The sequence below is a fragment of the Cervus canadensis genome, chromosome 14 (assembly GCF_019320065.1).
Source record: "Cervus canadensis isolate Bull #8, Minnesota chromosome 14, ASM1932006v1, whole genome shotgun sequence".
In the NCBI taxonomy this organism is placed as follows: domain Eukaryota; kingdom Metazoa; phylum Chordata; class Mammalia; order Artiodactyla; family Cervidae; genus Cervus; species Cervus canadensis.
The window spans coordinates 32005512-32582227 of record NC_057399.1 but is presented as its reverse complement, the minus strand read 5'-3'; the positions used below and the strand labels follow the sequence as shown (position 1 = coordinate 32582227).

The 576716-nt window shown below is 40.4% G+C and overlaps 7 protein-coding genes, 2 long non-coding RNA genes and 1 pseudogene across 19 annotated transcripts in view; 5 read left to right on the top strand and 5 right to left on the bottom strand.

The window, feature by feature from the left end:
• The first annotated feature begins 93846 nt into the window (after positions 1-93846).
• LOC122453263 lies at positions 93847-99623 on the top strand. The gene is made up of 3 exons (XR_006272989.1): positions 93847-93974; positions 96643-97023; positions 99276-99623. It is a non-coding gene; the product is annotated as an uncharacterized LOC122453263 (long non-coding RNA).
• Positions 99624-101239: 1616 nt separating this feature from the next.
• On the bottom strand, positions 101240-190095 carry RCL1 (RNA terminal phosphate cyclase like 1). Of its 3 annotated transcripts, XM_043486870.1 has the most exons (10): positions 161766-161891; positions 156358-156529; positions 141546-141617; positions 139083-139258; positions 133444-133518; positions 132376-132500; positions 118828-118953; positions 114870-115026; positions 111033-111136; positions 101240-102122 (listed from the first exon to the last, which is right to left on the bottom strand). In XM_043486870.1, exons 4-10 carry the CDS (start codon positions 139212-139214, stop codon positions 101972-101974), a joined length of 870 nt encoding a protein of 289 aa, XP_043342805.1. In that variant the 5' UTR covers positions 139215-139258; positions 141546-141617; positions 156358-156529; positions 161766-161891; the 3' UTR covers positions 101240-101971. The 3 variants fall into 3 exon arrangements, with proteins under 3 accessions (XP_043342805.1, XP_043342804.1, XP_043342803.1); XM_043486869.1 differs by lacking the exons at positions 156358-156529; positions 161766-161891 and adding an exon at positions 189883-190095; XM_043486868.1 differs by lacking the exon at positions 156358-156529 and having other exon boundaries at positions 161766-162092.
• Positions 190096-209331: 19236 nt separating this feature from the next.
• On the top strand, positions 209332-230597 carry AK3 (adenylate kinase 3). 3 transcript variants are annotated; one of them, XM_043486649.1, is made up of 5 exons: positions 209332-209430; positions 220382-220501; positions 221472-221644; positions 222504-222622; positions 228472-230597. In XM_043486649.1, the coding sequence occupies exons 2-5, from the start codon at positions 220441-220443 to the stop codon at positions 228590-228592; spliced, it is 474 nt and encodes a 157-aa protein (XP_043342584.1). In that variant the 5' UTR covers positions 209332-209430; positions 220382-220440; the 3' UTR covers positions 228593-230597. The 3 variants fall into 3 exon arrangements, with proteins under 3 accessions (XP_043342584.1, XP_043342583.1, XP_043342582.1); XM_043486648.1 differs by having other exon boundaries at positions 209375-209506; XM_043486647.1 differs by lacking the exon at positions 209332-209430 and adding an exon at positions 209685-210019.
• A 2810-nt stretch (positions 230598-233407) lies between these two features.
• On the bottom strand, positions 233408-252233 carry CDC37L1 (cell division cycle 37 like 1). The gene is made up of 7 exons (XM_043486646.1): positions 251922-252233; positions 248044-248325; positions 245166-245259; positions 242436-242551; positions 241959-242081; positions 238514-238678; positions 233408-235041 (listed from the first exon to the last, which is right to left on the bottom strand). Exons 1-7 carry the CDS (start codon positions 252051-252053, stop codon positions 234940-234942), a joined length of 1014 nt encoding a protein of 337 aa, XP_043342581.1. The 5' UTR covers positions 252054-252233; the 3' UTR covers positions 233408-234939.
• Positions 252234-252355: 122 nt separating this feature from the next.
• On the top strand, positions 252356-324560 carry SPATA6L (spermatogenesis associated 6 like). 5 transcript variants are annotated; one of them, XM_043487143.1, is made up of 16 exons: positions 252356-252470; positions 253235-253289; positions 265094-265303; positions 265490-265534; positions 271408-271545; positions 275953-276001; positions 279635-279676; positions 296082-296206; positions 301078-301155; positions 302892-303131; positions 307494-307596; positions 312983-313017; positions 313746-313942; positions 319234-319327; positions 320440-320542; positions 323722-324560. In XM_043487143.1, exons 3-15 carry the CDS (start codon positions 265253-265255, stop codon positions 320527-320529), a joined length of 1287 nt encoding a protein of 428 aa, XP_043343078.1. In that variant the 5' UTR covers positions 252356-252470; positions 253235-253289; positions 265094-265252; the 3' UTR covers positions 320530-320542; positions 323722-324560. The 5 variants fall into 5 exon arrangements, with proteins under 5 accessions (XP_043343078.1, XP_043343079.1, XP_043343080.1 ...); XM_043487144.1 differs by lacking the exon at positions 265094-265303; XM_043487145.1 differs by lacking the exon at positions 271408-271545.
• PLPP6 (phospholipid phosphatase 6) lies at positions 267953-271246 on the bottom strand. The gene has a single exon (XM_043487149.1). It carries the CDS (start codon positions 271066-271068, stop codon positions 270199-270201), a length of 870 nt encoding a protein of 289 aa, XP_043343084.1. The 5' UTR covers positions 271069-271246; the 3' UTR covers positions 267953-270198.
• A 13171-nt stretch (positions 324561-337731) lies between the features above and the next one.
• SLC1A1 (solute carrier family 1 member 1) lies at positions 337732-411339 on the bottom strand. Its single transcript, XM_043487161.1, has 12 exons — positions 410772-411339; positions 376187-376327; positions 359694-359786; positions 357813-357927; positions 356562-356604; positions 355065-355163; positions 351742-351926; positions 350552-350659; positions 348611-348733; positions 347811-348005; positions 342101-342235; positions 337732-339967 (listed from the first exon to the last, which is right to left on the bottom strand). The coding sequence occupies exons 1-12, from the start codon at positions 410860-410862 to the stop codon at positions 339721-339723; spliced, it is 1575 nt and encodes a 524-aa protein (XP_043343096.1). The 5' UTR covers positions 410863-411339; the 3' UTR covers positions 337732-339720.
• Positions 411340-411379: 40 nt separating this feature from the next.
• On the top strand, positions 411380-479384 carry LOC122453246. Its single transcript, XR_006272986.1, has 4 exons — positions 411380-411920; positions 440275-440406; positions 476969-477056; positions 479360-479384. It is a non-coding gene; the product is annotated as an uncharacterized LOC122453246 (long non-coding RNA).
• LOC122453441 lies at positions 416951-417048 on the bottom strand (annotated as a pseudogene).
• A 58128-nt stretch (positions 479385-537512) lies between the features above and the next one.
• Positions 537513-576716, top strand: part of GLIS3 (GLIS family zinc finger 3) — a 563983-nt gene continuing 524779 nt past the window's right edge. For 2 of the 3 annotated variants that reach the window (XM_043486789.1, XM_043486788.1), the window contains exon 1: positions 537513-537841. The gene's annotated coding sequence lies outside the window, so the exon portion shown is untranslated. The remainder of the gene's footprint in view (positions 537842-576716) is intronic. The other variant, XM_043486791.1, reaches the window with a different exon arrangement.

Here is a 576716-nt window from a genome sequence, read left to right as displayed (position 1 = left end):
ATTCCAGGCCATAAAACGATTGACTTGAATCCTGTAGAAGGGCAGAATACCAACAAATAGTTCCGTTTACATAGATTAGGGGAACAATACCTGAGTAAGTAAGTTAGGCCGTTTGGCGGAACCAACTTGAAGATAGAGTCTGGGGTTCATTAACATAGCTTAAGACAACATTTCCATACGAAAAAGGCATGTGTTGGTTAACTCAAAGTTTGAGAGTATTTAGCTTTAGGTGAGACCAGGTGTCATGGCAACACAGAATGTTAAGAGAAACCTCCTTTTAAATTTGTATAGAGAAGGAAAAACAGATCGCTGGTTTGTTTCTTCCTGCCGCTTAAGAGAGAGAAAAATGTCTGGCACTTACAGCCTCTTTCCTCCATTTGGAGACCCCTGGCCTTCTTGCCTGTTACCCTCTCAAGATCAAGCGAGGTGGCTATATCAAATGATTAAACAGAGTCTGTGCAAAGGAGGGATTTGAGCTTAAGTCTTCTATTTGCCCTTTTGTACACTCTGCTACTCTTCACCGTCCCCATGCTCTAGGAGGCTGGCCTGTATGCTTTCTGCCTGGATTTGGTCACCTGAGAGTCCTGGCAGGAGAACAGAGGGAGGAAGGAAGGAAGGGGGTGAAGGGTAAAATGTATATTACTCCAGCTTCCTACCTGCAGGGTTGCTACGGGGTGGTCGGGGGTCCCTTGACAAGAGGCCACAAAGCCTATGAAGTGGTCTTGTCTACAAAGTCATCAGACCTAGAGGAGGTTACCTGCCTGCCTGGCGTCACTGCATTCTCTCTCATGGTTTCCTACATTCTTCCCACCGGACGGTCAATAGTTCTTTTGTTAAACTCTTATTACTCTGCTCAACTGGTGTGCATCACACGGTGAAGTAGCCAGTGAGGCACAGTAGCAACCCCAGCAGCAGCAAAGAACCAAATGAATTTTATAGACACTGCAAAATACATACTGTAATGTAAACAGATTCCCTCACCTGAAGAAGGTAGCTGGAATATCTGAGAAACAAACCATTTCCTAATTCTCAGACTTTTTTATAACATACCTGAGGAACAGCTTCCCCTTTGAAAAATCTGTTGTCACTAGGGATGCCTGATTTAGAAAACAGTAGTGACAAAAACAAAGAATAACTTTTTACTGTATGTCACAAACACAGATGTTGCTCATCGGAAATGTATTCATTGTTTAGCTGAAGTTCAAACTTAAGTGCCCTGTGTTTTATTTTCACTGTTTCTTAAATATGTATTTAAGAACACATTTGCCTTTACAACTGGGTGGCAAAGTCAGGCTTCATGATTAACCAGTATTTTCCCATGTAAAAATATGCTATCAACCTGAGTACACAAGTGATAAGTTGAGAGAGGTGAACTCTGAATCATATGCTGTTATAGACACACCAATTGTGTCTGCCTCTCTCCCTGCAGTAACTACCAAGAAAAACGCCTTATACACCCCACTCCACCCCAACCCAAGGAGACTATGAAACAACAGCCAACTGGACCAAGAGATGGATCACTGCTTGAGAGTGACAGACATTACCTGGTATAGAAAGATGAGCTGGACCAATTAAATTTCTGGTATTTCTAGAGAATTTTACTGGAGGAAATGAGGCAGTTAGCAATGGCAGCCATAGGAGCTAAAAGAAGCCTTGATAAGCCTTAATGCAAAATGAATCTGTAAGAAGCAGAAGTTGGGGTAGAGGAAATATGCATGCATGCTCAGGTGCTCAGTCATGTCCAACTCTTTGCAAACCCATGGACTATAGTCCACCAGGCTCTTCTGTCCATGGGATTACCCTGGCAAGAATACTGGAGTGGGTTGCTGTTTCCTCCTCCAGAGATCTTCCTGACCCAGGGATAGAACCTGCATCTCTTGTGCCTCCTGCATTGGTAGGTGGATTCTTTACCACTGAGCCACTTGGGAAGCCCAGAGGAAATAAAGTCATCAAAAAGTGAAAGAATACAAGTGCATAACAGAAAGAAGCAGACATTTAAAAAGTAGCTAAGATCCACTGATAATGGAATGCGAGAAGAAAGCTCCATTCACTAAAGGGAGAGGTCTCCAAAGCCTTATGGGACACAGAACCAGCCCAAGGCTCTTGTCTTCCCAAGGCTCCAGGTGTCCTGTTTTCTCCTGAATGGTGAAGGATGCAACCTCTCTTGTATCCTTAAAATGCCCTCCTTCTTACTTGTGATAAATTCAAGTGAGTCTCCTTGCAAACAAAAGCCCAGTCACCCTGTACCTGCACCACAAGCTACTGGGCCCCAACCAGGTGAGGCAGTCTCCAACAGTGAAGAAATTCCCATGCAGCCTCAAACTTGTGGAGGTTCAGAACCCTGCTATCAGGAAGAAGGGAGAGTGGCCTGCAGCCATAAAAAAGAATAAAATTTGATATATGCTATATCATGGATTAACTTTGAAAACATTGTGCTAAAAGAAATGTCACACACAAAAGATCACACAATGGGTGATTCCACTGATGTGAAACATTCCAGAATAATAAATACAGAGAGACAGAAGACTAATAAGAGTTGGTGAGAATGAGGAATAATTCCTGAATTGGCAGAGAATTTCTCTTTGAGATGATGAAAAGTTTCTGGAAATGGATAGTGGTGATAATTACACACCGTTGGAAAGTACTTCAGTTCAGTCACTTAGTCCTGTCCAACTCTGCAACCCCGTGGGCTGCAGTATGCCAGGCTTTCCTGTCCATCACCAACTCCCAGAGCTTGCTCATACTCATGTCCGTAGAGTCATTAATGCCATCCACGCATCTCATCCTCTGTCATCCCCTTCTCCTCCTGCCTTCAGTCTTTCCCACCATTAGGGTCTTTTCCAATGAGTCAGTTCTTCCCATCAGGTGGCGAAAGTATTGGAGCTTCATCTGCAGCATCAGTCCTTCCAATGAATATGCAGGATTGACTGAATATTCAGTCCTAAAGAGGACTGACTGGTATGATCTCCTTGATGTTCAAGGAACTCTCAAGAGTCTTCTCCAACATCACAGTTCAAAAGCATCAATTCTCCAGTGCTCAGCTTTCTTTATGGTCCAACTCTCAATCCATACATCACTACTGGAAACACCATAGCTTTGACTATAAGGACTGTTGTTGGCAAAGTAATGTCTCCACTTTTTAATATGCTCTCTAGGTTGGTCATAGCTTTCCTTCCAAGGAGCATGCATCTTTTAATTTCATTGATGTAGTCACCAACTGCAGTGATTTTGGAGTCCCCCAAAATAAACTCTGTTTCCATTGTTTCCCCACCTACTTGCCATGAAGTGATGGGACAGGATGCCATGATCTTAGTTTTTTGAATGTTGAGTTTTAAGCCAGCTTTTCACTCTCCTCTTTCACTTTGATCAAGAGGCTCTTTAGTTCTTCTTTGCTTTCTGCCATAAGGGTGGTGTCATCTGCATATCTGAGGTTATTGATATTTCTCCCAGCAATCTTGATTCTGGCTTGTGCTCCATCCAGCCCAGCATTTCGTATGAAGTATTCTGTATATAAGTTAAATAAATAGGGTGACAATATACAGTCTTGACATACTCCTTTCTCAATTTGGAACCAGTCTGTTGTTCCATGCCTGGTTCTAACTGTTGCTTCTTGACCTGCATACAGATTTCTCAGGAGGCAGGTGATGGTATGGAATTCCCATTTCTTGAAGAATTTTCCACAGTTTGTTGTGACCCACACAGTCAAAGGCTTTGGCATAGTCAATAAAGCAGAAGTAGATGTTTTTCTGGAACTCTCTTGCTTTTTTGATGATCCAACGGATGTTGGCAATTTGATCTCTGGTTCCTCTGCCTTTTCTAAATCCAGCTTGAACATCTGGAAGTTCTCGGTTCATGAATGGTTGAAGCCTCGCTTGAAGAATTTTTAGCAATACTTTGCTTGCATGTGAGATGAGTGCAATTGTGTGATAGTCTGACCATCTGGTGATGTCCATGTGTAGAGTCTTCTTGTGTTGCTGGAAGAGGGTGTTTGCTATGACCAGTGCATTCTCTTGCCAAACTCTCTTAGCATTTGCCCTGCTTAATTTTGCACCCCATGGCCAAACTTGCCTATTACTCCAGGTATCTCTTGACTTCCTACTACGAATTTTACACTGAAAATATTTTAAATGGTAAACTTTGTCTTATGTATTTTTTAACCACAATTATAAAAACAATCAGAATGTCTGAGTCCAGGACTTCAGTGGATTTCCATAGGCTACTAAAACAGTTCTAAGGCAGTGGAAGGTGCTGCACATTAAAATTACCTGGGGATAAGTTCCCACTCTCAGGACCACATCTCAGACCTATTCAATCAAAGTCTCTCAGGTTGGCATTTTTTTAAATTCCCCAGTTGATTCCTATATTCACCCAAGTTTTAGAAGAGTGCTGTAAGGTAATCTGCTTCTCAAAATGTTAATGTGCATCTTAATCTGGATATCGTGTTAAAATGTAGATTCTGAGTAGATTTGCGCTGGAGCCTACAGTTCTAACAAGCTCACAGGTATCACTATTGTTGCTGGTCTGTGGACCACACCTTCAGTAGCAACACCATTAAGGAGTCTTAACTCATCCAAGCCAGTTATGTATCTATCCTTTCAACAAAGAATATTACATCAGCATTTCAAAAGTGATTCTAAGACTTAACAGCCTTCGTTATTAGCAAGGTCTTTATATCCAATAACATTTTCATTACCCATATTTCTTCAGCCTAATTAAACATCCCTCATGGCCTTCCTCCAGAGGGCCAGATGCTATCACCAGCTACTTTGAATTATTGAATATTTCTTATTATTACTTCCACTTTTGTCTGAGTTCTCATGTTCCTGTGGATCTGAGTATGGATCCAGAAATATCCATAATTAATTCCACATTTTGGTTGCAGAATATAAAATATAAATATCAACATTTCAGTGAGACTCGTGCCTAATAATTCAAGAATAAATTATATAAGATTTTGACAGCTTTGCTACTGATGTCACAACTGTTCCCTTTCCCAAAATCAAGCAAGTAATAAAGTTGAAAAAGTATATTTAAGATTTGCAAGGAAATGAATTTTAAAATATCAACTATCTATTAAAAAAATGATTTCATCACGCAATTTTGTTGACAAAGAAGATTCAGAGACCTCAGTTTCCAAAGGATTTTAAACAAAATAAATGAGGTCTCCATAAATGATTACAATTAGGAATTTAAACATTAGCAGCCAGAGGTTTGAAAAACTCGGTGATGAGGCATCTGTAAAAGAGGTGGCAAATGGGTGTGATTATGAAACACAGTTCACTGTTAGCATCACCTGGTCAGAATATATATAAACCAAGGAGAATAGAAGAGGAATTTCAGAGTTTCACTGTAAATTAACTTTTGCCTGAAACCAGTACATACAGTCCCAGTTTAACTGGCAGAGTCCACCTAGAAAATACACAGTTTGAGAGCCACAAAAAGTTCATAAACCTACAATGTGCAGCAGGAATGAATGATAGCAATGTACTTGTAAAGATGGTATAAACATCTAAAAACACTGATGGGAGGAACAGAAGAGAATCAAACCAACTGAGCAAAGATTTGTGACAAGAATTACTCAAAATGCGGCTAACTTAAACAAAACTCATGATGACAATTTAAGGGTTTAATTATTGGATATGATGTCAACTTTATAGCAAAAAGCATTGAGAGACAAGCATTTAGAGCAATAAAATAAGGATATAATATTAATAGAAGCCATAAAAATTATGTAAAAAAATTCTGAATGCATGTTCCAATATAGTGATAAATACCTAAAGAAGAAACAGAAATAAAGTAGAAATGTAACCATAACCAAGATTCAACCAAGATTTTAATCATCTGTTTTCAAACATTACAAAAAAATAGAGAATTAATAAGGATACTACATATGAATACTTTATTATATTGCTCAGTGCCTCTTAAATAAAGGTTTGTATGGCAAATTCCTCTCAGAGTTCACACCCAAGGCAAAATTTCTTCTCCTGATGAACAGACACTCTTTGTCATCTATACCAAAATTTAGAACTATTTCAGAAAGATTTTAAAATACAAAATCCATGTAGTTCCTGTTTTGTTGAGGCTGCTAGAAAGCTCAGGGCCAAATTTTGATCTTAATAGTGTCATTTTCTTCAGCCACAACTTTTAAATATAATATTAATTTTCTCTTTCTCACTTGAATTTCTGCCTTTTAACTTGTATTACTGTTTGTTAATAATAGTGTATCTGTCCTTTTATCTTAGGCCACCTCATATTCTATTTTGAAAGCATATATGTTCTCTGTTACTCAGTTGTATCCTACTCTTTGCGATACCCTGGGACTGTAGCCTGCCAGGCTTCTCTGTCCATGGAATTTTCCTGGCAAGAATACTGGAGCAGGTTGTATATACTGGAGTATATACATTTCCTACTCTAGGGGATTTTTCCAACTTAGGGACCAAATCTGCTTCTCTGCATCTCCTGCATTGGCAAGCAGATTCTTTACCACTGTGCCACCTTTTTAAAAGTATACCATATGAAATAAATTAGTATAAATGCAGATCTGAACACAGCATCTAATAAAATAGAACAAACTGTACAGACTTGTTGTAAATCCCTGGCCATCCTCAGAATGGGCTCTTTTAAGACTGGACAGAACCAGACAGGCATCCCTGGGGCCGATGCTCTTAAAAGACTCTTCATCATCTGCAAAAACCAGTATCAAAGAGCACAGCCCAGTCCTGGGTCAGATGTGAGATCCTTTCACTGACCTTGTCATATAATCCCTGCTGCTCTGGTTTGAATCCAAATCTTTGACAGGCCTTGTGTGCATGCAGTGGTCCATCTTCCTCCCCGTTCCTGGCTTACTATCTGTACTTTGACTATACAGCACCGATCTTTTTCCAACATTTACTAGAATCCTTATTAAGAACCATTCTCACCAGCGAATCCAGCAAGCTGGATAATTCCTCTAACAGCCTACTCTCCTTCACTGCCAAGATCTGATCAAGCCAGCCTGGGTCCTGGCACCTCAGGGGGCAGATTAATGTAAGAGGGGAATAAAGGAAATTCAAAACGCAAGCTTTCTTCCCAAGTGTCTCTTTCAATACAATGTGGATTACAAAAAAGCACTTTGTAATTATAAAAAAAGTAATAGTTCTCTGAAATGGTATGTAACTTAAAAAAAAAAAAAAAGGTAGAAATGCTACTAATGTCTCAAAAATCTGTGCAAATAAAAAAAATTACAAACTATCTTAGTCTCAATATCTTTCCCCAGTTAAAAACACAACTTCCCAAATTTCTTTTGTATATCTCACTAGCTCACTTATCAAAGAGTTATTGAGCATTTGTTATGTGTCAGATCTGGTCTGGGCCTGGCGATACAAAGGTGAAGGAGAAAAAAAGAGCTTACTCTTCAGTGGAAGATGCAATTCTACTTATAAAATTAATAAATAGAGGATGTTGTAGAAGCACAGACAAGAGTACTCTGTCTTGCAGGAATGGGATGAACTTCCTGAGTAAGGGAGACACGAAGTCAATGATTAAGGGCACAACAGAAGCTGTTGTGGGCAGGAAAGCTAATGAACTAGAAATGGGAGCTGATAGAGATGAGAGAGGGGCTCCCTAAGTGGCTCAGTGGTAAAGGAGCCGCCTGCCAAGCAGGAGATGCAAGTTTGATCAATGGATCAGGAAGATCCCCTGGAGAAGGAAATGGCAACCCACTCCAGTGTTCTTGCCTGGGAAATCCCATGGACAAAGGAACCTGGCAGGCTATAATCCATGGGGTCACAAAAGAGTCAGACATAACTTACCAACTAAACAATCATAACAATGACAGAGATGAAAAGAACTAGATGGGTGTGAGAGTTAAAGATGAGGTAAAACCGACGAGATTTGATGACTAAACAGTAAGGTGTGGGCAGGGAGGAGGCAGGGTTTGGTTCTGACAGAAGGGTGGTGCCATTCACCGTGACAGGAGGAGCACAACCAGGAGGGATTATGGAACAGTGAGTGAGCCATGTGTCCACAGGGTAGAAGAGAGAGAAAAGAAGAAAAGGTGGAGTGAGAAGAAGGGGTAAGGAAAAGCGGAAAGGTAGAAAAACTGAGGACTGATGTCCCCAGATTACTGACATCACTACTGACCACAGAAGCTAGAGGGAAAAACGAAGATGACTCTAAACATACACCTGCCTATTCTTATTAGAGTCAGCTGGTTACTGACTCTACACCTTTATACCTGAAGACCTAAATGATTCCATCTGCCTAGGTTAGAAGCGAGTCAAGTGGCTTGGAGAAAATTTTGGTAAAATCATCTTCTTGGCCCAGTTCTCCTGGACCCAACCCTCATGGAAAGGAGGTATGATAATCCAAAAAGAAAAATAGAAGAAGAGGGATTCTCTGGACACCTTGGAGTTACAGCCCATAGACCTTCATTTCTTTAGTTCTTATTTGGTTGTCTAAAGGTCAGTATAGGATACACTTCTTCCTCAAATGGAGGGTTTGGGCCCCTCTCACTGCAGCAGCATGTAGGGAACTAGATGACCAAGAAACAAGCCAAAGTAGATTAGTGAGCCACAAATAGGCTGGATGAAGCAAACTAATGCCAACAGTTCAAGAAAAACTGTTGGACTCAAAGGAATGGGAATTTATAGAGAGAATGAACATGATCCTAACTCCCCTGTAGGGAAAAGCCTTTATAACTCTCAATTTAAACTGTCCCAATCCATTTGATTTGTGCAGTAAAACAAGCTGGAATATAAATAAAAATGTTCAGTTCCTAGAGGCAAGTCCCAGAAGTAGAAAAACCAATCACATTTCTACTTTTGACCTCCTGACAGCGGACCTAAGTAGTTGGAAGTAAAGGAGGCCTGGTATCTAACTCAGAGCAACCAATCAGAGTCCCACTGGGAAAGGTCTCAGGACAGACAATGGGGTGTTTTTGAGGGGAAGAAACAAAAAAGGTAGCCTTGCATCCAGACATGGAGACAGTGTTAATTCAAAGTAGATGTGGACAGAGAAGTATGTTTGTTGTTGTTGTTGTTGTTGTTTTAATCACACATCCTACTACCTTCTGAACTCTGGAGATATTAGCCCAAATACCGTTGAAAATTATTCCTTAATCACTAAAAGATTCAGATTATTGAAATGCTTGATGAGTCAATGAATGCTATTTCCTAGGAAATTTATAGAGTACCTCTCTGTAAACTACCAGACCTTGAACAGGCTTAGTCATGGGTCCATGGGCTAGTAAAGAACCTGTATGATCTATGGCGTCTCAGAGTCTAGAGCAAATAACAGGTGCTCTCTGTGTTTTGACACAAGGAAAGTAGAGTAATGGTCTGCCAGGTTCTGACCAGTGTTCCTTCCTCAAGTTTTTTTTTCCTAGCACTTTTCTGTGCAATTAACCCAACACAGAAAGTGAATCCTTTCAAGATGAGCTTCTAGAGAGACCTTTGCCATTTTTCTCTAAGAAACTATCCTTTTCCAATTTTTTCTAAGAGAACATATTAATCTATTTCAGGGAATCATAAAAGACAGCTGGAGAAGGGGTAGATGTAGGACAGCCTTCAAAGTAGGTCCAGACTCAGATTCAGAAAGAAGGCTGTCACTTTTCCAGATATCAGTTTTCTCACCTAAATGTCTGTACTAGACTACTAATTTAGGGTCCCTGGAGTTGTACTATACAGGGGCCTTGGAAGGATGCTGTTTCTATGACTGAGAATAAAAGATGACTCTAAGTTCCCAAAAGCCAGTGTAAAGAGGAAAGCTTGTATGTAGTTAGCTGAGAGGAAGAACTGGGAAATGTCTGAAAGGAAAGAGTTTTTCCTAGTACTGAATTCTGAGTCAAATAGTTTGCAGGACACCCTACACAGGGACACTCAGTGATTTATTGGAGCTGTTTTGCAAGTGCAAAAGCTGAAATAAAACTGTTTTATCTTGTAGTGACCACTGATTAAAGTAGAAAGCATATATTCAAATTTAGTTCAGTGAAAGATGCTCTTTGGAGTTGAGCTGAGTTGGACCAAGTTAATAGTCTTTCAAGAGTTGAACTTGACTCAAAGATAGAATTTAACGTTAATATGGAAAAATGGATAGACAGTATGTCCTTTGAGTTCTATTTCCTAAATCCATTTCTCTCAAAGGGGGTTTTCATAAAAGCTGTGAAGATCCAGATTATTCTCTCTAGCAAAATCCTGGAGTGCTGAAGGCATACCAGGGATCAGAAAATTATATCCTGTGAGCTTATATGACTCTAATATAGCCCACTAACCACTTTTTTATGGCCCATGAGGAAATAAATTTTTTCCATACTTTTAATAGCTGGGAAAAAATCAAAAGAAAAATATTTTGTGACATGTAAGAATGATATGAAATTCAAATTTCAGTTTCTATAAGTAAAGTTTTATTGAAACACAGCCACTGATACATTTACAACTTGTCTTAGAAGGAGTGCTATGACAAACCAAGACAGTATATTAAAAAGCAGAGACATCTCTTTGCCAACAAAGATCCATATAGTCAAAGCTGTGGTTTTTCCAGTGGTTATGTACAGTTGTGAGAGTTGGACCGTAAAGAAGGCAGAGCACTGAAGAATTGATGCTTTTGAATTGTGGTGCTGGCGAAGACTCTTGAGAGCTTCTTGGATTGCAAGGAGATCAAACCAGTCAATCCTAAAGGAAATCAATCCTGAATATTCATTGGAAGGACTGATACTGAAGCTTCAATTCTTATACAAACAGTTGACTTATACAAACCTTATACAAACAGTTGACTCATTGGAAAAGACCCCGATGTTGGGAAAGACTAAAGGCAAAAGGAAAAGGGGGCAGCAGAGGATGAGATGGTTAGATAGCATCACTGACTCAATGGACATGAATTTGAGCTAACCCTGGGAGATAGTGAATGAAAACGGAGCCTGGTATGCTGCAGTCCATGGCATCACAAAGAGTCGGACACGACTTAGCAGCTGAACAACAAACAACTTGCTTCATACTGCAACATGAAGTAGTTGCTACACAGACTATATGGCCTGCAAATTTTAAAATATTTACTACATGGCCCTTCACAGAAAAATTTTGCCAACATCTGGAATGTACTTCTGATTGATGACAAACCTCTAAGTTCTTGAGATCAGACAAGTAAATGATAGGATTTGCTAGCGGGAACCATTGTTGGATGACTAGGCCCAAAACAATTTAGACAGAACTAGAATTTTCTCAAGTTTCATTTAATCTTTTACCATTTAATGGTGGCTTTCCTCCTATTTGTATAGGTGAGAAAATGAATCTCAGATGTTAAGTGGTGGAACAAACAGATTTCCAGAAAAGATGGCACAACAAAGGAGGACTGTAGAATCTTCACTGGCAACATTATTGAAACCAGTAAAAATAAAAGAAAACCCAAAAATTTACCAAACATGCAACCAAACATAAGACAGCACTGTGGATACTTCCAATCTTATGGGAGATTGATCTTATGCCATAGACTTCAAACCTTGGTTTGTAATCAGGGAAAAATCAGAAGCATAGCACTGAGGAAAAGTAAGTCAACAGCATCATAAAAACTCATTAATCATCCTCAATTTGTAAATAAAGTGAGCAATGAATAAACAGTCCTAGGAAAAGTCAAAGTCACAGTTTGCAAGGACAGGAAGGTCTGTTGGGCTTTCCCATTTTCCAGGGTGCTGTGCTGAGTCAGAGGAATGAGTAAGAGCCCTTGCAAGTAGGATATACTACTGGCCAAATGAAGTAAGCAATTTGGTCTTATTCTTCTGAGGTTCTACAAAATCTAGAGAGGACATATAAGAACCCAAATAAAGACAGTACTCAGTCCAGACGAGCCCATTCCTTCCTCATACCCATATCCACACTCCTAGTTTTCAGAGGAGTGAACAGACAGCAACATGTTGCTCCTAAAAGGGGTAAAATGAGAAAGATAATCTATTTCTAGTGAAGGTGGAAACACTGACAATTTGAATTGATGACATAAAGGAAAAGATAATCAGAGTTAATGCCAAAGAAAAATACAAAGAAATGAAGAAAATTAAGACTAAAGATGATAGATCAAGATAAAAATGACTGTCAACTTTGGGGAACACAATTGAGTTAGTCTCAAAAAACTTCAGCAATATGAAGAGAACAAAACAGATAAAATTCTAAGGACAAGATAACCCAGAAATATCACAGGCTGCAAAGTTGTTGTTTAAACAGGCAGATACTATTTCTCAAATTTTTAGAGAACTCAGATCACATCAAATCCATAAAACTCTTCTTGAAAAAACTACTTAACTATGTAGTCCAGCAAACAAAAGTTGAATCAAACTAAATTTAGGAATGGAAAAGTCATGCCAGGGACTACCCTGGTGGTCCAGTGGTTAAGAACTTGCCTTCCAATGCAGGGGACATGGGTTCAATCCCTGGTGGGGGAACTAAGATACCACATGCCACAGGGTGACTAGAGAGATTGTGCATTCCAATGAAAGATTACACATAATGCAGTGAACATCCCACATGCCATAATAAGACCCACCCAATGCAGCCAAATAAACAAATTAATTAATTTTTAAAAAGTCATAGTAAAAGGGTAAATGGCGACCATAGAAGTCTTTTATATGTAAAGACTGAACAGTGGCAATCATTTCGTAACATATAAAAAAATCAAGTCACTATGTTGTACACCCGAAACTAATGTCGTAAGTTAAAGATACTTCAACAAAATCTTTAAATTAATTAACTGTTAAAATTCTTAGGAAAACAGAAAACAAACGGAGAAGACTAAACAACCGGGGGAATTGTAAGCCAGAATGCAAATGTTATAATTCTTAACAAAGTTAAAATACAGGAGCAACTGTGACAACCCAGAAGGAAGGATGGGACAGGGTGGGATGTGGGAGGGAAGTTCAAGAGGAAGGGGACATATGTATACCTATGGCTGACACACGTCGATGTATGGCAAAAACCAACACAATACTGCAAAGCAATCATCCTCCACTTGAAAATAAGTAAATTAAAAAAAAACACATGAGCAACAAAAATCAGAAGGTAAATGCAAAGGGAGGTGGGAGCAAATGTAAGCATTCATATTACCTCCTTCCCCTAACAAAGAATTCTGTGCTGTCTACACTTAAGCATGCTTTATTTGACAAGTTATCAATAATTTCTTTTCTTAACCCTAGAGGGATTCTAGAAAATATTCCTTGTAGTGAAAAAAGTCATTATCTAAAGTTTACCAACTCCTTAGTTTCTATTGGATTTCCCTGATGGCTCAGATGGTAAAGAATCCTCCAGCAATGTGGGAGACCTGGGTTTGATCCCTGGGTTAGTAAGATCCCCTGGAGAAGGGAACAGCTACCTACTCCAGTATTCTTGCATGGAGAATTCCAAGGACAGAGGAGCCTGGTGGGCTACAGTCCATGGGGTCACAAAGAGTCGGACATGACTGGGCGACTTCTGCTTTCATTTCTATTGCTTTTGTTAATTTTTTTTTTTTTTATTAGTTGGAGGCTAATTACTTCACAACATTTCAGTGGGTTTTGTCATACATTGATATGAATCAGCCATAGATTTACACGTATTCCCCATCCCGATCCCCCCTCCCACCTCCCTCTCCACCCGATTCCTCTGGGTCTTCCTAGTGCACCAGGCCCGAGCACTTGTCTCATGCATCCCACCTGGGCTGGTGATCTGTTTCACCATAGATAGTATACATGCTGTTCTTTCAAAACCCCACCCTCACCTTCTCCCACAGATCAAAAGTCTGTCTGTCCTTGTTTCTTGTTTTGTTATAGGGTTCATATATTCCCAAATCATCAATATGTGTGTTAGTATGCTGTAATGTTCTTTATCTTTCTGGCTTACTTCACTCTGTATAATGGGCTCCAGTTTCATCCATCTCATTAGAACTGATTCAAATGAATTCTTTTTAACGGCTGAGTAATATTCCATGGTGTATATGTACACAGCTTCCTTATCCATTCATCTGCTGATGGGCATCTAGGTTGCTTCCATGTCCTGGCTATTATAAACAGTGCTGCGATGAACATTGGGGTGCACGTGTCTCTTTCAGATCTGGTTTCCTCAGTGTGTATGCCCAGAAGTGGGATTGCTGGGTCATATGGCAGTTCTATTTCCAGTTTTTTAAACCCTAACCCTAACCCTAATTTTTTTTAATTAAAGCATAACTTACAGTGTGATTTTATGCAAAATTCAAGTAAAATTAAACAGTAATACTATTGATGACACACTTATATGTATAGTTAAACTCCACAGAATAACGTGTATTTACTTCTGTCTATCCTTTTCTGTTTCTCATCCATATGCAGAGAGAGACAGAGAGATTCGAAAATAAGTTAACCAAATGCCACCCTCATTTTGGGATAAGGGTGAATTATTGTTTTTGTTTCTTCTTATATTTCTATGTTTCTCAAACTTTTATGCGTTGTTTTAGTCACTTTTAAAATTTACAAACAGTAAAATTGACCCTTTCTGTTATACCGTTCTCTGAGTTCAGACAAATGCATAGTCATATAACTGCCATCAAAATCAAGACATGGAAGAGTTTCGTCATCCCACAAACTTCCCTCTTGAGCCTCCCCTGCATTCAACCCCTCTTCCTACTCTCTGGCCCTCAAACTACTAACCCATTTTCTCTTCCTATAATTTTGGCTTTTCCATAGTTTCTTAGAAATAGTGTAATTCAGAATGTGTCTTTTGAGTCTGACTTCTTTCACTTAGCATAGTCTATTTGAGATTCAAGGACATTGTTGTATTGGTAGATTGTTCCCTTTTAGTGCTGATCTTCACTGTATGGGCATTCCACAGTTTGTTAATCCATTTACCAGTTCAAGAACATTTGGGTTGCTCCTATTTCTGTGATCATGAATCAAAACGCTGTAAACATTAATGTACAGGTTATTGTGTGAATGTATGTTTTCTTTTCTCTTGAATAAATACTTAAGAGTGGGAATGCTAGTTCACATGGTAAAAGTGTTTCATCTTATAAGTAACTGACAAACTGTTTTCCAAAGTGGTGGTGGTGTTATTAAGTCGCTCCGTTGTTTCCAACTCTCTGCAACTCTTTCCAAAGTGGCTGTACCATTTTTATTCCCATTAGCAACATATGCGAGTTCTGTTTGTTCTGTGTTCTCATCATCATTTAGTACTGTGGGTTATTTGTGTGCATGTGTTTAATTTTTAGCTATACTATAAAATAAGTGCACAATGGCATCTCATGGTTTCAATTTGCATTTTGCTGAGCCTGAATTTTTTTTAAAAGGGTCATTTTAGAAAAAATTACTGATACTATTAAAGAACGAATAGATCATAAAAAAAGATTTAGAGTTTTCCCCCAAAAAAGTGATAAGATATTATCACAGTGTTTGCTTTTGCCGTATGGTGTGTAGTCAAGCTGTGCTTAGTAACTCAGTCGTGTCCAACTCTGCAACACTATGGAGAGTAGCCTTCCAAGCCCCTCTGTCCATGGGGATTCTCCAGGCAAGAATATGGAGTGGGTTGCCATTTCCTTCTCCAGGGGATCTTCCGGACCCAGGGATCAAACCCAGGTCTCCTGCATTGCAGATGGATTCCTCACCATCTGAGCCACCAGGGAAGCCCTAGTGCCATATTATCTTTTCCTCAAGATACTGTTCCAGTTCTGCCACTTTGTTACACTGAAATCTGATCTCCCATGATCTGATGCTTTATCCAAAACAATGGGGGTTTGGATGACATCAACAGTTGTCAACTTTGGCTGAATATTAAAACCATCTGGAAAGATTAAAAATCCTGATGCCCACACCACACCCAAACCAGAAATTAAACTGTATCAGAATCTCCAGGGATGGGACCCAAATGTCAGTATTTTAAAGCTTCTTAAGTGATCCTATGGGCAACCAAGGTTGGGAACTGCTCAAGTAATCTTTAAATTTTTTCAAATCCCCAAATGCTAATAGTCTAATTTGGGCATTCTCAGGTATATCTGAGTTAGGCCCACTCTATTGGAGTCGGATAATTCTCTGTTGGGGCGGGGTGGGTGAGGGCTCTCTTGTGCAACCCTTGCTTCTACCCATCCCATGCCAGTAGCACACTCCCACCTAATACTGTGACAACCAAAAATGTTTTTAGGCCCTGCAAAATGTTCCCTGGGGGCAAAATCACCCACAGCTAACCACTTGCTCTACTGCACGCCACAGTAAATCAAACACAATTCAGCAGCATTTAAAAGCTTTTATAATTCATAGCTCCTCCGTGTTTTATCCTATCTGCTAATGTCTCCAACTCAAATTTTTATTAAACGAAGAAACTCTATTTCCAGACATTAATTTTGATGTTGCATTGCCAACAACCAGCAGAGGGCACCTCTAAAGATTGGCTGATACTTCTCATTTCTTCTGAGCTCCTGTGGGTGAGTGGTAAGATAAAGGCACAAGCAGACAGCCTGGCCCCACAGGCCCTGAGTGTGGGACAAGAGAAGGATACGGAGGGAGACAGGGCTGAGGGCTGAAGAAGAATCTGAGGAGAGAAAAGATAATACAAGAGAGCCAGGGAGTTGGCAGGCCAAGTAGTCAGATGCAGGCCACTGAACTGGAAATTCATTCCAGAAATTAAAAAGGTTTCCAGCTTCGTAGAGAGCTGAAGTCACTTTCAGTTTCCTGGAAACGACTAGAGAGGGTATGGAAAACACCTAAATGCCTTCCTCTTTTTGCCTAAACTAAGCCAGCTGGGCCTGAAAAGCAGCAAGTGAGGAAAGCATGAACATCTTCTCCCTACCTGTGACCTTGTGAGAGAGCCCAAGATATTATGTTGAAGCTGCCACCATGTATCACAATTTAAAAGTGCTATAAAAAATTCCACTCAGGGAATACCATCTGGTTTTCTGGAGGGTCTAAAAGTTCCATAAGGTCCTCTCTCCAGACTCTTGTCACACTAGCTTTGCTTATTCACTCAGTCTTCTTTTGAGCCGTGAACTTTTTTAAAAATAGGTCTTCTAAAGTCAGCTTTGATTACACACCCCATCTCACTTACCAGCAGGCTTGATGTTCCCTCTGGCTTACTTTTTTCTGACGACAACTTTGTAAACTCCTCTCAGAGGAGGCTTGGCCTCCTCTCAACAGTTCTAGCCTGGCTAGAACTCAAATGGCCCAAATAGTTCTAGCCTGATACCTCTCTGTCTTTGGGCAAAATCAGAGGGTACTCATCTTATAGAGACAACAGTCACCTAAGGGAATGTCCTTTTTTATTTTTCAAAAAAAAATGTAAATAATGCATATGCAAAGGAAACTTAGATGTAAATTACTATGTAAAAGAAGCATCTTCAAGAGTCTCTATTCGAATACACTTATCTTTGGAGGCAACAGATATTAAACTTTAATCTAAATTATTCTTTGGAATAGAGTTTAAAATACAGATTAAGAACTTGGGCACTGGAATCCAGCAGGCTAGGAGTGAGCACTGGTCCTGGAACCCACCAGCTGTGTGACCTTCACTATACTATTTAATACAGGTGTCAGTTGCCATCACTAAAAAATGGGGATCATAATAATGCAATTTAACTCAGTTACTTCATGAGGGTTAAATGAGGTAATGCATACAAATTCCTTAGGAAACACTCTGGGTCACAAAGCATGCATTTTTGATTCCTGTATCTAAGAATCTTATAATAATGTCTTTTAAACATACACTGGGTTTTAAAAATCCTAAATGCTTCATGACCATTTTGATTTCTGAAGTAGGTTTATTTGCCAGTTTCAACATATATTCAGTTCAGTATAAGTGTCCCTAAAAAGAGTAATAAAATATTAAAGTAGTCCAATACCCTATTTTACAGATTAATAAAGTTAATTCCAGAGACATTAAGGGCTGGACCCAAGAAGGTATAGCTGATCTCGGGGCTGGGAGAACTTCTATTTTTTAAAGAAAATGTTGGAAATTTGGTTCTGAATCCATTCTTAAGCCAACTTCTTATTCTGAATGTAGTTCATCCCAATTTAATAACATCACTTGTTTCACAAATGACAAATCTTGGTAAATTATAAACTAGAAGCTTTGAGGTCATTTGGGCCCAGGTTTGAATGTTGATTCTGCCTCTTAAAGTAAAAGATAACTGTGGCCTTGGGTTGAGCCTAGTACCAGCATACAGTCAATGATTAATATTGGTTGGTAAAAGACAAATTAATATTGTGAAGAGTACTGGGCTTTCCTTATTCATATTTTTTAGTAAGAATAGAGCAGAATATAAATATGTCCAAGAGTGGACTGTTTATGCCTAAAGTCTAAAAGACACTGGCGAGAAAACATTAACACTTTGAGACAAAAGCTGGGGATAGACATTAAAGGACAGTCCAAATGAATCATTATATAATTTGGGAGTGATGTAGATTATCATTTATTTAGAAGTTATAACACACTCTGAGTGCCTTACACTCTACAAATGAATAGATTGATCAAATGGGAGGCTTTCCTGGTGCAAACATTGCAATATTGGAAAGATTTGTCTTTGGGCTCCATTTCAGTATATTTTTCCATTTGCTGTGCAGATACCTGGGCCACTCAGATGATATCTTATTCTTTCTCTGGGAAGAATGCCAGATATTTCAACACACTATTTTCAGTAGCTTTGTGGCACCTCAACTCAAGGCTTTCAGCTGGCCTAGTTGGTCAGGATGTGATAGGGGGGCATCACTATAACAGCAAAGAAAGAGAACACACACTCAATGTCCACATTTGGTTAGTTATGGCTAATTGAATTACAGTACATCCAGAGAATGTCATGCAGCCCTTAAAAGAATAACATAGATCTATCTGTGCTACTATGGGAAGACATCAGTAATAAATGTTCTGCGGTCTAGGGCCACTCCTCTTGGTCCTAGCCTCAGCTGCAGCTATGGGGACAGTTTCCATGCATGCTGAAGGCTACTCAACTCAAGTAACAGCTGCAGTTTCAAGCTCTCTTCCAGAGCTTTTGTCAAAGCTGAGAAGCTTTCTCAGCCCTCCCAGAGTAGACCAGAAGAGCAGGGGAATTAACCTCTTGAGGCAACCCTTAGCAAATGGGGTTGCCTTCTGTGTTTTAGAGGGACAATTCTGAAGTGTGTTCTACATGGAGACTCTAAGATAGAGTCTTTTATAAGATAGACTCTATCTTAGAGTCTCCATGAAACTGGTCCCTAGGTCCATTGTACTAGTCAGCCCAAAGATCCTGGTTTTTATTGGTTTGCCCTCCTCTATAATATTCTTCCTGATATTTCATTCCAGCTCCTTGGAATTAAAAAGAAAGAAAGAGAGAAAGGGAGGGAGGAAGAAAGAAGAAAAGAAAGAAAGGGAGATAGAAAGGGAGGGAAGGAAAGAGGGAGGAAAAAGGAAAAGACACAACTACCTATGCCCATGCCCTTTACTCAGATTCTTTTGAGGGGGAACCCAAATTTCAATAAATTCTCCCAAATTTCTGAAAAAAAAATCAAGATGATGTTCACGGGAAGAAGGTGTGAATCAAGCTGCATAATTGGATACATGGTTGTTCCCATTTGTGTGGAAAAAACACAATAAAACTGTGATATGCATATAGGATTATATATACTTAGAAATAAGATAAAAGCTATGGAGGGGATCACACCACGCTGTGCCAGTGTTGCCTCTGAGACTGAGCTAGTTAAAGAAAACGGAGAAGGAGACTTGCCATTTTAATTTTTATACACTTCTGTATTATTTCAACATTTAAAGAATGTTACTTATGTAATTAAAAAATAAGTTAAGGCAGAGGAAGTAGTAGTTTCCTTGTTCTTGAAGCATCTAACTTCCCCTTTAAGCCATAAGGTGTATTGTAGAAAAAGGAGTAACCACACAGACATACAACCACTTCTCTTTAAGACACAACTGCTGAAAATCCCAACCCAAACCACCTTTACAGAGAAATCACACACTAGATAAAAATTCTTTTGGAAATACCCATCTAATGCAAGGTGAATTAACTTCTTCAGATTTAGTCTAGAGGCCTCCAGTGTAATAGAGAATACAAAATCTTTTTTTTTCCAAACTGAACTGCTTTAATAGTTCACTCAGTCATGTCTGACTCTTTGCAACCCCATGAACCACAGCACGCAGGCCTCCCTGTCCATCACCAACTCCCAGAGTCTACCCAACCCCATGTCCATTGAGTTGGTGATGCCATCCAACCATCTCATCCTCTGTCGTCCCCTTCTCCTCCTGCCTTCAATCTTTCCCAGCATCAGGGTCTTTTCCAATGAGTCAGTTCTTCACATCACGTGGCCAAAGTATTGGAGTTTAAGCTTCAGCGTCAGTCCTTCCAATGAACACCCAGGACTGATCTCCTTCAGGATGGACTGGTTGGATCTCCTTGCAGTCCAAGGGACTCTCAAGAGTCTTCTCCAACACCACAGTTCAAAAGCATCAATTCCTCAGCCCTCAGCTTTCTTCACAGTCCAACTCTCACATCCATACATGACCACTGGAAAAACTACAGCCTTGACTAGACAGACCTTTGCTGGCAAAGTAATGTCTCTGCTTTTTAATATGCTGTATAGGTTGGTCATAACTTTCCTTCCAAGGAGTAAGCGTCTTTTAATTTCATGGCTGCAGTCACCATCTGCAGTGATTTTGGAGCCCATAAAAATAAAGTCAGCCACTGTTTCCCCATCTATTTGCCATGAAGTGATAATTAATAATAATTAATAATAGCTTTAATAGTAGGTTAAACCTTATAAGAAACTGAAGAACAATTCTCTGAAATGGTTGCACCATTTTGAGTTGTCTGTCTTTTTTATTTAAGCTGTTCTGATTGGTTTTCTTATGAATTTTACTCTGACAACTAATGATATTTGAGTACCTTGTCACCCAATCATTCCTATATCTCCTTGAAAGTCTTCCCAAGTCTTTTGCCTATTTTAAAATGGGCTTTTTGTTTCTATTGTGGGTTTCTAGTTCTTTACATATTCTGGATACAAATCTTGTTGGATACATGTACCTCAGATATTTCCCCCAATCTGTGGTTTACTTACTCATTTTCTTAATGGTATCTTATTTTGGCTGCACAGTGAAGCTTGAAGGATCTTAGTTCACCTACAAGTGATGGAACTGGGCCCCAGCAGGAAAGCACTGACCACCAATGAATTCCTGTTAATGGTATCTTTTGATGATCAGAATTTTATTTTAATAAAGTATAACTGATCAATTTTTTAATTTTATGATTTGAAAATGTCTTCCCATGTTCTTTTAGAGGCTTTCTAGTTCTGATTTCATATTTAGGTCTAGGAGTTATTCATCTATTTATATCCACACAGATTATCCATCCTAATCTATGTATAGGAAGCTTTCTCTGGCTCATGCATCTTTATGACTCCTATAAGAACATTCCCACATTTCTGGAGGATAAAAGGCACATGAAGTACACTTAAATAACACCAGTCATCCCAGCCAAGAATATTCTAAAGGAGGCTGGTGACCTCCAACAAATATGAGTAAGCACAGCCAAGATCACCTAAGCTCAACCTGAATCAGGTAACTACATAGACACCTACAGCTACATAAATGCTTATTTTGAATGCTTATGAGATCTGTCATTTTTTGTTCTGAAACATAATTGTGTCAATAGAAAAGAGATACCTAGAAGTCTGTTACTACTATAACAAAAATTAAAAATGTGGCACTTAGCTTCAGAAATGTGACCCATGTTTTGTGGTGGAAAAATATTTGGTAAAAAAAAAAAAAAATTGGCAAAAGCTGTGATAACTTAGAAGACAGAAGATGTACCCAATGAACATTGGGACTTGAGCAAAGAGATTTTTAGGAAGAATATTGAAAGTATCAAATGGCTTTTACTAGCTGCTGCAGATAAATAAGCCACCTCAAGAAAGAGAAGAACTCGGAAAAGAACTGGCCAGTGTTCAGGAAGAATTTATATAAACTCTAGTAGGGAAGATGGCAGAGGAATAGGATGGGGAGACCACTTTCTCCCCTACAAATTCATCGAAAGAACATTTGAACGCTGAGCAAACTTGACAAAACAACTTCTGATCGCTAGCAGAAGACATCAGGCGCCCAGAAAAGCAGCCCATCATCTTTGAAAGGAGGTAGGACAAAATATAAAAGATAAAAAGAGAGACAAAAGAGCTAGGGACGAAGACCCGTCCCGGGAAGGGAGTCGTAATAGAGGAAGTTTCCAAACACCAGGAAACCCTCTCACTGGCAGGTCTGGGGGAAGTTTTCGCATCTCGGAGGGCAACCTAACTGGGAGGAGAAATAAATAAAACCCACAGATTACATGCCTAAAAGCAACTCCCAGCAGAAAAGTACCCCAGATGCCCGCATGCGCCACCAGCAAGTGGGGGCAGAATGGAGAGGAGAGAGCAGCATTGCTCAGGGTAAGGACCGGGCCTGAATGCCCTGAGGGCAATCGGAGGGAGCTAACATGAGATAGCAACTTAAACTGTGGGACAGCAAGAGAGAGAGAGAGAAAATTAACTGGCCCGAACACACTGCAGGCTGTTCACAGAACAAAGGAAGAACTGAGCAATCCCAGAGAAGAGCTAGCCGGCTGCAGATCAGCCCATCCCCGCTGGAGGCAGGAGGCAGGGGCAGGGGAAAGGGGCAAACTCGGCCCCAGAGATGGTGTCCCCTACCAAACTGCAAACAGGCTCCCAGTTTCTAACCAAAGACTTCCTGAGATTCTGGATGGTTGACATCCACCGGGAGGGTCGCGGCTAGAGGCCAGCTCCCCAGAACAGACACAAGGCGTACCTGACCAGAGTGCACGGAAACTGAGGCTGGGGCCGCGGAGGGGATAAGGTGCACCGCACCCAGGGGAGTGCGCCTGTCAAGCTCCTGGCCACGCGAGCTGCCCCGGCCCGGCCCGGGAAGGCACAAAACGCAGGCCCAACCGAGTCCGCGCTTTTGTGGAATACCCAAAAACTGGAACCGCACGGCCACTCAGGGCCTGCTCCCTATAGAGCAGCCTGGAGCCTGAGCAGTGTAGACAGGGGAAGCACACACGCCCGCCGCTAGCGGGGCAAACCCAGTGTGGCCGGAACACTGCGGGTCCTCCCCACACACGCCGGTGACATTTGTCTGCAGCGCCCCTCCCTCCCCGCAGCACGACTGAACAAGCGAACCTGAACAAGAGACCACCTCCGCCCGCGTGTGTCAGGGCGGAAATTAGACACTGAAGAGACCGGCAAACAGAAGCCAAATAAACAAAGGGAACCGCTTCAGAAGGGACTGGGGCAACAGATTAAACTCCCTGTAGTTAACACCAACTACAACGGAAGGGGCCTATAGATATCGAGAAGTGTAAGCTGAAACAAGGAGCTATCTGAAACTGAACCGAACCCACACTGACCACAACAGCTCCAGAGAAATTCCTAGATATATTTTTACTTTTTTTGTTGTTGTTGTTCTTTAATTAAAATTTTTTTCTTTTTGTTATTTTTCTCTTTTGTTTTCTTTAAAATTCCCTATTACTCCTTAACTTTCATTTTTATTTTCATATATTTTTACTATCTTTTTTAATTAAAATTTTTTTCTTTTTTTATTTTTTTCTCTTATTTTCTTTTAAAGTCCTCTATTACTCCTCTATTAGTCCTTAATTTTCATTTTCATTTCACTATAACCTTGCAAAAAAAAAAAAGGCCCCTATTTTTAAACCAAACTTTATATATATTTCTTAAATTTTTTGTGTTTTTGTTTTTAATATTGTATTTTTAAGAGTCTAACCTCTACTCTAGATTTTTAAGCTTTGTTTTTCAGTATTTGATATCAATTTTGGACATTTAAGAATCCAATATTCAGTACCCATTTTTACTCAGGAGTGTCTTGATTACTCTCTCCCACTTTTTACTCTCAGTTTTCTACCTCAGAACACCTCTATTTCCTCCCTTCCCCTTCTCTTCCCAATCCAATTCTGTGAATCTCTGTGGGTGTCTGGGCTACGGAGAATACTTTGGGAACAGAGAACTGCGTAGATCTGTCTCTCTCCTCTTGAGTCCCCCTTTTTCTCCTCCTGCTCATCTCTATCTCCCTCCTCCCTCTCCTCTTCTTCATGTAACTCTGTGAACCTCTCTGGGTGTCCCTCATGGTGGAGAATCTTTTCACCATTAACCCAGAAGTTTTATTATCAGTGCTGTATAGTTGGAGAAGTCTTGAGACTACTGGAAGTATAAAACTGAAATCCAGAGGCAGGAGAGTTAAGCCCAAAACCTGAGAACACCAGAAAACTCCTGACTACACAGAACACTAAGTAATAAGAGACCATCCAAAAGCCTCCATACCTACACTGAAACCAACCACCACCCAAGAGCCAATAAGTTCCAGAGCAAGCCGTACCACACAAATTCTCCAGCAACGCAGGAACATAGCCCTGAGCATCAACATACAGGCTGCCTAAAGTCATACCTGACACATAGACCCATCTCAAAACTCACTACTGGACACTCCACTGCACTCCAGAGAGAAGAAATCCAGTTCCATGCACCAGAACACTGATGCAAGCTTCCCAAACCAGGAAACCTTGACAAGCCAATCATCCAACTCCACCCACTGGGAGAAACCTCCACAATAAAAAGGAACCACAGACCACCAGAATACAGAAAGGCCACTCCAGACACAGCAATCTAAACAAGATGACCAGACTCCAGACACAGCAATCTAAACAAGATGAAAAGGCAGAGAAATACCCAACAGGTAAAGGAACATGAAAAATGCCCACCAAGTCAAACAAAAGAGGAGGAGATAGGGAATCTACCTGAAAAAGAATTTAGAATAATAATAATAAAAATGATCCAAAATCTTGAAAAAAAAAAAAATGGAGTTACAGATAAATAGCCTGGAGACAAAGATTGAGAAGATGCAAGAAATGTTTAACAAGGACCTAGAAGAAATAAAAAAGAGTCAATTAAAAATGAATAATGCAATAAATGAGATCAAAAACACTCTGGAGGGAACCAACAGTAGAATAATGGAGACAGAAGATAGGATAAGTGAGGTAGAAGATAAAATGGTGGAAATAAATGAAGTAGAGAGGAAAAAAGAAAAAAGAATCAAAAGAAATGAGGACAACCTCAGGGACCTCTGTGACAATGCGAAATGCCCCAACATTCGAATCATAGGAGTCCCAGAAAAAGGCGGCAAAAAGAAAGGCCATGAGAAAATACTCGAGGAGATAATAGCTGAAAACTTCCCTAAAATGGGGAAGGAAATAGTTACACAGGTCCAAGAAACCCAGAGAGTCTCAAACAGGATAAATCCAAGGCAAAACACCCCAAGACACATATTAATCAAATTAACAAAGATCAAACACAAAGAACAAATATTAAAAGCAGCAAGGGAGAAACAACAAATAACACACAAAGGGATTCCATACGGAAAACAGCTGATCTATCAATAGAAACCCTTCAGGCCAGAAGGGAATGGCGGGACATACTTCAAGTAATGAAAGAGAATAACTTACAACCTAGATTACTGTACCCAGCAAGGATCTCATTCAGATATGAAGGAGAATTCAAAAGCTTTACAGACAAGCAAAAGCTGAGAGAATTCAGCACCACCAAACCAGCTCTTCAACAAATGCTAAAGGATCTTCTCTAGACAGGAACCACAGAAAGGTTGTATAAACGTGAACCCAAAACAACAAAGTAAATGGCAATGGGACCATACCTATCAATGATTACCTTAAATGTAAATGGGCTGAATGCCCCAACCAAAAGACAAAGACTGGCTGAATGGGTACAAGAACAAGACCCCTATATATGCTGTCTACAAGAGACCCACCTCAAAACAAGGGACACATACAGACCGAAAGTGAAGGGCTGGAAAAAAATATTTCACACAAACGGAGACCCAAAGAAAGCAGGAGTCGCAATACTCATATCAGATAAAATAGACTTTAAAATAAAGGCTGTGAAAAGAAACAAAGAAGGACACTACATAATGATCAAAGGATCAATCCAAGAAGAAGAAATAACAATTATAAATATATATGCACCCAACATAGCAGCACCGCAATATGTAAGGCAAATGCTAACGAGTATGAAAGGGGAAATTAACAGTAACACAATAATAGTGGGAGACTTTAATACCCCACTCACAACTATGGATAGATCAACTAAACAGAAAATTAACAAGGAAACACAAACTCTAAATGACACAATGGACCAGCTAGACCTAATTGATATCTATAGGACATTTCACCCCAAAACAATCAGTTTCACCTTTTTCTCAAGTGCACATGGAACCTTCTCCAGAATAGATCACATCCTGGGCCATAAATCTAGCCTTGGGAAATTCAAAAAAATTAAAATCATTCCAGTCATCTTTTCTGACCACAGTGCAGTAAGATTAGATCTCAATTACAGGAAAAAAAAATTATTAAAAATTCAAACATATGGAGGCTAAATAACACACTTCTGAATAACCAACAAATCATAGAAGACATCAAAATATGCATAGAAATGAATGAAAATGAAAACACAACAACCCAAAACCTATGGGACACTGTAAAAGCAGTGCTAAGGGGAAGGTTCATAGCATTACAGGCTTACCTCAAGAAACAAGAAAAAAATCAAATAAATAACCTAACTCTACACCTAAAGCAACTAAAGAAGGAAGAAATGAAGAACCCCAGGGTTCGTAGAAGAACAGAAATCTTAAAAATTAGGGCAGAAACAAACGCAAAAGAAACTAAAGAGACCATAGCAAAAATCAACAAAGCTAAAAGCTGGTTTTTTGAAAGAATAAACAAAATTGACAAACCATTAGCAAGACTCATTAAGAAACAAAGGGAGAAGAACCAAATTAACAAAATTAGAAATGAAAATGGAGAGATCACAATAGACAACACTGAAATACAAAGGATCATAAGAGACTACTACCAGCAGCTCTATGCCAATAAATTGGACAACTTGGATGAAATGGACAAATTCTTAGAAAAGGATGACTTTCCAAAACTGAACCAGGAAGAAATAGAAGATCTTAACAGACCCATCACAAGCAAGGAAATTGAAACTGTAATCAGAAATCTTCCAGCAAGCAAAAGCCCAGGACCAGATGGTTTCACAGCTGAATTCTACCAAAAATTTAGAGAAGAGCTAACATCTATCTTACTCAAACTCTTCCAGAAAATTGCAGAAGGTAAACTTCCAAACTCATTCTATGAGGCCACCATCACCCTAATTCCAAAACCAGACAAAGATGCCACAAAAAAAAGAAAACTACAGGCCAATATCACTGATGAACATAGATGCAAAAATCCTCAACAAAATTCTAACAAACAGAATCCAACAACATATTAAAAAAAATCATACATCATGACCAAGTGGGCTTTATCCCAGGAATGCAAGGATTCTTTAATATCTGCAAATCAATCAATGTAATACACCACATTAACAAATTGAAAGATAAAAACCATATGATTATCTCAATAGATGCAGAGAAAGCCTTTGACAAAATTCAACACCATTTATGATTAAAACTCTCCAGAAAGCAGGAATAGAAGGAACATACCTCAACATAATAAAAGCTATATATGACAAACCCACAGCAAGCATGACCCTCAATGGTGAAAAATTGAAAGCATTTCCCCTGAAATCAGGAACAAGACAAGGGTGCCCACTCTCACCACTACTATTCAACATAATAATGTTGGAAGTTTTGGCCACAGCAATCAGAGCAGAAAAAGAAATAAAAGGAATCCAGATAGGAAAAGAAGAAGTGAAACTCTCACTGTTTGCAGATGACACGATCCTCTACATAGAAAACCCCTAAAGACTCTACCAGAAAATTACTAGAGCTAATCAACGAATATAGTAAAGTTGCAGGATATAAAATTAACACACAGAAATCCCTTGCATTCCTATACACTAACAATGAGGAAACAGAAAGAGAAATTAAGGAAACAATACCATTCACCATTGCAACAAAAAGAATAAAATACTTAGGAGTATATCTACCTAAAGAAACAAAAGACCTATACATAGAAAACTATAAAACACTGATGAAAGAAATCAAAGAGGACACAAACAGATGGAGAAATATACTGTGTTCATGGATTGGAAGAATCAATATTGTCAAAATGACTATACTACCCAAAGCAATCTATAGATTCAATGCAATCCCTATCAAGCTACCAACGGTATTTTTCACAGAACTAGAGCAAATAATTTCACAATTTGTATGGAAATACAAAAAACCTCGAATAGCCAAAGTAATCTTGAGAAAGAAGAATGGAACTGGAGGAATCAACCTGCCTGACTTCAGACTCTACTACAAAGCCACAGTCATCAAGACAGTATGGTACTGGCACAAAGACAGAAATATATATCAATGGAACAGAATAGAAAGCCCAGAGATAAATCCATGTACCTATGGGCACCTTATCTTCGACAAAAGGAGGCAGAGGCAAGGATATACAATGGAAAAAAGACAACCTCTTTAACAAGTGGTGCTGGGAAAACTGGTCAACCACTTGTAAAGAATGAAACTAGAACACTTTCTAACACCATACACAAAAATAAACTCAAAATGGATTAAAGATCTAAATGTAAGACCAGAAACTATTAAACTCCTAGAGGAGGACACAGGCAAAACACTCTCCAACATAAATCACAGCAGGATCCTCTGTGACCCACCTCCCAGAATATTGGAAATAAAGGCAAAAATAAACAAATGGGACCTAATTAAAATTAAAAGCTTTTGCACAACAAAGGAAACTATAAGTAAGGTGAAAAGACAGCCCTCAGATTGGGAGAAAATAATAGCAAATGAAGAAACAGACAAAGGATTAATCTCAAAAATATACAAGCAACTCCTGCAGCTCCATTCCAGAAAAATAAATGACCCAATCAAAAAATGGGCCAAAGAACTAAACAGACATTTCTCCAAAGAAGACATACAGATGGCTAACAAAGACATGAAAAGATGCTCAACATCACTCATTATCAGAGAAATGCAAATCAAAACCACAATGAGGTACCATTACACGCCAGTCAGGATGGCTGCTATCCAAAAGTCTACAAGCAATAAATGCTGGAGAGGGAGTGGAGAAAAGGGAACCCTCTTACACTGTTGGTGGGAATGCAAACTAGTACAGCCACTATGGAGAACAGTGTGGAGATTCCTTAAAAAACTGGAAATAGAACTGCCATATGACCCAGCAATACCACTCCTGGGCATACACACCGAGAAAACCAGATCTGAAAGAGACACGTGCACCCCAATGTTCATCGCAGCACTGTTTATAAGAGCCAGGACATGGAAGCAACCTAGATGCCCATCAGCAGATGAATGGATAAGGAAGCTGTGGTACATATACACCATGGAATATTACTCAGCCATTAAAAAGAATTCATTTGAATCAGTTCTAATGAGATGGATGAAACTGGAGCCCATTATACAGAGTGAAGTAAGCCAGAAAGATAAAGACCAATATAGTATACTAATGCATATATATGGAATTTAGAAAGATGGTAACGATAACCCTACATGCAAAACAGAAAAAGAGACACAGAAATACAGAACAGACTTTTGGACTCTGGGAGAAGGCGTGGGTGGGATGTTTTGAGAGAACAGCATTGAAACATGTATATTATCAAGGGTGAAACAGATCACCAGCCCAGGTGGGATGCATGAGACAAGTGCTCAGGCCTGGTGCACTGGGAAGACCCAGAGGGATGGGGTGGGGAGGGAGGTGGGAGGGGGGATCGGGATGGGGAATACATGTAAATCCATGGCTGATTCATGTCAATGTATGGCAAAAACCACTACAATATTGTAAAGTAATTAGCCTCCAACCAATAAAAATAAATGGAAAAAAAAAGAAAAAGAATCTAATAGGACCAGAATTTGCTAAGTTGCCAAGTGAAATTGTTTTTCTTGTGTAGCTTTTCAAGGCAGTAAATGGGTTTCAAATTAAGAAATAGCCTCAGGATACAGGTCAAATCAAGGATGGGGCTGTGAAATTTTTGTTCGGACCTCAGAAAGATGCGAGATAATACAGAGTAGATCCCTCAGTGGGACAAAAGGGTACCTGGGCCTCCCAGAAACCTGATATGACATTCCCAAATTAGCACTGATTCAGTCCAAAGAGTGGTATGTCCCCAAAAGAATCTACAGTATGTTTTTCAAAACATGGAGTTAAGTCAAGTTATATAAAACACAAATTACTGAGATAGTTGTAATGGAAAAAGTAGCCACCAGGTAAAACTAAATATGATACTGTTCAAAATATGAAAAGGCCTCTTGGCCTCCTTCACTAGACAGAAAGCAGACAGAAAAAAATTGTTCAGAGAACACACTCTCTAACATCCTTTCCAGAAGAGGTCAAGGCAAGCAATGGAAAGTGTGGATGCCTATCAGAGAGCAGAGCCAGGAGCTGTAGAGAATAGACTTGCAAGCCATTTCCAGGTAGCAGAACCAGGGTCTGGTTAAAAAATATTTCTGAACTTCCCTGATGGTACAGTGGATAAGAATCTGCTTGCCAATGCAGGGGATGTGGGGTTCGATCCCTGTTCTGGGAAGATTCCACATGCTGCAGAGCCACTAAGTCCATGTGCCACAACTACTGAGCCCACACTCTAGAGCCTGTGCTCTGCACCAAGAGAAGCCACTGCACTGAGAAATTCTCACACTGAAACTAAAGATGATCTGGGAATGAGTGTGAAATGCAAGGTATTAAAAGAACTTCTCGGTCTGTTTAAGCTGTTGCCCCTAACTCAATTCAATCATTATCATGATCATCATCACCACCATCACCACCACCACTACCACAATTTCTCTAAGTGTTCAGTATGTAACAGGATTCTCCTAAATGTTTTACATATGTATTTTAATTAGTCCTTGCAAAAGTCTTAAGAGGCAGGCAATATAATCCTCATTTTATATGTAAGAAAATTGAAGCTCAATTTCCCCCCTCCTCTAACGTCACCAACTCCAATTCTTCCCTTAAGTTTTGCCTCAGAAATCACTTCCTCTAGGAAGCCATCATTGATCTCCAATTTGAGTTTGGTGGGTGGTACCTCTAAATTCCTATGGTAACTTCTGCATTTTGATTATTACACTTATCACATTGTAAAACCATGGTGATGTCTTTCTATGTCTATATGGCTCTTCCAAGACTCTAACCTCCTAGAGGGCACAAACTACATAATATTCATCTTTGTAATCCTAGTGCTATGCACAGAATCTGGTATAAAAGCAGGTACACTATAGGTATTGAACTGGTTTGTGGAAGAGGAAAGATATGACAGGAATAATTATTAGGCCCAGAGCATACACATGCCCTAAACCACAAAATTCATTAAAGACCAACTAAAACCTCTTGATCTGATTAAACAGTTCAGAACCAACTAATTTTTTTCCCCCTCCAGTAGCACAGTAGGGATCTTTATAGGCATACTACCACAGATCAGAGGTCAGGGTCCCTGTGCTAGGGCCGGCTGGAAAATATTTATAGAGTCTATAAAGAGTCACTCTTGGTACCCTGGTCATCACCTGGACCCCCAGAGAAAATAGGGATACTACACTATCTGGAGAGACTCCATTCACTGCATTTTGTAAGTTTAATAGCTTTTAATAGAAAAGTGGCTGATTATTCATTTGTCCCTGAAAAGGAGAAGGAATTTGAATACTGATTCTGTACCAGGCACTGCCCTACATATTTTTATTTCACTTAAAGGCAAATATTGTCACAAATTCAGAGAAAGACCTGACTGCATTAATTGTAGAAAATAGAACTGTTTTCAAATTTCCTATCTTCCCCTGGCCTGGAATTTTGTGGACTAGCATCCTGGGAGCAATTTATAACAGGAATCCTTCACTGGACTCTGACTTAACCTCTATACCAACTAAGTATGGTTTTAAATATCCAAGAGTTTGACATTTTCCTTTTTACTCTCCTTCTTACATATCTCTTAAATTGAGAAAGTCTGTGCCCATTTTCTCTGAATCTAAATTAAATGTACCTCTCCTTTGTATTTTTCTCTGAGAAGAGAGTTTAAAAAAAAAAATTCTAGATGGCTCTGCTTTGTAGAATGACATACTGGCAGATCATTTTATTGTTTCTAGCTTAATTTCTCAAGTCCAAGTTAATTTGGAACTAATTGTTCTTCCCAGACTAAAGTATTTCCCAATACTTAACTGGTTTTTCAAGGTTTTTTTCCCATATAATCTTAAATAATTTTGAGTTACCAACTTGGTGCAAGAGAGGAGTTCAGAAGTCTGGGTCATACATATATTAGGAACTAGCTAATTCCTTTGGCTAACTGGAACTAAATTACCTTAACTGTCCCCTTTGCAACAGAGAAACCACAGGGTGTTAGATGAAGCTGAGGAGCAAATACAGTCTGATGGTAATCTAGTGGAAAAATAATCACAAATACCTTTTGTTCTTTTCCTTGATATTTTTTTCTTCCTTAGAATTCTACCTTTACACTATTTAATAAATATGTCAAGAATTGTGTGTTATGTTGCAGGAGGGTAGTAATATACATAGAAATATTCAATATACTCTTTTCCCAGATGAAAGAACTTAAAAAATTTAAAGCCTCTGGTAACTCACAGAAATAAATGTTAAAAAGGGATAGATATCTAATATCATCAATTGTCTTCCAAAGCAACACAAGAAAAGTCATCTTATCAAACAGAATGCACATTAAAGAGAATAAATGTTTATTTACATTTTTAGAAGCTTTTAATAATATTCTCTACCAGAGACACTTTTTTTAAAAAATTTTATTTTAATTTCAAGCTAATTACTTTACAATATTGTGGTGGTTTTTGCCATACAATGACATGAATCAGCCATGGGTGTATATGTGTTCCCCATCCCAAACCCCACTCCCACCTCCCTCCCCATCCCACCCCTCTGGGTTGTCCCAGTACATCGGCTTTGAGTGCCCTGTTTCATGCATCAAACTTGGACTGGGTGATCTATTTCACATATACATGTTTCAATGCTATTCTCTCAAATCATCCCACCCTCGCCTCCTCCCACAAAGTCCAAAAGTCTGTTCTTTATATCTGTGTCTCTTTTGCTATCTCGCATATAGGGTCGCTGTTACCATCTTTCTAAATTCCATATATATGTGTTAATATACTGTATTGATGTTTTTCTTTCTGACTTACTTCACTCTGTATAATAGGCTCCAGTTTCATCCACCTCATTAGAACTGATTCAAATGTGTTCTTTTTAATAGCTGAATAATATTTCATTGTGTATATATACCACAACTTTCTTAATCATTCGTCTGCTGATAGACATCTAGGTTGCTTCCATGTCCTGGCTACTGAAAACAGTGCTGCGATGAGCACTGGGATACATGTGTCTCTTTCAATTCTTCTACCAGAGACATTTTCTAAAAACAGCACTTGGGATTCTCAAGAAATTAGAGCAAGGATTAAAAAAACAGTTAAACATGAAGTAAATAAGTTAAATGATCCTCTAATTATAGAAATGGAAGAAGTTTTAACACTAGTTGTATCTTAGGGATCAACACCAAGATTATGTAACATTATATATATATATATATATATATATATTAGTTATATATAATTCTTCTACTTGATGAAATGCAACTAGATGGGAATAAACTAAAGAAAGCAGTCTCAGGCTTTTACTCAAAATATACTAATTTAGGATGGTGGCCTCAAAGAAATAAATTATAAGCTCGTAAAAAAGAAAAGAATCTGCATCTTTAATACTTTAAAAAAATCAGCTCCAAGTTTGCAGTCATTTTTCTTTGAGGCCAGAGAGAAAAAAAAATACAATAATAATAAATACTATTATTTGATGTTTTCATAAAGGTATTGAAAATAAGTACTTCCCTGGTGGTTCAGACGATAAAGAATCTCTCTGCAATGCAGGAGACACGGGTTCAATCCCTGGGTAAGGAAGATCCCCTGAAGAAGCAAATGGCAACCCACTCCTGTATTCTTGCCTAGAGAATCCCATGGACAGAGGGGCCTGGTGGGCTATGGTCCATGGGGTCACAAAGAGTCATACATGACTGAGTGACTAATACTTTTACTTTTCACATCAAAAGAGAACATAACTTTATTGTTCCACAAAAACATGATGCATTTGCCAAACCTGAATGGAAAGGACTCCTTAGCTGGACTCTAACACTATCCGGGCTTGCGTTCATCTATCTAGGTTCAACTCCTGGCTCTGCTACTTGCAAGCTGTATGACCTTTGTGAAGGTAAAAAAACCTACCTTTGAGTGATACAATATGTGTTAAGCAACTAGCATAAAACTTTGCACAGCGAAAGCTGGTAATAAATATTAACAAATATTATTTTATAACTGCCTGTAACTAGGTGAGAGAACAAAGCACTATACTTGTGGTTCAGAAGAAGACAATGAAGAGGTGTGCCCAGAGAGAAAAAGGAATGAGTTGAAGACTCCAAGGGAAGAGAGTGAAACAAAATAAAAAACCTGACTCAGTTCCAGGCTACCTTGGAAGAGAACCAGGAAAGCAGAGTAGAAAAGGCAATTCTAGAATGAGCTGAAGACCAACTTGGAAACCAAAATGAAAAACCAAGGCTGATGGTAAGATAATAGCAAGACAGGTTTTAGGAGTCCTAGTCAAGTAGTTAGAACTCAGAAATCCAGGAGAAGGTACATTAACAGCTTCCCTGCATAAATAATAATAATAATAATTCCTCTGAGGTAGTTCCACATTTACTGCTGTTGAAGGCACCAAACTCCAGTAGCTTTGAGTCCATAACAATTGCTACATCAAGGCATTTCATTTCATTTCATTTCATGTAGGTAACACAATTGAGTTAGAAAACATTTAGGGGAAAAAATGTTTCATAGAAAAGGGATTAGAAATCCTCACTCTGCTTATTAAATAAAAAAATCCAACCATGGTATTATATTTGAGAGGGTAAATAAATTTACTTACCAAACTAAAAATATTCAAATTGTATATAGATCAGGCTTCTCAAATTTTCTGTGATGAAGGGCTAGATTTTGTTTGATGCTTTGTTTTCCCAGTCAATTCTGGACCATTATGTAGCCTAATTATATGTGTCAGGCTACATAACTATAGGTGTTAGGCATGTGCTATGAATAGTATGCAGCTCATAACACATGCAACTCACCAAGTGAATTCAACACCTCCTAAAGTTGTCTCTCCTCTGTTCAAAAAACAAGAGTCCACTGATCATGTGCTTGATGTCCAGAAATGTCACTTTATAAACAAATTTCTAAATTTTAGACTCAGTTCTGTTCAGTCGCTCAGTCGTGTCCGACTCTTTGCGACCCCATGAACTGCAGCACGCCAGGCCTCCCTGTCCATCACCAACTCCCGGAGCCTACTCAAACTCATGCCCATCGAGTCGGTGATGCCATCCAGCCATCTCATCCTCTGTCGTCCCCTTCTCCTCCTACCCCTAATCCCTCCCAGCATCAGGGTCTTTTCCAACGAGTCAACTCTTCGCATGTGGTGGCCAAAGTACTGGAGTTTCAGCTACAGCATCAGTCCTTCCAATGAACACCCAGGACTTATCTCCTTCAGGATTGACTGGCTGGATCTCCTTGCAGTCCAAGGGACTCTCAAGAGTCTTCTCCAACACCACAGCATCAATTTTTTGGCACTCAGCTTTCTTCACAGTCCAACTCTCACATCCATACATGACCACTGGTAAAACCATAGCCTTGACCAGATGGACCTTTGTTGGCAAAGTAATGTCTCTGCTTTTTAATATGCTATCTAGGTTGGTCATAACCTTCCTTCCAAGCAGTAAGCGTCTTTTAATTTCATGGCTGCAATCACCATCTGCAGTGATTTTGGAGCCCAAAAAAATGAAGTCTGACACTTTTTCCACTGTCATTAGAGAACTGCAAATTAAAATCACAATGAAATACTACTTCACACACATGAGGATGACTATAATAAAGAAAATAATAAAATGGAAAATAACAAGTGTTAGTGAGGATGTGAAGATACTGGAACCCTGGTGCACTGTCAGTAGAAATGTAAAAACATAGGTGCAGCCACCATGAAAAACTATAGCTGTTTCTCAAAAATTTAACACAGAATTACCATACAGTCTAGTAATTCCACTTCTGCGTATATACTCAAAAGAAGAGAAAGCAATTAGATAACTAATAAGAACCTGCTGTATAGCACAGGGAACTCCACTCAATACTCTGTAATGGCCTATATGAGAAAAGGCTCAAAAAAAAAAAAAAAGGAGTGGATATATGTATATATCTGTATAACTGATTCACTTTGCTATATACCTGAAACTAACACAACATTGTAAATCAACTATATTCCAATAAAAATTTTAAAAATAAGTGAAAGCAAACATTTGAACAAATATTTACACACCAATGTTCACAGCAATATTATTTACAATAGACAAGGTGGAAACAACCGAAACGTCAGTCAACAGATAACTGAATAAACACACTGTGTTATATACACACAATGGAAGATCATTCAGCCTTAAATGAAAAAAGGAAGGAAATTATGATATATGCTACAACATAGATGAATATTGAAAGTGAAAGTCACTCAGTCATGTCTGACTCTTTGTGACCCCATGGACTGTAGCCTGCCAGGCTTCTCTGTCCATGGAATTCTCCAGGCAAAAATACTGGAATGGGGAGCTGTTCCCTTTGCCAGGGGATCTTCCCAACCCAGGAATCAAACCAGGGTCTCCTGCATTGCAGGTGGATTCTTTACCAGCTGAGCTACCAGAGAAGCCCCAAACATTATGTTAAATGAAATAAGCCAGAGAGAAAAGGACAAATACTGTATGATCCGATTTATATAAGGTACCTAGAAGAGGCAAATTCATACAGAAATAAAGTATCACAGAGGTTACCATGGCCTCAGGAAGAAGAGACTAACAAGTTATTTTTTTAAAAAAAGTTATTTAATGGGTATAGAGTTTACCCTAAAGATAGTATAAGAAAATTACTAGAACTAATCAGTGAATTTAGCAAAGTTGCAGGGTACAAAATCAATACAAAGAAATCATTTGCATTTCTATATACTAACAATGAAAAATGAGAAAGAGAAATTAAGGAATCAATCCCATTCACCACTGCAACAAAAAGAATTAAATACCTAGGAATAAACTTACCGAAGGAGACAAAAGAACTGTACACAGAAAATTATAAGACACTAATGAAAGAAATCAAAGATGACATAAACAGATGGAGAGATAGTCCATGTTCCTGGGTAGAAAGAATCAATATTGTGAAAAAATGACTACACTACCAAACACAATCAATAGATCCAATGTGATCCCTATCAAATTACTAACAGCATTTTTCACAGAAGTAGAACAAAAAATTTCACAATTCATTTGGAAACAAAGCAGACCCTGAATAGCCAAAGCAATCTTGAGAAAGAAGAATGGAGCTGGAGAAATCAACCTTCCTGATTTCAGATTATACTACAATGCTATAGTCATCCAGACAGTATGGTACCGGCACAAAAACAGAAATATAGACCAATGGAACAAGATGGAAAGCCCAGAAACAAACCCATGCACCTATAGGTACCTTATTTTTGACAAAGGAGGCAAGAATATACAATGGGGGCAAAGACAGCCTCTTCAATAAATGGTGCTGGGAAAACTGGACAGCTACATGTAAAGGAATGAAATTAGAATACTTCCTAACACCATACACAAAGATAAACTCAAAATGGATTAAAGGCCTAAATGTGAGACCAGAAACTCTAAAACTCTTAGAGAAAAACATAGGCAGAACACTCGATGACATAAATCAAAGCAAGATCCTCTATGACCCACCTCCTAAGCTAATGGAAATAAAAACAAAAGTAAACAAGTGGGACCTGATTAAACTTAAAAGCTTTTGAACAGCAAAGGAAACTATAAGCAAGGTGAAAAGACAATCCTCAGAATGGGAGAAAATAAAAGCAAATGAAACAACTAACAAAGGATTAGTTTCCAAAATATATTTGGAAATACAACTCAATACCAGAAAAACAAACAACACAATCAAAAAGTGGGGGAAAGACAGAAACAGACATTTCTCCAAAGAAGACATACAGATGGCTAACAAACACATGGAAAGATGCTCAACATTGCTCATTATCAGAGAAATGCAAATCAAAACTACAATGAGGTATCACCTCACACTGGTCAGAATGGCCATTATCAAAAAGTCTACAAACAAATGCTGGAGAGGGTGTGGAGAAAAGGGAACGCTCTTGCACTGTTGGTGGAAATGTAAATTGATACCACCACTATAGAAGACAGTATGGAGATTTCTTAAAAAACTAGGAATAAAACCACCATATGACCCAGCAATCCCACTCCTAGGCATATACCCTGAGGAAACCAAAATTGAAAAAGACACACGTATCCCATTGTTCATTGCAGCACTATTTACAATAGCTAGAACATGGAAGCAACCTAGATGTTCATCAACAGATGAATGGCTAAAGAAGTTGTGGTACATATGCACAATGGAATATTACGCAGCCATTAAAAGGAGTGCATTTGAGTCAGTTCTGATGAGGTGGATGAACCAAGAACCTATTATGCAGAGTGAAGTGAGTCAGAAAGAGAAAGATAAATACCATATTCTAACGCATATATATGGAATCTAGAAAAATGGTACTGAAAAATTTATTTACAGGGCATCAGTGGAGAAACAGACATAGAGAATAGACTTATGGACATGGGGAGAGGGGAGAAGAGGGTGAGATGTATGGAAAGAGTAACATGGAAACTTACATTACCATATGTAAAATAGATAGCCAACGGGAATTTGCTATATGGCTCAGTAAACTCAAACAGGGGCTCTGTATCAACCTAGAAGGGTGGGATGCAGAGGGAGATGGGAGGGAGGTTCAAAAGGAAGGGGATACATGAATGCCTATGGCTGGTTCATGTTGAGGTTTGACAGAAAACAGCAAAATTCTGTAAAGCAATTATCCTTCAATAAAAAATTAATTAATTAAAAAAAAAGAAAGTGTGTGAATGGGTTGAATCCACAAGTTAGAAAGCATATTGACTTTGATTAAAAAGTAAACTCAGCCATAAAATTGTTTATAAGAGTTAAAACTAAAATAAAATGACACAGAAAGGTTGAAAATAAAGGCAGAGACAAAGATACATAGGCAGATGGTGATAAGAGAACAAGAATGGCAGTATTAATAGAATGAATAGAATGCCAGGCAAAAATCTTTAAATGAGAAAAAAGGAGTATGTTTCATACTAATAAACTTATCTAGCAAAAAGTTAAAACATGTATAAAACTTTAATGTACCTTACTGTGTGGAATTAAAATAAATGTAAGCCTACTATCAAAATACCAATGCAAAGCATAAATTATCACAACGACACTCAGTGTGATCTTTTTAATGCACAAATAAGTGGTTTTAAATTGCCTTCTTATAGACGTTAAAATCCTATAAAAGTGAAGAAAGTAGAATAATGAGTCCCTATATGCCCATTACCCAGTTTAAATAGCCATTATTACTTCATCTAATCCTCAATTTTTTCTTAGTATTTTAAAGCAAATCCAAAATGTCATATTATTTCACCTATAAACACTTCAGTATGCATGTTATCTGGTAACATTTTTTTCATAAGCAATATAACATCACCATATCTAACAAAACCAGTAATTATTTCTTAACATCTCTGAATTCATTTGGGCTGTTATAGTAAATATACCATAGACTGGGTAGATTATAACAACAGGAATTTATTTCTCACAGTTCTAAAGGCTCAGAAGTCCAAGATCATGCCACTGGCAGATTTGGTGTCTGGTGGGAGTCCCCTTCCTCCTCAAGCCTTTTCACTATAATCTCCACAAGGCAAAGAGCAATGGGAGCTTTCTAATACTTCTTTTGTAAAAGCACTATTCACATTAATAAAGGCTCCACCATCCTAATCACCTCCCAAAGGCCCCACCTCCTAATACCATCAACATGATGTTTAGCTTCAACATGTGAATTCGGGGTGATACAAGCAATAAGACCATAACAATATCTAATATTTAATAACAATTAAACTTCCCAGAGAGCCTCAAATGTCAATTTATTTGACTTAAGATCTAAATAAGATTCTCACATTAAATTTGATTGTGTGGCAAACCTTTTTGTTTCTATAACAGTCCCCCTGCCATTATTTTTTCATGTCTTAGCTTTTTCAACAACTTTACTGACATACAATTCATATACCATATAGTTCACCACCTTAAAGTATATAATTCAGTAGTTTTTTAGTAGATTATCAAAGATGTGCAACTCTCACCATCAGTTCAGTCGCTCAGTCGTGTCCGACTCTTTGCGACCCCATCAATTGCAGCACGCCAGGCCTCCCTGTCCATCACCAACTCCCGGAGTTTACTCAAACTCATGCCCATTGAGTCAGTGACGCCATCCAGCCCTCCCATCCTCTGTAGTCCCCTTCTCCTCCTGCCCCCAATCCCTCCCAGCATCGGGGTCTTTTCCAATGAGTCAACTCTCACCATAATAAGTTCTAAAATATTTTCATTACTCCTAAAGAATAAATTTTGTACCCCTTAATCACCATCTCCCAATCCTACCATCTTCTCCAGGCAACCACAAATTGTTTTCAGTCCCTACAGACTTGTCTATTCTGGACATTTCATATAAATGGAATCATATAATATTTAGTTCTTTGTGACTGGTTTCTTTCACTTAGCATAATATTTTCAAGGCTCATCCATGTTTTAGCAGATTTCCTTTGCATTGACAAACAATATTCAATGAATGGATATATTATAGTTCATGTCATGAATTTTTTATGAAACTGAGCCATGTGTTTCCCAGATTTGTCCTGTAGATTCTCTGACATTTTGGATTTAGCTAATCACTTTCTCTTGGTCTCAGCTAATGTGTGTTGGGGGAGGGAGTGGAAAACTGATTATGGGGTTTGACTAGACTAAGAATTAATATCATAGATAAGAATACTTCGGGTAATGCTAAATATTTCCTATCACATCACATCATGAGACATATAATGTCTGGTTGTTCCTTTTGTAAGCATTAAAGCAATCAAAAGGGTTTAGATGGCAACATTCTGAGCCCTCTATTACAAAATCCCTTATTAAATTTTCATTTTATGGGACTTCTCTGGTGGTCCACTGGCTGACTCCATACTCCCAATGCAGGGGGAGCCTAGCTGAATCCCTGGTCAGGGAACTAGATCCCACATGCCACAGCTAAATATCCTGCATGCTTCAATGAAGATTGAAGATTCTGCATGCAGCCAAATAAATAAAATTTTAAAATAAATTTTCATTTTATGGCTTTAACATTCACTGACAAACATGTTGCTTAGGTCCATAGGGTTACAAACTGGTGATTTTCTACTTCTATCATTCTTTCTGCATTTATTAGTTGGACTTCTTCCATAAAGAAATTTTATGAATGGCTTGGTTTTTCTTAAATAAAGTTTGAAAAGCAGAATAAATGCTGATTATTTTTATGTATGTACAGATAAGTTAGTGCCCTATTAACCTTCAATGGCAACCAGTAAAGTTTATGTTTTACAGTTTTACGGAATTTTACATATCTCATATGATTCAGTGAATTGCAATTATTGTTCTTTTGCTGAAGTCTAAATTTTTCCCATTAATTTTTGATAGCTTACTTGTTCTCGAGTATAATAAGATAATACAGGTTTATCTTAATATATTTCTTACCATAAACATGTAATCAGCTATTTTTCTAAGAAGCCCAGGTTCCTTTTAGTTGAAAACCAACAATTTGGGAAATTAAGGGTGCTCGTTATTGCGTCATTATTGCTTTTACGTCTTTGTAGAATTAGGAAGGCTAAGACAAAGTTAGGAAGTACGTATTGGTTTTTTAAATTAAAAAATCATAAATCATAAACTGATAAATGCATTTCATGTGTTACATGAAATGATTACATGATTACAGAATATTTACTTAACTTCTCTGGTTTTATATGTGTCTTTTTCTTCTAAGTTGAAAATCTTGGTTTCCAACATTAACATAATTATTTACTTTCTTTATACTATGACAGATCTACAATAGTTTTAGACTAGCATTACCAGTATTATTTAAAACAATAAGACTACTGAACACAATTTAATATTTTTATGGGGTTTTGTTCTTAGCATATATCCTGATAGGGCTGCAAACTGAAAATACTGCACTTTAAAGTCACTTCTAGTAATTATCTTCTTTATGTGGGCTTAGCATCAATGTGATCTACAGTTGCAGCTATTTGTTTTCAATTTTTAGGGATTTCTTTTTATTCTTTAGTAATTCAATTTCTGTATGTAAAACATTTACATGTTTCCAAAGTTAAAACTATAACAAAGTGACTTGACAAAAGTCTTGCATTATGCTTGCCTGCCCCCCTAAACCTTATTTCTCTACATAGGCAACACATTTTATTAATTTTTAATCTATAACTAACTGCTTTTAAAATATAAGATATACATACTTATTCTCCCCTTCCACAAAGATTGTACCTGTTATTGTTGTTTAGTCACCAAGTCCTGCTGACTCTTTGCAACCCCACAGACTGTAGCCCTTCAGGCTCCTCTATCCATGGGATTTTCCAGGCAAGAATAACGGCATGAGTGCCATTTCCTTCTCCAGGAGATCTTCCAACCCAGGGACCCATGTCTCCTGCATTGGTAGGCAGATTCTTTATCACAACTGTAAACAGTGGTCTACATCTTACTTTCTTTATTTAAAATACATTCTAGAGATAAGTCAATATAATGTACAAAAATCCTTCTCATTTTCATTTGTACAACTGCATGGTCAAGAAAGATTTGTTTTAAAATATAAAATCAGACCATGAGATTTATCTGCTTAAACCTTTTTAAAGGTTTACCACTGCACTTAGAATTAAATCTAAACTCTTGACCATAGTTTTCAAAGTTTTGTCTTATCTGGACTTGCTAATAACTCCAAACTCATTTCATTCTCTGCCCAGTGTACCCCAATGTTTCTGAACCCTATCTGTATATTAGAATCATCTGGGTTACTTTAAAAAAATAGTTTATTCAACCTCACTCCAGACCAACTAAATCAGAATTTAGAATTTTTAAAGACATTAGAATTGTTAAAGAGTAATTCTCAAACTTTAACATATATTAGACTCATGTAACGGTGTGTAAGACACATCCCTAAGTCCCACCTCCAGAGATTTTGATTTAGCACATCTGAGCTAGGGCCTGAAATTTCGCATTTGTAAGATCTCCCAAACAATGCTAATCCTGGTAGTACCAAGGATACCCTTGAGAACATACTCAATTTGTTATCTTCTATCACTTTAACACCATTGTCCTCTTTTTAATATTAAATCACAAATTTTTGATGACATTCATTGTCAGTACTGTGTAGAAGGGAAACAGGTTTACCACTCAACACTTAGTTTAATGCCTGGAGTATAGCCTAAAGAACTGTAACTTATTGAATCAAAATGGAGAAATTTAAGTGGTCTCTGTTACAAATTAACAATTCAAGCAATCAAAAATAAGTAAGACCACTTCACAAACACACTGGGATGGCTATAATTAAAAAGACAGATGATAAGTATAAGATGTGCAGAAATAGGAACCCATACACACTGCCAATGGGAATGTAAAATGGTGCAGCCACTGTGGAAAAGTCTAGCAGGTCTTCAAGACGTTAAACACAGAAATATCACATGATCTGGCAATTTCACTTTCAGAATGTACCCAAGAGAAACAGAAACATATGTCCACATAAAATGTATATGTGAATGCTCAGAACAGCAGTGTTCATAAGCCAAAAAGTAGAAACAACCCCCAATATCGATCAACTGATAAATGGATAAATGAAATGTGGTATATCCATACAATGGAATTATTTGACCATAAAAATAAATGAAAATATATACTACAAAATGTAAAAATCCTGAAAAGTTTATGTTGATTGAAGAAGTCAGCCATAAAAGACATATATAATCCTATATTATACAACATACATGGTTACATTTATATAAAATGTCAAAATAGGCAAATCTATAGAGATGGAAAGCATATTAGTGGTTGCTACAGCAAACCCTGTAGGTCCCCAAGCTGGGAGGCTTGGGGAATGATGGCCAAGAAGTATGAGATTTATTTTGGGAGTGATTACAATAGTTTAAAATTGATTGTTGTGATGGTTGCGTAACTGAATATACTAAAATCCCACTTTAAAGAGGTGAGTTGTAAGGCAGGGGAAATATAGTTCAAAAAGGATATTATAACATAATAAATAAATAAGAATGTAAAGTAAATGAATAACAAAGTTTAAAAGATTGAATAAACAAATTTAGAACCTTTAACCTCATATACAGAAAATACAAATACTTTTCAAACATCCATGGAATATTAACAGGAATTTATCACATAGGACATCTTATAAACACACTCACAGTCACATATAAAAAGTCTAAAATTGGAAAAATAAAAAATCTTATAGACCACTTTCTGACAAGCACACATAAACAATAGAAATCATGGCAAACAATAACTTTTAGAAAGTCACAACAGGGTACGTGGTACCAGATTTGACTTTTGACCAAAAAGTAGAAAAAATGAGAGGCAACTCTTTTCAGATATTGAACAACATGGAGCATATCACTGTGATCCTTGAGACAAAGAACATACATGAGATGTTCACTGGTTTTATTCTTTGGAATGAGGAAATGCGGAGCCCAGGCATGGCAGTGGTGTCAGTGAATTGACAACAGACATCGGGGTTTCAGATTGCTGAGGAATTGGAATATTCAGCAGGTATACTAGAGAAGAAAGATACGCCTGGGGCATGAAGGAAGACATAAATTTAAACATGACTTGGATACACATACACAAGAAGAGACCACAAAGTCTAGCAGAGATAATCTGGTGTGGGGTTGAGAGCTGAAGTGCTGGGGGATATGTGGTTTCTAATCCATCCAATGCTGAGAGACCTCATTTAGTAACTATGTTATTCAGCTTGGAACCCAGAAAGGTCATGCCTTAGAAGTAAGGAAAAGAACCTAGAATAAGATTCAGGTCCTAAGACTTACTTCAAAACAGAAATAGACCTATGCAAAATGAGAATAAAATCAATCTTGACAAGACTAAAAAGTTCTATAAGTTAAATATCCAACTCAAAAAAATTCAACATTCTCAAGAAGATGATGAGATAATGTATACTATTCAACATATGGTCCACAAAGCCAGCACAGAATTTTTTAAAGTTGCTGAGCATGAAAATAAGCAGGAAAATATAAATATGATTAAGAAAGAGAAATGTTAATAGAAAAAGACACTGAAATGACACAGATGTTGAAATGATCAGATAGTGGTTTCAAAGAGGCTATTGTATATTTAGCTGAAGTGCCAACACTTTGACTATCAGATGCAAAGAGCTAACTCATTGGAAAAGACTCTGATGCTGGGAAAGATTGAAGGCAAAAGGAGAAGGAAGTAGAGGATGAGATGGTTAGATAGCATCACCAACTCAATGGACATGAACTTGAGCAGACTCTGGGAGATAGTGAAGGACAGGGAAGCCTAGTATGCTGCAGTCCACATGGTTACAAAGAGTCAGACATGACTTAGCAACTGAACGACAACAATCATATATTCAAGAATATAATGGGAAATGTGGGTATAATGAGTGAACAGATGGAGATTCTCAGAACTATGAACTATAAAAAACTAATCAAGTTGAAATTTCAAATCAGAAAAGTACAATATCTGAAAGGAGAAGTTTACTAGATGGACATGTGAGTCTCCAGAAGAGTTAACAACCATGAAGATAAATCAATAGAAATTACTCCATTTGAAGAAAGCAGTAAGACTAAAAAAAATAATAATAGAGTTTCAGTTACAAGTAGGACAATATTTAGCAGAATAAATATACATAAAATTAAAGTACCAGAGGGATTAAGAAAAAATGGGACAGAAAAAAATATGTGAAGTAATAATAGTGGTTATTTTCCAAATTCAATGAAAAACACTGACTTATACAACTAAGAACAGCAGTAAATTCAAGCAGGATTAAATATAAAAACAATCACTCTGTGGCATATCTAAATCAAGCACTGAAAACTAAAATAAAAATATTAACAGATAGAAAAATAAGACACATTTACATGCAGAGAAGTAATGATACAAATAATGGGTGACTTCTCCTCAGAAAGAAAGGAAGCTAGAAAATAGTGTGATAACATTTTGTAAGTGCTGTAGGAAAAAAACTCAGTACATTTTATATCTAGTGAAATAGACTTTGAAATTGAGGATGAAATAAAACTATTTTCAGATAAGAAAAGCTTAAAAATCCCATTATCAAAGAACTGGCACAACAAGAGTTGCTAGAAGTTTTTCAGACTAGAAGAAGATGGTATCAGATGGAAGTATGGATCAATAGGAGGAATGAACAGTGCCTGAAATGGTAAATATGTAGAAACATAAAACAGGTGATTTTTTTCTCCTTTCAATTATTGTGAAAGAAAACTGACACTTTAAAGGAAAAATAAAGATATTATTACAGAAATTATTAAATAAGTAGATGTAAAAATAATGATAACAATAAGTCAAAGGATGGAGAAATTATTGTTCTAAGAGTCTTGCTTTTTATGTGAAGTAGTACTATATTATTTTTAAGTAGACTTATAAATTAAGAATACATATTTTAATGACTAGAGCAAACATTTTAAAGAGTGATATACAGAGATATAGCTATAAAGCCAATACTGGCATTAAAATAAAAATATTTAAAAATAGATTTCTTTGTAAAACTAAATAAGTATCTATCCAGTTTAACTCCTGGCTATATATTCAAGGGAATGAAAGCATGTCTAACAAAAGACTTGCAGAAAATGATAATAGCAGCTTGAATGAAAATAACTAAAGACTAAAAATAATTAAAATGATCATCAACAATTATAGCATATTTATACAATGGGATACTACTCATTATTTAAAAAAAACAAACCACTGATACATACAACATGATTGAATCCAAAAAACCTTTATGTCGAACAATAAAAGCTAGACATCAAGCACTATATTACCCCTATAAAGTTCAAGTGACAGAAATCAGAACAGAGGGATGAAGTTTAACTGGAACACAATGGAATGATTCTAGGATGAAGGAAATGTTCTGTATCTTGATTGGAGTGTCAGTTTATAACTGTATCTAAGTATAAAACTCAACTAACTGCAAACTTAACACCTGGGTGTTTCACTGTTTGTAAATTTTACCTGAGTGAATAAATATTTTTAAAAATTCACAAAATTAAATTAAACCACTATATTAACAAGCTAAAGAAAAAAAAAGCACATGATAATATCAATTAATGCACAAAAAAACACTTTTTGAAATCCAAAATTCATTTTCAATTAAAAACAAACAACAAAAACAACAAAACAAAAATCTCACAACAAAATAGAACTAAGGAAACTTCTTCAACTTGATAAACAACACCTTTAAAAAAATCTGTATCTAACATCATACTTAGTGATGAGAAACTATTAATATACTCTTTTCCCCAAAGCTTAAGAACAAGGCAAGGATGTCCTCTACAATCAATCTTATTCAAGGTAGTTCTGGAAGTCCTAGCTATCGGAATAAGACAAGAAAAGGAAATAAAAGTATACACACTGGCAGGGAAGCGGGGGGAAGCTGTCTCTGTTGGCAGATGGCATAACTGTCTGTGTAGAAAATCAGAAAGAATCAACAACAACAACAAAACTCCTGGAACAAACAACTATTATAGTGCTATAATCAATTCTGTAGGCTACAAAGATAATGTAAAAAATTCAATTGATTTCTATATCTAGCAGTGAAAAGTATTAATAAATTTTAAATTTAAAATTTCTAATTTACTTGAAATTTGGGAAATGTATGAAATAGGGGACGGGGATCAGGAGCTACAAACTTCCAATCATAAAATAAATATGCACGGGGATGTAATATACAGTTTGGGGACTTTGGTTGAAACTGAGCAGATACTGCAGGGCCTTCCCAGGGATAGATTCCCTGTGTCAATCTGCTCTTGTATGTAGAAAAGCTTTAGCCTCCTAAGCCTTCCCCAAGTTCCAAAGAGCAAATTTAACCAAAGAAGTGTGAAAATGTAGAAACAAAGGAAAACAGCCAAGCAAGACAAAATATTAACAGGTTAGCAATAAAACAAAGTCAGAGACCTTAATTCCTCTTCAAGGACTATAGATAATATCCTGAGCTACACCCTTGAGTTATTTTGCATATATAAAATCCCCTCCAGGTGAAAGGAGTTAACTGTTGACCACTACTACATAGACCCCAGACAGTTGGAGCCAGAAAACTGATAACTGAGATTCCTAATATACCACCCTGTGACCTCACTACCAACCAATCAGAAGGATGAACCTGAGCTGTTCACACACCCTGATCCTCTCCCTCACATTGCCTTTAAAAGCCCCTTCCTGAATGCATCAAAGGGGCTTTTAAGCATGAGCAGCCCATCCTCTTTGCTCGGCTTTGCAATAAATGCCATACTTCCCTTCATCACAACACAGTGTCAGTATATCGGCTTTACTGAGCACTAGTTCTATAACTTAGTCAATGATATTTACTGCAAATTTGTAAGTTGCTAATAAAGTAAATCTTAAAAGTTCTCATCACAAGAAGGAAAAAAAATCTTGAATCAGATGCTGTACAGTCACTGAATCTAAGGTCTTACTGACTCTGTAAACCTCTACTTCCTCATGTGTAAAATATAAATAATAACACTGATCTTTAAGGACTGTTGTGTGGATAGTATGAGGCACTAGATATGAAGAAATTTAGCAAGCAGTCTCTTATTCCACAATTATTTACTAAGCAACTTTCCAGTCTCAAGGAATGTAGCAAGATGAACAAGTTCCTACCCTTCTGGAGAAAGACAGTAATCACATAAACAAGTGAATACCTAAACAGTACTAAGTATAATGAAGAAAACCTAGTCAAGTGTGGTAGAGGTGAGGTCCACCTTCAGAAGGGAGTGTGGTCAGCTGATGGGCTCCAGCTGTGGACCCCTAAGGACCTGCCTCAGCTGCAGAGAGATGCCTCCCGGTGTTCCTGGGACAGCCTCCACACAGAACTAAGCAAGATGAGCTGTAAAAGCCTTGCCATTTTGGCCCCCAGGCCATCTCTGATGGGAAATACTGGTTCCCAAGCTCCCCAAATCACAGTTCCATTTCTTCCCTTAACCCTGCTTCCACCCTCTTCTCTGCACTAGCATTGATCCCTCTTAAACATCTTGCATCCCAAACTCCATGTCTATGTCTGCTTCTTTCCAGAGAACTCAACCTGATAACAGGATAGGAAGAAATAGAGCACTTGTGAGTTTGAATAGGGGGTCAGAGGAAAACTCTTAGTGTATATGACATCTGAGCAGAGCCCAGAATGAAGTAAGGGCAGGAACAATGAGACCATCTGGGAAAGACTGGTCCACAGTGCAGCCACATGTGCAAAGAGAAAGAGGGGCATGAGCAGGATGGTCAGAGTAGAGTGAGTAGGATGAGAGTAGTGGATGAGGTGAAAAAGAGGACAGAGGCCAAGATCACATGGGCTGTTGAATCATAAAAAAATACTGGCTTTTATTCTGAGTGAAATGGGAAGCTATGTAAGTTTAGAAATGGCAAGTCACGTGATATGCCCCCATGTTTTAAATGAGGCACTCTGACTGTTGTGTAGGCAATGGATTGGGAGAATGGGCACCAGGGGCGTAGAAGAAGCAAGAAGACAACTTAGCAGAGTGTTTGTTACATGATCGTATCATATAGCCATGTAGAGGGGCTTCCCAGGTGGTGCAGTGATAAAGAATCTGCCTGCCAATGCAGGAGATGTAAGAAAGGCAGGTTCGATCCCTGGGTCAGGAAGATCCCCTGGAGTAGGAGATGGCAACCTGCTCCAGTATCCTTACCTGGGAAATCCCATGGACAGAGGAGGGGTCACAAAGGGTCAGAGGTGACTGAGCATGCACACACACACACACACACACACACACACCTGTTAGGAAGTAGAAGTCATCATGGTAATACAGTAGTAATATAGTAATTACAATAGTAGTTGTGGCCACAGTGGTTGGCAGGGAGTTTCCTGAATTCCACAGCACTGGGTTGCCATGTGGTATCTGCGTCCTGCTCATCTGTATATGGCTCATCTACATGAGGTCTCCCATGCATTGAATGTGTCAGACCAGACCTTTAGTGATCTTAGCCCCACACGCAGCTACTCCAATCTCTCTAGGAAATGTGTTGCCATTTCCTAGTCCAGGGGATCTTCCTGACCCAGGGATCAAACCCACATCTCTTGCATCTTCTGCATCTCCTGCATTGGCAGACAGATTCTTTACCACTGCTGCATCTGTGAAGCCCATTTACATTGCTATATGAGTATGTTAAATGTGAATACATAATAAAATGTTGATTCACTCAAAATAAAAAAAGACTTGCTATAAAACTACAGAAATCAAGATAGTGCAGTGTTAGTGAAAAAATAGACAAATATATCAATGAAATAGGATAGAGAACCCAGAAATATACCCACAAAAATAAAGTCAACTAATTTTTGACAAAGGAGCGAGGCAATACAATGGAGAAACGACAGTCATTTCAACAAACGATGCTGGAACAACTTAACATCCACATGCAGAAAGATGAATCTAGATACAGACTTACACCCTTAACAAAAATTAACTCAAAATGTATCACAGACCTAAACATAAATATGCAAAACTATATAACTCCTAGAAGATAACTTAGGAGAAAATGAGGATGAATTTGGATATGACACAAAATGTACAATTCATGAAAGAAATAATTGATAAGCTGGTCTTCATTAAATTAAAGACTTCTGCCATGTGAAAGACCAATTGTCAAGAGAATGAGTTGTCATGCTGCATTGGGAAAAAATATTTGCAAAAGGCATAATTGATAAAGGCCAGTTATCCAAAACATACAAGGAATTCTTAAATGCAACAGTGTGAACACAGCCTGATTAATAATGAGCAAAAGATCTGCACAGGTGTCTCACCATAAAATATATGAGGATGGCAAAAATGCATGTGCTCAACATTACTTGTCATTAGAGTATAGCAAGTTTAAAAAATAATGAGGTAGACTACACCTATTAGAATGGCTTAAATCCAAAAACAAACAAACAAACAAAAACTGGCAATAGCAAATGTTAATGAGGATGTAAAAGGTAACAGGAACACTTATTCAAAATGGTATTTTGTAAGACAGTTTGGCATTATCTTACAAAGGTAAACACAGCTTTATCATAAAATCTAGCAATCATGCTCCAAATTAATTACACACTTGACTTGAAAACGTTTGTTCACACAAAACCTGCATATAAATATGTATAGGATCTCTATTCATAATAACCCAAAATTGGAAGCAGTCAAGTTTCCCTTCAAGATACAAATGGATAAACAAACTGTGGCATATCTAAACAATATAATATTATTCAGCAATAAAAATAAATAAGCCATCAAACATGAAGAGACAAAGATGAATTTTAAACTAATATTACCAAGTGAAAAAAGGCAGTAGCAAATGTTACATTCTGTAATAATGCCTTATATGACATTCTGGGAAAGGCAAAACAATAGAGAGGATAAAAATTATCAGTGGCTCACAGGAGTTTAAGGGAGAGAGGATGGGTATCTGAATACTCGAAGCACAGAGAACTTTTGGGGGCAGTGGGGACTTTAGTTGTTAAAATTATAGTCCATGAGGGTATGGGTTAACAATCCGGTTACTGCTATACATGGTAACTGAGCAGTTAAGGAAACGGTTGGCGGACAGAAAGAGCTGACACAGATAAGCAAGTGGAGCAAGCTATAATAGAATGATCCATGTGGTAACAGATATGAGTTAAGGACATAGTTATGAACTCATATTTAGCTAAATATAGATACAGTTACATACAGAAATATTTATTATATGTGTATATATACAGATCATCTATACACATATAGTTCCTTGTTCAGTCAGAGAATCTAGAAACAATGACACCCCAGTAGTAACAAGCACATCTAGTGCTCCAATGCTGGTTTCTAACACCGTTCTCCAAAGGAAGCAGAGCTCCATGGAGACATGACTCTTACTAGGAACAGAAAATATATGGGATGAAACTGCAGCATATTACAGTGGAAGAAAGTGAGGAAATGCTCACAAAAAATCCATAATACCACAATAATGAGGATTTGGAAAAGGGACACCAAGACCAAGTAAAAATATCTTCAAACAGGCAAAATGAATCAATTTAAACAACAAAATAAGTAAGGTAGTATTGGATTATAACCCAAAGTATAAAACAAATATCCATTGAGTCCATACTTATATAAATAAATTACTGAATTAATTAATAAAAAGAGAAAAATCTTCCTTGCCGAACAATTCAAAGTAAATTGCGGAGGTATTCCACCTTCAAAGAGGTGAGCATAAAAATAAAAAAAAAAAGAGGTGAGCATAATACCGCATTCCTTATGTGTGGGCAGTATTAGTAACTTCCTTCCACAGAGCACAAGGTGGAAAGTGGGGAGGAAAGAGTAACTTTACAACTGAGAAAGCTGATAGTCCTCAAAACTGTCAAGGTCATCAAAAATAAGGAGAGTCTGAGAAACTGACACAGCCAGGTGGACTTATGGAGACAAAACAACTAGATGTAATATGGTGTTCTAGGTGGGATTCTGAAACAATAAAAGGACATTAGATAAAAACTAAAGGAATCTAAATAAAGTATGGACTTTAGTAAATAATGATTCATTAATTATAACATATGTATTATACTACTGTAAGATATTAATAATAGGTGGAGACTTGTGGGATTTCTGTACTACTTCTGCAATCTTTCTGTAAATCTGGAACTATTCTAAAAAATTAATTAAAAAATTTAAATTTTACATGTATACAGTTTGAAAATTTTAAATATCCTTCTAAATAACTCGAGTAAAAGAGAAAATGGAAAGAAAAATTACAAATAACTTAGAAATATATAACATAAATGCATTATACCTGAGAAGTTCTACAACATAGATAAAGCAGTATGCAGAGAAAATTAAAATGTATAGCCTTAAATGCATCTTTTAGAAAATAATAAATTTTGAAATAAACAGCACAAAATTGAAGAAAAACAGTAACATTAAATAATATATAATTTAAAAGTAATATAAGGAATATAAATAGAAGGAAAGAAAAATTAAATTTTTATTAAATTTATAAGATCATTAGGGTTTTGATCAATAAAACCATGTTCCTAAAAATCAGTAATTATAGGAAACTATAATTTTTTTTAAAAGGAATCATTAAAAAATACCATTTGGGGTGAGAAATACTTAACTACAGTGATAGGAGAGATTTTTGAAATTATAAGATATATAAGATTACTGTATTTTTCTACCCATAAATTTGAAAAAATTAGGAGGTTTATTAGTCAAGACTGCTTTGAATGCAAATGTCAGGCACCCATTTCCAATTAGTTGCAACAGGACTTCCCTCGCGGTGCAGTAGATAAGAATTTACCTCCCAATGCAGGGGACGTAAGTTCAATCCCTGGTCCTGGGATATCCCACATGCCATGGGCCAACTAAGCCAGTGTGCCACAACTACTGAAGCCTGTGCACCCAGAGTCTATGCTCCACAACAATGAGAAGCCTGTGTACCGCAACAGAGAGTAGACCCCACTCACCACAACTAGAGAAAGTTCACACAAAAGCAACACAGACCCAGTGCAGCCAAAAACAAACAAAAAATCTATCTGCAGCAAAAGAGATGCTGCATTGATTCATATACCTGTGAAGTCGTAGGACAGTGCTAGCTCCCAACATACTGGGTTCAACGGCTTACTGTCATAAGACTATCTTTCATCCCTCTGTTTTCCCCAGCTCAGCTTCTCTCTTAACTCACGTAGGTTCTCTCCATGTGACAGAGAAAATGGACATCTACAGCCACAAAATTTCATCTCCCTAGTTTAAAAACCAAAGTAGAAAAAGGCAAATCCCCAAACTCTGATGTCTTATATCAGTCCAGGAGAAGATTCTGATTGGCCTTATTTGGAACTTAGGTCCAATCCTATGACTGAGCGTCCTGAGAATGACACTTCCTTAATTTGGTAAAGAGAATCAGAAAACTAAACACCATATTTAGTGATGAATCATTAGAAGCATTTCTGTTAGAGAAACAAGAGGATGAACTCTGTCACCACTATCTTTAAACACTGTACTAGACTTCATAGTCAATGTATAAGACCAGAAAAGGTAAATATCTTGGAAGAAAAAAAAAAACAACAAAAACACCTGTCATTAATTGCAAATATCTAACTTTTAAAAATCTAAGAAAATTAACTGAAAAACAAGTTGCACTAATAAAATGATGTAATGACATAGCAAGATTGAAGGCAGACAATACAAAAAGCATTAGTTTTCCTATATTAGCAATAACCAGTAAGAATATAAAGTCAATTCTCAAGACTCAGGATTGACCACCAGAACAAAATATAGAGAAATGTTTGCTTTATGAGAACTAAGATTTAAAATGGAAGCTTCCATTCCTAGATGATTAGTAATGTTCTCTTTGTATTCCATCCCCATAATATTTTGGGTACAGTAGGCATACCATGATCAACTTGAATATAGTCAGAGGGTATGGATAAGAAAAAAGGAAACTGAGAACAATCAAAAAGGAGTGGAATAATAAGTGGTCAGAAAAGATTGGTAGAGATAAGCCATTTGAGCCTCTATTATGTATTCCTTTCCATGGGTAAATCATCATTATCTATCTGAATTCCTTAAATTTCGAAATGATAAAAATTTTAGATCAGAGTATTCAGTATTTGGGGAACTTCTGGTGAAAATATTAGGAAATATTGTCCATACAAAATAGTCCAAGTATGGAGGGCATTTCTCATTTTTAAAGGACTTGAATTTAATCCTTCTTTTCCCATTCTCCACAAATTCTCCCAAATATCCCTTTGTCTCTCCTTGGCCTCATTTCTATTTTACTTTTATTCCCTTCTGTTTTCCTGTATTCTTGCCTTCCTTCTCTTCTAAATCTAGATGGTCCTCCCCTTTTTTTCTGTTAAATCTGATGTCAGAGGGGGCTGAGGAGGCCCCATGTTTTGCGTCTAACTCAGCCATGTCCTCTATGGTGTAGGAATGAAGGAGTCAGAAGTGGTCAAATATTTACTGTGTCTCATGCTTGGGAAGAGTGAGCTTTTGGGAATTAAATAGAGTTGAAATCAGGTTCCACACAGGTTACCAATCTCTGTGCCTTGGTGTTCTCATCAGGGAAACAAAGACAATACTAGCAGCTCCCACAGAGAGCTGTTAGATAAATAAAATAAGATATAATAACATCTATTAGTGAACTATGGTTGAAAAACAAGGAAGGGAATATAAAGGTCATACTCCAATATTTTCTTTCTCCCACTTTCCTCTCCTCTAGCCTAAAATCACAGGAGTGGAGAGCGGAAAGAAGGCCAGGAAGCAGAGTGTGGGCAAAGCAGTCCTAAATCCCAAATTTAGCTGCTGAAGCAAAATCAAAGATACTGAGATGACAGTTTTTATTTCATACACCAGATTTTTAGTTTATTCCAGAGAATTTATCTAAGCAGCAACATTATATTTGGAATACAAATCTCAGAGAGGAAAATACTCCTAGACAAAAATTACAGCGAAAGTGACACACCCCAATTACTCACTGACTTCTCAAGAGAAAAAGAAATCTGGTGATGTCATTCCTGCCTTTGCCCTCCAATATCAATACAGTTCCAAATTTTCAGAGGGTAAAAAAAGCTCTTGTCTTTCACACAAGAAGTAACACAGCAAACTCCCCAAAACTCATGGAGGCACCGTAGTTGAGGGGGAGGAGGCAATTTTACCTAATTAGTAAATTTTTCAGATATTTAATATTTGTTCTGCATAAAAAATATGAATGTCTGTTGTAGATTACTTATTCCTTGTGGTAAGTAACTAATTCATTTGGAAGGTATCTTCAAAGTAGGTAGACAAGTTTTTTCCAAAACACCAGTTCACTGTATAATTACTGTTACACTTATAATTACTCCACTGATAAAGAAAAAAGGGGGCAAGGAAGTCTCATCACAGTCCCCTAAGAAAATGTTTCACTTCTCTCTGTCATCAGGTTAGTGAATCTACTACACTTTTAAGTAATAAAGTAAAGAACACATTCCGGTTATTGCTGAAAAGAAATTTCATCAGTCTTCCTGTTAATATGAGTCATAGCAGAGAAGAGTGCCGATTTGCAAAAAGAAACCACAGTCCACTAAAGCACTCCAAATCTTTAGGCCACAAGAGAATGTATTGACAACAAATTTTACTCTAAATTTTTCTTTGAGTAGCTACTATGTATAATACTAGCACTCTTCTAGGATTTGTGAACACTGGTTAAAAATACAGGATATAGTGTCTGACATTAAGGAATACTTAACTTGAAATTTTCTTTGTAAGAAATCAGCACTCTTTTTGAATCCTCTGATGTTGGGCAATTCAGAGAGTTCAGCTTTCATTCACCATTAGAACAAGGATAATAATAACATTAATATCCAAATTTCACCAGCTCTAAGCCTCCCATCAATTTGACCATGGGAAGTCCAATTTCTCAGAATCTCCCTTTTAAAGTCATTTCTCAGAGCCTGCCAAGCTGCCTACACACACAAAAAAATATCCATAAACACGGAGCTAGGGAATTCAGAAGGGAAAGAAGCCTCAGTAAAGTTGCTTGAACCTCACAATGTTAAGTGGTTAGCCCAGCAAACTCTTTCATTTGTCACCTTATTAGCAGTTTAGGCATTGACAGGCCACCAGGGGATCACATCATCCTGCCAATGCAGGACATCTTGTCACCTAAAACTGACCTTGAAAAATGAGAAGTTTAGGGATGTTCCATAATAAAGTTTTTCAGTGCCCAATTTTCTCTGGATAACTCACTCACAAGTTAGAAACAGGTATTTTCCTTAGGGTCCTTACTCACCCAGATGGTAAAGTCAGGATGGATTTTGGTAGCAACCCCTACCGTACACCAGGAGCAAACACTCCTTAAGACACTATGGCCTTGCTGCTGGGTTTGGTTTTGTTATGGCAGTTCTTCCCTTATGGTGACTTAGCTGTTAAGAGCCCCAGCACCGACAGGTCACATAGGGGATCACCCCAGCCATTTCTCCCTGTTATCTGGCCTCTGTGGGAGCTATTCCAGTCCATCGGGCATAGTGTCTGAAGCCAGTGGTATCAGGATTCAAGTCTTGTGTTCCAGGACACTCCTTGGCCCCTTTGTAAATCAGTGCCAGGCTTTCTTATCACAATCACCTGAGCCTCAACTCTGACCTAGCCGAGAAACTCTGCTACACCAACACTGGGAATTCTACTACTAGGTGAGTGATCATAAATGATGTGTCAATGTAATTTGGTAAGCACAGTGAAATGTAAAAAGCCTTCTTGGTGCAAAATGTTATTTTTACCTATCAGTTACTATCAGTTACTCAGTTTAAGGTGGCAGAGGTGGTCGTATGTGATTAGATGGCTATTTAAAGTAAGCAGCACAATAGAAATTCATAACAAATCTATAAGAATTAAGATTTTACATACAGCTTTACTTTTCTCAAAAGTATAAAATATTTTATTTCAGAATATTATGTGCCCAGAATCAGCAAGCAAGCAGAACATACCTGAAATAATCTGTTTAGGGTACTTTAGAGATGGAGTAGGAGAAGGCAATGGCAACCCACTCCAGTACTCTTGCCTGGAAAATCCCATGGACAGAGAGCCTAGTAGACTGCAGTCCATGGGGTCGCTAAGAGTTGGACACGACTGAGCGACTTCCCTTTCACTTTTCCTTTCATGCATTGGAGAAGGAAATGGCAACCCACTCCAGTGTTCTTGCCCGGAGAATTCCAGGGATGGGGGAGCTTGGTGGGCTGCCATCCATGGGATCGCACAGAGTCGGACACGACCGAAGCAACTTAGCAGCAGCAGCGGCAGCAGAGATTGAGTACAGCAATTTGGTCATATTTTAGTTTCCAAAGCCCCAGAAAGATAGAGGACTTGATTGGTGATGCTTACTGAGCAGTTACTATATGCCAAGCATTGTCCTAAGTAATTTACATGCATTGTCTCACATGATTAAACAATGCTTTGAGGTAGCTACTGTTATCATCTTCACCCTACAGATACGAAAGCCAAGATTAAGAAAATGTCCCAATATTCTGAGCTATTGAGAAATGGAACTGAGAAATGAACACTGGGCCTCTGATTCTGACACCTCTGTGCTCACTGCTTCCCCCGGGCTTCATCGTGGGTATGGCTGCCAAATTTGGGTTCTAACCTCATTTCTGCTCCTAAAGAGTCACTAAACCTCACTACCTTGTCTACGAAATGGAAGAATGAGGATTCTCTGAGCTAACATTTGCACAGACCCCAATGCAAGATTATTGTTACATGAGAGGGCAGAGTTCATCCCTCATAAGAAGGATTAGAGAGTCAGAGGACCCTTCTGCGGCAGAACTGAGCTCTGTGGCACCGGCAGTAATGTCCAGGCACATTTGAAGAGGGGCAATGCTCTTACCAGGTATAGTGATGATGTGATTTGAGGCCTGAAAAGAATGTGGGCACTTTAGTCACACTCCTGACCTCACACCATCAGTGACTTCTGACAAGGAAGTTCAGACACATTGGACTTATTTTAATACTTACCTAGACTATTTTTGCCTTTGTACAAAACTGGTCAAGTTGGGAACACAAGGATTATTTGCTTCTTTCATTGTCATGAAAGTTGTCTCAATTACTAAAGCTTATTATTTTCTACAGATGCTCTCATGCTCCTTATCACAGTGTCTCGAAATACAAAAGCTCAGAGGCCGTTGCCTATTTGGGAAACTCTTCTAAGGCTTGGATTCCCCTTTGAATAATAATGATACAGCTAGTCTATGAACTGTTTACCTATTCTCTCTTCAGTATGAAATTCTTTCAGTTGCAGGTTTGTTACCAGGTTCTCCATCTATACGGCAACTGGACACAGACTCACTACAGGTAGCCACTGCTGGATCTTTATGCTTATGATGAAGTGTAAATAAGATAAGAGGAAGAGGGAAACAGGTTGAACCCTTAGTCAAAGGACTGAGGATTTCAACTAGCTGATGTTTTGTCATCATTTGCCCTGAAAGGTGACTGCAACAGAAGAGAGCTATCTGCTATAGTCTGCCTGTTTAAGAAAGCCCAGTCTCTTTCCATATCAAGTCCATTCTGGGTTGGTCACTTAACTGAATATTTATCACCAAGTCCCTATATGCCAGTTCATATTTAAATCCATCATTTGTTAATGATTGCTATTATTGTGTCTGTAATAACTGACTGCTATTATCAAGAAGAGGATGACACTGGGTTGACCACTTAACTGAATATTTATCACTGAGTCCCTATATGCCAGTTCATATTTAAATCCATCATTTGTTAACTGATTGCTATTACCAAGGAGAAGAGGATGACAGAGGATGAGATGGTTGGATGGCATCACTGACTTGATGGACATGAGTCTGAGCAAGCTCTGGGAGTTAGTGATGGACAGGGAAGCCTGGCGTGCTGCAGTCCATGGGGTTGCAAAGATCGGACACAACTGGGTGACTGAACCAATTATCATGTCTACTGTAAATCAACATTAAGTAATTTCCATACATGGGTTTGTTAGTATCTTATTCATTGTTCGTGGAACTGGAAATCAATGGACACCAAGCAGTGTCCCCTCTTTTATTTAACTGTAGGTAGTTTCCACTGGTCTCTGCTGGATTTTCAGGGTTCTGCTCACAGGACTGCCTCATTTTCCCTTAGACTAGACTTCCCTGCTGACTATCATCATCATAATGTCAACATACATTGCGTACTTTTCATGCTTGAGATATTGTATAACTATCAATAAGGCATGTATACTTCACATGAATGACCTCACTCAATTCTATAGTTATTATCATTATTATCTCCATTTTACAGTTGAGTCATAGAGAAGCTTCTTGCCCACAGATCACAAAACTAGAGAGGGTTGCAGCTGGTATCTACACCCGTGTCTGTGTGACTCCAAATTCTGAGCCCTCAAGAGCTCCACATTTACAATTCTCCCTGACTAGGACATGGGGAGGGAAAAAAAAAAACCAAAACTTCATTTCTACCAGTTTCCCTAAAATGGTGGCCCAATGAATGGCTCTCTCTTCGGGCAGGTTACAGTTCATTCACCAAATTATAAGAACATAAATTTAGTCTAAAGTGAATGATAATGACCTGAATGTTGTGACTAAGCAATTGTCTAAATCAGTTTCAGGAGAAACTGAGCTGCTTTGTAAGGGAAAGCAGTTGGTGTGAGGAAATATAGGTCTCTCCTGTTTTATTCTTTTCTGTGTGCCATTGGGTAAGTCACTTAGCTTCTCTTTGCTTCTGTTTCTAGAGTTGGACTGGATACGTTTAAGGCATGTTTTTTAAACTGCATCTTACAAGACATTAGTGGAATATGAAATCAATTTAGTGAACCACAATCATTATATTTTAAGAAGTCAAACAGGATAGAAGAGTAGAGCATTAATATATTTACAGTATTAAAATTGTGGAAAATAGAAAAGTTACTCACATGTAGTAAGGTAAGTATTTTTGATCAATCTTTTGTCGCAAGCGTGTGGGGGGGGTATATGTGTGTGTGTTAGAACACAATGTAAAATATATTTCTTATGGAGGATTATACTAAAAAAAGCTTGAATAACAATTGACTATGGTTTCCCCTACCTCAAATTGAAGGACTCCATCCAGTAGTTATACTTTAGTCACACTCAAATTTACAGATTATAAGTCACTATACTTTATTAGTGGCCATCTCACTGGCAAAATTCAACAACAAAAAAAAAAAGAGAGAGAAAGAAAGAAAAGAGAAAGAGAGTCAAATAAAATCTAATAATGTTTAGTGTCTCTTTAATACCCCAAATTCTTTCCCTGGTAACTAAGAAGCTAAATGTACTCTGATTGTCAAATAATGTTTTCCCTCCTGGATTCATGACTATCATATTTTCTCTTTTAACATATTTCCAAAAGTGATATTTATTCCCTTCCTGTTTAACATGATTCCGTGAATGATAAGAAACCAAAGTAACACAACTAGTGTCATGATATCAGCTCTGCATATCATAATTTGTCAATATTGAGGCAAAATCCTTATGAGATACTTGGTATATTCTTCTGATCTCATCTGCTTTGAAGCTACACTTTTCTTGCTTGCTTCAATATGACAATTCAGTGTAAAAACATAACCACTTAGTCACCTAAGTAAAACCTGTCACATTCACCTCTTTACCCACCTATTTCTTTATGCTTCTCTGAGTAAAAGTCTATTTGAGCCGGAACGAGATTAGACTGTGGCAGTCAATCTGGTAGATTGCCAATGGCTTTCTCTGAGCATCTCCACAACGAACCCCTAGTGCGTTAATGTTCTCCACAATGATTCCTTCCCAGCACAAAGGAAATATTAGGTCTTGAGAAGGACAATTAAAATGTTATTTCTAGAAAAGCAGCAGTTTCCAAAAAATCCTAATGTACCAGAATCCCTGAGGAACTTTTAAAAATTCTCATTTGGTAGGTCTCAGATAGGGCTTAGAAATCTGCATATAATTAATGATGGACGGCGCACATACAAGAGCTTCCTAGGTGGTAGAGTGGTAAAGAATCTGCCTGCCAATGCAGGGGATGCCAGAGACACAGGTTCAACCCTTAGGTTAGAAAGATCCTCTGGAGTAGAAAATGGCAACCCACTCCAGTATCCCTGCCTAGAGAATCCCACAGACAGAGACGCCTGATGGACTGCAGTTCATGGGGTTGCAAAGAGTCAAACACAACTGAGCACGCACACACAGAAGCATACATACAAAAACTGTAAAAATCGTTAAGTATTCAGGAGTTTTCACATAGTGAACTTACGATAACTAGGTAACCAATCATATCAGGAAATAGAACAAGCCAACATACCAGAATCCCTTTCATGTTTTTTTCCCCAGACTCTACCTCTTTCCCACAGGTGAGCCAATATCTTGACACTAAACAATATAGATTATGTATCTGCCTTTCTTTGTTCAACATCCTGTTTGTGAAATTTAGTTTGGCACTATATTTTGGTTTGTTCATTCTTTCCAATTAAGGGCCATTACAAACAGTGCTGCAGTGAATTCTTGTATGTCTGTTGGTACACGTGGATACGCATTTCTGCTGTGTCCTTGAAAGTCTGCCAGTCACTCGGTCGTGTCTGACTCTCTGCAATCCCATGGACTGTAGCCCACCAGGCTCCTCTGTCCATGGAATTCTCCCGGAGTGGGTAGCCATTCCCTTCTCCAGAGGATCTTCCCAATCCAGGGATTGAACCTGGGTATCCCACACTGCAGGCAGATTCTTTACAGATTGAGTCACCAGGGAAGCCCACATTTCTGTTAAGTAAATATTAATATATAGGAATGAAATTGCTGGGTCTGGGGGGAGAGTTCTCACAAGATGATGACCATGCTGGCACCCTGATCTCAAACTTCCAGTCAACAGAACTGTGAGAAAAGAAATTCCTGTTTTTTAAGCCACCCATTTTTGTGGCATTTCATTATAGCAGCCCAAGCCTATAGGGTTTGAATGTCATTTTAATAATTTAATTAGGTTCTAAAAGATAACTGAAAGTTAACTTTCAGAAGGATAACTTAGCCAACTATTTCAAAGCATTTGTTTACTTATTTCTAGGGAAAAAGCATTTCATTTCTGTCTTCATCCAAGAGACAATTTCTTCAAAGGTATGTTTAGGTTAGTCCAAATCCATAGTTCCAATACCCAGCATTGGCAATAATAGTGGTTGAAGTAGGCTACAGCTCCCGTAAATGAATGATTCTATACATAAAAATTTAAAATGATGACTAAACAAGCTTATGACTCAAATACTAGAGGGAGATTTCAGAACAATACTGATAGTATAATTTTTTTTACAATAAGTCTAATTACCTATCTATGTAGATACATATGCTCATACCTATAAACAGGAAAAGAAAAGGCCTAAAGGGAAAAGAGTCTCATATATGTCAATAGGACTGGAAACTGGTTAACCCTTTGTAGAAGGCAATTTGACCAACAGCTTTAAAATTTTAAATGCATGTGCTCTTTGACCCAGTAACTCTAATCCAAGGATTATTCTTACAGATGTATTAATACATGAACCTAATCACAAAAGTACAAAGGTGTCAACTGCAGCTTTGCTAGCAATTTTTTAAAAAATGAACATGTATTCCTTTTATTAAATTGTTTTATTTTTTTATGCATTGCTTTTAAATTAGAAAACAGAATAAATACCATTTTTAATGAAATGAATAAACCCAACAGCTTTCCCTTCAAAAGCCTAGAAATTAGACATACTCTGGGAAAGCATCTACCTTTGGAACTGGCTAGTGACCTTTAATAATTTATAATGACACTTTACTTATAAAAAGCTATTTAAAATATGTGATCATTCAGAGATGGCATGTGATTCTTAGGTTATGAAAACTGATATAACTTCTCTCAGTTTTCTACCTCACAATAGTAAGTGAATCTAATCTTAAATTAGCCTTTTTAAGCAGTTATTCAAATTAAAGAGTATTCATTTTCAAATGAGTATTACATTATGCTGATGGTATAAACTGCACACTTTTCCCTAATTTACTAATATTTATTAAGTAATGAGTCTTAATTCCAACACCAATAATAATCCCAACACCATTATTATTATTGAATAATAATATATATGAATAGACTATTTTTGTGAATTATATGAATAGACTTTTTTCCCAAGAGATGTACATATAGTTATTAATCAGATAACCCCATTATATTATGAAATCACCTGTGGAGAAGTGTGCTAAGAACTAGAAAATAAAGAGCTTATGACTCCAGCACTTACTTGCTTTGCCTCAGGGTTTGGAGCTCAGTCAGAAACACCCATGAGATTTTCTGGCTTCTGAGTTAGGCAACTCCAACTCCAAAAGTTGATGTTAGGTTCCAACTTTTCCTTGGAGCCCATGTGAGTGAAATTTGTCAGGTGATGGGTTTGCCAGTCTAGCTCTCAGCAGAGTTCCAGTCTGCATGTAGAGAAGCATAGGGTGCTTTGAACAGAATTTCCTAACAAGGAAATTGCTGCACATTCTGCCATGTGGTTATTTGAAGGATGAAGCAATGACATCCTCCAAAGTGGCATCTCCTTTTTTCCCCCCTTTTTTACTTAGAAATTGCCTTTAGTGCTAGTAAGAGTAAATTTCCCAAAGATAGAAAGCAATCTAAAGTGACAAATAATTGGAAATTTCGAAATTTTCCTTTTTGTGGTCAGTAATCCCAACAGTTTTTTTCCTATTGGGGAGCCACGCATAACTCCTGAGCATTCATTTGCTGGAATGTATCAGATATGGAAATTCCCAACTGCCATTCCTGTCAGGGATCCATTTCTTCACCATGCCAAGTCTTCTTAACCACAGAAGTCTGCGTTTAGAAGTGGGTAAGTTTTCTATTTCTTTCACATTTCAGGAGCAATAAGTCAAATACTTTGAAGAATGACTATCGTCAGAAGATGACGAAGGAGTGGATGGCTTTTAGTATTACCCAATGAGATGTTCCGAACTCTTCAGCAATAGCAGCATTGTACTTAAAAACATTTCCTTCCCATAAAATTTTAAACTAAAATTAGTTGGCTTACATTAGCAATTATCTAAACTTCTGTCTCTACATCCAACTCTACTCAACCTGTAAGGTTAACCATATCCGTCTACTTGCTGGAAAGAGTGAGTGAGAGAGAAAGAAGAAATGGCCAATTAATTACCAAGTGACTGAGAGCTACTTATTTGTGTTTGGGTTCAATTCTCTTTCATCTTTCAGGTATGAAATCCATCCTATTTCATCCCCAGAGAATAGGAAACAGGCTTTTTGCTGAATTCTTTGGCAGGATTGGGGAGGTATCTTGTACTGTTGGATTAGCTGAGGGGGTTCCCTGTGGGCAATCAAGCAGCACAGTTTAAATGACAGGGACTGAAAGAAATAGAGGAATAAGGGTGAGAGGAGGCTGCTGGGCGGTTGTGGGCTAGATGTTGGCTGTTTTTCCTTGTTACATTCTGGCAAGCAGTGAGGCTGAATCCCTGCTCACCAACACTATGTAGTCCTTTACAGTTTACCAAGAGCTTCTATACAATAACTCATCTGGCTTTCTCGATACCCCTGTTTTAGAAATGGCCAGTATACATAGTAAATACTATTTTATATCATATTCCATTAAATTTCCAGGCTTTAGGTTGAACTACTGGGATTCAAATGTTAATTCAGTCAGTTTCCGGCTGCATGACTTTTAAGTTATGTGAAGTGAAATATTATGCCAGCCACAGTAGGACAAATACTGCATGATTCGTTGTGTGAGGTACTGAAAATAGTCAATTTCATAGAACCATAGAATCAACTGGTGATTGAGAGGAGGAAATGGGAAGATGCTAATCAGTGGGTATAAAGTTTCAGTTAAACAAGATGAATAAATCCTAGAGCTCTGCTATACAACATTTTATCTAAGGTAACAAACTGTATCATAAAATTAAAACTTTAAAAGGGTGTATCTCATGCTAAGTGTTCTTACCACAATAAAACAAACTTTGAGAAAGATGTAAATGTAAAACATAATACTGTTAAAGCAAATATGAGTGAATATATTATCTTAGGGAGGGAAAGAACTTCCTAGGCATGATAGCAAAGACAGAAGCCAAACAAACATTACAAGTAAGAGCTAACATCAATTGAGGTTTTACTGTGTGCTGGCCATGTACTGAGGACCTGAATTACCTTATTTAATCCTCAAATCAATCCTGTGAAGTATGTATGATTGTTATCACTCTTTCATGAATAAGAAAAACAAAGCACAAGAAAGTGAATACTGTCGATTGTCTTGCCAGAATCCATTCTCCCCTTCGTCGTTTCTAAGTGAATTCCAATTCTGTTCAGGTATCCTCATGGATAACTTGTGACCCCAGAGGTGAGCTAGTTAGTATAAGCCAATCAGTGATTGGTTCAGGAATGAGTACATGATTGACTGATATTTGGTATATCTTCAAGTTAACTGACTCTTCTGCCATCTCTATTCTGCTGTTAATATTTCCAGTAAATTTTTATTTAAGATATTACATTTTTTAGTTCTAGCAGTTTCATTTTGTTTTATAATTTCTATTTTTCTATTGAGATTTTCTATTTGTTCTTCTATAATGAGCATTTTTTTAATTTATTTCTATTTGTTGTTATAATAGTTATAATAGCTACTTCTATTTTTTTTTTCCCATTTTTTTTATTAGTTGGAGGCTAATTACTTTACATTATTGTAGTCGTTTTTGTCATACATTGACATGAATCAGCCACGGATTTACATGTATTCCCCATCCCGATCCCCCCTCCCACCTCCCTCTCCATCCGATCCCTTTGGGTCTTCCCAGTGCACCAGCCCCGAGCACTTGTCTCATGCATCCAACCTGGGCTGGTGATCTGTTTCACCCTAGATAATATACATGTTTCAATGCTGTTCTCTCAAAACATCCCACCCTCGCCTTCTCCCACAGAGTCCAAAAGTCTGTTCTGGATATCTGTTTCTCTTTTACTGTTTTGCATATAGGGTTATCGTTACCATCTTTCTAAATACTATACTAACACATATATATGGAATTTAATAGCTACTTTTAAATATGTATTTAATGTATTACATTAAATATGTAATGTCTGAGTTATTTGAAGGTTAGTCTCCATTGATTCTCTTTTTTTCTTGAGTATGGAATAAGGTTTTCCTGTGTGGCTAAAAATTTTGGATTTTAGGGACTTCCCTGGTGGTCCAATGGCTAACACTCAGTACTCCCAATGCAGGGGGCCTGGGTTCAATTCCTGGTCAGGGAACTAGATTCCACATGTCTCAACTAAGAGTTTGCCACAATGAAGACTGAAGATCCCACATGCTGCAACTAGGAGTGCAGTCAAACAAATTAATCTTTTTTTAAATTTGGACTTTATATGGGCATTAAGAACACTGTAGAGTTTCTTGATTCAGCTATATTCCTCTGAATTTTATTGATTTATTTATTTTCTCAATTAACTTAGCTGAGTGAAAGTCACTCAGTCATGTCCAACTCTTTGCAACCCCATGGACTATACAGTCCCTGGAATTCTCCAGGCCAGAATACTGCAGTGGCTAGCCTTTATCTTCTCCAGGGGATCTTCCCAACCCAGGGATCAAATACAGGTCTCCCACATTGCAGGTGGATTCTTTACCAGCTGAGCCACAAGGGAAGCCCAAGAATACCAGAGTGGGTAACCTATCCCTTCTTCAGCGGGTCTTCCTGACCCAGGAAGAGAACCGGGGTCTCCTGCATTGTGGGCGGATTCTTTACCAACTGAGCTATCAGGGAAGCCCTTAACTTAGATGAACTTCATGTCAAATCTGCCTCTCCTTCAGTGAACTGTAGCTAAAGTCTGTATTCAGTACTTCTAGCTTCAGCTTATCTGTTTGGAATCTACCTCAAGTGAAGATGGTCGGATACGTGTATTTAGATCTCAGGAGTGAGATCTGGAGTGGAGATGAAATGTTGAGAGGAATAAGCATTTAGATGACAGATGAAGACATTGGAGTAGATAAAATCACTCAAGCATAACGTGAGAAGAAAGGGGGGGTGTAATGGTTTGTTTCACACCAACAACCAATTCTCCAACTCTTCAGACACCAACTGGGTGTCCAATGATTCAATTCAATGCTGACACTAAATACCCAGAGTTAACAGCTTAATGGCTCAATCTGCCCCCACTTCAGACACTAATTAGAGTCCCAGGCCTCCCCTACTTCTGACCAACTTGCTATAAATTGGTGATTCCCACTGAACCTTAGGTTTGATAATTTACTACAAGGGCTCACAGAACTCAGGAAAGCACCTCATTTACTATTACTAGTTTATTGTAAAGAATATTATAGAGGATACAAACAGACAGCCAGATTTAAAGATAAATAGGTTGAGGTCCAGGAGAGCTCCTAGTATAGGAGTTTCTGTCCCCAGGGAGCTGGTGTGTGCCACCCTTCTGGCACGTGGATGTGTTCACCAACCTGGAATCGCTCCAAATCCCATAGTTGAGAGGCTTTTGTAGAGGTTTCATTAAATAGGTACAATTGACTTGATCACCGTTGGCCACTGGTGATTAACTCAATCGCTTTCCTCTCCTCTTCTGGAGGGTCAGAGAGAGGTGGGGAGAGGCCTAAAATTCCAACCCTCTAAACATGTTTTAGTTTTTCTGGCATCAAATTTCCGTTCTGAAGCTATCTAGAGGTCCCGAGCCACCAGTCATCACATTAGCATGCAAAGACACTCATCCCTCTGTAGAAGTTCTTGTGCCAGTAACCAAAGACAAAAACCAAATAAATATTTATTATACCACAATATGACAACCCATGTTCATGAACTGCAAAATATAGTTATCATTAAGGCATCAGCCCTCCCCAAACTATCAAGAGATTCAATGCAATCACTATCAAATTCCTACCAGGCTTATTTTTGTAGAAATTGTCTATCTAATTTCAAAATATATATACAAATGAAAAAAATTCTAGAAAAGCTAAGATAATCTTGAAGGGGAAAAAAAAGCAAAACAAAGTTGGAGGACTTCAACTACCAAATTTTAAACTTACTTAAAAAGCAACAGAAATACATTCTACCTGCTAATCTCCCTTACATGCAATTGAGACCAACATACCTGTTCCCCATGATACCAAGGTGTCTTTTACGCAGTGAAAGGACAGCAAATAGATATGTGCTAAACGCAAAGCCTTCCCAAAGATACAAATTGACTATATACCTTAGTGTCATCGTTTGGTCATACTGTCCATAGTAGAGACAGCCAAAGCAATAAGAAAGCTCTTGATCTCAGAAGAAAATGATTGGCCTACCATAGACTGACTTTCGATTCAGTTTACCTTGATCCAGTATTTCCCCAAATGTATCATTTTTACAACTGGGCATCACAGGGAGGGAGGAAGGAAGGGAGGAAGGAGGGAAGACAGGTAAAATTTAACCAAATAAATTTGGAGATTGCTGATTTCAACAAACTTTGGTTTTATTTGTTGCAAGACGTCCCAGAACCTTTAATATGCTAATGTGTATTACAAGACTATAAGATGCCAGACACTGGAATTTTGTGTTTGAAACCTTTTTTAAAATTAACTAGTGTTCAGTGGAACAATATACTTTGAGAAATGCTATCTCTGGCCAACTCAGAAAAGTTACAAATATAAATGTATTATTTTTCTCTGACAAGAGAAAAGAACTATACTTCAAGCTTATTAGGGGAACCCTTATATTTTATTTTCTTGGGCTCCAAAATCACTGCACATGGTGACTGCACCCATAAAATTAAAAGACACTTGCTTCTTGGGAGAAAAGTTATGACCAACCTAGATAGCATATTAAAAAGCAGACACATTACTTTGATGACAAAATTCCATCTAGTCAAAGCTATGGCTTTTCCATATGGATGTGAGAGTTGGACTATAAAGAAAACTGAGTGTTGAATAATTGATGCTTCTGTACTGTGGTGTTGCAGAAGACTCTTCAGAGTCCCTTGGACTGCAAGGAGATCAAACCAGTCAATCCTAAAGGAAATCAACCCTGACTATTCATTGGGAGGACTAATGCTAAAGCTGAAACTCTAATACTTTAACCACCTGATGCAAAGAACTGACTCATTGGAAAAGACCCTGATGCTGGGAAAGATTGAAGGCAGGAGGAGAAGGGGATGACAGAGGATGAGATGGTTGGATGGCATCACTGACTCAATGGACATAAGTCTGAGAAATCTCTGGGAGTTGGTGATGGACAGGGAAGCCTGGCATGCTGCAGTCCATGGGGTTACAAACAGTCAGACATGACTGAGTGACTGAACTATATTTTAAGGGATATGAAGCATCTACTTTGGAACGAAAGAACCATGAGGAGGTTGAAAATGTGCTCTTTTATATAAAACATCTGTGTGACCTTGGGTTAACTACCACTTTAATCCTTTCTAATCCAATTCCTCTCCTATAGCTATAAAAGCAGAAATCCCCTGGTCACAGAGTTCTTTGCAGTAGCCAAATATAAATGTATTTGAGTAACACAGAATTAAAGAGGATACAAATGTCAGGATGGAAAACCCCAGATTGTCCAGTTAGAAATTCCCTCCAATTTATCCCCGTTTTTGTTCTCTGAGTAGTGACTGCAGTTTGATGTTAGGTTTGGTTCCAGTGTCCCCACAGGCAGAGTGATTTCAAAGGTGCACATTGCTGGGCAAGGCCATCATGGATGTCAGTGATGGGTCCATTTTGTAGGCCTTCCCACTTATGGCTGCGTTTATTCAAATGTTCCTTCCCCACCCAGGCCTATGGGAACAGTTGAGTGGAAAGAGGCAGGGCGGGATCTTTAAAGAACATGAAGTTATAAAAATGCAGAATGATTTACTCCAGGGGGCAGGGGGTGTAGTCTGAAAAAAGACTGAAGAGTTTTGGTGAGAACACGTGCTCCAAAACATCTTTCACCATTTTTTTTTTTCATTTTTATCTTGCTACAGTGAATTTCACTAATTAGAGACTGATTTACTGTAAGTTGACTTTAGAAAATTGGAAATACCTTTAGAAAGGTTAAAGAACCAAGATACATTCATCTTGAGTGTCAATTTCCTTAATCAGGCCACTTTCCTCTTAATAGCTGAAATTACTTGCACTCAGGGAACAGGACTGTGACTGGCATTAAGAGGACCCGGGTGGCAAGGGGGTTACTGTACTTGGGGGAGGGCCTGGTGGGGAACAGGCACAGAGAAAGCACTCATAAATGGCAGAGAAGTGAAAAGGTGGAAGTATGAAAATAGAGGATGTTAATGATAACTTACTGAATTCCAAATGACTCCTAAGGCCTATCCTTCTTCCATTTCTTTTTCCTTCCTTCGCTGTAGGCTCTCCTGCTCCAAGGAACTAGGAAAGCTGAGACTACTGTTAAACTATATCATAGGTGAATTTGTTTTTTATATGCTAGTAGACTACAAGCTAAAAATCACCTATTATTGTGATGGCCAAACATCTTCCAAATTCCACAGGGCCTCCTTACAAGAGAAACTGGGATATAACTTGTTCATGACTTGGAAGTTTCCAATAATAATCTAGTCAATAAATATTTACTGAGTACCTCCTATGAGCAGGCATTGCTAGGTTCTGAAGTTCCAGTGGAGACTGAGAGACCGCATCTCTGTTTTCACAAAGCTTAATCATCATGTTTATATTTCAAAGGTCATTCATGTGCAGAAAGTGGGTTGGAGGAAAACAACATTGGAGCCAGATCATTATCTTGGAAGCAATTTCAGAAATGTAAGGAAGGAGGAGGTCTGTAACCTTCACTGAACATTTCTGACTGGAAGGGCATTAGAAAGACTTTTTTTTGTCGTTGTTCTTTTGTATTTTCAGCAGAACTTGTATTTTGATTAGTGGAATAATGGGCAATCTTTGCCTCTTTGTAGGTTTAAAATTGGTTTGCTTTTAATGTTCTACACCAACATCTGCTAATCTTTGGCTGAGGAATGGACAGAGAGAGCCCTCAGGCAGAACATCCAGGTGCTGGCAGTTGAAAGTTCTATCCTGCATTGAAGTGATAAGGGTGAGATGGTATGGTTAAGGCACACATATCTACTGTCCCCTATTGGGGTAGGCAGTGACTTTGAGATTCCCCCTACAAGTTCTGGGAAGATCATGGAACCAAGGACATTGTCTTAGCCTTGTCCACTTAGACACCTCTCTCAGCCATTTCTAACCAACTGTCTGGGTGTATACCATATGCTCTGGTGACCCACATTTTGAGAAACACATCTCCAGTCCTTTGCATAGCATTGGTTGAAATAAACAAACCATAAACATTGATTTAAATGGTAGACATACAGTTTGTTTATGGAACAAGTTTGTTTTCATATTCTCTATCATGTCTGTCTTCATTTCACACTTTAAAAAGTCTGGCTTCTCAGACTCAGAGATTAGTGAACAAATCACTGGGTACCAGTAGGGAGGGGGAAGATGGGAGTGGAAAAATAGGGACAGGGGAGTAAGAGGCAAAAACTATTAGGTATAAAATAAGCTACAAAAGGGACTTTCCTGGCAGTCTAGTGGTTAAGGCTCTGCACTTCCACTGCAGGGGGCATAAGTTCGATTCCTGGTCAGGAAACTAAGATCGCACATCCCACATTCCATGTGGTATGGAAAAAATAATTTTTTAAGTTAATTAATTAAGCTACAAGGATATACTGTACAAGTGGGGAATATAGTGAATATTTTATAATAACCATAAATGGGGTATAACCTTTAAAATTGTGAATCACCATATTATACACCTGTAACTTATATAATATTGTACACCAACTATACTTCAATTAAAAAAAGAAATCTGGCTTCCTTTAGTGCATTATCTTTTAGCCATCCTTCCTCTAGGTTCTAACACTTTAGAGTATCAGAGATACTTTGATTCAATTTAGAAAATATTCCTGAGCACCTCAGTTCAGTTCAGTTCAGTCGCTCAGTCGTGTCCAACTCTTTGCACCTACCTTGTGTAAAACTCTTCCTTGAACGCTGTGGGGGCCACAAAGATGACCGGGAAGAATGCTGGCCCTTCCTTCGTAGAGTATTTCTTTTAACCTATTCTGCCTTTATTGAAATTTCTTTAATCTTCTGTTATTAATTCCCTAGTTCTACCCTCTCTAGCTCCCTACTGCCTCTGAAATATAAACTTCCAGGCTATGATAGACTGTTACACTAACAGTCCCTGAAGAATCACACCATTACGAGGATAGCCCCCTCCCACACTGATTCTGAGTTTGGCCACACGACTTAGTTTTAGCCAGTGGACATCATCAAACACAATGCAAACACAGACTTGGTAAGTGCTTGTGCATTTCGATGTAGTCTTTTGGAATACTGTCACTGACACGCGGGGAAGCCTGGTCCAAACTCCTTAAGGACGAAAGCTCCTGGAAAGAGAAGTCCAGCTGAGCCCAGCATCTAGTGGTCCTCCCAGGAGAATGGAGCCATAAGAGAGCCCAGGCAAGTTCAACAGAAGAACCTCCCAGCCTTGCCACAGAATCATAAAAAATAACTATTGTTTAAGCCAAAGATTTAGTTGTTTTGTTATGCAGCAATTGGTAATTGAAACATATGCTTTATTTTCAAGGCCGTTCTCTGACTCTGTCATGGAAGAATTCCATTTCAGTCCTAAAGGTCTCCAGCCAACTTTTCAAGCTGCTACACTAAGGTCTGTTCTTCAAGAAGGAAGAGCCTGGGCTCTGGCATCAAGTACTTCTTGGCTATGGGGCTTTGGACAATTTACTTAACCTTTCTAAGCATCGGTTTTTCTGCATTAGAGCAGTGTTTCTTAAAATGTGGTCTACCTGCATTAGAAATACTAGGCACTTTTATTTAAAAAAAAAAAAAAAAAAGTCTTGGGATTTCCCTGGTGGTCCAGTGGCAAAGACTCCATGTTCCCACTGCAAGGGGCCCAGGTTCGATCCCTGGTCAGGCAACTATTAATAGACTCCACATGCCCCAACTAAGATCTGGCACAGTCAAATAGAGAAAATAAATAATTTTTTTAAATAGTCTTAAGCAGCTATTTTTATAATATCTAGAACAATGGCTATTAAAACAGCTGGAATAATTGTTTATAACTGGAAACAATGTCAACATATATTCACTGGCTATGATATATTCATATAATGGAATACTCCTCAGCACTAAAAAGGACAGAACTACTGATACATTAACATGATTGAATCTCTCAAATATAATTTTGGGCAAAAGAAGCCAGACACAGAAGAATATATATTACACAGTTCTATTAATACCTATTTTAAGTCTCAGAACAGGTAATACTGATTTGTGATTATCAGATGAAGTAAACTAATGAAATCAGAGTAGTGATCAGCTCTGACTGGGAGGTGGGAAGGACTGACTGAAGAGGAACAAGGGGACAGGATGTCATGATGGAAATCTGCATCTTGATTTGGGTGTAGGTAACAAAAATTCAGGTATCTGTCAAAATATTAAACTGTACACTTAAAACCTATGCATTTTCATATGAAAATTAGACCTCAATTTAAAAAATGGATTGCAGAAATCATGCAGATTTGGGCCTGCTTTATGAGCTGAATGGGCTTCCCTGGTGGCTTCAACAGAAAGAATCTGCCTGCAATGCAGGAGACCTGGGTTTGATCTCTGAGTCAGGAAGATCCCCTGGAGAAGAGAATGGCAGCCCACTCTAGTACTCTTGCCTGGAGAATTCCATGGACAGAGGAGCCTGGCTGGCTACAGTCCACGGGGTCGAAAAGAAATGGACGCAACTGAGCGACTTTCACTTTCAGTATTGGCTGAATATTTAAATGGCTTTCTCAAACTTATTTCATCTCTTCTATGGAGAAGTTGGAAAGCTGAGAATATATTTCCCTGGTATCCTCAGAGTTAGGCTTCTGGGTGTGAACTGGTTCTGTCAGGTGTGTTCATGAGAGATTTGGGAAGTGGAAAGAAGGTAACTCCATTTCGCCATCTTTCCACGGAGCTTCAGGACAATAAGTGGGCTCCAGCAAATGCTGGCAGGGGCCAGACTCCACACTCTATTGTAGCTGGTGGAGGGGGACGGTGTTAGGGACAACAGTGACAGCTTAACAAACAACAGGGGCAGACGGCCAGGTCAGCCGACCTCTAGATCTCAGTTCCAGTGGAATGACCTTGAGACCAAAAGCCAAGTGGCTTCCTCCTCTCCAGCCCTTTGTAAAGTCGTCACTCGTTATCCTAAATCTCCCGCTTGATATACCTGGAGGAGTGTTTGCTTCCTGCACTTGGGACAGGCTAGGGCTTGTGACCCTTTGCTGCAGTGCTGCAATGCTTGTACCTGGACAAACCTTCCTCAGGAACAAAATACAAAGCAACTACATGGGACTAAAAATACCTGCATGCAGTGGAATAAAAGATACAAAGAGACTAAAAAACCAACTGCCGCTTTTGAAGAGCCAGGAACAAAAGCAGGATACTGCGGATGCCACCTACACACATCACCTAAGGGGTGGGCAAACCACCGAAGCCATCTCTCTGGCCTGACACCTGGACACATCTCTACCTTCAACCCAAACAAGGAATAAGCTCCAAGCTTGCCCCCACTCAGGGAGAGAGCAAACAAGGGAACCTGTTTGTTCTTATTTCCCCTGCCACAAAGCCTGGCCTGAATTTCTTAGGGCCCCAGTAAAGTCTGGCCTGAACTTCTTAGGGCCCCAAAAAAGCCTGGCCTGAATTTCTTGTCTGGCCTCTGATCCTTCTATTAAGGCAGCCAAGAACCCTGGTCAGTAACACACTGAACCTTACTACAGAGCCCTCCACAACCCAGACCTAATGGAGTAATGATGGAACGTAGTGATTCCATCACAGGAATTGGCCGAGGCTCACATGAGATCTCATAGTTTAAAAGAAGGCATGTGACAGAGTAGATGCTCAGAAAGTCAAGTAGCAACTAATTATTGGGGTTACTGAGTTAAATTATTGAGAGTGTTTAAGTGAGTGAAAGTCGCTCAGTCATGTCCTACTCTGTGCAACCCCATGGAGTGTATAGTCCGTGGAATTCTCCAGGCCAGAATACTGGAGTGGGTAGCCTTTCCCTTCTCCAGGGGATCTTCCCAACCCAGAGATCGAACCCAGGTCTCCTTACTGGACAAGAAAAAAAATGTAAGAATAAATGAAAGCCTAGGTGTGTGGTGCAAACACATACTTCTTTTTGAAACAGGTCAACCAAACTCATTCTTCCCTGCCTAAATTGTCATGATTGAGCTACTGCCATCAGGTGAAGCCAAATGGAAGCCAAATGTGCTGCCTTAGCCATTGCTCTTTGGACCAGAGATTGGTGAAGGTGCCAACGGGCACCAGACTAAGGCTGAGCAGAAGGGAAGTTGCCCTAGAGTAGTTCAGTTGGATCTCAGCCAACTTTGCCCAACAGCCATCCCACATGGTCTCTCACATCAGCTCTCTGCCTAGTACAGTCCTATCTCCAAAGGGCTTTGAAGTCTCACATCCATGCTACAGATTAAGTTGGGTTCCTTACTCCCCTTGTGCTTTTTCCTTGGAACCACTTTCACAACTGCAATTGAATATTTTATAATTAATTAATACTTCTCTCCCACACCAGATGTAAGCTCAGTGAGAGCTGACATTTGTATATATTGTTCATCTCTCTATCTTTGGTGTCTAGTTCAGTGCCTTGCATATAGAAGGTGCTCAGTGAATTTTTAATAAATGAACAAACTAACCAATACAAACTCATAACATCATTGCTGAGCATGGCGGCTCCTTGGAAAAGCATCAGCCAGGGCAATCTTAGGTCTTTGTGCTGGCACATTCAGCTCAGAACTAATTTACCTACTTAACCTGCATGTTGACGATGCTCAAGATAAAAAAAAAAAAAAGTAAGATCCTGACACTTGTGATGGGCAGACAGGAGATTCTAAGGGTCCTGGGGCCACTGGGCTGAGAGATTAGATTCAGATGCAGTTTTTGTCTTACTCCCAAAGTAATACTGTACATCTTATTTTCACAATGTTTTATGCACATATCATCCCCACTGTCATGTTAGTATAAAATATATAATCATTTGGTAAATTAGACCAAAGGCATAAGTTGATCATTGTTTTGGAACAATCTAAATTTTATCTCAGTAAAGACTAAATGTGAAACATCTTGGGCAACAGTATGAGCCATATCCCACAGAACCAATTATGAAAACCTGGGAAAGGAAGAGAAAAAACCCTCAAATTTAGAAATATTTATGTTAGGCTTGCTAAACCTACTTTACTGTGCATAACAACCAGACGTATCGTGACCTGACAACTGATAACCTTACAATAGAGCCTTCTCGTTCACACTGGTGAGAAGTTTCATCATGAATACTTTACTGAAAAATTGTGAATTTAAAACCACATTTCTTATGTTAAAAAGGATCAAAATGTTTTAATATAAATTCCCAGGACTGAAGATTTTAGAAATAATTTTGTATACTCAAGGAAAGGAAAAAGCTATTTAAGATTGCATAAACTAATTTGGAAAAAAGTACAGTGGGAAATAGAAATTAATTTAATCAGCTAGAAGACAATTGCCCTCTGTAATTATGATAAGACTTAATCTGTTAGGAGAAGGAAATGGCAACCCACTCTAGTACTCTTGCCTGGAAAACCCCATGGATGGAGGAGCCTGGGAGGCTATAGTCCACGGGGTCGCAAAGAGTTGGACACGACTGAGTGACTTCACATTCAAAGTAAGAAAGACCAGAAACAAGTCCTACTGGTTCTCAAGCTTCCTTGTCCACCCTTGCAGGTACCCTATCTGGTACTTTTCATCCATAGCTCAGATGGCTGCTGCTACAAGGACTGTGTGAGACACTGGGCACCAAAGGGTTTGAAAAAAAATTAACCAGTTTCTGGTGGCACGCTTGGTAAAGAATCTGCCTGCAATGTGGGAGACCTGGGTTCAATCCCTGGGTTGAGAAGATCCTCTGGAGAAGGGAACAGCTACCTACCCCAGTACTCTGGCCTGGAGAATTCCATTTTTGGGCTTAGTTTGTTATTATAAGTACCCATTTATCAAGAAAAGATTCAGAAAAATCAAATAAACTGTAACTTTTATGTGACTGGAAATTTCAAAAGATTTTCATTTACAAGGAAATAGCAGCACCCACATTTTCCATCCAAAGCAAAGTCAGTTCTTACGACAGCTTAGAGCATTCCAGAAAATTCCCTTGGCCCTTCTCCAGTGAAAACACCAGTCAGCACCTTCCTGCAAATTCTATATAATCCTGCTCTGGAGTCAGAGGATCTAAGTAAGGCTCTTGCTTTCTGTGGGAGCTACTTACACACGACTCCCTCTTCTGACCATGCTGAGTCTCTAGCCAGTCTCTAGATGGGTGCAAAGAAGAATGAGACCCAACGCTCTCTTCAAGAGACCAGTTGCTTGACAGGATATTTACTGCTCTGGATTAATAGGTTCAGAGCCTACAGTACCAACTCCCTGTGAGGATTAGAAGAGAAAATCCATTTAGCCCAGAGCCTGGGAGATGATAGCTGCTCCAAAATGTTAGCCATTAGCATCATTATGGAGGCTGGAAATTTTGGAACCTTATCTCTGAAATTATTTGTGATGTAACCTTCATCTCAGAAGCTTTATTTCTAATCTCTTAGAATTCACAGGAATAATAAGCAAATAAACAGGTTCTCAAGGAAACTTTTCTTTCCTTCTAAAGAAAAGGTGGCAGTAGAGGCTCACATTTTCTTGTTTTTTTTTTTCCCACTCTTTATGGTTTTCCTGAATTCATCACATGACTGAGCAACTGAACAATTCATCACACACTACCACTGTGAGACATTATGCTGAACACAGGATATTACATAGTCTTGGTTCCTATAGCACCTGTGACTCAAGGGTAGGGAACATACTGAACAAATTACACAAAATTTACTAACTAATAATTCAATGACAAAAGAAGGGCTCAACAGAAGCACTATGAAAACACAAAACAGGGTAGGAACTAAGCCGGTTTGACAGGTCAAGAGAATATCCTTGAGCAAGTCATGGTTAAGCAGAATTTTGAAACATGGGTAAGAATTAACTAAACCAAGACTTAGGGAGAAGTTGATGCACCACTGCAAGCAAAGAGAACAGTAGGAGCAAGGACTGTGAAGCAAGGCAAGTTTACTGTTTGCCAGTGCTTGCGTGCATCTTCGGTTTTATTTGTTGTTTTTACCTTTCTTTATGGACTAAAATCATGGGACTTATTAAGTCTAAACATGATATTATAGAAGAAGTTGGAATGGAAATTCTGGGCACTAGTCATTATCCAGGCAAGTTATTATCACTTCTATGTGTATACATGACATCTTAAGTCTTTAACATTTGGGGGCTTCCGTTTCTTCACATGCAAAATGAAGGTCTTAGAATAAATGATCTTTAGGAAGATTCTAGGAACCCTGTACACTGTTAGGAGATTAACAGAGGATGCTTTACCATCTGAGTCACCAGGGAAGTCAACAGAAATATACTGGGTATTTACTAGACCTTCCTCTCTTGGGTATACTGTGTTTCTAGGGTATGACGTCCCTCAGCCCTCATGAGCATAATTGATTAGTTTGAGGGTGTGAACTTACTCAATTGAGCAAAGTAGATTTTATCACTGGGGAATTTTAAACGAGGCTAGTTCCTGGAATGAAGGAGATAAAAACTGGGAAGCTGTAGGGAAACCACTTTCCTCCCACTGGGTAGACTAAGCAGAAAGAAGGATTTCAGAAAGAAAAGAACAAAACGTATTGGCAGAAAGAAGCTGTCTGGGCACTGGCCCTAAGGTCAGCTATGTGCCTGTCCTTATATTATACAAGATACCTCTATATCTTTTTAATAAATTCCTTTTTTCTCATAAGCTAGTTTGAATTATACAGTGGATCATTGCAGGTATTATGTTTGTCTAACAACGTGTTTCCCCACCCACTCTTTGGATTTCCTAGGGAATTCCTCCTCTAATTTTCATGAGTAGGATAAATCATCATGAATACTCCCTTCAAGGGTGAGTACATGATAATAGGGTAGCCAATCAGGGCATTCTATCTGCATGGCAGAATGATTGGTTGGTATGTGGGCATATGACCTAGGGAAGGCCAATCAGTGCCTTCCCTGAGATTGATACAGGAAGTTGGAAAGTTCTTTCCACTTAGATGGCTAAACTGAGATGATGTGCATTAGGGACTCAGCCACCATTTTTACTTCTTTGTGAAGAGGCCCTGTCTACAGAATGACACATTGAGCAGAGACAAGCAAAACCCAAGAGATGGCAGGAGAGCAAGAGAGAAAGACCTCTGAAACATTTAACCTTAGATTCTACCCTGTCTAAAGCCAGATCCATTCCTAGATTTTCCAGTTATGTTAGTCAATTATTGCTTTGTTTAAGTCAACTAGCATAGGATTTCCATCACTTGCAGTCAAGCAGCCATGGCTCATGTAAGTTCACTTTTATTAACTTGCCTCCAAAATCCTAACTAAAGGAGCAATATAAGAAAAGACAAGGTTTTAGGAAGTCTTGGATTAAGACAACTGTTTGTAAAGAATTAGAAAGACCACTATTTTGGCAGGGGCTCCCAACCCCATAACTCCTTCCAGTCCATTTTTGGTCTCCATTATGGGTTGAACTGTGTTGTCCCCAACTACCATTGCCCTCCAAAAAAAGATATGTTGAAGTCCTATTCCAAAGTATCTCAGAATGTGACCTTATTTGGAATTACAGTCACAGAGGATATAATTGGTTAAGATGTGGTTAACCTGCAGTAGGGTATGCCCTGAATCCATTATGACTAGTGTCCTTACAAGATGGCCATATGAAGACAGAAACCAAGAGAGAATATCATATGAAGATGGAGGATTAGAGTGATGCATTCACATACTAAGGAATGCCTAGGGCCACCTAGCTAGCAGAGAGGCATGGAACACATTCTCCCCTAAAAGCCATCAGAAGGAACCAAATCTGCCAATTTGGTTGACAATGAGTTTCTGTTATTTTAAGCCACCTAATTTGTGGTACCTGATTGTGGCAGCTCTAGAAACTAACACAGTCCCCAAATAACGACATGCTATTTGGAAGACAGTTGCAGGTTAGAAAAAAGGTGTTGCACTCACTGCCTTCCATCAAGGTTCTAATTTTATGTAGGTCAGAATAACTTCCATGTGTGCTCAGCTGCAAAGTCGTGTCCAACTCTTTGCAACCCATGGACTACAGCCCCATAGGCTCCTCTGTCCATAGGATTTTCCAGGCAAGAATACTGGAGTGGGTTGACATTTTCATCTCCAGGGAATCTTCCTGACAAAGGGACTGAACTTGTATCTCCTGCAATGGCAGGCAGATTCTTTACCACTGAGCCACCTGGGAAGTCTTATCATAGCAGAGGAGTTTGCATAACTCAATGAAGCTATGAGTCATGCCTTGCATGGCCAGCCAAGACAGATGGGTCATAGTGAAGAGTTCTGACAAAACATGGTCCCCTGGAGGAGGGAATGGCAAACCACTCCAGTATTCTTGCCGAGAGAACCCCATGAACAGTATGAAAAGGCAAAAAGATACAACACTGGAAGATGAGCCCCCTGAGGTTGGAAGGTGTCCAATATGCTACTGGGGAAGAGCAGAAGGCAATTACTAACAGCTCCGAAAAGAATGAAGTGGCTGGGCCACAGTGGGAATAACACACAGCTGTGGATGGGTCTGGTGGTGAAAGTAAAGTCCAATGATGTAAAGAACAACATTGCACAGGAACTTAGAATGTAAGGTCCATGAATCAAGGTAAATTGGACATGGCCAAGCAGGAGATGGTAAGAATGAGCATCAATGTCTTAGGAACCAATGAACTAAAATGGACGAGAATGGGTGAATTTAATTCAGATGACTATTACATCTACTACTGTGGGCAAGAATCCCTTAGAAGAAATGGAGTAGCTCTCAAAGTCAACAAAAGAGTCTGAAATGCAGTACTTGGGTGCAATCTCAAAAATGACAGAATGAGAAACTTGGTTTGTTTCCAAGGCAAACAATTCAACATCATAGTAATCCAAGTCTATGCCTCAACCACTGATGCTGAAGCTGAAATTGACCAGTTCTATGAAGATCTATAACACCTTATAGAACTAACACACACACACACACACACACACACAAGATGTCCTTTTCATCATAGAGGATTGGAATGCAAAAGTAGAAAGTCAAGAGATACCTGGAACAACAGGCAAGTTTCACCTTGGAATATAGAATAAACCAAGGCAAAGGCTAACATTTTTGTCAAGAGAACACACTAGTCATAGCAAAAACCCTTTTCCAACAACACAAGAGAAGACTCTACAATGGACTTGACCAGATAGTCAACACCAAAATCAGATTGATTATGTTCTTTTTTTATATATAAATTTATTTTTTTAATTGAAGGATAATTGTTTTATAGAATTTTGTTGTTACCTGTCAAACCTCAGCATGAATCAGCCATAGGTATACATATGTCCCCTCCCTTTTGAACCTCCCTCCCATCTCCCTCCCCATCCCACCCCTCTAGGTTGATACAGAGCCCCTGTTTGAGTTTCCTGAGCCACACAGCAAATTCCCCTTGGTTATCTATTTTACATATGGTAATATAAGTTTCCATGTTACTCTTTCCATACATCTCACCCTCGCCTCCCCTCTCCCCATGTCCATAAATCTATTCTCTATGTCTGTTTCTCCACTGCTACCCTGTAAATAAATTCTTCAGTACCATTTTTCTAGATTCTGTATATATATGTTAGAATACAGTATTTATCTTTATGACTTACTTCACTCTGTTTAATAGGTTCTAGGTTCATCTACCTCATTAGAACTTACTCAAAGTCATTCCTTTTTATGGTTGAGTAATATTCCATTGTGTATATGTACCATGACTTTTTTATCCATCCATCTGTCAATAGACATCTAGGTTGCTTGCATGTTCTAGTTATGATTATGTTCTTTGCAGCCAAAGATCAAGAAGCTCTATACAGTCAGCCAGAAGAAGACCTGGAGCTGACTGTGGCTCAGATCAAGAGCTCATTATTGCAAAATTCAGGCTGAAATTGAAGAAAGTAGGGAAAATAACTAGGCCATTCAAGTATGACCTAAATCAAATCCCTTATGATTATGCAGTGGAGGTGACAAATAGATTCAAGGGATCAGACCTGGTAGACAGAGTGCCTAAAGAACTGTGGATAAAAGTTCATAACACTGTATAGGAGGCAGTGATCAAAACCATCCTAAAGATAAAGAAATAGCAAGAAGGTAAAGTGGTTGTCTGAGGAGGTTTTACAAATAGCTGAGGAATGAAGAGAAATGAAAGGCAAGGGAGGAAGGGAAAGATATACCCAAATGAATGCAGTTACAGAGACTAGCAAGAAGAGATAAGAAGGCCTTCTTAAATAAACAATGCAAAAAAACAGAGGAAAACAAAAGAATGGGAAATACTAGAGATGTCTTCAAGAAAAATGGATATATCAAGGGAACAGTTCATGCAAAGATGGCACAATCAAAGACTGGTAAGTAACTAATAGAAGCAGAAGAGATTAAAAAGAGGTGACAAGAATACAAAGAAGAACTATACAAGAAAGGTCTTAATCACCCAGATAACCATGATAGTATGGTCACTCACCTTGGAGAAGGCAATGGCACCCCACTCCAGCATTCTTGCCTGGAAAATCCCATGGACAGAGGAGCCTGGTAGGCTGCAGTCCATGGGATCGCTAAGAGTCGGACACGACTGAGCGAATTCCCTTTCACTTTTCACTTTCATGCATTGGAGAAGGAAATGGCAACCCACTCCAGTGTTCTTGCCCGGAGAATCCCAGGGATGGGGGAGCCTGGTGGGCTTCCATCTATGGGGTCGCACAGACTCGGACACAACTGAAGCGACTTAGCAGCAGCAGCAGCAGCAGCATGGTCACCTAGATTCAGACATCCTACAGTGTGAAGTCAAGTGAGACTTAGGAAGCATCACTACAAACAAAGCTAGTGGAGGTAATGGAATTCTGGCTGAGCTATTTAAAACCCTAAAAAATGATGCTGGTAACGTGCTGCATTTACTATGTCAGCAAATCTGGAAAACTCAGCAGTGACTATAGGACTAGAAAAGGTCAGCTTTCATTCCAACCCCAAAGAAGGGAAATGTTGCATTCATTTCACATGCTAGCAAGGTTATGCTCAAATTCCTTCAAGCCAAGATTCAGCAGTATGTGAAACGAGAACTTCCAGATGGACAAGCTGGGTTTAGAAAAGGCAGAGGAACCAGAGATCAAATTGCCAACATTTGTTGGATCATGGAGAAAACAAGTTAGTTCCAAAAAAATATCTACTTTTGCTTCACTGACGATGTGAAAGCTCTTGAGTGTGTGGATCACACACACAAAAAAAAAACCTGTGGAAAATTCTTAAAGAAACGGGAATACCAGACCACCTTATCTGTCTCCTGAGAAACCAGTATGTAGGCCAAGGAGCAACAGTTAGAACCGGCCATGATGCAAGTGATTGGTTCAAAATTGGGAAAGGAATAAGACAAGTCTGTATGTTATCACCCTTCTCATTTAACTTCTATGCAGAGTACAACATGCAAAATGCCAGGCTGGATGAATCACAAGCTAGAAGCAAGATTTCCAGGAGAAATATCAACAACTTCAGATATGCAGATGATTCCACTCTAATGGCAGAAAGTGAAGAGGAACTAAAGAGCTTCTTGATGAGAATGAAAGAGGAGAGTGAAAAAGTTGGTTTGAAACTCAACATTGAAAAAATAAATCATGGCATCCAGTCCCCAAATAGAAGGGAAAAAGTGGAAGCAGTGACAAATGTTATTTCCTTGGGTTCCAAAATCACTGCAGATGGTGACTGCAGTCATCAAAATAAAAGACACTTGCTCCTTGGAAGGAAAGCTATGACAAAGCTAGATAGCATATTAAAAGGTAGACAACACCTTGCCAACAAAGGTCCATATAGTCAAAACTATGGCTTTTCCCATAGTTATGTACAGATATCAAAGTTGGACCATAAAGAAGGCTGAGTGCCAAAGAAATGATGCCTTCAAACTGTGTTGCTCGAGAAGACTGTTAAGAGTTGCTTGGACAGCAAGGAGATCAAGTTAGTCAATCCTAAAGGGAATCAACCCTGAATATTCATTGGAAGGACTGATGCTGAAGCTGAAGCTCCAATAATTTGACCACCTGATGCAAAGAGTAGACTCACTGGAAAAGATGCTGATACTGGGAAAGACTGAAGGCAAAAGGAGAAGGGGGTCGCAGAGGATGAGATGGTTAGATAGCATTACCGACTCAATGTATATGAATTTAAGCAAACTCCAGAAGTCAGTGGAGGACAGAGGAGCCTCGCATGCTGCAGTCCATGAGGTCGCAATGAGTCAGACATGACTTAGCTACTGAACAACAACAGAATAACTGTCCTTAGACCACTTTCCTATTCCACTACTCCCCTCTCACAGTTTTTCTCTAAAAATAACTTGAAAGCCTAGATGGAAATTCTGATAGGGTAGCCTAAACTCCAGTGGAATAGGGTTCGGAGTCCAGTTTCCAAGAGGTTCAAGTATTTGAAGAAGAGGGCGTTCAGAGTGGCTGCAAGTTGGGAAAACAGAGACAATGAGAACCATGTGCCTTGGCAGAGTAGGGAGCATGCCAGGCACCCAACAGCTGGCACCCAAGGCCCCATTCCCAGCCTTTGTCCGGGCATTTTGTCTGGCAACCATCCTGGAGAACATGGGACTCATCCTTCTCTATTCCCAACAGCCAACTCCACATTCCAACACTACCTCTCAGGGCACAAGAAAGGGAGAGGAACAGAGAGACAGACAAGAAGTGAAGTAAGAAACTGGCATCTTTGTCTCTAGGATAAGACACACAGAGAGAGACATAGCTTAACTGCCTGCTCTCCATGGCAAACTAATAGAAGATGGAAATGAGTGGCACATCACCAGTACTGGATGAAAGGCACCATGCCCAGAGCCACACAATTTCCTTGAAAGTAGAGTCTCGGAGAACTGGGGAGATACTCAGAATATGAACTGGTATTTGTTACTCGGATATTTCTCCTCTAGAGATTTTCTTCTGAAAAGACCATAATCTCCTCTTTCATTCTCTAACTCCTCATTCTACATGTTGGGAGAATCTCCTGACCCGGACACTATGGGCCCTTTCAGATAATTGTGGGAGCAGCTGTTCAGTGTGTTTTCAAGCCTCCTCAAGGGTGGGAGCATGGAGGGAAGACAGTGGGAAGCCACTTTCCCACTGAAAGAGAATAACCCAAAGGGCAACAAGGAACAGGTTGTGGCTTTAGAAAAAAAAAAAATCTTCTATTTGAGATGTCAGATACTTGATTCCCAGCAACAGCTCCATTAAATCATCATTTATTGATTTAGTGTTCAAATGAGGTCAGCTCTAAGGAGGAGATCAAGCTGTTCTTGTCCTTCAGTCCAGATGGTTTTGGTGATCAAGATCCCACAGGAAGTAAGTGAATCCAGGTCAAGCTTCTCTGTACAATGAGAGTCTCCCCTAGGCACTGTCAGGGGCCAGCAGCCTCTTCTCTGTTTCCCTCACCCCAACCCAAGCCTGCCCATGCCTCAGGGCCTGTCCAGCCCCAGCTCTTCCCTCACTCACCTGTGAGCCCAACCTGAGGCCTCAGCTTGTAGAAATCTCTGGGCACCTGGCTATAGGGATGAGGGTGCTGTGGGAGAGGATCACATCACATCACACCAAGTTCTTCAGCTTGAGGAAGGCTGGTGTCTCCACAGTCACCAAAGACGGTTCTTCAGTGGAGACTGTCTTGGGAAGGAGAAATAAAATCCTGGGTCTGGGATTTTTTTTGTTTTTTTTTGGCATTGCTTTCAGTCTTGGATATACCACTTGAAAGTGTGTCAAATCTTTTTTCTTTCTTAATTGGAGTATAATTGCTTTACAGTTTTGTGTTCGTTTCTGCTGTACAACATGAATCAGCTATAAGCATAGATATATCCCCTCCCTCCTGAACCTCCCCTCCTCCCAGCTTCCATCCCACCTCTCTAGGTCATAACAGCTGAGCTCCCTGTGCTGTACATCAGCTGCCCACCAGTTGTTTTAAGTGTATCAAATTTTGAAGGTGGAATTATCTTTAAAGATAACCCACTCCACCATGCCATGTACCAGCACTGCTGTAGGCCTGTGAAAATTTAATCAAAAGACCCCAGCAGAGGCACGGTAGAGATTTGGCCAGCTGTCCCATCCCTAGCTTGCTTTCAAGCTTTTGTGCACACCCATCTGGGCCTCTGCCCACACACCCCTCCCCACCCCCACCTCCACCTCACCTCCTCCATGGGCGTTTAAAGTTTCATTTTATTCCAGGTACATCTCTTCTGTGGTTTTCTAAAGGGTTTGCTTATGGTTGATCAGAAAAAACAGGAAAGGAAAAAAATGACTCAATTTTATCCAACTTTACCATTTCTTCCTTTCTTGTAATACAAGAAAAAATTCAGTGGTCCAGAACTACCAGCATCCTTAGATGTACTAGTGCTTCAAAAGGATACATCCATGGCCTCTGCCAGTCTAGTCTCTGCAGATTTCACTTGGTACAAAAGAAGAAAGACAAAGTAAAGGTGGAGACAGACCCAGGCCCATTCTGAGAAGCAATCAGCAGAGGGAGAGAAGAGTAAGAAGGAAAGTTCCAAGGATAGCTGGGGCCACCAGCCATTCTCAGGCAATGGTGTAAAGTGCTCCCCTGCTTGTGTAAATGAACAGGATCTTCCCAAAGTAATCACCTGGGAAGGTGAGAACTTTATTTCCACAGAGAAGTCCTGTGTAATACTTAGGAAACCCTCTGCTGCCTATAGGATTTACACAGATTTATATTTCATAATGCTGGATATCCTCAGCAATGGCAAATCTTTACCATTTCAGGACACATTTGATGACAGGAGCGAATCATGTAGAGGAAAGCCTTACTAAGAAGCTGGGCAAGTCCCTTTTAGGTCAAAATCTAGGTGAGGCTGGTTCAACAATTATCTTTCTCTTATTTGTAAATTTCTCAGAAGTGAGGAGGCTAGGCTGGCTGGACCATGATCACCATTGCTCACCAGCCAATAGGGTCTTGACACTGTCAGGTCCAGTGGACCAAGTACATTGCTTAGCAGGATCAGTGTCACTGCAAGAGAAAGTTCTTATCCTTGGAACACCTTCGCTTTTCTGGGTCTGTAGCAGACTCACGTTTGGGTCCTTAATTGTCTCTTCAATCCCCAGATCTCACCCAGTTCCCCATCAGTGGTATTCTGCCAGTTTTCTTCAACCCTGTGTTCAGGGCCAAAAGTGATTCCCCCAGATATCCTACTATGGCTTGGTGTCTGCTTCCAAATCACTTAAAAAGATAAAGCAAAAAATGCAAGTCCCCTCCCTAGTCTTACAAGCCTAGGCTGCTCCTAGTGATACTTAGTATATTTCTTCCCACATGGTTTCTTTTTGGGGACTCAAGCATGCTCTTTTAACTAAATCAATGCACATATTTTGAATGACAGGAAGAATACCCTGCAGTGAGCACAGTGACCCACCATCCTCTGCAGAGCCTTAAGTCGGCTGTGATTATCTCAGGCCAGGATGGCTTAATTTCTAAGTCTATAGAACTCTCAGTGAAGCTACAACCCATACCAATCTCAGGTCCTAGCAGAACCCAGGTAGGCTCTGGGATACGAGAGGCTGTGCTGCTGGACTGCTCAAGTGACAAAGTCAGTGGTAACTGCTGGTCTAGCAGCCAAAGGTCTAGGGCCAGGATCTGATCTGAACTCTGCCCTGTCCTGGATGAGTCCCTCTGCTCTCCAGCTACCTCACCTGGTAAAGACAGAGGCGGAATGAGAGGGAGCCAGTTGTTAAGATGCCCAGGAAACTAATCTGTAATGGAATGGAACAGAGAAAATGGTATTAATTAGCACTCTGCTCAGGGAGCATCCTGAGTCTGGTTTAAAGGAATATATTGATAAGCTGCCAGGTATTTAGGTGGAAAGTTGAAAGTGAAAGTCACTCAGTCATGTCTGACTCGAGTTACGAATCCATGGACTATACAATCCATGGAATTCTCCAGGCCAAAATACTGGAGTGGGTAGATTTTTCCTTCTCCACGGGATCTTCCCAACACAGGGGATGAACCCAGGTCTCCCACCTTGCAGGTGGATTCTTTACCAGCTGAGCCACAAGGGAAGCCCAAGAATACTGGAGTGGGTAGCTTATCCCTTCTCCAGCGGATCTTCCTGACCCAGGAATCAAACCAGGACCTCCTGCATCACAGGCAGATTCTTTACCAACTGAACTATCAGGAAAGCCCATTAAGGTGGACAGAAGAACATTTCTATAGTCCATATTTGTTGCTCTGGCCTGCCCAGTATCTATCTTCTTGTCTTTTGGCATCAGAAGCTAAGGTACATCTGTGATGTACCACCTCCCCCACCCTCAGTGCAAATGGTTTGGGAGCTTGACTCTTTCAGGCTGTAAGAACTGGCACGTGACCCAGGCAAGCACAATCAGAGCAGCAAATTCCTCTGGTTATAGTCATTGATTTCTGGTTGGGCAAATGACCCAACTCAATCACATGATGCTCAATTCTTTGGGGACATTGTTGGAAACTGTTAGGGAGACTCTGTTCCAACTGCTCAAAGGATAGGATGTAAGCAAAGAATTGACAGCCTCTTGCCACCATCAGTGAGAAGATCCTGGTGAGAATGAAATAGAAGAACAGACATATGGAGCAAACATGATGCCCTTTGATGACATCATTCAAGTCCATGGATCCAGCTACGCCCAAAGCAAGTTAATTCCCTAGAGTTTAACGATCGATATATTCCTGATTTTGCTTAAGCCTATTTTTTTTTCACTTAGTTACACTTACACACACACACACACAATCCTGACTAACACAACTTCCAAGGGGAATGCTTGAGCAACAAAGATGATAAAGCAGAGCTTTTGTTTTGCTGAGATGTGCAAAAGCTGGGATGTTACCTCTAGCATTCTCCTTTTCCACCCTTTCCTCACAGGAATTACTTCTGTTATTTCTTCAACTCTAAGTACTGGACAAATATTTAAGAATATCCATTTGAAAGCACACAGAGGTATGGCCGGCTTGAGACACATGTATACCATGGTTCAGATCTAATGGAACCAAAGACTTTGTGTTCATTTCCAGTTTCTCCACTAACTGTGTAAACTTGATTTAGTCTCACAGCTTCTCTAAGCCTAAACATATGTGCCTGTGAGGATGAAAGGAGATAATGTTCCTGGAAGTGTTTTGAAATCCATAAAGGAGTAGGAGTTGTGAGTCAGGGAAATCTGAACACTTACCACCTTGCAAGGCTGCTACATTACAGAAGAAAACATCCTGAGGGAAGAACACAGCACTTTATCTCAAAGCAAGAAGGCTGAGCTGGGACACATTTTAGTATCAGCAGATCATGATGCCAAATGGAACGTCCTCTCTTTGAATGATGATTGAGAACAGCTCAATAACTGATATGATCTCCAGTCTTCCTGTTACCAGAAAGTAAGTTTATGTGTCCAATGTACAGTGAGGCCAAACAATACCAAAACGTGGGAGTTTGGAACAGAGAAAAGTTTATTGCAGGGGTGTGCAAGAAGATGGTGCTCATGCCTTAAAACTCCCAAATCTCCCCCCCAACAAAAGCTCTCAGCAAAGTCCTTTTCTAGGAAAAGTGAAGGAGTAGGGTTAGTTGTTGCAGACTTCTTGGTGTCAGAGCCTTTGTTACTGAGGTCAGGTATGGTTAGATAACAATGTTCCTGTAAATATCCACCAAACAAATGTTACTCTCCATTCTGACAAGAAATGATGAGGTCCCAAGGCTCAACTTTTCCCCTGTGAGGTCCAGGTCCTGGCTGAAAAGCTCTCAGTTGATGGTTCCTTCAGAACCAGGACCCTAGACCCTGCTCAGCTGTCATCCCTGAGGGAGCCAGGTGCCCAGGACCTCTCGCCTTCAGCTCCTCAGGCCGCCCAAATGGTGGGGGGGCCAGGTCCCGCAGATGACATTCTAGGCATATGGCTGCTGCCATTAGGTCACAGGGGTGGGGGTAGGGGAGAGGTTCACTGTAGCCTCAAGGTCTGGGTCCAGCCAGCCGGTGGCTTTGGTGAGAGCTCTAGGACAGCCTCTAGGACACAGCCCCCAGCCTGTTCTCTGGGCCCCTCCACTCACTTACTGGCCTGAAGCCAGGTAAGCTGGAGGGCCACGGGGAAGAAGGCCAGGATCCACCCCTTACCTTACTCTCTGCCTGACGACCACCAACCACTCCACTGAAGGTTGGCTGAATGGCCTCACTAAGGTTGCTCCTGGACAGTTGGTCGCTTGTGGGAGGGGCCCACTGGGGCACCGACCGATGACTGAGCAGGATCATTAACGGTCACTCACTGACGGCTGCTTGGGGGGCAGGGTGGGGGGGCGGAGCCACTGAGGAGACAACCAATGGCTGAGCAGGACCACTAAAGGTCCTGTGCTAACTGTTGCCTAGTAGCAGGGTGGGCGGTCTGGAAGGAGGATGGTGGTAATGGCACACAGCATCCACAGTTTGCTAAGGGCCACTCTTTATTATATTCCCATTGCTTCTCTCTCCTAACCTATCCCTTCCCCAGACACAAGCAGACAGTCAAGATTTGTGCCAACAAATTCAAACATTCCAGATGGGTAACCAACAGGAAGACTACCACTGGGGAGAAAATAATTGCATTCAATATAACAGTCATTCTAATCTTTTTAAGAAAGCATGAGAACCTCTTTTAAACATCTAAAATTTTCACAGACCTCTTTCCACATGAAGGAACCTGTTCACTGAGAAAATACTTTATGAATTATGAATTCAGTGCTACTTTAAAGTGAATCTGTATATTACTCATAACAGTGGCAGTTCCTAACACTTGGAGTCACACAAGAATATACAAGTCATATGAGATGCTTGGTGTTCAGTCCCCTCAGGTCAGGGGCAAACAGATGAGACAACCAGGACAGTCCCTGCGGGACTGACTCCTTGCTGTTCCCCTGGCAGCTCCCCCCTGCCACTGTCTGGTTTCCATGCCAATGTTGTTTTCTTGGTATTCTTAAGAAGGGCACTTGCCACTTGCTCCCTCCATCTGAGGTTTGGTTGTTTTCCACTTCCTTTTGCATTTTTCTTCCTCTCAGGTGGGTGAACAGGAGTTCAAGTTTGTTTTGTTATTTCCTAACCTGGGTCACATTCAGGACTCTGATTAAACCTTTGCTATTTCACCTTCTGAACTCCCAGAAGACAAAACTCAGAACTGCAAATAGTACCCACTCAGGTTGTTAAGAGATGCAAAAGCTTTTCCTTTATGTACAGCATCAACAGCTTTAAAAAGCATCCACTTGGATATCACACTGATTTTTCTCAATTAATGTCTCTATTTGATCACTATCAACTTCAACTGGTCTACCCGACCATGGAGCATTGTCCAGTGAGAAATCACCAGCATAAAACTTCACAAACCACTTTTGACACGTTTTATCAGTCACAGCACCTTCTCTGTACACTACACAAATCTTTTTCTGTGTTTCAGTTGCATTTTTACCTTCCTTGAAATAAAAAAAATATGCTGGAGAAAAAAAAAGAAAGCTCCTACTTAAGTTGTACATTTTGAAGAAGACACTCAGAGAGTATCCAGGCAGGCTCTTTTCTGGACAGCTTATTAACAGAGGAGCAGGGCCAGTAGGGGCTTGTTGCAAGTGCAATTCAAATGGCAACCCACTCCAGTATTTTTGCCTGGGAAACCTCATGGACAGAGAAACCTGGTGGGCCACAGTCCTTGGGTCATAAGAGTCGGACACAACTTAACAACAACTAAACCAGCATCTGTTAAAATGCCTGTTTAAAAAGCCCAAGGCCTCTCCACATTCCCAGACCCACTGCTTTGAGGGCCCAGTCTTCACATCTTGGTGATAGCTGCTGGCAAGTGGTGCCCAGGTCAGAGTTCTGAAAATCCAGGTGTTTGGGCGCTCAGGCTTGAATATGGCTTGAAATGTAAAAATATGGGCCAATCATTTTATGGTGCTCCTTCCCCAAGGGTTTCTCCTTGACCTATTACCAAGATTTGGGCTAAGCCCTCACAGGGTTCTGGCGCTCTCTCTGGGCTCCCAAGTCAGTAGAACATCTTCTGACCCCCTCCCGTTGAGAGCTCAGGTGGGTTCCACTGCCATGTTAAGGTTCTGAGCCGAGAAGGAAAGAACAGTCAATGTGACTCTTAAAGAGATTGTGCTCAGTTGCTAAGTCATGTCTGACTCTTTGTGACCCCATAAACTGTAGCCCACCAGGCTACTCTATCCATGGGATTTTCCAGGGAAGAATACTGGAGTAGGTTGCCATTTTGTCTTCCAGGGGATCTTCCCGACCCAGGGGTTGAATCCACATCTCCTGCATTGGCAGATGGGTTTTTTACCACTGAGCTACTTGGGAAGCCCCCTCAAGAGATTAGGGACATTGTAGTTTATCACAACACACACACACAAAATCCCAGCCTAGTCCCATTTCTGACCCTTGTAATTCCCAGAAGCCCGATAAGAAGGTAAGATGGTATAGGACTAGGTGGGGCCCATACTCTGAAGCTCATGGGTGTGGGTGTCAATGCTGTAAGATGGGGGCAAGGGTTAGTCACTAGATTCTAACCGCTTGACTTATTATTCCAACTGCTTGACTTCTTACAAATATTCCAATCACAAATGGCAGAGTTTATCTTTCCTAAAAAAAAATCCTACTAGACCAAGTACCTGAAGACCAAGTACCTGTCAAATATGATTTGCAGAATAAAAGCACTACATGCAATACTTTTTTGTGGGTGGAGGTATGGAAAGTTCAATGTCCAAGTCAGTTTGAAAAGCAGTAGTAAAACAAAGACAGTTTCAGCTACAGGACTCCTCAGAGCTTCTGCTATGTTAGTACACATTGTGGCCTCCAAACCTGCACTAGAGACTGCAACACCGTCTACACCTATATTAAGTTGGCTTTTCAGGGAAAAGGGCTTCCCTGGTGACTCAGACAGTAAAGAATTTGCCCGCAGTGTGGGATACCCAGGTTTGATCCCTGGATCACGAAGAGCCTCTGGAGACGGGAACGGCAACCCACTCCAGTATTCTCACCCAGAGGAGCCAGGCAGCCTACAGTCCATGGGATCACAAAGAGTGGGACACGACTGAGCGACTAACACTTTCTTTTCACTTTTTCAGGGAAAGCATTGTATGATGCTAGTGTACAACAGAACATGCTCTGGGAAACATTACAGCAGACCTAACGTAATCTAATTAAGAGGTGAAACAGTGCTCTGACCCAGAATCCTGAAGACAGGCAAGGGTAGAGGTAAGCCACTTAGGCAGTATCATGAGCAGGCCTTGGATTCCTCTCCATCTGTGGCACTTCCTTCCACAGGCCCCAACTACATCATAAGTAAGTTGCTTGTGTGTGTCTGTGTGTGTCTGTGTGTGTTTTAAGGGAAGGTGCAGAGGAGTAGGACAAAGAGGATGCTTAATCTTTTATTTGCCTTGCAGCTGATGAAAAATAATGGGAGTTGCACCTGAGATTCTTCATATAAGTAAACATATACACACACAGAAACAGGTATATAACTATAAAAACAAAATAGTGCAAGTTATTTGGAAATAAGAATAATACCCATCATGTCCCCATCCTAATTCCTGTCATCACTTATATATGTCTTCAGTGCTCTTCTAGGGCTAGCTTTTCATGTCACTGTCATTATCATTTTAATTCTTGTATTCCTGGCAATGGGAAAAAGCCTTGATCTTCCTCCCCACTTCTGAGTTTGTCTTTCCAGAGGTGGAAAAAGACAGAACCACGATGGAAAGCACCAACAGACATTGCATGTCCTCCTTTCTTCAAGCTGGCCTCCTACCCTTCCTCCTGTCCACAGCCCACATGGTGTTCCCACTGCCGGTTCTCCTCCCTCTGTGTTACCACCCTGGTATACTCCTCCTCCCAGCCCAAGAATACCACTAGCTAAAATGATAAACTTTTGCCCAGTGTCCATTTTAACTTTGGCCTTCCGGGTACAAAAGTCTTGCCTTTTGTCAGGAAACACGTGTTGAACTGAATTCATTCTTGCTCACTCAATTCTTTTTATTTATTTATGGCTGTGCTGGGTCTTCGTTGCTGTGCGAGGGCTGTCTCTAGTTGTAATGCACGGGCTTCTCACTGCGGTGGCATCTCCTGTTGCAGAGCATAGGCTCTAGGGTGCATGGGCTCAGCAGTTGTGAAGCATGGGCTTAGTTGCCCCATGGGATGTGGAATCTTCCCGGACCAGGAATCAAACTTGTGACTCCTGCGTTGGCAGGCAGATTCTTAACCGCTGGACCACCAGGGAAGTTCTTGTACACCCTATCCTATACCATGATCCTGGAAGATTTTGGATGGTGAAAGATGGCAGTGGGCAAGTAGTTATGTAGGATGTTCTCCCAAGAGTATTCAGGGAACTAGGTAATGCAGTCTATAATAGACAACTATTATTTCTGCCTTCCCAGTGTCTTTTCTCTTTGTAAAATCATTCAGGTTTTCCTTCAGGAACCACTTTACCCATTCCTTTCAATCTACACAGTTTGGTTGAGGCTGACATCCCTACCACTCCAGGGATGAGAACAGGACTCAGATCTGGTCATTTTGGAGTCAACCAGAGGGAGACATGATTCTGGAGGATTTTTTTTTTTTTTAAATAATGGGTAGAATCTCTCTGACCACAAGGTTGCTAAAAACTGAATGTTAAAGAGAATGCCTGATGGAGAAGAAACACTGAAAGCAATACTGGGAGAAGGGAGAGAGCTGAGTTCTGATGACATGCAGTTGCTCACATGGTAGCCTTAGGTAACACTCTGGCATGATGACACGGGAGCTCTTCATTTGGTTTGGTGCACACAGTAGCCGAGCAGTGCTGAGCCCTGAGGCAGCCTGCCTGCTCACTTCACCCTGACAAGTGGGTCCTGCTAGAACATGGCGAACTTCACAGAGATGCCTGTAGGCACCCTTTTTAACTCTATAACATGTCATGGAGCAGTGTGACCTCAACCCATTACAGGTGCCACATCTTGCCTCTGGTTTTCTGGCTGAGTCCATCCAAGTATCAGATATAAAGATAAACCCTATGACCCATGGAGACATGAATCTGTTAGGTAAAAGACTGCTTTGAATCCTCATCAGGGGTTTAACAGCTAAAAGGAATCCTAAGCATTTAACACATAACCATTTAATAAGTCCTGTCAGTACCAGGGTGGACAGCAGCTATTTTCCATTTTACAGATGAGGTAGAGGATCTGCCCGATGCCATGTGGCTACAGACTCAGCTATTTAATAATATGCAAACACAGTCTCATTCCTATGCCTGCTACTTCCGCAGTGCTCTACTGAAATTCAAGAAGCCAAAAGCTTTCCTCACAAATGATTGAATTCATCTTTTTTTTTAAAGGTCTTTTAAAAAAAAACTTTAAAACCATAGCCACACCAAATTGTAAAAGATCAACACGCTTCACATCAAAACAGGTTAACACAGAAAATTAAGCAATAACTGAGGGTGTGAAGTGTGAAGAAGGCACCCAGGAGTGTATGAGAACCTATAGTCGGGGATGCCCCATAGGCCGGGGAAGTCCCTCCGGAGATGCTGAGGCTTTAACATTACAGAGATGGCTCAGTGAGGAGGGAGGACTTACATGGTTTTATTTTCTAGGCCTCTTATGACAGTGTCACCAAACCACAAATGTTAAAATACAGCCACGTGGCAAATTTCTGAAAGGCTCCTTATAATTTTGCTTTTTAAACTGCTTGGTTGACCAGCAACCCATTTAATAAATGACTAGCAATAACTCCTTGCAATTACTGCAGGTGCTTGGAAATGTGTGTGAAGAAACAAACTCATTTATAGTTTTCAACATTTTAAATTTGAAAATGTTTCATTTTGTAGATATTTATTTTTGCTCTTTTTCTTTGCCTAACTTGAAGCTAGTATTTTTTTTTTTTTGGTAAGCCTTCCCATTGGTTCTTCAAAGCTTACAGATATTAGGCACAACGCCTTTAACTGCCTAACAGCTAAAACAGCAGAGAGGTGGAAACAGAGCATTGACAGAGAGAGGAGAATTTGAGAAGTATGGGGAGCCAAGTGTACCCAGCATTTAAAACAACCTGAGGTCAGTTGTCATGACCTGAAATTGGACCCCTCCAAGCAACAAGCTAGGCACCATTTCAAAATATATGGTCCCACCAATATCTTCCCTTAAAGACTAAAGTGATATCTTCAGGAGTCCTACCATCCAAGATGCACCAGGAATAGGCGCCTGCCTCGAACATTCCTCTCCCTTTGGAGCAGCATTCACTCCCAAGAGGAGACCAGTTACCCAAATGGCCACTGGTGAGTCCAACAGCAGGTCCACCACCCTCAGGACCGTGTGGTGACAGGGTATTCAGAGAGTAGACACATGAAGCTGCCAAATGCGTCATTGTTGGGCTAGTTCATTTAAGTCAGTCTCTGATTTCTAGAAATTCACCTACCTTCATCAGTTTGAATACATGATTTCACATATCACAGTAGAAATTATTAGCAAACTAATCAACTTGAAAATTTTAGATGTAAAGCTCTTTAAGAGGGTTGGGAATGGGGGGAAAAACACAGTAATAAAGAGTGTCTAAGAGATTTCAGAGAAACATCTCGATGTTATGAGGATGTGAGTGGCATGGAGGAGGCAATGAAGGTCATCTTTCTGGTTTTGGGGGCACCCAAACCAGGAAACTCCGATGGAGTGCAAATTACTTCTCCCCTACTCTGGAGTCAGGTGAGGAAGAGCAGAGGTCTAGGCTGGGTACAAGGCCTCATACATCCACCCTGATTTCCCAAAAGCAATCCAAGTGTGTGGAAGTGAAATACTTATGCCATAACGGCTGGTCAGTAGCTGAAATGGGCCAGAAAGCAAGCTGGGCCTCTTACCTCCCAAGATCAGCATCCCCTCCCCTGTAGACTTAACACAAGGGCGTCAGCAGAGCAGGATCCACATCTAGAACTACCAGTATCAGAAGAATCAGAAGGACAGGAAGTGGACCATGTGCCAAAAGCTCTGCCCCAGTCCATCAACAGATGCTGACCAAAGGCCAGTGCCTCGGGCATGGAGTCAGGCTATCTAACTATTAAGGGCCAAGTGAAAGACATGGATTAGAGGAGTCCTGGACCTAGGTGCTCCTGACAAATACGACAGCCCTATTTGCTTGAGTAAAGGAGTGAAGTGGCTTGGCCTCTGTAAGAGGCCAAACACTGATAAATTATCCCACTCAAATGTCTTCACAGACCTAGTCAACTAGAGTACAGAAAAACTATGCTTGCCTATTGACATTCCTCTTAACTATTGGTCACTTCTAAAGAACAGGCCAGGGTGGTCTAAACATGGAAACTCTGATCGAGTGCAAGTTACTTCTCCTCCACTCTGGAGTCAGATGAGGAACAGCAGAGGACCAGGCTGGGTACAAGGCCTGTGATGCTGCTTTTCCATCCATCACAGACTGTTATAATCACCCACGAGCACATGTCTCCAAAAAAGCACCAACATGTAAAGTTAATGAGGCCCCACACTCTAATCCGCCCACCATAACCAATACCCTGGAAAAATCCACTTCTGCACCCTGCTTTGGCCCCCTCACCTCACCAGTTGAATCCCACCCCCACCTCAGGCACGGCCAAAATTAAAGTAATCCCTTAGTTTCCTGGTGTTTCCTTTTCTCCATCTACCTATAATTTTGTCCACTTCCTTAGGCCTCCTCTGCTCCAATTGTCTACTTTCTTCCCTGCCTTCTCACACCCTTATCTCTTCCACTTGGCCACCTCGAAACTAACTGTCAGCACTGGCCTTACCCAGGAAAGACCTAGCGGGATGGCTACCTCACCATTTTTCATTGTAGAGTGACAACGAGAGGACAGGCACCACAGTGCAACCTAAGTTTGGGGGCTTTTTGGTTGGGTCTGTAATCAATGATGTCCTTCACCACTTTTTATCAGAAAAGATAAAGACAAACAAACAAACCACAAGGTTCAGCTGCCCTCTGAGGGCAATCTGGATTTCAGCAGTGCCTCCTCCTGCTGTTTCCCCATCCGCATGTCATGTTGCAACACCCTAGCTTCCCCCCCCATCCTTATCAACTGTCTTGTTGAATATGGTAAATAATCATGATGGAAGGAGGCTGGCTGGTGTCCACCCAGAATGTAACAGAGAAGGATGGTAGAAGACAGAAGCAGGGCTTGGAACATGACAGGAAGGCAAGGCCATGATTCTGTCATGATCCCTAAAACATGTGTACATGTCTTAAAAAAGAAAAAAAAATTACTAGTCTTATTGAATTCAGACTGGTCTGTCTCTGTCAACAGAGGGAAGTAAAGGGGTCAAGATAGACAACCAAGCTCAAAGTGCTGGAATCTCCCATCAAACTATACTAGCAGTAGCTGCACCAACCAGGAACTAAGCTAAGAACAAGGCAGAGACCGCAGGAGCAGAATGTCACTAAGAAGTGCCAGTAACCTCCGCCCAAGGAGACCTGTTGCTTCTCTCGGGCACCTGAGGAGCTGACAGTAGGCTGCTTAAATAAATATTAATATTAAATGTGTCTTCCTATTGCCTACAGCATCACCACTACCACTCCAGAAGCAGCTGTTACCAGTCAGAGGGCTGGAGACCACCAGATACTTTCATGTTGACAGCAAATGGAGGCTCACGTCCATTATACTGGCTGTAATGATCTGCCCAGTGTCTACATGTCACCCTAAACTGACCAACAGGACCCATTTCCCAATCTTGTCCCAAGGGACAGAAAGTTCCTGCTGGACACAGCCAAAGCCATGTGGTTCCTTAGTTCTATATCTGAGCATGGGTGGATCTGGGTTCGAACGTCAGCAGCATTAAATAAAATTACTTTGCCAACAAAGGTCCGTCTAGTCAAAGCTATGGTTTTTCCAGTAGTCATGTATGGATGTGAGAGTTGGACTATAATGAAAGCTGAGTACCAAATAATTGATGTTTTTGAACTTCGGTGTTGGAGAAGACTCTTGAGAGTCCCTTGGACTACAAGGAGAGCCAACCAGTCCATCCAAAAGGAAATCGGTGCTGAATATTCATTGGAAGGACTGATGCAGAAGCTGAAGCTCCAATACTCTGGCCACCTGATGTGAAGAACTAACTCATTGGAAAAGACCCTGATGCTGGGAAAGATTGAAGGCAGGAGAAGGGGATAACAGAGGATGAGATGGTTGGATGGCACCACTAACTCAATGGACATGAGTTTGAGTAAGCTCTGGAAGTTGGTGGTAGACAGGGAAGCCTGGCATGCTGCAGTCCATGGGGTCGCAAAGAGTCGGACACAACTGAACTGAACTGAACTGATGTGTGGTAGGCAGAATTTTCAGATGTCCAAGAGTCCTGGCCCCGGCTATTCAAACACTAACCTAGGTACTGCTGTGACCAGATGACCTTAATATAAGGTATCACAAGAAGTCAGACTCAAAGCATGACAAGGATTCAATGCATCGTCTCTGGCTTGAAGATGGAGGGAGTCAAGTTACAAGGAATGCAGGCAGCCTCTACGTACAAGCTGAGAGTTGCCCGCAGCTGACAGCCAGCCAGAAACAGGAACTCCAGTCCAACAATTCTGCCAACAATCCAAATGTGGTTGGAAATGTATTCCTGCCCGGAGCCCAGCACCTTGACATCAGCCTTGTGAAGCCATAACCAGAGAATCCAAGCAAGCAGACCAGGACCTCTATAGAATTGTGGATGATAAATGGTACTACTTTAAGCTACTAAGTTTGTGGTAACTGGTTATGCAGCAACAGAAATCTAATACAGCATGTAGAGCTCTCAGTAAGTAGACAACCACAGTTCAAAATGGCCTGATCTGTCAATGTTAGCTCCCCACTCCACATCCTCCCACACCCTCAGACACGAGAGCACAAACTTCCTCTGGACCCCTTTTACTGAAAAAAGAAAAGGGTACTGAGCGACCTGGGGAGGTAAAGACCATGCCTTACTTCAAAAGTCCATCCTGGTAGACAGTATCATTTGGAATCCTAATGGAAATATCAGGTATTTCCCCTACAACCAATAACTCTGAACCCCCTACACACACCACATGTAGCCTCTACTAGCAGCAGGTACAATCGCCACAAGTCCTGAGTGTTCCTGCACATTTCTGCTGGGTAGGCTTTTATCCTGGCCCTTTATTATCATGTGTTCACACCAAGCAGTCTTGAGGGGTGAAGTAATGTCCCCATCTGGAACAAAGAGCAGGCTTATAAGAGGTGGAATTCCCACATGTGCATGTTCCTTGCCTGTGATGCAGACCACTGGTGTGCATAGCATACCTGCAGACCCTCCACATCTTGTGGGACTTGGAGAAAGAAACCAGTGAAGCTCATGCTGCTTCTTGTGCTCTGAGTAATAAAGCTTTCTGTCTATGACATGAGATTTTCATGTTTTCTGCTAGCATCCATGAAACAGTAATAATCTACCTTACTAGCTTGCAAGCAGCATAAATTCCAGACTCTGATACTTAGATCTTGAAATCAGGAGAGCTAATATCACTATATTAGCAAGTTTCAAAAGGTACAAAATATCCTTTTTTAATTTCTCTTGTGGAGATAATAAAATCTACATCACTGGGCTATTGGGAGAATAAAATGAGAACATGCATAGCACACCCGAGATATGGAAAACATCCAATAACTTTTGTTGGACCCTTGCACTCCCTAGTCATTCATTCCCCCAAAATCCACATACAATGAACCAGATGGGGAGCAGTGTATCTCCAAGATAGCAGTCCATTCAGAAGACAAGGGATAAAATAGTCTAACACACCAATTTCTGACATTTGCATGACATGACATTATTCATAAAGGGGTTCCACTCATAGTATCTCATTTAATCCCTACACAGAAACCAAGATTCAAGGGGGTCAGTCCTTGCAGAAGGAACTGTAAGAAACTCCAAAGGTCTGCAAGATAGCCATATGGCGGAAGCCTGAGGATGTGGGCTCAGGAAGCAGTGCTAAAATGCAGCCATGATGCTGCAGCAGTACAACTGTGTCCCAAAGGCACACTCTTCATCCAGGTAAGCAGAGGGAGCTCCCGCTGTGACTGGGCCTCCTGAGGAATGTCTGCCCCAGAGAAATGGCTGAAAACCACAAGGTAGAGAGACGTCTTTTGTTCGGATATCCTGATTGTTTTCAAACAGAAAGTTAGGAAAGTCCTGGGTGAATCTGGTCCCTTTGGTTCCTTGGCAGCTTCTGCGTTGTCTAGAAGCCTTTGGGCCTTTCATCTTCTGACAATGTCACTTGAGGGTCTTGCTAAGGTTGGAGAAGCCAACGCCAACACAGGTCATCAGCACTTTATCTCCTCCCTTGAGTTCTTCACCACATGGCTTGGTTTCGATTTTAAACATAATCTGGAAAAAGCTCTTCAAATGCCGCAAAAATTCTATCCTAAAAAATAAAAATTAAAATTTAAAAAAAGGGAGGAGGAAAAAAAGGAGGGAAGAATGAAAGAGGAATTTGATTTAAAAAAAATTCTTCTCCTCTGCCAACCTAGAAGATCAGGAGGAAAGATTGAAATTAAGAAATTCTCATCAAAACCAATTAAACAGTGTTTATTTACAGCCTACTAGATTTCAAAGGTGATTTTAGACAGCTTGCAGAGATGCACACAAGACAAATTCAGTAAATAAATGAAAAGTTTGGAGGTTAGTCCTACAAGCACATTAGAATGGACATGAATATGGCATTAATCTTCAAGTGGTTCATACAGAGAAACACATACTTTGATGATTCACAGTATCATGAAGCTAAAACTAAGCAGAGTGACTGCTGCTGATGCTGAAAGAGATAAGCTGCCCTCTCCACTGTTTGATCTTGACAGGCCTTTCATTCACTCAACATATTTAGAGTGTCTACTATGTGCCAGGCACTGTCCTTGGTGTTGGAGACATTCCCATCAACCAAAACTCCCTTCTCTCATGAAGCTTTCAGGCTAGTGGGGCAGACAACACAAATGTCCTTGAATTATATATACTTCCTCCATAATCAGAAATTTAAATAAACAAGGCAAATGAGAAGGAAATGTAGGTATAAAATATTTGTGTGTATATGGCAGAAAAAGTGAAAGTGTTAGTCTCTCAATCATGTCTGACTTTTTGCAACTTCATGGCCTGTAGCCCGCCAGGCTCCTCTGTCCATGGAATTCTCTTGGCAAGAATACTGGAATGGGTAGCTATTCCCTTCTCCAGGGGACCTTCCCAACCCAGGGATCAAACCTGGGTCTCACCCATTGTGGGGAAGATTCTTTACCCTCTGAGCCACCAAGGAAGCCCCATATATGGCAGAAGGCTAAATAAGGTGACCAGGGAAGTGCTCACAATAAACATGGACAGGAGTTCCAAGGAGCTCTCTCTTGTCATCTTCCTTAAGACAGAGTGATGGCTTCACCCCAAGAATACTGTGAGAAAAACAATTCTGTGGAAGGATCATGGTTCAGGTATACAGTCTTCTACTGGTCTGGCCTAGCACATCCTGCGTCACTCCAGCACACTGACCATAGGACTGACCACAATTCACTAAACAAGCAGCTTCCTGGAGGTTTCAACCACCTGGCAATTGGTGAAGAGAAAATGTCCACGTCGGAGAGCCCAGAACTACAGGCCACAGGTCCCCTCTCCACCCTTTACCAGGCCTTGTCTCCCCAGGTAACTCCCCATCGCTGGTGACTCTTACCAGCCCAATTTGGGAAACACTGGTTTAGTTAACAACAGACGATCTGCACGTCTCTCATGAAGTACTTCAGCAACCTGGCATTGTGCTGCCTCCCACCCAAACTGTCCAAACGCTCGCCACCCAGAATGTATGTGGAATCACCCCAAGAGCTTCCAAAATACTGATCCTGACATGTAGGACCAATGGAACAGAACTGAGAGTCAAGAAATGAGCTCACACATTTATGGTCGAATAATTTTCTAAAAGGTGCCAAGGTAATTCAACAAGAAAAGAATAATCTCAACAAATGGTGTTCTAACAACTTCACACACAGAAGAATGAAGCTAGGCCCTTTCCTCATATCACACACAAAAATTCACTCAAAACAGATCAAAGACCTGCATGCAAGAGCTAAAGCTATGAAACTCACAGAATAAAACAGGTGAATATCTTTATGATCTTGGGTTAAGCAATGATTTCTTAGATACAGAATCAAAAGCAGAGTGATAAAAGAAAAAATAGATATATACTGAACTTCATTAACATTAAAATCTTGTCTGAACATTATTAAGAAAGTAGAGAGACATGTCCAGAAAGGGAGAAAATACTTGCAAATCATTTACCTCATAAGGGTCTGGTGTCTAGAACACATAAAGAACTCTTACAACCCTGCCCTAGGGTAAAAAGAAAACAAACACATCAAACCCACAGATAAACAGTCACATCTGTGGGCAAAGCTTCCAGCTGGCAGTAACGAAGAAAAAGCCAGCCATCTCACCCACTCGTCTGCATTCTAAGAAGCAAACAGCCTGTTCTCTCTTGCTGCTGCCTTGGTTCTAATACAGGCCCGAGAGCCTCCCCAGCCTACTTCATTCTTCCACCTGAATCGCTCAACTGTGCTAGAAAAACCAGACACCCTCCCCATCTGGCAGAATTCCTAAGAGGCCGCAGCCTGCTTCTGATCTCTTGGAGAAGGAGGACAGAAACACAGGCTTGAGTGTGCAGGCCTGAATAGTTGCATGGGATATTTGTAGCCTTTGGAAGTGTTAGAAAAAGCAAAGTCCGTTCCACTTCTTACATAATGTTCTGCCAACCCTCCAGCCAGTCTGAAGAAGACTGTGTAAGGGCTGGATTAAGGTATGTCTTAATGATCCCCTTCACCTCCAGTCTCATTATCCCCAAGTCTCTTGCTGCATGGGATAGCAAAAAGAAAACATAGCTTTTTTTTTTGCTATGAGAAATAACCTCAGACAATATGGAATCCTAATAATCTCCTTAAGAAAATGAAAATCAAACAGAATAAATTCACCCCCCTCTCACCCGCCTCACGTTCAGGGCTGGTCCACATCCTCCTCCACAGCCGCATAGCTCAGCAGGGCCGCAGCCACATGTTGGCCCTCAAGGCACCACTCACCTTTCCTTCTCTTCCAAACACCATACAATAGACCCACACCTCCTAGATATACACCCCAGCCACAGAGCCAGGCAGAAGAGGCACCCAGGGGATACGGAGGACAGCCCTGCTGCTCCTCTACGATAACCCCCACATGGTGTGACTGACTGGCAGCTTCTCAGATTAACCATTTTAGGCAACTGGGACTATGCAACTCCTGTGCAGAGAATTTAAATCCTGACTCAGAGAAGTACCCAGAGAGAGCTTCCCCCACCCCAGAAGCAAGTGATTTATATATATATACACATACATATTAACAACCTACTTTTTGTGAATGTCTCAAGTCCATTTGACAAGCAGGTTTCAGAGACTCCTAGAGCACAGAGGTAATTTTTCCTGGATATTTTCCAAGAGCACGTTGTTCCCATCACCACTACTGGTCAACAGGTGAAGGCCACTGGGCTCATGGTCATCTGCCCATTTGATCCCAATTGCCTAGAACTTGCCAGGTTGCCTGGCACTGCCCCTTAAAATACAGCCCCTCTTAGCAGGTCCCCCTCTAAAGCCTGCTAGAGCCTGGCAGTGAGAGGAGTCACAGTGAGCTCCCTCTGGCAGCTCCACAGACCAAACCATGCCAGAGGGTCCTGCCCACTGCTCCACCAAGCCTCTCAGACACTGGAATCACCTACCTCTGGGGTCTAAGGAGTTGATCTGCAAGCTGAGGGGATGGAAGATCTGGGGGTGGGAAGAGAATCTGCTCAATGGGGCCCACTGAAGTCACTACACGGCAGCTTTTAGATGTATTGGTGGTACTTCTTCTGCCACGGAGCAACTTTCCAAAAGGCCCACTGACCTCTGCTCCAGAAATGATGTTATTAAACTCCATTTTAAGGTAACAGGAAACAGAGAGCCAGACAGGCGGCACTCTCACGAGATGTGGGCCCCAGGCCAAGTGCAGCCAAGAACTAACTATGAGCAGGTGGCTGACCTCTTTTTCATCTGAAAAGTAAGGATATCACTTGTTTTTACCATATTCCAAATGTGTTCTGCGGCTGAAAGAGCATAGTAAGTTGGCAGGGCTTTGCAGCATTTAAACCACTCCCCAGATGTAAATATAGCAGCATGTGCTGTGCTGGCTCCTAGAGAGCAGTTAGGCAACAAACCCAAAGAGCAGCAGGCTCGACCAGCAGCTCCCAGTACTCCTGCGCATCACTCGCCTTGATCCTCACATCGTTGTGCTACATGCTGGGTTAGCCAACCCCATCAGTCAGCGTCTGACAAGGACACCGGGCTCTCACTCCCCAGCACTTCAAAAATCGTATAAAGATGTCAATGATTAAAACTGGAATAAAACAAAGTGACATGGTTTACTTTAGACTTCCAAAGAAAGACAGAAGGAAATTATTTCATGACAATTTGAAACAAGGACTCTGAGAAGATATAGCATGGCACCCTTGCTCAGGCAGGGAGGTACCTGGAGTCCAATAACAGACATGAATCCCAGTTTATTGAAGAGCACAGTGGGTCAGCGACAGGACGTCAGAGTTCAAAAACCTCAGTTGCTGACTGTGTGAGTGACCCTCGGCATGTGACTCGACCTCTCTGTGTCTCAATCCCCTCATTTGTAAAATAGAGTGTGCAACAATACCTGTCCTTATCTAAACCCTTGTGGGATTATCATGAAACCTGAATGAGTTTGTTATTTGTAAAGCACTTAAAACAACACCTGCCCAACAGTGAACACTGTAAATGTTGTTAAATAAACATCCACTTACAGAATTCTTGGGAACAGTAAGTAAAATATGTGTAATCTATTTATTAACGTGACTGAAGGAAGCTGTCATAAATTTTAAAAATTAGTGGATGCAGATCTAGAGATAGACAATTTACAGCTGACTTCAGGCCTGAGATCACCCAAAGCAACTCCTCCTGGTGTTGAAAATAACCTAAACAGGAGACTGGACTTCCCTGTGCGTCGAGCACTGATGGAGCTTCACCAGGCATGCTTTTTAGAGCGCTAAGCACCCAATCTCTAAAAAACTCACTCCACCTCCACAAGCCCATGACTTCAGGACCAATGACTTTCTCTATGGATGAGACTGAGGCTCAGAGATGCCAAGGACCTTGTCCATGGTCTCCCAGCGCCGCAAGGTACAGCCAGAACTGAAATCCAGATAGGCTGGGCTCCAACACCAGTGCACTGGAAGAACACAGAGAGCCGTGTTCACTGCAGTCTCCGATCATAAACAGTTTCTGAAAGTGCTAATTAAGACGCTCATTGATATGTAACCATAATTTTAAATGAAGTACAAACTGTCCCCAAACTGTAAAACTAAGCTTTTTGAGGAGAACGTAGAATCACCATTACCAATTGTAAACCACCCAGAACTCCACAAACTGAAACGAAATAAGATTATCCATATTACCACCATGTCATCCAATACTATTTCATTCTACCAGGGGAAGAAAAAATCTCTGGCTTTCCCAAAGAATTTCACACATATTGACTTACTTTCTCAAGTAACACAGAAAATCATTACCAGTCACATCCTGCAATAAGAGAGAAGATGAAAGGAGAAAAACAAGGGACTCTTATTTTCCAGAAAGGGTTTTTGAAACCAACACTGCTGGAAAAAAAACTATCCTGCCTGATCCCAGTGCTCTGTAAATACATTTTTAAAGTTATTTATACAAATCAAAATGTGCAAACTGCCAGAAGAAATACATTTCTTTAAACCAAGGAGGATCTTGCTTCTGGTTTTCTTTAGAAATCTGAGGTTACATACAGAAAGCAGATTTTTATTATTTTAACTGCACATAAAAATAAGTGTGATAGTTTGGTCTCCAAAGTTCCTGAATCCAATGGGGATAAGCTGTCCCCTCACCACCATCTACCTGACAGTGGATTCTGTCCTTTTCACCATTAACATAATGTATGTAACTCCTGTATGTAAACAGGGGATGATAACTTTGTCTGCCCTGCAGCTCATGTATTTCTTCCCACCTTTGCCCTGTATTTCTTCCCACCTTTGACCTGCATCACTTTGGGCTTCTGGAGCTTTCCATGATGATTAAGGGAAGAAGGGTCCCAAACAGAAACAGTTTTCAAAAAGAGACCCCCTCCCACCACCACCCTGTGCTAGTTTACTGAAAGATGAGAGGCTGCCCTTTCCAAGCCCCTGGCCACCCCTCTTGCAGGAAGCCCTGGGATGTGGGTAACCCAGAGGAACATGTCCTGCGAGCTCCAGCCCCAGGGCTCAAAACACAAAATTTTGCAATTTGTCCCACTTCTGTAAAGCTCCATTCAGAGCAGGCTACTTTGTTTTCCAGGAGATGTGTAATTTTAGGCAAGGTTTCTGGAAGACAAGACACTGCAATTAATGTTGAGTGAGGGAGTGTGTCAAGGACACAGGAACTTTTTAAAATGTCCAGTCACATCTTCACCATCTCCACAGAGTTTGCTGACTTTTTAAAAAGACTATACAAGGCTCTGTAGGAAACTGAAAAAACAAAACAAAAGCCTAAAAGTGAGAGAAAAAAAAAACAGTGTCAAGGAAAAATAAAAATATACATTCCATTTTTCACATAATGTTCTGCCAAACCCCATGCCCCACGACCACACACATTTCTAGACGCTGCCTCAGGCTGGGTGAGCGGCCAGGCCCCGAAACCAAGGCTGGGAAAGCAGCAGCGGTGAGACTGGCTAAGAAGCTGGAGTGGGCTGTGGTGGTCACACGGCCGCCAGTCACTTCCAGCAAACCCTCACCGGAAAGCCAATCTCTGCACTTAGGGTGCTGTGCTAACTGTAAAGTCTCTCTCAGCAATGTTGATTCCTCATGTCAGCATGTCATTTAGGACTAGTCAATTTCAGATTTCCTGTCCTGTGAAACATTTAACTTTACACAAGTTATCAGGAGATAACGTGGTCCTCACCAGTTTTCTGCTTATCTGTCTTTCCACACTGCTAACAGAATGTATTCTCTTCCATTTCCTTGTTTCAGAGAGCTTTCCACCATCAACTTACAGGGGAAAAAAAAAAAAAAAAAAAAGCCTCCAGAAGAGTCTCCTGGTCTCCCTGCGCACGGCACCACGGCCCGGGGGCGCCCGCCCTCCTCCACGTGATGGCACCGCCATTCTTCAGTTATCACAGTACTGTACCCTTCAGACACACAGCATCGGTACCATGATAACCGAAAAAGGGCAGTTCAGTCTCATACCCACCTGAATATTCCCTTTGCCCCCAAGGCCCACTCCTCCCAAGCTACCCTCCCACAGGCGGCTCCAGAACAATCTTCAAGGACACAGACACACGTACAGGGATATCAGTGCTCAAAGGGGCTGTTCACAGGAATGCTTTTTCACTGTGCTGTTTAGAATTCAAGTCTTCTAAAGATCTGCTCTTTTTGGAGAATGCCTACTTTAATAATCCAGCAGTCAACTTCTGACAGCAACCCCTTGGCCTCAAACTCACTTCTGCATTTCCTTCCTAGTCCAGTGGTGTTACTATGAACTTTGTCTTTTGGACAAAAAGGCAGTCTTTTTTCCTATAGCTAGAGAAAAGAGGAATTTTTTAAAACTAACAATAACACCCAAACTATATATAAATAGTATACCTCCAAAATGGAAATGCCAAAGCCTTTGAATGTGTGGATCACAATAAACTGTGGGAAACTCTGAAAGAGATGGGCATACCAGATCACCTGACCTGCCTCTTGAGAAACCTGTATGCAGGTCAGGAAGCAACAGTTAGAACTGGACATGGAACAACAGACTGGTTCCAAATAGGAAAAGGAGTACGTCAAGGCTGTATATTGTCACCCTGCTTATTTGCAGAGTACATCATGAGAAATGCTGGGCTGAAAGAAGCACAGGCTGGAATCAAGATTGCTGGGAGAAATATCAATAATCTCAGATATGCAAATGACACCGCCTTTACGGCAGAAAGTGAAGAGGATCTAAAAAGCCTCTTGATGAAAGTGAAGGAGGAGAGTGAAAAAGTTGGCTTAAAGCCCAACATTCAGAAAACTAAGATCATGCATCTGGTTGCATCATTTCACGGGAAATAGATGGGAAAACAGTGGAAACAGTGCCAGACTTTATTTTTTTGGGCTCCAAAATCACTGCAGATGGTGATTGCAGCCATGAAATTAAAAGACGCCTACTCCTTGGAAGGAAAGTTATGACCAACCTAGATAGCATATTAAAAAGCAGAGACATTACTTTGCCAACAAAGGTCCGTCTAGTCAAGGCTATGGTTTTTCCAGTGGTCATGTATGGATGTGAGAGTTGGACTAAAAAGAAAGCTGAGCACAGAAGAATTGATGCTTTTGAAGTGTGGTGTTGGAGAAGACTCTTGAGAGTCCCTTGGACTGCAAGGAGATCGTAAAGATCAGTCCTGGGTGTTCATTGGAAGGACTGATGCTGAAGCTGAAACTCCAATACTTTGGCTACCTCATGCGAAGAGTTGACTCATTGGAAAAGACTCTGAGGCTGGGAGGGAGGGATTGGGGGCAGGAGGAGAAGGGGACGACAGAGGATGAGATGGTTGGATGGTTATCACCAACTCGATGGACATGAGTTTGGGTAAACTCTGGGAGTTAGTGATGGACAGGGAGACCTGGCGTGCTGCGATTCATGGGGTCGCAAAGAGTCGGACACGACTGAGCGACTGAACTGAAAATGGAAATAAGGTCTAAAGCACAGACAGAACTGTCAAATACATATCACGCAGCTTTAAGGGAGCGACAGATAGAGAGGAAGAAACTGCAGGAAAGAAAGGAAGGCTGAATCCTTGAGACACCAGATGAAAATGACAACCCCCAGCTCATTTAGGATTAGTACAATCAGGTGTCCACAGGATGGTGTTCAGTATAACGCTTTTGTGGTTTCATGCAACTGGAAGACAGAAATGAAGTGAAAGTTGCTCAGTCGTGTCCAACTCTTTGCAACCCCATGGACTGTCCATGGAATTCTCCAGACCAGAATACTGGAGTGGATAGCCTTTCCCTTCTCCAGGGGATCTTCCCAACCCAGGGATCGAACCCAGGTCTCCCGCATTGCAGGCAGATTCTTTACCAGCTGAGCCACAAGGGAAGCCCAAGCATACTGGAGTGGGTAGCCTATCCCTTCTCCAGGGGATCTTCCTGACCCAGGAATAGAACTGGGGTCTCCCGCATTGCAGGCAGATTCTTTACGAACTGAGCTATCAGGGAACAGAAGTGGACAGCATAGGAGGCTGAAAGAAAACAACTCACGTGTAGGGAGAGAGTGGTCCGAGCAGGACTTTGGAAACATCCTGCTGTCCAAGGGTCATGAGTAATAGAGCCAGGCTCTGGTTGGTCGAGTCCACACATCCACCCTGTAAATAAAAACACTTTAAAGATTAATATCGTACCAGTCAGATAATGGAAAAACCAATCAAACAGAGGGAGGAAAAAAAAGGACACAGATGTCCAGAGCAGACACACAGAAGAGCAGACTGCAAAGTTCAAGCAATAATAAAACAGAATAAGGGTTTTTTCAAGACTTATCCTCATATTAACAACTGTAGGGGCTTAAACAGTTAATCAAAATAATTGTAAGAGTTGAGACTATCAGAATCAATAAACATTGAAGTTTACTGAGGTATATCTAAGGAAAAATGAAACTTTCCCTTTGTAATTAAACCAATAGCAGGACCTATAAGCAAAAAGGCATAATCATTTATAGGCAAAGCACAGGTAATTAACAAGGGTTAAGTGAATGACATTTCTACCCATTAATATCTTTCAGAGACCACCACAGGTAATCTGACATGAGAGGACCTTTCCTTTTCAAGGGTCTTACCTGAAACACTTATTTAATTACATTCAGAAACTCCATGCCATGTCCCATTAGATTCCCCTCTTCAGCTCTTCCTGTGTGCCTTAGAACTGGAGAACCTCCCAAATCCAATCCCTCCACTCTTACTATTTATGCATTATCTTTCATTTTCCCTGTTCCTCCAAATCAATAAGCAGAACAGAATTCTTTTCAAAAATTTCTCCTGAAGTATAACTGCTTTGGTTGCCTTTCTTTTTTCATTCTTGAATTTCTCAACCACTTTAGCCATTCTTACACTTGATGTGTGCATTCCTGCTGTTTCCATTTGTGCTTTAAACAATGTCTTTATTTCAGATCATTCTTTCTGGGATAACTTTATTTAAAACAATTTATTTAGCCAGTTAGTTAGCTATATTTATTCATTTATTTGGCTGCACTGGGTCTTAGTTGCAGCATGCAGGATACTTAGTGTGGCATGCAAACTCTTAGTTGCAGCACATGGGATCTAGTTCTCTGACCAGGGATTGAACCTGGGCCCCTTGTGTTGGGAGGATGGAGCCTTAGCCACTGGACCACCAGGGAAGTTCCAAAAACAATTTAAACTTGCAATGTAAATAGCGAAAGCAGGATCACCTTGCACATCAACATATTTTGCACACATCATAAGAAATCTAGTTTTTAACCATGACACTTCATCATTCAAGGCTAGAATCTCCCAGACTTTGAACAGGCTAGGTGGTCGCCCACTGCTGCTTATGTGAGCACATCTCTCTCCTTTTCAATGTGTGTAGGGTAGGAAGTAAGTCAATTCCCACATGCAGACACTCATTCTCTGCCGTTAAAACTTCCTACAATGGAAGTGGATCCTCCAGCCAGACTTTATGAAAATCTACTGCTCTTCTTAAATCTACCTGAGTTGATAAAGGACACTATTCATCTCCTTTAGCAAATTTTAGAACAAGAGTTATAGCACATATATTTCCATCTAAAAGGAAAACCTGACCCCATGGAGAATATATGGACCAACAACACTATTTCTGTTTTACAGAACTCACTCCGTTTCATAAAATTAAAACTGATCTTTTTAGTCTCTGCTTCCTATCACTATAGTGCTATTCTGCCATTCTCAACTGATTTTTATTTATTTTATTAATTTTGTTATTTTTGGCTGCATTGTGTCTTCATTGCTGCTTGTGCAGGCTTTCTGTAGTTGCAGCTAGCAGGGGCTTCCCTTCCTTGCGGTGTGAGGGCTTCTCATTGGAGTGGCTTCTCTTGTTGAGGAGCACAGTTTCTAGAGCACAGGCTCAGTAGTTGTGGCACACAGGCTTAGTTATTCCAAGGCATGTGGGTTCTTCCTGGACCAGGGACCGAACCCGTGTCCCCTGCCTTGGCAGGCAGATTCGTATCCACTAGGCCACTAGGAAAGTTCCTCAACTGATTTTTATTATGCGCTGAACCAACACTTTACTAAATAAATATATTAGGGTCTGTATACAGGACACCGTGGAGGGAGTGGTGGGGCCACTCCAAGAGCAGAAGCTATGATCCTTGTGCCAAGTAGCTTCAATGTCACTATGAGGTGTGAGCAGGAGCCAGTAACAGGTCAAGGTGAAGATGAAGCTATGCCACTGAGGGCACCAGGACTGCCAAGGTGGTGGGGCAGAGGTAGTCACTCGCCCGGCTCCAGAGAGAGGCTTTGTGGAGGTGGGGATTTGAGCTGGCCCTGGAGTGATGAGCAGGATTTGGAGAGGGAAGAAGAACAGGAGGATGGGGGAAAATACGACCCAGGACCAGTGATGAACAGCCAGGAGGCCAGCCTGAAAGTGGCTGAGTGCTCTCTGAGGAGAACTGCAGGGACAAGGCGGAGCAGGAAGGCTGAGGCAGGGCTTTTCTCACTGGGTCAAGGGTTTTGACTTTATCCTGGGAAAGTGAGAAGCTGGTGAAGGTATCTGAGCAAAGGAGTAACAAGATCAGATCACTGTTTTAGGGGGAGATTTAGACTGAAGAGGATGTTGGAGAGAATGTGGAAAGGATTTCCTCTCTGTAAGAAAGGAGAGCCAGTACGTCTAATGGGAGGAGGTTGGTGTGGAAGGGAAGAGGGTAGTAGATGGTGGCAGAGAGATGGATAGGCTAGGGTAGTTCCAGAAAGTCTGGAATGGAATCAAGAGGACTTGCTAACTGATGAGACATAAATGGAACAAGAGGACTTAGATCAGAGGATTAAAACTTTGGTAAAAAATAAACAGTACCAAAGGAGATGGATTTTTATTACTCATTTAAATCATGTCACATCACAGACTTTACAAAGAATTATTATAAAAACATGAAGCATCTTCATCCTTTTTAGCAATTAAAGATCACAGATCCACACAAAAGAAATTTTCTTAATGATTTAAAACAAAAAACACAGTCCAGCCACAATTAAATGGTTTAAAGTAGAATTTAACTAGAGCAAAGAAAAAAAAAAAAATAACCTAATCCAGATTGCATGTTTTCTGTCTTGGGGACTGGTAGACTGTGCTTTCACCCTGAGGCTTATAATCTGCCACTTATGGAGATATAAAACCCACATTCCAGCTGTGCCTGTGGGCTCCCACTGGGCTGTTCTGTATTGAGATACATCCACGTCTCCCAGTTCCACTGGAAAGAGGCAGCAGCACTGACGAATGTCTAAGCAAAATGACCACTGGTGCAGGTTTGTCTTCAGCATCTCCTGTCACCTTTTCTTTGCTTCACCTTCCCAAGCCCCTACTGTGCTCTTGACACAGGCCTGCCTTCCTTAGACAGTCGTCAATGCTCCCAAACACTATGCAAAGTCGAGCCTAATGACACTGTTTTTTATCTGAATTAACTGTCACATACAAATCCAGCTTTCCAGTTTCTCTTGAAAAATCTGAGAAACGAGCCCTCACCCATGGCGTGGCAACGACTGGGGGGCTGAGAGAAAGTCCCTGCTCTAGGCAGGGCAGTGTGTGCCCTTTACTTGGCGAGTCACTGCCTAACCTGCTTCATTTTTCATCTCCTCTCTCTTGCATGACTCTGTTCTAGTTCTCTGCCCTCCCGATTGTTAAAACTTACCTGCTGTTTCTACCAAACCAATGTGGCTGAGCCTCTGCTCACTGACTAGTCAGCTAACCCACTAAGCTAGTTAATGCTGAACTGTCTAAAGGGCAGCAAGAGGTTAACTCCTTGACTGAAGCCCTTAAAAGAGAAAGAAAGTTGCTAATGAAGAAACATGGGAATTGCTTCTGGGTGCTCCTCTCCCAGGCCTGCAGAAGCTGAGGACATACCCGGTAGATCTCTTCGAGCAGCAGCCTGGCGCAGTTCCTGCCGAGGTCTTCAGGCAGCATCGCTGCGCCCTGGCCCTGGGGGTTGGAGGCCAGCTCAGCACTGAGGAAAGTCCCATTGGTGGTCTCCGCAACCAGGGACAGCCCAAAGCCCGGAGACCTGGAGGTTCAAAGGCACAGACAGTGAGCAGCGTATGAAGCAGGGTTTGCATTCACCAGTCAAAAGAGAAGACAAACATCCCTTTGATGGCACTCTGTCTGGTTACATCAGGCCTTATTAGAGTTCCCACCAGCTCACACTGGAAATACACATGACTCAGTGAGAGCACACACATGGCAAAACCAAAGGTGATGAGAATTTGCACTGCTTTCCCTTTCAGCCCTCCCCTCCCCCACACCGTACACGGTGTGAGTTCCTAACACTCCATGCATACAGCCTCCCTAACAGCTACCAGATATTGAGTTCCTACTCTCAGCAGTTTCTGAGCTAGGGGTTTGACATGACTCTGCAGAGTAAATATTACCATCAAATATTACCTTACAACTGAGGAAATGGACAAATCAAGCAACCAGCACCAAGTCCACACGGCCAGAAAGAGACTGATATGCATTTCAAACAGATCTTCCAGAAGCCAAAGCCCACGCAAGCTCTCCACTTCCCTGGCCCTCACTCAACCACCCCAGAAATGTAAGCAGCCTGGAGACCACCTGATTACAGCTCTTCTTGAGAAACAGCAAGTTGTTGCCCTGTGATGAGAAAGACCACCCAAGGAGAAAAGGGCCTAGAGAAGGTACACCTTTATGTTTTTGTCCCCACGGGACGTCGCTAACTCAGAATTCAATGAATATAATCCAGAAGCCAGTATCATGCTCTCGCCAGGTGTTTTGGCCACCAGCAGCCAGAACCTAACATCCTTCCAGTCCAGGACCACATATGCTTCGTGCACTCATGCACACAAAAAACATTTAGGAGAAAGTTTCTACATACCCAGGAACTGGGGCACACACAGGCCCCTGCTCTCATGAAGCTCAGTGACAACCAGTTTGATGTAAAACAAAATCAGCTGACAATAATAAACACAAGCATCTCCCCACAAAACTTCTAGACGTGACACCTCACATCTACCTTGCTCAGTGCCTTTTAAACAAATATAGCTGATCCTTGAACAACACAGGTTTGAACTGCTCGGATCCAGTGACACAGATGTTTTTTTCATTAAATATGAACCCCGGATACAGAGGAACCAAAGATGGAGAGCCGACTGCTGGTTTTGACTACAGGGAAGTTCAGCACTCCTAATCCAAGCGTTGTTCCAGGGTTAGCTATATCCAGCTCCCAGCAGTACACTCCACATGCAAGCACGATACAGCCCTGCCTCCTTTAACACAATTCAACATACGTGTTCATGAAGCACCTTCTATGCATCTAGCACAAAACTAGCCAAAATATTTGTTTCAGAAAAAAAATTGATTGTCTATGCAGCCAAGGGTTAATAACACCTGCCAAGGGAAGAGGGAGCAGTGAAAACACAGGTTCCAGGGCACTCTGAGTCACACTCAACAATCTAACACTGTACTTCCCAGCATGATCATGGGACATTTAAAGCACAATCTCAAGTTGCCTATGACTCACTTGACCAGGAGGAGGGAGGGGGTGCCCAGCTCATCAGCAGCGGCAGTGGCACAAAATGACAAGGAGAAAAAGGAGGGAGGAAGGGCCAGGAGACAAGCCACCATCACCGCTCTAACCCACTTAACTTGTAGTTCCTAAGCACTTCCAAATTTTTCCATCCGTGTGGAAAATTTTTGAGGTATGTGTACTTATTACAATGAACTTCACATTTAATCAAGATTGTTCCATTTGATACCACATTTGTTTTACAGAAAACCCTCAATTTGGGTTATGTATATTATCAGGCCTATTTCAAGTTATGCTGACAAAGCAGCTGATCACCAAGTGACCTCACTGAAGATGGCATTAGTACAGTTTATAGATAACAGGCTCCAAAACTTTCTAATTGATAAAGGGTTAGATTTTTCAAAAAGTCATGACTTTGGGAATCAAAATGGGACCAGGCTGGACAAATGTGCACCAGACCAAGAGCTGACCCAGGCCACCAAGAACTGCTGGCTCCCACAGGACTCTCACTCCCAGAGTTCAGCAAGCTTAACTTACGAGGACGCTTCAGTGAATGAGAAAAGGAAAAGACCTACTCATGACTATAATTTCATAAGGGAGAAGGAAGATCACTGTCTGCCAACCGTAACTTGTTATTTAGAAAACAGAATGCAAATTTAACACCGTGCATTGGTTTTATAGGTAAATTTTACCTGTAAAACAAGGCTATATTATGCCTACATCTCCATACACATGGAGTAGGAGCTTCCTACTCATTATTCGCAAGCATGGGCCTTGAGCAGCACTAGGGTCGGCTGGTCAATGATGGCATTATGAAAAGCCACATTCTAGCTGGGAGCACAGTCTTCTGGTCTGCTCTGCTTCTTTGTAGAGCGAGAGGCCAGATGACAAGGCACTGAAGAGATCAGGCCATTCAGACAGCTGCTGACACCACCTCCTCCCCCATCCTTGTAATTCCCTCTCCCCAGAAAACAGCTGACACATAATTCCAGACCTGCAGCCAAGAAGGGAGGGAAAAGGCAAGACAGGCATTAGCAGCTACCATTTCTGCAGCACCTACTATGTGCCCGGCATTGCATTAGGGGCTTACATATGGGATCTTTTCATCTTTACAGTAACAGTAACCTGGGGATGTAGGCGTTATCACTCACATGTTAGGAATGAGGACAACACCAATGGTATTTGAGCAATACACCAAAAGTTTGGGACCATCACTGACCTTTCCAACTCCAAGGGAAAAGGCCAGCTTTGCGCACAAATCCTTTCCCAACTCTAAGCTCTGACACCACCTCCTCTGTTGCTCTGGACAAGGAGCCACCACTGCATTTGTGAAATCTCCTTTATCTTTTCCTTAGGCTTCATGAAGGTCAGAGATCTCATAACACACTCGCCCCCTTCTTTCCCCTCTCTTTCCTTCTTTTGCTGAGGTTAAAGAAAGCTCAGAGGAAGGACTATAAAAGGATGAGCTGTGGTACAACTTAGGAAAAAAACTGATTTCTTATCTCACAATTGTCAATCTCTAATGTTCTTACTTTTATAAGATACAACCTGCAAAGTTCGGGTCCAGAGTGTAAAGATACTGTAATTCACACTAAAATGGCTCAGCAAAAACAGAGAAAACTCGCATACAAGGAAAGCATATTTGGCAAAATAATCTCTACCTACAAGTAAGAAAAATATACACGTATACACTGTATTATCCTTCCAACTTTTCTGTACATGTAATATTTTCATAATAAAAAATCAGTGGTTTCTAAATATATAACAAAAGCCTAAAACAGATATTTTCATTACATAGATCATCATTATCAACTTTTTTTATGTTCTAATGTGAGGTTTTCCACAAAGGCTCTAACTAAACCAAATTAAAATCTGTAATAACAAGTTTCTCTGGCTCTAAGGGTGTCGTTCCCCTTGATGGAGAGAGAAGCCAACTGGCACTTAGACCAACAAAGGATTTTTTTCCCTAAATTATTATTTACTCAGGGTGGGAGAACTTTGTTTACTTTACTTTATAGTGGGAACAGAGGGCAGATGGGATTTAAAGCTGGAGGCACTGTTTATTAATAGCTGGGTTTTAATTCCCTGAGGCTGGTATCTCAAACCCTCATCACCCAGCCCTGGGCATGGTGATGTTTTCCATGTGATAGGTGTACTGGTGGTGACAATGGCAGTAAGTCAGAAGGAAAAAAAATGTGAATCACTCTTCCTCTGGCTGCCCAACCTCAGAGCTGGCAGCTTAAGCGTCAATCAGAGACCAGGTGTATGAAAAATGCTTAGGAAGGCTGCAGAATTAGGCTCCCAAAATGCACAGACACTTACTTCCCAGAGTTGATGCCTTTCATGTGGTCTGTGTAAATATAGATATCGGGTATAAACTTGTTGAGGATGCTCCTTGCAGAATCCACAATCCGGTTTGCCATCTGAGGTGATACACGTACTGAATACCTGCAACTTGGAGTTAAGGGTGTCATTCTGCTTGGACTCCACAGCGGAGAAAAGTCAGTCATAAAGCTAGCAAATATTTGTGGTACTGCCATAACAAAATGATGCTTCTAATTTCATTCTATTGTCCACTTGTATTTAATTACCTTACTTTGTAGTATCATAACTCAATTTTTACATTATTATTTTTATTATTATATAATTTTTGTATTGTTATAAGTCCTTGATGAAAAACATCCAAACAGTATAGACACTTGAAAAGTATAAAATAAAAGCTGCCAACCCTGCTCTAGACTGTCTAGCCATTCCCTCTCTCCTAGAAATGGTTCACCTCAATTTTGGAACAAGTAAAGGCAATTGCCCCCCTGTATGGCATGAGCCAGACTCCCTTTGAAGTATTCTCTGAAAATCCCCACTGCTGTTACCATTAAGCCTTTCTGTTAGAAACCTAAGACCAGGACAGACACCCCACTGGGACTGACCTGGGCCCCTGGGTGAATCCACCCCCACAGTATGCTGACAAAAGAAGCAGAAAAAACCTTAGTAAAAGAACATAGTGGGGCTGTCTAAGAAGGTCTAAACAGGTTTTCAACTGAAGAGCCTATTTTCAATTATTTAAGTGTCGACAATGCTATTTATGGATGATATAGGCTCCTTGCAACTGCTACCTAATGGCCCAAATAGTGATAATTAGCACTTTTACAAAGGACAGCCTCAGAAAGGAAAGGAAAGATATTGGCAACTCAAATCAACTCAAATTAAAAGAGTGCTGCCTGAGGAACTAGAAACTACTGCCTCAAATTAAACTTTATTACAGAGACTGGTTCTCCCCAAAGCAACCAACCAAGTAAAAAGTAAGTATGTACTAAGCACTTCCAATGTCCGATGTATGGTTAGGGGCTGGCTGTGCATGTGGAACGAGGGGCTAAAGAAACGAAGAAGTAACAACACATGATCTTCCCATTACTCTGATCCAAACCCCAGGCACAAGGTCCAACAGGGAAAACCAGGTGTGTGGTCTCCCCAGCCCAGCCCAACTGTTCAAAAATTACTGTCAATAACACATTTAATTTTCATTCCAGCTGCAGAAACAAAAAGCAAAGCTTTTTGGCATCAAGCTCCCCTTTCTGACCCATCCTGGACAATCCACCAAAAGATGCAGCTCCCACGTGTGAGGAAGAAGCTCCCAGTAACTCCAGGCCCTCCCAGATCTTGAGATCAGACCCCTAGTCTTCTTGGTTCATCCCCAACCCAATACCACCATCCCGAGCTCCATGAACCGAAGTGTCCAAATCCCTCAGCCTGAGGTACCTGCCTCCATTCTTCCAACCTGGAGGTCCCCCCTCTCCTGAAATCCTCCAGGATGCCCCAACTGTGGTCTGTACTTGAACTTACCACACGTCTCCCTTCATATACACTCAGGCCGTCCTTGCTCTCCGATAACACTGCATGCTTCATAACGAAAGGGGCTCTACCTCTGTATCCCTCACAAGTCTCTCATACACTACTTTTGTACTCAGAAATATTCGATAAATATTTGACTTGACTCAAAGGACAAACCCGAAATGAGGAAAGAGTAAAGAGGGATTTTTCAATACACACACACACACAGCCAGTTACATCACCACCTATTCTGTCCAGAACGTACTTTTGACCAGAGGCAGCTTCGACAAACAGTCCCAGGTCTCATACCCTTTGGACCAGGAGGGTGCTGTCCCTCTGAGGCCTGAAGCTGCCTGCATTCTGCAGGAAAATACAGATGTCACTATCCTGACACATAATCCCATGGTGCTCGTGGCTTTCAAAGTTCTTTCAGGTACATGATCATCTTATTTTATGCTCACAGTAACCTTGAGGTAAGGCCATGGGTTTCTGCTTCAGGGCTCTCACTGAGGACAACTGAATCACAGAACCAAGATTCAAAATTAAACAGATGCAACTTCCCAAAGGCAACCTCCTTCCCCCATCCCTCCAGGGATGTGGAAACTCGGTAGGTCAAAGTGCTAATCAGGGCCAATGGAAGTGTGTACTAGAATTCAAGCACTGGAGAAATGAAGGAAAGGAACTTTAAAGCCAGCTGCGTCCCAAAGTCATTATAGAGCTCTCTGGCTTGGTATGGAGGTCCTACCAAGACTAGCTAAGAGTTCTAGAATCAGACTATCTGTGTTAAGTCCCAGCTCCAGCAAACTGCATCATTCTGGAACCAATGTGCTATTCTTGGTGCTTCCAGCTTTGCACAGTGGTGGTATCATAGTCAATGAGCTTTATCCAAGGTGTGATTATTGCTTCTTGAAAACCTGGTGCCTCTGCATCCTCACTGTTGCAAAAATAATAATCATAATACTCTCCTTCAGAAGGTCTGGAAGCTCAATTGAAACAATGCATGTCAGGTGCTCAGCCATGCCCTGTGTGTAGTCAGAGCCCAGTGAATGTCAACTACTGCTTTTCCTACTGGTAGTCCAAGGTTCAAATCCCAAAGCAGAGGTTCTTTCCTCTTAGGAGTAAGAGACCTCTCTGAGAATCTGATAAAAGCCATGAACCCTGTCTCAAGAAACACGTGAACACACAATTTTGCAGACCATTTCAGGGGCCTTTTATGACTACCATACTAAGAACTCATATCCAAGAAAGACAAGTTCATGACTACAAGGCATATGGAACTCCTACCCTTCACCCTCCCTGGTGTTACAAGTCAGAGAAGGCTAAGGAGTGAGGGTGTGTGTGAACACAAAGAAAGAGACTGACTCTCTAAGTACCCTCCTTACAGTTAAGAGAAAGGAAACCAGATCGTCCAACAAACTCCACCCCACGCCCCTCTCCTGCCTCCACCCCAGCTTCTTGTCTTGACTCTTATACATCCAATTATGAACTACTGGGACAGCATCACAAAACTGAAAGACAGTGTTTCTTTCTCTCTCAGGCAGTGGGGAGAATGAGAGTGGGTGGCAGTAAATAAAAGGCAACCACACTGTCCAGTCACAGCTGCTGGCAGGAACACCACCAGCTCCCTCCCAGGCCCTGGCCAGTCAGAGATGCACTCTGTAGGGATGGGGGTGGCGGGGGAGGGGGAATAGTTAAAACCACAAACACATACAAGAGAATGGGACTATTTCTCCCAGCTCGAGCCCTCCTATGGGGAATATAACCTCCAAGCTCAGCCTGACTGTTAACCAGCCTTGCAAGTAACAAATTCCAGCTAAAGCTTTTTCCAAAGGCAGCTCTTTTCTCCCAGGCTCCAAAGCTGGCCAAGAAGGTGATCTCAATTCAAATCCACATTCCTTTGGGTATCTGTGAAATGAGCAGCTTTGCAGACCAGCAGCTGGAATGTCTGGTTTGCAGACAGGGATCTGGGCAAGGGCGCTGTGTCGACTTTCCTGGGGAGTTTAGAGGAAGGACTAGAGCTGGGGCTAGATGGGGGAAGGCACAGGTGTCCTATCCCCAGCCTCAAGGAGGGGGAACCGCCTGGGACCTCACCAGCATCCTTCTGGCTCAGAGCCTACACAGGGAAGGTTCGAAGAACACCAGAAAAAAGCAGGGGAGGAACAAGGTTACATCCCAGATGCCTAGGGTACAACAGCTGCTTCAGCTTTTATGTAAAACCCTGTACAATCCCAGAGCTTTCCCTGTTTCCTGGCATCTTCATCAAAGGCATCAAAAAACTCACGAGGCTTTTGTACACCTGGTACACAGCACATGTGAGACCCTAGTGTAACAGCCTCCATGCAACCCGTGTTGTTGCCACAAGACTGTGGTAAACAAAGAGCGCACACACTGGAAATCACATTTCCAAACTAGAGAGAACGGACTCCAAGCAGAGTTCACTGCCTTGACACAGCACCGGAGAAACAAATCTCTAAATAGAAAAAACAAACTGAAATAGTTCTGAAAGTGTGTAGGACTCTGTGTACGAGGCCATTAACCACAACATTTTTGGCAACAGTGAAGAACAGAAGACATCGCAATGGCCATCAACAGGGTTTAACCTGGAATTTGAACACAGTGAAATTCATTGTTAAGGAGAATGAGGTCAAGCTATTAGTAACTAGGGGGGCTTCCCTGATGGCTGAGGCGGTAAAGTATCCACCTGCAACGCAGTAGACCCCAGTTCAATTCCTTCGTCGGGAAGATCCCCTGGAGAAGGGAATGGCAACCCACTCCAATAATGTTGCCTAGAGAATCCCATGGAGAGAGGAGCCTGGCTGGCTACAATCCATGGGGTCGCAAAGAGTTGGACACCACTGAACGACTAAACATGCACATAAGTAACTAACATGCATCAAGCAAATCAGGTATCTTTAGTTTTTAAAAAGAAAACCCACCTACTAGCATCACCAGGCTTCCCAGGTGGCACCAGTGGTAAAGAATCTATTTGCCAATGCAGGAAACATAAAAGACACAAGTTCAATCCCCAGGTCGGGAAGATCCCCTGTGAGGAGGAAATGGCAACCCACTCCAGTATTCTTGCCTGGAGAATCCTATGGACAGAGGAGCCTGACTGGCTACGGTCCACAGAGTTGCAAGGAGACAGACAGAACTGAAGCGACTTAGCACACACTTGTATCACATTTCCATTCCTCTATAACCGGTTTCTATCTCCTCAGAGTCGGAGAATATGAGAGTCAACTATCACCTTCAGACGTCAATGTAAGCATCCATCAACCTGGGGGTTCCCTGGGAAAGGTACCATTTCTCCTCCACCAGCCATTCTCCCCCTGCACACACAAGTCTTGGCCCATGGTTGGGCCCAAGGACAGCCCTGCAGAGAACAGACATTAATCCAGGGAAGCGCTATTACAAGTTCCTCTGTTTTTGATGATTCCTCAAAAGAACTTGAGGCAGCAACCCAAGTTTGATCTTTTATCTCAACAACAGCTCTCTCTGTCCTGTGGCTCTGCAATCCACCCTACATTCTGCCCTCACTACTCACTATGCAATATAGTCAACACCTCTGAAAAGCCAATCCATTCTACAGTTCTTTTCCTCCAAGTAAGACCACCCCAAAACCTGAAAAATACAAAACTTGACTCTAAAGCCCTATCACCCCTAGAAGCACACATCCTTTCTACTCATATCAAATCCTCACCAGGAAAGCCATTATCCAACCCCATCCAGCCCCCCACCTCCAACACTTGCCCTTACCATGATCTTGTTGGCACCTAGAATTCTACCACACTTAACATCTGAAACCCCGAAATACAACTCCCTAAACACAATGTCATGTTCTTCTACACAACACACACATCTATCTCCATTAAAACTATAAAAAAAAAAAAAAAACTGTGAAGGTTTCTAACCCCATGACCATGTGCTTTCTCCAGGCCAGCAGCCTCTGCTGCATTCCCCAGTAAGGAGTGCACCAGCCGTCACTCTAATGATACACTCACCCATACGCCCTGTAATCCACCCTTCTGCACATCTCACTCACCTGGTCGAGCCACACCCAGTCCTGCATGAAGATGGCCCTCCTGCCTCCTCCACTCCTCCTTCTAGGCTGCCAACTGCTGCTGGGCTAGCCACACACCACGCAGCTAGCACCATGAAAACACCTCACTTCAACTGAGCCCTTACTGCAGTCCCACAGCCTTTTTCTTATCCTGAGTTACTATGCCCCGCTGGACACACCCCTCACAATGCCTAAGTGGCCCATACCTTCGCCACCCTTGTCACATTCCCTTATCACACCCCTGCCAGTCCCCTCATCCTGGAACCCATGCTAACTCAGTAAAAATTGAAAATGCCTCTTTCCGATTATCATCAGGATGCTCCATCTAGAGCCATTCTTACCATACACCTGCATTTTCAATCCATCTCCTCTTAAATAATAATAATAGAAACAAGAGCAGCCACCATTTACCAAATACTTACTTATACAAGCCCAGTGTCTCGTACTATACATCTATTACTCACTTAAACTTCATTAGAGCCTGGCGGACTAATGGAGTCACAGTCAGACAAGACTGAGCACGGCACAGCACCAACAGCCCCCCACAGCAGTCATAAACGGGCCCAATGATAAATGTGTCAACCAAAGTTTGGGCCCCAAATCACAACATCGGTGAATGGCAAAGCCAAAATGAGAACCCACATCTGTCTGACTCTAGCACCTGTGCTTTAGCTTTAATCACCTTGTTACCTTGCTTTGTCAGTCTCCCTCTCTCACGTATAAATCTACTTAACCTACAAAAATACTCAAATCATCAATCTTTTTGTTAAAGAGAGGGGATGTTCTCAATTCTTTTCCTCAAGTTATCACCATATCTTTCTTTCCATTCTCTTTCCTGTCAAAGTTCTTGAAAGAGTAGCTTCTGCTTACCACCATTTCCCCCCATCGCTCTGCAGCCCAGAACTGGTTATCTGGCCTCTGACTCCAACACCCTCTGGAAAGAGCCCTCGGGGTTATCAGTGGCAGCCTCCTGTGAGTCCCTCGGCTTGGCCTAATGCTTACTCCTCTGGGCCCTTGAAGGTACTGACTTGGCTTCTAATAAGCTGCATTTTCTTTTCTCTCTCTTGCTTTTTAAGAAAACAACTATTTGCAATTTATTCATAAACAAAGAGTCAATACCTTGATACATAGAGACTTCCCCTCATCAACTTCCCTTTACCAGTTTGTATAGGAAAAGCAGAATAAATGGTTGACTCTTATTATCGATTTTCAAAAGAATGGGCTGATTTCCAAAGATGCTCAATACAGATTTTTTTTTTAAAGTATCATAATAAATTTGTGGATGTAACCTTATTTAATGTGTAATCAATCGATCTGTAGTTATTTTTATTGGTAGTTCAATTGTCCCATCTTTGGCTAGTAGGAGACACTTCAAGTTGGCTTCTATGTCCATTTGACATTACTTTGGTAGCCTTTGACAGCTTCCTCAATGTCTGAGAATTTTGCTAGATACTGTCAAATTCTTAATCATAGTAGTCACATTGTCTTGTGTTCTCACCAACCTTTCATCATAATATGATGTTAAGCTTTAGTTTCTTTACCAATCTAGCTAGTGAGAGATGGCATCTCAGTGTAGTTTTAATTTATTTATTTTTAATGAAGGATCACTGATTTCTTTATTCCCCATTCAACTCTGATTTTCCCTAGTCTCCCTTCCTGGAAGAACCTACTTTGCTTTCTGCTTTCAAATCTTAGTGACCTTTCAGGGTCCCACCCTCTTCTCTTTGCCTTCTACAAGGTGGCTGATGCCACAACCATCCATTTCTAGCTTTCCTTGTCCCTGAATTCCACATTTCCTAAGAGGTTCTGCATTCCCAATTTCTCAGTCCTTTCTGGACTTATCCATGTACTTACCTGGAATAAAACCCAACAGGAATAAAACTAAACTTATTTTCACTGCCAACCACATGGCCACACCCCACCCCAAACATTTGCAGCTTCCATCTGAACAAATATGTCTATTCAGGGGCATAAGTGAGAAGCATCAAAATCATACGCAAGGACTCCCTATTCCTCTAGCACAGACCCAGGTGATCACTGAATCCTATCCATTCTGCCTCTAGGAGACCTCCAAAAACTAGCAGTCCTCATCCGTCCCCAAGCCACGACCGTCACCAGCTCTCTTTAGGGCATTATAATTCCCTACTATCTCTGCCTCTAAATGAGTGCAGTGAAGAGGTGCTTTTGTTTTGTTTTGTTTTGCAACTCGTATCTACCAAAATTTATACAATGAGCCAAAAACAGCCAAAAGTTCTTTCTGTACCACCAGAGTTATTTGGTTAATGTGCAAATTCTCTCTCCAAAAGAAAATTACTGATTCTGAAAGACGGTCAATTCCTCAGCACAGCCTCCAGTCTTCACAGGCTCCTGCTCTCACTTTTTGTCCCATTTTCCACTACCAAACATCCTTGACTGACCTGCATTCAGGCCACACCACATTGCCTGCCACTCCCCAGAATGGATGTGCACTGTTCCCCCCACACAGGCCCACATTTCTGTCTGCAGCATTCCTCCTTCTTTGTCCCACTTTACAGGCCTCTATTCTTCAAGCTCAGTCCAAATGCCCTGTCCTCTCTATAGGAAAAAGCAGAGGTTAAAGGCTTGGGCCCACAGAGACAGGGTTCAAATCCCAGCTCTACCATTACTAGCAATGTTATATGGGAGCAAATTTCTTAAGCGTTTGAAGCCTCAGTTTCTACATCCACAAAATACGATGGAAGTGAATTCAGACTCACTTTGAGGTTAAGAATAAAGCATATAAAATATAAATGTATTAAACTCCACAATCAAAAGACATAGAGTGGCAAAATGGATAAAAGAAGATCCAACAAGAGACAAATGAAAATGAAAACAGAACATACCAAAATTTATGGAATACAGCAAAAGAAGTACTAAGAAATTTTATACTGATAAGTGCTAATATTCTTTCTATGAAAGGAAGATCTCAAAACAGCCTAACTTTACACTAGAAAAAGAAACCAAACTCAAAGTTGGCAGATTAGACATAAATAAAATAGTAAAATAGAAAAAAAATTAATGAAATAGTAGATTTTTTTTGGAAAGATAAAAACAAACAAACCTTTAGCTAGACTAAGACAAGACAAGACTCAAGTAAGTAAAATCAGAAATGAAAGGAAACACTACAGTTGATGCCACAGAAATTGGAAAAGATGATGAAGGACTATTATAAATGACTATATGTTGATAAACTGGACAACTGAGAAGAAACAAACTCCTATACACCTAAAAACTTTCAAGTCTGAATCAAGAACAGAGAGCTTGAACAGATTAGTTACATGTAAAGAGATTAAACCAGTAATCAGAAAGGTTCCCAACAAAGAACAGCCCACAACCAGGCGGCTTCAGCAGATGAATCTAATGGTAAATCCTACCAAACGTTCAAAGGAGAACTAATATCAGTTTAAACTTCTAAAAAAAAAATCTAACAGGAAATACTTCCAAACTCATTTTATGAGATTAGGATCACCAAAGCCAAAGGCAATACAAGAAAACCGCAGGCCAATATATCTGACAAACATGGATGCAGAAAACCTCAAAAACATGAAGAAACTGAGTTCATCAGCATATTAAAAGGGTCATACAACATGACACAGTGGTATTTATCCCTGAGATGCAAGAATGGTTCAACATATGCAAATCAAACAATATGATACATCACATTAACAGAACAAAGGATAAGAATCACACCATTTTCTCAATAGCTGCAGAAAAAGCATTTGACAAAAAACACTCTTTCATGATTAAAAAAAAACCTCTCAACAAATTAAGCATGGAAGCAACTTACCGCAACACAATAAAGGCCGTATATAAAAAGCCCAATGCTAACATTATTTTTAATGGTGAAAAACTGAAAGCTTTTCCTATAAAATTCAGAATAAAGTAAAGATAGACACCCACGCTTGCCATTTCTATTCAGCATAGTACTAGAAGTCCTAGCCAGAGTAATTAAGTAAGAAAAAGAAAATGCATTCAAATGGAAATGGAAAAAGTAAAATTATCTCTTTTTGCAGAAGTCAATCTTATATGTAGAAATCCTAAAGAACAGCATCCAAAAAACAAAAACTATTAGAATAAATGAATTCAATATAGTTGCATGATACAAAATCACCATACAAAAATCAGTTGAGTTTCTACACACTAACAACAAAACTACCCACAAAAAAAATCAAAGAAACAATCCTATTTACAATAGCATTTAAAACAACCTAAATTCTTAGAAATAAACTTCACCAAGGAAGTGAAAGACCTACACACTAAAAACTACAAAACGCTGATAAAAGACATTTTAAAAGACTTTAGAGGAAAAGACAGTCCATGTTCAAAGACTGGAAAAATTAATATTGTTAAAATGTCCATACTTTCCAAAGCAATCTGTAGATTCAAGGCAATCACTATCAAAATCTCACATTTATTTTTAATAAAAATGGGAAAAAAATAAACCTAAGATTTATATGAAACCACAAAGGACTCCAAATAGCCAAAGAATTCTGAGCAAGCAGAACAAAGCTGAAGGCATCACAGGTCCTGATACCAAAATATGTTACAAAGCTACCAAAATCAAAACAGTGTAGTACTAACATAAAAAAAAAAAGACAACAGAACAGAGAGACCAGAAATAAACCTACGCATATCTAGTCACTTGACCTTCAACTAGGTTGCCAAGAATATACAATGGGGAAAGGATATCCTCTTCAATTAACACTGTTGGGAAAACAATACGTATATGCAAAAGAATGATACAGGATTCTTATTTCACACCACGTACAAAAATAAACTCAAACTGAATTAAAGACAAAAGTAAGACTTGAAACTGTAAAACTCTGAGAAGAAAACAGTGAGGAAGATTTTTAGCTTCAGCAATGATTTCTTGAATACCAAAAAGGAAAAAAAAAAAGGAGGCAAAATAAACAACAAAGTGAAAACACAACCTATGTAATAAGAGAAAATGTCTGAAATTCATATGATTAACACTCAAAAGATACAGAACGCCTTGTCTTACAATTTAGTAGCAAAGTGAACAAACAAACAACTCTACTTAAAAATGGGCAAAGGGCTTGAATAGACACTTCTCCCAAAAAGACATACAAATGGCAAACTAAAACATGGAAAGGCACTCAATAATCACTAATCACCAAGGAACAACAAATTAAAACTACACTGAGATATCACCTCACCTCGTTTGGATAGTGATTATCAAAAAATAAATAAATAAGTAAGAAGTGTTGGTGAGGGTATGGAGAAAAGGGAGTCCTTGTACCTGCTAGTGGGAACATGCACTGGTGAAGCCACTATGGAAAACAGTATGGTGATTCCTTGAGAAATTAAAAACAGAACTACCATCTGATCCAGCAATCCCACTTCTGGATATGTATCTAAAGAAACTTAAATTAGGATCTCAAAGAAATATACATGGATTCCTATATTCTTTTCAGCATTATTTACAATAGCCAAGGTATAAAAGCAACCTAAATGTCTACCAACAGGCAAATGGATAAAGAAAATGTGGTATATGGATACAATAATGTTATCCATCCTCAAAAAAGGAAATGTTATCATTTGTAACAACATGGGTGAACCTGGAGGATATTATGCTAAATGAAATAAACCAGAAACATAAGAACAAATACTACATGATCCCATTTATATGAGGAATCTAAATAAGCCCTAGACACTTATTATACACTGTAATGCCTACATTGCATACTTAAACTTTGCTAAGAGGGTAAATCTTAAGTATTCTTATCACAAAAAATGTAAAATAATAAAGAGGATGAAAAGAAACTTCTGGATGTGATAGAAATGTTTATGGCACTGATTGGGTTGATGGTTTCACAGGTGTGTGTGTGTGTGTGTGTATACACCTCCAGACTCATCAAGTTGTAAACATTAAATATATACAGTTTTTTTGTATGTCAACCACATCTCAATAGTTTAAAAAATAAATTAAGTATATAAACTATCATAGTGCAGAGTAAGCAATTACTAAATGGTAGATATTATTCATTATTACTCAATTCTCTCACATCTTCCAGACAAATATGCCACTCTACTCTTAGTTCCTCCAACCCACTGAACATCATCTACATCACTTTATACATTATAGCAGCATTATGTATCTATACATTCATTTCCTTCACCAGACGATGAGCTCTTCTGAAGCAGGGACTGCAGTGCATTGGTGGTCCTAAAATCAAAGCCCTCAAGAGAGTGTCACAAACAGTGGAACTGTTTGCTTAAGTGTTAACTGAAAAAAAATAAGTGAATCAATCAGTCAATATAGTTATGATGAGGCAGATAATAAAATATCCTATCTCAGCCAATAATTATAAGTTCACTGTTAAGATTTTCCCAAGACTGTTGTCTGGAGTGAGAAGCTTAGGAAGCATCACCACAAACAAAGCTAGTGGAGGTGATAGTATTCAAGTTGAGCTATTCCAAATCCTAAAAGATGATGCTGTTAAAGCTGCACTCAATATGTCAGCAAATATGGAAAACTCAGCAGTGGCCACAGGACTGGACAAAGGTCAGTTTTCATTCCAATCCCAAAGAAGGGCAATGCCAAAGAATGTTCAAACTACCATCCAATTGCACTCATCTCACACCCTAGCGAAGTAATACTCAAAATTCTCCGAGCCAGGCTTTAAAAGTACGTGAACCAAGAACTTCCGGATGTTCAAGCTGGATTTATAAAAGGGAGAGGAACATAAGATCAAATTGCCAACATCCGTTGGATCATATAAAAAGCAAAAGAATTCCAGAAAAATATCTACTTCTGCTCTATTGATTATGCCAAAGACTTTGATTGTGTAAATCACAACAAACTGTGGAAAATTCTTAAAGAGATGAGAATACCAGACCACCTTACCTGCCTCCTGAGAAATCTATATGCAGGTCAAGAAGCAACAGTTAGAACTGGGCATGGAAGAATGGACTGGTTTGAAATTGGGAAAGGAGTATGTCAAGGCTGTATATTGTCACCCTGCTTATTTAAGTTGTATGCAGAGTACATCGTGCAAAATGCCAGGCTGGATGAAACACAAGCTGGAATCAAGGTTGCAGGGAGAAATATCAATAACCTCCAACATGCAGATGATACCACCCTTATGGAAGAAAGTGAAGAGGAAATGACGAGCCTCTTGATGCAAGTGAAAGAGGACAATGAAAAAGCTGGTTTAAAACTCAACATTTAAAAAATGAAGATCATGGCATCTGGTCCCATCACTTCATGGCAAACAGATGAGGAAACAATGAAAACAGTGACAGACTTCACTTTCTTCGGCTCCAAAATCACTGCAGATGGTGACTATAGCCATGAAATTAAAAGACGCTTGCTCCTTGTAAGAAAAGCTATGACCAACCTAGACAGCATATTAAAAAGCGAGACATTACTTCGCCGACAAAGGTTCATCTAGTCAAAGCTATGGTTTTTCCAGTAGTCATATATGGATGTGAGAGTTGGACTATAAAGAAAGCTGAAGAACTGGTGCTTTTGAACTGTGGTGTTGGAGGAGATTCTTGAGAGTCCCTTGGACATCACGGAGATCCAACCAGTCAATACTGAAGGAAATCAGTCCTGGATATTCATTGGAAGGACTGATGCTGAAGCTGAAACTCCAATACTTTGGCCATCTGATGTGAAGAACTGACTCATTTGAAAAGACCCTGATGCTGGGAAAGACTGAAGGCAGGAGGAGAAGGGGACCACAGAGGATGAGATGGTTGGATGGTATCATCGACTCGATGGACATGAGTTTGAGCAAGCTCCAGGAATTGGTAACAGGAAGGCCTGGCGTGCTGTAATCCATGGTGTCATAAAGAGTCAGACACAACTGAGCAACTGAACTGAACTGGTTGTCTGAAATGTAAATAACCCTGGGAAGAAGTAAACTGTTATGAGTCATTCTTATCTTACTGAGGCAAAGAAAAAAATGTAAGAAATCTGAAGCGAGTGCAAAGGATACGCCGTTCCTCTGATACGTTTGATCTTTCCTGGATCTATGAGTTGAATAGGCTTCAGGACCTTCCTCACAGGACATGAAAAAAACACTTCACCTCCTCCTCCAGGAGGCATTCCCCGTCGTACAACCTGTAGGCATAATGAAAAAGAAGAGGTTGGGATTCAATAGAGTGGATGACACCCAGCCAGGCTGGTGTACACCAAGAATGAAAACCAACATTAGAATGCAGAAGGCTTTCATATCCAACTTGTCCATCTCTTCAAGATCAACAGCACCTAATGTTAGCTCCACAGGGGCACATGCTGAGCAAGGGGACCATGTGGTGTGTCAGAAAAAGCAGTAAACACCGACCCTACGTGTTCCAGTCAAAGCCAGAGAGGTCACTCCACCACCAGAACTTGTTTCCTCAACCTTAAAATGAGGGACTAGTCTAGCTCATCAGCTTACCCACTTCTTAACCACCAAGAACCCTTTTCTCCTCTTCTGGAATTAACTGGTCTATCAAAACTCTATGTTATTAAATAAAAATGAAGTAATTTCCCTTGTTTAAAAAACATCACTTCAAAAAGCGGAGATGCTCAACAGCTTAAGATATCCAGTGTTATCACACTGGATTGATATAATTCCCTTAAATAACAAACAAACAGATGCTTAAATTAGTTCAACTAGGTTTTCAAAGTAAAGTACTAAAAAGTCTCAGGGACATTCAGACTGGTAGGCTCTGGACACAAATTAAAATAAATGATCTCGATCAGAGAGGTAGCATGGTCAGAATCCCAGCTCCGTGACTTATTGGCTAAGTTGTTATGAGTCAAGGAGTTAATGTATGTAGAATGCTGACAACATCTACTACCACTAAATAAGTGCAATATATCCATTACTCTTGTCATTACTAAAGGGACCCTTTCAGCTCAAAGTCTGCAATGCTAGGTTCAAGAATCCTGTGGGTCTTCTTATAATGGTGACTTCAAATGTGACACACACACACACTGAGCCATACAGCTCCTCCAGTGAGTTGGTAAGAAAATATTTCATACTGATTTATGCCACCAACAATCTGGACATTCGTACCTTTAATTCAAAAGATTCACCATCAATCCCAAACTGTTTCAGTAGAGGGAGTGCTGTTGCCTTTAGAACATCAACCTGTAGAATAATTTCAGGAAAAAAAAAGTTTAGTTAAACCTTGAGATGGAAAGAAGAATCCACAAAGCAGGTTAAGGCTTAGCCTCCAGGTAGATGAAGCAGTCTGGTAAAGAGAAAAGAGGCTGGCTTACAACTGAAGGCATGGGTTGGCTCTGCTCTTGACTATAGACTACGATTTTATAAGCCACTGGCTTCTCTGAGCCCCTTTTCCACATTTATAGTTTTACCCACCTACGTTATGAGTCATCATGAGCATCACATGCTACCATGCAAAAAGCACCAAGAAACTGCTGGGCTCATACAGAAAACAAACTGAGACCTCAGCTCATTCTTACAAGTATAAACACTAAGCAAAAAAATGGCCTGTTTAAGTGTTCTTTATTTATTATGACTATTTCATGTTTAGAGTTGGTGGCACTCCAGGCTAAAGTGAATCAACTATTCAACCTAACAGTTCTACGTAAGAAAGCTGCTGACACCCACACACAGGCAGTTAAAGGTGGTGGTGATTCTACAAGGCAGTGGGGGTCTCAGAGGGAGGGCAGCCTCAAACTGCGCCAAACAACACAAACCCCTAAGTGCAATGAAGACATCCACAGCTGATGGCAAGACACTGTCAAGTGTAACTGTTATCATCTCCTCCTTCAAAACTCCAAGGAGGCCTGCGATCCTTCCCTATTCATTTGCAGATTCCTCACAGAGGATAAGGTGATATTCAAATCACGTTTTCAAAGAAGTCAGTGACTGCTATCTCAGCGGCAACCGGGGAAACAAGAGCAATCCCTTGCTTGTTCCCGATGGAACAAGAGACGTTTCTCAGCCCTGTGGGGGCTGATCCTACAACGGAAAGCATTGAGGGCAAGCAGCGCAAGCAGAGGCTCTGGGAAAAAGCCCTGGTCCCAATCCAGGCTCAAGTTTGCTGTGTGGCCTCAAACAAGAAAATCTCAACTCCTAAATTCCCTTGTCTCTAAGGTAAGGAGATCAGCCTGCCTGTCTCCAAGTTGCTACCAACTCTTACATGCTAAGATTCAACAGAACAATACTCCAACAGGGCTTTATGGCAGAGAACAGTCCCCAACTAAATATTCATATATCAGAAAATTAACCAGAGGTAGAAATGACCTGTGTAGCCTAGGAACATGTTCAGCATGGATCAGGTGGGGCAGAAGCAGTTACTGGGAAAATCCATTAAAGATTAGCTAATTTCAATTAAATATTAAAGCTACACACAACTCAGAAACTTAAAACAGGCATCTGGAATTGCCGAAACCAAGAATAATTCAGTCAAGGCTAGTACAAAGGGCAGTTGGGGAGAAGACCAAGCCAGATTCTGGAAACGGCGGGGGCTGCAAGGATGCCAGTTACTCCACGAGCACAACTCCTGGAGCTAGGTGGCCTCCAGCTCTCCAGGGGAAGAGAAAGGCAAGAGAACAGAACACCCCTGCTGGTTCTTCCTACCCACACCTGGAGTCAAATAGGAGGAAGTCAAATTGAATCTGAGCGCCAGTCAGGAGCCCAAATATAACTCCAGGTGTGGTCCTGTCTCCTGGGTCACTCTCCATCTGACACGAAGGGCAGGCCCCTCGCCGTGGTGGGACAAGGGCTGGAAAGGCAGCTGTGGGCTGGAGCCCCACTCAGCCTCTTACAGCCTCTGAGGCCTGGACACTCTCTCCTCAGGGCTTTAGCTGCCTGCTGTAGAAAGAGGGGCCTGACTGGAAAGTTCCATAACCTCCTCAGGCTCCACACACTGGATCTAGCAAAGTAGGGGTGGTCTGTGGGTTCTACTTCAAGGAAACCTATCTGTTACTCTGCAGTCAGAAAGGAAAGGCAAAAGTCTGACCCAAGTGGAACCTCAGGGGAAAGGCATCACCCTTACAGTCCAATCAGTCAACAGGCAGAAATATGATCAGACCCATAGCTTCCCAGGTGGCCCTGGTGATAAAGAACTTGTCTGCCAATCCAAGAGATCTAAGAGACTCAGGTTCAATCTATGGGTCAGGAAGATCCCCTGGAGAAGGCAATGGCAATCGAGTATTCCCCAGTACTTGTTCCTGGAGAATTCCACGGACAGAGGAGCCTGGCAGGCTACAATCCATAGGGTCTCAGAGAGTCAAACATGGCTGAAGCAACTCAGCACACACCACAACAAACAGAAAAAGGGAAGAAACCTGGTCCCTTCAGTTCCCTTGTCTGAAACAGTGATAAGAACATCTACTTAACCCTCATGAATCAAATAAATACGGATACTGACAGAGGTTCACCTAAACCAGTGGCCGGGACACAGCAGACTTCACTCTACTTCTTTTCCCTGCCAGGACAGCCCTGAAAGAGGACGGACTCTTCACTCACCATCTGGCCAACTGCTGGCACCAGTAAATATCAACTGGGGGCACTAGTATCAAATCACTGAGACTCAAAGGAGACCTCCTAGAATTTTTCTTCTCAAAATATCCCCCCATTTCCTATCTTTTTGTCTCCAAAATGTCCCTACCCCTTTACAAGGCTCATCCCATCACTGCTGCTTCTATCCTCTGAATATCTGTCAGTGGCCTTATTAAGCCCCTCTACCCTTTTCATTTTAACTTTTTCCTTCTCCATTACATCCTGCAAACAAGTGCAAGTTTCTCTCACTTAAAAATTCCCAACCTCAGTTCTTAAGGAGACATCCTATCTAGCCTTCTGGAAGAATCTCCCAACCTTCTATGGTTCTATTTCTTACTCATTCTGAACCTGTGCATGATCCTGCACCCTAATGATACTGTTCTCTTAAAGGTCAACAGAACTTCTCACTGCTGCATCTCCCTACCCAATCCCAACTCAACTCCTGCAAGGACTGCCTCTTGGATCATCCCTAGTTTTTCAGAACTCAACTCCTCCTTGGCTTCTCCAAATCCTTCTATTTCCACAGTCACTGTCTCCAGCTCCTCTTCCCCAACTCACTCCTTACACACTTATTCCTCTTCTTCATCTATACTCAGTCCCTGGAACCATAAGGCCAAAACTCTACTGGCCCACTGAGGCCAGAAAGGGACATTAAATGAATGACGAGGTCAGTTAAGACCTGTGTCCAAATAGAGCTCTCACGCCTCTTCCTAAGAGGGCAGGTGCTACTCAGCTCCGATGGATTGCCGTTGTGGAGGAACAGCCACGCTGACCGACTGCAATGAAAAACTCTGGGGTTTCAAACAAGAACAACCAATTCAGATACACACACCAACACCAACACCATCCACACACTGTGCAGCCCAAGGGAAAAACACCTGTCAGACTTACTGAGCCAAAAAGCCACCAGAGATCAACCTCGGTACTAGTCAACCTCATTCTCCTACAGAGTGAAGTATCAGTAGGTAAGATCCTGATGATCTGAGGCTCCAAACAGTAATTCCCAACTGGACATCCCCCACGGATATCCCACCAATATCCCAGAGAACAGGACCAAAATCAGACACATCAACTATCACCCCATCACAATTTTCCTCTTTCCTGTCTCAAACTCTTTCTGATCACTATCCTTTCAAGTCAACTGTGACAGATATCATGGAGTTACCTGTGACCCCTTCCTCCTATCCCATCTCAAATTAGTTATCGAGTTATGAAACCCCTCCCTCCACACTGTCCTTCATATCTGTCCCTACCCTTCCACTTCCCTCTGCATCAAGTTCATACTGGTTGATACCTTGGCAATTCACCCTTCTCTCAGCTCTACAGTTATCTTCCTAAAACCATGACTGACTCTGGGGCTTCGCTTCCTCTTGAAAGCCCTCCCCAGCCCTCAGCACTTGGCTTGTGCATCTGCCAGAGCCCAGAGGCATCCAACGTTGTGGTCTCCCTGGCTGTGTTCACAGCTGTTCACCCCATGAAACCACATTCCCTATGGGCAGAACTCATCGTATTCATCCCTGTATGCAGACAGTAGGTGTGGACATAAATTGATGGGGAAACCACACATTAAAGAGAAAGTTCAAAACGAAGAAGCCACAGGCTGAAGAAGTTACTCTTTATCCAGGATTAGGTGTATTTATTTTATCCTGGGCTGGAGCCAGGTACTAACCAAGGTCATTTTAGTTCTGTAGCATATGAAAACAACAAGAAAGCCTTTTAATATGCTGCTAGAAAGAATAAAATACTATTTCTAGGGAATCTGTCAATTAATCTTTGGCATTGTTAATATGTTAAATATGTAAATTTTCAGTACTGTCAGTGATAACAGCTTTTAAGATCACTGGCAATTATAGAAAGAGGACAAAACTGGGATACATCGCCTGTCTGCTTCAGGGACTTTTCCCAAGAGTCAAGGCACCTACCCCTCGCCCTCCCAATCTGAAATAGTAGAGGTCTCCTCTCTTACTTTTAACTGAAGAACCCATCTCCTAGAATCTTCCGGAAAAATGCGAGAAATAAGCAACCACTTGAAATTACTTTGAAATTCTACACAGTTTAAGCAGCATTCATATACAGTTAAGAATATCAGATCTTGCACTCTACTTTGGATCCTGGGAAGAGTTTGTGTACCCAAATCCTAAGAATTCAGGAATAAACCTTTTATTGCCCAAGAACAGATTGATCATGTTTATAACCTCACCAGCACCCTGGTGGATACCAGCAGTCTCTGCTTTGGGGCTCACTGCACCACCTAACTGGGCTTCCCTGGTTAGGGAAGCCACACACGTCTGCCTCCAAAGCCACCCCTTCAGGGGTCTTGTTCTAATGTCTGCAGAGGTGAAGACAAGCATCCTCGGCTAGAACTTCACATCATGGTCCTCAGCTTGAAGATACCTTCTCTGGATAGCAGAGCATCCAAAGGTAGGGATCGTTGCCTCACTATGAAAGGTTTAAGGCAAGCCTGCTCCAATCCATCAATCTCCCTCTCCCCAACCTGTCTTTCTTTCTTTCTCTCTCTCTCTCACACACACACATACACACAATAAAACCCATCCCAGACTGGCATTAAGACAGCTGTGGTTGCCACGATGAATATTCTAGTTGCACATTAAACTATCCTCCCCACACACGCAGCATGCTTAATAAGAAACTTGCTGATGCTCACAAACTGGCAAAGCTCATATATACCTTCCCTGCCCTTATGCCCTTTCTCTAAATCTGCAAACTCTTCTCAGAAGAAGAAAGTCCTAAAGTGTACAGTTGAAGCCTAAGTCAAGATTATGCTGCAGCATGTCAAGAAGATATTATTCTCTGCCTAAAATTTTGATCTGCTGCCTTTCAGCCTCAACCATCACATGACCTTATGAAAACTCCACTCTCACACACTTCAGTCAACAGAGCCATATTTCATGTCAAACAGGATGAGACTGCAAGCATCTGTTCGGAAGGTTCTTAGACATAACAATGAAAGGCACCTTGAAGAAGATTAACAGTCATCACTGAATCTGAGGATTATGAGTCTTGGCTCATCTGCATTCTGGAGTGATTAATCTCTAAACTTCAAGAAAAATAACAAAACAAACACACTCAACAATAAACTGTGTTTTATCAGGAACTAGTTTCTCAGAAGTTAGGTGTGACAGGAGACAAAAATCACAGCGTGGTGTGGCCTCACTACTCACCGAAGGGTCAACCTGGTCATTGGTCACTCCTCGCAGAACTATTCTCAGCGGGTGCTTCATAAATGGAGCCAGGCAGAGCAGACTCTCCAGATAATACCCAATGCTGCGAAGAACGCTGCAGTCATGCTCCATGGACCCACCATACAAGAGGCCAGGCTGATAATATAAGGTCGTTCCTTATAACAGAGGAAAGAAAGTCAGCAGAAGGAAAAAAAAAAAAAGTGTCACAAAAGCAACGAAACAGTCAGTCCCAAGGGGAAAGTCTGGCAAGGGCATCCAAGAGTTCAAAATGCCATTCCTGAGAGCCCACATGCTTCACTCTAAAAGCTGACTCATTACTGTCAAGTCCTTGTAACAATAATAAACTGTGAGTGTAATTTAATAAACAGTAATAAATTAAACCCCTCCCTAAGCCATCTGAATTGCCAGAATCACAGCAGGGCACAGAGGAGATATATCCTAACAGGCACCCTAGTCGCCCAACAGCATGCTCTCAGATTGTGCCAAAGTTGGGGTTTACAAATGATGTTCTGAAATCATCGTGCCAGCAATCAGCTTCTTCTAGGCCCAGGAAATCAGATTTCCCAATACCACAGTCACCAAACTAGGTACCTGGAGAAGGCAAGTACTTTATGGTACTCACTTCCATTAATAGTAACTATTTTAATTTAATAGTAACAAATGGAAATGTCTAAAATTATTGAACTGCTTTAGTGGAAACACTTTATCTTTCTTTATTCTTTCAAATATGCATATCATCCAAAAAATTTCTTACTAGGTTTACATATTAGAGGAAAAACCAAATAAAATATGCTAGATGATTCAGGGGGTATGAAGAAATGAACACAATATATTTTTGATACTAATAATTCTCCTGACACAATCTACCAATAAAGAAATCTAACATTAGAGGAAGGAGCTATGTTCAATCACCAAAAGGAAAGCAGTTCTTGGGAGTTTCACACAAGAAATACAGGTTTCACCATGTTAAAAAATCAAAATCACAATAATCACAATCAGAATCATAGTCTAATCAAAGTTGGAAAACTGTACTTTACTTATTCTAAATACTATTTACGACACAAAACAATCTTTTAGGTCCAAAAGCCCCCAACTCCCAAAGACTATAACCACGTCTGCACCAAAATCTGTCTATGCCAGAAAATTAACCAAATAAGAAACTAACCAGATCATCAAAATGAAGGCTGGGGTGGGGGGGTGGGGCACGTTGTAGCAGTGAGGCGGTGAGGGGGGCAGGGCGGGTAGACAGATGAGGTGGAAGGAAGCAGGATCATATAAATACCTTATTTCTCAACTAAGCTGTAGCTATGACCCCAAAACAACAGAATTTCTTGTCCTCTGAATCACCAACAAAAATCACTGAAAACATCCCCAGCAATTTCCAAAGTAAAGGCGTCAAGGAAGACTAAAGCAATCACAGCTTGCAAAGGGCATCTGATGTTTTACTCCTGAAACCCCTTCTCTGTGAGGTATGGCTGAATGCAGCTACAGATCAAGTCCCATGGCCACTTATAAAGCCAAGCTCGTCTTCTCCCTTAACAGAGCCAACGCACAGAAAAGTTCAGTTTCCTCTGCCGAACACATGTGCAAAGGCACATAGCTCATGGAGACAATCAAAGCATGTTTGCCATGATCATCTACACAATGTAGATAAAAGTTTCTAATAGTGAGAAAAAAAAAAAGAAGGAAAAAAAAAAAACTAGACAAAAAGCTAGAAACAACCTAAATGTTTATCAGCAGGGAATGGTCAAATAAGTTATCATGTATCCATACAACAGAATACAATGTAAGGCTGAAAAACTGAGATGGACCTGCATGTGCCTGGCAAGCAAATTCCCTGAGACATCTGTGCTAATGAAAAAACAGCTGGCTGCAGAACACTATGAACAGCCTGATCCTGTTGATGGTTTGAGATACAAAAGTGCCCATGAAAGCAAATACATATAAAGGAGATCAGGACAAAGTCCTCATGGCTGCCCCTGGGAGAGGGAATGGAATGGGAAACAGGGGAAGAGATTTTCACATTTTTTTGCACATACTTATATAAACTTATTTTAAAAGATAAAATAAAAAAATAAAATAAAATTCATCACATACAGCTACCTCAGAGAGTTTGTTCTAAGATTTTATTGTGACAACATAAGCTAAGTGGACATTGAAAAGCTGTATATAAAGTTAGGTATAAAACACTTCTATTGTTTAAAAGAGAGGAGGTGTTTGTCTGTTTATCCAAAATTTTCACTCTTCTCACTTCCTTAAGTCAAAAATATGTCCCTTAAATTGGCAACTTCACATACTGTCTTCATACAATCATATCACAGACAGGAAACTGGACCTTTCCATTCCAATACAATATTTATACCATCAAAAAGAGTGAGTAATAGAGGAATATTTAAGTAGTACATGTAAGTGCTTTCAGGAATGGGACGAACAGGAGCTTACCTGTTTGGTTTATTTCAATTCGAGAACCATTAGTTACTTTGTCCAACAGTCTTATGAAGCTGGCTTCAAAATCTGTGGGGAGAAAAGAAAACTGGTTGGCCTCCAATTAGGTCTTCATTTCCAGACAGCACATCCCATCCAAGTACTGCAGTGCGGGGTAGGTTACTTCCTGCATCACACTGGGTTCTTCACAGCACCTGGGAGAGCACATTGGCTAAGGAATCTGAAGCAGTTGAGAAGCACTGACTAGCATTTGTATGTCTCGCTGTTGCTGTTGTTCAGTTGCTAAGTAGTGTCCAACTCTTTTGCAACCCCATGGACTTGGCCCACTAGGCTCCTCTGTCCATGGGATATCCCAGGCAAGGGTACTAGAGTAAGTTGACATTTCCTTCTCCAGGGGATCTTCCCAAACCAGAAATCGAGCCCGTGTCCCTTGCATCTCCTGCACTGGCAGGCAGATTCTTTACCACTGAGCCACCTGGCAAGTCCATATGCAGGTTTAGTAGAACTATTAAAAACAACTCAGATTTTGTACTCCACCAAAAAATAGGAACTCTACCAGCGATCTAATGGGATATTAATTTCAGCAGCATAACACCCATTTGTTCTGATCTCAGGAGTGTGCACCAAATGAGAGAAAGAACAGAAAGCAGGAAAGAGTTTTAAAATCAAACTCTTACTTGCTGCAGAATACCCTTCAATCTCAGAGACAGTAAAAGGTCACTGCCTCTCTCATTCAACAAAGTGCCCCTTCTCCTTTCCTTTATCATCTTATTGATCTAGAACTTTCTAATCAGTTCAGTTTTTAATTTTATTACAAGGTACCTGAATATACAGTATTATCACCACCTTTTTAATGCATGAAAAAGGTTAGAAGAAAAAAAACACCAAATGTTAATAAACGGGCTTCTCTTCACAGTAACATTTTATATGAATTTTTCTTGTTTAAATTTGCTTCAGTTACTTTTATGAATAAATTGTTATCAAAGCTGTTGAGGTTTGACAAAAAACAAAATTCTGTAAAGCAATTAACCTGCAATAAAAAAATTAATTAAAAAAACAAAATACAAAAGCTGGTTATTCTCTAAAACGTGAGGGGGTAGATTGTAAATGTGAAATATGAAAAGACAGAGAGAAGAATCAGGAGTATATATTCTCTGTTCTCCTGAATTGATATTATATACATACACACACACACGGAGCTTTATCTTCAACATCCCTCCCATGAACGGAAACAGGAAGACCAAGTCTTCTGTACTGAAAGCATGGTGACCGCCTGATGTTTTCAGGCAGTTCCTGCTGCTGCTGCTAAGTCACATCAGTCGTATCCGACTCTCTGCGACCCCACAGACAGCAGCCCACCAGGCTCCTCTGTCCCTGGGATTCTCCAGGCAAGAATACTGGAGTGGGTTGCCATTTCCTTCTCCATCAGGCAGTTCCTACTCCTCTAATAAACTAGCAGAGTTTGAGAGCACAGACCTTAACAGTAACCTAAACTGATCCCAAAGGGTGAGCAGATCAACGAAGCAATTCCCATCCACCTGTTGTTACTTAACGCTGTCCCATAACTCATGTCACAGCAGATTCTGCAATCTGTACAAAGAGCACTGGGCTAGAAGTCAGAGAAGCTCTCTTAAGTCCTGAAATAAGGCGTAATGGCTAATAACAGCAGCTGTGTATTAATGCTTGCCTTATATAATCCTCAAAACCACTAAGCAGGAAGTGCTTCCGGTCTTATAGGAGGCTGAGGCCCAACGGCAGAGTCAGGACTTGCACCCAAGTCTGCCCTCCTCTAGAGTCCATGCTCTAAATCAAACCAGGGCTGGGTTTGCCCCACTCAGCTTAATCTCTCAAAGCTAACCTCCTCCTCTAGAAAATCATACTACCTTTCAACTGCAGGCACTGATTTACTGATGGTCCTACAGATGACTTAATGAGTCCCCGGTCAACATTTATCTTTAATGAATTAGAACAGAATAAACACTACCAGTTACATAGTAAGGGTGTTGTTCATGAAATTTTAGTCTCAGTTCAATATATACTTGTATATGTATTAGGTTACAGTAGAAGTAGCACCACAAAAGTTCAAAGGTTCAATCAGCTACAAAACTGAACTACATATTATTTCTATGGTCTTTTTATATAGAATATTCTATGTTTTTAATGTAGGCAGGATGTATAATGCCATGCCACTGTCTACTATGTTTATAGAAAATGTAAGGTATTCTGCATAAAAAAAGAAAACTTGACCTGCTCAAGCTTTCAGGCTGCCTAAATGGGTGAGACAAATAAGCATTTATGAATAAAGTCCAAGATTATAAACTCCATAGCTTTTATAAATTAGTAAAGAAAAGAAAACAAAAAATTACTTTGAAAGTAGGTGTTTTTGTTTTTTGCAATCCACAGGGGCTCTTGAGCATGAACACAGTTAAAAATGCCCAGCAGTGGAACACAAGTAGGAAGAAAATGAGCACTCATGAAGACCTCCAGACAAAACCATCCCCAGGTCACAGTAAACAGGTGCTTTAGAAGCAGTACCTCAAAGAACCAACGCAGAGCTAGTTCCTGAATCCTAGTAACAGTGAAGATACAGCTCCATCACCTGGTACGAAAAAGATCTCAAGTTCGCCTAATAATAGTCAGACTGAAGCCTCAAACTTTTTAAAACAAGACGTGTAGGATTCCCTGCCACCTCACTTCTTCAAGACTGCTCCTAGGAGTACAGAATTTCAGATATCTAGCATTAGGGAGGAAGTTCTCCCCAAAAGCAAAACTTTACTAGATGGTTTAAGAATACATAATTAGGTTACACAGCTATAAGGAGAATCAACATGAACGCCACAATGGTCAGGAGACTGGCTACCACTAGGGGCATGGAAGGGAGAGGTAAATAAAACAGGTCAATGAAGGTGTGCACAATGTTCTATTTCTTGACCTGGATAGGATCACACGGATGCTCATTTTTTAATCCAATAAGAACTACTTTTATGTTTTATGAATTTTTCATGTTATACTTCACACTTTCAACAAAATTGTCCTTTAATTTCAGGATTTTTGACTTTTAATTAAAAGGAAATTGACCTTTAATTTCAGGATTCCTTAAATACTACCTCCCATACATAATGATCTCCCTTCCCTAGACCCCCAAAGAAGGGAGCTCATCATTTCTTTAAAGGGACTGGTAACTTCTAGAAGACTTAGTGGCACTCAATATTGGCACTAAGCCTGACCCATTCCTCACCAAAGAAAGGCAAAAAGTCATGTCTTAAAGGAGGGGACTGAAAAAAGGAATATGATTCAAAGATCTACCCTTTAAAAACAAGGAGCAAATCTCAAGAAATAGATTCAACTTAAAAGTATTGTAATGATTCAAATAAATTATGACACATCTATAAACAAGAACACTTTGCAGCTATCAAATCAGTGGGATTTTTCATACACTGATATGAATCATCTCCATAGTATACTGACTGGGAAAAAAGTAAGATGCAAATGGCCTTTATTTGAGAAAGGAAACAGTGTCCTTATGGGAAAAAAAAGAGCCCCGAAAAGAAACACAACAAACCAACAACACTGGTTGCTTCACACGGAAGGAAGATTGGGAAAGAAACAGAGACACTTTGTAAACCGCTTTGTTTTGAATTTCACGTCATATGTACACATTTTTAAAAACTACATAAAAATTAAATTGAAAAAATATAAGTAAAGGTACTGTAACACAATTTAAAGAACAATAAACACTGCTCTCATTAAATAGACTACAAAAGATCTTTTTTTTTCCATTTATTTTTATTAGTTGGAGGCTAATTACTTCACAATATTGTAGTGGTTTTTGCCATACATTGACATCCCAGTCCCCCCTCCACCTCCCTCTCCACCCGATCCCTCTGGGTCTTCGCAGTGCACCAGCCCTGAGCACTTGTCTGATGCATTCAACCTGGGCTGGTGATCTGTTTCACCCTTGATAATATACATGTTTCGATGCTGTTTTCTCGAAACATCCCACCCTCGCCTTCTCCCACAGAGTCCAAAAGTCTGTTCTGTACATCTGTGTCTCTTTTTGTTTTGCATATAGGGTTATCGTATAGGGTTTCTAAATTCCATATATATGTGTTCCATATATATATGCGTTAGTATACTGTATTGGTCTTTATCTTTCTGGCTTACTTCACTCTGTATAATGGGCTCCAGTTTCATCCATCTCATTAGAACTGATTCAAATGAATTATTTTTAATGGCTGAGTAATATTCCACAGTGTATATGTACCACAGCTTCCTTATCCATTCATCTGCTGATGGACATCTAGTTTGCTTCCTGAAAGGTCTTTATAATACAATGCAGCCATCATTTTTTAAATAACTGCTTAATTACAAAAGAAAATATACACACTATTTTAAAGAAAAAATTTTGTAAGTAATATATACAATGTGATTACAATTCCATCAGAGACAGAACTAAAAGAAAAGACAGCAAACAATTAACACATGAAATTAGGATTTACTATTTTCAACATTAAATCCAAAAAAGGTAGAAATTACAAATGCATAACCAAGTCTCAGAATAAATTAAAGTATGTTCACTCACCTGGAAATAATATATACATAAAACATTTACATATTTTATATAATTATGCAAAATGTGACAAATAATAAGTTACTTGAACTTAAATACATCACATCTTTCCTAAATTATAAATCACATCAGTTCAGTTCAGTGGTTCAGTCATGTCTGACTCTTTGCAATCCTGTGGACTGCAGCATGCCAGGCTTCACTGTCCATTATCAACTCCCAGAGCTTGCCCAAACTCATGTCCATCAAGTTGGTGATGACATCCAAACATCTCATCCTCTGTCATCCCCTTCTCCTCCTGCCTTCAATCTTTCCCAGCAGCAGGATCTTTTCAAATGAATCAGGTCTTCGCATCAGGTGGCCAAAGTATTAGAGTTTCAGCTTCAGCATCAGTGCTTCCAATGAACATTCAGGGCTGATTTCCTTCAGGATGGACTGGTTGGATCTCCTTGTAGTTCAAGGAACTCTCAAGAGTCTTCTCCAACACCACAGTTCAAAAGCATCAATTCTTCGGTGCTCAGCTTTCTTTATAGTCCAACTCTCACACCCATACATGACTACTGGGAAAACCATAGCTTTGATTAGAAGGACATTTGTCGGCAAAGTAGTGTCTCAACTTTTTAATGAGCTGTCTAGGTTGGTCATAACTTTTCTTACAAGGAGCAAGCATCTTGTAATTTCATGGCCACAGTCACCATCCGCAGTGATTTTGGAGCCCAAAATAATGTCTGTCACTGTTTCCACTGTTTCCCCATCTATTTGCCAAGAAGTGATGGGGTCAGATGCCATGATCTTCATTTTTGAATGTTGAGTTTTAAGCCAACTTTTTCACTCTCCTCTTTCACTTTCATCAAGAGGCTCTTTAGTTCTTTTTTGCTACCTGCCAAAAGGGTGGTGGCATCTACGTATCTGAGGTTATTGACATTTTTCCCAGCAGTCTTGATTCCAGCTTGTGCCTCATCCAGCCCAGCATTTCACATGATGTACTCTGCATAGAAGTTAAATAAGCAGGGTGACAATACACAGCCTGGCCATACTCCTTTCCCGATTTCAAACCAGTCTGTTGTTCCATGTCCGGTTCTAACTGTTGCTTCTTGACCTGTATACAGATTTCTCAGGAGGCAGATCAGGTGGTCTGGTATTCCCAACCCTTTCAGAATTTTCCACAGTTAGCTGTGATCCACACAGTCAAAGGCTTTGGCACAGTCAATAAAGCAGAAATAGATGTTTTTCTGGAACTCTCTTGCTTTTTCGATGATCTAGCAGATGTTAGCAATTTGATTTCTGGCTCCTCTGTCTTTTCTAAAACCAGCTTGAACATCTGGAAGTTCAGGTTCACACACTGTTGAAGCCTGGCTTGGAGAATTTTGAGGATTACTTTGCTAGCATGTGAGAACCCAATTTATAAATCTTTCTGTGGCCTTTTAAGGAAATCTTTGCCTTCACCAAGGTCATGAAGATGTTCTCCTTGAACTTCTATTTTCATGTGGAAACTATTACATTTAATAAATTTATTCTTTATGGTTTTTGAAACAGTTTACTGAAAGATGGGTGTTCAATTTTGTCAGGTGTCTTTTCAGTAGCAGTTAACTTGGTTATGTGATTTTTTTTCTCATTTTTGTGTTTATTCTTACATTTAATTATGTTATACTTTCCCATGTGTTTTATCCATAGCCAATGCTTGGGATGTACCCTTCCTAATAATAGTGGATAGTTTAAAAATTTGTTATGACCTATTTTTTAAAGATTTACTTAGGGTTTTTCATTTGGCCTCATTAAATGAGGTTATTTTGTAATTTAATTTTTGTGTGTGTGGTGCTCTTAAGTACCCCACAATTGAAGTCATCTCTGTACATTCTTTTTTGTTCTTTGGAATGTGTAAAATAATAAGAATTATTTTCCTTTGAATATTGGGGGGAAAATTTCTAGCACTTCAGTGCTCTTTTCTATTTATTACTTGGTAAATTTTTGCATTCCTTTTGTTTTGGTTTTATCTTTGGGTGTCTTTAAAAATTTCATTTTATCTATTTTGATTTGTTATCTTTTTATATAACTGTGATAATTCCAAATGTATCAGCAAATAATAGAGAACAGTCTACCACAAATGTTCTTGATCTTTTATTAATTCATACTTTCTTTCCTTTTACAAATTAATGAGGCTATTGATTTGTTTTGTATTGTTTTTAATGAATTAACTTGATGTTTTTTGCTATTTTCCATTTTGTTTATCTCTTCTTTAGAAATTATTTTCATTTAGTTTTCGGCTTGTAATTTTGTTCCATTTCTAAATATCTCAGTTCATTGTTCTGTTGCTTTTCTTCTTAATTACCAAAGTGTTTAGAGTTGTAAATTTTTCTTTGGTAGACTCCCATATATTTTGATAAAATTGATATGTCTCTTTAATGTTCCTTCTTCCAACAACACAAGAGACAACTCTATATATTGACATCACCAGATGGTCAATACTGAAATCAGATTGGTTATATTCTTTGCAGCCAAAGGTGGAGAATCTTTATACACACAGCAAAAACAAGTTGAGGAACTGACTGTGGCTCAGATCATAAACTCCTTATTGCAAAATTCAGACTTAAATTGAAGAAAATAGGGAAAATCACTAGACTATTCAGGTATGACATAAATCAGATCCCTTACAATTATACAGCAGAAGTGACAAATAGATTCAAGGGATTAGATCTGATAGAGTGCTTGAAGAACTATGGACAGAGGTTCATGACATTGTGCAGGAGGCAGTGATCAAAACCATCCCCAATAAGAAGAAATGCAAAAAGGCAAAATGGTTGTCTGAGGAGGCCTTCCAAATAGCTGAGAAAAGAAGGGAAGCAAAAGGCAAAAGGAGGAAAGGAAAGATATATCTATCTGAATGCAGAATTCTAAAGAATAGCAAGGAGAGATAAGAAAACCTTCCTAAGTGATCAGTGCAAAGAAATAGAGGAAAACAATAGAATGGGAAAGACTAGAGATCGCTTAAAGAAAATTAGAGATACCAAGGGAAATTTTCATGCAAAGATGGACACAGTAAAGGACAGAAATGGTATGGCCCTAACAGAAGCGGAAGATATTAAGAAGAGGTGGTAAGAATACACAGAAGAACTATACAAAAAAGATCTTCATCACCAAGATAATCACGATGGTGTGATCACTCACCTAGAGCCAGACATCCTGGAATGCAAAGTCAAGTGGGCCTTAGGAAGCATCACTACGAACAAAGCTAGTGGAGGTGATGGAATACCAGTTGAGCTATTTCAAATCCTGAAAGACGATGCTGTGAAAGTGCTGCACTCAATATGCCAGCAAAGTTGGAAAACTCAGCAGTGGCCAAAGGGCTGGAAAAGGAGAGTTTTCATTCCAATCCCAAAGAAAGGCAATGCCAAAGAATGCTGAAACTACCGCACAACTGCACTCATCTCACATGCTAGCAAAGTAATGCTCAAAATCCTCCAATCCAGGCTTCAACAGTATGTGAACCGTGAACTTCAACATGTTCAAGCTGGATTTATAAAAGGCAGAGGAACCAGAGATCAAATTGCCAACATCCGATGGATCACTGAAAAGGCAAGAGAGTTCCAGAAAAACATCTACTTCTGCTTTATTGACTACGCCAAAGCCTTTGACTGTGTGGATCACAACAAATTGTGGAGAATCCTGAAGGAGACGGGAATACCAGACCACCTGACCTGCCTCCTGAGAAATCTGAATGCAGGTCATGAAGCAACAGTTAGAACTGGACATGGAACAACAGACTGGTTCGAAATCAGGAAAGGAGTACGGCCAGGCTGTATATTGTCACCTTGTTTATTTAACTTCTGTGCAGAGTACATCATGTGAAATGCCGGGCTGGATGAAGCACAAGCTGGAATCAAGACTGCTGGGAGAAATATCAATAACCTCAGATACGCGGATGGCACCACCCTTTTGGCAGGAAGCAACAAAGAACTAAAGAGCCTCTTGATGAAAGTGAAAGAGGACAGTGAAAAAGTTGGCTTAAAACTCAACATTCAAAAATGAAGATCAGGCATCTGGCCCCATCACTTGATGGCAAACTGATGGGGAAACAATGGAAACAGTGACAGACTTTATTTTTTTGGCTCCAAAATCACTGCAGATGGTGACTGCAGCCATCAAAGTAAAAGATGCTCGCTCCCTAGAAGAAAAGCTATGACCAACCTAGACAGCATATTAAAAAGCAGAGACATTTCTTTGCCAACAAAGGTCCATCTAGTCAAAGCTATGGTTTTTCCAGTGGTCATGTATGGTTGTGAGTTAGACTATAAAGAAAGCTGAGCACCAAAGAACTGATGCTTTTGAACTATGGTGCTCTATTTAAAACAACCAACACTGAAGATTACTTTTTTTGCCTCCTTCCCATTACTTCATGGCAAATAGATGGGGAAACAGTGGAAACAGTGGCTGACTTTATTTTTCTGGGCTCCCAAATCACTGCAGATGGTGACTGCAGCAATGAAATTAAAAGACGCTTACTCCTCGGAAGGAAAGTTGTGTCTAACCTAGACAGCATATTAAAAAGTAGAGACATGACTTTGCCAATAAAGGTCCATCTGGTCAAGGCTATGGTTTTTCCATTGGTCATGTATGGATGTGAGAGCTGGAATATAAAAAAAGCTGAGTGCCGAAGAATTGATGCTTTTGGACTGTGGTGTTGGAGAAGACTCTTGAGAGTCCCTTGGACTGCAAGGAGATCCAACCAGTCCATCCTAAAGGAGATCAGTCCTGGGTGTTCATTGGAAGGACTGATGCTGAAACTGAAACTCCAATACTTTGGCCACCTGATGCAAAGAGCTGACTCACTGGAAAAGAACCTGATGCTGGGAAAGATTGAAGGCAGGAGGACAAGGGGATGACAGAGGATGAGATGGTTGGATGGCATCACCAACTCGATGAACATGGGTTTGGGTGGACTCCGCGAGTTGGTGATGGACAGGGAGGCCTGGCGTGCTGCCGTTCATGGGGATGCAAAGAGTCAGACATGACTAAATGACGAACTGAACTGAACCTTCAAGTTTTCCTAGATAGCTTATTGTGCTTAAATAAAAACCTTTGAGGAAATGAAATCAACAAAAGACAGCTTATTTCTCTGACTTATGCTGTTTTTACCACCTTCAAGTATTCTATTTGTATCCAACCTCCTAAGTTTTAGTCTTTTTGCTTCAAACAGATTGAGAGGAGGTGACCCTTCTCTGACACAACTGAGCAACTGAACTGAACTGAACTGACGTTTCTCTAACCCTAATGCACTGGAGTATTTCCTCCACCTTAGAAAATTATTCAAAGCAGAGCAGGACAACACTGCATAATACTAAAAGGGTGAATCCATCAAGAAAACAGAGCAAACCTACATGCACCAAACAACAAAGCTGCAAAATGTATGAAGCTAAAACTGTTCTAACTGACAGAAGAAAGAACTCAGCAATTCCACCAACAAACAGGATCTAATCAACATCTACATATCACCTAACTCACAGAGCAGAATATACATTCTTTCCAAGAGCACACTGAACACATGCCAAGATAATGGTATCTTGGGCCTTTAAGAAACCTCAACAGATTCAAAGTAACTGAAATATACAGAGCACGTTCCCTAAACATAATGGAATCAAACTTATATCAATAACAAAATGATAACAGGAAAATACTCAACACTTGGAAGTTAAACAACACACCTGTAAATAATCCATGGATCAAAGAGGAAGTCTTAAAGGCAAGAAAAAACTTACTGAACTAAATGAAAATTAAAATATGACACATTGAAAATTCATGGGACTCAGCTAAAGCTGTGTTGAGAGGGAAGTTTATTGTACTAAATGCCTATATTACAAAAGAGAAAAGGTTTCCAATAACCTGTCTCACCTCAATTTAGAAAAAGAATGAAATAAATCCAAAGCAAATGAAGGAAATAATACAAATAGCAGAGGCAGATGAAACTGAAAACAAGAAAAGTGGGGGGAAAAATCAGTGAAACAGCTGGTTCTTTAAGACAATAACCCCAAATCTCTAACAACACAGGAAAAAAAAAAAAAAAAAGACACAAATCAACAGTTTATCAGGAAACAGGGAATATCAATGCAGAACCTCCAGGCATCAAAAGAACAATAAGAAAGAATTATGAACTCTACATAAATAAAACAATTTAGATGAAATGGACCATTTCTCCAAAAAACACAAACTACCTCAATTCATCATATGAAATGGGTAATTTAAATGGCCCTATAACCATTTAGGAAATTGAAAATATATTCTTTAAAACTCCTGCAAAAGAAATCTCTAGGCCTTTATGGTTTCACTGGAGAATTCTACCAAATGTTTAAAGAACTAAAATCAATTCTATGCAATCTCTTCTAGAAAACAAAGAGGAAACAGTTTCCAATTTATTTTAAACTAGTATATTCTTATTTAAATATCAAAATCAGACTAAGAGTACCAAAAAGAAAACTACATGGACTGTAGCCCACCAGATTCCTCTGTCCATGGAATTCTCAAGACAAGAATACTGGAGTGGGTTGCCATTTCCTTCTCCAGGGGACCTTCCTGACCCAGGGATTAAACCTGGGTCTCCTGAATTGCAGGCAGATTCTTTACCATCTGAGCCACCAGGGAAGTCCACAAATGAGTATCATTTATGAATATATACGAAAAAATCTCTAACAAAACGTTAGAAAATAAAATCCAGTAATATAAAATACAATTACACATTATGACCAGTAGGGTTTCTTCCCATAATGCAAGGATGCTTCAATATTTGAAAATCATTCAATGAAATAAACCATATTAACAGACTAAACAAGAAAAATCACATGATCACATAAGTGGTACAAAAAGTGCATTTGACAAAATATAACACTCATTCATACACACCTATAAATCTTAGAAAAATAGAAGCAAACTTCCTCAGTTTGATTAAAAAAAAATCTAAAAAAAATATACAACTAACATTATCTCCAATACTTTGGCCATATCATGTGAAGAGTTGACTCACTGGAGAAGACCCTGATGCTGGGAGGGATTGGGGGCAGGAGGAGAAGGGGACAACAGAGAATGAGATGGTTGGATGGCATCACCGACTCGCTGGACATGGGTTTGAGTAAACTCTGACTCGTTGGACATGGGTTTGAGTAAACTCCAGGAGTTGGTGATGGACAGGGAGGTCTGGCGTGCTGCAATTCATGGGGTCACAAAGAGTCGGACACGACTGAGCGACTGAACTGAACATTATACTTTGTGGCAAAACACTGGATGCTTTATCCCTAAGACAGGGAACAAGGTAAGGAAGTTTGGTCTCATTACTCTTATTTAACATAGTGCTAGAAGTCCTACTCAGTGCAATAAGGGGGTAATAAAAGGTATAAAGTTCAGAAAAGAAGAAATAAAACTGTTCCAAGTTACAGATGACATGACTGTCCACATAAAAAAATCCCAAGGAATCTACCAAAAAAAAAAAAAAACCACTACACATTTAGAACTTATAAATGAATTCAGCAAGGTTGCAGGGCTAGGAATTGAGTTACTCAGTTGTGTTCGACACTTTGCAACCCCATGGACTATACAGTCCATGGAATTCTCCAGGCCAGAATACTGGAGTGGGCAGCCTTTCCCTTCTCCAGGGGATCTTCTCAACCCAGGGATCGAACCCAGGCCTCGTGCATTGCAGGCAGATTCTTTACCAGCTTAGTCACAAGGAAAGCCCAAGGTTGCAGGACACAAGACAAACATAAAAAAAAAAAAATTCGTATTTTTATATACTATTGATGAACACATAGAGGCCAAAATTTAAAATCAGATATCATTTACAACTGCTCAAAAAAGTGAGACATTTAGGTGTAAATTAACAAAACACGTACAGGACTTAAATGCTAAAAACTACAGAATGTTGATGAAAGAAAACAAAGACCTAAATAAATGGAAAGATACATTATGTTTATGGATTAGGAGACTCAATACAGTAAAGATGATAACTCTCCCTAAATTATCATATAGGTTTAACACAGTTCTTGTCAAAATCCTAATAAGATTTTTTATAAAGACAAAATTATTCTAAACTTTATATGAAAAGGCAAAGAACTAGAATAGCTAAAACACTCATGAAAATTAAGACTAAAGTTGAATGGATCAGCCCACCCAAATATTATATACATAACAATGCCAGAAAAACATCTACTTTTGCTTTATTAACTACGCCAAAGGCTTTGACTGTGTGGATCACAACAAACTGTGGAAAACTCTTAAAAGATGGGAATACCAGACCACCTAACCTGCCTCCTGAGAATTCTGTAGGCAGGTTAAGAAGCAACAGTTAGAACTAGACATGGAACAACAGACTGTTTCCAAATTGGGGAAGGAATACATCAAGGCTGTACATTGTCACCCTGCTTATTTAACTTAAATACAGAGTACACCATGAGAAATGCAGAGCTGGATGAATCACAAGCTGGAATCAAGATTTTCAGGAGAAATATCTATAATCTCAGATAGGAAGATGACAGGACCCTAATGGCTGAAAGCAAAGAGGAACTAAAGAGCCTCTTGACAAAGGTGAAAGAGGAGTGTAAAAACACTCACTTAATACTCAACATTCAAAAAACAAAGATAATGGCATCCAGTCCCATCACTTCATGGCAAATAGACGGGGAAAAAGTGGAAATGGTGACAGATTTTATTTTCTTGGGATCCAAAATCATTGTGGATGGTGACTGCAGCCATGAAAATAAAAGACACTTGTTCCCTGAAAGAAAAGCTATGTCAAACCTAGACAGTGTATTAAAAAGCAGAGACATTACCTTGCTGACAGAGGTCTGTATAGTCAAAGCTATGGTTTTTCTAGTAGTCATGTATGGATGTGAGAGTTTAACCAAAAGAAGACTGAGCTCAGAAGAATGGATGCTTTCAAATTACGGTGCTGGTGAGGACTCTTGAGAGTCCCTTGGTCTTCAAGGAAATCAAACCAGTCAATTCTAAAGGAAACCAATCCTGAATATTCATTGGAAGGACTGATGCTGAAACTGAAGCTCCACTACTTTGGCCACCTGATGCGAAGAGCCAACTCATTGCAAAAGACCCTGCCTGATGCTGGGAAAGACTGAGGGCAGAAGGACAAGGAAGCAACAGAAGATGAGATGGTTGGATGGCATCATTGACTCAATGAACATGAATTTGAGCAAACTTCAGGAGATAGTGAAGGACAGGGAAGCCTAGTGTGCTGCAGTCTATGGGGTCACAAGGAGTCAGACACGACTGAGGGACTGAACAACAAAAATCATAAGAGTGTGGTACTGACAAAGGGACAGACATAAAGGTCAGTGGAACAGAACAGAGAACCCAGAAAGAGACCCACACAAATGTGCCCAATTTTTTTTTTAACAAAGTGATTTGTTAAAAAGTGATTAAATGGAAGACAGCCACTTGTACAAATGGTGCTAGAGCAGTTGGACATTCATAAGCAAAAAAAATGAACACTGACCTAAGTTTTAAACCTCATACAAATATTAACTTAAATATAAAATGTAAAACTATAAAACTTACAGGAAAAAAAAAAGAAAATCTTCAGGTCTAAGGCTAGGCAAACAGTTCTTAAACTTTTCACCAAAGGTACACGCAGTAAAAGAAAAATTTGATAAATTCTGTTTCATTAAAACTTTCCCTCTGCAAAAGACCATGTTACAGTATAAAAAGGCAAGCTGTAGAGTGAGATAAAATACCAGGAACTAGGAAACTACATATTTGACAAAGGACTAGAATATGTAAAGAACTCTCAAAACTTAACAGAAAAAAAAAAAAAATCCTACTAGAAAATGGCAAAAGACATGAAATGTTATTCAATATCATTAGCCATTAGGAATGTGCAAATTAAACTACAAGACAGCACTACACATTAATCAGAATGGCTACAGTTAAAAACAGTGACAACACCAAATGCTGGCAAGAATGCACAGAAACTAAATCATTCCTTCACTACTGGTAGGAATACAAAATCCACGCTTATCATTAGTATAGTGGTCAGGCCTCCCCCGATTCCAGTTATCTATCAACAACTTTGAGTCCCAGACCATACTAAAATAAAGTACAGATACATCCTGTGGTATAATAAGAAATACAGTTAGTCTTTGTTCCCAGCACAGAGTTCCTAAAAAAAAAAAGAAAAAAAACCTTGGAAGTTCCAGAGTGACAGGAGTCTACTTTAAAAGCTATTCACAGAGTCCCTTTTGAACACACCTGAGTTTATGCTGCTGAGGTGACTTAGGGTGGAGCCCCTAGACAGCCTCAGGATGGGGCTGGTCACCAGAAAAATCAAAAGAGTAGCCGGTTAGAATTTTCAATCCTACTGACTTCTGCGGGGGTGGTGTGGTGCGGAGGTGGGCCTGGAGATCAAGCCCTGGTAAAAATTCTTGAACAAGGAGAGAACTTCAGGTTAGTTTAAAACAAAACAAAAGAATCCACATTCTGGGAGAATAACAAACCCCCACCATTCCACAGGGATGGAAGCCCCTTCAGGACTCTTCTGGACCTACCCTATGTATCTCTTCATCTGACTTCTCATCTTTATCTTTTATATCCTTTATTATGAACTGGTAAATGCAAATAAATATTTCCCTGAGCTTCATGAGACATAAGTTTAGCAAATTATTAGACCTCAGGAGGGGGTTTGGGAACCCCCAAATTATAACTGGTTGCTACGAAGTCTGGGCTTGTGACTGGGATTTGAGATTAAGTCCTTAACCTGTGGGATTTAATGTTATTACCACTGAGGTAGTTCACAATTGAGTTAAATTTGTAGCACACCCAGTGAATGTCCACTGGGAATTGGAGAACTGCCTGGTGTGGAAAGGAAACCCCACACATCTGGTGTCAGAAGTTATTGAGAGCAGAGAAGAAAAATAATTTGCCCTTACAATCCTCCTTTTACAAAATTCAATTCATGAACACCCACATTTATCCCCAAAACAATGTATCAGTTTGCCAAAAGACATTTTACCTTTAAGGACCTCCATGTGGCATGTTTCCTCAGCACATTTTAAAGGATTCTTTTTATTAAAATTTCACTTACCCCTCCTTTTTCAGAAACTCATCTGGTTAAGCCACGTGCAGTACTCCCCGAGGACCAAATATCTCCTCTCTCCAGTTTCACAGCAAAGCTTAAACATGTGACCTACTCAGGGACATGGGTAGCAGCAATCCCATGTCCTAAGTGCTAAATCAGGGCTCTTACCCAAGTCCATCATTTCTGTATTCCCACTTTTAAAAAATCATCATTCTTGTGAATTCTTTCCATATGGAGCTCACCTTTGCCCAGAAAATGTTAATTCAACGGAACCCTGCAGGATATAGCCCTCGTGAAATCCAGAAACAGAAGCACGTTGGGCAGCTGCTTTATAATCTGAGGAACACTCAAGTCCACCAAGCAGTCAGCTGGGGGAATAGGCCTTGCCGACTGGAGCTGGCTGCCGTCTGCCTCTTGCTCTGTTACTGACTGGATATTTAACTTCACCAGCTATCTTACTTAACCATGTCTTGCCTTTTCTACCTTTAGTAAAACAGCAACAGAAGAATATTTATTTCCTCCTCACTGATGGAAAGAATCTAATGAGGCAATATAATCATTCATGTTCCTCAAAAGTGAAGTAAATATTACACATGTGGCTGCATAATTAATAAAAACTATTCCAGGATCTTCTTTCTTTGGGATTCAAATTCTTCTCATTGTTTACAATTCCTCATTCAGAGGAGAAAAATAATCTATTTAAGAGATTAACAAATCTAGCTGAAATCAAAATTTGATCTGTGTCTCACCCCCTTCTGAATCTTCTTGCCGTTTTCTTGGTACCTCATGCTGTGATTCCCAGTCATTACAGATATGAAGAAAAGAAAAAGCTTAACAATTAAATTCAGTTCTTGCTGTTGTTTAGTCACTAAGTGTGTCCGATTCTTTTGGGACCCCACGAACTGTAGCCCACCAAGCTTCTCTGTCCATGGAATTTACCAGGCAAGAACATTAGAGTGGGTTGCCATTCCCTTCTCCAGATCTTCCTTACCCAGGGATTGAACCCACATCTCCTGCATTGGCAGGTGGATTGTTTACCACTGAGCCACCTGGAAAGCCCAATCAAGTCTGGAAGAGCAGAGTTTTCCAACATCAGCACCGATATTTTGCACAGAATAGTTCTTTGTGTGGGCAGCTGTCCAGTGCACTGTAGGATGTTTAGGAGCATCCCTGGGCTCCACCCACCAGGTGCCAGGAGCAGCCTCTCAGTTTTGACAACCAAAAATGTCTCCAAACACTGCCAAATATCCCTGGGGAGCAAAACTGCTCCTGCCTAAGAACTACTGCATTATACATATAACACACAAATATTTGGAAGCCATCACCTAAAAGGAAACCTTTAGCCTAAAAAGAAAACAGAGAAGGTACAATTAAATATTTGAAAATTTTCCATATAGAAGCAGGAACAGATTTTGAATGCCAGACAACGGAACTATACCAGTGAACAAAAATTTTATTTTACAAAAAATAAAACCAGCTAGTGTTTACTCTTCCTACACACCAGGCTCTGTTGAGTGTACTTTCAAGCACTATTTCATTTAATTCTCACATGACCCTCTGAAGTTGTAGTAATGGCCTCACTTTACAGATGAAAAAAACTGAGGCTCAGGAGCTCCAATAGCTAACAGCAAAAGCAGAACCCTATTTCAAACAGAGATCTAATTGAGCCCAAGCTCTCAACTCCCAATCTACCATGACAAATGAAGAATTTATTCATCACCTTTGTGTGCTCAGTCTTGTCCGACTCTTTGCAACCCCATGTGTTGTAGTCTGCCATGCTTCTCTGTTCGTGTAATTTTCCAGGCAAGAATACTAGAGTGGGTTGTCATTTCCTACTCCAGGGGATCATCCCAACCCGGGGAGAGAACCCACATCTCTCCCGTCTCTTACATTGGCAGGCAGATTCTTTACCACTGTGCCACCTCGGAGGGTATACACCTCCACAAAATAAAGAAAATGAAGAACTTTTTGACTTAAAAGCTGTTTCTTTCACCAGATTCCCAAAGCCACCATCTCAGTCCTATCCAGTCAGATCAGAAGATCCAGAGAGTCTTCCATCATAACCTCCGGGCAAGCTGCTGCTCTAACTCTGCGGAGCCCCATTACAACTTGCTACCTCAAGTTACTCAGGATACCTACTCTCTCAGCTGTTCCTCAGAAAGCTCCTTGAGAGCGGAGCAATGAGCTTCTCATGCTTACACCTCCACAAAGCTGTGCTCAACCTGTGGCTCAATGAATCTTTTATGAATGACTATTCCGGAGATGCCACCTCCACCCTCCAAAGCTCACACCAGAGAAGATATTTAAGTAAGCACCTTCAGGAAATATAATTCTTGCACTTGAGCTGAAAATTTTATTGGAGATGCTGAGTTTTTTCTAACTCTCAGAATCTAAGTCAGGAAGAGCCAGAAAGGGACAGATGACAGATAAGACATTCGTTGGCTACATCTCCACTGAAGTTACTACAGACTCATTCGACTATGATCACATCATGTGTCAGGGGCTACATGTATTTATATGTGTGTATGTAAATACACTTACATATGTATGTATGACATATATATATATATATGTCTATGAATGAACATATATACGTATATCTTAGTTCTCTCCGTAGAAATTAATACATGTCTACAGAATTTCTGAGGCCTTGAATCCAGCCAAGAAGGTCTAAATTAAGGGTCTCTTTTTACTCCCTAGTATATTAATAAGGTAAGGCAAATAAGGCTATACAGAGTGCTCCTCATATAATACCAGCACTTCTGCTAACCAGTACTCCCGTCCCCAGGTACCAGAGCCTGGTATCTTTTCAGGAAAATGCCAAGTGCCCAAGCTCCATTCATGTGTGTGGCAGTGAAGAGATACAAACAGTTCAGGAGGGAGAAAGGGAAACATCACTAACTTATATCTCATGGGCACGATATTTCCAATAGAAATCCCAGGTCTACAGGCTAAAGTATGAATGTATGCTCAGTCACTCAGTCTTGTCTGACTTTGTGACCCTATGGACTGTAGCCCTCCTGGCTCCTCTGTCCGTGGGATTCTCCAGGCAAGAATACTGGGGTTGGTTGCCATTTTCTCCTCCAGGGGATCTTCCCCACCCAAGGACTGAATCAGCAGGCAGATTCTTTACCACTGAGCCACCTGGGGAGCTAAAGTACTTCTATTTAAAAATGCTATCCCCAGTGTTCCTAGAACCTTGTCTTCATACCACATCCAGGTAGCTATGAGTTCTCTAGGCTAATATAGGGGGCTAATGGGAGGGTTGATAGGGAATACCAGAGTAGAGCAATCAAGCAATTGCTTCGCCCAAGGGTCAGACTCAAAATTAAGGTAAGAAATGTTGAGAGGAAGAGCATCTGGCAAAAACCATGCTAGCGGCCCCTCAACTTCTTCAGGACAGTGAGGGCACTAATAATCATGTACCAACAGAAGCCTTTCTCACTGTCACCAGGTTCCTCTCCATGGTACAGGGGTTCATCTGGTTCTTTCCTTAGAAACCTTCTATCTCCATCAATGACATGGCATTTCCCCTTACGTGCAACCAATCACCCTTCAAGAGAGGCAGAAACATCCAGAAAATGCATTCAGACAGATGATGAGACGGGCTGGCCACTGACGATAGGATCCAGTGCAAAATTAAACACACCAACAGGGCCCAGAAAGCTCCCAGGACCAACCACACACCCTCTTCTCCTTCAATATGCAGAGAGGTTTTTTTCTTGAAGTGATTTTCCCAATTCGGAATAACCAGACAGAAGCTTTTAAATATAATGAGGCTTATTCCAGGGGACCAGTTGAAATTCGGACACCGTTAACCTGATATGGATTTAAATGGGGCCTTATTTTTCACCTATTCACCCTTGTAGGGCAAAAAGAGAGCTCTGAAGCCTATAGTTTAGCACTTGTCATGAACCCTTTACTAAAGTCAAGGCAATTAGGCCCATGACTGTTACAAATTTATCTCAAAGCTTCTGTCCTGCACAAACCAATCACAGTGACGGCTGAAAACAAACACAGAATTTTTAAAAATTCTTTAATCCACACGCAAGGAGATGTGTGAGGACAGCCGAGAAATCATGGCGACAGGGATAGCCGGTGGCGACCAAGGGGACATCTGCTTCTGAGACCTGTTTTGGGACAGGGGACAAAACCAACCAGTGGTACTTCGCTCTCTCCACATCTCTCTCCGTCTTTACATCTGCCCATTCACCACACTTCGGTCGAACAAACTGTTTCTCTCTTTTGAGAGGTTTATAGCGAGAGCAAGAGGGACTCAAGACAAACGAGGGGGCGATGCCTGGGCTATGTTGCAACACGTAATGCTGGAAAACGTGTAGCTGTTTACTACCAGCGGCTGCGAGACGCGGAGCGCCGCGCGCACCAGAGCTCAGTCCTCGGGGCGCGACCCCGCCTCCCCACAACCTCAGGCGCGTTCTTGGGGCGGGGGGCGACGCGCTGCGAGCCCTCCCCCACGCGCCCACGGAACCCGGAGGCTCCCTGCGTGCCGGCCCCCAGGGAAAGAGCGCGGTCTCCCCTCGGGCCCTGCGCCCACCCTGCGAGCTGCGCGCCCCGGAGTTACCTCGGAGGCCGGGGTTGTCGTCTCTGGCCCGAATCTTTCGGATTTTGACAGGGCGCCCGCTCAGAGTGGACAGGACCAGACGCTGGCGCAAGAAGTTGCAGCCTGAGTAGCTGAGGGAGTGCGCCTGGGTCGCCATGTGCACGCCCTCCGCAAAGACGCGGGTAGCAGGGACGAGGCGACTTCGGATGGGTGAGGGGGTTGCGGTACTGGCAGTAGCAGCGACAGCGGGAGGGGCGGCCTGGGTTCCCTCCCGCAGCCCCCGGCGCGTCCACGTGGTTTGGAACAGGAAGAGAGAGAGACGAGACACCGGGTCAGAGGGGAGTGAGGCGGAGCCGGTGACCGCCTCTCCACCTACCCGCCCGGCTGGAGGCGGGCCCCCGCACCGGGCCACGCCGCTATTGGCCGGCGGAGAATCAGGGCGGTGCCCGTGCCGCGCCGCTATAGGCCTTCACTGCGGCTGGGCGGTGCCCAGGCCGCGCTACCATTGGCCTGCGCTGGAGTTGGGCGGTGCCCGGGCCCCGGCAACAGCTCTCGGCTGGAGGAGCTTTGGGGCGGGGGGTGGATTGCCGAGAGGCCTGGGAGCGAACGCTCTGGAGCACACCCTCCCTGCCAGATTCTTCGGGGTCTTTCCCCCGTAGGGGTAAGGGGAGTGGACAGCATGCCCGGTACTTAGGCTCACCACTAACGGCAATCTCTGGGATGTGGATGGTATAATCTCCCCCCGCTTTTTCTTAATAGAAAAGAAAACAGGATTGGCGCGCTTTACCCTGTTGCAGACACAGTGCTGAGCACGCAGCCAGTTTTATCCCCTCGCTCTGCTCTGTGACCCGGCGAGGCAGCGTCATTCCTTCCCTACACTTGAGGAAGACACCAGCAACACTGCTAGACTGGAACCGAAGTCTTCAGATACCAGGCCATTGTTTACTAGACACGAAGCTTTGCCACTTTCACCTCAGTGGCTTCCTCTGCTATCACCAAGTCGGGTTCTCCCGCCTCTCATGCCTCAAAATGGGTAACTGTAATACCTTAGACACACACAGCTTTTCCCTCTTTCCCTCTGTCATCTTCTAATCGTGCACACCAAAATCTTTGCAAAGATTGGATTATGTCACTCCTCTGTTCAAAAATCTTCGAAGATAACACAGTTAAGTATAAAATGACTGCAGACTTGGGAGTTCAATTCCATAATACAGTTGGTTTGCAGCTATTCTTGGGAAATATTACCAGATCATGAGTTCCAGAACATATGGGGAAAGAGGGGCTTCTGGAAGGGGTCAGAGTTTGAGTAAGATTAAAGAAGGTGGCTAGTCTTATGTGGGTTAAGAGTTATGAGGAACCGCTGGAAGGTCTGAACTCCTATAGGCTATTAGAGGTGGTTAAGTTCAGTCCCTCAGTAGAGTACCACTCTTTGTGATTCCATGGACTACAGCAGGATAGGCTTCCCTGTCCATCACCAAACTCCTGAGCTTGCTCAAACTCATGTCCATTGCATCAGTGATGCCATCCAACCATCTCATCCTCTGTCGTCCCCTTCTCCTGCCCTCAATCTTTCCCAGCATCAGAGTCTTTTCCAGTGAGTCAGTTCTTCGCATTAAGTGGCCAAAGTATTGGAGTTTTAGCTTCAGCATCAGTCCTTCCAATGAATATTCAGAACTGATTTCCTCTAGGATTGACTGGTTTGATCTCCTTGTTGTCCAAGAGATTTTTCAGAGTCTTCTCCAACACCACAGTTCAAAAACATCAATTCTTCAGTGCTCAACTTTTGTTATAGTCCACTCTCACATCCATACATGACTACTGGAAAAACCATAGCTTTGACTAGATGGACCTTTGTCAGAAATGTCTCTGTTTTTTAATATGGTGTTTAGGCTTCTCATAGCTTTTCTTCCAAGGAGCAAGTGTCTTTTAATTTCATGCCTGCAATCACCATCTGCAGTGATTTTGGAGCCCAAGAAAATAAACTCTCTCACTGTTTCCATTGTTTCCCTATCTATTGCCATGAAGTAATGGGACTGGATGCCATGATCTTAGTTTTCTGAATGTTGAGTTTTAAGCCAGCTTTTTCACTCTCGTCTTTCACTTGCATCAAGAGGATCTTCAGTTCCTCTTCACTTTCTGCCATAAGGGTGGTGTCATCTGCGTATCTGAGGTTATTGATATTTCACCCTGCAACCTTGATTCCAACTTGTGCTTCATCCACCCCAGCACTTCACATGATGTACTCTGCATATAACTTAAATAAGCAGGGTGACAATATACGACCTTGACGTACCACTTTCCCTGTCTGTTGTTCCATGTCCAGTTTTAACTGTTGCTTCTTGACAGCATACAGATTTCTCAGGAGGCAGGTAGGTGGTCTGGTATTCCCATCTCTTGAAGAATTTTCTCTACTTCCCTGACAGGGCAATTGGTAAAGAATCTGCCTGTAATGCAGGAGACCCTGGTTTGATTCCTGGGTTGGGAAGATCTGCTGGAGAAGGGATAGGCCCCCCACTCCAGTATCCTTGGGCTTCCCTTGTGGCTCATCTGGTAAAGAATCTGCCTGCAATGCGGGAGACCTAGTTTCATTTCCTGTGTTGGGAAGATCCCCTGGAGAAGGGAAAGGCTACCCACTCCAGTATTCTGGCCTGGAGAATTCCATGGACTGTATAGTCCTTGGGGTCACAAAGAGTCGGACTCAACTGAGTGACTTTCACTTTTCACTTGGCAATAAGCAGTTCATGATCTGAGCCACAGTCAGCTCCCAGTCTTGTTTTTGCTGACTGTATACAGCTTATCCATCTTTGGCTACAAGAATATAATCAATCTGATTTCGGTATTGACCATCTGGTGATGTCCATGTGTAGAGTCATCTCTTGTTGGAAGAAGGTGTTTGCTATGACCAGTGCATTCTCTTGGCAAAACTCTGTTAGCCTTTGCCCTGCTTCATTTTGTACTCCAAGGCCAAATTTGCCTGTTATTCCAGGTATCTCTTGACTTCCTACTTTTACATTCCAGTCCCCTATGATGAAAAGGATATCTTTTTTTTTTTGGTGCTAGTTCTAGAAGGTCTTGTAGGTCTTCTTAGAACCATTCAACTTCAGCTTCTTCAGCATTACTGGTTGGGGCATAGACTTGGATTACTGTGATATTGAATGGTTTGCCTTGGAAACGAGCAAAGATCATTCTGTCATTTTTGAGACTGCATTTAAGACTCTTCTGTTGATTATGAGGGCTACTCTATTTCTTCTAAGGGATTTTTGCCCACAGTAGTAGATATAATGGTCATCTGTAGAGTCTATGAAGACTACAAGGCCTTCTAGAACTAACACCATAAAAGACATCCTTTTCATCATAGGGGATTAGAATGTAAAAGTAGGAAGCTAAGAGATATCTGGAATAACAGGCAAGTTTACCCTTGGAGTACAAAATGAAGTAGGGCAAAGGCTAACAGAGTTTTGTCAAGAGAACATACTGGTCAGAGGAAACACCCTCTTCGAACAACACAAGAGACTATTTTACATATGGACATCACCAGAGGGTCAACACTGAAATCAGATTGATTATATTCTTTGTAGCTGAAGATGGAGAAACTGTATATAGTCAGCAAAAACAAGATCAAGAGCTGACTGTGGCTCAGATCATGAATTCCTTGTTGCAAAATTCAGACTTAAAGTGAAGAAAGTAGGGAAAACCACTAGCACATTCATGTATGACCTAAACCAATCCCTTATGATTATACAGTGGGGGTGACAAACAGAGTCAAGGGGTTAGAACTGGTAGACAGAGTGCCTGAAGAACTATGGACAGAGGTTCATAACATTGTATAGGAGGCAGTGACCAAACCATCCCAGAGAAAAAGAAATGCAAGATGGCAAAGTGGTTGTCTGACAGCAAAGGCTTTACAAATAGCCAGGAAAAGAAGAGAACTGAAAGGCAACAGAAAAAGGGAAAGATATACCCAACCGAATATAAAGTTCCAGAGCATAGCAAACAGAAAGCCTTTTAAATGAACAATGCAAAGAAACAGAGGAAAACAATAGAACGAGAAAGACTAGAGATCTCTTCAAGAAAATTGGAGATACCAAGGGAATATTTCATGAAATGAGGGCACGATAAAGCACAGAAACCATAAGGACCTTACTGAAGGAGAAGAGATTAAGAAGCGGTAGCAAAAATACACAGAACTGTATAAAAAAGCTCTTAATGACCCAGATAACCATGATGGTGTGGCCACTCACCTAGAGCCAGACATCCTGGAGTGTGAAGTTAAGTGGGTCTTAGGAAGCATTAATGTGAACAAAGCTAGTGGAGGTGATGGAATTCCAGCTGAGCTATTACAAATCCTAAAAGATGATGCTATTAAAATACTACACACAATATGACAGCAAATTTGGAAAACTCAGCAGTGGCCACAGGACTGGAAAAAGTCAGTTTTTATTTCAATCCCAAAGAAGGGCAATGCCAAAGAATGTTCAAACTACCACACAATTTGCACTCATTTCACATGCTAGCAAGGTAATGCTCAAAATCTTCAAGCTAGGCTTCAGCAGTATGTGAACTGAAAACTTCCAGATATACGAGCTGGATTTAGAAAAGCAGAGGAACCAGTGATCAAATTGCCAACATTCATTCAGTCATGGAGAAAGCAAGGGAATTCCAGAAAAACATCTACTCTGCTTTATTGACTATGCTAAAGCCTTTGACTGTGTGGATCACAACAAACTGTGGAAAATTCTTCAAGAGATGGGAATACCAGACCATCTTATCTATCTCCAGAGAAATCTGTATGCAGGTCAAGAAGCAGCAATTAGAACCAGACATGAAACAATGAACTGTTTCAAAATTGAGAAAGGAATAAATCAAGACTGTTAATTATCACCCTGCTTATTTACCTTCTGTGCATATTACTTTATATTTCTGTGCAAAATGCCAGGCTGGATGAATCACAAGCTGGAATCAAGACTACCAGGAGAAATACCAACAACCTAATATATGCAGATGATACCATTGTAATAGCAAAAGCAAAGAGGAAATAAAAAGTTTCTTGAGGAGGGTGAAAGAGGACAGTGAAAAAGCTGACTTAAAACTCAACATTCAAAAAAGAAAATCATGGGATCCAGTCTCATCACTTCATGGCAAATAGAAGGGGGAAAAGTGGAACCAGTGACAGGTTTTATCTTCTTGGGCTTCAAAATTACTGCAGAAAGTGACTGCAGCAATGAAGTTAAAGATGCTTGCTCCTTGGAAGGAAAGCTATGACAAACCTAGAAAACACATTAAAAAGCAGAGACATCATTTTGCTAACAAAGATCCCTATTATAGTCAAAGCTATGGTTTTTCCAGTAGTCATGTATGGATGTGAGAGTTGGATCATAAAGAAAACTGAGCACTGAAGAATTGATGGTTTTGAATTATGGTGCTGGAAAAGACTCTTGTGATTCCCTTGGACTGCAAGGAAATCAAACCAGTCAGTCCTAAAGGAAATCAACCCTGAATATTCATTGGAAGGACTGATGCTGAAACTGAAGATCCAACACTTTGGCCACCTGATGCAAAGAGCCAACTCACTGGAAAAGACCCTGATGCTGGGAAAGATTGAAAGCAGGAGAAGGAAGCAACAGAGGATGAGATGGTTGGATAGCATCACCGACTCACTGGACATGAGTTTGAGCAAACTCCGTGAGAGGGACAGGGAAGTGAGAGACAAGGAAGCCTGGCCTACTGCAATCCATGGGGTCACAAAGAGTCAGAACCAACTTAGCTACTGAACAACAACAACAATGCAGAGTTTAACATGATCAGCCGTGAAGTTCATTGAGGGAAGTGGTAATCCATATACATTAATGTCATTTGTTGAGACTTACTTTTAGGAAGTTGACAGTATTCAAAATTCCAAGACCTCTGAATGCCTCCTTTGACTCCTGATGTGGAGGATCCCAAAGCAAAAACTGAAACCATCACACCAGTAGAGGACGTTTTGTGTATTATCTCACTTTAGTTATTCAACGACATTAAAAAAACAACTAATACTCTTTGTATCAACCCCTGTCAGTGCCCTGTTCATATCCCTTCAGCTATTACTATTTTCAGTGCAAACCTGCTTAATTTTCCTCCAACAGCACCTGTATCTCTTTGTCTGAGGGTTCTTCTCACCTGTGGAACTTAACAGAGCAAAACTGCTGGAAATTAATTCTCCCTCAGCCACCTCCCACTCCCCACCCCCACCCCCCACCCTCCACCTCCACCCAGTCCTCACCCAATGGCTGGTTTGAGGTGATATCCTAGTTCTGAGACATAAGCTCTACAGTGGTTCCCCAGGGTTCCCCAGAGGTTTTAAGCTTCCATTGCCAAATGGGTTACTTGCTTAAGTACCTTTTACTGGCTTCCTTGCAAGCTTCCCAGCTCCCTTCTGATATTTCCTGGGATTAACTTCCAAATAAACTATTTTCACTCAAATTATTGCCTAAGGGTCTTCTTCTCAGCAACTCCAATATAAGTTCTGATTTTTAATATTTGAGAACTGAGGATCAGAGAGAATAAATGCTTAAAGTGATACTTGCTTAAAGTGACACCACTAATAAATGGCAGAACCGGAACAAAAGCTTTGTCTGCCTGTCACTGTCTGTCTGCCTCTCTCATCTCATGTCTTTGGAACTCTGAACTCTAATAAGAAGTCTGGCTACCATGAAGCTGCGATGCCAGAGAGACCACACAGACAGAACACCAGCTGTTCCAGCTGCCAGCATCAACCACCAGACATGGGAGTGAGGGAGCCTTCAGATGATTCCAGTCCCCAGCCAGCCTCTGACAAGTCTTTGGAGTCACCCTAGCTGACACCATATGTAGCACAAATGAGCTGTCCTCACTGAGGCCTGCCCAAATTGCCTATTTCTGAGCTCAATAAATGATTGTTACTATTTTAAGCTATGGCTCTGGGGGTAGTTTGTTACACAGTGATGAATAACCAAAACTCCATGTCCCTGAATCCCCTTCTGTGTGTAATTCTCAGTTTTGTGTATGTGTGCTCAGTTGCGTCTGACTCTTTGTGACCCCATGGACTGTAGCCTCCCAGGCTTCTCTGTCCATGGAATTCTCCAGGCAAGAATACTGGAGCGGGTTGCCAAGCAAACTGCAAAGAACACCTTACATGAGATTTAAAAGGCAAAAGTGAAGTCACAGCCACACTTTTTATGTTTCAAAGGTCACTACAAGGTACAGGCTCCCTTGCAGCTCACATAACTACCTTGTTGGCATGTAGCAGCAGCCAGGCTCAACTGGTCCTCTAGCTCCTACCTGATCCTAGCAAGCCCCCAGCTGTCATGGGCTCCATGATAAAGGACAGCTGTCTTCTGCTGGTCACTAAAGTTAGAGGCTTGGAGTCAATGAGCGACTGATGCAGCTTCCAGCTCATCCCTGTTGATTTTTGAGCTCTATCACCAAGTACAAAGACAAGAGTCACATATAGATTATGAAACTAGCCCCCACACTTGATAAGGTCAGATCCCTACAATTAACCTCTTTTGCTTTTTTGCTTGAACCCTGACTGGTACACATGCCATTATTGAAAGACTCCATCTAATCAGTTCAGTTCAGTTCAGTTGCTCAGGCATGTCCGAGTCTTTGTGACCCCATGAACCACAGCACGCCAGGCCTCCCTGTCCATCACCAACTCCTAGAGTCCTCCCAAACCCATGTCCATTGAGTCGGTGATGCCATCCAACCATCTCATCCTCTGTCATCCCCTTCTCCTGCCCTCAATCTTTCCTAACATCAGGGTCTTCTCAAATGAATCAGCTCTTCGCATCAGGTGGCCAAAGTATTGGAGTTTCAGCTTCAGCATCAGTCCTTCCAATGAACACTCAGGACTGATCTTTAGGATGGACTGGTTGGATCTCCTTGCAGTCCAAGGGACTCTCAAGAGTCTTCTCCAACACGACACTTCAAAAGCATAAATTCTTCGGTGCTCAGCTTCCTTTATAGTCCAACTCTCACATCCATACATGACCACTGGAAAAATAATAGCCTTGACTAGATGGACCTTTGTTGACAAAATAATGTCTCTGCTTTTTAATATGCTGTCTAGGTTGGTCATAACTTTCCTTCCAAGTAGTAAGTGTCTTTTAATTTCATGGCTGCAATCACCATCTGCAGTGATTTTGGAGCCCAGAAAAATAAAGTCAGCCACTGTAACCTCATCTATTTGCCATGAAGTGATGGGACTGGATGCCGTGATCTTAGTTTTCTGAATGTTGAGCTTTAAGCCAACTTTTTCACTCTCCTCTTTCACTTTCATCAAGAGGCTCTTTAATTCTTCTTCACTTTCTGCCATAAGGGTGGTGTCATCTGCATATCTGAGGTTATTGATATTTCTCCCCGCAATCTTGATTCCAGCTTGTGCTTCATCCAGCCCAGCGTTTCTCATGATGTACTCTGCATATAAGTTAAATAAGCAGGATGACAATATACAGCCTTGGCATATTCCTTTTCCTACTTGGAACCAGTCTTGTTCCATGTCAAGTTGTAACTGTTGCCTCCTGACCTGCATACAGGTTTCTCAAGAGGCAGGTCAGGTGGTCTGGTATTACACTTCTTGAAGAATTTTCCACAGTTTATTGTGATCCACACAGTCAAAGGCTTTGGATAGTCAATAAAGCAGAAATAGATGTTTTTCTGGAACTCTGTTGCTTTTTCAATGATCCATCAGATGTTGACAATTTGATCTCTGGTTCCTCTGCCTTTTCTAAAACCAGCTTGAACATGTGAAAGTTCACAGTTCACATATTGCTGAAGCCTGACTGAAGAATTTTGAGCATTACTTTACTAGCATGTGAGATGAGTGCAATTGTGTGGTAGTTTGAGCATTCTTTGGGATTGGAATGAAAACTGACCTTTTCCAGTCCCATGGCCACTGCTGAGTTTTCCAATTTGCTGGCATATTGAGTACAGCACTTTCATAGCATCATCTTTCAGGATTTGAAATACCTCAACTGGAATTCCATCACCTCCACTAGCTTTGTTTGTAGTTATGCTTTCCTAAGGCCCACTTGACTTCACATTCCAAGATGTCTGGCTCTAGGTGAGTGATCACACCATCGTGATTATCTCGGTCGTGAAGATCTTTTTTGTACAGTTCTGTGTATTCTTGCCACCTCTTCTTAATATCTTCTGCTTCTGTTTAGTCCCTACCATTTCTGTCCTTTATTGAGCCCATCTTTGCATGAAATGTTCCCGTAGTATCTCTAATTTTCTTGAAGAGACCTCTAGTCTTTCCCATTCTATTGTTTTCCTCTATTTCTTTGCACTGATCACTTAGGAAGGCTTTCTTATCTCTCCTTGCTATTCTTTGGAACTCTGCATTCAAATGGGTATATCTTTCTTTTTCTCCTTTGCTTTTTGCTTCCCTTCTTTTCACAGCTATTTGTAAGGCCTCCTCAGACAGCCGTTTTGCTTTTTTGCATTTCTTTTTCTTGGGGATGGTCTTAATTCCTATAAAGTCTAGTCAAGACTATGGTTTTTCCAGTGGTCATGTATGGATGTGAGAGTTGGACTATAAAGAAAGCTGAGCGCTGAAGAATTGATGCTTTTGAACTGTGGTGTTGGAGAAGACTCTTGAGAGTCCCTTGGACTGCAAGGAGATCCAACCAGTCCATCCTAAAGGAGATCAGTCCTGGGTGTTCATTGGAAGGACTGATGTTGAAGCTGAAACTCCAATACTTTGGCCACCTGATGCGAAGATCTGACTCATTTGAAAAGACCCTGATGCTGGGAAAGATTGAGGGCAGGAGGAGAAGGGGATGACAGAGGATGAGATGGTTGAATGGCATCACCGACTCAATGGACATGAGTTTGGGTAGACTCTAGGAGCTGGTGATGGACACAGAGGCCTGGCATGTTGCAGTTCATGGGGTCGCAACGAGTTGGACATGACTGAGCGACTGAACTGAACTGATATTAAGGCTCTGTATAAAGGCTTTATACACATGATCTCATTTGGTCACAACAACTACCTCAAAAGTTGGGTTATACATACATAGGGGTTTAATGATACAATTCTCTCTGCTTTTATTTTCAGAATTGTCCATTACAATTTTTAAAATCCCTTCATATATTCTTCTTTCACACTGATATATATCACAATGATAAATATCTTCTCTTATAATTACCTCCATGATTACTCCCATTTCAACAGTGATGAAAGTGTACTTAGCTCAGCAATGGATTTAGAGGCCAGGGTAGAAACACATTCTTCCCAGTTTATAGAGAAAATTGCTCAACACCACACTTCCACCAACTCTGCTATCTTATCATCTCCTTTATTCAAATCATAATGGTTCAATGGGCTTTTAGTCAACTCAGCCTGGAACTCTTTCTTACACTGCTCCAATTTTAGGATGCCTTTTTATTTCCAGTGCTCCTTCTCTTGTTGTTGTTCAGTCACTAAATTGTGTCCAACTCTTTGTAACCCCAGGGACTGCTGCATTCCAGGCTTCCCTGCCCTTTACTATCTCCTGGAGTTTGCTCAAACTCATGTCCACTGAATGAGTGATGCCATCCCACCATCTCATCCTTTGTCACCCTCTTCTCCTGCCCTGAATCTTTCCCAGCATCAGGGTTTTTTCCACTGAGTTGGCTCTTCACATCAGGTGGCATCAGACCTTCCAAAGAACATTCAGGTTTGATTTATTTCACCATTGACTGGTTTGATCTCCTTGCTGTCCAAGGGATTCTCAAGAGTCTTCTCCATCACCACAGTTCAAAAGCATCCGTTCTGTGGCACTCAGCCTTCCTTATGGTCTGACTCTCACATCCGTACATGACTACTGGAAAAATAATAGCTTTGACTATGCAAGCCTTTGTCAGCAAAGTGATGTCTCTGGTTTTAAAAATGCTGTCTGAGTTTGTCATAGTTTTTCTTCCGAGGAGCAAGCGTCTTTTAATTTCATGGCTGCAGTCCCAACCACAGTGATTTTGGATCCCAAGAAAATAAAATCTGTCACCGTTTCCACTTTTTCCCCATCTATTTGTCATGAAGTGATGGCACTTAATGATGGGATGCCATGATCTTCACTTTTTGAATGTTGAGTTGCAAGCCAGCTTTTTCACTCTCCTCTCTGCACTCCCACAATGACTAGTCACAAGTACATTTCCACATATATACCCTCTTATTACCTCTTGAAACCTGTTTATGTGGCAGCCTTCCTAACAACACTCTGTGATCCAGTGTGCCTGAGGACTGGATCCTATCAATTAGAGCAGAAGTCATCTCATTGTATGTTCAGTGCTTGGCATCTAGTAGGTGTTTAATCACTGTGACTACAGTTGATGAATTAATCAATTCATTGAAACACGCATGGCTAGTCTATATTAATAAATTATAACTGGATAAAACATTGGTTCTCAAACTTTATCATGCATTAAAATTGCCTGGAGGGCTCATATTCCTGGGTCTCATTCCCAGAGTTTTTTCAGTACCGCTGGGTTAGGGCCTGAGAATTTACATTTCTAACAGTTTCCCAAGTGATATTGATGCTTCTGGCCTAAGGATCACACTTTGAGAAGCTTAACAAAAAAAAAAAAAGACGGTAATTCCCTGGTGGTTAGGACTCTGAACTTCCACTGCAGGGGACATGGGTTCAGTTCCCTAGTCAGGAACTAAGATCCCATAAGCAGCACAGTGTGGCCAAAAAAAAAAAAAGGCATATGTTTACATACACATAATGCGAGTCTCACAGAAGAGGAGAGAGAGACATGGATAGAAAGAGTATGTGAGCCAAAACTTTCCAAATTTGATGAAATACATAAAGCTACACATCCAAGTAAAGTCACTAGTTTAGAAGTTGAAGTTTTAGAAGTAGAACCTCCAAATAAGAACCTAGTCCAGGTTGACAGTCTCTGAAGCACAGAACCCGATGAAGCCATGCCTGAACTTCTGACCCACAACAACTGTGAGATAATTAGTGCAGGCTCAAGCAACTAAGTTTGTGGTAATTTGTTACATAGCAATGGAAAATTACTACACTGGTTTTCAAACCCAGATTTGTTTGACTTCTAAAGCCTGTGCTCTCTCCTACACCTGATTAAATGTCTTATCAAAGGTGTTAAAGGTGTTGGAGGTGATAGACTTTCTGAGTTTCAGGAAATACAAGTCAAATGGTCTGTCCTTCTATGACAAATGCCTCTCTCCTAAGGGAACATCTAAGAAGGTTGGAACTACCGAGCTATATAAGCCCAAGTCCCATTTATATTTGGATGATAACTAGTTGTTGTTGTTCAGTTGCTAAGTTGTGTCTGACAGTTTAACCCCATGGACTGCAGCTCACCAAGCTCATCTGTCCTTCACTATCTCCTGGGGTTTGCTCAAACTCATGTCCAGTGAATCAGTGATGCAATCTAATCATGTCATCCTCTGCCATCCCCTTCTTGTTTTGCCTTCAATCTTTCCCAACATCAGGGTCTTTTCCAGTGAGTTGGCTTTTCATCTCAGGTGGCCAAGGTACTGGAGATTCAGCTTCAGCATCAGTCCTTCCAAAGAGTATTCAGGTTGATTTCTTTTAGCACTGACTGATTTGATCTCCTTGCTGTTCAAGGGACTCTCAAGAGTCTTCTCCAGCACTGCAGTTCAAAACCATCCATTCTTCAGTGCTCAGGCTTCTTTATGGTCCAGCTCTCACATCTACATATAACTACTAGAAAAACTATAGCTTTGACTCTATAGACCTTTGTCAGCAAAGTGATGTCTCTGCTTTTTAATACACTGTCTAGGTTTATCATAGCTTTTCTTCCAAGGAGCAAGCATCTTTTAGTTTCATGGCTGTAGTCCCCATCTGCAATGATTTCAAAGCTCCGAAAGATAAACCTGTCACTGCTTCCACTTGTTCCTGTTCTATTTGCCATGAAGTGATGGGACTGGATGACATGATCTTAGCTTTTTTTAATGTGGAGTTTCAAACCAGCTTTTTCACTCTCCTCTTCCACTCTCATCAAGAGGCTCTTCAGTTTCTTCTCAATTTCTGCCATTAGAGTGGTATCATCTGCATATCTGAGGTTGCTGATATTTCTCCCAGCAATCTTGATTCCAGTTTGTGATTCATCCAGCCCCACATTTTGCATAATGTACTCTGCATAGAAGTTAAATAAGCAGGGAGACAATATACAGTCTTGTTGTTCTCCTTTCCCAATTTTGAACCAGTCTGTTGCTCCATGTCCCGTTCTAACTGTTGTTTCTTGACCTGCATTCAGGTTTATTAGGAGACAGGTAAGGTGGTCTGGTACTCCTATCTCTAAGAATTTTCCACAGTTTGTTGTAATCTGCACAGTCAAAGGCTTTAGTGTAGTCCATGAAGCAGAAGTAGATGTTTTTCTGGAATTCCCTTGTTTACTAAACCCAGCTTGTACATCTGGAAGTGCTCGGTTCACATACTACTGAAGCCTAGCTTGAAGAATTTTGAGCATTACTTTGCTAGCATGTGAAATGAGTGCAATTCTACAGTAGTTTGAACATTCTTTGGCATTGCTTTTCTTTGGAATTGCAATGGAAACTGACCTTTTCCCGTCCTGTGGCCACTGCTGAGTTTTCCAAATTTGTTAACATATTGAGTGCAGCACTTTAACAGCATTATCTTTTAGAATTTGAAATAAATCAGCTGGAATTCCATAACCTCCACTAGCTTTGTTTGTAGTAATGCTTCCTAAGGCCCACTTGTCTTCACACTCCAGGATAACTGGCTCTAGGTGAGTAACTACACCATCATGGTTATTTGAGTCACTGTGTATTGATAACTAGGGACACCCATCACTAATGCTTTTAAAGATGTCTTAGGATTCTCAGAGCCCCCTGATTACAATATTTAACTTCTGTTTTTCTATAATTGTTAGCAGGAAAAACATTGATAAAATTTGAGGGGACTTCCATGGTGGTCCAGTCATTAAGACTCCATACTCCCAATGCAGGGGGACTGAGTTCCCAGTGCAGGGAACTAGAGCCCACATGACATAACTAAGAGTTTGGAACTAAAGATTCCCCATGCCATACAAAGATAGAAGATCCTGTGGGCTGCAGCTAAGACCCAGTGCAGTCAAATGAATAAATAAAAATAAATATTAAAATGTGAAAAAGTTTCTGTGTTTGTTTCATAGCCTTTGGGAGAGGAGCTGGGTGGGGGACCTCTCTTTCACAGATAATCATAAATTCTCTTCACTGACTGTGAAAATGAAAGAAAAGCGGATAATTAGCAGGTGATAAACAGTCAGAGTATAATTTTTAAGGCACCTGTTGCAAACCTTTTGTTTGTTTTCGGTCATGCCACACAGCATGAGATCTTAGTTCCTTGACTGGGGATGGAACCTGTGCCCCCTGCAGTAGAAGCAAGGAGTCTTAACCACTGGACCACCAGGTAACTCCCACCAGTTGCCAATCTTAAAGCAACAAGCATTATATCACAATTATGAAACATTAGGATTTACAACTATGAAACCTGCAGTGTGAAGTGATGCCTAATACATAAATGTGGCTTTGTTACATAAATCATACATTCTTGATTTTCTAGAACTGTCTTAAGTTCCTATATTTTATTCACTGCCTCCATCAAATCCCAATCATATGGCCCAATATTTTATGCAGAACTAGTCTTTCATTGTATTAAAAATGCTTAACCATAAAAAGGAATTTATTGATTCATCAGAAGTTAACTGGGGGCTTCCCAGGTGGTCCATTGGTTATTAATCTGCCTGCCAACACAGGGGACATAGGTTCAATCTCTTGTCCAGGAAAATCCCACATTCTGTGGGGCAACTAAGCCCATGTGACGCAACTACTGAGTCCACATCCCACAACTACTAAAGCCAGTGAGCCTAGAGCCTGTGCTTTGCAACAAGAGAAGCCACAGCAACGAGAAGCCCTTGCACCACAACTAGAGAAAGCCTACATGCAGGAACGAAGACCCAGTGCAGCCATAAATAAATAAGAACCAAAAGTTAAAAAAAAAAAAAAAGGTAAAAACTTAAAAGGTATTCAAATGCCCATTAACTGCTAAATGAATAAACAAAATAGAGTATATTCATACTGGAATATTACCCAGCCAAAAAAGGAAAGAAGCACTGATACATGCTACATCATGCATGAACTTTGTATGTCAAGTGAAAGAAGCTATCCACACACACACAGTCTTTGTAAAATTCCATTTAAACGCAGTGTCCAAAACAGGCAAATCTACAGAAACAGAAAGTACATCAGAGGGAGGCAAAAATGGTCATTAGAAAATCCAAACTCATGTTCTACCAGCAGAGCAAACTCGGCATGAACAAGCCACTTTTTTCCCAATAGCATCAGCAAATGTAGAGTAGAGCTCTTATTGGCCCTGCTTGGATCACATACCCATTTGTGACACAATCACTGTTGTCTGCAGGAATATGGTGCTCTGATTGGCCAAATCTAAGTCACATGCTCACACCCTTCATAGAGAAAGTAGCATCAGTGTCTCTTAAACTACAAGAATGGAGCAACAGAGAGCAGTGACTCCCCTAAAGAAAATTAAAGTTCTGTTATCATAAGAGGTAACAGATGCTAGATAGGCAAAACAATATGTGACAACTTTACCAAACCCACACAAGAGTCTCATCACCCAGAATCTCTTCATGACTTTGTGAAGTTAAAACTTCATAATATGTAGATATTTTCCCAACTCAATTCAATTCCATAAACATTTATCTAACACCTACTAGAGTGCCAGGGTTGGCCATGCTAACAAATGTACAAGGACATAAGATAAAGGACTAAGAATGTAGAGATGAACAAGATACAGACCCTGTTTCCAATATATTCACAGCCTAATCTAGTGGTTCTTGACTTCACTGTACCAAAAATTCCTTGGAGCTCTTATTAAATATGCACACTCCTGGGACACAATCTAAGATTTTCTAATTTGTTAGGTGTGGGATCGGCTCTAGAAATGCATCTTTAAAATTTCCCAGGTGTTCATGCTGCAAGGGGTCCAAGAACTACGCTTTCAGATTCTCTGACATGATGGAGATGAAAGACATGCAAAAAATAAGTTACAAGGGATATGAGAGTAGCTATAAGCCAGTATGAAGTTCTGGAGGGCACAGAGGAAGTAGTACCCTTATTTAGCTTATAGCACACATTTTGCACAAGACAAGGTTTTCAATAAAGGAAACTATAGGATTATATCCAGCTACTATGAATGTTTCTCATTATGATAAGCCTGGGGATATTTGGAAGATGAGAAGCTAAGAGTTGGCCTTTGTTCATTGCTGGTAACAGTCCTATATATTTGGTCTCCTCTCACCCCACTGAGCATTTTTATTGATATTACAAATGAATTTATCCTTCAGAATTTATCCTACCCTTCAGTACTTTCTTAACTGGGAATTTTCATCCTTACGTGTTCCTTTCAAATTGTTTCAACATATCATTTTCACTTTTTAAAATAACTTACTATTGTATAGTACTAGAATTTAGATTGACTCTTCTGATAATAAGTAAGAAGGCACCTTAACCTCATGAGTAAAATGTAGGTACAGTCCCTCAATTTACTGAAAACCAGCTCTGCAGTCTATTTTATATTAGAAGGGGTTTTCTGAGACTAAAGTTTTATCACTTTTGGATGTTACAGACCTATAAAATTAAAAGGAAAAAGAAGGAGATCAATTGTGGTGGCTTAAAAATGTCAAAAATTCTTTGATATGCCCTTCAACAGGTAGATTCTAATTAACCTTCCTTTGAGTGTGGTTCGACTCACTGACTCACTTCTAACAAATAAAATATGGCAGAAGTGACAGTGTGACTTCTAAGACTAGGTCATAAAAAACACTGCAGCCTTCTACCTGTTCTTTCTCTTGGATTTCTCTCTGTGAGGGAAGCTGGTTGCCTTGACATTAGGTCACTCCAGCAACCCTACAGAGAGGCCACACGACGAGGAACTGAGGCCTCCAGTCAATAGCCATGTGAGTGAACTGGCTTGAAAGAGGGACACCCAGGATCAGTCAGGCCCTCAGGTGACTGCAGCCTCAGCCAATATCTTGACTACTGCCTTAGGACAGATATTGACTCAGAACCATGAAGCTATACTACCCTTAGATTCCTAACACTCAGAAACCATATGAGATAACGTAGTTTGAAGGTACAAAGTTCTGGAATAATTTGTTATGCAGTAATAGATAGTTAATACACTGACAAAGAAAGATGCTACCTTTTAATTTTAAAGTAAAGGACATTTTAAAAAAACTACCATCTGTGATCACCATCATTTTACAAAATATATGATTAAAGTCTTTTTATGTGTATCATTTTAACATACTAGAGAGTGAACCCTCACGTACTTATGTACCTAATTCAACAATTACTAATTCACATACAATCTTACTTCATCTAGACCTCCATCCATCTACCCATGTTCATCTTAAATTATTTTGAAGGAAATCCCAGACAACATAACATTTCATCTGTAAATATTTGTAAAAGATTCATATCCAGTGTTGTCGCTTGGAGAATTCCATGGACAGAGGAGCCTGGCAGGCTAAAGTACATAGGGCTGCAAAGATTCAGACACACCACAGTTTGAAGGCATCAATTCTTTGGCACTCAGCCTTCTTTATGGTCCAACTCTCACATCCGGCTATGCAAGCCTTTGTCAGCAAAGTGATGTCTCTGCTTTTTAATACATTGTCTAGGTTTGTCATAGCTTTCCTTCCAAGGAGTAAGCATCTTTTAATTTCATGGCTGCAGTCACTGTCCACAGCGATCTGGGATCCCAAGAATACAAAATCTGTCACTGTTTACACTTTTTCCCCATCTATTTGCCATGAAATGTTGGGACTGGATGTTATGATCTTGCTTTTGTGAATGTTGAGTTTTAAGACAGCTTTTTTATTCTCCTCTTTCACCCTCCTTAAGAGGCTCTTTAGTTCTTTGCTTTCAGCCATTAGAGTGGTATCATCTGCATATCTGAGGTTGGTGATATTTCTCCTGGCAATCTTGATTCCAGCTTGTGATTCATCCAGCCCAGCATTTCGCATTGTGTACTCTGCATATAATTTAAATAAGTAGGGTGACAATATACAGCCTTAACATATTCCTTTCTTAATTTTGAGCCAGTTAGTTGTTCCGTATAAAGTTCTGTTGCTTCTTGAGCTGTATAAAGGTTTCTCAGGAGGCAGGTAAGGTGGTCTGGGATTTCCACTCCTTTAGAAGTTTTCCTGTTTGTTGTGATCCACACAGTCAAAGGTTTTAGCATAGTTGATGAAACAGAAGTAGATGTTTTTCTAGAATTCCCTGGATTTCTCTTTAATCCAACAGATGTTGCCAATTTGATTTCTTGTTCCTCTGCCTTTTCTATATCCAGCTTGTACATATGGAAGTTCTTGGTACACATACAGTTGAAGCCTAGTCTGAGGATTTTGATCATTATTAGATTAGATCTGGTAGACAGAGTGCCTGAGGAACTATGGACAGAGGTTCATAACATTGTACAGGAGGTGGTGACCAAAACCATCCCAAAGGAAAAAAAAAATGCAAGAAGGCAAAGTGGTTTTCTGAGGAGGCTTTATAAATAGCTGAGAAAAAAGAGAAGCAAAAAGCAAAGGAAAATGGGAAATATACACCCAACTGAATGCAGAGTTCCAGAGAATAGTAAGGAGAGATAAGAAAGTCTTATTAAGTGAACAATGCAAAGAAATAGAGGGAAAAAATAGAATGAAAAAGACTAGAGATATCTTCAAGAATACTGGAGATACCTAGGGAACATTCCATGCAAAGATGGGCACAATAAAGGACAGAACGGCAAGGATCTAACAGAAGCAGAAGAGATTAAGAAGAGGTGGCAAAAATACACAGAAGAACTACACAAAAAAGGTCTTAATGACCCAGATAACTACAATGGTGTGGTCACTCACTTAGAACCAGACATCCTGGAGTGTGAAGACAAGCGGGCCTTAGGAAGAATTACTATGAACAAAATTAGTGGAAGTGATGGAATTCCAGCTGGTTTATTTCAAATCCTAAAAGATGATGCTATTAAAGTGTTGCACTCAATATGTCAATAAATTTGGAAAACTCTGCAGTGGCCACAGGACTGGAAAAGGTCAGTTTCCATTGCAATTCCAAAGAAAAGCAATGCCAAAGAATGTTCAAACTACCGTAGAATTGCACTCATTTCACATGCTAGCAAAGTAATGCTCAAAATCCTTCAAGTGAGGCTTCAACAGTACATGAACAGAGAACTTCCAGATGTTCAAGCTGGATTTAGAAAAGGCAGAGGAAATAGAGATCAAGTTGCCAACATTCACTGTATCATGGAAAAAGCAAGAGAGTTCCAGAAATTCCAGTTTTTAACTACAAGATACTAGGAGCACTACCTTTCCCAACTGGGACAACCAAAAAACAATCTCCAGATATTGCCAAATATCTCCTAGGAACAAAAATATTGAGAGTAACAGATATTAGAGGACTCAGGAGATTCAGGATCAAACCTGGGGTAATGGGGCACTGGGGAGCAGAAGGCATCCTCTATAGGTAGGATGTGCACCTCTGTCATGAGGCGTAGAATGTCTAGATGACTCTTCTTTTTCATGTTGGCAGCCAGGGATGACCATTGCCTACCTCCATTAATTCATCAGGAGGGGTTGCACAATGGTACTTTTCAAACTCAATTATTTATTTTTCATTTATTAAGTCGAATATCTCCATGAAGAGAAACTTCTTCTCATCTAGTATCTGGCTAGCTGAGGTGCAGTTCACAGAGGAAACATAAGATCTGCATTTGTTCCTTTTCATTTATCTACCAATTTTCAAAATAATGAGTTCTACAAAGGTGTCCTTTGGGGATTTGGGAGTATGTGAGCCTTTATGAGCTCATTAATTTAAATATATTTGATGTGATTCAAATCACTGCAGTTAGTATTCTTAATAATAACCAAATTATCCCCTCTCTCTAAGAAGTGACTCTCTTTTTTTCTTTTAAATATTTATTTATTTTATTTAACTGCACTGGGTCTTAGTTGCAGCATGCAGGATCTTTAGCTGTGGCATGTGAATTCTTAGTTGTGGTATGTGGGATCTAATTCCCTGACCAGGGATTGAACCTGGGCCCCCTGCATTGGGAGCACAGAGTTTTAGCCACTGGACCACCAGGTAAGTCCCAAGAAGTGACTCTTTACTTGGTTGCTGAACCTTTTTGCCTTATTCAAGTGTATCCTAATAACATCCTTGCTTTCTTGGATGAGATGGTGTTCCAGAATCAACCTGTATCTTTTCTGTCTCTCATCTAAAATCAATCATTTTCCTAAGAAGTTCTGACTTCTTTTAGTGGGAACTGTAGGCCACTAAGTAGATCTGGGTAATCTACTGTATTGTCCTTGTTTCTAGTCTTTTTCAGGAGACAAAGCAGAGAAATACTTTTTCTTTTTAAGATAAAAATATACTGTGAATTTGTAGTGGTACTTCCATTCAGGATTCAAGGTATTTAACTCCATTATTCTTACATTTGTATCTTTGCTTCCATTGCCCCCCTCGCAAAAAACCTGATTCCCAAGGACCCCAACATAATTCTCATTTGGTTTATCCCACAAAACACAAAACTAGTGTCAGAACAAGAATTATAACATCAACAATACACTTATAAAAAAGAACTTACAGCATTTGTTTTTCTCCCCAGAGTATACACCAGAAGGGATGTATAGGGAATTTCCTATGTTTTAAAAGTCTTAAAATAGTTCCACTCTCTGTAGTTATGCCATCTACTTATTATAGACTTAGGCTTATTTGTTTCATTTGCTTCCAATTTTAGGGACTTAAAAAGTTTTTAACTTTGTTTCACAATTAGGTAAAATTTACAAAACACAAGTATATGTAGAAAAATGTAGCTATTGTTTCCATCCTTTTTATCCTGTCCCTTCCCTCTCCCATATAAATGACAGATATTTTTAAGTTTAGTTTATCCTTATTTTATAAAATATAGTTTTATTCTCTCTTCTTTCAGCTTTTTTAGATAAGCAGTACCATATTATACAGAATTTTCTTCATGTCAGTTTTCAACTGATAAATATGTGTTAGAAATCACTCCACAGAAGAATACACAGTTCTTTCTCATTTCTCTTTATAGCTTCCTTTGTGTGGATGGGCCATTTTATTTAACAATCCACAACAATTTCCAGTGTTTTGCTATGACAACACTGTAGGAATTATGGGGCCCACTGGGTAAAAGAATGCAAACAACTTCAGTATTCTTGCCTTGAAAACCCCATGAACAGTATGAAAAGGCAAAAAGATATGACACTGAAAGATGAACTCCACAGGTCAGTAGGTGCCCAATATGCTACTGGAGAAGAGTGGAGAAATAACTCCAGAAAGAATGAAGAGACAGAGTCAAGGCAAAAACAACACACAGCTGTGGATGTGATTGGTGATGGAAGTCAAGTCCGACACAGTCAAGAACAAATTTGCATAGGTACCTGGAATGTTAGGTCCATGAATCAAGGCAAATTGGAAATGGTCAAACGAGACAGCAAGAGTGAACATCGACATTTTAGGATTCAGTGAACTAAAATGGACAGGAATGGGTGAATTTAATTCAGATGACCATTATATCTACTACTGTGGGCAAGAATCACTTAGAAGAAATGTAGTAGAACTCATAGTCAACAAAAGAGTCTGAAATGCACTACTTGAGTGCAATATCAAAAATGACAGAATGATCTCTGTTCATTTCCAAGGCAAAGCATTCAATATCACAGTAACCGAAGTCTATGCCCCAACCACTAATGCCAAAGAAGCTGAAGTTTAACGGCTTTATAAGGACCTACAAGACCTTCTAGAACTAACACCAAAAAAAGATGTCCTTTTTATCATAGAGGACTAGAATGCAAAGGTAGGAAGTCAAGAGATACTTGAAGTAACAGGCTAGTTTGGCCTTGCAGTACAAAATGAAGCAGGGCAAAGGCTAACAGAGTTAGCCAAGAGAACGCACTAGTCATAGCAAACACCCACTTCCAAAAACCCAAGAGATGACTCTACACATGGACATTTTCATATAATTAATACCAAAATCAGAATGATTATATTCTTTGCAGCCAAAGATGGAGAAGCTGTATACAGTCAGCAAAAACAAGATCAAGAGCTGACTGTGGCTCAGATCATGAATTCTTTATTGCCAAATTCAGACTTAAATTGAAGAAAATAGGGACAATCACTAGACCATTCAGGTATGACCTAAATCAAATCCCTCACAATTATACAGTGGAAGTGAGACATAGATTCAAGGGATTAGATCTGATAGACAGAGTTTCTGAAGAACTATGGACAGAAGTTCATGACATTGTACAGAAGGCAGTGATCAAGACCATCCCCAAGAAAAAGAAATGCAAAAAGGCAAAATAGTTGTCTAAGGAGGCCTTACAAATAGCTGAGAAAAGAGAAGCAAAAGGCAAATGAGAAAAGGAAAGATATACTCATCTGAATGCAGAGTTCCAAAGAATAGCAAGGAAAGATAAGAAAGGCTTTCTCAACAGCATGTATATTATCTATAGGGAAACAGATCACCAGCCCAGGTGGGATGCATGAGACAAGTGCTCTGGCCTGGTGCACTGGGAAGACCCAGAGGAATCGGGTGGAGAGGGAGGTGGGAGGGGGGATCGGGATGGGGAATACATGTAACTCTATGGCTGATTCATATCAATGTATGACAAAACCCACTGAAATGTTGTGAAGTAATTGCCTCCAACTAATAAAAAAAAAAAAAAAAAAAAAAAAAAAAAAAAAAAAAAAAAAAAAAGGCTTTCTCAGTGATCAATGCAAAGGAATAGAGGAAAACAGTAGAATGGAAAAGACTAGAAATCTCTTCAAGACAATTAGAGATACCAAAGGGACACTTCATGCAAATAAGGGCACAATAAAGGACAGAAACAGTATGGACCTAACAGAAGCAGTAAATATTAAGAACTGGTGGCAAGATACATAGAAGAACTACACACAAAAAAATCTTAATGACTCAGATAATCATGATGGTGTGATCACTCACCTAAAGCCAGACATTGGAGTGCAAAGTCAAGTGGGTCTTAGGAAGCGTTACTACAAACAAAGCTAGTAGAAGTGATGGAATTCCAGCTGAGCCATTTCACATCCTAAAAGATGATGCTGTGAAAGTGTTGTTCTCAACACGCCAACAAATTTGGAAAACTCAGCAGTGGCCACTGAACTGGAAAAGGTCAGTTTTCATCCCTATCCCAAAGAAGGGCAATGCCAAAGAATGTTCAAACTACCACATAATTGCACTCATTTCATATACTAGCAAGGTCATGCTCAAAATCTTTCAAGTTAGGCTTCAACAGTATGTGAACCAAGAACTTCCAGATGTACACGCTGGATTTAGAAAAAGCAGAGGAACCAGAGATCAAATTGCCAACATCCATTGATCACAGAAAAAGCAAGAGAGTTCCAGAAAGACATAATATTTCTGCTTTATTGACTATGTCAAAGCGTTTGACTGTGTGTCACAACAAACTGGAAAATTCTGAAAGAGATGGGAATACCAAACCACCTGACCTCCTTCTTGAGAAATCTGTATGCAGGTCAAGAAGCAACAGTTAGAACTGAACATGGAACAACAGACTGGTTCCAAATTGGGAAAGGAGTATGTCAAGGCTGTATATTGTTACCCTGTTTATTTAAGTTATATGCAGAGTACATCATGCGAAATGCCAGGCTGGATGAAGCACAAGCTGGAATCAAGATTGCCAGGAGAAATATCAATAACCTCAGAAATGCAGATGAAACCACCCTTACGGCAGAAAGTGAAGAACTAAGGAGTCTGTTGATGAAAGTGAAAGAGGAGAGTGAAAAAATTGGCTTAAAACTCAACATTCAAAAAACGAAGATCATGCCATCACTTCATGGCAAATAGATGGGAAAACAGTGGAAACAGTGACAGACTTTCTTTTCTTGGGCTCCAAAATCACTGCAGATGGTGACTGTAGCCATAAAATTAAAAGACGTTTGCTCCTTGGAAGAAAAGCTATGACAAACCTGGGCAGTAATTAAAAAGCAGAGACATTACTTTGCCGACAAAGGTCCATCTAGTCAGAGCCATGGTTTTTCCAGTAGTCATGTATGGATGTGAGAGTTGGTCTATAAGGAAAGCTGAGTACCGAAGAATTGATGCTTTTGAACTGTGGTGTTGGAGAAGACTCTTGAGAGTGTCTTGGATTGCAAGGAGATCCAGCCAGTCCATCCTAAAGGAAATCAGTCCCAAATATTCATTGGAAGGACTGATGCTGAAGCTGAAACTCCAGTGCTTTGACCACCTGATGTGAAGAACTGACTCATTTGAAAAGACCCTGATGCTGGGAAAGACTGAAGGCAGGAGGAGAAGGGGATGACAGAGGACAAGATGGTTGGATGGCATCACTGACTCGATGCACATGAGTTTGAGCAAGCTCCAGGAGTTGGTGATGGTTAGGGAAGCCTGGCGTGCTGCAGTCCCTGGGGTCACAAAGAGTTGGACACGACTGAGTGACTGAACTGACTGAATTTGGTCTATTTCTCAATGTCATTATTTCCAGACCATTCTCTCTCCCAGTCCCTCACCTCTGAACCGTTGTTCATTCTAATAAGCCGGATAACTCTGAATTTGACATGCACTAGTCTCTTCTCCCTTCCCTGCCCACTCCTCCCCACCACCACCTTCCCAAGTTAAAACCATAAAAAACACTTTTGCTGGGACAATCCTCTAAGAGATAAAAACCACACAGAGAATAGCTCATAGTTAAGCCTGGGACTATAATTTATTATTATTATTATTTTTTTACAAAAAGGACAAACCCCTGAATTTTGCCTTCAGGGAGAAGTACTGGAACAATGGACTTATTGTATAATTCTAGCCCAGTGATTTTGGGGACCAAGGCTGTCTAAAACCAGAGAAGGGAAACCAGAGAGGAGAAACCAGCTGCGGGGAATTCCAAGAAACATCAACATGTGTGTACTTCTTGGAGGGAAATTTCCAGTGATTTCTGGGAACATTTAGTAACTTCTGTGCTTACATATGTTTGGTGTATAAAGGCAAGTGCTCACCCCAAAGATAGTCAGCAAGAGACATTATGAGCCGTTATTTTTCAGTTAAAAAAAGTTTCCCCCTTTCCCTCTTATTTATAAAACATTATATATTGTCATAAGTAGAAATTAAATCATATATGACTGATACTCATACAATAAAATCTTTCTATATTCAATGGACAAATGGCATACCCATTAATGGTCATGTTTTATGTAACAAAATCATGGCACAAAATTATTTGTGTCCTTAAACACAGGATTCAGAATGTTAAAGTTTTAACTCTCTCCTTTCTGCTAGAATTAAAGAACTTATTGTAATTCCTTAACTTTAATAAACTCAATGACTACTTCATGACTGACTAAATTGTCAAAGAAGTTTCCCAGTTAGGCTGTTATCAGTGGCCCATAAGAAATATTTATAATCATCTCAAACTCAACATGTCTAAAAGCTGAACTCATCTTCTGCTGAAATCTGAGGTTTTTTTCCAGTCATGTCATCCCTTTTCTTTTTAACAGAGGAAGTAATGATAGTTTTCTGGTTCACCAAAGTTACAACATCAATGCCTCTCTCTTTTCTTCTCCACATATTTACAAAGACAGAAATTCTCCTTTTATCTCATAAAGGGAAGAATATTTTTTTCCTTTATTCTTTTCTTCTTTTTTAAATTGCATCTTTATGAGAAGACGGGTATGAGCCAATCCTAACATAGCTATCACTTTACAACGTACGTAAATGAAACCATCATGCCGTGCACCTTAATTTATACAGTGACGTGTATCAGTCATTTCTCAATAAAGCTGGGGAAAAAAGAATTCTCCTTTAAACTGTCTCCAGAATTCCGTCTTGGATTTCACAACACCAACCACTTTAGGCCTCATCAACTGGAAAGATGTTAGTAAGGAGGATTCAAATTCATGTCCATCCAATTGCTTCTTCATTATTCCCCCTAACACGTCCTTATGTTTTATTAGTCCTTTTTCTGAAATGTGTCATAGGTCCTCATTGTTTACTAACTAAAACCTAAACTCTTAGACCTAATGTCATTCATTTAAAAACTATCTAGTCTGTGCCAGACACTGTGCTAGGCAGAAAGGATACAAGAATGCAAAGAAGTTAACAGGCGAGATTCCCCTCCCCACGGTACCAGAAGCTAGTGAAGGAGATGTACAATAAAGTGCAAGACAAAAATAAACATACAGCTTGTGACAAGTGCCTGAAGGAAATAAATAACCAGGGTGCCCAAGAATCACAGAGAGGGTCTACTGGTTGGTGGGTGCTATGCAGGCTTGGGGAGGGGGTTGCTGAAAGAGGAAGTGGGGAGACCAACAAAGAGGGTCCTCCCATTGTCTGGGCAGCAGATGACAGATGGTTTTGATTACTGTGGAGAGAGAAGGAAGTGGGCATATTAGAGATATATTTAAGAAGTAGAAATGATAGGACTTGTTAATGGATTTGATATGAAGGGGAAGAGCTGAACCAAATATCACGTCTAGCTCTCTGGTTTAAACAATCTGGTAGATGGTGGTACCAGTTGAGATGAGGAATATGAGAGAAGAATGGGTTTGAGGAACTGAAATCAGGAATTCCATGTTGCACCTAATCAACCATCTAAGAAGATGGAGGAACCAGCCCTGCAATCACAGGAGTAACAGTCACCAGGGAACAGACTCCCATGACCCCATCCCTTAAACCCAGCTCTTACAGAGAGAACCCAATCCTCTGGGCAGCCAGTGGCTAATCCCTATCCCAGCTGGAGACCCAGCCCAGAGCAACTTTGACCTTGGCCCAGTTTTTGTCAGGTCAAGTTTATCTTCTACAGCCTCCAGGGCAGGAAGAGTCTGGTCAGAGTTCTTCCCCAGCAGCATCTGTTCCTAACCCTCCCCTGACTTAAGGGAGGGGGATTCCTCCCAAAGACTCCCGCATCCAGCAGGGCCACCCTCTCTGGATTGCCTGTGGAATAGAAGGGAAGCTCTTCTTGCCCATCCTCCCATGGGCAGGATCCCTTCCAGGAGCAAGCACTGCCCTCCACAATCCCCTGTGGGTCAGGAGGAAGTTTATCTCCCTGTCTCTGGTCTGGACGTTGTGCTCTCCCTGCTACCAGCAGAAAGAGACAGTGTCAGACCCGCATTGGTCCACGGCCACCCTGAGGCTGAGTCCTGGCCCCTTGCTCAGTTCACTCCTGTTGGCCAGGGCGTTGCCCACAGGGATAGGGCCTCTGGCTGGCTGGCCTCCTGCTCTCCTCCAGGCTGCCCTTCCCTGACCACATGAGCCAGATCTGCTTCCGTTGCTGTAACACAGGTTGTGTTGTGTGGCCCCTGGAACCTATCCCCAGCTGGTTACTCTCACCTCAGCCACCTGGGCAAGGCCCTCAACTTCCTGGAAAGATTACTGGTAGTGCTTCTGCTTTTACTCCTCAAGCTGCTCAGATTCTGTAAAACACGTTTGTTCTCTGAGGCCCAGTGCTCAGTTTGGTCAGAGACACTGGGTGCTACCTGCAGCTAGGGCAGACTTGGCCCTCCTGCTTCCAGGGGACAGCTCCCTTGGGCCCAGACGTGCCCCTGATCCTGGGTTGGGGGAGGGGACACTGGACAAAGACAGGAACATCTGCCACCGGCAATCTCCTGCTTGGTGCTCTCCAACCTCCCCCCCACTCTCCTCATCTACCCCTCATCATGAGGACAACCAAACCCATGTGGGGGTTCTGGGAAGATGCTCTTGCCTGCTGCTGTGACCAGGAGCCATCCAGGAAGTCCCAACTTCCTAGCCCCCCACCAAATGACTTTTAGTGACTTTTGAACTTGACAGTTCAAGGAGTAAAAAGAAAGCAAAAGGGAAACTGTATCGTCTCTCACTTCTTTCAAGCACTTCCATCTAGTTTATACTGAGTCATTCAGAACTTGAAAGTTATTTTCTACCAGGTCGAAATTTGTGTGACGCCTTTCAATTGTGCCTTCCCAGTAAGGCTGGGAGGCTGTGCAGAAAGCAAGGGTTTTGCTTCTCCTTTGTGTCTATCTTTGTGTCTACTGCTCCTCTCCCCATGCAAGGCTCTGGGAAGCCCCTCCCCCACCCCTTACCTCCAGAGGGCCTCTGGCAGAAAGCTCTGTGCTGGGAGGAAGACAGCTCAGCTTCTCGTTCTGGCCCTGCTGATAGTCTTCCCAGTGCCCTATGCCAGCCCTATCAGTTATTTGCACACGGATGCCCCTGGGGGTCGAGAGGGCAGGCTGGAAGCAGGAGGAAGAGTGGTCTATGGGGCCCTGGCTTCTAGACTGTGAGGCTCGCTTCCAGCACCTCAGGAGAATAAAGTATTCAGCCCAGGAGGAATACTCAGGCTTTCAGACTACATACTACTAGGGAAAGGATTTTAAAAGGTTAGTCACGTAGTCATTTGACAGTCTGTAAAGGAAACGTGGATGACTAACAGAATTACAGGATGACTCCACCCTCTTGCAGAAATCGCTTATTCTTTTGAACGTTCTGGGTAATTTCACAACACTTAGTGCTGGCTGGGAGCAGCTTTCCATCAGCAGGATGGAAATAGGGGTAATTAGCATATCCTTCCCTTCTCTTTCATTACCTGCTCGGCTCTTTTCTGCGACCAGACTTTTTCCACTTGTTTTTCTTGTCTAAGTTTTCATGCCTTCAGAAATCAATTTAGTCATTCAAGTGGGACAATGGTAGACAAACTGGGTAGGGAAAAAAAAAAAATTCAATTACGCAGCAGTCTAGTCTTGAATTCCTGTAAAACAAAATTTCCCGTCTTCCTCCTCCCCATCGGGTTAAAACACAGATGTTGACACAGCGCCATCTGTTGGTATCTGGAATTGCAGTCGCTGAATACTCGCTTTATATTTGTGTTGCCTTGACTAGTGCTGCTCACTTAACTCATTCACTGGAACACGTTCATTGTGTGCCTCCTTTGTGTTAAGCACTATACTAGATGTTAGAAGTATGAGAAAGCATGGCCGCAGTTTTGTTCTGTCTAGGATGGTCAGAATCTTGGTACAAGTCGGAATCATCCCAGGAAATTTCTAAAATGCACACCCCTGGGCTCCATCCTGCAAAGATTTTGAGTTGATGGGACTGAGATAGGTCCCAGGAACTTGATTTTCAACAAAATTCCCAGGTGATTCTCAAGGAGGGGGGCCCACAAATCACATTTTGAGAAAAACTAATAACAGAAGTAGACAGTGGAATAATATTGAAATATAGCCCAGTAAATGCCACATCCTAAGGCAGAGTCTACTGAAGACACAGAGAAAAGATGGCTAATCAGAATAAGGAATAGATGGGAGAAGGCTTCCCCAAAGGCAAGACTCTAGATGAGGTGAAGAAGTGGAGCAGAGGATCCAGGCAGAAGGTGCACTATATGAAAAGGCAAGAGGTCATGAAATTTCATCTGACCTGCAGGTAATGTTCAGTTCAGTTCAGTTCAGTTGCTCAGTTGTGTCCGACTCTTTGCGACCCCATGGACTGCAGTACACCAGGCCTCCCTGTCCATAATCAACTCCCGGGGTTTACTCAAACTCATGTCCTTTGAGTCAGTGATGCGATCCAACCATCTCATCCTCTGTCGTCCCCTTCTCCTTCTGCCTTCAATCTTTCCCAGCATCAGGGTCTTTTCCAATGAGTCAGTTCTTTGCATCAGGTGGCCAAAGTGTTGGAGTTTCAGCTTCAGCATCAGTCCTTCCAATGAATATTCAGAACTGATTTCCTTTAGGATGGACTGGTTGCAGGCCAAGGGGATCTCAAAAGTCTTCTCCAACACCACAGTTCAAAAGCATCAATTCTTCGGTGCTCAGCTTTCTTTATAGTCCAACTCTCACATCCATACATGACTACTGGAAAAACCATAGCTTTGACTAAACGGACCTTTGTTGGCAAAGTAATGTCTCTGCTTTTAATATGCTGTCTAGGTTGGTCATAACTTTTCTTCCAAGGAGCAAGCATCTTTTAATTTTGGAAGCTAGTTTGAAGTGTGACAGAGTGTCAGAAAATAAAAAGTGTGGAATACTAGGCTAACTTTATCCTAAAAGCTCCAGGGAATGCAGAAACTTTTTAAATAGGAGATTGACTTGGCCACATTTGTATTTTAGAAAAATCTCTCTGGCAGCAAACTAAGTGTGCAGGATGAAAAGCAGAGCATCCTTTGGTAAAGAAGTGGTAGGGCTCTGAGCAGAGGCAATGGGCAGAGGATGAAGAGGAGGGAGCAGACTGGGAGGAATTCAGAAGGTATAGACAGTAGAAACTAATGGCTGACACACACGGGGCCAGGAGCAAGTGTGAGGGGTCCAAGGATGACCTTAAGGGTTCTGGTTTGGGTTATCAGGAGCCAGACAACCAGTTTTGGGTTGTCTTTCCCAAGACAAGGCACACAAAGTGAGGGCTGGTGAGGGGCAGAGAAGAGTAGGAGAGACACAAAAGGGAGAGAGGTAATGGGCAGCGTTCTCGTCTAGTATAAATGTCACTACCCTACTCTGACATTTACTATGTGATCTTAAGTCTTCCTTCATCCTACTGTGCCTTGGTTGTTTCATCTGTAAAATATAGACCATATTAGTATCTACCTCATAGGCTTGTTGTGAGGATTCAGTGAGTTAATACATGCAAGATACTTAACAAAAGTGCTTAACACTTAATAGGACTTAGTGTTGTGTTAGCCGCTCAGTCGTGTCTGACCCTTTGTGACCCTATAGACTATAGCCTGCCAGGCTCCTCTTTCCGTGGGCTTCTCTGGCCAAGAATATTGGAGTGGGTAGCCATTCCCTTCTCCAGAGGATCTTCTCGACCCAGGGATTGAACCTGGGTCTTCTGCATTGCAGCAGATTCTTTATTGTCTGAGCCACCAGGGGTGCCCAGTAGATGATAACCATTATTTTATTATCTTTATATATTATTCATAATAATGTTCATTGCCAGATTACTAACTGTGGTAACATTGGGTCATTGCCCCCAGTGTTTCATTCCCTCCATGTTTTAGAATTTTACATCCATGCCCTTTGCTGAAGGACTTGGCACTAGGATAAAGTACATCCTCCTGTTTGGCATCCATGACTTGCTCTGGCCAGTGCAGGAGCAGTGACACTGTGACACCAAGAGAGGCTTTAAATGTGCTCGTGAGGTTTGGCTTGTTCTTTTGAGCTTATGCTATTCACCAACCATGACCTTGTTAGCCACAGGGCCTGGAGTGATGAAGACCAAGGAGCAGTCTCAATCCCAAGGTGCCAAGCCAAACCATAGACTTGTGAGCAAGAAAATAAATGTTTGTGGTTGTGTGTCACTCAGATACGAGTGTTATTGTTACAGAGCATTACTATAACAATTGTGAACTAATATGCTGATATGGGAAAACATTCTCTGACCAAATTTTAACACTGTTTCAGGGATTCTTGTATCTCTGCCTTGGGTTCCTCAAAAGTAGAGGCTGCCTAGGCATCCAGGATCTCTGACAATATACCAGGCTTTCTCAGTGTTTGTCAGGAGCAATCTTTTCTTTTTTTTTAGAGTGAAATTTATTTTTTGCCACACAACATATTTGATCTTAGTTCCCTGACCAAAGAACTCAACCTGGGCACTTGGTAGTGAAAGCATGGAGCCTTAACCACAGGACTGCCAGGGAATTCCCAAAAGTAATCATTTTAGAGGTTTCCCAAGTTGTAGCTACCAAAGAGTTACGCTGAGTGTCTTCATGTCTATGAGAAGACAGGCACTGAGTCAGAAAAGTGGCAGCTTATACCCTTCCTTCCCTTTGACCAAGCTCAGCTCATGGCCCTGACCACAGAATGACCCAACAAAGCTAAATTTAATTGCATGTTTGAAACCTGGGAGTGAGCACAACTTGATCTCCGACCCTCCTCTAACAGCAGTGTTGTTTCCAAAGTTATTCTCTGCATAGAATGGCTACTGCAGTGGGTCTTCTCTTCCTCTGTCAGGAGTGTTTGGGTCTTTGTCCATTTCTCCGCTGTACTTGACAATCCTGTTTTATTCTCGACAGGAGAGTGGGAAGGGCACTGTGCCAGAAGTTGGAAGACTAGCTCTGCCTCCTCATTGTCTGACACTGAATATTCAGTTAAACTGGCCGCTCTCAGCTTTCTATCTGTGAAATGGGGATAATAGGAGCAGCCCCTAACCGTCACCTAGCTGTAAGAACCAAATGAGAAAGTGCTCTCAAAACTGTAAAGTGAAATACAAGTGACAAGTCCTATCGCTAGGAGTTTCAATATACTGGGGGGTTGGAGCAGGAGGAATAATACACGAATGTTGCCTCCTTCTGTGCATCTCCGGAACTTCAACACATGACTGAGGCGGCAGTCTTCACTCAGAGTGGGGATTCCTAGTCTCAGGCATTACAGGTTTCCCTTATCTCAGGTTCCCGTCATCAGTCGCTTTACAACTTTCCTCCTGGTTTCCTTGGTATCCCTCTCCCATTCCTCAGTTTGGCTTCAGTCTGGGCATCAACTCTTCTGAGCAGTTTAGAATTCTCTAACTGCCCTGTGATAATTTCTTACTCAACTGCAGGTTTCTGTATATCACTGGGGACCTTTCCTGGAAGAAACTTGTAAGATGTACAGCACAGCTTCGATTCTAACAGTTAATCTTATATCTTTTTAGCTTGTCAATTAGTGCTAATTCTCAGCGCAATTTTGGATGGAAGTACATAATATTAAAAGGAAAGAAACAGTCTTCATCTGCTTATCCACCTATTCTGTGTTGTTCTCCAGACAAGCGAACCACAAGCCTAGGGCAAAACTGCAAAGGTGGGCAAGGTTTGAGGGTCCTTGCATTCACTTTTCTGTCTGGTGGTTTTCTTTAAAAGCACCAAGAGCCAGGAACCAGGTTGTTCTTGAAGACTTCCCACCATATCTGAACCCCAATCTCACTGTGCCCTGAGGCATCACAGTTCTGCGGCTTAGACTAACTTGAATAACTTTGGAACAGATATTTTTTAATAAATATGTTTTAGGTGATAGTATCTTAATGTGCTATCTTAACAGACATTGGTCGTTTAAGAGCAATCTTTAAAACCTTGAGTCAAAAATGGAGGGAATAATGAAAAAGAGAATTTCAATTTCAAATCACAAGCTTTGACTAATAAGATTATTTGAAGACAGAGCCTTCGTTACATAGTAATAAAGCGTGCCACATCCTTTAGAGTCTCACCACCCTCTGGGACGGGTGTGATTTCCACTTTACTGTTGAGAGAGCAGAGGTGGCTCAGTGGCAAAGAAGCTGCTTGCCAACGCTAGAGACCCAATTTGGGTTCATTCCCTGAGTTGGGAAAATCCCCTGGAGGAGGAACTGGAAACCCACTTCAGTATTCTTGCTGGGAAAATCCCATGGACAGAGGAGCCTGGTGGGCTCCAGTCATAGGGTTGCGAACAGTTGCACATGACTCAGAGAGCACACACACACAGAGCAAGGCTCAGAACGGTGAAGTACTTGACCAAGTTTCCAGAGCTAATGAATAAGTGAGGCAGGACTAGGACCCAGCTCTTCTAATGTGAAGACTCCGCTCTTCAGACTTTGTCACTTCACTCTGTTGTAGAGAGTATTTGATGAGGCAGACACTGCAAATATTCACTGAAAAGACAGTTATTTTTATAAGAATTGCCTGCAGATTTAAATTCTCCTTTGCTTTCTTCTTCTTCTTTTTTCTCCCACAGTAATCATTACTATCCTCTCTCCCTTCCACATAATGGAAGGGAAACTCTGTGAGAATAGGGGCTTTGTTGCGCTTACTGCTATATTCCTAGAACACTGCTGCTGCTGCTAAGTCACTTCAGTCGTGTCCAACTCTGTGCGACCCCATAGACGGCAGCCCACCAGGCTCCCCCGTCCCTGGGATTCTCCAGGCAAGAACAGTGGAGTGGGGTGCCCTAGTAAATGTTAACTGAATCAAAATGAATCAATCAACATGAATAATAAAAAGGTGATGTTATTAACTATACTTCGACAAAGCTAAAAAAAAGCTGAAGAAAATTCACTTTTTTTTTGAAAGGTGCTGTTGTATTAAAGGAGATTTGGTTCTTTTTAAGGTGATTTTTGGGGTAAAAATTATATGAGCTCAGTAAGTATTTTTTCAAATGAAACAGAAAAGTAAAAGAAAAAAAAATCAGCACGTTACACCCATTATGAGGACAGGCACACACAGAAAAGAGGACAGGTGAGGGCACAGTGAGAAAGAAGCCGTCTGCAACCCAGGAAGAGAGCTATTACCAGATACCAATCCTGATGACACCTTAATCTTGGACTTCCAGCCTTCAGAGCTGTAAGAAAGTAAATGTTTAAGCCACTCAGTCTATGGTATTTGTTACAATACCCAGGCAGGTTAATACTGGAAATATGTTTACATGTCTCTTGAGTAAAAACCTAGGAGAGAGACTGCTTGTTTTTTTGGTAGGTGGGCATTTAACTTTACAAGAAACTGCCAATCTTTTCCAAAGTGACTGTACCATTTTGTATTCACATCAGCAATGTATGAGAGTTGTAGTCATCCCATATCCTCTTCAATATTTGGTATGATATGGTTTTAAATTTTAGCTGTTCTGGTAGTATACACTGGTATCTCATTATTTGTTGTTCAGTCACTCAGTAGTGTTCAACTCTTTGCCACCCTATGGTCTGCAGCACGCCAGGCTTCCCTGTCCTTCACTATTTCCGGGAGTTTTCTCAAACTCATGTCCGTTGAGTCTGTGATGCCATTCAACCATCTTGTCCTCTGTCGTCCCCTTCTCCTGCCTTCAATCTTTCCCAGCAACAGGGTCCTTTCCAATGAGTCAGCTCTTCACATCAGGTGGCCAAAGTACTGGAGCTTCAGCTTCAGGATCAGTCCTTCCAACGAATATTCAGGGCTGATTTCCTTTAGGATTGAATGCTTTGATCTTGCTGCCCAAGGGACTCTCAAGAGTTTTCTCCAGAGCCACAGTCCAAAAGTATCAATCCTTTGGCCCTCAGCCTTTTTCATTGTCCAGCTCTCACATCCGTACATGACTTCTAGAAAAACCATACCTTTGGCTGTATGGACCTTTCTCAGCAAATGATATCTCTGCTTTTTAATATGCTGTCTAGGTTTGTCGTAGCTTTTTTCATAGCTTTTATCCCAAGGAGCAAGCGTCTTTTAACTTCATGGCTGCAGTCACCATCCTCAGGGATTTTGGAGCCCAAGATAAAAAAGTCTATCACTGTTTCCATTGTTTCCCCATCTATTTGCCATGAAGTGATGGGACCAGATGACATGATCTTTGGTTTTTGAATGTTGAGTATTAAGCCAGCTTTTTCACTCTCCTCTTTCATTTTCATCAAGAGGCTCTTTATTCCTCTTTGCTTTCTGTCATTACAGTGATGTCATCTGCATATCTGAGGGTATTGATATTTCTCCCAGCAAACTTGATTCAGGCTTGTGCTTCATCCAGTCTGGCATTTTGCACAATGTACTCTGCATAAAAGTTAAATAAGCAGGGTGACACTATATAGCCTTGACATACTCCTTTCCCAATATGGAACCAGTCCATTGTTCCATGTCCAATTCTAACTGTTCCTTCTTGACTTGCATACAGGTTTCTCAGGAGGCAGATAAGGTGGTCTGGTATCCCCATCTCTTTAAGAATTTTCCACAGTTTGTTGTGATCCACACAGTCAAAGGCTTTGACATAGTCAATGAAGCAGAAGTAGATGTTTTTCTGGAATCCTCTGGCTTTTTCTATGATCAATGGATGTTGGCAATTTGACCTCTGGTTCCTCTGCTTTTTCTAAATCCAGCGTGTACATCTGGAAGTTCTTGGTTCACATACTCTTGAAGCCTAACTTGAAAGATTTTGAGCATGACCTTGCTAGTATGTGAAATGAGTGCAATGGTGTGGTAGTTTGAACATTCTTTGGCATTGCCCTTCTTTGGGATTGAAATAAAAACTGACCTTTTCCAGTTCAGTGGCCACTGCTGAGTTTTTCATATTTGCTGGCATATTGAGTGCAGCACTTAAACGCATTATCTTTTAGGATTTGAAATAGCTCAGCTGGAATTCCATCACTTCCACTAGCTTTGTTCATAGTGATGCTTCCTAAGACCCACTTGACATCACACTCCAGGATGTCTGGCTTAGGTGAGTGATCGTACCGTCATTGTTATCCAGGTCATTAAGATTTGTTTTGTATAGTTCCTCTGTGTATTCTTGCCACCATTTCTTAATATCTTCTGCTTCTGTTAGGTCCATACCATTTCTATCCTTTATTGTGCTCATCTTTGCATGACATGTTCCCTTGGTATCTCTTATTTTGTTTCTCATTCTATTGTTTTCCTCTCTTTCTTTGCATTGTTCACTTAAAAAGGCTTTCTTACCTCCCCTGCTATTCTTTGTAACTCTGCATTCCGATGGGTATAACCTTTCCTTTTCTCCTTTGCCTTTCATTTCTCTTCTTTTCTCAGCTATTTGTAAGACCTCCTCAGACAACCATTTTGCCTTTTTGCATTTGTTTTTCTTGGGGATGATTTTGATCACTGCTTCCTGTACAATGTTATGAACCTCCATTCATAGTTCTTCAGGCACTCTGTCTATCAGATCTAATCTCTTGAATCTATTTGTCACTTCCACTGTATAATCATAAGGGATTTGATTTAGGTCATACCTGAATGGTCTAGTGGTTTTCCCTACGTTCTTCAATTTAAGTCTGAATTTTTCAATAAGGAGTTCATGATCTGAGCCACAGTCAGCTTCTGGTCTTATTTTTGCTGACTGTATAGAACTTATCCATCTTTGGCTGCAAAGAATACAATCAGTCTGATTTTGGTACTGACCATCTGGTGATGTCCATGTGTAGAGTCATCTCTTGGGCTGTTTGAAGAGGGTGTTTGCTATGTCCAGTGCATTCTCTTGGCAAAAATCTGTTCGCCTTTGCCCTGCCTCATTTTGTACTCCAAAGCCAAACCTGCCTATTTCTCCAGGTATCTCTTGACTTCCTACTTTTGAATTCCAATCCCCTACGATGAAAAGACATTTTTTTGGGTGTTAGTTCTAAAAGGTCTTGTAGGTCTTCATAGAACCGTCCAACTTCACCTTTTTTGGCATTAGTGGTTGGGGCATAGACTTGGATTACTGTGATATTGAATGGTTTGCCTTGGAAACAAACTGAGATCATTCTGTCGTTTTTGAGATTTTACCCAATGCTGCATTTTGTACTCTTCTGTTGACTATGAGGGTTACTCCATTTCTTCTAAGAGATTGTTGCCCACAGTAGTAGATATAATGGTCATCTGGATTAAATTCACCCATTCCTGTCCACTTTAGTTTACTGATTCCTTAAATGTCAATATTCACTCTTGCCATCTCCTGTCTGACCACTTCCAATTTCTCATTATAGTTATTTAATTAATTAATTTTAATCAGAGGATAATTTCTTTACAATATTGTGATGGTCTTTGCCATACATCAATATGAATCAGCCTTAGGCATACATGTGTCCCCTCCATCCTGAACCCTCTTCCCACCTCCCTCCCCACCTTATCCCTTCAGGCTGTCACAGAGCACCAGCTTTATGTGTCCTGTGTCATCCAGCAAACTCTTACTTGTTACCTATTTTACATATGGTAGCATATATGTTTCAATGCTACTCTCTCAAATCATCCCACCCTCTCTTTTTCCCATTAAGTTCAAAAGTCTTCTCTTTACGTGTCTCCTTTGCACCCCTGCATGTAGGATCGTCAATATCATCTTTCTAGATTCCATATATATGTGTTAATGGATGATATTTGTTTTTCTCTTTCTGACTTACTCCACTCTGTATACCAGGCTCTAGGTTCATCCACCTCATTACATCTGACTCAAATGTGTTCCTTTCTATAGCTCAGTAATATTCCATTGCGTATATGTACCACAACTTCCTTATCCATTCATCTGCCAATGGACATCTAGGTTGCTTCCATGTCCTAGCTATTTTAAATAGTGCTGCAGTGAACATTGGGGTACATGTGTCTTTTTCAATTCTGGTTTCCTCAGAATGTATGTCCAGTTGTGGGATTGCTGGGTCATATGATAATTTTATTCCTAGTTTTTTATATTTATTTTACATTTTCCTGGTGAGCAGTGATATTAAGGATCTTTTCATGTGCCTGTTTTTTAATTATATATCTTCTTTGATGAAATAGTTATCCAGTTTTTTTTTCCCGTTTTGTTACCAGGTTGTGTGTTTTGTTATTATTGAACAGTAAGAGGTTTTTATGTATCCTAGTTACGAACCTTTTATTAGATATATATTTTTTCAAAGATTTTCTCCCAATGTATGTTTTGTCTTTACATTCTCTAAACATTGGTTTTTCAAAGAGTATGTATTTTTAATTTTGGTAAATTTCAATTTATAATGTTTTTCTTTTATGGCTCATGCTTTTTGTGGCCTAAGAAATCTTTGCCTGAACAAAAGTCACAAAGATTTTCTGTGAAGTTTTGTATAGAAGTTTTATCATTTTAAACTTTTACATGGAGGTCTGTGGATCCATTGTGAGTTAATTATGGCATATGGCAAGAGGTAAGAGGTTATGTTTTTCCACATGGATATCCTATTATTCCAGCAACATTGTTAAAAAGACTATCTTTTTCTCTTTTGTCAAAAATTAATTGACCCTATGTATGATTCTATTTCTGGGCTCTATTCTGTTCCACTAATCCATATACCTGTTTTTACATCAACACCACACTGTCTTAAATACTGCAGTCTTATAGTAAGTCTTGAAATCAAGTAAAGGTCTCCATTTTTGTTCTTTCTCAAAATTGTTTTGGCTAATCTAGGTTCCTTTTATTTCTAGAAATTTTAAAATCAGCTTGTCAATTTTTATTAAAAAAATACTACTGAGATTGTGATTGAGACTATGTTGTATTTATAGATGATTTGGGAGAGAACTGAGATTGTAACAAAACTGATGGTTTTGACGTATAAACATAGTATTTCTTTCCATTTATTTAGCTCTTCTATTATTTCTCTCTGAAATGACTAGCTTTCAATACTGAGTTCTTAAAAAAATATTAAGTTCTTGTATTCAATTTGTTAGATACCCCCAAATATTTTTTACATTATTACAAATGGCATCTTTAAAACTTTGTTTTGCAATTGTCTGTTTCCAGTGTGAAGAGATACCCCTTTACTTTCTATATGACTTTGAATCTAGAACTCATTAGTTGTAGTTGCTTTTTAATAGATTCTTTAGGACTTTCTACATACATGCTCACTTATGAATAAGACAGTTTTTTCCCCAATCTTCCCTGCTTTACTGCACAGTCTAGGCCCTCCAGCACACTGTTAAAGAGATACTGTGAGAATTGATATCTGTCTGTCCCCCACATTTGGGGCAACATATTCACCATTAACTATGATGCTAACTTAGGTTTTTTACAGATGCATTTTATCAAATTGCAGTGGTTTCCATCTATTCTTAGTTTTCTGAGCTTTTAATCATAAATGGGTGTTGAATTTTATAAAATGATTTTTTACATCTATTAAGATAATCATAAGTTTTTTTCTTACTAATCTGTTAATATGGTGAATTGTATTGATTGATTTTTAAAATGGCTTTATTGAGATATATTTCACACATCATATAATTCACTCATTTAAAGTATACATTTCAGTGGTTTTTAGGAGAGTCACAAATGTGTGCAATCATCACTACAGTCCACTCTATAATATTTTCATACCTCAAAAAGAAACTCTGTACCTTTTAGTCATTACCACCCTATCCTCCTTGTTCTCCATATTCCCCAGCCCCAAACAACCATTAATCTACTGTTTGTTTCTACAGATTTCCCTATTCTAGACTTACATATGAATATAATTACATAATATGTGACTTCTTTCATTTAGCATAATGTTTTCAAGTTTCATCTATGTTATAGCATGTATTGGTACTTTACTCCTTTTTGTGGCCAAATAAAGTTTCCTTATATGAATTTATTAATTTCATTTATCCATTCCTCTATTGACAGACATATGAGTTGTTTCCACCTTTTTGCTATTATGAACAATGCTGCTATGAACATTCATGTACAAGTTTTTGTGTGGACCTATGTTTTCCATTTTCTTGAGTGTATACCTAGGAGTGAAATTGGGTTATGTGATAACTCTACATTTGTTTGAGAAACTGTCAGTCATAATTCCAAAGTGAATGTATCATTTACATTGCTACTGACAGTGAATGAAAACTCTAAGTTTTCCATATTTTCACCCACACTTGTTATCTAACTTTTTAAATTTTAATCTCCCCCTTTCTTTCCAATTTTTCTTTCCTTCTGTCCTTCTCTCATTTCCCTATTTCTCCTCCCTTGGACAAATTGGCAGAATTTATAATATTATTAAGACTAACCAAGAAACCTATTCCTCTGTGCTTTTAACCCCTAATGCCTCTTCACTTAAAATCATCATTGACCTCTACACCCACATTTCTACTATATTTATCTTTGAATTTCAAATTCTAGTGGCCAAGCCTCCATTTGAATGCACTGCACTTTATCAATATTTCTAAGGACCTCAGGGTTTGAGAAGACCCTTAAAAGTTCCCTGGTCTAACTCATTTTATTCAATGAAGAAAGGAGGTAGAGGGAAGACTTAATGAAAAGAAGGTTGGAAAGAAAAGAGGGGGGAAGCAGAGCAAGGGGAAGAGAAGCAGCATGCAGCATATGCCTGGCATTTTACACACGGGATCCTATTTAAATTTCACAGCCACCCCATGCTATCACCCTCCCCCTATTTCATAAATGAGGTGACTGAAGTAGAGATGTTAATTATTTTGCTCAAGGTCAGTTTGTGAGAGTCAAATTTAGCTTTAGTGCAATACCAAATCCTGTGACCCAGCAAACTCTTGAATTTCAGAGAGGAGGATTACCCTGATGGGTATATGACTGTCCTACCCCTGGGTCCTGGGACAGAAATGTCCTGGATGGACACAACTGATGAGGCATTGTTAGGGGAATAACAGTGTCTCCTCAGTGCTCTGATAGTTTTGTCTCAAATTACAAACAATGCCTCAGGCTAGAACAAAATTGGTGAGGAAGTATGTTCCACAGCCATGGTTACGGTATTTGTTGCCTGGCAGGAATGCCAAAGCGAGATATGTGAGATGGTATGGAAAATTCCAAAGCAAAACTTCAGAACATGCGTTACCTCAGTAGCAAAGGAAACAACTCCGATTTCTACAAGCTATTCAAAGAGCAGCAGCAATTTATAAAAATAGACAGAACCAAGTCACTACACAACCAAGTTCATTTGTTTCATTTTGCTTTTGACTTTTAAGACTTGCTTTTGGAAACATTAAAAAAAATTAGACCTTGTTACATGCTTAGCAAAGTCATTTGTATAAATCAAAGTACAAAGAGAGATTTGACATGCTTCCCTGTCCTTCTGTTCCATTCCTTCCTTTTCCTGGAGGTAATCAGTCTTCATTTGTTTAAATAACACAAAAACTTTAATTTTTTAAAAAAAAATTTATTTTTATTTTATCCTATTTTTCTAAAACATAAAGATACATTCATATCCCTTCCATTCCTGCCCCCACCCTGTTAAATGGTTCTGCTTTGCCTCCTTGTTCATTTTTCACTAGCAATCATGCCATAGCTCTGTGGAATATTTCTCATATGTTTTTACAGCTGTGTAGTATTCCAGTCCATGGGGTCGCTAAGAGTCAGACACGACTGAGAGACTTCACTTTCACTTTTCACTTTTATGCCTTGGAGAAGGAAACGGCAACCCACTCCAGTGTTCTTGCCTGGAGAATCCCAGGGACAGGGGAGCCTGGTGGGCTGCCGTCTACGGGGTCGCACAGAGTCAGACAAGACTGAAGCGACTTAGCAGCAGCAGCAGCAGCATTCCAGTATGTGAGCAGATCCTTGTCTATTTGACCATTCTGATGGACACTGGGATTGTTTCCACTCTTTTGCTAATACAAATAGCGTTCACTGAACAACTCTATGTATACATCTTTTTGTATTAAAGTCAGTGTATCTTAAAAATATATATATTTATGAGACTCTAAATAGGCTCCTAGAACAAGAGCTTTTCTTTTATTTATTTGGTTTCGTCTGGCCTTAGTTGCAGGATGTAATCTTCGTTGTCACTCGGGATCTTTCGACGCAGTGTATGGACTCTCTAGTTTCGGCATACAGGCTATGCCTGTTGAGGTGTTCAGGCTTAGTTGCTCCACAGCATGTAGGATCTTAGCTCCCTGATCAGGAATCAAAACCAAGTCCCCTGCACTGCAAGCCAGATTCTTTATCACTGGGTTACCAGGGAAGTCCCATGCCAGTGTATCTTTTGGTTAGATTCCTAGATGTGGAATTTTTGGATTGACAAGTGCACATATATGAAATTTTGCTAAAGACTGCCAAATTTCTCTCTCCATGGATTGTACCATTTTTGAATTCCCACTAGCAAAATATGAATGCCTGTTTCCTCACTACCTTGTCAACACATTACATTGCCAAACTTAGATTTTTGCTGATCTGATAGTTGAGAAATAGTATTCCACTATAGTTTTAATTTGCATTTCCTTTATCATACGTGTGATTAAACACCTTTTCGTATGGTTTGTTTAAGGGCTAAATAGAACTTTTATTTTCATTTCTTTGTGTTTGTGTGTGTGTGTACTGTGTGTTTATATCACTTGCCTATTTTCCATACAGCGGTTTCTCTTTTCTCTATTTGTTGAAATCCTTTCTGTAGTAGGGATATTTACAATGGCATGCAGGAGCTGATGGATGTTGCCTTATAAGTGCAGATGGCTTAATTTTCAGGAATTTGGTTAGTTGACATCATGTTGGTACAGCTGATGTCATCCTGGCAACTTAAAAATCTGCTATGGTGGAAGTATTTATGCCATGGGCAAATGCCACGAGTCAGGGCTCCTTCTAGCCCTCCCCTCCAGAACACACCACTGGACATTATTCCTTTGTCTGTAAGTTGAAAATGTTTTTCCTGGTTTGCAATTTGTCTTTTTTATCTTGCTTATGATGTATTTTGCTACACTGTTGTTTTGTACAGACCAAATTTCAGTCGTTTTCTTTATTGCCTCCAGATATGGTCAGTTAGAGTAACATGGAAACATACATTACCATATGTAAAATAGATAGCCAATGGGAATTTGGCTCAGGGAACTCAAACCAGGGCTCAGTAACAACCTAGAGAAGTGGGATGGGGAGGGAGGCGGGAAGGCTGTTCAAGTGGGAGGTGACATGGGTAAACCTATGGCTGATGCATGTTGATGTCTGGCAGAAACCAACACAATACCGTAAAGCAATTATCTTTCAAGTAAAAATAAATGAAAATGTCCCCAACTCCTTGATTATACAGAAATTCACTCATACTTTCTACTAGTATTAATATAGTTTTATTTCTTTAAAGAATTGTAAATCTTTGATCTGTTTGGAATTTATCTTGATGAAGAAAGAGATAGGTTTGTATTTTTCCCACTGGCTATCTATTCACCCTCACACTATTTATGAACAAGATCTTTTTCTTTTTTTTTTTTTTAAAGATTTTTTGGTATGTACCATAGTCTTTATTGAATTTGTTACAATGTTGCTTTTATGTTTCAGGTTTTTTACTGGCCATGAGGCATCTGGGATCTTAGTTCCCTGACCAGGGATCAAATCCTTACTCCCTGCATTGGAAGGCAAATTCTTAACCACTGGACCACCAGGGAAGTCCTGAAGATCTTTTTCTCCAAGATTTGACATGCCACCTTTATTACATATTAAGCTTCCAGATGCATTTAGGTTTATTTTTGGATTTTTAATTCTGTTTTACTGATCTATGTATTCATGTTTCAATACCACCTTACTATACAGGTTTCATAATGTTTTAATAACTGTTAAGGCTCGACTCTCATTTTCTTCCTTTTCAGGGTTTTCTCACATATTCTTGCTTATTTATGCTTTTGAATGAATGTTATAATAAAACTCTCTTAGTGCTGAGCCTCCCTCTTCTGTTGCTTTTGCAGTGTTAAAAAATATTGCCTTGTATTTTCTGACTTCTGCTTCCTCTGTTCTCTTCTACTTTTGCCTAGATTTTCTCTTCCTTTGTCCTCTAACATCCTTGTTAGTTTGAATTCTATTCTCAGAAGTTCCCTCTCAGAGAAAGCATTTTCTATATTTCATCCAGCATTTTTTGAAATTACTAATTCAGTCATTGATTAGCTATGGGATTTTGGGCAAAACTATCCTTTGATATTTTTACTGATGCATTGCAAATGAAAAATAATCTTTCTTTTTTTTCTACAGTTAGAAATAATTTCAGGCGGTACTCAGTTCTATCAACAGAATCTGATTCACTTAATCTCTCCCTCCTATTTTTAAAAAAATAATTTTTATTATAGTTGCTTTACAATATTTTATTAGTTTCCACTGTACAGCAAAGTGAATCAGCTATGTGTATACATATATATATATGTCTATACATATATATATATGTATCTCCCCTCTTTTTTGGATTTCCTTCCCATTTAGGTCACTACAGACCATTAAGTAGATCCCTGTGCTATACAGTATGTTCTCATTAATCATCTATTTTATACATAATATCAATAGTGTATACATGTCAATTCCAATCTCCCATTTCATCTCATTCCTCTCTTTCTCTCTTGGTATCTATGCTGTGGTTCTCTACATCTGTGTCTCTGTTTCTGCTTTGTAAATAAGATTGTCTATACCAAATTTTTCAGATACCACATATATGCCTTAATATATGGAGCATTTGTTTTTCTCTTTCTGACTTACCTCACTCTGTATGGCAGTCTCTAGGTCCACCAGGCCTCTACCAATGACTCAATTTTGTTCTTTTTTATGGCTGTCACTCCTTCTTGAAACACATTCCGTCAACTTCCAAGATACCGCACATACCTGTTTGCTTCCTAATTAACTTGCTGTTCCCCTCGGGCTCCTTCACTGTTTCTTCCTCATCCCCTAAATGCTGGAGAACCCTAAAACTCAGATTTCAAACCTCTTCTCCTCTCATCTAAACCCATCCCCTAAGTGACTTTGTACTGGCTCATGGATTTAAATGTATCTACAACTCCCCAGTTTTATACCTCCAGCCTGGACCTCTATTATGCACTCAAAATTTGTGTATCTAACTGCTACCTTATCAATTTCTGTAGATGTCCCAAAGGCATCTCCAAATGTACTTACCCAAAACAGCATTAATATTTTCCTCAAACCTGTTTCTCCTATAGTCTTTCCAAACTCAGTTAATGACAGTTCTATTTTTCTAGTAGCTCAGGGAGAAATTCTTCTTCCACTCTCTAATCCACCTACCCACAGGTTCAATCCTGTGGCTACAACTAGCAGCTCAGCTAGAATGGCTGAACCCACTCAGATTGCTGGGCTTCTGTCCACATAGCCTTCTCTCAAACTTCTTCAGATCTGGCCTCTTCAGGAATCCTAGAGAGCAAGCCCTGACATACAAGCACTTCTTAAATCTCTTTTTGATTTTCTTGGTGTCTTAATGTATTATTTGAGCTCAGTGTTTTTACTACTGGGGTAAGTTCAAGGGAGAAGAACCAACCCATACAAATGTGTACGCCCATGGACAAATGACTGTGCTAAGCCCAGATGCCAGGAGATTTCTCAGTTTGACAGTTACTTATTCACTCCTCATTTGTAATCAACAAACTTTTGCAAAGTTGCAGTTAGTTGGCGTTTTGTGGGTCCTGGTGATGTGAACACAGCACTCAGCTTTTCCTCCCCACTGATAGGATAGTTCCTCAGCTATTTTGTTTGTTTTCTTTCTATGCTAAATAACCCTAGGATTTTCTTTGAGGTCTATTTTGCATATAAACCCTCAAATGTTCCCAGCTTTGGAGATCAGAAGGACTCTCTATGCACCTAGTTCTCCAGTGTTCTGTAACTTGTACTTGTCCAAACCTTTTCATTTTTTTTTGTTAGTTCTGTTCTTAAGTTTTCTGATCCTTTTATTTGCATTCTTTATCTAATCCTTTCAATGGATTATTTTGATTTTTTTCTAACTACATGAGTTGAATATTTAATTCTTTTATTTTCGTTCTTGCTTTCTTAGTAAGAAATACGAGCTACTAAATTTCTTTCCATGTACACAGCTGTCTACATATTGAATTCTCCCACCCATTCTCCCAGCTCAGATTCATTGGGGAGCAAGCCTTCTCTTACCACCTCTCTCTGATATAGTTTCTATCTTTTAAATCAAAAGCAGTTTGGGGTCACTCATTTGGCAACTTCTGTGAAGGATGGCACTGTTTATTTTCACAGAACCTTCTCTCGGCCTTAGCATAGTGACTTTCCACAAAAATTGATAACAATAATGGATGACGCTAATGTAATATTTAACACTTACCCTGTGGCTGGCATTGTACTTTATACCCATAATTTGAACAACTCCAAACTAATCTTCCATGCCCATTTTACAGAGGAAATAGGTCTTTTTGTCTTGTGTTTCTATTCCTGGAACATGAAAAACATGCCATTTTAGGGCCTTTTCTAGCTGACTTTGTCCCTCTTCCTCCACCTTCCCATTCAGTACTCAGAGCAAATAAATGACATTTCTTCAAAGCTTGACTGACCACTGGATATAAAACAGCCTTCCTCCACACACTCTATTTTATTTTGTTCAGGTTTGTGTTTTAGTTGCTCAGTCCTGTCCGACTCTGTGCAACCCTATGGACTGTAGCCCGTCAGGCTCCTATGTCCATGGGTTTCCCAGGCAAGAATACTGGAGCGGGTTGCCATTTCCTTCTCCAGGGTATCTTCCCCACCTAGGGATCGAACCCAGGGCTCCCGCATTGCAGGAAGATTCTTTACCATCTGAGCCACCTGGGAAGCCCCCTATTTTGTTCATAGTACTTATCTTAAATTACTTTGCACATTTATCTGCCTCCACCACTAGACTTTCAACTGCAGGAGTGGGAATTTAACTGAATAAATATTTATGGAATCAATAACTGAGACAATATGCTTGGGCGGGCCAAAGGCAAACAATAGAACCTGAGGAAGAGTCAGTATTTTTAGGCTCTGCCGAGTAAAAGCAACAGTTACTTTTGAATCTGAAAGTTTGATCCTGGGAAGTAAGAGACACCCCTCCAGAGACTTGTGACTTAGAACCCTGTGCTCAATTTCGACTGGGGTTCCTCTTCTGTGAAATGAGGAGGAGAAAGAACCCTTTGGGTTCACTGCCACCCACTGTGACTCTACTCAGATAAACGTACCTCAAAAACCGCCATTAGAAAGCTAGGGAGGAGGAAGAGTCTCAGCAGCAGAGAAGGGAGTGGAAGGGACTGTGGGTTTCGGAGGAGGAGAGGGGGGACCTCTGTTAACCCTGGGGACCGAGGGGCAAGGATGAGGGGGCAGCAAGTGGGGGACGCGCAGAGGAGCGCGCCGGGGTCTGGGGAAGCGCAGAGCGAGCGCGGTCAATCCTCTGGGACTGAGCAAGATAGGGCCTGGAGTGCAGGAGCGGTGGAGGGCTGAAGGAGGGTTGGGGGGAAGGGTGATATCCTGTAACCCATTGGCGCGAAGCAGCGGTCAGAGGTCAGGAGGGGGCGCGGCACGAGTGGCCAAGTGTCAAGGAACCGGGCGAGGTCTCTCCTGCGGGGACTGGGCAGGACAGGGCGGGGCCCTGGCAGGTGTGAGGTGCGGACCTGAGGGAAGTGGCGGACATTCGGGGGTCACCGCGGAGGGTCCCTGGAGGCGGAGAAAAACAAAGGCGGTACGGAGGGGAGTGGGCGGATGAGGACGAGGCGCCGAGGGCCGCAGGTCGCGCGGCGAAGTCGTGGCGCTCGCAGGGGTCGCCGCGGGAGCGCCCAGGGGGCGCGGCTTGCGTGGAGGGGGCGGGGCGGGGTGGGGCCAGGAGCCTGGGTGCGCGGGTCGCCGGGGGCGGGCGCTGCAGCGGCTGGGCGCGGGCCAGTGGCTGTCTCCTCACTTCCGGGAACGCCTGGGCTACGAGGCCGCCCCCTGCTCACCGCGCAGCCAGCCGGCCGGCCGGGACCGCGAAGTGGGTGAGCGCGCAGTTACGAGCCGAGTCAGGCCGAAGCTCCACTGTCCGCGCGGGCCCTGCCTCTCTCTGCGACCATGGGAGCGTCTGCGCGGCTACTGCGCGCAGCGATCATGGGGGCGCCGGGCTCTGGCAAGGGCACCGTGTCCTCGCGCATCATCAAACACTTCGAGCTGAAGCACCTCTCCAGCGGGGACCTGCTCAGAGATAATATGCTTCGGGGCACAGGTTGGGAGCCCGGGCTGGAGGGGTGGCCGCGCGCTGTCACCGGGTGGCGCTCTGTGGGCGGAGGGGCCGGGGCGCGGGACGTGGGTGCGGGCGCAGTCTTTTCCAGTTGCCGCCCAGTGCGGAGTCCTCGGACTGCTGAGCGACTGCTCCCCGAAACCTCTGACCTCAGTGCACAGCTTCAGGCGGGTTACTGAGGGAAGGCATAGGACAAGTTCGAAGTTCAAAGAAGAAAGGAAACCACATGGTTTTGAGAAGTTTGTCCAGCCCCAGCCGCAGCTGCTCCTAAGGGTCCACCGAGCTGTGTATGGCTTCTTTTCCTTGTGTCTTTGCGCTTGGAGAACTGTTAGCTCTTTCTTTTTTTTTTTACTTTTTGTTTGTTAAACCCTATGGAACTTTCTGGGTCTGACCTTTCCCCCATAACTTGATGACCGAGTATTATTTATCCTCATTGCTGTCGCAAATTTGGCTTAGATCTTTAGACACGAAAGCTATTCTTGTGCCTTGTTATCTGAAAGATTGTTTTGTTTCTCATTCCAAATAAATTCTTATAACTCAGCACAAAATCTAGTCAACAAACTGTACACTGTACAATGGGTGGACTTTATCTTATGTAAATTCTATCTTAAGAAAGCTGTTTTCAAAAAGTCAACAGCAAGGTGAGTTTTTTTTTCTCTCAAAAGCGTTGACCTTTATTTTCCAAAACAAAGTCATTTTACGCTCCTTTTAGGAAGTAGAACTAATCCCTTACACAAGTTAAAAAAGAATTGGAAACAGTTTTGGGTGGAAGTACATAATAGTAAAAGCAAAATCCTCTTATTCCCTATCTCAGTCTCATTCTTCAAAGGGGAGCAGTGTCATGTGTTGCCTTTTAGAAATCTGTATTTATGTACAAGCGTATATATCCGTATCCTTTGTTTTATGCAATATATAATCCTACTAAAAATGTGTTCTGGACCAATGTGTTTTCACCTTATATCTGGAATATCTTTCCATCTGAAAACACAGAAATCCATTTCATTATTTAATGTTTGTGTAGGTGTCTATTTGCTGGATCTGCTATGATTTATTTAACTAATCCCCTACTGATGGGTCATGTAGGTTATTTTCTGGTGAGTTTTCCTTGGTTTTAAGACACTGACATTTAAATGAAAAGAAGAATCACCCCACTGTTTTTTGTTTCTTGGAGTTCTGTGGTTCATCACCTGATCTGGTGAATTACTAGTTTTATTTGTCTCTTCTAACATTGGTCTTCAAAAAAAAATCATCAAGTATTTTGTAGTTAATTAAGCTACAGAAGATTAAACTGTTTGGCCCACTTGCTAAGTGTTCTTCATGCTATGTATTGATGTCGTTAGGTAACAATGTATAGTCCCTGGTACTGCAACCCATTGGGGTAAGATTATCCAAACTGGAGAGGAGTGAAGAATCTGAAAGTGAATCTCTGAAAAATAACTCAGTAGTGAGGCATAACTGCATGGTTAGAGACTGCCTTCAGTGGAGTTAAAGATATGTTAACTTGTGAAAACAGAAAACTTAAAAAAATTAAATTTAAAGCAAATTAACTGAACTTTTAAAATTAAGAAACAAACCTCTTTATTTATCTATAACATCCCTTGACAAGCCCATCATCCTCTTCCTGATTCCACAACGTGAAAAGAGAGACAAGAGGGAGGCAGGAGAGGATCTCTGGGAAAGATGTTCAGTCTGCCTCAGACACCTGCTCTTTCTGGAGTCTCTACAGGCAGTTCTTTAACAAAAAAAGCAGAAGATGGAGTTGAGGGAGGTGTCATGAGGTTGTTACTACAGATGGTCTGTATCTCAGTTCTAAGAATACATTGTCAATAAATATTTGTGAACGGATTGGATATTTTCACACGGGATCAGCATTAAAGGAGAGGTGTAATCTTTTATTTAAAAAATACTGTTTAATGTTTTTTTGATGCTAAGAAAAACATATTTATTATAAAGTAAGAAATTCATGACAGTATAAAGAAAATTAAAGTCCTTTATAATTCTACCATCCAGACACAGCTATAATTAACTGTTTGGTGCTTTTTCTTCTATTCTGTTTTTTCTCTTTTTTTCTCTATTGTATTTGCATGTGTTTGAAAAATTGTTATAGTCTAAATGATTGCTTGGATACCTTATTGTGATTATGTTCAGACATCACTAAGTAGTGTTTAAAATGATATTTAATTTCATAAAGATTGCGCAATTATTAATTGAAACGTTTTCCTATTATTATACACTTATGTGGTTAACCATTCTTTGCTGTAATTAATATTGTTATGATTATGCTGGTACATGAATATTTGGCAGCATCTCTACTTACTTCCTTCAAATAAATTCCATACTGTGGAATTTCTATAAATACTGTGTCATCAAATAGTGCTAAGGAAGGATGCTGCCAGTTTACCTTCCAACTACCATTTCACAATGATATTGTATTTATAATCCATGTCTGTATTTTATAACTAAAGTTTAAAGTCATCGCAGTAGATGTGATAAAGACCCTGGAAATAAAAGGCAACCTATGGACAGAAGCAAACCTTGAGTAACTGTAGACTACCACTGAACCCTGGAGTCAGAAAACTTGAGTGTCTGTCCCTTTGTCATTAGTCCAGCCCTCTCATTTAGAGATGAGGTAATAGAGTTCAGGAGAGGTTAAAAGAACTTGCTCAATAATAAAAAGCAAAAAATAAATAAATAAATAATAAAAAGCAGTCACCGGGAGACAAGTGTGAACACCCAGGTCTCTTGTATGCCAATTAAATTACTCTTCCCATTATGCAGTATTTCCCAAATTGAGATTCATGAGATAATTTTAGGTAGACAAAAAGTTTTCTCTAAAAGAAAAATAAAATTCAAATTAATAAAATCAATAAAAATTTTTATTTCAACTTGTATTTGAAAAAATGATAACTAGCACACCAACCCTTTAATTTCTTGAACAGTATTAAATTAAAAGTATTAAACAGCTTATTAAAAGAGTCATTTTTTAAAAAAATCTCTTTTCCCATTATTTTTTTAAATTTATTTTTAATTGGAGGATAATTGTTTTATAATGTGTTGGCTTCTTCCATATAACAATCTGAATCAGCCATAACAATACATATGTCCCCTCCCTCTTGAAACTCTCTCCTACCCCCCACTCCATCTCATCCCTCCAGACTGTCACACAGGACTGCGTTGAGCACCCCGTGGTGGTGGTTTAGTTGCTAAGTTGTGTTCGACTCTTGCGACCCCATGGACTGTAGCCTGCCAGGCTCCTCTGTGTCCATGGGATTCTCCAGGCAAGAACACTGGAGTGGGTTGCCATTTCCTCTCGGGAAGTGGATCTTCCTGACCCAGGAATCAAACACGGGTCTCTTGCGTTGCAGGCAGATTCTTTACCAACTGAGCTATAAGACCCTGCATTATATAGCAAATTTCCACTGGCTATCTGTTTTACATATGGTAATGTACATGTTTCGACACTACTATCTCAACTTGTCCTACCATCTTCTTTCCACTGTGTCCAAATTCTCTGTTTGTGTCTCTATTCCTGCCCTTCAAGTAGGTTCATCAGTACCATTTTTCTAGATTCCATATATATATGTGTGTTAATGTATGATCTTTGTTTTTCTCTTTCTAACTTCCTTCATTCTGTGTAACAGGCTCTAGGTTCAGTCACCTCACTAGAACTGACTCAAATGTATTCCTTTCTATGGCTAAGTAATATTCCATTGTATGTATGCCCCACATCTTCTTTATCCATTCATCTGTCAATGGACATCTAGGTTGCTTCCATGTCCTAGCCATTGTAAATAGTGCTGCAGTGAACATTTGGGTACATATGTCGTTTTGAATTATGGTGTTCTTAGGGTATATGCTCAGTAGTGGGATTCCTGGGTCATATGGTAGTTTTGTTCCTAAAAAAACTGAGTCATTTAAAAAAAAATTACATAGTAAATGATGGATCTGCTATGGCAGAAATTGTACGGTTGCCATGTGATTGTCCAAAGTTTGAGAAACTGAACTGCTGCTTGGTGCTTCTCAAAAACATAATCCTGGACTAAATGAACCCCTTTTGAATCTCATTTGTTCTCATTTGTAAATTGGGAAAATAGAATTCAGTAGGTAATCCTCAAAGTGTCTGTCAGCTCCCAGGTTTCTGTATGTCTAACAAAACTTCTAGTTTGTACACCCAGACAGCGTAGATGTGCCTCATCAGAATGGTGTTGACAGTAGAGCAAATTATTTTTGTAATGGAAAAATTGTTTATTTGTAATAGGCTATACATTTACTTAGTTTTGAACTCCAAAAAATATAAAAGGACATTTAGTGAAAAGATTCTCCCAGAGATATTTCATGCACATACAATCCATTGTTTATCTCTTCCTTTTTTTTTTTCTTTTTTACATAAATCACAATAAACTGTACATGCAGTTTTCTACCTTTAACAATATTGCTTTCCATGAGGATTGCTCCATTTCTTTTTTTCTAACAAAGTAAGGTAGGCCTTTTTAAAATTCCATTGCTAGAATCCAGGATAATCCAGGCAGCTCATCTCTTCCATCTGTCCATCCAGTCATTCGTCTATGGATTTATCAAGCTGGGTAGTGGCAACAACAGAGACAAATATATTTCACTGGAGGTGCTCAAGTCAGAACATGGGCAGGCAGATGGTCATTAGTCTGCTTGGGCTGCCATATAGAATAGCACAGACCAGGTAGCTTAAACAATAGTTTATTTTCTCATAGTTCTGGAAGCTAGGAGTTCAAGATCAAAGTGCCAGCAGGGTTGGTTTTCTGGTGTGACCTCTCTTGCGGGCATACAAATGGCCTCCTCCTCACTGGATGCTCATGTGGGCTTTCCTCTGTTGTGTACATTCTTGATGTCTCTTCCTCTTCATGTAAGGACACCAGTCATACTGGATTAAAGTCCCCCTTTATGACTTCATTCAGCCTTAATTACCTCCTTAAAGACTCCATGTCTAAATACAGCCACATTGGCGGGCAGGGCTTCAACATACAGATTTGAAGGGGCACACTTCTGTTCATACCAACATGTGAACAGGTAATTTCAACAGTGTGATAAGTGTTCCAACAGAGATAAGTCTGTGACATTAGGGAAGTCCAGAGAAGGAACTTTTGATTGCCTCAGAGGTTAAGGGACATCTTATCATGAAGGACCTTTTAAAATTGTATCATGAAAGATGAGCAAGAGCTTATCAGATAACAGAGAGGAGAAAGAGGCTTGTGCAAAGACTCAGAGGACCTAAAGTATGTGCAACTCCTTGTTGGGGCTATGGTTTGAGGGTTGTGTGGAAATGGTGGGAGGTAAGTAGAGGAGAAGGATGAGGCCAGACCTACTTGGGCCTTGAGTTGATATTCCATCCTGAAGCAGGAAGAGATATAGACCTGGACTGAAGAGGATTCAGCTTGAGGGATGGTTGGAGGGAGGACAACTATCAAGGGATGTTTTCGATTTTCAGTATTATTCTTATGAGGTACCACATGCATGAAAGTATTATGATTTCTATGATGGTTAGAAGAATAAAATGAATGCCAAAATGTGGAATATCCATACAACATTCTATTATTTAGCCATAAATAATAGCCATAAAAGCAGTACTGATACTTGCATGGATATTACCCGTGGATATTACCCACCATCAGACAGAAAACCAGTACCTTTAGGGTCACCACCTGTGCCAACCCATCACATCTTCCCACCCTGCCAGAGGTAACCACTAGGTTAACTCAGAGTCTTTATTATTTGAGAAAGTCTTTTCTTCTCAACCCTTGATTGGGTGTAAAGCTATCATTTGGTGCTTTCCCTCTTGTTCTAGTTTTGCTTCAACATGTTTTTAAAGTAAAGATGTATATACATGATAAAAAAGCTAAAAGCAGTTTTGTCAGAAACTAGATTAATTATCTAGCCCCTTCTCTTGGCATATGTAAAAGACAACTGTATTTACAGGTTGGTCAGGCCCTCTTCTTTACTTCATAAATGCTCAAACATAAGTTGTTTCTAGATCATTCAGGTATGAGGTGTGGTTGGCTTGAGGAGTGTTATAAGAATGACCAGATGTTAAAAGGAGACATAGAAGTAACATTTTTTTTTTTGTATAATACAAATATCATCTCTCAGATTAATGTTTCTGTGTTTTAGAACTTCTCATTATTATCCTTAAAAATCAAAAGCTGGTTTTAATCCTTCCTATTTTCCTATAACCTTCCTTTTCTATTTTTGTTTGTGTACAACTTTGTAGAAAATTAGCTTGTTTTGAGTGATTTACTTTTAAACTACCTTTTGGGTTTTGTAGGTGTGGAAGCTCACACACTGGTTAATTTTTGGAATCAAAAAAGAAATAGTCTTTTTAATGAGGAGTCTATTTAGATACAACATGAAATTCTAGGCACTCAAGGGAATAAAAATTTGCTGACTGTCCAAAGAATATACTGGACAAGAGTCCTTGCATAATTTTAATAGGGAATGAAAACCTGAAATGTAATAAACAAACTGCTTACATTTTTATATAGAGAGTTGAGTCATTTTTATTTTTCTTTTAAATGAAAGCATTATAGACTTCAGATTTTAAAAACTATTGTTAAGTGTTTAGTGATATAGAAAGTTGTTAGTGATAGTGAAAACGATTGTTAGATTATGCATGGAACTATCTATTCACAAAACAACTTGTCTGTAGGTTTTAATGTTAACAGTTTTGATAATTATCTAAATAGTGCTGAGCTATATAGGTTATATGAGTGGCTTTTTTTTCTCTTGTTTTGCTTACCAGGTATTTTTCATCTTTACTTTCTTTTTTTTAAAAAATCTTTTTAAAGATATAATTCACATACCATAAAATTAACACTTTAAGTTATGAATCAGTGTGGTTTTTTTTAATTTATTTTTTGTTGTTGAAGGATAATTGCTTTATAGAATTTTGTTGTTTTCTGTCAAAACTCAACATGAATCAGCCATAGGTATACATATATCCCCTCCCATAGGACCTCCCTCCCATCTCCCTCCCCACCCCACCCCTCTAGGCTGATACAGAGCCCCTGTGTGAGTTTCCTGAGCCACACAGCAAATTCCCATTGGCTATCTATTTTACATATGGTAATGTAAGTTTCTATGTTACTCTTTCCATACATCTCACCCTCTCCTCCCCTCTCCCCATGTCTATAAGTCTATTCTCTGTGTCTGTTTCTCCATTGCTTCCCTGTAAATAAATTCTTCAGTACCATTCTTCTAGATTCCATATATATGTGTGTTAGAATACAATATTTATCTTTCTCTTTCTGACTCGCCTCACTCTGTATAATAGGTTCTAGGTTCATCCACCTCATCAGAACTGACTCAAATGTGTTCCTTTTTATGGCTGAGTAATATTCCATTGTGTATATGTACAACTTCTTTATCCCTTCATCTGTTGATGGGCATCTAGGTTCCTTCCATGTTGTAGCTATTATAAATAGTGCTGCAATGAACAATGGGATACATGTGTCTTTTTCAACCCTGGTTTCCTCAGGGTATATGCCTAGGAGTGAGATTGCTGGGTCATATGGTGGTTTTATTCCTAGTTTTTTAAGAAATCTCCATATCGTCTTCCATAGTTGCTGTATCAATTTACATTCCCACCAACAATGCAAGAGCGTTCCCTTTTCTCCACACCCTCTCCAGCATTTATTGTTTGTAGACTTTTTGATAATGGCCATTCTGACCAGTGTGAGGTAATATCTCATTGTAGTTTTGATTTGCATTTCTCTGATAATGAGCAATGTTGAGCATCTTTTCATGTGTTTGTTAGCCAACTGTATTCTTTGGAGAAGTGTCTGTTGAGGTCTTTTCCACTTTTTGATTGGGTTGTTTGTTTTTCTGGCATTGAGTTTTATGAGCTGCTTGTATATTTTGGAAATTAATCCTTAGTTAGTTGTTTCATTTGCTATTATTTTCTCCCATTCTGAGGGTTATCTTTTCACATTGCTTATAGTTTCCTTTGCTATGCAAAAGCTTTTAAGTTTAATCAGGTCCCACTTGTTTACTTTTGTTTTTATTTCTGTTACTCTAGGAAGTGAGTCATACAGGATCTTGCTTTGATTTATGTCATTGAGTGTTCTGCCTCTGTTTTCCTCTAAGAGTTTTATAGTTTCTGGTCTTACATTTAGGTCTTTAATCCATTTTGAGCTTATCTTTGTGTATGGTGCTAGGAAGTGTTCTAATGTCATTCTTTTACATGTAGCTGTCCAGTTTTCCCAGCACCATTTGTTGAAGAGGCTGTCTTTGCCCCATTCTTGCCTCATTCTTGCCTCCTTTGTCAAAAATAAAGTACCCATAGGTGTAAGGGTTTATTTCTGGGCTTTCTATCTTGTTCCAATGGTCTCTATTTCTGAATCAGTGTTTGTTTTTTTTTTTTTTAATTACTTTCAGAGTTGTGTAACCATCACCACAGTCAATTTTAAAACATTTTTTTATCACCCCCTAGAAGACACCCTGTTCCCATTAGCAGTCATTTTCCATTTTCCCCCAATATTACCAGCCCTGGACAACCACTGATTTTTCTTCTGTCTCTCTAGACTTGCCTACTCTGAGCATTTCATATAAATGGAGTGATGTAAGATGTGGTCTTTTGTGTCTGACTTCTTCCACTTAGCTTGTTTTCAAAATTCATACACTATGTAACATGTATCAGTACTTCTTTTTAATGGCTAAATAATAGAATTTTGTATGTATATTCCACATTTTATTTACCCACTTGTCACTTGATGAACATTTGGGTTGTTTTCAATTTTTGGCTATTGTGAATAATGTTGCTATGGACATTCATATATAAGTTTTTCTGTGAGCTAATGTTTTTATTTCTTTTGAGAAAATGTACCTAAGAGTTGAATTGCTGCCCTCATATGGTAACTCTGTTTAAGCTCTTGAAAAACTGCCAGACTGTTTCCTAAATTGCCTACATCAGTGTTAGGGACTCAGCCCTGGAGAATTGTGATTTTCCTCAGTACTCTTGGTGAGTTTGAGCTTTATGTCCCCCAGTGCGGTGGTCAAAAGCCTGACAACAGAGATGTTGCACACCAGCAATATATGACGGTTTCAATTTCTCAACATTCTTGCCAACACTCATTACGCCTTTTTGATTACAGCCATCCTGGTGAATGTGAAGTGATGTCTCATTGTGGTGCACACATATTAAGTATGTGGACCTTTGCAGTAGGGCGTTTTAGTGAGTCCAGGGTGCTCTCAGGCCAATTCCAGATGTTGTTTGTAAATCTAAGCAGTGTACCTGTCAAACAGCAGCCAGTTTCCATGTAGTTAATGTGCTTAGAAATCGTAAGTTTCATGAATTTGACAATTTAGGATCTTTTCTGAAGTCAGTTCATACCGAGAATTATGAAAATAGTCATAAGCATTGACTCTTTAATCTCTGATTCCTGAGAATTTATCCATCAGAAATAACTCAGAACCGCCCCCCCCGCCCCCCAAAAAAAAAGAAAAAGGAAAAAGAATGTTAAGTCTTTAAAAGCAGAAGTGGTAGGGAAAAATCAAGACTAATTTAAAAATTTAAATGTCCAACAGTATATACTGCCATGATAGAGTGTATTTTTTATCAAATATAGATATATTTTCCAAAAATGACTGAATGACTATATAAAATCACTGAAAAGTATCTACAAAAGGATGGTTAAGTGAACAAACGCAAAATTGTAAGTGCACAGATTATTACGGTGGCATTACAAATTCTGTATATGTGCAAATAATTTGCTAACAGATGGTGAGAAAATCAAAATGCTGTTGCATAAGCACAACATATAATTGTAGGTAATATTTTAAAGTGTTCATAAATGCTTTTCAGTGTATTTTATTTATAAAAATGTAACAATCACAGTGCTGATCTGGTCAAAAACTGAATTGTGACAACAGCATCTACTTTAGAGGATTAGAAAAATGTCTAGAGTAACAGTATCTCAGGTACTTAAACTGAGCCACTTAAAAATAGTGACTATTTCAATTTCTTTTTTAAAAGGAAAATAATTTTAGTGTACATATTTTTCAGATAGAAAATTTAGAAAAATACAGAAAAGTACAAATATGTTAAATCACATAATTCTATCACAGAGATGACTACTGCTAACATATTACTTTATATCTTTTCATTATTTTTACATTTATCTATTTTTATATCATGGAAATTTTGAAATAGGCATTGATTATTTACAATCTTTGTTTTTATCACAAAAATTGATGGCGCACATTTTCAGATGAGTGTGTTATCCAGGGGGCTTCTTTAGGCAGTCAGTTTCCTAGAGGCTTAGAATGGGATAGAATAAATGCACTTGCTGACTTGCCTTTTTTTCCCTGCCTCTAATGTAGAAATTGGTGTTTTAGCCAAGACTTTCATTGACCAAGGGAAGCTCATCCCAGATGATGTCATGACTCGGTTGGTCCTTCATGAGCTGAAAAATCTCACCCAATATAGCTGGCTGTTGGATGGTAGGTGGAGTATTGAAAATATTTCAGCTGCCCAAAAGGATGCATGCAGACTGGAGAGTGAGCATTTCATGTGCTACAGAAACAGACGGTGGGCAGGAGGACTGTGTGCTGCGACTCCTGACCGTGGGGCCTCGGGGGCCAGTCTTCTTCTCTGTCCTGCTTCTTTTTTTAAATGCAAAGAGGGAAGTGCACTGCGTTATTTCTAAGCTCCTTCAGATATGACTTTTGTCCCTTCTCCCCTTTTTGAGAATATTTAGGATGAGGGCGGATCACAGAAGGAAGAAGGAAGGTCAGAGGGTAACTTACAGTAAGATGTAAACTTTCCCCAGCCAGAGGTGCCGTGGGATCCTTGAGGATAGGCTGATTTTTAGTTTTTAGAGGGAGGTGTTTATTACAAGGAATTTGCTCACACAATTACGAGGCGGAGAAGTCTCAAGATATTCAAAGTAGGTCAGGAAGCTGGGCACCCAGGAGAGCTGGTAGTGTGATGGTGTCTGAAGGCTGGTGAGACCTAGAAAGACCCAATGTTTGAGTTTGAGTCCAAAGGCAGGAAAAAGCCATATCCCACTCCAAGGCTGTCAGGTGGGAGGAATTCCCCCTTATCTTCTGGAGAGGGCCAGCCCTCTGTTCTGTCCAAACCCTCAGTGGGTTAGATGGGACCCACCTGCATTAGGGATAATAGTCTGCTTTACTCAGTCAACTGACTTAAATGTTAATCCCCACCCTGACCCCCCCACAAAGACACCCTCACAGACATACCCAAAATATTGTTTGACCAAATATTTGAGCAACCTGTGGTCTGAACAAGGTAACATATAAAATATTAACTACCAGGGTTGCCCTACAAGTGTCATCAGCTTTCCTGGTGTTAGTACTTTTGTTCAAGTTGCTCAACATTAATTTTCTTCCTTCTCCCCTGTCTCCCCTTGGCCCTTTCTTTCTTTGTTCATTTTTAACTTAATTTGTAAAGGCTTTCCAAGGACACTTCCGCAGGCAGAAGCCCTGGATAGAGCCTACCAGATAGACACAGTGATTAATCTGAACGTGCCTTTTGAGGTCATCAAGCAGCGCCTTACTGCTCGCTGGATCCATCCAGGCAGCGGCCGTGTCTACAACATCGAGTTCAACCCTCCCAAAACCGTGGTGAGTAGTTGGGGTGGAACTGACTCGGCCTTCTGCGTAGCCAGCTGTCTCCAGATGACAGATGACCTCTTGTCATCTGGAGACAGTTGCCCTCAAAGATTACGTTGATACTCTTGGATGACCAGAACTCCAGAGGGCATGTTCTCAGATTACTTGTGTAGTCTGCTGGTTTAGTCCAGTCAGCTTGGTGGTAAAGACATCCCCAGAGGCAACAGGGGTTTGTTGTTCCTTCAAAAGTATGTGTTGATTTTCTACTCTGCCAGGTGGTGTGCTTAGAATTGGGGCAGTAGGGATTAATGACACCTTGGGTTATTTAGGGCTTACAGTTCAGATTCTCCTTTTCGTATATGTATAATATCACGGGCTTCCCTGGTGGTTCAGATGGTAAAGAATCTGCCTGCAATGCAGGACACCCAGGTTTGATCCCTGGGTCAGGAAGATCCCCTGGAGAAGGGAATGGCTACCCACTCCAGTATTCTTGTCTGGAGAATTCCATGGACAGAGGAGCCTGGAAGGCTACAGTTGTAAAGAGCTGGACACGACTGAGCAACTGACACTTTCACTTTTTTTCATAATATATATACAATATACATGTAATATATAATACAAAATTATTTTAGAGGCTGCTTAAAGACCCTTTTTCTGTAAAGAGAAGGTGATTGCCACCGTAGAAATGTTCCTAGGGTCTCATGGCTCTGTGTTGCCATGACCTGGGTTTGAATTTGATTCCATTTATTTAAAAAGCACATTTTTGTGTTTGGTGCTTACATAGATGTCTGTTTACAAATCAGTTAACTACCTATAAAAATATCCTTCAAAACTATGATAGTTGATGCCAGCCCTTCTAACTCCCATTTAGGGAATTGATGATCTGACTGGGGAGCCTCTTGTTCAGCGTGAGGATGATAGACCAGAGACAGTTGTCAAGAGACTGAAAGCTTACGAAGCCCAAACAGAGCCTGTCCTGGAGTACTACCGGTGAGTTGGCTGAAAAGAACTTCTCTTATATGATGAATCACTAAATCATTTTCTGATCTTTCATGCTTTCTAATCAAAATGCTAAAATACCAGAAGATTCAACCCGAATTAGTTTAAGTAATAAAAGGAAATTTATTTGTGTAACAAATCCAGAAGGTAGTTTGGGCTTCAGCTGCCCCCAGGTTTGATCAGAATTTTGCTCATCTTTGCTTTGTATTGGCTCTGTCCTTATATTTCCTGCATAGTTGCTGACGGTTGCTAGGAGCAGGCACAGCATCCTCTTTATGAAAGGTTGAGGGGTCACCTTTCCTCCAGTGAACAGAAGTGCTAGAGTTAACCAACTTGAGCAGCTACTGTGGTCAGAGAATGCCTTGCATTTTAGGCCTAGGTTACTGTGCATTTCTGAGCCAGTCACTAGGATGGGAGAGATTGTATTGATTGGTCCACACCCAGAGCAGGCAGTGGGTCAGTCTCACCCAAACTCTGCTATCTGGTGGAGGGAGGGCTGGCGTGAACGCCAGGAAGGCAAAGCTAACGGTGCCCACTCCCTGTGATGGTAGAGGACACTATAGCGCAAAAGCCTCTCGAAGGGCAACTAGTCCTCAGATCATTTATTTGGCAAATAGTGTTTAAAAGTTTTCATTTTTACATAGTTTTGTTAAATCCTCAGGGAATTCATATCCCACCACAAATACAGGAACTCTAGTGAATTAATGTTTGACTCGGTTCAAGAAACAAATCTGTTTCTTTATTCAGCCTTCCCCTCTCCTAACAGAGGGTTGATTACATTCACTTTTCTTTATTCATTCACTTACTGAATTAGCATTAAGACAGGACAGTGCTGTGGTTAGAGTACTGACTCTAGAGCCAGAGTGCCTAAGTTCAAATCCCAGCTCACCATTTATTAACTTGGCCTTAACTTCTTGCTTAACCTCTGTTTTTTTCCATGCAAAATGGGATTGAGACTGGAGGGTTGAAAGGTGGAGTTAACATGTGTAATTCTTAGAACTGTGTCTGACACACATTAAGCGCTATATGATTATTAGCTATTACTGTTGTTGTTGTAATTGGGTAACTATGCAGTGAATTCAGAAGTAGCAGTCCAAATTATTTTAAGACTTATTTCTGGAGGATGAAATTACGAGGAAGTTGGCAATTCACTTTCTTCACTAGCTGTTAGTGTAATTTTGTGATTATATAATGAGCCTGGCTCCTGCAGATTACCAGCTGTGTGGCCCTGGGCAAGGTGTTTGAACATCTGTGCCATGAATTCTTTATTTGTAAAATCAGAGCAATTATTATATAGTACCTTCTTTATAGGGTTGTTAAGGGAATTAAATGAGAGAATCCATACAAAGACTTAAAAACAGTCCTGGCACTGTTGAATCACTTAGTACTGATGAATGTGTTGTTTACCCTGTGGACACTATGCTAGGCCAGTGATCCACACAGATAATTAGACCCAGTCTTTGCCAAACCCCAAAGAAACTCACCTTTCTTTGTGAGGCAAAGTGCTGGGTAAACAGTATTTGTCATGCGGTGTGATAGGTGCTTATATCAATCAGGAACCCAATTCACACAAGCTTTAGCAAAAGGGAAATTTATTGGTCATGTAACTGAAGAGTCCAAAGGTAGATGGTTTGGGTCCAGGTGTTCAAACAGTCATCAGGCCTCTGTCACTCTTAGCTTTGTTTTCCTGTGTTGGCATCAATCTCAGGTGGGCTCTCCCTCTCTGAGCCTCAACATTCCAGCTCACCTCCTTCCAGTTCATCTACCCCAGAAAAAGAGAGTCTCTGTGCCCTCAAAAGTCATGGAGTTGGAGTTGGCACTAACTAGCTCTGATCATGTCCATCCTTGAAGCTGGAAGGTGGGGACTATCCCATCTGAGTCTCATGGACTGAATTTAGTGAAAAGGTTGTTTCCCAAAAGAGGTTTGTTATTCATTCAAAATTAACCAGAAGAAGAGAGAGCACATTGTTGCTGAGCTGATAACAACACTGTGAGGCTATTAACGGAAGTCATGACTGCATGCAGTGGAAGTGCCGTGGCTGTAGGCATTAGTTCTGTAAAATGTGGGAGGGGAAGTTGGGGAAGGCTGTAGAGATGAAGTGTATGTCACGGGTCCCTATCTCAGGAGATACACTAGTCTTTCTGAGCTTCTGGCTTTTGCTACCTCTTGCCATTAATTGAAACTTTTCCCTCTAAGCTCCTGTACATAGAACTAGGACTGGATTTAACCAACAGTTTAAAGTGGTATTTGCAATAGCCTTAGTGAGAATCAGCAGTGTTATTTTAAAATACTGACAGTTACATTGTTGCTTTTAAAAACTCTTCTCAGCTGTGGGACATTTGATAGTATAACTAGGTCTCTGTTTACAAGCAACATGATGCTCTTTTTAGAGGACCAATAGCTTAAGCTAGTTCCATGTTATTACATAGAAATGAAGGTGACAAATGTTCGTCCAGGGTTCAGCCTTAGGGCTGAATAGGTGTGTATAGTTGTTCCCTTGGAAGCAACCTGTTCCTGTTAACCCACTTGTGACATAGGCTTGATTTTAAGGTGGCTCTTCAAGAGACTTACAATAGTTAAGAAACTTGTTCTATTGAAAACTTGTGAAAAGATGCTCTTGTGAACTTAGAAGCAGGAGGGCTTTAGCACATGTTTCTTAACCCAGAAAACAGTGGGAATTATTTAAGTTAGTCTTTAACTGTGGCAAATCTTATGAGGGATGCATAAAGGAATGTTTTTGTTCCCAGTGAAACATCTTAAAATCTAGTGAAAAACTTGCAGAGTATTTTTAGAAAGTGATAAACCAGAGTTCTTCATTTGCTCTTCTGCAGCCTTAAAGCCAGTGTGTATATGAGTAGTTGGAGGAGGAGGATAAACAATTGGAATGCCAGAATCTCTGGCAGGAATTTTTCTGTTTTGAAAAACAACCCCTGGATTTTGATCCTTCTCACCATTGAACCTCAAGGAAACAAGTGAATACAGACTTTGATTGCTGGCCTGGTATAAAGCCAGACAAATCTGTCTGGGAAGAAATGGAGAAACCCAGTAGGAAACACGATAAAAACAACATTCTAGAATTCCCCTTTCCTTTAAAATTCAGAAGGAGGGCACAGAGGAAAAAAAAAATAAGTGAAAGAAGGAAGGATCGTCACGTATTAGGAAGCTGTCTTGCAAAGAGGCAAGCAGACAAAAGAAAGCCACGGGTGTTCTAGTGTCTGACAGGACCTGTATTTTGAAGCCTACTACCATTTTGGTGATTCAGGTCATTACTTTACATCCCTAACACAGTTTCATCAGTAAAATAATGAAACTTGAGCTTTAAATAGGATTAAATTATTATATGTAAAGCACTTAGCATGTGCTCAGAAAATGATAGATGCATCTTAAGTGACCATTTCTGTTAGCCAGAGGGCACAACTGAAACCAAAATCTGGGTTTTCTAACACCCAGCCAAGTGCCTTTCATTCTTGATCACACAGATCTGTACTTTCTGAGACCATTAAATCCACACTATTATCTTTTAAAAAAAGAAATTATTTATTTTATTTTTGGCTATGCCAAGTGGCATGTAGAATCTTAGTTCTCTATTCAGGGATTGAACCTGAATTGGGAAGTCCTCAACCTATCCAACCTATCCTTTTTTTTTTTTTTTTTTAATGATAAAAGCCATTTTGACAGGTGTGAGTTGATCTGATTTTGGTTTTGATTTGTATTTCCCTGATGACTAGTGATGGTGAACATCTTTTCATGTGTCTGTTTGCCATCTTTATGTCTTTGGAAAAAGACATGTTAAGGTCTTCTGCCCATTTTTAAATCAAGTTGTTTATTTATTTTTTGATGTTGGGTTTTGTATATTTTGGATATTAACTTCTTATCAGATATATCATTTGCAAATATCTTCTCCCATTCAGTAGGCTGTCTTTTCATTTTGTTGAGCTTCCTTGGCTATACGAGATCTTTTTAGTTTGATGTAGTCCCATTTGTTTATTTTTGCTTTTGTTTCCCTTGCCTGAGGAAACAGATCCTATATATATATATATACACACACACACATACATACACACACAAGATATATACCTTATATATATATATATATATATATATATATACACAAACACACAACATATATACATGTTGTATATATATTGTTAAGGCTGATTTCAAAGAGTGTACTGCCTGTGTTTTCTTCTAGAATTTTTATGACTTCAGGTCTTACATTTAGGTCTTTAATCCTTCTTGATTTTATTTATATTGTGTGAGAAAGTAATCTAGTTTTATTCTTCTGTGTGTAGCTGTCCAGTTTTTCCAGCACCATTTATTGAAGAGGCTGTCTTTTCTCCCTGTGTATTCTTGCCTTCTTTGTCATAGATTAACCTGACCACACTGCAGGTTATTTCTGGGCTGCCTATTCTGTTCCATTGATCTGTGTATCTGGTTTTGTGCTAGCGCCATTACTGTTTTGGTTACTGTGTGGCTGTGTGGTATAGTTTGAAGTCAGGGAGGATGAAGTCTCCAGCGCTGTTGTTTCTCAAGATTGTTTTGGCTATCCGGATCTTTTGTGTATCCAGATTTTAGAATTTTTGATCTAGTGCCATGAAAAATGCCATTGGGGATTTCCCTGGTGGTCCAGTGGTTAGGAATCCACTTTGCAATGCAAGGAATACTGGTTTGATCCCTGGTCCAGGAAGATCCCACATGACATGGGGCAACTGAACTCACCTGCCACAACTAATGAGCCCGTGAGCTGCAACTACTGAGTCCATCTGCCCTAGAGCCTGTGCTCTGTAACAGGAGAACCACTGCAATGAGAAGCCCTTGCACCATGTATAGCCCTCGCTTGCTGCACCTAGAGAAAGCCCGCATAGCAATGAAGACCCAACACAGCCAAAAATAAACAAACATTAAAAAAAAAATGCTGTTGGTATTTTGTTAGGAATTGCATTGAATCCATAGATTGTCTTGCATAGTATGGTCATTTTAACAATACTAATTGTTCCAATCCATGAGCAAGATATGTCTTTCCATTTTTTAATGTCTTTTTCAGTTTCTTTCATCAGTGCCTTATAGTTTTCCAAGTATAGGTTCTTAACCTGCTTGATTAGATTTATTTCTGGTTTTTATTTATTTATTTTTTTTAAAGGCAGTTGTAAGTGGGATTGTTTTAATTTCTCTGATAGTTTGTTATTAGTGTATAAAAATGCAACAGATTTCTATAATTTTGTATCCTGAAGCTTTACTAAATTCATTTATTAGTTCATTTATTAGTTTTTTGGTGGCATCTTTTAGGCTTTTCTATATACAGTGTCATGTCATCTGCTGAAGTGACAGTTTTAGTTCTTCCTTTCCTATTTGGACCACTCCCGCCCACACACACACACCCCCCTTCTGATTGCTATGGCTAGGAATTTCAAAACAAAACTGGTGAGAGTGGACATCTTTGTCTTGTTTCTGATCTTAGAGGAAATGCCTTCAGCTTTTCACTATTATATTGGCTCTAGGTTTGTCATATATGACTTTTATTACACTGAGGTATGTTCCCTCTATACCCACTTTGTTGAGAGTTTTATCAAAAATGGATGTCAAATTTTGTCAAAAGCTATTCTGTATCTGTTGAGATGATCATATGATCTTTATTCAATTTGTTAATATGGTGTATCACATTGATTTGAATGTATTGAACCATCCTTGGGACAGATGCCACTTGATCATGGTATATGATCCTTAACTGTTGAATTTGGTTTGTTAATATTTTGCTGAGGATTTTTGCATCTATGTTCATTAGTGATACTGGCCTGTGATCTTTTTTTATAGTCAGACCTGTCTTGTTTTTTATCCTTAGGAAAAAAGGGGTGTTGGAAACATTCTCTGGAACAGAAACCAACAAGATCTGGCCACACGTTTATGCTTTCCTACAAACAAAACTTCCACAAAGAAACCAGGAAACATCAGTTACTCCATGAGGAAAAGTGCATGTAACTAGGAAGATGAGCAGAAGTTCCTTGTCTTTTGCATTTAGAAGTTCCTTGTCCTAAGACTCTGGCCTGTATAAATTCTTTGAAAATTATGTTAGTTTCATTTCTGCTGATTTTATCCTGGAAATTAAGGATGTGCCAAATGAGTCAGTTATGAAGATTCATCTTCTGAAATGTTTAGTGTGTTTTATCTAGTTACCTTCTAACTAGATAAAATTAGAATTTAATTAGCACAATTATAAAACATTATAAATGTCTAACTAGACTTGAAAATTGTTGAGTGTAATTGAAAGGGCAATTGGTAATCTAAGTTTTGTTCAGAAAAGAAGTGGTTGATAAAGTTTCCTTATTTTTCTGGAAAAGTAAAAAAAGAAAAAACTTCCCTTTCACTTGTGGAAAGTATCTTATCAGAGGCTTTTTTGGATAGTGATGCGAAAAAAGAGACCTCTAGCACTGTGATACACACAAACTGTGGGACACTGTCAAATGGAATTCCTGGGGGGGAAAAAAAGCAACTGAATTTATAGATTAGTTGCAGGATGCAAGTTCACTGCTGCCTTTTATTGACCTCAAACAGATTGCCAGATATTTCTCCAGCAAAATGGGTTTATTCGGAATCAGCAGATAATTGCAATTTGGAGTCTCAACCATGGTGAGCCAGGTGCAAGTCCTCCCCACAGTATGGGAATGACAATACTTTCATAGAGGAGAAAAGGAAGTTGGGAGGGCTGTAGTAAACAAGTCCATGGCTTTTTGTTGGCTGAGTCCTTGCCAGAAGTCTTGTCTTCTTCCTTTTGGGCTATGCTTTCTTCACAAGGCATGAGAGCTCCCCCTTGTGGTCTCCTGACTACTGAGGTTTCTGGGCTTTTTTTACACTTTACACTAGCAACCTTTCGATAAGCATATATCCTGTATTTTGTTGTTTTTAAACACACTTTCACTTTACTCCAGATTTTGTTTGCTATAAACATGTACCAATTAGCGCATAGCGAAATGTATTTTCCTATCTCTTCTTTTGAAAAACCTTGTATACTGAGGGATAGGACTTGTTAGAAATTGACATCGTAAATTCTTGGAAAAGCACCAAAGTTGAATTTTCAACAGAATATGTAATTAAATTCTGTTTTCAGAAGTTACTCAGGTTGAAAAATGTGCACTTTAGGACCTCCTTGCCAGTTTCTTTTTTGATCCCAATGTATGATCTGTCTTGATGAGTAGCAAATGGAAGGAAGGAAGGCAGGCAGGGGAGAAAGGAAAGGAGACTCGTGGCATTAGGTTAAGCATACTTTGTCGTTAGGAAATGGATCAGGTTTGCCTGGGGGAAACCCTCTTGACATAAATAACAATCATAATTAGTAAACAAGTGTAGGAATTAAAAGGATTCACATAACGTATTAAAAAGAACCAGGAAACTCATTGATTTTGCTTAGAAGAGTTCTTTATTCCTAATCAAAGAAGTTGACACCTGCTCATGTTCACTATCCTTCCTTAATGGGGAAGAACTCTGCCAGTGAATGTAACCTGGGCAGCCATTTTAAAATGAAAATGATTTGATTCCTTACAGGGGTAACGGGATGCATGCTTATGTACAGTGGTAGCTTGGTAGGAAGACTGGGGCAATATGAGAGGTGAAGGAGAAATCTGACAGAATCTTCAATTCTCTTACTTGGTGCTAGATTAAATGAAACAAGTCAGTGTGTAAGCTGTTATCAACTGCCTTTGGAAATTTGCCCCATTTTATTCCAGGCACTGAAAATACAGATGCTACCAAGTGATTCTTATGTATCTTGTGGGGAAAAAAAGCTGACTTTTCTTTGATTTTTAAAAGTTCAGTATTGATCTTTCAAAAATGTACTGAAGCTTTTAAAAAGGATTATGGTAAACATTCACATAACTGCTTTATTTGAATGTTAGTATGTACATTCTAAAAATGTTGGGTACTGATTATCCAGTGTATCAGTGAATTAACATTAAATGAAAATTCAGAGCTGTGGATATAACTTGGTCTTTGGTAACTTACAGGGCCCACTCTTAACTCACCTTCCCTTTATTGCCCCCATGTCTCATTGGCTTCTGAGTTAGTCTCTGCTTTCTAATAATTGTCTTAGAACAGTTTTACATATATAGGTTGGTTGCGTTTTACCCTTTGTTTCCTGCTGCAGTATTGCAGCCATACTGGCCTTCTTGACACTGTCAGATTTGGGAATCAAAAAGAGGGATAGAACATGGCTATGAAAATCCTAGTGCACCACTACAATATTGTAAAGTAATTAGCCTCCAACTAATATAAATACATGAGAAAAAGAAAAGAAAAAAAAAGGAACATGGTATGAAAATCAAGACCTGCCCTTCCTGTGACCATTTCCTCTCCACTCCCAAAACTGAAGTTTTGCATACATCCATGACTTTGGGAAACACCTGTGCTATTACAAAAAGAGCTTGTTTTCTGCTGTAATACCTGTCATGATCCGTGTGCCACATGGAAGCATGTCCAGAGCTGACTGCCATGGCCAGAAGCTACTGTGCCTTAGTTAAAAGCTAGAAAGACTTCAAACCATTACCTGTTTTCTACAGCACCACAGTCATTTTGGTACACCTTTCATAAGCAGATGTGTTGTGGGAAATGCAAATTGGCAGATAGTACCATCAAGAAATTTTATTTCTTAATTCATTTCTTTTTCTATTTCTTATTTCAAAGTTTAAATTTCTAAACCCTGCCCCACAACTACTTCTCTCCAGCTATTTTCAATGGCATTTGAGCAAAATATTTTGGACAGTTTGTGACAAAACTTAGCTATGTTAACAGATCATAGTAATTAAAGGCCTCATTAAATTGCTATAATATTCAACAGCAATAAATTTTAAAACATGTTTGTAAGTTGTCTTTTCATTGACAAAAGGAAAAAAGACTGGTCAACTGCAAAAACAGCCGTCCTATCTTTGCAATTCAAGATTCTGATTTTAGAAGTTATAGTTTAAAATTTTTAAACACAGAATAATCTGTGTTTAAAGCTTCTGGTAAAAGCCAAGATACTTTGTAGAGTCCACATTCAGCTATAGCTTTTTTTTTTCCTTTCAGCTCATTAATGACCACATTTAGCACTGAGTAAAAAGTTAAAATTGCTATACATGTGAAACTGCATTGTGGAAGAATGTCACCAAAGTGTGAATCAGTTTGGTGATGTGTCATATTTTACCAAAGGACTCTATTGTAAAGTGTTTGAAGAGTAAGTAGCATGACAAATGTCATTTAAAGAAACAAGTGAAATATGTGGGAATTTTAAAAAAATCAATTTCATACTTAGAAAAGACGAAAACTTTAAGTCTTATTCTTCGAGGCTTATGACAATGGTTTCAACTTCATTATTAGATTGTAAGCAATTCATAATCAACTTTTATTCATCATTGCACCTCCCCTGCCATCGGCTTACATAGTAAGCAAGCAAATACTTATTAGATGAGTCAGCTTCTCAGAAGACCTGTGAAATAGCACATACATGTCCACTACAGATGGGAAATGAATGTGCAGACTTTTAAAATGCATAGGATATAGTAGCAAAACTGAAATGAAAAGCCTGACCCTCAATTGAGATAAGTACATTTCTGTCCTGTATCAGTTTAACAACTGAAATACATGACCAACTTTGAGAACAGTAAACTGACATCTTTGTATTTTTCTCTGAAAATACCCCAAGATTAACTTCAGAATCATTTTGCCTAAACTCACAATCAATGTTTTCATCTTGTAAAGCCACTACTGAACTATATTTATGTTTTTTGGGCACCATTTTAGTTCACTTTTAAAAGGGTAATAGGAATGCCAGTCTGACAGAAGTCCCAATTTTCCTAGAGAGAAATTACAGAGTGTGAGCTCACTAGGCAAAATTTGAAAGAACCCACAGTATAAATGGATGAGAATATTACTCGTCTCTCTCCTAGAGAATAATCTTTGATTTAAATCAGTGTTATATCTACCACCACTGATAAAACTGAACTAACAAGGACTGGAGAGATAGCTATTTAAAAAATATCTTTTATTAGAAGATTTATCAAATGAAGTAAGAATCTCTGATAGACACTTTGATATCGAAGATACTTCATTTGTTTAGATTTTCCATGGTTTGTATAATTTGGAGAAAATTGTGCAACCTGAAAAATTATTCCTTTGCTTAGTATACCCTTATTATTTAAGAAACAGAGACATTTCTCCTAATAGGAATTCATTCTTAGCAAAATAAAGAAAAATAAAAAGGATGTCAATTTATTGTTCTGAGTACTAAAGTACTGCTAAACTCTTAAGTTATAGTCTTTAGGTGCAAATTATGGCATCAGTCAGTAGTTCCCAAAATAAATCCAATCACTTTCACATTGAAAACATACAACACTTTCCTAAGTTAAAGCATATACATAACCAAATTTTAAATAGTTCTTAAATAATTTGTATTTTAGAAAATAAAAACCAAAAATATCCTTCAGGAATAGTGTAATTCAGTTTGCTGATAATTTCCCTCCTTTCAATCTTCAGTTTTTACTATCTCTAATTTAAGGCAAAATGAAGTTAAAAACAATTTAGAGCTTACAGGCAAATCCTGGGGAAAAGTGAGGTTGAGAAATAGAAAGTAATGGTTCAAGTTACTTTACTATGAAGCTGGCAATTTTATTCCTATGTTCATTCTCCATTTGATATGACAGAAAAAACAAGAGCTTGCTCCAAAATAGGGGGAAAAAAAAGCAGCAGCAGAAAACTATAACTAGGTCACTGGTTAAAAAAAAAATAAATACCAGCTGATGAATGCTACCACATAAATTAGTCAAACATTTTATTATAGAGTATATATTAAAAGCACAAAAACAAGTTTTATTCTGAAAACCAGGAAGATTGTGATGTTACATATGTATGATTCAGTAACTCCAATCTGTTTCTATGAGTACTAAGTGCCTTATCACCTCAGGTTAGTGTAAAACAAGGTGCAAGTGAAGCCACTATCACAGATCTGATCATCATGTGGGTGGCTTCTCAAATTGAGACATGTAGTCCAAATCCCGTTTGGTCATCTTCTACATGTTTACTACTAGTCCCAATGGGACTGAGCCACCAAAGACTACATCTGATGCAAATCAAAGCTCATGTTCCTGTAAGTCAGAAGGTTAATCCTTAAACAATAAGGATAGCATAATTAACATTGTCATCTCATTCCTACTAAAATGAATCATCAAATATCCTGGCATATTTAAAGTGAATTATATAGCTAAGTATTAAAGCTCAGAAGCATTCTATGGTAACTGAGCTAAAGAGAGGAATGACCAATGTAGTAAAAGCCATCATTACCAATAAGGATCACCAAATTCTTAGAAATAAGGAGTTCATGTCAAAAGATGTCTCTTGCCTTTTAAAAAGGTCTTTGGGCCACATCAGAGTAAAACAATAACTGTAACTTAAAAAATCAGATTGTTTTTCCTATTTGTTTTACAGGCCATTAGTTCTTTTTTTTTTTTAGGCCATTAGTTCTTTTAAAACTTGCTCCCTGAGAGATCCCAGACTATGTCAAGAAATTAAGAGTGAACTTGAAGTTGGATCTTACTATGAAAAAAAAAATCTGTTATGAGCTTTATCACTTTTTATATCACTGTATAACCCTAATACTAAAATGTCAATAGGGTAAAATCAACTTCTAAGGGAAATATGTCTGAGAATACTTGGGGGTTTAGTATCCATATAAAATTGATACTATAGTCAAGGATTTAACTGATGGTGCTGAAGAAACAAACGTAGTATTATTTTAAGGGGAAAGACTTTTAATTTGTACTACCCAGCTTATTTAGTAAAGCAGATTATCAACTACTGATTTATTGCTTTTAATATGATGAAACACCAGATTTGACAGCTAAATTAGCAATAGGATACATTTTAATCTTTAATCATTTTTGTAGAGTAGGACATGTACATATCCATATAAAAAGACTGTAGCAGATGCCTCCTAGAATCAACCAGTTCTTGTAAACATTGCATTTGTGCAGATTTTCATACTTTGATTCCAAAACTGAGAACAGTAAGATTAAAGGCAAATTAGTAGCCAAAAAACCCGAAAAAAGTCCAGTTTGACTTCTTGCAACATATGGTACCACTCCTCTCTTCAGGAAAAAACAAAACAAACAAACAAAAAAACCTAGCAGCACATAAAAAAAATTTTACAAAACGTTTCAGTACTCTGTTTTCCCTCCCATCAAAAACCGAACAAAAATAAAGTGCAGCACCCATAAAAGTGTCAAGAAAATAGCCAAGTTCTTCCTTTCTTGTAACAAAATAGTACTTGGCTTCAGCAGTCTTAACCAAATTATACAGTGTCCATCATTTTCGGTTCATCATCTTCTTTATGTACCACTGAGTTTAAACTGCAGAGAGCTGTATTGATAGAATACTGAAGATAATCTGGATTCTGAAAAGTATAGAGAGGAAAGAATGGATGATCATCAGTTTTGTCAGTACATGCAACTGCACATTCAGTTTCACATTCTCTCTCTGCAGTATAGCAGAATAGAAAAAAAAAATGAACACTGAAGTCAGACTTTGGTTGAAACCCGAGATGATAAAGAAAAAAATAATAGATTACTACCACTTAATTCAAAGAGATGTGACAAAGACAGAATGATATATGTAAAAAAAGAAATGTAATAAACACTACCTCTTGCCTTCATTTAAGAAAACTATAATTTTAACTAATCATATAAGGCTATATCTATGTGATTATATGTATACAGCTATAGACAATTTAAAACATGGCTTTAAGCCAGCAAGGTATTATGATGATTACTATCTAATTATAATAGTAAATATTAAAATTACAAAAACCCTAGAATAAGGTAAAAAAAAAAATCTATTTACTAAGTGAAAGTTATAGCTACCTTCAGAATCTATTTTGGTTTCTCAAAGATTAAAACAAACTCAAGTGAGAAATCTTCTGAAAGAGACCTGTACTTAAAAAGTTGAAAACAAAAGAACAGTGTAATTTAGGTTTTATTTTTTTAAACAGAAAACTCAAAAATGTTCTAATTTTGTTCATTTCTAAAACTAGGAACAGAAAACCTTATTCAATAAATGCAAAAATAAAACCACTATTACTAAAGCACCATGAATAGAGACATAAGCCCTTAAGACCCAGGACTTTAAGGAAATTCTTCCAATAATTCAATTTTGTCTACTGAGTTGTTCTGAATATCTCCTAGCTATTTAGTTTTATTATGAATCACCTACTTTCATCTGTTTATTACATCAATGAGGAAAACAGTCCATACAGGGCATAGATATCAGATCTCTTCATCCCAAAGGGAGGAAGCATTCTCAAATATCTTTTTATTAAGTACAATACTTTTTGATTTTTTTATTGTAAAAGTCAAAAAATGAACAAGAAGTTAATTGGATTATTGTCAATAAGGTTTTGTATGAAGGGAGTGGCACAAATAACTGCCTGAAGTCTGGTACACTAAAGTAATCTTGGACCTAAGTTCTAACCCTGACTCTTCCACTTAGTATAATGCCATCCTCAGAGAAAATAATTCATCAAAATTGAATAACAGTAAAAGCTAGTATATAGGATAAGCCTAAGGTAACTGTTACTTACATCTCTGTTCAGGGGGCATTGGTTCAGTTCTCTCAAAATTAAAGATAATGTATTTGGTCTATCTCATAAAATTGTTGTCAATTTAAAAAAGAGATTAAAAGCTAAACTGTTATCTAAATTTAAGTTTTAAAAAAATTATTAATAGCTTGTTACATTATCCCATTCTCCAAAGAGACAGGCTGCTAAGAGCTTTTCTGACCATCCAGGTCCAACAGAGCTTACAGTTACTATTAAGACTAGGTTCCAGTTTTTATGAGAGAATTTTGACTACTAGAGGTAGCTAAAGAGATTCTTTAAAATTCATCTACCCATCTCCTTAAGAACTGAAGGTGGCAGTGATGGTGGATTCATGTCCGACTCTTGCAACCCCATGGACCGCAGCCTGCCAGGCTGCTCTGTCCACGGGGTTTCCCAGGCAAGAATACTGGAGTGGGTTGCCATTCCCTTCTCCAGGGGATCTTCCCAACCCAGGGATCGAACTCGCATCTTCTGAATTCCAGGTGAATTCTTTACTGCTGAGCCACTAGTGAAGCCCTAACAACTGAAGAGACTTAAAAAAACAAAAAGCAATCAATATACCTAACCTAATGTACACTTAAATCCCACTGATTACCCCATATTCTCATCCAGTAACATTCTCAATACATTTACTGTTTCAGAGACCAGTTCTTCCCAAGAGCACACAACTGAGCATCTTGTCATATTTCTAGTATGTGATTCAACAGTTTATGATGTAGGTGAATGAGCAGTGGAGTAGGACAAAAATCCAGGATTAGAATAATAGCTCCATCACTTATCGTATTGACTTCAAGCAGGCTACTTAACCTACAGGAGCTTCACTTTATTCTTCCATAAAATGAAAATGAGTTTTTTTGAGAAGATTAAATGAGATACCACATACAAGTGTTTTGTAATCTATAAATTGATATAATAAAAATAAGCTGTTATTTTAAGCTCTTCTTCCAAATCTCCTCTCAGTTGACAACTTGATCCCTCAGGTTGTTTTCCATCTTATCCTTCCCTCAAGCAGATGACTGTGTTTCTGTGGCTCTAGCTGAAATCTTCTCTTTTCCCTCTTATGTTTAGAATCAGGTGCATCCTCAAAAGTCTCTTTTTTTCCTCTGCATTCATTATGTGACACCTTAGTTTTAGGAGGTTTGTATGTTGGACTTGACAGTGACTTAGTCATAAAATTTCTTAAAGACCACATTCAACTGCAGAGAAAATCATCACCTTATTAAAACAGCATTAAGAAGTAATCTGGGGACAAACTGAGGGAGAATGTTGCTCACATGTCTAACTAAGGGGTAACATTACTAATTATTTAAAACTCAGATTTTCTTTCTTATCCTTGAGAATTATATTTTTGGCTGCATTAAATATGATCAATTGCTTTCCTTAAATTGTCCCTTTGGCCTACAAATAACTGGAACTAGTGAAATTATAGCTATAAAGTCAAGGCACTGAAAATCTCAATTCCTACAGCTCTTGAGAATTAAAAATAAATACAGGTCTCTCTTTATACCGTCTTCTGAGTGAGACTTCCCTTCCACTATGTAGGCAATAGGCTAAAATGCTAAAGCTGGTCTGAAAATGAGAGATGATTGGTTCAATTTAAATGCTACTAAAACCAAAATGGGCAGCAACTTCCTAGTGATAACTTAAAATTATAATTCTAAGTAGAATCAGGCAGGCCCAGTGGTCCAACTTCCTTTTTTTGACATAAATTCTTTCATGCTAGTGAGATAATTTTATCTTAATCTAGTCGCAGACTTCTAAGATGCTTAAACAGTTGACCAATATTACCAGAAATAAGAGTTCAGCCTAAGTTACATTAATTTGTACTAAAATGTTATATCTGGTAGGCCACACCAACATTTAAAAAGATAATACTAATAAACTCATGCAATAAATCACCTCTGTTGCTACTTGGGTATATGCCTGGAGTTAATTCATCTTCAATCCTTAACAGTATAGTTCTACTCAGGATGGGATGTTGGAGCCATCTTGAGAAGGTTATGACTTAGATGATCAACAGGTAACATGTGCCCTTAAGAATGCTTAGATAGTCCTCATCTCTTCTATATTTAAAAGAGTAGAATTTGGTGTCTCTCTAAAATACCCAAGAGATGGATGAGACTTAATGCCAAAACATGGCATGAGATGAAACTCAGAGTTATCTTTTGAGGCAAGAATATTTAAAATGACCACACATATAAGAAGAAAGAGAAGTCCAAAAGGACAAATATTATGTGAATACATTTATAAAATATTTACTTTTTCAACTTACCTGTGGTAAGGACTCTAATAAACCTATAGATCCAACACCAGAATGGGGAACATGATTCTGAACTGTCATAGGCTGAAAATTTGGTGATTGAGAATAAAGTCTGACTCTTGACTTGAAAGCTTCAAGTTCATTTTTGAATGCTTCAAAATAACCTTCCTCCTCTGCCTTGAAAAAACAAACAAACAAAAAGACTGATTTTCAAGATTTCCAGACCACACAGTAAACTCTAACAAAGCATATACCAGGCCTGAAGTGGAAGAAGTAAAGATGAGGTGAACAGTTTAAATGTAGAAACCACCAAGATCTGTCAGATTTCTGAAAACTGCCTGTTTTATATTAATATTAAAGATTGGTTTGCTTCATTTCCCTCTGCTTCAGCAAAATAAAACTAATAAGAAACAACCCTTCTTTACACACACACACAAATGTAATAAAGCTTCTAATTCTGTCAGTTAATGCGGAAACACTTACTACCTGTTGTTAGTAATTCTCTAACCCTAAAGTCCCTATTTGTTAAAAGCTGAAGACCAATTAAAGTCAACATTTAACTTTGGTATGAAAATATCTTACTGTTTTAGTTACGCAAGTACATTCTTTTCAAGATTATGGAAAGAAAAAAGTACAGTGAGTTATGTTGAGGGAGAGGAATTCTCTCCATAATGTACATAATATAAACAAAATTCTTAATGCAAAATATCCTTTTGGCAGTAGCCTCCATTTATAAATATTTCCTTTGCAGATTAAAAAAATGACACAGAGCACATCCTACACAATAGAACATAGGTTTTAAGTTCGAGTGGTGGAAAAGATTCTGTCAAAGTCTCATTCCTGAATTATCACTGGGTCCATTTGTCTGCAGTGTGATTTTTCTCTTTAATGTAGTTTAGGTTGTGTAACTGCATTAAAACCTGTGGATTAGTTATTACCATCAATATCTATACAAATACAGCACACAATGTTCTGTGCTGCTATTCTGTATTTTTTTTATGAATTTAGGAGTCATTTCTTTATAACACTTCACTTTATAGTCAATAAATGGTACTTATGGAGACACATGGAATGTTAGCCTTCATATCCAAAAGTAATCCTTCTGAAACGGTTATGCAACAAACCATTAAAGGAATCAAGTGACACAACTGCTGACCTTACTGCATGCCTAAACCCTAGGTATTTAGATCTAGAGAGACTTGATTTATTTTTGTTTTATTAAGCAACCTATGGGTCACTTGCTCAATTTCTCTATGCTAACTTCCTCATTTGTAAAAAAAAGTAATTATCCTTATAAAATGTTATGTTTAATAAGTTAATCCATGTGAAGTGCTTAGAATACCTTTCACAAAGCAAATAGTTCATGAAAGTTATTTCTTAATTAAAAAAATATTAAGAACAAAATGTTAAGATCTATAGCTTCAGAGTTGTTCAGTTCTATTTTGTCAAAGTATTATAAATGTCAAAAAATACATATTGTATGACTATGTTCCATTATGCTATTAACCACTAGTTCAAACACATCCTTTAATGTAAGAAGAAGAAACTTTAACTGCCTGTGTGTCAAAATTTAAAACAGTCATCAGAAGTCTAAAATACCAACTCAATCATTTACTCATTAAAACCACTGTTTTGGGAAAATTTCCTATTTTAACAGCAGAAGGTACAACTTCTGCCACACTAAAAAATTTTTATAATTTAAAAATACAATGTTTTTCTCTATTTATAAAAGGAAATATGTTCTTTGTAGTACATGAAAAAGAAAATGGAAACCATCTGTAATTCTACCACTCAAGTATAATCAAAATTAAACTTCTGGTACATTTTCTTCTAACTTCTAATTGTGTATGCTAAAATGTATCAAATATGCAAAAAATCACGTAAAATATATATGTACAATTTACTGGGCAAAAATCGTACTACGTACCCAACAAAAATTAGGAAACAGATCAATACTAGTACTTCAGAGATCAGTTTCAAAAATGAGCATCTCATCTCTCTCTGAGGTTACAACTGTGACTTGTCAATCACTCCTCTGTCTCTTCAGTTTTACTGTTTACATATCCCTCAACAATATATTTACTTAGTTCTGCTTGTTAAAATATAAAATACTTTAAAAATAATAGCAGGTATTTCATTCTGAGACTTGTTTTTTCAGTTTCTTGTTTTTTTATCCATGCCACTGCTGATTAGTATATTACTAAATGAATACACCACAATTTATTCATTCTACTGTTAACAGACACTTGGGTTGTTCCCAGACTTCTTGCTACTACGAACACTTCTATGAAGCACATATATAGGAGTTTTTCTAGGGCAGCAAATTCTCAAACTTTATAGTCTCAGGACTGCTTCATGCTCCTGAAAATTGTTGAGGAACCTAAAGAGCTCCTGTTTATGTGGACTGTTATCTATCAATAATTACATGTTAGAAATTAAAACTGAGGAATTAAATATTAACTGAAATATAACAAACTCATTACATAATAACATTTTTAACATATAACATATATATCTTTAAACTATATTTCCAAAACAAACTATTTAGTGAGAAGTCTGGGCTTAAAAGAAGATAGCTGTATTCATACATCTGCTTCTGTATCAATCCAAGCTGCACACTCACGCAAGAAGGAGAGTGAAAATGACAAATAACATCTTAGTATTATTATAAAAATAATTTTGACTCAGGGCCTCTGGAAAGGGTCTTGAAGACCCTTGAGTATCCCTGGATCACATGTTGAGAAATTTTTTTCAAGGGTATATATCTAGGAGAATTTCTGGCTGTTGGCACTTGCCTTGTTCAATTTTACAAGAAAATCTTCCAAAGTGGTTACACCAATTTACACTCCTACAGGCAGTTAATATGAATTACTACTGCTCCACTTTACACTCCTACAGGCAGTTAATATGAATTACTATTGCTCTACTTCTTGAACAACTTTTAAATCATTACTAATTTAGTGAGTGTGAAATGTCGATCTTTCTAAACATATTTATTTTTCTTTAATATAGGTGACATTATCCTACATATATAAATATATATTGTGTCTTTTCACTTTATAGCAAAGCATTTTCTCAGATTAAAAATACCTCATATAATTTTCATATAATCTTGAAAGCTGCATAATATTCTATGAACTACAGTGTTTTTTTTTTCTCAAACCATTCCTCTAATTTTCCTGAATATACACATTCATGTATTTGGGTCTCCAGTTCACATAATGCTGTAGTACAGCCTCTTAAAATCTAAATTAGCATAAAAACAGCAATATACTTTTTCTTTTCATTATAAAATCTACAGAATCTAGCCTGTGGCATCCTAGTTGGATGGCCTCCTTTGATGTGTAAGGACAAAGAGGTTTCCGCTAAAGCCTAACTTTCCCATTTAATAATACCAAACAACAATTATCCTTCAATAAAAAAATAAAGAAAATAATAATACCAAATAGCTACTTACTTTGGCTTTCTGGAAAAATAAGCGAAAACATCCTCTTGGATCCACATTACAGTTTTTGGCCATTTCCATAATAAACTGCATTACAACTGCCTGATGTGCTATTTGTTCCATTAGAGCCCCTTTCTGAAAATAAACAGATTAAAATTATAAGAAATATACTTAATATTGTGATTACTATTTGGATTTTTAAAACATGAATTTTTAATAGGTTAAAAAAGAAAAAGGTTTATAGTATGGGAACAAGAGAGATGAGGGGACAGGAAGGCAGGGAAAGCACATTGGAAAAAAGTTTCCCTATGCTAACTGAAATAACTAAAGAAAGACGCCAACAGTAAGCTCAAGCAGATCCTGAAAACAAAATAAAATTGGAATTCCATTTAATGACCTTTCTGCTTACATTTAAACTAATGGGGGGGAAAAAAAAGAAGCAAATCAACATTCCACTAAGGTTCTCAAAATTCAAGTTTCACATGATACCTGTTCAGCTTCTAGATGAAAACACCATAAAATAAGATATTTAGCAGTTTCTTCACATACAAGGTATGGATGGTCAGACAAAAATCTCTGACTATCATCCCATCGACTTAACATACCTGTAAAACAAGAATTAAACCATGAATGTCAAATGCTTTCCTCCTGTAAGCAAAGAAATGGTATTTTAAAATGATTCTCTTTAAAGACAGCTCGTATTACCACAGAAATGTTATGGTAAAAGAGCAAATGAAGATAGATAATAAAGCAATACCCGGCATACTGGAAATAGCTTTTAAAATTTACAGCAAATTTTATTTCAAATAATTTGTCAGGATAAAGTAGGGTGATTGGTTTAAAGCTATAAAAGTCCTGTATCTAGGGAAAGCCCAAAATCCCAGGCAAATAGACATGGCTGGTTGGTCATTCTAGGCTAACATTAAGTACAGATAATTTCAGGAGATTCAGTATTATTTATTCATAGAATACAAATTTTTCTATTGGGAAGATGGAAAAGAAAGCAAAACCTTTCTTTTCAAACCTTTACTTTTCAACAGTAAACTATACTGAGCCAACAAAGACTTAATAAAAGATTCAGGAAAATTACATTTCCTCTAATTTACTAAAATGTCTGATATAGTAAAATACTGCATGGGAAACCAATCCAGTCAGTGTTATAGTAGTAAATATAGTTTAACCATTTTAGTCATGTTAACCATTTAATCATGATCACTGTTCAGACACAGAAAATAAACTCTTTATAAAGTTGGTTAAGTATATTTGGAAATGCTGCCATTTTGCTTTAAAATACCAAACTAATCCAAATGCTACTAAAGGTGTACTGTCATCTTTACCCAAATTAGTAAGAAATTTGGCCAAAAAGTTGATACCACCCAAATAATCACAGAATCAGCAAAGTGCTGACCTTTATTTAGATTCATCCAACCAAGAAAGTTATCCAAGAATCATCATGGAAATTTTACAAGGCTATCTCAATAGTTCGGCAATAAATCTTTTCTCTAGACACAAAATGAACTTCTGTATATTAAAGTTCCACATCAGAACATAAGTAAAAACAAAACTGAGGACAAATGTTTTACTGAGAAACACAACAGTAACACAAGGAAATCAATGAAAAATAAATGATTTTTTCCTCATAAAAAAAATTGGAAAATGGCATTTTAGCATTTTCTCATAGAGTTTTACAAGCTTTATCGTTATTTCCCCAACACTTTGGATACAGTGACTAGGTCATTTTAAATTCTGAGAAACATAATGATTATTTAAGTGACTTTAAACTTCTTCTCAAACTACAGTGAAAGAATTTAAGTAATAACTTCTAGGGGTCAGATCTAAAGAAAGTATAATCCTTATTTCTTATACCTGATGCCATAAAATAAATCCTATACAGCAATTTTGCCTTAGCTTTGTTACACTTCTGAAGAGGGAATATTTTCAACTCTATCAACTATTCAGAGAGATCACTGCTTCTCCGGTTTACCTCTCCATGGCAGCACTGTGACTTACTCAGGCACAAAATTCCTATCCGTTTTGGTCTCTTTTGAAGGAAAGAGAATTTAAGAAAGGGTTAGTGACACTTGTAAGGGCCGTGAAAAAGGGTGTCACTAAATGTTAAAGGTTTTAAACTATCTATTCAATAACAGAGACAAAATCAACTCTTGAGGATGACCATAGTTTTTCTATTTGTTTCTATAATAAACAATGCTGGAATGATAATATGTGCAAAAGTAAACTTTACTTACTTCTTCAGAAACTATTATTGAATTAAACAGAATACAAGCTTATTTCATTTTTTAAAATAAAAAGTATGAGAAAAATTAATAAATTTTATGAATAAACTACAAAAAAGAAATAAAAAACTAAAGTAGTATCCATTATACTGACATAAGGATGAATGAAATTCTACATACTTTGGGAGAAAACCACCAACAGAAAAAAGTCTCAAAATGTCACTTAAAAAGCTTATTAACATATATTTACTAAATTGACACATTATACTCCCCAGTAGCATTTTCACTCCAGCAGTATTGTTACTGCTTATAATTCTTAGGACATATCATACTACTTCCCGACTCTGGCTTCGTACATGCTGTGGCTGCTGCCTTGCCTCCCTTCATCTACAGGAAAGCACCTACATGTTCCTCAAAATCTAACTCAGATGTTCCCTCCTCTGGGAAGCCTTCACTTAAATCAACCCCCATCCGATCGTTTTTCTCCAGTAGAGAAAACTATTTTTCAGTTCTTTGTATGTATATTTCTCTTACTTATTATAGATTGTGTTCTATTACTTGTTATTTATCTGAATAACAGCTGAAGGATCTGCATGAATTGTATAGCATCATATCCAAAATCTGAAAAATGCTGATCTTACAACTGTAAGATAACCAGATACCAGGAAAGCAAAAATAAAAAAAGACAAAAGCAGGGACTAGCTGGGAAATGCAGAGTCTAGGTAGTAAAAAAAAAAAAAAAAAAAAACGACAACTAGGTCATAGAGGGTAGCATTATACAAATAGGTTGAATTCTGCTTTTTTTCACAATTCAGTTTACTCTATCACTCTATTTTTTATGTATAGCTCTAAAACGAGCCAAAGACAACTGTGCCAGAAGTAGCTATACAACTGGAGTTTGTCTCTAATTTATAAATTAAGTTTCTGTACATATATTTATGATACCAAACATTACAAAAGAAGGAAACTCAAGTAGTAGACTTACCAAAATGTCTAATTTTCTGCTCATGTTTTTGCATAAATGATTTTGATTTATCTTCATCTTCTGTTTCTTTTCGTTTATCTTGATTAATAAAACTCTAAGAAAAAAGTTTTGAAGTTAAAATCAGATTTTATATTCTAATTGGATCTTCTTTCTCAGATACTGAATGCCCAGCAATCCTTCTTATAGACATTAAAAAAGGTGATACAGTAAATTGATATTGTATCATTAAATTCGTCTGTAAAACTCTATTTTAGAAATCACAGAGAAAAACAAATGAATTAACTTTCTTGTAAAACCAAATATGCCTGTCAAAGGCAGGTAGAGAAAAATCCTTTACACGCATAATTTATCATAATTTATTTTTGCATTATTCATTTCCATTAAATATTTGCAACTCTAGTCTAATCTTTGGAGTTCTTGGTGGAAACAAACCCAGAAATTCAAAGATTATACAGTACATTTACTACAAAATTTTCCTAAGACATAAACCTAAAATAGACCTTTGTTGTAAACTTTTCTTAGGAGAGGCTAAACAGTTTGATTCTGAAATCACGCATAAACTTCTATTAAGGAAGTGCTTATTTTCAGTTAAAGTCATAAAACAGACCAAGATGAAGTTTTTATTTGGCCACAAAAACTGGCAAAAAGTTTCTCAGAACATTGTGTGATCACATTTAAACCTTGAGATCATTACTGCCAAAAATGGAAATTGAAAACTAGCTCTCTGCCAGTTTACAGTCAGGAAGCACATAAGTTTATATATTTCAAAATAAAAGCATTTTTTTTCCTCTTTGTATATCCTGCCATCTAGACCAGCACTGTCCAACAGAAATACAATCCAAGTCACAACTGCAAAGTTTTCTATCAGTCACATTAAAAAAAGAAACAGAGGAAATAACGTTATCTATTTAACCCAACATATCCAACATATTATCATTTCAACATATAGGCAATATAAATAATTATTAATGAAATATTTTACTTTTTTGGTACTAAGCCACGGGAATCTTGTGTGTATTTTACACTTACAGCACATCTCAGTTTGGACTAGCTACATTTCAAGTATTCAATAGCACATATGGCTAGCAGCTATCAAGTTGTCAGACAGTGCAGATCTAGACCTGTCGTCTCAAATCTCAAGCTCCCCAACAAAATGAATGCATGATTTTCAGCAAATGACTGGAATATAAAGATAGTCCTAATTAATTCTGGTATAAATGTAGGCTATATTAGAATCTAACTTATAAAAAAAAATAATTAAAAGCAGAGACAAAAATATTTTCTTTGTGACCACTGTGCTAAGAGACAATAACTGTATAAACAAAAGAACACTGTTTGGACCATTCCCTCTAAAATAAAAAGATCATTTTAAATAGTTTTGGGGTATAAATGCAAAACATAAGGAAAATAACACTGAAGAAGGCACATCCCTTAGAACAACATACACAGAGAGAGTGAACAATCTGTTAAAGAATGATTCTGTTGAGGGGAAAGAAAAATATATAATTTGGTACAAGCACAGAAAGTGTAGAAAGAGGACTCATTGTTAACAGCGGTTATCTCTGGGAAACGGGAAATGAAGGGAGCCTTTCAACTGTATTTTACAGGCCTATGTTTTGTTTTCTTACAAGAAGCATGTTATACTCTTATAATTTACCTTCATTACAAAGTAAAGTACTGATAAGGCTAGTAGTACAGGACATTTACCTATGTGTATTACTTATTGCTGTAGCAGGACTAGAGTTAGTCCAGAGGAAAGAAATTAAAGATGCCTGGGGAAGGAGGGGCTTTTAGAGTGGATGCCAGAGCAGAAACAAGTAGTGTTACACAGTACACCTAGAGAATAATGAAGGTTAAAGATAAAATGAATGTGGACTTAGACAAGAATGAGCAGTCTACACCTGAGGCTTGAGAGTTTAGTACAAATAGAAAGAAATATTACTTTACACATTTAGATGAAAATGACTTTATTTCATTGCCCACTTCTTTTTCAGATACGGAAGTCAAAGAATAAGGTCTATGTAATCCAGTGAGAAACAGAAGACTGCTCCTAATAAACTACTAACTTGGCATAAATATTTTACTACTCCTTTCAGCAGTAATGCCTGTAACACTAGGTCCAGATTATCATCTAGGGTTACTAAATACATACTGGTAAATAACAGTGAGAAACTTTGTTTTACTTGATAAAACCAGTAACTACATTAGTGTTGGGTTTCCCAGGTGGCTCAGTGGTAAAGAATCTACCTGCCAAGCAGGAGACATGAGTTTTATTCTTTGGTCAGGAAGAACCCCTGGAGAAGGAAATGGTAACCCACTCCAGTATTCTTACCTGGAAAAACCCATGGACAGAGGAGCCTGGCGAGTTACAGTCCATGGGACTGCAAAAGAGCTGGACACAACTTAGCGACTAAACAACAGCAAAAAAACTGAAAGCAAGCTGATAAGCACAGCAACATTATAAATCTCTGGTAACATCTGATCTTTACCACATGCCAGGCCCCATGCTACCTGCTTCTATGATGTTACCTTGCTTAATCTTTATACATGCTCTTTATATTTGAGGAAACTGAGGCTTAGGGAAGGGATCTGCCCAAGGTCACAAAGCCAGGCTGTGACAAAGTTGACATCTGAGGCAGTCTGACTAGAACCCACATTTATATTCAGTGTGCTATGCTGCAGCCATATGATTGGATTAAGGACTACCAACATTAGACACTACTTGGGATACATGTTTCTATAATGATCACTTTTCCTAAACTGTCAAAATTGAATACTGTTTACAGGATTCTGTTGCTTTGTTATCAGATATGCACAACTGGTTTGCACACACATTTCAGCCTTTCCTTATATCAGCAGGCCCAATAAAAGACAATACCTTATTAAAAACATCCTTGCTAATGGCATCCATGTTCCACAGACACATTCTCTCTCTTTGTACTAGAGCCTCTTCTTTCTGCCGCCATTCTTCTTCCCGTTGCCTCAGTTCTGATATTGCTGTTTGTGCTTTGGCATGTTCCTGATCCAAGGACTCAGAGTTATGCAGTGCTAAGCTACCAAGTTTCTGCTGAGCTTCAGCGAGATTCCATTTACACGCCACAGAGCTCTTCACAAACTCTTTCTGCTTCTGGCAAGCCATTTCGATTCCATGGCTATACATCTGGACAAAAAACAGTATTTTTAAGAAATGAAGAAGGCAACAGAACAGGTATGCTTATGTAGAACAGTTCAATTTTCTATTAGTCAAGGATTTCTGTACAATGTTTTTGGCATATAGGTATCTGGCCTTCTGTGCCCAGCAGTTACAATTTTATATTACAGGTCTTGTTTCATCACTGAGACTCTAAGCTTCTTCGTTAATTTGTGTCTCTCCCTGGACAACCAACAGCAACAAAAAGCCTGGCAACTAGCACAGTGTTCTGCATACAGCAGGGCCTCAACAAACATTTGATTTATAGCCTTTATAATCCTGGAACAAAATAATGAGAACAAAAGCTTAAATATAGTTCATCATCTTATCACTCAACATACTGAAAACCAGACCTTTAGAGTTTTGCTCTGCAAGTTCTTCACTGCAAAGAACTGCTTATTTAGAAGTAATCACTTCTTGGTTTCTATTTTCTTTCTGTATTACCCCAGTCCTTGGTAATCTGAGAAGTTCTTATTGGAAAGTTCTATTTATAACTGACTGTATCAGATACATAACCTTTAACTTAATCCTAATAAAAATAGGCTATTTTTTTAATTAAAAAGAAAAAAAGTCACTAGGTCCACCCTGGTGATTCTGTTCTACTCAGACGCAAAAGTACTCAGTTTTAACAATTATTCAACCTCCACATGTAAAGTATCAAGATGGATATTTAATTCCTTCTAATCTTCGGTTCTATAGAACAAAAGCTAAAGGCACATTTTTCATGATTTCTTAGCCAAAATGTAGACCAATTTCAAGGTAGGTATTCAGAATAATTTTACTCCAATCTATTCCCTTACCTGCATCACTATTCAAGCCCTTATAATTTCTCACTTTAATTATATAAGTATAGCCTTTTTAATCTCAAGCCATTATCTACTAGACTTGGCGTGATCTCTCCAACAAAAATGATGATTTTACTTATTCACAGAGTCTTGAGAACTTTTAAAGTGCAAACTTTGTAGCATGGCATGGTGCATCATGATCTCACTTCCTATTATCTCTCTGGACTCAGTTGTAGTTACTCTTCTACTACTTTGCTTATTCTTTTCTTCTCTCCCCCACCACTTCAGTGTGGCAATCCCCCACCCCTAAACTCCCATCTCTATCCTAGATTCCAGCATCACTTCCCTTCCCTCTTATCCTGTTCCTCTCCACCAAAGTTATGCATACTTCTTTATGCATTTGAGTGCTTTCATATAATATTGTGCTTATTTACTCAACTGTAAGCTTCTTGAGGGGTTAGAATTCAATAAATCTTAGATGAATAAATGACTCCTGACTTCTTGGAACAGACTAGTGGTGGTAAAGAATTCTAAGGCAAGTAGCATGCAAGGTTCCTCCTTCCTGGCTGAGTCTTCAGGCAAACTTAGACTTCTGTTGGGCAAATGTGGTATTCAAATGTTTCAGTTACTCATTTACAACATGGTCCTAATAAACCAAGTATTTACTTTTACTTTTTGTTATTCTAGAATAGGATTACGAATTATTGTAGATTAGCTATACTTAAGAAGGAACTAGGAAGAGGAAACAAACGAACCTGTCAAATTTATTTTGTATGAAAAGACAAATACTAACAAAGATGAGGACAAACGGAAATATCTTGCATGGTCAAATTATGCAGGAGCAAATTCTCAAATCATTTCTCAAGTCAAACACAGAAATCTTATTTCCAAATTCTAAAACTGATTAATGTTTATATTCTTCTCCAAAGACTATGTTTGGGCATTTAACTATCCCACATGTATTGAGATGATTGATTATATTTAATAAACACAGATTTGAAAAAGGAACTGTTAGCATTAAGGTCTACTAATATAACTTTACATTAAAAAATATTCCAAACAGGATCTCTTAAGTTCCAAATTGCATTTAATTTGATCTCAGAACTATACATATGACATTAAGATGTCTAGGTTCCCTATATTAGGTAAAATTACACCAAGGCTGTTGTAAATTTTAGCACCAAAGTTAGTTTCAGCCAAATAAAGTTTTACTTCACAGGATGGGCAGTGCAGTAGGTGGGAAAAAACACTGTACTAGGTTCCAGAAGTGGGTTCTAAACCAGGATGTGGCAGGATCTAATTCTGCCACTGACTAGCTACCTGGTCTCAAGGAAATCACTTTTAATGAAGGAGATAAGCCTAATATCATTTCTAAAATTCCTGTCAGCTAAATAAGGTTATAAATTAATACACAGCTATTTTTAGAATTCAGTTTCTTTTAGGTTACACTTTAGATTCAAACACAATGCAGTGAAATTCTTGAGACCTTTCTATCCTCTCTATAAGCCTTCAAAATTGACAATGGCAGCTGCTGTTCATTCTTTGTCTCTCGCTCTGTACCACAGTCATTATATGCTTATATAACATATTTTGTATATAAAGATGACACCAGCGATCCAAAATTAGTGAGTGACTATCGCCTTATCAACTCTCATTCTGTCCTCCTAAAAAATGTCTTGTACTTTCCCAATGACTGGCTGAAGAACAGTCTGTGGTTATGAAACAGCATTTTTCTCTTTGCAGCCAACTAACCCTGTGAGCTGGGCTTAAGATCAACGACCCTACACTTATTGGAAAACAATTTAAATCACTCATTCTCATTAACAGCAAGATAAGTCTAGAGAAAAACTATTAACTCAGTTAAGCCTTCAGGGATCCCATTTTGTTAAGAAGCCTAGAAGGCAGATACCTAAACTCCATTTTATTTTACTTATTAGTGTTTAGTCAGTGATCCTGAAATATACTCTGAAAACAGGTTAGGAGAAAACCCACGACCAAGTAACATGAGCACTATATAAGCACTCCCCAAGGTGGGACCCAGAAAATCTTAAGTGGTACTATATCACATCTGGGTAAGTTTCAGAGGAAAAAAGGCTTGGCTGAAAACCACAGGAAGCGGCAGGAATCTGAGGAAAAAGTCTCAAGGAAAAGGCAAGCTCGCGCCTATATGTTTTTAACTGAAGAATGGTATGAAGCAAAACTAAAATCATAAACGTAAGGGGGAAATGGTGACGCGAACGGCCGAGATTTAAGCCAGCATCAAAAGCAAGGTTTACAGAATTTGCTCAGATGTCCAAAGTCAGTAAAATAAACTGGACCTAAAGTCTTTAGTCAGGGGTTCAGAAAATTATTGAAATACAACCATTCACTGTTCCCATCAACTGTGCACAAATATTAGAACCTTCAAGAGGAGAAAGTGCTCGGATAAGAGCAGGCACAAGAGGACAAAGGGTCAACATTATAGACCGAGCTGTCCTAAATCTGGGTGCCATCAGAAGAGGGGTGGGGGGGGAGGAACTTCTTCAAGGGTGAGAAATTAGCCAAGGTGAAAAAGGTGTGTGTGGAGGTGGAGGTTGGGAATACATGGCCAGCCCCTCTTCGAAGAGCTCAGTAGATGTTACAAAGCAATGAGATGACATCAGGCCCCCGACGCCCGGGGTCGGGGTGGCTAAAAGGGGGAGGTGGGGGCTCAAAACAGTGTCGCAGAGACAGAGACCTCTGGGGGCCTGGTGACGACACCTCCCCACCCCCCACCCCGCAGAACACGGGCTCCCTTCTCACCTGGGTGCCGCCTCCCGGCAGCTGCGGACAGCGGGGAGAACTGGGGGACAAGTCCAAGTCACTCTCTTCCTCAGCCTCACCCCCTGCCCGAGGGAGGCTCCAAGGTCCTGGCGGCGGCCACGGCTGCTCCATGTCCGGCTGCCCGCGGCCCTACAACCCCCACAGCCAACGGACTTGGCGTGAGTAGTACCCGCTGCGCGGAGCCAGCCGCCCCAGCCGGCTGGGGCCGTTACCCAAGAATCCCTCTGCTAGCCCAGACGCCGACGTACGCGCCGCGTTAGTCCCGGCCGCGCAGCCGGCGGACGGCGGAAAAAGACGGACTCCACGTCGTACATCACTTCCGGATTGGAAGGCGGGGCCGCGGGAGGTGGCTCCCGGGGCTTGGGGGTAGGGGTTGGGTTTGGACTGCTCACTTGTTTAAAACTTCTTTTTACGAATCCCTTCAGCGGTGCTGATTTACTCTCCCTGGCGCTGAGGGTCATGTCGTATTAAATACTGGTTATCTGGAGTTTCTTACGCAGTAAACAGTGGGTCCTAGAAGATCGAGAGGTGCTCGGATCAAGCTTTCCACTTTGCGTATTGTTTAAAACCTGCAACTCATTCCCGTACTTATTAAGGATATGTAAACCAGTTTCTGAAGCGGCGGTGGCGGTAGGGGGGGTTGAAGGGAAGAGAATTTTGAAAAACAGCCAATTTTCCTCTCATTTCGAGTTACAAGCAACGAGGATTCTGCGAGCTTGGGAGGGAGGAGTATGCCAAAGATAAAATACTGAGGGGCTTAAAAAATACCGAGTAATGAGTACCACTAATAACGAATGTATAGGGAGGGATTCCTTGTATTTCTAGATATGCCGTTTAGTCGTAAAGCTTTGTGCTCCCGTTATCCCCCTTTTCTGAGGCGAATAGACACAGCTTGCCTAAGGTCACAAATTTTAAGGGGAAGAGGTGGGGTCACCTCAGGGTATATGACTTGAAAAACTTTTGCGGGTTTAACAATCAGACATTGTTGTCCTACTTAATAATAAGAGACCCCCAAAATAATTAAAGACCTAAATAAAAATAACCAGACGCTATGTTTTCAATCTTTTGAAGTTTGTAAACACCGAATGTAGACAAGATGTGAGGAAATGCTGTTAGAATATCACATATGTAACCTTTCCGATGGGTAATTTGACAGTATCAGAGGATTAAATGCTTTAATTTGGCAGTTTAATTACCGGGAAATTATCCAACAATTATTTTGTACCAGTAACCAGTGATATATCCACAAAGGTGTTTATTGTAGTTTTTTTCTTTTTTTTTTTGGTGGCAAGGAACAAAAAGAAGGAAGTATATATAAATGTGCTGGTATAGAAATATCTCCAAAATGTGAGTAAAAAAGGCAACTTTCTTAGATGTATATTTATATAGCTATACGTATCTGCAAGACACAATAATTCAGTTTGTGTAAAAACAATTTGTGTGTACACGTGTGATAGAAAGTTCCTGGAGGATAAACAAGAATTATTAATGATTACTCCTGGTGAGTAGGGCTGGGGAGGAAAGTTTCTGAGAATCTTTACATTTTAAAAAAAAGTTAAAAAAATTTGGCAGTGCCCAGCAGTATGTGGGATCTTAGTTCTCAGACCAAAGATCTCACCCAGGGAAACTTGCCTTAGGGGTTTTATCCATTGGACTGCCAAGGAAGTCACTGAGCATCTTTACTTTCTACTTTTAGCTTTCCTGTACTGTGCTGCTCCAGTATTTTCCAATGAATATATGTTATACCTTAATAATTAATTACAAATGAAAGTTGAGGAGCACTGTGACTAAACCTTTTGAGTTTAGTAGTGAACGCCTAGGAAAAAACATTATAGCACCTCAAGTAGGAAGGGAGAAGACAACAGCTCCCCTCACTTGTGACTTTTTATTATTTGAAAAACTTCCAGTGACTTACCCTTATATATCATTGGCCAGAACTGGCTTAAATAAATTGTGATTCATTCCCTGGAGCTAGATGCATCACCACCCATGCAAAACCAGGGTTCCACTGGCAAAGAAAAAGAGCTTATGGCTCTTAGGGAGGCAATCACGTTGTCTTTCACAACACTAACCCTGTCTAGTGCTAGCCTAACTCTTGAGTTAATTTCTTAACTTCCTCTACCCCCTGCCCAAGTTTCTCTTAGTATGCTCATTGGCCTTTCAGTTCCTCAAATATATCATTTCTTTCCTGACTCCTGGCCTTCCACATGTGTTGTTCCCTTTGCTGGAGTATGTTTGCTCTTTAAAAGTCTTCTTAGTGGTCGTGCTTTTCTTTTTAGATCTTAGATCAACTGTCATACCCTTAGGCTGACCTGTCCACTGAGTTGCAATTAGGTTCTTATTCCCTCTACCCTGTAACTTTTTATCTCACCCCTAACTTGGCATTTCCTCCCTAGTATTTGTCACACTGTTATTATCTTATCTGTAGTCACGTATTTATTTTATTTCTTACCCAACTAGTGGCTCAGCTGATAAAGAATCTGCCTGCAATGCAGGAGACCCTGGTTCGGTTCCTGGGTTGGGAAGATCCGCTGGAGAAGGGATAGGCTACCTACTCCAGTATTCTTGGGCTTCCCTGGTGGCTCAAGTGGTAAAGAATCTGCCTGCAATATGGGAGACCTGGGTTCAATCTCTTGTTTGGGAAGATCCCCTGGAGAAGGGAAAGGCTACCCACTCCAGTATTCTGGCCTGGAGAATTCCATGGACTGTATAGTCCATGGGGTCACAAAGAGTTGAACATGACTGAGTGACTTTCACTTTCACTTTGTGCCTGACTAGCAAGTGAGGTCCACAAGGGCATAGATTGTTTCTTGTTCAGTCTTGTACCTCCATTGTCCAGAATGGTACCTAGCACATAATAGGTACTCAATAATGTGTGCGGGATGGATGAATAGGGAACAAATGAATGGAAACAAGTATGAAAAGAAAGGGGAACAAGTATGAAAAGAAAGGTGTAGGATTACACAGAGATAAAAGAGGGTAAAATGGGAATGGGAAGAATTATGTTTTGGTAGGAGAAGATAGGGTGGATATAAGTAGCCTCATCTTAGCCATGGCTGACTTTGGGGCCTAAATCTTGTGCCCAAGTACAGTGGATACTTTTTACAATTCTTGGAACTAAATCAGACTCTTTTCTGCTTTCTTATATTGGATAATATAATTCCTTGGAAATTGCTTTTGGTCATAATTAGCCTGTTAATTCCATGGACATAGAACTAGCCAGATGAAACTCAAAGGAGCAAATTAATTTTTCCTGAATAGAGATTACTTTACAATGGAAAAATATAGATTATATATATTGTCCAGAATGCCCAAGGGCAGTCCTTGTGGAAGGTTTTGTACAGTATCATTAAGTAAGTATTGAGCCTACAAATGCCAGTCAGTCAAAGCAGAAGCCGAGAGTAATAGGAGTTTGACTCATGAACTCTGATAAAAGTTTGTGAAGTAGAGCTCATGTAAGTCCAGATCCCAAATGACTTGAAGATTGTTAAAAGCTGTTCAGTTACAATTTAGTTCCTTCCCTAGAAGCATTCCTGATTCTTGGGAGAAATTCTCAAGAAGTATGTATGCTTAAAGAAATACTCAAATTGCCAGCCTGTCTTTTGGCTGTTCAGGCAGAGACCATGGTTCTTTTTAATGCATTACTTCTTTTTTAAATTACTTATAAAGTACTACAGACCGCAATAATTTTCTTATGTTATCTGAATTTAAGGTAAATAGATCCACCATGTTTTCTCTTCTAGTTTATGTAAGACTTCTGTTGGGCTTCCCTGGTGGCTCATTGGTAAAGAATCTGCCTGCCAGTGTAGGAGACACAGGTTTGATCCCTGAATTGGGAAGATCTCCCTGGAGAAGGAAATGGCAACCCACTTCCCAGTATTCTAGCCTGAGAAATGCCATGGACAGAGGAGCCTAGTGGGCTACAGTCCATGGGGTTGCAAAAGAGTCAGACAGATTTAGTGACCAACAGCAAGACTTCTGTTGAAGGGAATTCATAGTGATGCCATCAAGAATCCTCTTTTGATGGGCTATTTTAAGACAATGAAAGTTACATAAAGATATGATTACTTTTCCTATTTAAATATGTGTTAAAGATTTTTAAATTGTTACTATGAATATTTTTAAGTACACAAAAGTATAGAATTATAGTATATTCCTTATATCCATCACCAGGTTAACAATTATAAATATTTTGCTACATTTCCTTTCTTCATTTTATTCATTTGTGGGAGTATTTGGAAACAAAGCCTTAAACATGAGATCTTTTCTGCTACATACTTTAATATTCATCTCTAAACAGTGTTGATATTTCGCTTCCATAAACAAAGGGACATATCATACCTATCAAAATTAATTTTGATTAATTAATTAATTGCTTGGTATTATAGCCATAATCAAATTTCCCCAAAAGTGTTAAATATTCTATTTAAGTTGATTTGTCTAAACAGTGTTCCAACAGAGTCCACATATTGCATTTGGTTGCCAGAGCTTGTATCTTTTAATCTAGAACATTTCTCCACCCCACTTTCTTTTTTTTTTTTTTATATCATTGACTTGTTGCAGGTTAACTGGGTTAGTTGTCTTATGGGATGTTTCACATTCTAGATATGTGTGTTTGCTTTCTTGTGATGTCATTAACATGTTTCTCTAACCTCTGTGAAGTGAAGTTAGCTCTAGAGCAACACTGCTCAATAGAAGTTTCTGTGATTATAGGAATATTCGACTTGCAGTATCCAATACAATAGCCACTCGCCATTGTGGCTATTGAGCACTTTAGAGGGGACTAGTGTGAGTAACGGAGAAGGCAGCGGCACCCCATTCCAGTACTCTTGCCTAGAAAATCCCTTGGACGGAGGAGCCTGGTAGGCTGTGGTCCATGGGGTCGCTAAGAGTAGGACACCACTGAGCGACTTCACTTTCACTTTTAATTTTCATGCTTTGGAGAAGGAAATGGCAACCCACTCCAGTGTTCTTGCCTGGAGAATCCCAGGGACGGGGGAGCCTGATGGGCTGCCGTCTATGGGGTCACACAGAGTTGGACACGACTGAAGTAACTTAGCAGCAGCAGCAGCAGCAGCAGCAGCAGCAGCAGCAGCAGTGTGAGTAAGGAACTGAATTTTAGTTTTTATTTAGTTTAAGTTAATTTAAATTTAAATAGCCATATGTGGCTACCTTACTAGGTCCTGCAGCTCTGGAGTCTCAATTGTATTCAGCTTCACCTTTCTTGTCAAAAGTGCTTCCTATGAATTACATAGGAAGAAGACATATGATGTCACCTTTAGTGAGGTTAAGATTGATCATTGGGTTCATACGGTGACAGCCTGATCCCTCTAATATGACGTTCCCCTAAAGGATGTGATTTTAAGATTTTTATAATATATGTATATATAAGCTTCATCTTTATGCAGTTTATGAGAACCAAGGAAAGAGCCCAACATAGCTCATTGAGCTCTTTTATATATTTATAGTAAAAACCAGAAAGGTAAACTTTTCTCATGTATGTATCAGACTGTAAGAATCTGTTAAAAAAACATTTCAGAGAAATTCCTTGAAGAAGGAGAAACATTAAAAAAAAAAAATTAGTTCCTGAGTCTTGAAACTGGGCCTGCACTTAAAGAAAAAAATCAGTAATCTGGCATTGTGTTATTGCTGAAATAATCCAGATTGTTTTAGGTACTTGAGGTTCCTCCCCACCCCCACCCCCTGCCTTGAAGGCATTTCTCACAAATCCTAATGAACAACTCACTTTGAAAACTCAATTTACTGGTATTATTCACATTGACTAATGAAGAATTCACTGGCACAAAAGATTCTAGAGTCTGACAAACGTGTCTTGAGTCCAGACATAAACTAATGGCCTAGGACAGGACATTGAAGATCTTTCTCACTTTTTGTTGAATACACTGACCTTGTAGAGACAACTGGCTCTAATAAGTGGGCATGAATGTGATGGAGAGAAGAGCTCCACTTTACTTATCTGCCGCTTGTCAGATAATATGGGTGGCCCAATGACAATTACAGGATCTTTTCCTAGAAAATGCACCTATGCATGTACATAAAAAGTTGCTTATCATTTCAGGGGCTTTAGAATTCCTGAGACAGCCAGGGATCACAGAGTAAGATACCCTGGAAGCAAAAGCAGACACACTTGCATGTGTATTTTCACAGCATGCAGTATACAAGATGGAGCCCCAGTGCTGAAGAAGCCAGCTCCTGGTCCTTCCTATTATCCCATATTTATCCTTTCTGTTGTTTTATATTTTCTACTTATTTATTTATTTATTATGGCTGTGCTGGGTCTTTGTTGCTGCCTGGGCTTTTCTCTAGTTGTGCTAAGTAGGGGCTACTGTTTCAGGGTGTGGGCTTCTCACTGCAGTAGGTTCTCTTGTTGCAGAGCACAGGCTCTGGAGTACGCACGCTTCAGTAGTTGCAGCTCCTGGGCTCTAGAGCACAGGCTCAGTAATTGTGGCACATGGGCTAATTAATTGCTCCATGGCATGTGGGATCTTCCCTGACCAGGGGTTGAACCCCTGTCTCCTGCTTTGGCAGGCGGATTCTTTACCATTGATCCACCAGGGAGGCCCCTCTACTTGTTTTAATTTGCTTTCCTTTTCAGACTAGATAATGCAAATATTTTACAAAATTATTTGAAAAGTACCTAAGGCTGTTCCCCTGATGCTGGGAGGGATTGGGAGCATGAGGAGAAGGGGACGACAGAGGATGATATGGCTGGATGGTATCACCAACTCGATGGACATGAGTTTGAGTAAACTCCGGGAGTTGGTGATGGACAGGGAGGCCTGGTGTGCTGTGATTCATGGGGTCACAAAGAGTCGGACACGACTGAGCGACTGAACTGAACTGAACGGGAGGCTATTCAATGAAAAGTGAGTTTTCTATCTTTCTACTCTAGGTTCTTTCCCAGAGACAACCACCGTTAGTAGTTTCTAGATTTTCCTTTCAGAAATATTCTTAGAACGTAGGTACACATCGTATTCTCTTTGTCTTCCAAATGGCAGCACACTTTACACATTTTTGTTTTGTACTTTTTTTTTTCCCCTCTTAGTCTTGTATGTTAGAGTTTTTACTGCTGGGACTTGCAGCTTTGCTTTATTCTTTTCTTATGTTGCATACTGTTCCATCTTGACACTTAACCATCAGTCAGTTCAGTCACTCAGTCATAGTTTGAGCATTCTTTGGGATTGCCTTTCTTTGGGATTGGAATGAAAACTGACCTTTTCCAGTCCTGTGGCCACTGCTGAGTTTACCAAATTTGCGGGCATATTGAGTGCAGCACTTTCACAGCATCATCTTTTAGGATTTGAATTAGCTCAACTGGAATTCCATCATATCCGCTAACTTTGTTCGTAGTGATGCTTTCTACGGCCCACTTGACTTCACATTCCAAGATGTCTGGCTCTAGGTGAGTGATCACACCATTGTGATTATCTGGGTCGTGAAGATCTTTTTTTGTACAGTTCTTTTGTGTATTCCTGCCACTTCTTAATATCTTCTGCTTCTGTTAGGTCCATACCACTTCTGTCCTTTATCAAACCCATATTTGCGTGAAATATTCCCTTGATATCTCTAATTTTCTTGAAGATATCTCTAATCTTTCCCATTCTGTTGTTTTCCTCTATTTCTTTGCATTGATCGCTGAGGAAGCCTTTCTTATCTCTCCTTGCTATTCTTTGGAACTCTTCATTCAAATGGGTATATCTTTCCTTTTCTCCTTTGCTTTTTGCTTCTCTTCTTTTCACAGCTATTTGGAAGGCCTCCTCAGATAGCTGTTTTACTTTTTTTGCATTTCTTTTCCATGGGGATGGTCTTAATCCCTGTCTCCTGTACAATGTCACGAACCTCAATCCATAGTTCATCAGGCACTCTGTCTAACAGATCTAGTCCCTTAAATCTATTTCTCATTTCCACTGTGTAATCATAAGGGATTTGATTTAGATCATACCTGAATGGTCTAGTGGTTTTCCCTACTTTCTTCAATTTTAGTCTGAATTTGGCAATAAGGAGTTCATGATCTGAGCCACAGTCAGCTCCCGGTCTTGTTTTTGCTGACTGTATAGAGCTTCTCCATCTTTGGCTGGAAAGAATATCATCAGTCTGATTTCAGCACTGACCATCTGGTGATGTCTATGTGTAGAGTCTTCTCTTGTGTTGTTGGAAGAGGGTGTTTGCTATGACCAGTGTGTTCTCTTGGCAAAACTCTTATTATCCTTTGCTCTGTTTCATTCTGTAATCCAAGGCCAAATTTGCCTGTTACTCCAGGTGTTTCTTGACTTCCTACTTTTGCATTCCAGACCCCTATAATGAAAAAGACATCTTTTTTGGGTGTTAGTTCTAAAAGGTCTTGTAGGTCTTCATAGAACTTTTCAGCTTCTTCAGCGTTACTGGTTGGGGCATAGGCTTGGATTACTGTGATATTGACTGGTTTGCCTTAAAAACGAAGAGATCATTCTGTCATTTTTGAGATTGCATCCAATTACTGCATTTCGGGCTCTTTTGTTGACTATAAGGGCTACTCCATTTCTTCTAAGGGATTCTTGCCCACAGTAGTAGATATAATGGTCATCTGAGTTAAATTCACCCATTCCAGTCCATGTTAGTTTGCTGATTCCTAGAATGTTGACATTCACTTTTGCCATCTCCTGTTTGACCATTTCCAATTTGCCTTGATTCATGGACCTAACATTCCAGGTTCCTATGCAATATTGCTCTTTACAGCATCAGACCTTGCTTCTATCACCAGTCACATCCACAACTGGGAGCTGTTTTTGCTTTAGCTCCATCCCTTCATTCTTTCTGGAGTTATTTCTCCAGTAGCATATTGGGCACCTACCGACCTGGGGAGTTCATCTTTCAGTGTCGTATCTTTTGCCTTTTCATACTGTTCATGGGGTTCTCAAGGCAAGAATACTGAAGTGGTTTGCCTTTCCCTTCTCCAGTGGACCACATTCTGTCAGACCTCTCCACCATGACCCGTCTGTCTTGGGTAGCCCCACATGGCATGGCTTAGTTTCATTGAGTTAGACAAGGCTGTGGTCCATGTGATCAGATTGGCTAGTTGTCTGTGATTGTGGCTTCAGTCTGTCTGCCCTCTGATGCCCTCTCTCAGCGCCTACCATCTTACTTGGGTTTCTCTTACCTTGGATGTGGGATTTCTCTTCACGGCTGCTCTAGCAAGCTGCTGCTCCTGACCTTGGACATGTGGTATCTCTTCATGGCCACCACTCCTGAATTTGGATGTGGGGTATCTCTTCTCGGCCGCCGCTCATGACCTTGGATGTGGGGTGTCTCCTCTCGGCTGCTCCTGTGCCACGCTGCCGCCACTGAGGCCTAACCATAGTTGATTTAATTGACCATACTTAATGAACCTCTATGGTTTCCTGTATTTTTTAACTACAAGTAGTGTTGCAGCGTATATTTTTGTATACTTGTGAAAGTATACCCATATATATGTATTCCTATTAATATCAGTAGAATTCCTGAGTCAAATAAAAAATTTTGATAGATATTAACAAATTGCTTTCCAGAGAAGTTATATGTGATAGAATAATGGCCCCAAAGATATCCATGTCCTAATCCCTGGAACCTGGGAATATTATTACCTTCCATGACAGATCAACTTGCAGATGGAATTAAGATTTCTAATATGCTGACCTCAAAATTGGGAAATTGACCTGGATTAGATAGTGGGTCCTGTATTGTTGCAAAGGTCATTAAAAGTGGAACCAGAAAGATGGTAGGATGAAAAGGACTTGGTTCAATGTTGCTCACTTTGAAAATGAAGGAAGGGAGCTATGAGTCAAGGAATGAAGGCAGCCCGCTTGAAAAGGCAAGGAATGAAGCCCTCACATTTTGCTTTTAAAGCTCTGTGTTGGATTTCTGATGCACGAAATGAAAAGGTATACGTTTTTCTTGCTTTAAGTCATGAAGTTGTGGTGGTTTGTTTTAGTAGTCATAGGAAATTAATACACTTTATGTATTTACACTCCTATAACAACATATGAATGTATTTTCACACATTCCTGCCACTAGTAGTTCCCTTTTTAAAAAATGGTTTCCTTCCCTCATACTAATTCTCCTTCCTACATTATTTGAAAAGAAATATTTACAATTTAGTGTCTTGTAGTTAAATTATTTTAGATAAAAGGAAAATCTCAGCTATAATTCTCTCTCATACTTTTCTTCTTTGCTCACTGAAATGAACTCTTTGGAAAATTCCCCTCTGGGGCATGCACCATTTTCTTGGCAGTGGCCACGATGTGAGTAGGATGTATTACTGATGTGTCATTTCTGCAATGCTGTTTAACTGCTGACCAGAATGCACTGCAGAAACACTCTGGGAATAACAGTTGTTCAGTTCTGCCACCTACACAGGTGCCTACGCAGCTGGTAAAGCCAGTCTCTGTGAGTGGTGACAGTCCAGTGGTTTTGCTTGGTCTCCAAGTGGAGGTGGCCATGTGTGCCAGAGGCATTGTGTATGGAGCAACTTATGCATCTCTCTCTCAGCTGAGTGCCTCAAGTAACTGTGGTGGGGAAAATGAACAGAGTCAAGTATTTCCTGTCAATTCATGAAATACCCCTGTGGCAGATTAGCATAGGTAGCTGTGCTCGGTCCTTTCCCATTTTGCCTCTTTAGTTTGCACTGTAGTGGTGGGCCCTCCTGTTATGCATATACTTTAAACCCTATAGACTGGCTTGACCATCTCTGTACTTAACATCTGATCAGGATAATTATTGAGCATCTACTATGTTAGGTATTTAGGATATAAACTTAGCCATGTAGAGCTGACAGTTCACAGAGACAAATAGTAATCAACAATCACAGGAACAAATGAAAACTGCTATTGTTGCAGTTTCCAGAAAGAGAATACACACACACACACACACACACACACACACACACACACACACACACACACACGGTGGTTTAGTTGATAAGTTGTGTCCATCTCTTGAGACCCTCTGGACTATAGCCTGCCAGGCTCCTCTGTTCATGGGATTCTCCAGGCAAGAATATTGGAGTGGGTTGCCATTTCCTTATACACGCACACACACACGCAAAGGAAGAGCAAACTCCAAAAGATTGGGAACGACAGGGTAGCCTAGTGTGCTGCAGTCCATGAGGTTGCAAAGATTCGGACATGAATTAGAGACTGAGAAACAAACACACACACACACACACACACACACACACATACATAGATACATATATGTGTAATATGTATTACATGTAGTATGTGTAATATGTATTACATATATATATATATATGCAATAGATTCCACCTTGTCTGGGAGAACATAAGAGAAGCTTGGGTGGGATATGTAAATCTGTGTACATTTGGTAATCCATTCCTACATCGGATGATACCCTCGGTAAAGAATATAGAGTGAGGAAAAGAAAGAACCAGAAACACTGCTTTGCCAGGGAGAGAAGGATGAATAGAGACAGAGGAAAAATGGCCACAGAGTTGGAGGGGAACCAGAAAAGAGCTGTGTCTTAGGAGCCAAGCAAGGAGATTTCAGTTTTATCAAGGAGAGTCCAGTTACGGGAGAAGAGTCCAGTTAAGGGCTAGGAAGAGCATAGAATGGGACATTGTGTCTCGGGATCAATAGATTGTTGCAAGGGCAGTGACATGGTAGGGCACACCTGGATTCAAGGGTGGCTCCTTCCCTTCAACTGTGTGATGTTGGACAAATGGCTGTCTGGCCTCAGATTCTGCATCTGTAAATAAGGATAATATCTCCTTCAAAACATTATTGTGGGGGTGAATTTAATTACCATATGCAACCCTAGCATTTTGCAGGTTCTCAGGAAAGATTGATTCCTCCCTTCTATTTTGTCTAGCCATGTACATATATAATATTCAGGTTTTGTTTGTCAGTCTCCTTGATATCTTAGCATTGGTGTTGATGATGCACTTGTGAGGGTCAGGGCAGGTCCTGTCCCTGTATATAACTTCATTAGTAAGGGTGCTAGCAAGCTGTTGTGAGCTGACAAATCAGTGCTCTAAATATTGTAAGTACCCACTGGTGTGCCTCTCCATATGCAGACAGACGGATCATTGAGCACTGGGTATGGACACAATACATCTTCGTTCATCATAATGAGTTTTTCCCTAGGGAAAGTCATTCTGGTTGCCAAAATGAATACTTAATTCTTGTCTCAGGTTATCTTTATACACTCAAATTTCCACTATTTGTATAAATCTCTAATGCAAAATATTAGTAATAAATGACTAAATTCCAATACATTTTGTTGTTTGCTTTTTAGAGAGAGTATTGATCCTCCCAGATTTTTTTTTGATTAGCTAGAAGCAGCCACTCCCTCCTCTTTTCCTTCTGTTTTGTCTTAAATACAGTGAATAAGAAAAAAGTGCTTTTTTCTCTTCTGGTTAAGAACTTTGCCTTGCCTTCTACCTCTGATGGTTTTTACAGTGTAACCCTGGCTTTGGCAACTATGGTAACTACTGATTGGGAGATAATGTAATTCAGTGCTTGCTTTAAGTTAACTAAATCCCAGCAGAGAGACTGAAAAATATTTCTATTGTGACTAGAACAGGATACCTAACTTTTAAACTTCTCTAAGAGTTGTCCTTGCATTTTTCAGTTAACATGGGTTTCATTTCTTATTGATAGTGGGTGGCCATGTTTTCTGAACCAAACATGAGGAGGTAACATTTCATAAGAGAGTACCTCTGCTGTGCTGTATGCTGTGCTTAGTTGTGTCAGACTCTTTGCGACCCCATGAACTGTAGCCCACCAGGCTCCTCTGTCCCTGGGATTCTCTAGGCAAGAATATTGGAGTGGGTTGCTATTTCCTTCGCCAGGGGATCGTTCCAACCTAGGGGTCGAACCTGCATCTCTTGCCTCTCTTGCATTGCAGGTAGATTCTTTACCACTGAGCCACCAAGGAAGCCCCATCTATATTAATTGGAATTGTTACAGAATTTCCAGGGCTTGGGGGTCATATAGCTACATAAAACAGGCAGCGCTTTAAATCATAAGGGAACTATGATCACACTAAACTTTTAGAATGGACACTGTAAATATTTTAACCTAGTGATTGGGGCCCTAAAGAGTTGATGGAAAGAGTGGCGGAAAGGAAACTAGGACTCTTGGCATCTCTTGATCAGGCGACCGGGGCAGTACACAGGGACGTGCCCTCCCGCCAGCGTGCAGTCTGGGAAGCTGATGTTGCGACGCGGAGTTCCAAGTAGAGCGCTGGAGGCTCACGCGCGTGCGCAGGGACCTCTGGCGCATTCCAGGGTGGAAGGGTGCCCGTTTGAGTGTCCATGGCAACAGGACGCTTCTGCCTTCTGGAAGCCTTGGCTCCAGCTCCTGCCGTGTGAGACCAGTCCTGGTGGGAGGGACCTGGGCTGGGGGCGGGGGACTGATGGGGTTACAAGGGGTGGGGAGGGGCTGTGGAAACTGCTGGGAACATTTGCTCCAGGGATTGAGTTAAACTAAGAAAATCGCTCCAAGGCTCAGCACAAAAGGATCTTTTCATTCCTGCCCTTTCACCCACGTAGGGAACTATGCCTTTGGAGGTGGTGGTGGAACTTCAGATCCGGGCGGTAAGAGAGACCGACGAACCTCCCCTCTTTGCCCCAAATCACACTCTTTCCTCGGGGTTCTTTTTCCCGGTCTTTTTCACCACCCCTCGCCCCACACACATCATTAATTGAATCTCTGTCCCTAAGATTCTTTACATTGGTCTTTCTGACAGAATCTAACCTTTAATTAGGATCAGCCTCTTTTCACTGCCCTCCCTTCCCCACTCCAAGCCAACTTCTTTCTTAGCTTTATGTGAAATTTTTCTTTTCATTTAAAACAACCTTGCATTAAGTCCCAAGATTTTATTTTTTGGGTTTTATCTTCTGGGATACAGATTTCTGAGGAGATTAAAAAGCCCCTCCTTTAAATAACCAGGGAAGATTTTACTTTCAAAAAGCCCCATCATGTCCTGATAATTTGCCACCTCTGTAAACCATTCAAAAATTTTCTAAGCTACTTTCCCTACAGATGGTTCTGGCTTGCTAATTCCAAAAAGGAAATCAATCAATAACTGTTTAATAATTATCCACTGAATCCTGCTTGAGGTGCTCTGGCAAAGTGACTTCATTTTTCTTCTTTGGGACCAGTCATTCCTTATTTCCTTATTATCAAATCAGTCATTCCTTATTATCAAATTGCCAACATCCATTGGATCATAGAAAAAGCAAGAGTTCCAGAAAAAACATCTACTGCTTTATTGATTACGCCAAAGCCTTTGACTGTGTAGATCACAACAAACAGTGGAAAATTCTTCAAGTGGTGGAAATACCAGACCACTGTACCTGCCTCCTGAGAAATCTGTATGCAGATCAAGAAGCAACAGTTAGAACCGGACATGGAACAACAGACTGGTTCCAAATTGGGAAAGGAGTATGTCAAGACTGTATATTGTCACCCTGCTTATTTAACTTATATGCGGAGTCCATCATGCGAAATGCTGGGCTAGATGAAACATAAGCTGGAATCAAAATTGCTGGGAGAAATATCAATAACCTCAGATATGCAGATGACACCACCCTTACGGCAGAAAGTTAAGAGGAACTAAAGAGCCTCTTGATGAAAGAGGAGAGTGAAAAAGTTGGCTAAAGCTCAACATTCAGAAAACTAAGATCATGGCATCCATCCCATCATTCCATGGCAAATAGATGGAGAAACAATGTAAACAGTGAGAGAAGTTCTTTTCTTGGGCTCTGAAATCACTGCAGATGGTGACTGCAGCCATGAAATTAAAAGATGCTTGCCCCTTGGAAGAAAAGCTATGGTCAACCTAGAGAACATATTAAAAAGCAGAGACATTACTTTGCTGACAAAGGTCCATATAGTCAAAGCTATGGTTTTTCTAGTAGTCATGTATGGATGTGAGAGTTGGACTATAAAGAAAGCTGGTCGCCAAAGAATTGATGCTTTTGAACTGTGGTATTGGAGAAGACTCTTGAGAGTCCCTTGGACTGCAAGGAGATCAAACCAGTCAGTCCTAAAGGAAATCAGTCCTGAATATTCATTGGAAGGACTGATGCTGAAGCTGAAACTCCCAATACTTTGGCCACCTGATACGAAGAACTGACTCATTGGAAAAGACCTTGATGTTGGGAAAGACTGAAAGTAGGAGAAGGGTACGACAGAGGATGAAATGGTTAGATGGCATCACCAACTCGATGGACATGAGTTTGAGCAAGCTACAGGAGTTGGTGATAGACAGGGAAGCTTGGCATGCTGCAGTCCATGGGGTTGAAAAGAGTCACACACGACTGAGCGACTGAACTGAACTGATTCCTTATTTCAGCTTTCATTTTCCAATCCTGTAGTTGGTGACAGACTGTCTTGTGGCTTTCCCTGAAAGCTATAAGGGACTTTTCTACTGGACATGATTATAAGCCCAAGATCAACAGTTTACAACCATGGAAAATCTGGTTCAGTTCAGTTCAGTCACACAGTCGTGTCTGACTCTTTGTGACCCCATGAACCACAGCATGTCAGGCCTCCCTGTCCATCACCAACTCCCAGAGTACACCCAAACCCATGTCCATTGAGTCGGTGATGCCATCCAACCATCTCATCCTCTGTCGTCCCCTTCTCCTGCCCTCAATCTTTCCCAACATCAGGGTCTTTTCAAATGAGTCAGTTCTTTGCATCAGGTGGCCAAAGTATTGGAGTTTCAGCTTCAAAATCAGTCCTACTAATGAACACCCAGGACTGATCTCCATATAAGTGACAAGTGCTGTGATTTCCTCTTATGTGCCGCTCTGAAACAAAGATGGAAATTTCCTGGATTTGACCCACTTTGCTGACAGCAAATAGGACTGACTATATCAAGTATGCTGTATCAGTTGTGAACTCTCACAATTGTTCAGTAAGATGAAGGAATTCATGAGAAACTGAGTGGTAAATCAGTGTTCCTCCTCATCAAGGCAAAAAAATTAAACAAGTTTTCATCTCACTTCATTCAACATTACTGGTTAATTTTATTTTGACTTTTAAAAGGAATTCATCAGTGTACAATTAGTTAACAGTAGAATCAGTGTGTTTTTTTTTTTTTTACTCTACAGTACTTAGTATACTCCAAAAAAAAAAAAAAAAAAAAAATCAGATGAATTGATCTGTGCTTTAAAAACCAGCAAACTCAGGCCCCGGCAATCAAGATAGGGAATTCCAAAAAAATAATCAGGAATAACGTGAGCCTAACTTTGACCTCCCATTATTCAGACCTGTGGATCCTGCAAGAGGAAATATTTTTTCCAAATATCTGGGCTGAAGATTGCTGCAGTTAAAATAAAGGATCTCTGTTAAGGCTAAAAATAAAGGAAACCACCTAGAGTGTCACAGTTTGGCTGATTCAAGAAGTGAAGAGGTAGTCTGTGTTCAGGATGTTGTGAGAATGCAAATAATTTCTATATTGAAGAGTAGCTATTACTTTTTCAGTGTTCCTCAAACACTAGAAAATTCACACTTCCACCCAGTCAGAACCTACCTGTCACAGCCATTCTCCAGATTCCTATGTGTACATCTGTATGATAGATCAAATGCCATCATCCTATTTTTAAATATGAAATAATTGGTTATTAAAATTATCTAAAGACATCAATTCCATAGGTAATTTAAAGGTACATATTTTCAGGCACAGCAGCATTTAAAGCACACATCCTCGTCAGTCTTTCCCAGTCAAGGAATAATGAGCCGATCCACCCTGTATTTGCTGGCCTTTGGTCTTGTGAATTGAGGAGGCACCATGGATAAACTACTTTGTGAGGGTCAATATAAACAGAAATCTTGGAGTTATACTTTGTGCCTGGTATAGCAGTATGCTCCACTTGATGAATTTCAAGTTAAATACTGTTACCTAAAGTGTGCTTACATAGAGAAATGGAATTCCACATGAAAAGCTTTAATATACAGGGTCATCCTTGTGGTATATATTTGAAAGGTTATGCTCTTACATTGCAAAGAAGTTATTTCTCCATTTTATTACCTCAATAAAGAAGCATTATTCTTTATTCAGTAGAGATGGTAGGCAGCAGGGCCCATCTCCTTCCATGTTGGTCCACTGATAAAGTATGTGGTGATCCTGCCTCCAAGACTCAGTTCCTCTGACCTCCTCAGTGACTTCACTTTTCTCCTGTCATGTCATGCTATTTGCTGTCAACAGAATTAAGCCTGAGGCAGGAAGCCCATCTTTGCTTTCTGTGAGCACTGTTGATATGCCCACTTTTAAGTGTTTCTTCTTCAGGTAAGTTCTTGACTTGTTCTCTGAATGCAGAAGGATAATATTAGGGTAGTGGGAAATACCTATTTAAAGATCTTCGAGGAGGTAGAGGAAAAGGAGAGAAATATATGTACTGTAATCTCTTTTTTCCATTACCCAATCTGTGAAGATGGAAGAGACAAAACTAGAAAAGCTTGCCAAGAAAATCAGGATTAAGAAGAAATCTTCCCAAGTATAGTAACATATTGTCAGAGAATAAATTAGAAAAACCTGTCATAGGCGCCTAAATCTACCTCTGCTTCCCATGTGGTGCAGTGGTAAAGAATCCGCCTATCCATGCAGCAGATGCAGGAGACTCAGGTTCGATCCCTGGGTCAGGAAGATCCCCTGGAGTAGGAAAAGGCAACCCACTCCAGTATTCTTGCCTGGAGAATCTCATGGACCGAGGAGCCTGGTGGGCTACAGCCCATGGGGTCACACAGAGTCAGACTCAGCTGAGTGATTAATGGTATGTCATAGACTCTTAAAATACTGTTTAAAATCTACCTCAGGAAAAGGATAAGGATGTGGCTTATTTGCATGTATATATTTACAGAATGAAGTTGCTTTGTTTTTTTCAAAGTTCAATTTACAGGTGATATCTTGACTTGCAGGATTACAAAATTTCCTGATGTCAACTTTTAAGAAGCAGCAACATTATAATCACTCCAACTTGGTTTGTTTCAAGTTTTCCTGGAGAGATAAAGAGTTGCTGAATAAGTATATAATAGAGGGATTTTTTTGCTTTCTGTAACATGGCTGTGATCAGTAATGGTCAGCACTGTGCTCTAGCCTAGCAACCCATTAAGATGATAGGACACTTGAAATCCCAAAAGGAAACCTGAAATGTCCTTAGAGGGGCAAGCATGATGGCTGCTGGTTTATGTCATTATCATCGGGGGTGGAAACCTTCAGATCTCCTGGTGCCACAGTGTTGAGATGGTGTCACGGTTGGTTCCACAGTACAAAGAGGACTGGAGCAGTGTGCGGTGAAAGCCAGCAATAGTCCACGATGCTGTACTGCATGTAGCCCAGAAAAAAGCCAAAAGCCACGTCGGTGACGTTGTGCCGCCCCAGCATGACCCTGGAGAGACCCAGGATGAAGGCCCAGAGCACCACCAGCACCCTCAGTGGGATGGCCAGCACCAGGTGGTTCAGGATGAAGCGCGACACCAGGGCGGCTCTGGTGGTATGGCCTGAAGGGAAGGAATACTTGTCCACGGACACAGTGAAAAACATGTCCATCTGGTTGTGGGCCGGGCGGCGCCTGCGGACCAGCCCCTTGATCAGGGACACCAGCAGCAGGTCCAGCAGCAGGGCGAAGAGCAGGTTCATCAGCACCTCGCGCCCGGCCCAGCTGTCGCTCCTGGACAGGCAGTAGAGGGTGCCGAGCAGCCAGGGGATGCCGTGTCCCGAGATCTCCAGCAGCTTCATAAGGGGCCTCATGCTGCCCCAGGACGAGCTCTCCCCCGCGCACACCCCCAGCTTCTTGGACAGCCACAGGTCGATGGCCAGGAGGGAGCGCAGGGCGATGCCCAGGAAGGAAGGGTTCAGATCTATGCGGTCCTCCTCGGGCACCTGGGGCGGGGGCGCCGGGGAGGAGCCCGCCCCAGCCAAGGGGAACGAACCGCGGCGGTGCACTGGGCTCTCAGACGCGCGGAGACGGGCGTTGGTGGGGTCGGCGCCCGGCGCGCGGCTGCTGAGCAGGGACTGGAACTCGAACCTGCTGCCGCCGCCGTGGGCCGGACTGCCGCTGCTGCTGGGGTCGCAGGTGCCCAGCGGGCGTCCCTCGGTGTTCCTTCGTGTGCTCTGCATCTCGGCGAGCGGCGCGAACCGCAGTACCTGACCGGCTTAAGAAGAAGGTTCCCAGCCTTGCAGCCTCTTCCGCTTCCGCACTACCATCCTAGAGGGGCGGGCAGAGGAGCCAGGGAGAGAACGATTGTGACACCTGGCGGAGACGTGGGAGGAAACTGGAATTTCCAATTTGCGCAAGGGGAGGAGAGGGGAGGGTAGTGCTATGAGAGAAGATGGTGGTGGTGCGGAGGTTGGGGTGGGGGTGGGGGGGCGGATTTGACATTGTGGGAGGTTATGGAAAATAGAGCCTTTACAAAACAAAACAAAACAATCCCTTCTCTCTCTCTCTCTTTTTTAAAGATTTCTTGCCCAGGGGTGTTTCTTCCTGACAAGCATGATGTGTTCCTTGGAGTTTACCTCCTGAATCAGTACCTGGAAACAGACTGCTTTCCCTCTATGTTCCCTATTATGATTCAGCGAAGCATGAGGTTTGAGAAGGTGATCTTGACTTTCTCATTGCTAAATAGAGAAATTCAAATTCTGTTGTTTGAAGATCATTTACTGGTTCTTATAAAGAACACAGTTTTTATAAACTTATTTTGTGAATTTTGTTTTAAAAAATTACATGAAGGCACCTCAGCACAGTACAGAACCATAGTTGGAGGACTTGCTTTGAATCCCAGATCTGAGCCAAGTTCTGTCAAACTAGTGCTAAGTACCCTGGTGGTTGTTTTCTATTCTTGGAACTCCCATGGCATTTTCTAACTGGAGCAGAGAGCATTTTCTGAATGTCTTTGGAGATGTTAGGCAGCTGAGATACTTTCTTACAGAGATTATCAGTAAACTAGCAGACCTCAAAAACAAACTTTTTAGGCCCAGAAAAATACCCTGAACTAACCAAATTAGTTAAATCCTGTATCTGAAATCCTGTAACAAGACAAGAAAGCTGTTTACATTTTCTGAGTTTCCTTAGGTCATATCTGGTTTATTTAGCTACAGTGATAAAGACTAGATTCCATCCCAGTGAATGTCAAATATATAAACAACCAAATGTTACTAACCCTCTTCCCACTTTCATGAAATTTTAATTTTGTTACCATCCAGTCACTGACAATCTCAATAAGGTTTTTCTTTGGAATTTAGAGATTGAGTCGGTTTTAACCTTGATAAGTCTATGATTTTGTCCCAAACAGTATCACCGAGGTGCTTCTTTGGGGAAGAGTATGAGTTGGGAAGGCTCCAGGATAGGGCCTATCACTTTAAAAGGTCTGGTTGGTGGTGCCCACAAAATGACATGTATGTTTCAAACTGAGATTCGGAAATTGGGAATTCCCTGACAGTCCAGTGGTTTGGTTTCTACTGCAGGAGGCCCAAGTTCAATCCCTAGTCGGGGAACTAAGATCCCCCAAGTTGTGTGGCACAGCCAGAAAAACAACAACAACAGAGAAGATGACTATTGATGTTTTTGAAAGGTCTAGGGCTGTGTGTAACATTTTTATAAATCACAGTCTGTTAATTTAAATAGAGTCTTCCTAATTGGCTGGGTAAGAGAGGAATAAATGGATATTATCTTAGAATATACAGTCAGAACACAAAGGAATCTACTGCCATTTTGATATTGGTCATGGTAAAAAGTGGGTGGTGAAAATTCAGTGTATTTTTTTCCTCCAAGAATCTCCGTATTAGTTTTATCAACTTTAAATGTGCTTATTTAGAAGACTTTAAAAATATTTTTATAAGAAACTCAAGAATGTAAAATTGTAAAAGCTGTAAATCAATCTGTAAATGATCTTGGAGGTCATCCAGTCCCACCTCCCTGACTTGCAAAAGAGGAGAGTGAGTCTCAGAGTCACTATAGATGCCATTACTGATGTCACAAAGCTGTGTATTAGAGATTACTAGTCAAAAATATTATGGATCATTTTTCATTTTATAAGGTGCAATTACATAAGATACTTAATTTTTTTAAAAACTTTTTATTTTTATATTGGGGTATAGCCGATTAACAATATTGTGATAGTTTTAGATGAACAGTGAAGGGACTCAGCCCATGTACGTGTATCCATATTTCCCCAAACTGTCCTCGCATCCACCCATCCAGTCTGCCTCATAACATTGAGAAGAGTTCCATGTGCTATATAGTAAGTTATCCTTGTTGGTTATCCGTAAATGCTTTATTTTAAATTTTGAAAAATTGCCCCCTTGTGTGAGCTCTTTGGGTTCATATTCAGACTTTCTACTAGTTGACTCCCGCTTTCTTGTATCTGTTCCATTCTTTAGCTGCAAATACTTGCAGCGAGTAATGAAAACATTGGACCTTCTGAGTAATTCAGAATTCAGTGTTCTAGAGCAGCCAGGTAAATAAGAAATTATTCATAAAGAATATAAGAGCCATTGTGTTTAAGCAGCTCATGTTGATCATTTATTTCCCATAATCATCCTTGAAAAATTCTTAGACATAGATGAAGAGAAGGGATGAAATATTACTGAAACAATTTTGGAGAAAATCACAGCTCACCCACATTTACTTGTTATATCCAAGTCAGTGAGACAAAAATGGATTACAGGGGACAGCTTCTACTTTTGTCATTAAAGCAGACCTGGTTTTGGATCAAGAGCAGATTTTAATCATGCTTAAGGTTATGCATGGTTTAAAACAGAAATTTCATACCTGAAATCAAACTCTACTGAAAACTTTTTTTTTTAAACAAGATTCTAAAGTTCAGAAAGAGGGACATGGTATGCTTTTATTTCAGTCCTAGGCCCTTTTATATGAAGGACAGAATGAACATATTTGGCTATGTCTAGACAGGGATCTAGGTATCAGGTGGACCTTAGAAAGCATTACTACGAACAAAGCTAGTGGAGGTGATGGAATTCCAGTTGAGCTATTTCAAATCCTGAAAGACGATGCTGTGAAAGTGCTGTATTCAATATGCCAGCAAATTTGGAAAACTCAGCAGTGGCCACAGGACTGGAAAAGATCAGTTTTCATTCCAATCCCAAAGAAGGGCAATCCCAAAGAATGCTCAAACTACCTCACAATTGCACTCATCTCACATGCTAGTAAAGTAATGCTCAAAATTCTCCAAGCCAGGCTTCAGCAATACGTGAACCGTGAACTTCCAGATGTTCAAGCTGGTTTTAGAAAAGGCAGAGGAACCAGAGATCAAATTGCCAACATCCGCTGGATCATCAAACAAGCAAGAGTTCCAGAAAAATATCTATTTCTGCTTTGTTGACTATGCCAAAGCCTTTGACTGTGTGGATCACAATAAACTATGGAAAATTCTTCAAGAGATGGGAATATCAGACCACCTGACCCACCTCTTGAGAAACCTATATACAGGTCAGGAAGCAACAGTTAGAACTGGACATGGAACAACAGACTGGTTCCAAATAGGAAAAGGAGTGCGTCAAGGCAGTATCTTGTCACCCTGCTTATTTAACTTATATGCAGAGTACATCATGAGAAACGCTGGGCTGGAGGAAGCACAAGCTGGAATCAAGATTGCCGGGAGAAATATCAATAACCTCAGATATGCAGATGACATGACCCTTATGGCAGAAAGTGAAGAGGAACTGAAAAACCTCTTGATGAAAGTGAAAGAGGAGAGTGAAAAGGTTGGCTTAAAGCTCAACATTCAGAAAACGAAGATCATGCCATCCGGTCCCATCACTTCATGGGAAATAGATGGGGAAACAGTGGAAACAGTGGCTGACTTTATTTTTTGGGGCTCCAAAATCACTGCAGATGGTGATTGCAGCCATGAAATTAACAGACGCTTACTACTTGGAAGGAAAGTTATGACCAACCTAGACAGCATATTAAAAAGCAGAGACATTACTTTGCCAACAAAGGTCCATCTAGTCAAGACTATGGTTTTTCCAGTGGTCATGTATGGATGTGAGAGTTGGACTGTAAAGAAAGCTGAGTGCCAAAGAATTGATGCTTTTGAACCGTGGTGTTAGAGAAGACTCTTGAGAGTCCCTTGGACTGCAAGGACATCCAACCAGTCCATCCTAAAGGAGATCAGTCCTGGGTGTTCTTTGGAAGGACTGATGCTGAAGCTGAAACTCCAATACTTTGGCCACCTCATGTGAAGAGTTGACTCATTGGAAAAGACCCTGATGCTGGGAGGGATTGGGGGCAGGAGGAGAAGGGGACGACAGAGGATGAGATGGCTGGATGGCATCACCAACTCGATGGACATGAGTTTGAGTAAACTCCGGGAGTTGGTGATGGACAGGGAGGCCTGGCATGCTGCGGTTCATGAGGTTGCAAAGAGCTGGACACGACTGAGCAACTGAACTCAACTGAACCTGGGATAGGTATCACAGTGTTTTTCTTGTGCTTCATGATATACCTAAAACTCATGAGGCTCTCTCTCTTTTGTTATTTTTGGATTCTGTGGGAGTCTAGCTATGAGTACTTAGCTTTTCTTTTGTGTTACACATAGGATTTTTATTTATGTTCCTTTTTAGCACAACCAGTTGTTTGGGAAGAGAAGTCATTCATTCAGTTAAAATATAGTGAGTATCTGTTGTATTCAGGATGTTTTTCTAGGTACTCAAACAAGACTGTTCGAGGTTGATATCAGATGTGCTTTTAGGAACAGACTGTGGAGCCAGGTCAAGTGGATGACATTTTGAACATCTGGTAGTTTCAGCCAACTCAAATTTTCCTTGTTCTTTGTATTGTGTTAATTCTTATTCATTTCCTCTGTAGTCACTTGTTGAACTTTTAACCACATAGCTGTTAAAGGCTATACTTTTGAATCCTAAAATGTCATATGGCTGGATTTGACATGTGTTAATAATTTGGAAGAAAATGATATAAATTTTATATAAGTATATATTAATAAAACTTGGAAGATTTATTTTCCCCATTTTTTTCCCCTATAGGTATTTGAAAATGCAATAGATCCTGGAGCTGTAGCAGACATTTTAGAAAGTAGGTATTCCTCTCTGCACCCCCTGCCCCAAAAGAAAGAGAGACTATTGTGTATATGTAATTCATAGATATAAAATTCTGCTGTATTCTAAGTTATGATACTTCCATATTTAACCCATATTTATGTTCGCTATAGTCTGTAAAATTTGAATCATGTTAATTGAATTGCAAACCACTTTCTAGATATGGATGGAATTTACTAGATGGTATGATTCTGTTTTTTATTTTATTGCAATTAAATGATTTTTATATCTTAACAGAGTTATGTAACCATCTCCATAATCAATTTTACAACATTTTCATCACCACAGAAAGAAGCCATATACCCATTCTTCCTCATCCCTTCCAGCCCTAGGCAATTACTAATAAACTATATGCCTCTATAGATTTGCTTATTCTGGATATTTTTCATATAAATGGAATTATATAATATGTGGTTATTTGTAACTGGCTTCTTTAACTTAACATAACATTTCTAAGATTCTTCCTGCTACAACATGTGTCAATATTTGACTTCTTTTTATATCTTCATGGATCAGGGATCAAACATGTGTCTCCTGCATTGGCAGGTGGATTCTTTGCCACTGTGCCGCCAGGGAAGCACTAACTCAAAGAACTTTGGTTTTTTCTAAGAGTTTTATCATTTTAGCTCTTACATTTAGCTCTTACATTTACAATCAAATGAGTTGATTTTTGTAAATGGCAAGAGGTAAGGGTCCAACTTCAGTCTTTCCTATCTGGATATCCAGTTGTCTTCACACTATTATTACGAAGAGTAGTTTTTCCCCTTTGAATAGTCTTGACACTCTTGTTGAAAATCAACTGACTATAAGTGTGAGGGTTTTTTTGGAGGGTCTCAATTCTATTTCATTGATTCATGTGTCTGTCATTATGCTGATGCCACACTATTTTGTTTATAATAGCTTTATGGTTAGTTTTAAAACAAGGAAATTCTTTTTCAAGATTGTTTTTCCTATTTGGGTTCCCTTAGTTTGCCATATGAACTTAAGGATCAGCTTGTCAGTTTGCAAAGAAGCCAACTAGGAAGTTGATAGGCATTGATAGACTGCATTGAGCCTGTAGATCATCTTGGAGAATATTGGCATCTTAACAATATTAAGTCTTCCAATTCATGGCATGGCTTGTGGTGATAATTAATTGAATGTAAGGAATTTAGAAATTGAGATAGATGAAGTGCAACACATTACCTTCGGGGTGATGGTTGGAAAGAATATAATCCTCCCTCCTGTTTGGAAAACTTAAAATTATGGGCTGTCTTGGCTTTTAATTTTCTTGGCATTTAAAATTTTGTTTTTACATATTCATGTTTTTCATAAGTCTGCAAAGGAAGAATTTTACTTTTATTGTATGTATTTTTTAGCTTTTTTGAGATGTAACTGACATACAACGTTATGTAAGTTTAAGGTGTGCAACATATGAATTTGATACTCAGGTATTTTGCAAAATGATTACTACAGTAGTATTAGCTTATACCTCTATCACATCACATAATTACCATTTTTTTTGTGGTGAGAACATTTAAGATGTACTGTCAGTAACTTTCAGGTATATAATATAGTATCATTAACTATAATCACCATTATTTTCTATATTAAAATGTTTCACTTCCAATATTTTGTGGGAATTATTTTTACTGATTTTTATTGTTATACCATTTGTATTTTAAATTACTATTAATATTTGAATTCTATTCTTATCCTTATAGACCTTTTCTTTATAAGACATATTCTTGTTGGTGTTGTTCAGTTGCCAAGTTTTGTCCGACTCTTTGCAACCCAATGGACCAGAGCACGCCAGGCCTCCCTGTCCGTCACTGGAGTTTGCTGAAGTTCATGTTCATTGAATTGGTGATGCCATCCAACCATCTCATCCTCTGTTGCCCTCTTCTCCTTCTGCCTTCAATCTTTCTCAGCATCAGGGTCTTTTCCAATGAGTCAGCTGTTGGCATCAGGTGGCCAAAGTATTGGAGCTTCAGCATCAATCCTTCCACTGAGTATTTAGGGTTGATTTCTTTTAGGATTGACTGGTTTGATCTCCTTGCAGTCCAAGGGACTCTCAGGAGTCTTCTCCAGCACCACAATTTGAAAGCATCAGTTCTTTGGTGCTCTACCTTCTTTATGGTCCACTTCTCACATCTGTACATGACTACTGGAAAGACCATAACTTGGCTATATGGACCTTTGTTAGCAAAATGATATCTTTGCTTTTAATATACTATCTAGGTTTGTCATAGTTTTTCTTCCAAGAACCAAGTGTCTTCCAATTTCATGGCTGTAGTCAACATCTGCAGTGATTTTGGGCCCAAGAAGAGGAAATCTCTCACTGCTTCCACCTTTTCCTGTTCTATTTGCCATGAAGCAATAGGACTGGATGCCATGGTCTTAGTTTTTTTAATATTGAATTTTAAGCCAGCCTTTTCACACTCCTCTTTCACCATCAAGAGGCTCTTTAGTTCCTCTTCAGTTTATGCCATTTGAAGTGGTATCATCTGCGTATCTGAGGTTGTTGGTATTTTTCTCGGCAGTCTTGATTCCAGCCTGTAACTCATCCAGCCTGGCATTTTGCGTGATGTGCTCTGCATATAAGTTAAATAAACAGGGTGGCAATAATAAACAGCCTTTTCGTACTCCTTTCTCAATTTTGAACCAGTCAGTTGTTCCGTATAAGGTTCTAACTGTTGCTTCTTGACCTGCATACAGGTTTCTGAGGAGACAGTAAGATGGTCTGGTATTCCCATCTCTTCAAGAGTTTTCCACAGTTTGTTATGGTTCACACAGTCACAGGCTTTAGCGTAGTCAGTGAAACAGCAGTAGTTGTTTTTCTGGAATTCCCTTGCTTTCTCTATGATCCAGCGAATGTTGGCAATTTAATTTCTGGTTCCTCTGCCTTTTCTAAACACAGCTTGTACATCTGGAAGTTCTCAATTCAAGTACAGCTGAACCTAGCTTGAAGGATTTTGAGCATAACCTTACTAGCACGGGAAGTGAGCACAATTGTCCAGTAGTTTGAATATTCTTTAGTACTGCCCTTCTTGGGAATTGGGGTGAAGGCTGACCTTTTCCAGTCCTGTGGCCACTCCTGAATTTTCCAAATTTGCTAACATATTGAGTATAGACACTATTTCTGAATATATTTTGAACTTAGGAAAGATAAAAAACTGTTGTTTTATGTCTAATTTATATAGTCATATCTTTTAAGCAAGGTAAGTTTTTATAGGTTAATGGATGACAATTGTATTTTGAATTTTTAAAATGAAAAGTATATTGTTATTTTGGTGATTTATGAATACATTTTTGAGAGAGAAAATACCACATTTTGTCAATACTTTTCAGGGGACAAAATCTATCTTTATAACTCAGTTATTCTCACCACATGTCCCAATATGTTGGGTCTAGAAATACCTGGTTCATTAGTGGTATGCCACTTATTATTATTTTATAATATTTATTAATTTTATTATATATTATTATATTTATATTATATTGTATTAAATACATAAATATAAATTTATAAATATAATATAAATGGGGTGTTACGGCAGTTTTACACTTAGTGATTAATGAAAACTCTGACAATATTCTGAAGTATTAAAATCTAATTTTTTCTTTTTAGGCTTTCTAACCAGATTTGAGTTAATACAGCTAGTGCCTCCAGGTAATGTGCCAGTAAATGAATTTCTAAATTAGTTTTGTTGTTGTTTTTGTTGTTGAGTCGCTAAGTCATGTCCGACTTTTGCGACCCCATGGATTGTAGCACACCAGGCTCCTCTCTCCTCCACTGTCTTCCAGAGGTTGCTCAAATTCATACCCATTGAATTGGTGATGCTATCTAACAATTTTAAAAGCATTTTGGCATGACACAATTGTGACTCGCATTTAAAAGTTGTGCTTTCTGTAACACATGCTTCCCCTCCCCAACTGGTCTATTGAATTTTTCCCACTTTCAGAAGAGTAACTTTATGGCTTTGATAAAGTAGTAAGCATAACTTGAACAGGTTCTTTGACTTTCTACTTTTTCAAGATTTTATGTAGTAATCATCAAGTAATTTTTTTAGTTCTGACTCAGCTTTTTTCAAGTGTTTGCTTTTGATGGTGTTGTAATTTGTGGAGTGTGTGTGTGTGTGTGTGTGTGTGTGTGTGTGTGAGTTTAGCCAGAAGCCATCTTCTCTGTTGATTAGAACAGGATTGACAAATGACAGCCCCCAGGCCAAATCCAGCTGTGGTCTGTTTTTGTATGACCCATGAGGTAATAAGATTGGCTTCCACATTTTAAAGAACTGAGATTTACTCATATACTATAAAATTCACCATTTTCAAGTATACAATTCAGTTGTTTTTAGTATGTTCACAAGATTGTGTAGCCATCACCACTTATCTAGTTTTAGAATTTTTATTCCCTCCAAAGAAACCCTGTGCTCATTAGCACTCACTCTTCATTCTTTCTCCCTCCCAACCCCTGGCCACCACTAATCTAATTTCTGTCTCTAGTTGATTTGCTCATACTGGACTTTTCATGTAAATGGAATTAGGCAATTTGTGCCCTTTATGTCTGACTTCTTTCAGTTAGCAAAATGTTTTCAAAGTTCATCCTTGTTGTAGCATATTATCAGTACTTCATTCCTCTTTATGACTAATGATCTTTTATATGAATATGCCATATTTTGTTTATCCACTCATCAATTGATGGACCTTAGGGTTGTTTCCACTGTTTGGATATTATGAGTAGCACTTCTGTGAACATTCCTGTACAAGTTGTGTAAGTATGTGTTTTTGGTTCTCATATTCGGTTATATACTTAGGAGTGGAATTGATAGATCATATGGTAATTCCATGTTTAGCTTTCTAAGGAACTACCAAACAAACTGTCTGTGGTTTTTACATTTTTAAATGGTTGGAAAAAATTTTTTTTAAAGAAAGAGATTTATTGATCAATGGAAATTATATGAAATTCGAATTTCATGATCTGTGATGTTTTTATCCACACTCATTCATAGAAGTGTTTATGGCTGCTTTTGTGTTACGGTGAGAGTTGACTAGTTGTGACTATATGGCTTTCAAAGCTTAAAACGCTTTACTTTCTGGCCTTTTGCAGAAAAAGTTTGTGACCTCTGTGCAGGAATCATGGGACTTGAGGAGGAAAACATTCTGTAATGCCTTTGTTTTGTGTTATGCAAGAGACCTGAGCCAGTGAGAGCAAGCAGTAACTTCCACCTGGTGACACCAGTTCTCAGAGTTTCTCAATGTGGCTGATTATCTGGTGATTTTAAAGTCTCTGTGTGTGAGAAAGAGAGAGAGAGAAAGAGAGAGGATACCTAAAGCTCAGAAACATCTCACATACTCTTCTGATCTTTGCTACCATACATTTTACCTTTTCCCTTCCCAACTTCACAGTTTTGACTTGTAAAAAGCACTCCCAAATTATGAAGAAACTTTTATTTATATTTTGGTGATACTTGGTGGTCATGTTTCTTGATACTTTTCTGTGGTTAGAAGAACATATGGATATGGATTTTTTAAGTAAATAAGGTCATATATATTGTCTTTTACTAGCTTCCCCAATTATATGCCACTGTTATATTGTAATTTTTTTAAACTAATTTTTAATTATTTATTTATTTTGTTTGTGACTGTGCTGGGTCTTGGAGAAGGAAATGGCAGCCCACTCCAGTGTTCTTGCCTGGAGAATCCCAGGGACAGGGGAGCCTGGTGGGCTGCTGTCTATGGCATCGCACAGAGTTGGACACAACTGAAGTGACTTAGCAGCAGCAGCAGTGCTGGGCCTTTGAAGCTGTGTGGCCTTTCTCTAATTGTGGCAAGCAGTGGCTGCTCTTCATTGCAGTGTGTGGGCTTCTCATTGTGCGGACTTCTCTTGCTGCTGAGCTCAGGCTCTAGTGTGGCCAGGCTTCAGTAGTTGCAGCACATGGTCTTAGGAGTTGCGGCTCCCGGGCTCTAGAGCACAGGCTCAATAGCTGTGGTGCGTGGGCTTAGTTGCTCCCATGGCATGTGGAATCTTCCCAGATTAGGGATCAGACCCATGTTTCCTGCACTGGCAGGCAGATTCTTTACCGTTGAATCTTACCAGGGAAGTCCTTTATATTGTAGTTTTTAAAAACATAGGCCAAAAAGCATTATTTTTTATATCATAAAATAATTTCATGAATTTACTTGTATTTTTATAGGTCTGTAAGAAGTATGTAAATAATATTTTTTGTTTTACTTTTTCACTCTAAATTGTTATGTATAGGTAACTTATTTGTCATTTTCAATAGCTATGTATTTTCCATAGCGTTACTATGAACCTTAAATTCATATTGTTGAACATTAGGATTTCTTTGTCTTTCTTTGTCTTTATATTTACAACAATTATTTTTTCTCTTAATATATTTGTAAAGGATAGAATTGCTAGATTGAACCATATCTTATAAACTGGGAGTAAACTGATCCCCGGCAAGTTTCCATTATTTTTACTGCATTTAACATTATATAGTGTACTTGCTCCCCATACCCTGGCTAATGCTGGATGCTATCATTTGGATTTTTTTGTGTTTAAAAAGTGTGTAATAATTTCTTTAAAATATATTTTACTGTATTTTTGGTCCCTTCTTTTTAGATGTGATTTGTGACAAACTTAACATTTTAAATTCTTAAAAGTTTCCACTTTCCTATATTATAATTTGTTTTCTTTCCTTCTGTATAACATGATGGTCAGTGTCCTTTGATTACCTGTGGAGCGATGTCTGGATATTAGCATTGCATTTTGGTGTAAATTCCTGATATTTTCACCAAAGTTTTAAATCCGTTATGTTTGCATTACTTTAATATTTCATTGTGTGAAATTTTCTTTTTCTTAAGAAAGCATGGGAGAAGGTGGTGAGCCTGGCAGATACCTCAGCTAAAACAGAGGTGGCTGTGGAGGCTTTTCTGAAGACTGTGGCCCTGCTCACTGTGGTGGTTTGGAGCAGATCAAGGGCCCCAGTAGAGTGGACCCAAAGCCTGTCGTTCTTTCTTCCTGTTGGTTTATTGGCCAAGGCAGGTCCTAAAAACAGACAAGAACCCTAAGATCTCAGTGGGTCTGGGGATGGACACTCTTATATATGTCTGTGGTTTCTTAGGTAGGCAGAACAGAGGGAAGAAAGTGACAAGCTAAAATAAGGGCATTGAGTTTTTAATTTGACCCAGTTTTATGTTCAAACATCTATCATAAGTGGCAAGTTATATTTTAGTTTGCTAATGAAATAGAAGCAGGACCAGGTCTTATTTAATTTTTTGTGAGTTAAAAAAGTTACCCAATAGCTAAATATTCTTACGGTAAAAATTTTAACTAACTAAGTAAAGGGCCATATTCATCAACAACCTCTGACAATAATTGCTATTAACAATTTGTTGTGTATCTTTTTTATGCCTTTTTATAATACATTTAATATATATAAAATGTATTTAGTATATTCAATGAGTCCTAAAATATATAGATATATGCACAAACACACACTCACATATAAGTACATAAATATTAAATATATCTAATATTTAATATATGTACATATATATATAGGTTGAATATGTATTTCCTGAAACTTCAGATATATTTTTGACTGCCATTTGTTTTTCACTTGACTAGAAATCCATCTGTGAGAATGTTGCAAGAATAGTTCAAAACTGTAATAACTGGAGAGTGTTGAAACTGAATGCATGGTTATAGATTATAACTTAGAAATTAATCAGATATAAAAGGTACAAAGTGAAGGCTTTATTACACTTGTCTTCTTTTTCTTTATTATCCTTCCATTTCAGATTGTAATTTTAGTTGGATTAAACTTGAATCGTTCAATAGAATTAATTTTGTTCAGCTTCAAATATTTATAGATTGATCCATTAGTTTGTGCAACATCTGTTTATTGGAGGTATACTCAGAAAATGCCCTACCCTGTGCCACTTCTTGGTATTATGCTGGTGGCACCAGGCATAGAGTGGTGACATGAGCCCTCTAGATCTGCTGGTTCTTGATACTAGATAATTAAGTAAAAATGATTTGGTTAAAGTCTCAAGTGGACTGTGCTGTGGAGTCATATGGGCCACATTTAGGTTCTCAGGGATCAATTCTTCATTGGCTGAATTGTTACCTTTTAATTTTGTTGTCAGTATTACTGTGTCTGATATTTTTTCATAGCACTAAGACATATTCTGACCATTAAGTTTGTGAGATAAGTACCTCAGATTTGCATAGGATTGTATTGCTAAAGAATGGAGAAATCTAGTAATTTGGCTTAGAAGCAATAAAAACTCCTGGGTCTTCAGTTTACAAAGATGGGAAAAAGCAAATAGACACAGGGGGGCAGCATAATCCTGTTTGACATTGAGCTTGGTGCTTTCTTTTATTGACCTATTAAATAAAAACTTCTACTTTCAGATAAGTCATGTATATTCTGTCCAGTTTTTAACATACTCTTTTAATGGGCATCCGTTCCCTGAATCAGAGCCTGATTTTATACTTTGGAGTAATGTTTACTAGGCATCAGCAAGGAAAGAACTCCTGCCTCAGATGATCTGTTGTTTTGTTTTTTTAAGAATTTATTTATTTATATTTATTTTTCTTTGGTCTTCGTTGTGTTGCATGGGCTTCTCGTTGCGGTGGTTTCTCTTGCTGCAGAGCACTGGCTCTGGGCACGTGGGTTTCAGTAGCTGCAGCACACAGGCGGGCTAAGTAGTTGTGGTGCACAGGCTTAGTTGCTCCACAGCATTTGGAATCTTCCTGGACCAGGGATTGAACCTGTGTCTCCTGTTTTGGAAGGTGGCTTCTCATCCAGTGTGCCACCAGGGAAGTCCAGTGATCTGGTTGTGAATTCTTACTTTGCCACATGGCATTAGAACAAGTGTCTTCAACTCTCAGAGCCTCAATTACCTATAAAGAGGTAATCAAATGAGACTCCATACTGGGAAACAAGCTGTCAATTCTGATGTGCTCTATAAATGTTAGCTATGTCTAGAACTAGTATTGTTATTAAAGTCATTATTCCTCTTGAAGTCTCATTTGTTTCATTTTCTGGGGAAATCTTTCTCATTGATGGCATTGATGACTTCCCTATCTGTGCCATTAGATTATTAAGAACACTGAGCTCTTTTGGACATTTCACTTGGCCTATGAGAGTTGCTCAGCCTGTACATATGTCTATTTATTACTTGTAACCTTGGCTCTTGCTGTAACATCCCCTTGGTGTTCTGACATTTTCACTCTGGGTGGCAGTTTGGATCTTTAGAAGATGAGCAAACCAGAGAGACAGAATTGAAAAGCTTTACCGCCTTCTGTTTCTCTAACCCTATTTCAGTCTCACTTCTTCTTTTTTTTTTTTTTCAGTTTCTTTTAATTTCTGTGATTCCAAAGATAGCAGAACTCACTTTCAACCCTTGGACCTCCCATTTTTATTTTAATTCCTGCTAAATGTAGGAATAATAAGCAGTAGCTTTCACTTTGGATGCAGTGATAAGAACTAGCCAAAAACATAACAAAAGAAAAAAGGAAAAGCCCATGATAGAGCATCATACCATGCATCCACATGTTCTCGGTAGGAACATATGGCTGAAAACACACAATGTTCATGGAGGCCAGTAGTGCTGGGAACACTGCTGGGCTGGTATCACAGAGCATTTGTGATCATGGGAGGTAAAGCCGGTCATTGTGCTCTGTGCTTCACATGTTTGTCATTTGTCCTCACAGTAGACCTAAGGGACAAGTGCTATTATGAATTCTGCATTTCCCTGAAGAGGAAAAGGAATTTAAGAAATATACAAGATTTGCTCAAAGTCACATAGCTGGTAATTGGTGAAACAACGGTTTGAACCAGCTTTCTATGAACCTAGAGTAGTTTTTTACCACTGTGGTCTGGGCTTCAGTAAAAAGTTGTGTTTTGTTGCTAATAATGGGTGAAGAAATTGTTATTTCACTTCCCATTTTCAGGTGGCACTTTTGGGCCCTGATATGAGGAAGTCTATTTCTGGCTAACAAAGGTAGGAGGTCATACCTATCACAGAAAGTGTTTTAAAAGGAGCATTGATAAAACAAGGCCTGGATGAAACTAGTGAATGAAGTAGAAGATTGATTTTAGAATTCCACCCACTTTCCCGCCTCTCTCCCTATCTTTCTCTGAATCATCATTTTATTTATTTTGGCCGAGTTGCATGGCATGTAGAATGTGGGATCTTAGTTCTCTGACCAGGGATTGAACCCGTGCCCCCCCTGCAGTGGAAATGCTGAGTCCTAACCACTGGACTGCCACAGAATTTCCTTTATCATCATTTTAAATTGTATGCTTATTTGAATAATTGTTTAATAATTACAGACTGTAAACGTCAGGAGGATAGGTCTTGTATCCATCTTGTTCAGTAGCATCCGTCTAATGTCTAGAACTCCTGGCACATAGTATGTTCTCAATGCATATTTCTTGAATATATGAATGAAAAGAAATTATTAAAAAAGTGAATGAATGATAAGATTGGCAAAGATTTTAGAGAACATTTAGTCTGTGCCCCCCTCTTTTTTTTTTTTTTTACAGTTGTGGAAACTCATTCTTACAGAGGGTAACTAGTACCTACTGAGTGGTTAATGTATTAATCATTATGTTCATTCATTCAAGAAGCAGTTATAAAATAGTACTCACTATGCTCAGGCACTGTTTCACAGGTTTGGGAAAGGGTTGCTGCACTTTACCACTCCTTTCTTTCTTTTTGTAAATTTTATTTTTAATTGGAGGATAATTGCTTTACAGTGTTGTATTGGTTTCTGATGTACAACAACATGAATCAGCTAAGAGTATATATATATCCCCACCCTCTTGAACCTCCCTCCCACCCTACCCCTCATCCCACTCATCTAGGTTTCCACTCATTTCTGGACATTTTGATTAAATTTTAATAGGTCTGTCTTGAATGATATCTCAAGGGACCTATGAAAGATGCTGACAGTATGATTCCTTTTCAGGCAAGATTGTCTTGGCTGAGCCCTGTACTAGTAACTGACCTAAGCGCACACCTTTCTAGGGACAATCTTGGCAGGAATTTAATGATGAATGGAACAGTTACTGCTTTCATGGAGCATTCATGGTAGCAGATAATGAATGAATACCTGAACAAAAATAGCAGTTAGTGATAACTATTAGGTTGAAAGTAATATAGGGGGATATGGTAGGGAGTGACAGGCTCCTGTAGGTTGGGTTGCTCCCTTTCTAATGAGGTGACATTTAAACCAAGATCTGTCATTCATTGATAAACCTAGACAGTGTGTTGAAAAGTAGAGACATTACTCTGCCAACAGAAGTCCATATAGTCAAGGCTATGGTCTTCCCAGTGGTCAAATGAGAGCTGGACCATAAAGAAGGCAGAGTGCCGAAGAATTGATGCCTTCAAACTGTGGTGCTGTAAAAGACTCCTCAGAGGCCTTTGGACAAGAGGGAGGTTAATCTTAAGTCAACCTTGAGTCAATCTTAAGGGAAATCAACCCTGAATACTCACTGGAAGGACTGATGATGACATTGAAACTCTAGTATTTTGGTCATCTAATGCGAACAGTTTCTTGTGATCCACACAGTCAAAAGGTTTTGGCATAGTCAATAAAGCAGAAGTAGAAGTTTTTCTGGAACTCTTTTGTTTTTTCAGTGATACAATGGATGTTGGCAATTTGATCTCTAGTTCCTCTGACTTTTATAAATCCAGCATGAACATCCAGAAGTTCACAGTTCACGTACTGTTGAAGCCTGGCTTGGAGAATTTTGAGCATTACTTTGCTAGCGTGTGAGATGAGTGCAATTGTGTGGTAGTTTGAGCATTCTTTGGCATTGCCTTTCTTTCGTATTGGAGTGAAAACTGACCTTTTCCAGTCCTGTGGCCACTGCTGAGTTCTCCAAATTTGCTGGCATATTGAGTGCAGCACTTTCACAGCATCATCCTTTAGGATTTGAAATAGCTTAATTGGAATTCCATCACCTCCATTAGTTTTGTTCATAGTGATGCTACTGAAGGCCCACTTGACTTCCCACTCCAGGATGTCTGGCTCTAGGTGAGTGATCACATCATTGTGATTATCTGAGTAGTGAAGATCTCTTTTGTATAGTTTTTCTGTGTATTCTTGCCACCTCTTCTTAATATGTTCTGCTTCTGTTAGGTCCCTGTCCTTTATTGAGCCCATTCTTGCATGAAATGTTCCCAGTATCTCTAATTTTCTTGAAGAGATCTCTAGTCTTTCCCATTCTATTGTTTTCCTCTATTTTTTTGCATTGATCACTGAGGAAGGCTATCTTATCTCTCCTTGCTATTCTTTGGGCATTCAGATGGGTATATCTTTCCTTTTCTCCTTTGCCTTTAGCTTCTCTTCTTTTCATAGCTATTTGTAAGGTCTCCTCAGACAACCATTTTGCCTTTTTGCATTTCTATCCCTTGGGGATGGTCTTGATCACTGCCTCTTGTACAATGTCATGAAACTCCACCCGTAGTTCTTCAGGCACTCTATCAGATCTAATCCCTTGAATCAATTTGTCACTTCCACTGTATAATCCTAAGGGATTTGATTTAGGTCATACCTGAATGGTCAAGTGGTTTTCCCTACTCAATTTAAGTCTGAATTTGGCAATAAGGAGTTCATGATCTGAGCCACAGTCAGATTCTGGTCTTGTTTTTGCTGACTGTATAGAGCTTCTTCATCTTTGGCTGCAAAGAATATAATCAGTCTGATTTCGGTACTGACCATCTGGTGATGTCCATGTGTAGAGTTGTCTCTTGTGTTGTTGAAAGAAGGTGTTTGTTATGACGAGTGTGTTCTCTTGGCAAAACTCTATTAGCCTTTGTCCTGCTTCATTCTGTACTCCTAGGCCAAATTTGCCTGTTACTCCAGGTATTTCTTGACTTCCTACTTTTACATTCCCATCCCCTATAATGAAAAGGACATCTTTTTTGGGTGTTAGTTCTAAAAGGTCTTGTAGGTCTTCATAGAACCATTTAATTTCAGCTTCTGGTTGGGACATAAACTTGGATTATTGTGATATTGATTGGTTTGCCTTGGAAATGAATAGAGATCATTCTGTTGTTTTTGAGATTGCATCCAAGTACTGCATTTCGGGCTCTTTTGTTGACTATGATGGGTACTCCAGTTATTCTAAGGGATTCTTGTCCACAGTAGTAGATATAATGGTCATCTGAGTTAAATTCACCCATTCTAGTCCATTTTAGTTTGCTGATTCCTAAAATGTTAATGTTCACTCTTGCCATCTCCTATTTGAGCATTTCCAATTTGCCTTGGTTCATGGACCTAACATTCCAGCTTCCTATGCAATATTGCTCTTTACAGCATCAGGCTTTACTTCCATCACCAGTCACATCCACAACTGTGTGTTGTTTTTGCTTTGGCTCTGTCTCTCCATTCTTTCTGGAGTTATTTCTCAACTGATCTCCAGTAGTATATGGGGCACCTACTGACCAGGGGAGTTCATCTTTCATTGTCCTATCTTTTTGCCTTTTCATACTGTTCATGGGGTTCTCAAGGCAAGAATACTGAAGTGGTTTGCCATTCCCTTCTCCAGTGGAGCATGTGTTGTCAGAAGTCTCCACCATGACCTGTCCATCGTGGGTGGCCCTACACGGCATGGCTCATAGTTTCATTGAGTTAGACAAGGCTGTGGTCCATGTGATCAGATTGGTTAGTTTTCTGTGATTGTGGTTTTCAGCCCTCTGATGGGGAAGGATAAGAGGCTTATGGAAGCTTCCTGATGGGAGAGACTGACTGAGGGGGAAACTGGGTCATGTTCTGATGAGTGGGTCCATGCTCAGTAAATCTTTAATCCAATTTTCTGTTTAAAGGCAGGGCTATGTTCCCTCCCTGTTTGACCTGAGACAAACTATGGTGGAGGAAAAATAGAGGAAAACAATAGAATGGGAAAGACTAGAGATCTCTTCAAGAAAATTAGAGATACTGGGAACATTTCATACAAAAATTGGGCTCAATAAAGGACAGAAATGGTATGGACCTAACAGAAGCAGAACATATTAAGAAGAGGTGGCAAGAATACACAGAAGAACTATACCAAAAAGATCTTCACTACTCAGATGATCACGATGGTATGATCACTCACCTAGAGCCAGACAACCTGGAGTGGGAAGTCAAGTGGGCCTTCAGTAGCATCACTATGAACAAAACTAATGGAGGTGATGGAATTCCAATTAAGCTATTTCAAATCCTAAAGGATGATGCTGTGAAAGTGCTGCACTCAATATGCCAGCAAATTTGGAGAACTCAGCAGTGGCCACAGGACTGGAAAAGGTCAGTTTTCACTCCAATACGAAAGAAAGGCAATGCCAAAGAATGCTCAAACTACCACACAATTGCACTCATCTCACACGCTAGCAAAGTAATGCTCAAAATTCTCCAAGCCAGGCTTCAACAGTACGTGAACTGTGAACTTCTGGATGTTCATGCTGGATTTATAAAAGTCAGAGGAACTAGAGATCAAATTGCCAACATCCGTTGCATCATTGAAAAAGCAAGAGAGTTCCAGAAAAAACATCTACTTCTGCTTTATTGACTATGCCAAAGCCTTTGACTGTGTGGATCACCACAAACTGTGGAAAATTCTTAAAGAGATGAAAATACCAGACCACCTGACCTGCCTCTTGAGAAATCTGTATGCAGGTCAGGAAGCAACAGTTAGAACTGGACATGGAACAACAGACTGGTTTGAAATCAGGAAAGGAGTATATCAAGGCTGTATGTTGTCACCCTGCTTATTTAACTTATATGCAGAGTACATCTTGAGAAATGCTAGGCTGGAGGAGGCACAAGCTGGAATCAAAGATTGCTGGGAGAAATATCAATAACCTCAGATATGCAGATGACACCACCCTTATGGCAAAAAGCGAAGAAGAACTAAAGAGCCTCTTTTTTTTCTTTTTCGTTTCTAACTCTTTTTTTTTTTTCCAGTTATTTTTATTAGTTGGAGGCTAATTACTTTACAGTACTGTAGTGGTTTTTGTCATACATTGACATGAATCAGCCATGGATTTACATGTGTTCCCCATCCCCATCCCCCCTCCCACCTCCCTCTCTACCCGATCCCTCTGGGTCTTCCCAGTGCACCAGCCCTGAGCACTTGTCTCATGAACCCAACCTGGGCTGGTGATCTGTTTCACCATAGATAATATACATGTTTCGATTCTGTTCTCTCGAAACATCCTACCCTCGCCTTCTCCCACAGAGTCCAAAAGTCTGTTCTGTACATCTGTGTCTCTTTTTCTGTTTTGCATATAGGGGTATCATTACCATCTTTCTAAATTCCATATGTATGTATTAGTATACTGTAATGGTCTTTATCTTTCTGGCTTACTTCACTCTGTTTAATGTGCTCCAGTTTCATCCATCTCATTAGAACTGATTCAAATGAATTATTTTAATGGCTGAGTAATATTCCATGGTGTATATGTACCACAACTTCCTTATCCATTCGTCTACTGATGGGCATCTAGGTTGCTTCCATATCCTGGCTATTATAAACAGTGCTGCGATGAACATTGGGGTGCACATGTCTCTTTCAGATCTGGTTTCCTCGGTGTGTATGCCCAGAAGTGGTATTGCTGGGTCATATGGCAGTTCTATTTCCAGTTTTTTAAGAAATCTCCACACTGTTCTCCATAACGGCTGTACTAGTTTGCATTCCCACCAACAGTGTAAGAGGGTTCCCTTTTCTCCACACCCTCTCCAGCATTTATTGCTTGTAGACTTTTGGATAGCAGCCATCCTGACTGGCGTGTAATGGTACCTCATTGTGGTTTTGATTTGCATTTCTCTGATAATGAGTGATGTTGAGCATCTTTTCATGTGTTTGTTAGCCATCTGTATGTCTTCTTTGGAGAAATGTCTGTTTAGTTCTTTGGCCCATTTTTGATTGGGTCATTTATTTTTCTGGAATTGAGCTGCAGGAGTTGCTTGTATATTTTTGAGATTAATCCTTTGTCTGTTGCTTCATTTGCTATTATTTTCTCCCAATCTGAGGGCTGTCTTTTCACCTTGCTTATAGTTTCCTTTGTAGTGCAAAAGCTTTTAAGTTTCATTAGGTCCCATTTGTTTATTTTTGCTTTTATTTCCAATATTCTGGGAGGTGGGTCATAGAGGATCCTGCTGTGATTCATGTCGGAGAGTGTTTTACCTATGTTCTCCCCTAGGAGTTTTATAGTTTCTGGTCTTACATTTAGATCTTTAATCCGTTTTGAGTTAATTACATTTAGATCTTTAATCCGTTTTGAGTTAATTTTTGTGTATGGTGTTAGAAAGTGTTCTAGCTTCATTCTTTTTTAAGTGGTTGACCAGTTTTCCCAGCACCACTTGTTAAGAGGTTGTCTTTTTTCCATTGTATATCCTTGCCTCCTTTGTCGAAGATAAGGTGTCCATAAGTTCGTGGATTTATCTCTGGGCTTTCTATTCTGTTCCATTGATCTGTATTTCTGTCTTTGTGCCAGTACCATACTGTCTTGATGACTGTCTAAAGAGCCTCTTGATGAAAGTGAAAGAGGAGAGTGAAAAAGTTGGCTTAAAGCTCAGCTTTCAGAAAACTGAGATCATAGCGTCTTGTCCCATCACTTGATGCCAAATAGATGGGGAAACAGTGGAAACAGTGGCAGACTTTATTTTGGGGGTGCTCCATAATCACTGCAAATGGTGCCTGCAGCCATGAAATTAAAAGAGGCTTGCTCCTTGTAAGAAAAGTTATGACCAACCTAGACAGCATATTAAAAAGCAAGACATTACTTTGCCAACAAAGGTCCATATAGTCAAAGGTACGGTTTTTTCAGTAGTCCTGTATGGGTGTGAGAGTCGGACTATAAAGAAAGCTGAGCACTAAAGAACTGATGCTTTTGAACTGTGGTGTTGGAGTGGACTCTTGAGAGTCCGTTGGACTGCAAGGAAATCCACCCAGTCCATCCTGAAGGAAATCAGCCCTGAATATTCATTGGTAGGAATGATGTTGAAGCTGAAATTCCAATACTTTGGCCACCTGATTTGAAGAACCAACTCATTGGAAAAGACCCTGATGCTGGGAAAGATTGAAGGCGGGAGAAGAATGGGACAGCAGAGGATGAGATGGTTGGATGGCATCACCGACTCAGTGGATATGAGTTTGAGTAAGCTCCGGGAATTGGTGATGGACAGGGAGGCCTGGCGTGCTGCAGTCCATGGGGTCACAGAGTCAGACATGACTGAGCGACTGAACTAACTAATGCAAACAGCTGCCTCATTGGAAAAGTCCCTGATGCTGGGAAAGATTGAGAGTAGAAAGAGAAGAGGGCATCAGAGGATGAGATGGCTGGATGCCATCACTGATGCAATGAGCATGAACTTGGGCAAACTTTGGGAGATGGTGAGGGACAGGGAGGCCTGGCGTGCTGCAGTCCTTGGGGTTGCAAAGAGTTGGATCCGGCTGGGTGACTGAACAACAACAATTGTCTTTCGTTAGGAGGGAGCAGGCCATGCATCTAGGGAAAGCAACAGGACAAACATCGAAGGTAGATGTATGTGTTTGAGGGACATTGGTGTGTTTGAGGGACAGCAAGAAGGGCTGAAGGGATGCTATGGAATCATTAAAGAGAGTGGTAATAAATGAAGTAGGAGAGGTTATTAGAGTCTTATTATACAGAGTCTTAAAGGCTAGGATGAGATACTTGTATTTTATTTTAATATGATAGCAAGCCTATTGGAAGATTTTAAGTAGGTCAGAGTCAAAATCTGAAACAATGTCATGGTATGTGGAGAATAGATTTGAGTACGGGAAGAATGAAAGCAGGAAGACTAGCTAGGAGGTCATGGTGGTAGTCCAGGAGAGAGGAGGTGGGGGTTTAGACCATGGTGGTAGCTGTAACAATAGAAGGGAATAGAATTTAGATTAATTTTGAAGATGTAGTCAACAGGACTTGTTAATGGATGACTATAAGGAGTGAAAGAGTGGAACAAAGAATAGAGCCTGGAGTATTGGCTTGATTAACTAGCCCTGGTTCCTCTAATAGGAAGGTAGGGGAGAGCTTATTTGTGGAAAAAATCAAGTTCTCTTTTGGACCTGTTTTGTTGGAGATGAGCTTCCCAGGGTGGCACTAGTGGTAAAGAACCTGCCAATGCAGAAGACATAAGAAATGCAAGTTCGATCCCCGAATCAGGAATATCCCCTGGAAGAGACAATGGCAACCCACTCCAGTATTCTTCCCTGGAGAATCCCATGGACAAAGAAGGCTGGTGGGCTATATAGTCTGTAGTATGTTAGAGATACTGTAAGACACTAACTTGAAAGATAAAAAGGATGGGAAGGAAGAAAGAATGTTTTATAAGAAATAGCATAAGCTGAGGAAGTACATAGCAGAGGAGGGAAAGACATATCAGTTCATTGTGGCTGGAGCATGTTTTTGAAGGGAGGAGTAGAAAAATATGATGAAAAATGTAGAATACATTCTTTTTGCGCTTTGATCCTTGTTAGAATCTAACGTTCATATTAAATGGAATAAGTAGGAAGGCATTAAGACATCAGATTATTTGATGTAAGGTTGATTATTTTGTACATTTGAGACAACAAAATGTACCCTCATTAGAGTTCATCTCACAAATAAAGTTAAGAGTCACCAAACAGTAAAGTTTCCTCACAGACTACAATTACTTTTTTGATGGTGCTCTTGGTCCAAACCACTGTGTAGCACCTTCTTTGTAGGCCAGGGGGTCTAAGATGGTAACTTTTCTGTCCTTCAGCTCAGTGATTCTTAATCATATTGCACCTGAAATGATCTTTTGGTGATGAGTATTTTGTATTATCCTTTTGACCATATTGAAATAATATTCATAGGTAATATGTGCTATGCTGAGTCTCTTCAGTTGTGCCTGACTGCAGTCCCATAGACTGTAGCCCAACAGGCTCCTCTGTCCTTGGGATTTTCTAGGCAAGAATACTGGAGTATATTGCTTCCTCCAGGGGATCTTCCCCACCGAGGGATCAAATCTGCATCTCTTATGTCTCCTGCATTGGCAGGCAGGTTCTTCACCACCTGGGAAGCCCCACAGATAATATAACCAACTTTATATAGCTCACTGCAAACAATTTGTGTAATATTCAGCCATAATATAAAGGAGAAGCACAAAGGAAAGTGATTTAAAATGAAATGAGATGTATACTAACATGTAAATGTTGAGCAAGCTATAGTATTTGGTATATAGTATTTGTAGTATTCAAATTTGTAGTATTTGTAGTATTCACAAGTGCCAAAAGGATCTTGGTAAAGATCTAGACAAAGCAAAACACAGTTGTTCCTTAGTTTTCATGGTACCTGCATTCCTGAAAATTCAGTGTATTTTTAAATTGTGCAAAAAAAAAAAAAAAGCTTTATGTTTATATGTAACAGTTAGGTTCCAGGCTCAGATAATTGTAAAAAGGTTTCTTGCCTAAAAGAATGTCTGTAGGATGTTAGAAAGTAATGCAGGAGTGTCTTGGGCATTGCAAGACACCCTGACCTCTGGTTCCTGCCCTTGAAATTTCCCCACAGATTTACAAAATGTTCCTGGGGTTGGTATCGGTACTGCTGAGAGCCACAGCTGTGGCTCTTCTCTAGGCCACTGGGACACTGACATTCCTGCACCACAAAATCTACTGAACCCTAGTCTACACTGTAACCTTTGAGTGAACAGAGCATTGTCTACCTTGTTCCTGTTCTATCCCTAGGACCTGGCCCATGGTATGTCCTTAGAAAACATTTGTCAAAGTGAAGAATGGATGGATGGATGGATGGATGGATGGATGGAAAGAGATGTTCTTTTTTATTTTATTTTGGAGAGTAACCCTTTAGATCAATGCTTGGGAAGGCTTTTGAAAATCACGCATGAGATAAAAAGTAGTAGAAGACATTGCCTCTTGAATACCAGGTGCTGTGATCAAAATATCTGTTTTTATCTGAGTATTGTCTCTGCCATCAACGGTCCAAGCTTTTATTTAGCTTAAATGATGTAGATACATCATTTCCAGAATATATATCTACTCGTGCATTTTCTCCTTTATTTGCAGTGTGGCAAGAGTTGGCCTACTATGAAGAAAACACACGGGACTTTCTCTTCCCTGAGCCACGGCTGACACCTTCGCACCCTGGGATGTGTAGGGAGGTGCTCATGAAGACAGTTGAAGGCTTTCCAGTAAGTGACCGGTGCCTAGCTGGGCTTCTGTTGTGAAAGGGATTCTTGGAACCTGAATGTTTTATTGCTAATAGGGCCTGTTTGTGGGCAGATCACTTCATCTTGGTTAGTGCCCCTTTATTCTCTTTAGCAGCCCTGATGAGATGCCCACTCCAAGTACTAAATGATGCTGATTCCCACTATTGATCTGAGACTTGGGAGTCCTGTCTAACCAGGCTAAGTCACTGCCATATTCACATTATCACATAGTTATAAAAGGCTTACTTCTTTCACCGCCTCTTTTTTTTTAATTTAAACATTTTTAAAGTATAGTTGCTTTATAATGTGTTTTTGGTGTACAGCAAAGTGATTCAATTGTATATATATCATATATATATATATGATATATATTGTTATTCAGTCATATGTATTATATGTAATAATATACACTATTATATATTCTTTTTCACATTCTTTTCCATTATGGTTTATTACAGAATTTTGAATATAGTTCCCTGTGCTATATTAGGACCTTGTTGTTTATTTTATATATGGTAGTTTGTATGTGCTAATCCAAACTCTTAATTTATCCACCCCTTCACCTCTCTTTCCCTATGGTAACCATAAGTTTGGTAACTATATATCTGTTTTATCATCTCCTCTTAATGCAGACTAACTGAAAGATATAGCATCAGTTTATTTAATCACAGCTATTGTTTTTGTAACTATAACAGTAAAATAGAGTACTGCTGCCTGTGTGTGTGCTCATTTGCTCAGTTGTGTCCAACTCTCTGTGATGCTGTGGTCTGTAGGGCTCCTCTGTCCATGAGATTATTCAGGCAGTAATACTAGAGTGAGTTGCCATTTCCTTCTCTGGGGGATCTTCTCAACTCAGGGATCAAACCCACATCTGCTTTGGCAGGTGGATTTGCTTTGTTTTTTTTCATGTGATACCTTATTTTCTTCATAACAGTTCTTAAGTCAGCCAAGGCAGATATTATGGTCTCCACTTAATGGAGGGGAAACTGACAAGAAGTTCACAGGCTGATATTTTTAAAATTTGTTTATTTTTAATTGAAGGATAATTGCTTTACAGTGTTGTGTTGGTTTCTGCCATACATGAACATGAATTAGCTATAGGTATACATTTGTCCCCTCCCTCTTGAACCTCTGTCCCACCTCCCACTCCATTCTGCCCTTCTAGACTGTCACGGAACACTCGGTTGAGCTCCTATGTCATACAGCAAATTCCCACTGGCTATCTGTTTTATATATGGTAAAGTATATGTTTCAGTGCTACTCTCTCAGTTCGTCCCACCCTTTCTTTCCCCTGCTGTGTCCACAAATCTCTTCTCTATGTCTCTCTATTTCTGCCCTGCAAATAGGTTCATCAGTACCATTTTTCTAGATTCTGTATATATTCATTGATATATAGGATATTTGTTTTTCTCTTTCTGATTTACTTCATTCTATATAACAGGCTCTAGGTTCATCCACCTCAAGAGCTAACTCAAATTTGTTTCTTTCTATGGCCGAGTAACATTCCATTGTATAAATGTACCACAGCTACTTTATCCGTTTATCTGTTGATGGACATCTAGGTTGCTTCCATGCCCTGGCTATTGTAAACAATGCTGCAATGAACATTGGGGTACATGTTACAGACTGATATTATTGAGGGATCTTAGAAGATATGGCAGCAACTAGTACAACAGTTACTGTTTTGGGGGCATTATCTGAACCCAAGTTCAAAATATTAATTTTGTTATTATCTGGGATGATTTTTAACATTGCAGAAACTCTGAAAGTTTTCTCTACTTTTATGTCACTTGAATAACCTCTGTTTTAAGGGCTACATCTTTGTAAATTATAAAAAGCATATTTAATATTCACCTGTTCTGTTCCTACTCCATGAGTGGCTATTATTTAATTTAGTGAGGTGTTATTGTCTCCATTTAAGAGTTCTGTGCAGAATAGATGGCATGCAGAACCCCTGTTTCTATGATGTTTATGACGACAGGACTTCTAGTTCTGATACTTCAAACACCAAGCATTCACCAAAAGTTCTCCCTGGGAACTAACATCCTGCAAGCTGTGCCACATAGTCAAAAAAAAAAGTTCTAATCAGAATTCCTGATGGCCATAACTTTAAGCCCTCCATAATCTTTGAAGATCTGGTGAATATCACTGACATCATTTTTTTTTCCTCAGAGATGTTCTTTGTGTATCACTTATATCCATGGTACTTGTGCAATGCTTGCCTTTATTATTTTGAATTATTGAGATTTTGCTCTTCAGAAGCAGAAAGGGGATTAAAAACTGGTGAGAATTAGGTGGGAGATACTCTTTACATTCGGAGAAGGCAATGGCACCCCACTCCAGTACTCTTGCCTGGAAAATCCTATGGACAGAGGAGCCTGGTAGGCTACAGTCAATGGGATCGCTAAGAGTCAGGCACGACTGAGCGACTTCACTTTCACTTTTCACTTTCATGCATTGGAGAAGGAAATGGCAACCCACTCCAGTATTCTTGCCTGGAGAATCCCAGGGACAGTGGAACCTAGTGGGCTGCCATCTATGGGGTCGCACAGAGTTGGACACGACTGAAGCAACTTAGCAGCAGCAGCAGCAGCCACTCTTTACATTAACTTTGATTTGCCCAAGTTTTCTCTTAAATAAATTCCATTTGCAAACATTGGGCTGGTATCCGGCTAAGTATCAAGACAAGAAGAAAGACACTTTCTCGTATTTTCCCAGATGTTATCTCTCTTTAACTTTATAGGCATAATTAGGAAGAATAACCTGTAGGAAGTTTTATTTGTAGTTATTCATAAATGCAGGTAATCATAAGAGAGAGCTTTAACACCATAAAGGAAGATCTTCATGCATTAGAGGTAAAATATCAGTTCTTTCAATGAAGTTAATCAAAGTATATTTTAAACAATTTGTGAAGAGATAGAAAGCTCAATTTCTCTCAGATGTTCTATAAGGAAAAATAAATTGCTGAAGTTTTACTAATGGCTGATATTCATTGCATTCTCACTAGATGCCAGGCCCTGTGTTGAGTTCCTTACATGTATTGTCTTATTCAATCCTTTTTAACCCCTCAAGGTGGCTACTATTAGTTTCCTCATTTTAGGCATGGGGAAGCTGGTATGGAGAATTTATAAAGGGTACTCAGAGTCACAGAACTGGTGAGCAATGGAACTAGGATTCTCACACTGGTCTGTTGTGCTTTGAAGTTTGCACTCAACCTGTGCATTATGCTCATTCTCTCATGTTTATTTCAGCCCAGGGTCCAATTTCTTTTCCTTAATGTTATAGGACATGAGAATAAATGACATGCGAAAGTCAGACAAATTATTCACTTCATATATTTTCTGTTATTAGTTCATTAAGAATTAGATTTATTTTCTCCAGTACAATGTGACTTTTTCTTTGTACTTTAATATTTTTTTTCATTTCACTTGTTACCCTGACAGCCTTTTTTTCCTCCTTTTCCTGCTGAGGTCAAGAATATTGAGGGGAGATTATAATCTTTGTTTTTTGGTTGTTGTTATTAGGTAAAGACTGAATTTGTAACTTAGGCAGAAAGAATATTATTTTTAATTATTAATTTTTAGTTACTAATTTTAATTTTTCCTTAGTGTTTAGGTACTCTGAGTACCCTTTATAAATTTTTCCTTAGTGATTCTTAAAAAATCCTACTGTTAAACCCAATTATTGACCTAACCATCATTACCACCATCCCATTGCTAAGGGGATTGCACAGGATACAGCCTGTAAATTTCAGCTCTAAACCGTTATGCTAAAATGAGTACTTCTATGAAAAAGAAAATATATTCCTCCTTATTGTCTGTAAGTCACCGCCAGGAGTTGAACTTAAATAGGTGAACAAAATTTAATTACAGACTGTGGATTCCTTCCTGGTAGGGGGCCCTCCTCCTGGGGGCCCTCCTCCTCCTCTCTGGGCTAAGTGGAGCTTCATGTAGAGTGGTTAAGTATAGGCTCAGGTTATCTGGGTTCAAGCCCAGTTTTGTCACTCAATGGCTATGTGATTTTGGGTAAATTACTTAATCTCCGTGTACCTTAGTTTCCTCCTCTGTAAAATGGGACTGATAATAGTTCTTCCCTTAAAGGGTTATTTTGAGGGTTGAATGAGGTAATATATGTATGTGTGTGTATTAGTCACTCACTGGTGTCCGACTTTGCAACCCCATGGACTGTAGCCCTCTAGGCTCCTCTGTCCATAGGATTCTCCAGGCAAGAATACTGGAGTGGGTTGCAAATTCCTTCTATAGGGCACCCAGAGATTGAACCTGGTCTCCTGCGTCTTTGGCATTGCAGATGGATTCTTCACCACTGAGCAACCAGGGAAGCCCAAAGCAACTATACCCCAATACAAGTGTTTTAAAAATGGTATTGTTAACTATGTTGCATTGTTGTACATTCCATTTCTAGAACATATTCATTTTGCCTAACTGAAATTTTATATCCTTTGACTTAACTTTTCCCCTTTTCCCTCATGCTCCAGCTCTTGGCAACCAGCATTCTATTAGCTGTTTCTTTGAGTTTGACTATTTCAGATTCCGCATATAGGTAAAATATGCAATGTTTATCTTTCTATGTCTGGCTTATTTCATTTAGTATAGTGTCCTCTAGTTTCTTCTGTGTTGTCACTAGTGGCAGGATTTCCTTCTCTTTAAAGGCTGAATAATATTCCATTATATATATATATATATATATATATATTGTTATGTATATTTTAGACAATGTGTGTAGATTATGCCAGTTACTCAAAAGAGCATTTAGGTTCTTGGATAACTTCATGTTAGGATAGGATGAGTAAAGACCTGCTTTCCAATAATTTTATTTGTTTCTTCTATTTTCAGGGGATTGCTCCTAAAATAGAGTTTTCTACAAGGACAGCCATCAGAGAACGTGTGTTTCTGCATAGAAACAGATTTTTTGTAAGTATAATAAAGAATCCAGAGATAGAAATATCAGGAATTTTCTCTACAAATTTAAAGAATTTCAACCTCAGCTTGGTTTACCAAGTTTAGATGCAACTGGACAGACAGAAACCTGGAGACTTATTGCTAGGTTTGAATTTACATAGTCAAACTTCTCCTTCAGCCTGTCACACTAGAGTGATGATGTTTGGCGTGTATTCATCATGGCATAGTTGGTGGAAAAGCATGATCCAGAAGCTACAATCACAAGCTTGATGTGTAGTCTAGTTATTTTTTGTTGTTGTTTCATGACATTTACTCTTGATTTTATCAACAGTAGTGTTTCCTTCTTTATTGTGCTGAGGCCAAAGCTCAGAGTTGTATTGGGGCCACCCCTTTGGTAACAGTGAGGGTTCTTTTTTTTTTTTTGGTAACAGTGAGGGTCTTGGGGCATTCTTGAACACTACCTTCATTTTGCTTGTTCAGCCCTGATTTCCCCTTCACATTCATTTCTTTCTGTTTTTATTTTACCCCATTGCCCATAATTTTGCAACCAGGCAAAATCCTCTCTAAAATGATACAGAGAATTAATGAATATAGTTTATAGACCTCACATGGGGTCCTAGAATAAACCTTGAAAAAAAAATGTGGGCTTTGGATTTAGGGGTACTGAAGAAGCAGGGTCACTAATCTGTGTCAATCCATCAATCCCCTGAGCACTGTAACTCATCAATGGAAAAACCAGTGATTAATTTTCAGGAAGGCAATTGCAGGTTTTTAGTCTCTCCTTATTTACTCACTGTTTTCTCCAGTCTGTTTAAATGTGCACAGTGACTTTTCAGTTTATTGCTCTTTTTCTTCTATTGCATTTTGTTAATCTTGTTTTAATCTTGTAATGTAGAGATTTTCCTGTATGAACTTCCCCATCCCTTCCTCCTCCTCTAGTCTTGCAGTCTTCCTCTAGCGTCGTCTAGTGGTGGAGCCTAACAGAACAGCTAGGAAAGCAGAAGGGGATTTGCAGAGTGCCAGGTTCAGTATCATAAAATTGAGTATAGAAAGGTGGGTTTGGCTCCAGTATAGTTGGCTTCTAATTTTGGAATTGTTCTAAAAATTTCCACAGCTATACATACAGCCATACTTTTTCCTTAAAATAAATTGCTTGAGGTGAAATTGCTGAACCCAAGTATATGCCAAATTCTCTCTCTGTCTCCCCTCTCTTGCTGTATTTGTGTATCTGTCAATCATCTGATGGGGCATGGAGGTGTCTGAGACTTTCCAGCTTTCTCATAATACAGATAAATCTCACTGTTTAAATTTCATTAAATTTTTAAAAAAATTTTATTACATTTTGGCTGCACTGAGTCTTGGTTGGTACGTGTGGGATTCTCACTGTGGTGGCTTCTCTTGCTGCAGGGCATGGGCTCTGGGGCATTTGGGCTCAGTAGTTGTGCATGGGCTTAGTTGTCCTGTAGCATGTGGGATCTTCCTGGACCAGGGATCAAACCCATGTCCCCTGCATTGGCGGCTGGATTCTCAACCATTGGACCACCAGGGAAGTCACAAATCTCACTGTTAATAGTTTAAATCTACTAGTGATACTAAGCTGATCTGAAGAAAAATTTTAAAATGCCCTTCCCAGAGTTCACGTTTTATAAACCTGAGATGTTAAATCTTCTACCTTAGTTCAGTTAAATACAGTTATATTCTGATTGAGCTTTCTTCTTTAAAACTATTGTCTCTTCTTTGGGTTTCAGGAAGAAAGATGTAAGTCACGAAGGCCTTTATCTACACCAAAAGGACCAAAATTCCCGTTGAGTTGTGTAAAGATGAAGCCAAGGGAGAGTAATCTCGACACGGTGGCCCCAGGCATGCGGTCTCGGCCATTCTCTCCATATTGCACCAGGCGTTTCTTCCAGGACCAGCCAGCTCAGCTGAACCTTGGATATACTTTCAAAATACCTGGAGAAAGCAAACCTCCGTTTGTAGTAAGACACGTGAGCCTAAAATTATTTTTCAGAGTCCTTTGGAATGGTGAGGGTGTGAATGAGGGTGGAATAAAGGAAGGTTGGATCATGATAACAGATGTGTAAGTAAATAAATAGAGAAAATCCAAATTTAATAATAATTATGATTAAATTATGTTCATTTCCTAGAGTTATTGTCAGGAAACTCCTATAAAGATGTCTTGTACAGAGGACTTGCTGAGTAAATGTCTGCTATCCCTATTTTTAATTTTAGAATTAAAAAGAAATTTAATTATTAATAGTGTTATCTGCATATGACAACCTGCCACTATCCAGGAAAATCAATGAACTGACAATAGTAGAAGATTCATATCAAAGGGTGGCACATACTCTGTACAAATCTGAAACTAAAGCCTCATCAGTTTTAAGAAAACTGCTTGAGTTTTCATAATAAGATCATTGTTCAGTGGCCAACTTTTAAAAATATATATTTATTTATTTGGCTGCCTCCAGTCTTGGTTGTGGCATGCAAGCTCTTTGTTGAGTCATGAGGAATCTTTTCATTGTGGTGCACGGACTCTCTAGCTGCAGTGCTTGGGCTTAGTCACTCCATGGCATGTGGGATCTTAGTTCCCTGACTAGGGATCAAACCCATGTCCCCTGCACTGCAAGATGGATTCTTTACCACTGGACCATCAGGGAGTTCACCTGGCCACACTTTAAGAGTAGGAAACATGTGGCTGCGGAAGAAGCAATGATATGCCATAGTCAAGGTCCTTAATTTAAGTTATATTAGATTTAGCCATCAGGAAGTAGTGCACAAATTTAATCACACTTGTTTTCATAGTCTTAATTTTTTTTTGACTACTATAAAAGTAAAGGAAAATACAGAAAGGTTCAAGAAAAAAAATTACCCATAAGTTCACTAGAATAATAAAGCCATTGTTTAATTTTATACATTTTCTTTTGACTTTTTGTGATATTCATAAGGCCTTATTTTTTTCCCACAAAGTTGTAATTATACTGTATATGCAGATTCATTTCTTTAGTTAAATACATTTTTGTTATGTTAAAAACACTTCTAGTATTAGTTCTTGTTTTTCTTTTTTTTTTTTTAATTTATTTAATTGGAGGCTAATTACTTTACAATATTGTAGTGGTTTTTGCCGTACATTGACATGAATCAGCCATAGGTGTACATGTGTTCCCCATCCTGAACCCCGCTCCCACCTCCCTCCCCATCCCATCCCTCAGGGTAATCCCAGTGCACCAGCCCTGAGCACCCTGTCTCATGCATCGAACCTGGATTGGTGATCTATTTCACATATGATAATATACATGTTTCAGTGCTGTTCTCTCAAATCATCCCACCCTTGCCTTCTCCCACAGAGTCCAAAAGTCTGTTCTTTACATCTGTGTCTCTTTAGCTGTCTTGCATATAGGGTCATCGTTACCATCTTTCTAAATTCCATACATATGTGTTAATATACTGTATTGGTGTTTTTCTTTCTGACTTACTTCACTCTGTATAATAGGCTCCAGTTTCATCCATCTCATTAGAACTGATTCAAATGCATTCTTTTTAATGGCTGAGTAATATTCCATTGTATCTATGTACCACAGCTTTCTTATCCATTTGTCTGCCAGTGTACATCTAGGTTGCTTACATGTCCTGGCTATTGTAAACAGTGCTTTGATGAACATTGGGATACACATGTCTCTTTCAATTCTGGTTTCCTCGGTGTATATGCCCAGCAGTGGGATTCCTGGGTCATATGGCAGTTCTATTTCTGGTTTTTTAAGGAATCTCCACGCTGTTCTCCATAGTGGCTGTACTAGTTTGCATTCCCACCAACAGTGTAAGAGGGTTTTCTTTGTTCCGCACTCTCTCCAGCATTTATTGTTTGTAGACTTTTTGATAGCAGCCATTCTGACCTGCAAAAGATGGTACCTCATTGTAGTTTTGATTTGCATTTCTCTGATAATGAGGGATGTTGAGCATCTTTTCATGTGTTTGTTGACCATCTCTATGTCTTCTTTGGAGAAATGTCTGTTTAGTTCTTTGGCCCATTTCTTGATTGGGTTGTTTATGTTTCTGGAATTGAACTGCGGGAGCTGCTTGTATATTTTTGAGATTAATTCTTTGTCAGTTGCTTTGTTTGCTATTATTTTCTCCCATTCTGAAGGCTGTCTTTTCACCTTGCTTATTCCTTCATTGTGAAAAAGCTTTTAAGTTTCATTAGGTCCCATTTGTTTATTTTTGCTTTTATTTCCATTACTCTGGGAGGTGGGTCATAGAGGATCCTGCTGTGATTTATCAGAGAGTGTTTTGCCTATGTTCTCCTCTAGGAGTTTTATAGTTTCTGGTCTTACATTTAGATCTTTAATCCATTTTGAGTTTATTTTTGTGTATGGTGTCAGAAAGTGTTCTAGTTTTGTTCTTTTACAGGTGGTTGACCAGTTTTCCCAGCACCACTTGTTAAAGAGATTGTCTTTTCTCTATTGTATATTCTTGCCTCCTTTGTCAAAGATAAGGTATCCACAGGTGCATGGATTTATCTCTGAGCTTTCTGTTTTGTTCCATTGATCTATTTTTCTGTCTTTGTGCCAGTACCATACTGTCTTGATGACTGTAGCTTTGTAGTATAGTCTGAAGTCAGGCAGGTTGATTCCTCCAGTTCTGTTCTTCTTTCTCAAGATTGCTTTGGTTATATGAGGTTTTTTGTATTTCCATACAAATTGTGAAATTATTTATTCTAGTTCTTGGAAAAATACCGTTGGTAGCTTGATGGGGATTGCATTGAATCTATAGGTTGCTTTGGGTAGTATACTCATTTTCACTGTATTGATTCTTCTGATCCATGAACATGGTATATTTCTCCATCTACTTGTGTCCTCTTTGATTTCTTTCATCAGTGTTTTATAGTTTTCTATATATAGGTCTTTTGTTTCCTTAGGTATATTTATTCCTAAGTATTTTATTCTTTTTGTTGCAGTAGTGAATGGAATTATTTCCTTAATTTCTCTTTTATGTTCTTTCATTGTTAGTGTATAGGAATGCGAGGGATTTCTGTGTTTTAATTTTATATCCTGCAGCTTTTCAATGAACATAATTTCTATTTTTCATGAACTCTGTTCCACATTGTAGTTCATGATTTATTCTCCAGAATGTTAATGATTGATATTATTGTCAAGTTGATAATTTGACTCAGAATTACCTGTGTGATGTTTGTATATTAGACACAAGAAATGAAACATGGTAAATCCCAAAGTCAAGGTGCTTTTCAGATGACTGGTTATAGCATTGGTTTGCAGGTAGAACAGAGATGTTGTTTGGCTAGAAAATACAGGATAGCTGTTTTCTTCAGGTAACTTGTAAAAATGCCTGGCAAAATCTAGCACTCTAAACATAGTTTCATACAAATATTGTTAAATTGAGTATATTGGGTCTGATTTATTCCATTTGATATATATTTTAATAAAATACACAACTTTACTGTATGCCATTATGAACTATATAACCTTAACATGTTGGAAGTTTTCTTAGGGATTTAAAATTTACGTGATACTTTTATTTAACAAATTCATATACAGTCTTTACTATGTGCCAAGCCCTTTCCTAAGGGCTTACAGATATTAACTCTTTTATTTAGCCAGATTTCCTGATGATATCTGATGTTTAAGTAGAAAAATTAAAATGTAGAGAACCTGATGTCAAGATTATAAATTCTAATCAAGTTATTTCTTGAAGTAGAATGAAGAATAATAGTATAACATGACTTCTTGATGTTAAAAAATAAAAAACAAGGTTACAAAGAAAATTAAGGAACTGTATGTCATAGACATTCTGGAAGAGTCTCTATTTCAAATATTTTTACCTGTTGGCAAATCATGTTGTTGAATATAGGAAAATTTGGTCACCTTAACTAAAATAATATAGTCACCACTGTTCTTTTTTTCAAGGATATAGACACTCAGACTGAAAGGGGATGTGGAAGGCTGAAAGATCACCTTATGAAAATCCCTGTCTTCAGGGAGGACCCCGCCTAGGCCAGTACTGCTCAGAGTGTTTAGGAACATGAAGCTATCCTATTTTAAAAGAATGTGAAACAAACTCCACTTGCTCTTTACTTGCCTTACCAGTGGTTAGAATATGATCTGTGTCATATTAGCCCATATCTTTGTGTTCTAACCTCAGTGAAAGTAGGGACAAACAGCTTTCCCTGTTGGTTATAACATTTTATATACCCGGAGGCTGTGCTTTAATTTGTTCCCAACCTTCTCTTTTCTCACCTGCATGACTGTGATTGAAGGGGGAGAAAGGTATTACAGGGAATGAAGAGAGGGTAATACAAGCTACAGTGGGTTCAAGTCTCATTCCTTTCCTTTTAGGTGGACAGTGCAAAGCCCTTTGGTGAGAACAATTCAGAGCATCATTCCCAGAAGTCTAGAAGAAAACCTAACTTTTCAAACTTTCCATTTCCAGTGAGAAGAGGTACTTGATTTTCTTGTTAGTCCTGTGTAGTTTCCCCATGGGAACGATTGCATCCTACCTCTAAGTCTTCTTTCATTCTGAGGAATCACACGTTTGTCTGGAAACTCAGGGCCTAATTCTCAGGTGCCCTGTCACTGGGAGTTTCCAGGGAGGGGGTTCCCACGAGCAGAGTCTTCAGCAGAGATGCCGTCTGTTTCAGAGTTTCCCTAGGAGGAACTGGGGAGACTGCCCCGAGGAGTGTCACCACTGAGTGTGCTCAGGTTGTGGCTGTTGGAAAAGCAGGGAACATCTTGTCTTGGTGGGATCTCCTTGAAAAGGCACCACAGATAGCTAACAAATAAGACTCGCCATTTCTCAGGCTAGGATGCAGCAGGGAATTGATGGAGACCAGGAGAGGCAACACTTCCTTTACAAGATTTCATGTCAGCAAGGAGGAGAGCCAGTTCTCTCTGAAAATGTGAAGTTAAGGCAGGGGATCTCAGACATTTAGATTTCAGGACCCTTTTGTGCTAATTATTATTGAGAGCCACACTGAGCTTTTCTGTATGTGAATGATATCTATCAACAATTAGCATTAGACATTAAACCTGAGGAATTTATAAAACACAAGAATATACAAGCACACATTCCATTAGCCATCAGAGTGGTGTCTTCATGACATATCATATAGCTTTTGGAGAACTCTGTTATATAGTCATAAGAGAATGAGAATGAAAAAGACATCTTACTACTGAGATGTCTCTTAATAAAAGATTTAGTCTTTTACTTAGTAAAAGACTTAGTCTTTTACTTACTTACTTAGTCTTTTACTTACTTACTTACTTAGTCTTTTACTTACTTACTTACTTAGTCTTAGTAAAAGACTCTTACTAATGAGAATGAAAAAGAGTACGTCTTACTATTAGGAGAACAGTTTTGACCTTGCAGAATAATTCCTAAAAGGTTTTGGGGACCAATGGGGAGGCCCTGGATCATACATCAAGAATTGCTGGGTTAAGACATCCCGTTGGTGGTCTGTTTGTTTCCAAGGCAAACCATTCAATATCACAGTAATCCATGCCTATGCCGCAACCACTAATGCTAAAGAAGCTGGAGTTGAACGGTTCTATGATAACCTACAAGACCTTCTAGAACTGACACCAAAGACAGATATCCTTTTCATCATAGGGGACTGGAATGCAAAAGCAGGAAGTGATACCTGTAACAGGCAAGTTAACAAGCAAGTTTGGTCTTGGAGTAGAAAATGAAGCAAGGCAAAGGCCAACAGAGCTACAAGAGAACATACTGGTCATAGCAAACACCCTCTTCCAACAACACAAGAGACGACTCTACACATGGACATCACCAGATGGTCAGTACAGAAATCAGACTGATTATATTCTTTGCAGCTGAAGGTGGAGAAGCTGTATACAGTCAGCAAAAACAAGACCAGGAGCTGACTTTGGCTCAGATCATGAACTCCTTATTGCCATATTCAGACTGAAATTGAAGAAAGTAGGGAAAACCACTAGACCACTCAGTATGACCTAAATCAAATCCCTTAGAATTATACAGTGGAAGTGACAAATAGATTCAAGGGATTAGATCTGATAGAGTGCCTGAAGCACTATGGATGGAGGTTCGTAACATTGTACAGGAGGTGGCGATCAAAACCATGCCCAAAAAGAATTGCAAAAAGACAAAATGGTTGTCTGAGGAGGCCTTACAAATAGCTATGAAAAGAAGAGAAGGTAAAGGCAAAGGAGAAAAGGAAAGATATACCCATCTGAATGCAGAGTTCCAAAGAATAGCAAGGAGAGATAAGATAGCCTTCCTCAGTGATCAATGCAAAGAAATAGAGGAAAACAATAGAATGAGAAAGACTAGAGATCTCTTCAATAAAATTAGAGATACCAAGGGAGCATTTCATGCAAAGATGGACACAATAAAGGACAGAAATAGTATGGACCTAACAGAAGCAGAAGATATTAAGAAGAGGTGGCAAATATACAGAAGAACTATGCATAAAAGATCTTAATGACCCAGATAACCACAATGGTGTGATCACTCACCTAGAGCCAGACATCCTAGAGTGCAAAGTCTAGTGAGTCTTAGGAAACATGCCTATGAACAAAGCTAGTGGAGGTGATGGAATTCCGGTTGAGCTATTTCAGATCCTAAAAGATGATGCTTTGAAAGTGCTGCACTAAAAAAAAAAAAGAAAGTGCTGCTCTCAATAGCTAGCAAATTTGGAAAACTCAGCACTGGCCACAGAACTGGAAAATGTCAGCTTTCATTCTAGTCCCAAGAAAGGCAATGCCAAAGAATGTTTAAACTACTGCACAATTGCACTCATCTCACATGCTAGCAAAGTAATGCTCAAGATTCTCCAAGCCAGGCTTCAACAGTATGTGAACCAAGAAATTCCAGATACTCAAGCTGGATTTATAAAAGGGAGAGGAACCAGTGATTAAATTGCCAGCATCTGTTGGATCATAGAAAAGGCAAGAGAATTCCAGAAAAAACATCTACCTCTGCTTCATTGACTACGCCAAAGCCTTTGACTATGTGGATCACAACAAACTGTGGAAAATTCTGAAAGAGATGGGAATACCAGACCACCTGACCTGCCTCCTGAGAAATCTGTATGCACGTCAAGAAGCAACTGTTAGAACTGAACATGAAACAACAGACTGGTTCCAAATTGGGAAAGGAGTACATCAAGGCTGTATATTGTCACCCTGCTTGTTAATTTATATGCAGAGTACATCATGCGAGATGCCGGGCTGGATGAAGCACAAGCTGGAATCAAGATTGCCGGGAGAAATATCAATAACCTCAGGTATGCAGATGACACCACCCTTATGGCAGAAAGCAAAGAGTAACTAAAGAGCCTGTTGATGAAAGAGAAAGAGGAGAGTGAAAAAGCTGGCTTAAAGCTCAACATTCAGAAAACTAAGATCATGCCATCCGGTCCCATCACTTGATGGCAAATAGATGGGGAAACAATGGAAACACTGACATACTTTCTTTTCTTGGTCTCCAAAATCACTGCAGATGGTGATTGCAGCCATGAAGTTAAAAGACACTTGTTCCTTGGAAGAAAAGCTATGGTCAACCTAAACAGCATATTAGAAAGCAGAGACATACTTTGCTGACAAAGGTTGTCTAGTCAAAGCTATGGTTTTTTCAGCAGTCATATATGGATGTGAGAATTGGACCATAAGAAAAGCTGAGCACCAAAAAATTGATGCTTTTGAACTGTGTTGTTGGAGAAGACTCTTGAGAGTCCCTTGGACAGCAGGGAAATCAAACCAATCAAACCTGGATATTCATTGGAAGGACTGTTGCTGAAGCTCCAATCCTTTGGCCACCTGATGTGAAGAACTGACTCATTGGAAAAGACCTTGATGATGAGAAGGATTGAAAGCAGGAGAAGAGGATAACAGAGGATAAGATGGTTGGATGGCATCACTGACTCGTTGGACATGAGTTCGATCAAGCTCCTGGTGTTGGTAATGGACAGGGAAGCCTGGAGTGCTGCAGACCTTGGGGTTGCAAAGTGTTGGACACTACTGAGTGACTGAGCTGGACTTTAACTGAACTGAACTTTGCTTTATGAGTGAAATACATGAACCTGTGTCAGTACTGAATGTCATGGCAGTGAATTTCAACCATTCCTGAATTAATTCTTAGGCTAGAAAGGGATGGTCATGGCCCACTCTCCTGACCTGGACTTATACCATCCCTGAAAACAGGTTTCCTATCTTAGCCGGAAAGGAGTCTACTTTTAAGGGGCTACACAGTCTCTTGTGATAACTCAAGCCAGTATTCTCTTGGATCACGGTGACTGTTCTATAGCAACAAGTCAAAGATAGGTGACAGAATTTGAGGCAGAAAATGCTTCATCTTCTCTGATATTTAGATTGAAAACCACCCATGTAGTCCATAAAAACAGCACTGTCTTCCCCATTACCATGAAATCAAGCAACAGAAAGTGTCCTTTCCTGGGGAGGACAGCTGGGCTTAATGCTACCTAAATAACAATGGGGTCATGTATCACATTGGTCTCGGCCTTTGTCTCTTCTTAATCCTGGCAGGTGGAGAACTAAGGTTCCAGAGAGGTTACAGAGTGTGTACAGGTCACACATCAAGTTTTTGGCACACCTACATTTAGAGAAGACGTTCAGACCTCTGGGCTCAGATCCTTGGAATCCCTGTAGCTTCCAAGCCAGACCTTTCCTTAGGTCACCTGTCAGCTCATTCATCAGGGCTTAAGGTAGAATAAAGCAGTGCTTCTCAAACTTCAATATGCATTTGAATCACCTGGGTGTCTTGTTAAACTGCAGATTCTGATTCCATAGGGCTGAGGTGGGACCTGGAATCCTTCTTTTCTAACAAGCTTCCAGGTGATACTGATGCTGCTGGTCCATGGACAACACTTTGAGAAGCAAGGGAAGAAGGGCAAGCCCCCTGGGATCAGTAGCAAGGGGGTTCCTAGGCAAAAGGGCAGGTTTGTGGCTATAGCCAAAAAGGGCCTTAGCTGATTCCCTGCTCAGCTGGGAGTGTGGTAGAAGAGAGCTTTTGGGACAAGATGGCCACACACATACGTGAATGCCCAGAGAATATGACAATTCACATGCTTAAAAAGAATCCCTTTTTATATCTTCCTTCTTGTCGCCAGTGACATAGGGGAATCAGCAGTCCCTTGTCACTGCCTCAGCCCCAGTCAGCTGGGGGAAGCCATGGTGGTCTTAGCATAGCCTTGCAAATATTCATTTCAAAGGCATTTTATTTTCAATCTGGAAAAATCTCATTTAGTCTTGGTTTTGTCTGTGTATTTATTACTTCTAGTAGTTCTTACCAGTATTAGATCTACTTACTGTAATCGTAATGATTTTCACCTTTGCTGTGTTGTTTTTTCAAGCTCTCATGTATTCGTTTTTGTCTGTCTTGGACAAGTATACTCAGAGTTTCTGTGTAAGTAGGATTTTATGTAAACCTAATATAAAGGGAATGCCAGAGAGGCAGAGGCTTTGAATTTTATATTGAGCCACGTGGCTTTATTTTAGGCTGTGGACACCTGGGCAAATATGTTTTCCAAGCTGCCCAAGGACTACTGAACTTGTTGCTTCACTTTAGACTCACTTTTACCCTTCCTATAGCCATACGTGCTGCTATTAATATAACATTGTTTACCTCAAGAGGACAGAAAAAAATCTCAAAGAATTTCTGTGACTTCAGGGAGACTTAAAAGTGACGGTATGATTTACAAGGGATCATTTAAGTTCTCTAATAATTCATTCATTGTGTAATGTTTTGTACTGCTGTGCAATAAATGTAATAGCAGCTTTAGGGGTAACTGGTAATAATGAGTCATTGAAACACCTGTTTCTCTTTCTTCTAGCATCTTCTCTTGACAGCCTTGCAGCTAATGTGAAGGTAATTTTAGAAGTAGTATTTGTAAAATGATTTATTACCAGCTATATAATGTCAATTATTGTACTTTCTCTCATGAGCAGTTGAAAATACATTTCTAGCTCATGCTGCTTGTGGAATTGCTGTAGTTTAACTTGAGTTGCTTTGCTTTAGTTGGTTTTTTCCCCTCATGTAAACTTTCATTTGTAGGATGAATCACCAGTGAAAGTGTATGTAGGTTCAATACCTACTTTATCAGTAGTAATTTTCATTGCTTTCTCTCGAATTGAATATAGAGAGTTGGTCAATCACTTATTCTTAAAGTCTGATTGGCTTGTTCAGGTGAAGGTGCAAGCTTCCATGTTACAACATGACAATGGATATGCGTAAAGAAAATGGAATACTCTGAGCTTCCTTTGCCATAGCATTTAAATATTTTGTCTAAAAATTTTTTTCTTTCCCAAATGCAATAATCCCTAGTCCTCACAAATCAAAATTCAGAGCATGAGTTTATTTTGGCTTGTTAATATATACCAAATGAATTTGGTTATCTTTCCTTGCCCTTGACTCCTGAGCATTTTGTCTCTAGTCTTCTCTGCTCCCACTCCTCTTGTATGTGCAGGAGATCCTGGGGGCAGGTATTCTGTCTTCTTGCCCCCGGTTCTCTTCCTTGTCCCACCCAACCCCCAGCTCTAAATTAAGCAAACAAAAGCAAAAGCTATAACTAAAGATGAATGCACATTGTCACTCAGGTTATCAAAGAGCCAGATGAACGGATTGTTTTAAGGAATGAATCACCATCATCTTTAGATTCAAGTAAGTTTGGAAAGCCCTCACCCAGTTACAGTAACCAAGGGGATGCTGATTTTCACCAGGAAACTTCATTTGACACCTCTCAGCACTCCAGATCTCCCAGCCCTCTTCTGGATCAGCCCCTTCTCCGAGAAAGGTCAGCAGCCAGCACCCATCTCTTTGCTAGAAGAGTGACTTGTGGTCCGGCAGGAGTGAAGTCAGGTCACTTTATCAGTTTGCTTCCTTAGGAATATTCAGCTGGGGCAGCTTGACATGAAAGATTATTATTCCTTGAAAAATAATCCCAGAAGTAAGAATTGAGATTTTTCTGTTACCTCTGGAAAGCATATCTCAGAATGTTTGTTGAAAATGGGATAGGCAGCTCAGTTAGCATAGATACTATTTATTTCTCCATTATTATCTGTCACTAAAAGTTGGCTTAAAGCTCAACATTCAGAAAACTAAGATCATAGCATCCCATGATCCCAGTCCCATCACTTCATGGCAAATGGATGGGGAAACAGTGGCTGACTTTATTTTTGGGGGGCTCCAAAATCCCTGCAGATGGTGATTGCAGCCATGAAATTAAAAGACACTTACTCCTTAGAAGGAAAGTTATGACCAACCTAGATAGCCTATTAAAAAGCAGAGACATTACTTTGTCAACAAAGATCCGTTTAGTCAAGGCTATGGTTTTTCCAGTAGTCATGTATGGATGTGAGAGTTGGACTATAAGGAAAGCTGAACACCAAAGAATTGATGCTTTTGAACTGTGGTGTTGGAGAAGACTCTTGAGAGTCCCTTGGACTGTAAGGAGATCCAACCAGTCCATCCTAAAGGAGATCAGTCCTGGGTGTTCATTGGAAGGACTGATGTTGAAGCCGAAACTCCAATATTTTGGCCACCTGATGCAAAGAGCTGACTCATTTGAAAAGACCCTGATGCTGGGAAAGATTGAAGGCAGGAGGAGAAGGGGAAGACAGAGGATGAGATGGTTAGATGGCATCACTGACTCAGTGGACATGAGTTTGGGTAAACTCCAGGAGTTGGTGATGGACAGGGAGGCCTGGTGTGCTGCGGTTCATGGGGTTGCAAAGAGTCAGACATGACTGAACGACTGAACTGAACTGAACTGAATATTAGAACCCCAGGTTTTGATTTCACTAGTATAAAAGAACTCACTAGAGAAAGTTTGGAAATTATAGAAAAATGAAAAGGAGTGAAAAAAATCACCTATCAGTCCTACCACCAAAAGACAAGCATGATTAATATGTGGGTATAGTTTCTTTCTATTTTTCTAGACATGGTTTGTTGGCTTATTTATATCATCATCACACATCAAACTTTGATTGCATGTGTCTGGAGGGCAGACCAGAGATTGAGAGCAGGAATCTTTATTTTCCAATCTTCATTCCCTACTAATGTGATTAACCATCCAGTTTTTCCCCAGACTGTCCTGATTTTAACCATGACAGTCCCGCATTCTGGGAAACTTCTTGGTCCCAGGCAAACCAGGACAGTTGGTCACAGCTCCAAGGAAGTAGCACCAAATAATATTTTTAAGATAGTTGATTTGAATGAAGGATAGGCCAGTCTGCTTTACTCTGCATTGTTAGTTTTGAGAATAATTTCCATCTAAATAACACAGTTGGAGACTTTCCTGGTGGTCCAGGGGTTAAGACTTTGAGCTTCTACTGCTGAGGGCATGGGTTCAATCCCAGCCCCTGGTTGGGAAATTTAAGATCCTGCACATTGTGTGATGTGGCCAAAAAGAAAAAAAAAAAAAAAGACACATGAATTACTAATTCATGGTACTTAGTAGACATTTAATAAATATTTGCTGACACAGGAAAAATATAATGCCTCAGAAGGAAAACAGAACTGATAGTCAACCTGTTGGGCCTCAGATAGAAATGGTAACATTTAAGACATTTCTTCTCATCTCTGAGAACTTCCAACCTAGCAGAGGATTTTTTTTTTTTAAATGTACACAGAGAACTTTCTACAGGGCAGAACTTTGAGAAAATGCTATCATAGTATAATGGAGAAGGATGGTACTCTGGAATGTTTCATGGAGGAGGTGGCATTTTCATGGGGGCCTGGAGGGGAGGGGACAGGATGATGATAGTTAATGGAGGGGAGGAATGGAAGGAGAGAAGGCAAGGAGTGCTATCAGCTTCTAGAAGTTAGAGCAGCCTGGGGGGTGAGTGGGTGCCATGGCTGATAGTCAGAAGGGGGCTGTGGAAACCAAGCTGAGGAATTGGGGCTCAGTTGGAAGGCAGTGGGGCTTCCCAGCTAGTGCTAGTGGTGAAGAACCTGCATGCAAATGCAGGAGACATAATAGACTCTAGTTCGATCCCTGGGTTGGGAAGTTGCCCTGGAGGAGGAAATGGCAAGTGGCAGCTTTTGCAAGTCAGTCACAGGAATTAGCACAGTTGAACTGTAGAATTGATGACTCTGGCTGCAGACGAGAGTTTCAATCGCTTATCTCTAATGAGTCAGCAAATTCTGTGTGTCCAAAGTCACTCTAAACTGATAAATTTGGATCTGATCAGACTGTGAATTTGTAAATAAGGCCTTGATCAGGGAAAAGCATAGCATAGTCACACAAAGGTCATCTGGTTTGCCTAAGACCATCCTGGCTTTAGCCCTGAAAGTCCTGCATTCTGGGAAACCTCTTGGTTCTGGGCCAACCAGGGTAGTTTGTTACCTTAACCTCCAGGGAGGTGGCACTGAAAATAATATTTTTAAGACAACTGTTCTGTGTAAAGGATATCCCTTTGTATTCTTGGGGAAGAATCCATTCCCTATTGACCTTAATATGATCACAGAGGTAGCCCTGAACACTGGGTTTTGTTCCAGATTCGTTTGCTCTATGTACGGCAAGCCCAACGCTGAGGTGCTGAGGTTTGTATCAGAGAAAGAATTTATTCACAAGGCAGTCAAGTAAGGAGATGGAAGAATGAGTCTCAGATCCACTTCCCCAAAGGCATGGGGCGGAGATGTTTATGGGATAAAGAAGCAATGAGGTCTTAGGCATGAGGAAAGGTGGTTGGGGGTCCAGGAAATGCCATTGGAGGTGGAGAAAAGGTGAAGTAATCAGTGCTTTACCCAGGCATATCTAGGTTACATGCTTTTTTATGGGGTGTGTGTTCAAAAGTGGAGGTGCCTGTCATGATCTGAGGGTGGAGTTTTTGGCCCTCTGATGTAAAAGAATTATTCATCAGTTGTCTGTTCGGACACAGTTTTAAGATCAGTGGTCCCAACCAGTCTTAGCCAGCTTGAATCAAACAAGATCCAACTCCATATTCTTGGAGAATAACTTAAGTCCACCATTACTATAGTGACCCATAATGTCAGAGGCTTTATCTGTAGGGATGTTAAGGAGTCTTGTGATATAGTTCCTAGGCTATGTGAAGCTTGGAGGGTATGCAATTAAAGAAGGGAAAAAGAACAACAAGAAAAACTAAAGCAAGCTTAATCAATAAAGGCAGTTTGCAAACAGGGATTTTTAACAAGCAATTTACTTATCTTCTGTTCTGTAAGACATGCTGAGGAATTCCTGGTAGTCAACCATATGGTCTTGGTTTCGCTCGCAGTGCTTAGCCTCTGCCTCCTTCACTGTTCTTTTCGTGTGAGCCACTGGGGCTAGCCTCCTCCTGCTCAGACCATAGAAGCACATGAGAAGTACCTTTTGAGTTCCTGCTGACAATACTGAAATCAGCAAGGGCCAAGTTTGCAGGTGTGAGTTGGAAGGTGAGTTTTGGAGTGAGAATCAGCCCAGGGTTTTAAGGGAGGAAATGGAAGACCCTTTTAACTAGCTGCGGGGGAAATGGTAGTCCTAAACGTGGAGGAACACTCTGGAGCCTGTTTCCTAGCTCCAGTGACTGGGTAGTGTCACATCCCTTCAACCCCCATCCTCACTCTTCCCACTGCACTAGGAGAAGGCTATAATCAAGGCACAGCACTGCCCTTGCCTACTGACTCATCATTCTCAGAGATCTTCAGATAGGGTGCTGAATGCACACAGTAACAAGTATAGGGATCATCCTGGCACTGGTTACTCAGGACCAGTGGAAAAGCATTTACAGTGTCCAGCTGGTGCTTATTTTCAAATGCTAGCTTCATTTATAGCTTCAAAATATTTCTTCAAAATATTTCATCTTAAAAATTCTTAGAGGAGTATAGGAGTGATGTGCTCTGCCTTTAAATACGGTCAGTGCTTTAGGTGATGCTTTCATTTGCTGTGAGTCGTTTTCCTGGGTTGGTAATGGATTTGTGTACATCAGTCATTCTCTTGGTCTTGTCTTCCTGGAAACCAGAGGGTTTGTGCTCGTTACATGGAGCCAGGATGGGTGGCCTGGGTATGGATCCCAGACGGAGCGGAGGGGCAACTACAGAGGGAATCATAAGTGTGGTGGTGTGACAACTGGATTGATTCCCACATGTCTCTGTCATTTCCGGTGTTCATTATATTTTAATTTACAGAGAATGATTTTATCCAAATTGCTAAAAATTTTTTGGCACTTAAAGACAATATCGAACTTTTCAGTGTGCTTTTTTCATAATCAAATTGCAAATTCTGCCTCAGTTTAAGAATTGGCACTCATTCTCCTCCCAAAAATGAATGAATGAATTCATCATTCAAGTAAAGTATAGTAAATTCCCATATGGTCTTCAGTACCCACAAAGCCCTGAGATGAGCTATTAGCCTAGGAGTCTCAGTCCCAACTTCAGCCTAGGAGGAGAGACAGACATTAACCAAATAATGACAAAATATCCACTGGGGAAAGTGCTATGAATGAGGGATGGATTGGCTCTAAGTGCATGAAATAGGGAAGTTGACCTCCTCTACAGGAAGGGACTTTTCCTGAGAAATCAATAACTGAACTGAGTTCTGATGGGTGGTAAGGACTCAAAACAAGTGGGGTGGGGGTTTTGGGTGGCAGCATTCTACCCAAGGGAGAAGTCCTGGAAAGTGCCTGTGAAAGGGAGAAAATGCTTCATGTTTGAGGAACCAGAAGACACTGTTAGGACCTGTGGTTAAGTTTATGTCTGAAGGGCCTAAAGGAAATAACATGAAGTAAGATCCTCACGGTGGAAACAGTAGGGATTAAATTTTGTATTAAAAATTTTTGGATTACACTTTTAAAATATAAAATCAGGGTTTGTTCTTTGGAGAAATATCTAAAATAGTAAAGCACAGAGAAGAAAAGGAAAGCGCACCCAGACACAGACCATTTTTAACATCTTGGCAGTTTTTATTCCCAGTGCTTTTCTTACGTGTAGGTTTAATAAAGACATTGAAACTACACTGTGCATACTATTTTATGTATTGCTGCTTTTTTCTCACTTCTAAGTTATAAGTATCGAGCCTTCCTATTATGCAGTCTAAGTATCCTTTTATCAGCTACATGATAACTCCACCCTGTGTACTCTGTTGAGCAGACCCCACCCCGGGTCCCAGGCCACATGGAAGAGGATCCATGAAAGGGTCTGCGGTCTTCTGATGTCCCACAGAGCTCAGCAACACCTAAACAAGGTCAGGACTTCTGATGAAATTACATCTTTGCTGACAAAATAGCATGGGAACTGGGTCTCACAGTCTAGCAGGGGAGATAGACATTAATCAGGTAACCGCAGAAGCAAGTGTAAAATTGTGATGCTGACCAAGGAGGTACATGGTATCCTGAGGGTATTTCACTCCCTGAAAGGGAGTGCTTGACTTGGTTGGCACTCAGGGCAGGCTTTCCTGAGGAAGAGACAGTGGAGCTGCACTCTGAGCGATGAGGAGCAGCTGTTAATACTTCAGAGCACAGGGTGCATCAGGCAGGGGTCCTGAAGTGAGAGGGAGCCTGGTCCTGTGAGAGGACTTAGAGAAGACAGTGTCCGCCTGAAGCACATTCACTCCCACTCCGGGCGGGAATCCCAGTGCAGGGAAGAGTCCGGGGACATGTGTGGTCTGTGGGAGCCCACAACATGGAAGAAAGTTTTCCTCAAAGTTAATCAGGTATTTTTGACTACTGGACTTTTCTGGGGTTATATATATATATATATATATATATATATATATATATATATATATATATATATATAGGATATATATCCTAGATTTATAAGATCATACTTACAAGTGAATATTGATTACCCTAATTACCTGGGTGGTGAATTGTTTTATTGCCTGTCTGTAGTCATTTGTTTTCCTTTCTTAATTCCAAATCCTTTCAAGGGGGGAATCCCTTTAAAATGTAAAGAGGAGAGGAATCGGTTGGAGAGGGAGGTGGGAGCGGGGATCGGGATGGGGAATACGTGTAACTCTATGGCTGATTCATATCAATGTATGACAAAACCCACTGAAATGTGAAGTGATTAGCCTCCAACTAATAAAAATAAATAAATAAATAAAAATAAAATGTAAAGAGGAAGAAAGAAAGGGAGGAGGGAGGGAAAGTGGGAGGGAAGAAGGAAGAGGGAAGAAAAAGAAAGGGAGAGAGGGAGAAAAAATAGTATCTACATACATACATATATTATGAACACAACATATATGGCATACGTGGGATTCATAGATCTCCTAAATGCAAAACTATACATGCAATATCATTGACCTATATTACATTATGAGTAATGCAGTTGCTGGCTTTGTTTGTGTTATAGGAAGAATCCATCTCTGAAGTAAAGAATATCCTCGACAGACCAGGCTACCCTCTGAAGAAATACCGTGCACATGAACAGAAATATTTTTAAGCTGCTGTCCTATGTAAGTAAGCAGCTTAAGTGCTTCTTCTTGATTTGCTAAAACAATTTCAGCTTCCTGCTTTCAGTACAAAGCACCTAGAAAATATGGTGGACAAGAGTCTAGGAGGAGACAAGAACTACATTCTCCCTTCACACAGTGTAGTGATGACAGCACATGTGTGGGTCTACCAGCAGCCTTACCTCCTCTTGTGTTCTCCCTCCCCACTCCTTACCTAACGGTCCCTCTTCCAGCTTCTCAGACACGAGCTCTTTTCTGCTATGGGCCCTTTGCACATGCTCTCTGTCTAGACTACTTCTTCCTGACTTTGTTTGGGTCACTTCTGTTTGCCTTTCAGGTCTCATGGCTTTCCATGGCAGCCCCTCCTCCTCTGAGGGGTACACCTTTGTAGCCTCCTGCAGTTTTCTTTCATTGTTATTCTATTTTTATGTGGGCCGATTGCTTAAAAGTCTGCCCCTTCTACTTGAATGACACCTTCCTTGGGCCAGGGACTCTGTTTTCTGACCCACTATTTTATAGCCAGAGTTACAGTGGGGTCCCATTTAACTTGGGTGAACTCAACCACACCTGCCAGGTGTGAGCCCTGAGCAGGAGCCTGCCTTCCCCTACCTTGCTGTCACCACCCTTGCATTAGATGACCTTCCGCTGTGGTTGGTGCTCAGTAAATATTTTCTGTGAGTGACTGTTGAAATTCAAGTGATGAAGCAATTCTCAAATTCACTTGTGTGGTAAGAAGTTGGTCATTTTTGTGGGCTGTCATCATTTTTCACTTTTTTTCTTCTTTTGCTTCCTACCCAGGCCCAGCATAAGAATATTTTTTCCTTATTAAGGGCTTTCCAAGTGCCAGGAACTGACCTAAATGCTTCAGTTGTATTGAGTGAGTTGCTATTTAATGATCACAAGAGCTCTTAAGAAGTAGGTACTATCACCAGTACCATTTTACGGAAGAGAAACTGAGGCAAGGAGATGTTAAATGCCTTGCTCAAGGTAGCATGGCTAGTGAATGGCCTTAGCTGTGATCTGAACCCAAGTGATGTGGCTCCAGTGACCATGCTTTTACCCATTAAATTTCATTGTCCTCCAGACCTGGAGCTTGTGATAGGAGAAACCTGGGGAGAAAGAGGAACCCAAGCAGAGTTGGTGGACATTGCCCTTGAGCATCCCCCAGAGGGTCCTATGGTGTTGTATCATGTAGTCCTTCAGTCTAGCAGCATCAAGATAATTACAGATCTTTTTGAAAAATAAAGATGTGTGGGATGACATGCTAGGTTTTCACTGTCATCAGGCTCCAAAATTCTGATTTATGGTCATTCATGTTTGAAGGCACATGTTGCCTTGCCTAGAGCTGGCCAGGACTCCTCGCTTTTGGCACAGAGGAATGTGAGGACAGCTTGGTAATTTCCCATTTTTGTAGGCTTCTGCCTTAGAACGTTCTGCTTGGTAGATTAAAAGACGGCTTCTGGTCCACTTAATCTCCCATTTCTAAAATAGTCATCTAGGCATTTATACAGAAGACAACCCACATAATTGCCACTTAGGAAACATGGCCCACGTAATTACCAAATGTCAAATTGTGTTGAATTTCGTCATGCTAACATCAAGTTACCTAAAGCCCTGAACTAGCTAGTATGTGGACCCTGATGTGAGGGGATAGAGAGAAGGTAAGAAAAAAATTAGTAAATTCTGTCTTAGGAAATAGGTTTCATTCAGCCTTGTATTGTGGTTTATTGGTTTGCTTTCCTTATGAAAACTCTCCCAAGAAGGAGGTAGAGGGCTGGAGGGGAGACTGAGCAACGGTACCAACTCTGCCTACCGAGTGTCCCATCCCTGTGAGCTGTCCCATGATCCCAGCTGCCACCACTGTGGCCGGCCTGCAGCAGGAGCCAGTCCACTTACAATGATCCACCTCAAGGGAGGGCAAGGAACTCAGGCCCTGGAGTCCTCAGACACAGATAAGAATTGCAGCACAAAGAGCTCTCTAAAATTACAGAGCAAAAAGGAAATAAACCAAGAAAGGGGGATGGGGAAGGGACAACAGTGAATTAAAATGCTGCTTTCTGATTCTGTCATAGCTCGTTAGGCCTCCAGCTCCAAATGGTATGGCTGGAATGGCTTCTAACCTCACCCTCTCTGTTGGCAGGCAGGACCCATTTTACTTCCTCCCACAGGGGTCCTTTCGCTTCTGTTACAATCAAAGCAACAAAGCAAACCAGCCTACAGATGCCCAGGCTCCAACCTTGGGGGCCCTCCCTCTCTGATTTGGTCACCAACTTCAACGGGATTTTCATTTGATGGCTTGTGGGGATTGACACAACAGAAAACGACACACTTCCCTTCATTCCAGGGGCTCCTGGACCTGTCAGAGTCTAACATACCATACAGGCAGTGGCCTTGCACACAAATCACATGGCAGATTCCTGGGTTGGCAGTCCTTAGTGAACAATAGAGTCACCTGGGGGCTTTGGAAAATGCTGACCTTCAGGCCCCACTCCAGACCAACTTAGCTGGAATCTCTGTGGGTGGTGCCCAGCATCAGTTTTTTTTTTATAAAGATTCTTCAGGGGATTTTAATACACATTTTAGGACTAAGAATCTCCACAGTAGGCGGCAAGTGCTTTGAGGATGGGGGGATTCGGAATACCCTCAGATTTTATACTGGCCCCCTCCATGCTAAAAAATAATTGTTCCATGGAATAGAATTAATATGGGCATATTTAACAGTTCAGCTCAGTAACATCTAGCAGTTTCTACAAATTTACTATATGGCAAGTACTATACTTGGAGAAGGAAATGGCAGCCCATTCCAGTACTGTTGCCTGGAAAATCCCATGGATGGAGTAGCCTGGTAGGCTACAGTCCATGGGGTCACAAAGAGTCGGACACGACTGAGCGACTTCACTCCACTACTAAGGACTATATTATTCAGAATAACACTAAGAAGTAAATACTCTGTCTGCTTGTCATCATCCTGATATTCTAAAAAAAGCCCAGGTAACTTGCCCAAGGTCACACAGGTATTTGTCTTGCTAACCTAATGTCACCTGGTTCTGGGAGTGTGGGAGAAGGTGCTGCACCCCAAGGTTGGGATTGAGTGAAGTCATTTTCTTCTCCTTGGTTGTGTTGGTTGATTGCCTTCTTCTTAGTGCCACATGGAGTGTGTCAAGTGTCTTCGCATTTCACAGGGGAGACTGAATGAAAGCTGCAGGAGTATCATGAAGAGCTCACTCATTGAGTCAGCTGAACAACCGTTTTTGTTCTGTGTATCAAATCACCAGTGTCTGACCCCCTTTAAATCAAACCTGTACCCAGTCTCTTGTAACCAGGTAAGAGTCACTGATTAAAGTGTTTGGGGCTCATGTTTTCTTGTCAAGCTGGACTATTTGTGTTTCAGTTTGTATGTTTGTTTTGAGCCTCAGATAGAAAGTAGCAATAGTTGGGTGGCAGGTTCTTCTCCATTTGGAAAGCACTTCTTAAAATTCTGATGAAAATGTCAAGATGCCTTTTTAGATGTTCCTTATTTTTGGCAGTGGATATGTTCTTGAAATGTTCTTTTTTTCCCTTCCTTCCTCCTTTTTCCCTCCTCCCCTCTTGCCCTCAGCTCTCCCCGACCTGTATTTCCCTTCTCTTGACTTCCCATCCTGTCCTTTCCCCGTTCCTTCCCTTTCCCCTTACATTTTTCATGAGCTCGAGGAAGCTGCTGTTCAGAGGAATAATCTGATATATCCTCCAGAAAAAAAGACTATCATTCTGATTTTCCATTTTTGGTAAATCTGTTCTCTGTGTATGTGTGTGTGGTTGTTTGCTTTTTAGCATTAGGCTTCATTTATTTATTAACATGAGATCCACTGAAAACCTAGGAAGAGGGAGCATTGTTTTTGGAGAATTCAGGTCTTGCTTTAAAGGTTTAGTTTCTAGGATACATTTATAAGAGAAGGCTACTTTCTTTAGTTTGTAAACTACTCCTTCTGTCACCTGGCTTCCCTGGTGGCTCAGACGGTAAAAAGTCTTGCCTGCAATGCAGGAGACCCGGTTTCAATCCTTGGGTTGGGAAGGTCTCCTGGAGACAGAAATGGCAATCCACTCCAGTACTCTTGCCTGGAAAATTCCATGGACAGAGGAGCCTGATAGTCTCCAGTCCATGGGGTCACAAGGAGTTGGACATGACTGAGTGACTTCACTTTCACTTTTCTGTCACCTATCCCTCCTTTTATTCTAGCAATTCTTAATAAATTTATGAGGAAAATAACCTCTTTCAAATATTTCTTTGAAAGAGCTACACTAAATTACATTTCTGCTTTGGCAGAAATGACTGCAAAAACCAGATTTAAAATTGGTAGAAGGGTGCCTTTATGAAATGCTTACCCAATTTGAGGAGCAAGAAGAGGATGGAGATGAACTGAAGTAGCAGTTTATCTTTGTGGGTCTACAGACCCAGGGAAGAGAGGGCCTGAAAGCAGGAACCTTTATCTTCCCACCTTACTGTAACCTGTTTTCCTCTACCATGTCCCAAAACCCTTTCAATTTTACAAGATTCAGTGAAAACCAAGTTTTCTTCTCTCATTAGGACCACAGGAATTTGTTCATTAGGGAAATTAGGAAAATGAGATTTAAAATTAAAGGAGAAAAAAGTCCAAAAGCAGAAATAAAACTAAATTCATTTATCTGCTTCTCAGAATTTCAGCCTAGTAAAAGTATGCATGCATGCATGCTTAAGTCAGGTCTGACCCTTTGCGACCCTATGGACTATAGCCTGCCAGGCTCCTCTGTCCATGGGATTCTCTAGGTAAGAATACTGAAGTGGGTTGCTATGCCTTCCTCTATGGGATCTTCCTGACCCAGGGATTGAACCCGTACCTCCTGCATCTCCTGTATTGCAGGTGTATTCTTTACCCACTGAGCCACCTGGGAAGCAACAACAAACATTTCAACCTTGGAAAAGAGAAGATATGCTTAAATTACACCTGCTTGTATGTTCTCAGTGTGTCTGAAACTATAGTTGTCAATTTATTATGTTGAGGTCTAATTAGTTGTCAATAATTTAAAAAATACTATATTACATTAAGACTATGGTACAGTTCTCAGAAAAGGGCCACTTGGGAAGGCCATAAGCAGCTGAAGGAAATCCGTTCTAATGAATTGGTATTCCATAGCAGTTATTGTTTAGGTACACACTGTAACACTTGTTCAGTGTTGTTTTTGTTTTTTTTTTTAATGGTTTGAGCATAGCTCCTTAATTCAGTTTAGGAGTAAGATCTTAAATGCCCATTCTTATCTGGAGTCTTTTTGTTACCTTTCACAAATCAATCTGCCTTTTGCTCACTCTGTGATCTAACTCCATCATTTAAGTCATTCCTATTTTATCTTTTTGTTTCTCAAGGAGTTATTTCAGTTTTGAGGAGTTATATTAGGGCCAGGATTGCAGCAGGATTTTGCTTTTGAAATATATAATAATATGAATAATTTTGTGATACATTAGTGTTCAGATTACTTTGGGAAGATTTGTGTCGCTAAACGTAATAAAAATTCCCACGTGTCTTGCTTCAGTTTATCATTCCTTTCTTGACTTTCACAGTTGCAGATCTATCAGAGCCTGGGCCGTATTTTACAAGCATGTTTCACAGGGTCTGGGTTTACAGAGGCTCCTGGGAAAATCTCCTTGGTGGAGCCTGGGCCCTCCAAGTAGAAGCTGCTGTACAATGAGGCCATCTCCCTATGGTCGCCTGACCAACCCAAAGTTATAAGTAGAATTATAGACCCTGAATTATAAATAAATTTTTTAAATGGAGAGTGTACATGATATGTCTAACATAAAAGAAGTCGGTCGATTTTAAATGTATAACTGGGGAGGACTAATGGATTATGTATGTAAGTTCACCTAACCCCTGAATGCCTGGCCACACTTACTAATAATAAACGCTGTTCTCAGTTCCCTTGAGGAAGCCCTCTGATCCCTCAGAGCAGCAGGAGGAAAGGACATGGCCACCAGTGCCTGTGTGACTAGTGAACCTCTGATACCACCCGATGGTGCTGCTGTCCCTTCCTGAATGGGGGGCCCATTCCAGCACTCCCGGGGGACATGTAGGTCTTGGAGAGAACTCCCTTCCCCTTCCCAACGACTGGGAACTCTGGAGACAATGAGCAGAGCTGCAGCCCTCAGGCTCCTCAGGTCTGCTCCCCTTTTTCCTCCACACAGGCTCACACAGGGTCTTGGGGCAGCAGTAGTTACTTTGGTCATCAGAGGAGAGAGTCTATGCTTGGCTTCACCCTCAAAACCAGAAAATCTGGCAAAAGCAGGGTCAAGTCTAGGACAGGAGCTTTTCTCTGGTGCACATGGATGGCTGGATTGTTGGAGTTTCTTCAGCAGTCTGAAATCTCACCTTTGGGATTCTGTATCTTTAGAGTGATCCTGCAGCATCCCTGTAAGTAAATTTTTATATTGATAGATATACATTTACATATTTCTCTTTCTTTTGTCCTAATTTATTTTAAAAGTACCCTGTAGCCCATCGTGTAGTTTCAACCCTCCTCATCATTTGCCGTGAGGATCACCTGCTGGGACTCATTAATTTGCTCTTTGTGGTGACCACAGCTTTGCCTCTCCAAGATCCTCTGGGCAGAAGGAATACATCATATTCTCTGGTGGGGTTTGCTTTGTGTGTGTGGAAGGCTTCTCTCAATTCCAGGAGCTCTGAGGGGGCAGCCCTGAGGGCCACCGTGCCTGCCTAGAGGTGGTATGTACATTTGGAGGCTACCAGGCTGCTCCAACACCAGGATTAGGGTTGTCAAATGAAGAGGAAGGCAGGAGACCTCTGGCAAGGCAGAGTTCCTCATAAGGTAAGAGAGCTGAAACATATGATGGGTCTTGGGCCTTTGGTTTGTGATTGGTTGGAGATACTTTTGAATCAGTCAAGGTATGTCGCTGCATGTCTTGCTTAGCCTGGGTGAGGTGGGGTGATTTATTCTAGGTTCTTCCACAGAGGAGGCCAGAGCAACAGCAACTTGAGGGGTTTGGGGGAGCTATAGTCTTTTAAAGACCTTACCAGCTAACTTTGGGAGACCTGGAATCCCAGGAGAGAAATGGAATAAAGATTTTTTCCTTCTTCCTGCTCCCTCTCTCTTTTATTCCTGTATTTAGTGCCTCAGTTTGCCAGGTGCTATGTCAAGTGCCTCCCAAGGGCATTTAGTAGGTGTTAAAATTTAAGGTCCTGGAATGAGAGCACTTGGATTTGAATCCTGGATTTGCCCATTTACTGGCTGAGTGACTTGGGCAAATAACCTAGCCTTTTGTGTGCCTCAGTGTCCAGCTGTGTGAAATGCAGGCAATATTAGCATCTGTTTCATAATGTTGTCATAAGTAGACGAGTAAACACACTTAAAACACTTCAAATCAGTACCTGGCACAAAATAAGCATGCAGTAAGTGTTAGCTGTTATTATTCTCATCTCATGTAATTATTGTGGAAAGTATTCCCTCCTCCCCACCCCCATACCCCACTTTTTTTTTTTTTTTTTTTTGCTGAGGACACTGATTCTTAGAAAAGCAGAGTGTCAAAGCCAGTTTCCAAACCCTGGTCTGTCTTGTCTCCAAACCTCATGATCTTTCTGCTACGTTCTGCCACCTCTTGGTTGTCGCCTGTTTGTCTCTGAGGCTGGTACATGCTGAATAATTCAGCCTAAAGGGTTTGAAGACTCTTGAGGGTCACTTGGACTGCAAGGAGATCCAACCAGTCCATCCTAAAGGAAATCAGTCCTGGGTATTCATTGGAAGGACTGATGCTGAAGCTGAAACTCCAATACTTTGGCCATGTCATGCGAAAAGTTGACTCATTGGAAAAGACCCTGATGCTGGGAGGGATTGGGTGCAGGAGGAGAAGGGGACGACAGAGGATGAGATGGTTGGATGGCATTACCGACTCGATGGGTATGAGTTTGAGTAAACTCTGGGAGTTGGTGATGGACAGGGAGGCCTGGCGTGCTGCGATTCATGGGGTCACAAAGAGTCAGACATGACTGAGCAACTGAACTGAACTGAACTGAAAGGGTTTGACAAAAATGAACTCAAGAGTCCTTCAATAGAGTGAGAGGGCAACTAAGGTCTCTCAACAGAAGTTGGAATGAGGTTAACCACTTCTTGTTTAGGCCAGCAAGAGATGCTTTCTGCTCTCATTTCCTGTCATTGGAATATTATGTTTGTAAATAGCATTTTTACCCCCCCCATCCCACCCCAAAATAAACAAATATCCCTGTTTCTTTTCCTCCAGGAACTGACACTTACTGAGATTGGTAGCTTGGACTGGAGTAAATATCGCAGCTATTTTAGTGGGATGACTTCCAGGAACAGACTTGTATAATAGGTGTCATTGTTGGCAGTGCTGGATTCATGGGAGAACTCCTCGTCATGAAAGCTCATTTGTCCTTGCAGGAGGGGAGTTCAACATGGCCAGTGATGACATCCTTTGTTCATTGACTCATGTGGTCCCACCTAGCTCTGACAATTAACTGACTTTTGTAGCCTTGCATGCAATCACTGTTTGTATTTAGTAATATTCTGTGCCCTGTGGGGTATGGGACGAGTTATGCTAAGGAGTATAAGATGCAACCCTGCCCTCCTGGAGTCTCTGGACCTAACAGGGCAATGAGATGTTTCACATGTGACTATCAAAAGGTATTGCAAACTCAGACATCTTCATAACCAGGCAGGATTTGTGAGGTTAAATCCTCACAGATCAAATCCTGTCAAGGCAGTGGGGTTTGAAATAATGTTGAGTGGTGGGGTCTGGGGAGAAATGGAGAGTGTAACTCTATCCTCCCTGATCTCCCACAAAATATCCAAATTCTTCAGATTCAAATCTGAAACAACAAAACACTCTATGGTCATGTAAAGCTGGTCTGAAGCTGAATATTCCCCATAGCCACCAGTTTTGTCTCTTATTTAACAACATGAGATAATGACTGATTTACACTGAAGCTTGTAGGACTCAATTTCATCATGTAATAATAAGTCTCATGTTGATTAACTTAATAATATAAGGCAGTATCTGATTATGTACTAAGAAGTTTCTATTTCTTTAGGTTCCATGATGAAGTCTTGGGACTGAGGGCCAAGAATTTATTTTTGACATTAAGGAATAGGAAGACCAGGTGAAGAAGAGGTTTGAGAGAAGCGAGGAAATTGGACTCTAATGAAGGATGTCTGTATGGAGCATGTATCCTCCAGGGATGTCTTCTGAAGTGTCTTAAATATTAGGCCTGGTATTTTAGGCTTTGTGCTGAAGACAATAAGAAGCCACTAGAGTCTGGGGATGGGAAAGCAGACCACTAACCTGATGAACTTTTTCAGGGTGGTTTGGGAGTGCATAGAAGCTGGTGGCAGGGAGACTATAATAAAGCCATTGAAAAAAATCTAGAAAATAGGAATATGAGCCTGGATGGAGTGGGAGGGTCATAGGAGATGAAAGTGTTAGTCACTCAGTCGTGTCCGACTCTTTTCAACACCATGGACTGTAGCCCACCAGGCTCCTCTGTCCATGGGATTCTCCAGACAGGAATACTGGAGTGGGTTGCCATTCCCTTCTCCAATAGAAATGAAAGGAATTCATTATGCATTGAGGACAGAAAGAAATGACCAGGCACCTTATTTTAAAGGTGCTTTTATGATATGTGTGGAAGGAGGGGGAGTCTGGCTCCTTTAAGGAAGAAATAGTTAAATGAGCTGAACCAGGGCTGAGTTGCAAAGTGAAAGAGAACTACTTAATCATCAGGAGTGAAGTATTGATTGAAAGAGTAATTAATCTACATGTATGAGGACACAGTGTCCTTCATTTTGTAGATTCACATTCTTCCTAACATGAGGCAAGATGAACCCAGGACTAAGAGAATAAAATTGGCGGGCAGGTAAAACCTGGGGAGGGACTTTTTTCATGGTGTGTTTATGGCAGTAGGGACAGAATAGGGAAGACTTAGAATTCCTTGGGGGTGGGGTGCATATGCTCAGAAACAATGGCGGACCTCTCTTGGATGTAGTTGGTTTTTCCCTCTGAATCTTATCCCTATTGTGATTTTTTCATTGTTGTCAATAGAATTTAGAGGATCATCAAGATACACATTGTTCATTCAAGAATTAATGGGAAGAGAAAATGCAGGAATGCACCGCATCCAATTATTCATGTCCGAATAGAGGCCAAGTCTTGGGCCACCCACTTCACAAAGAGGCATTATCACTCATGGACAGGCTCCCATGGGAAGCTCTCACCAAAGCAGAGGGATTAGAATAAGTGAATGAACCTGTTTAGACCTGGCTTGTGCCCTCAAACCTCTAGGGGTCAAAGAAGGAAGAAGTTGCTATGATCCTAGGTTACAATGAAAATAATGGTGACTTTTGAGACACAATTCCTAATTTAGGAAACAGAGACTACAGAAGACATTTACAAAGTTGTTTTTGGGTAGGTTCAATTTAAAAGATGCTGGAAAGGCCAAAGGAGAAAATGTCCAATAAAAGTTGGAAATGTGGACCTGAAGTTTGGCTATTGTAGTAGTGCTGCAGTGAAGAAGGAAATACAGGTATCTCTTTGAGATAGTGATTTTGCTCCTTCAGATAAAAACCCAGGAGTGGGATTTCTGGATCATATGGTAGTTCTATTTTTAAAAATTTCCTGAGTAATCTTCATACTAGCTGTACCAGTTTACATTTCTACCAACAGTGTACGAGGGTTCCATTTTCATTGTTTTGATTTACATTTCTCTAATGATTAGTGATGTTGAGTGCCTTTTCACATACCTGTTGGCCAATTGAGTGTCTTCTTTGGAAGAATGTTGATTCAGGTTCTCTGCCCATTTTTAGCTGGGTTATTTGGGGGTTTTCATTTGTTTTGCTATTGAGTTGTATGAATTTTCATATATTTTGAGTGTTAACCCCTTGAAGATAGATGGTTTACAGATATCTTCTCCCATTCCATAGGTTGCTTTATATTTTGTTGATGGTTTCTTTTGTTGTGTGGAAGCTTTGTAGTTTGATGTAGCCCTACTTGTTTATTCCTGTTGTGTTTGCTTTTGGTGTCAAATCCAAAAAAATCATTGCCAAGATTGATCTCAAAGAGCTTTCCCTCCATGTTTTCTTCTAGGGAGTTTTATGTTTCAGGTCTTATGTTCAAGTCTCTAATCCATTTTGAGTTGATTTTTGTATGCTATAAAGTAAAGGTCCAGTTTCTCTCTTTTGTATGTGGCTATCCCAGCACCATATATTGAGGAGACAATCCTTTCCCATTATGAGTTCTTGACTCCTTTGTTGAAAATTATTTGACCATATATACATGGGTTTATTTTTGAGCTTCCTGTTCTGTTCCATTGAGCTATATGTCTGTTTTTATGCCACTATCATACTGTTTTGATTACTCTAGCTTTGTAATATAGCTTGTAATCAGGAGGCATGGTGCCTTTAGCTTTGTTCTTTTTTTCACAGTTGCTTTGACTATTGGAGGTCTTTTCTGGTTCCATACAAATTTTAGACTTATTTTTATTTCTAGGAAAAATAACATTAGAATTTTGATAGAAAGTGCATTGAATCTGTGAATAGCTTTGGATTGCAAGACATTTTACAGTATTAATGATTCTAGTTCATGAACATGGAATATCTTTTCCTTTATTTGTCTTTTCTTCAATTTTATCAATGTTTATAGTTTTCACTGTATAGATCTTTTACCTCTTTGGTTAAATTTATTCCTATGAATTTTGTTCTTTTTGTACTGTTGTAAATGGATTGTTTTATTAATTTCTTTTTCAGTAGTTTGCTGTTAGAGTATAGATACACAACTGATTTTTGTATATTGATTTTGTATCCTGCAACTTTACTGAATTTGTTAGTTAGTTCTAACAATTTTTTGATGGACTTTTCAGAATTTCCTATATATAATATCATTTCATCTGTAAACAGAAATAATTTGTTCCTGATCTTAGAGGGAAAGTTTTAGCTTTTCATTGTTGAGTAAATCAGTTGTAGACTTGTCATATATGGCCTTTATTATGTTGAAGTATGTTCCTTCTATCCCAATTGGTTGAGAGTTTTTATCATGAAAGGAATTTTATCAAATGCTTTTATGCATGTATTAAAATCATTATATGATATTTATCTTTCATTTTGCTAATCAATGTGTATCACATTGATTGCCTATGTTGAACCATTCCTCACATCCTAGGAATAAATTCTTCTTGGTTATGGTGTATGTTACTTCTAATATGCTTTTGAATTTGGTTTGCTAATCTTTTATAGCCTCTGTTTTCAATTTTTGCCTTTGTTTTCATCAGGGATATTTGCCCATAATTTTCTTTTCATGTTCTTGTCTGGCTTTGGTTTCGGGGTAATGCTGGCCTTGTAAAATGAGTCTGAAAGTCTTTCCCTCCTCTTCTATATTTTGGGAGAATTTGAGAAGGATTGGTGTTAATTCTTCTTTCAGTGGTTTGAGGAATTCACCAGTGAAGCCATTTGGACTTAGACTTTTCTCTGTTGGGAGGTTTTGGTTATCCCTGCTTTCTTTTGGTTTCCATTCGCATGGAATTTTTAGGCATTTTGAAGCAACATTTCTCAGTGGTTAGCTACACAGTCTTTGGAAGCAGATTCATGTCCCAACTGTGTGATCCTTGGCAAGTTACTTAACCTCTCTAAGCCACAGTTTTCTCATTTGGAAAACGGAGGATAAAAATATTCCTGCCTGAGAGGAGTATTGAGAAGAATAAATGAGATGAAACCTTTAAAAATATTTACTGCATGCCATACATGTAGTTAACACTTGATAAATATTAACAATGGTTGTTATTTTTCTTAATAATCTTAGGCCACTCCAGATTTGAGTTAGAATTAATATTCTAGCACTCCTGACCTCCTTTGACTTTTAATACCTGGTAAAGAACGTTGACTACTGAGGCCAAATTGCTGTGCCATCCAACAGTTGTTTGATCCTGGGCAAGTTACTAAACTTTTTTGTACAGTTTCCTCATCTGTAGAAAGAAGATAATTATAGTACCTACTTCATGATGCTGTTGAAATTAAATGAGTTAATATTTGTTCAGTGCTAAGAGGAGTGCTTGCCACACAGTAACTGTTATGCAAACATTTGTCAGATAAATAAAAATGAGGTTCCTCTGTGTTGTGAGTGGCTTTTTTGTTTCTGGTGTCATGGAATCCCATCCTTTGCTGCATTCATCCTGGCACAGAGAAAACTCCTCACTCAGTGCCTGCAGCAGTTAGATATTAGGTCAGCCTCTTAAAAGAAACTGGACCTTTATTTGCCTTAGAGTGTCCTCTCTGTGAAAGGTCATGGTACCTGAGAATAGGGTAGGTGGATGTCTTCCTGGAGTGATACAGGGGTAAACTTTTCCCTGATGCCAGAAATGCAGACTCAGTGTCCTGTCAGCCTGAGTCTGTCTTACTGTTTGTATTTCCATTGCAAGTGGCACGTTTTTCTAACTTAACTGGCCTCTCCTGACTGAACAAAGAGCCTTCAGTTCATGTGTGCTTATTGTGAAGTTGATACATTCTTGTCTGTCTTAACCTTTCTGAAAAAATGAGGAAGTTGAGGAAGTAAAGCCAGTTTGGCCTGCTGGGAACACAAAAGGAAGTTTTGGTAAGGATCAGTCAGTGTGCTCTGTTGCTAATCAACATTGCTTTCAGTCATAAGGATGAGTTCCATTAACACTTCTCTGACACTTGGCAAGACCATCCCCCCCACCCCACCGGCTTCCTAGAGACCCAGACATTTCATTATCTTTGGATTCACTTGGGGTAGCACTTTCCCCCCCAAAAGATCTCAGCTTAGACAAAGCTTTCTGCTGGCCTCTGATTATTCTTGTCAAGCTAAAGTGATGACCTTGGAAACACAACACAGGGACTCTAAATGAAAGTTACATTGGAATTCTTGGAGGAAGGTCAAAGTCATCCTTGATGTGTATTCTTTCTACAACCTAAGTCTAAACCTATATCTAAAATCTACAACGCTTTTAGCATTTTGTGAAGACATGTCCATGAAATGAACCTATGTGATGATGGAGTTGTGCCTTTTCTTCCGGGGCTGCCCTCTCGGGACCATTCAATTCATTTCAGTCAGTCTTGTCTTTGCCTTGGAAAACAAACCTTTCTAGAGGGCCTGGACAAGATAAAGCAGATCCTGGTTGGTGCCAGAACTCCAAGCTTTTCATTGCTTCCCCAGGAAGGCAGACCTTTGTTTCTGAAATACCCAGATGATGCAGCTCTGCTTTGCATTCCCTCAGATGCCCTAAAGTGAGGAAAGAGACTGTGATATCCTTGAATCCCTACTGATAGCTTTCCTGTCGGCATGAGTCATGGAGGAATGGCAGCAGGAAAATTGGGGCGGTGGGTGGAGGGGGGTTGGGGTTGGGATCCACACACTCATGCTCAGGACTTTGGTTAAATCCACATTTTAGTTTCAGGTTTTCTTTGCCCCCATCTGTTGATAAACAGTACTTTTGTGGGGCAAGCTCCTCTCCAGGTCGTATCCTAGTTCTGTTCTCCTGAGACCACAGCTTATTATCTCCAGGCCGGTGAGGCCTTCTAGGAATCAGTGGAACTCCTCTAGAGGAGGCCATTGCTCTCCTTTCTCCTTTTCTCCAACCAGAATAACAGATGTGATATTGATTTCATCTTGGCTGTGGAAGTTCACTAATAACTGTTCTGAACTTTGTGGTATCTTAAAATTGGCCGATGAAATGGAGATTTGTAGATGAAACCACAAGTATCTCTGTAATCCTGGAGAGAGAGCCTCTGAATTAGATAACACTGGTTTTTCCTAGTGAGAAACAGATGGGACATTGATTTTGTGCTTAGAGCTTATTACTTGCTTAGGAGCTTGGTGGCATTATTTAGCCTAGACCATTGAGAAATGTCCTAGTCATCTCCACCCATGGTTAATAATTTCATATACTTAGAGGCTGTCACTGAATTCAATACATAGTTCCCAAGGCTAATTTTACAAGACCTGCTTCTGGTTGTTTATGTTATATGGCTTTCACTTAAAAATCTAAGATTGCAGGTGAGGGAGGCACATTTACTAGCATTGTTGTCATTGTTTAGTCACTAAGTTGTGTTCGACTCTTTGCGACCCCATGGACTATATCCCACCAGGCTCCTCTGTCCATGGGATTATCCAGGCAAGAATGTTGGAGTGTGTTGCCATTTCCTTCTCCAGGGGATCTTCCTGACCCAGGGATCGAACCTGCATCTGCAGCATTGGCAGGCGGATTCTCTACTGCTGAGCCACCAGGGAAGCCCTTTACTAGCATATGTGTATTAAAAAGCCCCCTGTGGGACGCAGGACAGAGTGAATGTCCAGCAGATGGGGACAGTCACATATTTACAAGCTGAGATGGCAAAAGGGAACTTCATGTCATACTCTGGTTTCAGGACACATGAAGGGGTGCTACATGAATGTGCCTTTCTGCCTCACACACACATCCTGAGTATCTCAAACCCCTCGGTGTTTCAGGCCATAGAAAAAATATTGTGAACACTTATTTTTACTTAGCCCCTATATGATACTTTACAGGAGAAGGTATTCTAAGTCTTATACTATTTAAAGGAAAATGTTGCATTTTCAAAATGGGGTTTGGGAGTTGTTTACTAAGTCTCATTAGGTTGGATGTTCTGCTTGCTTTAATAATCCAGCTAACATCAGGTGGTGAGAATAATAATCGTTAGTCATGTCACTGATAAGGGTCCTAAAACCCTTGAATAGCAATTGCAGTTGCATCTCTACAGATTACCCATGTAAATGAGAGGTGAGGACATAGGGTTTTTGTGTGTGTGTAAAGGGGAAGATGGACTTCCCTGGTGGCTCAGTGGTAAAGAATTCACTTGCCAATGCAGGAGAGTTGGGTTCAATCCCTGGGTCGGGAAGATCCCCTGGAGAAGGAAATGGCAGCCCACTCCAGTATTCTTGCCTGGGAAATCCCATGGCGAGAGCTGCCTGGTGGGCTCCATGGTGTTGCAAAGAGTTGGGCACGACTTAGCAATTAAACAACAACATGGGGAAGAGGCATTAGCATTTATTAAGTGTATTATGTGACAGGGTCTCTGCTAAATGTATCACATATATTTTCTCATTTCATACTTAAAACAATCTCATGAGGCAAGATTTGTTATTCCCATTTCACAGAAGAGGAAGGTTTGGCAAGAGTCACAAAGATGATATAAGAAAGCACAGCTGCCTACTCAGTGGGCTCCGTGGTCTCTTGCTGGGCAGTTTTGAGTATATAGAATGCCAATCCAGTTGCATAGAAGCTTCTAGCAGTCTGTCAAGGCTCTGCATGACCATTTCCTCTTTCTGTTCTGAGAGGAAGATTCTTTAACACCTGCAAAGCCAGCACTGTTGCTGGCCCACTTCTGATTACAAGCCACACAGAATTTTCTCAGGCTTTTCTCGGAATGGGGTGTGTTTAATAAAGAGCCTTGTACCCGGTGGGCTCACAGAGATATGTTGAAAAAGAAAGTCATTTGCTGGAGCTAGTAACACTCTCTCTCTGAAAAGAGTATACTTTGGGCAAGATCAGTATCATAATGGGGGCCCTACTGAGATGCATGAACTCTGGATACCAAACAGTCTCACTAAGGAGTTGTATAGTTGGGTATTTTATCTCACGTTGCCAAAAGAGGAAACTTCTGAATTGGTTTGGCCAGGTAGTGCTAAGCACTTTTATGAGATATTTTTCCCTCAGCAGGGCCGAGGGAGCTGTCCATTCCTTTGTTTTGTCACAGACCAGTGAGTCCAGCAGCAGAAAGCTGTTATGACTCAGGCTCTAGGCAGGACCATGATGTACCTTGAAAGAGCTAGTTCTGTTCTTTGTAGCCACATTTCACAGGGCAAGATTGGTCTTTAACTATTATATTGAGATAAGACTGTCTCCCATTATAGTAATTTTGAACCAAATTCTACCTTCCCTTTCATCTCAGTCATAAATTTGGGCAAACTATTCCTAACGGTACTGTTATGTCAGCCTTATAATCCCCACTGATTAACATGAAAAATCAGCTTACTGTTCCTCAAGTTATGCTTTTTCATTCTTGGGTACAAACACAGTTTTGAAAACAATAATCTGGGTACAGTCTGAATCAACTGACCAGGTCTTTCCCTTCCCACACTCATCAGAGTGAGAGAAAAGAAACAGATAAAGGAAGAAAAAGGCGGGGAAGAAAGAGTGACGGCAATGTTTATTGAGACAGAAATGGAACATTGTTCTTTTTTATGAGTTAACAGCACAGTGTGTTAAGAGGCTGGTTATAAACTCACTCCAAAATAAGGATGACCTGCAGTTCACGAAGAGCTCTGTCAGCTCTAGTACCTCAAGTTGGAGCAGCCTGCCAAGGGGGTTGAACCATTCAGCCCAAGATAAGTTACTGATTCAGCTGAATTTATATTTACTTCCTATAAATAACACCAATATTAGCAGCTTAAAATTCACATTTAATCACGGGTCCATTTTATGTTTACATGATCATTTGGTATCATTCTCTTAAATATTTCAGGTGCAGGTGGTCAATACAGAGCTTTTTTTTCTTTTTTAAACTATTCCATGATCTTTGGCACAGTTTCTGGTTTCTTAGCTAGGCTTAACTTGGCTATGCAGTACTGCAGAAACAGGACTATTTTGGATCTTGGTGTAACTACAAGTTTATGTTAAGCATTATTTACAAGATGAGAGTCAAGCACAGACTTTAATACACTGTCTTCACAAATGAGCAGAAGAATGACAGGCAACAGATTTTAATGAGCAGGGGCTGAGATTACTAGACTACTAGTTAGTTAGAACCATCTTCCCTGGAAGAGGAGACAAGTTTAATTCAATGCAAGAATTCCCTGAACCACTGATACCAATGTCTCATGTCATGGGATTTACTTTGCAAGAATCTAGGATAGGGACAGTGCTTTTCTGGCCAGTGTGGCTTACTTGATCCATCAAACCTATATTAAAATACAACTTAGCTGGTAGCTTTGCCACTGTTATTTGGGTCTGATGGGTAGAAAAACGCAAAGTACTGTCATTTTAAGTGGGTATAATTGACCTTGGGAGAATTATAGTTGGATAAAATACTTATTAAACACATTCAGCTGGATAAAAACCCATCCAGCCTTATATGAGTGACACCTTTGTGTATAGTCTTATGTAGAGCTGATAACGGATTGCCTCCCAGCAGTAGCATCTGGAAGCTCTAAATGAGTGGCTGTGCTACCAGAATGTGTCTCTGCTTTGGGGCTGATACTCAGACATGAGACGAACTAGCATGATTTCTCATTCTAGTAGTGCTTATGAGAGAGGAGTTCTGATTAAGCCCCAAAGCAGATCTGGACTGCAATCATAGTTATTATTCAAGTACAAGGAGAGCGCTTTATTTCACATTGAGAGTTCAATTCTGACCTTTATCTGGCAAATTATATGAAAATAATAAATATATACATATATATATATATATATCTAGCTCTCTACTGAACACTGGGTCAGTAGTTACCAGCATCCCCATACAGTACATTGAGAAAAAGAAATCTCTCTTCTCCCCAAATCTCACACCCATCTTAAAACTGTTATTGCAGAACTGTGCTGGTCTGTTTTCTTTCAAAGTAGTTCCTTTGAAATTGGCTGGAGATGGGTTCAAAGTGGACAATTTGGCACATTAACTTTGAGGGGGCTGTTGTTTAGCTTCATTATAGTCTATACAAATGTGAGAGGTCAAGGGAAATCCATGGCAATAGAAAGCCTGAGTAAAAATGTATAGTCGATGACAGAATATATATATATATATATATATATATATATATATTTTAAAAACCCAAAACACTGGTCTGTGCATGAGAAAGCAATTTCTCTTTCACATCTATTACCTAATTAAAACAGTTACATCTATTCTATGTACTTTTCAATTCTGTCTCTCATAGAGTTTAAAAATTCCAGATAATACAGCTTTCCTTTTAATCAGTTTCCTCTCATCTTACCCCACCCCCAAATCCCAGAACCTGGTAAGCAAAAGCTGTGAATCCAAATATAGAAAATAATCTGGAGGTCTGTATATCAAATCAGATGTACATTTGGCTGTTAGTGTTTTCCTTATTTAATGTCTGAATTTGCTAAGAGATGACTCTCCTGGAGAGGTCCTTCACCACCCCCAGTCTTCTGAAGCCAGAGGCCCTAGAACTGTGAGGTCTGGGTGAACGAGATGGTATCGGACTTGTCGACAGCAAAGCCTCCGTTGACGTAGGACTTCTTGGTGTCTGAGTCCTCGTTGTCGAGTGTTGTGGATTCCAAGGTGAAAGGGTTCACAATGTTGACCTCTGATGAAACATCCATCTGCTCCAACTCCTTCTTGGAGAGCTTCTCCACGATGCCAGTCCCAAAGGCATCTCCAAGGACGTTCACCATGGTCCTGAACCGGTCCCTGGGGAGGACAGAAGGTGAGTCAGACACGAAGCCCAGGTTTCACTTTCCTTCAAGTTGGAGACAGGACAGGACCTGAAGAATTCAGTTATAAATTCAGCAAACCACAGAGGGTTCTTCTCAGGGCTGGCTAACCAGAGGCCCCCCACTTCACAGGCCTGGATCAGGGGTTGTCTCTAAAGGCACAGAATGAGCACACAAGCGGCCCCGGGTCCTCGTCAGTCACGACGCCCCTGAATCCAGCATCAATCTCCTAAATTCCCTCCTCTCCTCCCAAAGAAATGTGAACACAATCTCCACAGATATTTGGGGGCGGGGGGGGGGGCGGTCAGGATTCATTAGTCTTTCACCCTAGCCTCTGTCTTGTGTGCATTTCTGAGCTTTCTCTTGGCTAAGGTGAGAGAACCTGGATGTTTTGTGGGGTGGTGTGTGTGTGCCAAGCAGGAGTGGGTATGTGTGTGTCCCCAGTGTGCTGCTTTCTTTCCCACACAAGGTCACTCCACGAGCAAGCCAGCAAGGATGCCGCTGAGCACAGGGTCAGAAAACCCAGGCCAGCCTGGGAACAGCTTGCCCCTTGTGGCACCTCAGCTAGTGTTAACTCCCAGAAGGCCTGGAGGAGAGGCCAGCAGCAGGAGGACGAGGAGGTGGAGAAGGGATCTTGGATGCTGGAGCACGGTTGCTAGGAACTGTCTATATGAATGTTCCTGTGAAAGCTACACCGGCAGGACAGAAAAGGCCAACAGTGCTCCCACATGTCCATTCTGGGTGCCCTCCTGCTATATAGAACATGGACTGAACTAGACCCTTCTGTAGACCAGCCTAGTGTCTTTTTGTTCCATGGATCAAGTTGCATCTTTGACTTCTCTGGGTGTCTTGGAAGTGAAGGTCACCAGTATTCCAGGAAGAACCAGGGAGAGGAGAGAGTGCAAATCGACCATCACCACTAGACAAAAGGCAATTGTCTCAATAGTAGGGTATCTTGACAATAGTAGGGTATCTAAGGGGTAGGGTAACTGAAGTTGGGCCTTAAAGAACCAGCAAGCTGTTGAGGGGACCCCAGAGCAGCCTCCCAAGTGCAAAAGCTTCTCTCCTTTGGGGATGTGACTGTACCTTCAAAGCCACATGGAATGTTTCTGCTTCTCTTTCTACCATTTTTAGCTGCTACTTGCAAACTACATGGCACTGTACTCCCCAGTAAGTTCGGCTGGGTCTGAGTGAAGGCTCAATATGGAGCAGACTTTCCCCCTGATGGCCAGGGGACAGAACCAGACCCAGATACTGAAAGACCACTGTACAGAGTGGGTATCAAGGTTAAAGCCGGGAACCAGGCTCATTCTAACTTTAACCTTGGGGGTCACAAAAGGCATGTTTTTACCCAGATCTGCTGTGTTCCTTAGGGAGGTATGTGTGTGTGAAAGAGAGGGAATGAACTTTCAGCTTAGGTTTGAATGGTCCAACTCATTCTAATCCTAACAATTAAACTTGCTGTTAACTGAGCACATACTGCCAGCCAGACACTGTTCTGGACACACTTCTCACAATAGCTCACTTAGTCCTTACACCAACCCCATGAACTTGACAGAATCATCCCCATCTCTCAGATAATGCAGCTGGCCCCCAGAGAGGTTAAGGAATTGCTCAAGGTCAAACAGCCACTGAACCAGGATTCAAATCCCAATTAACCTTATCCTGAAGCCCTTACTTGTGTCCTGACGGTGCTGACGATCTTGGTAAAGTGGGCTGATGCTGAACTAGGTGGTTCTGAACCTATGGTGCTAACCCAGGGCTGGGATAGGCTAGGGTGGCCTGTGGGATTTGGAATGTCTGAGGCCTTGCCCAGTGTCTTCACCTTATTTTATGTTGTTTATCTCATCCTACACCAAGATCCTAACCTTGAGCATTATCAGGCATAATACACTAATGAACATCACTGCCTTTATAAAATCACTGCTTGAAGTTACGAGAAGTTAATTTTTAAGCACGTTATCAGATGGCCTGGTCAGAGGGACATTAAAGCAGCAACAGATGGCTCATTAGGCAATCTGAGGAGGGGATGATGACAGACTGCAGAGTCTGCAGGGCTGGGAAGCATGCCTTCCCATCCGGCAGAGGCCGCACATTTATTCCAACTCACAGGAGCCAGTCAACAGCGATGATGAGGGTGACATCCTCCGCGGGCAGGCCCACAGCACTCAGCACAATCACCATGGTCACCAGGCCGGCCTGGGGCACACCGGCAGCTCCGATGCTGGCGGCAGTGGCAGTCACACTGTAGACAGAACACACCAGCACAAAAGGAGTTAGACACCCATTTCTCCCCTCCAGGCCCCTGGTCCACAGTGGCTAGTCCCGTGGTCTGTTACTGCTGTGTCCCAAACTGGGCGGTCAGAATCTGTTCCCTGCTGAGCACCAGCTCTGCCTCATTAGGGAGTTGTGGGAGACAGAGGGGAGTGTGAGCTTTTTCCAGGGGGAGGTATGGCTCATCATTCTAATACGAGGAAGTGGAGAGGAACTGCATGGGCAGCACACAATGAATGAGCTAGAGAGGAAGGCAAGAGTTTACCAACCGAAGGTGTTAATGGAGGGCTTTATCCACCCATCTATGCATCCTTCCATCCTAAACAAAGGCCAGGTACATCTCCACCTGTTTGCTTCCCCCCTTCATCCATCTACTCAGCCAAGCAATCATTTATTGAGGATCTAATATGTGGCAGGAATTTGTACTGCTTTGAAGGATGGTAGAGGGACTGGGTTAGGGGTGCGTGGGCAAGGATATTCCGGGCGAAGGCAAAGGAATGAGGCACTAGCCAAGCAGGTTTCATGTACTTCCTTTACATCACAAGACTCTTGACCTCTCTGGGAACTGCCCTTTAGAGCACTGAGTTGAGAAATAGCTATGACTCCTGTCCAAGGTACAAGTGCTTATTCCTGACCACTCCTTTCTGTCAGTGGGTGCCCTTTGTGCAAAAGGAGGAGAGATCTGGAATCCAGAAGAGGATTTTAAAAAGGTCCCTCTCAGGTGGATAAAATGTGGCACTAGGGATATTTCTCTTTGGAATAAGCAGTTTTTCATTAGCAACATCTTCCAGATTTAAATCTGGTCATTTTGAAGAAAACCAGGGTTTGCCCTGCCCTGAAAAGTCCCTGGATTTGAATGAGCTTTGAGGGGACCTATTGTATTTTCTAGACACACGTTCTCATCCTTGGGCCAAGGATGCCACTGGGTTGAAAGCTGAAGATGGAGACACTGTCAATTTAAACTAGAAGAATCCCTGATTCTATCCACAAATCCATATTCTGTGGGCTCGAAAAGCCTCAGAATTCTCACCAACCTGATTTACTGCTCATTTATCTGCCTGGTACTGTGTCACAGATGGTATCTGAGGGCCTGGTCAAACACAGACCGGAGTTCTTTAAGTGTGGTTTCCTTCAGTGGCTGTGACCACCAGTTTGCAATTAGAGATTTCTGGGGCTGTCCAAATCCCTCTAAAAGTTTTGGGCTTTTGCATAATCCTTTAGATCTGTTCTGACTTAAATAGTCTTTGGAAAAGCTAAGTTCATGTCAGTGCTGGTTGAAAACATTTAAACTGAATGCATCGGTGGGTTTTCTTTGTCAGAAGTGATTTGTGCCCCTACCCGTTGATCCTTATTGGAAGCCTCAACACATAATGGTTAACCATATCCCTATGGCTTGAGGCTGGGCTTGAAACTCAAAATCCGTTTAGTCAAAGAAAACTCTGCCCATTAGCCTTGACCTTGCTGATTAAACTTCAGCCATTTGCCTGGCTTAAGTCTGAAACCTGGAACTGTAAATCTTCAGATGGGGGTAAAAATATAAAAACCTACTTGTTCTGCTTGAATATATACTATTTTGACTTTCAAGGGTTTTCAAAGAAGAAGACACAATAATCATTGGTAGAAAGTTCTTTCCTAAGCACTGAGATCTAGATTTATGTCAGGCCATCTAACTCAGCTTTCCACACAGGACAGGGACTAGGTAGTGAACTAGAGTGAGCACAGGTTTTAGAGGCAGACAGACCCAGCTCTGCTCTTTACTAACAGCATGTCCTTAGACAGGTTAGTTCTCTGAATCTCAGTTTCTTGCCTGTGAGATGGGGAGAATATGTCTACTTTGCAGGGCTGCCGGTAAGATTAGATGAGATAAAACAGGTAAGATATCAAGTACAGCACCTGGATATAGTAGGTGCTTAAAACTGAGGCCATTTTGCTCCTTCAGCAGCTGTTACAACTACTTCTGCTAGTATTACTACTATTACAAAAATAACTACTGTTACTACTACTGCTACTTTTTTCCTCTAAGCTCTTTCTAGGTCCCAAATCCCCTAATTATCTTGTGTTGTAAGAAAATTTATCTCATTTCCAACCAGTTGTAACCTTTGGTAAGTGAGTATTATGACAAACCATAAAACGCCATGTTTTGGGTGGATGGTGCCTGTGTTTCTTTGATGTCTAGTCCAAAAGAACCATAGAAAGAGAGAAACTATGGGTCCAAAAATCTTATAGCCATAAACCACATAAGCCACAACCGTGACTTGTAAAATGAAAAGAAAAAAAATTGCACTGGAGACTTCCCTGGTGGTCCAGTGGCTATGAATCCGCCTGCCACTGCAGGGGACGTGGGTTCCATCCCTGGTCGGGTAACCAAGATCCCACCTGCTGCGGGGCAACTAAGCCTGTGCCACAATTACTGAGCCCAAGTTCTAGAGCCCTCAGGCCATGTGGAAAGATCCTGCCAGCTGCAACCACGACCCGAGGGAGCCAAAAATAAATATTTACAAACAAAAACAAAATGACTTCTTATTTCATTCTCTCTAGAGCCAGAGAGGATTTTTAAAGTCAGTAATTACTCTGGGCCTCACAGTTGTTATTTGCTCTGGGTCAGTAGTTATCAGCAAGTTTGATTTAAAAATACAATAGAGCAGAGAGAGAGGGTTTTCATGTGATTATTTAGTCTCTAGGCCCAAAGTTTATTCCTCTAGCAGTGAGGTTAAAAAAAAAGGAAGGAGTTAGAAAGATCTAGGAAACTTACAAGTGAAGCAAAGGGAGGGAATTCATCCCCCAAATGGCAAATAACCGCAAAGAACTGGCACCTCATACAATTGCTCCCTGGAAATGAGTTCAGTACAGAGTTGGTGCCACAGGCTGAGGTGAGGGAGGTGGGAAAAGGCACTTGGAGAAGTGTAAGAACAACTGCTAGAATTACAGTGGTTGTGGAACTTTCTCAGGCATGATTCAGGGTTTTACGTTTAACATACTCTCCACTATCCAAACTAGAGAACTTCACTCATGCTCCTGGGCTCCAGCCTCCTTAGCCACTAATACTCTTTACAGATCATGAGGCACTGGTGTAGTTTCCCAGCTTATGTTCCAAATGGTCTAGTTTGGACTTGTCTTCAGTTAATTTCAAGCAAACTGCAATAAATATGATTTAGGGTTGGGAAGATCTAAAAATTTACTGCACTAGAACACTGTAAGAACTTACTTTATGCCTAGGATTTATGCCTATGTCAGATGCTGAGGATGTAAGAGTGAATTAACCCTGAAAGGTTCAGATTCAGCAGTGTTTAGGCCTAGGGACCCAGGTTAGCCTTAAACTTCCACTCTAAACTAAGGGCTTCCCTGGTGGCTCAGATGGTAAAGAATCTGCCTGCAATGCAGGAGACCAGGTCCAATCCCTGGGTCAGGAAGATCCCTTGGAGAAGGGAATGGCAACCCACTCCAGTATTCTTGTCTGAAGAATTCCCTGGACAGAGGAGTCTGGTGGGCTATATAGTCCAACGGTTGCAAAGACTTGGACATGACTTTCAAACTCAACTAAAGTCTTAGGATTATCTCTAATCCCAATTCATCACTTCAAAGCAGCACTGTCCAGTAGAATTTTCCACTATGATGGCATCTATTTCTACAGCGATAGAATCATGTCTACTCTGTCCAATTTGTGCATGTGGCTAATGGCTACCAAATTGAACAGTGCTGTTCCAGAGAAATGCCTCTGGCAAAATTCACTAATGACATTTTCACCATCTACTTGAGCAGGCAATTTCAGGCTTCACTTGACTAGAATTCTCTGCAAGATTTGACTCTGTTGACCATTTCATCCTTGAAAATCTCTCTTCTCTGGGTTTCTATGACACCATGGTTTCACGACTCTTAACCACCTTTCTATTCTCATTCTCCTCTTGGGTTCCCCCCTTTCTGCCTGCCTCTAATACTAGGATTTTCTAGGGCTCACGCATTAGTTTCTGTCTCTTCTCAACAAACTCTCCCATTCCCAACAATTGCTGAGCACTCAGTGTGTAGGTACCATTCTAAGTACTTTATATGCATCATCTGACTTAATAATCACTATTTGCATAAAATGTAGGTACTATTATTATCCTCATTTACAGATGAGAAAACAGAAGCTTAGAGAATTCAAGGTCACAGCTAATCTGGGTGAAGCAGAGTCAAACACAGATAACTGACTCACAACCCACATGCTTGATGAGCATCATCAAACTGATGACTCTGACTTCTTGTATCTGCAGTCAAGACCACATTTCTCAGTGTATGTTTCCACCTGGATGTCTTAAAGGATTTTCACATTCATTGTATCCGAAAGTATAAGCTCTTAATCTTCCCACCTATATTGAATTCTCTTATACCAGTCCCTGTTCTGATAAGCACCATCCACCAATACGGGGGGAGGGGGGGGTCATCTTAGCCTTCCTCTGTCCCTCACTCTGAATTCAGTAGATGCCTCTTGAATTAATTAGCTCTTCACCCGTGGGTCAGTACCTTAATGTAGGCCTTTTCATACTTTACCTGCAGTAATCTTCTAACTGGTCTTCCAGCTTACAGTTTCTGCCCCCATTCACATTCATCCACTAAATTACCAGTTACCTTTCTAAAATGCAAATCTTTCTATAATATGAAAGACTGTCTAAGACCCTTCCATGAGCTCCTCACACAAGTCCTTCCATGATATGATCCCTGCTTTCTTATCTCCCTATGTTTTCCACATTGTACTCTTTATGCCAGCCACACCAAATCTGTACTGTGTAACTAGGAACTAGGACATGGTTACATCAAGACCCCTGTTCAGCCTATTCCTTTTATTCAAAATGTTCTCCACTTCCTCTATCAAATTCTTACTCCTCTTCTAAGACTTAGCTAAACTTTCCTCTCTTCCAGGAAGCTTTTCCTCACCTTCCCAGGTGGGCCAACCCTTCCTTCTTTGGTGCCCCCTGTGTCCCACATTCAAACCTCTATTATAGCCTTTACCATATCACTCAGCACTTATTTGAAGTGAAGTGAAGTGAAGTGAAAGTCTCTCAGTCATGTCTGACTCTTTGTGGCCCCATGGACTATACAGTCCATGGAATTCTCCAGGCCAGAATACTGGAGTGGGTAGCCATTCCCTTCTCCAGGGGATCTTCCCAACCCAGGGATAGAACCCAGGTCTCCCACATTTCAGGCAGATTCTTTACCAGCTGAGCGACCAGGGAAGCCCACTTATTTAGATATCTGTACACCCAACTTATCTACCCCTTAAAAGCAGGAACTACCCCTTACTCAACCTTGATTCCTTGATACCTACTCTGTGCCTAGCACCTTGTGGGTGCACTGGGCTGAGAACACAGACACTCCCCGGCTCTGAGACCTGATTACGTACCGCAGTCCTGCTGCTTGTAATACAGATGCAGTTAATCTTGGGAAGAGATTTTGTAGACCACAAAAATAAGTCTACAGCTGGACCATCCATGATCTCCCTCCACAGATGAGTTTTACTTGAGAGCAATTCCAGTTACAGAGATGAAAGTGAGTGTGACTTCATGCCCCACCTGATAGTGATGATCTGCCCAACGCTCAAGTCCAAATCATTCAACTGCGCAATAAACACGGCCGCCACTGCTTCATAGAGTGCGGTCCCATCCATGTTGATTGTAGCACCAACAGGTAACACAAATCTAGTGATCCTCTTGTCTACTCGGTTCTTCTCTTCAGCACAGCGGAAAGTGACAGGCAGTGTCGCTGAACTGTGTGATAGAAAGAGAAAAGATATGATGGCCTAGGAATGCTGGTCCTCAATCCCTGCCTGAAGTGACACCTCAGTTCCAAAAACTAAATCGAGAGCTCAAAGGATGATGGCACTTTTGGTAGGACCAGGAATCAGAAGTTGCTGTGCTTGTCACTGTCCCCAGCTGTGACACAACCCCCTCCTGGGTTGCAGGCCCTGCCAAGAGGGAAAGAAATATCCAGTAGGGTGAAGAAATGTGTGTAAGGTCAGAAACTAGGGAGATCATTTCTCAAGGGCAGCTACAAACCGCCCCCAACTGTAATGGGTGCTTCATCAGGTGAGGTGAGAATTGATAAGTGTTGGCCCACAGACTTCTTCCAGACACCCCTCTTCTTTTAAAAAATTTTAAAAAAAAATTTGTTTATTCATTTGGCTGTGTGGGGTCTTTTTGACAGGCAGGATCTTCGATCTTCATTGCAGCATGCTAGGTCTCTTAGTTGCAGCATGTGGGATCCGGTTCTCTGACCAGGAATTGACCCTGGGCCCCCTGCATTGGGAGCATGGAGTCTTAGACACTGGACCACCAGGGAAGTGGTGGTCCACCAGACACCCTCTTCTGTTTACCTGGAGGAGATCATGAGAGCTGTCAGAAGAGCCTGGGCCATTCCCATGGCGAACTGGAAAGGGTTCTTTCGTACAATTATGAAATATATCAGTGGGAGAATTACAATGGAGTGGATTGCAAGCCTGTAAACAGGAGAGAGAAACAGGTTCACAGATGATACTATCTCTTCATTTTTTTTTCCAAATAGCATTTTTACTCATGATATCATTCAACTTTCATTATGGTCCAGTGAGAAAGAGGACAGGAATATATGTCTCCAGTGAACACATGGGGAAGAGGAAACTCAGCAAATCAAATATCTTGTCAAAGTTGGTGGCTAAGCCAGTAGCTGAGTCCACGTCTCAGAGCTCACAGAATAGTTATGTCATGCTGCCAAGACCTGTACCTGCTTTTCCTGCTATGCGTGCTAACATGCTTTCACTTCCTTCTGCTGTTGAATTCTTACTCCTCCTCTAAGACTCAGTGAAATCTCCCCCTCCTCCTGGAAGCCTTCCCTCACCTTCCCAGGTCCAGCTGACCTTCCCCTCCTTGGTGACTCTGTGGTCAACAGTATCATAGCCCTTATCACAGCACTCAGCCCGGACCACGCCACTATCCAGCTGGATGGCACCACCATCCAAGAGGGGAGTCAGGGTGCGTAAGGAGGAAGTTATCCCTGCTCTCCTACAGTCATATTTCATGACTGACCCTCTTTTCTTTGTCATTCCTACATTCCAAACTATTCCTCGTTTCACAAACCAAAGGGCTTAAAAAATGAAACTGATTCAGCAGATGCCATGTAAATGGCAACTCAGAGTTTACAGATCAGTTACGTGAAGCTGAAATAAGAAATGGTCATTTAAAATATAGATCCTGGAGGTCAAGAAAGGGATCTTACAAACAGCCTATGGCTTGGAACTATGAGAAATTGACTTTTAGTTTTCTGTTAGGAACCTACATAGGTTGATGGGGCAGAGACCAGCAGAACCCTCTCATTAAATAGCTCAGCATAATAAATCTCAGCCATACCATGACCTGGACACAGACCCTGGCCTCCAATAAGGTGGATGGTCCCACCTCCATTACTACTGGGGCCCTGGAATTTGACTCTGGCCTTCTTCTCCATTGACCAGCATGACTCTGCTTTTAGTAAACACAGATTAAGAACCTAATCCTATGCAGTGGATACTCCCCAGTGCAACTGAGTTCCAGCAGGTGAGCTGATTCCTCCCGCTGGGTGTTTGGGGGAACTGACCTATGTGAGTCAAACTGATGATGGTTAGTCATTCCCCTGGTCCGTATTTCTTGGCATATGTGACATATCCTGCCCCCGGAATGACATCTGGTGGCACCATTCATAACCTATCCCACTACATCTCCCCTCAAGGGACCAATTTTAAGTGTGCTACAGGAAATGTGCACACAGCCGTCTCCTGCTTGGCACAGTTCCTACCAACCTGGAGATTCTCCAGCACCCTCTCTGATGATGCAGGGTGTGACAGTGCTTACCAGTTCCCCAACAGGGTTGGAACCAACCACCCATCCCACTCCTGCTTGCTCCAGTCCAACTTAGTTTAGGCCCTGCCTAATTTCTTTCAGGCTCAGGGTACATGGGGACTGTTCTTACTTGTTTGGTTGGTTTACATCCTTGAAGAAGGGAAGGCCAGGAGAGGGCCAAGAGTGGGTTTTTCTCTTAAGAAGTGATTTTAACACAGCTAATAAAGGCAGTGACAAAGCATGGTCCAGGCTGTTCTGCCAAGATCTGGAAATCAGCACAGTGTGATCCACCTCCAGTTCAGCTGTTAAAGGGCAGCCCTTCTCCCCACTGCTCTCTTATCCCTGAACCTCATCTTTCCCTGCCAGTGGGAGAGAAGCCAGTTTCACCAACTGAAACCCGGCCTTTCAACAGCAATTCATTGGCTCAAATGAGGTTTCAGTGTCTTCCCTTGAGTCTGACATACCCACTCAGGACGGTGGCCATGTAAAGGCCCAGTTTGCGGAATATTTCCCAGTCTTCAACTTCTATGATCTTCCCGGCAATCAGGAACAAGATACCAATTGGCATGTAGCTAGAAAGTAAGCACAAGAAAAGACATACTTCTGTCATCAAATATTTTCTCAGGGTGGAAATGCTGGGAAAGAAACAAGCCAGGGCATATACCTTGGCTTGGGGTGTGCCCTTAGCTGGGAAGGGCACAGAGTATACACAATGAAGCTAAGGTCTCAGTTTCAGCCCAGCTGGACTACACTGGCTATAGATTTCAGCATCCCTGTGCACCTTAAATTCTACCCACCCATGCCACCATAAGGGGCACTCTGGTCCATACCCCATGCCTTGCTCCTATGCACATACACCCTGCTGGCTGTCATGTCTGCAGGTCTCTCTCTAGCTTGACTCTGCAATCATGGTCTCTAGGCTCTTTCTAGACACAGTCATCTTGTTTCCCAGGTAGTGGTATCAGCAACAGAACCAGTTATGTAATAGCTCTGTTGTGATAGCTCTGTTTGTGGAGCTATCATTACATGCTTTGCATTGGGTTAGGTATCTCACATGCATCATTCACTTAATGTACTCCTCCCAACTCGAGGGGTAGACTTTATTATCCTTTTTAACAGATGATGAAGCTGAGGTTCAGCAGTATTAACTGAAATAACTGAACCCTTTACTGTCACTGTCAAGGTCTATACTTCGAGCCAACTTGCTGTGAGATAAGTGAGGCAGAGGTCTCCCAGGTAAGGTGGACTTTTCAGTATCTCCAGGGACAGGGCAGATGCTCAGGTGGTGCAGCTGCTATGCTTGCCTATGGCAGCTTTCATTTGGATGTATTAGGGCCCATGTGTACCTACTGTATCCCTTCTGCATGGGGCCTGATAAGGAAAGCAACCTGTGTTCTGGAAAACTCCTTCAAATTACTTCTTTAAGAGTTCTTTCTTACATAAATGCTGCTTGGTTGCAAGATGATCAAGGACTTTGGTAGAAAAGACAATGGCTGATCTCTAGACTTTCAGTAGTGAACTGAGTCCTAAGTAATACGTGGAATTATTTAATACTCTAGGGTGAGGTGAGTTGAGAAACATAAACCTTTTCCTTCTAGTTTTGAAGGGTCAGCCATCAGGGGAAGCAAGATGGCATTAACTGGTGTCTGCTCACCACATAATGATCTGAACGATTTTCATGGTTGCATCACTCAGAGCATTGAAGAAATCCACCAGAATCTGTCCCCTTTCTCCCATTTTTCCAATGACAATTCCAAAGACGAGGCAAAAGACGATCAAGCCCAGGACATTTATGCCATCTGAATACATGCCTACGACTTTGTATTCCTTTGTTTTGTTCTGTGGATCAAAACCAAGAAAATAATATTGATGCATGATTATAATCTTGTTAGAATGCATAGGCCCTGAAACAGGAAGATATGATAGCCAAACAAACTAGTGACCTAGCAACAACTTAGGATCAATGAGTTTAGGAGCAAAAAAAAAAAAAACCACCTACGCATGTATCAAATTTTACTGCCCCCACCTCTGGCATTGAAGTTTGAAGTGTTCCCCACCTCCCCTTTCAGCAAATCCATACTTGAATATTTCTTTTGAAGATTTCTTATTCTGGGGTGTTTTAAATTTTTAATAACTTTAGGCACTTTTCAGTTATTTTAACTAGTAGTTACATTAGGAGTCTGCATAAAAAGATACAAATTAATAATGCAGGAAGCTCAAAATATTTACCAGTACAGACATTTTTAGGACACTTTACTATCTATTTTATCCTGATAATGAACACAGGAACATTTTTTACTGCCTCTAACCTTAGATAACCAATAGGATTTTATTTTAGATAAAAAGTAACCAGATATCTACTACTATGAACCATTTCTTCATTTTATCCTGGGTAAGAATAGCATGGGGACTTCCCAGGTGGCTCAGTGGTAAAGAATCCGCCTGCCATTACAGGAGATGAGGGTACAATTCCTGGGTCGGAAAGATCCCCTGGAGGAGGAAATGGCAACCCACTCCAGTATTCTTGCCTGGAGAAATCTCATGGACAGAGGAGCCTCCATGGGCTGCAGTCCATAGGGTCACAAAGAGTCGGATACAACTGCACGTGCATGTGTGTGCAAGCACACACACACATGAGTAGCATGGGATATACCAAGAGATAATTCAATCCTAGTTGTGCAGCATGAGCTTAACTGAGAGATTTCACAGGAAGATAACATATTCTGAGTGGTGCAAACCAGGTTTATAAAGAATTATGTGGATGAGCCACTGGGGTACCAATTATTTCTTACTTATGATCTGACATGATCAGACACATATTTATCGAGCAGTTAGTGTGTTAACTGCATTGGCTACAGCGTAAGGTCTTAAAATGTGGCTGGATAGACAAGACTAACTGTGAGAAACATGAGCCAATGATAGCAAGATGGTGTGTAATTAACTGCACAGCCAAGCTATGAGTTACAGGCATCATGTGGAGACTGGAGACATGAATGAGGGCTGTGAAGATAGTGAAGGACAGGCCCGAGCAGCAGGCAGCCAGGAGATAAGCAGAGATCTAGAAAGCAGACTCCAGAAAAATGGTAAGGAAAGGCAGACATCATCACACACCAGGTCTCTGTACTCTATTCATCCTTTACAGCCGCCACACTAATTTAGACTTCCCTATTCTATTAGGGAGTATTCTATTTTTTCCAACTGTAATATTCATCGCTTTTCACACGAGAGCATATATCACATGTGTATTTTCTCTGTCATAATCCCAGTGCCCATCAGAGCTTGGCTCATGGAGAGTGCTCTGAAAAATCTCTGTGGAACTGTATCAAGAAGCAAGAGCAGGAATTCATTGAGGAGTTGAATCTAGATAGAATAGATTGGGCTCACCGAGAAGTAAGCTGGGAAACCAGAGAGGAGCCAGGTCATGGAGGGCTTTCTGTAGGAAAAAAGAGGGAGCTAACCGTGGCCTATTTAATGTGAATTCCTAAATCTACTGCATTTTTTTTCTCCCCTTAAATTTTTCCTTCCTGAGTGAAGGCAGAGTACATTCAGGAGAAATCTACTACAGGACTACAAATGTACTACTTCAGGCCAACCTGATCTAATCTCCAGCTGGAGAAAGAAATGGCAACCCATTACGGTATTCTTGCCTGGAGAATCCCATGGACAGAGGAACCTGGCAGGCTACAGTCCATGGGGTCACAAGGTCGGACACAACTTAGTGACTAAACCACCAGAATCTCAAACAATGAAATCCTAAAAGTTCTCAGAGCCAACTGATTTCATTGATAAGTTTATGGCAAACTCCTGTTGGCAAAACCTATCCTGAACTGAGATGAGGCTACAGATAGCCTATTTTTCTTACTTAGTAGCCACACTGTAAGTTAGTTGCAGATATGTTGATGTGCTTGATTCTAGATTATTATTGCCAATTCCACTTAAAGATGTTGTATAACATATAGTATACACATCAGCTGGCCCTTCTAAAGTGAAAAACTCTGGACTCAGAATCATATTTGGGCAGAGAGTTTTAAATAAGGAACTGCAGGCCTGCATTCCATGTTTATGTGGTCTTGCAAATCTAACGATGTTCCCAGAGATACCCAACTCAACTCTGGGTGGCAGAGACAGAAGTGACAGGACTCATTCTTTTCTCTGTCTGGTTCAGTTGCTCTTCATTATTCTCAGAAGTTATACTCTATACAGTGGCCGCCAACACTGACTTAGGGAATATTGAGTCAATGTTCCTAAGGGGAAACAGAGGATTAGGTTCCTAGGAATCAACAGTCACATCATTTTGGTCAAATAATCAATATGAAACCTTGTTTTCTCTGTGTTTAAGTTCAAAGACACCTTATTTAATATATATTGTTTAATCACTAACATCGAACTCACTTTAACTCATGCCTGAATGAGACTTCTCTAACACGTGTATTTTCTCATATGGACCATCAGCTTTTTCTTGCGTTTGGGAACACTAACTAGCCAGCAGTGCAGCATGATGGTTGGGAGACATTTCAAACAGTGAAATTGCCAAGCTAACACACAAAACTGAGAAAAATGTGGCAAAGACACACCGCACAGAGGACACATATTTACCATGTAAGAGCTGAACCAGGGAGGGGATGTGTGTATACATACAGCTGATTCACTTCGTTGTACAGTAGAAACCAACATAACATTGTAAAGCAATTATACTCCAATAAAAAAAGGAAAAAAACAAACTGCTGAACATAGCCTTGTTCAACCTCAGCTGGGACATGTGCATGGGCAAATTACATTTTTCACCACTCTTGGTGTGTCTGTGAATGACCAGCACCATGCTGATTTTCAGGTTACAAATACATTTTAGTACATAGGCAAATTCACAAATGTGGAATCTGAGAACAATGAGGATCTACTTATTTCCATCTCCTGCTCACTCATGACTTGGCCCCTGCCTATTGGGGAAGGGAGCAGACAAAAGGGTGTAAGTGGTACCTTGGAAATGGCAGTTGTCATGATGGCTGTGACAGACGCTTCGGTGCTGTTTGTCCCTGGCTCCTCAGAAAGCTTCACTTCTTCACGTGTGGTTTTGTACTGCATGTTGGAGGGGGAAAAGGTCAAAGAAATAAAAAAAGAATTTTTAAGCTCCTAAGGATAAACCATAGGAATGTTACTTTGGCCAGATAAGTGTCACTGAAAGTTTCCACCTCTGAGGCCTCTATCGGCTTTGGTTTTGGACAGTACTACCCCTGAGGCTTTGGAAGCAAAACTGCAGTTGAGAACTCCAACCCTCTGACCACCACAGCCACCATCAATGGTGTCAAAATGTTCTCTCACTTTTGTAGTAAGGGACCAATTAATGGAGCAACAATGTAGAAGAAAGCATAGGTTTTATCTTTAGGTACTTTAATAGATTCTACAGGAATCCTGTCAATCATTTTTGTTTCTATTTATTTATTCATTTATTATTTTTAACCTGGGGAAAAAACACCACATCACTTTAAATTTAGTCACCATGACTTTAGTAAACATCAAGAACTATATGGTTGTTCCAAAGTCAATAGTCCCTTTAGGGCTATTACGTGAGTGAGATTTCTGTTAAATTCCCTTCCTTCACCCGTTTGATTCTGCTGAGCTTCAGCAGAGACGTTTAAGAAAGAGCTAGTATATCATCACAGTGGGCATAAATGTTACTCCTACAAGGCTCTGCCAACACCAAGACCCTTACAAGTGACCACTGTGGCTGAACCGCAAATGCACCCCCTAAATAGAGGTGGTTCTGTGCCTCTTGGAGGTCAGCAGGGAGCAATTTAATTGCCATTTTTGTTGGTCAACATAGAGGTCTCTGTTTGTGTAATTTATGTAAATGAATTCAGCAGCTTGTGATAGACTCAGCTGTCTTAAAGTGCATAGATAAACAAGAGAAGAAGGCTTAAAGGAAATGGAGTGAAGAGATTGTGAAACTTCCCTAAAGGAAAAAAAGTGGCTTTGTTACATTGCTCTGTAGTGTGCCAGCAGTGGGAACGTAGTGATGAAAGAAAATACCAGATACCAGGAACACTAACCACCCACACGGGTCACATACTGATTTCCCAATGTGGGGGTGGAGGTTACCTTTCCCAACTGCATTATATCTGTAGATAGTCTGAGCTTCTTCACAAATATAAAGTGGTTCTCTGAAACTAGGTGCTAGAAGCCAGATTTGAAAACACTCATTATTTGGCATGTTCCTGACTTACTCCAGTTGAAACCATTTGGGGAAAAAATGAAGCCTAAGGGAAAAGGGAGCAGTGTAAGCTACAACAGGCATGCTGCTATGGCTGGAAAGACTGGGGTTGACAGGTCACCGGAAATTCCTCCATTCACAGGTATTAATACATCGCCCCTTTTTTGATGGGCTAATTCCATTTCTTAGGTCACAGAAGAAAAAAAAATCTTAATGGGTAAGGAGGAAGAGTAGAACAGCTTGAGGGCAAAAATCATTATCCTTACCTGCTGAAAACAGGCTTGGACAAGGTTCTCAGGGAACATATTCCTGTTGGAGACATGAAAAGCAGTATCACATTAAGACAAAAGTGGGTTTTGTTTGTTTGTTTTTGTCGCACCCAATACATTGATGGAAATGAGTATGCTATAGAATTAGTACTATGGTTTTGGTCTTGCCTTTGCATAATGCTTCCTGTATTAAGATTTCTTTTTCCCTACTGAGCTTCAGTTAGGGGATAGAAAGCTCTCCTAACTAACCATCACACTTAACTGATTCATTGAGTAGCCAACACGGTTGCTGTCCTTGGTGAAATATGTACTAGCAGGTGGACACGCACAGTTAAGAGACTTCTTTAAGATTTTGCACATTTCTGTTTTCATCAATGAGAGTCGACTGCACTTGTTCCCAAATTCTTTATGCCAGTTGCAAATATCATTGTAATTATTGAATGAAATACTATGTAAATCAATGCAATATGAGTGTGAAAAGGAAGGAGCAGTTTCTATAAAAACTAAGCTGGAATGCCTGGAAACTCATTCAAGGCAAGTGAGTAAAATTTCTGTTGTTGCATTAGGTAAGGGAAGACAATTGAAATAAAAAGAAAAGCCGGAAGAACTCAGATCTCAGCTTTCCTTGCAATTTCTAAGGGTTTTGTTGCTCTACTTCATGAAAACTGAGCCTGGAAATTGTAGATGATGCATTTATAAAGGCAGCCTAGGCAACAGAAATACGAAATTACAATCAACTGACACAAAGAAATGACCTTGGCCCCACATAAAAAAAGGGTAAATAAATGCCTTTAAGTTTTAAGCATAAACAAAATACGTAGTGCATATTTATGACTCTCTGCTTTAAATGCTGTTTTTTAAAATTAACTGACCAATCTGTAGCCCTGATTGTTTCAGATAAGAGGGTTTCTCCTGTACAATTAAAAAATATATTTCTTCAAGTTGCTTCAGAACCAACTACCCAATACAGCCCAGAATCTTAATGCAACAAGTATCTTTGGGCATCTCTGTCCATCCTAAACCCTGACAGAGGCCCTGTTCCTTCCATTCCTTTGTGGAACCATCACCTGGAAAGCAGGACTGGATATGTAACTTGCAGGGTCCAGGGCAAAATTAACACATATAATAATTTAAAAATTATGAAAAAATTTCAAGATGGCATTAGCAGAGCATTAAACCAAGCATGGGGCCCTGTGCAACCACACAGGCTGTATGCCTGTGAAGCCACGCTGCTGGTCGGACACCCACCTGATCAGGTCTAACATGGCATCCACTGTGCTGACTTCAGGGGTGTTCCCTGTCCTGTCAATTTCATTCACTTTCTGGGTGACACCAGGCTTGATGCTCACCACCAGCACGATACCTGTAACCAAAGATAGCACCCACAGAGCATTAAGAATCTCCCAGGGCACCTGATACCTCTTGTGCATCCATCTTAGAGTACCAGGCAATAGTGGGATGGGGACCCTGAGAAATCTACCCCAAACACCAAGCCTCAGCAGGAACTTCAGCAGAATTACTGCCTTAATTACTTCCCATCTAAATAAAGCAGAAGGAACTCTTCCTGTGTGTTCTTAATAAATGAGCGGCTGCATTCCAGAACTGCTTCTGGAAACACTTGCTGATGAGAATGCTCTTTTCTTCCTTAGCTTATGAGATCTGCCTCGGCAGGGGTTGGGGTGAGAAGGACTTATTTTCCAACTCAGGGTACTCAGCATCTTTCTGTAACTTTTACCCATAGATGCTGGTATTTTTCTGAGGGTCACAGTGAATAAGCCTTATCTTCCTGTCATACCACAGCCATCAAATATCTGAAAAGCTGTGTGTAACCCACAAAAGGATTTAGGTCAGGGAGGGTTGTTCTGTGTGACTCTTAGGGGGTGCAATGAGAACAGGAGTTCTGAGGAGAGAGAGTTGATTTTGCTATAAAGAAAAACTGTTTAAACAGAGGGCATCTGGGACTTCCCTGAAGGTCCAGTGTTTAAGACTTCATGATTCCACTGTAGGGGATGAAGGTTCAATCCCTGGCCGGGGAACTAAGGCCCTGCATGTTGTGTGGTCAAAAAATAAAAACAAACGCACCATTTTGGAGCTAATGGGTTCTGTTTGAGGTGTCCAAGCAGAGGTGGGAGGTTTTAGGAAAGACCAGGTTGATGGACTGGAGGGGAGTAAAGAAAAGGACCCCCCCCCCCAAAAAAAAGAAAGAAAAGGCCCCATGCCCTGATCACTCTTCTCAAAGAGAAATGCCCCTCCAATGGGGTAGGAGTTAAGAATGCTGAATGCATTAGTTTTGCTGATAGGAGGAGTCAGTGGGCAATACAGGGGCCATGAATGGGTGTGGTCTACTCTCCCCTCTCAGGGTTGCAGAAAAGATATCAGCCCAGCTTTGTTCTTTGTGTTGGCCTCCCTCAGGAGCCTAATGAAATGTGGTTTTGGTTTAAGGCAGGGTTCAGGGCCTCCTAGGTCGCCCAGCTTAATACCATTAAAATCTTACCACATCCTCAGTTCATCAAAGCAGAGCTGTAAGGGTCAAGCTGGCTGCAACATTTGAGTACACTGCCCCCTCTCACCACTGGGGGCATCCTTCTTAAAATGTCATGCTAGGTCGCAAACGATGGACCATACTTTTTTCACAAAAGTGTCAAAGGTATATGAGCAACCATAGTCCCTTATTAGAATATTCTCCCTCTTTCAAGTGAAATTTATACTTGGCAAGATTTCTATTAGCTCTGGGCACTATGTGAAATTAGAAATGTACTGAAATGCTGTATGTCTGAAATACTTTATAATTATACTCAAACCCACTATTATAGACTAATTATCAAGTTTAAAGATTAGCTCTTTGCTTCACTTTCTTCGACCCAATGATCCAGATAAGGTGAAGAACTGTCCCTCTCTCTGTTTATTTACTAGAGACATTAATAAGCAGTGCCATGGCTGAAACTCAGTCAGTATTATATTTGTTCATATAAAAGGTTCTGTGCTGACTTCAAGCCTAACAGCTTCATAGCAGTTTAACAACTGTACTTTCTGATCTTTAAAAAAGTGTGCATTTAAAAAAACCAACTACTTTTAAATGGAAAGTCACAACTATACAGAAAAAAAAAAGGATTCAGAAATAAATTTTACCTAAAACTACGGCAATGAGAGTGGTACAGAAATAATATACCACAGCACGCAGACCAATTTTTCCAGATACGTTGGAATCCAGTGTAGCAACACCTGAAAGGGCGAGAAGTCAAATTATATTACTCGAAGAAAAATTTCCAGGACTGGTGGCAATTCAATCCTCAAGGTGTGAAAAGAGCTGAGCGGTATGTCTTTATCTGCTAGGTATATCTCACACATTTTGTTTGAATAAATGCATTGGGGGAAAGAACCATTTCAGTATTCCAAATGCAGAATTAAGAGACTGAAGGTTAGTAGGGGGCAAGATCCCCTCTGGCTAAATCCCCACCACCTCAGCTCTTAGTGAGTGCTATGTCTGTGGCTCCTGAGAGGGGTGGTCATGAGACAAGTAAAAGGAGTCCCTCTTTGGCATCTGCTCTAAGAACTTTACCATTGTATCACTCGACATTCTTTTGGGATTCAGTATTAGGGAAAAGTTTACCTTAAAGAACTGAGAAGGTTCTTTCATCACATAATAAAAATTATATAACTCATGATCATTTCCCTTTCTGCCTTTCCTGTCAGGAATCTCAGAGTCAACTAAAAAGATAACTTTTATGTGTGATTATCAAGTAATATATATGTTCATTACAATTATCTAAAGAAAGGAAAAAATGTAAAGATGAAAACAAAAATCACTTCATGTCATCAGCTATTTGTTAATATTCTGGTGAATATTATTCCCATATTTTTTTCTCAATTTTTTATAAACAGGGCTGAGATAGTTTTATAGTTTATAATCCTCTCTCTTCTAAATACAATATCATAAGCATTTTTCTTATTGTTACAAATTCACCCTGCAGATAATTTTAAAGGCAACATAATCTTCTGTCATGTGGCTGTACCATATGGTATTTAATCACCTCCTTAGTGATGGATTTTTAGACAATATCAGGACCAAATTCAATAATAAAGCACAGTCATTTCATTATCCTTCCTGGCTAGCAGATTTCCTTCTTTTCATGATTTTCAAATTGCTTTTATGTTTAAACCCATATTCTGTATGGCTTTGATTATGAGACTCCTTAAAACCCTTGTTTTAATAAGTTGGGATATAAATAAAAATTTCTGAGGGCACAGATAATCTAAGAAACTCATGACCACATTGTTTAGATCTAGTTTCAAAAGGTCTTTGGATGGGCAAGAGAACCATTTTTGCCTCATTTCAAATAGTCAGAAAAATGACTGAATGTTACTTGACTTACAGTGGTTACAGGATAGATACAGAGGTGGAAAGCATACATCCCCACTTGCTAGAAACCTTTGCCTTCCATCAAAGATGCCCATATAAATGTGGTCAAATGATGCATCTCTCTAACTGGACTGCTTCTATGTGATACACGAAGCCAGGTTGAGAAGCAACCAAATCATCTTTCAGCAAGCTGTCATTTGGAAGTTTCAGACTACCCTGTCCTATTTCCAAAATGAGAATCACATTTTGAATCAAATGATTACCACAGAAAATGATTTTCTGAGTCTTCGACACGCATGAGTTGTTCCAGAACTGTTACCCTGAAGTACAGGGTAGCAGGAAAAATGAAGAGGTTGCCATAAGGCAACCCCAAGGAAAAGGTAGTAAACATGCAGGCTATCCGCAAACACAAGTAGGTTTTATATTCACTCCTCACACTATAAAAGGCCGATCCATTTTTTTTAAGTGACTAGGGGATTATGCTCCTCAAATATAATCATACATAGTTGACGTTTGGGAAAAATCTGTAAGGAAGCTAATGATGATGATGATGATGACAGAAAAAGACATCTCTCACTCTAAACACACCATTCCTCTGGCTTTGATTGCTTCTTCTGAAGTTATATTTTGAGGGAAGAGGCTCTGGCCTCTAGCAGTTACCCCACTATGTTGTTAAGGGTTCATTCATCAACCTCCAGAGCAAGACTGCACAATTACTGTACAGTGAGCATATTGCAACAGTCACATCCTAGAATAACCTGGATGGTAAGATTCTATTTCTTTGGGAAAAAGAATGTGGTGTGCTGAGCAGACTTTGTTTTCCTATTGTTCAGACAATTAAAAACAATAATTCTGTAAGAAACCATAATGACAAAAAAATAGTGACATAAAATGACAACAAAAGAGATACTGAAAGCTACAACTCAGAAACCAATGAACTAGCTCATATTTAGTTTTAGTCTCTTAAAAAAGAGCAAACAATGATGCAAATATATAAGCTTGCTAAGTATATTATTTGATTATAAAATGTTCCTATTCTATTTTTGAGCTCTATACATTATTTTGATAAACAATTATAATGATTATTCATGACAATAATGGTAGTTAAAAAAAAAAAGAAAATTACCAATCTAGATATTTAAGTAACCTGTACAAGCACCTGCTCCATGACCTAATGGAAGATGTATTTTCAGATATATTGTCCTTTGCTCGACATCCAGTTTAAGCATCTCCCAGCCCCTAAGGTGCCGACAAGTGACAGATTCTCAGGGTGGCTGCCGAACTGTCCTCGGGTATGTGTCTCCATGCCCTCTCAGGATTTTCTTCCAGCAGTGAAACAAATTAAATTTATGTGGGTAATTGTTTCCAGCATATGTTAATATGTCTTAATTTGTCTTAATGATTTGGCCACGGGCTGGTGCCTTTGCTTTTATTCCAGGTCCCAGCTGGCAATAAGAGGCTTCATAATAATGAGATTCTTGGTGGAAATACTTTATTTATTTATTTATTTTTTGGAAATACTTTAAACACAGCCCCCAAAGTAGTCAGCTCCTGGCTGTTGCGAGTACAGTAACTCTCTTGTAGTTACTTTCAGGAAGAACTTTGTTCCCCATTTCTCAAATCTACTGAGGTCCTGCAGATCTCCTGGATATATCAGAAATGCATTCAAGTCAACAGTCATACTTCTCCACATCTCTAGAGTTACCCCTCTACCTTTCTAGCCCCCACTGATTGAGGGCAAAGGTGGCACCTAAATCCAGACTCTCAACATCTCGAGGATGTTGAGGATGGGGTGGGGTGTGGCTGCCATAAAGGGAGCGAACATATGCAGGGAAACAGTCCAATATTTGAAAACCTCCATAACAGGAACATTACTGAACTTAACATGAATATAAAATGTCTGGATGGATAGTCTAGCCACCCAGTTGCCAGTAATAACAAGGATAATGATATTATTATAATGAAAATGACACTAGACCCTGTGTATTGAGCAATGATGAGGGTTGTGTCATCTCCTGATGTTCACTGACTTCCCTGGTGGCTCAGAGGTTAAAGCGTCTGCCCCCAATGCAGGAGACCTGGGTTCGATCCCTAGGTTTGATCCCTGGGTTGGGAAGATCCCCTGGAGAAGGAAATGGCAACCCACTCCAGTATTCTTGCCTGGAGAATGCCATGGACGGAGGAGCTTGGTGGGCTATAGTCCACGGGGTCGCAAAGGGTCGGACACGACTGAGCGACTTCACTTTCACTTTCATAATCCCACCAGGTCCGCATGATTACTCCCATTTTACAGAGAAAACTGTGGCTCAGAAAGGCTAAGTAACACGCCAGGGTCCTACAGCAGCTGAGCAGTGGAACTGGTTTGACCCCCAAAGGCCAGATCTTAACCACTATATGTGTCACACGGGGTCTATCCATGCGCTACGAAATTCTAGACCAGTGCTGCCCAGTAGACCTTCCTGTGGTGATAGAAATGTTGTCTGTGCTGTCCACTACAGTAGTAGTGGGCAGCAGCTACAGATGGCTAGGGAGCAGTTGACATGTGGTTACTGTGACTAAGGAACTGCTTTTAAATTTTGTTTAATCTCAATTTAAATAGCGACATGTGGTTAATGGCTACCATACTGGACATCGACACAATCTCAAGGTCTCACCGGAGTGTCCAACATTTCCTGTGTGCTTAACAATGTTGAATGAACAAACTCAAGCTTAACTCCATTACAATAAACCAGGTGAACGATGAAGATAAACCAAATAAGCCATCATCTCCTCGTGTGCTTTTCCGTCCCCATGCTGACAACAGCATTCTGAAGACTGAGGCTTATTCTTTTCTGGATCCTCAGTGCATTCAGTAAGGTGCTTTGTGAATTTTGTACTAAATGTTTCCATGTGACAGAAAAAGCTACACTTCTTATGTGTGTATGTGTGCTCAGTCATGTCTGACTCTTTGTGACCTCATGGACTGCAGGCTGCCAGGCTTCTCTGTCCATGGAATTTTCCAGGCAAGAATACTGGAGCGGGTTGCCATTTCTTTCTCCAGGTGATCTTCCCAACCCAGGGATCGAACCCACATCTCTTGCACCTCCTGCATTGGCAGGCGGGTTCTTTACCACTATGCCACCTGGGAAGCCCACTGCACTTCTCATGGCTCCTTACAAAGTGAGCCCATTTCAAAGATCTCTTGTGTTAGAGATTTAGGAACTTGGCAGGTAATCTCCCTAAGAACCACTCACACAGGGCAGTTTGGTATGGTTCCCAGAGTGTCAAACAAGAACGCTTTTCACTCATAACAGACCTCCGTGTGAGAACATATTTAGCATTTTAGTGTTTCTCTACTTTTTTTTTCATTATTATGTGTTCCAACGGACTTGCCCCTTGCAGAGTGTTTTAGATATTTTTTGCTCATTGCTACCCCATGAAATTTTAATAGCACAAACTGTACATCTGTTCATATACTAAATGTGTGTACGTATACATATACATATACATATATATATATATATATATATATATATATATATATATATATGCTCTTTACATTGGAGGAGGAAATTGCAACCCACTGCAGTATTCTTGCCTGGAGAATCCCATGGACAGAGGAGCCTTGTGGGCTCCAGTCCACGGGGTCACAAAGAGTAGGACACAACTAAAGTGATTTAGCATATAGCATATGCTCTTTACATGAGAAGAGTAAGCTTGCTGCCCACCCCCAAAAACTTGCTTCTGCTGCCTTAAGGCCACATTGCTCCAGTTGAGAGTGTGTGGTTTAGCTCAGTGGATGTTGTTCTCTGAACGGTAACTTAATCCAGACCTTGGACTCTGAAGACAGCTCCTCCCCATCAGTTCCTCAGTCAAACTAGCCGCCTGTCAAGTGCTCACTTGTGACATGCAGCTGGCGGCTGCTGCAATGGACAACATACAGAAAGAACATTTCCATCATCACAGCACCTGGGTAGAATTTTGTAGCACATGCATGAAGTTAGTATAACACAGTGGTTAAGAATATGACCCCCTTGCGGAAATAAATGCAAAAGAAACTAAAGAGACCATAGCAAAAATCAACAAAGCTAAAAGCTGGTTTTTTGAAAAAATAAACAAAATTGACAAACCATTAGCAAGACTCATTAAGAAACAAAGAGAGAATATGACCCCCTTGACAAAGGAGAATGGGGAGCTATTTAATGGACACAGAGTTTCAGCTGGCAAGATGAAAACAGTTCTGGAGATGGGTGGTGGTGGTGACAGTTATGCAACAAATGTGAATGTGCTTAATGGCAAATTTTATACATATCTTATCACAATTAAAAATAATTTTAGAAGTTTAAAAACCTTTTAAAATGAGAAAGAAAAGAATAAGCCTCAGTCTTCAAAGCGCTATGGTCAGCATGGAGATGGAAAAGCACACCGGGAGATGATGGCCTATTTGGTTTATCCTCATCGTTTACCTGGTTTATTGTAATGGTTAATGTAATGTAATTAATTTAATGTAAGCTTGAGTCTGTTCATTCAACATTGTTGAGCACGCATGAAATGCCGGACACTCTGGTAAGGCCTAGAGATTGTGTCGATGTCCAGTATGGTAGCCATTAGCCACATGTGGCTATTTAAGTTGAAATCAAAGTTAAACAAAATTTAAAAGCAGTTCCTTAGTCACACTAGCCACATGGCCCCTTCATTTACTGTGGGGAGGTCAGATGGTGGGCCTACCTTAGCCCCAAACAAGTGAAACATCATTGTGCTTTATCATGGGGTTTTACTCTAAAGACCCTCCTGGATTCCTTGCTTTCCGGCCACACCTTATGCCTGGTGAGGTCTAGAGGACCACCTCTCCTTACAGCCCACGCTTAGAACTCAGTTCTTCTGGGCACTGACACCTGCCCTTAAGGAATTTACAAATGAGAAAGAACCGTGCACTAGTATACCACAAAGCAGGTGTGACAGGATCTGCATAGAAATCAAAGGGTGTTTAAAGATGTCTATAACCACTGAACAGTAATTTTATGCCTGTTGAGTGTAATAACAAAAAACAGGGCTAGCGCTTTGTCTTTGTTTTTTTTTTATATCTTTTTCTAGTAATTCATTTATATTATAGTTTACAAAAATTATTGATCCATGTGGATTGGAAATTTAAAAAACTGGATCTTTTCCACCCACTTTAAAACCTGGATGCTCTGTGAAGCACTGGTGCAGAGAATAGGTACCAGGTTCCATGGGCTTTCAGAGGAGCCAGAGGTGTCACCAGGCTGAAGTGACCAGGAGCAACTTGCAACAGTGAGCATCTGAACTGAGGAGAAAAAGATGAGCAGGATTCTGACAAAGATTCTTTCCTTGGCCACATTTTAGTCAGGCTTCCAAGTCTTCTCTTAGGCCCATCTGTGTACTTCTTTGCAAAATAATTTTAGCAAGAACCTCTTACCCTTGATATATGATCAGGTTCCTTATCCTCCACCGTCTCCCAGATGATTTCTGATTTACTGTGGCCTGTCTTCAACATGAATCTTGTTGGGTCAGTTTAGCCAGCATCCCTTACCCTTGATGTTTTCTCTTAAGAGTTGTCCATCCACCGACCCCCACCTAATTCTCGACTATAAATTCCCACTTGTTCATGCTCTATTCAGAGTTGAGCCCAATCTCTCCCCTTCACTGCAGAATCCCATTGCAGTAGTCCCTACAACTGTCTATATGGTCCTAGATAAAGTCTGCCTTTCCAAATTGACAAGTATCCATTGAATTTCTTTTCTTTAATAAGTCCAGTTACCACTGGGTCCAAGATTGTCCTTTAAATCCAGGGATAGTTTTGAGGCTGGGCTGTGGCCTAGGGACAGATACAATGCAAAGCAGTCCCAGGAACTCAGGGGCACCTGCTAGCTCTTTAAGGAACCACACTGGTTTTTTCACCTCTGGGGGAGGCTTGGATGAGCTGGGGTGCTGGCTCCTGACCAAAGCAGTAACAATCTATTAGAATTTTTTTTTTTTAAATAAAAACACTGCAAAGGAAGAAGTTGCCGTGGGCTAAACAATAGCATGTTTTAAAAATAAACATCCGAGGGTAAAAGTCTCCTCTGAGAACTCTCTGATTAAGCTACCACCCACTAGAGAACAAAATTTCGTGACAATCTCTCTCCACCTTGCCACTAAGTTGTCAGAATTAACTCCATTATTGGAAAGTTTTTTGTTTTTTTTTTTGGTCTAGCATTTGATCATGCTTCACAGTTGTGAATGGACACATCATCCCAAGCAGCTCATTGCTGCACTGAGGCATCCTCTTATCCAGATGACTCCTGTGTCTGTTACCAGCAGAGGCCACTGGCATAGAGAGAGACAAGCGCAGACTTTGGTGGGACACCCCAGCCTCAAATCCCAGCCTTCTCCTCCCAGACTCATCAATAAAATGGAGATTTTAAATGTCTCTGCCTCCTAAAGGGTAACTACGAGGAGCAAAGTGAACCATGGCATCTTGCACAACAGCTGTTCTGCAGGTTAGAAACAATATCTAGAGCACGCCTAGGGCAGTAACCAGAACTTAAATTTTACTCAATCAATAGCCTCCATTACTGCTCAATGAAATGATCAATATGAAGTGTGTTGCTGAGCACATGTAAGGCACTTCACAAGTGTTAACTCATTTGTCCTGCACTCCTTCCATAATCACGTGGCCACTAAGGAGATCTTTTTAAAACATAAATCGGGCCATTTCACAAGCAGGTGCAAGCCTCTAATGGCACTTAATATAACACAGGAAATCCTTACCCAGGCTAAGGAGGCCCAGGGGAAGGGCACCTGTCTGCCCTGCAGCTGGGTCCACCAGCCCTCTTCTAGAGCCGACCAAGCTCCCTCCAACAAGGCCATTGCCTAGCCTCTTCCCTCTGCTGGACTGTCTCACTCTCCCCTTCTTTTAACTGCTTTTAAGACTTTTCCTCAGAGCCCTTCCCTGAATCTCCAGGCAGAATCAGGCTCTCCTCACTCGGCATCCTGTTCATACCATGTTTCACAATTATTACTAATGCACTCCTTATTAATATCTGTCTTTCTCATTAGACTGTAAGCACCCTGAGGACAGGAGACCTAGACATCTGCCTAGTCACCAATGTTCACCCAGTGCCTGCACATGGGAGGAACTCCATGAACATGTGTTGACTAAAGTGAAAAGTCACTCAGTCGTGTCCAACTCTTTGCAACCCCATGGACTGTAGCCTACCAGGCTTCTCAGTCCATGGGATTTTCCAGGCAAGAATACTGGAGTGGGTTGCCATTTCCTTCTCCAAAAGAATAACCAAATCATCTCCATATGGCTACCTGGCTCCAGGCAACTCTTCCCAGGCTCTGGGCCTCAGGCAGCAGAAGGTTCCAGAATGGAGCTCGGGACTCTGCGTCAGTCCCAGGTGCTGCCCTTACGATCTGTGTGATCTTGGAAAACTGGTTTCATCTCCCTTCAACTTCCTGTTTCCTCATCTCTAAAGAAAGAGGTAAGTTCCTACTTATTTTCACTGGATAGCTACGAGGATTAAAAAAAATAAGTTCATTACTTCCCCAGAAAAAACAAGGCTAAGGGCAGGCTATGCTCTCACTTTGTTGATCCGGGGCAGCCTGGATTAATACTCCTGGGATGTTAAAAGGGAAAAAGAAAAGGCAGACGAGAGCATGCAAAATATATTTCTATGCATGCTTCCCCTATGGCATCAGTTTTTCTTAAGTGACATTATTACAAAGAAGCCCCTTTCAATAGGTTCTGTCACCTCCAAGACTATTCTGTGAAGTTAATAAAATTAAACTGGTTGCCAGAAAAATGAATAAAGGCTCTAGCAGCCTTTGTCAGAAGGTCCACATTTGATGTTCAAAACATCTGTCAAGGAGCAGCGGGCGAGTCTCCTGTTTCTTCAGCAATCCAGCTGTTTTAACATTTTTTTTTTAATATCATAAAGGAGAGTGCTATTTGTATTTGGGACCAATTTTTTCATAAGACCCAACGAGCTTTTATAGGAGGCTTCTTGTTCAATAAGCATTAAACACACCTCAAAGGATCTGAGGAGCTCAGCTACTCTCTTCAAAGCCTGTGCTTTGACATCAGAATAACAAACAGCTCAGGGAGACTTTTCCAGCTTTCTACCGCAACCTAGTTATTATTGAGCTCTCTCTCTGCTTCTCCTTATCTCAAAATATTGGAGCTCGGGTCTCTGGGTTGAAGCTGCTTGTTTGCTGGGGAACTTAACGCGCAAGACAGAGCAGACCTTTTCCTATTGTTTTCGTTTCAGAATGAACACACTGTGTGAACTCACCTGGGTGGGCTTGATTCTAATATTGGCCCTGCAGGTTCTGATGCCAATGTAGGGACTGTCTAGAAACTTCTGATAGTATCAGACAAAAAAAAGAGTAAATTAAAAATTTTTCTCCTAGGCCTAACTAGTAAAATCTAGTTTTGTCAAGAACCCTACTAAGTCAGTTTAATCAGAGCCCCCAACCCCCAATACCTGATCACTCTCCATATCTAATCAGGTTCCTCATTCTCCATCACCCCTGAGTGCTGGAGGGCAGTCCTAGGTGCTGCCCTTATGATCCGTGTTATCTTGGAAAACTAGCTTAATCTCTCTTCAACTTTCTGTTTCCTCATCTCTAAAGATAGAGGTAAGTTCCTACTTACTTTCACTGGATTGCTATGAGGATTAAAAATAAGTTCATTACTTCCCCAGAGAAAACAGAAAATAGCACTTTCCATGCACCATGACATATTAGGGACAATGATAATACTATGTCATAGTGCACAGGCAGTATCTGATTACCCTGGCTGTCTTTATCAAGAATCCTGTTAGGTCAATTTAGCCAGAATCCCCCTTACCTCTGACATTTCTTCACAGTAACTTTCCATCCACTGATCGCTACCCAGGTCACTGGCCATCATTTCCCATTGGCTCATGTTGCATTCATTTGGACCTGAACCCACTCTCTTTCCTCCATTGCAAAGTCCCACTGCAGTGGTCCCTCTACCTACTGTGACAAGCTGGAATAAAGTCTGCCTTACCATCTTTGAGTGTTACTGAATTTTCTTTTAAACAATACTTCCCTATTGACAGCTTGTTCAGGGCGTTCCTTGGAAAGAACGGCACAGGTGGGAGTCACTGCTCTAACCTGTTTGCCCGTGCCTACAAGCTTATGTCCAGAATCCCCAGGAAGGCGCACAAACCCCATGAAGCCATGCCCTCACCTTCCATTCCCTTGCTTCCTCCCCAGGTTTGCAGCCTTCCAAAGTCTCACTGTCCTCCCAAGATTCTGTGCCTTCTATTTTCTTCTGCCTGGAATGCCTGCCTCTTCATCTGATTCCTCTCTCTTCTTCAAAACTCCACCCAATGTCCCTGTGTCCTCATTCCCACAAAGACTTATCAGACAGCATTGCAAATGTGGTCTCCTTTTCTTGAAGAACTGGACATGTCTTTGTGTCTTGTGTGCCCAGCATACAGCCTGGGACACTGAAGATATGAATGAATGAATGAATGTCTTCCAGATCCATGTATTCAACTTATGAGATTCCTTTGAATCCCTGCATGATTTCTCATTTTTTCTTAACAGGAGAAAAATATACACATTTATTTAATACAAGTCTTACGTGACATGGAAGCCATCATAAAGAATTAAGTTCCAAAGAAATGGCGAAAGTACTTGCTTTTATATTAGGTTGACAAAGAGAGGCAATTGTGGAAAAGTGACTAAACTATGTGAGACTCACTCTTTTTTTTTTTTAAAGAAACAAAACCATGTTAACTCAGTTGAACAGAGCTGTGAACCAGTCTAGTACTGGTTTAGGAAGAAGGAAAGCTCATTCATGGTGAATTCTCTGGGCTTCACTATGTCAGAGACTGAAGCAGGGAATATTTATCTCTTGTCATTTTTCTCTTTGTTACTGTGGCAACAAGTGGCACATTCATTATGGGAACTCCATTCCTTATGTACACAATGTATCCCTTCCTTCTTTGGAGAAAAGGTGCTGGAGAAAACCAATTAATATAATAGGTCTTCTGGCTTCAACAGCTGTGTTCTAATGCAACAAAAATGTCTGGTCTCAGGGAAATGTTTAATTCCTGTGTGCAAAGTTGTTTACATCATCTTGTCTTCTTGGTTCCCAAACAAGGCTGGGAAAAAATGAAGGAGGTGTTTCTTGGAATGCAGGCAGAGTGCAGTGGTTCTAGATGTTGTAAATGAGGTAAGATGTTCATTCTCAACCTGTATGATTTTAAGCTCCAGCAGGAAGTTTTAAATTTATAATCATCTTGAATTGGCAGTTTTCATAGAGACTGAACTATATTAAAAACAAACAAACAAATAAAAGCCAATGTTTCAAGAAAAGCAAGCATACTTTTCCCCCATAAGTGAAGTTGACAGTGGATGCTCTTAGCTACCTAATAGCAAGCTTACAGCCAAATGATATGTGCGTCTTCACCTCTTATACCTTCTTGCCAACAAGGGACTCACAGGCCAGCAGAAGACCTGAGGTCTGTGACCAGGGGGATGGAGGAAACATCAGTCCCTCACAGGATTAGCTTGTTTTCACCCGGTTAACCAGTGTTTGCTGAATTAAACTGAACCTGTTTCAGGGAGGCACATGGCATGATTCTTTCTACTGGAGGTGCGGATGGCTTCCCAGGACACAGCCACTTATGAGTAAATGAATAAGTAGTCTTAAAAAAAATGCCCTCCCCAGCCTAAATAGCACAAGGATGTCACCTGCAAAATCTGAATTTAAAAACGGGGGCCTCCAAATACCTTGAGATGTCACTTTATTTGCTCCATCCTCCATTCTTCAGTGTCTCTTCCGGGCATTTACACTCACCGCTTGGTATGAGTAGCATTTTCTCCGGATATTGGTTTGTCACTCAGATTCCAGCTCAGTTACTGTATCTTGAGAGTTAGAATCTAGTCTTATATATCTTGAGAGTTAGAATCTAGTCTTATCTTTTATTTTGCCAGAGTTCAGCTGCCAGCTGGCCTCCTGTTCTTTTTTAATTTTTTTGTAAATAAATGTTTTATTGGCAATGCACCCAGGCCCAATCACTGACATATTGTCTATTGCTGCCTTTCTGTGATACCCAGTTGGAGAGTTGGACAGGGACCATATGGCTCAAAAAGTCTTGAATATTCACTTATCTGGCCCTTTACAAAAAAACCTTCCAGATTCTTGCTTGTAGGGAAACCTATTCACACATATATTCTGATAAATACCATTTGTATTTAAGTCTTAATAAATGCTGTTTATCTCTAAGCCTTAGTTAAACCCTAAACGGGAAACCTCTGCCCCTGGAGGTGAGATCAGATTGTTGTCATTCCAGCTTCTGCATCAGGGGAGTAAGACAGCTTCCTGTGGGGGTGCTTGGGGAATCTCTCGGAACAGGAGCCAAGGAGTCGTTTCATTCCTGTGCTGGCAGCTTCCGTCACTGTAATTTGGGTATTAAAGAAAATGTGACCTAAATTTAAACTCACTGGTTGATAAGACCTGGGCCAGGATTTCCAGAGCCACACTTCTCAGGCATGTTCATAAGCCATTTCCCCTGCTATTTCGCTGGCGGTGGGATACAAATACAGCTTACAGACCTTAATGCTCATGGGGTCTAAATGCAGATATTCTGCATGTGGCATGGGTGTTTCCTTCAGGATGTAAATTAAGGGTAGGATTCTACTAGTGCCTAAACTATCTGCCTCTAAAAATGCCTTGAGATGATGTCCACTATGCCTTCTCTGTGTGTGTTAAAGCAAATTCCAGACATTATGTCATTTCCATCCCTACATAATTCTATACACTTTTTAAAAAAGATCAGTTTCTTACATAATTAAATGCCACTATTAGCACTATCAACAATTTTTTTTAAAAGACTTTATTTGTAATTATGAATAACAAGCTGTTAAATTAAAACCTTTCATTTATTTATTTATTTTTGGCCACACCACACAGCACGTGAGATTAGTTCCCAGACCAGGGATCATACCCGAGGCCCCTCCATTGGCAGCACGGAGACTTAACCACTGGACTGCCGGGGAAGTCCCTCAAAAATTTCTTGATACCATCTAATAACCAGTCTATATTCAAATTTCCTTGATTAACGTGATGGCTTATCACATGAAGAGATTCTCCCTGTTTAAAAAAAAAAAGCTATAAAGTAGTTTTATGTCAGCAGAGGCTTTGATGGCAGAGGTTTTGTTACTTTGTTAATTTGGCAAGATCTCTCTGTACTTAGGCGTAAGTACAGATTATTCATCTCTCTGCCACTAATTTATGTATCCTTAGGGGCACTCACTCAGCTCTCCCCTGCTTCCAACATGTATTCTCCTTTGTCCTAATAAATGTATGAAATAAGCTCTTGATCTGCTGGATTTATAAAGGCTTTTGAAACTTGAAAGCTGCTCTTCCTGTATATTTTCCACAGCCATCTTCTGCTTCAGCCTCCTGGCTCTGTGCTGGGTTGGGAGGCTGAGGGTCACTGCAGGGTCTGGGGGAAGGACCACACACCAGGTAAAGGTGTGAGCTCAGGGGCGGGGGGCAGAGCTGGGGAGCAGAGGGCAGGGAGACTGCCAGAGGCAAGGCTGGAGGGGTACGGAGCAGAATCCATCCCACCTACTTCTTCCGGAAGGAGTGAAGGGAAGAAGGAAGGAAGGAAAGAAAGGGAGGGCAGGGAAGGAAGGAAAAAAGAAGAAAGAAAATACAAAACAAAAAAACACAAAAATAATGTGTGTTTGCCTTGAAAACATAAAGGAAAGCTCAGTGATCATTTTTTCTTACTAACTGAATCTAATCATTGTTAGCCATTTGGTTTTGGTCCTAACTTTTAAAAATGTATATAAATTTTAATAAAATTTGGATTGTACACAACATCTTATCTAATTTATTTTATCCTCCTACTTTATAACAGGAACATTTTCCACCTTCATTAAATATGTTTCCAAAACAAAGTTTTTAATAGGTCCATAGAATCCTAACTTCTGGGTATAACATACATTCAGATTTCTTATAATTTATCACCATTATACAAACAAATATTACCATCAACACCCTTGTACCTAAATCTTTGAATCTGTCTCTGATGATTTATGCTAAATTCATCAGACTAGAAATGCAAGGTGGAAAGATCAGAACATGTTCCAAACTTTCCCCCAAAAAGTTTGTTCAAATTATACAGTAACTGAAAGAGTGATTGAGCCTGTTTTCCCATAACCTTGCCTAGTACTGTTATTATTTTTTCCTTTTAATCTGAAAACTTAAATAACAAATTATCATCATTGTACCCATTCCTGCTTTGTTCATGTCCTTTGAATCTTTGACCATTTTATCACTTTATGTCAAAAGGATGGGTAGTGTTTAACTGTGGGGATTTGTGAGGGAAAAGTGTAAAAATTTCCAGATCTGTGCTCCACCTTCAAAAAGCAGCTTGGCCATGCAAGTGGAATGCAAATTATTTTCCTAGATTATTTGCAAGGCTGAGCTAGCACTCAAAACAGACTGCAAAAATCTTACTTGTTATCAAATGCCAAATACAAATTTTCAACATCTAATATTATCCAACTAGTATATTCACACAGTATTGTTACCTTTTCTTATAAAATCTGGCTCACTGCATGGGTTTTGGATTTGCTGCCTAATCTGGATCAACTTTCCATACCTTCCTCCATAGATGTAAGTATCAATCACAAAGTAATTTATGAACCTTTGTGCAACTGCATGCAAAACACAGTACACATGTACAACTTTGAAAATTTTTCTTGGGAGAGAGTCCAAAGCTTTCATCATGTTACCCAAAGAAAAGATTACAACTCTTTGATATGGAGAAAATTCCAAGGGTTTAGAGAATAACCATCTCCACAGGAGAAGGCAGGTAATGTGAATGAGTGACGTGGATGAAGTATCAGGCACTAGGGAGTGGCAGGAACTGTGACATCTCATATGCATTTGCACCAACTAAACACAGGAGCTGTTTCTCAGCTCCAAACCACTGTGGTGTGTGGGGAACTGGCCCCAGTGTTTCCTTATCTTAATTTCTTTCAGAAGAAGCCAGAAATATGGATGTTTACATGAAGTCTTCCAAATTTTAAATGCCTCCAATAATTTGAAGTTTATAATATATGGTACAAATGACTGGTCTGCTGATTTGGCCCTCTGGCTGCAGGCCCTAAAAGAAGCCAGGCATTTCAAAACATAATTATATTCTCTTTAGGTCTGTAATAAGCCAAGAACACCAAGACCACTTAAGAACTAGGCTTCCAATGGACTCTGGTCTGACTGGAGTTTGGCACTTCAAAAGTTCAATGGCTAAATCTACAGCTGAAGCAATGCAGTTGCTGAAAGCAGCAGACCCTGACACCTATCCACCCTTCCCCCAGCCAATGTCCAGTACTCTACAGAGATCAGTCCTACATCTCTTTAGTGGCAGAGGAGAAAAATGTTCTAGAAGAGGATATGTCAAGAACCCTAATTGCATGGTTATATAAAACTGTGATTTTCAAGTTGGCAACACTAGCAATTGCTGCATTTTACCTACTGCCAGAATGAGGAAAAGACAAGAAAGTACGGAAGGCACAGAGGAGCTAACCATACCCAGACAAATGACATTTTTATAAAGCCAATTAATCTCTACCTACATAAGGGAGTGTGTGCTATAAAGATACTCTGCAACATAACAATTCATAAGGGAAAAAGCATTTCCAAATTCAAGTATGTCACAAGTTCAGGTTTAAAAACACTAGGCTTTTGAAATGTGGTACCAACCTTCATTAAACCTTTCCCACAGCACGTGACTGCTGGCCCCTGGGCAGACTTCCAGGGCAGGTATGTAGTAGGTTCTGAGTTCTGTGGAGGAGTGGAAGTGAGTGAGAGGAGGGGACAGAGGACCCTGCAGGCTGAAAGGGTAGAGGCAGGATGGCTGCAGCTGAGAGAGAAATGAGTCAACTACAGAAAACATGATCCAAACTGACAACCACATTTTGCCTGAGGATGCTGGCTGACATGGCAGTGACCAAATACGCTTTTTTTTTTTCCTTCCTCACAAGACATTCTACAGCTGGTCAAACGAAGATCTGAGCTGTGGTTGACAGTGCTACAGGCAGAGCAATGCCACTTTGTGAATAATGAAATAGTTCACTCAAGCAAATATATACTTTCCAAGGGAGGTACATGTGTGTGTATGGTATATTAGATGCATTTTGATTTTTTCCTTAATAAGAAAAGAAAACTCAGGTGATTAGATGGCTCCTTAAATAATCACAGAGAACATCAGTTTTCTAAAGGTACCTGTAATCATGCTGGATACAATTAATGGTAAAATGACGAGTTTCAGCATTCTCATCAGAATTTCTCCAGGAAAGGAAAAGTAGAATTTCTCCAGGTTAGATAGCTTGCTGTATTCTCGAACCAAGACTCCTATAACAATCCCTAAGAAAAACAATGATTGGGAAGAAGAAAGGAACAACATTAGAATTTTTTTGTATAAATTTCTATGAAAAAATATCCCCCACGTACAATTTTTAGTGGCAGGATAAATAATTTTGATGATCTCCCTTGAGTCGGCAAATAATAGACTTAAAAAACAAATCGCATTTTAAAAGGTAATGAGTAAATCTGTAAAAAAGTAAATTCATGTGAAAGCTTTTTTCATCTCCTTTCTTCCCCTTCAATTATATTATCATGACAAAGCATCAAAGAATACTGTGAGAAGAAAAACAAAGTAAAAAAGTTCAATCTTAGCCCAATATAACAATTGTTTTACACACCACTTTTATTGTCTATCTATAGATATTTTACATATTTTATACTTTACATATCAGTTCATATTTTTCTCATATTCTTTTAATAAAACTTTAGTAATACTCTTCTCTTTTTATTGAAGTAGAGTTGATTTATAATGTGTTAGTTTCACAGCAAAATGATTCAGTTATACATATTTTTCAGATTATTTTCCCTTATAGGTTATTACAAGACATTGAGTATAGTTTCCTGTGCTATATGGTAGGTTGGTTATCTATTTTAAATATATTAGGGAAATGTTCAATATTAAGAGACAGTATGCATTCTCTGAAAGCTTGCCTTAATACAATGTCAAAATGAATTCTTTCACTTGTGAGATGACTCTGACAACTAAAAATCACAAATTTTAAGTATTTCTTCTTTATCTTCTTCCAAACAGTTCTAAGAACATCCAATTGCCCTACTCCATCCTATTCCCATCAACTGTCACTCCCTACTACCTTCTATTAATCAAGAAAGAACATGGGTTGGGATGACTCACACATCTTTTTTTCTTAATCAACCTCTGATGGATGACATGCTAATTGGAAGTAAAATGACTAGAGGGCAGGAACATTCAGGAAGGATATAACTGGATATGTTAATTTGCAAATGCAGATAATTAGTATGTGAAAATTTAGAGTTATTTGGGTACAGTTAAGAACACTAGAGCAAATGAAGAGATGTGAATTATAATCAATAGTAGAGTTTTCACTTAAATTCGGGTATACGTCTCATGCCCGCTGTGCTGTGCTTAGTCGCTCAGTTGTGTCTGACTCTTTGCGATCCCACGGACTAGCCTGCCAGGCTCCTCTGTCCATGGGGATTCTCCAGGCAACTATACTCGAGTGGGCTGCCATGCCCTTCTCCAGGAGATCTTCCCAACCCAGAGATTGAACCCAGGTCTCCCACATTGCAGGCGGAGTCTTTATCATCTGAGCCACCAGGGAAGGCCATAAGTAACCTTATATGAAACATTTATAAGTTACAGTAGATAAGTAATCTTATCTTTAGCTTTTATTTTCCTACATATTCCACCTTTGCCTTGATCTCTATTTTGTACATACATTACTGAATGGATTTCTGATCAGCCATTTTAAATTATTTTTGGAGCAAAAATATACATGTAAACATTTGTGAAATTGCAGTTAAAGCAAACAAACACAAAAAACTCTGTATTTTTGATCCTTTTTGGTCCAGATTTCAAAACTTCAGGGTTAGAGACTCCAGAATGGTTAAGAACACCAAGGATTCAAAATATTTTAAGCAAATATTAAAAGCATGTTGTGCTTACTACTTAATTACCTGTGTTCAGCTGTTTTATATGGAACGTAAATATATTGTTCTGTAAGGATGCTCTGTGATGCTCAGTGCTTTAAACAAACAAACAGAAAAACCAGATACTCTCTTAGTATTCAGGTTGCTTCAAGTAAAATTTTGGCTTGTATGTCAAAGAAAGCTCTTTATGTAAAAATAAAGATGTGTTTGTGCTTAAAAACCAGCCACAAAAGCACTCTGTTGGGTAGCAAAAGAACCCATGTGCTCCGATCTTAGAGTTTATATTACCAACGATTAACTGTGCCTCTAATCATCTCCACCCCAAGTGAATGCAAGGCAGTTAGAAAGAAATATACTTGCTATTTTTCAGCCTTTAACCAGATATGGGTTTCTAATGGTAGAGATAAAAGAGTCTCTACAAGGAGTCATTTAAAAGCAATCAAAGGTGACAAGCACAAAGAATAAGTTACTGTATTTAGTAATGAAAGCTTTCTATCAAGTTTGTTCTTGAAGTTAAGTATCACAAATTATATTCTGATATTTGTTGACTGAAAGGAGAATACAAACACCAACCAAGACTTGGAGAAGCAGTTGGGAGATTCTCTCTGGGCCAGAGATGTCATCCCAGGACCCTCAAGAACAAAAAAATACTGGTGAATGACCTCAGCCAGGAGTTAACATTTGTGAAGGGATGTGCTACACCTTGGTCTCAAACACATTTGGAAAAATGAGATTCATGATAAGAGAAAAATCACTGGAAGATTTGCCAGGTTCCAAGAAGCAGCCAGGATTTCACAGTGCACATCCTTCCCTACCCTTTTCCAGAGTCAGAATCTTGGAATGGATGAAGGAACATGGAGAGGTTTATCCGTAGCCAAGGGCTGCTGAGATTAAGTGCCCACCCAGGGGTACACAGGTCAGATGCACATGGTAGGGCCACTCCCAGAACCAGGGAAGATGAAGCTCAAGAGCCTTCCTGAATGGCATATCTATACAGAGGCCTTCAGCAGGTCCAGGAAGTAAGCCCAAAGGTACATTTGTTATCTAGATGGCTTTAGCCCTTTAATTACCAGGAACTCATTCTTGGGCTGCTTTTCCCCACACAGGCAGGAAGATCCCAAGCAGGTACTAAGATGGTTGGGAAGTATATGGTGGAAGAGCACACTCGAGTTCTGGTTCCACCACCTACAAAGTACATAACTTGGGTCATGACTTCAACTTCTCCTATTGCTGAGTGGTGGGATTGGAGGTAGGGCAAAAGGGCTGCCTTCAAAGGTGCCTTTAGAGGGCCAAGATGCTGTGATCATCTCTGAGACTTAGTGTCCTCAATTTTAAAAAATAGGATCATAAAACCAGATCATTGGCTCCTGCAGAGCTGGCCATGTTTTTTACATGAAATGTAAATACATTGGTAAAACAAGGAAGGGAGAAACTAGGGAGAAAAACAAGACCATAGCTAGAAATTTCTTTCTTTGGTTTAAAACCTTAAACTTAGAAGATACGGACTTCTCTGGTTGTCCAGTGGTTAAGAATCTGCCTGCCAATGCAGGGGTGATGGGTTCCACTCCTTGTCCAAGAAGATCCCACATGCTGCAGAGCAAGTCCACACACTACAACTACCGAACCTGTACACCTTAGAACCCGTGCTCTGCCAACAAGAGAAGCCACCGCAGTGAGAAGCCCATGGACCACAACGAGAGACAGCCCACGTGCAGCAACAAAGACCCAGCACAGACAAAATAATGTTGTTTTTTTAAATAGAAAAGATACACAGGATGTCATTGCTTCATGCCTATGTTGTCTCAAACAACAATTGCCAGTCCAGTAGCCCTATTTTGGAGGTAATGGGGTGATTTGTTTTCCTGCAAAGTTTATTTAAAAAATATTGTTTACGAAAGAATTCTGGAGATCAAAATAAAAGGTCATAAATAATTAATTGAACCAACCTATCCACTCCTTTCCCCTCACCATTTTCCAGGTCCTACCCAAACTTTGTTCTTATGCATGTGGTTTTTTTTAGTACTGCATTCTAGCAGATAACTCAACATCCTGCTCTATTAAATACTGTCCAGCAGAAGAAAATCACTAATTTTAATTTTAAACAAACAAAACAAAAAGAAGCACAATCTCACCACGGCCCTTCCAACAAAGAATGGGAGCAGTTTGCTAGAGCTGCCAGGCATCAGAGTGTGGTGAGGGGGGAGGGGCAGGGGGCAGCTGGGGCTGAGGGCATGAGGCGCCGGCCCTGTGCTGGTCTTCCGGAAACATGCACTGCCTGGGTGGCGAGCAGGGGCGGAAGGAGGGCCTCTCATCCTCAGTCCAGGATCTGGCAGCTGAATCAGTGACTGTGAAGCCTGATTTGTCCACAATCAAAGGCACTTGTGGAAGTCCACTCCCAGCCAAGAGTGAGTCCTTAGGGAAGCCAGTGTGGCCTCTGAAACGTCAACTGAAAGATGCCACCCAGAGTTCACAGGGACTTCATGCTCTCTTTTCCTGCTTCCCAGGGGCACCACCCAATCTTTGTTCTTATGCACATATGTTCTTTATAACTATAAAAATTAATCTGGGGATAGTACCTGAATTGCATTTGATTCAGATTTATAAAAACAGCATTGTTCCTGTTTTGGGGTATTTGCAGAAAAGAGATTAAAATCTTCTGTGGTTTTTAATCAAAGCCCCAGAATAGTTCTCTGGTTCACAGATTGAATCTGTCTTGATTAAATAAGAACTATTGGCAAAGGAAAATACATTTTTAATTACCACTGAAATAGTTACCTAGCCATGCTGTCATGTTATGTACTATTTTAAGCATGAGATTAAGCCCCTCAGGAGCTAATCTGAGTGTTGATAACCAGAAAATAAAAAGTATGGGATGAATAAAGTTCCTAACAAATGGCTTGGCATATACTGAGCTTCCCTGGCGGCCCAGTGGTAAGGAACATGCCTGTCAAGGCGGGAGATGCAGGTTCTATCCCTGGGTTGGGAAGATCTCCTGGAGAAGAAAATGGCAACCCAATCCAGTATTCTTGCCTGGGAAATCCCATGGACAGAGGAGACTGGCAGGCTACAGTCCATGAGGTTGCAAAAGAGTTGGACTTAGTGACTAAACAACAACAACATGCATACTCTGAATAGATAGGAGGACGGTTTCTCTATCCTATACTTCCACTGAAATACACCTGCCCCCTTTTCTCATCTTTTCCTTTGGAGCTGAGGAGCTTCAACAATATAAGCTCTTTACATGAACTCTGACACAAAACACAGATATCCCTGTGTCTGTAAACCTTTTATTTTTAGGCCTTAAAAAATATAGTTACTGCATAAGCAATATTCTAACAACTCTACTGGAAATCAAAGTGTTAAAAATTTACCCACAATCTCATCAACTCAAATATATGTAAAATGAAATTGTTTTCATTTCTCATATGCTACTGAGTTGGCCAAGCAGTTCATCTGGGGGTCCTATATCTCATTTTGCCAACCATGGACTGAACTCAGGACACAGCAGTGAAAGCCTGGAATCCTAAGCACTCGGCCACCAGTGCTGCACCCAGCGCAGCAGGTAGGGATCGAAAGCAGTCGACGTACAGTTTGGGAAAAAGAAACTAGAGACAGAATTAAAGTTTCAAAGATGGAATCAGGGGACTCAGGACCTCTTGGCTCAAGAGCCCTGTTCCTCGGAGCCGCGTCACTTTAATCTAGTGTCTTGTCAAGCAGGAAGTATCTGTGTGCTACACTGAAGTCAGCCTCCTGTGTCCCTTAGTCATGTCTCCCATTTTATTGATTACTTTAAACTATCTTTGTTATTTTCTTGTACAAGGGCTATCACCTAGCTGGAGGTCACAGATCTTCATATGCCTTGGGAAAACATCTTAGTGTGTGCACAAGCAGTGTTCTGAACTTGCGCTGACCCAGCATTCCAAAGTCCACACTATGTTTTTCCTTAGCTTAGCAGGGTATGACGACCCCAACTAATCAGCCCAATGTATTTTCACTTGGGTTATGCTGTATTGCTATATTTTGCTTTTATTCTTTTCCCATGGTGATTTTCTCATGGCTTAGCCAGAGCAACAGGCGGGTGACTATTAACCCCTGCAAACCAGGGAACTCCCCCACTGAGTTTTCAATTCCATTGTCTCTAAGTTTCATTTCTGGAAGTTACTGTATCCTTTTCACAGTATCATTTTTCTGTTTCCTAGTTTCTCTTCCATCTGTTTCTTTTTTAATCATGTTAAACATATTTACTACATACTCTTTCAGACTGTTACATCAGGTCCAGTTTTTGTATTCTCTTGCTTATGTCATTTCCTTGTGTGATTTATAATTTTTGATTGTAGATTTGTCTTTTGGGAAGGAGGTTGGCTTTCTATGGTTGTGAAATTGTCCCTATACATAATAGGATACCTGTTTCTCCTGGGAGTTTAGGAGTTTTAAGGTCATGAGGAAAGTCCTATATTCTGTGCTGGTGTAAATTTAGATCACACAACCAGGTAAGTATATGTCTGAGTTTTAATTTTCTCATGGGTGCCTCTCTTCCTCTTCACTCTTAGATGTGGGCAGAAGGCAGCTTTCTTGAGGTTTCCCTGGGTCACAGGGTAAAATTTTTCTGGTCTTCTTTCCAAGCGAAGTGAAGTGAAAGTCATTCAGTTGTGTCCGACTCTTTGCGACAACATGGACTATACAGTCTGTGGAATTCTCTAGGCCAGAATGCTGGAGTGGGTAGCCTTTCCCTTCTCCAGGGGATCTTCCCAACCCAGGGATGGAATCCAAGTCTCCCACATTGCAGGCAGATTCTTTACCAGCTGAGCCACAAGGGAAGCCCGTTCTTTCCAAGGGTGGGGCCAAATTTTGAGGTTTTAGGCTTTATGAAGAGGAATGATACTAGCTCCTTCACCTGTATGGGCCAAGATCTTATCTCTTCTCTGTGTGGATATTAGAACCCCTATCCCCCATCACTAAGGGCTATAATTGGCTTCAGACCTTACTATCAGGTTTTGTTTACACTTCAGGCTTTGTGTTCCCTTTTATTTCTGGTACATGGGAATTTTTCTTTCTTTCTTTTGAGTTTGGGTTACACATTAATTTGGAGAAGGGTATTATATTTCTGTGTGTTCGGGATGGTAGGATTCATCCACACTAGCTCAACTACCATGTTACTAGATGCTACAGCACCATCAATTATTTATTCCTTACCCTTTCCAATATGTCTATTTTAAGATGGATAAAGGAGTGAGTGGGGATTAAAGTTGAAAGTCCCACCAAATACAGTAAAGTTCTTGCTATACTAAAGACCTGATATACTGATACTAAAACAATTATTGCCCTTCCAAGAACTCCTATGTAATCTTGTGAGATCAATTAACCAAAACTCGTTTACAGACCACTTATTCCTGCAACACACTGGAAAGTGGGAAATGGAGATAAGAGTAATGCATAATCAGGGGGCCTTTACATGATGAAATGCACGTTAGTCTCTCAGTCATGTCTGACTCTTTGGGACCCCATGGGCTGTAGCCCACCAGGCTCCTCTGTTCATGGAATCCTCTAAGCAAGAATAGTGGAGTGGGTAGCCATTTCCTTCTCCAGGGAATCTTCTCAACCCAGGGATCAGACCCGGGACTCCAGCATTGAAGGCAGATTCTTTACCGTCTAAGCCACTGGGGAAATAAGGCATATTAAATCACAAGAGACATTTTGAGGGAAGAAACTAACTCAGCACCAACTGTTTCGGAGGCAGGCTTTGTAGTCAGACTATCTGTGTTCAAATCCTGGAGTCACCATTTTATTAGCTGTGGAATTTCAGGCAAAATACTGATCATGCTGCCTGTGCCTTTGTTTCCCCAACTGTAACAGTGGGCCTAGTAAATTATCAATCTCAGAGTCATTGGGAGATTTAAAAATGAGACTATATAAAACGTGCTCAGAGTAAACAGTGCCTGGCTCATATAATAAGTATTCAAAAAAAGTTAACTATTAGGTTATATACCCCTAGGTTTTCTCATGAAATCCTCAAAATGGTGTGGCTGTCATAGGTGAGTCACGGCACAGAGCTCAAAGCAGTAGGGTCAGGGGTTGAGGGGAGAGAATCACATAACATATTTTTAGTGTGACTAAATTTACAAAGTTATTCCCTTAGGCTACAGTGTTTATTTTGGTAATGAAATATTTCCTTTTATCTTATAAATGAAAAAAAACTTTAGGGTTAAAATAATGACACCTAAAGAACCCATGAAATGCACTGAATGTAATGTCTGTTCATTTCACTAGCACAGGACATCACTGAAATAAAAGTCTCAGGATCTGGGTAGCACCAGAAGAAAAGGCATTTGAAATTCTTGATTCTTCCAAACTAATTTTTATTGTGATTGCAATCACCTAATTAAATTCTGCAAATATGTACTGTCCAAGGGATGTTAGGTCCAGTGGTGGTAGTAAAGATATAAAAATGGACGGTATAAGACCCTTTCCCTCAAGAAGCACGAAGTCTAAAGAGGGCCAACCACAGATGCAACTCAGCAGAGGGGGAGTCCAGGTGGCCAAAGGACTAAGGATGCAAGGTGGGAGCTGGGGCTTGGGAACACACGGGAAGGCAGGGCAGACGGAGGGGAAGAGTGAAGAAGGCTCAAGATAAACACAGATAGAGAACTATTCCAGGATTTCTGTGGAGATGTTTACAAGTCTGAGAGCACTTCAGGGAAAAGCTACTTATCTTTCTTCATCCAGCAAGGAAAGGAAGCCGCAGCCAGTACCGCTGCATCAAGATCCCACAGGCCAACCCATGGAGCCGCGGAATGGAGGAGGAGGGCTGTTCAGACAGAGACAGAGGAACCATGTGAGCCGGAGACCTGCTTTTCTTCAACTTCAATGAGCGTACACTCACCCGGGGATTTTGTCAGAAGGCAGACTGCATGCCTTGAGTGACAAGGAGGTAAGTGAGCCTGGCAGGACCCTCCACGGGACCTTCAGTAACGGGTAGAACTGCAGGTAGGAGCCCGCAGAATCCAACCGGACAGAGCGGGAGGGCGCTGCTGCCGGCCTCAAGCCCAGCACCGTGAGCGCTGGCTCCGACAACACACGCGCAGGGGGAGCTGCTCCCGTGTAAAGGCCCTGAACACGCAAAACTGTTCCTGCCGACTCCTGGTCTCTCACTTAGCCACCTTCTTCACCTCTGGAGGAAAAGCTTCCTATGAAGCCAGCTCACACTGGCGAACTCATCTTGACTACAAGAGCCCTAATGATGGCTGCTGGGGGGATGGGGGCTCATCTGCCCTTGAGTTTTCCTTTGAGAGCAAAAGACAACCTGAGTCTAAAGCAGAAACAATAGGTCCATTTTTACGGATAAAAATGCCATTAAACCCTCAAGCTTCTGCCCCTACATGCATCCTCAGCTCCAGGGAACCTTCCATTATGGCAACCATGGCTTTCCTCAAGGCAGAAGGGGGATTAATGCATGACCCCAATGGCAAAACCCACAGAGAACAAAGTGCTTCTCTCCCACCCCAATCCTCATTTCTCAGGAGAGTTCTGGTGGCCTTCCAAATACTAACAGGTAAAAATGAGGTATGGCCTGGTAGAGACCACCGAACTTCACAATATGAAAACAAAATACAAATGTTCTTGAAAACTTTTGCTTTATAATCAGGTCAAGAAAGGTTGATATGTGGGACTTCCCTGGTGGTCCAGTGGTTAAGAATCTGCTTGCCAATGCAGGGCACATGGGTTCGATCCCCGGTCCAGGAAGCTTCCACATACTGCGGGGCAACTAAGCCCATGTGCCACAACTACCGAAGCCCACATCCTGGTGCCTGCGAACCACAACTAGAGAAAGCCTGTGTGCAGAAACAAAGACCCAGCACAGCCAAAAAAATAAAATAAAAATTTAAAAAAGAGAAAGGCAGATATGCAAATTATGTATCTGGTAAGGATCTATTACCTGGGATATATAAAGAACTGTTACAACTCAAGAATAAAAAGGCAACCTCAATTTTTAAAAATGGGCAAAAGATTTAAATAGATATTTCTCCAAAGAAAAATATACAGATGAACAATAAGCACATGAAAAGATGTTCAACATCATTACTCATTAGGGAACTATAAATCAAAACCATAAAGAAAAACATTTGTTAGAATGGTTATAAAAAGCAAACAGAAAATAACATACGTTGGTGAAGACGTGAATAAACAAGAACTCTCTCACATTGTATGAATGTAAAATGGTACAGCCCCCATGGAAAACTATTTTACAGTTCCTCAGAAAGTTAAACGTACTGTTACCATATGACCCAGCAGTGTTACAGCTGACGTAGGCAATTCTCCTAGGTAGAAGGGAATTGGAAACATATCTTTGCAAAAGAACTCGTACATGAAACATTCATAGCAACATTAATCATAATAGCCAAGAAATGAAAAACAATAACTATCTATTAATACTGGATGAACAAAATGTAGTGTGTTCATACCCTGGAACATTATTCAGCTACAAAAAAGCATGACGTACTAATACATGCCATAGCATGGATGAACCTTGAAAACTTTAAGCTCAGTGAAAGAATCCAGACACAAAAAGCCACAAACAGTATGATTCCATTCACATGAAATGTCCAGAATAAGCAAGAGACAGAAAGCAGATTAGTGGCTGCCGTAGGATGGGGGTGAGTGATAGGGACTGAGTGCTAATAGGTATGAGATTTCTGGGGGGTGTGATTGAAAGCGTTCTGAAATTAGACAGTGGTGATGGCTGGACAACACACTGAATATGCTAAAAACCACTAAATGGTATACCTTAAATGTAACTTTTATGTTAAATGAAGTTTACCTCAATTAGAAAAAGCATATACATACTCTCAAAGTGAATTGATTTAAAAAACAACAAAAAAAAAGAGAAAGGCAGGTGATACTAAGTGTGATTCATTTCCATTTGGATTGGGTGACAATTTGATGACTTTTCCCTGGGGTGGAAGAGAAGACAAAACACATGGAGACTCTTTTTTTCCTTTTAGTTATCATACTATCAGAAAAAAGATTGCCAAAGATGTGGCATTTTGCTCAAGCTTTCACTTAGTATGATATGGATGAGATTATCAGATCTGAAGGCCTTACCATCTGGAAAGACCAATTTAAAAACCCATGTGATGCCAGACATGTTTATTTAACAGCTCAGAAAGAAGATGATCAATTGAAAGAAAAGTTGTGATTACAGACTGTAGTTCATAGCCCACAAAGGAGATGTGTGAGAGCTGATTTTTTAATTACAGGGTATAAAAATCAATCAAAACCACCAACAGAAAACCAGGATTAATTTGAGAACAATATGACCTGACAATCTTTGTAGGAAAAGAAAAATCAAAGTTAGCGGTCACTAATTCATCTGACTAGAGTTCGGGCTGCACAACATCAGTTTGCTAAACTCTAGGGAGGATACACTTGTGGTTCTGGCCCTCACGTGGTTTATAGTCTAGGAGAAGATACAAGTCCCTTCGGAAACTTCCACGTGTCGTCCAGATCTGCAGTTGAGTCTGCTCCAACAGGTACTAGTTGGAGGACCTTAGGGAATCTATTTAACCTCATTAATATGTAGTGTCTTCACCAGTCAAACAGATATAACAACAGTAGCTACATCATGTGGTTTCCAGTGTTAAGTGGAATAATAAATTCAGATGATTTAGCTCCACCCACTGCAGGAAGGCTTGGGGTTAGCTGTGACTGAGTAACAACAGAGATAATAGATGCAACAAAAGTAGAGAGAACAGAGGTTTTAAAATGAGCTTAGGCTCTCTCTGGTACAAGGAAGAACCAAGTAGGAGTATAATGGAAAGAGGAGTCATGAATCCAGATTTTAATTCCATTTCTACCACATACTTAGCTGTCACTTAATGTCTTTGATTGTGGCTGCTTCATTGAAGTGCTTGAAGTATACACTTCAGCAAAGGTACATCAGCAATGTTGTGAGAACCAAATGAGAAAATATATGTAGGAAGCACTTTGCTCTCAACCAAAGTCATGCATCCTATTTCACAGTGTAGTTACCTTATTATTCTTTATTGTTCCAATTTCCTTTCCACTCAAATTATAGAGCTGTTAATGGTGGAAAGTTAGGAGGCTTAAAGACACACTCCCATTGGAGGGCTGAATAGAAACTTATTTCAAGCGGGCAGAAGCTCAAGTTTTATTTCACTCAGCTCTTGACTGTCTTCCAACTAACAAATTATACAAATACCAGTCTTAGAAACATGGTGAGAAAGGGTGAAGATCCTAAGGTAGACAGAATAGGAAGAATGCACCATAAGTTAGATACAAACTGGGCCCAAACTCTGCTCGACATTTATTTCCTGGCTCTGGGACAGAGGGTAAACAATTGCCTCTTTGTGCCTTAGTTTTCTCATCAGACAAGGAATGATAGTTGACTCAGAAACATGGGGTAAGGGTTAAAGGGGATAAAGTATAAAGCGAGAGAGTTCTCTTCTCTATCTCCCTTCAGGGAGGGGGACCTTCCCTGTTGCTTCTGCCTTTCTCTTTGGGGAGCAGAGGGATCAGTGTTAAAAGGTGACTGTGAAAGCAGAGGAATCGGATATTTTTCACTTTTTCCTGTTGCAAAGAATGAAGGTGATGGCTCTTTCATCTGAAAGAAGCCACACACTGCATTGACAGGTGGTTGGTGTTGTAATGGGCCTTGAGGCCTCTATCACCATAGATTCTAAATAATGGAAGACGTCTGCAGATGGAGAGCACAAAGACACTTACAAAACCTATTTAATAAAAGAATAACCTTTTCACCACTCTGGGAAACAACAGAAACTTTGCCACCTGCTATAAAAATAAAAAAGAGGTACTACTCTGTTCTTAGAGTTTAAATATATTTTAATGATTTTTCACAGTTTAAATCAAAGATTGTAAATATCCAAGGACGAGAGTCAGGGCAGAAGTGCAAGAAGTAGGCCTGTGGGGCTCCTGACAGCTCCAGTCAAGCACTGTCACATGAAAGTGAGGGTCTAGGGTGGCCTCATCTTCTTCATTTTTCTTAGAAAAACTAAGAATCTGGGTCATTGTGTGAAACCACTCAACTTTTAAATGTTAACAAAAGCTTAAAAACAATCATTAAACTCTGTGAGGTTGCACCAAATGCCTCTTCAAGCGAACTTCATCTAAAGTTGTCATCTTTTATTCTGGTTTTTCCACTTAAGACATTACAGGAACATGATAAAACACAAGAGGGAAAGCCAACTGTGATCCGAGGAAGGTAAACACCACAGGGACCAGGAAATGATTATGATGATCTCATACAGCCTCCGGTGATCTTGAGTGAATCTGGCAAGTGTTATCTGACTAGCTTCTCTCTGCACCACAGGCAGAGAGGGTAAAGTGAGGATGTTGCCCCCCGCCATTGAGAACCTACATTCTAGTAGGCAGGACAGCACATGCACAATGATGACAGCCTAGGAGAGTCTGATGGTCTACAGAGTTTGCAGAAATTCAAAGCTTTCTTGAAATTCTCATCAGGCTGGAATAAGAAAGGGAGAGGTTCAGATGCACCTTTCAAATGAGAATAGGAATTCAAAAGGCAGGTACTATTGAGGAAGAAGGGGAGTGGGAGAAACACCCAAGGACAGAAGAATCAGGGGAAGAAGAAACTAATACTCGTCAAGTCCTCTGTCCTAATCACCTTTACAGTCATCTACTCTAACAAGCCTTCAAAATACAGACAATCTAGTTGTCCTTGTATTAGTTTAACTAAAGGGGAGTGATTCCAGGAGCCCCTGCAGATACCAAAATCTAAGTCCCCTATATAAAATGGTGTAGCACAGTGAATTCATACAAAGAAGGTCAGAAAACTTGCCTACAGTCAAATGGCCAGCCCCAAGACCAGGTCTGTCTGACCCCAAAGCACAGCTCCCTCCATGAAGATGTTATAAGAATGTGTTTGGTCAATGGTCTGGCTGGTGCTCAACAGGTAGTTTATAGAGAGCTGAGATGAGAAACCTAAGTTGGGGCATACCACAAAAGGCCTAGAATACCAAGGAGGAGAATTTATACTTCTCTGACCCTTAGGTCCCTTCATATAAACCAGGTCACTGTGAGGATTAAATGAGATAAACCATGTGTTACATTATAAAGTAGTATACCAAGATTAGCTATTAGTAGAGACAATGAATAGCCACTGAACATGTTTGCATAAGCTGGGCCTGGATTGGTGATAAAGCTGGCTGAGGTATGGAGGGGCTGAGATGTGTAGGATGGATTAGAACAGGGAGATAAGTATAGTTAGGAGGCTGTTCTTGGAAAGGAAAGTGAAGCCATGCCAGACTTGGGGGATGGAAAAGGAGCTCCATGACGAGTGGGAAAGAAAGAAGGCTGAAGAATGAGAATCCCAGATCCATGACGTGGGCCAGGGAAAGTTTTGGCTGGATGATGACGGTGGTTCCTTGCAGAGCTTGGGTGAGAGTATGAATGCATTTGTTAATTCATCTGCTTCCCAGAGAAAGGAGGAGGTCAAGAGAAGCCATCCTGACTGCCACAGCCCCATCGCAAGCCCTGTCTTACTTCACTTGCTTGCTCAAACTAAACCAACCAGACAGGAGTGCAATCTGGCAGGAACCAGTTGACCTGTGTTGTATTCAACTGTCCAGATGTTCACGGTGTCCAGGGCTGGTGTCTTTTGGAGGGATGCCTGGGGTGAAGGGCTCAGCTCTGAAGTCAGATATATCTGATTTGGAACCTTGTCAGTTCCTGTTTCCTTGTGGCAACTCAAAAGGGGAAGTGGGTGAGCCCTAGTACCAATGTGGTTCTCTAAAAGGATCTGGAACTGAAGGCCACATAGTGACATGGCTTGAATTCAGAAACATTTTTAGAGGGTTGAAGAGAAGTGACTCTCCTAACAACCTGGTTAAGTACTCTTTTAGTTTAGGGAGAACACGGGACTGGAAGGAGGGAAGAGGATCTAATTCCTTGCCCCATACTAAAAATGTACAGCACAGAAGCAATCAGAATGCTGGGTACCCTGCACGCACTGCCTGGCCTTGCAGGGAGGGAAGGCAAGAGATCCTGCCAGTGGCTGCCTGGTAGGATGGGGGAGATGATGTTCTATGCGGTCCAAGGGAACATTCTGGCTAGAAAGATACCTCTATTGCCAGGAGGATGCTGTGACTCAGAGAATTAGCAGACTGCAATTTCCTAGGGATAAAACCAGATGAATGTTTGGAGGAGCTTAGACAGGCTCAGTAAGCTCTCCATCTCCCTACTTCTGGACATTCCCCTCCACACTGTTATCAGTGTTTCCCAAGAAGTCTGTATTCTGACCTCTTCGTGGGCTGCCCACTCTCCCAGGTGATCCTATCTGCTCTTACAGATTCAATTTCCACCTCTGTGTCCTGGCTCACTCTGTCTCTCAAGTTCCAGGCCTTCAGGGAACCTCTACCTAGTGATATACCTCAACATGGGACACAATATGGTAAAAATAAACCTATCTTTCCTTCTCCCAGCAGACTTCTCACTTTTCTTCCTAGATACCTCGTGGTTTTAAAGTAGGTCCACTAGTTATTTGACCACTCATCCCATCAGGAGGTGGAGTCTTTGTTCCCTTCCCTTAAGCCTGGGGAGGCCTCTGTAATGGCCTTAATAAAGAAAATACAGCAGAAGTGAGCTGGCATGGAGCCTGGGGCCAGGTTAGAAAAGGGGTGGCTTCTGATGATACCTCTTCTTGGGATACTCAATTAAAGCCCTGAGATCCCATGCAAAAAGTCCAGCTACCCTGAAGCTGCCCTGTTGGAGAGACCACACGGGAGGGTGGGAGAGAGAGAAAGGGAGAGCGAGAGCAAGAGAAAGAAGACAGCTGTCTGAGTCTTTCAGGCAGCAGACACATGAGTGACGGCCCTTTAGTTGATTCCAGCCCAGCCATCATCTCCCTGTGATCACAAAAGAGACCCCAAGTGAGAACTGCTTATTTGAGCCCAATTAATTGCCAGAACCATGTGGCGTAATAATATGATTGTTATTTCAATCCACTAAGTTTGAGAGTAACTGCTGCTGCTGCTGCTAAGTCGTTTCAGTCGTATCCAGCTCTGTGTGACCCCATAGATGGCAGCCCACCAGGCTCCCCCGTCCCTGGGATTCTCCAGGCAAGAACACTGGAGTGGGTTGCCATTTCCTTCTCCAATGCATGCAAGTGAAAAGTGAAAGGGAAGTCCCTCAGTCATGTCTGACTCTTAACGACCCCATGGACTGCAGCCTACCAGGCTCCTCCGTCCATGGGATTTTCCAGGCAAGAGTACTGGAGTGGGGTGCCATTGCCTTCTCCGTTGGGAGTAAGTGGTTACATACAAACAGACACACCTGGAAGAGTTCCCTGTCTCCCTAAACTGTGCTATCCTCACAGACGTTTTTTGGAGGGCTGTGTAGGCTATGATCAGGTGCTGGTCTAAGCATAATTAACTCTGATTTTCACAACTCTGTGACATAACTCACCAAGAGAGTTTGAGACTGAAGGGAGAGACTGAGGCGCAAGGAAGTGAAGTCGCTTGCCCAGGGTCCACAGGAAGTAAGTGACCCAGCTGAGATACCAAAGCAGCCTGGGTCCAAAGTGGTGCACTCTGGGGACATTCTAGATGACTTAGCATCCCATCCCAGGCCCACGCTGAATGGTCACAAAGTTCTGCTGATGCTACTGACTTAACAGCTCTCACACCTGTCTCTCTCCTTTCCATCTGCACCGACACGGACTTTGTTCAGGTCGGCCTCATTTCTAACCAAGACTATTTCATCAACTTTCTAACACCTCTCTGCTTCTGGTCTTATCTCTTCCAAATTCATCTTCTAAACCAAAGCCAGAATGATCTTTCCAAGATGCAATCCGGCTGAGTCACTTTTCTGCTTACCGCCCTTTCATGGTTTCCCATCACAGCCTGGCACCCAAGCTCTATGGTCCCGCCCTGCCTCAAGCCCCAACCCACTGTTTGAGTTCTACCCGGGGCCCAGGTCTCCGAGCCCGTGCACACTGCGCCCTCAGCTTTCCTGCTTGACTTGTTGACCATCGCAGCCATTTCAAAACTCAGCTCAAAGGTGTCTGGAAAGCCCTCCCAAACTCCTTTATGTGACATGTGTGTTCACATAACCAGGAAGGAACTGGCTGGCTCTGTAGATGTGGAGTAAAAAAGATCCCTTATCTTCCACACCCCAAAGTACCAAAAACAATTAAATCAGATATCCTCCACGGAAAGTAGGGCAGCAACAGTCCAACGGAGGCTTTGCTTTTCATAGGAATGAAGACACCAGAAAGAAGGAATTCTGTGCACCGTTAAACATAAAACACCTCTTGAATCACTGGATCTGTCTGTACGAGCCAGACTCTTAAGGGTGTGTGTGTGCGTGTGTATTTATTATACAACAAAGTTGGCTTTTACTGTACAGTCCCATGACTTTTAACATGTGTTAAAATTCTTACAACCACCATCAAAATTAGGATGTGGGTATAGAACAGTTCCTTCACTCCGAAGAACTCCCTCATGCTACACCTTTATAGTGATACACAAATACCAACACACATACAACACACACACACCCTGAGCCTACTCTTGGCAATCTCGAATTTGTTCTCCATAACTATGTTTTTTCTCTTTTTGAGAATGTCTTATATATAAAGTTATACTCTACACAGCCTTTGAATACTGGTTACTCTGATTATAATGCCTTTGCGATTCATCCATGTTTTGTGCCTATCAATAATATGCTCCTTTTTCTTGCTGAATGGATCGCACTTTATAGGTAGACAGTATTTTTTCATTCATTGAAGAATATCTGGGTTGCTTCCTGTTTTGGGGTGATAATGAATAAGAGCTGCTATAAACATTGTGAACAAGTTTTCACCTGAACATAGTTTTTTTCTCTTTCTAGGATATATATAACCCAGGAGTGAGATTGCTGGGTCATATGGTAAGTATATATTTAACTTCTAGTGTTAGCTGCTCAGACATGTCCAACTCTTTGTGACCCCATGGACTGTAGCCCGCCAAGCTCCTCTGTCCCTGGGATTCTCCAGGCAAGAATACTGGAGTGGGTTGCTATTTCCTTCTCCAGGGAACCCAAGGATCAAACCTGGGTCTCCTTCATTGGCAGGCAGACTCTTTACCATTTGAGCCACAGAAACTGCCAAATTGTTTTTTTAGACTGGCTATACCATTTTACTTTCACATCAGCAATGTTTAAGAGGACATATTTCTTTGTGTCTTCATCAACATCGAGTATCGATGGCATCAGCATCGAGGCATGTAGTGGCCTCTCATTGAATTTTTTTAAATTTCCAATTTGACTTATACACATTATGAGATGACTACTACAATAAGCTTAGTGAACATCCATCATTTCATATAGATACAAAATTTAATAAACAGAAAATTCTTTTCACTGTCTCGCTGTGATTTTCATTTACATTTCCCTAATGGCCAGTAATGTGGAACATCTTTTTGTGTGTTTACATTACAGCCTCTTTGGTAAAGTGTCTGTTTTTTAAAGTTGGATTGTTTTCTCACTATTGAGTTTTGAAAGGTCTTACTATGTTCCCAATAAAAGTTCAGGTATACGGGTTATATGATCGACAATTATTTTTTCCTAGTATGTAGACTGTTCAATCTCTTTCCCCTCATCCAACTTTACTGAAATATAACCAATTTAAAATTGCACATATTTAAGGTGTACAACTTTATGATTTGTTGTGTTAATTCTCTGAACAGTGTCTTTCATAGAACAAAGTTTCTTATTTTAAAAAATAAATTCCAATTTATCAATTTTTTTTTTCTTTTTGATTAGAGTATCTAAGAACTCTTTCCTAACTATGGGTCACAATGATTCTGAGAATTCTGTACTTTTTTTCTTCTTTTAGATCTCTGTTCCATGGTTAATTTTGTGTAACATTGTATAACATAGGTAGAGGTTCTTTATTTTGTTTTTGCATTTGAATGTCTAGTTGTTCCAATACTATTTGCTGAAAAGACTCTTCTTTCTTCTTTGTCAAGAATCAATTGGGCATATTGTATGGGTCTACTTCTGGAATTTATATTCTATTTTATTGATCTTTGTGTCTATCCCTTCACCAAACTACAATGTCTTGATGCTTGTCTTAAAATAGGATAGTGTAATTCTTCCAACTTTCTTCTTTTTCAAAATTGTTTTTGTTATTCCTTTGCTTTTCCCTCTATGTGTAGATGTCTGATATATCTTTAAAAAGTACTTCTGAGATTTTTAACTCGAATTACATTAAATAAGCCAATTTGAGAAGAACTGACATAATCATTATGATGTATCTTCCAATCTATGAACAGGTATGTCTGTTTATTTAAGTCTATAATTTCTTTCCTCGGTGTCCTGTAATGTTCAACTGTAGATCCCATGCATACATTTCATTAGATATATAAGCTATTTCAAATAATAATATTTTAAAAGTTCCGTCTCCAATTGTACATTATTAGTACATAGAAATAACAAATTTGCGTATTAATTTTGTATCTTGCAACCTTGCTAAGTCACTTACTAGTTTTAGGAGTTATTCTATAGATTCCTTGGAATCTCCTTTGCAGAAAATCATGCCATTGTGAATAGGGTAAGTTTTGTTTCTCTCCAATCTAGTTCATTATTTCTTTTTCTTACTGTATCATTGTACTGGATCAGGCTTCCAGTGAGATGCTGAATAGAAGTGTTTAAGAGTGAAAATCCTTGCATTATTCCTGATATTTTAAGGGGAAAGCATTCAGACTTTCATCACTAAATATGACACTGGCAATAGGTTAGGTTTGGGGGGTTTGGGGTTGTTTTTTTTTACAATTCTTAAGAGTTTAAAGCAAAAATTCAATTGTGGTCCTTGTATAATTTTCTTTCTCCTCTCTCAGGTTTTAAAGTAGTTTGTGCTGTGTGTGTGTGCTCAGTTCTGTTCAGTTCTTCATGACCCCATGGACTGTAGCCTGCCAGGCTTCTCTGTCCCTGGGATTTTCCAGGTAAGAATACTGGAGTGGGTTGCCATTTCTTTCTCCAGGGGATCATCCCAGTCCAGGGATCGAACCCGCATCCCTTACATGGCAGGCAGATTCTTGACCACTGAGCCACCGGGGAAGCCCTTAAAGTAGTTTATGACAATTATTTTCAAAGTATGTGGTTATTATCTAAACAACTTCAAATGTTTCTGTAACAATACGAGTTCAATAAAACTTAGCTATGAGCACACACTGAGGGCATTTATGGAATAGTTCAGGAGCACAATAGATAAAAGGCAAAACATTTGTTGTAATTACCACTCAATGCCCATTGTCTCTGCTATTAACATACCTCCCCACTCTCAGTCTGTTTTAGGTCCAGTTCAAGCTACAATAATTCACAAGTTGGGGGGAGAGGGTGGGATAAAGGAGTGGCTTTGGCCTGGCCCATCAGATAATTATGTTCCCTTAGTCCCAAGGCTGATTATGGAATGGTCCTATAACCCAACTAGGACTGAGTGAAACTCAGGCTAAAGCCCCACAGTCTGGTCTCAATGGATAGAAACTTTTCTGCTGAGTGTGAAGCAGAGAAATGGAAACCCTGAACTGTGCTGGTAGCTGTCTCATCACCAATGGGAGCATCTCACCGGAGAGTGAAAATAACAGAAGAGTGCAGAGACGGTACATGAAAAGAGAACAGGACAAAATGATATTTTTTGAACTCCTGAATCTAGCTGTACCTGAAACCAGTTACCATCTCTGAGCTCTTAAATTATTTGAGCCATAAATTCTATGCCTCACTCTCCACCTTTCTGGCTTAAGCCTGTTTAACCTGGATTTTCTGTCACTTCCAATTAGAAGAGTGGGGAGACAGAATGTGTCACTGATATATTCTGGGTGCGTCCTCCCTCAATCACATTTGCCCTCTTTGAATGAAATAAAGGCTAGCTCACATGAGGGCAAGGTCTTCTAGTCGTGGAGGCCACGGGGCTGGGCCAGTAGGATAAGGAGAGGCAGGAGAATGGTCATGCCAGTACACGGATGCAGGCTGGTACATGGATGCAGGATGCTGATACACAGATGAGGGATGCTGGTACATGGTGACAGAGGATGCAGGAGTCCTTATACCACTTACTTCTCAAAATGCCCACAGCAGGGCCTCCAGTATCACCAGACATCATCAGACTAACTTCTCTCCCATCATTTATAGACCTTCCTAATGGTGTCCCAAGAAAACCTCTTGGCATGGCATTCAATGCTGTGTGCCTCTGTGCTGGTTATTCTCCCTCTGTCCTTTAGATTTACCTCTTGTCCTTTTTTCACCCTGCTTTGTGTCCCAGGAGACTGAAGTACAATTATAAGTGCATGATAACTGCTATTTAGTGCATATGACCAGGAAGCCACTGCATTAGGTAGTTTTTATTCATTAAACCTGATTACGAAAGGCAGGAAAAAATAGTTGAGACATGGTACCATTAGCAGAGTATGAAAACTGGGTCACGGGAATGTGGGTACAAATTCTGCCACATTGTCCCAGCGCCACCGAACCCAGGGAGGCATCATAAATATGGCCTCTCCAGTAACTGACGATGGCTATGGTAATGTACACATGAGAAGTTAGGTGCCTGCTTCCTACACCTCAGGACTTCTCCCAGGCTTCTGGGACCCCTGGCGTCCAAAGAGTCCCTTGAGTCCAAGTGAGGATAAGGCTGGTTGTGGGGCCAGTCCACAGGAGTCCAGTCTCTACAGCAAGCATTCAGCTGGCTTAGAGACCCAGCTTGTTCTCATCTAGGAACAACCAAAACAAACAACAACCAGACTGTCTGTCCCTCTCCCCAAAAGGTGGGACAGTCCCACACACGTGTTTTGGCCTTATTTCCTGAGATATATACCTCTGACTTGACTTGTGGGTTCTGGTCTACTTTATTCTTCCATTTTCAACCTGTGGTCAACTTTATTTTTATTCCTCCCCACCCTCTTAAAATGGTTCTTATCTGTTAAACTCATGGGTGATTCTACTCTCAGCTTATTTTATACATTTCTGTGAAAGATCTTGATGTACCTTGTGGTCGTACTCCACCGTTTCCCCTCCTTGGCACCCGGGCAAATACTTGGTCTCCAAGTCCCTGAAGGAATGACAAGCCTCCTCACCCCAACATACACAGTTTGGAAAGGCCCTGGAATCCTCTGCGTGAAGGACACACCTTTTCCCTCAGGTTTTATGTCAGATTTTCTGGGAACCCTATCTCTTCACAATAACCAGTTTTACAACTCCCAGAAACAGCTTCTTGGTTCATTACACAATCTTAGAAGGCTTCTTTCCAAGTGTAAAAGAAATCTGACTGTCTACCCCACGGCGGGGTTTAGGTAGGGGCAACTTGAGAGCAGGAAAAGAGATGGACCTCTGCCTGAGAAAGAAGGGAGCCAGTCATCCTGGATGTTCTAGACCTGTCAGAACCCTGGAATTACCAGCTTGATGAACCCTGCACCCAGAATGCTAAGTCTAAGCAACCGGGGCTCTCCACTTTCTCAGCCCATTCCTCACCTCTGCTTCCAAAACCTGTGTCACCTGCCTATTTTCACCATATGCGCCTACCTGCCCCCAGTTTACCCTTCTCTCCCAACTCCTGTGAAGCCATAACTCTGACCTCTCCTCCTCCACTCCCAGAAGGACTGCAGAAATATTTACTTTATCTTCATATGAGTTGAAGAGTATTTGAAGAATTTTATTATATTTCTTAACTTAAAATGAAAGTGGTACCCAGTATTGAAAGTTTGGTCAGGAATCTCTGTTTCTAAATACTTCGGATACTTCTCTTAATCCTCACTGGTAGAAAAAAGGCAAAGACAGACCAGCTTGCTTATCATTTTACATTACTCATGTATAGAATATTAGACATGTTATTTAGCCACAAAAAGGGGCCCAGATGCCTTTTCCCAGAAGATGAGAGTAGGGCCCCAGAAAACACATACAGATAACACTGTCTTCTAGTGTTTTAAAGGAATAACACTGTAACCAGGACCCACGTTTTACCGTTTGCATGCCTGTCTTTTTTGTTTATTTCTGGGAAACGATAACAAACATTTATAAGATACTTTTATAAAGTACTTCACATGTATTAGCTCATTTGATAACAATATATTAGATTTAAGGCCTAGAGATGGGTATAAATGCATTTAAGATGACCGTCAAGAGACAAAAAAAAAAAAAAGAAAACCATGGTTGAGTGTGATCTTTCACAGTAATCCTAGAGGGCTTTGTTTACTTCTGGAATCTTGAAATGTTTTATGTTTGTGAGGATCTTGAGTCTCCTTTCTCAGTATTGCCCTCATGAACACATGTTCCAGGGCATGAGAAGAGGCTATAAAAGGGGAGAAAGACTATCTGAGCAAAAAGTCATAGCTGCAAACCTCACTTACTGCCATCTACCAACCCTCTTCCCTAGAACACAGGGCCCTGAGCAGGAGTCACAAAGCGATGAGCAATGCTTCAGGAAACTTCAGAATCTTGCTCTTGAATTCAATAAATCCAGTTTCCTATGGTTACTCACTTGCAGTTAAAAAAGCAACCAAACCTTACCCAATCATTTCCTCATAAAAACAACAATAAACATAAACTTCTGTTTTCTTCCCCACAAAATAAACAAGCTAGGTAGAGGTTACTGGCAAACACTTCAATTCAATGCAAGTGGCAAACCAGCTACAGAGGAGATCTGGACATTTTTCTCAAGGTCTGTGGGCTCTGCATGGGCAATGGGATCTCCATCTCTGTTACGTGGAACTCAGAATCTCCCCCATGTGATGAAACCTCAGGAAATTCTCTGGGTGTAAGAAAGAAATCAATGAAGCAGCAGCAGAAATGGGGCAAATCATTTTTGTCTCCTGACAATTAACTTTTGCTCACAAAAAAGTAAAAACTCATCTTCAAAACTTTAACAACCAAGTCTAGCATTTGTCCAAGCTGTTCAAGCTCAAGCTCTACTGGAACAGGAAGCATAGTCAGGCTAATTAATCTCTTATCATAGAAATAATCTCCAGACAGGGACAGGAATGGGCAGAATTTGGACAATGATGTGAAAGGATGCATGAAAAGGGAAACCTAAAAAAAAAAAAAAAAATTCATTAAAAGACATAGGAGATGTTAAATACAACATTCAAAAAGGTTCTACTATTCAAGGGTGATTTAGCTCCACACCATGGCCCAACTTTAGGAAGCTGGATGGATCTTCCAATCTCTCTAATTCTATCCAATTTCAGGACTGTATGGAACTATTAGTTGGTCTAGTTAGCCCAAAGAATTCTCTGGAGATCAGGCACGCTCTGGTTTCTTGAGGTCAGAACTTCCTCAGGGTAGAAAGGTGCTGTCCATTCCAAGAGTTCCAGGGTCATGCTGAGTTCACACTAAAATGGTCTCAAAACCATTAGTGACCACGTGTGCTCTTCTTCTGAGGCCCCCAAACTAGGAGTAAAGTATATTTCAGATGACTACAGCTTGGATGAGTTCCCCAGAGTCTCCACTCAAAAACTCATATACAACTGACTGGGAAACTAGGGGATCAATGGTTCACCAAGGCTTGATCTCTCTCAATTCCACCTCTTCTTTGAAGGCCCAAGGCACATTGAGGCTTTCTTGCAGCGTTTATCACACTTAGGCTCATGTCAATGGTTTCTGTGCACATACTGACTCTGATGGACTAAAATGAAACAGACTTCAACTCTGCATCTCTTGCCAGTTAACATCAATACTTCTTCAATTTAAATTAAATGCTAAGTGAATAGATTTTCCCAGCAATGAACAACACTTTTCGTCTGACCTGCCAGTTGCCTTTGATTAACAGCGGTTGCCTAGAGAATAGTTTTGAGGATTCCAAGGCCATAACAAAGCTCCAGGGTAAAGAGTGTTGTAATCAACTAGTGCTGCCTGCCATGGGACAGGATTGGAAGTAGTGGTTCAAATACAGTACAATTTGGGAATATAAATTAAGCATTATAAGAGTACAGAGAAGGGAAATCATCTCTGATTGGCAGTCAGAGAAGTCTATATGATAAAAGTGAAAAATGAGATCCACCATCAAGGATGGGTAGAATAACAGTGGGTGAAACACAATGAGCAGAAGAAGTAGGACAGGAGAGCATTATACATCCTGGGAAAGTAACTTTTAGACAAGCTCAAGTAGAATAACTTCAAATAGAAGTTTATGTGGAAAAAGAGTAAGGGAAAGGACTAAATACTGTAGGATGCCTCAGGTTCAAAGACATAATAAAGAAAAGCCAAGAGACAGACAAGAGATGGAGTAAGAAGGAGACTACTAGGCTTTATTTAGCTATTATACAAGAGTGAAGTCTGTAAGAATGCTCTGAACTATAATTTGGGTGTATCCAAGTTTTCTAGGAAGCAGTCTTACTTAATGGTTAATAACCACAGTTTTGAAGTCAGTTCTGGGTGCAAATCCCAGTTCTGAGTGTGACCTCAGTCATGTGACTTAAGCCTTGTACATTTCAGTCTCCTTATCTGTAAAATAAGTATAGGGTCAATTGGGAAATAATGTGTATAAAAGTCATAATAAACCCTCCATAAGTATTACCAATTAGGCTTGGTTACCCACAAGAAAAATAAATTTTTTTTGGAGGAGAAACTGTATCTCCCTCATTGCTTCATAATTTGGGAAATCTCATATGAAACTTGTAGAGTGGCTAAGTGGCTCAGAAAATAATTAAGTATATGAAATATATGAACTAGCCACAGAATCGGTTTATTTTCCAGTAATGCTTGGAGGCTTGGAGATTAGCCTTTCTGTGGTTAGGCATTTTTGATAATTGTCCATTTTTTTTGTTGACTTAATTCTTTACTGAATTATAGGTAAACAGATAACTATTAAGCAATACAACAGTGGTAGAATAATATTTTAATTTTACAATCTCATTCAAGATTCTCATCTAAGGGTCTCCTCCTTAGTCAAGTAAGTGCAGTTTTAAGCCCCTGAGAAAAGCAAGTCCAAACTGTTATCTCAGTGCAGCTGTAAAAATGAACACACACTGCAAACCCTCACTGAGGTTACACCTGAACAGAAGCTCCACTCCCCAAAGCCGCCGCTTTGCTTCAAGAGGCTGACCTGGCAGAGTCACACGATGCTGGGACCAGGGCCTTTCCTGGACACAGGAAGACCTGCTGTGACACCTGTCTTGCCTGTGGACCCAGTTACGGACTCTGTGACCAAGAAGGGCCTGGGAACAAAGACCTCAGCCTGAGCATGGAGGGACTGGTGGGAGGGTTTTGTTTCCTCAGTGCTGGTTCTAGGTCTTGTGGTGGAGAATGAGGCATAACTTCCTCTCTGTCCTGATGCAGTGGGCACCATGGCCCAGACCTCACACAGCTGGGGCTGGGGCTGGGGCTGGGCCTGGGCTGGGCATCACCCAAGACACACAGCATGAAGTGTCTATGAGCTGGGACAAGGTCTGCCCATCCCGGAAAGCGCAGGAGTATTTGTTGGAAAGGAAATAGTCTACCTCTGGTAATGGAACAGGCAGTCAGCAGATATTTTTCAAACACAGGCTAGTAACATTTCTGGCAATGAGTGAGTCACTGTAACACTTCCTTTCCATTAACAGAGGTGTTACTGTGGAGCTTACTAATTACAACAGAGCCCTCTTTGTCGCCGTTTGGGTCTGTTTCCTCAGCAAGTATAATGAATTAGCTCCTTCTAAATCTATCTGCTGGGCTAAACTATAGCTCCAAAGTGAATTATTGGCTTAGTAGTAACTGTCTCCAATATTGTCTTCTATTAGATGTATGTTGAACATTCAAAACAGGAAAGGCTTGCTACTTTAACACACACTGCGGCAGAGCAGTCTGACTGGGCCACTCAGCGTTGTCCAAGACGAGTTCATTTTCTTCAAGAGTGCTCCAGTCCCCATAGTATCTGTGACCCCAGATCTCCAGAGACATCAACACGGGGGACACCTGCAGCTCCTCAGGCGGGCAGAGCTGCCTGGCATCAGGCCAGCATGTCACTGACTCCCTACAGGACAGCTACTTCCCGTCTCAGCTCTATTAAAGGTAAGCACAGCTCCTCCCAAGTCATTAACGTGGAAAGATTTCTCTCTTTATCAGCAAGTGCTCATCTGAGTGTGCATATGCTCTCCGATTGCTAACTGCTAATCCCATTTATTTGCACCTTGTCTGTGCAACCCTGGGTTTTCTTCCATCTGAGAAACTATATGAGCGCCACCAAATCCAGCTTTCTACATCTTGTGTGATCATTTGAAGCTTCCTTTATTTCTTATGCCCACTGCTCAAATTTTTGACAGATGGTAAGTTTCATCAACTAAAAATCAGAATCTTTTCAGTGATTCCACAACTCTGGTGGATTCTGATTTGGCTTCAAAAACTGAAACCAAATCAGGCATAGGTACTCAAAGCCCAAAATTGTTTCCCTAATTCTTTCATATGTGAAACTGGGATCTAGTCAGCTAAAGGACTGCTTCCCCAATATATTTAATTAAGCAAATGCGTGCAAGATACACATTCCTGTAGAGAAACAATGTAAGTTTTTAGACCTCATGTTACTGTTGTAATGAATAATTTAAAGCTGACATAGAACACTACCCTGGTAACAGTTCCACACACAATTTACATTATTATATCCCAAGTCACAGATGTAGAACAACTGATTCAACATCAAGGTCATTTGATCCTCTAGTAATGACTTTGTGTGTATGTGTGTTAAATCGCTTTGGTCATGTCCGACTCTTTGTGACGCTATAGACTATAGCCCTCCAGGCTCCTCGGTCCATGGGATTCTCCTGACAAGAATACTGGAGTGGGTTGCCATTTCCTCATCCAGGGGATCTTCCCCACCCAGGGATCGAACCTGAACCTGTATCTCCTGCAACTCCTGCATTGCAGGTGGATTCCTTACCGCTGAGCCATCAGGGAAGCCAGTAGTGACCTTAACTCTTCCTAAGTTCCCTAAGGAAGAGATCCTCTGACTCTGAGCAATGAACTGAGGAATGACTACACAAGCATAGAGCTAAAGGATCTTAAATCTAGAAGGAAATTCAGTGATGTGACCCAGGGTCAAGTGTGCAGCACGCAGGCCACTGTTTCCTGATTGTAAGCCCTGGGCAGATACCGGTAATCAATTTCAGAACTTTCGTTTCCAATTCTTTCTCAACAAAGTATCACCTCAGACAGTCGGCTACCTACAAATGGGAGCTGGCACATCAGTGAAATCTTTTTTCTCTTCCAGCTAATCCAACCTCTCTTCCTTCTGATAAGAAACAAAGACCCAGAGAGTTTAACTGCCAGGTTCATTTTTTTATATATCATTTTAGAGTCAGTCTCATTACTTTAAGGTCTCCTTTTATTTTCCAGTGCATGCTAAGGGTAATAGGAATGCTTCTGCCCTCTAGGGGTCTATAACCTAGTTGTGAGGAAGAAAAGTTTAACATACTTGATAAGTATGTATAAACTATAAATCTGTCTTAGTGATGCAAATCAAAGGAGGCTGAAGTAGGCAGAGAAGAATGTATGATGGAATTCAAGCTTAGGTTTGGGCTAATTTACTCATTCAATAAACAAAGATAAACTGTTACTATCTCTCTGGGTCATAAATGACTCAACAATTCAACAAATGTATTGAGCGCACCGGCATTGTGACAGGTGATATGGAAATAGTGAGGGGCAGCCAGAATTCCTTCCCTCAGGGGCTCTTCAAGGGTCAGTGGGGAGGGCAAAAATTAGCAAATACTATAACTACTTGGACTTCCCTGATGGCTCAGACGGCAAAGTGTCTGCCTACAATGCGGGAGATCTGGGATCAATCCCTGGGTTGGGAAGATCCCCTGGAGAAGGAAATGGGAATCCACTCTAGTACTCTTGGCTGGAAAATCCCATGGACAGAGGAGCCTGGTAGGCTACAGTCCATGGGGTTGCAGACAGTCAGATACGACTGAGTGACTTCACTTTCACTTTCTAACTACAGGGTAACAAAGAGCAAGTTGCTATTGGTCCCGTGCAGCGGGAAGGCATGATAGTTCTTCTCCAAGCTGCTGCCCCCGCCAGGACTCCCTCTCCGGCTAGAGATCACCACCTCCTTGTTCCAAGGACCAAACCTAGTCAAGCAGTGTGAGGTCAACCTGCCGAACACCGCACAGTCTTTTCCTTTCTATTCCCACTGCTGCCGAGGCCCCCATCTCCCTCTCTACCTGGACCTCGACAGTAATCCCCTGGGTGTTCTGCCCACCTGCAACATCCCCCTCCTTGGACCATTCGCCACATCCATCTGCCTCAAGGATCTTTTCTAAGCACAGCCCTGACCATGTCACTGCCCAGCCTCATCCCCAGGAGCATGTCTGAACTTAGCAGTGTGGCATTCCAATCCCTCTAAGATCTGACCCCTGACCTCTGTGGCAGCTTTGCTTTTTTTCCCCTCATGTACCTCAGTCACACCCTTTGTACCAGTCACACCAAGCCACTTAGTTAGAAGGTAAGAAGGGCAGACTTTAAAGGTGGAAAGAATAGCAGGGCAGCCTCATGGACCAAGGTGGAAGGGTGATGCTGAGCCTGGAGTGGAGACCAACCTGGCTAATGAGTCCGGCAAACCCCACAGAAACAGTGCTCCTCCAGGGTACGCACTGCAGTTCCGAGAGTCCCTGGGGGCGTGTTCCTGCCCCTTCTCAGTCTCAGGGGAGAAAGGGGCAACTGCAGCCCAAACCGAACACTACAGAGTCTTCATTCCCTACTTCGACGTGGCACACGGCCAGACCACCATGATCCCCAGGAGGTTCTGCGAGGACCAGGGAGATGGGGAGAAAGACGGAGGACAGCAGTCCAAAGGAGGGGAAGGGAAAGTATAGTAAAGCTGGGAATTGTCAGTTGTTATTGGAGTGATCCTGAGCTAGTCCTGCACTGTTCCATGTCTGTTTCCTCATCCATATAATGGCAAAACAATAATGCCTACCTTACAGTTGCAATATTTTTCTCATTGATTTTTCTTAAGCATTTCCTAAGATTTCACTAACCATGACAGAAATGAGATTAGAAAAGTGGCTAATTGCACTAGCCTCCTAAGCCGGTGTCTCTGCTTCCACCCTTGTGTCTGCCGTCTATGGTCTAAGAGCAGCCAGGAGAGCGGATTAAGACAATCAGACCATGTCACTATGCTCAAAACCTTTTAATGGTTTCCCAACTCCAGTAAAAATCAAAGTCCTTATAAGAGCTCACACCATCCTATTGCCTCTCCCCCTCCCACTCCACTCCCATGCTCTTTCTCAAGCATACTGAGATCTCCCCAGATATCTGTGCACATGTTCCCTCACTTCTTTCCAGTCTCAACTCAACTGTCACCTTCTCAGGAGGGCCTGGTGGCTCAGTGGTAAAGAATTCACCTGCCAATGCAGGAGATGCAGATTCCATCCCTGGGTTGAGAGGGTCCCCTGGAGAAGGAAATGGTAACTCTAGTATTCTTGCCTGGAAAATCCCAGGGAGAGAGGAGCCTGGCAGCTTACAGTCCATGGGGGTCACAAAGGAGTTGGACACAACAACAGCAGCGGTAGCAGCAGGGCCTTCCCATTCACCCTATTCCAGCTATAATTGCCCAGTTCCCCTCCCCGCTTTATGTTACTCTAGAACACTCTCACCATCCAACATACTCTATGTTGTAGTTCACCTCTTTATCCGGTGTACTGTCTTCTTGTCTCCACTTCGGCATACGCTCCATGAGGACAGGGGTTTTATTTTGTTCCCTGTTATGGGCCCTGGCTCTAGAAAAATCCCTGGCACACAGCAGATGCTTGATATAGATTTGTTGAATGAGCAAATGATTTAAGCACCAGTTACAGTACTGGTATATTCCAAGGCTGAGCTGATTAGAGGCCCAGCAGCACAGCTGAAGCACATGAGTTTCATGATAACAAAATACATTCTGAACACTGAGCTGAAGCCGTTCCCCTGCCCCCATCCCATACTCAGGGGTTTCAGAGACATGTAGAAACACAGCAAGACAGCCTATGCCACTGCTCAAATTAGCACTGTTAGATATATACTGCAAGAGCCCCAGCGGAGGAGACACGAGACCGGCTTGGGCAAGGGTATTACTAAGAACATGAAGAAACTGTTCTCAGTTTTAGACAATGGAATCTGAATCTATAAACGATTGCTTCCTTTAGCATGATGAAGAAAATTATTCAGAAAGAATAAGCTTGTCGGCTCTGTCCTGTAAATAACAATAGCTCTATCCTTTCTTGAAAATCCATAAGCTGGAAATCAGATTTTTCAAACGACTGAAATAAAGCACAACCTGTCTGGGCAGAATGATCAGCCTTTATGTCGTGAGCGGGGTGAGGGTTCCGTGGGTGCTTTGCCAACATTACACATGCTATGATCATTACCGGCTGACTTGAATTACAATGCACAGAATTCTCGCACACTGATTCTGCTTGAACAGAATTCCCACTGAAAGCACAAAAATTCTTCCCTCAGAATTTCTGCCTGTTAAATGAAACGAGAAGCATGCTATGGGGTACAAAACAAAATGATTAATCCTTTCCATATCCTTTTAAAACAATGAATAGTGAGTGCTCTGGAGGCTGGTGTTCACCTTGACAGAACATGTCATCAAAATACTTGAATCACCCTCAGAATTCTACGCTGGACACCACGCAGGACAGAGAAAGACCATGAGAGACCTTATTTCATAAGAAAATATTAATTTCCTCAGAATCAAGGTGTTCAAATCACCTTAAAATGATATTTACTGAGTGCCTGTTACATGCCAGTCATACAACTAGGTATTTTCACATTATCTTAATCAACTCTAATGGCATAGGAGGGAATGATCTATATCCCTATTTTCCAGATGAGGAAATTGAGGATTCCAGAGAATGAGAGATTTTGTCTAAGTCACAGAGCATGACTGGATCAGAATTCAAATCTAAGACTCTTGACTCCAGTCCCCGTTCTCATACTACTACACTACGGGAGCAAGGGAAAGGCCTGCAAGAATCGTAATGAATACAGTGAAAATTGTGCCTAATCCCTGGTGGCTCAGACCATAAAGAATCTTTCTGCAATACGGAAGACCCAAGTTCAATTCCTCGGTTGGGAAGATCCTGGAGAAGGGAATGGCAATCCATTCCAGTACTTGCCTGGAGAATTCCAGGGACAGAGGAATCCATGGGGTCTCAGGGTTAGACACGACTGAGTGATTGACACACACACATACACAATCAGATTTTACTAAAGGCCTCTCATCTGAAAATCTAAGATGTTATCTCCAGGACCTTGTAGGGTTTAACAGAGAGTGAAAGATAGTCACTTTAACAAAGAAAGTCACTTAACTATTCAGTCTCTTTATTTCATGAGCAACAATATAAGGAAATAGTTAGCTTTAGTATCTCTTTGTCCACAAAAGAAATGAACATTTACACCTAATAAAATGACCTTTAATTTCATCTCCCCTCACATACTGTCTTGAAAAATCAGAGGCTTTCAGCTGGCTGCTAAAAAGTTTTGCCCTTCATTTCAAAAATCAAAATATTTTAAAGTGTCAGGGTTGAAGAATTATACATAGCAGGGACAAAACACTTCAGTTTTAATCAGATGATGATAGTCTGTCAGGGTAATAAATTAAACTTTTTTCTTTCTTAAGGCCCACACATTGAAAGGTTCAGAAAGGAGGCTACATGAGAGTGTTTGCCATCTCTGTATCAATTAAGACTGTTACAAAAATAAACTTACTATCATGGTCAAAAGGGCTTATGGATGGACTTAGCATCTCTGTTACAAGCTGGTTGCAATTTCACTTCTGGGTTTAACCCAGAATGAGTCAGCACAGGTGACAGAGACAGAGGTGTGACTTTTGTACTCAAGCCCAAAGAATGAAGAAGAGAGAAGGATCCTGGGAGGAGCCTTGTGATGGGTGCACTGAGGGTGGTGTAGGCCTGACACTTCTCAGACCAAGAGCTGAAATGCTCAGGACCGCCTGATGTTACTCCTTGAGGAGCAAATGTGCTGAAAGACTTCAGTTGAGTACTTACAGGTTTAATACTGTGTTTTCCTTTCTGGAGCAAAGTATCTGAATCACGCTCCTGGGGCTTACCCACATTAAAACTGGAAAAAATTGCCCATCTGACACCAAAGGCCACATCTGCAAAACAGACATGTTATCCCCCTTGACCCGGAAGATGTATATACGTGACAGGTTCTGAAGGCCACGGAACAATTTTCAAAATCTTTGCCAAACCAGCCTTCGGTGAATCAGTAAACTCAACACCAGCATGCCACACGTGGTCAACAGGTGGGTATCTCTGAAAACCCCCACAGCTGAAAAGGCAGGATCATTTCGCGTCCACAAGGAATCGGGAGGCAAATGCCAGTCTACCCAAAACCATCCTGAAGAAGGGATTTCACAATTAATTCTGGACTTTTGTCACTAGGAAAACAAGACCATCTCATCTACTTGACTGCAGGAAAATCACGTCACTCTTTTTGAGGAATCTGTTATTTAAAATGTGATGAGGCAGGACAGCCCTTTCCTTAGAGCCACGTGACTCTTCTTGGGGGAAATAGAGCTAAGTAGTCAAGACTTGCTCCTCTGCTTCTTGCTTTTCCTCCCACAGATAGCCTCTGCTAAAGTAATTCCAGGATGTTATTTATTTACTAGAAACCCGACTTTGCACAAGGATCTAGAGGAGCAAATCCGACCCTGAGGATACCATTAACTTCCACAGACTTTTTTTGAGGGTGGGGCACCAAGAGAGAAAGCAGGTGACACCAAATATTCTGAGATTGAGAAGCAACAGCTGGAGAGAAACATGCTTGGGGTTGGGAGAGGCACAGGCTACCCCACCTCCCAGCTCCAGTTTCCAAATGGAAGGTGAGACTTCAAAGGAGCCTCACCTGCTGGGTGTCCCCACCTGGGTCAGGTCTTGGAGGAGACAGTCTTGGCTCCAACACCAAAGAGGAGCATCCCAAGGCCCAAGTTGTAAACGACAACCTGGCAGAAATTCAGAGTCTAAATACCTCTGGGCAATGGCTCAGACATGCACCTGATCCAGTGATGTGTCAGGAATAAATCACTTAAATAAACCTTGTTTAAAAACAAGCAAATATGACTTAAATATTATTTTCAATAGAAAAGAAATGTGGCTGGCAGGGGAGCTCAAGGAGGCGACCTCGGTAGATTTGCAGGGTGGAAAGGGAGAAATCTGATAGGTCTCCCTTCCCCTAGACTTCCTGCGGACCATCACTGAACACCCTGAATTCAAGCACAAATCTGGTAGGTTTTCCGTGCCTGGGTGCGGGCAGCGGCTCGCCGCGTGGGCAGGCACCTTTCCAGGCACTGACTAGGAAGAGTGACCGACTGTAACATCCACACTCTCCCTCCCGCCGGGGACCGGACCATTCCTGAGGATCAGGTGCCTGTTTCAGTTCAACCGCAAACCATCATCCACACTCGCTCTGTCCGGACAACGCATGGTTCCGGGGGGGAAAAAAGAAAAAAGGGAGGGGAGCAGATAGCATTTAAACAATTAAACCACATTTGCTTTCAAACGGTAAGAACCGAGACCTACACGTTTCCCTTTCCCCCTTCCAAGCCCCTATGATCATTTTGGGTAAAGCAGGAACCCGAAGCTCGCGGAGCACGCAAACGGGTGTCCCGGAGGAGCTTTGTTCTTCGCACAGAGAAATCAGCACCCTCGAGGGTAAGCCCCCGCGCGGTGTCGGAAGCCGAGGGGGCGCCGAGGAACCGAGCACCGCGTGCGCCAGCGCCATGCCCATCCTCACACGCGCCCGCCCCGCACGCGGCCTGGGTGCTGGGAGCGCGTGAGGGCGCGCTTCGCCCACCCGCCACGCATCTCACCTAGCACCACCGCGACCACGGTGGAGAGCAGCAGCCAGTTATTCCTCAGGAAGCGCTTCCAGTCGCATCCCTTCCTCGCCGGCTTCCCCATAGCTGGCGCCGGGGCTGGGAACCACAATAGAGGCGGCCGCTATTGTGCGTGGGGCTCGCCCGTGCGCGCGGGGACCGGGGAAACCCTGGGACGGCCGGTAGCTCCGCGGCGCAGTGGAGGAGGGTTGCGGGCGCGACGGGGAGAGGGTGTGCGCTAGCTGCTGCAGCCGCTGCTGTCAGCACCGCCGCAGCCGCCACCTGAGCTCGTGCGCCGCGCCTGCCGCCCGTACTGTGCGTGGCGGGCGCGCCCGGCTCCTCCTGCCGCCGCCGCGCTTGCGGCGCCCGGGCCAACCAGCAAGGAAAGAGGGAGGAGCGGCCGGCCCAGGGAGGCGGGTGCGTGCGTGGTGCGCCCGGGGTCCCGGCGGAGCAAGCCTGGGAGGGCGTTCGCGCGGTAGCTGGAGCAGCCGGGTCGGCCCTCAGGGGAGCAGTGTGCTCCGCCCCAGTTTTAGGCTGGAACCTTTCGCTTTTTTGTTGTTTTAATTGGTCAGGCCAGGTTTTCGGATTTACGGTTTCCTCGGCTCCCTAATCCTTGCGGGGCGGAGGGGCGGAGTCAGTGGCCCCTTTGGCTTGAACGTCAGCCTGCACACCCCCACGCCTCCTCTTTCAGTGCAGCACCCGAGTGGGGAGAGTTGGGGGGGACTGAGTTCTGTCTTGGGTTCCCTTTGCTCCTCGGACTTGCCAACAGCCTAGAAAGCCTGAAGCCTCTAGGAGGAGGGAAAGAAAGAGTGCTAGGGGCAGAACGGGACTTTGTGAACTTTTCACACGAGGTTTCTAACCCATCGCCCTCAGAGGTATTATTAACTCTCCTGTTTGGGTCCAGGGAGGTGAAGCTCCTGCAGGACTGTCTGTGGACCCAGGGCTTGGAATGGACCCTCTTAGAACTTCGCTTCCGCTCCTGGCGGCTGGCTCTGTGGCCGCCCAAGGCTCCGGAGCTGTGAGACTTGGCAAAGTAATTAAGACTGAGAACCCAACCGAGCGGAGCTGAGTAAAAGGTGGGCGGGCCCAGCCCTCAGGCCAAATGTTTTGGAAAGGCAAAAGCTGGAGAGTTGGAGAAACTAGGTAAGTGCTGCTGAGTGCATTTTCCAATTCTCTTCCGCTCTTTTACTCAGTTTTTTTCACCCTAGCTTATACAAAACGTTTTTCCCCCCTTAACCACACCACCACCTCCGCAACCGCAGCCCTGCACCTTTTTGCTGTTGTAGTCTCCTCCTATTAGGGGATCTCCCCAACTAACAATTTTTTGATAACTAACGCCTCACAATTAGAGCGCCATTCCTTTGGGTAAATGGACAGAAGCGTCCTGGAAGAGAAAGTAAGTTTTATGAACCATGTACACTTTAGTATGAATGAGCTTATCAGCTCATTTCCAGAAAATAAATTTTGAGAAAGGAGAGATAGAGGGATACCAAAGTCGTTGTGTGCCTGGGGAAGATCTGAAGAAATGTCAGAAGGGAAACTATCAAGAAAGAGGGGACGAAGATTCCATCCTACAGTAAAAAGGCTGGAAATACTCAGATGTCCAGCATGAAAGGAATGGTAAATATTTTATGGAACTGCCATGCAGCTGTACATTATGCAGTCTCTATAAAGGAAGTTTATGAAATTTCTAAGATAATAGGATGGCACATGTCATAATAGGGAAAACAAGAAGATTAAAGTTATATATATAGTGTGATCACAACTATGTAAAACAAACATAAAACAAAGCCATGTACTTAGAAAAAAGTCTAGAAGGAAACACAAAATTTTAACAGTGCTCATCTTTGGGTGATAATATGATGCCTGAATATTTTTGCTTTCTATCCTTCGGTATTTTCCAAAGTGTTTACCATAAGCACATCCATGACCATTACAGTTGTAGATAGGGCCGTATTTAAGGAATAAACAGGTCCTAAAGAGAGAAAAAAGTTGAATCTAAGACAAACTTTGTACACTGCAGTTTTTTGAGGTGTAGTAAGACAGTTACACCTGGGTTTTGGAAGTAAGGATATATTTAGGTTTAAATCCCAGCACCACCATTTACCAGTTGGGTGTCCTTGGGCAAGTTATTAATACTTAAATTTTTTGTCTTGGTTTCTGCATGTGTAAATAGAGGCATTCGCAGTATTTATTTCATGAGGGTATTGTAAGAATTGAATACAAGAATATATGTAAAAGACTTAGAACAGTGCCTGGCACACAACAAATGTCATCATGAGTTTTACCTGGAGCCAACCTAGGCATGCATTTTCTTACTTCCTCCTTTGTTCCCTGCCTGTCCTGAAGATACTTTGAGCCATTTCACACACATAAGAACCCTTGTATATTGATCAATAGTAATTTCCTTTAAGTTACTGTCAGGGACCCTAAATCTATTGTACTTTCACACCTAAAGCTCACATGGTACATACTCATTTTATGCTTCTTTGAACTATGCAGTCTAAAAATAGGGTAATATAAAGAGGAGAATAGAGTCCAAACATATACATTCATTTTGCAATAATTACCATCTCCTGCATTAAAAGTCAAGAATCTCAGAAGTTCGAAGCATGTAGGCGAGATGAATTATAAACTGTGTTTATGCTTTACTAAATGGCAGTTCCACTTTAGCTGGTAATAAAAGATAATAAGCAAACAATCATAGTGCACTTAACATTTGCCAGACACCCTCCTAACCACTTTATACATACTGACTACTTTGGTCCTCCTGACAGTTCAGTGAAGTAGGGACCGTTATATCCCATGGGGCTGCTGGAAAAATCAAATGAGATCTTGTATATTATCATTATTTTCATTTTAAAGCTGAGGAATTTGAGGTAAAAGAAGGTTAAGTAACTTGCTTAAGTTCCCTCCACTAGTCAGAGAAGAATCAAGGGTTGAACTCAGTGGTCTTGCTCAGCTAAGTGCACAAACTCTGCATTAAACCACCAACCTCTTCTGTGAGAAACAAATACAGAATTGTTACGGGAAAATTACTCTTGAGTTACGTGAATTTTACCCTATGCATGATCTTCAAGAATCCCTCCATCCACATCCAGGAAATGCTTTGGTGTCCTACAGTGCTGCACTCAAGTGGAGATTGCATGCGTTTTACCGGGCAGTGGTTGAACTCTTGAATCACCTCTCCATTGCTGCTACAAGCACTCAATAATTCTACCTGATTTCTCTGCCTAAGACAAGAAATGGTATAGGAAGCATCACTTTGGAGAGGGAGGAGATTGGAGATCCCTTGGTGCTCAAGTTCTGTTCTTTTTAACTTTCATAGCCTGGGCTAGTCATGGACACAAATAATTGCAAATTGGACAGGAGTGGAGAAGCATTTCTCTTGTAAACTACTTGAGGGGATCTTAACTACTCAGCTCCTGAAACAAAATCTCCACTCTTCTGGGATAAGATCTTAAAGCCAAGTGGAAAGAAGTGTTAAGATTTTACCCCTCCAGTAGATCTCCCCTTTCCCTTTTCCCTGGCCTCTCAAATTCTTTCATCCTGCTGAAATATACCTTTGGCCAGTTCTCACTACATTGCATTTTGCCAGTGTATGTGTTTGCCCCTTTCCTTCCTCCCTTTCTCCCTCCTCCTCCCCCTTCTTCATCCTCTCTCCCTTTTTACCATTTAAGTAACTCTGACATTTCCTTTATTGTTATTGTTTCTCTCTCTCTCTTAAATCGTTAACTCATGGACTCTCTTGTTAGTTATTAAAGAAAGGAGACTTTGATACTGCCACACAAGGTTAAGCCAGTGGGTGACAGCCTGGGTGACAGCCTGGCCTTATGTATTACTTGGGATAGAAATGAAAAGGGGCGTTCAGAAACAAAAAGTAAGTCATCAGCTTCTGGACATCTCTTAAAATAGTACGGTGGTTGCGTTCTACCACCATAAAACATACGCAGCTGGATGCTTTGTCCTCATGCTGTGATAATGGGGAGAAGGAGGTCATGAGTACCCGAGTCTCCTTTAGCGTCTGCAGCAGTGATTCATGACTGATAAATAGTGAGAAGGATGCTGTCAGCATATTCCAATACCTTTTTTTTAGCAATCTCTTTTTTGTCTTCCAATTTTGATTTGGATTTCTCTTGGGATTAAAAATTAAGGAGTAAAAGAACTATAATTCATTAAATCTCCACAGTAATACTCCAAGCGATATTTTATAAAGATTATTTGGCCTGAATAGACTTGTATGTTAGTTAGATATTCTCGAACTCTTGAATCCAACAGAACTTTGCCCCAAAGTTCAGTTTGAAGAGCAATTGAAGAGCAATTCTATTCCATTTTAGAATATGAAAAAAAAAAAAAATTATCTGCTTCATAGAAGCTGTGTGTCCTTGAACAAGTCACTTAATCTCTCTGAATCTCGGTTTCCTCATCGGAAGATATCATTTACAGTGATAAATATAAATGGTTAATATATATTTGAAACATATGAGAAGTATTCAGTCTCACTAGTACTGAAAGAAATGAATATTTGAACCAATATTTACTAGCTGAGCAAATATATTTTAACATAAAATTTTAAAATTCACAATTATGAATTTATAATTTGGACATTTTAAATTATAAACTTAGAGAGGAAAATGGGAAAATGGAAAATGGGAAGTGTCACACAGTACCAGTAGACCTAAAAAATGCTATGATTTTCTAAGGATAGTTAGGCAATGTGTAACCTTTCCATCAAAAGCGTTTGTATTTTTTAACTCAACCATTCTACTTCTACAGACTTATACCAACAAAATACTAAAGGGCTGTTCATCCCAACCCAATTGGAAAAAACTTAACTGTCTAGTAAAGTGAATTGGCTAAAGTTTGAGAAAGTGTGTAAAAATACACTGAAATACCATGCAGAGACTGAAAAGCATATTTTAGCAGAATATTAACTTACATGGGAAAATGGTAAATACCTAATACAGCTATGTTTTGAGATGGCAAAAGTAAGTTATCGTCAGTAGGGGTTGTTTTTTATAATAAGAATGCAGTCATTTATTATTTTTTATCTAAAAATATAAAACTTAAAATATGTATAATTCCAACTTAGTCTGTATGTGTGTGCATGTGTGTGTATGAGAGTAGTGATATGGAAGTTATTAATGTGCTCTTTTCCTTTGCATTTCTGAGCACATGTTCTTTGCCCTGCTAAGCCAAGGTGTTCATATGCTTGGGAGATTAGGATTTGTTACAGAGGAATTTAAAGAAAAAAACGTACTAATATTAGACTTCTGTGTGATATGTGGGATTAGGTAGCAAGAAAGATTATTATTGTGAGAAAGAATGTCCCCATATTCCTTCATCTCTTCACTCAAATATCAAAAATCCCAGCTCACAGAATTGCCCTGTAGTGTAGGAATGGAACCTTCTATCTATCATGGCCATCACTCCAGTGGAGCAGGCAGTTGAGACAAAAGGGAATTAGAAGAAAAAACACTTTCTTGTCAAGAGAATAATGGCAGGAAGGAAAGGGAAGAGAGATGTTGGTCCTGTTTTCTCTCTCCAGGCATACTGCATCCAGTAAGGGGGTACATGTTACAGAAGAGGGGGTGCAGCTCTGTCCCCTACTCCCTATTAGAAGGCTGCTTCCCAAGCTGTCCCTGGCCAACCTGGGGTACAACTACATCAACGCAAGTGTGGCAGGACAGTGTGGTCAGGCAGCAAGAGGCTCTGAGATTTCACTTCTCAGCCACTCTGTTCCTGGTAGCAGGGATGCTGGGCTGATGGGATGGTCATGGCAGGATGAGAAGACCCTCCTTAAAGTCTAGGAGAGCACCCATGTGAACTGGCCTGATGCAGAGAGACTCACTTATTTTGTTACTTAGCAGTAGCTGCCATGAGACAAAGGCTGTAGGTAGGGATGTCCCCCAGCTCTAACAAAGCCAAGGGAAAGACAGAACACATCCACGCAGCTGCAGATTTCAACCAAGAAGTTGCACAGGGTAAGTTCCAACACAGAGGACAGTGCCCTGGAAACCAGGATCTGAATGAGTCCACACATTACCCTGGGCTGTTAACTTTGCAAAGTCTCTTTTATTCTATAATTGCCCCTCATCTCATTTGCCGAGCAGTCATTTGTCCTACAAAATTGTTTGTATTCTGGATTTGGCTTGTTCTTTTTTCCCTTTTTTAAAAAATATGGACACTTCACGAATTTGTGTGTCATCCTTGCATAGGGGCCATGCTAATCTTCTCTGTATTGTTCCAATTTTAGTATATGTATTTATTCATGGTGGCGATTATTTTGTTTCTCTACCCGCACTGTTTCCTTTAAGCTGGTATTAGATCTGGAGATTTGATATTTAGCAACGCTAAGGTTGAAAAGTGGATTCTGATATTGCCAGCCTGATTCGTCTGTGATAAATTCACCAACAACCTTTTGAATATGATTTTGGCATCTGATGGTAATTCATTCTATCATTCTTTCTGAACACATTTGCTGAGATTCTTCCATAGAAAGAATTTCTGCCTCATCAACTGTTTGGTTACCCTGAAATAGCTTGTATGGAAAAGGCAGGATTCATGCTTTATTTCCCCTTTTTATTGGTTTTCTAGGTAATAATTGGTATACTAGCAACATCCAATGGTGATTGATGAGGTTCTGTTTTCTTATTCTTTGTTAGTATTATTATGAACACATGGATTTACATGTTGTGGGTGGTTTTATGTTTCAGTCAGTTACAGTCATGATTCTTTCCCTTGTTCAATTTTTCCCATCTTTGGTCAGTGGGAGCCCCTTCATTTTGAATCCTCTGTCCTTTTGACAGAACTATTTATCTTCAAAAGTGTCCTGATTTTCTGGCTTAGGAAAATGTCTCAAGACCATCATCCCATACATTTCTTGCCCTGGAACTCTCTCTAAGTCGCTCAGTCACATCCAGCTCTTTGCAATTCCATGGACTGTAGCCAGGCTTCTTGGTCCATGGAATTTTCCAGGCAAGAATGTTGGAGTGAGTTGCCATTTCCTTCTCCAGGGGATCTTTCTGACCCAGGGATCAAACACAATCTCCTGAATTGCCGGCAGATTCTTTATCATCTGAGCCACCAGGGAAGCCTTGGAACTAGACACAGCCATTTCTCCAGACAGTCTGGGTTCCTCTTAGTGGAGAATAGTACTTAGAAACAATGATCTTTTTTTTTTTTTTTGGGGGGGGTTTTGTCATACATTGATATGAATCAGCCATGGATTTACACGTATTCCCCATCCCGATCCCCGCTCCCACCTCCCTCTCCACCTGATTCCTCTGGGTCTTCCCAGAGAAACAATGATCTTGATGATGGGAGGGCTTCTTGCTACTAGGTTGTCGATGTTTCTAGCCCTTTTTAGTGGACAGCACTCAGAAATACATATTTCATAGTAAGAGGCAAATAGATAATGAGTTCATACTGATGTTTCCTATATAATTTTTTATTATTGTAAAATATTCATAATAAATTTTACCATATAAACCATTTTTAAATGTATAGCTTTGTGACATTAAGTACATCCACATTGTTCTGCAAACATCACCACCATCCTTCTCCAGGGCTTTCTCATCTTCCTAAACTGAAACTCTGTACCCATTAAACACTGACTCCCCACTCCTTTTTCCTCCAGCTTTTGGAAACCACCATTCTGCTTTCTACATCTGTGAAATTCTTTTCCCTTTGTGACTGGTTTATTTCGCTTATCATAATGTCCTCAAGGGTCATCCATGTTGTGGCATGTAATTCCTTACTTTTTAAGGGAGAATTATATATACCCTGTATGTATATGCCACATATTATTTATCCGTTCATTCATTCATTGATGAACACTTGGGTTGTTTCCAACTTCCGGCAATTGTGAATAATAGTACTATGAAAATGGGTGTATAAATAACTGTTCAAGTCCCTGTTTTCAATTCTTCTGTGTTATGTACCCAGAAGTAGAATTGCTGGATTATATGGTAATTCTATATTTAATATTTTAAGGAACTGCCATACTGTTTTTACACTGACCGCACCATTTTACATTCCAACAAGCAAAGCACAAGGGTTCCAGTTTCTCCACATTCTCATCAATAATTGTTGTCTTAATGGTAGGTATCCTAATGGATGTGGATCAATTTAAATTTAAGATTACATAGTTTGGATTAAACTTCTTTGATTTTACTTTGAAAAGCATAGTTCCTAAAGACATGAATTGAAGTGTTTATTTCCTAATCATACTATATATAAAATTGTTTTTTTATTTTTTGGTCAAGTGTCAGTATTACTTCTAATAATAAGACCACTGAATGCAGCTTAAGATTTCTTTGTGGTTCTTTTGTCACCAGAATCTTCCCTGGTGGTTCAGATAGTAAAGAATCTGCCTGCAGTGCAGGAGACCCAGGTTTGATCCCTGGGTTGGGAAGATCCCTGGATTGGGATCCCTTGGAGAGGGTATGGTTACCCACTCCAGTATTGTTGCCTGGATAATTCCATGGACAGAGGAGCCTGGTGGATTATAGTTCAAGGGGTTGCAAAGGGTCAGACATGACTGAGTGACTAACACTTTCACATTTTTCATATGTACCACAAGCGATGTATGGTCAAATTTCCATGTTTAAAAGTCACTCAACAAACATAACTAAACAGAAAACAGAGTCATAGACACAGAGAATAAACAGGTGGTTCTTTGGGGGTGGAGGGTTGAGAGAAATAGATGAGAGAGATTAAGAGGTACAAACTTTAAGTTACAAACTAAATGAGTCACAGGTATGAAATGTACAGTATATGGAATATAGTTAATAATTATGTAATATCTTTGGTGACTGATGACAGCTATTCTTATCATGGGGATCATTTTGAAATGTATAGAAATATCAAATTACTATGTTGGGTACTAGGAATTAACATAGTGCCATGGGTCAGTCATATGTCAAAAACAAACAAACAAACTCATGCAAAAAGAGATCAGATTTGTGATTACTGGGGGTAGAGGAAAAGGGATTGGATGAAGGTAGTCAAACTTCCAGTTATAAAATAAGTAAGTACAACATGATCAGTGTAATTAACACTGTATGTTATATATGAAAGTAGTTAAGAGAGTAAATCCTAAGAGTTCTCATCATAAGGAAAAATTTTTTTCTATTTCTTTAATGTATCTGTATGAGATGATGGATGTTCACTGAAGTTACTATAGACATCATTTCATGATGTGTGTAAATCAAATCAGGATGCTATACATCTGAAAGTTACACTTTGTATAAATTATACCTCAATAAAGCTAGAATGAAAAAAAGAATCTATGAGTAGAATTCCAAAGAAAATGGCCTCAGAGTCAAAAATAATAAAATAGCACAACATTGTGAACACACTAAATGCCACTGAACTATATACTTTAAAATGGTTAATTGTATATTATGTGAATTTTACCTGAATAAAAAAAATTGAATTAAAAAAAGTCACTTGAAATAATTATTTTCCCTGTGTGGTTATGCCATCAATTTGATATACAGTTAGAACCATAGGTTTCCATTTGTTTTCAATTAAAAAAACTTTTTTGGCTGCAGTGCATAGCATCTAGAATCTTAGCTCCCCAACCAGAGATGAAACCTGCTATCCCAACCACTGGACCACCAAAGTCCATTTTCAAATTTTAGAAATTGGTTTTTAAAAATTCAATAATTGTTTAAAGTATGTAAAACTTTCACACAGTTCAGTCAAATTGTAAAACAGCACAGTCAGAGAATTCTCATGTTCATCTCCCCTCATCTTTTCTCCCCTTCTTCCCAACATATGTAACAGTTAGCAGATAGCCCCTACAGTATATGGAATATAGTTAATATAGTTGTCCTTTAGTTGCTTCTTTTTAGGAAATAGAAAGAAATGTTTATATTCACATTCTCCTTCCCTTTATTACACAAAGGTGACATTTTACAAGCCCTGTTCTGGGCCTCTCTTTTTTTTTTCATTTATCCTGGTGCTCACCCAGTGTTACATACAGAGATTTTCCTTCTTCCTTTTTCTGTTCAATACTCCTTTGTGTAGTTCTTATTATAAAGAAATCTTCCTCATTCATTTGAACTGCTATGGAATACTATACTGTGTGAATAAACCTGTAGTTTATTTAACAAACTTCCTACAACTACTATGGAGAACCATATGAAGGCTCCTCAAAAAACTAGAAACAGAGCTACCGTATGATCCTGCAGCCCCACTCCTGGGCATATATCTGAACAAAACCATAATTCAAAAAGATACATGCAACCCAGTGTTCATTGCAGCACTGTTTGCAACAGCCAAGACATGGAAGCCAGCTAAATGTCCACTGACAGATGAGTGGATAAAGACGTGATAATATATGTGGATTAAGGTGAAGTCGCTCAGTTGTGTCCGACTCTTTGTGATCCCATGGACTATAGCCTGCCAGGATCCTTCGTCCATGGAATTTTCCAGGCAAGGATACTGGAGTGGGTTGCCATTTCCTTCTCCAGGGGATCTTCCCAACCCAGGGATGGAACCCCAGTCTCCCAATATATGTGGATATGTATTATCTAATTTAATAGATACATATTGTTAGATTAAACTTGCTAACATTTTGTTAAGTTTTACATCTGTGTTATGAGGGATAATGTTTTGTAATTCTATTTTAATGCCTTTATTTTTGGAATCAGGGTAATACTGACCTTATATTAGAAAATGATTTAGTGTTTCCTCCTTTTCTATGTTCTCAAAAAGTATTTTTATACTGATGTTATTATTTTCCCTTAAAAGTTGGAATTCACCTGTGAAGTCATCTGGACCTAGAATTTCTTTGTATAAATTGTTAGCTACAAATTCAGGTTCTCTAATGGCTGTTGGGCTATTGAAGTTTTCCCTTTTTGGGTGAGTTTTTGATATGTGGCTTTTAATGAATGTTTCCATTCCATCTGTGTTGTCACATTAATAGTTGTCTGTAGCATATCCTTAATGTCTTTTAGATCTGTTTGATGTCCTCTGTTGTACTCCTCACATTGGTAATTTGTGTTTTCATATTTTTTTTATTAGTCTGGGTAGGAACTTACAAATTTTATCAGTACCACTCCGAGAGAACCAGCTTTTGGGTTCCCTGATTTTCTACACTCTTTTTCTGGTTGGTAGGCCACATTTTTGGGGTTCCCTCGTCTCTGATCTTGCACACTAAAGTTCTGGCTGCTCAGGCAATTTTCTAATGATATCAGTAGACTTACAGCCTTTAAATAGATTTCATTTTGTATTTTTTCTGGCTTTTCAAGTTGTTCTCACCAGGAGTACATGTTAATACTTCATTATAACCAGAAGCAGAATTGTGAGAGAAATAATTGCAGGTGGCTGGTATTATAGGAAAAGTGCTGATTTGAAAGCAGGATTCTTGGGTTCAAGACTTCTTTATCGCTTACTGATACTGCTATTAATAACCTTGGGTAAATCAAATTGACAGTTTTAGTTTCGTTGTCTATAATGTGGGGATAACAATAATATCTTACATCACAGTGCTTCTGTAAGTATTAAGTAAAGTAATATGAAATGAAACTGTTTTATGAACTATGAAAAATTTCATGAATATAGCATGGCTCATATTTAATTTGTACAACTATGGATGCCTTGGAGGCAGAGACTGAGTCTTTTTGATCATGATTCTTCAACACCTGGCACAGTTCCTAGAACATATTTTGGCTTTTAATGAATCTTTGTTGAACTCAGCCATAGCTATTTACATGAATGGTTAACAGTTCTCACTTGACTTGGTAAATTCATTCTGTATACCCATAGTTATTGGCAACACCTGAATTAGTCTGGATCTGGCTGAATTATTGTTTATTATTATTATTTAGACTAAAAATGTGTACAGTATCATGTAGAAATTTCTTGTATTATTCTTACAGGATTATCCTTTTTCTGGCCACAAACAGAAATATGTGCTGAAAGATCAATAAGTAATGGGAAATCCCTAAGGGTTGTCTCATAGGAGGAAGAGGTGAAAAGATGCCCAGTTCCTAGTAATGCTGTAGGCTGAATGTGCAAATATAAAGGAGGTTCCTAAGTGATGTGTCACTAAAGCTTATAAACTCTTACCTTGCCACCACATTTCTTTATAGTTTCTGCATGTGGGGCTATTGTTTGGAGGAATTTAACTATACCACCTACAGAAGACAAATTTGTGTGTTATCTTCATACCATTTCTAGGTCCCCCATGCCCCTCTTCCCCCAAACATGCATTCATATCTCACCAGTTTTAAATTCAAATGTGAAGTTCATTCTGACTAGATCACTGTTTCCCCAGCTCCAAGATTCTGCATACTACCTCATAAGTCTTATCCACATTCTCTGTACCACTTACATTATTTACCTAAGATTTTCTTTGAACTAATTTTCTTTTTCCTAAATGAATGTATTTTAAAAGAAAATTATCAATGTTGCATATTGAAAATCAATACCCCCAAAAAAAGAAAATCAATACCACTTTCCAAGATTATGGTATAAATTAAAAAATAATGAAAACAAAACAATTTTATTAAGTGCTACAAACAGATCATTGCCTATTGAAGACTCTGAGTTCTGGGCTTGCTGTCTTTTAGGGATATACTGGCTTAAATTATCTCTGAGATCTCTGATTTCAGCTTTCAACATCTATGGTGTTCCAAATTCTTCTCTTCCTACTATTTGTGGATTTCCTCCCTCAGTTCTCACTCATGCAAACTGTCTCTGCTTACCTCATGTACAAATGATTCCTTTTTACCAATGACTGCCTCCATTTTTAGTGTTGAGAGTCACTATGGGAAAAAAAAGAAAACTCAGGAATTCTATGTAAGAAATAGAAAAAGGGGGGAAATTGTGAAAAGCAGGAAGTGATTAGGAGAAAGTGACTCAGACAAAAGTCATCCTGCTTCCTTGACCTAGAATAGTTTCCTCTATTTTCCCAAACATTTTCATTTTCCTGTACTTCCACTTTGAGGTTAGAATTAAAATAAGCATATTCTAAAAAGACAGATGCTTCTAGCAGGATTAAGAAACCATTACTCATTTACACCTTACTGTAAAATAATCCAATTCACTGATTTCCTTAATACTTGAAATTACCTACATTGAAGGAAAAGGAATGAAATAATTTTGATGAGTGCTGTATTTGGAAAACTAGGGGAGTGTAAGATGAGAGAGGGTTGGTTGAGAAGGGCATGGAGAAGTGAAGTTGCTCAGTTGTGTCTGACTTTGCGACCCCATGGACTGTAGCCTGCCAGACTCCTCCGTCCATGGGATTTTCCAGGCAAGAATACTGGAGGGGGTTGCCATTTCCTTCTCCAGGGGATCTTTCCAACCCAGGGATCGAATCCAGGTCTCCTGCATTGCAGGTGGATTATTTACCATCTGAGCCAGCAGGGAATCCCACCAGGGAAGGCCTGGAGAGATAGCAGGTAAATAGAAGAAGGTGAGACAATCTCAAAGAAAAGTTTAGCATAGTTTAAAAATTTCTTTCCCCTCCATCTTATCCTATCACCTTAATTTCTGTTCTAGAGACTCACACATTAGATTAGTGTGGAAAATTATACAGTTTAGCTGCTTCTCAGGTGAAGTCAACTTCATAGGCTAGGATTCTCCCCACCATTAGTAAAACTGTTTCTAGGAGAAAATGTATTCTGCATTTTGTGACAGTATTTCATAACCCAAGAACTGTACAGTGTTCGACACACAGTGGGTAATTAAGAAATGTTATTTCTACTGTCTGCCATTGTAAATCTCAAGTGGGACAGAAAATGTCAGGAAGATTGTTAATATGACATGGATTTTCCCAAGAGAACAATTCAGTTTTACTTATAGTGTCTCTGTGTATTTCAGGTCCTCTATTAGGTTTCTAATCACACTGAGTACAATGGTTCTTCTGATGACTTCCAGGCAGGTTCTCAGTCAGACCTTTTCAAACTATCTGTGGTGAAGGATGAGGGTGTGTGTGTGTGTGTGATCTGTGGAAGACAAATCTTAGTAGGCAGCTTGTGCTACATATGGCTCCCCACACTAGTCTGACAATGCACACACTATTCACTCAACAAGACAGCTTGACCAACCTTGAGCTTGGATGTTCTGATAATGTCAAATTGTTCTAAGAGCTTCTAAACACACTCTTAATTTCTGGGCTTATCTCATTGAAGACCGATGAAAGAAAGTTCACAGATCACACTTTGAGTGGTCTGGTCTAGTATGTATTTTCTGAGAGTTCCTCTTATAAAATGACAAGAGACCTCTTCAGCTGTGAGGGCTTCCCATGTAGCTCAGTGGTAAAGAATCCGCCTGGTAATGCAGGAGACATGGGAGACTCGGGTTCGATCCCTAGGGCAGGAAGATCCCCTGGAGTAGGAAATGGCAACCCAGGCTAGTATTCTTGCCTGGAAAATTCCATGGACAGAGGAGCCTGGCAGGCTAGAAGTCCATGGTGTCTCAAAGAGTCAGACATGACCAAGCACACATCCCCACCACCACTGCAGCCGTGGGGAGTCCTTCTATTGACCTAAAATATCTGTAGTATTAACAGTGTGGTCCATGCACAAAAATAAAAATTACTGCTTTGTAACATGAATTTTCCAACTCACTTGGCATATTCTTGTTGCTATTCTCATTTTTAAAAAACTCTACCAGAAAATTAGAGACCTAGAGAGTTTGAAGATCTTATTATAATTTTTGCCAATTATTGTAATATTTATATTTTACAAACATAATACAGAAAATAGTTTACAAATCACTTTCTGTTAGGTTAAGTTAATGCTGCAGTAACAAACGATCCCTGAAATCTCAGACCTTTATAACAACAAGCATTTATTTCTTGTTCATGCTGCATATCCATCAGGGGTCCTTTTCAGCTCAGCTCCAATTTGTCTTCATTTTAGGACTCACAGTAAGAGAGCAGTCTAGTGCTGATCTTGTGGTCAGGGAGAAGAGAAGATGGCAGCTATGTGATGGTTCTTAAAGCTTTACCCAAATGGTACACGTTACTGTCTCATATTTCAGTGGCCAAAGCAAGTCATACGACCAGGCCTGAAGCCAATGTGTCAGGGATGTACAGCCTTCCAGAGGGAAAGGCCTGGAAGGAGGGGCAGCAAAGAATTCAAACTCGTAACACTTATGATCCACACTGTAAACATCTGAATGAGAGTTGGGGAAAGAATAGAGAGGCATTTCAAAGTGTGGGGAATCTACTCCATAACTAAAGGAGATAAAATTACTTTTACTAATTTTAATAACAGTTTGAGAACAATTTGCCCTTTTTTTCTAGCTTTATTGATATATAACTGACACATAATGTGTGTTAAGTTATACAATGTCATGATTTGATATATGTATATATTGTGAAATGATTACCACAAGTTTGGTTTAGGTATCTATTGCAATACATAGTTATAATATTTTCTGTATGTGGTGGGAACTTTTAAGACTTACTCTCTGAGCAGCTTTCAAGTATACAATAAAGTTTTGTTAGCTCTAGTTAACCATACTGTACATTACATCCCCTGAACTTATTCATCTTAAAACTGAAAGTTTGGGGAGTTCCCTGGAGGTCCAGTGGCTAAGACTGCACTCCCAATGCAGGGAGCCTGGGTTCGATCCCTCGTCAGGGAGCTAGATCCCACATGCCACAACTGTTTATATGGGTTCAGTTTTTTTAAGATTCCATATATAAGTGAGATCACACATTTTTTTGTACTTCTCTGTCTGACTTATTTCACTTAGCGTAATGCCCTCAAGATTCATCCATGTTTTCACAAGTGGCAGGATTTTCTTTCTCGTGGCTGAATAATATTCCATTGTATATAGACGTATATACACCACATTTTCTTTATTCATCCATTGGTGGACATTTAGGCTGTTTTCACGTTTTGGCTATTGTAAATAATGCTGCAGTGAATCTGGGGTACACATATCCTTTCTAGAGAGTGATTTTATTTCTCTTGGATACATCCCAAAAGTGGGATTGCTGGATCATATGGTAGTTTTATTTTTAATTTCTTGAGGAACTTCCACACTGTTTTCCGTAGTGGCTGCATCAGTTTGCATTCCTACCAACTGTGTCTGAGGGTGCCGTTTTCTCTATATCCTCCTCAGCATTTGTTATCTCTTGTCTTTTTGATAATAGATGTCCTAACAGGTCTGTCGTGATATCTCCTTGTGGTTTTGACTTGTATTTCCCTGATGACTAGTGATGTTGAGCACCTTTTTCATGTAGGTGCTGAATGGTCATCTGAATATCTTCTTTGGAAAAATGTTTATTCAGAGTATTTGCCCATTTAAAATTGGATTATTTGTTCTTTTTGTTATTGAATTCTATGAGTTCCTTATATATTTGGATATTAACCCCTTACCAGACATGTGGTTTGTGAATATTTTTTCTCATTCTATAGGTTGCTTTTTCATTAGTTTTTTAAAAAAATTTATTGTTTTGTTTATGTATTTTTGGCTGCAGTGGGTCTTCGTTGCTGCATGGGTTTTTCTCTAGTTGGACCAACGGGGACTGCTCTTCAGTTGTGGTGGCATCTCTTGTGGAGCATGGGCTTTAGGGCATGTGGGCTTCAGTGGTTGCAGCTCCCATGCTCCAAAGCACGGGCTCAGGGGCGGTGGTGCATGGGCTTAGCTGCCTCACAGCATTGGGGGATCTTCCCAGATCAGGGATTGAACCCTTGTTTCCTGAATTGACAGGTGGACTTTCTACCACTGAGCCGCCAGGGAAGCCCTGCTTTTCTTGATGTGTGAAAGTGAAAGTGTTAGTCACGCCGCTGTGTCCAGCTGTTTGTGACCCCATGGACTGTAGCCCACCAGGATTCTCTGTCCAAGGGATTCTGCAGGCAAGAATACTGGAGTGGGTAGCCATTTCCATCTCTAGGGGATCGTCCTGATCCAAGACTCAAACCTGGGTCTCCTGCATTATGAACAGATTCTTTACCATCTGAGCCAAACTAAGGAATCCCTTAGTTTGATGTAGTTCCACTGGTCTATTTTTGTCTCCATTACTTGTGCTTTGGTGTCATATCCATAAAAACACCATAAAATTGTTGCCAAGACCAATGTCAATGAGTTTTTTCCCTGATTTCTTCTAGGAGTTTTATGGTTTCAGGTCTTACAAGTCTTTTATTGGTTTAAAGTTAATTTTTGTGAATGGTATGAGATAGGAGTTCACTTTCATTCTTCACATATGACTATTCAGTTTTCCCAACTCTGTCTATTGAAGAGACTATCTTTTCCTCATTGTGTATTCTTGGTCCTTCTGTCAGATGTTAGATGGTTGTACGTGTGTGGGTTCAGTTTTGGCCTCTCACTTCTGTTTGATGTGTCTGTTCTATGCCAATACTATAATGTTTTGAGTACTATATTTTTATAATATAGTTTGAAATCAGGATGTGTGATGCCTCTAGCTTTGTTCTTTTTTCTCAGAATTGTTTTGACTATTCAGTCTTTTGTGGTTTCATATAAATTTTAAGATTTTTTTTTTTTTCTATTTCTGTGAAAATTGCCATTGAAATCTGGACAGGCCCTGATTGACTCTATGGATGGCTTTGGGTAGGATGGACGTTTTAACAATTTAATTATTTATTTTACTCTGTCTTAAAGGCTCTCATGTGATTATTTCTTTAGGTGTCACACGTAGAAAATACATCCCCTATGGAAGAAGTATAGATGACTTATTTTAAAAAGAAAAACATCATGAGAATTTACCTCTCTGGGGTATACAGGGATGGCATATTAATAAGCATGATTATAAAGGAAACACAAGATAGAATAAAGTCTAACTGGATACTAGCTCAATTTATATCTGAGGTTTCAAAACATCAATGTCTTTTATCTTGATTTGTGTGGTTCATTTTAGAAGATGGGAATATCACAGAAAAAGAGTAACATATTCATGTTCTGAAACTTGTCAGAGAATTCCTGATTTGGTAAAATGAGAGGATATCTGCAGTTCTCGAGAAGAAGTCAGACAGGTCTTAGGAGTTCTTAAAAATTATTAATTCTCTGAGGACAGGAACAAAATTTCCCTAAACCTTTCTTAAAATAGGGCTCATTTCATATCAAAGAATTAATAAGTCCCCTTAAATATGTAACATACAGCCAGGGAGTAATTGGGCTCACATGGGGCTAGTGCTCTTCAAGATCCTTTTTTTATTTTTAAAAGACTTCATTTTGGAAATGCCTTTTCAGAAGTAGAAAGAAAGAACAAGGACAAATGCCCAGTGCATGTAGAGGATTCTTCTTCTTTTTTTTTTTTTTAGCTTTCATTGTCTTTCACTCTTACTGATTTATATTACTAGTAAATGCAGTATTTTGCAGTTTAACAAGCAGTTTACTATTCAGTTGTATGATTTAGGAGGGGGATGTAAAACTTAACCTTTTTCCTTAAGTCCAATGTGGAACATATTACATACCTCTCTATCTGCCCCCCTATCTAAGCACACATTTATGAATATATATTGTACACATATCTGTTCATATACACATGTACATGTATATACATGTATTTATGTATAACATAAACATATATAACATATACATAAATAATATATTGTACATAAGTGAAATAAACTCCTTTATTTGCCTCTTTCCTTTCCCTCCTTGCCAATGATGTCTCTTTTTTCTTTTCCTTTTCTTTAGCCTTCTTTTCCTTTTTTACTGTCTTCCTTCTTTCTTTCTTTCTTTCTTTATGCTACCCTTGGGATGGCTTTTTCAACTTTTTGTTTTGACAGCTATAAGGAGTACCTTTTTCTAAGAGCTCCCAATGTTTAAACTTGGGGAAAAGAGTTGTGCTTCTTCTAGCCAGAACATCCAGCTATATTTGTCTACAGTATATATGCCTAGCTTCTTCACGGGGCACAGTGTGGCCAGGGATTGATGCCTGAAGATGTGCCACCGGGGTGTGCCCTTCTGTTTTGACATCATGATGGTAACCCATTATGCTTGTGGTAAGCTATCATGTCTGTATAGACGTTACGGGGTGTGCAGAGTTCATTCATCACAGTCTTTTTTGACCTGATTTTGACACCAGTTCTATAAAGTGGGAATGTCAATGCCATTTTATAATTAAAGGTTAAGTTTCAGACCCAACACTGGGGAGATCCTTAGTGACCTCTTCTTCCTCCTTCCTGATTCCTTTCTCAATCTACACGTAAATCTTAGGTGTCTATGTTCCTACATGGCAGCCTGAGAACCCCCAACATTGATCAACCTACCACTGACCTATAATGTTATCCTTCCTCTTGGTCATAGTTTATTGGTCTAAAGGTGAATGCTGGATCTGAACCATATTAATCGGGGTTCATCTTTAGGATTTTAAAAAGAAGAACTGAAAATTCAGCACCTCTTCAGTGGCACAAGTTTTCAGAGGATTTGTCTCCATCATTTCACTGAAAATAGCTCTTATCAAGGTCACCTTTGAGCCCCTGTGGTCCTGTTGCTGCTGTTGCTGCTAAGTCGCTTCAGTCGTGTCCGACTCTGTGTGATCCCATAGACGGCAGCCCACCAGGATCCCCCGTCCCTGGGATTCTCCAGGCAAGAACACTGGAGTGGGTTGCCATGTCCTTCTCCAATTCATGAAAGTGAAAAGTGAAAGTGAAGTCGTTCAGTTGTGTCCAACTCTTTGCGACCCCATGGACCGCAGCCCACCAGGTTCCTCCATCCATGGGATTTTCCAGGCAAGAGTACTGGAGTGGGGTGCCATTGCCTTCTCCGTGTGGTCCTGTTAGGTGGTCAGTTCTCAAGCCTCATTTCTCTCCACCATACAGCAGCTTTTAGCGTGGTCGATCACTTCTTCCTTCTCTATTTTCTCCAGATGGCTTATGGGATACCCTTTTCTCTTGCTTCTCCTTTTATCTTGCTGGCTATTCCTTCTGAGCCTTCTTTGCAGGTTTGTTCCAAGCTCTCAATCTCTAACAGTTGAAGAGGTCTGGGGCTTAGTCTTCAGGCTTCTTCTACCCTCTGTCTTAGGCTACCTTTGGTTCTCTCTACCTTTACCTCCACATCCAATACTTTAGCATATAATGTTGACTGACTGCCTTCAAAATATATTCAGCATATGACCATTTCTCACCAACTCTACCACATTTTCTCTTATCTAGATTATTGAAATAGCCTCCTAAATAGGCCCCCTGCCTTCACTTTCCTCCCCTACAGTTTAATCTCCATGCCGCAGCCAGAGTGGTTCTACTCAAACATAAATCAGATCCTTTCACTTCTCAGCTCAATATTTTCCAGTGGCTTTCCATTTCAGAGTGAACACCCAGAGTTAAACATAGTGATCTTGGATCTATTAATATATGATCCGGCTATTGTTACCTTTCCTATCTTGTCTCTTAGCACTCTTCTTTCCTCCCAGTTCTACTCCAGTACATTGGCCCCTTGTCTGTCCTCGAACATTGTCAAGTGTATATTCCCCCTTAGGGGTCTTTGTATTTGCTGTTACTCCAGATATTCTTTTTACTTTCTCCCTAACTTCATGGTTTGTTCAAATATAACCAAACAGTAGAAGACTTTCCCTGACCACTTTTATGAAATAACACACCACCACTATCGCTGCAGCCACTCAGAGCTGCTAACCTCTTATGCTGATTATTGTTCTCTATAACAGTTAATACTGCCTTGTATATTATTTGTTCATATGTCTGTTCTGCGACTTTCTCCACTCCACAAGTACACGAGCTCCCTCAGGGCAGACATTTCTTTGTCACTACTATTTCCCTAGTGCCTAGAACAATGCCTGCCCAGTCAGGCTCAAAGGCAACAGCTATTGAGTGAATATATAAATTTAGCAGTCTAGATCTGACAAAGGCAGAGAAAACCAATCTGAAGAAAAGAGAGAATGAAGCTAGCTTGCTGGGAGGAGCAGAGAACAGATGAAAGGTGAGTCCTGGCTGAGCCTGAGTCACTGATTGTTCCAGGTGCTCAGGTGCATTCTGATATCCTGCAGCCCGGTGGTTCAGCTCTCCCATGTAACTTATGGTCTTTAGTGTTTAAGTGGCCTTGAGTTGAGTTTCTGTATCTACCAGATTCCTAACAAGTCCGCCACAGTCATATGCCCAGAAGGAGCTATAGGGCCAGAATCCAGATCTTGGATTTTTTAGTCCAGGCATTTCTGCAGTTCAAAGCACTTACATGATTATAGGGCCAAAGATGTAAGTGCCAAAATCCACTTGAAACAAGGACACAGAGGGTGTCAAATGTGAATGACTTTCTGCTAAACTTGCTAAATACCTGCTTTTCTCCTACAGAAAGTACAGTTGATTTCCTTATAAATGTACATTTTCAGGATCTGAAAAGTTATAAGGAAACCCATCATCTTTGAGTACTCCATTATTGATTGATACATGATGTTAAAGAATAGACTTAAACATTAATTGCATGAATGACTGGATAAATCCTCCAATGTTAGGTTGGAAGGAATGTAAGAGGCAGTTTCACCCATTCAGAGAAATATGATTGACCCAGGATAACTTGCTCAGTGACGGAACTAGAACTGGAACCCTACTATCCCAAGTCTGACCCTCTACCAGCCTCTTTCTTACTACACAAGATGCCTCATTATTCTCTCCCTTGTCCTTCCACTCCCATTCTGTTCTCTAAGGTTACATATAGCTATGTAAATTCTGTTAATAATCTCTCCATCAACAAATTGTGGCTAATGCTATTTAGTTGTCTATAAAGAGTGTGGTGACAGATTTTAAATGAAGTCAGGGTAACTGAAGACTGTAAGATGGAAGGGAAGCTCACACAAGCTGTGAATGAAATATAAATCAGTCGAGACTCAGCAATTTATGGGCTCACCCATGTGGAAGAACAATAACTTTAGAATATGTCACAAAGGCAGATTTGAGGATTAGACTTTTTAATATTTCTATTTTAGACTGAGAAATCGATTATTATCTCAGAGCTAAATTCTACTTTGCACTATCTGCCCAAGACTCTGGGAAAAGGTATAAATGACCAAATGTAGTGGAAAAACACTAAATGCTGCTTAATTCTGATAGATTTGTTGAGGTGAATGGTATAAAAATAAGGAAGAACTATATTATATTAAAAAGAATAAAAAATATTTACTGTCACACACACACACTTTTAGGTTATATGAAATCAGAGTTTCTTCAAATTTGGAAGATCCACTTTAGGATGCAGCATGGGAATGTGTCACCTCCTACTATATGTCCTCCTTTAAAAAAAGCTATTTATTTATTTGACTATGTTGGGGCTTCGTTGCTGTGTGTGGGCTTTCTTTAGTTGCAGCAAGCAGGGGCCACTCTTCATTGTGGTGCTCAGGGTCCTCATTGTGGTGGCTTTTCTTGTTGTAGAGCACAGGCTCTAGAGTGTGGGCTCAGTAGTTGTGGCACATGAGTTAAGTTGTCCTGCCACATGTGGAATCTTCCTGGATCAGGGATTGAACTCGTGTCTCCTGCATTGTCAGGCAGATTCTTAATCACCAGACCACCAAGGAAGTCCCTATATGTCTTTTCTTGAGTAACCCTGCTTATATTGAAAGCATGGGAGAGAGAACCTAATATGCCCAGTCTGGGCCATATTACACCCACTGACTAGAGAAGAGTAGGATATATGCCCTGCCAAAGGGGAAGGGTAGTTCTTCAAAGCAGAAATGGAGATATATTTACCAAAATAAGAGGAGATGTATGCTAGAAAGGGAGAAATAACAGGTGTCCACTACTGTCCCCTAGATTTGTCCCTTTGCTCTTTCCCTCATGTTACTATATTATCATAATGTGTTGAGAAAGCAGGATACAGGGCAAAGGGACCTGGATTTTAAGACTTAGATTTGACCTTCAGCTCTCTATAATCTTGGGCTAGTCATAATAGCCTTTGTTTTTTCCATCTATAAAATTAGAGGTTTTTAACATGTTGCAAAGATTTTTTCCTATTTCAAATGATAAGACTACTGTGCAGACTTGGGTGCTGTCCATGGTTCTGCCAATTTAAAGTGAAATCTTTATAACTGGACTTCAGAGGCTTTATTTTGATAAATAAGTCAGACTTGAGTGTATTCTGATTAAACACCAGGAATCTGAAGGCAGACACGCAAGTAGCCACTCAGATTGGGGTAATAGGGAGCTGTGGAAGAAATCTTAGACTGGGCATTAAGAGGATCTGGTGCAGTACTTATCTGTGTTTGTCCGGTATTCATTTACCTTTCTTCAGCTAACAACACCGCAGTTTTCCTTTGATCAGTCAATCATCCCCCATCACGCCATATGATTCAGGTAGAGTTGACCTCTCCCTTTCTTCCCCGCTCCATTGACCCACCATTGTCGCAGTGAGGGATCATAGTTCTATGCAAGATCCTGAACTGGGCTGAATTAGATGAGAGCTCCAAAAGAGCTTTAGTGGCCTGTATCAGTTAGGGAAAGCTTCACTATTTTGGAGAACAAATAGGACAGGAACAAAAGTGAAAACAAAATAAAAGAACAGGACTTGAACATAGAATACATTGGTCTCAGGTGCTGAAGAGAGGGCTATGCCAAGGGGTGGATTGCTTTATACAACCTCCCATCAAAAGGAGAGATAAGGTCACTTGCATCCTTGAGGAGGGTATCCTCCATGAAGCCATCCATTGGAAAGACGATATAAGCATCTGTTCAAGCAGATCAGCAGTACTTTGAATCAAAGACCAGTCAAGAAGCAGAGTGAAGTTCAGGAAGGGTGATCAGTGGTCACTTTGGAGTAAGAATGAAGAGTTTAATTTCTCAGCATTACCTGAGATTTTGATTGGAACAGCAGACATAAAACAAGTACTTTCCTTACTGTGAGGTAAATGCAAGGATATGTCCAAGACATTGTAGAAATATAATAGATGGACAAATTTTGTGGTATTGTGATGAGGAGACTGTTCAGAGATTAGTTCTCATTAGAGAGATAAGAGGCACAGTAATATGGGAGAAAGATTCATCACAAACATAAAGTACAGCATAAGCAAGGAGCAAGGGTAATCAAGGGACAGTCAGTGGGCATGTTCATGAGAATCAGGTGTATTTGTGGAATTATGACCTGTTCAGTGCTAACCTGGCATCTAAGCACAGGCAAGGACAGATAGGAAGTGAGCTGAAGAAGGAAGCAGGGCCAGATCATTAAAGGCCTTAGATACCATGAGAAAGAATTTGGACATTTCCCTGTAGATGAGATTGGTAAACCATGGGCTAATTCTGACCCTCAGATATTGTTTGACCTATACAACATTATTTTAAAAACTGAAATATCATTTAAAAATTAGGAGGTTTCACATGTCAAAAAATTTAGATTTCTGGTCTTTCTAGAAAAGATTAGATCTGGCAATCCTGGACTTACATGGTGATATGGTAAAAAAAAAAAAATGCAGAAACCAGTATTAGCTGTCTTCTCTGAATGGGGCAAATGTACTTCCAGTACCACTGATTCCTCAACTGGCAGCCAGCCAACCTCTCTCTGTCTTTTTATCTGCACAGTCCTTGTAGTAATGAGAGTACCTGAGATATCTATATTCAAAGTCTGAGTTGCCCCCAACATGCTATATGTATACTGTCTGATCCTCAGTTTCCTCATCTCTTAAATCCTAACTAGTTTATTTCCAGGGTCCCTTCCTGCTTCATCATTGCATGATATTGTTAATATTATAATTAAAATAGTGATAAAAATGTTCTAGCATTTTGCAGTTTTCAAAGATAAGTACAGCTCCTGTGAGATAAGTACTATATTCCTGATTGAATGGACTGAGGTCCAGAGAGACTAAGAAATAAATTCTGTGCCCTTTCTCTAACACAACACTATACTGTACTGCTGTGCTTGGATTTCCTTCTTTCTAATATTCCCTATGGTTGATGCATAATGATTAAAATAGCAAAATGCAACCAACTAGCATGTATGAGATCAAATGTATGAGGTGCAACTCCAGGCAACGGGACAGATTTCGTATGACAAACAAAAATTATATATTTAACCCTCATGTTTCTTGTAAGATGTTTTGGCATCTTGGGAAAGAAGGAACTAAAACTGAGCCCATTAAGAAGGTTTTCACTCAGTTCTTTTCAGACAATTTATTCAAGCATAACATCTTTGAAGCAATTTTGTAATCAAGTCTGAAAACAAGTTTTCAATCCTCAGATGCAAAAAAAGCCTGGGCTAGTGAGGCTGAGAGGGTGTGTCTACAGGGAATGCAAATGTCACTGGTTCCATATACACCAGAAGCTTTGGCTTTTCTTCTGTGTTCATCTAAAAAGAAAGGTAGGAGAGGCAAGGGAAAAGATAAATAAAAGAAGAGGAAGCCAGACTTCTAATGATGGAATGGCTTGCTTTCTTCATGATAACTGACAAGGTAATGAGAATACCAGACTTACGAAGTCATGTCCAGCAGCCAGATGTTTTGCTTCATACAGGTGAATTTGAAGTTGCTGGAAAGAAGAGACTGATACACAGTGGAATTACAGGAGGCTTAATGATTCACATATGAAAGAGAGGTCAGAGACAAAAGCTCATTACTCCAGTTCATTCAAGAAAATGTGTGGGGGCTTCCCTGGTGGCTCAGTGGTAAAGAATCTGCCTGGCCAGTGCAGGAAATGTGGGTTCGATCCCTAATGCAGGAAGATCCCACATGCTGTGGAGCAACTAAGCCTGCGCAACAGAGCCACTGAGCTTGTGCTCTCGAGGCCACGTGCCGCAGATGCTGAAGCCCGCACACCCTGAGCTGGTGCTGTGCAACAGAAGTTACTGCAATGGGAGGCCACCACTAGAGAGGAGCCCTTGCTTGCCACAACCGGAGAAAAGCCCACGCAGTAACAAAGACCCAGCACAGCCAAAAATAAATAAATAAATAAATAGCTAAAAAAAAAAAAAAAAGAAAATGTGTGAACTGGAAGATAATTAAGATAATGATGCTAACTCAGAAAGGTGAGGGGAAACTTACCATGTGGTTATGTGTCACTTCTGTTGGGGAAACAGAAAGGCGTTGCTTAGGTGTCTTTATTTTTGTGTATGTGAAGCAGAGTTGTTACGATCCTCTTGTGAATTAACATTTAAGTGGTATACATTATTTTGCAGAAGAGCTTTTTTTTTTGCATGTTTGAGATTCTGATTGGTGGACAGGCATCCCAAGGTGAATTTTAAAAGATTATATTTCAAACAGTCAGCTCCTGTCCCTTTCTCCTGGTTATCTCTCCAGAGATTAACCACCAGATCAAGAGATTTCTCTTCCTTCCACCATGGTCTTAACCCTGAATTTTTTCCAGGATTAATCCTCTGTGGTGGATCACCAGTTCCTTACCTAGCTGTAGGGAGTTAGGTCACCTTGATTTTGCTGTGGATAGAACCTCTCTACAGCCAAACAAGAGACAGGGATATACAAAGTAGAATTGAACATGTCAACCTGAGATGGATCAACATAATTTGAATTTCTCTGAACCACCTCTTTGAATCTAGGCCAGCTAAACTATTTCTTTTTGCAGGGAAAAAAGGATCTTTCTGACTGAATTCCTAGGGCAACCCAGAGTTTAGGTCAAATCTGCTTTCTTTGCAGTCATTTAACATTTAAGCCTATTATTCCTTTTCCTGGACCTCACACTCACTTTTCTTGAACTGGCCTCTAGAAACATGTTTCACAAGTGTATTCTCTAACAGCGCCCTCTTGATTATTTAATCCCATCGTGCCCTCCTTTGTAACCCTGGTATTTCCTCTTCTGTCATTGTTCCCTCCCATTTTAGTCTCCTTAATTGGGTTACTCTTCATTTCTTTTATCTTTCTTTTTGACCTTAAGAATGCTGCATCTTCATTATTTATTTTTTGATAGTCAACTTCTAACTCATCATGAATGAGAATTTCATTTTAAGAGATGAGACTTCTGGTCAAATTGGAAAAGTAAATTAGATTTGCACACATACCCCCTGCTCCAGAATGCAGACACAATGGATAAAATATGAAAAAAAAAAAAAAAATTAAGTTGACCTTCTGTGATTGCAGTTCTCATAGGTAAAACCTGTTGAATTTTAGAAATTTCATATTGTTCACCTTAAAATAGAAGTGAACTAAAAGCATAAGATTAAATGTCTCAGTATATCAGAAATGAACAAACTATGAGTGGTGGGTGGGGCTGGAGTTACAGGACTGCTGGCCATTGGGTCTGGAAGCAGGCAGTAGCAGTTAGGAATATGGCTCTTTTGGGTAACAGAGCCTTGAAAATGTGTCAGGAGAGTTGGAGGACTGGACGTAGGATTGTTACCTGAAGCCAGGTACTGGAGTAGGACTCATGTCTCCTGAAAGAAATTTAAGGGAGAAAAAACTGCTACCAGCTAATTCTTGGAGCCTGTACATTGCATCACATGCATGATTCGGAAGGAAGGAGACTTCAGGTTCAATGGTTTGACCAGCAACCGAACCAAGTGGCCTGCTGACTCAGTGGCTTTATTGGTAGTAACCCAATTATCACCCCAGGGTATTTCTGAACTGTCCTTAAGAGTTTGTGTTCTGGATTGAGGTCTGGAGCACTAGGTAGAGGCAGCTTCAGAACTCCTAGAATGGGAAATCCCAGCACCAAGTATGGGGTTGTATTCAGTGCTTAAAATGTGCATTAGGATGAAGATCTTTCATTGTCAATAAGTAAAATTTTTAACAGAATGAGAAAAACTGTCTTCTGGAGAGCTGGAGGTAGAGTTGGAATTAAACCTCAAGGCATGCTGGAGGTCTGTATGGAAGAAAGACTGACTTATTGCTGGGTAGAAGATAATACAGGGTTTCCAAAGAAGGTTTCTTTACATCCATGTATTCATCCATTGATCCCCCTTAGCAAGTATTCACTGAATATGCACAATGCTCTGTAATCAAATGCTTTTGTTACTTGCTGATTTCTTTACATGAGATGCTGTCCTCCAGTTCTCTCTAAAGCTTCTATTTTACATCCCAGCTCAGACACTATCTTTTCAGAAAAGCTTTTTTCCAATCCTATAGACAATTTTAGATGCCTCTTTTCCTACATATGCCCATAAGATAAATTGTCATACTGTGGTGTAAACACTTGTTTGCAGTGTGATTCTCAGGAGCTGTCTCTGCTGCCTCGGGTATCAGTGCAGTATGTGGCCCACAGCAGATACTCATAAATATTTGTGGCATGTGAGTGAATAAATGACTATCAACATGAAATGTCAGAATGAGGCACTGGTGTTGGGTGCTCCCAAATTTGAGGCTTCCTTTCAGTTGCTGTTTAGGTAGAACTTACCTGAATGCCAGAACAGATTTCTTCAGCAGCAGGTGGAAGCAGGGATTCCTGCACAGAAGGCAGCTGAAATCAGTGCTTTCAACACAGATGGGTTCTGAAAAACAAGCCCAACAGGTTTGTGTCAATTAGGGGTAAGTAGTTCTTTTTAGGGATCTGGAAAGGAAGGCCCAGCTAAATAAGCTTCTGACTTCATGGTTCCACCTCTATGCAAATTACTTCTCAGCATCCAAATGAGTTGGCAAAAAAATGGAATCTATATTTTATCATGGCATCCCCTTCCAGGAATTTTAGTAGGTGGCTATAAATCTCTGTACATGTTAACTGAGGAACGTTTCCTGGGAAAGCTTATTTTAGATTAAGACAATGAGAATCAAAGCAACATTTATATAGCTCTCTAGCTGAATAATTTTCTGGGTATGTTAATTGAGTAAAATAATTATTCCTTGCAAATACAGGTTATAAACACCTGAGAAACAAGCTTTTGTGGACCAACCTGGAACTCTTAACTCCAATTGCTTACACTGTGTTAGAAAACAGTCTGGGTTTCAAACAACAAATTTATAGATTTTTGGCACACAAAATTTGTGTTTACCTCTCAACAACTGACAATGGCGCTCTGTTGCCACTGTATGTCTAAACCTTAAACCTGGTGTTCAAAGCCTTCTTACTTTTCCAGACTTATGTCCCTTGATTCCTCTAAATAACCCTGTGTTACAGCCAAACCAAACTGTGTGCTAACTAACTTAACAGTGCTTCCAACAGCTATGCATTTGCTCAAGCTGTTCCCGACTCTTGCATGTTAAAAGCCTACCTTACCTTTGAGAATCAACTGTACCCTTTTCTCATCTCTCTCAATTAAGTATAATCATTTCCTCTTGTAAATACCAAAGGTACTTTATTCCTATACTTAAAAAAAAAAAAAAAAAGAGTGCCATTTATGGAGCAAATCCTATATACTGACCTTTGCACTAAGCACTTTACAAACTGTTTAATGTAATCCTCAGAACAGTTACATGGGGATGGGCATTAATTTTACATGTGCCTCTTCCATGGTGCTCACTCTGTCTACTGTCTGAATGCAGGGAGGGACAAGGTCCTAGAGCAGGGGTCAATGGATTACAGCCCCACTGCCTGGTTTTGTAAATCCAGTTCTATGGAACACAGCCATGCTTCTATATGTACATATTGCCTCTGGGCTGCTTTTGTGCTGCAGTGACAGAGTTGAATAGTTGTGACAGAGACCATATGGCCCACGAAGCCTAAAATGTTTTCTATATGGCTCTTTACAGAAAAAGTTTGCCAACTACTGGACTCAGAGATGGTAAAGGCACATGGCAGAAGGATCCTAAGCCCCTGGATAACACATGGAGCAGATCTCTTCATTCCCCTGCCTCACCAACCTGCATTGAACTGTGATGGAAGTAAGAAACATTTTTATTCCATTAGTGTGTCAAAATTTCTGGGTTCTTTGACCTAGTAGTTAGCCTAGCCTCACTAACACAAGAGTGATGTAAATAAAGCTATCTATCTCGGATTCTTCTTTCCGTGATTGAGGAATATGTGAAGGCTGTGGTTGATTTCTCCTGTTGACTTCTGATGCCTTTTAAAACTTACAAATGAATATAAGAAAATTTCTAGGACCTCAAATTAGGAATATTCTTTACTAAATAACTTCCATGAAAGCCATGGCAACTGAGTTGCTAGTGATTTAATTGGGTAAATAAGCACCATAGAGGAATATGGCCCGAGGTTCCAGTGAGGCTGCCTGCAGACCATGCGGAGGGGCAGGCTGGCTCTCCACACCCATCCTGAGTGTGTCTTTCAGAGGCAAACTACAAACCTGGAAAATGGCTGCACGGGGAGAAGCCTGACTGTGAAGTCAATGCAGGGAATTTTTAAAACTTTCTTGCTACCATGAGCTCATCTAATTCTAATAATGTTCAGTAACAGGTGGGCTGATATGTGTTTCCCCCTTCAGTTCAGTCGCTCAGTCATGTCCGACTCTTTGAGACCCCATGGACTGCAGCACGCCAGGCCTCCCTGTCCATCACCAACTCCCGGAGCGTTCTCAAACTCGTGTCCATTGAGTCGGTGATGCCATCCAACCATCTCATCCTCTGTCGTCCCCTTCTCCTCCTGCCTTCAATCTTTCCCAGTGTCAGGGTCTTTTCAAATGAGTCAGTTTTTCTCATTAGGTGGCCAAAGTATTGAAGTTTCAGCTTTGGCATCAGTCCTTCCAATGGATATTCAGGACTGATTTCCCCCATTATTGTACTCAAATGGTTCACAGGCCAGTTTGATTGGAATAAGATAAAGATATCGTTTATTTTGCATTGCTATATTAACAATATTATATTATCAAATCCACTTAAATGGAAAATTTAAGTATATTCATAGCCTGTTAAGACCAATTTCTACTTAATAGGAGATGAGTGCTGTTTATTATAAAAATCCTGTAAGAAAAATCACAGTTTGTTCTCAAATAGATTGGAAATTAAATGTTACATTATATCTGGTTTGGGAAATCATAAAATACAGATTGACATTTCAAAAAAAATAAACACCATAGGAAAAAGGATCCAAACAATTTCTGAGTCTTTGTACTTAGCTGGTGTTTGGGGTAGGGTAAGGTCAAACAGAAAACCTGTAACACTCTTCCACATGCCAGAGTTAGAGGAACTGAAACTAAAAAGCAAATATTTATTTGATTATAGTATCTCTCTTGGAAGAGCAGTTTGTGACATCTTTTTTATTCCTTCAATGAAAAATGCTAAGGAAAGGAACCCAAAATGAGATAAAGATGAACTTTCCTATGATCTCTGGCATATTAAAAGTGACTACAATTCCTATTGGTAGTTTGAATTAAGGGCCACTATCAGTTTATCACTGGTCTGTATTTTCTTTGTAACAAGAGTAGCCTTGTCAGTAACCTACACATTCTCCAGCAGTGGCCATTTGGGTTTCTTGCCCATTGCCTGCCTCAGGATCAGGGAATCAAGATGTTTATCCTCCTGTGGTTGTTGTTTCTTTGCTTTAACAGAACATAGTGATCTTGGAACAATAAAGCTAGTTATAGATTAACTGATCCTAACTTCTCATTTCTGTGGACCCATCAAAGTTCAAGTTGGATAACTATTGCTAAGATTATTCATAAGGGCCCTCCCCAAATATTTTCCATATAAGATACAAGCATAGGTGTATACTGAAAATAGTGCATCTTTCCTGCTACTCTCCCATTCATCTACACTGGGGATTGCAAATTGGTATCCACAGCCCACATTCCTCCTGCACACATGTTCTCTTTGCTCTGCATAAGGTTTCATAATCAGGATGATTGCACACAAAAGTCAAGGTTTGAACTTCTTTTAAAAATTAGGACATCGTAAAATACTGGATCTGCATTTCAATATATCAACAGTAATTTAGAGCTAGAATTATATGCACCTTTCAGCTGGATGTGATCCCCAGCACTGCCTCTTGTCTTGGTCATGACCTGCCTCACCCTCACTGCCTGGCCAGTTCCTGTCACCATTGGAGTTCCTCGCTCCCACTCCAGGGTTTCTTGCTGTCTCCCCTGCTTATCTCAGTTGTTTTAAATAGAAAGACGACTGGATTTGGAGTCAGATAACCTTGCTAAGCATTTTAGATCTACCATTATGTGGCTCTGAACAAGTCACTTAATATCTCCAGTCTCCTTGCTTATAAAAATGCCTGAAGCAAAAGATAGAATGTTCAGAAGATTAGCTAAGGTAATGCATGAAAAAACAGTCTTAGTTTCAGGCACTCACTTTTTCCTGCAGAACCATTGCATCGGTCTTTACCTTGGTAACCTTGCATCCAAGCTCTTCATTTCTCCATTCCATGTTTTTGTTTTCCTTTTCTGGCCACACATATTCATGTGGGATCTTAGTTCCCTGGCTAGGGATCAAACCCATGTCTCCTCCAGTGGAAGCAAAGATTCTTAACCACTAGACCAGCAGGGAAGTCCTATGAGCTTAACCTTAAGAGCTTTTTTTGGGAAAGCCATGGACAGTTTAAGCAGGGGGCAGGTACAAAACATGATCAGATTGCTTTATGATATGGTAACTCTTTTTGTAGGGTAGAAATCAAATGGGAAGAATATCAGGTTAATCTATGGAATTGCGACTTCCATAATATTGGTCCTATAAGATGACAAATTAATATGATTCCAGCTGATAAAGTGGATGCACAGTAAACCAGTTAGGAGGCTAGTAACAGATGATAGTGGTTTGGAATAGGATGGATTATTGGAAATGAGAAATGGACGGATCTGATAGATATAGAAGGAAAAATCAGTAAGCCTTAGTGATGGTCACTGTAGGGTATCAAGGACAACTCACAGACCTATGTGCCTTAATGGGAAGTGGTGCCATCCATGAGTAGGCTGCACTGGCAGATGACCAGGTTAGGTAAGCAGGGATAATTCCACTCTGAGTTCAAAGTGCCTTTGCAACAACCACGAGGAGCTGGACTTTGAAAGTGTCTCTACAGAAATACCTTGCTTTGGCTTTAGCTGGATTCCTAGGGGGATGAATGACCCTAGGCTATGTTAAATTACCAGCCAGAGCTTCCATATCATGAATGTTTTATAAATTAAGGCCCCAAAACTGTGTGATGTAGGCTCAGAGTTTTAATTTTCACAGGTAATTATTTTTGCCCCTCTCAAAACCCCAGGCAGATGATATACTTTTGCAGGGAGTTCAGCTCCATTCTTAGCCTCCTTTGGGCCTGAACTCATTCTTTTTTTTTTTCCTGTAGGTGTTAGAAATTCAGCTCCCTTACCCCAGGGGTCTGTAACTCCATCTGAAATTCTTGTGGCCTCCTCCTGGTATCAGCTCATATTGTTCCTCTGACTTGATTTCATGCCATTTTTGGCACCTGAAAATTCCTTTTTCTCTGATCAAACTTGGTTATGTGGAAATGTTTTTGTTACTGTAGTATTTCTATGTGGCAGGGGCCTATTTGGGTCAGTTCAGTAGGTGGAGTGGTTAGACGTGATCTAGGTAGTTTTCTATACATTTTATTAGAATTATTTTATATTGAAGCATGATATGCTATTCTGCCATTTGCCATAAGTATACATCTCTTGTCACCAGAGAGGAAAATCCTGCAGACTGGTTGCTGTCTAACACTGGGCTTCAAGTTCATAGAATATGAAAATGAGGGCATGACCTAGGTCCTGAGCTTGAAATCCAGTGCTGAAAGGCAGCTAGTTTGCAGGAGCCCAAGAAGGGTATATCTGATCCTTTACATAGTGTATGCTATCAGAAATTGCTGAATAAATGTCTGTATAATTGAATGAGAAGGGAAATAATTTTAATTGAAAAGATGGGAATTCCTGGCATAGCCTTCGTGGTGGAATATAAATCCTGGGATTAGGACAGAGATATATAATCAGGAGTTTTTCCAAGGCCAAGAATGATTTCTAGTCTCAATATAGCATCTATCTTATGGTTCCATGTACTCTCATCTATTCATAAAAATGTAGATGACAACAGTGCTATCTTGAATTCTTAGATTACATTTTTATGGATGGTTCACTTAAATTCAAATATCATATACTAGGTATTTACTATGTACAAAGGTTTGTTTGTTTGTCTTTCTAGGTTCTATGAGTTATAAAGTGATGATTAAGACCCAGGCTCTTCCCTCAGCTACTTTATAGCTTAATGATAGGGGGTGGGGACAAAGGCATACCATTAACTAAAATAAAAATAATTACACCTTACCAAATGCTTTCAGTGTACCAAGCATTGCAGTAAGAATTTTTCATGGATTAGCTCATTTAGCACCATGAAACAGGCTGTTACTATCTTTGTTTTGTCAGTGAGGGAACTGAAGCACAGATAGGTTAAGAAATGTATACAAGGTGACATAGCAAGAGAGAGAATGAGCCAGGATTGAAACCCAGTCATTCTGATTTCAAACGTCAAGAGTTCAAATAGTCTGCTGTAGGGCCGCCCAACTAATCTATGATAGATGTTCTTACTTTAACAGATGTTGAAACGTAGGCTAAGAACACAAAGGAAGCGTTCAAGAAAAGCTTTATAAGTCTGTTTTTCCATGGTATTGAAGAAGAATGAGTGGTATTTTGACAGATAGTGATGGACAAAGAGGTGTATAGGGTTAGGAAATTGTCTGAGCAAAGGCAGAGGATGGAAGGCAGCACCTTGGCATGTTTGGGAAACAGCAAACAAACGTTTCAGATGTCCAAGTATGGGCTGTTTGTGGGAGATACAGCAGGAAAGGAGCATTAGATGGGACCTGAATTTCAGATAAAAGACCTCAGAGCAGGAAGTAGGGAAGGGTGTGCGGCATTCCTCCCAGTGTTGCTCATGGATGTCGGTAAAGTCCGTGAGCAGCTGAAGCTTCTAAAACTGACTTTGGTCTCCTTTCATTCAAGAGCAGAAGTGGAGAAAAAAAAAACTGGATGACTCCAGAGGTTTTTAAATCTGCTCTGAGGTTCAAAGGCATGACATATCCACACTACTATATATAAAATAGATAACTAATAAGGATTGACTGTCTACCATAGGGAGCTCTACTCAAATAAGCTGTAATGACCTATAAGGGAATAGAATCTAAAAAAGAGTGGATATATCTATATGTATAACTGATTCATTTTTTGTTATATAGCAGAAACTAACCCAACATTGTAAATCAACTATATTCCAGTAAAAAAAAATTTAAAGGATTTTTTAATCTGGGGGCTCTGGACTCATGAATAGACTTCAGGGGGCCTGGCGCCTCAGGAAATTGGGGACAAAGTTTTATGTTGCATGAATATATATACTGTATTTCTAGGGAGGTGGACCAAGTGATGCATCACTTCCTCTAAGCATTCATGGTCAAATGAATATTGCAAACCACTGGTCTAAGGAGAGAAAGTCAACAGTGATCTCAGTGGGGCCTTTCTTGGAGTTAGGAACTAGAACCAGTATCCTATGGTGTATCCTGAAACTTTGAGATTCTGCATAAGTCAAAATTGAGAGTTTGAATTCCCCACTGATAAGCAGAACTTTCCACAGAAATATCATTGCCATGCAGCAGCAGAGGCCTGCCTTGTGTCAGCCTCTGCATCAGGATTGCAGGTTACCTTGGCTAGCAGTCCTAACCAGGGAGGTTTTAGGTAAGGCAATCTTCTCTGTAAAAGTATCAGTAGGAACTGGGTCATTTTTGAGCTTCTGTCCCTGAATGTTTACAAGAGTAATAGGAAGCTGTAACTTCCAGGCAGATGACAGTTGTCTGCAAGGATTTCTACCATTACTCATTTAACCCAACCCACCAGAGTCACTCAGTAGTAAGACAGGCTTGACAGTGAGGCAACTTGTGGGCCAGGCCTAAGAGAAAACCCTTAATTTCCTCCTATTTGTCAAGTTGTTGGTAACCTTGCCCAGCAAGCCCTGACATCAACTGATGCCAGCTGAGGTGACTGAGGGTGGGAAGTCAGAAATGCCAGTGATAAAAACAAAGTATCCAGGTAAATCCTTCACTTTGCAGAAATAGTTGTGGTGGAGGCTGGTTTGGTCATTAATGGTGTGTTTTGCATGATGATACTCCTTGATAGAGAAACAAGAGTCCTGTGTGTATTAGTGATTAGGGCAGTCTGCGGATGATAGAAAACTGAAGACAACAGTGACTTAAACATGATAGAAACTGATATCTCTCATGTGAACCAAATCTAGAGTTGGACAATCTGGGACTGGTTGGCAGCTCCCATGATCAGCAGGGAACTGGGCTCCCTCTAGCTTGTTCCTCAAACCTAGGGAGCTAGTGGCTCCTCAACCTTCCAGCCTGGAGGAAGGAGAAAGAGGGGAAGAAAGGAGCCCCCTTCTTTTAAGGATACTTGATATTTGGCCTGTGTGTTCAGTCCGACTCTTTGTGACCCATGGAGTGTAGTCCACCAGGCTCCTCTGTCCATGGGATTTTCCAGGCAAGGATACTGGAGTGGGTTACCATTTCCTCTTCCAGGGGAACTTCCCCACCCAGGGATCTAACCCACATCTCCATGTCTCCTGCATTGCAGGTGATTCTTTACCACTTCTATCTACATCCCATTGTTCAGAACAAAAGGGCCAAAACTAATGTTGAAGATGGTTGGAAGGTAGTCTTCAATATGGGCATATCCAACTGACCAGTGAACCATTGGGTGGCCTAGTCCATATATACATATATGAACAATTAGATATCTCTGCATAGTGTCCTCAGAAAAGAGGGAATGTTTTGATGCTATTTTGATAACTCTAGAGATCTTAGTGAGCCTGGAGACTCCTCTATTTAGGTAATTTAGTTAGTTTTCCTCCTCCCAGGAACGGCGCCTTTAAATAGACAACATCTTTTATTTTTGTCAGCAGAAGTGTGAGAAGCGAGATCTCTTCATTCACTTATTCACTCACTCACTCACTCATTCATTCATGTATCAGTACTGTCATGGCAGAGATGATCAGCTCCTCACCACATTTATGTTTCCTATCCAAAGTATAGAGCTATTCCTGGGAAGAAGTTGTCCAGCCTGGGGTAGAGTTCTAAGCCTCTAGCCTGGAGGTGGGCCCATATGAGCTGCTTTTTCTGATAGAATGTGAACATAGGAGACACATTTCTTCTGGGAAAGAAGAAAGAAAGTGAAGTCACTCAGTCGTGTCTGACTCTTTGCATCCCCATGAACTGTAGCCTACCACACTCCTCAATCCGTGGGATTTTCCAGGCAAGAGTACTGGAATGGGTTGCCATTTCCCTCTCCAGGGGATCTTCCTGACCCAGGGATCAAACCCAGGTCTCCTGCATTGTAGGCTTTACCACCTGAGCCACCAGGGAAGTCCTTCTGGGAGGAGGTGGTTAAAAAGCAAGCATGCTTTCTCCATCTCCTGTTTTCCTATCTGCCTCTGGAAGCAAGGAACCCTGAGGTGTAGCAGATGGCAGAGCCCCAGACCAAAGCAGCCTGGGCTCTAGAATCGCCCCAGGAAAACTGTTCACCTTATTTACATTGGACTGTCACATGAACAAGAAATAAGCTTCTGTCATCTTAAGCTTCTGATATGAGGGTGTTTAGTTAGTAACCTGCTCTGATACCACACTAGGGTGAGGGCTCAAGTCTCACATCAGATAAAACTAGATCCAGATGTCACAGGCAGTACTTAGTAGCTGTGAGATTTCAATTAATCTCTAGTAATCTCTCATATTTGTAAAAATGTGGCTTAATAAAAGTATATACTACATACAGTCAGAGGTATTAATTTGTGTCAAATAACTAATGGGTGGTGTCAAAGGAAGGTAGAGCCTGTTATACCGAATAAAGTAAGTCAGAAAGAGAAAAATAAGTATCATATATTAATGCATATATATAGAGAGAGGATGTAGAAAAATGGTATTGATTAATCTATTTGCAGGGAAGGAATGGAGACTCAGATATAGAGAATGGACTTGTGGACCCTGTAGAGGAAGGAGAGAGCGGGGCAAATGGAGAAAGTAGCATTGACATATATACTCTACCAAGTGTAAAACAGATAGCTGATGAGAAGCTTCTGCATAATGCAGGGAGCCTAGCCAGGCACTCTCTGATGACCTAGGGGCATGGGATGGGAGAAGGGAGGGAGGCTCAAGAAGGAGCCTCTTGTATATATGCATATATGTAAATATACATATATATATATATAATTATGGCTTATTTGTGTTGTACAACAGAAACCAACACAACATTGTAAAGCAGTTTTCCTCCAATTAAAAAATAAATTTAAAAAAGAAGGAAGGGCTTCCCTGGTGGCTCAGTGGTGAAGAATCCGCCTGCCAATGCAGGAGACATAGGTTTGATCCCTGGTCTGGGAGGATCCCATGTGCCTTGGGGCAGCTGAGCCCACGCATCACAACTGTTGAGCCTGTGCTCTAGAGCTCCGGAGCCGCAGCTGCTGAGCCCACAGGCCACAGCTACTGAAGCCTGCGAACCTACAGCTTGTGCCTCACAGCAAGAGAAGCCACAGCAGCGGGGAGCCTGTGTACCACAACTAGCGAGTAGCCCCCTCTCGTCTCTACTAGAGAAAAGCCCACAAGCAGCAACAATCCAGCACAGCCAAAAATAAATAAGTAAATAAAATTATTTTTAAAAATTTAAAAAAGGGAGATAAAGGTGGTGTAGTAGTTTCTTAGGACTGCGGTAGCAAAGTACCACCAACTGGGTGAGTTAAAACCAGAAAACTTTATCCTCTACCCATCCTGGGGCCCAGAATCCTGAAATGAAGGTGTCAGCAGGGCCAGGCCCACTCTCAGGACTCTAGGAGCGGATCCCTGCTTGCCTCTTCCAGCTGATGGTGGCTCCAGGCTTCCTTGGCTGTGGCAGCACAGCTCCAATCTTTACCTCTGTCTTCACACGGCTTTTGCCTCTGGCTCTTTGTGTGTCCTTTCTGTCTCTTACAAGGAATGTTCATTATTGGATTTATGGCTCACACTAAGCCAGGGTGATTTAATCTCAGGATCCTAAACTTAATGTACCTGCAAAAGCCCTTATGCCAAAGAAGGTCACATTTTGAGGTTCACATGTGGACCCATCCTTTGGAGTCTACCACTGAACTCATTGCAGGTGGGTATCCCAGTGAGAATGTCTCCTGATTGAGCTCTTTCTCAGTGGGCCCCTGATCTGCACTCCAACCTTCGCGAAGTGTTTCCACATAACCACATTTCCTTGAGATAGTAGGTAATGTGAAAAAGAGGGCTGCAGACAAATGAGTTTGGGAAACTCTGAGTTAAAGCTAGGCAGGAATTTTTACGGCAGGATTTCTGACTCTTTAATGTGCTAGTATTCATTGTAAATCTTCATGAAAGGAAAACATATGGAGTGCTCCTCAAACTCCTTTAATTTGGAAATCCTTTGAAAAAATGTAGTGGAGAACAATGGAGCTCTTCACAGGGTGAGGCTGCCTGGAATATACTGGAACTGATGTTCTTCTCTTTCTCTTCCTTTTCTCTTGGGAAGGGGAGAACTCCATTCATAGGAGAGGCCCCATCAGAAATGGTACAAATCACCCCAGAGAGGCTAAAGTCAAGTGGCATGGAAAAGGTCAAATATAATGCCAGATATATTCATCAGTGGACTTCCAGTTAAAAAAACGGAAAAATCCACCAGCTGCCTAAATATCCCAAATGATTGTCACAGTGCTCATGCATCCCTTAGTGGACCATTTTGGGAGTCTAAAGATACTTGCTAGGATCATGTTCCTGTTATAAATATATTGCCTAGTGATACATGTGCCTATTCTAATTAGAGAGGCCGAGTTTTAGAACTGCAAAAGGTCTCAGAAATAATCTCTTCTAACCCAGTAATTTTACACATTAGGAAACAGAGGTCCAGAGAGATGACGTAGTGCAGAGTAAAACCTACTCAAGTTCACACAGAGAACCAGGTGCAGAGCTAGTTCTGGAACTTACATCAACTGATTTCAAGTTCAAGGCTCTTTCTGCTACCCCAGGTTTCTTTTCAAATATCACTTTAGAAGGAAAAACTTTTACACTGATGATGCACTGGAAATTTAAGGATTTGGGGATATCCTTCCAATTGAACTTTCTGCCAAAAGTCCTTTTACCTCAACTCTTGATTTGGGGAAATATTTCTAACATTTATTGTCTTTATTTAAGATGCAATTTATTTTTAAATTATGCATGATTTTTTGCATTTGATAAAAATTTAACTGAAGTATAGTTGATTTACTTTTTTGTATTTAATAAAAATTTTAATCAAGGTATAGTTGATTTACAATGTTGTGTTAGTTTTTAGTGTACAGCATAATGATTCAGTTATACATATATATATATATATATTCTTTTTCATCATGTTTTTTACAGGTGCATTTTTTTTTAATCTTCCTTTTTTTTTTTTTTTTTTAAAAGCACATTGCTTTTAAAGAGTTCTGATCTGTGTACTCCTGAGCTGCTGACAACCCTTCATTGCACAAGGCTGGATTTTAATCAGTGTTATTAATCAAGATACCAGCTCTATTCTAGGGAGAGTGTATTGCTGGTCCAAAGCTCATTTTCTGTGCGTACTTCTTCTAGTTAGAGGTGATTATAATCCCAGGAAATAAACTTGTCTTGGAGTTGTCATGATAAATAAGCCCCATGGACATGATTTTCTGGCATTTAATTTTTTTTTTTTTTTTTAAATTGAACACCTGTTGGTGGTACCCATCTCTTTCCTGCAGTCCTTTACTGCTGTGGTTTAACAGTCATTCATTTTCCCTCTCGGTCTCCAAATGGAGTCACATGCCTCTAGTCCTACCTCATTTTATTTTATTTTTTTATTGGAGTATAATTATGCATGATTTTGAAGTGGGTTAAGTCTATCATCTGACCATTGGTCTCAGTCTCACATCTGACTGCAGACTTAAGTGTAGAAACTTAATGGGACTGTATAGGAAGGAGGTTCGCAACATTTTATGAGATGTCAAATCTTCGCTGATTTTCTTGTGACATTATAAGTGTGTGAGAGTAGAGGGGATGCTATGAAAAAGAATAAAGCAGGTGAAGGCTTAGCAATATCTGGAATGGTAGTCTGACAGGAACAATTGGTCCACTTTTCAATAAAAATGATTACATGCGCCCTTGATGACATTTGTGCAATAATTCAGCTCACATTTATTATAGGGTATTGGGCTGAACATGCAATTACCTTGTGATATCCCCTGAAATTATTGTGTTCTTTTAAAATAAGCCCTTTATATGAGCTTGTTTCATAGCCACTGGGTAGGATTTTTGTAGGTTTTAATAATCTACAAATGATGTCATAGAGGCTGCTGACAAACAGGAGCTTTGATTTTTTTTTTTTTTTTTAATTAGGAAAGAGTGATTATTTTAAAGGTCAAAGCCACAGGGGCAAATGAGTAGTTTTCCCTGGACCCAGCTGGGAAAAGATGTGAACCCAGGAGGCCTTGAAAGGTGGAACTGGGATGCATTTTAGAGGCAAATAGTCACTGTTCCCTAATCCCTATAGTGGAGAGGTTTTTTTCCACTCTTGTAGGCCTCTCTAAATCAGGGGTGTGGGCTCTGTGATATCAGGTGAAACATAGTTCACAGGAATGAGGTGGGACCTCTGAACATAGCAGTTTGTGATTTGTTTCTTCCTCCAAAAGCAGAGTGTGGCAGGGAAGCAACTACCATTAATTCAAGGGAACTGAGAGCTTACTTGCTCCTGTCTCAGGTCCTTTGTCCTATCTGTCTGTAAAATTCCTCCCCTAGATCTCCTCCTCGAGGTCTCAGCACAAATGCTACCTTCTCAGAGAGAGCTGCCCTGTCTTCCTGGATGTGCCAGAGCACCTCTTTTGTTCTTTACCTCCTCACCCTGGTTCATTTTCTTCAGGCCTCTGCTCTCTAACAGAAATCACCTTGGTTCCGTATTTCCTTATGTGTGGTTGGCTCTGACTTCTACTAGACTGGCAGGTACAGATGTTGTATCTCAAGGACCCCCATGGGGCCTGGTATAGGAAAGATGGAAGTAGAATCCAGGTAGGTCCCACTAGATTAGAAACTGGGGAGGCCGTGCCTTCTACTGTAAGGTGTCTCTCACACCTAAACTTCTTAACGAGCTCCTAGCACTATTTTCAATTACATAATGGTGTGTTTATTTCTTTAAGGCCTATCTCTCTTACTAGGGCAAGGATTTATAACCATTTGGAGCCAAGATTAATTTTGCTACCTAGTGAAGCCTATGGACCCTACTCAGAATCCTGTTTTAAAATGCATAAAGTAAAATACATAGGATTACAAAGGAAACCAAATATTGAAATAAAATCATCAAAATATTAAAATATAAATTTGAGATATAGTTAAATATGCTTCTTGATTAACACATTATATTACAAAACCTACCATACTTTTTAAGTAGTGATGAGCATAATCACTAATTCTTTTGAGATGTCCGAAAAAACTGTAATGTGAGATAAAAACGTCTGTGATTTCTATTGGGTGATCTGGGCATAGGTATTTTTAATACTGCTGTGTTTTGTTGCCTATGCACATGATTAAATCAAATGATAAGTTGCAGTTAGAGATTAGTGAAAATAAAGATGTAATTTTTATCTTTCAAGCTCCATTTTATCTTTCAACTCCCTGAAGTATGTCCACAGATTCTAGGGGAATCCATGGAGCCCAGATTAAGAATTTCTGCACTAAAAAGATATCAGTTAAATTTGGTTCACCATTTTAACCCTAGTCCATAAGGTACAGTAATAGGTACTCCTTACATATTTGTGGAAGGAAGGAAAGCAAGATGCAAAAAAAGAAAGAAGGAGGGAAGGGGCATTCTTCTTTGTGTCTTGACACTGTTCTGAGTGCTTGCTTGATGAATTAATAAATGAAAGGGCTGCTGCAGGCAGGACACTACCCTTACAAAGCTGGTCCTTAATAAATGAGGGGACCCCTTTCCTCACCTGTTCCAGTAACAATCATATTCTGGGTAAGGTCCATTGTATATTACTGAAACCCACTGAGTGCCTCACCCATAGCTGACACAAAATTCACACTTGAATGATAAAATGCCTCTTAGACTGAGATAGCCATTACACTGTGAATTATCAAGTATGATGGATCAGTGCTTTGAGACTTCTGTTAGACCAATCACCTCCCCCTTTGGGCTGCCTTGGGGTCCCTTTCAGAAAAGTTCAGAGCTTTTGAAGCTACAGCCCTATTATTATGACAGCATCTCTGAGTTGGCACCAGCCCCATTACCACCACCTGCCATTGGGAAGTCATCTTGGAAGGACCCTTCTTCCTGCTTCATGAGAAGAGAAGGCCCGTGAGGAGAGCAGGCTTACTAGGAATCTGGCTCTATCGTCTGACAGAGATTACATCAGCTGGAAAGATCAGCACTTTGAATTACTGGTCTCACTGATAGGACTTAATGAAAACTCAGGGATAGTGGAGATGAAATCTAATTCTTTATTCAGTGCTTCAAAACCAAATCCTAATATATCAGCATCACATGCATGCCAACATGCATCTCTTGGTAGCAGACACGTCTCAAAAATTTTGGAATGCTTTCTAAGACAGTTAAGGACAAATGAATATTCATGAAAGTGTTATAAAAATGAAGGATTTATTTCTTAATGGGGGAAAAAGAAATATCTTGGGAAATAAAACAGCAGTGAAAGGGGGCTATAAAAACTAGATGTTGTGCATCAATCAGTTCAGTCGCTCAGATATTGTGCATGGATCCACTTTATTGTAACTGCACAGTGGAATCTATCTTTCTGTGTTATCACACAGATCAAATAGTAAATGTTCTCCATGCTCCCCACCCATTGTACCCTCACCTTCAGATCAGTTGACTTGCTCAACATGATACCAGGCAGTGACAAATTATACCCTCCTTGAATCACAGTGCCCTATGAGTAATGGTTTGGGGCTAGAGATGCTTGTCCAGCATATAATCATCAAATTATCTTTCCTCTAAGTTTGTGAGGTATGTACTTTCTCAGATAAGATAGTCAAGATAATGGAATATGGATTAGGCAATGGGAGAAAATGAACTTCTTGAACTCCATAAAATTCCTGTTCTATCTGAAGATGTGGCAGTGGACTTGTGGATCTGTGATTCCCAAATACTTCTTCCCCTCCATGTGGCATCAGTGGCCTTCTATTTGATGATTTCTCAAATCTGTTATATTTTCCATACTGGAAAAATTATTCCTCACTAGAGTCACCTAGGAGTGATTTTTTTTAAAGAAATAACCACAGGTTCCTGGGCCTCATTTCAGACGTTTTAAAAATTCCCCATGTGACTGCACTGAGGGTTCAGAACCACTGCTCTAAAGTTTCCACCAACTACTCTTGATGACTTCTGGTCTTATAGATGGCCCTCACCTCACTTTCCTGTTCAAAAGACATTAGCAGCTCTTCAAACCAGCTGAGCATCAAATAGAATCTTTTTCTCTGATGTAGTCAGGAAAATTGAACTTTTGGGAGAGAAAGTGACCAAAAGACTCCAATATGTGAAGTCAGAAAGCAGTACTCCTGGACTTCATCATTGGGTCTCCAGGGAATTCCAGTTGAGTTATTTCAAATTCTGAAAGATGATGCTGTGAAAGTGCTGCACTCAATATGCCAGCAAATTTGAAAAACTCAGCAGTGGCCACAGGACTGGAAAAGGTCAGTTTTCATTCCAATGCCAAAGAAAGGCAATGCCAAGAATGCTCAAACTAATGCACAATTTCACTCATCTCACACGCAAGCAAAGTAATGCTCAACATTCTCCAAGCCAGGCTTCAGCAATACGTGAACTGTGAACTTCCAGATGTTCAAGCTGGTTTTAGAAAAGGCAGAGGAACCAGAGATCAAATTGCCAACATCCGCTGGATCATCGAAAAAGCAAGAGAGTTCCAGAAAAACATCTATTTCTGCTTTATTGACTATGCCAAAGCCTTAGACTGTGTGGATCACAATAAACTGTGGAAAATTCTTCAAGAGGTGGGAATACCAGACCACCTGACCCGCCTCTTGAGAAACCTGTATGCAGGTCAGGAAGCAACAGTTAGAACTGTGCATGGAACAACAGACTGGTTCCAAACAGGAAAAGCAGTACGTCAAGGCTGTATATTGTCACCCTGCTTATTTAACTTATATGCAGAGTACATCACGAGAAATGTTGGGCTGGAAGAAGCACAAGCTGGAATCAAGATTGCTGGGAGAAATATCAATAACCTCAGATAAGCAGATGACACCACCATTATGGCAGAAAGTGAAGAAGAACTAAAGAGCCTGTTGATGAAAGTGAAAGAGGAGAGTGAAAAAGTTTGTTTAAAGCTCAATATTCAGAAAACTAAGATCATGGCATCCAGGCCCATCACTTCATGGCAAATAGATGGGGAAACAGTGTCAGGCTTTATATTTTTGGGCTCCAAAATCACTGCAGATAGTGACTGCAGCCATGAAATTAAGATGCTTACTCCTTGGAAGGAAAGTCATGACCAACCTAGACAGCATATTAGAAAGCAGAGACATTACTTTGCCAACAAAGGTCCGTCTAGTCAAGGCTATGGTTTTTCCAGTGGTCATGTATGGATGTGAGAGTTGGACTGTGAAGAAAGCTGAGCATCGAAGAATTGATGCTTTTGACCTGTGGTGTCAGAGAAGACTCTTGAGAGTCCCTTGACTGCAAGGAGATCCAACCAGTCCATCTTAAAGGAGATCAGTCCTGGGTGTTCATTGGAAGGACTGATGCTGAAGCTGAAACTCCAATACTTTGGCCACCTCATGCGAATAGTTGACTCGTTGGAAAAGACCCTGATGCTGGGAGGGATTGAGGGCAGGAGGAGACGGGGACGACAGAGGATGAGATGGCTGGATGGCATCATTGACTCAATGGACATGAGTTTGAGTAAACTCCGGGAGTTGTTGGTGGACAGGGAGGCCTGGTGTGCTGTGATTCATGGGGTCGCGGAGAGTCGGACATGACTGAGTGACTGAACTGAACTGATCCTTTTCTAGCTTTGTCTGGAGTTGACTGTGCTCCATACTCTACTTTTCTGTCATACAGAGTAGCAACCTGTCCCTGGAAGAAGTCCAGAATGTTTCTATCTCTTGTCCTGGCTCATACTTCTCCTTCTGCCTTCTCATCTCCACCATTTGAAATCCTACTCATATCATATCCATGAAGGCCATTCTTTCTTCAAGGCCTAAGTCAGTATCTTTTGCCAATGTGATTTTATACCATTTTGTATTTGTATTTTAGCCTTTTCAAAATTCATATATGGTTCTTTCTAATAATTACTTCAGAAAGTTTTATAGATAGAGCAAATCCTATTAGCATCCTCATTTTAACCTTCTCATTTGGGCAGTGTTGTGATTTGCCTAAGGTTATAGTCCACATGTCTGTCTGTCCCACCTGAGTACAGTGACTTCAATAGTTAAAGTTAAGCTTCTTCCTTACAATAAATATTTTTGGAACTTATTGCTTGAGTATTTAGCATAGCTTAAGGTTTAGGGTGCCATATTTGAAGGATGCCTGGCTGTATCCAATCCATTTTTTCAGGATGGTTCATAAGTCATTGTTAAGTCTTGGCAAGAAGATTGAGACATCCATCCAGTGGTTCTCAGCTAGGTGGTTGAATCCTAAGAGGGCTTTGGAAATACGTGGTTTTCACAAGGCCTGGAGGTGGAACCACTGGGTGATGTTTCAGGGGCTCCAACGAGCTCTGGTACCACAGGGTTTTATGTCTTAGTGCAGAAAAGAATTTAGCTAGAGGCAAAGTAATAGATAAGTGATTTAATAGAACAGGATTCTTGCAAGGCTTATAAGAGGGCAGGCAAGAAATGCTGAGCCCTGAGAACTGGGCTACAATTTTATAATCAAGGAACAGTGGGGAGGAGGGGAAGAACTTTTTTGTCTTTCTTGAGTAGACATAATGCTTCCATCATCAGCTCCTCCTCCATAGGCAGGGGAGTTTTCTTGTCTCTCCATGGTCAAACTTGATCCATAAAAATAAAAATTATTGTTTTTTATGTGTGCAGAGAGCATATCCTAGGGATCATTAACTTACTGAGCTCACTGGGCGGGATGTGGGTCTCATGCCATCATTGTCTTATTGTTTGGGGGCATGCTTCATGCTTCTTTTGAATGATTTTCTTGTGAAGCAAGCCTGCTTAGTTTTGTGGTTAAGCAAACGTATTTTCTTGAGTAATCATTAATTTACACAGGGGTCTCCCAAATTTTTTCTACTTATAATCCCCTGGTGGGATTAACTATTTAATCACACCTACTTTGTCCATTCACTCTGTCCCTATCACCCTCCATCCAGGTGTATACCCTTTTATGCTTAAAAGGGGGTAAAAGGGTCAACAGCTGATCATTAGCTACTTCTGGCTGAGATGGGGCACAGGCTTGCCTAGGGAATGAGTAAAACACCTGGCTGACTGTCCCTTCTCTGTTGGGAGAACTTTAAGTCAATGTCACTCTGGTTAGCATCATCCTTTTAGCTCTCTTAGATGTTAAACATCAGAGCATGAGGCTACAAAAGGTGAAAATTAAAAGAAATACATCAAAAAGCATTAGCAAAATCATTAAAAGAGATTATAGCCGTGATTTTGAAGATCTAAACCATTTTTCCCCAGACAGTTTTTAAATCTGGAAGAGGATTACTTAAGGCTTTAATTTGTTTGTTTTTCTTTAGGCCTAGAATCTTAATGGTTTATATTTTAGGGTCTAATTGAATCTTTTATTCTCAGTTATAGGTTTAATCTGTGCTGTTTCGTTTTCTTGTAATATTCTTTGGTGATGAGGGTGGCTTTCTTGTCCCTCAAGAAACAGTTCAGTTCAGTTCAGTTCAGTCGCTCAGTCATGTCCGCCTCTTTGCGACCCCATGAATCACAGCATGCCAGGCCTCCCTGTCCATCACCAACTCCCGGAGTTTACTCAAACTCCGAGTGGTTCCTAATTTAATTAATATTTATTAATTAGTTAACTTAATTAATGAGTTTCTTAAAGAGGACAATTAGGCACAAACAGAAAGCAAATAGAAGCAAGCAGTCATTGATGTTTTAAATGATAGACACAGAGTAAAGGGACGATGTAGGTGATTAAATAGTTAATTACACGAGGGGATTATAAGTAGAAAAAATCTGGGAGAGCCCCTGTATGTTAATGATCACTCAAGAAGAAAGGTTTGCTTAACCACAAAACCAAGCAGGCTTGCTTCACAAGAAGACCGTGCAACAGAAGCATGACATGCCCCCAAACAATAAAAGAATGGTGGTATGAGACCCACATCCTGCCCAGTGCACTGAGTAAGTTAATGATCCGTCAGTTCAGTCCCTCAGTTGAGTCCAACTCTTTGCAACCCCATGGACTGTAGCACACAAGGCCTCCCTGTCCATCACCAACTCCTGGAGTTTACTCAAACTCATGTCCATCGAGTCAGTGATGGCATCCAACCATCTCATCCTCTGTCGTCTCCTTCTCCTTCTGCCTTCATCTTTCCCAGCATCAGGGTCTTTTCTAATGAGTCATTTCTTCACATCAGGAGGCCAAAGGATTGGAGTTTTAGCTTTAGCATCAGTCTTTTCAATGAATATTCAGGACTGATTTCCTTTAGGATTGACTGGTTTGATCTCCTTGCAATCCAAGGGACTCTCAAGAGTCTTCTCCAACACCACAGTTCAAAAACATCAAGTCTTTGGTGCTCAGCTTTCTTTATGGTCCAACTCTCTTATCCATACATGACTACTGGAAAAACCACAGCTTTGACTATATGGACCTTTGTTGGCAAAGTAGTATCTCTGCTTTTTAATATGCTGTCTAGGTTGGTCATAACTTTTCTTCCAAGGAGCAAGCATCTTTTAATTTCATGGCTGCAGTCACCATCTGCAGTGATTTTGGAGCCTAAGAAAATAAAGTCTGTTACTATTTCCATTGTTTCCCCATCTATTTGCCATGAAGTGATGGAACCGGATGCCATAATCTTATTTTTCTGAATGTTGAGTTTTAAGTAAGCTTTTTCACTCTCCTCTTTCACTTTCAGCACAAGAGGCTCTTTGCTTCCTCTTCACTTTTTGCCGTAAGGGTGGTGTCATCTGCATATCTGAGATTATTGATATTTCTCCCGGCAGTCTTGATTCCAGCTTATGCTTCATCCAGCCAGGCATTTTGCATGATGTACTCTGCATATAACCTAAATAAGCAAGGTGACAATATACACTTTGATGTACTTCTTTCCTAATTTGGAACCAGTCCATTGTTCCATGTCCAGTTCTAACTGTTGCTTCTTGACCTGCATACAGATTTGTCAGGAGGCAGGTAAGGTGGTCTGGTATTCCCATCTCTCAGAATTTTTCACAGTTGTTTGTGATCAACACAGTCAAAGGCTTTGACATAGTCAGTAAAGAAGTAGATGTTTTTCTGGTATTCTCTTGCTTTTTCGATGATCCAGCGGATGTCGGCAATTTGATCTCTGGTTCCTCTGCCTTTTCTAAATCCAGCTTGAACATCTGGAAGTTCCTAGTTCACGTATTGTGAAAGCCTGGCTTGGAGAATTTTGAGCATTACTTTGCTAGCGTGAGAGATGAGTGCAATTGTGTGATAGTTTGAACATTCTTTGGCATTGAATGAAACCTGACCTTTTGTAGGCCTGTGGCTACTGCTGAGTTTTTCAAATTTGCTGGCATATTGAGTGCAGCACTTTCACAGCATCATCTTTTAGGATTTGAAATAGCTCAACTGGAATTCCATCCACTAACTTTGTTCATAGTGATGTTTCCTAAGGCCCACTAGACTTTGTACTCCAGGATGTCTGGCTCTAGGTGAGTGATCACACCATTGTGTGTTTCTGTCCTTTATTGTGCCCATCTTTGCATGAAATGTTCCCTTGGTATCTCTGATTTTCTTGAAGAGATCTCTAGTCTTTCCTATTCTATTGTTTCCCTCTACTTCTTTGCATTGATCACTAAGGAAGGCTTTCTTATCTCTCCTTGCTGTTCTTTGGAACTCTGCGTTCAGATGAGTGTATTTTTCCTTTTCTCCTTTGTCTTTAGCTTCTCGTCTTTTCTCAGATATTTGTAAGGGCTCCTCTGATAACCATTTTGCCTTTTTGCATTTCTTTTTCTTTGAGATGGGACTGCCTCCCGTATACAATGTCACGAACCTCTGTCCATAGTTCTTCAGACACTCTATCTATCAGATCTAATCCCTTAAAGCTATTTCTCACTTCACTGTATAATCCTAAGGGATTTGATTTAGATCATACCTGAACAGTCTAGTGGTTTCCCCTGCATTCTTCTATTTCAGTCTGAATTTAGCAATAAGGAGTCCATGATCTGAGCTACAGTCAGCTCCCAGTCTTATGTTTGCTGACTTTATAGAGCCTCTCCATCTTTGGCTGCAAAGAAAAAAATCAATCTGATTTCAGTATTGACCATCTGGTGATATCCATGTGTAGAGTCATCTCTTGTGTTGCTGGAAGAGGGTGTTTGCTGCCAGTTTATCTAATCTAAAATTGCCTAGCACTGCTATACTGTTTAGAGATGTACTGATCTTAAAATAAAAAAAAAAAAAAAATGTGCTGACCTGGTGCTTGCCATTATGGGCACTCAAGCCTTTTGGTCTTGGATTCTGCCCTTTTGTGTTTCTCTCATATGGCATCTGTGGCTGGGGATCACCTTGCTTTTGCCAACTTCACATTCCAATCAGTTAAGAGGAAATGTGCAGAATCCTTAGTATTTTCCCTTAGCGGACAACGTGGTTCTCTGGCTTTCACTGACTCAGCAAAGGCTTCTTTGTTTACAAACAAGAAACATCTGACTACAGATATATAAATGAAAATGATAACAAACTGGGCAGGGTGGAATTCCATTATCTGGCAAATTTAAGCATTATTTGGATAGCTAAAACATCATTTAGCAAAATCCAAGTTTTCATTTGAATTAAATCTTACTGGGCTCAGTCAGCTATCTGGAAAACAAAATCATGTTTTTTGGGGGGCAGTGGTTATAAGTAATGGTTAAAATGGGTAGTAGAAAATATTCCCTACCTGGTATAAGACTCAAGGACATGATGTCCCTTCCCTCACTTATAGTCATGCTAGGTCTGAGTGGCAGCATTCATAATGCCATTGGAGTTTCTTCCTAGAGTCAAATCAGGGTTCTTTATAGAACTTTGTTAGCATATTGAAGAGTCTGACAATCTAAAAATTGTTCACAAGAGGAACATATGGAAAAGTATGTTTCTTAAGAGGTGGACTCTGAAACTTGAATAGCGTTTGAGATAATACATAGCTGAAAAAATTATCAGAGTTCAAAATGTGCCATATCAGAAGGCAAGCCCAGGTCTGATGGGAACTTCTTTTTCTAATTAGAAAAGAGATTAAGTGTGAGATCATGAGAATGGAAGAGATCAGGAAGAAGTCAGTCAAGTGGAGAGGACTGCCCTTCTCACAGCCATGTAGTCACACTACATATGTGATTCAAAGTGCTAGGGTATAGCCATGAGAGATTTCATTTAATCTTCTCAACAACCCTGATTTGAGACCAGAGTGCTGAATGTACACCCAATGTCTCTGAGTTGGAAGGTGTCAAATCCAGAACTCAAGCCCAGGACTGACTAAATATTAGCACACTTAGCATTATGATACTTTTCCTTCAATAATGTCAGTAAAGCATTATCTATTTAATGTGTTGTATTAAGTTAGGATAGTACTAGCTGCTGAAACAAACAGACACTAAATATCAGTAGCTTAACAAAACAAAACTTTATTTCTTACTCATGTTGAGTCTAATTGGCAGCAAGGGTCTGCCAAAGAGGCTCATTCAGGGATCCAAGCTGACGTAAGCTCTGCCATCTTTGATGCTAGCTTCCAAGGTTGCTATGGGTACTAACATCCAGAGGCAGGCAGGAGAAGAAAGATGGGGTGGGGACCACATGGCAAGTTTACATGGAATGGGTCAGAAAGTGACAAAAAATATCCAGTTTTTCCCAGTTTACTGGTCAAGTTCAGTTGGAAATGTAAACTAGTTTTGGGCCCAGGAGGAAAGGAAAAGGAGTTTGGTGAATAGCCAACCAGTTCCTACCACACTTGTGTTTTTCTATAGCTATGAGAATGTAAGTATTATAAATAAACATTGTCACCTACTAAATACCAAATTCTGAGGAGTTAAAAGTGAATAAAACCTGAATTCATGCTCTCGAGTCTAGTGGGTGAACAGAAATACAAGCAGAGTGGTACGGATTATATCCATTCCATAGATATCTAGGCCATTTGGCTCTTAGGTTGCATTTATGTGTGTGAGGATCTTCCCTAGTTCAGAATTGCTGCTTTGCCTCTTTTTGAGGCCTTAGAATTGTTTCCAGCAGGGTTTGAACTTAGGTGCCAGTCTAGTGTAGGTTTTTCTCCCTTAAACAAACTTTGAGGGCTTCTCTGGTAGTCCAGTGATTAAGAGTCTGCCTTGCAATTCACAGGATACTAATTTGACCTCTGATCTGGGAAGATCCCATATGCCATGGTTCAGCTAAACCATGTGCAACAACTACTGAGCCTGCGCTCTAGAGCCCATGAGCTGCAGCTACTCAAGTCTGCACATCCTAGAGCCTGTGCTCTAAAACAAGAGAAGCCTCTGCAATGAAAAGCTAGAGAGTATCCCTCCTCTGGCCACAACTGGAGAAAGCCTGCGTGCATCAGGAAGACCCAGCACAGCCAAAAATAACTAACTAAACAAACAAAATTATTAAAAAAAAAAAAAGAACTTTGATTATAAAGGGATCCATTTGTAGGCTCCCTAAGGCAACCCAAAGCCACACTGTTTTCTGCTCACAACCCATTTTCACATTATCAAGCTGAATATACATTCCACTTTGCTAGGCCTAAATAGGCATGCTTCTTAGAAGAGCACCACCTAAACTTGAGGCTAGCTACGGACTGTGTAGGAAACAGGATGAGCAAGATATTCTCAGAAAGTCACTGAGGACAAGGGTGCTATTGAAGACTTAGACAGTTTTGTCAGAGGACTTGACAACCTTCTCTCTTGATACCCATATTAAGATTTTGTACTGTCTCTCCATATAAGTGTTTTCTAAGTTTAAAGCTAATTTGGTATTAGGCTAATTTATTTTATCTATAATAGTTAGGACATAAATGAGCAAAGATATTAAATGGTATTTTTAACAGAAAAAAAATTTTTAAATTATTTCATTAGCTTTCTAGGACTTTGAGAATGGACGTCAAAAGCTCACAGGAGAGGAGGACTGCAGAAAAATAAATAAATTCAGCACAAATCTGTGGCTGATGGTGTTTGAAGCCAATTGCCTCTAGGTTATTTCATTGGGAGCATTATTCTGCTTCAGAAGAGGAGTTTAGTAATTTACCTTAGAGCATATAGCACAATTAAAAAAATAGATATTTTCTAAAACTGAGGTCAAGTAGAAAATAAACATAGAATGGAAAGATGAGACCAAAGGGAAAACCGATGAATCACTAATTCTTAAATTAGCGGTTCTCAACTGGAAGATACCCAATACATTCTTAGGGAATGATAGTTTTCTGTGAGCATTTAGTATTTTTGCATATTGATTTTTATGGTAATTTAGAAAATATGTAAGAACACTCTAGGTGATCTGTATGAGCACTTAGTACTGTCAACTGCAAATTGGCACTTACCAAGAGCATTGCCAAGGACTGAACACAGAGGCATTTGCCATCTGCCTCTAGGGAGATTGAACCCCATGCTGCTATAGCTGTTGACCTTTAACAACCCCTGAGGAAGTTCAGGGTGGAGTGAGGAACTCTTTGCTCCAGGGAATCTCGTGGGACAGGTCTTTAGATAGTTGAATGTTTTTAGGAACAGATTTTATGATCTCCTCGCATCTCTTCATATCTAGAGAAGCACTAAATCCCTTCATGGTGACATCAGATCCTCATGACTAACAAAAAACCTTTTGTAAATTGAATGATTCACAGTATTGAATTCCCCCTTCAGCAAAACCTCATATATTGACTTTGCCCCACTGCCTCTTTAGGAGCAGTCTCTCAGAGCTATCTGAGATGCTGCCTCCCGGGCTGAAGTCCTTATTTTGCCCCAAATAAAACTTAACTCACAACTCTCAAGTTGTACATCTTTTTTTAGTCCACAGTACTGCCATGGTATTTTCATCCTTGGGATTGTGTTTGTCTTTATAGTCAATGAGAAAAACAAGAGATGGGGCCTAAAATCTAAAGGATATGTTTGCACCCAGCAGAGCCTAAATGTCACTGCAACACACTATATGGATGAAAGTTTCACAGTAAGTTAAATGAAGAGAAGGAATGAAAGAATTGAGTTATCACACCATACACCATAAAAACAGGCATAGGGTTCAAGAGAATCCTATAAGTAGTGATCAATTTTGTCATTACAGCTTTGTCCATCATGCTTACTAATGCCATTAAAATGAACTGTATTAGTTTTATCATTTTGTTTGCATTAAATTTTGTCTATTTGGTTGGGTTCTTAAAATTGTCTGAGGGCAATAAATATAAGGACTTTATAACTCTCTTTAGGTTCCTACATAATTTGAGAAAAAAAGCCCAAGGGTTTGTGAGAATTATATTCCATATAATAACTAAAGTTCAGTACAGGCGCTCAGTCGTGTATGACTCTTTGCGACCCTATAGGCTGCAGCACCCCAGGCTTCCCTGTCCATCACCAACTCCCAGAGCCTACTCAAACTCATGTCCATCGAGTTGGTGATGCCATCCAACTATCTCATCCTCTGTCATCCCCTTCTCCTCTTGTCTTCAATCTTTCCCAGCATCAGGGTCTTTTCTAATGAGTCAGTTCTTCGCATCAAATGACCAAAGTGTTGGAGCTTCAGTTTCAACATCTGTTCTTTCAATGAATATTCAGGACTGATTTCCTTTCGGATGGACTGGTTGGATCTCCTTGCAGTCCAAGGGGCTCTCAAGAGTCTTCTCCAATACCACAGTTCAAAATCATCAATTCTTCAGTGCTCAGCTTTCTTTATAGTCCAACTTTCACATCCATACATGACTACTGGAAAAACCATAGCTTTGACTAGACGAACCTTTGTTGGCAAAGTAATGTCTCTGCTTTTTAATATGCTATCTAGGTTGGTCATAGTTTTTCTTCCAAGGAGCAAGCCTCTTTTAATTTCATGGCTACAGTCACAATCTGCAGTGATTTTGGAGCCTAAGAAAATAAAGTCTGTCACTGTTTCCACTATTTCTCCATCTATTTGCCATGAAGTGATGGGACAAGATGCCATGATCTTAGTTTTCTGAATGTTGAATTTTAAGCCAACTTTTTCATTCTCCTCTTTCATTTTCATCAAGAGGCTCTTTAGTTCTTCACTTTCTGCCATAAGGGTGGTGTCATCTGCATATCTGAGGTTATTGATATTTCTCCTGGCAGTCTTGATTCCAGCTTATGCTTCATCCAGCCTGGCATTTTGCATGATGTACTCTGCATATAAGTTAAATAAGCAGGGTGACAATATACAGCCTTGATGTACTCCTTTCCCAATTTGGAACCAGTCTGTTGTTCCATGTCCAGTTCTAACTATTGCTTCTTGACCTGCATACCAATATCTCAGGAGGCAGGTAAGGTGGTCTGGTATTCCCAACTCTTGAAGAATTTTCCACAGTTTGTTGTGATCCACACAGTCAAAGGCTTTGGCATAGTCAATAATAAGAAATAGGTGTTTTTCTGGAACTCTCTTGCTTTTTCTATGATCCAGCGGATGTTGGCAGTTTGAACTCTGGTTCCTCTGCCTTTTATAAACCCAGCTTAAACATCTGGAAGTTCATGGTTTACGTATGGTTGAAGCCTCACTTGGAGAATTTTGAGCTTTACTTTGCTAGTGTGTGAGATGAGTGCAGTTGTACAGTAGTTTGAACATTCTTTGACATTGTATTTCTTTGGGATTGGAATGAAAACTGAGCTTTTCCAGTCCTGTGACCACTGCTGAGTTTTCCAAATTTGCTGGCATATTGAGTACAGCACTTTAGCAGCAGCATCTTTTAGGGTTTGAAATAGCTCAACTGGCATTCCATCACCTCCTTTAGGTTTGTTAGTAGTGATGCTTTCTAAGCATAATAACTAAAGGTGGGCCCCAAAAGTTTGCAGTTACCTTCCTGGTGGTCAAAACTAAAAGAAAAATAAACTTGATTAGCTAAAGATCTATCTTATCTATAAGATAAAAATACTGCATTTTCTCAGAAGGAGTGTTGCTGGCATTTAAACATGAGCAAAAATCCCTAGGGAATACCTATAAAAGTGATATGCAGCAGAGGACAGTTAGTCCTTGACAACATCCCCTGTCAGGAAAACAGTGAGTTTAATGCCAATATTTCTATAGCATCTTTTGATGCAAGGCGAAGGAGGATACATGAGAATTAGAATGACTGTCATGGACCAAAGCAAACATACAACTAATTCACACAAAATGATAACTGATTCATGTGAATCATGTGAAAAACCCTTATGAATGTTTTTCAACCATAGTTTCAATATATGCATAAATTTCTTATACAACTTTGAAATCCTAGTATCATTTTCACAATTAACTTTTACGTTTTGGCCTACAGCTATAAATGAAAAAATAAGATTGCCTTTTCTCCCTGTCTCTCTGCTAGGGAGAAAAAGCAACTGGTTCTCTGTTGTTCTAGCTTCCTCTTAGTACATGAAAAAATAAATATTTAATTTATTTATAATCTAATCCTTAATATTTCAAATACATGGAATTTTCAATAAATTACTCCTGTTTTCGAAGTATTTATAGGCATTTGGGGATGGAGATTTTAGTAGTCATATCTGAAGTCAGATCTAGCCAATACATTGCTCTTATATAAGCTTCCAGGTTTGCTTTCCCTGTGGCCAATATTAATTTTCTTTGACAATCTTTATGTTTTATGACCAGTTCCTTTTTTCACATCTATAGTTTGTGGCTTATTATTTGTTCCTCTCTTATTTTAGTTTAATAATTCAGTAACCAAAGGACTGTTTGCAGTGAGAAGCATAATTTTGTTGAAATGACTAGAATCGTCAATGTTTCCCATAATGGTTTTTGTTATGACATCATGCTGTGACAGTAATTCTCAATGTGTAAACTCTGTATTGATCCAGTTGCACAGGTAAGCATGTTCACCTTTAATAAATGATTAACGAGACTTCCTGTAACCATAACAAGGGCAAATCTGGCCATAAGTGTATTAGCAAATAAAGTAGCATTCACATGTTAATTAGATAATTTATAGGAATATATGGTGCCAATATCTACACCCCTGCCTAAGGCAAAAATGGAGGACAATATCCTGATGTCCTCATTCTGTTTTCAGGTTCAGTTCAGGTCAGTCGTTCAGTCATGTCTGACTCTTTGTGACCCCATGGACTGTAGAATACCAGGCTCGCTGTCCATCACCAACTTCCGGAGTTTACTCAAACTCATGTCCATTGAGTCGGTGATGTCATTCAACCATCTCATCCTCTTTCATCCCCTTTTCCCCCTGCCCTCAATCTTTCCCAGCATCAGGGTCTTTTCAGATGGGTCAGCTCTTCGCATCAGGTGGCCAAAGTATTGGAGTTTTAACTTCAGCATCAGTCCTTCCAATGAATATTCAGGATTGATTTCCTTTAGGATGGACTGGTTGGATCTCCTTGCAGTCCAAGGGATTCTCAAGAATCTTCTGTAACACCACAGTTCTAAAGCATCAATTCTTTGGTACTCAGCTTTCTTTATAGTCCAACTCTCACATCTATACATGACTACTGGAAAAACCATAGCTTTGACTAGACGGACCTTTGTTGGCAAAGTCATGTCTCTGCTTTTTAATATGCTGTCTAGGTTGGTCATAGCTTTTCTTCCAAGGAGCAAGCCTCTTTAAATTTAATGGATACAGTCACCATCTGCAGTGATTTTGGAGACCAAGAAATAAAGTCTGTCACTGTTTCCACTGTTTCCCCATCTATTTGCTATGAAGTGATGGGACCAGATGCCATGATCTTAGTTTTCTGAATGTTGAATTTTAAGCCAACTTTTTCATTCTCTTCTTTCACTTTCATCAAGAGGCCCTTTAGTTCTTCTTCGCTTTCTGCCATAAGGGTGGTGTCATCTGAATATCTGAGGTTATTGATATTTCCTCCTGCAATCTTGATTCCAGCTTGTGCTTCATCCAGCCCAGCATTTCAGATAATGTACTCTGCATGTAAGTTAAATAAGCAGGGTAACAATATACAGCCTTGACATACTCCTTTCCCAATATGGAACCAGTCTGTTGTTCCATGTCCAGTTCTGATGTTGCTTCTTGACCTACATACAAATTTCTCAGGAGGCAGGTAAGGTGGTCTGGTATTCCCACCTCTTGAAGAATTTTCCACAGTTTGTTGTGATCCACACAGTCAAAGGCTTGGGCGTAGTCAATAAAGCAGAAGTAGGTGTTTTTCTGGAACTGTCTTGCTTTTTTGATGATCCGACAGATGTTGGAAATTTGATCTCTGGTTCCTCTGCCTTTTATAAATCCAGCTTGAACATTGGGAAGTTCATGGTTCATGTGCTGTTGATGCCTGGCTTGGAGAATTTTGAGCATTTCTTTATTAGCGTGAGACATACGTGCAATTGTGCAGTAGTTTGAGCTTTCTTTGTCATTGCCTTTCTTTGGGATTGGAATGAAAACTGACGTTTTCCAGTCCTGTAGGCACTGCTGAGTTTTCCAAATTTGCTGGCATATTGAGTGCAGCACTTTCAGAGCATCATCTTTCAAGATTTGAAATAGCTCAAATGGAATTTCATCACCTCCACTAACTTTGTTCATAGTAATGCTTCTTAAGGCCCACTCGACTTCGCACTCCAGGATGTCTGGCTTTAGGTGAGTGATCACACCATCATGATTATCTGGGTCATTAAAATCTTTTTTGTATAGTTCTTCTGTGTATTCTTGCCACCTCTTCTTAATATCTTCTGCTTCTGTTAAGTCCATACCGTTTCTGTCGTTCATCGTGCCCATCTTTGCATGAACTGTTCCCTTGGTATCTCTAATTTTGCTGAAGAGATCTCTTGTCTCTCCCATTCTATTGTTTTCCTCTATTTCTTTGCACTGATCACTGAGGAAGGCTATCTTATCTCTCCTTGCTATTCTTTGGGACTCTGTGTTCAAATGGGAATATCTTTCCTTTTCTCCTTTGTCTTTTGCTTCTCTTCTTTTCATAGCTATTTGTAAGGCCTCCTCTGACACCCATTTTGCCTTTTTTGCATTTGTTTTGCTTGGGGATAGTCTTGATCCCTGTCTCCTATACAATGTCACAAACCTCCGTCCATAGTTTTTCAGGCACTCTATCAGATCTAATCCCTTGAATCTATGTCTCACTTCCACTGTATAATCGTGGGGATTTGATTTAGGTCATACCTGAATGGTCTAGTGGTTTTCCCTATGTTCTTCAATTTCAGTCTGAATTTGGCAGTAAGGAGTTCATGATCTGAGCCACAGTCAGTTCCTGATCTTGTTTTTGCTGACTTATAGAGCTTCTCCATCTTTGGCTACAAAGAATATCATCAGTCTGATTTCGGTATTGACCATCTGGTGGTGTTCATGTGTAGAGTTTTCTCTTGTGTTGTTGGAAGAGGGTGTTTGCTATGACGAGTGCGTTCTCTTGGCAAAACTCTATCAGCCTTTGCCCTGCTTCTTTCTGTACTCCAAGGCCAAATTTGCCTGTTACCTCAGGTATTTCTTAACTTTCTGCTTTTGCATTCCCATCCTCTATAATGAAAAGGACATCTTTTTTGGGTGTTAGTTCTAGAAGGTGTTGTAAGTCTTTATAGAACCATTGATCTTCAGCTTCTTCAGCGTTACTGATCAGGGCATAGACTCGGATTATTGTGTTACTGAATGGTTTGCCTTGAAAACGAACGTAGATCATCCCGTCATTTTTGAGATTGCATCCAAATACTGCATTTCGGACTCTTTTGTTGACTATGATGGCTACTCCATTTCTTCTAAGGGATTCTTGCCCACAGTAGTAGATATAATGGTCATCTGAGTTAAATTCACTCATTCCAGCCCATTTTAGTTCTTGGATTCCTTAAATGTTGACATTCACTGTTGCCGTTTCCTGTTTGACCGCTTCCAATTTGCCTTGATTCATGGACCTAACATTCTAGGTTCCTATGCAATATTGCTCTTCACAGCAATGGACTTTGCTTCTATCACCAGTCACATCCACAACTGGGTGTTATTTTTGTTTTGGCTTTGTCTCTTCATTCTTTCTGGAGTTATTTCTCCACTGATCTCCAGTAACATATTAAGCACCTACGGACCTAGGGAGTTCATCCTTCATTGTTGTATCTTTTTGCCTTTTCATACTGTTCATTCTGCTTACACTCACATTTCATCAATCAAGCCCCACTGAAATTTACCCCCTAAAGAGATCTACCTTTTGCATCTCTATCCTTCCTGTTATTGTCCTAATTCAGGCCACCATTATCTCTTGTCCATATTATATTAACTTCCTTCTAACTCAACTCCATTATTTTTCTCATGCCCTCCCTTGAATCTATCACCACACAGAAGAGCCATCTTTTCTAAAACACAACATGATCATGTCCCTCCTGTGCTTGAAAACTTCAGTGAGGCTCCTTTGCTTCAAACTCCTTATGTGCCTTCTGAGGTTCTTCGTAACCAGAATCCTGCTTCCATTTGGGCCTTTTCTCATTGGGTGACTCACCCACCCCTCCTCCCCACGCACTGCAGCGTCAGTCACCGTGTTTCTTTCCATTCCTTGAACTGGCCACGTGATCTCTCATTTCTGAACTTCACACTGTTTATCTGCTCAAATATTCTTCTCCCCATATTTTTCTTCAGTTTCAGTCAGAATGTCATGCTTCTAAGTAAACTTAGCTTCATAGCCAGTGCTGAATTAGACGTCCCTTCTGTCAGTGTTCATAGCATCCTCACTTAGCACCATGGTATCACGTATCACAGTGTATTGCTAATTTACTTGTCAGTAACAGCCTCCAAATATGGGCTGCTTGAATAAAAGGACAAGGTCTTATGAAAAGAATCTCATATGTATATATTAACTGTCGACTAAAAAAGTTACACCATGTGAGAGATGCGAATTAAGTTTTATTCAGGGCAAAAGGAAGACTGCATCGCAGGAGACAGTACATCAGATAGCTCTGAGACTGCTCCAAAGAGGCAGTGGGGGAAGGTCAATGTATAAGATTTTGGTGAAGGAGGTGTTCAGTGCAATCAAGCACTTACTTTACAAAAGGTTTTCTGCTAGTCAGGAGGAGCTGATGTCACCATGAAGGATTTTAGTGATTTTCTACATATGAAGAGATGCAAGGATTGGGATCTTGAAATCAGTTCCTGAAAATATGTAACTATCTAAAGGCCAGTTCCACTGTATTCCCTGGAGCACAGAGTGCCTAACTCCACCCTGAACTCACCCAGGGGGTGTTGAAGGTCAGCAGCTGCAATAGCACAGGGTTCAATCTCTGCAGAGTGTGTGAAAGTCACTTAGTCGTGTTCGACTCTTTGTGACCCCGTGGACTGTAGCCTGCCAGGTTCCTCTGTCCAGGAACAGAATCCTGGAATGGGTAGCCGTTGCCTTCTCCAGTGGATCTTCCCAGCCCAGGGATCGAACCCAGGTCTCCCGCACTGCAGGCGGATTCTTCAGTCTGAGTCACCAGGGGAGCCCAGTCTCTGCAGAGGCAGGATGGCAAATGCCCTTGTTGTTGTTCAGTAGCTGGCAGATGCTCTTGACAAGTGCCAATTTGTCATTGACAATACACACACAATGAATGTCCAGTAACTTATTAACACCTGGCATTGTGGTTATAAAAGAATGTCAGCATGATACAGATGGAAGGACAGACTGGGGCTTGATCCTGCCTTTGTCTCCTGATCATCTGTGAGAACTTGGACAGGTTACTTGATCTTCCTGAGCCTTTGTTTCCTCATCTGTAAATGAGGATTATTATAAAATTTTCAGATTCTGTACCCTCCCCCCTCCCCAAAGCATAAGATTTGTGATAGGGAGACCAGAATGTAATCAAAGATAATCTCAGGTACTGGGTGTAGTGTTGGGTAGGAGATGGGTGGCTGAGGAGCCACTTTGAACTAAAGGAAACCTACTGGCTCATCCATTACGTGAAACCAACTCTTCAGTCTGGGCGCAGAATGGAGGACGAAGGAGGCAGTTTATTCCAGGACCCCAGGGGAACTCCAACTTAGGTAGTAAGGACAGGAAGATGGTGGTGGGGGAGGGGGGACCTTAGTATGTACACAGGTCACTTGGGACTATTGTTAAAATGCAGATAATGATTCAGTAAAGCAGGGTGGAGCCTGAGCTTTTGAATTTCTAACAAATTCCCAGGTAATACTAATGCTGCTGATCCTGGGAGCACACTTTCAGTAGCAAGAATACAGAAAATAACCAGTTATGCTACCTCTTACTGGTGTAATGATGTGGCAAAACTATTAGCCTCAGTAGGTAATATGAGAATTCTTTTGGGGAAGAATACTGTATGTGCTTAGAAAAAAAAATACTCTGATAAATTACTGAGTTTGGGGTGAGGGAAAGTGACTCACCAAAGGACATGTTGAAATAATTATTGATGATCCTAAACTGCCTTCTCAGAAAGTTGAGGGGGAGTCCCCATGAACTTCAAGCCTTTTTTATCTGTGCACCAGGATGCGTGTGGCATCTGGGTTTGAGGGCAAAGAGTACTTACTCTGCACAGGAGAGGAGTGCTAGAGGGAATAGAGATTGAATGGGAGAACTGGAGAGAGACCCACATTAAAGAAGTGTCTGTATAGTTATTTAGAAGTTCTTTGCTTGACAATATACTAATTTTTGTTCTTCCCTTCCAAGGAATCCTTTGGACTGCTCATCAATGCTGCTGTGCATATGGTTTCTTTCTTTGTTTGCAGGGGGAGTACGTTTGAAGGGGTGGATGAGCTCATAGCAAGGTCACGCTAGCCTCAAAGAGCTCTGTTTGGTTCTGCAGCAGCTACTGGATGGTGGGTAGGCAGGGGAAAGGGTGGCACACATCCCGTCTTCTATTGTTGAGTAATATGGCTCTGCTGCTGTCAAAATTAGTAATTAAAGCAAAGAGCAATAATGGGTTAGCAACAGCACAGAGGCCCACAATAACAATGGAGATGAAAATAGGTTGCTTGGGAAAAGGTTAACAGTGCCTGCAGTGTTTACCTAGAAAGAGCAAAGCCATCATGCTGATCAAACTTTATTATCCATATTCAGTTCAGTTCAGTCGCTCAGTCATGTCCGACTCTTACGAATTTATTATTATGAATATATTATTATGAATATCCATATTCAGGCCTCCTTTGTTTCATAACCTCACAAAATCATAACTCAAGGAAGCAGCACTAGTTTTATTTTTTTTCTTTTTTTTTCCATTTATTTTTATTAGTTGGAGGCTAATTACTTTACAATATTGTAGTGGTTTTTGTCATACATTGACATGAATCAGCCATGGATTTACATGTGTTCCCCATCCCGATCCCCCCTCCCACCTCCCTCTCCACCCGATTCCCTCTGGGTCTTCCCAGTGCACCAGGCCTGAGCACTTGTCTCATGCATCCCACCTGGGCTGGTGATCTGTTTCACCCTTGATAGTATACTGTTTCAATGCTGTTCTCTCAAAACATCCCACCCTCGCCTTCTCCCACAGAGTCCAAAAGTCTGTTCTGTACATCTGTGTCTCTTTTTCTGTTTTGCATGTAGGGTTATCGTTACCATCTTTCTAAATTCCATATATATGTGTTAGTATACTGTATTGGTCTTTATCTTTCTGGCTTACTTCACTCTGTATAATGGGCTCCAGTTTCATCCATCTCATTAGAACTGATTCAAATGAATTCTTTTTAATGGCTGAGTAATATTCCATGGTGTATATGTACCACAGCTTCCTTATCCATTCATCTGCTGATGGGCATCTAGGTTGCTTCCATGTCCTGGCTATTATAAACAGCAGAACTAGTTTTAAAACATAGAATCTTAACCTGGGATGCAGGAAAGGGCTTAGAGAGGTGGTACCTTTGAATTTCCTATTATGTGCAAAAATTATATGTATATGCATATCTTTCTAGGGAGAGGCTACATAGTTTTCAGCAAATTGCATATTTAATGGACATATAAAAATAGTTAAGAATCATTGACTTCAAAAGAAAGCCAGCTAGCAATCTGTCTATGACACTCTTGCTTATGAACATAATGAAAAAAATGGGGGGGGGGGAAGGAAACTAGGAATCTTGTCAATAAAAATTAAAAGAATCATGCCAGTGTTGCACTGTTACAGTCTTAACAATATGAGGTCCAGTCAGAAGATGAAACTTTTGCATCTGCTTCAGTTCAGTTCAGTTCAGTTGCTCAGTAGTGTCCGACTCTCTGCGACCCCATGAATCACAGCACGCCAGGCCTCCCTGACCATCACCAACTCCTGGAGTCCACTCAAACCCATGTCCATTGAGTCAGTGATGCCATCCAGCCATCTCATCTTCTGTCATTCCCTTCTTCTCCTGCCTTCAATCTTTCCTAGCACAGGGTCTTTTCCAGTGAGTCAGCTCTTAGCATCAGGTGGCCAAAGTAGTGGAGTTTCAGCTTCAACATCAGTCCTTCCAATGAACACCCAGGACTGATCTCCTTTAGGCTGGACTGGTTGGATCTCCATGCAGTCCAAGGGACTCTCAAGAGTCTTCTCCAACACCACAGTTCAAAAGCAGCAATTCTTCTGTGCTCAGCTTTCTTTATAGTCCAACTCTCCCATCCATACATGACCACTGGAAAAACCATAGCCTTGACTATTCGGACCTAGTTGGCAAAGTAATGTCTCTGCTTTTTAATATGCTATCTAGGTTGGTCATAACTTTTCTTCCAAGGAGTAAGCGTCTTTTAATTTCATGGCTGCAGTCACCATCTGCAGTGATTTTGGAGCCCAGAAAAATAAAGCCACTTGTTTCCACTGTTTCCCCATCTATTTGCCATGAAGTGATGGCACCAGATGCCATGATCTTAGTTTTCTGAATGTTGAGCTTTAAGCCAACTTTTTCACTCTCCTCTTTCACTTTCATCAAGAGACTCTTTAGTTCTTCTTCGCTTTCTGTCATAAGGGTGGTGTCGTCTGCATATTTAAGGTTATTGATATTTCTCCCGGCAATCTTGATTCCAGCTTGTGCTTCCTCCAGCCCAGCGTTTCTCGTGATGTACTCAGCATATAAGTTAAATAAGCAGGGTGACAATATACAGCCTTGACATACTCCTTTTCCTATTTGGAACCAGTCTGTTGTTCACGTCCAGTTCTAACTGTTGCTTCCTGACCTGCATACAGATTGCTCAGGAGGCAGGTCAGGTGGTCTGATATTCCCATCTCTTTCAGAATTTTCCACAGTTTATTGTGATCCACACAGTCGAAGGCTTTGGATAGTCAATAAAGCAGAAATAGATGTTTTTCTGGAACTCTGTTGCTTTTTCGATGATCCAGCGGATGTTGGCAGTTTGATCTCTGGTTCCCTTTGCCTGATTTCCCTTGATATTATTCAATAGAAAATAATGGCAAATTAGTCTCTGTCTCTCCAGGAAATAAAAACAGTAAGAAAAACATGATGTCAGAGTGTAAAAGAACAAATTCAGGTTAAATCAGTAGCTCTGTCCCCCAGGGAGTATTTGGCAACATCTGAGACACTTTTGTTTGTCTCAGCTCAGGTGTGCTACTGGCGTCCAGTGAGTAGAGGCCTGGGGGACTGCTCACATCCTACAACACACAGGGCAGCACCCACAACAAGGAATTATCTCGTCCTAAATGTCAATAGTGCAGATGTTGAGAAATCCTGAGTTAGAATAAATAAAAATGCCCTAGCTATGAGGAGTATGAACAACTGAAATAGGTACCTTAGGAACTGTAAAATTTCCTTCCGTAAGGTTTTAAATGATCAAGAACCTCCTCCCTAACTCACAAATCACCTTCATTTTCTGCAGAGGTGTGGGGATGAAGCTCACACAAGCTAGACTTGATATTTTTCAATTTCATGTCCTCACAGTTCTTGTGTTTGCAGAATGAATAAATATATCTATTTATTGCAGATGACCTGCTACTAATTTGACTGCCTTAGAGTCAAATGCTTTTCTCAATAGGAAGGATAATCCTATTCCACCAACTTGAAATTGTAAGGAAATTTAGATAGGAAGACCATCACCTGGTCCAGAATTTAGCCAGACTGGCGGCAAGAGCCTGCCTGGACGTGGTAGCAACCCCTGGGAAAGTATCCATATAAACTTCTCAAAGGACCAGTTTGGAATGGAATCTGCCAGCAATGCAGGAGACCTGGCTTTGATCCCTGGGTCAGGAAGATTGCCTGGAGAAGGGAATGGAAACCTACTCCAGTGTACTTGCCTGAGAAATCCTATGGACAGAGGAACCTGGTGGGCAGTCCATGGGGTCGCAAACAGTCGGACACGACTGAGTGACTAACACTTTCTTTTACTTTTCAGCCCCTCAGAAGGAGAGGTGTCACCAGTACCCAGGTGACCCGTGGGCTGTGTGGAGATCCTTTCCCTCTGGATAGAGCATCAAAGCTGGGTGAGTAGCAGACATTCCTCAAGCTGCCTTTTGAGCCTGAGGCATAAGAAGAAAAGCAGATTGAAATCTCTGTAACAGGCATATGTTCACACCAAAATATTACAGTGAATGAGTTGGGGGAAATAGGGAATCATCTCAGCATCTCAACAAAATAATCAAGCTACACCTGCAAGTCACCTTATGTTGGAAGTCATATAAGTAATTATTAGTCAATGAACACATTTATAGTCTACTTGTAAAACACTGCCTTTTAAGGGAGAAGATGTGATTGTAGTTTAATAAGCTGAGTTATTAGGATTTAAATTCATGGACACAATTTGTGAATTTATGAACATGGTCTGCATAAAACCTTGAACATTAACATTTAGTAGGTTGGAGACATGAAATAGATGCCCATCTTATTCTTAATGAATAATTGTAAAGCATTTTACACTGTTATAGACATTTTACAGAGTCATGGTTCTGCATTTTTAAGTTGACAATTAGTCATCTACTGGATATTCAGTGCAATAATAGTATTTAGTGTGTTTTCCCAAGCCAGTCTGATTAAATAGCTAATTATAGTGCTAGTTATTGAGGTGATGGCCCCCAAGCTTAAAGGTATTCATAATAGTTAGACATGGCTATATTTGGCAGTGTTTTGCTATTGCTGTAATACACCGAGAGCTATATGAGTTATAATCTTTGCTCATTAGTGGTGTGAGGAATGAATAGTGTGCTTGCATTAGTCTGTGCTCTGTAAAAACAGATGTAGAGTCAGATATACAAAATCAGGAAAATCAAATGAATTCAGTGGGCTACCTTTTCTGAAAAACTTTGGCATGAGATGCAAAGCTGACCTTTTTAATGGATATGGATCGTTTCTCACATATATTTCATCTGAATTAAAGGTAAGTCTTCTTCCTTCCACCCATTCATTGGTGGTACATAGCACATTAATGGTACATAGCACCATTAAACTAAAGCTTGAAGGGTACTGATTTCCTTTGCTTGTTGTTCAAGAACAGTGACCATAAAGAATTCTTCAGTATTTGAGTAACAAATTGAAAGCCTAACTCCATGTGCTTTGGGAGACTAAAGTCTCTGAACAACCCCAGATCACTCTGTTAGTCCTTGACATAGGGGCTCTGAAACAACAACAGCAAAGTTTGGACTGAGCTCTCCTAAAAGAAAGATATGAATGTTCCAAACCTCTCTCAAACCGTTCTGTGCTTTAGGTAATCCCTAAGAAGAATCCTGAATTATTAGGGGGAGCAGACCAAGGCAATCACAATAAACTTAGAAATAAATTCAGTCAAAAAGAAGTGCAGAGTATGGAAGGTGTTTCTTTTTAAATGCAGAGTAATTATCCTGGAATTAGGCCTTGAATGGAACCAGGTTCAGCAAGTCCAAGTCCTAATTCCTTCTGGTTCACCTAAAAGTACCATTTTCTGTTCCAGTTTTGGTTACTCTGTGAGTCGTATGAAAAGTCCAAATTCAGGTGTACTGACCCATGAAGGTCACAGGAAAGATACTGCTTTATTTGGCAGTAAAAAGAGGATCATATTGAAACAGAGTCCCTCTTATATTTTTAACAGCAACAAGAATGATAAAATAAAAACTGTTTCCCATTAATTAAGTGATCAGGTTGATCTCTAAAAACAAATTAACATCATGTGCCTCATGATATGATATATCAAGAAGGATGCAACATTACTTCTTTGGTTTTCCTGACAAAAATGAATAATCTGAATCTAATTATGAGGGAACATCAGGCAAATTCAACCCATGAGACATTCTACAAAATAACTAGCTTGTGCTTTTCATAAATATCAAGGCCAAATAACATAAATGAGAGCTACCATTAAGAAGAATAAAGAAACATGAAAACTAATGCAATGTGTGATACAGAATTAGATCCTAGACTGGGAAAAACCAGAGAGTTATGAAACTGTTTTCAGAAAATTGATGAAAAATTAATATGGAAGGTACTCCATATTCTGTATCATCAGGGAAATGTAGATTAATACAACAATGAGATGGTGCATGCATGCTAAGTTGCATCAGTCGTATGCGACCCTGTGGACTGTAGTCCTCCAGGCTCCTTTGTTAATGGAATTCTCCAGGCGAGAATACTGGAGTGGGTTGCCATGCCCTTCTCCAAGGAACGAGATATTACCACACACCTATTAGAATGGCCAAAATCCTAAATCCTGCTGCCATATGACCCAGAAATCCCACTCCTGGGCACACACTGAGGAAACCAGATCTGAAAGAGACACGTGCACCCCAATATTCATCACTGCACTGTTTATAATTGCCAGGACATGGAAGCAACCTAGATGCCCATCAGCAGATGAATGGACAAGGAAGCTGTGCTACATATACACCATGGAATATTACTCAGCCATTAAAAAGAATTCATTTGAATCAGTTCTAATGAGATGGATGAAACTGGAGCCCATTATACAGAGTGAAGTAAGCCAGAAAGATAAAGACCAATACAGTATACTAACGCATATATATGGAACTTAAAAAGATGGTAACGATAACCCTATATGCAAAACAGAAAAAGAGACACAGATGTACAGAACAGACTTTGGGACTCTGTGGAAGAAGGTGAGGGTGGGATGTTCTGAGAGAACAGCATTGAAACAAGTATACTATCAAGGGTGAAACAGACCACCAGCCCAGGTTGGATGCATGAGACAAGTGCTCAGGGCTGGTGCACTGGGAAGACCCAGAGGGATGGGATGGGGAGGGAGGCAGGAGGGGGGATCTGGATGGGGAACACATGTAAATCCATGGCTGATTCATGTCAATGTATGGCAAAAACCACTGTAAAGTAATTAGCCGCCAACTAATAAAAATAAATGGAAAAGAAAAAAAAAATAGAATGGCCAAAATCCAGAACACTGACAACATCAGTGCTGGGGAGTACGTGGAACAACAGGAACTCTTCTACACTGTTGAGAATACAAGATGTTGCAGCCACTGTGTAAAGCAGATTGGTGGTTTCTTATAAAACTAAACATGCTTTTACCTTACAATCCAGTAGTTATGCTCCTTTATCTTTACCTAAAATAGCTAAAAACGTACGTCTACACAAAAACCTGCAAAATGATGTTTATAGCTGCTTTATTCATAATTGCCAAAACTTGGAAGTAACCAAGATATTCTTCAGTAGCTGGAATGGAATATTTTTCAGTGCTAAAAATTAATGAGCTATCAAGTCATGAAAGAACATGGAGGAACTTTAAGTGCATATTACCAAGTGAGAGAAGATAATCTAGAAAGGCTATATACCATATGATTCCAACTATGTGACATTCTGGAAAAGGTAAAACCGTGGAGAGAATAAAGAGATCAGTGGTTTCCAGGAGTAGAGGGGAGGAAAGATGAATGGGCAGAACACAGAGGATTTTTAAGGCAGTGAAAATATTCTGTGTGATGTTATAATGGTGGATATATGTCATTGTACGTTTCCCAAACCCATAGAATGTACAACATGAACCCTAAAGTAATATGGACTTTGGGTTATTATGATGTGTCAATGTAGATTTATTCTTAATAAAAATGATGTACTGTTCTGGAAGTGATGTTGATAATGGGGAAGTTCATGCATGTGTAGGGGCAGGGGATATATAGGAAATCTCTGTACCTTCCTCTCAATTTTGTTGTAAACCTAAAACTACACTAAAGAAATAAAAGTCTTGAAAAGAATATACATTGTTGATAATAATATTGTATCAGGTCAAATTTCCTGGTTTTGATAATCACAGTGTGGTTATAAGAGGACACTCTTGTACTTATGAAATACACACTGGATTATTTACTAAAGGGGCACAGTGTCTCCAAACTCACTCTCAAAGGTTTAGGGAAGGAAAATTACAGATAGAGATATAAGTAGAAATAGAAAGAGATATAAATAGTGATGTGTCTATACAGAGGGACATGCATGTATAACAGAGAAAAAATGGAAAAGTAAGCAGAATTTGGTGAATTTATTTAAAAGATATACAAGAATTCCTTGTACAATTGCTGCAAAATAAAAAGTTATAATAAGTGGCTGCCATTTATTGAGCATTTACTTCATGTGAAACCATGCTCTAGATGCCATACAGACATTAGCACGGGTAATTCCCACAATGGATTTAGGAGATAGGATGGCCCCATTTTACAGAGGTGGAAACTGAGGCCCAGAGAAGTAAAGTGATTGTTAAGTGACAGAGGCCTGGTGTCATCCTGGGTTGTCCAATGCCGAACCTGGGGTTTTGGCCGCTATACTCTCCTCACCATTAGAGGTATGTTTTTATTATTATGCATGCTAGTTATCACCCAGACCTTTCTAAAGCAAGTTCCTCTGGGATCTCTAAGCTGGCTTTAGTACACTCTTCCTCCTTCAGTGCAGAAGCCTGTCTCTACACAGCCGTGTGCACACAAGAGCTCTGGAGTTACTTCTGGGGCCACAGGACAGCCAATCCCTAGGCGTATCTCTGGCCTCTTCAATCATTACCCCATCAATGAAGCCCCTGACCAGTCATCTCTTTTGTTGTCCTTATTCTTTTCCTTCTTGGTGCTTGCTTGGGCCCTACACTTCTCCCCAAAGCTCACTGGAACCCCCTCTGATTTCCTTCTTTCTCATTTTTTTAAGTGAAAGTTGGCTCCAATCTGAGATGCTAATGCCTGCTAAATACCACCCCCACAACAGACACACAAAGATGTGCATTGTTCTGTTTATCCTCTGATCATGTTCTTCTTGTGATAGGAATGGCCTTTTCCAGTTGTCCAAGTGTTGAATTGTGTCACTGTAAAAGATATGTTCAAGTCCCAACCTCCAGTACCTCAGAATGCCACCTGAGTTGGAAACTGGGCTGTTGCATTAGTTAAGAGTAGATAGGGTCATACTGGGGTAGGTAGGGTCCTGAATCCAATAGGTCTGATGTCCTTAGAAGAAGATGTTGTGAAGACACAAGAGGAGAGAATACCACAGATGATGGAGGCAGGGACTGGAGTGATGCGTCTGTCAGCCAAAAAATACCAAGGATTGCCAGTGGCAACCAGAAGCTAGGAGAGCAGTATAAAAGACATTCTCTTTCAGAGCCTCTAGAAGGAACCAACCCCAAGGACACCTGACTTGTGGACTTCTAGCCTCTAGGACTGTGTAAGAATAAATTTCTGTTGTTTTAAGCTACCCAGTCTATGGTACTTTGTTATGGCAGCCCTAGAAGCCTGCTTCAAACTCTTCTTACATCAATCAGTAAAAATCTCTTCTCTTTTAAGGGTCCTGCCACTAGATTGTACCTCTTCTACTCCTTCTGATCACTGAAAAATACCAGCCTCCCAGCCACTCTTAACTGGTTCACTATCCTTTTGTCTCCACCCCTTCCTGTTACCTGCTGATATTCCATGTGTTCAAATGACCCTGTAGATGAACTATCCAATACCCGAGCCTCAGTTTTTTAGCCCCAACTCCAGTAAACCCCACTTTACTGGAGTTACCTCCATCTTTGGCTTGGAACCACTCCACATCAGAAATCCTTTATATAACCACTCTCAGACCAAATCCCAAATCCTTCCCAATATCATGCATTTCCTTTCTTAAAACTCTTGTTCTTCAGCCTTCTAGTGGCCCCAGCTTCTTAAATCTCAGCCTCTTATTCCAGTCATCCCCTCTCTAGCCTCACTTGTTTCCTTCTTTGACTTGGCCCACATGGTTGATGACCTAAGCTACAATTCCATTCAGTCTTTTAATTCTTCTACAGCCTGGCTGTTTTGCCACAGCCACCAGGCAAAACTTAATCTTGAAATCTGCAATATGACGTTCCTTCTGTATCCAGATTGTCAAATGATAGGTTGGAGAAAAACCACATCTTCAGATGGGTTGACTCCTCTACAAAGTCAGGGTCAGCACAGCAGCTCAACTCTTTTTCTTGTCCCCTGTCATTTTCTTTCCCTTTCCCCTCAGGAATGACTGCTGACTTATACTTTTCTCAGGCCCCTCATTCTCAGTAGAGAAGCCGACTCTTTCATAAACTACAATAGTGACTCCTTTGGTAATGAACTGTTCAACATTCTAGGTCTCCTTCTATAAACACACCCACATCCATATGCACCTTTACCTCTCTCTGCCAATCCAAAAGGATAGAGTGGTGGTGGTTTAGTTGCTAAGTTGTGTCTGACTCTTGTGACCCCATGGACTGTAGCCCACCAGGATCCTCTGTCCTTGGAATTTTCCAGGCAAGAGTAATGGCATGGGTTGCCATTTCATTGTCCAGGCGATCTTCCCAAACCAGGGCTTGAACCCGTGTCTCCTGGCATTGCAGGTGGTCTCCTGCAATGCAGGCAGAGTCTTTACTGGCTCTACCACCAGGGAAGCCAAAAGGATAGAGTGCTTTCCTCCAAATTGAAGCTATTCCTTCTGCTTGTTCTCTTGATCCCAGCCTTTCCATTTACTCTCAGACCCTGATTCTTCTTTCTTATAATGTCAACCCACTGTTAAAGTTTCTCTGATCTTATAATCAACCACTTATTTGATTTAGGCTCCACTCTAACTACTGTGCTCTCCTCCCCTTAACGGTTTCTTGCTTCTCATTCACTCCTCAACTCACTAAAAGCTGACTTCTAAATTCTACAGTGATTTGCTTGTCAATATCATTAAGACCTCCATACTTGTAATCAAGGGGTCATTTTAGCCCTATGTTGCTTGTCTTCTGTGCTAAATTTAACTATTTTAAATTGTTGCAACATTCTCTCTTGAAATTTTCTCCTTCCTTGTCTTCCATGGCAATAGTTGTTTCTATTTTTTCACCTATATTTCTGCCTTTTTCTCCTTTTCAGTTCTCCCTTCCCAATCTCTACATTTTGGTGTTACCTGGGTTTCTATCCTTGGTCTATTACTTTTCCATTGGGTCATGACTTTACCCCATATGTTATTTCCTTAGAACTTCCATGACCCCCAGTTGAAAATCAAGTCCCTCTCTTATACTACTTTGTAGTAGCTTCACTTTTTTGATTAATGTCTGTCTCCACCACTAAATAGTTAACTCTACGAGGACAAGAACCAAGAATTATTTTGTGCATCTACTATATACCCAGTGTTAAGTGCAGTGCCTGGCCCATAAGGAATATGACTCCTAGATCCAGCCAGACAAGTGCATTCCATGATTTCCAAGTTGATATCTCCTGCCCTGACTTCTCTCTTGAGTCCCAGATTTATATAGTCAACTGCTTACAAGACACCCCTTTTTATATACCTTATAGTCCTTTTAGACTTTTATAAAACTAAACTTATCTTCCTTCTTCTAATGTACTTGTTGTCTTCTATTATTTATCTTCAGTCACTCAGACATAAAGAGTCATCTTATGTTCTAATTCATTCTCCTATCTAATCAATTACTTAATCTAATCTATTTTAGCCTGAATCGCTCTCAAAGTTATCCTTCCTTTCCATGTCTGTATCACTGCCCACATGGAGGGCCCACCATCTCTCACAGAGACTATTCCTCTGTTGCTTGCCTGGACTCTCTGCCTTTGCATATATGCCTATCTGAGACTGAAGTCATATAACTTAAATGCAAATCTGAACATATCACTGTCCTTAAGAGAGCCTTTTCATGGCTTCTCATTGCCTTGTTATTGCTCAGTCATGTCCAACTCTTTGTGACCCCATGGATTGCAGTACGCCAGGCTTCCCTGTCCTTCGCCATCTCCCTGAGCTTGCTCAGACTCATGTCCACTGCGTCGGTGATGCCATCCAACCATCTCATCCTCTGTTGTCCCCTTCTCCTTCTGCCTTCAGTCTTTCCCAGAATCAGGGTCTTTTCTAATGAGTTGGCTCTATGCATCAGGTGGCCAAAGTATTGGAACTACAGGGGCGGGGCAGGGGGAAACCATCCAAATTCCATGAAACCATGTAAGGTCTTCTGTGATTAGCAGAACTAGTTTTCCCAGTTGCATCAACTGCCTCTCCTTATCTTGGACTTCCTACCCTGATAATAGGAAATGTTGACAGGCTCATCCATTTATTCCCACACCTTTATTTCTGTAGGTCTCGTGACCAATGATGATCTTCTCTTCATAAAAGTGCATCACACCAAAAGTCATCATCACCAACATTATCCACCTCATTTATGTTTCTCCCTATCTCCACCTAAACAGACTGAGTAACTTGAGAGTTTAGCCATGTCTTGTTTATTTTCATTGCCCCATATCTTGCTAGCACCCAGCCTGACACATAATAGTTGCTTAATAAATCTCTGCCCACCTGACTTGCATGTGCTCAGAACATGAATGTGCTGGGAGCTGGCAGTGTGACAGTATGGTTTTGAAACTACTTTCCTGAGGTTCTGAATTATTGACCAAAGAAATTTCTTCCTTGTCCAAAGGAAACAAAGACTTACATAATATCCGATATTTACTGATGCCAGTTCTTGTACATATTAGCCTGTTATGAATGACCAACTTAGACAAGGAACAATAATCCACTGGGTCAATAATGTCATCATGAAATGTTTTATTACTCCCCTGATCACCCCATGCTAGCCTCACAATTAAAACAAAAGTCATATTCCACATTAACTTTCCTTTCTAATCTAAGAGGATAAATATGTGTCCATAGTCACCAGCTAAATAATGAGAAAGAAAGAAAAATGTACTTTTAAAATTTGATCCTATAAATAGTGTACACACACCATTATTTTATTATTTCTGTCAAATCCCCCAAAGTGAGATTGTTGGATTAAAGAAAACTCCTTCACTTAAAAAACAAACAAACAAAACCAAATTAAGCTCCACTGTTTAGGGACTAAAACAGAAGCAGTGAACCAGGAAAAACAGTTGATGTTGGAGAGGAAGCAGTGAGCAGTGTCAGGAAGCGAGATGTTAATTCCCTGCCCAAGAACTGAACCTGGGTAGTCTGGATGAAAGCCAGGAATCCTAGCCACCAGACTAACAAGGGATGGAGACTAGAAGCTATTTTCCCCTGGATCTTTGACCCCTTTAAAAAATGCATTTCTCATGGAGGCAGAAACTGTAAATGGAGGTACAGAATTTATTATTAGAGACATAGGAGAACAACAAGTGATGGATCACACAGAGAAACAGTTTGTTTAGTTAGGATAGAAGCAAGGTAGAGATGCATACTGGGAGGAAAAGCTTGTGAGCCTCCCTCCTAATGAGTAGGAGTAAAGAGGCAGTTAAATCATTTATATAGGGCAGATCTCTTCCAGGTCTTTGTTTACCTCTAGCCAAATATCTGGCTTCTTTTTCCACACCTAACCCACCCTACAGAGAAGGCAATGGCACCCCACTGCAGCACTCTTGCCTGGAAAATCCCATGGACAGAGGAGCCTGGTAGGCTGCAGTCCATGGGGTCGCTAAGACTCGGGACACGACTGAGTGACTTCCCTTTGACTTTTCACTTTCATGCATTGGAGAAGGAAGTGGCAACCCACTCCAGTGTTCTTGCCTGGAGAATCCCAGGGACGGAGGAGCCTGGTGGGCTTCTGTCTATGCGGTGGCACAGAATCGGACATGACTGAAGAGACTTAGCAGCAGCAGCAGCAGCAATCCACCCTAGGACCCTCCCCAACATGCATGTGAATCTTTTTCCAAGATGAAGTCCAGCCCAGAGGCCTAAGGGATCACATAGGAGCATTACCTATTATGGGGTGGTGCCCCCTCTTTTTGACCCCCAAGGAGCCTTTCTGTACATGTGCAATGTCTCCCTTGTCCCAAGGATGGGAAATATGTGACCTTCTTATCTCATGGTTCAGCCCCTTTCTGTTCCTGCCATGACTGTTATCTTAAGGTATCCGCAGGAGACAAAGCCTGGCTATTTAGGCTGTTTCAGTTGTTAATTACATTTCAAAGAGCAAAAAGGGCGCTGGTTCTAAATATCTAACCTAGAACTCACCTACCCTCTGTTTCAGGAAATGCAAACATGAGGCTAGTTTAAAGTGTCTGGTCTGGAACCCATCTTTTTCTTGCCCCAAGAAATATAAACCTGGAGGCCAGTTGTAAATATCTAACCTGAGGCCCAATCTGTCACTTGCCTCTCAGTGACCTGAAGAAGTTATTTCAGTTATTTCACTCTAGCCAGAGACTTATTTTATTCTTGTTTCCATTTGTCACTATGAACCCCAGTAGAATTGACTCAGAGAGTGGGGCTGCTTTGAGGTGATTCCTCTGATGAAGACCACAGAAATAAATGATTCACTCATCTAGAAGCAAAAAAGTATAAACAGTGTGTCCTTCCTGCTTTAGCTTCAATACTTTGAAAGGATGTTGCATCTGGGATGGGGTGATCTAGGTAGTAAAAGAAAACATTAAAAACAAAACAAAACAGAAACTGTGTCCTCCCATTAGAATCTTAGGTTCTGGGCTGCACTGAGAGGTACCTGGCTTCAATGCCCCTTTCCTAAGAGGGACCACAAACCCCAGCTAAGACATGGAGGAGGCAAGTTACCTAGAGATCTTAAGGCATGCACCTTTTGTAAGAATAACGATAGCCTCCAGGTATTGGATTTTGTGTTTCCTGAGGCTAAGTGCTTTACTGAATCTCTTGACAAGGCAATCCTCTTTCTGATTTTTCTGTCCTCAATGGAGATGGAGAAAATGCGATAATTTTTCAAATTTCAAGTAAACATTTACATAACTGCTGGAAAACGTGAATACACCATTGTACTCTGCCCTACTCAACACACACACACACCCCTCCTAGACTTTTATCAGGAACAAACCTGACAATAAGGAACAAACTCTTGAGTACAGTCCCATTGTCTCAGGTGACCCAGGTAGAGTGATTTTTCAGTTAATGTGGAAAGCCTTTAACGAAAATCAGGCCTGGACAGAGGTCTAGTGTTACTAATTCAAAAGAAGCAGGGTTAAAGCTACATCAACAAGAGAGCACGCTCCTTATATGGACTAGACAAGGTAATATCTGGAAGGAAGAACTTTCTTCCTTCTGTTTGCTTTTAGGGAACATCAAAAGGCAATCTGGAGGCAGATCTGTGAGCGGTGAGGCACCCTCATCAAATGTCCCTTCACAGGAGAATGCACCCTATAGAAGGATTTTACAGAAGGATATCAGAGAAATCCTCCATTGGCATCTAGCTGAAACCAGAGGTTGCAGAATATTCCAGGCTCAACAGCTGGCTGGCTCTAGGACTCTACATCCCGGCAGGAATTGTAGGGAGTGATAGAAAGGGGAAGAGGAGATACAGAAGACTAGGGCCCAAATAGAAGAGGAGATGGCTAGAAGATAAGGAAACAGAGAAAGGTTAGGAAGGTAAGAAGCCTTCGTGGGGATTCTAACAGTTCTCAAACATGGATGACTTACTCCTCTTCTGAAAATTAAACAGAAGCTTAGCTTTTTTTTTTTTTTTAATGCCACAATTTCTGTTTCTGCCCTTAACTCTCTACTTCTTTGGGTCGTACATGAATCTTTCAGGAAAAGAATGATTGAAATCTTCTCCCAGCAGAGTTCAGGGAAGGTGAGAAAGTAGAAGGAGAGGCAGGCATGCTACATCTGGTGGCATCTGTAGGGTAGGGCCACAACCAGCCTGAGGGGAGTAGGGTGATTCCCTGTCTTATCTGACTGCTGCCCCACCCTCTCAAGAGGGTCACAGGCTCCTAGCAGTTTCAGAATTTTACTTAATAGCCACAAACTCTGTCAGGGATTTGAACCTTCACAAAATTTACTTATGCTGTTTACTGCATATAATATGAATTACTGCATCCTACACAAATTATGGGGGCTTTCCTGGTGGCTCAGTGGTAAAGAATCTGCCTGCAATGCAGGAGACGTGGAGACATAGGTTCAATCCCTGAGTTGGGAAGATTCCCTGGAGGAGGAAATGGCAACCTGCTCCAGTATTCTTGCCTGGAGAAACCCATGGACAGAGGAGCCTGGTGCACTACAGTCCATGGGGTCGCAAAGAGTAGGTCACCACTGAGCATGCACGCATGCATATTATGAAGTGTTGCACTCAATGCATAGTATGAATTATTGCATACTTCAGCCCCATCTGCTGCTTCTCTCCTGCAAAATTTTATTCTCCACAATTTGGAATGTCTTACAGTTCTTCAAACTCACCATGATCTTTCAGGCATCTATACTTATATATGGTCTCCTCCGCCTGAAATGTTTCTTTTCCCCTTTGCTGTAAAATGTATTTATCCAGGTTTGTGCTCATTGCAGCATGTAATATGTATTCAGGAAATGTTTATGAAATGAAGGAATGAATTACTCCTTCATCCCCACAGAGTTAGCCACTCCCTTCTCTGTACTATCTCAGAACTTTCGGTACCTGTCAGTAGTTTCACTTACCATGCCACATTGCATATTTATGTATTTTTCAACCACAAATTTTTTTTTATCACCACCATATCGAATTTATTATTCCGTTGACACTATTACAGCTGAAGATGCTCATGGTGACGTGGCACAAAATTTCCTGCCTTCTAGTTTCAAGGAGAATGTCTAACCCCTTGTTCCTTCCTCCTGTCTAGGAGAAAATTGACAACAGGCCACTTACCCAAATAAGCCTCAATGTGTTTATTTACAATTTCTTGGGGTGGGAGAATTTGAGTTTTCCTCTGAAGAAATGAGAAAGAAAAAGTGTTGAGTGTCTGCAGGGGTTAATAGTCAGCCGCCTGTTGCTCTGGCTAAACCATGAGAAAATCACCATGGGAAAAGAATAAAAGCAAAATATAGCAATACAGCATAACCCACATAAAAGTACATCGGGTTGATCAGTTGGGGTTGTCATGCCCTGCTAAGCTAGGGGAAAACATAGTGTGGACCTTGGAACGCCAGGTTAGCGCAAGTTCAGAACGCTGCTTGTGCACACACTAAGATGTTTTCCCAAGGCATATGCAGGTTTATGCGGAGAAGGCAATGGCAACCCATTCCAGTACTCTTGCCTGGAAAATCCCATGGATACAGGAGCCTGGTAGGCTGCAGTCCATGGGGTAGCTAAGAGTCGGACGTGACTGAGCGACTTCCCTTTCACTTTTCACTTTCATGCATTGGACAAGGAAATGGCAACCCACTCCAGTGTTCTTGCCTGGAGAATCCCAGGGACGGGGGAGCCTGGTGGGCTGCCATCTATGGGGTCGCACAGAGTCGGATACACCTGAAGCGACTTAGCAGCAGCAGCATGCAGGTTTATGACCTCCAGCTAGGTGATAGCCCTTGTACAAGAAAATAACAAAGATAATTTAAAGTAATCAATAAAATGGGAGATGTGATCAGGGACACTAACACAACAGATACTCTCTGCTTGCCAAGACACTAAATAAAAGTGATGCGACTCTGAGGAACAGGGCTGTTGACCCAAGAGGTCTTGAGTCCCCTGATCCTATCTTTAAAACTTTAATTCTGTCTCTAGTTTCTTTTCCCCAAAGTGTGCGGCGACCACTTTCGATCCCTACCTACCCTGCTGGCTGCAGCAGGTGTCACCTCCTTTCTTCCACCTCCACTGGCCAAGTAAGTACTTTCTGCAAAGGCATTTCTGTTGCTCTGAAATCTTGAACCAGATATGGAAAGAAATGGCATCAAATGTTCATGATGTGTGGGCTTCCCAGGTGGCTCAGTGGTAAAGAATCCTCCTCACCAATGGAGAATTCCCGGGTCAGGAAGATTCCCTGGAGTAGGATGTTGGCAACCCATTCCAATATTCTTGCCTGGAGAGTTCCATGGACAGAGGAGCCTGGTGGGCTACAGTCCATGTGGTGGCAAAGAGTCAGACACGACTGAGTTTCTAAGCACACTAGCTGGTGCATTTATGATAAGGATGGTACCAAGTGGGCCCCAGAAACCCTGCAGGCGGAGCATCTCGGGTCTGGACAATCTTGTGAGGGGTCGTGAGGAGATCCCAGGGCTTAAGGCTGTGCCCAGGGGCTGAGCCACTACGGGAGGCCACTGACATCTGTCCTGGAAGTTGTCTGGGACTGGAACGCCTTCCTTCAGGCGTTTGTGCCTGCACATCTCCCCCACGACCTGCTGGGGCAGCTGGTATGGTCAAAGGGGTCTGCGGGCAGGATCTGGAGGTGCCAGGAAGGGGAAGGCTTAGCTGCCTGTGTGGGCCCTCAGGTCAGCGGTGAAGCCAAAGGACTTGTCGATGTGACTTCTCGTCAAACAGGGCAGTGCTGGCCACCTGGGACTCCTCGAAGACGTGACCCCGCTTCCTGTGCAGGACAGTTGGATGCCACTAGGTCCTTGTTGCGGACACCGACTCTCAACAGGTGAATGGGCTCCACGCCCGGGGCAGGCGGTCAGCATGCAGCGTTGAGGCAGCGCCGGGTGTGGGAAGCCCTGGATGGATCCATGTGCAGCGTCAGACTGGGGACGCGGAAGCAGACACCCCGCGAGTGCTCCTCACAGCTCCCCCGCATGATGGCCGGCTGCCATGCTGTCCCGATGGATGCCACTGAGGTAGTACTGGGTGACCTGTGCTCAAGAGCCCAAAGTACCGGGGGCCTCAGCATTGTCTCACTCACACTTTCCGCCAGATTGAGACCTGCTACTTGGGCTCCTGAAGGATAGACCCCTCTTGTCAGCGTCCTTGTCTATGGAGTTGGGGAAGAGCCGTGCTTTTGTGTCCAGCCGGCTCTGCTTGTTGGGAGCTTTGGACGGGCACAGCACGGAGGGACTCCTCGCTGACAGTCTCGCGGTGCTACACGACCGGCTAGGATGTCCTGGTGGAAATGCCAGTGAGGTTCTTCTCTCGGTCCTTCAGGAAGATCAATAGGTGCAGCTCATCACCCTGTTGATGAAGCGATCCCCTGATTCCTCAATGATGAGTTGCACTACACAGACTGGCTTAGCCACCCTCTTCAGCCCCTCCACCGTCTTGGGCAGGTCGGCCAGTTCTTGGCTTCTGTGGGAACTCTTAACAATGGGGTTCACGCTGAACTTCATCACCTGCATGTTGTAAGCGTGCTCAAAGATGCTGATGGTTCCTGTCTTCACCAGGAACTGGCCCATAGCCATCAGGCCTACAGTGTTCCCCCAGGGCACGTCCCTGATGGACTTTACATAATGCTAGACAGATTCCTGATGGCCGGTCGCTTGATGGCTCTCTTGGTGTCTCAGCTGATGCCTGGCCTTGAAAAATACACAGCCTGGATCATAGTCAGCAGAAGTCTTCCCAGTGGGGAGAACACTCCATGGTCTAAGGTAGGAAGAAAAGTTAAAGAAACCATGGGTTTGAAAAAGACCTGAGTACAGCATGGGGATTAAATGACACTTGCAAAGGGTTGTCACATCACAGGGCAGAGGGATAATGTCATTGTGGCTTTGCGGTTTAGATCTAGACTAGTGATTGGTGACTAAAAGGAAATAATTTTCAGTTCAGAATTAAAATGAATTTTCTAATTCTTAAGTTCAGTTCAGTTCAGTCACTCAGTTGTGTCCCACTCTTTGCAACCCCATGAATCACAGCATGCCAGGCCTCCCTGTCCATCACAAACTCCTGGAGTTTACTCAAACTTATGTCCATCGAGTCGGTGATGCCATCCAGCCATCTCATCCTCTGTTGTCCCCTTCTCCTCCTGCCTCCAATCCCTCCCAGCATCAGGGTCTTTTCCAATGAGTCAACTCTTCGCATGAGGTGGCCAAAGTATTAGAGTTTCAGCTTCAGCATCAGTCCTTCCAATGAACACCCAGGACTGATCTCCTTTAGGATGGACTGGTTGGATCTCCTTGCAGTCCAAGGGACTCTCAAGAGTCTTCTCCAACACCACAGTTCAAAAGCATCAATTCTTCGGTGCTAGCTTTCTTCACAGTCCAACTCTCACATCCATACATGACCACTGGAAAAACCATAGCCTTGACTAGACGAACCTTTGTTGGCAAAGTAATGTCTCTGCTTTTTAATATGCTGTCTAGGTTGGTCATAACTTTCCTTCCAAGGAGCAAGCCTCTTTTAATTTCATGGCTGCAGTCACCATCCACAGTGATTTTGGAGCCCAGAAAAATGAAGTCTGACACTGTTTCCACTGTTTCCCCATCTATTTGCCATGAAGTGATGGGACCAGATGCCATGATCTTAGTTTTCTGAATGTTGAGCTTTAAGCAACTTTTTCACTCTCCTCTTTCACGTTCATCAAGAGGCTCTTTAGTTCCTCTTCACTTTCTGCCATAAGGGTGGTGTCATCTGCATATCTGAGGTTATTGATATTTCTCCCGGCAATCTTGATTCCAGCTTGTGCTTCATCTAGCACAGCGTTTCTCATGATGTACTCGGCATATAAGTTAAATAAGCAGGGTGACAATATACAGCCTTGACATACTCCTTTTCCTATTTGGAGCCAGTCTGTTGTTCATGTCCAGTTCTAACTGTTGCTTCCTGACCTGCATATAGGTTTCTCAAGAGGTGGGTCAGGTGGTCTGATATTCCCATCTCTTTCAGAATTTTCCACAGTTTATTGTGAGCCACACAGTCAAAGGCTTTGGCATAGTCAGTAAAGCAGAAATAGATGTTTTTCTGGAACCCTCTTGCTTTTTCAATGATCCAGCGGATGTTGGCAATTTGCTCTCTGGTTCCTCTGCCTTTTCTAAAACCAGCTTGAACATCTGGAAGTTCACAGTTCATGTATTGCTGAAGCCTGGCTTGGAGAATTTTGAGCATTACTTTACTAGCATGTGAGGTGAGTGCAATTGTGCGGTAGTTTGAGCATTCTTTGGGATTGCCTTTCTTTGGGATTGGAATGAAAAGTGACCTTTTCCAGTCCTGCGGCCACTGCTGAATTTTCCAAATTTGCTAGCATGTTGAGTGCAGCACTTTCACAGCATCATCTTTCAGGATTTGAAATAGCTCAACTGGAATTCCATCACCTCCACTAGCTTTGTTCGTAGTGATGCTTTCTAAGACCCACCTGACTTTACATTCCAGGATGTCTGGCTCTAGGTGAGTGATCACACCATTGTGATTATCTGGGTCATGAAGATCTTTTTTGTACAGTTCTTCTGTGTATTCTTGCCACCTCTTCTTAATATCTTCTGCTTCTGTTAGGTCCATACCATTTCTGTCCTTTATTGAGCCCATGTTTGCATGAAATGTTCCCTTGGTATCTCTAATTTTCTTGAAGAGATCTCTAGTCTTTCCCATTCTGTTGTTTTCCTCTATTTGTAATTCTTGGAGTAGTCTAAAGGTGAAATACCTAGAAAGATGCTTTATTGTCTTTAAAGGTAAATAAATAAAGATTGGGCTTCCCTGGTGGCTCAGAGGTTAAAGCGTCTGCCTGCAATGCAGGAGACCTGGTTTCGATGCCTGGGTTGGGAAGATCCCCTGGAGAAGGAAATGGCAACCCTCTCCAGTATTCTTGCCTGGAGAATCCCGTGGATGGAGGAGCCTGGTGGGCTACATTAGTCCATGGGGTCGCAAAGAGTCGGACACGACTGAGAGACTTTCCTTTAATTGTTCCTTGTGGGATGACTCACATGTCTGATGAGGATTGAATTTAAGGACTTTTTGGCTTTTCCCAACATGGCATCCTTTGTTTCACTTAACTTGTGTTGTTTTAGTAAAAGCACTGGTCATTTACTCATTGTAGCCCAGTGAGGGATTCCTCATTTATGTGTGTAATGGAAAGAGCATGGTTTGTGGACATAGACTTGGGTTTATATGGACATAGATGAGGGGTTGAAACCCTCATTTATTGTTATTTTAGTATACTTTTTGAGAGAAGTCAAGTAAATTTTCAACCCTCAATTTCTTTATTTTAAAAGTGGGGTGATACAATATTTATCTCCTAAGATTGTTATGAATATGAAGTATGTGACAGAGTACCTCATAGTATGCTCTACAAACATTTGTTATTAATATTAATGGTATTGTTGTGATTATTATTGTTAGACATCTTAAAATTTTGATTGATTAATTCTATTTCTAAGATTCTATCTTAAAAACTATTCGTGGACACACACAAAGATTTAGCCAGAAACATGTTTATTATAGCCCTATAATATATATTTATGTAAGTAATTATTATTATAATGGAATGACACTAATACTTTTTAGTGACCAATTTTTTCTTCTGACAATAGTGATTATGAGGAGAGTTTATTATCTTTCTCTTTCTTTCCCCCCTTAATTTTCTACTGTGTATATATGTTTTTATAGTAAAGAGATTAATTATAATAAAGTATTAAGGAAGAAGTCAATTCCTCTTCCTCAGGAGTGGTTGGTCTCTGAGTGGGTTGGCAGGGAAGATGCCAGTATCAGATGAGAATACAGGTGGATAATCTTAAAGTTTCTCTGTACCCTGAAGCATTTTATGTAGTCAATGAATAGTACAGATGCTAAGTGCTACAGGAGATTAAAAGTTTGTTGGGTTGTCTGGACTGGCTTGCACTTTTGGAAACCTCTGAAATTTTTATTTGCAGAGGGAACCTGAGAAAGAAGTGAGAATAGGAAATATGAGAGTTTGCAGAAACAGTCCTGCTATCAAATTCACTATTAATTCACCAGGAACAATAAACTATCCCTGTTGTGTGTCAGGAGATTTTTCTTTATTTAGAAATTTGAAACACACTTTAAAATTTCTCATTCTGTGATCATTTTGCAATCATTTTTCTAAGAGGCTGAGGCATCTGCTCTTGGTTTCTGGCCCTCTGCAGGGCAACCTTGTGAAACTGAAGCAGCTGAATGTTGACAGGTGACTTGAAATTGTGTCAGTGGCATTTATAACCTGACATTGTACAACAGCATTTCAGTTGAGGCTTTGGTTCCCAATTTGGATATCAAGGAATAGAAAATCTTTTATTTAATATGCATTAGACACCAGAGTTGTGTCATGGAGCATGGTGGGGTGGGTAGGATGCACAAGTCTATAGCCATTAACCAACTGATATTAGAAATTTCTCAAAAAGAAAAGCAGTCATTACCTACATTTTGGATGTATAGGAAGATGGTAGGTGGCAATTTAGGTCCAAAAGTAAGGCAGTGAGTGTCATCTTGCTGTCCAGGAAGAAAGATAGAGGGGCTGGTTTTTAAAATCTATTTATTTATTTGACCAAGAAAACAGGAAAGAACAAAAGAGAAAAAGAGAGCGGAATGAATTTCAGTGTTATTGGCCATGGGTAATAGTCCTTATTTAAGGACAAAAAGCTGAGATTGACAACTTAGAAAATTAACTTTGACCTTCATGTAGAGTCTCTGGAAAGCTTCTTTACCAGTGATGGTGTTGTTGTTCAGACGCTAAGTTGCGTCCGACTCCCTCTGACTCCATGAACTGCACTGCACCAGGCTTCCCTGTCCTCCAGTATCTCCTGTTTGCTCAAGTTCATATCCATAGAGTCGATGATGCTATCTAACCATCTCATTCTCTGCCACCCTCTTCTCCTTTTGCCTTCAATCTTTCCTAGCATCAGGGTCTTTTCCAATGAGTCAGCTCTTTGCATTAGATGGCCGAAGTATTGGAGCTTCAGCTTTAGTTTCAGTCCTTCCAATGAATATTCAAGGCCGATTTCCTTTAGGATTGACTGGTTTGATCTCCTGGCTGTCCAAGGGACTCCCAAGAGTCTTCTCCAACACCATAGTTTGAAGGAATCAGTTCTTTGGCACTCAGCCTTCTTTATGGTCCAACTCTCACATTCATACATGACTACTGGAAAAACCATAGCTTTGACTATACGTATCAGTGAGGGTGAGTCCTGGCTGCATGAAGAATATTGCCCCCAAAGCTGCCCCATCTTTTTTTTTTTTCCTGACAACATCAGTTTTTTTTTTTTTTTAAAATAGGCCCCCAAGACTGAAACACAAAGATCATCGAAGTTCAGCAACCAAGGTTTATTGCAAGTGTGGTCCCCACAACATAGGTGAGATCAAAACTTATAAACACCACTGACACAATCTCTGAACAGAATGTTGGGAAGTTAACCCCAAAAGGCCAGAGCTTCTTAAGTATTTAGTGGGGAACAGATGGGACTAGCTTGATGCCCTGTAAGTGAAATGACTGATAGGCAGCCAAGAATGCAAAAACTCCTCCAGGGGATCATTGTAAAATGTGAATAGAGTCTAACTGTTCACTGGGAAAATGGAGGTAGTTTACAGATATTTAGGGGAATAAGTCTTAAAGGAGAGGAATCTAGGGGTATTTAGGGATTCTCTAAGACCACTTGGGCTCCAAAATCACTGTGGACGGTGACTGCAGCTTTGAAATTAAAAGACACTTGCTTCTTGGAAGGAAAGTTATGACAAACTTAGCGTATTAAAGAGCAGAGCCATCACTTTGCTGTCAAAGGTCTATATAGTCAAAGCTGTGGTTTTTCCAGGAGTCATGTATGGATGTGAGATTTGAACCATAAAGAAGGCTGAGTGCCAAAGAACTGATGTTTTTGAATTGTGATGCCAGAGAAGACTCTTGAGAGACCGTTGGACTGCAAGGAGATCAAACTGTTGCCAAAAGAGGGACCCCTTCCAGAGCTTGAAAGTGGGCTCCTGTCTAACACTCGGAAATGAATTGTCCGAGGAGACACGTGTGCAGACAAAGCAAGAGATTTTATTGGGAAGGGGTGCCTGGGCGGAGAGCAGGAGGGTAAGGGAACCCAGAAGAACTGCTCTGCCACGTGGTTCACAGTCTCAGGTTTTATGGTGATGGGATTAGTTTCTGGGTTGTCTTTGGCCAATCCTTCTGACTCAGAGTCCTTCCTGGTGGTGCACGCATTGCTCAGCCAAGATGGATGCCAGAGAGAAGGATTCTGGGAGGTGATTGGACACTTGGTGTCACTTTTTGACCTTTCCTGAACTCTTCCAGTTGGTGGTGGCTTATTAGTTCCATGTTCCTTACCAGGACCTCCTATCATAAAACAACTCATGCAAATGGTTACTATGGTGCTTGGCCAGGGTGGGTGGCTTCAGTCAATGTGTTTCCCCTGACGAAACCAGTCAATCCTAGAGTAAATCAACTCTGAATGTTCACTGGAAGGACTGATACTAAAGCCAAAGCTTCCATGCTTTGGCCAAATGATGTGAAGAGTCGACTCATTGAAAAAGACCCTGATCTGGGGAAGATTGAGAGCAGGAGAAAGGGGCAACAGAGGATGAGATGGTTGGATGGCATCACCAACTCAATGTTTGAGCAAACTCTGGGAGATAGTGAAGGACAGGGAAGCCTGGCGTGCTGCAGTCCATGGGGTTGCATTGGACACGGCTTAGTGACTGAACAATAGCAACTAGGACCACTCAGCTAAAACAGGATAAAGGGGACGCCCACTTCTATAACTGGAGAGCCATTTACTATTCAGTACTTCCCTCTCCATTGAAACTTAAGCCTCTGAACACAATAATTTTGTGGTCAGTCAATATGAAGAAAGGACAGATTATCCAGGATACCTACTTTTTTGGAGATAAATGCTCAAATGGAGAAAATCAAGGCCTGATGTTACCTGAGAAGGGTTATAATAGACCTTTGAAGGCCCCTTTTAGATTCATAAATCTAGAATTATTTTTAGCCATTTTAATGAGTTATTAATGCTACTAGAGAATTGGAATTCAGAAATGTTAAAATATGGCCAGGTCTGAGCTTGTATGGAAACTGCTTTTGGAAAACATGAAGTACTCAACCTGTTAGTAATTAAGGTTAATTTCTAAACAGTTTCTGCTAAAGTAAGAGTTCTATATCACCTTAAAAATAACATAATAAATAGCTCATGATAAACCTAGATTGATTTGTTCATCCAGGAATCAGGAATAATTTAAGTCAATAATGTGAGAATAGACCTAAAAAGAAAATTAAACTTGCAAATAACAACTTCAGATGTTATAAAACAAAAGGTGAGTTAAGATGCAGTCTGTTTGGAGTTTAGTTTTTCTCACAAGCTCATTAAGCGTGTATTTCTTAAGCTTGCTCTTTGGAATGCTAATACCAAGAAACTAATACAATGAAATCTCAGGCCTCTGGCCAAGGAGAGGCTTGGTGGTGGTTTAGTTGCTAAGTTGTGTCCGACTCTTGCGACCCGTGGACTGTAGCCCGCCAGGCTCCTCTGTCCATGGGATTTTCCAGGCAAGAATATTGGAGTTGTTTGCTATTTCCTTCTCCAGGGTATTTTCCCAACCCAGGGACTGAACGTAGGTCTCCTGCACTGCAGGCAGATTCTTTACTGACTTTAAGGAGAGGCTTACTTCTGCTCTTTTTGGTTCTCACTTACGTGAAGCCTAGCAGCTTCAGGATATGCCATCATTTCTTTACAGAGAACTCAGTTTATTTGCCTTGTTGAGATTTTGTTTCTATTTTCTTGGCTAGGTTTCTACATTTCTCTCTTAGGAAAGAAAACCGATGGAAAGAAGGATGCAAGTATGGAATCACTGAGTCTAGGGAAGGTCAAAGTTTGCTACTTGAGATTCTTTTCATTGGGCCAGAAATATTAATTGGGAAGTAGTGACACCACCTGGTCTTCTTGGGAATCTTCGCTTAGTTCACTGAAAAAAATGGGCAAATTTTTATTGCCTCTGCTTAAATTGTGTTGGGCTTCCCTGGTGGCTCAGCCGGTAAAGAGTCTTCAGAATGCTGAAGACCTTGGTTCTATCCCTGGGTTGGGAAGATCCCCTGGAGAAGGGAATGGCTATCCACTCCAGGATTCTTGCCTGAAGAATTCCATGGACAGAGGAGCCTGGTGAGCTACAGTCCATGTGATTACGAAGAATTGGAAATGACTGAGTGGCTAGAACACACACACACACACACACACACACACACACACTGTGTTAGGCACAGTAAAAGCTACATAAGAAATGGAAGGGTCCTGATCTTGAGGGGTTTATTATCTGAGGAGTATTTTATATGCCTTTTCTACCTCATCTTTCCCACTCCTTACTCCAGGTATTCTTTTTTTTTTTTTTTTTTTTTTTTGGGAGGGAGGCAGCTCAGCTCTGTTGTCACACAGAAACACGGAGAAGAGGTCCCCCGGCATTGCTGCTCATCAGGGAGGTTATGTGGGTTTGAAACCCCATCTGGTGACAATCTGTGTTTGAGGGTTTTCCTTTTTTTTTTTTTTAAACAATGTATTAGTTTCTGCCATACAGCAAAGTGCCTCAGTTATACACGCATATATATTGTTGTTGTTGTTTAGTTGCTGAGTCATGTTCAACCTTTTGCGACCCCATGGACTGTAGCCCGCCAGGCTCCTCTGTCCATGGGATTTCCCAGGCAAGAGTACTGGAGTGGATTGCCATTTCCTTCTCCATACTCCAGGTATTCTTATTTAGGAGGTTAGGAGTGAGAGTGGGGTGCTGGTATCTGAATATATTTTTCTGAGAATTCTGATAATAGAATGATTCAGGGGAAGACTCTTGACAGTTTACCTGGAGGAATACTCTAGAAATGAGAGAACCAAAGAACTGAAAGAATTCAGAGTAAGTAAGTTCAAAGCTAGCTAGGGTAATCAGAGGTTTCAATGAGGAGGAGATGCTTGTAGATCTGTGTAAAAAAGCAGAGGATGAAAAATAATAATAATTAAGTAATATGATCCCAGAGATATTCCAGGGTGGGGGAAGGGATTTTATCTCTTATATATGTTATTAAGTAATAACCTACTTCTCCAACTTAACATCAGTTTCTATTCTGGATTCTTTATTTGAAAATATTTATTTATTTATTTGACTATGTTGGGTCTTAGTTGTGGCACATCAGATCTTCATTGCATTATGTGGGATCTTTGAGGTACACAGACTCTCTAGTTCCAGCACATGGACTTGGCTGTCCTGAAGCATGTGGGATCTTAGTTTGCCGATCAAAGATCAAACCTGAGTCCCCTGCATTGCATTCTTAATCACTGGGCCACCAGGGAAGTCCCTCTATTCTGGATTCTTATGGAACACATGAAGTGTTCACTAACCTCTGCTTTTAATATTGAATGTGATCACGTTTCCCCTGATTTTGCCAAGTGTATCAGTTAGAATATTTTCAAAAAACCAGAAACCACTTCTTTTGCAAATAGAAGTTCCAAACAAAAGTTTCAAACAGAGGGAATTTAATATAGATCTTGGTGTTACGGGTGTTGGAAGGGATGGAAGGAGAAAAGAAAAAGCAAGGGAACTTGAGAAGCAAAAAGGAGAAAGAGTGATACTGAGAGATTAGTATTTGTAGGAAGCAACTATAAACTCTAGGACTGGGGGAATAAAAGGGAAAAAGAGTTGTTATCAAGCCCAAGATGAGACTTCTAGGGGTTCCACCTTGCCAGTGCTAGGGCTGTGGAGGATGGTTTTCCTGGCCAGAGCTAGAACCACAAAAGAAGGGCAGTTACTGCAGAAGTTTGGATCACTGATGGGACTCAACTACTTCCATAAACACTGGCAGAAGTGAAAGAGTATGAAAAAGAAATAGTGGTTCTTTCTCTTTGCAGAATTTAGTGGAAAGCAAGCTAATGAGTGAGTTTGGGAAATGTAGTTTGTAGATTAAACCCCAGCAATGCAGAATAGTTGGAGGAAGGTGGATTTGGAGCTGAGGGTCAACAGGTAGATAACTGGTACATCAAGTAAAATGAATCAATATGTACTTCCTTCAGAAAGACATGAACACATCCCAGTCAAAGGTTCATGCATGACTCCCAGCAGGTATTAGTACTGAAATATGCCTAAGTCTTGTGACAGCCATTAGCAGCTAAATCCAAGAAAAATAGAGAACGAATGTTGTGAAGGTTGGTGAATACTGTGTGAATGTGCAACTCTTCCCTTGGCTTTTCTCATTTTAACCCATCCATCTACCTGTCCATCCATCCATCGAGTTGTAACAACAACTGGATGTCACTAAGTTGTGTTTGACTCCCTTCGATCCCATGGAGTGCAGCACACCAGGCTTCCCTGTTCTTCACTCTCTCCTGGAGTTTGCTCAAACTTATTACATTGAATTGGTGATGCCATCCAACCATCTCATCCTCTGTTGCCCCCTTCTTTTCCTGCCCTCAGTCTTTCTCAGCATCAGGGTCTTTCCCATGAGTCAGTTCTTTGCATCAGGTGGCCAAAGTCTTGGAGCTTCAGCTTCAGCATCAGTCCTTCCAGTGAAAATTCAGGGTTGATTTCCTTTAGGATTGGTTGGAGTTAGTGCCTATCATGTGCCAGACATTGTGGTACACACTGAGGATACAAAAATAATGTCATACAGCGCTCCTTAACTAGCTTGCAAGCCAGGCAGACAGTGGATGAATTTGATAGTCACATAAAATGCTTCAATAACCATATTACTTATTCTTTATGCTTTTCACAATAGTTTCTCATCTATTCTAAAATTCTTATAGGGTATTTTTAAAAGGTATTTTCACATTGAACACATTTTGATTTATTTCTTGCTAACATGCTTTCCATGAACGTCATATATGATTTTGTTATAAATATAAGGACACTTACATTTTTGCTATTTTGTCACTCAACTGACTCTTAATCTCCTTTTTGATGAATAGACTTTTTCCTCTGACCAGTGACTTTCCTGAATCTCCTCCTCCTTTGTAGGCCTCAGCAGTGCTATCATACTAAAGATTGCCACTGTTTATTATGTGGGCATTTCTGTCTTCCCATGTTTTTCTTCCAACTTTATACAGCATTTTAAACTCTTAGATTTGTCCTTTTTCCCCCCTTATCTTCACCCACTGGCTCTTATAGATCAACTTTAAAGATGTTTTGAAAGATCAGACATTGCTATGACTCCTTCTCTCCTTGCTGGAGGGTCTTGTCTGTTCATACAGGAATTTATATTAAATCAAGTGCACTTTCTGCTTTTTACCATTTTTTAAAAACTCATTGTCTTTAACATCTTAACAATATATTTGTAATGATAACTATGTATTTGTAATGACCAATGTTTCTCAGTGTTCTAAACGGACCACTTGCCTCTGAATCACCCAGGGAGCTTATTTAATATCCAGATTCCTCTGCCAAGTCCAGTTCTACTAATGTATAATCAGTGGTGTGTAGTCCAGATTTGCATATTTAAGTTCCCTAGATGATTTTAGTCACATTAAAGTGTGAGATGCTTTGATAAAGATCTTTGTCTTCAAGCCCAGAAGCTTTGAAATTCTCACTTCCTTTGGTGCTTTTGAAAATACTGTTGTCTTTAACAGAATACTGTCTTATCAGACTTCCCAGATGGGCAATAATGATTTAAGTTTGTCCCCTTTATTCTGAAATCATTTCAGTTTGAATCAGTTATAATTTCTTCTTGTAGTAGCATACAGCCAAGATACCTTCTAGATTTGAAACCCTGCCCCCAAATACTCCCGTGGAGTAGAGCATGTATTGATGTCAGGCTACAGTTGGTGAAAATGAGGCTCAGAAGGAGTACGGGGCTAGTGAAAGTCACATAGCCAGGTCATTGTAGACTTAGATTGAAGTCTAGACTGCCTGGGATCCTTTCCCTGTGTTTTCTCTGAGTTTAGACCTCTTTTTCTTAGATTGATGCATGCTTGCTCAGTTGCTCAGTTGTGTCCAACTCTTTCTGACCTCACTGTAGCCTGCCAGGCTCCTCTATTCATGGGATTTTCTAAACAAGAATACTGGAGTGGATTGCCATTTCCTCCTCTAGGGGATCTTTTCAATCCAGGGATCGAACCTGTGTCTTCTGCATCTCCTGCTTTGGCAGGTGATTCTTTATCACTGAGCCATGTGGTAATGTCTGTGCTAAAAGATGAACACACACATACACATTTCCATTCTTTGCAAGGTACCATGGCAGGTTTTGAATACTGATCATTTTTGTACCTACCTTTTACAACAATAAAGTGAAATATTTTCTCCAAGAGCAAGAAGATGCTTGAAAATGCCCCTGTGAATTAAGTTTATTCCCTGAGTGATGCTGATTGTAAAAGGTGAGGGATGGTACATGCTGAATTGAAGCAAATAGTCATGCTAATTTCAAGGTCCACTGAAATAGCAGAAAACAAGTCAGCTGCCCCCATCTAATAGAAATGAAGCAGCTTGAGGTTTAGCTCCCAGATCTTGAAATTTTATCAACTCAAAACAGCTTATAAGCATTTACATGTATTTATGTGTTTACTTTCCCATCTCTAGATAATTTGCACTGAAAGAAGAGGCTGATGTTGTCAGTCTTCCAAAATGGCTAATAATTTAAAAAAAAAATTCCAAAAAAAGCGAATAATTCCAAGAAAAGATTTGGCTTTGCAGCATTCTTTTATGTTTAATATTTGAATTTGGGCTTAATGAATTTGGGGCTTCCCTGGTGACTCAGACACTAAAGAATCTGCCTGCAATGTGGGAGACCAGGGGTTGATCACTAGGTAGGGAAAATCCCCTGGAGAAGAGAATGTCTACCCACTCTATTATTCTTGCCTAGAGAATTCTATGAACAGAGGAGCCTGGCAGGAGCCTGGCAGGTCCATGGGGTTGCAAAGAGTGGGACACAACTGAGAGACTAATACTTTACTTTTTAAAAAAATGTATTTAGAAAAATTATAACATTTAAAATAACAATACCACAATAGTGAGAACCAGATAATAACATCTGCCTTTCTCATTTTGTCTCTTGATTTAATACTTCTCCTCTCTATGGTCCATAATAGGAATGATGGGTGATCTCCCACTGCACCAATCAAAACAAATCTCTGTCTCAATCTGTTTTTTTTTTTTTTTCTGTCTCTTTCTCCCATGTATAATTACTGTATCTACTTCATAAGACTGATTAGGGTTGCTAGGTGAAATACAAGGTGCCAAGTTAAATTTTGATTTCAGGTAAACAATATAAACTTTTGCATAAGAACATTCCAATGTCTCAGATAAACAATGAATAATTTTTAGTATGATTATGCTCAAATATTTCAGATATTTTGGACATGCTAAAAATGTCTTATCTGAAGTTAAAATTTAATTGTCATTGTGTATTTTTATCTCTAAACTTTACAGCTTGAAATAGAAATTAGGTGAGGTAGTAGGTGTACAGTATCTAACACATAGTAAATGTTCATTAAGATTGTTTTCATAATTGAGCTTCTACAGACTCTAATAATAATAATTAGCATTTACTATTTTGCTATTTCTAAAACCTTCTAATATTTATGACTATTCTGATCCTCTTGATGACTCTGTGGTATCCCCATCTGCCAGATGAGGAAATTAAGCCTCAAAAACATATTTTACTGACTGTAGAGTAATCCACAATATACTGTACAATCTTTTATTTCATAGACATGTATTTTTGAATATTGGCCTCATTTCTAATCACAGCTACTATAAGTATTATTGAAATGAACATCTAAGAACGTAATTTTTTTACCTACTTTATGAGCTCCTTAGGTCGAGACCATGACTATTTTGTTTTCCATTGTCCAACCAAAGATACTGCTAATACATATTTCCTAAATGAATGCAATTTCCAGGTTTTTTGCTAGATTCTTCTAACAATGAAAGTAACAACAATAATATTAACCATTATTAACTATCTGTGATATACTAGGCATATTCTAGAAGACTTGCATTTATTAATAATAATCTTCACACTGCTTTGTGAAAGAGGTAGCATTATTATCCCACTTTATGGATGAGGACTCTGAGGCATGAAGACATTAGGCAATTTCCTGCCCAGTGGTTTGACTAATAAGCAGTGGAGCTAGGAGACAGTTTCAGGTGACCTGAGTCAGAGCCTGCATTCTTACTGATTTCACTCTTCAGCCTCCAGCAATGGAATTAATGGCTCAGAGAATACGCATATTTGTAAGCAGCTTGATGTATACTGCTAAATTGCTTTTCAGAAAGATTGCACCTATACTTCTACCAGGAATTCATGAGTGTTTCAGCACAGCTTTTCTTTTTTAACTCATTTTTTGTTTGCTTTTTAACTTTTACAATGTTGTATTGGTTTCTGCCATATAATGATGCAAATCAACCATAATTATACGTATATCACCTCCCTCTTGACCGTCCCTCCCTTCCCCCCATTCCACGTCTCTAGGTCATCACAGAGCACCCGACTGGGCTCCCTGTGTTATGCAGCAACTTCTCACCAGCTATCCATCTTACACACAATAGTGTGTATATGTTGATGCTACTTTCTCCATTCATCCCACTCACTCTCTCCCACACTGTGTCCACAAGTCCATTCTTTACATCTGCATTTCCATTCCTTCCCTGCAAATAGGGTCATCCATGCCATTTTTCTAGATTCCATATATATATATCTGTTAATAAACTATATTTGTTTTTCTCTTTCTGACTTCACTCTGTATAATAGGCTATATGTTCATCCACCTCACTAGAACTGACTCCAATCTGTTCTTTTTTGTGGCTGAATAATGTTCCATTGTATATATGTAGCATACCTGCTTTATCCCTTCATCTGTCAATGGACATGTAGGTTGCTTCCATGTCCAGCCTATTGTAAATAGTGCTTCAGTGAACATTGGGGTACATATGTCTTTTAGAATTATGTTTTTTTTTTTCAGGGTATATGCTGAGTGCCCAGTACTGGGGTTGCTGGGTCATAGTTTTTCTAGCATTGAGTATTCTGATTAAAACCTTTTTTCACATCTGTTAGGTGAGAAATAGTCCCTTAATAGTTCCTACGTTGTATTTATTTGATTATATAAGTTTGAACTTTCTTTTTCATATAGTTTAAAAAATACATTTATTCTTTCATAAGGTGTATATTTGTATCCTTACCCTTTGGCATGTTAAGACTAAACAAACCAATCCCATGAGTCTTACTGTCATTTATTGCAGAGGACTTGCAAAAATCATGTTTGATTGTCTTTCGGTTTTGTATTTGGACCTTTGACTTATGAAGTTTAATTATAAAGAGAGAAAAATTTGTCAGTCATTTCTTTTGTGATTTCTTCTGTTGTTCTTTTGCTTTGAAAGCATATTGGCCCAACATTTTAAACTGGACATTGTAATCCATTGTCTTTTCACAGTCCTTACCACAGAAAAACTTTCTTGAGCCTTTGCAAGCTCTCCTTATAGCCTCCTAATTTTTTAGGTACTTGACACCTAAAAAGATGGATTAATTTTTTCTCTGAACCTTTCCCTACTGACCCCTCTTTCACCTAACAACTTATTCTGAGAGAAAACTTTATCCTTCCTTTAGGGAATTCTTTCCTCCACTAGGATCATGTCTGAAAATATTTAAGGAGCAAGGCTAAGCTATGTCTTTAAAAAAATCCAGATTGCTAATCCAGCTGTTTTGAACCATAATAAGACTTTATATTCTGTCTGGTGTTTTAGCATGTTTCACCCCTTCCCATATGTTACTTGACCTCAGCATCCCTGTGAAGCCCACAGTTCAGGCAGTCTCTCCTTTTTCCATGTGAAGAATCAGAGACTGAGAAGTTAAGTGGCCTGGGTCACAGAAGCTCGTGTAGCTAGGACTGGAGGCTGATTTTTAACTTCTACTCTTGTGATCTTTTCACTGCTCCAAAGTTTGGTATAAATTACATACTATCACAAGTGAGCTAAATACTCACATGGTTATTTTTCCTTTCTCAGCTGTTTTAAAAGGTCCTGATACTTTTCCACTCATGCCAGAATATTATCAGTTGGGGACAGGATACTCTGTAACATTTGCTTTATGTGCACACATGTTTTAAACATTAACAAACACTGATGTATATATTCTATTACTGTAGAAGCAAATATTCCCTTAAAGAGGAGCTTGCAGTCATAGTTGGCTGGTATTTCTCATAACTTTACGCACTAGAAAGTCATTTGTCTTCTGACTGTCTTCTGTGTCAGCCACAAGATGGTACCCTTGCGCATGGGAAAATGCTCAAAATGTTGTGTAAAGTGAAAAAAAATGGATTTGAAAACAGTATATTCAGTTGTGTGCACATGTGTATACATGTGTGTACATGTGTATATGTATGTTTGAAATTGGATGCACAATAAATGGGTAACAATTTTTCTCTGAGAAGTATAGCTAGTTTACTTTTTGACCTTTGAGTATAATCTGCATTTTCTATAATGAGCCTGCTTTGTGTATGTGATCCCTTATCCAGGAGATGGGAAGGCTCTGCTGCCAACAGACATTTCACTCTTATCCTTGTGGTGGAGGGATGTGATGCCTGAATTGACAGCCTCATCAGAATCACAGTGTAGGGAGGGGCATAGTTTCCCAACAAAGGGATGCCAGGGAGACTTATGCCATTTGTGAGCTTGGTTTGAATAGACGTGGCTGTCTTGAGGGTCTTGGGCTGGGCCTGTGTGAAGTGTTCTTTTAGAGATTGGTCAATGATTGGTTGAAAGTCCTGTGTGTGTTAACCCCAGTGTTGGTTCTTTTTAAAATGTGCTGTGAGGTGGAAAGGGCTTCCTAGGTGGCGCTAGTGGTAAAGAATCTGCCTGCCAGTGCCGGAGATGTGAGTCCTGGATTTGATCCCTGGGTCAGGAAGGTCCTCTGGAGGAGGGCATGGCAACCCACCCCAGTATTCTTGCCTTTCATGTTTTTCCCCCAGAAAAGGAGGAGGAGCCTGACAGAGGAGCCTGAAGGGCTACAGTTCGTAGGGTCGCAGAGTCGGACACAACTGAAGCGTCTTAGCTTACGTATATGCGTAAGGTGAAAATTTCAGGACAGCTAATGTTGACTCACAGAACCTTCTGTCATTTTGTTTTGGACGAGTGAATAGAGTAGGAAGTAGCTCATAGAGGGTTTTGCCTACAACAGCCATTGCTTCAGAGGAGACCAGTTGTTCTAACTCATTTTGTAACTGTTCTTGGAGCAGAAATACTTGGCAGTGGTAGCATATAATCAGAAAGCAGTATCACTGAGGCAGTTTCAATAGGGAAATCTTTCTGTGTACTTAAGTAGTAAAATTGTATAGCAGGGGTATGCATTTGGACAGGCATTTTTTAATATTACCTGAAAGCATCATACTACATGTTCTGTTCATTTTAAGATGTGAAATATGACTGCCAAAGATTTGCACACACTTGGTGTAAATTGTTCAATTGTCACAGTCTGAAAATTTCATGTTTTTCCCCCTGATAAGGAAAAATAATTAATTTCACACTGAGGGTTGAGAAGTCTTTTTTAGACCCCAGAAAGAGAATTTGGCCAAGGGTTTTGCATAACATTTATGTAATTCAAATTGATTCTTGGTGTAAATTGAGTTGGATCTCAGAAACATATCAAGCTTCAACAGTTTGTCATCCTAGGGCACTGGGTCCCAAAGGCTGGTGTGTGAAGGAGCTTTAAAAATCACCCACACCGTGGGATGTTTCGAAAGAACAGCATGTATATTATCTATGGTGAAACAGATCACCAGCCCAGGTTGGATGCATGAGACAAGTACTTGGGCCTGGTGCACTGGGAAGACCGAGAGGAATCGGGTGGAGAGGGCGGTGGGAGGGGGGATCGGGATGGGGAATACGTGTAACTCTATGGCTGATTCATATCAATGTATGACAAAACCCACTGAAATGCTGTGAAGTAATTAGCCTCCAACTAATTAAAAAAAAAATTACCCACACCACTCCCAAATTCTGATTCAGTAGTTCTTCACTGAATCCTGAGAACTCCCAGACTTCCCCAGGTAACTCTGACATGCAGCTGGAATGGGAAACTACTGATCCAGACCATAGCACGTGGAAGCTGTTAACTGCTCATCTTCCACATTTAATGCAGTGGGTGATCAGTGATGTCTGATAAAGGTGTTCTGCATTCCCCAGGTCCCCTCATGGTGCCAGTAGAAGTCCAATTTTATATAAGGAAGTGGCACTTCAAATCTCAGAAATCACAAAACCCAAGCACAACCCATGTGCTTGGAACCTAGGGAACACAGAAATCACTTTCCTGTGGGCAGTGTCTAGTTTTCAAATGTGACATTTGAGCATCCAACTTGTGTTTTTCTTTCTGGTACATTTTTGCCTTCTGTAAACATTTATGCAAAGCTATTCATACTAGTCACTGAATGAGGCATTGAGTTGGATAGAAGTATCAGCCATCATTGATGGCTCTGAGAATGCATTGTCCATCAGAGGCTGGGGGAGGATGATGGAGTCCTACCATCACTGCATGGAGTGACATCTCCCACTGTGGCAGCAGGTGGGAAGAACATGAGTGAAATAAGGATAATAGTACAAGTCTCCTTCAAAGGTTCAGTCCAGTCCAGTCGCTCAGTCATGTCCGACTCTTTGTGACCCCATGGACTGCAGCATTCCAGGCCTCCTTGTCCATCACCAACTCCCAGGGCTTGCTCAAACTCATGTCCATTGAATCGGTGATGCTATCCAACCATCTCATCCTCTGTCGTCCCCTTTGCCTCCTGCCTTCAATCTTTCCCAGCATCAGGGTCTTTGCCAGTGAGTCAGTTCTTAACATCAGGTGGCAAAAGGATTGGAGCTTCAGCTTCAGCATCAGTCCTTCCAATGAATATTCAGGACTGATTTCCTTTAGGATGGACTGGTTGGATCTCCTTGCAGTCCAAAGGACTCTCAAGAGTCTTCGCCAACATCACAGTTCAAAAGCAACAATTTTTCAGTGCTCAGCTTTCTTTCTAGTCCAACTCTGATATCCATACATGACTACTGGAAAAACCATAGCTTTGACTAGACGGACCTTTGTTGGCAAAGTCATGTCTCTGCTTTTTAATATGCTATCTAGGTTGGTCATAGTTTTTCTTCCAAGGAGCACACGTCTTTTAATTTCATGGCTGCAGTCACCATCTGCAGTGATTTTGGAGACCAAGAAAATAAAGTCTGTCACTGTTTCCATTGTTTCCCCATCTATTTGCCAGAAGTGATGGGACCAGATGCCATGATCTTAATTTTTTGAATGTTGAATTTTAAACCAGCCATTATTACTTTAGCATTTTCCCTCATTCTTCACTCTATTTTTAGGGTTTTTAGGATAACTACCTGTTTTAGACAAGATTGGGTTCAGGGTGATATGGCTGTAGATGAAAATTACCTATTTTAGCAGGTCTGGGCCCCTTTAAGTAAATACCACTTACAATAGGATTTTCATCTTTCAATCATCAGAGAGTCTCCTAAATTAGCTATAACCAGGAGGCTTCTTGAAGCAACTTCCTAAAGTCTAGTAGTAAGTGCAGATGCTGGTTAAATTTTTTTTATTGGAGGATAACTGTCCTTGGGTGGCCTAGCCCATGAATGCCTGGCTCCTTTCCTGACTGCACTCTTTGGCCCGCTCTCTTGCACAGCTTGCTACAACAGGATGTGTCCAGTGGTTCTGGTAGTTGCTGATATACCTGCTAGAAGCCACTGTAGACTTCTCACTTCTTTCCTAACTGGAGATGGTGGACCCATTCCCCCAAAAGGTACTCACCCTCCCGTCTTCCATCAGCATTCACTGCCCAGAGTGATGAGATCTGTAGTCTTTATTTCTCCTGGGCTGGGACATCTCCCTTTTCCCCTACAAGGTCTGAATGGCATTAGTTCACTTCTGTCAAGCCCTCGTTCCTTGTATAAGAGACCGTGGCTTAGAGGGGAAAGATTCTGTTCTTAATTCACATTGTAAGGGACAGTTTAGTCTTTAATCAGACTACAACACATAGTGGGGCTTCCCTGGTGGCTCAGCTGGTAAAGAATCCACCTGCAATGCAGGAGACCCTGGTTTGATTCCTAGGTCAGGAAGATCCACTGGAGAAAGGATAATGTACCTACTCCAGTATTCTTGGGCTTCCCTGATGGCTCAGATGATAAAGAATCCACCTGCAGTATGGGAGACCTGGGTTCGATGCCTGGGTTGGGAGGACCCCTGGAGAAGGGAAAGGCTACCCACTCCAGTATTCTGACCTGGAGAATCCCATGGACAGAGGAGCCTGGCAGGCTACAGTCCATGGGGTCGCAAAGAGTCAGACATGACTGAGCGACTTTCACTTTTATAACACATAGTAAGTAATTAGCCTTCCCTCCATCTTTATAAGTGTAATTTGGATTTTGCTGGTAGTTGGATAGAAAGTGGCTCCTTTTTGCTTATGAAGGGCCAGCTATGTAATTTTCAGGACCCAGTGCAAAATGAAGGAGCAGGGTTCCTTGTTTAAAAAACATGAAGAAAAAGTGTCTTGAAAGGTACTAAAAAGTGCTTTCACCTTTCTTCTGCAGACTCTCTCCTGATTTGTCATGGTGTTTAGAATTGCTATTTAATGTCATTCTAAGTAATTGAAAGTTAAAAATTTAAATTATTAGCATGAATTTTACCGCTTATAATTACATTTTACAAAAGGAAGTCAAATGCAAGTTACTTGTATGCAGAATCAATGTAGTTGCACAATTTGTATTTCATAGATCATAAGTGTGTATATATTTCATTCTTACCAGAACAGTAGAAATGCTACACAAAAATAACTCAGCTTTTAAATTTCGCTTCTTGATGTATGCACATTCTATCAATATTCTGTGCCTGATGAGTAATGAATAACTTAAAGAAAAAGTAGGCAAGCGCTGTCCTACCTTTCCCTTTCCTTCTGTGTCACCTTTTTCACCATAAGTAGTTGGCCAACTCAGGGAAGTAATGTGAATAAGAAAGCATACGATAGGGTTCTTGGTCATTCATATTTCTGTCTTTCTTCATTGAAAGCAAATTCTGATTCAAATGGAAAAAGTGGCTTCTCTAAAGTGTCAGTTGACTCGACTGTAGATGTAATAGGCTCACTTTGTACTCACTTTTGGGTCTTTCTGAACTTCTGTATGTGTAGATATACCAGAATTCTGTACTCGTGGGGTATTACAAATAGTATATGTGATCCTAGTGACAAGAAACAGAAGCAGACATGCATGTATCTCTTCTGCTTATACTTTTGCTCCATTGTTCCATTGTATTTCATTTACATAACAAGTTCAAAAATAAAATTATTAAAAATGTGAACTGGCAACAGCAGGGTATTTAACCATGTACAGGACTCTTCTGAGCAAAGGTCCTGTGCAGATACACAGGTGCTATGCCCAAGGAGTTTGTGCTACATGAATTCTTTCTAAACTAATTCCTCTTGCCTCAGTACCCTCCAGCCACCTTTCATGGCGATGGCAGAGCAGGATGAATAGAGATTATGCAGCCATATCTTCAGAATATCAGGGGTCCCAGAGGAGGGGATGAGATAGCATCTAGTACCAGAAACTACCCTTGGAGACTGACTGAAAGGGGACTGAAACAGACCCAGGTGCAGTTATGGCTTGAGAAGGTGCAGACAGGCAGAGTCGAGGATCCGAGGAACCACAGTTCAGTTCTGTCTGTATTTATCGTGAAAGACACAGAAGGACTAAAAGGGGGCCTGTACCCTTGAAGCAAAGTCAGATCGTCCAGGAGACTTGAGCCAAGCAATAGATTTGAATTTCACTCTGTAGGGAGTGGGCAACCACTGAAAAACATTAAGAGAGTTATGGGCTGATTTCTGTGTTTTATAGAGATGACTTTGGCCACAGTGCAGTAGTGGGAGAGACAAGGCAAGGGGCAGGGGTCAGTTGGGAGGCTGTTGCAATAGTCCAATATCTTACAGATCACAACAAAAGGTCAGTAAGGAAGGCCACACACTGGGGGTGTTGAGTGTCCCAGTGGTAATCCAGGTAGGGAAAAGAACTGCTCTCACTGGGCTGGGATTTGTGGGCAGGGCTCCAGCCTTTGGGTGAATAAGTGCTCAGAGCAACACAGGCCACATATAGAAGCTTAGAGGAGAGAGTTATCTAAGGAAGAGGAATCTGGGGATTAGGATTGAGGTGGTATCCAGTAGGAAGAGTGAGGTGAAGCTGAGGGGACAGCTTATAAGAGAGACTGACTCAGCAGTTCTAGAAAGTGTACTAGGGCTACTTATGCGCCTTCTGTCCCTCATCAGTCCTAGAGTTTGCCAAGTTCATGTCCATTGAGTCAGTGATGCTTTCCAACCATCTCATCCTGCTGCCCTCTTCTCCTTTTGCCTTCAATATTTCCCAGCATGACTTTATGTAGTACCCTGGGCTTCCCAGGTGGTGCAGTGGTAAAGAACCCACCTGCCACTGTAAGAGATGTGAGTTCAATCCCTGGCTTGGGAAGAACCCATGGAGTAGGAAAGGGCAACCCACTCCAGTATTCTTGCCTGGAGTCTATGGACAGAGGAGTCTGGTGGGCTACAGTCCATGGGTTGGCAAAGAATTGGACATGACTGAGTGACAGAGCTCATGCACTGAATCAGCAAGTGGAAATACTGTTCTTCCTCTTGTGAGGAAGCCTCAGAACCAGGCCTGGCCACACAGTTTATATATGAATCTTTTTAAAGAACCAAAAATATATATATATTTTTTCCTATCACAAAATCAGAATATTAGACACTTGTTACTGTTCAGTCACTAAGTCATGTCCGATTCTTTGCAATACCATGGACTGCAGCATGCCAGACCTCTGTGTCTCTCACCATCTCCTGGAGTTGGCCAAGTTCATGTCCATTGAGTCAGTGATGCTCTCCAACCATCTCATCCCTTGCTGCCCTCTTCTCCTTTTGTAGTCTTTCCCAGCATCAGGGTCTTTTCCATTGAGTCAGCTCTTTGCATCAAGTGGTCAAAGTATTGGAGCTTCAGTTTCAGCATCAGTCCTTCCAGTAAATATTCAGGGTTGATTTCCTTTAGGATTGACTGGTTTGATCTTGCTGTCTAAGGGACTCTCAGGAGTCTTCTCCAGCACTCCAGTTTGAAAGCATCAATTCTTCAGTGCTCAGCCTTCTTTGTGATCTAACTCTTACATCTGTACATGACTACTGGGAAAACCATAGCTTTGACTATATGGATCTTTGTCAGTAAAGTGATGTCTTTGTTTTTTAACATGCTGTCTAAGTTTGTCATAGCTTTCCTTCCAAGAAGCAAGCATCTTCTAATTTCATGGCTGCAGTTGCCACCCGCATTGATTTTGGAAACCAAGAAGAGAAAATCTGTCACTGCTTCCACTTTCCCCCTTCCATTTGCCTTGAAGTGATAGGACTGGATGCCATGATCTTAGTTTTTTGAATGTTGAGTTTTAAGCCAGCTTTTTCACTCTCTGCTTTCACCCTCATCAAGAGGCTCTTTAGTTCTTCTCTCTCTGCCATTAGAGTGGTATCATCTGCATATCTGAGGTTGTTGATATTTCTCCCAGCAATCTTGCTTTCAGCTTGTAACTCGTCCAGCTCAGCATTTCGAATTACTTACTCTGTGTGTAAATTAAATAAACAGGGTGACAATATATAGCCTTGTCATACTCCTCTTCCAATTTTGAACCAGTTGTAGATCAGTTGTTCCATATAAGATTCTAACTGTTGCTTCTTGACTCAAGTACAGATTTCTCAGGAGAGAGGTAAGATGGTTTGATATTCTCATCTCTTTAAGAATTTTCCAGTTTGTTGTGATCCATACAGTCAAAGGCTTTCACGTAGTCAATGAGACAATAGTATATGTTTTTATTTTGGAATTCTTTTGTTTTCTCTGTGATTCAGTGAATGTTGGCGATTTGATCTCTGGTTCCTTTGCTTTTTCTAAACCGTCTCGTACATCTGGAAGTTCTCAATTCAAGTGCTGCTTAAGTCTACCTTGAAGGATTTTGAGCATAACCTGACTAGCATGGGAAATGAGTGCAATTATCTGGTAGTTGAACATTCTTTAGCACTGCCCTTCTTTGGGATTGGAATGAAAACTGACCTTTTTCTAGTCCTGTGGCCACTGCTGAGTTTTCCAAATTTGCTGGCATATTGAGTGCAGTACTTTAACAGCATCATCTTTTAGGATTTGAAATAGCTCAACTGGAATTCCATCACCTCCACTAGCTTTGTTTGTAGTAATGCTTCCTAAGGCCCACTTGATTTCACACTCCAGGATGTCTGGCTGTAGGTGAGTGACCACACCATTGTGGTTATCCCAGTCATTAAGACATTTTTTAGTATAGTTCTTCTGTGTATTCTTGCCACCTGTTCTTAAACTCTTCTGCCTCTGTTAGGTCCTTACCATTTCTGTCCTTTATCACATGCATCCTTGCATGAAATGTTCCTCTGATATCTCCCATTTTCTTGAGGAGATCTCTAATCTTTTTTTATTCTGTTGTGTTTTTCTATTTCTTTGCATTGTTCTTTGAAGAGGGCCTTTTAAAAAATCTCTCCTTGTATTAGACAATACAGATAAGTAAAATGAAAAATCAAAGCAAAGTATAATTCCAATCATCCTGGGTCACTATTAATATTTGGGGGCATACACATTCCTGATTTTATTTTTGCAATTTCTCCTTCATCTTCAAAAAATATTGGTCCTTTAAACTGAATATAGGTTGGAGAAGTGATATCTTTTACCTTTTGAGGTTTCACTGATATGTGGCTCGTATATAATTCATGTGTGTTGATCTCTAGTCCCTTTCTCTAGAAATAGCACCAGGTCTAATATTTTCTTTTGAATTCCCCAGAGGATTCTAATTCTTTTTTCAATGTCTCCATGAAATAATGTCTTATTGACTAGAGGACTAGTTACCTCAGGAAATGTACATTGAGTATGGTAGATCTCTTATTCCTTAGTTGAAAGAAAGAGAAAATATAATAATATATTCAATTGAAGTGAAAGTGAAAGTTGCTCAGTCGTGTCTGACTCTTTTTGACCTCTATACTGTTCAAGGAATTCTCTAGGCCAGAATATGGGAGTGGGTAGCCTTTCCCTTCTCCAGGGGATCTTCCCGACCCAAGGATCAAACCCAGGTCTCCCGGTATTGCAGGAGGATTCTTTACCAGCTGAGCCACAAGGGAAGCCCAATATATTCAATTAATTAAATATAAAATATTTTATTTTATAGTTATGTTATGTAAATACTTGAATATATTTGTTATATATAAAATATGTTCATGTTAAATATAGAACATTTAATAGCCTATTTAATATATAGAAAACCTGACATTGTACAGCTCTCATTCTTTCAGTTCATCCACATGAGCCATAGTTTGAGATTCCATTTTCATCCAGAGGAAAAAAAACTGTTAGCAGATCAAAATCCCCAAAGATTTTGACAAACTGAAATAATGAACCAAAAGTACCAAATTTAGAGAGCTTTATCTAAGAGAGGTAAAGACCTATATTTGCAACCAAAAATCTAATAAGACTCATAGAAGAAACACACAGCTCTGAGGTGGTGATGAGGCAGCAAACCGTGGCTCAAGGGGAAAGGTTGGAAGAATAGCACTGTTTGTGATGGAGAAGACTGAGAAAGTGATGGTGCTCACTTGTCTGGATGCTGTCATACAGAAGAGGAAGCTCCTCACTAATATAGATACCCATGCAAATATTACTTTTGGGTAACCACAGTGTGCTATTGATTTATATTTCACTTCCTGTCTATTATTCTTTTTACTATATCTTCATTCATGTACTTGTGAAATTTCACGTTTCCTTTTTAGTTGCTTGCTTTTTAGCCATAAACATAGGACTTTATTAGATAAACTCTCTTCAGGTCTAGTTCATGGTTCTAATTTGTCAAAATCCTTTGGTATTCTGATTTGTTCAATGAGCATCTAAACCAACTCTTCCACTTGTATGCACATTTGATCAGCATACCATTATTATGTTGTAATCCTCCGTAACATAGATTGATGAGAAATAGATTCTTAAGATTATTAAGAAGTATAACTACTTGCCCAAAGCCTTACAGCTAGGGTGTATCAGAGCCCAGACTATACCTGTGTCTTCTGATTCTCAGACCAGTGTTACTTCCATGGAATTAGACTCTCTAAAGATAATTTTGAACTGTCAGTAGAACTAAAAGTATAGGCCCTAGACACCGTGTAACAGAGATTTGCCCTTTGAGTAAGTGCTTTCACAAACATTTTGCAATAAATTATTTTAATAACTTTAGAGTTGGTATTGTTGTCCTCTTTTATAAATCACAGACTCAGAAAGGTTAAGTATTTTTTATTCAAAGTCAGAAAGCAAACTACATATCAGTTTTTGCAAAGAACAGTTTGGTTGGGAAGATGTCTTTCCTTTCTGGGATTCTTAAAACATCTTTGAGAATACCTCTTTAGAAGATCTAGGATAGTAGATGAACAATTCATCAGGAATTATTAAAATGGGAGGACTTCAAGTTCTGATTAGTCAAGATACTAGAGAATCTTTTTACAGTGTACAAAAATTCCAAGATGAAGCAAATTTCCAAAGAGATGCATAACAAGAAAGCATGCAAGCACCATTTGGGATCTGATTATAATTCTGAGACTAGTTCTTTACATTTAGAAATATAGAGGTTGGGGAAATTTTTCAGGAAATAAGAAAGCAGCATCCTTTTGGGCATTATTTGCTCTGTTTAATTAAGAGTTAATGTAAACAAGATTTTGATTTTTTTTCTGACTGATGAATTTGAAGAGGTCTTTTAGCACAAAGCAAAATCCCTACCTTATTTCAATCAGAAATTAGCAAGATTTTAGAGACTTGCTCCACTTTGAATTAGAACAGTAGAATTTAAGAACTAAAAGTTTCCTTAAAAATCCATCCTATTCTTTGGAACCGAGTTTCAAAGGCATGAAATAGTCAAAGTCATCCTCCAGGCTTGGACCAGTACGTGCTTTAAAATTGAGGTCTTGTGGGTGCCCAACTCTGTCTGTTTTCTGCTGCATATGCTTTGTTGCCTTCTAGTTGGGAAAGCTCACTAGGGTACTATATTTTCTTTGGAGATATTCAGAAATTGAATATCTCATTTAGAATGTAAGAACAAAAACCACCTAAAATAATCACCTCCTTCATCCTTTGTTCATGGAATTCAGCGATGTCTTCCTAATGGGAAAGTGGCAAGATTTAGCCATTGTGCTCTGCCACAAGAGGGAGTTGGTAGTCTTCTGTGGTCAAATAGTTTTCTGTTGGTTCATTGTCTAAAAACAACATGGTAGCATTGGCAGTTGGCTCAACGGCTGGCAAAGATCCAGGGACCGTTATGGCAGTTGCTGTTAAGGCTGTTATGGCAGTTGGTGGTTGGTAAATTCAGCCCCTACTCTGTGCCCAACCATATGTCCAGGCCTTCCTAGTCCTGAAGCCTCCAGTCAGCTCAGAACAAAGACAGTCTGAAAAGTCTTCTCCCTGTCACCAATGCGATCACTTGAGCATTTATGCTCAAAACAGCTCTCTGACAGGAAAACGTTTGTGTTCCTCCGGAATGTGAAGGAAGGTTCATGGTTTTTAAAATTCATGAATTGCGTGGAATGGAACGTTCCTTCTCCGAGTACAGGAAAGAAACAGAGAGGCTGTGTCTTTATGACATCCAAGCTCTGGGTCATCTCAGGCAGGAAAAATCTCGTCAAGCCAATTATTTGGCATGATACAGACCTCTTTCCCTTCCATTCCAAGAAAAGGTTATAAATTTTTTTCACTTTTCAATTCATGCATTGGATTTACTCGAGAATATTCAGACTTAGGCAGCCAGCTGGAGAAATTCAGTATTTCTTTTTTCTGTTTAAAATTATTTAAAGTCAGTGATTTAGGCTGGGTATATGATCAAAGTGAAAAATTAAGACTCGAGTGGTCTGATTTTTTTGTTTGTTTGGTTGGTTGGTTAAATACAGCTATGGGGATAGGTTAGAGCCTTGGGAAATTGTGGAGTTTCTCTTTTACCATTCGTATCACCCTTTCTATGTTCTCTCCCGCCTTCTTGGCCCTGTTCCTTCCTGTCTCCTGGATGTCAAATCTCCTCATACCCAAGATCAGACTTCAGTTCCCCACCAAAGCATATTGAAGGATCTCTCTTGCTCTGCTTGTTTTCTCACTGACACTTTTGAATGAAACCTTAGCATTTCTGAGTTTGAAACAAAGACATTTGATTGAATTGATTTACAATAAGATTTTAATAAACTCTCATGTCTGAGTGTAGGAGCACACAGCACACTCTCTAGCTCCTTGACCCTTGGGAGATTTTGATAGCCCAAATGAATACTTGGCGGTGGCATTTTAAGAGCACAATATTTTGGCAACTGGTCGAATGGGGTGAGTTGGAGCAGGGCTTCTCAGCATTGTGAGTGGGTAGTAATCTATGTTTGTTACTTTTTTTGGAGTCTTAAATTTTTTCCCTCCACGTGAGCAAGTCAGGGTGATAAGATGCACCTCGTTTTCATTATGTTTGAGTTGATCTTTCTCATTTGTATATAATCTTTTTCATATACATAAGCCATCTCTATTTCAACTGCCTTCCCTTCCTCATACATAATACTTAATAGCATGTCTATAGAAACTAGAATTACTGTTTGATGATAGTGTATGAAAAATACCTACAACAGACACAGAATTTTCTGAAGAGGGAAATTCCTCTTTTATAAAGAAATCATATTAAAAAGCATGGATTCTTTTTATGAGTTAAAAATATCCCATTTCTTTTTATTCCAAAATAGAAAACACTTTGTAGTTTTATTTATTAGCTGCATCAGGTCTTAGTTGCAGCATGTGGTATTTTTTTGTTGTGGCCCGGGGATTCTCTAGTTGTGGTTCACGGGCTCAGTAGTTGTGGCACACATTTAGTTGTTTGCTCTGCGGCATGTGGGAATTGTGGTTCCCCAACCAGGGATTGAACTCATGTCTTCTGCATTGCAGGGTGGATTCTTAACCACTGGACCACCAGGGAAGTCCTTATATATTCTATATCATCACTTGAAAATAGAAAATATAAAGGAGAAAGTAAAAAAGATAAGTATGATCACAGCTTTGGAGAATAATCACTGTTGAACTATTAACATTTTGAAACATTTGGAACTTTTCAGATATTTTCTTTTGCATTCATAGTCACTTTCAAACATAAATGAGCAATATTGTTTTATGATTGTTATTTTGTAACCTGATTTAATTCACTTAATCACACATTGTGAATATTGTTTATATCATCATTTTAAATGCAAGCACATAATTCCTTTGCTTGAAAGTATTAGCATTTACTTAAGATCTCCTACTAATGCAACTGTTCACCCTTAAAAATGGCCAAATATTGCACTCTGAGATTTACCCTTGCTGGAGATACAGCACATATTGTTTTTGAAGAGGGAATTTTCTAATGTTTACTAAAAATACTGTGGTCCTGGGTTCCATCTAGTTTTTCAAAATTAACTTCAGGGAGAGACTAAAAGCCTATAGAGATTTAGAGAAGGATTGGCTATCCTTTGGGTACTAGTTTTTCAGTCAACTCAAGGATATCTTAAGATCAAATGAGAATAATCAAGGGTTTCCACACAGACAATGAGAGCCTTGAGTATTCCATTCAGTTTTCAACTGAGGTTTAACCTACAAGGGCAGATTTTTAACTTGACTATGCATTTTGTGTCAACTGTATGTGTTTCAACATTTATTATACAAGTATCCTTAGGAATTCTATTCAGACTACTGTTGAATCAGAGTTACTGAAGGGCAATTTAAGCAAAAGATCAAGGACGCCTCTTTTATAGTAATGGACTGGGAGTCCTGTTCTGCCTCCTCGTTCCTGGGAACACTGTTGGAGACCGGCATGGAGAATTTCCACAGGAGGTTGTAACCCTTTCTATTAACCTCAACAGCCATCTAGCCCTTGTGAGATTACCTTAGCTGGTACAAAGGGTTAATCGATGACAGTTGTATGTTTATGTGAATGTATTTTCAGAACAGAAGATTTTAATTAATTTTCTGGTATGTTTATATGAATGTATTTTCAGAACAGAAGATTTTAATTAATTTACTGTGGGTAGAGCAAAAATACAAATGAAAAACCAGTATACTTAGAAATGTTGCTGAGTCTCTATTTGTTGAGGATGTGATAGAGGTGGAAAGAATCCGGTCTGGATAAAATAGTGCTGGAGAAGCTGACCATTCAGGGTCCTTTCAATACGAATAGCTCAGACACTAGGAAACATCTCTCGGACGGGACTGCTGCTACTGCAGTGTATAGAATTTCAGCTCCAAAGTTTGTGTTTGACTTCTAAATGCCTTAAGTATTCTTGAAGAAGTTTAAACACATTATTTTTTAAAGGCAAGTTAATTTTTGTCATTTATGCCCTAAAATTCTCTGGTTACTGGGTGTTAATGCAATCAAGTGTTTTAATATTATCTTCAGTTTATTGATTACTTCTGTTCTTGGTGGGTTTCTCTATCAAGGCTGTCTCTTGGGATTGGTGAAACTGATTTTCAGTTTACAGAGAAATTAATGGACCAGTGTCCACCTTTCTTCTTTTTTTCTCCTCTCTCTCTTTTTTCCTTTTTATTCTGCCATCATCTTCTCTTTTATTACCAGTGTTTCTCCTTCACTACCCTCTTCACCACTCTTCTTCCTTCCTTTGACTCTTCAAATTCTACTTCTTTCTGAGGTCATTTTCTCAAAATTAGGCATCTTTTATGTTTTCCCATCATTCTCCAGCATGATTGCTGGGTTTTCTGGCAAGCTCTGTAGGTTCTGCAGAGTTTGCTCTTTTGTTTAGGGAAGTGATGGCCTAGAGTGGGATCCTCAGTTTTTCTGTGCTTTAATGCCCATCTACTTCTTTGGTTGAGTATTACCTAAGGGTCCAAAAAATGCTTTTGATCACAAGAATAATGTTCAGACTTACCCCCAATGAAGTAAGATCCCTTTTTCATTGGAGTAACTGAAGGTGGCAAACATCTGACCATGAGCAACTTTAAGGCAAATTCATCATAAAGTGCCTTTTTTAGTGTTGTTTGAAAAATAAGCTGTTGCTATAGGATTTTAATAAAACTGGCCACATGCCGAGATGGAAAGCATGTGGTCATCAACTACAAAGGGAGCTTCAGCTGAGAGGGCTCATTTTGGGATGAAAATTGTCTTCCTGTTTTCTTACTACATCAATGATACAGCAATTTCTTTTATAATTTCCAGTTGTGCACAAGCCAGTCAGCAGAAAAATGAGTTTCCTTTCCTCACTAGCTGAGAGAATATTCTTTTAAAAGGGGGAAAGAAAGATAAAAAAGAAGGAATGAAAGAAAGAAGGAAAAAAATCTATGGCAAAAAATACATTAAAAACTCCTCCCCCTCCACTGGTTTCAGGGAAATGATTAGTTTGATACACGGTTTGTTTTTGATTTTATCTTAGCCAGATAAGTTGCTTCATCAGGCACATGAGGTTACTGGGGGAAACTGATGAGCACTTTTTAGTGATTCAATATTGCATAAGTAAATATAGCCTCATTCACTGGCCATTTATCTCTTGTTTATTTCTGCTTACAAGCTAGAAAAAGAATATAATTTGATCATTGGAATTTCACTTAGATTTTCTCATTAAACTGTTCACACATTTTATTTCTTTTGGATAAGGAGAAGAGAGATTACATTCCAAACCTGCAAAAACAAAAGAAAAAGTTCAAAGATTACAAGGTCTTTCTCTTCATCATCAGGGAAGAAACTTCAAATTAGGCTGTAGATTTCCTACTGATGTGCAACTAAATTCAGGGTGTTAAAATGTAATAAAATCATTGTGTTACAACAAGGTGAGGAAATATGGTTAGGAACTTTGAGTAACATTTGATGCCAAGCCTTCCCAGTTGTATTTGCAAAGTTGGAGCAAGGTCAAAACAGGACTGCTTATAGAATAACTGAGGTAGAAATGTGAGGATCTGGAAGCTTGGGCTTCCACCCACGATTTATCTTGGCCACATGGGTGAATTACCCAGGATGGAACAGTTAGTTCATATACCACAGCTTTGTAAATCTAAATCTCAGTGCATGTAGAACCTTGCAGACACTCAGGATAGAAGGGGAAGAGACCAACCATCAGGTAATTTTTTTTTTTTTTTTTTACAAGAACTGTTGTCTTAGATTGTGTTCCCTAGGAAAGGGGACCTTATTTTTAAGGGAGTTAAGGAAACAGGATTGGGCAGAAAAAGAAATTGAACTGCCCCACAGTTGTAAGAAAGATTTCAGCCAGTCCTTGGGCTCATCAGAGGAATCCCTTCTTTAGGCTAGAGGGCCAGACCCTGTTACTCCCCTACATCCACCAGTCATTACATAAAAACTGCCCATGGGGAGGAATATAACCTTGAGTGAGCACACTTCTTCTGCAGAGAGCAGTTCCCCAAGAAAGGCAGCTAGGAGCCCTTAGCGGGCAACCATTGCCAGCAACAACACTCAGGAATGTGGTTTCTTTTTTCTTTTCATTTATAAAACAGAGCCAATGCTATCAACATTATGGGATTAATATAAGGAGTAAATGAGATAACCCTTATAAAAGACCAAAGCTGGCATGGCAAATGCCAAGAGCTTAACGCATATTAGCAGTTATTATTTAAATGGCAGCAGTTTAATATTACTAATACTATTTGTAAAAGCATTATTAGTCATCAACCTCATCTGTCTGAGCTAGTAAGTATGTATTTTCTGGGTGCAAGATGCAAGTTGACTTTGGGATAGTGACCATGTCTCCGAGATGAATCATGTTTTTCTTATAACAACCAAATGTAATCAGTCATGTGCCGTTTTGTTGTTGTACGCCTTCACTCTTGAAAGGCATGTTCTGACACAGAGCCCTTTTATGTCAAACAGTGTAAAAGCCATAGGTGAACTGGATGCTTAAATGATGCCTCCAGTGTTTCTAAGCCTGCTGCCTCCTTGGGAGAAAATGGCACTGTCTGCACGATGCAAGTGCCCTTGTTGAATAAGGATAGCAGAAGGAAATGATGACATTTTTGGGAGATGAAGAATATCATTGCTGTTGTTTAGTCGCTCAGTTGTATCTGACTCTTTGCAACCCCATGGATTGCATCACGCCAGGCTTCCCTGTCCTTCACTATCTCCCAGAGTTTGCTCAAATTCATGTCCACTGAGTTTATGATTCCATCCCACCATCTCATCCTCTGCCGCCCCCTTATCTTCCTGCCCTTAATCTTGTAGTTTAAGTTTTTGCAAATTCTTGTATTCTATTAAAATTCTATCTATCTGACATTTGTCTCAGCATGAAAAAAAGAAAGAATATATATACTGGTGCTTGCTTTTATGTAACATGAAGATTATTTTTTCAAGGTAATTACTGATTGAAGTGGAGACCAGGGAAGCCTATACTTCTCAGTTCAATAAGTATATTTTTAATTATAAATATTTTTATTTATTTATTTGAAATTTTTTTTTTACCTCAGCTCAGTAATTCCTGATGTTAACTTCAGCAGAAATCAATGTCTGCTTATTATAGTCCCAAGAGCTATTGCACGCAGCTCTACCTTTTAAAATAAATTTTGGTTCTAAAATTAAATTAAAATCTGGGTCTTGGCATCTCATAAGTACTGTGTACTCCCAAGTTATTTCTGTGAAATGTTAAATAAAACATTTATTGAATATGTTACCCCTGTCACCAGGCAGGAGCTATTATTCCTCTGCAGATGGGAGGAAATCATTATAAGGTAATGAAAGGTGAGAAGTAGTTACTCAAAGGAGTCAGCCAGAAAGATTGTATGGCTCAGTCTCATTATAGTAGAAATAACAATCAGAAATCTGTCCTGATCTTTGCCATGAGGGAATATAAGCAGCTATTTCTGACTGCCTGAGGCTAGTGATTCCAATAGCAGTTCAGGTGAATCTACAAGGTTAAAACAGAAGAGGGAACAAAAAAGATCTGATGAGCCACCAGCCAGTTCCAGCCACACCAGTAATGGAGTAAGAGGTTGTGAAGAAGTAGGTACATGAGGAGATTCACCTGTATGTGTCCATGGGTGTGCATAGCTATGGGCATTTTTGGACATTTGGGGTTTGATATGTCCTGGAACAACTGTAACAACTGATTTGGTTGGAAGGGGCCACTTTCAATCCCCAGAAAGTGGTAACTTAAGGTGATAACTCAGATGAGGTATTTGAAATCTCTCATGAGTACAAGCCTCTGTCTCTATAAGCTTGCATAGTCTTACCAGATGAAAATGTCGAGAATGGTACTAGTGACAAGTTTTAAGGATTTAGGGACCCAGCCATTTTCTAAACTACAGCCAGCCTGGGATTTAGGGATCTGGTTGTCTCCTGAACTACAGCCAGCCTAGAAAGTTTTAGAGTGGAGGAGTGCAGGCGGCAGCAGCAGAGGGAGCCCCCAGTGAATTCTATAAGATGACTGGTTGTTAGGATTCTTATGTTACAGGAACATTTTTTACACTCGTCTAATCTGCTCTAAATAGAGACTTCACTCTATAGTGTTGTCTATGTGAATGCCAGACAGACCGTAACCCAAACACATATGTTAAAACACATGTGCACATATACATACTTGTGTGCCTATTCCTCTGGGAGCATTTGTAGAGATTCTAACTGTATGAGGTATGTCAGGGCCACGTGAATGTGATGCATAGACTGCAAAATTTCTGATCTAGGGGCTTCCCAGGTGGTGCTAATGGTAAAGAACCCACCTGCCAATGTAGGAGACATGAGATCCCAGTGTGACCCCTGGGTCAGGAAGATCTCCTGGAGAAGGACGTGGCAACCCACTCAAGTATTCTTGCCTGAGAATCCCCATGGACAGAGGAGCCTGGCAGCTACAGTCCATAGGATCTCAAAGGCTGGGACCTGACTGAAGTGACTATACATGCAAGGACAATGAAGGCAAAGGCTTTTGTCTCTTTTGGTCAGTGATATATCCCCAGTACCTAGAAGAGTGCCAGCATAGATGTAGTATTTCACCATCTGTAACAGCAGCACCAACAATACTACCAAGAACAATTACATTAGCAAACTAGAGAATTTCCCTGGGATGAGGAGCACTTCAACTTAGGAAGAGTACTTAGCATGTTGCTTGGTCTGTGTTCCTTAATTATTTAATGAATGGGTGAACTTTTGTATTAGTCTAGTTTTATTTTTTTAATTATGAAAGTAATATCTGGTCATGGTAAAAAAAAATACACACATATGCACATTAAAAGAAGAGTATATAATGCAAAGTAGAATTCCTCATCACTCTGGCCACCAGTCTCACTTCCCAGCAACAACTAGTGTTTAAAGTGTGTGTGTGTCGGGGAGAACGTACTCTACACTGCCTTGTCCTTGCTCTTGCCTTTCTTGTGTTGAATATCTTTCCTTATCAGATCATGTAGATCTACCTCATTTTCTTTTCAACAAAGACATAAAATATCCATAGTACTGTATCATGTAGATGTAATTAACATAACATTTAATTGGCCTCCAGTAGTTGAAATCTGCTTCATTCTAAGTCATTTGACATTTCAAACAGCCTAACAGTGAATATCTTTGACATATGCTACAGTGGCACCAATGACAAAACCTCAGTGGGAATGGTGCCTTCTGGCCCACCATTGTGCAATGCAGTTGCCCTGATCCTTGTACGTTAGTTTTTGCACACATCTCCAAGAATTTCTGAAGGATAAATTTCTAGAAGGACAATTGCTGGCTCAGAGGCTGTGCTCAATGTGAATTTTCATAGCTAATCTCCAAAATGTTGAATGATGTTAATATGAATCAACTGATTAGTTGTTTGTTGGAGTTTGTATTAGCCAGAGAAATAGAATATCTATTTATATCCTACTAGTTCTCTCTTTATATACATATATATATATATATACACACACACATACACACACATATATATACATACATACATATATATATATACACACATGCACACACAAACATATATACATAGATCTGTATGATCTGATATATATATATATATGTTTGTGTTTGTGTATATACAAAGGAATTTTAAAAATTCTTTATTGAATTTTTACAGTATCGTTTCTGTTTTACTTTCTGGTTTTTTTGTTGCAAGGCATGTGGGATCTTAGTTCCCTGACCAGGGATTGAACTCGCATCCCCTGCATTGGAAGGTGAAGTCTTAACCACTGGTCCACCAGGGAAGTCCCTATAAAGGGATTTTTTTATAAGGATTTGGCCCATATGATTATGGAGGGTGAAAAACTCCAAGATTTGCAGTTGGCAAAGTAGAGACCCAGGTGAACTAATGCCTTAATAAGCTCCAGTCCAAGACTGAATCTGAAGGCAGGAGATGGATGTCCCAGCTAGAAGAGCGACAGGCAGAGAAAGATTCTTTTCTTACTTACCTTTTGTTCTGTTGAGGCCTTCAGCAGATTGGATAAGGCCCACCCACACTGAGGAGAGCAATCTGCTTTACCCAGTCTACCAATTCAGATGTTAGCTTCATCCAGAGAAGCCCTCACAGACACACCCAGAATAATGTTTAATCAAACATCTGAGCACCTCATGGCACAGTCAAGTGACAGATAAAATTAACCATTGCAGTGTCATTCACCAAAGATTTAAAATACGAAAGAAATGCTACTCACTTTAAAATGCAACTTGAGACTAATAAATATAACTTTTATTTCTATCTTGTTTGCATGAGTAAACACACTAATGATTTGTATGTGTTAAATTTTGCTTTCAGATTCTTAGTCTTTGGACGCTGTTAATATTTAGAGCTAGTGAATAAATTCCACCTTTTAAAACACTTATTAATGTATTATGATAATGTCAACCCTAGCTCCTGGCATAATGCCCTCTCATGAAAGTCTAATTTAACCTTCTTTTTGCATATGGGATCTTGCAAACATCAGTGGGCATTTTACATCCAAAGGGCTTTGGGTTCAAACCCTCAGAGATTTCCTCACTGATGTTTCTCAGCTTTTAGTTCATCAGCAAATTCCAAATTCACTCTTGATGATTTTTATAGCTATAATAGTCATTCAATTTCATTTATAAATGAAACAAGTGGCCTTTGATCACATACTCTTTGCAAAGCCTGATGCTCTCTGTTGAATGTTTTTGTTCCCTTTATATTTTTAAAAGCAGTAGCTGCACTAGAGACAGCTTGACCTTACCGTGAGAAATAGCATTTTATCATGAAACTTGGCAGAGCCTTCAATTTCCTCCCGTTTAATATCTGTCAGTCATTCCCTTTGTCCAGGAAATATTCTCTCTGCTCTCCATGTGAAAGTTGTTATCTCTGGTGGCAGATACAACTTCTCTGGGGCCAGATCATCCTCATCCTACAACTCAATCATGTAGCATTGCCGGATCCCTGTGGAAAACCAATCATGTTCTTTAAAGTGTGGCTGGAAAGTTAATGATGCAAAAGAAAGACTCTGGGTCCCCTACACATTCCATTAAGTTCCTTCCCACTTCCCATAAATTGTGTGCCAATCTTTTTGACCCTGCTGATGAACCCAGCTGGCATAAAATAGAGGCTGAAATGAAAGGAAGAGGTCTTATTTTACCATATCAAAGTATTGAGCTGGAAGGGACTTTTAGACTTTGTCTAATCACACACCTTCCTTATAAAGACAAGTAAGCTATGGCCCAAAATGGGAAATTGATTTGATTAAGACCACCCAGCTCATTGGTGTCAGGGCTGATTGGGGCCGGAAAGCATATATTTTTATTAACTTATTTAATTGGTACATAATTTGCATACCACAAAATGCACAGAACTTGTCGAGAGTTGATGCATTTTGATAAATGGATATATCTATGTAATCATAGCTAACACACCCACATCCAATCAAGATATAGAACATTTCATTACCTTGAGAAATTTTCCATATATTCCTTTCTAGTTGGAAAGTAGGTTTTCACTCCTGATCTAATGTTTTTGCCTCTAGTGACCTTTTCACCATCATAGGTACATTCATCATTTGGTGGAAAGACCCCAGGGCTGAAAACAGGGTTCTCCTTCCAGTTCTTGTTCAATTAACTGTATAATATCAGGCAAGTAGTTTCACTGAGTCAGTTTCTCTAGCTATTATAGGATGGGGCATGCATAGGGAGCCAGATTGTGAAAGCGCGAAAGCTTGCCTTTGATTCTTCTACCCTTCTTCTCTGAAATCATTTTTATCACCCTTGGACTGTGAAATGTTGCTAGTTCTAACTCCAGCTTCATTCTGTGTATTGTTTCAATCTAGCTAAGTACCATTAAAAAGTGAGTTGATTTGTCCATTTTATGTCAAGGTATTAATAACTTTGTTCCTAGAAATGCTTATATTTAATAATCACAGTGACATCTACAGTTTATTGGAACCTATGCTGTATATCAGACATGTGTTTAGTACTCTGTATATGTTGCCTACACAGATGCCGCCTTACAGGAGCTATATAAGGTTGTTGGGTTTTACATAAGGCCAGTCTGAGGCTCAAGTAGGTTCAGTTACTGGCCCACAGTTTCACAGCTAGCAAGTAGCAGAGTTTGCACCGAGACCCAAATCTGCCCAACTCCACCATCAGGACACTTTCCATTCCCTTCCCTGCCTCAGGGAACTCTTGAAGATGACAGGGACTTCACCCAAAGGAATAACTCTTTGAAGGTAAAATTTGAGGTAGCATATCTTTCTGGAGGGAAAATGACATCTGACCAGGGAGCTCATGGACAACTTATGCATCACCCCAGTCCTGTCACTGTTTTTGTCCTCCTGGTCCCAGGACCATAGTAAGAAAGATCCGAGAAAGCCCTGCAAACTGCACACTGCTTTGCATGAGTTCTGCTATGTTTCACTGGGTTTGGACAATTTTATGGTCTGGGGTTTTGGACTCTGTAAGATGGAGCAAATGGATTTTGGAGGTAAGGTGTTATTACAGCCAGTATTGCCTATAAAAAGTGAGATTCAGGCCAGAGTATATAACTCTGTTAATTACAGGAAAAGGGAAAGGAATCATCATGCACTCACTGAAGGAAGTAACTGGCTGAGGACCTCGTGCCTGTTAAAGAGGTTCTCTGTCCTCTTTCCCACAACAGAAAGAGAGGTGTCCTGATTTAAGGGTGTGAACTGAATTTTAATCATGCACGCACACAAAAATGCTTAGGAAGTTTTGCCTGAGAGAATACTGAGAGTTTCAGTTGGGGTATCTAATTTCATTCATATACCTTTGCTTCTAGTTGTCTGGGTTGCAAATTTAGCATAGTATTCTTTTTAAAAAGCCCTCTTGGCTATTGAGTTTTTCCGAAGTAGTACAGAGGAGACTTTGAAAAATAAAAGCAACTCAACAGATACAGGGACCAAATTAAGTATAGCGCACATAATTCAGAACATACTATCCCGTTGCAGAGGATATGCAGGCCCCAGGAGAAAGAATTGAGAACAATTCTGCCATGTGGTTTATGGGAGGAATCTAGGCCTGTCTTAAGAGCATTCCAGGCTCTATCCTACTACTGATTAAAACATCCTTTTGGGTAACTTCTTGACCTTGGACTTGCTGAAAGACACTCTTAGGCAATGAATCAGTGCAGTCCTTAGTTTTGTTGGTAATGCACAGATATACATGCCACCCTTTGGCCAGAGCCAAGAGGCAGCTCTAGAAATGCCTTAGTCATTTTTGAGCTGAGCTGAGTCCGGAGACAAACTTTGGCCTTTGAACTTTGGAAATGCTGAGGCTCAGTAAACTTGATTAGTTTTTGTGCTGATGAACTTCCACAAGTCCTTCTTATCTTTTAAAGAAAGCTACCTGAGGTCAGAGACTTCACAAAAGCAGATGATAAAGCATGCAGTTGCATTCATAACAGAACAGTGGAGGCTTTGAGGGGTTGTTTGACTAAAGAAGTTCATACCCAGCTGTGGCTTTGTCTGGTCAGTGGGGTACAGAAGTTTGATCATCTTTACCTCAACAGTTTTAGCCTTTAATGGCACAAGGATATCAAGATTGGACAGATCTCAGAGTATGAAAGAAAAAGAGGGTCAAGTATGTTTGTTCACTGAGGGATAAATGATGGGACCAAATCTTGAGAGGTAGCCACCATACTCCAGGCTGACATAACTTTCCAAAGAGATAACTCACCTCCTGACCACATCAATAAACCAACAAGCCACTAAGGACTAGAGCTCTGAAGGAGGACCCCAGTGCTCTTAGTCTAAAGAGTAGCCATTTACATCTGCTAAATGTGTAAGCAATAGGACTTGTTTTGTGCAAAGGGATATGTTTTTCTTTTACAGTTCACAAAATGTGTCAGTGGTTCACCAAAGAATATTTATTTTTGACTAATGTCTGAAAACATGCATTTATGACCAATTCATTCCTTTGACCACTCCATCAAAGTGTTTCCTGGAGTCGATAGCACAGAGGTACAAGGACAAGCGGAACTGCCCGATAGCACACCTAGCCCTTCAGGCTTGTCTTGGTCCTGATTATCTCTATGCCCTTGAAAGCCTGTGGGTGGCCAAGTGGAAGAAATCTCTCTACAAAGAGACAGCATAACCCAAGACAGGGTTCATTTAATGACATGGCTATAAAGGCATGGCTATTTGGTTACCATTCTGTGCTCTCTGATACTGGAGATCAGGAAAGTCTCTTGCTTTTACCCAGAAGATGCCCTACTGTGCCTCAGCCATCTGTGTTTTCATGCCCTTACTGGCCAAAAAGATACAAGCTGAACTGTGAGCTACTTTAAGATTGGAGATCAATGATTGAAGCCTTGAATAAAAAGTCTAATGTAATTTTAGTAGTTATGGGCCAACCTCAGGTTTTCCCCTGTTCCTGAGTCATGTGCCTTCATAACCTTGAGGAAATCAGTTAGCTATCCAAAAGAGGGCATTACTGGGTGTTGCCTGAACCTTACTGATATTAGCAAGGCTCAAGACAATGGCTGCATTTTTGTTTAAAGGAGGAATACAGTGAACCAAAACAAGCTTCTTCTATAATATCAGAAATCCCCCTTTCCACACCAGTTGCGAATCTAACTTCATGAACAATGGTAGTTAAAGTTTACACTGAACATTTTGTGAAAAGGAGGGTATTAACCCTCTAGGGGTTAAACTAAATCTCCTTAGATCGAAGACACAAGTAGAGGCACTACAAGTTTCATTTTTCTCTCCAGATTCAGAATCCAGAAATTTTTTTAAAAAACAAAAAAACTGTGCTTTCATTTTCTCTGAAAATGACTTCTTTGTGCTCTAAATTTCTAGCTCAGAGATAAAATTGGATTCTTTAAAGAGGCTCAGAAACTAATTTTAAAAACCTAAGGCTCATCAATAAAGGACAGAGAGTATTTTGGATACCATTTTATGATCCTAGTTCTAGGGACCATCATATCATGTTCAAAAGAAAATCTTTCATCATTGCTTAATATCCATTATTAGGCAATACAAATTAAAACTTTTTGTTCTTCTTGCCCATGAAAACTGTACTAATTCTGGTCAGTTAAATGGAAAGTTTGTTTTCGGTGTAAAATCTGAATAGTAAGAATCTGAATAAAAAAATTCTTAGAGAAAGGTATTTTTGTGTTTTAAAGTATATTTTTTAATATTTTGCAATAAGCTTAAGCACTCAACAGTATTTTCTGAGATATGTAAAAGATTTTTCCTCACTCCTCCCATCCTCCCATCTTGATTTATATTTTATTTGTTTTCAGTTTTATAAATTTAAAAAATATATGAAAAATAATAAACTACTACCCAGTACCCAATAACATTTTATTATATTTGCTTTTAGTATTTTTTAACTAAAAAATAAGACATTTTAGGTCAAATCAAAGTCCTCTTTATTTGCCATTCTCTGTCTTACTCCATTCCCAGAGTAAATTGCTATTATGAATTTAAGATGTATTCTTAAAATATTTCTAATATTTTTTATGTGCATACTTATCAGAGGACAATATGTCCTGAGGTACATGTATGTTTTAAATGTATAAGAGGGACAGTTTATCCTACTTTTTTTTTGGTATATATCATTTTACAAGTTGCTTTTCTCGTTCAATATTGATTTAACTATGAATGTCCTGATTAGTGGGCTTTTCAGGTGGTGATAGTGCAGGAGATATCTCATGCCAATGCAGGAGATATAAGAGACAAGTTCGATCCCTGGGTCAGGAAGATCCCCTGGAGGAGGGCATGGCAACCCATCCCAGTATTTTTGCCTGGAGAATCCCATGCACAGAGGAGCCTGGTGGGCTGCAGTCATAGGGCCAAAAGAGTCGGACATGACTAAAGTGACTTAGGACACACACACACATCTTGATTAGTGGATGAGCCTTATTTGTTTATATTATTTATGGCATATGACATATTTGGAATTACATATACCATTTTAGTTTTTTTGTTTTTGTTTTGCCATTTTGCTTGCTTTTCCCCTCTTCTCGTCTTCTGTTAGATGGTTACATTTCTTTATTTTCCATTTTTTTTTTTTTTTTTACTAGTTTGAAAGTTACACATCCTATTCGTAGTCCTCTAGTTCAGTTCAGTTCAGTTCAATTCTGTCGCCCAGTTGTGTCCGACTCTTTGCGACCCCATGAATCGCAGCACGCCAGGCCTCCCTGTCCATCACCAACTCCCGGAGCTTACTCAAACGCATGTCCATGGAGTCGCTGATGCCATCCAGCCGTCTCATCCTCTGTCGCCCCCTTCTCCTCCTGCCCCCAATCCCTCCCAGCATCAGGGTCTTTCCCAATGAGTCAACTCTTCGCATGAGGTGGCCAAAGTATTGGAGTTTCAGCTTCAGCATCAGTCCTTCCAATGAACACCCAGGACTGATCTCCTTTAGGATGGACTGGTTGGATCTCCTTCAGTCCAAGAGACTCTCAAGAGTCTTCTCCAACACCACAGTTCAAAAGCATCAATTTTTTGGCACTCAGCTTTCTTCACAGTCCAACTCTCACATCCATACATGACCACTGGAAAAACCATAGCCTTGACTAGATGGACGGAGGTTCGTGACATTGTACAGGAGACAGGGATCAGGACCATCCCCATGGAAAAGAAATGCAAAAAGGCAAAATGGTTGTCTGAGGAGGCCTTACAAATAGCTGTGAAAAGAAGAGAAACAAAAAGCAAAGGACAAAAGGAAAGATATTCCCATTTGAATGCAGAGTTCCAAAGAATAGCAAGGAGAGATAAGAAAACCTTTTTCACAGATGTACAGAACAGAATTTTGGACTCTGGGAGAAGGTGAGGGTGGGATGTTCTGAGAGAATAGCATTGAAACAAGTATACTATCAAGGGTGAAACAGATCACCAGCCCAGGTTGGATGCATGAGACAAGTGCTCAGGGCTGGTGCACTGGGAAGACCCAGAGGGATCGGATGGGGAGGGAGGCGGGAGGGGGGATCGGGATGGGGAACACATGTAAATCCATGGCTGATTCATGTCAATGTATGGCAAAAACCACTACAATATAAATAAAGCAATTAGCCTCCAACTAATAAAAATAAATGAAAAAAAAAAAAAAAAGAAAGAAAGCTTTCCTCAGCAATCAATGCAAAGAAATAGAGGAAAACAACAGAATGGGAAAGACTAGAGATCTCTTCAAGAAAATTAGAGATACCAAGGGAACATTTCATGCAAAGATGGGTTCGATAAAGTCCTCTAGTTAGGTAGCTTTAAAATTTTGTTATACATAGCTCACGTTATTTTTAAATAAATACTAAAATTAATTTATACTCTTCTTCTAAACAAGGAATGTAGCACATTTTTCACTGCAAACAATCCTCTTCAGTTTCCCAGAGTAATTACTGTTTAGAGTTGTAGTTCTACCTTGTTTTTAAATACAAAAGTGTTTACTATTCTGAGTTAACATATTTTTACATATAAAGTTGATTTGCTAGTTTTCTTTCCTCACCGCTGCTCTTGAAGTCCATCTTCCGTTTGGGCTTCCTATTCTTTCTTGCTGAAGTCTCTCAGTAGTTCTTTTGGTGAGGATCAATTAACTCTCTTGGACTTTGGGTGTATAAAAACTGTTTTTATATTACTTTCATTCTTGAGTTATCATTTATCTGTGAATTTTATTGTGTCAGTTTTTCCTCTTAAAGATGTAATTCATTCTCTCTCCTGGCATCTGTTGCTTCCTAAGAGAAGTTTGCTGTTAGTCTGCAGGCAGTCTAATTGAATGATTTTTAATTTGAGGTAATTTGCCTTTTCTGTTTGATTTTCAAATTTTCTTTTAATATTCTATAGTTACACTACAGAGTGTCAATATTTGGAATTGTTTTTATCCTGCTCATGGCTCAGTGTGGTTTTTTATGTATTTTTAATCTTAAATATTTTTCTGGTTCTAAAATCTCCTCTATTTTCTCTTTAAATATTTCTTCTTTCCTGTTTCTCTATTCCGTTTGTCAATGTCAAAAAAAAATGCACAATGTGAGAGTTGCGCGTTAAGTTTTATTTGGGGCAAAATGAAGACTGCAGCCCTGGAGACAGCAACCCAGGTAGCTCTGAGAAACTTCTCTCAAAGTCATGGGGGAAAGATCAGTATATATATGTGATTTTGGTAAAGAGGGAATATATGCAATCAAGCACATATTTTTGCAGAAGCTTTCTGCTAGTCGAGAAACAGTTGTCACTGTGAAGGATTTTAGTGCTTTTCTAGATATGAGGAGATACAGGAATTGAGCTCATAAAATCAGCTCCTGAAAATATCTAACTATCTGAAGACCTGTCTTGCCAGTTTTTCACGGAGCACAGAGTGCCTCATTTCTGCTCTCCACCCTGAACTCCTTCCAGGGAGTGTTGGAAATCAGCAGGTGCAGCAGCACATGATTTAATTCTTGAAGAGGTAGATGGCAAGGGCCAATTTGTAGCCAACACATTCTTTTGGAATTTCTACTAGAATTATACTTCTCCCCCTTTTCCCCTCCATGTCTCTTAGTGTCTTGTTAAAATCTTTATTTCTGTAAATTTGTCCATTCTATATTTGCTGTTATTTTTTCAGCTCTCAGTTCACTAATTCTTTTCTCAGTTGTTTCTTTTTTTACTTAAATGAGCATTTTTTTTTTGTATTTCTACTAAGTTCTTTTCCAAATCCAGTAGTTCTTGTTTCATAATCTTATTTTTAGATTAGAGATTTGTATTTTTCCTTTTTGTAACAAGGATACTATTTTAAAAACATTTTCAGATATTTTATTTTCCTGTTCTGAAAATCTCATCACCCACATTGCAGTCACTGACAGGAAGGGGGGAATGCCCAGTATATTTTCTGTTGTTGTTCTTTTTTTTTTTAATTATTTATTTTAAAAAGACATTAATCAGTTTTCATCACCAAGTTAGATTTTGTTTGGATCCACAACAGGGTAATAAGCTTGAAACCCAGACTCCTTTAAATGTAGAGAAGTTATTCTAACCAGCCTTGAGGTCTAAGCAAGAAGCCAGAATCAGAAAGTCTAAAACCCACCAGTTTAAGGCCTGGGTATAGGCAGGACCAGCTATGTGGATGTGCAGCCTGGCCAGTCACATGGGAAGTCCTGCTTAGAATGGCCCCCGTACTTGGTTTAATGCTCTGCTGTTACTATCTAGAAATTCTTAATCATTGTTGAACAAGCAGCCCTTATTCATTTTGTACTGGGCTCTGACAATTATGTAGCTTGTTCTGGTACTAGGGGAGGTCCTGAAAGACAGGAAGAGGAGGTACAAGGAAAAATTAACTTTTACTAGCCTCAGGGCATTGGGGGTAGAAGAAGCAAGAGAAAAGTGAGTGAGACACATAGATTCATTTCCTCCATGGCCCAGGAAAGAGGATATTATATCACTAGAGAGGAACACCAGAGGGGGTCTTTCTGTCCCATTTAACATTTTGAACTCTGGGAGGAGAATTCAACCACCTACCTCTAAAATGGAGATAATAAAGCGTTCTAAAAGAGACTTTAAAATAGTTTTTATAAAAATTTCCAAGAGATATAAAGCAGTAGGATTGTAAATTTACACATGCTGTACTCAGGTGATCAGAGAAGATGTAGTTTAAAGAAAATTTCTATTAATTACCCAGATTTCATTAATAGTTACCATACTTATAGAAGTGGAAAAAAAAAATCTCAATTTTAAGTCGACTCCAATAAGCCTGGTCCACTGCAGTAATTGAAACAATCCTAAGCTTAATTTTTGTTCTTGATTAAACTTGCCCAATTGCTCAGAAATTCACCTCTTCTCCCTTTGTTCTCCTAGGTCTCATGTCTAGATGATACAACAAGGTCATGCACCTTGAAGAATGGAAACTTCTTCCTGAAGATGGTAAACTGGCAAGATAGGAACCTTGATTCCTGATGACACTGTGAAGATTCCATATCAGTTCTACCTCCTCTGAACTTCTTTTAGGTGAGAGAGAAATATATTTCTATTTTGCTTAAATGATATTTATTTTAAATGTTCTCAGATGTTCAGACAAATTTAATTCTGATACAGATACTTAGGCTGATTCTAATTTTTTGCTGCTGTAAACTATGCTTCAGTTAGCATACTTGTCCAAACAGCTTCGCACATTTGTCTGAGAATATTTTGGATATACTCCTAGAAGTTGAATTATCAATTAAAATATTTATGAACAGTTTTTATTGTTTTGTGAACTATCTTGCCTAACTTGGGGAGGCATTCTTAATGGGGATTCTCTTGGGCAGTGAACAAATTGGGTAGAAATATGTAGGACACTGATATTGGGAAAAGGTTGACATACAGGGTAATGTATGTGAGAGCCAGATGTCCCCATGTCAAGCTAAAACTCTTCTATTTCCTTTATTAAAATGACTGAATCAAAATCAAAATTATAAAAAAAGTAACCCAATAAAATATTTGTGTTTCAACTATCAGGTGTTCTATCAATTGTTCTTAAGATATTCATTTGATATAATTGTAAAGCAATAGACACATGCACAAGCTATTCTGCTGGGCCCATTTTCTTCTATGATTTTTAGTAGACTCTGGATTGTTAGATTATTATTGTTAGGTTATTATTGGATTATGTGAAAATCAGTCTAAAAGCCTCTTGGAAAAGTACATTTCTGAGCTTCACATATTCTGATTCAAGTGACAGGGGTGGGACCCAGGAATATGAGTTTTAACTGTCATACTACTTTGAGAAGCACTTATCTGGATACTTCAAAGACTTTTTTTGCAGCGATTGGTTGAAATCCCATCCATCAGTAAATCTTACTGATTCACTGTTAATTAATTTTTTGGTCAGCAAAGCTGACCGAAGCTGGGCAAAGAGGTAGAACTGAGATAGTCAGTTCTGGTCCTTTCCATCAGTTGACTGACATTTTATGACTCTGGATTTAAAGTAATGGCCACATATATGAATAATGAATATGATATTTTAGGAATTATTTAATGTATTTTTCATTCCTTGTAAATCAAGACACCATATGGCTTCCCATCCTTTTAATCAATGAGTTTCAATGCTTCAGGGGCAGGGTAGTTACTGGCTAGAACACCAAAGTCATCGCTCAACTTTGACTGTCAAATGAAGCTTTTTAATGTATTGTGTCCCCAGGGAGAAAGTGCTGTTGAAAGCAAGCCTACATCAAGAGAGAAAAGGAATTTCTAAATTTTGAAGCTCCCTTTATATATCATTTATTTCTAATGATATTGGATTCTTATTAGAGAATGAAGTCTATAAAGTCTCTACTTTCATACTTTATTGATTTTTTTTGTGTGTGTAGCCATGTTCATGATCAGTTTTTATAATAGGTCTTTCCTTTAATGGATGTCAAGTTCTTTAGCAATTAAAACAAGTGACTTAAAAAAAACCAAAACGAGTTGATTGTAACAGTTAGTTCCTCTGAAAACCTATATTTGTTTTTTTGTCTCCTAGATCAATAAAGTATATTAAAATCTCTTCTATAACTGTGTTTTATCTGTTTCTTTTTAACTTTTGTAGTCAAATTGTACTCTAATGTTTAAAAAACAAAAGTTAAAAACAAACAAACTGAGCAAAGTAATCCCTGCCATATTCCTTCCTATTTCCAGAAGGAATAGGAGCTACTCTTAGAAGCAGCTACTTCCAACTTTGCTTATCTTCTGGTTGTTACTACCGTATTTCAAAGTTGCATGTAACTTCGTGGATTTTTGGTTTGCTTTTAATTTTTATTGCAGTAGAGTTGATTCACAATGTTGTGTTAGTTTCACATGTACAGCAAAGTGGATCAGTTATACACATACAGGTACCCACTCTTTTTCAAGATTGCTTTTTCATGTAGGCCATTGGCAGAGAATTGATTCGGGTTCCCTGTGCTATGCTGTAGATTCCTGTTAGTTATCTATCTTATGTGCAGCAGTGTGTATATGTCAGTCCCAGTCTCCCAACTTATCATCCTCTGCTTTCTCCCTGGCAACCATGTTTGTTTTCTACATCTGTGACTCTATTTCTGTTTTGTAAGTAAGTTCATTTGTACCATTTTTTAAGATTCCATATATAAGCAGTATCATGTATTTGTCTTTCTCTCTCTGACTTACTTCACTCAGCTGACGATTTCTCGGTCCATTCATATTGCTGCAAATGGCCTTATTTTGTTCTTTTTCATGGATGAGTAATATTTCATTGTATATATGTACCACATCTTCTTCATCTATTCCTCTGTTAATGGACATTTAGGTTGCTTCTATGTCCTGGATATTGCAAATAGTGCTGCAGTGGACATTGGGTTCATTTATCTTTTTGAACTGTGGTTTTTCTCTGGGTATATGTCTAGGAATGGGATTGCTGGGTCATATGTAGCTCTATTTTTAGTGTTTTGCAGGGGTCCCCAACCTATTTGGCATCAGGGACCAGTTTTGTGGAAGACAATTTTTCCAGACTGGGGTGGGTGGGATGGTTTTGGGATGATTCAGGTGCATTACATTTATTGTGCTTTTTACTTCTGTTATTATTACATCAGCTTCACCTCAGATCCTCAGGCATTAGATCCTGGAGGTTGAGGACCCCTGTTTTAAGGAAACTCTGTACTGTTCTCCAAGTGGTTGTACCAATTTACAGTGATCAGTGTTTTAACTGGTGCTTCAGGTGACCCTACTGCACACTAAGGTTTCAGAACCAGGGACTGGACCTTGCTAATTAGCATGAATCAGTAAGGACTCTTGGATCAGACTAGTTGGCTGAAACTTTGATTCAAGGGGCTTGACCTAGTCAGTTTCTATTGAGACAGTGGGAAAGGCTGGCAGGGTACAGCCCTGGCTGAGGGGTGTCTGGTAACAAGGCTGCCCAGAAAGGTCAGCCGCCGGGTATGTGTGTGAAATGAAGAGCTCTGATCAGCCCTGAACACACAGTTTCTTCCTCATTTGAAAAGCCATGTTCTACCAAAAGAGAGCCCAAGCCACCCAAGGGCTTTCAACAGTTGCTCCTGGATTTGGTGAGAACTAAACCCTGGACACCATGTTAAAATTTAGCTCTTGGAGCCCCACACCAACAGATTGTGGTTCTCTGGGTATGCGGTGGGCACCAGGAAATAACATTTTAAACAGGCACCCACAGTGATGCTGATGTCAGTGGTATGTAAACCAAGCTCTGAAAAACATTGGTTTTATGGGCTGCTATATTGAGGCTTTGTGAGACCAACTTGTGAGACTTTCAGATTTTAACCCTGGTTCAGCTTCAGGAGGTCCGGGCTCCTCCATGGGTGTACAGGTAGCAAACCCAGGTCACCATGTGCAAAGTCACTGGCCGAGCACTTCATCCCAGTGCCTGGTTCCAAAGTGAGGATGTTGATGTCAGCAAGAAGCTTTTTTGTTTCAGGTCTCCCCAGCTCCGTCACTGCACTCCAGTCTGGTTTTGAATTGTCATTCTGGTGTCCCCGCCCTTGCTTAGGAAACTTTGCTCTGTGCAAAACCCAATTTGCTTCACATGAGCCTAACTGCTTGTGTTTGAAGTCAGAAGCCAACACTTCGAAGAGGCTCCTTCTGAACAGAAATACAAAGCGCTGCACATATTTGGCCTCCAGGCGGCGCCAGCCTTTTGGAAAAGGAGGCTGTTTATGTAACAGATTGGCAGTTTCAGCGGCTGTGTAAATGTCATTCTTTAAAAATAAAGATGAAACTCTCAGTTAACTCAAACAGGAGCAAATTAAAAAGTAGAGTGAAACATCTATTTCATGAACACAATTCATTTGCTGTCTCTGGTACTTCAAAATGATACCTTTTCTCCGATGATAACTGGCACCCTCCCACTGGCTTTAGCTAGGCAGTGACAAAACAAGAGATCGATTCGCTCACTCCAGTGAAGGAGAAAAATTCAGTCAGTCAGGATGGGCTTCATGTAACTCACACACCTGGAGACTGAACCCTTTATATGCAACCAAACTTACAAGCAGAGTCACTGAAACGAAACAGGTGTTAAGCTCGACCCCCATAACGTAATAAAGAAGTTTTGTGTTGAGTCTCAGTTGTTTTTAAACCCAAGGCGTGATTATTTTTCTCTGTGAACTCATCAAGAGGGTCCTTGAAATATCAATCTTCAATCATTTTAAGGGTATGTCTATAACATACAAAGTCATCTCGTTTTGAGGGCTTTGTGTCCCGTGTGCAAAATCTCAACCTTAGCTTCAAAATGGAATTACTTGGGAAGCTTTTAAAAATTCCAAGGTTCAGGCACATATCCCAAACCAATTACGTAAGGATCTGGAGTTGGGACCCAGGCAACAGTCCTTTTTTAAGTTCCTTAGATGACATAATGTGAAGCCACCGCTTTCTGTTTGCAGCTATTTTCTCTGGAGTTCAGACCCTAGTCCTTGGGGCTGGGTGCAGGGACCAATCTCTAATACTCACACTGCTTCTCCCAATTTCTTTTTTCCTTGGGTCTGGTCCAAACTTCATGCAGAGCAATCCCTGGGGTTCACCATTTCCAGTATCTTATGCACATCATCCAGACATATCTGAAATCCAATGGTGGCTACCCCTGACTACAAGTTTGCGAACTCACCACCTAGTAATTGACTGGTAAATAGGAAAGATAGCTCATAGGTTGTCTAGTATGATGATTCCCGATTCCAGTCCAATTCTTATCCTGAATAAGAATAGCTCAGGGAGCTTGTTAAAATACGTATTTCTATGCTTGAACTCAGAAAGCCCCTTTCAGTTCGTCAGGAGAAAGACCTGGAAAGCTGTATTTTAACAAGCTAAGCTTCTAGGAGAAACTGATCTAACACTTCCAATACAGAGAGGTAACAGAATCTCAGAGGATGTAACTTATTTGGGGTCACTTGACTAGTTAGGAGAAGGTTAGAATCAGGTGTCCTGACTACTATGAAAAGAAGTCATGCTAGGAGAAATACAAGTTTTGCTTTTTAAAAATATTTTAAAAATCAATGAATTTTCTTTCCAACCGTACCAGTTAGATATTCTAGAAAGAGCAAAGTCTTCCAAAGTCAGATCTGTGTTCTAGCCCCTGCTTAGCAACACATTAGCTGTGTGGTTTGAGGCCAGTATTTTCATCTCTCTGAGTCCTAATTTCTTTATCTTTCAAGTGGGGTGTTACTTGTCTCATAGGGTTTTGTGAAGATTAAATGACATAATGTTGCTGTGGAGAGGACTTATTTTGAATGCGCATGAGAAACTGTTTAGAAACTCCTAAAATGAGGCCAGGGAGAGGATTTTACAATGAGTTAGAGCCAGAGAAATATTGTTTCTGCTGCTTTTGTGATTCCACTTTAACAGCATGCTATGTAACCTACAGATAATGAACAGATGTGGAAATGGAGGCCCAGCAAGGTGAAGTGACTTGCTCAAGATCACATAGTCCATTGCTTTCAGACACAGGTCTTCTGACTTATAAATAAATAATCGCTCTTTCTTCTACATCTCCTTGTCACCAAGGGAATTTCTTCCAGTCAGGAAGTTTTTACATTAGATGATCATAGTACTGTGTTACCTACCTGAATTTCTTGGAAGTAGATACAGACACCAAAGATAGGATGAGGGAAGGATTGCTCAGCCCACTAACCTTACCCTCCTAAATCTGGTTCAGTGGTGGAAGGGAACTTAGGGCACTTTAGCAAAGCACAAGGGATCCAGGGAAGGACCCCTTGGATCCTTCTAGGATAGATAGGTCTAAACGGATCCTCTTGCGGGTTCAGACCTTACCCTAAGCAATGTTGAAAATGCTCACCATTTAGCCCTGGGCTATCTGGGGCCCTGCAGGAGAGATGCTAGATGGAAACTGGGTCAGTGTCTTTCTCAGGGCTAGTGAGGTGGGGATAGACCTTGGAATCATCACATTCTGCCTGTTTTCCACACCTGAAAGTGTTGTCAACATAGGAAGAACATGGAGTTGAGATGACACTACAATTTGAGCAGAAATCCTTTGCTGAGTAGTATTGCTAAATATTTGTTTGGTAAATCTGGCATCCTTATGAGTGATTAAGAATTTGCTGGAACTGAATTGTTTCATTTATCTATATATAGCTAATTGATCAAATTCACAGGTTAGTTGGCTTAGGGCTTCATTTCACTTTGTGGTATAGACTTTGATCATCACTGAAGGTATTTCTTATGTTTGTAATTTGTTTTAATTATGGCACTAGGGCGTTCAGTAAAAATAGGTGGAAAGGGGTGTTTCTTCTGAGAGCCCTTCTCATTTTAGTTGTAGGTTGATGGGAGTGGGCATGACTGCCCATGTCACATGTCAAATGTGCCCAAAGCCACACTTTGAAACTTTGAAAGTCAGAGGTAGAAAAGGGCCATGAATGCTGCCCCACCCCACCCCTCATGCAGATAAACTTCTGTAGCGTCTGTGTGCACAAGAATGAATGCTACGTCTCTTAAAGGCAACGGTGTGGCTGAGGGAGTGAGAAAGTGAAAGCAGAGGGCAGGCAGAGCAGCCTGGGGACGGCGAACAGCATGGGGCCCACTGCTTGCTGGGCCAGGTGAGGCTGTTTGGCATTCACCTAGGTAACCTGTTGCCAGGAGGATGACGATAACTTCCCCATGACAACACTCGAGCAAGGTCCCTGGCACTGCAAACAGGGCCAAAAAAGTCTGCCCTTCGTTAGGCCTGCTGCTTAATGAGCATGGATTGGTGTTGCAATCATTTTCATTTCCGGAAGGGTGGAGAGGGCAGAGGGCACTCACCAGCTTTCCAGCCTCTCCAACCATCAGCTCCTTGACAACACCACTTTTTCTGTCCATCTGCATACCCTGGAACTTGTTTTTACAGTTGCTTGTTTTGAGCTGGTTCTACGCTTTCTTTTTTAAATTTGTATAAGGACTGAATACTATATCCAGAAAGCTCCTTTAGAAATGGAAGATTTACAACCTGCTTGGGAGTTTCCCTAATACAGATGACCTTTCATTGTCCCCTGACTCAATTTCTTCACCTGTAAAAGAATCAATTCCCATTTCCCAAATTTGACTGAACTATATCACACTGCTGAGTCACACTTGCTGTAACTTTGGTCTTGAAATTCAAATTCAATCCCCCTGAATTATGACACTAGCATATTGCCTGCCTCATGAAGAAGTCACTTTTGTTTCTAAGTGCTTAAGCCCCTAACAGTAAACCTTGTCCTTCTCTTTCCTTAGAAAGTCAGCAGAACAGATATGGTGGCAATATTCCAGGTAGAATTTGAGGAATCCAAGAAATTCTCAAAGAAAAATGGTTTTATCTTTGGTGTTGCCTGAAATTCCACCTTTTTGTAAAGCATTACTTGAACTTTAAAAGAATATAATTTTTCTTGGAAGGATATCATCAATCAGGTGTAACACTTGGCAGTGATGGGGAAGCAAAACAGATGAAACAGGAAACTTCCTATCTCATTGCATTGCAGTTATATCTAGAGCACCTCTTCCTCAAAGTTCTGAGGGAAGTTAATAGCATGACTTGAAAACAGAGTCTCATAGCCGGGTTCATTTGGGAAACATTATGTTAAATCAACTCAAACAGGTCTCTTTTCTACAGGTCTTTGTCAGAGAATTGCATGTTTAAATGCACAGTATGAATCTCCTTACTGTGCAATATTTCTCAAGCTTATTCAACTAGGAAACCATGTTTTTTCCCACAGAGCAGAGGGCTGTTGTTCAGTAGACTGAATTTGAGAAGTTAGATCAGAGCAGTGTTGAAAGGTCTTTGATAAAGATCTTGTTCTGTCACTCTTTACTGCTTAGAAAATGCTAGAAATCTCTCCCAGTCTCTTAATATATTATTTGCTCATTCTTTAGGAAATTAAAGTCAATTTTTACGAAAAAGCTTAGTTTTTCAACTTGTAAAATGAGAATAACAATTATCTTTCTCATAAAGTTGTTATGAGAATTGAAGGGGATATCCCAGATGAGGCATCTGTCACAGAGTAGACAATGTTATAAAGGTTAACAAGGAGTTGAAAAACGAACAGAATGGAGAGTCCCCTAGTGTCATAACAGTAAAGATTGTAAACAAAGAGCAGTGCTTTGCCCATCCCAGGAAAACTGATACCACCTGTATAAGGTTCAGAATACAAAGCATCTGATACCTAGTAGACATTCAGTACCTTTACTGAATGGATGGATGGGTCGGTGAATGCCTAAATCTGCATCTATACTGAATGCAATCTGCATCAATAGGGACCACATGAGGATGGCTTTTGCATTAGTTACAGTGTATAGAAGTTTCTTTCTACCTTATCTAATAGTCCAGAGGTGGGTGGGCTGTCTAGGGTGGGTAGACTGCTTTCTACCTCAGGGAATCATCCAGAGACCCAGGTGGGCTGGTCTGCTCTGCTGTCTTCAATATGGTGCTTTCATTTCTGGGCACAAAGCTGCTATAGTTATCCCTGTTCTCAGCCACGAGGGCAGGGGAAGAAGGAAGACAAGAGTAAATGGTTTGTTAAAAATTAGATTATGAACCAGAACATAATCATGTGACTGTACTCAGCTACAAGGAAGGCGGGGATGTAAGTCTTCAGCTAGACAGCCATGTACTCAGCTAAAACTGGGGTGTGGGTGGTTTTATTATCACTAAGAAGAAGAGTAATAGTGGATATTGAGGCTCAGTTAGCAGTCTAACTGAGCTCCAAAATCACAGCAGATGGTGACTGCAGCCATGAAATTAAAAGACACTTGCTCCTTGGAAGAAAAGCTATGACCAACTTAAGCAGCATATTACAAAGCAGAGACATTACTTTGCCAACAAAGGTCTTTCTAGTCAAAGCTATGGTTTTTCCATACACATCATGTATGGATGTGACAGTTGGACTATAAAGAAAGTTGAGCGCCAAAGAATTGATGCTTTTGAACTGTGGTGTTGGGGAAGACTCTTGAGAGTCCCTTGGACTGCAAGGATATTCAACCAGTCAATCCTAAAGGAGATCAGTCCTGGGTGTTCATTGGAAGGACTGATGCTGAAGCTGAAACTCCAATACTTTGGCCACCTCATGCGAAGAGTTGACTCATTGGGAAAGACCCTGGTGCTGGGAACGATTGAAGGCAGGAAGAGAAGGGGACGACAGAGGATGAGATGGTTGGATGGCATCACCGACTCGATGGACATGAGTTTGATTAAACTCTGGGAGTTGGTGATGGACAGGGAGGCCTGGCGTGCTGCGATTCATGGGGTCACAAAGAGTAGGACACAACTGAGCGACTGAACTGAATAGCTCCCTGTATGCATGTATTTATTTAGCATCTTCCTCATTAGACTGTAAGCTCCATGAAGGCTGCAGTCCATAGGGTTGCAGAGTCGGACATGACTGAGCGGCTGAACTGAACTGAATATCAGCCTCTGTCTCAAAAACCTGCTCCAACTTGATGCCTAGATCTAGGAAAGAAAGGTATAGTCAGTAAACAGTGATCATTAAGGTCAAAGTGTTGATCCTATGGTATAGGGTTGGAGTATTTTCTTCCATTTCAGGGTTTTACGTAAAGAGATATAGGCAAGCTGGAGTGGGTTTGGAGGACTTCAGCCAGGATAGTTAGTGATGCTATGAGACTCCAAAGTATATGAAGAATATTTGGAGGAATTAAGTATATTTAACAGGGAAAAGAGAAAATTTAGGGATAACAATATACCTGTCTTTAAATGCATAAGGACTCCAAAGTTGAAGAATGGTTAGACTTCTTCTCTGTGACTTTAAGAGATAAAAGACAGGGGCTCAGACTTTAGTCCAAGATGCTCTCCCTCCCAGGCCCTTGCACCACTTTACAGCTCAGCCATTTTGAATATCTTTGTGCTCCTGTAATGAATCATATTTCTCTCACTTCTGAGCCATTGTTCGCATCCAGAACACTCTTCCTCAATGTCTCTCTTCCCATAAGATCTTCACTGGACCATTTCCTGCTTGTCTTTCAGGTCTCACCTTAGACATTCCAAACTTTGCGAAATATTGCTTAACACCCAAATCTGTGTTTGGTGTCTGCCTTTTATATTCCTATGGCATCCCACATTTCCTCATCATAACCCATTATGTTCTATCATAATTATGTAATAGGTGGTACTTACCACCAACCACTCCCACTCAAGTGCAGGCTCAGCGGATTTTCCTGCCACTCAGTCATTTCTCTGGGTGTCAAGACACCTTCTATTTCAAGCTATTTCAAGGGGCTAGTGAATGTCCTGATCTGTTGAAAAGGGAGAATGAAGTTCAGTAATGGTAGTTTGAATGGTATAGTGGATTGAATAGTGTCACTCAAAAACATGCAACTTAGAATGTGATCTTATTTGGAAATAGAGTCTTTACTGGTATAATTAGTTGAGATGAAATCATACTGGATTTGTTGTTATTGTTGTTTAGTCACTTCAGTCATGTTTAACTCTTAGTGACCCCATGGACTGTAGCCCACCAGGCTCTTCGGTCCATGGGCTTCTGCAGGCAAGAATACTGGAGTGGGTTGCCATTTCCTTCTCCAGGGCATCTCCTAATCCAGGGATCGAACTCATGTCTCCTGCTTGGCAAGTGAATTCCTTACCACCGAGCCACCTGGGAAGCTCTCATACTAGGTTAGATGGGCCCTAAATCCGGAGAAGGCAATGGCACCCCACTCCAGTACTCTTGCCTGGAAAATCCTGTGGATGGAGGAGCCTGATAGGCTGCAGTCCATGGGGTCGCTAGGAGTTGGACATGACTGAGCGACTTCACTTTCACTTTTCACTTTAACGCATTGGAGAAGGAAATGGCAACCCACTCCAGTGTTCTTGCCTGGAGAATCCCAGGGACAGGGGAGCCTGGTAGGCTGCCGTCTATGGGGTCACACAGAGTCGGACACGACTGAAGTGGCTTAGCAAATCCAGTGACTGGTGGTGTTCTTATCAGAAGAGGAGAGGACACAGAGAGACACACACAGAGAAGAAGGCCACGTGAATATGGAGGCAGAGATTGGGGTTATGTTCCCACAAACCAAGGAATGCCTGTGGCCTCTAGAGCCTGAAAAAGGTAAGGAAGTTTCTTTCCCAAGAGTCTTTAGAGGGAGCATTGGCCTGCTGATATCTTAACTACAAAGTGTAAGAATAAACTTTTGGTGTTTTAAGCCACCCTGTTTGTAGTAATTTGTTACGGTAGCCCCAAGAAACTAATACAAATCAGCCATCTTTCTTCCAGACCATCTTATGGTGACCTGCACATAGCAGTCAGTAGTGGGTACTAACCATACAGCAGTGGGAAAAGCAGCTAATGTTATCCTTCCCAGGAGTGACATGCAGCAGCTTGCTTAAATGGCAATAGGTGATTTGTATGCACTATCTTAGCTCCCTCCTGGCTCCCCTGATGCTTTTGGTGGGTAATAATGAAAAATTTCTCAACGTTGACTCCACTTTTTCCAAATTATCCTGAGTCCAATCCTTCTTCTCAGCAAGGGCCACCCTTTCCCAGGTGTAGCCTTCTACCTCATCTCTAGCTCGTTTCCCAGTCTTGTTTCCATCTAGACTGTGTTCTAGCACCTAGCTGTGGGGCTGGTCCCTTGTTGAACAGATGAAAAAACTAATACCTTATAAAGATTGAGTTTCTCATCACTGAAGGTGTTTTAACACAGAGTAGATGCTGCTGGCAGGGATACTGTATCAGATAGATGGTCAGACTAGATGGATTTTAAAGTTCTTTGCCACCTTGGAATACTATAATGCTTTGTTGTAGGACCCTGCAGAGCTAGAGATCAGTCCTTGGTACAATGTCTACATATTTTTTTTTTTATAAAATATGCTTTCTAACCTCTTGATTTCTCAGTGTGGTGGGTGGGGTTACAGTGACTGTTACCTATTTATAAGACAAATTGTGATGTGTTAGAAATACCCACTGGGAAGTATTTTACCATTCAGAGGTATTTTTATTTTTCTTTCACTGTCACATTTGTAAATTTGGAGGAGTAAGAGCCCCAGTGGGAAAAAAGGAACTTCACACACAAGTGTAAAGGTACCCTGGCCAGTTTTATGCAGGCCTGGGGTCATAGGCTCAGAATGTTATTGCTGGAAGGGACCTCAGAGAATTTTTGGTTTATATTCAAGTAACTTGAGGCCCACAGAGGTGGAAAACTTCTTGACCCCACATAGCTGTCCAAGTAGACAGTATACTGGAGGAATGAAAAATGTTCAGGCCATTTAAATGTTAAAACTATAGCCTGCCAATAAGGCAGGATTTGAGAGTCTTATTCCTTGCCATCAGCCTTTTGTGACAAATGCTGTTGGTATCTTACTTCACAAACTGTGGAGCTTAAGAGAAGCAGGCAGGGACTGCAACCTGTCAGCTTTTTCTTGATGGCCTGAGAGCAGTAAGTGTCAGACTCCTGTTCTAACAGAGTAATAATACTAAACATTTATTAGGTGCTTACCATGCCAGGCACTGACTTAAGTGCTCCATATGTTTCATGCTTTCCATCCTCACATTGCCCTCTATGATAAAAACAATTATTATCATCCTCATCTTACAGATGAGAACACTGAGGCACAGAAAGCTTGAGAATCTCATCCAAGGTCATATAGCTAGAGATAGGCATAGCAGGATTCCAATGCAGGCCTTTCCAACCAGACATCAGGATGACTGTCCTATAAACCATTCCTTAACCTACATGATCATGCTTGGGTTCAGGAAGACTTCATCTTTATCAACCCAGGGTTTGGCTCCTTTAGGTTTCCCTGCTTCACAGAGGTTGATCTGCCAGTGGGTCATGCTTTGGGATGGGGCTACAGTTTGCCCATCCACAGAATGGCCGGTGAGGGTCCCTAGATTCCACCGAGTGTTGCCTGATTTACTGTGACTTTCTGAGGTGTGAACACCTCTACCTGCTGCCCCTTATGGGTGGAATGGGTCCCTGTCTGCTTTAGACAACTGGAACCCCAGGAGGAGCTGTGTCCAGATCATTCTTTAGGGGCTACAGCATCATATAGGCTGCCTTGATGTCACCAGAGGAGGCCTGGAGAGGTCTTTGTCTCTTGCTCCAGCCTTCTTAAGCTGCAAAGGGTGAGTCAGTCTTGGACCTCTGATCAGACTCTGTGGAACATGACTTACTGCTACAGAAGCCCTGAAGAAGCAGCATGTAAGGCTCTTCCCATCAGCAGACCATGTGACCAGAAGACCATATGTGCTGGGCTACACTAGCATTGCACTGATAACAGTGATGAGTGGGGAGACAGTGAATGACCCTGGAACGTATCCTAACATGAGTCAGGTGCACACAGATCCTTTCTTCTTCTTACTTTCTTTTTGCCCAAAGTTTTTCTGGAGGCTCAGGTTTATGATGTGAGTTTGGTGGGATCTGACTTGAACAGCTAACCGTGAAACATTTGATTGCACTGGGCTTTGGCATGTTGGCCACTGATCACAACCTCAAGTATACCAGGGGAAAGTGGTAGATAGGAAAGAGTTAGGCCCAGGTTAGGGAAACTAATTGTCTCCCTAGGGATCATATGTCATATGGGGCTGTTGCTTGTGTACAACATCAAGGGCATTATTGCCGTTGACTAAAAAGTGGATGGTGCCTGCTCAAGTTGGGCAGTGTTGTGACTGTGATCGAACCTTTGTTCAGTAAGTTTGAAGGCCCTATCCATCCAACTTCACAAAGCAGAAAGTTCAGATTTATTTGTGACCTCTGCCTGTCTTTCACCCTTCATGCTGCCTGATTTCTGCATCCAGTTCCAATGTGTTTGTTTTTTTTCCCTCCACGAACATGTAATTCTTAGACACCAGCTATGTGACCTATGTGGTTTAGCCACTAAGGCGTGTCCAACTCTTGTGACTCCATGGACTGTAGCCCACCAGGCTCCTCTGTCCATGGAACTTCCCAGGCGAGAATACTGGAGTGGGTTGCCCTTTTCTTCTCCAGGGGATCTTCCCGATCCAGGGATTGAACCCAGGTCTCCTGCATTGCAGGCAGATTCTTTACTGACTGAGCCCACTAGGAAAGCCCTTAATTCAGCTCAATTCTGACGCTATCTATGTGGAAATAGAGTTCAGATCCCACAGGTTGTCCTCCCACATACATTTCAGATGCCAGTCACAAGTCCAGGTTGTTGCCTTAGTATCTGACTGACTAACTATAGATCAGAGGTTCCAATGACCTATTCTTTGGGTTCAATTATGAATAATTTGCTGAAACAGCTCACAGAACTCAGAGAAAGTTGCTTTCTAGATTCTTGTTTTAGTATAAAGACGTGTAACTTAGAAACAGCCATATGGAAGAGATGCCTAGGGTAAGGTTTGGAGAAAGGGCAAGGAGTTTCCATGCACTCATATGTCCACCAACCTGCAAGCTCTCTGAACACTTTCCTTTTGGGTGTTTGTGAAAGCTTCATTATGCAGGCATGATTGCTTATATCATTGGCCATTGGCAATTGATTGAACTTTCAGTTCTTCTTTCCTCCTCAGAGGCCTGGAGTGAGGCTGAAAGTTCTAAACCTGTAATCATATTGTTGGTTTTCTGGGCACCTGGTCCCCATTCTTAGGTGCAGTCCGAAAGTCACTTCATTAACATAACAAAACACTGTTATTACTTTTATGACTTAAGAAATTACAAGGAATTTAGGAGTTATGTGCCAGGAAAGGGGTCAAAGACCAAGTATATATATTTTTAAAAGATAAACTGAGCATCTTAAATATTTTAAGAGTTTATTTGAACAAAAATTGATTTGGGCAGTATCAAACCAAAAGTGTTTAGGAATACTATACCAGCAGGAGCTTGGGGAGAGGTTTCTTTTTAAAAATAATTATATTTTATTTATTTTTAATTGATTGATGATTATTTTACAAAATTGATTTGATTTTTGTTATACATCAAGATGAATTAACCATAGGTGTACATATGCCCCTCTCTCTTGAATCTCCCTCTCACTTCCCACCTTTTCCCACCTCTCTAGGTTATTACACAGCTCCAGTTTGAATTCCCTGCATCATACAGCAAATTTCCATTGGCTATCTATTTTACAGATGTTAGTATGTATGCTTCCATGCTACTCTCTCCATTCATCTCATCCTCTTGGGGAGAGATTTTTATAGTCAACATAGCATTAGTACCACATCTGTCCAATGGCCTCCCTGTGAAATTAATTTAACCATTTCCCCCTTATTTGTCATCTTCTCACACATGAGATGGAGAAGGCAATGGCACCCCACTCCAGTACTCTTGCCTGGAAAATCCCATGGATGGAGGAGCCTGGTGGGCTGCAGTCCATGGGGTCGCTAAGAGTTGGACACGACTGAGCGACTTCCCTTTCACTTCACTTTCATGCATTGGAGAAGGAAACGGCAACCCACTCCAGTGTTCTTGCCTGGAGAATCCCATGGACGGAGGAGCCTGGTGGGCTTCTGTCTATGGGGTCGCACAGAGTCAGACTCAACTGAAGCAACTTAGCAGCAGCAGCAGCACACATGAGAGACTGATCACAAAATTGATATCAACACTACTGTCAATCAGAGTTAAGCTGTTCTTGTCTCGTTGTGAAACTCAGGTTATTATGTCAGATCCATGGTAGAATGGTTTTTCTTATTCATCTCATTGCCCATCCTGTTTCTGTTTTTCCAAGTGCAGTGAGACCATCTGATAGTAGTACTATCGCTGGCTTGTTGTTCAGTCGCTCAGATGTGTCCAAATCCCTGTGACCCCATGGACTGCAGCACTCCAGGCTCCCCTGTCCTTCACTAGCTTCCAGAGTTTGCTCAAATTCATGTCCATTGAGTCAGTCATACCGTCCAACCTTCTCATCCTCTGTTCCGCTTTTCCTGCTGCCTTCAATCTTTCCCACCATCAGGGTCTTTTCCGATGAGTTGGCTCTTTGCATCAGGTGGCCAAAGTGTTGGAGTTTCAGCTTCAGCATCAGTCCTTGCAATGAATATTCAAGACTGATTTCCTTTAGGATTGGCTGGTTGGATCTTCTTGCAGTCCAAGGGACTCTCAAGAGTCTTCTCCAGCACCACAGTTCGAAAGCATCAATTCTTTGGTGTTCAGCCTTCTTTATGGTCGAGCTCTCACATCCGTACAAGACTACTGGAAAAACTATAGCTTTGACTATATGGACCTTTGTTGTCAGAGTGATATCTTTGCTGTTTAATATGCTGTCTAGGTGTGTCATGGCTTTTCTTCCAAAGAGCAAGCGTCTTTTAATTTCATGGTTGCAGTCACCATCCACAGTGATTTTGGAGCCCAAGAAAATAAAGTCTGTCACTGATTCCATTGCTTCCCATCTATTTGCCATGAAGTGATGGAACTGGAAGTCATAATCTTAGCTTTTTGAGTGTTGCGTTTTAAGCCAGCATTTTCACTCTCCTCTTTCACTTCCATCAAGAGGTTCTTCAGTTCCTTTTCACTTTCTGCCATAGGAGTGGTGTCATCTTCATATTTGAGGTTGTTGATATTTCTCCTGGCAATCTTGATTCCAGCTTGTGCTTTATCCAGCCTGGCATTTCACATGATGTACTCTGCATAGAAGTTAAATAGGCAGGGTAACAATATACAGCCTTGAGAGAACGTAGTGTACCAGGGAGACTACAGTAACTATTGGGAAAGTGCCAATAGCCAGAAATTTGAGAAAATTAGAAGAATTCAGGATTCAGTTCGGTTTATAGATATATAACACCACCTCAAAGACAATAAAGAGAGCTAGAATATGTTAGTCACAAGATTGTGTTTTAATTTTTTACTGAAATACAGTTTTTCCCTCTGTAATCAACTTCATTTCTTTTTTAAAAATGTATTACCTATCATCTTTTGTTTTTTGTTTACATTTAATTTAAATTTATTTATTTTTAATTTTTGGAGGGTAATTGCTTTACAATACTGTGTTGCTTTCAGCCATATATCAACATGAATCAGTCATAGGTATAAAAATATCTCCTCCCTCTTGAACCTCCTTCCCACCTCCCATCCCATCCCACCCCTCTAGGTTGTCACAGAGCACCTGATCTGAACTCCCTGCATCATACAGAAAATTTCTACACGCTATCTAATTTTACCCATGGTAATGTATACGTTTCAATGCCACTCTCTCAGTTTGTCCTGCCGTCTCCTTCCTCCACTGTTTCCATAAGTCTGTTCTCTACGAGTGCATCTCCATTGCTGCCCTGCAAATAGGTTCATCAGTACCATCTTTCTAGATTCCAAGCTTGCTCAATAGTTCAGTTGTATCAGACTCTTTGCAACCCCATGTGTTATAGCCCACCAGGTTCCTCTGTCCATGGAATTTCCCAGGCAGAAATACTGGAGTAGGTTGCCATTTCCTTCTCCAGGGACCACCTTCATTTCTATCAAAGATAATCATAATAGTAAGACTAATTTGTTTGCAGAATAAGTCTAGTCTCATTAAACTTGACCTGATTATTTACATAAGAGAAGTAGGAATAGTCACTGACCATATACACTCTGCTGGAACTTTTCACAAGGAATCTTAGATTGGACTTTTAAAACCGTCTCCAGGCTAAGAAGACAAGCCAAGGATTTACCATCAATCATTGCATGTAAGCAACAGTTAGAACTGGATATGGAACAACAGACTGGTTCCAAATCGGGAAAGGAGTATGTCAAGGCTGTATATCGTCACCCTGCTTATTTAACTTATATGCAGAGTACATAATGAGACATGCTGGGCTGGATGAAGCACAGGCTGGAATCAAGATTGCCAAGAGAAATATCAGTAGCCTCAGATACGCAGATGACACCACCCTTATGACAGAAAGTGAAGAAGAACTAAAAAGCCTCTTGATGAAAGTGAAAGAGGACAGTAGAAACGTTGGCTTAAAACTCAACATTCAGAAAACTAAGATCATGGCATCTGGTCCCATCACTTCATGGCAAATAGACGGGGAAACAGTGGAAGCAGTGACAGACTTTATTTTTTTGTTTTTTTTTTGGGGGGGGGAGCTCCAAAATCACTGCAGATGGTGACTGCAGCCATGAAATTAAAAGACGCTTACTCCTTCTTGCCCGAATCCCCGAGCGGGAAGAGAGAAGGCTTCCAAGACAATGCAACTCGCAAAAAGGGAAGTTTATTACTGACTCGAGCCAGGGCTCCTGCCGCATCCAGTGCAGTGGTACAGGGTCAGAGAGCCCCGAGCCCCAGCTGTTACACCAAATTTATAGAGTATGCATAAGCGGTTGGTAGCTGGCTTAAGTGGATTGGTTACATGTTTGCAAAGCAATTTTATTGGTACAAACTTTCGCGGGTACAAACTCTTTTCAAACTTGGGCGTTCGCGGGCTTTTCAGCTTTCTCTTTGTTTCTTACTGGGCGCATATTGATTGGCTGGCTCCAGGCGGCCTGATGGGGGTAGGGAATCTTACCATTTCAGGGGAAACCGAAACTTAGGTCTGGGCCGCCTGTCATAGTGTTAGCCCTGGCAGCCTCACACTTGGAAAAAAAGCTTTGACCAACCTAGACAGCATATTAAAAAGCAGAGACATTACTTTGTCAACAAAGGTCCATCTAGTCAAGGCTATGGTTTTTCAAGTGGTCATGTATGGATAAGAGAGTTGGACTATAAAGAAAGCTGAGCGCCAAAAAATTGATGCTTTTGAACTGTGGTGTTGGGGAAGACTCTTGAGAGTCCCTTGGACTGCAAGGAGATCCAACCAGTCCATCCTAAAGGAGATCAGTCCTGGGTGTTCACTGGTGGGACTGATTTTGAAGCTGAAACTCCAATACTTTGGCCTCCTGATGCGAAGAGCTGACTCATTTGAAAAGACCTTGATGCTGAGAAAGATTAAGGGCAGGAGGAGAAGGGGACAACAGAGGATGAGATGGCTGGATGGCATCATCGACTCGATGGACCTGCGTTTGGGTGGACTCTGGGAGTTGGTGATGGACAGGGAGGCCTCGCATTCTGTGGTTCATGGGGTTGCAAAGAGTCGGACACGACTGAGCAACTGAACTGAACTGAAAAGTAAAAGTATTACATTTAATGCTGATAACACTAAAGGTATGCCTATTTTAATTAAACAACAAACCCAAGGGCTTCCCTGGTGGCTCAGACAGTTAAGAATCTGTTTGCAATGCAGGAAACCTGAGTTGGAACCTAAACGACCTTTTACTTACCCAAGATTATCCTAGATCACGTGAAGTTGAAAAACATTTGAGTTAGTGTTTATATTTCTGAGAGTATACTTAATTTCTCAATTTATATGTGCATGTTTATCTTTCTTTTTTGTACGCTGCACTACAGCCTACAGCTTGTGGGATCTTAGTTCCTCTATCAGGGATCGACCAGGGCCCTCAGCAATGAAATCTCCAAGTCCTAACCACTGGAGCACCAGGGAATTCCCCATGCTTATCATTAAGCCAGTTAAATAGAGCTCTCTATAAACTAATTTTGCAATACTATCCAGAGGTAGAAAAATATTATACATCTGTTTTATGTAAGAAAGGTGAAAGTCGCTCAGTCATTTCTGACTCTTTGCGACACCGTGGATAGTCCATGGAATTCTCCAGGCCAGAATACTGTAGTGGGTAGTCTTTCCCTTCTCCAGGGGATCTTCCCAACCCAGGGATCGAACCCAGGTCTCCTGCATTGCAGGCGGATTCTTTACCAGCTGAGCCACAAGGGAAGCCCCTGTTTTATATGCATATATATATATATATATATACATACACACACACATATATATATATACACACACACATACATAAACATACAGACATACAAATCTTACAACTTTCACTTAAAATTTTTAGCCATGAGACATGTATGATAATGCAAAAATCACAGGTTTATGAAAGAATAGTTGACTCCAAATTGTGTTTCTGCTAGATGATATAAGTGTACTTTCTCAGTTGGCTTAAACTTTTACTAATATTGTGGAGAAGATTTTTAAGATTTTTCATTTGTTTAGTTTTCAAATAGCCTTTACCCCACTTTTATTTTTCTCTTCTGATTTAGAATTACCTCCCTAAAATTTGCTTTTCAAAGAGATGGTCCTCAATTCCAAGAGAAGACTGGGTAGAACATTTACATTTCAAAGACATAGGGGAAGAATTCAGCTTCCTTCAAGGACTTTTGCTCCTAAATCTAGAATTTTACAATAGCTACAAGCCTTTTGAGATGAATAGGGGAAACTTAGGTTTGGTTAAAAGGATAGTTGGGCTTTGAATTGTCTCTAGAGCAGCATTTTGGTTCTTATAAAGACTTGATTTTTAAGACTAGTACAGTTATTTTTAATTCCTTAAAGAATTGGGTTGCTGCTTGAATGATATCACGGCTGACCCATCCAACTGCCTTATCTCCCTTCTTTATGTCAAGGAGTTCTTTTTAACTAATATGGAAGCCAAAGATCCCTATATTCTAAATTTAGAGCTGTTTGCCTTTGAATGTTTTTCTTCCCTTCTGGGTACATAATTTCTTTTAGCTTAGGGGAAAAGGCCTTAAAAACAAAAGAACAAAAGCAAAACAAAACAAAACCAAAAAACCCTTCCTATCAGGCTCTGAATATTAGCTTCCAATTTATCCAACTTTTGACCTTAGCGTTACTTTAAAGAATCCTTTCAAATGTCTTGTAGGTTTTTCTGGCAGTACTGAGTAAGATCGTGTGCTTAAGACGCATCCCTAAAGAGGTACAAAAGATACTGTTTTCCTAAGTCCAGAGCCACTCCCCAAGATTGCTAAAGGAAAGAAAGACTTAGACGATTTCCCTGAGAGCTGGCAGCAGTAAGACCTTAGCCACAAATAGAATGCAACCCACATTTCTGCCCCCAGCCTGATGGTTGCCAAGACAAGTTCTCGTGACACAAAATGAGGCAAACAAGAAGGTAGTAGCTGTCCCTGGGAGAGAAAGGATTAGCAACCACTGGCTACCCGAAAGCAGATTTACAAGTCACAATTCAAAGACCTTATTCTCAAAAAAAATTTTTTTCTGCCTGCCAATCTGATTGTAATGTAGAGGACAATGTGAAATTTTATCTTCTTCTCTTGACCAGGCACCATAGATAGAGATCTAGAAGCGCTGAGTTTAGTAAGAATTCTCACCCTTTGCTAGCTTCTGCCAGTTTTTCCAGAATCCCATTTACAGGCTCTGAAGCAAGTGGGGGTGTTCCAGTGAGTCTCATCATGGGCACCAGAAACAGTAGAGGAGGAAAAGAAATTTACCTCTACCTTCACTTGGCTGAGACCCCATTTTCTCTATGCAGCTCCTAGATGGATGTTTATCTAGGTTGGAAGTTCTCTGTGGCCACTGTAATTCAAAATTATCTTCGGTAAAGTTAACCTGCTTGTTCAGCCTTAAAATATTATTCACCCGAGGCTTCACACTGGTCTGCATCCAGTTGAAGTAGACTGGTTTCTAAGTTGAACTCAGTCTGACTCTGGCCAGTTTCTGGATCCAGTCTGGAAAAAGAAATGTTAAAATAAAGTCTGAAAGTTCAAAATGCAAAAACCGCAGAGGTAGGAGAGAAGTACTTACCCAGCACCTCCAAAGGTGCAGCAAATTCAAGGGACTCAGCAAGTAGCTTTCCCTGGTTGTTCATTTCTCCTGAGGACTGTGGGGACTTTCCTTCAGTTCCCTCTTCTGATGTCAAAACTGTCAAAAGATAAATTGAAACATTAACATTTTTATGCATTTATTTGAGCAAAAATAGATTGAATCAGGCAGCACCAAACCAGAAGTGGTTAAGAGCACTAGCGTAGTGGAAGCTTAGAGAGAGGATTTTTAAGAGAAAATGCAAAAGAAAAGTAAGGAAGTTACTGATTGGTGATAGCTTAAAGCCTCATGGTAGTTCATGATTGACTGTCCTTAGTGGTTTTAATTTTGTAATCTTGGAACATTTATAAGCTTAGATTTTGATTTGCTTATGTAGCTATGTCACCATAGCCTTAGAGCACATCAGTCTAATGGCCTTCTTGTTTAATTAATTAAATGATTTCTTATTGTAAATCACAATATCATAATGTCTGATTCATCTCAAAATATATCTACCTAAATCTCACTTGAATATCCCTAGTCTCCTCATCTTTTGCAGCACTTCCCTATCCTCTCACTTCCATTGTCCCTTGCATGGATTACTGAAGTAGCCTCCTAACTTGTCTCCCCACATCTCTTTTGACCCTTTCCAAAAAAAAAATTGCAAATCTGATAATGACAGCTCAACCTCCTTTTCTCCCCTACTCCCACCCTCAACACAACTCCGGTGATTCTTCTTTGCCCTTAGGACAAAGACCACAGGTGTGAACATGGCCCCAGGCTCTGCCCTCTGCCACCTTCCCAGAATCATCTTGCTCCTTTGCACTCTCAGCTTTACTGCTCTGTTCAGGTCCTAGAAACCTGCCGTTCTCTCTGCCTAGGACATATTCCCTTCTCTCTTCCACCCCTTGCATCATTAAAGTGAAAGTCGCTCAGTTGTATCCGACTCTTTGCAACCCCCTGGACTATGTAGTCCATGGAATTCTCCAGGCCAGAATACTGGAGTGGGTAGCCTTTCCCTTCTCCAGGGAATCTTCCCAACCCAGGGATCAAACCCAGGTCTCCTGCATTGCAGGCAGATTCTTGACCAGCTGAACCACAAGGGAAGCCCAAGAATACTGGAGTAAGTAGCCTATATCTTCTCCAGTAGATCTTCCCGACCCGGGAATTGAACTGGGGTCTTCTGCATTGCAGGCAGATTTTTTACCAACTGAGCTATGAGAGAATCTCATTTATTTCTCACTCTTGGTTCATGCCTCACGTCCTCATCAGATCTTGACGTGGATCAGATTGTAACCTCCATATGTGATTATTTATTTTATGTCTTCCTCCCCCATTTGACGCTAAGCTGTATATCTTTTTTAGTACCCTACCCCCGTGTATTCAATACATATTTGTTGTTGTTGAAGGAATCATTTTGCCCTTTGGAAGGAGGAGGGAAAACTGTGTCACTGTGAGAGGACAGGCATGCCCACAGCCATGGATCCCTCATACCAATACCAGCCCCTCTGTCCTCCCAAACCAAGCACCATATCTCCCTCTTCTGCAGGTGCTTTCAGCCTGAGTACATTTCCAAATCACTTTTGTTCTTTGTCCCCACTGTAGTTATAGACTTCATTATAAAAAAAATTGTTGTAAAATACATATAAAATTTATATGCCATTTTTAAGTATACCATTTTTACCATTTTTAAGTGTTCAGTTCAGTACACTTATACATTTGTTTTAAGTACATTCAGGACTTCCCAGGTGGCTCAGTGGTAAAGAATCTGCATGCCAATGCAGGAGACACGGGTTTCATCTCTGGGGAAGATCTCCTGGAGAAAGAAATGGCAAACTATTCCAGTATTCTTGCTTGGGAAATCCCGTGGACAGAGAAGCCTGGTGGTCCTACAATCCATGGGGTGGCAAAAGAGTCATACATGACTTAGTGACTAAACACACACAAAACACATAGTTGATTTATTGTGTTTCAGATGTCCAGCAAAATGATTCAGTTATACATAAATATATTCATTATTTTTCAGATTCTTCTCCTTTATAGGTTATTACAATATATTGAATATAGTTCCCTGTGCTATATAGTAGGTCCTTGTTGTTTATCTATTTTATATGTACTAATTTGTATCTGTTGATCCCAAATTCCAAATTTATCCCTCCGCCTTTCCACTTTGGTAACCATAAGTTTGTTCTGTTTTATAAATAAGTTCATTTGTATGATTTTTAAAATATTCCACATATAAGTGATATCATTTATCTTTGTCCGACTTCCTTCGCTTAGTATGATAATCTCTAGGTCCATCCATGTTGCTTATAAATGGCATTATTTCATTATTTTTTATGACTGAGTAATATTCCATTATATATATGTATATATGTATAGGTATATATATATGTATATATGAGTGTGTATATATATATGTATATATACACATACATACATCTTTAAATTTTTTTTTTAATTTATTTTTGACTGCGCTACACAGCACATAGGATCTTAGTTCCCCCACCAGGAATCAAACTCACACCCTCTGCAGTGGAAGTACAGAGTCTTAACCACTGGACCACCAGGGAGTTCTCCATACCACATCTTTTTTTTTTTAATTGTTTTGTTTTATTTATTGGACACATAGCATGTTCCCCAACCAAGAATCAAACCCATGCTCCCTTCATTGGGAGCTCAGAGTCTTAACCACTGTATCACCAGGGAAGTCCCCATACCACATCTTTATCCATTAAACTGAACAGACTCAATATTTTAAATGACATGCTTTAATTGTAAGATCAAAGGATGATATCTCCCTCATATTGATATAATGGAGTCTTAAACTGAGTATTTACTTCTTCCCCCCAAAGTATCTGCTAAGTCTTTCACTAAGCTGGCTACAAGTTAGACATTCCCCGCTCTGAGAAATTAACATGTACAGCAAAAGTCTGTGCCCCAAATGGCAGTTATACCTGGATGAGGAAGCAGGTTTTGTGAAGTTCTGAATGCTATGTTATGTATTCAAACTTTATCAGAACTCAGAAGGGAGAGATCAAGGTGGCCCTGAGGGCTAGAGAGATATATTAGTTTCCTATTGCTGCTGGTACATACTACCAAAACTTAGTGACTTAACAAAAATATAATCTCTTTTAGTTTTGGAGGCCAGAGGTCTAAAATCAGTTTCACAGGGCTAAAGTCAAGGTGTCAGTTCAGTTCAGTTCAGTTCAGTTCAGTCGCTCAGTTGTGTCTGACTTTTTGCGACCCCATGAATCGAAGCACGCCAGGCTTCCCTGTCCATCACCAACTGCCGGAGGTTACTCAAACTCATGTCCATCGAGTCGGTGATGCCATCCAGCCATCTCATCCTCTGTCGTCCCTTTCTCCTCCTACCCTCAATCCCTCCCCCATCAGGGTCTTTTCGAATGAGTCAGCTCTTCACATCAGGTGACCAAAGTATTAGAGTTTCAGCTTCAGCATTAGTCCTTCCAATGAACACCCAGGACTGATCTCCTTTAGGATGGACTGGTTGGATCTCCTTGCAGTCCAAGGGACTCTCAAGAGTCTTCCCCAACACCACAGTTCAAAAGCATCAATTTTTCGGCGCTCAGCTTTCTTCACAGTCCAACTCTCACATCCATACATATACACGACCACTGAAAAAAGCATAGCCTTGACTAGATGGACCTTTGTTGGCAAAGTAGTGTCTCTGCTTTTTAATATGCTATCTAGGTTGGTCATAACTTTCCTTCCAAGGAGGAAGCGTCTTTTAATTTCATGGCTGCAATCACCATCTACAGTGATTTTGGAGCCCCCAAAAATAAAGTCTGACACTGCTTCCACTGTTTCCCTATCTATTTTCCATGAAGTGATGGGACCGGATGCCATGATCTTCATTTTCTGAATGTTGAGCTTTAAGCCAACTTTTTCACTCTCCTCTCTCACTTTCATTAGGAGACTCTTTAGTTCCTCTTCACTTTCTGCCATAAGGGTGGTGTCATCTGCATATCTGAGGTTATTGATATTTCTCCCGGCAATCTTGATTCCAGCTTGTGCTTCCTCCAGCCCAGCGTTTCTTATGATGTACTCGGCATATAAGTTAAATAAGCAGGGTGACAATATACAGCCTTGACGTACTCCTTTTCCTATTTGGAACCAGTCTGTTGGTTCATGTCCAGTTCTAACTGTTGCTTCCTGACCTGCATACAGGTTTCTCAAGAGGTGGGTCAGGTGGTCTGGTATTCCCATCTCTTGAAGAATTTTTCACAGTTTATTGTAATCCAGACAGTCAAAGGCTTTGGCATAGTCAATAATGCAGAAATAGATGTTTTTCTGGAACTCTCTGCTTTTTCAATGATCCAGCGGATATTGGCAATTTGATCTCTGATTCCTCTGCCTTTTCTAAAACCAGCTTGAACATCTGGAAGTTCATGGTTTTTGTATTGCTGAAGCCTGGCTTGGAGAATTTTGAGCATTACTTTACTAGTGTGTGAGATGAGTGCAATTGTGCGGTAGTCTGAGCATTCTTTTGGGATTGCCTTTCTTTGGGATTGGAATGAAAACTGACCTTTTCCAGTCCTGTGGCACTGCTGAGTTTTCCAAATTTGCTGGCATATTGAGTGCAGCACTTTCACAGCATCATCTTTCAGGATTTGAAATAGCTCAACTGGAATTCCATCACCTCCACTAGCTTTGTTCGTAGTGATGCTTTCTAAGGCCCACCTGACTTCACATTCCAGGATGTCTGGCTCTAGTAGGGCTGAAGCGAAAGTGTTAGTTGCTTAGTCATGTCTGACTCTGTGTGACCCCATGGACTGTAGCCCGCCAGGCTCCTCTGTCCATAGGATTCTCCAGGCAAGAATACTGGAGTGGGTTGCCATTTCCTCTCCCCGGGGATCTTCCTGACCCAGGATTGAACCTGGTCTTACAAATTGCAGGCAGATTCTTTCCTATGTGAGCCACCAGGGAACTGTCAGTAGGGTTGGTTCCTTCTATAAGCTCTGAGGGGCATTTGTTTCCTTGCCTTTTTCAGTTTCTAGTGACCTTCTGTATTCCTTGGCTTGTGGCCCTTTCCACCATCTTCAAAGCACATCATTCCAGTGTCTGCCTTTAGCATTGAATTACCTGCTCCTCTGAATCTGACTCCTCCTGCCTTCCTCTTAAAAGAACTGTTTTGATTACATCAGGCATACATGGATAATCTCCCCACCTTAATATCCTTAACTTAATCATATCTGCAAATTCCCTTTTGCCATATAAGGTAACACAGTCACAGGTTCCAGGTATTAGGATGTAGGGATATTATGTGTGGATGGGTATTATTCAGCCTTACCACAGAAGGCTGGATATGCTTCCTGTAGAAGCATGTGGACTGCCCTTAACAATTGGCAGGCCCTGTAGAAGTGGGTGGAGACAGCATCTAGGGAGGTAGATGCGTGCTATGTAGTCTGCCCCTAACTGGGTAGGATCTTCTTTTTTCTGATTCAATAGACATGTACCCAAGGCCCACTGTGAGCCTAGACCCTCTTCATTGTACCTGTTTGAGTATTCTGTATTTTGCAAGTACCCACTATGTATTACTGACCAGTGATCAATGCCTGAATGTATAGCAGCAATGGAGACCATTGGCATTGAATGCTCTTAGATCTTTTAAAAATTCACTCCTTGTCTACATTTTTGGGGCACCTCCAAGTGCCAGATATTATGTTAAGCTTTTGGACACAGATAACTGACATGTAGTTCACTCATCCAGGGTATCTTTTTATTTTTTCTTTCTCAAGTTTCATATCACCGAACAGTACTACATTTATAACTGACCAAAAAACTAAAACATAGTATCTATATGAGAATATAAAGGAGTTGCTTTCAATGCCTTAGGTGAGAGTGAGTCTAAAGTGCACTTTTTCTTGTTTTAGTGCAGATGAGAGTTAGAGAAGGTAAGAAAGACATCCTTTGTTTTGGAGGTGATTGCAGAAACATAGATGTTTTCCAGGAAAGGGAGAGATATCAGAGAATGGAGAGTAACCAGAATGCTAAGTGAGGACAGACTTTGGGACCTGGGCTTAGTAAAAATTCCTAGTAGGTTCTGGAAGTTCAGTGCAAATGCTGATTTAAAGATGAACTGGTCTATGGCCATCCCACCCTGAATGCCCCTGATCTCATCTCAGATGAACTGTATGTTCTTCCTTAAACCCTTCTTTCTTTCATGCTTGCCCAGTGTTACGCCCTGGCACATTCCTGAGAGTTCTCATCACCACATTAGGGGGCCCTCTACTCTTTACAGTTGTTTCAAGGGGAATCAGGGATACACAAACAGCCCCAGAATAGGTCCTATGCTAGCCTCAAAAGTAAAATATAAAGGAGAAAAAAATGTGATTGGGTTTGAGGTTTGGAAAACCGAATTTATGTATTTAAAGGTCAAGAGTGTGCTACAGAATATGGGCTTTGCATTCACACTATTTGTGTTCACATCCCAGCTTAAGGCTTTTACCCACTGGGTGGCATGGGTGATTTATTTCATTTCTCAGTGATTCCTTGGACTTGTCTGTAAACTGGGGACACAAATAGTACCTAGGGTATCAGGCTGTTGTTAACAATTAAGGTATTTAACATATTACTCAGCATTTAGTAAGTTCTCAGTAAATGTTAATTGTCATTCAGTGGGTAAAGATGCTATTTAAACTTATATGGATACATATATGGATACATATGGATATATATGGATACATATGGTAAGAGAAAATGATGACTAAGTTGCTCCTTTTTCTAAGAAACTTGAAAGAAATCTCCCGAAGCCAAAACAAATTAAGTGACTTACAGAAAATGGGGCAAAACAAGTCAAATGATTTATAGACATTGGTGCTTACTGAGTCATTGGCAGGTTCCTCCTTCCTTGCATTTTCCTTAGCAATTTATTTGAATCCTGGAATATGTGTTCAGATTGACCTCAGTCTCTTTATGAAGAGATATTTCAGAATCCAGGCCTGCTCCCAAACTATGTCAAAGCAGGGGGAAAAGTTTGAAGCAATCAAGGAAGAATATTAATCATAATGTTAGCTACCATATCACAACTAACATTTGTATTCACCTATGGTTGCCAAAGAGCTTTTTCACCTGTTTTAGTTCATATAGTTTTCAAAACAATCCTATGAGGTACCTATGATGAGTGTTATTATTAATTTGGTTTTACTGATGAAAACACTAACATTGAAAGAAATTAGATAATGTGTCTAAGGTGTCACAGAAAATAACTGGCAAGGTTCATGACTCCATATTCGGTGCCTTTAGAAAAAATCATTATTCTATGCTGTCAGCATCACTGTGAAACAATTTATATAATAATAAACTCACCTTGTTCTACATAACCAGAGAGTGTTGTTTTTCACAGTGGTCACTTTTTTTTTCTTTTTACAGTGGTCACTTTTGTACAAGCATTTTTAGGATACTTTTCCAGTTATGACACGCATACATACACACGCACATTTCATTATTTTTTGATTCCTTCCCATTGTTGATCCAAAATGCCAAGTAATTCATTAACCTTAGTTCCAAATGACTTTTTGCTATCTTAAAAACTCAAATCTGCCCTTTTCAGATGTGACTTGAGACCAGTATAGATATTCAGATAAGATCCACAGGCCCTCATGATACAGCCAAAAGATTTTAAACCAGAGTAGCCTTGATGTATTGGGATAATGTATCACTTCCTCAGGGAACTATTTTGAAGGGCATCACTCATTTTGAAAGTTCTGGTATGTTTGTTTAAACACAAGGGTCATATTACTTTATAGTTGTGGTTTTAGGATGTCAGTAAAATAAATCCCTTTCTTCCCCACCCAAATTAACTACCAATTGAGAAATGAGACCTGGAAAGCAGATAGATAGAGATCAAAGTGTGAACTGTTACTGAGAAACTGATGGGAGAACTAATTTCTTAGCTGTAGCCAAAAGGTTAGCAACCTAACCCAGGTTGCCAGCAACCTAACCCAAAGTTAGAGGGGTTTTCTCACCAAATACCCCCACCCCCATGGTGGAGCCTGTCTCACTAAGGTCTCATGCTGAAGAGGGGCGGAGCAGTGTGTCTGAATTCTACAGCCAGACTGATGAGAGCTGTTGAAGGGTTGAGAGGGCAGAGGAGGGTTGGGTGCAGGGAGCAGGAGAGAGATGTGAATACAAAGCCCATGTTTGTTCCAGTACATCAAGAAGAATTTTGGATCATGCACAAATAAGCACTGGGTAAGGTAGTGTGTGATAACAGCTTGGAGACTGAAGAGATGGTTCCATCTGGGGAAATCAGGGAAGTATTCTGGAGGATATGGCATTTGAAGTAGGCACTGTGTAGGATTTAAACACTCACAAATGAAGAAAGTGCTCTCCGGGAAGAGGGGACAGTATAACCATAGATAAGGTGATGATGAGAAATTATCAGGAATTGAAAGGTGAAGGAATTGAAAATAGTACATATGGAAGTCACACTGGGTTGGGATGGGGTAAGCACCATTTTCTTTTCTGTTTGAAAAATGTTTGGCTGCATTGGCTCTTCGTTGCAGCACCTGGGATCTTCTGTCGTGGCACATGGACTCTAGTTGTGGCGCAGGCTCGGAGCGCAAAGGCTCAGTAGTTGGCACAGATGCTTAGTTGCTCCGAGGCATGTGGGATCTTAGTTCCCTGACCTGGGATTGGACCCATGCTCCCTGCATTGCAAGGTGGATTCTTAACTACTGGACCACCAAGGAAGTCTCAGCACTATTTTCAAAGTAGAAAGCACAGGAGTGTGCAAATAAGTGTGAGGGGTCAGGGAAAGACCTCATGTCAAAAATTCTAAGCCTAGGTAGCTGTTAAAGAATGATGATGGCATTAATAATATATGAAAGTCAGGCAGTGAGCCTGGTTTTTATAGTTATTTATTACTGAACATGTTTATTTGGATGTACTATTTATTAGAGGTAAATACTTATTTTCATGATTTGTCCATTCATTTAAGTAACAGCTTTTATTGAGTCTTTATGATGTGCTAGGAGGTAGGGATTTAATAGCAATCAAACAGAGCATGGAGCCTGCTCTTGAGGAAGCTCATTGCCAAGTGGATGGGGGACCAGGTCACAATAGATCACATGATGTGAAATTGCTACTGTGGTGATGATGACAGTGGAGATGTTCAGGGTGCTTTGAAGGTCTATAATAAATAAGGGGGTCTTACCTGGTTATGAAGATAAGGAAACATTTAACGAAGTGACACCTGAGCTGAGATCTGAGAGGTAAGTAAGAGTTAACTGGACCAAGAAGAAAATTCACCCTCCAGGCATGCAGACATTCACGTCATGGGGTATTTGTTGTTTTCTGCTGTGTAGTCGGTAAGCTGTGTCAGTTTCTTTTGTGACTTCATGGACCGTATCCCGCCAGGCTCCTCTGTCCATGGGATTTCCCAGCAAGAAGACTGGAGTGGGTTGCCATTTCCTTCTCCAGGGAGTCTTCCCGACCCAGGAATTGAACCCACGTATCCTGCATGCAGGTGGATTCTTTACCACTGAGCCATCAGGAAACCTCCTAGTGGAATGTTACACAGCAATCGTTTCCCAGGTGGTGCTAGTGGCTCAGAGCAGAGAGGGTGCCCCTCAGGCCTCCGGACAGGAGGGAGGAAGGGACGGATGGAAGGCCAGGGCCCCTGTGCTGTGCAGAGGCGGGGAGGTGGTGGGGGTAGAGGTGGGAGCAGAAAGCGCACAGTACCTTGGGCCCAGCCCCTCTCCCTTGGCGCTGGATTTTCTTCCTTTGCCACGCCCAATCTCTGTGGCTGCGGCCCCCTCCCCCACCCCGGTATGATTATTTCATCTGTTAGATGCGGCTGTTTTATGTAGCACTGTGGGCTGCCCCTGCCCCTCTCCAGTCCCCCATGTGTGTGCCCCCACTGAGATGTATGCCCCTTGCCCCTCCCTACATTAATGATTTATATATTAAATGATTATTTACTATATCAGTTAAATATTCACAAATTATTTATATAAGTAATATATTTTATATATTATTTGTATTAATAATATTAATATTATCAATGTATATTAATATTTTAAAATTAATCTCAAATAAATAACCAAACAAAAACATCCTCATGACTCCCCAGGGGAAAAAAGAAGAATCCTCCTGCCAGTGCAAGAGAAACAAGAGATGTGGGTTCAATACCTGGGTCAGGAAGATCCCCTGAAGGAGGAAATGGCAACCCACTCCAGTATCACTCCCTGGAAAATCCAATGTACAGAAGAGCCTGATGAGCTACAGTCCATGGGGGTAGCAAAAAGTCTGACATGACTGAGCACATCATCCTAGTCCTCCTGCATTGCAGGCTGGTTCTTTACCACCGAGCCACCAGGGCATCCCCTAATGGAATATTACACAGCAACAAAAACGAGTAACTCTATGCTACTCACATACCCTGGAATGTGAAGTCAAGTGGGCCTTAGGAAGCATCACTACAAACAAAGCTAGTGGAGATGATGGAATTCCAGTTGAGCTATGTCAAATCCTGAAAGGTGATGCTGTTGAAGTGCCACACTCAATATGCCAGCAAATTTAGAAAACTCAGCAGTGGCCACAGGACTGGAAAAGGTCAGTTTTCATTCCAATCCCAAAGAAAGGCAATCCCAAAGAAAGCTCAAACTACCACATAAGTGCACTCATCTCACGTGCTAGTAAAGTAATGCTCAAAAGTCTCCAAGCCAGGCTTCAGCAATATGTGAACCGTGAACTTCCAGATGTTCAAGCTGGTTTTAGAAAAGGCAGAGGAACCAGAGATCAAATTGCCAACATCCGCTGGATCATCGAAAAAGCAACAGAGTTCCAGAAAAACATCTATTTCTGCTTTATTGACTATGCCAAAGCCTTTGACTGTATGGATCACAATCAACTGTGGAAAATTCTGAAAGAGAAGGGAATACCAGACCACCTAACCCGCCTCTTGAGAAACCTATATGCAGGTCAGGGAGCAACAGTTAGAACTGGACATGGACCAACAGACTGGTTCCCAATAGGAAAAGGAGTACGTCAAGGCTGTGTATTGTCACCCTGCTTATTTAACTTATATGCTGAGTACATCATGAGAAACGCTGGGCTGGAAGAAGCACAAGCTGGAATCAAGATTGCTGGGAGAAATATCAATAACCTCAGATATGCAGATGACACCACCCTTATGGCAGAAAGTAAAGAAGAACTAAAGAGCCTCTTGTTGAAAGTGAAAGAGGAGAGTGAAAAAGTTGGCTTAAAGCTCAACATTCAGAAAATGAAGATCATGGCATCTGGTCCCATCACTTCATGGAAAATAGATGGGGAAACAGTGGAAACAGTGGTTGACTTTATTTTTCTGGGCTCCAAAATCACTGTAGATAGTGATTGCAGCCATGAAATTAAAAGACGCTTACTCCTTGGAAGGAAAGTTATGACCAACCTAGATAGCATATTAAAAAGCAGAGACATTACTTTGCCAACTAGGTCTGAATAGTCAAGACTATGGTTTTTCCAGTGGTCATGTATGGATGTGAAAGTTGGACTGTGAAGAAAATTGAGCACCGAAGAATTGTTGCTTTTGAACTGTGGTGTTGGAAAAGACTCTTGAGAGTCCCTTGGACTGCGAGGAGATCCAACCAATCCATCCTAAAGGAAATCAGAACTGGGTGTTCATTGGAAGGACTGATGTTGAAGCTGAAACTCTAATACTTTGGCCACCTGATGTGAAGAGCTAACTTATTTGAAAAGACTCTGATGCTGGGAAAGAGTGAGGGCAGGAGGAGAAGGGGATGACAGAGGATGAGATGGTTGGATGGCATCACTAACTCAATGGACATGGGTTTGGGTGGACTCCGGGAGTTGCTGATGGACAGGGAGGCCTGGCGTGCTGCAGTTCATGGAATCGCAAAGAGTCGGACATGACTGAGCGACTGAACTGAACTGAACTGATGCTACTCACAACTATTTGGGACTCATGACTGTAGATGAATATTGGTAATGTAATGTTGGGTGGAAAAAAAAGCTATACTTCATGATACCTTTTAATAAAGTTTAAAAACAAAAAAAATTAAATAACACATTGCTTAGGTATACAAATATATGTGATTTTTTTTAAAGGCAATGAAAAATAATCAGAAAATTTAGAGAGTGAAATTTAGAGGAGGAGTCATGGGGGAAGGGATTGGAGGTTCATAAAGGGACCTGCAAAGTGTGAATTTTTGTAAAACATGGTGTTCTAGATACTGCGCCGGATGGGGAGTTCTAAAGAGTTCGTTATATTATTTAAAATAAATAAAGAGGGCCACATACCAGTCAATTTTAATGGTGTGAAAACTAAGGATCATGAGTAATCCAGTTTTGGGCACCTGAGTTTTTTTTTTAAAGGGATTATGCTAAGTATTGGAGACTTAAAGAACATTAGGATAGCTGGAATAGAAAAGCAGAGGAAGAAAGATAGGAAATAAGGCTACAGAGATGGCTGAGCTCTGGACCATCTTGTAGACTTTTCAGTCAGTTTCCCCATTAGACCAAGAGCCATTGGAACCATTGAAGAGTTTTAACCAGGAGACAGGCTTCAAAATTTGCATCTCAAAATTTGCCTTCAGTATAGTGACCAGACTGAAGAGAGACCAGAATGAATGTGGATGAATCACTTAGCATTGTCTAGTCAAAAGATAGTGGGAGCTTAGGATGAGGTCGATGTTGCAGTGGTAGCGGTGATGGTGATGCTGGTGTTGGTGATGCTAATGGTGGGAGTGGTTGTGGTAGTCTTAGAGGTGATGGTGGTTTCAGTGTTGAAAATAGAGCTAAATGGACAGGTCTGAGAATATTTAGCAAGTAAAATGTATAGAATTTAGGGGTAGAAGTGATATATGTTTTGATGGAAAGGAAGACAAGGCAACAGGGATAATCCCTTGACTTTTGGCTTGTCAATTAAGTGGGCATGGTGCAGGAAGGAGAAATCGGTGATTCAGTTTGGGGCATGCTGGGTTTAGGATGCTTTTTCAAGTTCTACTTCTTTTGCAACTCTTTTCCACAGATAGTGATTCACTTTCCTCTTTGTTCCCTAAATGAGAGCTCACAAACTCAAATTCTTTTGGGGGCCAGGTGCGTAACTGGAGTGAATGAACTGGAGCAAGTGAAGCAGGCTGAGTCAGAGCGAGATTCAGAATGGTGAGGACTTAAGTGACTGTAGGAAATATGACCCATTAAAGAGGGGGTGGTGGTGGCTGCAATTCAGCCTAAGTGTTGTTGATTCAGTTTTTCAAGAGGAGCAAAAAAAATCATGATTTTAACGTTTATTGTTGTTACTTAGTTGCTAAGTCATGTCTGACTCTTTTTCAACCTCATGGACTGTTTTCCCACCAGTCTCCTCTTTCCATGGGATTTCCCAGGCAAGAATACTGGGGTGGGTTGCCATTTTCTTTCCAGGGGATCTTCACCATGTCAGGGTTGAACCTGTGTTTTCTACATTAGCAGGTGGATTCTTTACCATTGAGCCACCTAGGAAGTCCCTAATGTTTATTAGTTAATGACTAATTTAACACACCAAAAAGCCTACTATAAGGGCTAATCCTGTGGGTGGGCCAAACAGAATTAGTCTGTGATTCATAGGTAACTAGATGAGAATTTTGGTTCTAAATCACTTATTAATATTAATTTATTCATTATATTATTGATCAAGTACATTTCAATAGAGTTATTGGGATAGAAATTTTCTGATACCATAGCACCATTAAGAGCTACGTGCATTTGACTTTTACCAAAATGTACATGCTCTTTTTCTATTCCTTTTCAAATTATTTTCCCATTTAGGTTATTATAGAATGTTGAACACAGTTCCCTGTGCTATACATTAAGTCCTTGTTGGTTATCTATTTTATTTTGTTTTAAATTATTTTTTGCTGCACTGGGTCGTCATTGCTTTGAGTGGGCTTTTCTAGTTGTGGTGAGCAGGGGCTACTCTGTAATTGTGGTATGCAGGCTTCTCATTGCGATAGCTTCTCTTGTTTCATACGAAGCATGGGCTCTAGGGTGCACAGGCTAAAGTAGTTGTGGTTCTTGGGCTCTAGAGTAGGGGCTGAGTCGTTGTGGAGCATGGACTTAGTTGCCCCAAGGCATGTGGAACTTCCCAGGGTATGGACTGAACCTGTGTTGCTTGCATTGGTAGGCAGATACTTAACCACTGGACTATCAGGAAAATCCTGATTATCTCCTCTACTTTACCTATTTTTAAAACCTTTTTATTTTGTATTATGATATAGCTGAATGACAGTGTTGTGATAATTTCAGGTGAAGAGTAAAAGGATTCAGCCATACATATACATGTATCCATTCTCTTCCAATCCATCCATTCCCTTCTTTCTTTGATCAATGCAAAGAAATAGAGGAAAACAATAGAATGGTAAAGACCAGAGATCTCTTCAAGAAAATTAGAGATACAAAGGGAACATTTCATGCAGAAATGGGCACAATAAAGGACAGAAATGGTATGGGCCTAAGAGAAGCAGAAGGTATTAAGAAGAGGTGGCAAGAATACACAGAAGAACTATACAAAAAAGATCTTCAAGACCCAGATAACCACAATGGTGTGATCACTCACGTAGAGCCAGACATCCTGGACTGTGAAGTCAAGTGGGCCTTAGAAAGCATCACAAGAGATGCTGCGGATAAGGTGCTGCACTCAATATACCAGCAAATTTGGAAAACTCAGCAGTGGTGACAAGACTGGAAAAGGTCAGTTTTCATTCCAATCTCAAAGAAGGGCAATGCCAAAGAATGTTCAAACTACGTCACAATTGCACTCATCTTACATGCTGGCAAAGTAATCTCAAAATTTGCCAGCTGAGGCTTCAACAGTATATGAACCAAGAACTTTCAGATGTTCAAGCTGGATTTAGAAAAGGCAGAGGAACCAGAGATCAAATTTCCAACATCCGTTGGATCATCGTAAAAGCAAGAGAATACCAGAAAATTATCTACCTCTGCTTTATTGACTATGTCAAAGCCTTTGACTGTGTGGATCACAACAAACTGTGGAAAATTCTTCAAGAGATGGGAATACCAGACCACCTTACCTGCCTCCTGAGAAATCTGTAAGCAGGTCAAAAAGTAAGTTAGAACTGGACATGGAACAACAGACTGGTTCCAAATTGGGAAAAGAGAACATCAAGACTGTATATTGTCACCCTTCTTATTTAACTTATATGCAGAGTACATCATGAGAAACGCTGGGCTGGATGAATCAAGATTGCAGGAAGAAATATCAGTAACCTCAGATACGCAGATGACACCACACTTATGGCAGAAAACGAAGAACTAAAGAGCCTCTTTATAAAAGTAAAAGAGGAGAGTGAAAAAGTTGGCTTAAAATTCAACATTCAGAAAACTAAGATCATGGCATCTGGTCCCATCACTTCATGGGAAATAGATGGGGAAACAGTGGAAACAGTGGCAGACTTTATTTCTTTGGGCTCCAAAATCACTGCAGATGGTGGCTGCAGCCATGAAATTAAAAGACGCTTCCTCCTTGGAGGAAAAGTTATGACCAACCTAGACAGCATATTAAAAAGCAAAGACATTACTTTGCCAACAAAGGTCCGTCTAGTCAAAGCTATGGTTTTTCTGGTACGTCATGTATGGATATGTGAGAGTTGGACCATAAAGAAAGCTGAGCACCGAAGAATTGAGGCTTTTGAACTGTGGTGTTGGAGAAGACTCTTGAGAGTCCTTTGAACAGCAAGGAGATCACACCAGTCAATTCTAAAGGAAATCAGTCCTAAATATTCATTGAAGGACTGATGCTGAAGCTGTAATTCCAATCCTTTGGCTACCTGATGTGAAGAACTGACTCATTTGAAAAGACCCTGATATTGGGAAAGATTGAAGGCAGGAAGAGAAGGAGATGACCGGCGATGAAATGGTTGGATGACATCAGTAAATTGATGGACATGAGTTTGAGCAAGCTCCAGGAGTTGGCGATAGACAGGGAATCCTGGCATGCTGCAATCCATAGAGTCGTAAAGAATTGAACATGGCTGAGTGACTGAACTGAACTGGACTGAACTGAATTCTCTTCCAAAGTCCCCTCCCATCCAGGCTGCCAGATAACCTTGAGCAGAGTTCCATGTGTTATACTATAGGTCCTTATTGGTTATGCATTCCATATAACAGTGTGTACATGTCCATCTCAAAGTCCCTAACTATACCTTCTCCCCAGCAATGGTTATCTACTTTAAATACAGCCGTGTATACGTTTCAGTCCTAAACTCTCTATCTGCCCCTTTCCCCTCTCCTCCCCTTCCCCACTGTAAACATAAGTTTATCCTCTATATGCTCAGTTTTAGAACTTTATTTTTTAATATTTAAAATATTCATTTTGAAAAATATTAAATCCTCAGAAGGGTTGCAAGAATAAAATGATTCCTTCACCCAGACTCACCATTTGTAAGCATTTCTTCCCATTTGAGTTCTCTTTCCCCAACCTCCTCAGCACTGCCCACACCCCGCCCCCCCCATCTAAACCATTCTTGAGTTGGTTGCAGACATCATCCCTGGTGGCTCAGAGGGTAAAGCGTCTGCCTGTAATGCAGGAGACCTGGCTTTGATCCCTGGGTCGGGAAGATCCCCTGGAGAAGGACATGGCAACCCCACTCCAGTATTCCTGCCTGGAGAATCCCGTGGGCGGAGGAGCCTGGTGGGCTATATATATAGTCCATGGGGTCACAGAGAATCGGATACGACTGAGCGACTTCACTTTTTCATGACCTCGAATACTTTGGCGTATATTCCCTGTACAGTGACATTCTCTTACATACTACAATGTAATGGTTAAAATTCAGGATTGATATAATACTATTATCTAATATACAGTTAATATTAAATCTTATAATCTTTTTCTGATCCAGAAACCAGGGTGAATCATTCATGGTATTTGGTTTTCATGTATACTTACTCTCCCTTAATCTGGAACACTTCCTCATGTCTTTTATAACAGTGACTTTTTTGAAGAGTACAGCCAAGCTGTTTTTTAGAATGCCCCTCAATTTGAGTTTGCTTGATTATTTCCTCATGATTAGATTCAAGTTATGCATTTTTGTCAGGAATACTATGTAAGTATTGTTGTGTCCTCAGCACATCACATCAGGAGGTACATGATGTCACTTTGATCATTTAGGGTGGGTTGTACCTGCCAGATTTCCCCATTTACAGGAACTTGCTGTCTTTGTAATCAGCAAGTAATCTCTGGGGAATGGAAACAGTTTGAGACACTGCAAATATCTTATTCACCAACAACTTAACACCCCATAGATTTAGCGTCCACTGAGCATTCGCATCTGAATCTATTCCTACTATGGGGGTTGCAAATTTGTGATTTTAAAAAATCTTCTACATGTATTAGCATTCCACTGTAAAGAGGAGATTTGTCCTCCCGTTTATTTGTTTGTTTACTCTGTCTTTTT

What these genes read in the sequence shown, in the direction of transcription:
- RCL1 (XM_043486868.1), bottom strand. Translation starts at nt 161,901, where the DNA reads ATGGCGACCCAGGCGCACTCCCTCAGCTACTCAGGCTGCAACTTCTTG. An exon ending in AATTGAAATAAACCAAACAG is followed by an intron (nt 139,259 to 141,545) that starts GTAAGCTCCTGT and finishes CTCTGTTATAAG; the next exon opens with GAACGACCTTATATTATCAG. An exon ending in ATGACCAGGTTGACCCTTCG is followed by an intron (nt 133,519 to 139,082) that starts GTGAGTAGTGAG and finishes ATTATTCTACAG; the next exon opens with GTTGATGTTCTAAAGGCAAC.
- AK3 (XM_043486647.1), top strand. Translation starts at nt 209,869, where the DNA reads ATGGGAGCGTCTGCGCGGCTACTGCGCGCAGCGATCATGGGGGCGCCG. An exon ending in ATATAGCTGGCTGTTGGATG is followed by an intron (nt 220,502 to 221,471) that starts GTAGGTGGAGTA and finishes TAATTTGTAAAG; the next exon opens with GCTTTCCAAGGACACTTCCG. An exon ending in CCTGTCCTGGAGTACTACCG is followed by an intron (nt 222,623 to 228,471) that starts GTGAGTTGGCTG and finishes TTTTATCCTTAG; the next exon opens with GAAAAAAGGGGTGTTGGAAA.
- CDC37L1 (XM_043486646.1), bottom strand. Translation starts at nt 252,053, where the DNA reads ATGGAGCAGCCGTGGCCGCCGCCAGGACCTTGGAGCCTCCCTCGGGCA. An exon ending in GCAAGGATGTTTTTAATAAG is followed by an intron (nt 245,260 to 248,043) that starts GTATTGTCTTTT and finishes CTTTTTTCTTAG; the next exon opens with AGTTTTATTAATCAAGATAA. An exon ending in TATTTTTCCAGAAAGCCAAA is followed by an intron (nt 238,679 to 241,958) that starts GTAAGTAGCTAT and finishes TGTTTTTTCAAG; the next exon opens with GCAGAGGAGGAAGGTTATTT.
- SPATA6L (XM_043487143.1), top strand. Translation starts at nt 265,253, where the DNA reads ATGGCAACAGGACGCTTCTGCCTTCTGGAAGCCTTGGCTCCAGCTCCT. An exon ending in GAAGCATGAGGTTTGAGAAG is followed by an intron (nt 271,546 to 275,952) that starts GTGATCTTGACT and finishes TTTCCCCTATAG; the next exon opens with GTATTTGAAAATGCAATAGA. An exon ending in AATACAGCTAGTGCCTCCAG is followed by an intron (nt 279,677 to 296,081) that starts GTAATGTGCCAG and finishes CTTTATTTGCAG; the next exon opens with TGTGGCAAGAGTTGGCCTAC.
- PLPP6 (XM_043487149.1), bottom strand. Translation starts at nt 271,068, where the DNA reads ATGCAGAGCACACGAAGGAACACCGAGGGACGCCCGCTGGGCACCTGC.
- SLC1A1 (XM_043487161.1), bottom strand. Translation starts at nt 410,862, where the DNA reads ATGGGGAAGCCGGCGAGGAAGGGATGCGACTGGAAGCGCTTCCTGAGG. An exon ending in GGGCAGATCATCACTATCAG is followed by an intron (nt 342,236 to 347,810) that starts GTGGGGCATGAA and finishes TTCTGTCTACAG; the next exon opens with TGTGACTGCCACTGCCGCCA. An exon ending in ATCGCTGTTGACTGGCTCCT is followed by an intron (nt 339,968 to 342,100) that starts GTGAGTTGGAAT and finishes TGTCCTCCCCAG; the next exon opens with GGACCGGTTCAGGACCATGG.